The sequence below is a fragment of the Ambystoma mexicanum genome, chromosome 10, assembly GCF_040938575.1.
Source record: "Ambystoma mexicanum isolate Mex_15411 chromosome 10, UKY_AmexF1_1, whole genome shotgun sequence".
NCBI classification, from domain to species: domain Eukaryota; kingdom Metazoa; phylum Chordata; class Amphibia; order Caudata; family Ambystomatidae; genus Ambystoma; species Ambystoma mexicanum.
In genome coordinates this window covers 917,809,692-918,386,407 of record NC_090932.1, presented here as the reverse complement: position 1 = coordinate 918,386,407, position 576,716 = coordinate 917,809,692, and the positions used below count along the sequence as shown (strand labels likewise).

Genomic DNA, 576,716 nt, shown 5'->3' with positions numbered 1-576,716 from the left:
GCCGATGCACAGGAGGGACGTGTTGTGCATCAGTCAGTGATTGCACAATATTTCTGACTCACATGACTGCAGAGGGTGACATAACAGTTTGACAGAGGGCACTGGGTGTGGGAGTACATGTACACTATGTTCTGTATATGAATGCAAGACACATGCGCAATGATGAATGTCCGCTCAAGATGTTTTTTTTCACACAACGGGTGTATTGAAATTTACAATGAAGAAGAATGTGCACCAACCCACCACCACCCTCCCCCCTCACCCTGCCCCCACAACTCCCCAACACACCCTCACCCCCTTCCCCCTCCCCCCACAACTCTGCAACACGCCCTCACCCCCTCCCCCACAACTCCCCAACACACCCTCACCCCCCTCCGCCTCCCCTCACAACTCCCCAACACATGTCCAAACAATAATATTTATACTTGGGGTTTTGTTCTGGGCGCGGCTACTTGGCCCAGCAACCTAAATAACACTCTTGTTGATCTGGTGTCGCGCTAGTGTGTTGTTTTAGGGAAGGACCAATCCCCTCCTTCCCTTGGTTGCAAGGTTAACATGGTTGATACACACTTTGACTGTGCCACCTCCGTTATTACTTGAAAAAAGTGGTCACTCTCATTTTAGTAATGTTGGAGCAAGTTTATTGTTGGTTTGCTCCCATTGCCCATTAACTGTTGTTAACAAGTGTTTCAGCCTCTCAAGGGCCTTTTTCAAAACATATACTTCTTTGAGGGCAAATGACTTGCTAAATAATACTTTTTATCTGTGTATTCCACAAATGACACAATCAAAAAAACACGCATAACATAAATAACATATGTTGTTAGCAAATCAGAAATGCGGTACAATAATGACATATTAACATCCATGTACGCATACAGATGTGCATAATATCATGTATTAATTAGTGAAACGACAAAAGGAAGAAAAGAAAGAGAGAGAAATGAGAAAAAAAATGGGGAAAAGAAAAAACAATAAGCTTAGGAAAAATGTAAACATGATTCAACCTCATGATTTCATTGCACCCAAAATTCAAAAAGCTTGCTTCTCCTTATTTCCGAATTTTTTATCTTTGTTCAGTAATTCTAAATCGCCGTACAAAAGTATAGACTTTTAATAGTTCAGAAACGTATATTCTGAACCATGCCATTGAAAAAATATATATATCATGCACCAGCACATTCTTATCATTTTCCCGCAACATTCTGTATAATATTTCTTGTATATTTTTAGATTGTCTAATGTTGTTAACGACTTACTAAAATGTTCAAGTCACCGTGCTAGTGTGCATTATAAATTGTCATTCCAGGACCTGTTTGCGCAACATCTATTAAATTTCCTTGTTTTTATTAAATAACCATTTATGAAAAGAAATTTGTGGCTTACCGGAATTCCATCTCACAAAAATCATGGGTTAATCTCTGTGGAATAAAGAAAAGTACGTGTGCATTGAGCTACTCTTAACTGAAAAACCTATAATTCATGCTATTTCATGTCCCCCCGAACTTTCTTAGCATGCTTTTAAGCTCGTAAATGTGGCCGTAATTTAGGTCTCTGTCGGCCCGTTTGTCTGTTCAATCCAATCCCCTTTGACAAATAAAACGCTGAGGTGCGGAGTGCGGACATGTAATATCCTCCTGCAGGCATCGCTTACCTTTGTTTTCGGCGTTCTGGCAGTATTCCTCGCGTCGGCGTCTGACTGTTAGAAAACAGTGTCTTGCGCGCACAGAGATGTTTATCTGTTTCCAAACCAACCTCCCTTGTTAGTCCCTTGTTGATGTCACCTATGCCGTGTTTACGGCAGACATCTTGTAACATTGCTTCCAACCGGGATTAACTATTTGATGCACTTGGTTTCTACTCATTACAAAACTCACATATTGTTGTATTGATTAATCAACCTTTCATGTGTTAGATAAGAGTTTAGACCTAATGTTGGTAAAGTAGAAGAACTCGAATAATGTTAGTAATAATATTGTGGTGCTATGTTTTCAAAATGTTGTGCAATTGGTATAATTCTCTGTTAACCTAGTCTGATGTTCCTTATAATATAACTTGAATTATAAATACGGATTTGAGACGTTTGTTAGATCTCTTGTTTTTTCAGGGCCTATGTGGGTGCTAAGCCACAGCAGCAAAACAATTTAACCATAAAATATAAAATTCAAATTTGATTCCTTATAGTGTTTGTTGAAACATTGGTGTCAACACTTACTGTTCACGGTTCTTTGGTAATCTCTGCAGTCATCAAATTTGTGGAACTCCGCCTGTATCATAATTACATTTCTATAATCATCTGTATACATACGTTAGGACATTATGTAATCGTCCCCAATAATTGGAATAGTTAAAAATGCATTATATCTCACACAAAATCACATACATATTATATGAACATTTGCTGTCACAAAAAATGCACCATCTCATTGTCCTTGTTTAGTCCAAAATCAATCACTCTAAATTTACAAATAATTCTCGCTTCTGTCTGTCTCCGTTTTTGCTCCCAATTTCCTCCTCTTCTGCCCATTTTCACTTTCTGTAAGCCAATAAATCTCAGATTCTTTTTGTCCTTCAATTGATGTTCTGTTTGCCAATATTGGGCCAGTGGCAGTGTTGGATCCTGACTTCCAGCTGATGCAAAATGTTCACGAATACGTGTCCTTACTTCCCTGATTGTGCTTCCAATATATATTAGTTTGCATACACATATTATTGCATAGACCAAGAATTTCGAGCGACAATTGATGTTGTCCTTTATCTCCATTTGTGTTCCTCTTTTGTCCTTGAAAAATGTTGTTGGTTCATGGGCATAAATGCACATTGAGCATCCTCCACACTTCCTAAACCCAAAAGGTTTTTCCTATAGCCATGTTCCTGGTGTTTCTTTAGTAATTTCTGGTAGTAGTGAAGGACTCAACATAATTTTAATTGTTTTGGCTTTCCGAAAAGTCATCCCAGGTCTGTCCCCAATATAATTAGAAAGATGGGGATCCAGTTTCAATAAATGTTCAAAATCCTCCTCAACTTTGTATTTTCATGACTGTACGTTGTTATAAAGTTGATTTCATTCTTGTCAGATCCTACAGTGTTTGCTCTTGGTGTCACTGTTTGTTCCCAAGACATTTTCGTAGCTTTTTTCGGGCACTTTTGATACATGCTTTGGAATAGCCCCTCTGTTGGAAACGCTCTTGTAATAGTTCACATTCCATTTTGAAGTCCTTAGACCGTTTACAATTCCGTCTTGCCCTGATAAATTCCCCTGTCGGGATGTTCCACTTTACTGGCCTGTGATGGCAACATTGTGCATGCAGAGTGGAGTTCACCTCCGTTTCTTTCCTGAAGGTCTTTGTAGACAGCTTCTGACCATCCACAAATATTGTCAAGTCCAAAAAATCAATTTCGGTTGTACTCTCGTGACCCACAAATTCAATTCCAAGTCTGTTTTGGTTCATTCTCAATTTGAAATCATTCAGTGCCTCACTTGTTCCGTCCCATATTAGTAAAACATCGTCTATGAACCTAATCCACAATTTTACATTCTTTTTGTAGGCTTCATCCAAATATACTTGATGATCTTCATATTTCCCCATAAATAAGTTTGCTAGGGCTGGGGCATATTTAGTGCCCATCGCAATCCCTCTCCTCTGTTTGTAGAAACAATTGTCAAACATGAAGATATTGTTGTTCAGCGTAAATATAAGCATCTCCTTAAGCATCTGCACATGTTGGTAATGTGATGCCGTATCTTTCTTGAACTCATATTCTATGGTGTTAATCGCTTCTGAGTGTTCAATGATGGTATACAGAGAGCGTACATCCCAGGTTGCCATTATATATATAATATTTGGGTTTGTTCTATCTCCCCTCTTAACAATAGGTATTATGACAGTTCTCTTTTTCTCTCATTATTTACTGGAACAACATAAAGGTAAAATCTACCCAAAGATCTGGTGCTTGCATTAGAATACTATTTGTCAGGCCATCAGGCCCTGGGGCACTCAGCTTTCTAATTAACCTCAGAATATCCTCATTATCAAACTCCCAAGACCAATGTTTGGAGTCAAAGGCTCCCACCTGCCCTGTGTCAGTGGGGCCAAGATGGATCCAAAGTATTTGATTCACCGATCTTCTGACACTGCCGTCATCTGTAACGCTTCCCAGGAGGTACCCACTTATTTATAAGTTCCCAGGTGATGCAGGAATTTGTTTTACTCTGCCTCCTGCTGGATTCTTATAGCTGTAATGGAAAATAACCAATTTTTGTATTGTTGTTTTCGGTTCTTCATACTCCAATCTCTTATAACCCCTGGGACATTTCTTAGGTTTCTCATTTCAGATCAAATTTTTTGTCACTCCCATACCAAGTCTGTATTATATCATTGTCTAGGGGCAAATTGGGGTATTCTCTGACTCAGAACCCCTTGTTAAAATTTTGCGAGTAACGGAACATAGTTCACTGCGGTTTTGTTGAGACTCATCAGCTCTTTAAGTTTAATTGTTAGATCAAGAACATTCTGGGGTTTAATAGATAATCTATTTCTCCCCTGCAAGATTTGAACATTGGGTATTTTACTCTGTTTCTGGACCTTCACCTGCCTATTCCATCTCAAAGTCAGTAGGCATTGATCACTAGAGTCCTTGACGCTGATTTCCAACGCTGTAACCCCTCGCAAAACATTTGGTGAAACAAAAAAGTATTCTAATGAGTTCTTAATAGTGCCATCATGCCAAGTGGGTTTTGTGGGGATATCCCCCCTTGTTCGCCCATTAAACAACTGGAGTTCTCTAGCTTCCATTTCTCATTACCACTTGCCCACTCTAACTGCAATAGGGCCGGACGTGGTATCAATGGGGTTTAAAGGAGACTCTTTGTTGTTAATGCACTTTATATTTAGGTCTCCACACAACATAATGTAAGAATATTCCACATCTATTTGTGCTTGGTCGATCAGATCTGTTACACAATTTATAAAGGAATCCTCCTTTACTTTGAGTGGATTCCAATATAAATTCAACAAATGCACTATTGTTTTGGGAGTTCTTAGTTCGTGTGGCAATTCCAAAGTGAACATTTGAACTCATGGGTTTGGAGTCTGACTTTTTATCATTCTGATTCCCCGACCCATTTTAACTTTTATGGCAGGGTTTAGAATATGTATAAACCCATCACATAGGGTCACTTCCCTTAACCAGGACTCCTAGAAGCAAAGAATATCACAATTTTTCAAATCGTTCTCGTCATTATTAAATAGGTGCATAAAACCCCTTGAGTTTCAGCATCCAATCCGGATATCCTCTAAGAGGCAATCTCCATTGCGCTATTCATTGTGAGACTGAGCAAGCACTCTTTGGAGCCAGGCCCAATCTTCTGTTATAATATCCAATGAAGAATTATGGTGTATTCCATCAACCATCTCGCATGGGAGAAAGTTACATTCAGTGGCACAGTTTTAGTTGTTTGTTTATCTCACCCTTTTCCCATCTGAGATCTAGCAGTTTTATTGGGTCATACTCATGTTTTGATGATTCAGTAATCTGCAAAGTCTTTTGAGGCCCATTTTTTTTCTAATCAATCACCTTTGTAACTTTATTTTTGCATACAGACATCCATTGGTCTCTATCATCCTCTTTCAGTTCGAAACTTAACGGTGGTAGCATTATGGAAGCTTCCCAGAGTCTTTTTTATAAGGTTGGATCCTGAATGTAAAATCACCCAGTCCATTCTTGACTCCCTCACAAACTCTACCAGAACCATGTCATCAGAGTTTATAGACCGTAAATTAGGTATATAATGCAAAAATGACATTACATTCAAAATGAGACCATCATTAGAGCTGAACACATGTTCCAGAGATAATGATATTACTTCCTTTTGATTCTCTTTATGGTTGCCATTTCTCTTGGACCATTTACCTACTTCAGAGGAGGTGGTGGCTGGTTTAAGGGACTCCAAGCTTCTTCTGTTATTTCGCTCTGCCACTGCTCTTTTTTTGTGCCGAGCTTGAAATGACCTCTCACTATTTACCACTACTTTCGAGATCTTATTCGTCAGCTCTGATTTAGCAGATTACTCACCACTCATGTGTGTTTCACTGGATGAGCTCTTTTGCCTTCTTCCTTTGGCTTTGTTGGTAGATTCAATGGAATAGATTGAGCGCTCTAAAATGGACTCCACTGTATGTTCTAACACCTGTGGTCTGTCCCTCCATGTCCTCCACGTTATCCACGTTTAGGGTCTCGGACATGCTTTCCGTGTTCATCTTATCCTTCTTCTTTTCATTGTCTCAAAGCACAGGAATCATGGGAGGTGGTGACGATGTTGCAAAAGAATGTTCTGATTTTGATCTCTTTGCTGACGCCATATTTTTCCGATTTTGTTTGTTTGTAATGGAGCTTTACGCACAGATTGTGTCGCGCTTTTTTCAAAAATAGGAACATTTTCCGTAGGGCAATTTGATTTCTAACTCGTTCGTGCAAATTCAATGTTTTCACTAGCAGACAATCGTGTGGTGGGATCTCTAATTTTTGAGCCTGTGGTTCTTCTATGAGGTTTACAACACTTTCTGATTGGAGGGGTGTACAATTTTCTATGGGAGTTTTTTTATTTGAAACAATAGTTTTGCAAGGTTGACATCCGCTCTCAATATTATTTTCCGTTGTTGAATGACTCTTTCAATAGTTGGCAGTCTTTGCTCTTTCGGCAACATTGTTGCCTCTTTCCTTAGTGGTTCAGGCACCTCAGTGCTTCTTTCTGGGCGCTGTGCGTCAGTGTTGTATATTACACACATTCATTTTTGCATTTCTAATATAGCCTCCTTCATCGTGTTTTTGTCTGCTACCCTCACTAGATCACACAAGCAATTCTGCCATTGCCTTGACTGCTCAGCTTCATGATCCAACCTAGCTTGCACCGTCGATGTAAATGACTCCATGAAGATCAGTTTTGAATGTGCCATTGATAACAAAGTGGCTTGATCCTTAAAGTTGTCGTTTATAGACTCATATAACTTTACAAACGGCGCCAAGGAGATCGCAAGCGCATCCATTATAGTACTTTGAGCAGCCAGATTTGCTTTTCCGTGCTCATCCGGCCGAGTTGTATTTAGGGAAAATTCAGACTGATTTACAGTAGATGTCAAAGAAGATGTCGAAGAGGGGGTATCGATCTCCCTTTGGACTCCCAAGGGCAATTATCGTTGGAGGTGAGCAGGGGACACCATATGAGCTCTCACTTGTCCTCTCCGCCCCCTGGCCACCCAACTCCACTTCTACTGGCCTGAAGGGGCTAAATAGGCAAGTAATAGAGTTTTTTAGATGATAACAATCTAAATCATTTTGTCCCGCGATGTTATGAGTTGACTCACAATTATTTCTGTTTAAAGCTTTCAAATCCAGGGTGGCTTGAATAACTGTGATATCTCTAGATAATCGAGACACCAAAACAGAGGTCGAAGTCATGTTCGAGTCTGGCAACCTCTGACAAGGGACACCAAACAGGGTTTTGGGTGTTTTATCTCCCATATATTTCTCCACTATTTCTTCGATTATAGTACAAGAAGAGCCTCCCACATTTTTATCTGGCGAAGAGGGGTCACCCACTTCTGTTGCAGGAGCACTCTGGGGGACAGTTCCTACGATACCAGCCCTCAATGAGGTATCAGCGCGGCTCTCGCTGGCCAAGCTCAGGGCAGGGAGAGGAGCATTTAAAGTCCCATCAGGCAGGTGGAACACTCCGTCCTCTGCACCCAAAATCTCAGTGTCAGTCAGGTCCAAAGTTGAAACTGAATACACGCTTGTGGATTTCAAAATCATAGATTTACAACAAGCAACTGGGCAAAGGTTAGTCAGTCTCACCTATGCCTCTGGTTCTGACTCTGAAAGCCATCTAGTAGGCACAGGGTCTTGTAATTTCAGCTGTCGCGGGGTCTGTGCCCCCAGTTGCATCATCCCTTTGGAATTTTTCTCAGGATGTTTTTTCTCCTCCAACAACCAGAATGCACAGCAAGGAAGATTCTTCTTTTCTTTTTTTTTGTATTTTTAACACAACATGAAAGGTTGTCGGAAATGGTTTTAGGGGGCCACTGTCACTACACGCTTCCCTGAGCAGACCACAGCAGACCACGTCTGCTCCACTTCCCGCTCTGCGTTCTATGCGTCTTGGTTTTTTTTAGGTTTTGCCCGTACACAGTAGACCTTAGCCACACCTGCACGCACTGCCACTGAAGAAATCCTTTGCCAGCACAATACAGCAGCCACAGCAAACCACTTCTGCTCCACTTCCTGCTCCTTTCTTCAACTTAATTTTCTGTTTTTAATTAATTATACATACAATAGTGTCTACGGGGTGCAGAATGCACTCACTGCAATGTACGGCAACCCCGAAAAGGTATAGGCTGACCCGCTAACCAGCAGAGAGGTAGTAACCTGGCCACAAGCGCTATACACAGAGTCTGGATGAGATTAAGTATGCTGGATATAGAAGTCTTATTGGACTGCTACAGCAATGTCACAGTGCAGCTACAGCCGTCACAGGGCAGGCACGGGACTAACAAGCCCACTTAATAACCTTCTGCATTAACAGATGCCCCCAGACCCAAGTCCCCCACACCTCAGGCTCACAGTCTTAAACCAGGCTGGGACCACATCCTGAGTGCTGCCTGAGGGAGGACCGTATGGGTGGAGACAACACTCTGGGGAGATGAAGGAGACTCACTACCAGGAACATGGTTTCCCACTTTCCACTCAGGGTATGACATCAACCCCTGTAATTCTCAATCCTGTATGGCCTATAACAAAGTAGAACCAGACCATCCTATTTACACTGACAATAAGACTCTTTCCTATGCCTTTAGTAAAAGGACTGAGGCTAGGAAGAACACAAGAGTAATGTTGAGCGCTGAAGTCACAGACCCAGAGATGCGCTCTAGTTGTTGGATGGTTCTGATAGGTGCAGGGACATTTAAAAACCCTGCACAGCAAGAAAGACGGAGATCCACTACTCCTGACTCGGGTCCTGAAGCAAGTAAGTAGCCAGCTAACGGGGGGAGCAGGAGAGCTCCAACTGGCGCTGTCACGAGAAGCTCAGAGATCGGAGGTATGCCGCATGGAGGCCGACAGCAGGAGAAGCTGTGGGGAGAAGGCCGAGCCATAGCGGGTACCAGAGAGCAGATGAACCGCCAGCAGAAAGAGGTGGGAACCTGCGCAAGGAGCCACAGACCATGGAGAATGCCGAAGCAGCCATGAGAGACCGGTGACCCCAGGGAGGGGAATTGGGATGCCAGGGCACTTCACAGCGTATACCACACATCAGTAAGAGACAGTCATACTGATGGGGTGAACTGAAACAAGAGAGCTGGGATGCTGAGTACATTACTAATTGAAGCGGATGAAAAGGGATCAAAGACCCAGTGCGTACATGAATCAAACTGTTAGCTGTTGAGAAGGTCCTGTCAGGAGAGTATACCAGGCAATGCGGATAACCCTCTGCATCATCCACAAGGCTGACTGGGGCCTGAGACTCGTCTACATCCAAATCTATCTCCCTAAATAAGCCCTTCGGTCTTCTAGCTTCAATTCTCTGCAAATCAGATGCTTCTCTGAGCAGAGAGTGGGTAGATCCCTCTCCTCCACAGGAGCCTCCCGCTGGAATGGTCTGGCAATGGTCTCCCTGCTCCTCTCAGGCTTCAGCCGGATCTCCGTAAGTTCTGGAAGCTCCTCAACATCCTCTTTGTTCCCTCCTGCCTCCCCTGCTAATGCCCCTGTCTGCTTCGGTGACTTGCTACCTGGTTCCCTCTGAGTACTACAGGCCACCAGGCCCCTGACCCAGTCCACCCCCTTCCTCACACTTAGCATGTGGACTCTCACCCCTGCACACCATGCAATCCCTTGCACTTGGCCTCATGTCATCTCCTTAGCACCCACCTAGCCCCTGTTGCGTTCTCCCCCTCCTTCTCCCTTACCTTCCACCTGCACTCTCTCCTCTTTGCCCTGCATTTCCCCACCCACCCTAGCACTTCACATTTCGCACAGACCGGCACTTCTCTCACCTCTTCCTTACTCATCTTGTTACTGCACTTGCATGATCCAAATGTCACAAGGCCTAGTAGGACCATTATAGTTATCTTCTCCCTCATTCCCCCACTACCTTTTGTCTTGTGGGAACCACATCCAAAAATAAAAGAACACTAACTGGAAAGTTAAATAAACAAGGAAATTGTGAAAGTAAAGGCAGTTTTTTAAGTGTTTGAAATCCAGACGAAGGGAACCATACCTCGTGGGCTGGAAAGTTGCATATTGTGGAAAGGAGAGAGAGAGAGCATGGAAAGAACCATACCCCATTAAGCACTGTGAACTGTAAGGTGCCTGAGGAATTTAGGGGAAGGGAGGCCCTCCTGAGAACTGAGATTGTGAACTGTAAAGAAACCGAGAAACTCAGGGGAAGGAGAAAATCCCTCCTGAGAATTGTGGAACTTTGGTTATTTGGTGAGGGGGAATAGCCGAGGGGCAAAGTGTTTGTCTTGGAAACAAGACCACATAGCACGACACATTTCTGAATTCCAATACCGCGCCTAGAAACCAATCTCTGGTATTAAGCGTGTTATAAAAGATTAATTATAATTCATTTCATTTAGCACTTTATGGAACTTTTTGTTGGAACTGCTGAAAAGCAACGGATGGGCAGTTGAGAGACTATGTGCCTGATTCATGGAATGTTTTCATATGGGATTGCGCCATTATAAAACACTTCCATGAATCAGGCCCTATATCTCTTTTCACGCTATTTTGAGTTTTAGTATGTAAGTGTCAGGTTAGGATTTTGGACACAGGACAGAGAACTCTTTACTTTTGGACATTCTGTCATTGACATCCTTTAGTTTCGTTGAGGCAGGTAAACCCCTCGTAGCGATAGGGCAAGGTAGGTCTTTTTTCAACACTCTTTTTATTTTAATAAAAGTCTAGAGCAATCATCACTATGCCCCTGTGTCCTAGTCTTACTCCTGATTCATTAAAATACAGATATATCAAACAAAAAGGAGCAACGGGTAAAATGGCCTTCGTTAACAAAATCGAAATTTGATGGGAAAATTCAGATAAAACATAAGGAAGAATAGAAGTAAAAATTCAACAGGAGTGTGGGGGGGGGGGACACTCCATCAAGCAAAAGACAGAGTACAAAATAATGGGGTAAAATATAGGGTGCTCACTCTTTTTTCAACTGTATGACTGCAAGTCTGCAGGAATGCATTAAAACCGATTAAAACCCAAATTAAGTTCCACCAAAGCAGTCTCCCAGGTACTTTGTCAGCAGCAGTATAAATGGGGTACTGGGCAGTGCCTAAAAAAATCCTTTACACCCCTTTCAAAACCCAGGTGGGGTTACATTATAACCTGTGAAAGGCTACATGTATTTGCACCAAGTAGCACAGAGAAGTGCATGTTAGTTTATTCAGTCAATATATTTACAAACACCTCTTTCCTTACAGGGTTTTCCAGAGGATGCAAGCATGATCATGCAGCCTTATCTCTGTTTGGTGAAGGGAGAAAGCATACATATGTTTAGATATTCTCTCCCCCACAGACACACACACATATTCTCAAACCACAAAACACATGATATGCTTCCGAGCCCAGAAGTAGAGACTAACCTTTTCATTTGAAGGTGCTAGGTCCTGTCCTTAATTGTTTCAATTGAGAAGTCAATGTGCATTGCTGAGGTGAGGATGTCCAACTGTTGAGTTGTCCTGAGGTTAGCCTGTTGAACAAGCTGATGGAAAGAGGGAGGTATTCACAGAACCAAGGAAAAGAAGCAGAGGCCATTTTGTTTGTTACTTACTTATCCCATAAAGGCTCTTATGCTGTCTCTAAGCACTGAAGGTGACAGAAGGGGAGAGTAAATAAGATAAAAGATAAAGTACATTCAGAGGTGTTCTGTACAGTATATTATGTTGGAAGGCGGTTTAAAAAAAATTTAGTGTATTCATTTTGTATTGCACCATTCACCACCATAGTGGTCTAAGAGTGCCAAGGCTACTTCAGAGGGTGGCTTATTGCGATGCATACATGGGTATCCAGACAGTTTACATTTTTCCACTGGGCAAACTCTAGAATAGAAATTTGAGGCCACCAAGAGTAGATACCAGATGTGGCCTCGTCTAGAAAAGACTCTGTGAAAGGAGAACAAAAGGGTGGGATGGGCTGCTATGGATCTATGGACGCATGCTAGGTTTGTTGCAAGCTTGGCACTCTGAAAGATGAGGAATGTGATTATACAATAATTATATACTTTCCGCACAACTCAGGGTTCCTGTACTGGGAGGCTGCAATGATAGCACCGCTGCACCACATAAGGCTGTTGCCCGGTTGTTGCTTAGATATCACTTTATGTCACAGTAATCCACCTTACAGCGCTAAGGAGCTGGGAGGGATGCATTCAGCCAACAATTTAAGTATCAGTGATCCACAAAGGACATCACTGAAGAGCCCCTTAGTCTCCAAATGGTCAGTTCTATAGTCGGGTGAAGGGGGGGACACAGAAGACGGTTCCAAGTTAGGGTGGTTTTCAGGATAAAGGCTCCCTGCTGAGAACACAGTTCTGAGGCTGCAGCTCAATACGTCATTGTGACCTGACTGTGGACCCTTGAGGATTCCTGCAGGGTTTCAAGAGACTGGGCCCCTCTTGCACGGTTGTTGGGCTCTACTCACAATAATCTGTATATCAACTAGCCCTTTCCATCCACTTATCTGAGCCGCAGTAGCTCAGTTATTTATATTTATCATATTTATATTTATGTATTTATATACAGGAGGAACAATGCTCTTTTGATCACAAAAGTACATACAAAAGATACAAAATCAGATTTGATGGGAAGCATTGAGCTTCTTACAAAAGAGTGAGTTTGAGTGTTATTCTAACCAGGTTATGGAGGGGAGTAAATGGAATAGTCACCATGGACAATACATGGGTAGATTTACAAATGTCTAATGTTGATTGTCCTTAATCTATGTAAGTGCAGGCCAGCTGTGTTAGGGATGTGACCATGATGGATGAAGTGCTAGAATGGAGCAAGAGAAAGTGAGGGACAGAGGCAGGTTAGAGGTGAGGCGAAAATGCTAGCTAGAAGGCAGATGAGAGGGAGGGTAAGAAGGTAACTCAGAGGTGAGGAGGTAGGCTTTTAGTTTGACTTTGAACAAATTGGTGTGGACTGTTTCTCAGATCTCTGGGGGAAGAGAATTCCAAGTGGAGCAAGAAGAGAGAAAGAGCAGAAGCAAGAGGAAGCACAGGGAGGGAGAGGTGCCACACGGGTAGTTTAAGAGACCAAGTGCACATTACAAGAAGACTTGTAGAGTTCGATAGAGGAGGAGAGAATCTGGTCCTGTTTTGCATCATCAGCTTTCCAGCCTGCTGACGGTACAAAGAAGCCGGTGTGAAGTGAGGGAGTTCAAAGAGTGTTCATGTAACGAAGTTAATGATCTTTTCTTTTTGATTAACATGTTTACTCTTTTAAATAAAATATAAAATTCAATATACATACTGTATAGAAGCAACAAAATAAAATGGATTCATCACATTAGATTGTCTAGTACCCACTAAAAAGGAGAACATACAGAATCATTCCAAGTCAGTTTTACATCCATTTTACAATTCAAGAAATCTGCCCCATATTTGGTCAAATAGGTTCATTTTCTTATCTCTGTAAAGAATCAGTTTCTCAATTCTTGACACATTTTTCAGATCATCCATCCATTCTGAAATCGTCGGCCTGTCTTCACTCTTCCATTTCCTCAATATGATTTTTTTGGCAGAATTTGACACCCTCAAAAACCAATTCCTCTGTGAAAATGAGAGATCGTCCACCATATCATCCTCGCCCAAAATTACAGTCAAATAGTCAAAGTCCACATGCATCTGAAGAACTTCATTCATCTTCATAGTGACCCAATTCCAGAAAGGTCTTATCTCATAACAGTCCCATATCATATGCTCAAAAGTCCCATTAGCATGCTTGCACCTCCAACAGGCCCCTGAATCCATTAATCCTCTAGCATGTAATCTTTGTGGTGTCCAAAAAACTCTGTTCAGAATTTTGATCTGTCTACACCTCTCTCCCAGATTCAAAGAAGTTAGAGCCACATTCTTGCACAGATTCCTCCATCTGCCTTCCGACATCTCTGAATCAAGTATATTTGACCATGTTGATAGTAAATCACAATTTGGATCTTTATACTGATCAAGATTTTTGTACACTTTCAAAGCCATTCCACCTTCAGATTTATATTCTCTCAGCCGAACATGCCAACCCTTGCAATCTGGAGTCTTATTCCCCAGAGCTTTTTTCAACTTCCTATACTCCCCCATTGTGCAATCCCTGATATCTTTAACTAGCTTCAGTCTTTTAAAGCTGATCCACTTCCCTTCCTCAAATAAATCTTCAAGCCACTGCACCCCACCCAGTAGCCAGTTCAACCAGAAAAGAGTTTTTCCATTCAGTGTAATGTCTGGATTTAACCAGAGTGATGAATATTCATATACTGACACATCTTTTTTGATCTTGCTCCAGAGATTCTTCCAGCATGACCTAACAAAAGCAGTTGGTGGAGATGATTTATTACCAGTTCCATCTACCGTTGACAGAATTGCCCTGGGGGAAAGTGGTGAAGATCTACTTGTTTCTGCAATTGTCCAGACATCAAAGGAATCTTCTATGAAAGGCACCAGATGACGTGCCCCAAACGCCAAATGATAATTTTCAAAATCTGGGACCCCCAGGCCACCACATTCTTGTGAAAGCTGTAGTTTCCAAAGTTTTAGACATCCTATGTTTTCCCTCCCATAGGAAGGACTGGATCAAGCTTTCAATTTTCTTCAGATAACATCTTTTAATCTGCAAGGGAATCATGCTTAAGACATAGTTAATTCTTGAAGCTGCCATCATTTTAATTGTGTGTACTCTTCCCCATAGACTTAATCATAATTCATGCCATCTTTTAAAGCCCAATTTCATATTTTGGATAACATGTGATAAGTTCACTTCCATCATTTTAGCTACATCTTTAGTCAGCCAAATTTCAAGGTAGCGCATTTTGTCAGTACACCAATTGAAGGCAAATTTCTCCATTGTCAAGGTCGAGCATGATTTTGATGCTGGCAGTGCTTCTGATTTTGACCAATTGATCTTATAACCCAAAACTTTGTGAAAAATGTCTATTTGGTCAATTAGCGCTGGGATGGAAGACTCCACATTCTGGACAACAAACAACACATCATCAACGTAAAGCCAGACTTTTTGACAGGCTTCTCCATTATGAATTCCTTCAATTGTCCTGTCCTCTCTTATCTTCACAGCTAAGAGTTCCATCACGATGACAAATAAAATGGGCGATAGGGGGCAACCTTGTTTTTTCCCCCTTTTAAGTTCAAATTTCTCCGACATTAGGCCATTAGTATTCACACAGGCTGTTGGTAATGAATACAATAGCTTTATCCAGTCTATCATATTTTGCCCAAATCCAAACCTTCCAAGGCTGCCAGGAGATATTTCCATTCTATCCAATCGAAAGCCTTCTCCTCATCCAAGGACAGTACCACCACATCCTCCATCTGATCTTTGCTTTCAAACAAAGTCAACAAAAATCTCCTCATATTATCCAAGGCATGTCTCCCTTTCACAAATCCTGTCTGGCTCTGATCAATTATATCCGGTAGAGAGGCCTCCATTCTCAAAGCCAATGCTTTTGCGAAGATCTTGTTGTCTATGTTCAGTAAGCTTATTGGCCTATTATTACTTGTTTTAACAGGAGAATTTCCTTCTTTCAGAAAAACAGATATTGATGCATGCCTCATAGACTCTGGAAGTCGACCTTCTCTTAAAGATGAGTGTAACATGGCCAACATAAGATGGAAAACCTCTTGCGGGAAAATCTTATACAGTTCAGCTGGCAAACCATCCGGGTCCGGACATTTCCCTGAATTCAGAGCTCCCGCTGCATTCCTGAATTCCTCCACATTCAAGTCTTTCTCAAGAGAATCCATGTATTTTGACTTTATAGTTTGCAAATGACAACCATTAACAACATTTCTCACTTCCTCCTGCGTCACATGGACCTCTGAAGAGTATAAGTCGGAGAAATAATCCTTGAAAGCATCTTTAATTTCCACAGGCTCAGATGTCACAATCCCATCTCTCTTCTCAATAGCATTAATTGTCCTTTCATTCTCCATAGTCCTCAATCGATGAGTAAAAAGCCTATGACACTTTTCACACTTTTCCTAGTACTTGCATTTTGTTCTGAACAGGAGTTTTCCGGTTTTTGACGTAAGAAGATCTTCTAGTTTTTCTTTTTTCTTTTGCAGGGAACCAAACGACCACATAGAGAAATTCAGCATATTTTCTTTTTCAAGAATCTCAATGTCCTCATTCAATTTCTTAATCTCATTGTCCTTCTCTTTTTTCTTTTTGCTCGACAGACCTATCAACATTCCTCTCATGTAAGCCTTGAAGGCTTCCCACAAATATTTTTCTTTCACTTCACCAGTCCAGTTTTGAGCTACAAAAACCTTGCTTCCTTTACAATTTTGTCCACAATTTCGTTGTCATCAAGAAGTGTTATATTCATCTTCCATTGGTTTGACTTAGGTAAAGGATAGGTACGTTTCATTTCCAAAGAGATCGGTGCATGGTCAGAAATTACAATAGCTTTGATATCACCCCCTTTGAAAGACTGTGTACACAAGCCAGAAGTCAAAAGGAGGTCAATCCGAGAATACACTTTGTGTCTTGCAGAATAGAAGGTATATTGCTTAGTTAAAGGGTTCTGTAATCTCCACACATCCGTCAGGTTCCAGTCGTCCATAAATCGTTTCAAGGCCTCTCTTTTCAAGTTATTTGCTTTGTCCAAAGTATCTCCAATCTTGTCCATATGCGGATTTAAAGTAACATTAAAGTCTCCCCCCACTATAACATTCTTTACATTTACTTTCTGCATGAATTGTGTAAGTGAAGTAATGAAACTCCCGTCCCCACCATTAGGAGCATATATATTGCATATACAATAGGCTGCATCTTGAATAATCATATTAAGATAAACTATTCTTCCATTTAGATCTTTTTCACACTTTACACCTGTAATCGGCAGATTCTTCCTTATCAAAATGCAAACCCCTCTAGAACTAGAAGTGAAGGATGAACAATATACACTACCAACCCACTCTCTTTTCCACTTATCACCATCCACTTCCAGCAAATGTGTCTCCTGTAACATTGCCACATCCGTCCCAAATTCCTCTTATCTATGCAAAATCGTTTTCCTCTTATATGGACAATTAGCCCCATTAACATTCCATGAAACTACTCTCAAATAACTCTTATAAGTTGACGCCATGAAAGAACTGTCACGTATCCCTCCTGTGATGAATCCTAGCAATACAAAGTAATCAAAAACTAAAACAAGAAAATAAAAAAACAAGATGAAACAAAAACCAAACACAAATAACTTCTTGGATTTACACAACCCAAACCTCCGGATCCCCCACCCCCTTCCACACTCACATTGAAAGGGACTATCCCGCTCCCTCCCATTTCCAGTAACCTCTTCACCCCAATGAAGTAACTAATCCCATACAATACTTCTGAAAAATTATTTGAGCAACAACTCCACCATCTTCTTGGAAATGCTTAATGTGTTACCATAAGAACCATTTCAAACTTCCTATGAATGTGTTTAAAATTCTACACCATCAAATACAAATTATCTGATGAGATGCATAAAATAAGATAAAAGTAATGTATAGTCCAACTGGAAGTATTAGCCTTTTGAGCCTTTAACAACCACATCCTAGCGCTTATGCAAGGCAGTCCACTACCTTCAGCACAGGGGAGGGTAATTCCACCAAACACGAAACAGGGATGTACTTTTAATAGTCTTGTAAACTCAAGCCATGTCGATTGCTTCACCACCAAGGACACATGACATAAGAGTAATTTGGTGGAAAATGGTCCTAGACCAAGACAGCCAATAAACAAGGAAATATTTCCATATATATTTCCCTCCGCCAGACCCTTTGTTCCACCTACTGACTTGGGCAAAAACGAGGATGGACACTCCAATTACAGTAGAGGGGAAACCAGCACACCTGAAGTGCTTTGTAGAGTAGAGTATCCCAACAAGCCAGATAACAGTCACAAGGATCTACACCCACTGATCCAACAGTAGAGAGAATACCTGTTCATTTCCACAGCATCCCTTCCCATATACATACAAGGAAACCTTTGAATAAAAGCACATCAGAAACATCAAAAGGGGAAGAGTGGGATATGTCACTGAGACAGAAACCTACAAACGTAACTCCCAACATGTAGGGAAATGAAAAAAATAAGGGTGTGTGAAGTAATTGCATAGCACCTTACTGCCATTGTTAAGGCATCAACGCGTTGTGGGGTAAATGGCTCTTTCGCAGACCATAGTATGAACAGACACGATATACAAATGGCATCACACTGTATCGGAATAGTGTTTATAATTTCAAGCTCCTATTTATTGTAAGCAGTGATGACTAATGTAGTGGAATTGGGATGGCTGTGGTATTAAGGGTGTTCAGGCTCGTTGTGGATTGCTATATCAGTGACAGTGTGATAGATGAACTAAACTTTTTGTGGTACTCCGCCATATTCGATGGGGTGCAGTGCTAAAGGTGGACCCGGGACCCGGGACCCGGGGCCAGAATAAATCAGTCTATTGACCTCAAAGGCAACGGTCTACAGTAGAGGGCTTTGCTACATTTTACATACAGAACCCATGCAAAGAATAACATGCAATCACATGCAAATTACATGCACATTTGCTGTATATGTCATATATACATTCAATGCATGTCCACTTGTCAGGCCATATTTGAGAATGATCCGACCTATATGACATTCAAAGACCATTACAAGCTAACCATTACAGAAGGGGCTTCCCCAAATGAAAATCAGTCTGGGTCCGACCATCAAGGGGAGCAGTCTAATCGGAACTGCTAGGATGCAATCCCATCTGCACTGGAACACTGGCAACACCAGACATGCTTGAAATATTCTACACCCTCAACATTACAAATCAGTTTCAATCGCCAGCAAATTAAATGATAAAAAAAATCATCAACTGCCTGCTCCCTGTCTTAATGTTGTGTTTCATGAAATGTGCCTGAAGAGAAAGGTCCGGCTTAGGTTTATAGTCTACATGAGCCAGTGGACCTGCCATTCGCTTGGCCAAAAAGCTGTAGGCATTTTAAGAAGTGCGTTAAGTGCTCTAAGTCGGTTAAGAAATCGAGGAGAGCTCTAATGACTTTGGGGGCTTCCCAGGTGTGTAGGACAGGTTACTAATCACAGGTAGCTAAGGAAACTTTAAAAGGTGTGTGGCCTATGTAACTGAAGGAGAGGACTAACAGACAAGGCCAAATGTTCTTACCTGCTGTGAAAGGCAGTAACATCTATTTTAAAGGTTATTAAAATAAAATCAGCAAATATAAATAATGAACATATTTAAATATAATAATGAAATTGAAATAGATCGAAGCTGGTTTAAATTCCTCCATCATTCTCCCGAAAATCTATATTTGTGTATTAAATATTTTTGCATACATTATTCTAATATCATAATATGTAGCAAAAATCAAACAATGTGATCTCTATATAATATTTTCTCCCCAGAACACTACCAAACAAATAAATGAACTGCACATTTCTGAAACTCATGCTAAGATTCTTGGAATGGGTGATAGTGACATCTACTGGGCAGGAGCAGCATTGTCACCCATCATCTTTTCACTGACTTTTAGCATGGGTAAATCAGGTTGGATAACCCCTACAGAGCCTCGATTAGAGGACAGATTTTGGACCCTGTTGTCTATCCTTGGCCAACTTAAGGTCTGGTCCCCTTCTATGCTGTTTCCCATTCCCGTTTCCCTACGACACATGTGGAAGATTCAAGTGAGAGTTCCACATCTGGATGTGCTTTTGCAGTGAGTGGTGTGGGTGCAGTGGTGAGCTTCACAGATAGGCAAATATGTCCAGTCCAGCTCATGTGCCACCTCTCTCTGCAAGGTCATATCCTCACATTTGCCTGCACCCCCAAATCAAATATGTTGGTCTGTATATATAAAGCGGAATGTATGTATGTGTGTATGGTTGTCCAGCTATACAAATCCACACCGTTGAACCCACGTCTACCAAATTATGCATAATTTCCTCCTTGGACTGGGGGGAAGATCGTAGTCTATGTTTGAATGCAAAAACCTTACATGCAAACAAAAGTTTGGAAAAATGTTTACATTTTATTTTATCATGCCACTCCGAATATGGAAAATGGCAAGGTTACAGTTTACTTAAGTTCATTCACAAGAAGAGAGCACAATCAATCCATCTTTCTTGGACATTTTCTCAAATGTGCTGAAGCCATTGATTGACTGAAACATGGCGCACAGAAAAACGAACATCACTTGGAAAAGCTCCATCTAATGCAAAGCAAAAATCAATATCAAGAGCTTCTGAAACACAACAACAAACAGCAGCACAACTTGCCGACCAGAGGACAACAGCAACTTTCTCCAGGGAAAATGAGACACCAGAGCAAACTGAAGCAAGACTTGCTGACATGAGGACAAGAGCAACAATCTCCATGGCACATGAGACACCAGAGCAAACTGAAGCAAGACTTGCCGACAAGAGGACAAGAGCAACATCCTCCACCTCCAGGGCACATGAGATACCACTCGATCAGGACACGGGCAACGCCATGTACACCAGCTATCTATCTTTATATATAAAACAAAGTTGTGTTTGTTTGTGGGTTTGTAGATGGTGTTGATTTTAGGAACGTAACTCCTCATGAACGGTGAGGTTTGGCGTCATGAATTTTGCATGGAATATTCTTTATTTAATTGTCGAATTAATGCTACTATTTCTAGCTCGATAGGCTATCCCATTCCCGAGATAATTAAGTTTTTGGTTTTTCAGGATTACGTTTTATGGTGTTCCAAGCACCATTTACAGGTCATTTGTAGAAAGTGCTCATCATCGCGCTGTCTGTGTTAAACTAGTCTTGCATTTGTTTTGTTTTCCATTTTTTTTAGAAGAGAGTTACTGTGTCTTTCTTTTCATTGATTTGTTTAGCAATAAACTCGATACATGTTAATTTCACTAATTAATTGAACACATTTTTATTTACCTTTTATTTAAATTCTCACATGAATATATTTGTAGGCTTACTCTGATTATTTACTGTGTGTCTTTAGCAGCGAAAATGGCCACCACTGCTAACAACACTGCAAAGAATCAGAATAAGCTTACAAATATGATATTCATGTGAGAATTTAAAGAGAGATAAATGAAAATTTGGTGTTCAATTAATTAGTGAAACTAACATGTATCACCTTTTTCCTTTGTGGCAAACAACAATATTTGTTCATCTTTTTTTGGTGAAATATGCAAACAAATCTGAGAATGGAATGCCCGGGCTAAGCCGGGTACTTAAACTAGTAGATTATAAGGTTATTAGTTAGCAAGATAGGCTTTGGGGGGGTAACTTTTATATGATTTGCATTGGTTTATTTGCAATTGTAATGATTGACTTTAATATTTTTGCATAGGAGGCACATAGAAGTCATTTGGCCTGTTTTCAAAATTGTGAATCCAGAATGTAGCTTATTTCCACAGGTTATGTTCCCAAAGTGTAGGCACAGGTGGGATACCAGGTTCCGCTATTCTGGCCTTTCGATGAAAAAAAGGTTAACAACACTGGGTGCCTATGGGGTGGGAGTATACCCTGAACCCTCTATCTGGACCTATATTGTGATGAGAGTTTCCAAGGTGCATCTCATTATTCATCAAAGTATTGGGAAGTGTTGGTCACTGGTGCAGCTTTGTAAACATCTGTGGCCATGTTACAGAACAGGCTGGTACAAATACGACTAGTAATAAATATGAATGACTGCTGTCTTTAATGATATTCCCATTACAGATGCATAAAATACTGTCTGCGAGTAGAAAAACTCTCAGCAATAAATACCTCTGGGGAAATTGCCACCAGCGGTAAAAATATGGCCAACAGAATTGTGTCCCTGCTGCTGAACCCCAATATAGAGAAAATACAGCTAGACCATGGGCCTCATTACAACCATGCAGGTCCGGTAACCGTTGTTACCGGACCGGCATAGTATGACTCTGCAGCGAGTGCCGTCCCACCCCCCCCCCGGGTCAGACCTGGCTGGTGGAATGGCACCCGCCTGCAGCGTTTCATGGAAGCTCTGTCAAAGTTATTAACAGTTCCGGTGCTTCCGTGGTCCCCATTCCCATTGAGTCCTATGGGACTCCAATAGGAATGGAGATTAACATTTACCAGCGCCTGATTTCCCGGAAGGGCGGGGTCATAATCCCCCAGTGATTCCGGCAAGCCAGGCGCCGGTAAATATTGCAAGTCCGGCAGCAACCCGCTGGTAGCACCGGCAGAGTTACCGCCGGACTTGTAATGAGGCCCCGTGTCTGTATTTATTGCCCAATATAAGACCAGCGTTGATCAGCTGTAATTGTACTTGCGGATGCCGTAGTGTCTTACAGAAGCACCTGCTTAAAGGCACTTTCACTAAACCCAATGCACTTCCTGGCCATGTTTCAGTAATGTGCCAGTGCAGCACAACACTGCTTAGACATGAATATTCATAAGAATAAGAATAATTTGCTGATAAATACATGAATATCATCTCAAGCAGACAGACTGTTTCTAAGCAATGTTATAATCAATGTTATTAGGCAACTGGTAAAATAGAACTGTAATTGTAATGGGTTATTTATAATGCACTTAAAACCCAGAGTTTTCTAAGCGTGGTCCCGGGGATCGAACGTTTGTTATCAGATTCTTCTTGCTTCTAAGATGAGCACGTTGCCCCTGAGCTATTCTGCCCGTGTTTGAGTACTGCTGGTCTAGAACAATGAACTGCACTTATATCAACAACAATATCTTAGACTAGTGGAGCTTTAAAAGGTGGCAGAATTAAGAGATGGGGTCTCATTACAAGTGTGGCGGTAAGGGGTTAACGGCGTTGGTAAAGGTGCCGGCACCATTAACCCCGTACCACCTCATTACGAGGTCCCCAAGCGGGACCCGCTCTGGACGTCTGGTCAGACCAGACGTCCTTTGCGTGTCCTGCGAGGAGACCTAACAACGGACCCATTAACGGGCCTGTTGTTAGCATGATCCCCATTCCTATTGAGCCCTATGGGGGCAGAAATGGGAATGGGGATTGGTCCGGGTCCGTGTACCCTGAATGCGGAAATACCGGGCCCTCGAAAGTCAGAATGGCCCGGTATTTCCCCATTCAGGGACCACAGACCCGGACCCGAGTTTGGAGGCAGCCATGCCCTTATTAAGGGCATGGCTGCCTCCAATCTCGTAATGAGGCCCATGGTCTTTTGCTAATTAGGAGCAATTACAAGGTGATTAACGTGAAGCTTGTTAAGAACTAATGATTATTTAATGTACTCCTGATTCCAGTCGCCTGTGCCCACCACAGTAGCAGAGACAGCCTGCCTTTGTGTAATGCCTAGTGATGATAGTTATGATCATTAAATGCTCTGCATAGATTTTTGTTAGAATGGTAAAAACACTTCTATAGAGAAAGGAATCCATTGAAATGTTGCAACATGAATGTAATTTAACAAAATGTTAAGAATGTATTTGTTTCTGTGATATATATTACAGGTAACACAGCACATAGTGTTCAGGAGCTATCAAACTAAAATATCAGCACTCGCCAGAATATTTTAAAAGAAAGGTCACCTAATATACAAAACATGTATTCTCTCTGACTTCAGCATTTACTTCTTCTTCTTAATGCCATAAGTCCCTACTGTGATTTCACAGCAGAGGATAATGAAATTCATAATCAACTGCTGTGCCATCGTGTGACTGAGTGGCAGGACGGTCCCTATACTTTTCATTCATTGGTGCGATAGCCATATTTTTAATGCTGCACATTGATCTCTCGTTCCTCCCATGCAGTTGCAGAGACAGGAGGGTTTGGGGGTGCACTTGCCCCCCCTGGTTCCATTCCAGTGCCCGGGGCTCCCCACTTGGCTCCCGCTGGGCTGTCTGAGTGCCATTAGCCAGTAACTTCAATGCTCGGCGGTGCGCACGCACGCACACTGTCGTCCTTGGTGCTGCCTGCGCTGAGCCTAGCGCGAGCTCAGCACACGCGACCTGGGTTGGCACATTGCTGGCCTGGGGCGGCGGCACTTCCCTTTAGGCCAGACTGTTAGTTCTGGCGTCCCAAGCCCCCTTGCCTTGCCTGCCAGCCAGCCTGAATGATGATGATCCCGCCCGTTTCGCAAAACCAACTGTGTCATCCAGAAAGGCTAGAGTTTGAAACTGTTTGATATAGGGTGCTGGCCTGGGGAGGTGGAGGTGAGGTGCTGATACACCACTGCCTGTACCACCCTGATGCTCACGCTGAATGAAAATCGCACTATGGTACGATAATGAAATGACACTCACCGCCACAGCAGTTTCGATTTCCCTGTTCCGCCCGACCAGGGCAGACTATCTGGATCCGAGAATCTGCAACGAGGCACATTTGCTACAATATGTAGCAGATCTGTGTGCCCAGCCCAGTAACAACTTGGCCTGCCAGTCCATATCCGCACGTTGTCCATGCACGTAGTCAGCAGCCAGCGCCTTGTTAGAAAGGCCCGTGAGGAAGACAAACTTTCATAGCCTCCAGGTTCAAGTCCCTGCGCTTGCACCAGGATGTACATTTCCAGCTCCCAGCACGCACCCAGCAGTTACAGATAGGCAGGATACGTGTTTGAGGGGGGCAGTACTACAAATCGTACAGATCTTGCTCCCAGATTATCTACTATTATTAAGTTCCTTGATGATGTCCCTGGCTGCCCCGGGACAATGGGGAACAGGGCAAAACATTGGCTAGTTAAATCCGCTAACTTGGGCAAAACATTGGCTAGTTAAATCCGCAACAGTACCTAACTGTTGGTTCTCAGTGCTGTGTTGAATGAATGCTTGTTTGATCATGGATGTTGGCTGTAGAACAAGCTGTAGTTTTCTTGGAATGTGGGACTGCCGGATAGACCGTTGATACAGGTAGAGCATACCATTGTGCATGTAGGGACCACCAATGTCTGCCTGTTTTACTCCCTAAAATTAGGCAAATACTTCCAAACCCCATATAAACATATAGGCAGGTGCCATTCCTTTTTGTTATCTTTGCTGCTATATTGCTGTGTTCGGCTCAGATGTATCTGCAGTACTTGCTTCACAGAGCAGTGTTACTCTTGTATTGTATGAACCTACTGTAGAAGTTACAAAAAATAAACTTCATTTTTCTTTACTGAACACAAAGAAAGTATGCGTTATTTAATAAAACACCCATGTTTTTAAAATTAAAATGTTTTTAGTTCCCTAGAAATATCCAGATGACAGTGGAACTGTTTTATTTTTTTACTCTGAGAAACCTTTTATTACAAGCTTTCAAAAATGTGACATAAAATGCGCCAACCTCAAAATCTTATATGGATCAGGGGGGCGCTGTTGCGCACAACAAGATGGCTGACTAGCCCGTGAGCTCCGGCTTCGATCAATCCTGAAGACCGACCATCCTTGCTCAGGGACGCCCTGGCAGCACAATCAGCACACCGTTGTGTGGCGGACGGTCGTGGCCCCCACTCATCCAAATCTGGGGCTTGGGCGCTGGACCGTGCGGTAGATATACCGCCCAGGAAATCCGGCGGCTTGGAGCCGCATCGCTGGCCGCCTGCGGGCTCCATACAGAATCCATTCGGAGCCGCGGGCGGAGGGGCCTCACGCGGCTACCCATCCTGTTTGCACAGAGCGCCGGCGCCGGCACGACAGGAGGACCTGGCGGGGCCTGACGGGGCCTGGCGGACACGGGTGCTCCCGGCTAGCGCCGAGTCTCGACCCTGCGGACGGGGGGTCTGAGGCGGCGGCGGGAGCTGCTGGCGGTTTCACGGGAAGGAGGCGGCCGCGGCGCCGCACGCTGTGCCGACCGCAGCCCTACCGGACGATTGCCTCCCCTGCCTTCCCTGAGACTGCGTGGGGCCCGGAACCCATGGAAGACACCCGCGGCGACATCTGCTGTTTCTGGTTGGGCGAGGTGCCCCCTCCCCAGAGGAATCCCGCCACAAGTAAGGTCGGGTGTGGTGGCTGGTGGGGGGAAGACCGTCCTTAATAAGGAACTGGCATTGGGGGGTGTGATCACCTTCGGGGAGGCCTCCCCCGGACAATAATCCTTTTGGAAATCGCAGAGTGCGGGCTTGAGGCCTTAGGCAGCTGGGGCACTAGACTACGCGCCACAATATCATCCGTGTGCCTGAACTTGGTGGTTGCACACAACGGCATACACTGCACTGTTGACCCTAAAGGTCTGGTCGCCCACCCACAACTCCTCCCTATAAGGGCCACTGCCACCTTGCCTTGCTGGTGCCCATTGCGGTCCCGTTGGACTCATCCTCCTGAATTGTCACACGGCGACTGAGATTAACACACTACATACCCTATAAAGCGCCTCTACAACACGCAGATACAGGAGACACTGGCCCACTCCCTCTTGCACATGGGCCGCCACGATCAGAAGGGAGTACGCTCCAAGAAAACCGGCCCAATGGACTCCTTTGCAAGTGCTCAGCCCAGTGGGTCCGCAGATCCACCGTCACAGCGAGCAGTTGGCTCACCCGAGCTACCAATGGAGGAGAGGGTGGATAGACTGATGGCTATGGTCCAGAGTGGCTTCTTGGCGGTGAACACAAAACTGGATGACATTGGGGCAACAATTAGTTCCCTTAAGGCGAGGGTGGACAAGGAGAGTGCTCGCACTACTGAGGCCGAGGGTAGAATCGCTACCAACGAAGATGCGATAGCGCAACATGACCGCGATATTGCCCAACTGAAGGGGGACCTCCGAAAAACCCTTGATAAGTGTGAAGATTTGGAATCCCGTTCAAGGAGGAATAACATACGGTTGGTCGGGGTGGCTGAAACCTTTGGTAAAGGAGCTATGGAGCGCCAAGTAGAAGCCCTTTTGAAAGATCTGCTGGGCCCGGATACATTCTCGGACCACTTTCTGGTTGAGTGAGCACACCGCACATCGGCACCTCCGCCCAAACCGGGCGCTCCGCCTCGTACAATAATTGCCCGCCTCCTAAACTACAGGGACAGAAACGCTATCCTGCGAATGTCCAGGAAAAAGGGCACTTTACTACATGAGAATAACAGGATACACATACATCCGGACTTTTCCACGAATGTCCAAACACTAAGAAGATTTTACGAACCCGTCAAAAGGCAATTAAGGCTGCGCCAGGTCCTGTATTCACTTGTTTATCCGGCGAAAATGAGAATACAGCATGGTGGCCGGGCTCACTTTTTTGAGAATCCAACTGAAGCCATGTTGTACGTTGAGGCCTCCATCCCGTTGCCGGCTCGGGACCGGGTTGGGGGTCGCGAACTGCCGCCCCGGGGTGTAGCGGAACCCAATGTCCCACTATAATGTTGCAGCTTGTTGGCCATTGGGCGGCCCTGAATGTTAATGTTTGGTTTAACGAAGCTATGCAGATCTCTTGGGCTGGAGGCCGTGTGAGTGTCGCTCATACCCCCCAGGAGTGTTCCTAGGTTATGGTTCTAAGGGTAAATTGGTATGGTTAGACCGGCGTTTATGCCGGTCCTGTTTTAGGAATGTACGTGCAGAGTTGTTATGATTAAACCTGAGAGCAGTTCTACAGCAGGGCCTCCGTTTCTCTTGCGGGGGGGACGAGAGTGTGGGCTTCCACTTGATTTGTGGTATGAACATGACACGGGGCAATAAAGGACTAGACGTCAAGCTCCTTTCTTGGAACCTCCGGGGGTTAAATAACCCAATTAAGGAAAGAAAGATCTCAGCGTATGTGGTACGACACAACCCCCAAATACTGTTTATGCAGGAAACACATGCGCTTGGACAGGTCAATGTTAAATTCTTGCCTAGATGGGGATCCCACAGGTATTACACTGACTATTCGACACAATCCAGGGGAGTGTCGACTCTTATACACCCTAAACTGTGTTTTAAATATCAGTCCAGCAAAATAGACCCACAAGGAAGATACGTGTTGGTATTGGGGGAGTTGGCGGGGCACCAGACGGTCCTGATAAACACATATGGCCCTAATTTAGACGATCCACAGTTCTATTGTGCCCTAGAGGAGATGTTAACCTCATTTGGGGAGGTGCGGGTCATCTGGGGTGGGGATTTCAATATGATACTAGACCAATCCTTAGACCGCTCGTCGACGGTCCCCAGGACCCCAACCAGGGCGGCACTAGTGGTTAAACAATTGATGGAACAGATGGGCATGTTTGACGCATGGCGGGTACTACACCCAAGGGAGAAGAAATATACTTTCTACTCGTCGGTGCACGATTCTCACTCGCGCATTGATTACTGGATCATTAGTCAATCCCTAGCTGGGGCTATCTCTAGGTGTGATATACACCCCCGTACCCTTTCTGATCACTCATCGATAACACTTGACATAAACTTGAGGGACGCTCTCCCCCCGGCGAGAAGATGGAGGATGCCATCCACAATCCTAAGAGACCCTAATGTATGTGAGTCGCTGCATGTTGAGATCGCAGAATTTTTAGAAATAAACGAGGGTTCAGTTCCAACTTATGCGACTCTGTGGGATGCATTTAAGGTCTGGGTCAGGGGTAATATCCTGGGCAAGTCGACGGGTATGTTGAGGTCGGTGTGGGAGGAACTGGGCGCTACTGAGGTGAGGCTTGATCTACTACAGACTGAATACAGTACTACACAGAACAAGGAAGCCCTTTCACAACTGCACACAACACTGGGAGAATTCCATAAACTGGCTAACAGAGAAGTCCTGTACATGGCCACACCGGCCAGAGCGCGACGATACGGGGAGAGTAATAAGGCTGGGAGATTCCTCGCCAACATGCTTAGAACTGACAGGCACCACAACCCGATCCCGAGTATACACACCCCTAATGGTACACTGGTGAACGGAGAACGGGATATCAACTCTGCATTCATGGAGTTTTACTCCTCTCTCTATTCTAATCACGATCAAAAAAATAAAGAGGATACGTTCCGATACCTGGACAAACTTGACCTTCCCACACTGACCACTGCGACCCGGGGGGCGCTGGACAGACCTATCACTGTGGAAGAGATTGTTGAGTCCATAAAAGCTTTATCGAATGGTTGCTCTCCCGGCTCTGATGGCCTGCCTGCGGAACTATATAAAGAGTTCAGTGATGAATTGGCCCCGCTGTTGTTGAAGGTCTGGGGGGAGGCGATGGACCGGCAGGTGCTTCCGGAGTCAATGAGGGAGGCAATTATCACTGTCCTTTTGAAACCTCGCAGACCGGCACAAGACATGGCGTCTTACAGACCCTTATCCCTAATTAATACCGATGCAAACATTTTTGCAAAAGTGCTGGCCACTAGACTTCTCCCGTACATGTCGATCCTCGTCCACCCCGACCAGGCGGGCTTTATTCCAGCTCGATCTACTGCTCTCAATCTGAGGCACCTTTTTAATGTTATGGCACAGTTAGACCCGAATGCCAAGGCGGTTGTGGTCGCATTAGATGCCGAGAAGGCGTTTGATTCAGTGTCCTGGACCTATCTTTTTCTGGTGTTGGAGCGGTTTGGCCTGGGTCACTACTACATCAACTGTGTGCGTTTATTGTACACGCAGCCGACAGCTAGGGTTTTGACTAACACCACTCTCTCCCCCGCTTTCCGCCTATACAGGGGGACTAGGCAGGGATGCCCCTTTTCACCCATACTTTTTGCTCTAACTATTGAACCAATGGCGGAATACATACGCCAACACCACGCACATAGAGGGCTTAGGATGTCTGGGCCTCAGATAATCTCGCTATATGCGGCCGATACCCTGTTATACGTCCGAGACCCCATTGAGAACGTAAAACACATCATGGCAGACATACAGGAATTCTCGGAACATTCTGGATACAGAATTAATGTGCCCAAGTCTGAAATATTCCCCCTTACGGATAGCACAGGGGACCTAGCTGGTGTAGAGGGATTTCGTTTTGTCCCCTCCAAGGTGAGGTACCTGGGGATACTAGTGGCTAGAAATAGGGACCTGCTATACGTACACAACCATGGGGAATTGCTGTCAACTCTGGTGACTAAGCTTCAGATGTGGGCTAACCTGCCACTATCATTATATGGGAGGGTGGCGCTACTAAAGATGGTGGTTCTCCCCAAGCTCCTTTATTATTTCAATAATATCCCTCTCTGGCCTGGTAAACCTTTCTTCGTTAAACTTAAATCTCTTGCTTCCTCGTTCATTTGGAATGGGAAAACATCTAGGATGGGTTGGGATAAAATGGTGGAACCTTTTGTTAAGGGTGGCATTGCTGCACCGGACTTTGAGTTATATTATTTATGTGCACAAGCACAATTCGTAAAACACTGGTTTGATCCTGAGGACACAGCCCCACACATACTGATTGAAAGACACTCGGTCCGCCCAAACGACATACGTTCAGTCCTCCTTAACCCGCGCTATGGTGGCATATGCCCATTTGACCCAGTATATACAACCACTCAAGCATGGGCCAAGATATATGGAAGAATCGGCGTGGAATCCCCCTATGACCCGGAGGTTCCCTTATGGGACTTCTCTGGCATTTCCCCCACATTTGATCGGGCCCTTCAGCAATCCTGGGATCCTAATAAGCTTTCTACACTGGGCGACATGTTCCCTGATGGGGAGTTCTGTGATCTCACGGATTTCATTGCAGTGGTGGGCAGGGGTCAACTTAAACACCTTCAATACTATAGAATGAGGGCGGCCTTTTTGGCGAGATGGCCAACATTCCCACAAGAACCCCAATCCCATGAATGTATTAGGTCAATGGTGTCCACGGATAGTTGCGGCAAGGGGGTCTCCATGCTATACACCCTGGTTCAGGCCCACTCCCCGTCACGCAACACGATGAGAGAGGTCTGGGAACGAGACACGGGCACCCAGATAGATGAGGTCCGTTGGGCCCGGTACTGTCAATTAACACGATCGGTGTCTATGAACTCTGGGTTACGACTAATCCAGTTTAAAGTACTGAACCAACTCCACTATTCCCCCTCCAAGGTAGCTAAATTTGTGAATACTTGCACGGGCGCCTGCCCTAAATGCGATTCCCCTAACGCAGGGCCTTATCATATGTACTGGGCGTGTCCTAGGGTTGCTGAATTCTGGAGGGAAGTGGCAGTACTCCTTGAGGACATCACAGCCATTCCGGCAGATCTCTCGCCCCTGAAATATCTTTTGGGCGACATAGGGAAGGTAAAGGAAACCACGAGGAGGTTATTCAATATATCATGCATCATCGCAAAACGTTGTATTCTTAAATGCTGGAAATCCCCCACCGCCCCAACCAGGGCCTCCTTCTTGAAGGAACTTTGCATGGTAAATGACGATGAGGAATTATTCATACTGTCAGTGCCATCGCCCTCTCGTCCCAAGGACATCTGGCCATTGTTGCGCTTCTATCTGTGTGACCTGGACTCAGACTCAGATGTAGCATCTGAACATACACCTTGATCTGTGATACCTGCTCATTTTACAAGTGATGTTTTTTGCACTTACAATTTAGATGCTGTGGCGTCTTATTTCTGAATGCTCCTTCTTTGGATGTTAATGGAACTGTATAAATTACTGTTGTGCTTATGAACTGCTCTCTTAATAAAAATATGTTTAAAAAAAAAAAAAATCTCTTATATGGATCTCTGTGGACTTCTCTCCTGGTTAAACCAACATGTATTTTATTGGTTGCTTCTCATGGTCTCCAATTTTTGGTGGGGTGTCTTGTGGCCCCTGTGTCTTTCGGGATTCTGCACACGCCTTGGACTTACATAATAGATTAATAAAACAACTGCATTGTAACAATGGACGTCCATCTTGTGGGTCTTTCGCATTTTTATCGCAGATCTCTGCAGGTATATCAGTTCATCAACAGTCAGATTACAGCAGATAACGATGAATGAGACAAACTCAATGCACGCAAGTACGTTCAGTGAGGTTTGGGCTAGTGGGTTGAGGCACTTAACTGCGTACACACGCATGCAGAAAAGGGATAGAACACTGATTGTTGCCTGTTCTACATCTTGATGCCAACAGATGGGTTCTCTTCCAAGTGATACAGTCGCCTGAACACGAGAAAGTAATTGCTGGAATCCCGGGCCTAGTGCTTAACCTTTGAGGAAGGTCCAGGTTCCATATGCATACATGTGATATAAGCACGACGAGATGTATCTAAGTGGAGAAACGACAAGTGGGGGCAGATTTTGAATGGTAAAAGTAGCTTTTTTGATTTGTTGTAGATAGCCACGAATACAGAAGGGTGTAAGGAGTGGGGCAAAGTGTGGCACCAACCATTGTCCTGAAGAAGTCTGGAGCCATCAGAGAACCATAGTTAAAAGGCTTGCTTAGTCCGGCTGAAACACGTTTCAACGACGATTGGGTTGTGTAGGAAGAGGCACACTATTAGAGAAACGTGGTGTATGGAAATATGCTAATGGTTTTGTTATTGTGATGCCTTAATTTAATCAAAGGGCTGGTATATATTGTTTGTATTTATTTTTAGTGTGAATGTGGTTCCAAATGGGTATGCTTGATCAACTTGGTATGTATGTAGTCGTGGAAATAAACTGAAAAATATGCATTGAAATGGAGATGTTTTTTTTAATGTTTTGAAACATGTCAAATGCCATCAATGAATTTTGAGTAAAAATAAACAATAATAAATGTTGCACAACGTATGCTTATAATTTGATATAATCAGTTATGTCCATCACTTAACGTCTTGATCTATTATGTGTTTAAGTATACCAATTACGTGGGTGATCAAGACTGTACTAAGTACCCTTATAGAGTATCTTTTTGCCTTACATAATCAGACAGGCTCTGACCACCACCTCACACCTCATGCATGGGTGACGGGTGTAGAATGACTCCCCCTAATTACTCCTCCCTCACAGACTCGAACTGATGCTGAGAATTCAGCCTCTGTACTTGGTGAAGAAATGCATGACTATTTGATGTCTATGCCTAAATCCCTGAAATGTATTTCCAAACAGGTGCAGGTAAGGCAGGGGGGCTTGAAAGTGACAGAAAATGTGCAAAAATATGTTTAAAAAAAAAAAAAATCTCTTATATGGATCTCTGTGGACTTCTCTCCTGGTTAAACCAACATGTATTTTATTGGTTGCTTCTCATGGTCTCCAATTTTTGGTGGGGTGTCTTGTGGCCCCTGTGTCTTTCGGGATTCTGCACACGCCTTGGACTTACATAATAGATTAATAAAACAACTGCATTGTAACAATGGACGTCCATCTTGTGGGTCTTTCGCATTTTTATCGCAGATCTCTGCAGGTATATCAGTTCATCAACAGTCAGATTACAGCAGATAACGATGAATGAGACAAACTCAATGCACGCAAGTACGTTCAGTGAGGTTTGGGCTAGTGGGTTGAGGCACTTAACTGCGTACACACGCATGCAGAAAAGGGATAGAACACTGATTGTTGCCTGTTCTACATCTTGATGCCAACAGATGGGTTCTCTTCCAAGTGATACAGTCGCCTGAACACGAGAAAGTAATTGCTGGAATCCCGGGCCTAGTGCTTAACCTTTGAGGAAGGTCCAGGTTCCATATGCATACATGTGATATAAGCACGACGAGATGTATCTAAGTGGAGAAACGACAAGTGGGGGCAGATTTTGAATGGTAAAAGTAGCTTTTTTGATTTGTTGTAGATAGCCACGAATACAGAAGGGTGTAAGGAGTGGGGCAAAGTGTGGCACCAACCATTGTCCTGAAGAAGTCTGGAGCCATCAGAGAACCATAGTTAAAAGGCTTGCTTAGTCCGGCTGAAACACGTTTCAACGACGATTGGGTTGTGTAGGAAGAGGCACACTATTAGAGAAACGTGGTGTATGGAAATATGCTAATGGTTTTGTTATTGTGATGCCTTAATTTAATCAAAGGGCTGGTATATATTGTTTGTATTTATTTTTAGTGTGAATGTGGTTCCAAATGGGTATGCTTGATCAACTTGGTATGTATGTAGTCGTGGAAATAAACTGAAAAATATGCATTGAAATGGAGATGTTTTTTTTAATGTTTTGAAACATGTCAAATGCCATCAATGAATTTTGAGTAAAAATAAACAATAATAAATGTTGCACAACGTATGCTTATAATTTGATATAATCAGTTATGTCCATCACTTAACGTCTTGATCTATTATGTGTTTAAGTATACCAATTACGTGGGTGATCAAGACTGTACTAAGTACCCTTATAGAGTATCTTTTTGCCTTACATAATCAGACAGGCTCTGACCACCACCTCACACCTCATGCATGGGTGACGGGTGTAGAATGACTCCCCCTAATTACTCCTCCCTCACAGACTCGAACTGATGCTGAGAATTCAGCCTCTGTACTTGGTGAAGAAATGCATGACTATTTGATGTCTATGCCTAAATCCCTGAAATGTATTTCCAAACAGGTGCAGGTAAGGCAGGGGGGCTTGAAAGTGACAGAAAATGTGCACGGACAAATGATATGATATGATATGATAGGTTATTTATAATGCTCTTAATACCCAGAGGTTACTGAGCGCGGACCTGTGGATCGAACCTGTGTTGCTCTGTGTCATCTTGCTTCCAAGGCGAGCATGTTGCCGCTCAGCTATCCTCCCAAGACCAGATCTATATTGATATAGAAAAGTTTCCACAGCCCCTTCAGCTCTATACAGTGGATGACATTTTGTGTAGACATTGTATAAGACGTTGGCACAAGATGAGGTTCGAAGGACCTTGTGTAGGAGAAGCAGAAACCTCCTCCGCAGTTAAAGAAGAGGGAAGGAAAGTATGTTTCCACCTGAGTGACATCAAGAAGTATTGTTGTGACAACCCCGGTCCAACAATATGGAGATCAAAGGTGAAGAAGGAGTTCGAAGACCACAGACGTGGCAAAAGATTAGAGCCCATCAGCAGAAGGAGCAGCAGCAAGAATAAAAGACAAAGAACTTAGTTTTTTTAGCACAAAGTCATTTTTCCAACATTCTTCAAAGATGCTTTCTCAACACAGAACGTAGCTTTTTCCATTCCAAGAGAAGCATCAAATGTTTCCCATAACCATACTATTCTTTTTGGTCCTTTCATTTTTTCTGAATACTTATCCCTTTTTAGGAGCTTGGAACATTTGGCTAAAAGTTTTATTTTCTTACTTAAAAACGTATATATTTTCCCATACTCTTAACTAGGTTTGTATTGTGAGCACGTATTCCTTTACTTTATTTGTATGTATTTATTGGGTATTTATAAAGCACCTATACAGCAAATGATATTTCAAGGAGCCACAAGACAAAAACAGGGTGGGGGGGAACAGGGAAGAAAACAACAATAACGGTCCTAATAGGCCTTGTGTCATTCGGAATCGTGCAAGTGTAGTATCAAGAAATGCAAGGGGTGGCAAGGGGGGAGTGCCAGTTGGGGCAGAAGGGATAATGCTAGGGTGGGAGAGAAGATCAGGGCAAAGTGGAGGCATACAAGTCGGGTGGAGGGGAAGAAGAGGGCCCTGGGTCTAAGCCAGCGCCAGGAGAAGACAGGAAGGTAAGTGTGAGGGGATGCAGGGGGTACAGGAAGTATGGACCATGTGCAAAGTGTGAGGATGGGGTTCGATGGGGGCAGACATTCCCTCTGGTAAAACAATGTGTTTATTAAATGATATCAGATATTCTCTCTTATCACCTGGAGAATTTATGCACACGGATATCTTCAAAAAGCAGACGCACTAGCAATTCTGATTATAGCAAAATAATTTACATTTTGTTGTCTTTATTTAATTATTTGCATCGCAGTAAAATAACTGTCCCTAATATTATAGCTAGACCAGTACCAAGTGAGAATACCACATGTATAGCTACTGCAACACTGACAAATTAAATTACACTTGAAGAATTTCCTGAAGCAAACACACTAATTAAAAGATTTTAAAAAAGTGTACAAAATGACCCAAAACAATTGAGCAGTATATTTATAATTCCATCCATATCACCAATAATAGGTGGTACAAACACATGAGCGAAGTGGGGAAGGAGAAGTCTGATGAGAGCTGCTTTGTGTTTTCCCTCATCCCGTATACCATGAGTGCCTCTCGAGTTTTCCTAGCAACAGAAGTACCCGCAACCACAGCACATTGCCTGACACATCTTGCACTGTGTACGACACAAGGACAATGCCAGGGTCAAACAGCTTCCATAGAGTGGGTAACAAAGGCATACTCTCCACGTTAGACCAGTTTTATAAAACACATGCCCTGATGATAAATGCTAAAACACAACCAAGATAATAAAATATATACTAGTAGGCCCGAATAGGGGAGGGATTAGAATAGAAGAGCATAAAATGCTACAGTGCAGTGATGCACAGGGGAAAGAAATACCTGGTTGCTGGAATAGAAGCCAGTTACAGATAAATCGCTTTTGGAAGGGCTGGGAGTATTTTTCAGCAATTATGCTGACGATACTCAGCTGTTCATCGAGCTGAGTGGGGACCACACTCAGGAATCCATTGCCCTTAACAACATCTACAACACCATCGAGGGATGGATGTCCCATAATTGGCTGCGTCTTAATGGCAGCAAAACTGAGCTCCTTTTCTTCGGCTCTCCCCAGGCTCGCTCTACACTTGGCTCTTCCTATTACAACTTTCATTTACAAGATAACAAAATTGTGACCCACAAGAAAGTAAAAACTTTAGGGGTTTTATTAGAGATGCCCAAGTACATCACCTTCGTCAGAACTGCAATTACTATCTAAGGCTTCTCCAGTGTATTCGCCCCTATTTCTGCTAAAGGAATTCTGTGACAATTGCTCAGGCCACTATTTTTACCAGATTGGATTATTTTAACGTCCTGTTCTGAGGGGCTTCCAAGTCCAACATCCATGCCTGTCAAGTTATTTAGAACAACGCAGTTCACGTGGTCATGAACGTTCCCAGAAGATCCCATATTTCCAAATTCAGGAGGGATCTTCAATGGCTCCCCGTGAAGGGGTGCATTCATTTAAAAATGGGTACCTTGGTGCACCACTGCCTTTATCGCAAAAACACCAGAATATCTTAAAGCCTTGCTATCACCTTATCAACCTACGAAAAATCTATGATCCTCCACCATTGTATAGCTGCAGGACCTAAATTCACATGATCCAAGGGTCTTGGAAGATCTTTCCCAGCCATTATGACATCCATCTGGAAAGCTTTGCCACCCACTGTTAGACTCATGCCTAACCTGAAGCTGTGCAGGAAAACATTGAAAACACATCTCTTCAGGTAATTTCCTGCACATTGATATGCTACCCCGTGACATTTAACTCTCTCTTCAGATATGCCCATTGTCCCTTCCTTTTGTTGTCCTTTCGTGTTCTTGTTGGGTCCCGATGCCTGTGGGCTGCCGGCGCATTATAAACATATAAATAAATAAATATTAATAGAAAAGAAGCGTATTTACCACTAAAGGATGGGTTGATGGATTTATAGTATGCAAATCATTAGCACTCCTGTAACAACCTAAAGCAGTTGTACAGAATGGCACAGTGAAGGTTCGAATGAACACAGGCTGTGGGTGCATTTTGGCGTGCCAGGCATGAAAGTAGGTACAGCTGTGGTAATGGACCACTACTGGGCTTGTGGTTCAAAGGCCTACATACAGCTTCCCCCGAATTGGGGAGGTCTCTGCTCCTATGCGATACTAAACACGCTTTCTTTGGTGGTGCCTCAAAGTGAGGTACAGATTGGGGATTTCCCCCTGAGGGGTAAGAATTTCCACAATAGAAGGTCGCTTACGGTAAAATGCAGCAAAACAGAACATTATTTTTCAGCAAAATCAATAGAGGCCTATAATAACATACCACACAAACATTAACTGTTTGGCAAAGCAGAAATGATCTTTAATTCCTACATTGTCCCTGGTTTGCAAATAGCAGTCAATGCCAAGTGGTTGCAGATAAACAGATGGAAGTTTTTGCAAACAATAAATGCAACTGTAAAAGGGTTCAATGCCATCAAAGAAGATTTGAGAGCAGTGAGGCTAATAACCCTTCAAAATAGGTATGTCCTGGATCTGATAACGGCCATGGATGGAGGCATTTGCGCTAACATCCGCCCATCTTGCTGCATGTATACCAGCAAACGATGAGGAGGATGGGACCCTTACAGAGGCTATCACAGGAACGGCACACTAAGATGGTGTCACAGGCGGAAGATATTGAGAATGATAACTGCCTTGAATACCTGTTTTCCTGGGTACCCACTTGGTTGGCAAACACATTCAAAATATTATTGGCCATACATCCTGACAGCTATCTTTGTCCTGAAAATAGCACTGAACCAATGCAAAAAGGTGATGAAGATGGCACTCGAATAGACTATAATAATAAATGTGGACCCACAAGTACATGAGAGTACACAAACAGATGAAGTGCCCAAAGTGTATCCTATAGACCATCTCATTGGACCTCCCTGGACATTTTATGAGTGTCCCATTGATCCCCACAATTACATTGAACATTTGGGGGATTGTGAAACTAATGGGGATTGTTGTGTCATGACCTGTGGTCCTGGCGAACACATAGTGCAAGGAGGCAGCTTGAGGGGAGTGAACAAAATATGGATCCCCAGGGATGACTATAATGGAATGGGCAGAAATATAGGCATGATTCATGACTGGACCAGACGGGGAGTGTAATATGGCAGGCAAATATTCAGGTAACACCTGTGACCTCTTTTCCTCCTACCTTCTGGCCACCCTCTTTGGGCCCTCTACCCCCACCATCTTGTAGGCCAAAAACCTTGGGGTCATCTTCAACTCCGCTCTCTCCTTCACCCCTCACATCATGGACCTTACCAAGAAGTCCCACTTCCAGCTCCACCTCCTCAGAGGCATTCTTCCTTTTCTCACCTTCCCCCAGAAGCTCCAGGCTGGACTACTGTAACAGCCTCTTTCTCAATCTCCCTCTTTCCTCCCTACACCCCTCCAGCTGATCCAGAATAGGGTGGCATGACGTATTCTTGACCTCAAGCCCAGGGACCATATCTCTCCAGCCCTAAGGTTTCTCCACTGGCTCCCGGTGGCTGCAAGGATCAAATACAAGACCCTCTGCATCATGCACAAGGACTTCTGGGGCCTGAGACCACTCTATCTCCAACTTTCCCTCCCCAAATACTCCCCGGCTAGAGGTCTATGCCCCTCTAACTCCAACTCCCTGACTGGCAAACGCTTCTCCAAGCAAAGAGTGGGGGGGGCAGATCCCTCTCCTTGACTGGTGCCTCCCTCTGAAAGAGCCTCCCTGCCCTTCTCAGACTTGAGCCAAACCTCCTTAATTTCCAGAAACTGTTCAAAACTCTGCTCTTCTCTACCTCTTTCCCTTCCCTGGTAATCTTCCCACTGCCGCTAAGACCGGTGGCCTGATCCCCATGAATCTCACAGGATCCCAGGTCCTCCTTCGCAGTCAAAACCAGCACCACCCACCCCCCTAACCCCCAATGCACTGCCCTTGCGGCTCCTGCTTGCCGGCTCCACATCCTACCCTTGTGAGTCACCTGTACTAACACTTAGCCTGAAGTTCTCCTCCTTGGCTCCCCTTAGCACTTCTCTCCCGTGCCCTCCTCCAGCACTTTTCCACTCCTCTGCTCCTCCTTCCATGCCCATTCCCTGCACTTCTCCTCAATGCACTTGCACGTCCGAATGCCACAAGGCCTAGAAGGACCACGACTGTATATTTACTGTTTTTGCCATTGTTAATATTTTCTCTGTTCCCTTCCCATTTAGCCTTGTGGCGCTTTGAAACACAATTCTGTTGTATAAAGCACATTACAAATGATCAATAAAAAATGTGTTTAAATGCCAGTAAGCATGGATGTATGTTGCGAGTTCATTTAATTTAAGGTGTCTGTTATTGCTCTTCATTTAAGTGGTGAGGCTGTGTATTTCAAAATATGTTGCATGTTTGTAAATGTTATACTTGTCATTTGTGAACATACAGTAAAGTTAAACAAATATTGGTTTCCTTTTATATTATGTTAAGAGAATAATATTAGCTAAAACTTAACATTGACATTAACAAAGTTTGTTAAGTTTAACCTCTTCTAGGTAGAACCCTTTCCTTTTGTAGAAAAACGGATCGCACTGATTTCCTAGATTTGTTGAAGGGACTAAGGTATACATTGTCTGTGAATTATGGTGACAGATTTGTTTGCAGTTACAAGGTTTCAATAAGGTGCATGCTATTAACAATTTTTTTGTGTGTTGTTTTGCTGGTGTATCCCGATTATTTTGAGAATGACCTGCATACTAATGGTTTAAACAAAATACTGGACCAAAGGTGATCTATTGCTATAGTATTAGTTAACATTGTAAGAAATGAAGATAGCTGGTGTTTCCTGTTTTGATAAAGTTGTGTTTCTGATTGATTGAATGAATGGATGGATTGATCTAGACATATACATAGGCAAAGTAAAGTAATGTTAGATGACCTTTCACCATTTATGGTAATAATAAATATGTAGTTATGAGTCTGTTTTTCATTGGTATGTTATTACATTTAATATTTTTACAAAGGCGGACATAGACGTTTGGACTTACTTTAAAATGATGTGATTATTTGTTATGATTTCTTAATTGTTGTTGTTGATAATGTTTATTTCGGAAAAATGTAGATAAAACAACTCATACTATACAGTTTAAAAAAACAATTGCTACAGCTGTTCATCAAAAAAACACATTACCAATAAAATGGTCATCCTAGATTAAGTACAAACGGCACAATTGATAACAATCAGAAAAAAGTTTCTCTGTGTGCGGCCTTGCAAACGTCCAGAGCATCAATTGTCGTCAGAACGTTGAAAAGTTTAAGCAAAAGAACAAGCCATGTTCAACGGATATCATTTGGTCCGGGACACCAGCATAAGAATTTATACACATCCTCAGGGGAGCTCTGACACATCAGGCATCATTTTGAGTTGGAAATATTCCAGTTACAGGTAAAGCTCATTAAAGCCAAGATTCCCAAGCGAAATTTAGTACATTAGATCCTCTGTCATGTTACAGTAAGCCAAGCAAAATAGTTTTCATAGCCCAAAAAGGTTTAAGATTTTTAGATTTATTTTTTTATTTTATATTTCAAATTTGGAAGACTTTTAGGATATGACCTTGAAAAAGATTTGAAAATGTTGACAAATGAAATGTGGATTTCAGGCAGGTGAATACTAGTCTATGTATATAATGCCATTTTTTTAGAAGTGTATAAAATACATGTGGTTACATTGCATGAGTAATAATTACAACCCTTTATTTAGATCATATTATGTAATAGTAGAATCCATGTGGTAGAATCCATAATTATGATTGATTGTAGGTGTGTTGGGTAGGTATTTGCTTTGGATCACTGTTATCACTGTTTCTGAATGTGTCTGGACTTGTACTGCATATTCAGCATCAATCTATGATAGTTTGCAAGGGAATTATAGGACCTTTGTGGTGTGGGAATTTTCATTACGCCTTATGTTTAGTTCTGCATTACTTGTTTTACTGTATTATGTGTAAACAAAAAATGTATTCCATTGTGTGCTTTGGTGGGTAGGTATGGTTTTAAAATTTGCCAGCTCTTGTTTTATGAGCAGGCACATTTTAAAATGAGAATTTTAATAGGTGTTTAACTTTTACTTCTTGGGGCGCTTGATGGGAAAGATTTTACATTTCATAACATCTGTATTGTGGGTGTGCAACTTTCTTTTCCACTAGCGGAACATGACTCAGCAGTTTCAAATGAAATATATTAGGTGATCTTCATGTCATAGAAATTCCAGTGGTAGCAGAGGTAGCATCACATGCCTGATGTCATGTCGAAACCGTTGATCCCTCTGATGCAGACATGGCATCACAAGTAAGGACGCAGACAAAAAGGTACAAGTTTCAACACCTTTATTACGTTTGACTGGGGTTGGAGACTTCGTAGCAGGCCCTACTTCTATAATGGGAGCAGTCTCGACCATCAAAGTAAAATAAAATGGTCCAAGTCAGTCAGTCAAACAAAGGAAAGGTCTGTGTCAGAAACCTCACTTTTCACGTTTCACGTTTCACAATAACTAAATGTGGGAAAATGTATGAAAATAAGGAGTGTATCAAAAGAATGTCAGAATGGCAATGCAAGTGACTCACCACTCCCTTGCCCAAGTTCAGTTCACTGGGGTTCCTACACAGTTCCTTCAAGGTGGGTAGTATGCACAGTTCAAAGTTTTCCCATAGATCTGATAGGCTTCCCTCGCCTATTTCAATGTCAGTTCAATATGCATCACAGTTCTCTTCAATGGATTCTTTCCGGCTTCCCTCACCCTGCTTCACAATTCTCAAACAAACAGATATTCACAAAGTTCTGTCTTAGTTACTTTCACAGGCTGCCCTTGCCTGTCTTCAAACACTTAAACATGGCTGAACCCCTTTCCAGCTAAACAACTCCGCTTATGGCTGAAACACTTTCCAGTTAAACAGGTTTGCTTCATAGAGCTCGGGGAGAACTCACTTCCCCAACCTTTGCACTTCTCTTTCACAATGTTCATCTGTCAGAGACCTCTGCAAACGCATAGTATTATCAACCTCATTTTATTTATTTATTGTACATTTGTAAGGCGCTTATACAGCAAGACATTGTTTCAAAGCACCCACAGGGCAAAGGGAAGGAATATAGAACAAAGGCAGAGGCAGTAGAATACAATATTGAACAGGATAGAGGTGGTCCTAACAGGCCTTTTGAGCATTCGGATCATGCATGTGCAGAGGGAGAGGGGGGATGGGAGAGTGGGGTAAGTGCGGAGGAGATTCTCCAGGCGGGGGCGAAGTGCCATGGGGTGAGTTGCTGGGTACTGGTAAGTGCTAGCAGGCGTTGCATAAAAACGAATGGTCATCTGCCGATATAAGGTGCAGTCCTGTGAGGGAACACAGACCGGTGGGTGCCCAAGGGCAAGTGCTAGGAGCAAGAGGGGCTGCAGGTGATTAGTAGGATGGCCATGACCCAGGAGGGCACATAAGGGCCAAGGCCACCAACTTCAGCGACTGAGGGTTTTAGCACGGGAGGGGAAGGGGGAAGGTGGAGGTGAAGAGGAAAGTCTTAAGGTGCTTCAGGAATTTGAGGAGAACTGATGCAAGACAGAGAGGCAGGGAGAGGCTGTTCCAAAGGAGGGAAGCAGCTGAGGAAACAGATCGCCCTCCACCTCGCTGCTTAGAAAAGCACTTGACACACAGAGAGTTGGAGCTGGAAAAGATAAAGGACCTGGAGGGAGAGTATTTGGTGAGATCAGATTGCAGATAGCATGGTCCCTAATGCGTGACCACTCCCACAGCAGGGTGCTTCTCATTATTGCCTTGCCAGAGACTTTCGCAACTGCGCAGTATTCGTACCCCTATGCGTGACCACTCGGGCAATAGTGTCAATTTCTCAATGTCTGTGCCTCTTGCACTTGGTTTCGCAGAACGGACCCTCAACCACTCTGTTACTTATTTCTCAAAAGCATATAGTTCATTAGGATGGGTCCATGGCCACTCTGTTCCGCGTTTCACAAATATATCAATTCACTTTCACAGTAGCCTTTTCGGGATCTCTGCACACTCTCTTTCCCTCGTGCCCTTTCCTTCAATCGCTTTCAACACATTTCACTTTCATTAATAACAACGTGCCTTCTACTCACACGCCACCGCTCTGTTACTTTGTTGTTTTCATTGTAATCCTGCTTTTACTCAAACTGCAAGTCCCATAATGCCGTTCATCTTGGTCTTTATTTCAACAATTCAGTGTTTACTCTCGCTTTGCTAGCTCCCCCTCAGTAGCAAGTTTTCCTTTCAGCGATCTTGGGAGATTCAATTTGTCACAATGTTTCCCTCTTACGCCGCTCGCACGATTTCTTTCTTTACTGTTTCAACTTCACTTGTGCACCAGGTTTCTCTCCACCTTAGAAACTCACTGGTCGTCGCGCTCTTCTGCTTGGGATTCCACTTCAGTCAGCATTGGGACGGTGTCTCTTCCACTGTCCCTCTGACACCTCGGCTACAAAACCTTGCCCAGGGAAACAAGCAGTTCACTGGACACGGCCAGCAGGCTGCAGTCTGCCTTTCTCTGGCTCTCAGAAGACACAGCTCATTAGCAGCGCTGCAGCCCCTCACGCATACCGGGCCAGTGCTTCGCCACTCCACTCTCCTCTGGACTCTCCAGACTTCTTCTTCTGCTGCTCCCTGCTTCTTGGCACTCCTGGTTCATACTGCATGCCCAGCTTGTTCGAATTGTTGTTTCTTGCCCCACCTTTTATACTTTGCTGGAAAAGTTAGCAAGCTTCAGGTGTGTGTGATTGTAATCCCATGCCTGACTCTGTCTGGCCTTGTTAATGGGTAATGGCCATAGAGTAGGTAGGGCTGCTTCTGTTTGTACCTTCCTCTCTTCAGTGTTATACCTATGGGTAATCTTCATCACTCCTGGTTGACTCTTCCTCGTCTCAGTACATGGGTAACTCAGTAGGCAAAGGGAATTATGGGAGCTGTAGTTTTCCCTAGGGATTGTGGGTAAATTGGATCAATTATTATCAGGAAAAAGGGAAGAAACATGTTGTAGAAAACTGGGTAATGTGCTTGATTCTCTTTTCCCTGTTCTCGGACGCCTTCTCTTTATCTCAGTACCTGTTAGAAATGGGGTGGGGGGAACAAGACAGTAATGACAAAATGGATAACTGGAAAGTGGGGATACCATGTTTCATCTAGGGTACTCCCAAGAGACCAACCCTGGGCTCCCTTACCCAGGTGATCCTCCCTCACCTATCCACCCCCAGGGTTGGAATCCGAGAGCGACAGCCCTTCCCTGACTACCTGAATAGAGGAATCTCTGGGTCTACATGGGGGAATACCCCAGTGTTTCTCACACCCCCACTAAATCTCAGGAAGGGATGCCACATGTCATTTGATGAAGGAATTGCATGAAGTGGTATTGCAATAAGCATAATATATCACAAAACAACAAATAGTTATCAAAGCAGAAAAAGGGTGCTTAAGTAGCCAACCATACATAACCTAGTGTTCACTTTGATATGAACAACCACATTATATGTAGGGGAAAGCACTGCTTTATATGCTGGAACATCTTTCTATGTGAAGTTACTTTTATTTTATAACACCTACAACTTACATTGAGGTAATGTCAGGTCTGCCATATTATACTGAGCACAGCTTCATGCCCTTGACCCGCCATCACATGACAGGTATAGTCATCATATACAATGTACAACTGACGTATACAATTGGTATCATCCACTTTGTTTGAATTTAATTGAACGCATGATAGATTTGGCCGAATTCGGCCACTACCATTTGTTCGGTTAAATTCAGACAAATTGGGTAATCAATACTGAACATGGGGAGCAGGGGTTGCGGGGGTGTGCCCCGCTCCCCATGTTCGGTAGTGATTGCATTGGGGGTGATGGTGGTGTCCCCCACTTCCTGAGGACTGGAAGCGGGGGACGGAAAGATAAAAGAAAAAAGAAAAGCGGACCCTGCGACGTAGATCTGACCCACGTAAGAGGGACGGATCTGACATTGCAGGGCCAAAAAGAAATGATGAAGCAAAAATGTAAGTTTGTGGTGGAGTGGGGGATACATTGGGGGGATGAGGGGTCAAGGTTTTGCCGGATTTGGGCATGGCAAAATTGTATTCATTGTGAAATTGGCCACAGTCAATTCTGCCGCAAACAGTTCTGCCACTGTGAAATCACTGTGAAATCACGCATATCCATTCAATTACTTGTAACATACAACAAGTGCAGCATCAAAAAACCAACTACTGATATTTTATGCCAAACAAAGCCTCATATATACAAAGTATTTGTGCATCCTCACAAATCCAAGGTCTGCTATCATATGGAAGTGCAGCATCACACTCCCAGGTATATCCATCATAGAGCAAATAAATATTCATATCGGAGGTATGGTGTATCCACACATCTGTAGGTGCTGCCAAGTGTCATAATATGCATCTTCAGATTTTGCTGAAAAATAATTCTCTCTCTTTTTGCTATAGAGGTTGAGCGATCTTTTCTTCCTCAAGCGTGCATCCATTTTCGGGAAATGTGTTGCATGCAAGTCGCTTTGTAGTACTACCAAGGCTGGTATACTTATTAGTACTAATGAGTACACTCCTCCCCACTTTGGCGGTTACTTCATGTATGCTCTAGATCTGCAGGCCCAATAGTGATAAAAAACTCAACCACACTTGAGACTTTCTCCTACTTTCACTGTGCCATTATTTCTGAAACATATTTTTTTCAGAGGTAGTATTTACAGGGGTCCCCCCTCATCATCGACCCATGTTAACAATATTGTAGTCTTAGGCCACTGGTCTTTACATTATTTTTCTGCGTTCATCACAACTGCTTCCCATTGTCCGGTTAATGCTAATGTTTTCCACACAACCAATCCTTCAGCCCATCCTTCAGGAGTAAGCACGGTGCCTTTAATTCGAGGCTGACCACTATCCCAGCGTTCTCATCTTTCCTCACCATTCTTGTCTGAACATTTGAGTACCTTATTTTCTTCTGTCTTAATTCCTGCTCCATTTATTCCAGGCTGTTCATATTTTATTATGCAGTGTTTTGTTTCTTGTTTTTCTGTTGACTTTATATCTTGTACATAATTGTCTTCTCTTGACGATGTTGCTTTATTCACCCACACTATGGATGCTGCCCTGCCTTGGAATTGCCCTCTGGTTAGGGAAAGTGCAAGTTGTGTCAGGCAATGTGTCTTTTTCACTAATAATTCTGTAGCTATGAAATATTTTATATGTTCCCAAAGTGTAAGATATAAAGGAACACACATAACAACTTTCGTCTCACGTTCTCGTTCCCAAACTTTTTCATATGCTGGTAACCATACGTAATTTTTTTCAAATGAGCCGAATTATCAAAATATGTATTTATATCTTCCTGGTTTTCTTCAGCATCCCTTTTAAATCGAAATAAACTCCTAGTTATATTATAAAAACAAGCTGTCTGTGCCTCTAGTAAGGACAATAATATAATTCTATATCAATACTACCCTTTTTCCACGTTCCGAATTGCCATAATAATATGGAGAAAAATACAAATCATAAGACCCATAGAAATCTTCATTAATATCCCATGAAAACCTATTGACTTTCTGGATGGCAAGGAGTCTCTAAAATGTTGAAGTCTCTCCATGTTATATTTACTTTAATGTGCAAATTTGTTAGCTCCTTTTTAATCACTTCTACTTCAAAAACTGGAGTATTATTGCAATTAACACTCTCCAGACAATACAGTTATTTTAGGGTCCTCCAAGAAGGTGATGATACTTTTATCCCTCTTTGAATTAAGGCGGGATAAGTCTGCAGTATGTAGGAAAATAGAACAGATAAGAATGTGTATACTAGTGTGATTATGGGTATCATAAACAATGGTGGACACTCTTCTTTCTTCAACGTCGGGGCTCTTCTTTCATTGTTCCTTAAAACCGGCCTAAAAGGACTGTTCCAAAGTTACTGCAAGTCTATTTTCTCCTTAAGAAATTTGAAAACCAGCGATCTTTAGTAATGTTAAAAACGATGTTAAAACCTAATCTATAGTGCTTGTGTGCACGTCATTGTCTTTGTTCTCGTTCCTAGCCATTTGGCGGGTCTGCATATGAGGAACTACTTCTCTTGCTTCGTTTTGATGTATCAACACACGCAATGAATTTTCTTGCTTCTCTTGGGATGTCTTCGGGAGGGGCTGATATTTCTCCCTTATACGGTTTGACGTCTTGTTCATATAGCCATGCTCTTCGCCCCTTCAATTTCACTGCAGTACAGCCAGCTTCCTCAACCTCATGGGGACCCTTCAAAATGGGGTGTGCTCCAGGTGCGTATGAATTTCCGCACTAACACCTGGTCTCCTGGATTCAGTTTTGGAGGTTTGAGCAGATCTTCTGTTTCATGGGATTGTCTTTATTGCTTCTTTTTGACCCCTCCCTTTGGTTTTTAAACTGTTGAGGCAAGGAAGAAACACTTGCAATCAGTGTTGTTAAATAATCATGCATCTCATCACCTAATGCCCTTCCTACACTGTTGGGATCAGTTCTTACCTTAGTTGGAGTAGTCAATGGGTTTCTCATACAACGTCCAGTCCCCAACTCAAGAGGAGTTAGATGGTTATCTGAACCAGGTTGGTTTCTTAGCGCATAAAATGCAAGGACAGACAATGCTTCCACCCCTTTTTTAAAGTGATCTTAATTTTGGCTATTTTCTCTTTAAGAAGTCAGTTTAGTCTCTCACATACACCATTGGCCTCTGAATGATAAGCAGAAGCAAATGTGTGTTTTATACCTAGTAGATGTGCTATTTGTTCAAAATGTTCATTTACCAAGAGCAATCTGACAATGTCAGACCGCAAGACTTCGCACACCCCCACCCGGGGAACACCTCACATACCAGGAACTTGACAGCGCACGAGGCATCAGGGTTTGTGCATGGATCTGCCTCAATCTATCTAGAAAAAAGACATACTACGACCAGCATATATCTGTAACCATTGCATATCTGTAGCATATCTACATAATCTATATTTAGATGCTGAAATGGGCCATTGGGTCTAAGGATTGCTCCTCTTACTGTTCGCAAAGTGTGCCCTGCAGTAAACCTCTGGCACACTACCCAATTCACAATTTATTTATTTATTTGAGTGAATATACATCCAGGCAATAATGACTTTCTATATACAAAACATTAAAACATTAAAAAGCATTAGGAAACGTACATCAAGTACATTGAAGACATACAATTCATAAAAACAGGTTTCAGCTCTACTACAATAGATTTACCCAAAACAATTATAACACTCCTTTTGATAAATCTGCTAAAATCACCATACATACAGAGTAATATTTAACCATGTGATAAATTGGGCAAACGTCATTGCCCTGTAACACCAATGGCCACAACTGTGTCATATCATCACAGTTTATCTTGTTACAATAAGCTTTCATACATTTAATCCTAATCATTTATAGACTCAGGCAATAGCACATTATATGTTCTGCAGATTCAATTGTGTTTTCTCCACACAGTCGACACAATCGTTCAGGCCGAGGTATTTCCCCTTTGGCTCCATCAATTTCAGTACCTGGGTTCTATTAAATTTTAACAGAAGGTATTGTCTAATTATAGTTCTATTTGGGAAAGCATTAATATATTTTGGAGTGGCTCTAGGTTCCATCCAGTACCGAAAGAAAGGGCCACTATTGACAGTTGATGCTAAACGTACAACATCAGCTTCTTTGCCGGAATGTGAATTTTAGCCTTAACCCATTGTTTCACCCCATTTCTGGCAGGCGGCACCGACTGAGGTTCATAGCCTGACATCCAGATCTTATGTGCAGACAACATGCTTCCCAGTGTACCAAAATTCTCTAATGTTCATCTATATTTCTGTTTGCTAAAAACACATCTACCACAAATGTCCCATTTTCAAGTTTTAAAAGACTCTCATATCCTAAGGTAAATCTACTGTTTATTGCTGCCGAAATTCGCTTAAGACCGAATTCTAAACATATATATTCAATCAAAAGTGACTGTGGCATTCGAAACAGTATTCAAAGGATCTCAGCTTCTAATTTGGATATTTCTGCCAAAAGGGTTCTTCCCCATACTTTAACACCATACAGCAAACCGGGAACAATTTTGGCAGTATATAGAAGTTATATGGTTTTAATGGCTAAAACCACCGTGCCTACCTATAAACATACTCAAGGCATGTGTTATTTTCATGCAGTTCACCTTATTTTTTTCCCACTGAGTCATCCATCTGGATTTTTTTATCAATCACACCACCAAGATATTTATAGCATTGCACTAATTCAATATGTTTCACATCTAATGTCCAGCAAGGATGTAAACTTTGTTGTTGTTATTCCTCCTGAAAACCATTATTTTAGTTTTCTCTATATTGATGCAAAGCTCATTTAGTCTTGCATAATCTCCAAATGCATCAAGCATGCCCTGGAGTCCTCTGGGAGTATAGTCCAGTAATAGCAGGTCGTCCGCATAACCAAGCCAACCAATTTTCTGCGCACCTACTTTCACTGGCCATGCTACATTGGGTTGCAGGATCTCTGCCAGATCTAAAAGGTATAGGTTGAACAAGGTCAAGGGCAGTATGCATCCTTGCTTAACACCTCTTGAGGTCTGAAACATACTTGATACTCCGCCCTTTCCATCCAGTCTCAACCTCATGCTGGTATCAACATGTAGCAACCTAATCATGTTCAACAGGCCACAAGTAATATTCCATAAACCAAGTTTGTTCCACAGTCTATTCCTCATGACCGCATCAAACGCTGCACTAAAATCTATCAAAGCACAATAGACGGGAAGATGGCACCTATTCCAAGCATATTCAACTGCAGTCACCAGTGTATGCAGATTAATTATGATACTGGCTTTACTTCTAAGTCCCGTTTGGTTAGGTGGAAGAATTTTGTTTTCTGTAATCCATTGATTAAGCTCAATAGGAAGGACTCTTGCAAAGGTTTGGCTGGTATGACCAGCATGGTCAACAAACGATAGTTTACAGGGTTTTCCAGCAACCTTTTTTGTGGATTGGCAGAATTGTACTCTTCTTCCAGGACGGCGGAACTTGACCAAGGTTGCCAATGTGCACAAAAAGAGTATGCAATGCCTGGGCCAAGAGACAGTCTATCCAAGGCATTACAGGTGCCATCAGGTCCAGCAGCATGCAAGACGGGTAGTCTCGTTATCATGGTAATGATGTCAAAGATGGAGGAATGGCAAGTCCACTTGACAGCTACCTCTATGTGTGCTTCATCATCTGGTATTACAGATCCCAGAATGTTCCCAATTTGTACAGCCCAAGCCTCCTCTGGCACAGTGTTGATGGGTAGCTGTTTCATAACAGCACCCCTCACCTCCAAACATATGCCCAGATTGTTGTTAGATCTTGCATGATGAGCTAACTGCATCCACAATTTATGTTTTCACAATGCAAAGTGGTTTCTCAACCACCTTCGATAGCCTAATTTGAGACATGGTATGATCTTTGAAATTTCAAATGCTGTCTTTAGCATTGGCCCCATCTCAACAGTCTTGGCAATGTCCTGCCTCAGCTTCTTTTTGGCAGCCTGTATTTGATGGCCATAACAATGTTCATGGTCGCTCTTACGATTTCAATGCTCACCAGTGCTTTTGCATTTGCATTTTGTTTGGGTGGCCTCCCTGATGCTGGAGATCATAGCCAAAAAAATCTGTTATGAGGAGATTCAATAATATAGATTATTGTTTGCCCATTTCTCAACTAACATGGAGAGTTCTCTTTCACACATAACCCTCACATTATTGAACTTGGTAGGATTCCATTGTATTCTGTTATCTCCATTGTTAATAAAAAATACTCCATTTAGCGTAAACTGTTTGCTACTCCTCTGTGTTGTCAGCATTACACAGACAGGCATGTGATCACGTTTTTCATGTATAATTACAGCCATATCCTCCACTAGTCCAAGTGAAACCTCATTAACAAATGCAGAGTCTAACGTGGATGCACTCTTCACACTTATTCGAGTGTAGGCTTTCATGGCATCCTGCTCACAATGCCCATTGAGCATAATCATGTTATATGAGTATTGTACTTAGGCCCAACCTTTTCCCTGCGTGTTGCTCTCCCACAAATGATATGGGGTAGACACACACTGAGCAGAAAACCCTCCCACATTGTCTCCTATGTTGGCATAAAAGTCGCCTACTATTATAATCGGGGTGTCAAGGCTGATCTTACTGAAGATTTCTCTTACTATGGCTGTGTTGTGGGTATGGGCCACTAGATTAGAAGGATCATAAACATTAATTAATACCAATTCCTTGTTTTCTAATATTGCACAGATGATTACCACTGCTTGCACCATCGATGTACACAACTTTGTTGCCACTATTTCCCACAGATGTCACAGCGTAACCAGAAGCCCACCCTTCCGTCTCCCTATGGGGCCCTTTGCAGCCAAGATCTGTGAAGTACTGTGACCATAAATAACACATATAGTGGTCATCCACGTATCCTGGAGAGCAACAATACAGTATAAGTTTATATTGGCCAGCAAACCTTCCTCTGCAGACAGGTGGACGTGGCCTCTTGTATTCCATGAGCAGATCAGACTATTGTTACCGACTCATTTTAGAAAAGTGGACGTTGAAAATATTCGGAAACCTTTTCCAATATCCACAGTTTTCACTTACTTTCTCTACATTTGTTTCTTTTCTAAATATTGAACTGACCGGCCTTTGAGACCTGATGGATTAGTTTGTTATTGAGAGAGACACCACTGGTTACTTTGGATAGACCTACTTTATGCATGTGCTCAGATTTAGCCATGTATTTACTATTATCCTTATATCAAAGTATATAATCCTTATTGGACTCAGTTGCAAACCATTTTTTAGAGGTGATATTATTCCTGACTTCCAACTGATCTAACACTACTATATCTTCAGTATTAATCCCTGGAGGAGGGACAATTCCATGTGATATTTTGAGGACTGCATCCCTGTTTAAGGGGGGTGTCTATCTATACCTGACACTGATCTCATTTGTCGGGCTCTAACTGTATCTGTCTTTCTTGTCTTCTCATTGTCAGTGATTCTTCCCAATTCTTCACTTAAAGGTCCAACTGAACCATTCTTCAATATGGCAACTTCAAGTGGACAGATCTGAGTGGCCATATTGGTTTGTCTAGGGGCTCCCCCTCTATCAGGGTCACTGGGGTGCTCTGTGTTTTTATGATCGGCACCTCCAGCCTCCACACTGATTCTGGCGTTTTTGTTTTTCTCACCAGCATACAAGCATTGCACTGCCTCTAATGTGCAATCCCCAACACCGAATGTCTGTTTTTGTTTGTTCTCTTTGTCAGTTTTCAGCCTGGCAGTACCACCAGCTACCTCTTTGTTACTTGATGGCTCACATATGCCACCTTACTCACATGGTTAATATTGAATATCGCTCACTAGAGCCACTTCCTTGGGTCTATTGATGTCTGATGTTGTAGCATTCTGGTGAAACACTGTTACATTATCAGGCATGTCAACTCTCTGGCCCTGGACTCTTCCACAATCAGTCTGACTGCCAGTGCCCGCCCCTTTGTCTATCTCAGATATAACTAGATCTTATTCAATGTCATTAATGCATCCATTGCTCGCTTTTATTATCTTCTGTTTACCTTACATAATGGCCTAAGCAATTGTCTTGTTTTTCCTCTAACTTTTACCACTTTTTAGGGATTTTTGCCTTAAAGGCTTAGATGTTGACGCAGGGATATTCAACTGCTCAACGGGGTCTCCTACTATTTGGGTTTGTTGTGTATTCAGCTGTGTATTAGGACCAGTGTGTTCACATCCACTCAGTTCACCCACCTCCCCCTGCATATTTTCAAAAATCATATTGGTATCAGCATGCCTCATTCACACCTGGGTGTCAGTGCCACAATCTTTGTACATTATCCTATTTTGATTGATACTTTTGTGTAGTAACAGGGATTGAACATCTAATTTCCTCTCCACACATTCACATTTTTCCACTAAAGTGGTCAAAAGACCTTAAAACGCTGCAAATATAGCGTTCAAAGACATGCTTGTATTGCTAATATCGGAGCCAAAAGATTTTCAATATTTGTTATCATCTCTTGTCTCTCCTCATTTTTCTTAGGTACATCCCTGAGTCCTTCTGATTCCTTGTGTATAATCGGGTGTGAGCAGATCACATTTACAGGTTCTCCTCTCACTGGCTCCAGCATAGATAATTCAGTTGCACCCCGATTGGGTGAATTTAAGTATCACACTCAAATGTCGGGGTCGATATACCCAACCACTATGAGGACTGCACATTAGCTTGTTTATGTGTAGAGCCTTCAATACCATAACATTCTCCCATGTTCTCTTTCTCTGCTAAACGGAAATTTTCATTCACCTCTACCAAATCATTGGTATCTTGTCACCTTCTTGAACATCTACATCTTTGATGCATATGAGACCCCCACGTGCACCATTCTGAGGGATCAGGTTAGCAATATCAGGACTCATTAAACTAAACAACTGCTTATTTGCACACATTGTGTCATTAAACGCAAGCTGATTGGCCATCATCATTTGTTCCAAATCCATCTCTACTATATCAGGTGGGCATATTATCAGTGATATTACCCGTTCGATCAATGTAGAGCCTAGGCATGGCAGAGAAACACACAAAGCCGACACAATTTCTTTCACTGCCATTTCCTCCTCACTGGCATTCAAACTACTAGACCAATTAGTCTGATTAGACCTATCAACTTTGGAATAGAAGCTGGTAATTTTAGCAGCCCTCTTTGAGCAACCTGGCTTGCTAATTGTTTTAGGTACACATGTTCTGCTTGCCCGACGAGGGTATGCTCGGACTGGAGACAGCAGAGTAAGAGACTTAGAGATCGGTGCACTGCTACAGCTATTTTCAATATACAGCTTCACCTGTTCCATTGAGCTTGCCATCACTACTCTTTCGGTACTTGTTTCCACCATACTTTCTGCTGCACTTTCTTTCGTGACATGTACCTCTGTAGCGGCAGCAAGCATTTTCTGCTTATGATTCGGTCAGTTAGATTGGTTGTTTCAATTTTCCGGTCAATGTGAGCTCGAACTAAGGGAAAACTACAACTCTGTGCTACTCGACTTTCTGACACTTTTTATAAAGTCTCAATCATATGATCACTTTTTAATGATCTCACTGCCAGTCATTAATTCCTCACTTACCCACACCCCTCGCCCAGCGAACAGCAAACAGCACTTCGAGAGCACTTGATGATGGGTGCGCTTAATACATGTGACCTGCACTTATATAGTAGCTTCCGGTGAAAGGGGAGGGGCTAATTTTCCAATGTCACACAGTTCTCTAAAATAAGAATAACAAGATGTAAGTATGTGTCCATATCCAAGTCCAAATCCAAAGTATATCCACAGTTAGTATTATCCAAAAAGGAGCAACATGAAACAATGCTTATGATGTTTTCTCAAGTAGACACACACCCTGTGATGCCGACATGAACGGCAGGACAGCAAACAGCACTTCCAGAGCACTTCTTGATGCACGCCCCAGCACTAATATAGTAGCTTCCGGTAAAAAGGCAGAGGAGCGACTAGGTTGCTTTCTTAGCCTCTACTTCTGCAGCTTTGTTTTCACAGGAAATTAAATCTGCTTGTTTAGAATGTGCTGGGCATTTTACGATCCAATGGGGCCACAGGTTGCACTGGAGTGCCGTCTGCATAGATGAAGCCCCTCCTTTTCCAACATGACAGACATGCGTGCGCGGTTGACATCACATAGGTGAAGTCAGAGTACACTATCATTCCCCCATCCTCAAAGCTTTGCAGTGCTTCGATGAGCGCCGCTAATTCTGCAGCCTCTGCTGAATAATTCAAAGGCAACCTTATGCTTGTTACAACCTCAAATTCACCTTCTCTATTCAGTTTTACTACCGCTGATCCTGTATGTTTTTCCCCAGTTGTTTGGTCAATTTTCAAAGAACCATCAATAAAAACATCTCCCCCCACCACTCCCGATGGCATCTTTTCGAACTTGGGGGATTTCATAATAGTTCTCAATATATACGTTGTACAATCAAGTACATAGCCATCCTCTTCTACTGGGTCTGCTATGAACGTTGCTGGATTCACTGTCTTACATATAATAATTTAAATGCAGGGTTAGAAATGATTACCTCATACCCTGATGCTCTTTGTGTGGTCAATGTACTCGTGGGCTTCTCCAAATTTGCAAATAGTGCATGCTCTACAAATAATGCCATTGGGCACCCCATTGTTATACATGAAGCTTTTTCAAGTGCAAATGCAGCAGCAGCTAAAGATTGCTCACAGGGATAGTTTCCCTTCATTACTGGATCTAGAATCCCACTGCAATATGCCAATGGTTTATGCCCATGTCCTAATGGTGTCTTCTGTGTAAGAACTGCTTTCATGATTTCTCCATTTGAATGAGAGTATAAATAAAACTAATCATTGTAGTCTGGGATCCCTAACACACGGGCTGTACTAATTGCTCTTTTCAATTTTTGAAACCCCTCACTCATCTCGTCTGTCCATGTTATTGTGCTTTTATCTACCTGTGCTTCTTTAAGCCCTTTTATAAGTGGTAGAATGTATGTGCTGTAATCAAAAACCCAGACCATGCAATAATTGTATAAGCCTAGAAACGACTGCATTTCCCTCACTGTTTTTGGTGCTATGGTTTTCATGATTGCTTCTGCTCTCTCAGGTGTCACTTTTCTCCCCTCATGAGAGATCAACTATCCTACATATAAGACTTCTTCCTGACAATATTGTAATTTCTCCTTGTCTACCTGGATTTGGGTTGTTTGACAGAAGTTAAATGATTTGCGGCAGAATTGACCGTAGTCAATTTCGTCGCAAATCTCTTTGCACTTCTGCCAAACAAACAAAAATGTGCATTAGACCACCTCCATACCCACTCCCCTACTTACCTGTTTGCTCATCACTGTGTCCCCTGCACCCCTGCGGCGTCAGCTTCGTCCCTCTAACACGAGTCAGATACAACGCTGCAGGGTCTCTTTTTGTTTTTTCTTTCTTTTTTTTTCTTCTGTCCCCCGCCTCCAATGTTGAGGAAGCAGGAGAAAACCTGCAACCCCCCAAGCCCAAACACACAGAACATGGGGAGCGGGGGACACACCCACCCCCGCTCCACATGTTCAGAGTCAGAATAGTCATCTCTAAACAGTTATTCCTCTGTTAAATCTGTCAACCTGTATCCTTCACTGAGGACTATCACTGTTCTTCATCCCCTTCCTTCATTGTCTGTCCCATGCAGTATCACTGTTTCTTCTCTAACCACTGCTGCTTCAAGTTCTAAGGGAATCATCTGCCCTTCCTCATCATCCATACCAATTTCTGGTCTGAACAAAAATACACCAGGTAGTCTCAATTTTTACCTTCCAACCTTGATAACCAAAATAATAGAATGATCATTCCATATTGAAATGCTTATGGATCCAAATGTACTCCTCATAATGCTTTCGGACCTGTAAAGGCTAATATAAACGCTCCTACATTCATTTAGTATATTCCTGGAATAAGACACACTATCCCTTCATCAGTAAAAGGTATTTTCATGTTAAGTTTTGTCAAGTCACATCCCAATATGTTAACTCATGTCTGTCTACAGTGTAATATTGGCATTGACATGTCATGTTCTCCTATGGAAATTGGTATTTTTCTGGAAAAGTAACTAAATTTGTCACCCAAGAGAACCCTTGAACATTCATGGCAGTACCTGACATTTGGTATGTTCCCTCTCAGGAACGAGTGGGTCCAGTGTCTACTAAAAATGAAAATGTCTTGCCTCATATCATCACCTTGACCCTTGGTCCTCTTGGGGGTCTAGTCTCACTGCTAGTATTGAACACATCAAGTCACTCTGTGGGCTGTCCTATTGTGGATATAAATGTATCCCTGGACCTGTGAAAGGATTTCCTCCTATCACAGCCACACTCCCCATTTTAGGTGCCAGTGCCTGTTGTGTTCCTGGGGTCATGCTCCATTGCGGTACCATAGCCTGCTGTACCTGTGTTTGCTGCGGTTGTGCTTGTGTTTGCATGGGTGCCTGCTGTGGTTTCCCTTGCAGTGATTGCACTTTCAGCCATGCTGGCTGCATTTGTCGGGGTTGTGGCGCATATGTCTGAGCATACGTGTGATCTTGGGCATAATATTCCTGTGGTTCTGCATTATATTGTGGAGCATAACCCATTCCCCCTCTTGGAACTTTCCAATTCTGTTGCATGCCTCCTCTGCTTCTGCATGTCCTAGCTATACATTCCATTCTCCCATAATTCCAACATTGTTGTGGATGTCCACCATTAAATCTTCCTCTTCCTTGAAAGTTTTGTAATCCACCTCGTCCTCCTCCTCTAGGCCCACTCCCTCTTCCTCTAGGCCAAAAATGTTACCCACTCGGATCTGCGCAATACCCTGTGTTATTCTGCTGCCCTGGCTGTGTCTCCTGTGTCACCCCTCCTTCATTACTTGTCAATACTTCTCTCTCAATGGCTATTTTAGAAAACCTCTTCTGAACTAACTTTGCCTTTTCCTGTTTTTTATTCTCAGCTTTCTTCTTATTTTTCTACTGCATTAATCGGCAGTGATGCACGATTGTCAATTGTATCTCTGGCCATGGCTTCGCTTCCATTCCCACCTGTTTCTTCAATTGAAGTTGCACTAGCTCGTACAGGCCCTGATACAAAATGTGGTAAAATAATACCACTGTTTCAATCCCACGGTTCATGTGTCTCCTGCCTCCATCTTTCCTGAATAGCTTGAATGTAAACAATAGGATCTTCATCCTCTCCCTTCTTCCTAGTCATGATCGCACCCATGTCTGATGTATCAGGATGCATCACGATATTGCACTCTGAGCGCTCGCCATAAATCTGCTCTGCAATTTTTAAATGGTGCTCCATCGTGTGTCATATTTTCAACAGTCACCCCTGCACCCCTTGTTCCAAATCCACCTCTACTATATCAGGTGGGCATATTATCAGTGATATTACCCGTTCGATCAACGTAGAGCCTAGGCATGGCAGAGAAACACACAAAGCCGACACAATTTCTTTCACTGCCATTTCCTCCTCACTGGCATTCAAACTATTAGACCAATTAGTCTGATTAGACCTATCAACTTTGGAATAGAAGCTGGTAATTTTAGCAGCCCTCTTTGAGCAACCTGGCTTGCTAATTGTTTTAGGTACACATGTTCTGCTTGCCCGACGAGGGTATACTCGGACTGGAGACAGCAGAGTAAGAGACTTAGAGATCGGTGCACTGCTACAGCTATTTTCAATATACAGCTTCACCTGTTCCATTGAGCTTGCCATCACTACTCTTTCGGTACTTGTTTCCACCATACTTTCTGCTGCACTTTCTTTCGTGACATGTACCTCTGTAGCGGCAGCAAGCATTTTCTGCTTATGATTCGGTCAGTTAGATTGGTTGTTTCAATTTTCCGGTCAATGTGAGCTCGAACTAAGGGAAAACTACAACTCTGTGCTACTCGACTTTCTGACACTTTTTATAAAGTCTCAATCATATGATCACTTTTTAATGATCTCACTGCCAGTCATTAATTCCTCACTTACCCACACCCCTCGCCCAGCGAACAGCAAACAGCACTTCGAGAGCACTTGATGATGGGTGCGCTTAATACATGTGACCTGCACTTATATAGTAGCTTCCGGTGAAAGGGGAGGGGCTAATTTTCCAATGTCGCACAGTTCTCTAAAATAAGAATAACAAGATGTAAGTATGTGTCCATATCCAAGTCCAAATCCAAAGTATATCCACAGTTAGTATTATCCAAAAAGGAGCAATATGAAACAATGCTTATGATGTTTTCTCAAGTAGACACACACCCTGTGATGCCGACATGAACGGCAGGACAGCAAACAGCACTTCCAGAGCACTTCTTGATGCACGCCCCAGCACTAATATAGTAGCTTCCGGTAAAAAGGCAGAGGAGCGACTAGGTTGCTTTCTTAGCCTCTACTTCTGCAGCTTTGTTTTCACAGGAAATTAAATCTGCTTGTTTAGAATGTGCTGGGCATTTTACGATCCAATGGGGCCACAGGTTGCACTGGAGTGCCGTCTGCATAGATGAAGCCCCTCCTTTTCCAACATGACAGACATGCGTGCGCGGTTGACATCACATAGGTGAAGTCAGAGTACACTATCATTCCCCCATCCTCAAAGCTTTGCAGTGCTTCGATGAGCGCCGCTAATTCTGCAGCCTCTGCTGAATAATTCAAAGGCAACCTTATGCTTGTTACAACCTCAAATTCACCTTCTCTATTCAGTTTTACTACCGCTGATCCTGTATGTTTTTCCCCAGTTGTTTGGTCAATTTTCAAAGAACCATCAATAAAAACATCTCCCCCCACCACTCCCGATGGCATCTTTTCGAACTTGGGGGATTTCATAATAGTTCTCAATATATACGTTGTACAATCAAGTACATAGCCATCCTCTTCTACTGGGTCTGCTATGAACGTTGCTGGATTCACTGTCTTACATATAATAATTTAAATGCAGGGTTAGAAATGATTACCTCATACCCTGATGCTCTTTGTGTGGTCAATGTACTCGTGGGCTTCTCCAAATTTGCAAATAGTGCATGCTCTACAAATAATGCCATTGGGCACCCCATTGTTATACATGAAGCTTTTTCAAGTGCAAATGCAGCAGCAGCTAAAGATTGCTCACAGGGATAGTGTCCCTTCATTACTGGATCTAGAATCCCACTGCAATATGCCAATGGTTTATGCCCATGTCCTAATGGTGTCTTCTGTGTAAGAACTGCTTTCATGATTTCTCCATTTGAATGAGAGTATAAATAAAACTAATCATTGTAGTCTGGGATCCCTAACACACGGGCTGTACTAATTGCTCTTTTCAATTTTTGAAACCCCTCACTCATCTCGTCTGTCCATGTTATTGTGCTTTTATCTACCTGTGCTTCTTTAAGCCCTTTTATAAGTGGTAGAATGTATGTGCTGTAATCAAAAACCCAGACCATGCAATAATTGTATAAGCCTAGAAACGACTGCATTTCCCTCACTGTTTTTGGTGCTATGGTTTTCATGATTGCTTCTGCTCTCTCAGGTGTCACTTTTCTCCCCTCATGAGAGATCAACTATCCTACATATAAGACTTCTTCCTGACAATATTGTAATTTCTCCTTGTCTACCTGGATTTGGGTTGTTTGACAGAAGTTAAATGATTTGCGGCAGAATTGACCGTAGTCAATTTCGTCGCAAATCACTTTGCACTTCTGCCAAACAAACTAAAATGTGCATTAGACCACCTCCATACCCACTCCCCTACTTACCTGTTTGCTCATCACTGCGTCCCCTGCACCCCTGCGGCGTCAGCTTCGTCCCTCTAACACGAGTCAGATACAACGCTGCAGGGTCTCTTTTTGTTTTTTCTTTCTTTTTTTTTCTTCTGTCCCCCGCCTCCAATGTTAAGGAAGCAGGAGAAAACCTGCAACCCCCCCAAGCCCAAACACACAGAACATGGGGAGCGGGGGACACACCCACCCCCGCTCCACATGTTCAGAGTCAGAATAGTCATCTCTAAACAGTTATTCCTCTGTTAAATCTGTCAACCTGTATCCTTCACTGAGGACTATCACTGTTCTTCATCCCCTTCCTTCATTGTCTGACCCATGCAGTATCACTGTTTCTTCTCTAACCACTGCTGCTTCAAGTTCTAAGGGAATCATCTGCCCTTCCTCATCGTCCATACCAATTTCTGGTCTGAACAAAAATACACCAGGTAGTCTCAATTTTTACCTTCCAACCTTGATAACCAAAATAATAGAATGATCATTCCATATTGAAATGCTTATGGATCCAAATGTACTCCTCATAATGCTTTCGGACCTGTAAAGGCTAATATAAACTCTCCTACATTCATTTAGTATATTCCTGGAATAAGACACACTATCCCTTCATCAGTAAAAGGTATTTTCATGTTAAGTTTTGTCAAGTCACATCCCAATATGTTAACTCATGTCTGTCTACAGTGTAATATTGGCATTGACATGTCATGTTCTCCTATGGAAATTGGTATTTTTCTGGAAAAGTAACTAAATTTGTCACCCAAGAGAACCCTTGAACATTCATGGCAGTACCTGACATTTGGTATGTTCCCTCTCAGGAACGAGTGGGTCCAGTGTCTACTAAAAATGAAAATGTCTTGCCTCATATCATCACCTTGACCCTTGGTCCTCTTGGGGGTCTAGTCTCACTGCTAGTATTGAACACATCAAGTCACTCTGTGGGCTGTCCTATTGTGGATATAAATGTATCCCTGGACCAGTGAAAGGATTTCCTCCTATCACAGCCACACTCCCCATTTTAGGTGCCAGTGCCTGTTGTGTTCCTGGGGTCATGCTCCATTGCGGTACCATAGCCTGCTGTACCTGTGTTTGCTGCGGTTGTGCTTGTGTTTGCATGGGTGCCTGCTGTGGTTTCCCTTGCAGTGATTGCACTTTCAGCCATGCTGGCTGCATTTGTCGGGGTTGTGGCGCATATGTCTGAGCATACGTGTGATCTTGGGCATAATATTCCTGTGGTTCTGCATTATATTGTGGAGCATAACTCATTCCCCCTCTTGGAACTTTCCAATTCTGTTGCATGCCTCCTCTGCTTCTGCATGTCCTAGCTATACATTCCATTCTCCCATAATTCCAACATTGTTGTGGATGTCCACCATTAAATCCTCCTCTTCCTTGAAAGTTTTGTAATCCACCTCGTCCTCCTCCTCTAGGCCCACTCCCTCTTCCTCTAGGCCAAAAATGTTACCCACTCGGATCTGCGCAATACCCTGTGTTATTCTGCTGCCCTGGCCGTGTCTCCTGTGTCACCCCTCCTTCATTACTTGTCAATACTTCTCTCTCAATGGCTATTTTAGAAAACCTCTTCTGAACTAACTTTGCCTTTTCCTGTTTTTTATTCTCAGCTTTCTTCTTATTTTTCTACTGCATTAATCGGCAGTGATGCACGATTGTCAATTGTATCTCTGGCCATGGCTTCGCTTCCATTCCCACCTGTTTCTTCAATTGAAGTTGCACTAGCTCGTACAGGCCCTGATACAAAATGTGGTAAAATAATACCACTGTTTCAATCCCACGGTTCATGTGTCTCCTGCCTCCATCTTTCCTGAATAGCTTGAATGTAAACAATAGGATCTTCATCCTCTCCCTTCTTCCTAGTCATGATCGCACCCATGTCTGATGTATCAGGATGCATCACGATATTGCACTCTGAGCGCTCGCCATAAATCTGCTCTGCAATTTTTAAATGGTGCTCCATCATGTGTCATGTTTTCAACAGTCACCCCTGCATATCCTGCTCGCTTCCAAATGTCATCAGCTCTCTCCCCTAGAATAGAAGTTAGCAACCCTTTAATGTCACCTATAACTAACGTAATTCCTGATGTCATGCTCTCTAATTTATAAATCCTTTCCCCGCACCGGAAATTAAACTCATCAATTTACACATTACATTTTCCTTATCCATCTGCGGCCATGGAATATATAGTGGTCATCCTCCCCCTTCTCCAGTAATGGAAATTGTGAAAAACCTGATTCAAAATCATATGTACCTACACTTCTTGTCTTTAAAGCAGTACTAGCCTCGCCCATTTGTTTCCTTTTTGGTATCGGTCTCAACCTGCTTAAATATGGCGGGGATATATCCCCTGTAGTACACAATCATACTGGTGGTCACTAAGTATATGGTGTTGGTTCTGGTGTCCTATAAATCTGACCATTTTACCCCTTTGTCTACACTTAATTCATTTGAAAACCTGCATGCGCCCTGTCTTTGTGCCCTCTCATTCTCTCCCCTTTCTTCATCTGACATCTTTATGCCCCAGCTTGTGTGACTATTGTCTCCTTCCGCGTCATCAAGATCTAATCTTTTTAAAGACAATGTTCTGCACTCGCCTGTTATAACATTATCTGATTTACCTTTGGGTTCCTTTAATAGGGAACCTTCTATATTCTCTTGGGTTCCATGCCTCCCTCTATTCCTCATTTACCTATAGAGTTTCCCAAACCTCTGCTCTATGTCTGCTTCGTCTTGCCCACCGGCCCATGCTGATCGCGGCATTCCTTGCAGCTCCCTACGGGGCTGTTGTGACCCTCTCTCTACCTCCAGTCATTCTTGTGCCTCAATCTGTACTATGCTCCGATGGAATAAATATTCTATTTCATCATCTAGTACTCGCTACGACGTTCATCCAATGCCCGTTTTTTTCCGCTGCACTTTTTGCCAAAAATGTTCTGCCGAAAAAATCAGCGGAAAATATGGAGGGGGCAGGTAAGAGCATATAAGGGGTAGGGTGGGGTGGAGTATAGGGAATAAATAATAGAGTAGCGGGTTTGTGTGGACCCCCAAAAAAACATTTTTCAGTAAAAAAGCCAGGAAAAAAATACTGGGGATGAATGAACATAGAACCTTTTAATCCCCTACCCTTATTCATTTCTTCTTCTCTTCTCCTCATCAGCCTCAATTCATCTTCCTTTCGTCTTCGTTTCATCCTACATACTTTCATTTTTTGGGTTTCTATCTCTTCTCATTTCTTTGCTGCTAGTCTCTCTTTTTCTTTCCTTATCTCATATCTCCTCTGTTGTTCTCTACGCTTGCACTCTTTATCCTTCTCTTCCTTATATGCTCTTTCTCCTTCTTTCACTTTCTTTCCCCGCTCTTCTCTCTCCCCTCTTTCTCGAATCTCATCAATACCCTTATCGTCTAGTTTGGCAATATTTGTCCTTGCATCCATTAATTCTGTACCAATGTTATTTCCTTAGCTTTGTCTTTTATTTATTTCTGCTTCCCTGCTTCTTCCTCTATCTCTATTCATCTATCTTGTCTGTCCCTCCTCTCATCACACTGTTTACTTTCATTGCGTGCCACTATATCCCTGCATTATCTGCTCTTACTCTTTTCCACATTATCCTCACTACTGTAAGCGGGGGAGCATATGTTGGATTAACATACCCCGCCGCTGCTTTTAATTCCTTTAAGGGATAAAATCCCTTCTCCTCTGTATCTGCAATCTTCTCTTCAGGAGGGGGAAAGGGATCCAAAGGTGCTTTCTCCTCCCCTTTATACTGATTGAGCATCCACTCTGTATAAGCTGGATCTTCTTTCTCGCTCTGGTACATCTTGCAAATATGTCGTCATATGCCATAATACGTCTTTTGACAACAAACCTTCTTGAAGCCACGGCATGAGTCTCTTATTGGTCGTTCCTTGAACCCATTCCGAATGGTATTTCCTTATTTTCGCTGTGTATCTAGGTAGTGCCCTACATAAATGTAAAAGAGGTGTATCCCCCATGATGACAGATTGGTTTCGATCATCGATACTTACCTGTTGTTTTATTTGATTATTTTATCAACTATACCACACCACCCAATTAGCGCAGGCAACATCAATCACTGTTTATTATCTCAATAGAAATATATTTTAAGTTCTCACTTTATTTAAAAAAAGTATGCAATGATATTTTGTTTCCTCCTTTGTTTACGCTTTCTACTAAACTTTTTTATATAATGCTTGTATTATTAGTATGTTGTCTTGTATTGTATTGTAAAGATATTTATAGAGCTCTACACGGGCCGGATGGCATCTAGGCACTGATATGAGCAGAGAGGAAGAGGGTAAACAGCCCACTCTAAAACAGAAGTGTTTTGAGTTGTTTACGGAAGCTAAATAAATCATGGTTGCTCTAATATACTGCGGGAGAGCATTCCATAATGAAGGGGTCCAGCACAGCATGTTAAGAGACTCTTCTTTACTTATATATTATGTTCCTTTGATTTCTCCCTTCCTGATTGACGTCAATCTGTTGGTAAACATTTTCAACAATCTCTTAAAAAATGTAACTATTATTTTATATTGATCAGTCTAGACACAAAGAAAATGTATGTTAACAGTTTTATAACCCCACATATGTGCACTTTAAAAAATGTGTTTACTGTGTATGCCTTCCTTTACTATCTAAGTAAATGTACCCCGTCTCAATTTCACTCTGTTCCAGAGTTTGATATGCACTCTTCTGCGGGACTTGCCTCAGGAATGTTAAATAACTTAGTGCGTACCCATAAGCCCTCTTGAGATCAGCAATCAAGGTATATTGTTCCCTTTATAATCTTACCAAAACATCATGTTACTTTTTACACATATTTATTTACAACACAATATTTTTGCCATGCTCATTGTTCTACTCATATCCGTGACTCCGTTCGAGTCCTCCGTCATTGACTCCCCTCAACCGACCAGTACGCCTTCTATCCACAGGGTACCTGCAGGGACTGTACAGGAATTTCATCAAAGAGGGACCTGTCGACCAAATCTTCTTCACACGTGACTCTGTGCACCGCTCTCCACAGGAAGCTGTGCTCTCTTCTGACTAATAGCGGGAGCAGCCAAGCATCCAGGGGTCTGGATGTGCCTGGGTCGACTGGACCGTAACCATACTCTGCTACCAAATTGTGCTGTAGCACCTTGGAGCTTATTTTGCAGTGGATGGAATTACAATAATGGTCACAAAGCAAATAACTAGACAGACTCAAGGAATATGGAAAAGTACTGCTTTATTCTCAGTTTAATAAAGTAGCAAGACCTCACAAACATCAGACTGATGCATGTACACTCACACCTATGTTTGCTTGCGTGGTGGTCTTATACCCCAATGTACGTCATCTATGACATCATACTACATGGCAAAATACAAAACCTATTTAGAGGGGATTGGTTAAGGGAACATGTCTACTTATAAAATATATAAGGGTTAGTGCTTCATTGGCTCCCCTTGTTTGTAGGGCACGCCTTGAACTACCTCTAAATGCATACAGTACTGATTATAGAGGACAATATAGTTGATTGGCTCCTGCAACATTGTGTGCTAGGTTGTCCCTTAACCCCACTGATTAGTTGGCATACAATCCCATACTTGCACTTTCGGCTGCTTAGCAGCACATACATGAAACTAAACTTAGGTGTTTGAATCCCATCAGGCTACTCCCCATTTTCCTAATTAGTCCATCATCTGTCATCGGTAGGCCACAAGCCACAGTCTCTTGTTTGTAGTATAACCTTGTTGCTGCTCACTCCCTTGGAACATTCAAGTAGTGTGAGTCTTAGCTTAAGGCTCTAATGAATAGTCTTTTTTTTGTTTCTGAGTCATGTGTGAGTGGGCAACAAATGTGTCAAGTTCAGCCTTCCATTTACTGCTATTAGATTTAATTTTGCAGGGTGCTGTTTCTCCTTCTGGTCTCTAGAGACTTGCTCACTATCTCATATGAACTTTGTATGCTTTTAATTGACCAGTAGTTTGGCTCTCACAGATGTTTTCAACTTCCTTCATCTTAGTAGAATATCTCACATTCAGAGATTGCACATATACTCCCTTTGTGCTCTGTTCTTATCCTTTAAAAATAGCATCTTTGCTCTGGGCCAACCTCGACTTATCGTCGGGTCTACTCACGGGGCTGTCTTTCCAAGTCTCCTGAATCTTACAGCCTCGACCTGTTTCTGAGGTAGCTTGGTTACATTCAACGTGAACCGTTGTCCATTTTCCTGATACGGCCGCCCTTGCCACGTTATATATTCCTCTATAGTAAGCTTCTATATGCTGTCTTTCTACCTTGCGTTACTGCGTATTTACAGTTATTGGTCAGTAAGTTACTTCATCTTCTTTTAGATCCATGATCACTCTAGCTTCAGGTTCATGTTACTCTTAGATACTGCTTCAGTTACTTCATTACTTAGTATGTTCATATCGTTTCAGTATAGATTGATATATCTTCTTCATGACATCACTTTGTCTTCATCAGATTTCACTTTAACGTTCATCCACGATATTCATTGACACATTCATCTTGGTAGGAGACATCCTTCCATGTTACTTCCTTCCATGTGCTATCCTTCCACACTTTCAGTGCAAGGGTACATTCTTTATGCCTGTCTGAGTGCATAACGTCTCTCATACACTCGATGCGGTATCGGAACGATACAGGGGGTCCCATCTATAGCTCTTCTCCAACTGTTCCAATATGATGGTAGTGAGGGGGCGGGTACTGGCATGATAGCGCCTACCTGCTCCTCTACAATGGCAGTCAGAGTTTGCTAACAGCTGCAATGTCTTAACTGAGTTTTCATGTTGCCTTGGTCACCCAATAAATTCCAATTTCATTTATGTTAATATATTTGTTGGGTTTTCATATGATTTTATGCATAGATTAAAATCAGCAAATATGTGTACTACTGAACCATAAATGCATCACATCACGTACTGCTTGTTTTGAGAAGAGCTACAGCGTGCATGGATTGCCATACTAAAGCCATACCTTTCTGAATCACAGATACCTAGAGATGGACTGTAATACATTCCTATGTAAACTGGATGAACATATTCACGATAAGCAGTAAAGGGGTTAAGATGGTGATTGTGATAATATATTAACAGGGCACATTTTATTTGACAAGTAAACATGCAAACACGTCACAAACTGGAATTTTCCAGGAGCATTGTGCGTTTGCACAAGTGCACTGCAAAAAAAAGTATTCTGTTTGAGTATGGCAAAATAAAGTATTGTGTTTGCGGATTATATGCCAACAAATGCTCTCAAAGTGGTTCCATTTCCTGTTGGTTGAGTACAACATGAGGCATTCTGTAAAAAAAAAAGGGGGCAGCCCATAGAGCCTAAACCTTTCCTACTACCTTTGGCATTCAAAACAGTATCATACATATATAGGGAAAACAAAACAGACAGAGCGTGGTGAGGATTTCCCCCAAACAAAAGATATCCTCTAAACATTGGTAATATGTTTTCTAAAGAAGACATTCAACTATGAATGTGAATTCCTTTCAGACGTGTTAACATGTGTGCATCCTTTCTATGAGGCTGATAACTGCATATCCCGGACACATATGAGCTAAGCACATTTTCCTCCATCACCCCACATAATCTGCACCTTCTAATCAGCTCGGAGAAATCAGAGACCATTCAGCTTTGGGCAGCAACGTGAACAAAAGAAAAACATGATCCAACAATACAGGGTCGTGCTCTGAAAAGCAGCACCAGATGTTCCAGGGCTTGAAACATCATCAACCCTCGGTGCCTAATGAGGCGTGCTTCTAGTTAAATGAGAGAAAGGTTATAGAGCATAGTAAAACTGTCAATTCCTGTCCCCACTGTAACAGGGGTGTCGCAAATAACATGCTAAGGGTTGCAAGGTGAAATCAAGGGGTACCAGCTGCAACCTCTAGAGCCCCCCAATTGACGTCCATGCTTTCTACCGAATTTAGTATAGTAACTGCATGTTTTTGATTTTGCTGGGATTGATAACAACAGATTGTTTTTAACTGGTTTTGAGCGTGTTTTATACATGTGCAGACTCCTTTCCACAATTATTATTATTATCATCTTTCTTATTTTGGCATATCCCTTAATCCCTTAAGCAGCAGATATGGCTTCTCAGAATGTCTGTGGATGAAAAATGATCCATGTGTGGCAATATGATTGTTTTAATGAAATGTGACTTTTATAAGAAGGTATATTTCACTGTTTGCATTTTTGTATGTGCTTGATTTTTAGATGCAGTGTTTCTGTGTGAATTTACTTTGTTTTTAATATTATAACATTGCCTATAGAGCGTCTTTGATTGATTGAAGTTTTATTTAAAAACTCTTTATTTATGCATTTCAAAATCACAGCATAGTTCATTAGCAGGGATACAATACAATAAAGTAATGTGTGTGTCATCTTGCCAAATTGTATCAATATTGTTTCCCCCAACATGCCATACATACATTTTAATAGCATCACATGGTGATAATTAAACACCAACAAATATTCCTAAGTATTACTATTTAGCACATAATAATAACAAAACACACTAGAAACACACACACACACACACACACGCACGAGCAACACAACCAAGCCCCTACCAAGTTTCTAATCACAACACAATGCAGAGTGTCAATATTAACCATATAAATCGTTAACGGGTGCCCACATTTCTAGATTAAATTCCTCTCAGTTTTGTTTTAGACACGTACGGGGTTCATTGCAAGTCACGTATGGGGTTCATTGCAAGTTTGCCGGTGCGGTAATAATGTGCCTGTATTAATATACACCAGCACGTTATTGCACCGTCCAGCTACAAGTTTGCCAGTGAAATGGCAGATTGACCTCCAGCTTAGAGCTGGCTGTCATTCTGCCACCTCACCGGCAGAAATCGCTGGTATTACAGGTGCCGGTAAAACCGGCACCTGTAATACCGTCAGAATCCCCCATGGAATCCAATGGGACTCCATGAAATGGTGATTTACCCCAGCTACCTAATACTCGTTATCCAGCAGGCATTCCTGAGTAGTGGTATCAATAATACAGTTTGCCTGTATTCTGGAAGATTTACCGCCAGAATCCCAGAAAACTTGTAATGAGCCGCATAATCTTTTCAAAACTGGACAAAACCCATAATTCTGTTAGCCAATTTTCCACACTCAGCTTTTTCCTAGTCTTCCATATCTTTAATACCTGCTTTGCTGCCATTATTAAGGGTTTGTTGTTCCATTGTCCCTGTCTCCTAGCAATTCCACATTTCTCCCAATATGACAATAAAATTACCTGAAGGGGTGCCCTAGGGAAGGTCATATTTATTATCACATCCAATCTGTCAAGTACGTCCCCCCAGACGTCTCTGCCTCTGGAACCATCCCACAACATGTGTAACAATGTGCCCCTTTCCCTACCACAACCCCAACATGAATCATTGTTCAACAATCCCAATCTCTCATCCGTATAGGGGTGCAGTACAGTCGTCCTAAGATCTTCTGTTGGATGAACTGTAGGTTCAAGTCTAATTTTGACTTTAAACCCACCCTTAGCATGTAGTACCATTCTCGGATAGAAATATCACACTCTATCTCACTTGCCCAAGTCTGCCACAGTTTATCTCAGGATTCAACATCCCAAGGTTTCCTAGGCATCATATCAAGCAATATGGAGACCATACAGGGTGTTGAGTTAAATATTCCACAAGGTACAGGTTTAACTTCTAGCGGAGCATTCAACCTACCCAGTCTATGTGATAGAAGTGACTTTAATTCTGTATATCTCCCTATTTCTCTCTTCCCTAGGCTAAACATATGATGAAGCATTGCAAAAGACACAATTTGCTCCTCATCAATGCATCACTTATCCTCAGTATCCATCTCAAGACCCAAATCCGCCAGCACAGGGTTTTGTTCCAAATCTGAAGCACCAGATTGGGCCATAATGAGTCATCATAATGCAGGCACAAATTCTGACTATTGTCAATCAGCCATGAAGCAAGAGCTTCCTGAGTAGCATCTATCAAAGGTAACCTATTGCCTGGGTTTGGCACTTCCCCATGGAATATATTATACAATATGCATGGCAAGATCTTGTCCTCTCTATTGACATCCAAAGTGGTGCCGGGGTGCCTTCAGCTGTAAAATAATAGGACAATTTCATAAGGAAAAAGCATTTTGTGGTAATTATCAAGATCTAGATATCCAAACGAACTTCACAAACTCTACAACCTATCATGAATTGAGGAATCTTCAGCATTTTTGTATCTCCCCATTGAAAGTTTGGGAAGATCCTATCAATTTCCTGCAGTAACTTTTTAGGCCATTAAAATGCGAGTGACTGAATGACATATAGAACCTTCAGTAGAAGAGTCATCTTAATGGCATTCATTTTAGCCCAAATACTTAAGGACAATCTTCCCCATCTCCTCAAATCACTTAACAACATCTCAATTAGATTATTCACATTGAATTCTGCAATATTTGTTTATCAGAACACGTACAATTCCACGAGGCAAACTCTCTTCGTTGACAAGATGCAGATAGTGGAAAAACCTCTGACTTGTCTCAATACATGACCTGATAATCTTCTTCAAATATATTTTTCAACAATACACTACACCTCACCTGGATTAGGCAAGACTATAGTAATTTCATCAGCATATGATAATACCTTAATCTCCTTACCCCCTATCTGAAAACCACAGATCCCTTGCTGCTGCCTAACATGAGCTGCCAACAGTTCCAAAGCAATAATAAATAAAAAGGGTGATAGAGGGCACCCTTGTCTAGTACCCCTTGTTAGAGGAAAGGAATCTGAAAGTTCACCATTTGTCCAGATCTTTGCTGTCACTGCAGAGTGCAAACAACTTACTGCCTTCATAAAACCTGTGCCAAACCCATTTTCAGAAATGTATACTCCCAATTACCAATTCTCCATTGACTCTCTCAAAAGCCTTCTCATCATCCATGAAGACCAACACAGCATCTGAAATAATACCCTCTTGAAATCCCAATACATCCACAGGTGTCCTGATATTATCGTAACCAAATCTCATAAATCCAACTTGGGATTTGTGTATTAGATCCCCCATATACTTGTCCAATCTATTCGCTAATAATATGGTAAATAATTTAACGTCGACATTGAGCAGGGAAATTAGTCAATAATTTCCACACTTTTTGTGATCTCTGCCCTGTTTGGGATTCAGTGTATTTACTGCCTCTCTCATACAAGGGTATGGAACCCGATTTTCCAAAAAGTAATTATATAACTCACACAAAAACCGAGTCAACTGAATCCGGATGGACTTATAGAACTCCACTGGTAAACCGTCTAACCCCAGAGATTTACCATTATTAAATGTATCTATAGCCACTGAGATCTCAGCTACCTCATTCCAAGCATCTAAGGCATTCTTCCCTTCAGGAGTCAAAACAGGAATCTCAATTGTCCCTCAAAACTCATCCAAATCTGATCTCAAAGGAAAAACTTCCTCAGTATATAGCAATTCATAAAAGGATCTAAAGCATTCACATATTTCAGCTTTTTTCACTACCATAACACCACGTGCATTTTCCACACCTTGCATATAAAATCTCTCAGTCATAGCTTTTTGTTTATTAGCTAGGAGTCTAACCGCTTTTATCACCATATTCCCAGTATTTTAGTTTCACAAAAAAACGTTCTCCACCTGCATATCAACTTTACCGTCCAAAGTGTCCTTAACCCTATTCATTTTCAATTTGTCATCAATGTCTCTGGTTGACACAACCTTTTGTTGTAAGTATTCAAGTTCATCTTCTAACAATTTCAATTCTGCTAAACGTGTCTTTCTAGAGTGAGATATCGATTAATCTCTATGAAAAAGACATCAATAGAGCTATTTAGAGTATTTGTCAGCTCCACATCCCTCAAAATACCAGTTTTAAACATAAACATAAACATAAAACATAAAAAAAATACCAGTTTTAAGCTGCCATCTAACATAGCTCAAGCCCATATCAATAAAATCTAGTCATAGATCCATAAATGCACAGTTCGAAATTCCACATTCCCTTATATCTACACTAATAGTCTTGTCAATAAGCCTGTGAGATACAATAACTAATCAATCCTAGAACATGAGTTATGTACAGGAGAGTAGAACAAAAACTCCTTCACACCCAAATGCATTATTCTCCACATATCCACCAAAACAAACCTCTGAAGGAAGTGTCCAAATTCCCTACTTGCTCCTACACTTCTATACCTACATGAAGCTGAGCAATCATGTTTATGGTCAATTACACAGTTGATATCACCACCCAAAATAACAATCACTCCTCTCAAACTGCACAGCAAAGATGTTAGTTCAACAAAAAGAGCCAACCTGGTGAACATGGGTCATAAATAGATCCTATAGTGATCACTTTGCCATTGTGAAGAATATCAGCAAGTATTATCCACCCTTCACCATCCATAGCCAATATTTCCACAACAACATTCACACCCCATGGAATAAAATACCTACCCCTCTAGATTTGACATATATCAATTAGAGGGTTCTTTTGTGTATCTTGAATTAATTAAAAGGCTCTTAGAACATTCAAGTAAATGTGTTACTTGAAAAAATACTATATCCGCATTTGCCCTCTATAACATTGCCATAACCTTTCACCTTTTTTCCTGGCAATTCAAAGCTTTTACATTCCAAGTCGTGAAAGTCAAAGGTCCCATTCACTAATGAAAATCATAATCTTCCTATCAGTGTTTGAATGCCATATTACTTTAATAGTGATACCTATCACATAGCAAAACTGAATGAGAAAGAAACGAGAAAAGTACATTAGCTGTGTCATACTCATCATATCAAAAGCAAGGGGCAACTTCACACATTATACAACACACAAAACAAACATTAAACTAAGACAAAAATAAAAATAACTTAACATTAACCCAACAGAAGTCTGATGGCCCTCAGACTGTCCACAAGTACACATATGCACTATATACGTTACCCTATCTCAGAAATGAGCAAATTGCTTCACAGATCAAGCAACATAGTATAGAAAAACTGCCTCTATGCCACCCACAGCTATATCTACATTAGGCCATATGTGTTACGCTCACCTGGTCTCTGAGGGGACTTTGGGGCACGGTTGGAGCCCTCCCTGGATTCGATTCCGTGGGATCGGTTCTCTCCCCCAGCTGCTGCCAAGGATACTGCTCTGGATGCTGGTACTGCTCCTGTGAGAACACGAGAGGCAATTAGAAGGGTGTAGAGGTATCGTGACTCCCCTCAGACCTTTTGTGCCAAAATGAGCGTTTACCCATATAGGCTCACCTGATATATAGTGAGGGTGAGCTCTCCGTCCTGCTTCTCATCAGCAGGGGCGGTTCAAGATGACCCAGTTGCTTCACTGGTCCATAGATGTGGTGGTCCAGGACGGCTGTGACCGAACCACTTCAAAGGTAGCAGTCTTTGTGATGATTATTGTTCATATAATTATTAATGTCTTGTCACATGATTTAAGTTCGTATTCTTAATAATGTCTCTTACTCCCTTATAGATGATGGCGGCCCAGCGGGGCCGTTGGACCGGTGTAGGACTCGAGGTGTTCCCAAGAAGATGACAAGTTGGAACCCTAAGGTAAGCGCTAGATGCGATGGCACGCGACCTTGATAAATGTCCCTACTAGGTTTCTAACCTTGTTTGTTCTTTCCTCCTGCAGGTATAGCCTGGCGGCGCTTGGAGAAGAGTTGTCGGCGGGTGAAGGATGCCTGCGACTGCGACAAAACTGACCATGCATAACTCCAGAGCTGGTGTCGGAGCTGAAGGTCAGGTAAGGCACGCAGCCGGTGGTGGTATTCCAAGAGCCAGGTAAGAAGCACTCTGGTCGATCACGGATGGAGTCACTGCGAGCAGGTAAGAGACGCTTCAGCGATGATTCTGCTGTTTCTGATGGAGAAAACAGGTAAGTTGCGCCTCCGCGATGGTTTTGCTCACTCCGCAGGTAAGATTCTTTTCTGTGATGATTTTGCTGGAAGACAGGTAAGATGCTTCTCCGAGATGGTTTGGCTGGGAAACAGGTAAGAGGCTTCTCCGAGATGGTTTCACTGGAAAACAGGTAAGATGCTTCTCAGGCGGCGGTGAACGTTACGCTGCTTGAGCAGAATAATGCGAAGCGTTGGCCTGTGGGCAGGGCAGGCCTAAATAGCCTGGTCCCGGCCACGCCGTCTTGCTCTGCTAGATGGTTCCACCCTGCCACTCCCAAATAGTGCTGCACGTGCCGCTTCATGGATTCCTATGGCCACACCCGGCCCAGATGCACGTGGATGATTACTATGAGATGGAATAACACGTGCCCAAGGGAAAAAGTGTGCAGAGCACACTTTCTTATGAGCCTAGCACCAAAGGCACCAGGACTGGGTCCAACTGGACCCTTTAGGGGATGTGAACTGGGGTTCTTTCCCAGTGGCCATGACAATATGTTATTGCGCACGATTTCTAACAGACCTAATAATTCCTTGAGTTTCAATTATGCTAAAGCAAAATAATTGCTTACAGTGCCATTATGCATATAACTCTGATGTCAACACAATACCTATGTCACTAAATAGTCTCTAGATACCAGGCCTTGTAAAATGTGAATAACCCAGGTTAGTGTTTGATCATGAAGTCATTGTCTGAGGTAAACAAAAAAAAGAAAGAAAATTAGCCACTGAGCCTTGTTTCCTACAATTATCTGCAATTTTACATCCAGCGCAGTCAAATTACCTTGATCACTAGGAAGTAGCTGCGGGATACAGGGAATTATATTTCCCATTCTCCGATCCCTTACTTTGCAGGGCACTCATACACCCTACAGTAGCCGCAGAGTTACAGGTAATTATATGTCTCCTACTCTGATCCCCTCCTTCATATTGTCACAACAGAGTTCATGTAGCCAGTAATGGAGGGCGTGACTCCATGGCCTTCCTTTCTTCACGTTTGCTTCCCCATTGCACACCGCAATGTCGCAAGGTGCTCTTTTACAGCGAGCTGCACGCTGGTGATTTTGATCCGAAGCAAGCATCAAGAATAAACAAGTATGTAACCATTCTAACGGTAGCAAATAAACAAGATGAAATAATTAATGAATAATAAAGGGGCCTCAATATAGCTAAACTAACCAAATTAAACATAAAACAATAAGTAAAAATAACAAGTGAAAGTCACCACAGAATTGTTCTCTAAAAATGTGAAAATGCACAATTCATCTTTTCTTATTTGTTGCCATCGAGCCTCTCTGTGTAACAGATGCCGCTTCCATAGGTTCCTGATCCAAGTCCAATAAAAGCGCCTCATCATCACACATGTGAATAAAAGAATGTAGCTGTTCATCCAAAACAACTCTAAATATTGCTGGATATATCGTATGATACTTCAGATTTTTCTTCTTGCTGTCTCCTTGGCCACCTTGAAGGCTCTTTTCCTATCCAGCACATATCTGCTCAAGTCCCCAAAAATCATGATCACCCCATGCAAGATCACCTAACTTACATGTTTTTTTTTAAACCAATTCCTTAATAGGGAATTTCTGAAATGTTACAACAAAATGACTTGGCTTATGTCCATGTGCCTGTTTCGGGCCCAGTGATCTATGCACCCTTTCCATCTCCATAGGCATTTTGGGAGATAAATTGAGAAGTTTAACCAAATGTATTCCTAACAAATCCATTGGATTACCCGTTTCCACATTCTCAGGAAATCCAGCAATGTGAATGTTATTTCTCCTGGAAATGTTCTACTTTTCAGACACCTTGAGGGTCAGCTTCTCATTTTGTAGGTTAATTCCCTAGTTTGATCTGACATCATTTGAGTTTTCTCATACACAGAGTTTAGATACACCTCCACTGAGTCCACCTTGCAAGATAACTGCACATATTTCTCTTCAGAGTCAGTTTAGTTTTGATCTCTGCAATGTCCAAAGTCACTTTGGTTAAAGGTTCCAGCAGCTTATCATCTCTTTTTTTCCCTTTCAATAGTCTCGTCCTCTCCACCCTTCTTGTCTCTTGGTGGGTTGGGATGTTCCAGGGGCATTGCAGTTAGACATTGTAAATTTAAAAGAAGATGAGTTTCAGGGCACAGGAGCATAACCTTAAAGCTGCCATCTATTGAGCTGCCAGTTCTAGAATCCCAAATGGAGTTTGTTAATGGAGATTACAAGGGCTTGTTTCTTTGAAATATGTGTACATTTGAAATGGACACTGGGAAGTGTGTATATTTGAAAGAACAATATGAAGAATAGCATTGTGCATGTTGTTACTCTTTTACCTCTTTCATCTCTAAGGCCATTTGTTGAATAAGTGCACAGGAAGTACTGCCCTTCTGGTTCTTACACATGATTGTATTAACAGTCGAGGGAGTATACACACATATCCCCATTGACCTGCAGACTTGTTGAATGTGCAAAAAGCAGGATAGGCCAGAGTGCTTCAGTGATGTGTCTGCCGGTAAGGGCCTGAACTACCGGCAGGTGAGGCCTGCTGGTAGTTCTCAGCCCTTACTGGCAGACTCAGAGAGACCCGCTCCTGAAAAGGTGCCAGTAACTGTTGTTAATGGCCCCTTTTTCCAGACTGGGTCATTCTATTTTTATCATGATTTTTTCCTTTCCTCACCTTCCAATTCTCCTTCTCTGTTCATCGTCGTTTATTTGACTCTATTATGACCTCTCAGTCTCAATAATCCCTCTTTCATTATGATTTATTCCCCCTCTGCCTTTGATTGTTTCTGTGCGTCTTTTACATGAGAATAAATGTTATTTATTTGCACTGTAATTTGCCATATTCCAATAAAATATTTGAAACAAGTATTTTTAGACAGGATTGGAACATCCTGCAGCCAAAAGGCTTTTTTTCACAGACCACATTTCTACAGTGTATCTCTAACGCAACCCAACTAATGAAGAGCATAAAAATCTGCACATCTGAGACACTTAACTTACCTTGCTGTGAGCTGTGGCATACAGTCGTTGATTTGTTTCCGGTTTAAAGTGGATACAATTAGGATGTGAATATATCAGTGGCTTTCCCAGACCCGGTAAATGAGATTACAGTGGCAAACGTTTTGGAGTGTACCTCTCTCCTCGAATTAGACTTTGTCCAAATGCCCAGTGTATGGCCATCCAGTTCACCATAGGTCAATGCTTATTGTCAGTGACAAATTAGCAATCATCAACTCCTCCGCCAACTTGCTCTCAAATGGATGTTGTTTGATTAATTTATCATTTATGCCTGTTATTGTTTACATCCAATCACTGTCCCACTATAATCTGTCAATGTAGGTCAGAGGTCTGCAACCTTTGACTCTCCATAGGTTATGGACGACAACTCCCTTCAGCTATACCAGGTGTAGGCAATTTGTCAACTTCTCTTGCAGTAAAAGAAATGAGCTGGCTGCCACAGCATTGCTGTGCACAGCTGGTGTGCCTTCCAGGAAGGCTTTTGGTCAGGTAGAGGGATTGATTTGACTGCTGGATGAGTTCAGAAGGCAGACAAACCAGGGAACTAGCAGAGAATACAATTACATTTACCAGCTGTGTTTGGCACTATCGATCATGCCACCTTGTTAGGTCACCTCATGGAATCAGAATCCATACACTGGCACTGTTCAGGCTGATTTGCGTGTTATCCAATAGCTATTCCACCTTTTGAGTCTGAAGAACACACCATTCCTTTCAGAGTACCAACGACCATGTTGAGTTATTTATGTTTCATTCTTTGTACCCACATTCTTCCTAATGCCATTCATTTACTTGCCAAAATGTTTCATGGTCTCCATGTCCTGTCCTCAAGAATCATACCCATCCCATTTTCAGGATAGCCAGACAAAATGCATTTAAATTCTATAGAGCTCATTCTGAGCCTGCCGGTCCGGAAACAACGGTGCCGATAAGCTTACCGGCACTGTTGTTTCCGGACCAGCACACTACAACACTGCGGGCGGGTGCCATCCCACTCAGCAGGTCAGACCTGCGGGGTGGAACGGCACCGGTCCGCAGAGTTTTCACTGAAGCACCGGCACCGTTATTAATGGTGACGGTGCTTCCGTGGTCCCCACTCCCATAGAGTCCTATTAGACTCTATGGGAATTACAATTTCCCGGCGCCTGACTGTCCAGACCGCTGGAGCTGTGATCCCCTGGTGTCACCGGCACATCAGGCGCCGGTAAATATTTACAGGTCTGGCAGCAACCCATAATAAGGCCTGATGACTCTAAATGGGAGTTATTTGCATAGTCAATGGTTATCCTGAACATCTTGAGCATCTAGTGTAGCTGCAGCTGATTGCACTTGGAAACCTGCTATGTGGATGACACCCAGATCATTATGCACTTGGAGGCCCAGCTAAGCAACTCTTTCTGTGCACGGAATCGGTGAATACCTGGATGGATGCTAGAAGAATCAAATTCTAATTTGGCCAGCTGCACTCTGTCCTTCACCGCAAACAACCTCAACATTTTCCTGGATGATAAACTGTCCATGAAAACACACATAAGCAAACACTTCTGAACATACTTTTTCCATATTAAGCTTCTTTGCTTCCAAATTAGTATCTTCATCTTGATCCACAGGTAGACCTTATCAAAGTCTATATCCAATCACAGGTTGGCTATTGCAATGTGGCTTGCATAGCTGTATTCTGATGGCTGGTTAACTAACATCAGCTCGTTCAGAAAAGCTGGGGACAGATTACAGAAACTTTGCACCGATGCAAGTGTAAACTTTCACGTTATTAGCACTAGGGCAATATTTGTCCTAGTGCAAAAAACATCCGGGCCATAAAAGAAAACCTGTGCACCATGCCAAGTGCCATTTTGTATGTTATAGGCACTAGGACCAATCATTCCGTATTGTCACTAGGGCAAACTTTGCCCTGCTGCAAAAATTCTTCTAAGTGCATTCATTTTTCTGCACTATGAGGATTTTTTACCTAGTGCTTATACCATAAAATAAAATGGCACTTGTCACACCGCAAATGTTTTCAAATATGTCCCCAATGTTTTTTGGCAATAGGCAAAACATTCCCTAGTGCTAATATGGTGCAACTTTGCACTCGCAAAGTTTATGTAATCTGGCCCAAGATCTTATATTTTTATGAGACTCGACTGCCGAGATCATGTTAGTCCGGCCACTAATTAGGATCAAATGGAAATTTGAATTTTAGTCGATTGTAGACAGGTCTTATCATCAGATGGACACATTCCTAAAATTGGCTTTTTATGAACCTTTGACAAGAGATGAAAGTGATCATTAAGTGACATTGGCTGGTCACAGCCTGGTGTAACTTGCAGTAATGCTTTGGAAAAATGTCCCTCTGGAAATCAGGCTATGGAATAATCATTCTCCAGAAACGAAGACATATCTTTTGTCTTTGGCTAATGTGTGTTGTTTTTAGCTCTGATAATCTCCCCTATTTCTACTTGCTGCTAGATTTTAAGGTTTCGTCTAATACATGTGGGAAAAGCAGAATAACACAAGCATACACAGGATGAGGCCGTTGCTGAAAAGAAATAGTTATTAAGATTGGATCTCTGGAAAGCTCGAGCTCTAGACCCGTGTGGAAAACAGAAGCCTTAAGGAAAAGAAAACAAAAATATATAAATTGGCAAATTGCCCACAAGGCACAATTAAATCAGACTGATGCAGAGTCAATACTCAGAGCTATTGCATCAAGATGTCAAACGGGAAATTATATCGTACCTCCTATTGCAACGCAAAACTGCTTGTAAGCCACTTGCGAAGAAATCCGTTTTGCAAGGTCCTGACCTTAGATTCAATGTAAGTCGCCATTTTAGGTCAATCCGCCATTTTAGGTCCTCTCTGTAAAGTCACCCTGTGAGTTAAAATGGTGGATGATGTCATTCCGAAATACAACATGGCCGTCTTGACCTGTGTGTAATTAATATGTAACTTGCCTGTAGGCCACTTGTTGGGGTTGTGAACTGAGACCTTGTCCTTCGCTGACCTGTGTGTAAAGGATTACTCGTGCAATGAAACTAATCCACGAGCATATGTTAAGAACAATGTATCCAAATACTGAACTAAGAACACTTGTTTAACTATATTGTATCAATGTTTGAGAAGACCTTTATGAGAAATCCTAAAATACACTGTTACCGTGTAGGCTTGTTGGCGAATGTATTAAAGGCAATCCCTATGCATATAGTGGTGCGAACTCGGCATGAACCCTAGATCAGTAATGTATTAGAGGAATATTAACCCAAAGTAGGGTTGGACATCATGTTCGCAAATGGTATAAAAGAGCAATGAATTCTAATGTACAGCGTCTCTCACTAAGCACACTGAACCACGCTGGAGTTTTTTGTTTTGTACTGAGGGCCGATAGCTATCTGTTACTTTTCTTGGAAAACTGTTCAGTATAAAATAAAGATCTTTGTATGTTCCTTTGTAACCCATGTTCGGTGCATTTCCTTTTGGGGTACTCAGCCTCAATATTTTGATTTTGTTTTCACAGTTGGCGCCCGAATAGGGACCCTCAAGATTGATGCCGGATTGTCGAAGGTTGACGCATGCTATCGGACCGGGATCGGACAGTGTGACAAAATAAGGGGCCCCTTCTGAACGAGACGCGACACCTCAGCAGTGCTGCATGACCGATCCCTGGACGATTAGCTTGTGGTCCGAGACGGCATCTTGACGAGGGTCCACTTATCGAGGCGGGCAGATTTGCCAAAATCACCAAACACGAGGTAAGATTAGTTAGGTAAGATTCTTTGTAATCCAATCAGACCTCCTTAGGACTGATCAGGTGAGTCATGACCCGATTCTGAAATATCCTGATAATTTGATTTTGGCGTATTGTATCTGCAGACACAATTAATGACCAGGTAACACCAATAATTTGATATGCCTGGGAAATTGTCTACCTGCTTCAGGGCGTTATTCCGCAGTGATAGACAATCTTTGGAATTTTGGTGCTGTCCAGCACCACAGGAGGGGTCGCCGGCGTGTACTATGTACTCTAAGCATGGCATTGGAAGTATAGTGTTTAATGATATTTGGCACAGACAAACCAGACATGCTTCTGAACTTCAGTGGCCAACCAATGGTAGTTTTGAAACCCCTCGTATTGAGTATTTAGAGTCAATTCTATTAAAGAAAAAGGCTAGACCTGCAGCATTCAATGTTTTGCAGATTTGGAAAAAAGAAGCGTTGCAGCAACTTAAGAGTAGAGAAAAACATGCACGCCGTCATAAAACGAATGCCGAAAAAGCTATATTATATGACCAAGATAAACATTCTGAGTCGACTAAGAATATGGATAGGGCTTTCTCACTTGGAATTCAGAAAATGTATCCTTCTAAAGACCTTCATGTTTCCGACTAATTCATCGACAAATTGTTAAATGAACGAAGGCCTTGTGCCTCTGCGCCACCTCCGCATGTTCCTCTTCCTGCTGCTTTGACTCTTCCTGTTGTTCCTGCTCCTCTTAATGTTCCTCTTCCTCCAGTTACTGTTCCTCCACCTATTCCTCCACCCCTTCCTATTGCACCAGTAACAGTACCTCCATTGAATTTGCCTGCTCCCCCTCTTCCAAGTGGTCTTGTGCCGCTTGTAGCCGATCAGGGTGCGGGGTCAAGGGTTGTCACCCGCAATACTGTCCCGCCAGAAAAGAAACGGGATTTGATTGCATGGGCTAAGCATTGCATGGAGAGAGATGGTCAAGCTAATGTTTTGCCACACTTTTTAATATGGATAATTTTCCTGAGAAAAATGTTTTTATTCAAGGTTTAGGGATTAATTTATGTGTAATGTGGGGCAAATTAAATAATACAGATCTCCCGGAAGGGTTAAGGGATCTAAACACTTTAGCGTTTTTAAGAGACACTGTGGAGAAAGTTAATGAGCATGTCGAGAGGTTATTTGAATATAGAAAGGAGTGGAAAGGTTACAGAATGAGGATGACGAGGGGGAAAGTATGTATGTACAGAAACGGTTCCTTCCTTGTCGTAAATCGATATCTGAGGAAGCACGAATTTGTATGAAAGACACGCTTAGATGGATTTCAGATATGTCGATAACTCCAGTTGAGGTATATGACACATACTGTCAGTATACGCCAGAAATGCAGAGGAAAGTGATACCGGTAATGGTAGAGTACCTACAGGATGATTGTGTAAAGAGAAAAATTAGTTGTCCCACAGAGTTATTGAGTATTTATAAGAGAGCTTTTTCACTTGACACTTCTTCGACTGCTTTAGCGCTCGACTTAGCTCTGTTGCTTAGTAAGCGTTCGGAGTAGCCTACTTCTCAGTTGCCTATAAGAGAGGTTCCTCCGACATTTGTCCCGAAGGTTGAGATTGTGGCTGATGCTGCGGCGGGTATAGTCGCTGTGGACATTCCTGCACATTATGTATCGCAGTTTGTTCATGTCCCATTCTCAAGACAGGAAGTGAATACTATTAGACAATCTATTCCTGATATTAGGAACAATCCAACAGGATTCTATAAAGAAATAGAGTCTGTCTTGCAGTCCTCAGTATTCACCTTAGGTGATATTGATTTGTTATTTCCTGTACTCCTGCCTGTAGATTTGTGGAAACAAGTTAGGACTATAGACGACGTACCAGGGTTGGGAGATACATGGGCGAATATAACTAGATTCGATGGAGAAAGACCAGCTGGTGAAAGACCGCCCTAGGTGATACTAACTTTGCCTGATAGAATAATTGCAAAATTGAAACCATAATTCCTGAGAAAAGAATTATTTGGGACAAACTTACGGCCTGTGTCCAAGGGAAGTCTGGGGGTGCTACCGAGTTCTTTAATCGGTTTGAACATGAATTTGTGGATTTCAGCGGACAAGACTTAAGCACAGAGTCTGGGAAAAGATTATTTGTGGACACATTTGTGCGTGGATTGCTGCCCGACATCCAGTCACAAATGATGTCTTCTGAAAGCGCTTGGCAGGCGAAGTCCCAATCAGAAGTACTGCACATGGCTCAGTAATACGAGAATCGTGTCAACAATGAAAAATATAGAGTTGAAAAACGAAAAGGTGATTTAAAGACTAAAGTATCATTACAGCAATTTGTTAGAGGCCCCAGAGGGGGTAGTTCGCAGATTAGAGGTCAGTATGTTCCACAAGGGAATGTGCCCTTGGGTCCTGTGAACATTAACCAGTGTGCCTATTGTCGACAAGAGGGCATTGGCGTGCACAATGCCCCATCCTTCGACAAAGGTCGAATAACACATTTGGGAATATGGGTAGACGATCCAGAGGTCGCCCGGGTGTAGGCGGCCCTGGTAGATGTCAGTTTGCACAGGATCCTCAGCAACCTTTCTCACAGGATAATCAGACTCCAAGTATGTTTGATCATCCTTCTGCTGCATATCTATCTGAAGAGCTTCCTTTTGATGATATTCTGTTTCGTTAGGATTGCCCGAAGCAGGGTTTGGAACCTACACCTATTCCCGTCAATCAGAAAGGTCCCTACGCTGAAATGGTGGTTGGAAATAGGAAACACCGGTTTTTGATAGATACTGGAGCACAGAAGTGTTCCATTGATCATTTACGGGTTCCAAACATTCCACTGTCAGGGCAAACCAATGTTTCTGTAGGGTTTTCTGGCACACCAGTTGTTTGTCCAGTTTATTTGCCGGTACCTATTTCTTTGGGTCCCTTTACGGACCACTGACCATTCCTTTTGACTTCAAATTGTGGAGAGAATTTGCTGGGTTTAAATCTATTGAAAGAATTAAATGCAATAATGTATTGTTCTTCCGATGGAGTGCGCATGACGATTTCACCACAGCAACTTTCTGTCTCTCAATTCTTAACTAGACCTTTGCCGCCAGAATTCAGTGATGTACCAGATGCTTATGGGCTGTTGACGACAATGATGTCGATGTTTTGCAGATTGAGCCTGTTAAGATAGTCTTGAAACATAGACTTGAGCTGCCACGCATTCCCCAGTATAAGATTTCAGTTAAGGGCGAGCGAGCTTTGAAATGCATTGTTTCCGATTTTCTGTATCGCGGGGTGATTGAGGAAATTTCAGGAAGTTTGTGCAATAGTCCGATTTTACACGTGTACAAGAAAGGCGATAATGCAATTCCATTCCGTTTCATAATTGATTTACGTGCCATTAATAAAGTCGTCGCTCTGCAATTTCCAATTGTGCCTGATGTGACAGCAATATTGACAATGATTCCAGCTACAGCTACTTACTTTAGTGTTGTGGACCCGAAGAATGCTTTCTTTAGTATTCCCATACACAAGGATGGTAGATATTTGTTCGCGTTCACCTTAGGGGGATGCTCGTTCACATTTACTCGTGCACCTCAAGGTTACACAGAGAGTCCTAGCATCTACTGTAGGGCTTTGAAAGAACAGATTGATACCCTTGAACTGCCCCCTACTTGTACATTGCTTCAGTATATTGATGACCTGCTTTTAGCTGCTGAGTCTGAGAGTGCCTGTAAGGAGGGCACTGTGTTGTTGCTTATTCATCTAGCTAAACATGGTCACAAAGCTTTGCTTAAAAAGTTTCAATATTGTTGCCAGGAGGTCACCTATTTAGGCTATCTCCTGTCAAAGGAGGGAAGAATATTGACACCTGAAAGAATAAAACACATTTCTGGCATGTCTGTCCCAAATACACAGAATGAAGTTAGAGCCTTGATAGGAATGGCTTCTTACTGTAGGTTGTGCATCCCAAATGTTTCACTAGTGATCAAACCGATGTTGGCTTTGACAAAGAAGGGCATTTCTTTGCCATTGCCGTGGGACGTGGAACACCAGCAATCGTTTGACCTGCTCAAGACTGCATTATGCTCGGCACCAGTTTTGGGCACACCAAACTATAAAAAAAAGGCCTTTGTGTTGTTTGTGCATGAATGTGATGGATGTGCTTTGGCTGTATTAACACAGGAACATGGAGGTAAGAATAGGCCGTGCGGTTACTTTTCTTCCGCCCTTGATCCTGTAGCATGCGCTTTGCCAAGATGTTTGGGAGCTGTCGCTGCTGCTGCTGCGTCTGTAAAACAGAGTGAGGGAATGGTCCTAGGCCTTGATCTAACCCTGATGGTGCCTCACTCTGTAGATGTTCTACTGAACCGAACCCAAACGCAACACCTCACTTCCGCACGGTTGACGAGATATGAATTGATCTTGTTTGCTCCTCACATCCAAATTAGGAGGTGTTGTGTTCTTAATCCGGCTGAACTCCTACCTTTCCCGCAAGGTATTGCTTGCGGCGATGAAGAGTCACATGACTGTCTGTATACTACCGAACAAGAGACAAAGGGTAGAATTGATGTGAAAGACACTCCTTTGAATAATCCGCAAGGAGAGCTGTTTTGTGATGGCTCCTTCTTCAAACTTCCGGATGGTACATCCACAGCTGCTCATGCAAAAACCACATTAATCACGGTTGTGGAAACCAAGAGAATCACGCATAACTCTGCGTAGGCCACAGAGATTATAGCATTGACCCGAGCTTGTGAACTTTCCGAAGGGCTTACAGTAAACATATATACTGATAGTCAGTATGCCTTTGGGGTGGTTCACAACTTTGGGAGACTTTGGTCAGAGAGAGGGTTCTTAACTTCACATGGCACCAAAATCCAACATGGCTCCCTAATAGTACAACTGCTCTCAGTGCTTGCGCTCCCTACTCAGTTAGCCATCATAAAATGTGCAGCACATCGAAAGATTACAGATGACATAGGAAAAGGGAATGCTTTCGCTAATCAGATAGCTAGACAAACTGCTACCGATCTCTTTACGGAGATGCATGTTTCAAGGGAGACTGTAAATGCCTATGCAATGGACGAGGGTGTTGGGTCTGTACGGGATATCCAAGCCGATGCCACGTTAGAAGAATCCAAGAGGTGGGCTGAAGGCTTGGGGAAACTCCATGATGACGGGTGTTGGGTGGACATAGTTGAAGGGAAATGGCTACTCCCTGACGCTTATGTAATGATGATGGTCATCATGGCCCATGGTCCTACGCATATATGTGCCCTGAAAGCCACGAAAATGTTAGCGAAAGTTTGGGCAAATGACAACATTTTGAAAATTGCCCAGCGCTATGTTCAGAACAGCAACTCCAAGGGGAAGTTTTGGGCCACCCTATGTCCCCTTCGAAGTCATCCATTTCGACTTTATTGAAATGGAACGGTGCAATCATATGAAGTACGTATTAGTGGTCATCTGTGCTTTTAGTAAATGGGTTGAGGCTTTCCCTGTCAAAGATGCTACAGCCATCACTACTGTGAAAGCCATGTTAAAAGAATACTTCCTGGATTTCAAAATGGCCGCCGGCAGGAGAGGTCGCGTTTGAGCCGCACTCCCGCCCGGCTGCCAACAATAAAGCACATCAGTTGAAGATTTCCGTGTGGCTCAGCATTGGATCTGCTCCCGAGCCTCTGTCCTAACGGCGGGTGCAGAGGCGACCCATTTTCCATCCGCGAGACTCGTATTGGGGAGTGCAGCACCCGTGTGAGGTGACTGCCCCTCCCCCACCAAGAGAAACCCCGCCAGGACTACTGAGTCAGTGCCTCGTTGGACGGGGAGGAGAAGATAAGCGGAGGCCGGCGGGCGGCCACAAGCATATATTGCACATCTCCGGGGGCCCCTACAGTGGTGCTGCTGTTTGGGTGCCCTCGCACACCGGCGGAGGCCGCGTCTCCGGGTCCAGGCAAGGAGGGAGAGCGCGGCGTCTCTCCCTCCGACGAGGAGCGTTGAGGAATGAACGCAGATTGCCGGAGAGGAGTGGGAAGCCGCGAGACCTCGACCTGTCCCCCCACCATGGGGACACACACTACAGAGGGACGCTGCTGCCGGCTGGGGGCCCCCCCAGATGCCGCAGCGGCAACGGGGAGAGCCGGTGACAGAGGTGAGTGCGCTGGCGGTGGCATACCTCCTCCCCACTGCCACACGCGGGCTGGGAGGTGCTTGATAAGTTTGTAAAGCACTGTTCCACAATCAGAAGTGCTGCGTGTTACCCCCCACCTTCCTCCACAACAACAAAGAGGCACTCTGCAAGGGGGAGACAGAGGCACCAAGGGAGGGGGAACTAGCCCCCACTTGAACAACGGTCATCAGACTTCTCCGGGGGAGGCACAGGAGATATAGCACCGTATTCCCCTGCATCGAGGTGACCATAAAGCCAACGCTCACAGGCGCACGGAAAGCAGAGCATGGGGAAATAGAACTTTCCGTTGTCTTGGGGAGCCTTTATTCACGTCCTACATCAAACACAGGGGGATCACTCTGAGTCTTTGCAGGACCTCACCCACGAACTAGAGAAGATGTCAAGGGCGAAAGGGAAATGTGGGGCATCCCAATCCGCGGCGCAACTTTCCCGCCAGGATTCAAATCTGCTACAATTGTGGTCTTCAGATGCACCCATGATCACAAAAGACCGGCCAGGTGAAGAACTCGCACCAGTCACCACCCCCCTCGGCCAGAGCACCCTACCACCGACAAAGGACGAAATGAGGGCATGGTTTGTGGAGCACCAAGACAAGTTCATGTCCACGGTGCAGGAGCAGTTTACCTCGCTGAGGAGCGACATGAAGCAAGCAGTCCAAGAGTTAAAAATAAATGTGCCAAGATAGAGGAAAGGACAGACATCCTAGAAAGAATCATGCAGAATGTGGAAGAGGAAGCGAAACAGAGCAGTGAAACACAGGAACACCTGGTCCGGTTAACCTATAACCTGGAAATCCAATGCGAGGATTCTTGAAAACCACTCCCGCAGATCAAATATTCGCATTAAATGTATGCCTGAATCAGTACCTGATAAAGATCTAAAGAGCACGGTGCAAGAGGTCTTTTGGGACATAATAGAGGAGCAGGAAGCGGAGAGCATTGGGATTGACAGAGTCCATAGGGTGGGTGCGAGAAGAACAGGCGCCCCAGGAGAAAGACCAAGGGACGTCCTAGCTGTCCTTTCATCATATCCGCAAAAGGAGCAGATACTAAGGAAGGCGAGACAGCTTGACCACATTAGGATGAATGGGATGGAAATCCAACTATATCAAGATCTGGCCTCAGCAACACTTTTAAAAAGAAGGGAGATGGCCCCACTGGTGAAAGAGTTGGTGGTGAAAGAAATTAGATACAAGTGAACATTTCCATTTGGTCTTCAATTCGAGTGGGAAGCCAAACTGAGAAGAGTGACAACTAGCGAGGAAGGACTCCACACAATGGGCTTGTAAGTGGAGGAGGTTGCCACAAGATGGGACAGGACCAGGACGGACCCACACAAGAGGCTGAGAGGCTGGGAGGTGGTGCGCCACAAAAAGAGGCAAACGGGCAGGGGGAAAACAGGACACTCAGCGGAAGATCAATAGGACTCATTCAGTGGAAATGGTTAGGTCAGGTTTAAATGTGGAGGAGGCGGGAGATGTTTAGTCAGAAAGAATCACGGTATTCCTAATACTCAGCGGCCCGGCAGGGGTTCCAGAAGGGTCACAATCTGGACTAGAGGGAGATGCAGGGTTTAGGACTCCCTGCAAAGTTAATCCTGAGTCATGAGAGGGCCAGGAGCGATAGGCGTAACGCCCTAGCAACCTTACGTGCCTGTGCCCTCCTCGGGATCAAAGTTGAGTTACGGTTAATTGTTGGGTGTAAGTTGGTTAGTGTGGCAGGGTGTGGGGGGTGAGACTCCGGAAGAGGGGGGGATCACGAAGGGCGGGAAAGAAGACAACAGCAATAGACTAGACGAGATGGTGAATTTTAGAATCTTCTCACTGAACGTTAGGGGGCTGAATTCGCCGGTGAAGAGGAAAAAGGTGGAGGCACTGGCTAGAAGGGAGAAGGTGGATTTTCTGCTCCTCCAGGAGACTCATATTAATGCACAAGATAAAAAGAAGATATTTCTGAAGGGGTACACCATCTGGGCGCAGGCGAATGCAGGGGAAAAAAGAGCTGGAGTGTTGATTGCAGTGAGGGGGGTTTGGTGCAATCCTCCTAGACACACAGGTGGATAAGGAAGGGAGGTTCGCTTTTGCAAACCTCACAATAGAGGGATGCAGGCTTACCCTGGCGGCTATACATGCGCCAAACACGGGACAAGATGGGTTTCTGAGAGACAGAGGAGACCTAAACTTAGCCTGGCAACCTAAGCTGGATAGGAGCGCGAGGGGAAGCCATGGTCAGGGTGCCCCGTCCAAACAACTTAAACAAAAGATGGAAGAATTGGCGCTACATGCTGCCTGGAGGTAAAAAAAGGGTCAGGCCTGCGGTACACATATTACTCACATGTGCATAACACAATGTCGAGGATTGATTACTTCTGGGTGTCGGTGCGATTGCTGGGGAAGGTCCATGGTATAGATTTTGGCGCTATCACTATATCAGATCATGCTCCTCTATGCCTGGACTTCCAGATCCCTGGTAGAGCAAGTGGTCTCTGGAGATGGAGAATACCCTCAGACATTCTTGAGGACAGAGAGCTGGGAGGGACTGTGAGGGACAAAATTGTGGAATATTTTGACCTAAATGACAATGGAGAAGTTCCGCTGGGGTCAGTCTGGGAAGTCTTCAAGGCAGTAATTCTTGGGCACATAATAGCTCTAAAAGCCACAAAGGACAAGCAGAGCTATGAATGGGAGAGAACACTGGAAAAGAAAATAGCGGACATTCATAGGGAGTTGGTAGTTCATCCCACAAGAAGCCTCAAGAAGGCGTTGAGACACGTGCAGGGACAACTAAAAAAGCTTCGAAACAAAAAGGCGAGAAATCCCTACTCTTCTTAAAGCAACGTTATTACATCAAGGCCAACAAGGCGGACAAATACCTCGCAAGACAACTCAGAGGGAAACAAAAAGCATTGGCAATCTTGAAAGTTAAGGACGCTAAAGGAGAGACTCAAACATGCAATAGGGGTGTAGGGGAGGCCTTCAAAGCCTTCTACCAAGATCTCTACGCGACGGAGCACCCCAACGAAGAAGAGCAAGATAGGTTTCTACACTCTCTCCCCATCCAAACAATATCAGAGGAGGACAAAAGGCTGCTGGACTCCAGGATTACAGAAGAAGTCAATAGGGCAATAAAGGACCTCCCGAAAAATAAGGCAACAGGCCCAGATGGCTTTACAGCCCCCTTCTACAAAAGGTACGCAGACATTCTGGTCCCAGTACTAACAAGGCTGCTCAATACATTCAAGGACAGTGGCAACATAACCCCAACCATGAACGAGGCAAAGGTCCTAGTGTTCCACAAAACGGCAAGGACCCCACTCTCCTAGGCTCGTATCGCCCCATTGCCCTGATTAATTTAGATGCAAAAATATACACCAAAGTACTCGCCGCCAGGCTGTCACCACTCCTCCCATCCCTAATCAACACTGATCAATCAGGTTTTATCCCCGGTAGACAAACACATGATAACCTAAGAAGAATAATCCACCTGGTAGAAAATAGGCTTTATTCACACACTAGCAGTATTGCTCTCCCTAGACGCTGGAAAGGCTTTTGACCAGGTAGAATGGTCCATCCTTTTCAGAACGATGAAACACATGGGATTTGGGGAACAATTTATCAATATGGTAAAGGCAAACTACAACTCCCCGTCGATAAGAATAGCAATAAACAGGGAGGTAACAGGGCCGAGATCTCAAGAGGCACGAAACAGGGTTGCCCCCTCTCCCCTCTTCTCTATGCTATCTTTTTAGAACCTCTCCTAATTAAAATCAGGGAAGCGGCAGGGGTAAAGGGGATAGAGATGGCGGGTAAACAACATAAAGTTATTGCATACACTGATGACATGCTGTTGGCTCTGGAGGACCCAGAGAGCTCCCTAGTACAAACCCTAAAAGAGTTGGAAGATTTTGTGGGGATATCTGGTCTAAAGATAAACAGGAAAAAGTCAGAAATGATGCTATTATCAGGAGACAAAGAGGCTCTGAGCAAAGTGGCAGGAATGCTTGATTTAAAAATAGTAGCAGTAGGTATCAAGTACATAGGGGTGACACTCACGGATAGGGTAGACCTGATCTACAAAAGCAATTATCCTCAACTGCTGGTTAGAGTAAAGAAGGATGTAGACAGATGGTCCCCACTTATGGTCTCTTGGTGGGGCAGAATCCAGTCAGTAAAAATGAATATTCTTCCCAGGGTGCTTTATTACTTTCATGCCCTCCCAGTGTCTGTCCCAAACTCTTTCTTTAAAGTTCTGTCCAAGGCCATTTCGTTATATGTGTGGAACAGGAAACCCCCCAGGGTTGCCAGGGCCATCCTCACTGCACCGACCAAGGCAGGGGGCCTTTCACTCCCGCACTTCAAGAAATATTATCAAGCAGCACAACTCTGGATACTGAGAGAATGGCTTGGAGAGGACCAACGTACCCCCTGGGCAATGCAAGACAGGGCGGTGGCTAGGACTCCCCTGCAGGACCTATTGTGGAAACTCAAACAACACAGACATCAGAATCTTTGCATTAGTGAGGTCATGGAAACCACCATTAAAGCCTGAGACGATCAAACCAGGAAGGGAATCATGACCACCCCCTTGGCCCCCTTTACACCTATATGTCAAAACCCACTGTTCCCACCGGGATGAGAAGCTGGAGGTTTTGAAAAATGGGAGGAGGCGGGGTGTAGGAAAATTGGAGAAATGATCCAGGACGGAGAATTAAGGTCATTCGCGGAATGCAAAAAAATGTGGAAACTGTCGGATGCTGACAGATTGAAATATGAGCAAATAAAGCACTGGATTACCACTCCGGAGATATTTCAGGCAGCCACAAGGGACCTAACACCTTTTGAAAAATATATAATAACCAATCCGGGCTACAGAAAACTGGTGTCAACACTATACCATTTCATTAACACACCGGAAGAAGAAATCAAATGGTCATACATGAAAAGATGAGAGGGCATGCTGGGGGGTGTAATATCCGGACAGCAATGGGAGGTACTGTGGGTTGGGATCCCAAAACTCACCCGGGTGGTCCAGACCAGGGAAATGTGGCTTATAATCATCACGCAATGGCACTACACTCCAGAGAGGATCAAATCAATGTATCTGGAAATGTCAGACAGCTGCTGGAGAGGGTGCAAGGAAAAGGGCACTTGGAGGCATATCTGATGGGACTGTCAGGGTGTGAAGGGGTTTTGGAAGGAAGTCCAAACGGAAATGACAAAAATATTCCCTGAAGCAGCTCAAATGGGGGAGAGGGTGTGGTTGTGTGGATTGACGGACCCACAGGCCAAAAGACTTTACAAAGCACAAAGCACAATGGATAAGTTTCATGGGTTTAGTTATCGCAGCCTGGGTCGCAATCACCCAAAACTGGAAAAAAACAGGACCAGACTCTAAAATTTACTTGGCTACAAAAAGTATGGTCACAAATGACAATGGAAAAGATAACACACCATCTTCAGGTTCAGAAGAACTCCTTCACGAAGGAGTGGGGGGCTGTGCTGGAGTATTTGAAGTCGGACTATATGGAACAATGGTGCCCGCACAATATCAAAATCTCAGACATTTTTGGCACATACACTTTTCTAGAAAGTATAATTGCATGTTATCCTACTCTTCCGGGGGGAGGTGAGAGAGGGGGGGTGAGTTTGGGGATTGGATGATTTGATGCTATGATTAAGAAAACAATAAAAATATGTTGCAAAAAAAAATAATACTTCCCGCGGTTCGGGCTACCAAGAGTCATCTGGTCGAACAATGGTCCACATGTTGTCGCTGCTGTAATTCTGCAGATATATGCGGCATTACAGATCGACAAACGGTTCCACTCGGCCAGACACGCTCTGAGCGCCGGACTAACACTAGTAGAAAGACACAATGGTATCATCAAGAACAAGCTCGCTAAAATGTGTGCCGGCACTAAATTAAAATGGCTGGACGCCTTACCGATCGTGTTATTAGCCATTCGGAAACCCCTCAAACTAAGACTGGGCTCTCTCCATTTGAGATGGTAATGGGAGACCGGCCAATATCTGGAACCTTCCTAAATGTAGATCTTTGAGAAATGTTGAAAATGTATTACTTTCAGATTATTGCAGCCAGTTGACTAAAAACCTGTATTTGATTTATCACCAGGTGCGAGAGGCTTTATCTGTGCGATGCGAGGGCCCGGGCCACAGCATATGGCCTGGGAGCTGGGTGCTCATCATGGCCCTTGAGCGCTCTTCCTACCTTGCACCTCGCTGGCGGGGCCCATTCCAGGTCCTGTTGGTCACACAGACGGCGGTGCGGGTTTCTGGCAGAAAGAACTGGATCCACGCGTTGCACGTCAAGAAACTTCCTCACCCAGTGCCACACGATACAGACGAAATTGAACCCCTCGCTAACGCTGCAACCACTGATCCCAAAGCAGTAGATAGCGCTGAGAGTGTATCAGAGAATCTTTCTGAGCCTTTGAGGCTTGGGAAACCTGCCATTTTGTCTCCACACTCTCCAAAAGTTTTGCTTCCGGAAACTGCTGTTTCAAATTCAGCATCTTCACTTGTTTCTGATACGTTGCTTCCAACGGGAAGTGACGACACATTGTTTCCAGATCAATCAGCACCGGGAAAAGCAAGGTACAATCTGCGTCTAAGAAGATAGACTTACGGCACCGTTTTGCTATGCATCTGATAAACTTTTGGCACGGTTTTGCTGTGCATCTGATAGACTTACGGCACGGTTTGGCTGTGCATTCGGAGAAGGAAAGGATCATCGAGGGCTTGTTTTTGCCCAAATTTGAGAAAGGGGATTTTGGTGGCTAGGGTTGTGGAAGGACTAAGAAGTCGCGCAGCCGGGAGGTCGCCAGCAACGAACATTGGGGGTTTCCGTTTGAAGACTGCAATGCCTGCCACCGCTACCGCTCGTATGTCCTGTTGGTCACACAGACGGCAGTGCGGGTTTCTGGCAGAAAGAACTGGATCCACGCGTTGCACGTCAAGAAACTTCCTCACCCAGTGCCACACGATACAGAAGAAACAGAACCCCTCGCTAACGCTGCAACCACTGATCCCAAAGCAGTAGATAGCGCTGAGAGTGTATCAGAGAATCTTTCTGAGCCTGTGAGGCTTTGGAAACCTGCCATTTTGTCTCCACACTCTCCAAAAGTTTTGCTTCCGGAAACTGCTGTTTCAAATTCGGCATCTTCACTTGTTTCTGATACGTTGCTTCCAACGGGAAGTGACGACACATTGTTTCCAGATCAATTAGCACCGGGAAAAGCAAGGTACAATCTGCATCTAAGAAGATAGACTTACGGCACCGTTTTGCTATGCATCTGATAAACTTTTGGCACGGTTTTGCTGTGCATTCGGAGAAGGAAAGGATCATCGAGGGCTTGTTTTTGCCCAAATTTGAGAAAGGGGATTCTGGTGGCTAGGGTTGTGGAAGGACTAAGAAGTAGCTCGGCCGGGAGGTCGCCAGCAACCAACATTGGGGGTTTCCGTTTGAAGACTACAATGCCTGCCACCGCTACCGCTCGTATGGGACTTGTAAATGATTGTGTGACCAACCGGGATAATGGACAAAGTACTTGGGCCCCGAAAACGTATTGCTGTGTTCTTATAATAATATTTGGTTTTATAATAGTCATTGTCTTAGGCTTATGGTACCTCGAGGAAAATGTACCTACTGTTCCTACTCCCTTCGTACATTTGCATACTCTGTCCCCTAGGGACTTCCAGCATAGACAAAGGTACCACAATAATACTCTGCTACTTATCATGAATGCCACACATGCCATTTTTAATAAGTCCAACTGTTGGGTCTGCTCACATTTACCGCAACACAGGGATAAGAGGCTAGGTTGGTATATTCATCCATTATCTTTGACAACTGCTTGTTATGCTTCTCTTAGAGCACTGTTCTTTGGCCGTTGGAACGATAGCATCTCGGGGAACTTTGATGGTACTAATTTGAATAGCTTTGAGAAACGTGTTCTGACTCCCCTGGGATGCTCGCTTTTCGCAAATAGGAGTAAGCTCAACGTTGCTTCTATTAGGCCTTCTGACAGACTGTCTCGTCCTTTCCAATCTTTGATTTCCTTTAAGATGGCTCTGATAGGCAACAAGGATGCCATGCCTCCTTCTTACACTGTTAACCATAGCCCCGATTCAGTTCCTTTTTGCATACAGAGGAATGGTACTCAGTCAATGGGAGATTTTAGAGGTTGTGCCAACGTTTCAAATTTGACTGGGGAAGACAGACCTTTGTATGTAGGTGAACCTGTCTACTTTGTTTGATGTAATGTAGCATTTCCATGGTTGCCCAGGGATTGGCAGGGAACCTGTTATTTAGGGATCCTGTTATCTGGGGTATTTATAGCTAGTACAGTAGAGGTCTCAAAGGCTCGTCCACGGCGGGACGAGAATGGTGACACTCCAGCACAGGTCTTGGGAGATGTAGCAAAATCATTTGTGCCGTTTTGGGGACAGATTGCGAATTCCGAAGATATCAGAAGACTAGTGAGAGTACTGGAGAGAACCATCAACCGGACCACGGACATACTCTATGATATGACATTAGAACAGAAAGCGATAAGACTAGTAGCGTTTCAGAACCGGGTGGCATTAGATGGCATTCTGGCTGAACGTGGTGGAGTGTGTAAATTAGTGGGGTCCGCTTGCTGTGTTTTCGTGCCAGATTCCTCCCCAACTATCTTCAAGGCAATACAGAATCTGCACGTCCTTAGTTCAGAAGTGCATGTTCCCGAGGGAAATTGGGATCTTAGCGCTTGGTTCTGGGACTTCTTGCGATCTTGGGGTTGGAAGGTACTTTTGGTCTTACTGATCATTTTGGGAATTCTGTTGTTCCTTTGTTGTTGTATCCAGTGTCTACCTAGTATATGTTCGATGCTAGGGGGATGTTGCGCACAAGCGATAGGTACGATAGGACATAAAGTGTATTCCCCGGATAAAACCTCCAAGGAATATGTGTTAAAGGAAATTTTAGCGAATGATCTGATGGCAATAGATATTTCTGACAGCGATTCAGGGTGCATGGACCATGATGCATGGAGTTATTTGCAAGGAGATCCGAAGTAGTTTAGCACTTGGCATAGGCCAAAAGGAGGGTTTGTCAAACGGGAAATTATATCGTACCTCCTATTGCAACGAATATATGTATATTGGCCTACGCCAAGCTGCTTGTAAGCCACTTGCGAAGAAATCCGTGTTGCAAGGTCCTGACCTTAGAATCAATGTAAGCCGCCATTTTAGGTCAGTCCGCCATTTTAGGTTCTCTCTGTAAAGTCACCCTGTGAGTTAAAATGGTGGATGATGTCATTCCGAAATACAACATGGCCGTCTTGACCTCTGTTTGTAATTAATATGTAACTTGCCTGCTGGCCACTTGTTGAGGTCGTGAACTGAGACCTTGTCCTTCGCTGACCTGTGTGCAAAGGATTACTCGTGCAATGAAACTAATCCACGAGCATATGTTAAGAACAATGTATCCAAATACTGAACTAAGAACACTTGTTTAACTACATTGTATTAATGTTTGAGAAGACCTTTATGAGAAATCCTAAAATACAATATTACTGTGTAGGCTTGTTGGCGAATGTATTAAAGGCAATCCCTATGCATATAGTGGTGCGAACTCGGCATGAACCCTAGATCAGTAATGTATTCGAGGAATATTAACCCGAATGAAAGGGTTGGACATCTTTTTTGCAAATGGTATAAAAGAGCAATGAATTGTAATGTACAGCGTCTCTCACTAAGCACACTGAACCACGCTGGAGTTTGTTGTGTTGTACTGTGGGCCGATAGCTATCTGTTACTTATCTTGGAAAACTGTTCAGTATCAAATAAAGATCTTTGTATGTTCCTTTGTAACCCGTGTTCGGTGTATTTCCTTTTGGGGTACTCAGCCTCAATATTTTGATTTTGTTTTCACAAAAAAACATCAGAGGCATATGGCAACTAATAAATAAGACATCAACAGCTCAGGACGCGATATTGACAAATGCAGTGACGGAAGAGAACTGGGTACTCTTCTACCAGAATCTATTTGGATGAAGAGAAACAACAAAACACGATCTCATACCTGAACCAGGAGGAAACTGGATTATACTGTTTGACGAGATGGATTTGGAAGCCCTAATAAAAAAAGCAAATGGAACAACCGCCCCTGGTCCGAATGGGGTGTCCTATAGATCTATCAAAGCCAATCCTGCAGCTTGGATACAATTTATTTTCAGACTGTTTGAGTATGTTCTGAGGAACAGAAACATACCAGACTCTTGGAAAAAAGCAATACTGGTCCCAATTCATAAGAAAGGAAACAGATCGGAACCAAACAATTATCATCCAATCACCTTGCTAGACGTCCTAGGCAAGCTTTTTGCAGCCATGCTATTGAAACATCTTCAGGCATGGATAATAGAGGAAACCAGACAAGCTCATTGACAATCAGGCTTTACCAAGGGTGCTGGGACAGATCTCAGCTTATTCCTGGTCAATCTTTTAAAATTAAAGGCAATCCAAAATGAAACCAAAACATATGTGGCTGTTATAGACATCAAAAAGGGATTTGATAGCGTCAAAAGAGAACATCTATGGGAAGAAATGGTGAATTGGAATTGTCCTCCTCATCTACTGGGAGCAATAAAAGCACTTTATACGACCACCAAAGTCCAGATAAGGTTGAACTCGAAGGGCATGTTTTCAAGAGAAATTCCCACAATGAGAGGATTAAAACAAGGCTGACCTCTAGCTCCAACGTTGTTCAATCTTTTCCTCTCAGATTTACATGAATGTTTGAACAGCGTTATGACCTTCCCCCCAAGAGTCAATAGATTCCCCGCTGCATGGGCCCTCTATTCCGAAGACCTGGTGCTGATGGACCAGACACCAATTGGACTACAGAGAAGACGGCCAGCCTTCAGGAATATGTCCTTAAAAATGGACTACAAATCAATGAGGGAAAATCCAATATTTTGATCTTCAAACAAACGATGGGAAGCAAAAGAACTCGTTCAGATGGACCTTGAACCAGGTTGAGCACCGGTTGTTAATGAGACGGTCTATCTGGGAATCTCTATAAGTCAAAGCATGGAAGACAAACCCAGATAATAAGAATTGAGGTTACGGGTAAAAACCCTTGCAGCACAGGCCATGTCAATTGATAAAAAATATGGCAAGTTCATGATTCGACCAGACTTGAATTTTCACAAGATGAAAGTGGTGCCTATATTGACATACGGATTGGAGGCGCAGCTTTCATTCCCATGGAAAAGTTGGACAATATTAGAAGGCCTATTCTGGAGACGGGTCTCAAAAATACCAAGAAGACTGTCACTGGTGGCCATAAGACACAAAATGGCCTTAATCTCCATTCATGCAATGGCTGCCTGGAAAACCCTAGCATTGTACAGAAAATGCATTATGCCTGATACCCCAGATACATATCTCATATTAAAAAAGCATAACCTGACTGGAGATCTCTTGCAAATGGTTTGGAAGGAAAGGTGCAAAGAAATTATGACCTTAATGAGAATTAAAGAGGAGACCCTGATCGCCAAACTGGGTCTAGCCAACCGAAAGCTATGGCAGAAGGACCGGCTCCAGACAGAGCAAGCAAGACCCCTCCATGGACTGCATCAAAATGCCTGGACAGAATCTAGAGCATACAATGACCACCCGAAATACCTAAGGAAATTTCCGAGCCAACTTATTCTAAACGTCTTCTTGAAATTCAGCCTGAACATCTTACCAACGCAGGAATCGTTGAAAATATTTGCGACACTGCCAGTAGAGCTCATGTGCAGATTGTGTCAAGTGAAAGGTCTCTCAGAATCTTTTAAACAAATAACACAGGCCTCACACACCTAAGAACTAATCACTTGGGCCCAATGATAAGGACAAAATATTTGTATACCACCGGAGATTGGTGGAGAACTATCTGCATAGGGGAAGACTTCAAATTAATGTATGTCTTGCAACCTTACTGAAGGAGGCTCTTTTACCTGAGGAAAAGAACTCTAGTCTGGGAGCAGGACCTACACAGTAAGGAGATAATAATGGACATTTGCTCCTAAAACCTTGGAAGACTCTCTGATGTCTATTATAATATCCCTGACTCCAACTGTGTTGCCTCTCTCTAGTCTTTCCCTTTTTGAGCTATATTAAATATTTATAAGGATTGACAATTGCAGACAGATAAAGTTTGTTATTGTATAAACAATATATCTTAATTTTAAAAAGGTGTGTGTTGTTTTTAGCTCTGATAAAGCGCCATGATGCCTACTTGGGGCCATATGTGCACTATACAGTCCTCATATCAAAGGATATCAAGACATCTACAATCTTCCACAAGTCATGCTAGTGATTTCAAAAACATACCTAAATGGCTATGCTTCGTACTTGTCCAGAAGAGAATCTAAATTTCCTCAGGTTTAACAAAAGTGGGCTGTCCCGGTTTTTCGTTGAGAGAAAAGCAACACGACAAAGCATGCACTATTAAACTTTCAGTCATGCTCCTTCCATGTAATGTGATCCCTAATGCCAAATGCATAATACATATCCGATTGGTAATTCAGCTATGTCAAAGGGTGGACCAAGATTAATTTCCAACCAATCAAACTTTTACAATCGTTTTTATAAAGGTGTACATTCTATTGATATAGGATCCATGGTATCAAACTGAAAATAATTAATTATTGTATAAAACAAGGTACAATGTAAGGCTCCCTTTCAGCAAAGCCGAAGCTCTAAATCATTCAGGACACTATTGCTAAAGCCTTGTAAGCATCCAGCTCGTAACATCGCCAAAGGTTAATTTGAAGTTGCACAGACAGGTCCACGCTAATAAACTGGGAGGTGTTTCTGGGTAATTTGAATCCACGCGGATGGGTCAGCATTCTTTCCACGCTGAGACACAGCGTGCATGGTTATGCGCCATAGTCATCATCCTTTGGCAGTGGATCAGAAAACGGCGTTCGGCAAGGCACTGTCCGATAGCAATGTGTGTAGACTGGCAACCCCCGAAACATGGACAAAGGGGTCTTCTGCAACACATTCATCTCTCAGCAGATATCAGGAACCCGGAACCAGTCATGTTTTAGCACCTGGAAACATGCTATTTTAGAGACACAGGACTATAGTCTCATAGAGTTGTGCACATGAAAGGAGTGGAGAGAATGTGCTTGTTTCAGTTGCACTGCTTTCAGAAATGCTTAGGTCCCCTTATTCTCAGGGGTGACCTGAACTTTTCGGGTGGGCCTGGACTGTAGCATAAAGATGTGCTCTCCAGCCGCCTTGCATACATTCGTGTCGGGAACACATGACAGGCTCCCAGAAACCACATGGTTGTTGGGGTGCATGGTTGTTGGGGCGAAAATATTTTTTCCATCCCCATTTTGGAAAATGACTCTGCCATGATTTGCACTCCCCCGCACTCTCCCCCGCCCCCCTGCCTATTCTGAAAAGGCGCAAGGAGAAGGAACTAGTTTCTGCGCATTTTAAAGCATATCCCATTTGTGAAACGCCCCCTTATTTGAGCAAATGCACACAGTGGCCAGAAGAGCATCTGAACAGAGGCCCTTTGTGCATTGGATGCCACTTTTTTGGGTGCAAGGCAGAGATGCACTAGTGCATCATCCCACTTGCAAGAAAAGAAGTTCTGAGAGTCTGCCCCACACAGTGTAGCACCATGTGGCAAGTCCAATTTTAATTTTGCAAATTACCCTCGGATTGATGATTTTAGTACAGACTTTTAGAATTCTATATTAATACTTTTCTAAGCTGTTCAGTGCATTGGGGACTCTGCATGCACACAGGCCATGCACAGAGATATCCATACCCACAGACCCTGACCCTGAGACCCAGTTTCCCCATTCATTCAGACCCTAATGTCGTGCCAAGTTGTTTTTACATCCATACCACATCCATAAACACATCTTTAATTCACCTGCAGACACATGTTCTCTACACTTGCTCATGTCCCTGCATCAGAGAGTTCATCTTTTATGACGGCTGTGTTTTTTAAGCCATGCTCCTCCCATGTGGCCAGCTCACATGGAAGAGCCTAGAGCGGGAGTGTCAGGCCAGCACTAGGGTCCTCTCACTAGTTTGTCTACCTCAGATGTGCATGCTCGTCTCATACACCCCACAACACCCTTTGGGATGTCCTCACACAATCTTTTCCAGGTGCATATACAGCAGGATTTCCTGTGCAGAATACGTCAGGGGTGGCCTTGAGGAACTCCTAAAAGTTTTTCAGGAGAGGACTGTTGGGGGTTACCAGGGTGGTAGGCCATGTAAGAGCTCCCTTGCTCATACTGGACACCATATATCCAATCCGTCCTCTATGTGTGGCAAACGTGAGTGGGCTAAAGACAAAATGCACCATACAGGCATCTCAAAACCCCTGTAGCCTTTTGGGATTCCCAAAAAATCTTTCCACGGGTGTGTGCTGGGAGGGTGGCTTCACTGCTAGTAGCCTTTGTTATATCACCAGTCGTCGTAGGGCCGACTTCCCTACTTGTAAGGACCATAGCTCTGCGGTCAGTGATCGTACTGCATTGCAAATTTCTTGGATCTGATCCGTGTGCGCTTCAGGCCAGGCTGCTTGAGTGGGATGGCGTTGCAAGCTGTCAAGCTTTGAACCTTCATCCTGGACCCCTATCTGCCCCCTGACACTCCTTCTGGATGTGAAGGGCTGGGGTTCATCACACCAGGAAGCCACAGTGAGACCAGCGTTGTGACGCTTCTCCATCAATTGCTGAGGCATAGAAGAATCCTTATCAGGGGCTCGTCAGATCTCCTGTACGTTATCAGACCAACTAGACCACTGAGTGCAGTTCAGCGTGGCAGCCCAGTGAGTCTCCATGTAGAGAACAACGCCACAGGGAAGAATTCTGGTTTCTGACACTCTGTAATACTCCATATACCTCACACATGTTTGTCCCAGGGGAGAAGCTTGTAAAGGTTTCTGTCATATGGTTCCCTTGGTAGTGCAAGTCCCACTGTTCCTGTACAATTATGAAGCCAGTCAGTTCCCTCCTTTACAAAGTGCCCTGGTTTGCACACCTCTCTGACCAGGGGAATTTTGGCAGGGACCGGGTGCAAACCTTACTGTACTCTGGCCATTCCCTGTCAGTCACTCTCCTGTTGGTAGTAAGTGCTTATGTGCCCATGTGTCCGTTCAGCCCTACTTGGTTTCCCAGGTCTGCTACTTCCCCAGGCAGACACTGAGGTTCACCTCTACATAGTACTCACTCCTATGGGCATTAGGGGTGCACCACTACTTTGTGTTTCTCTTGGAACCTTTCCATCATGCCTCAGCCATTTCACACCTCTTAGTCCTAGGTGTTCTTAGCACAGTCGACCCTTAGGGATGGTGTCCATGCAGCCATTCACAGTGGGCTTCACAAGCACCATTGAGTCATGTTCATACAATACTCTCCCAGTAAATTCATGCCAAACTGCATCTTGCCACGGGGCACGAGCCCACGCCTCATTACAGAGTTGCCTCACATGTCTGGCATCCATGCTCAGAACATAGCTGAGTTGGGCAGTTTAGACCCGGGGCATTAAACAGGCAGGGTGAAGCCTTCAACCTAGTCAATTGCCTAAAGGCTGATAGAGCATGCGCTTAAAAACACAGGTAATAGCTACACTTGATCTTAGACAAAAGGCTGAGAAACAACCACAACCATTTTATCCTAACATCCAAATTCAGAGGTTGGACTAATGCTTATGTATGGTTAATGGGTGCACACACTTTAGAGTTGAGGTGAGTGCTGTGAAAAAGGACATGAGATCCAAGCCGATTGTTTATTATGTACTTAAGGATTCAAGCACACAACTCTTTTATCGCAGACATATTTGTCAAATATAAAGATCTGTGGTAATTCTTATGGTCTGAAAATGCACTTTGATGTTATGCAAGGGTCACACTCAGATTAAAACTAATTTCCTTCCATGAGCACCAGGAGAATGTTTAATTTCCTGAGCTGGCCACTGAGTGGATGGTAGTAGAGATATCAAATGTAGTGGCAGGTCACACACGGCCTTAAATGCTCCCCCAGCACCCTTCCCACCCCCATTGCAGAGTCTGTGGACGCCCCCTCACCGTCCACCCTATGAACAACGTGTCCACATTATATTGGCAACATTCCTGCAGGACCTACCGAATCACAACTTATGTCTTCCAATACCAGGTCATTCCCCATATCAAGGGATTACTCTTTTGTCGCGGCTCTCATCCTAATTTTACCCATAAAAAAACACAGCAACCGCTACCCTTCAAGAGATTTGTATTTTTCCTCTGATTGCTCTATTGCCAGCAACAGCTGGGGTAGCTCCAGCAAATGGGAAGCAAGCATTGTGTTTGGGGAAGAGTGCAGTGGGACTTTAGAAACCACTCCTCGCCCATAGGAAGCTGAATAGAACTGCCCTTTTTGGATTATTGTTACAGGTGGTTCTCTACTTGCACCTCTCCCCGAATCATAGAGGAAAGGCATTGTGCAGCAGCACATCTAAAAGTCAGTTCAATTTAATAATGGTTGAATGGCATGGCTTGCTGTTGGGCAAATCACTTTTTGAATTAAGATTGACGTCCTTATCCTTCCAATTAATGCAATATCTGAGAGAGTTAGGACATTACAAACTATACAACACCTTATGTCCAAACCCGCCTCGTGCAACTGAAATGCAGTCCTACCTTTGTGTTGGCAGCCATTGTCAACTTGTAGTTCTATTTTCATGTTGGTGGCCTCTCCCAGTTTTTGATTTTTAAAATCTGATCACACTACATATACACCCCTGGCTCCCCTTCTCAGCACCTATATTCCAAAAGCCAGCAAAGTTCCTTCAGGGAGAGAGGAGAGAGGGGGTAGTGCAGTTTAGAGAGGCTCTCATAAAGCACAGAGCAAGACAGAGGTAAGGGCAGTGTGGGTTTGTGTGCGTGTGTGTGTGTGTGAGAGAAAGAGAGAGAGAGAGAGATAGGGACAGAGAGAGAGAGAGAGAGAGAGAGAGAGAGAGAGAGAGAGAGAGAGAGAGAGAGAGAGATCAGTGCATGATAGGCCAGGTACAGGTCGTTTTTATATTTATGAAAGCCATCTTGCCATGTTAGCGAGTTCACAGACTGAATTTAACACCTAGCGAGTTCACAGACTGAATTTAACATCAAACAGGACTAAATGCCAAAGGTAAACCGCTGAGATTGAGGAAACACGACGTTTCTTATTTTTATTTTCCTATTATCAAGTTGAATGGATTTAAGCATGCAATTGGGAATGAACATTCCATTAAATATGTCTTTGTCTCTTTATCCATATAATTCTTGGATGTGATGGTCGAAGTGGCAAAGGGTCATTCCTTTTTTCCACATCTTGAATGTGAAAGAGTCAATTCCTTTAATTGGCATCAAAATATATGCCTGTTTGTAATACAGCTCAGTGGTTTTATGCAACACCTTAAGAAGTCAGGTGCAGTGAGGTAGTCACAGGTTTGAATCTCGGTAAAGGTGTTTTAGCAATTTATCTTGGTGACCTAGAATATACTTACCTATAAGACCCTGCCTCCCCCGAACAAACCTTTTTTCTTCCCAAAAGTGGGGCTCTAGGAGGCACTGTGATGAACTTAGCTCACAGCTCCTCTAGCTGGGCAGAGGCGTACGGCACTGGCATTGAAAGGCATGTAAGACCCTTTGGGTTCACCCCGGGCGAGGGGATCCGATTGAGGGCAGAGCCTTCAGAGATCCAGGCTTTCGTGCTGTGGGCTCCGAGGTATGGAGTTCTGGGATGGGGCCATCGCTTACACTAGTCCTGTTAAGCTGACATCAAACTTTTGAACTGGCCATTCGTCACAGTTTATTCTGCGCATCATCTCCTCACTTACCTCCTTCTCCATCTGTGGGGTCTCCCAGGGCTTCAACCTCTTCCACTGGCTCTTTAACAATTACCTTGCTCAGCTGGCACTCCTCATTTCCTCCTTCTCCCCCAACTTCAAGTGTTACGCAGATGACATACAACTCTTTTTCAAACTTCCTGCAGACCCTCTTGCATCTTCCATCATCCCTGACTGCCTATCTGCTATCCTGTCCTGGTGCTCTTCCAGTGATGACTGCCTCAATGCCAGCAAGACTGAGATCCTTCCAATTGGGCCCGCTGCTCCTTTCTTCGCCTCACTCTGGCCATTCTCTATGGGCTCTCCCCCTTCTCCTTCATCTGAAGTCAGAAACCTTGGAGTCATCTTGAACTCCTCTCTTTCCTTCCTCACTCACATTCAGGACATTGCCAAGAAGTCCCACTTTTAACTCTTCCTTCTCAAAGGAATTCTCCCTTTTCTCACTTTCCCCCAGAAGCTCGATGTTACCAGACCTCTGGTTCTCTCTAGGCTAGAATTACTGCAATAGCCTTCACTTGAATCTACCTTCTTCCTCTCTACGACCCCTCCAGCTAATCCAGAATAGGGCAGCAAGACTTATCCTTGGCCTTAAGCCCAGGGACCACATCTCTCCTGCCCTAATATTTCTTCACTGGCTCCCGGTTACTGCAAGGATCAAGTTCAAACCCCTCTGCATCCTCCATAAAGCTGTCTTGGGCAGGGGACACGCTATCTGCAACTTGCTCTTACTAAATACTCTCCCTCTAAACCTCTACGTTCCTCTGGTACCAACTCGGTGTATCAAGTGTTTTGCTAAACAGAGGGCCGGAGGCCGATGTCTTTCCTCAGCTGGCTCCCTCTTATGGAACAGCCTCCCTCTTCCACTTGGTCTTGAGTAGGACCTTCTCAAATTCCGGAAGCTCCTCAAGACTTTTCTTTTCACACCTTCCATCCCTTCTTTCCTCCTCTGCTAATCTCACAGTCGCTGTGTTTTGTGACCAGGGCCCTTATGTGTCATTCGGGGTCCTGGTCTCCCACCCGCAATGACCTTCAGCCTCCGCCTACTCACAGCACTTGCCTTGCCACTTACTAGCCTTCACCACTGTAGGCCTGCACTTACCCATTTATTTTATTTTTTTACAGATGGTAGTTCCCTAGCACATCCTACTCTGGGCACTTACACCTGCTGCTCACTCACGAGCATGGGCACTCCACCACTTACCCCCCCCCTCCTTCTTCCCCTTTCCTCTCTCTGCGCTTGCACGCTCTGAATGCTCACAAGGCCTAGCCGGTTTGTCTTTATCTTCCAGTGTATTCATTGATTTCCATCCCATGTTCCCTCCCTGTTGCCTTGTGGGCGCTTTAAAATGCAATTCACTTGTTCTTTAAGCGCCTAACAAATGGCCAATAAATAAATAAATAAAAACAAGGGCACCAACACATTTAATGGGCCCAGCCGGTTGATAGGCACCAGAAAACGTGCCTTCACCACGGCTGGCGATGCTAGGCTGATTTGCAAATGCGGACACACCCCTCCGCACCTCTCCTTAATATGGCAGCCTGCTCTCATGCTGGAGCCATTCAATGTTTTATCTCTGAACTGATGAATGCCCTCAACAGTTTAATGAATTGTGTTTACTGCTGCAGGGCCCGATTACACTAGGAAGCCGTATCATTAGGTCGCTCTAACTAGCCCACCCCTGCCAACAGAGACAGGTGGGGTACTAAGCAGCGCCTTTTCAAATGCCTGTTGCTACGCACCAGTAGAAGTATCAGCTGGTGCTCCCCTGAAAATATTTGTATTGGCTCCTGGTGGTAGCAGCCATTAGTTAAAGAACTTGGGCCTGTTGTCTGGTTTACCGGTTGCCGCATCTCCAGCCCTCTATTTCTTGAACACAGACTTGCTCTTACCAAATTTTCTCACTCCTGATATGCAGAAACATAAAGAAAAGTTGCTGCACATTAGAGACACAAGGAGGACTCCTCTAATGCAGATAAACAGGAGTGAAAAGGAAGACAAGGAGAAAGAGAATGGAGCTACAACTCTCCCTGTCCCAGAAAGAAGTCAAGAGCCTCCTAAAAAGGGGCTATGCAGGAGCAGGAGTGAAAGATAATAAGGGCGAGGACCCCTTCCAGCTCTTCAACGTCATCCTCTTCATCTACATCAAATTCCACACCCTCCTCATCTGGGCCCTGCTTGTCTGATGACGAAGGAAGTAGAAGGCAAATACCTGCACAGAGAAGAAGTGCAAGCTGTGCTGTATCAGGTCTGGGATACTGGCATAATATGGGATTCTCTGAACTTGTCAGGGGAAAGGGCCAGCTGACCCTAGGATTAGACAATATAAACTCACACCGACGATGGGGACTTCCTGTTATTTTGGATATCAAAAGTAAGATACTAAAAGAATGGAAAGGCCCAGAGCATATTTCTATGCCCCGGACAAGTTAAAGGGCACAGAGTTCTTGCTTCCTAAGACTCTGAAAATTGCTGACACCTTGGCCAGCCTGGTTGGGAGATCTTCCATGGCAGCAGAAGAGGAAGCAGTATCAGATCCAGTAGATCGAAAGGCTAGCACAGCTCTAGAGAAAGAGCACCTGGAAGCTCATCTAACCCTTAGAGCCAATATCTGTGATATATCTATGGTTCTTACACAGCTGAGACTGTTCTTGGAGTATTAAAGAAACTTCATAAGGCCATGTAAGAGGGATTTGATTGTGCACCCATACTAACGAAAATGCAAAAATAAGTGGAACTCCTATCAGACTTGTCATATGACGGGGTGTGAGGCCCAGCCATGGGGGTTGAAGCAAGCATCACAGGCAGGAGAAATATAACTTTGAGGGATTGGAAATCAGAAGGATTTGAGAAATCCACAGATTGAAAATCCCTTTTTAAGGAAACAAGGTCTTCGGTGATTCACTAGAAGATAAAGTGCATAAGGTCTTCAGGGCAGAAAAACATGCTGACAAATTCCAGCCACAATTTATCTGGATCGAAGTACCAGCATCATAATGCAGTTGTCAGGACCAGGTTCTTTCAGAAGACACAGGGGTTTCGGTGAAGAACCAGAGCAACAAAACCTTCTATGCAGTCCCAGAAGTCGTGACAACCGCAGCATGACGGTGGGTGGAAGACTCTGCACGTTTTTCTAATCTGGAACACGTGGACTTCAGATTCCTGGGCTCTTCAGGTACTGCAGATGGGATACCAGATAGAATTAGTTACTTTCCCCTCCAGTTCAGTGAGTCATGACCATGACTGCTATGCCAATAAACTGGAACAAAATCCTCTGTGAAGTACAAGTTGATCCTCGATCCTCGACCTGAAAGCCCTCAATACGTATGTGAGTGGGGAGCGCTTCAATAGAGAGACCTTACAGAGAATCATTCCCCTGATACAAAGAGGGGACAGGTTGGTGGCACTGGACCATCAGGATGCCTGCTGCCATGTGGCCATCCTCCAGACTCAATGGAAATATCTCTGATTTGCGGTGGGGGGCAGCCATTTTCAAGGTCCTGCCTTTTGGGTTGGAAATAGCACCAACAGTGTTTCGACAATTTGTTGGTCAAAGCAGATCTCAGTGGCACAGTACAGGCCCATCTTCTCCAGGTCTGTCAAGCTCTTCAGGGCTGAGGGTTTCTCATAAATTAGCAAAAATCCCATCTAGTACCTTCCCAAGATCTGGTTTTCATAGGGGCGCAATGTTGCACCAGGCAGAGGAAAGTGTTCCACCCTCAGGAAAAGGCCATTCATCACCAGACAACTCTGCCCATAATTATGAAACAGGGTTGGGTAACATGGCGTCTCGTGTCCTTGTAGTCCCTTGGGCTCGTCTCGATCTCTGAACCTTGGTGGTTCATTTCCTGAGGCATTGAGCCCTGACTCCTCAATCTTTCAAAGTTCTCATTCCAATCTCTCAGAGTTTAAGAAGGGATATGGCAAGGTGGCTAAACATGGGAAATGTACAAAAGGGGGTGGGCTAGATTACCCCACACAGATCATTCTTACCCTGGATGCCAGTGGCCTGGGATAGGGGTCTGCTCTGGGGTCCCTCACAGTTCAGGAGAGGTGGGGTTAGGCGGGGCTCCACAGATCCTCAAATTGGAGGGAATTGTCAGCCATTTGCAGGGCGCTGTAGAGGTTCTCCCGCTGGATCCAGGGCCGTGCAGTTATGGTCAGAAAAGATAACTCATCTGCCATGGCATATGACACCCACCAGGGTGCTCAAGGTCAGGAGCCATGAATGCCTTGGCAGAACGGATAGTTTCCTAGGCATAGGGACACGTGGCAGACCACCTCGGCAGGATCTTCCTGAGTTCTCGGGAGTTGGTCCTGTCAGACAGGGCATTCTCAGGGATCTGTCGGAGGTTTGAGATTCACCTAATGGACCTGTTTGTCCATGGGCGTAGGACATGGGAGGCTTGGGGGGACAAATCCCCCCCACAATTTAAGTGGGGGGATATAATAGCTTTATCCCCCCAGATTATTTGTGTCACTGCTGTAAAATACGAGTGCAGCCTGCACTACAGGCTGCAGTTGTCATGTAAGCACTGGCGTAACTGGGGCCCCTGAACCCTCTGCTGTGTGCAGGGCCCCGTCCATGTCCTGGTAGGGGCCACTCAGACCAAAAAAGATTTTTTTTACGAATAAAAATTAAAAACAGAACAAAAATAAAGTTTCTTTTTGAAGTCACTCTGCCTTCGTAGAGATTTTTTTTACAGTAATAATTTCTTTATGAAGGCAGTGACTAAAAAAAAGATTCTATTTCTTTATGAAGTACGAGGGCTCCCCCACCTCATTACGTGGAAGCCTAAAGGCTAGTGGCCTCCAAGGCATGGGGCGGGGAGCCCTATGACTTCAAAAAGAAATAGGGCCTCATTACGAGGTTGGCGGTAAACTGCTAATAGTGCCTGTGCTTCTGTGATGAGTCTGCCTACTCGGGCCGCTGCGTCCGCCAGGGTCAGACCTGTCGGGTGCAGCGGTCCCAGCAGGCATACTCTGGTGTGGCGGTCCGGAAACAAGGGTTCCAGAAAGCTTACCAGCACCCTTGTTTCCTGACCACCACACTTATAATGAGGCCCATAGTTTATGTTTGCAGTAACTCTGCCTTCATAACAAAATTATTTCTGTTCCGGTTTGGTCCTTTAACGGAAATAATTTCTTTATGAAGTCAGCGATACTTCAAAAAGAAACCATTTCTTTTTGAAGTAATGGGACTCCCCTCCACCCCATGACACGGGGGCTTCCCGATCCTCTGCAGATGACAGGAACAAGCATGTCTGGCTACTGCAGGGAGCTGAAGGTCTCGTTCCCTGGACCAACGGGTTAAAGGTAAGAAAATGTATTTCTTTAAATCTGTGTGCGTGCATGTAAGTGTGTGTATATGTATGTATATAATGTACTGTGCATTAATGAGTGAGTGCATGATGCAGCCTGGATATGCCTGTGTGAGTGGATGGTGAAATTGTGCACACTCAAACGTATGGGTGGCTGAGTGTGCGTGTGTGAGTGTACGGTGAAAAGGTACTCACTTAAATATATGGGTGGCTGCCTGGGAGTGTCCGTATGGTGAAAAGGTGCACACTTAGATGTACGGGTGTATGCCTGGGTGTGCCTGTATGATGAAAGGGTATGTATGGGTGGTTGGGTGTCCGTGTGTGTGCGCGTATGTGTATGGTGTGTGTGCTTGTGTTCAGGGGCTCAACAAAACCTAAATTTCGAGAGACCGCTAGCCCTCCAAATGTTGGGAGAGACGCTCACTTCACGAGCAGTGGGGGAGTGGCACATTTATATGTGTGGGGGCATCTTACTTCTTTATGCATTCAAATTAGACTGTTCTAGCGCAGCCACAATGTTACAAGCAGTTACCTCTCTCCTTTAAGTCTGAAAGCACCCACTTATGGACTGCTTTGAGCAACCAATCTAGGTATGTCTAAATGTTGCCTGCCATGCTTTACTGTAATATTTTATTACGTGTCTAGACTGGTCTGCATTGTACAGCCAGTTGGACATGTTTTCATTGTGGCATGTCATTTTTAATAGCAAAGCATTCCATTAATGAAAGCTTTAATGTTCCTGTGCACTGTTGGTGACATGCATGTATTGGATTTTTGGACTGGTGTTACCCTACAAAACAATTGCAAACGCTCTGGCTTTTGAGGCAATTTTTCTCAGAAAGTGTGCTATTTAATGCATTAAAACACACACGTATGTATGCTGCTCCAAGAACAGTGTGCAGCGTACCCTTGAGGCAGCACGCTTGTGCGTATTGCGCAAGTGTGGTAAACTAGGCCAGCCCAGAGTGTGGCGTGACCCATGATTGCCGAACTGGAGGGGGCCTCCTCAGCATGGCTTGCAGGGGGGCCCCCAAAGGTAGTGTTACGCCACTGCATGTAAGCTTGCAAAACTTTAAGTAGAGTCTACTTTTACTTTTGCAAGCTTACAGTAAACTGACTGTCTGCAACTTCTGCTGCTGCCCTGCGCCTGCTCATAATGAACGTGCCCATGCAGGGGAACAAACAAACTGCACGTGCCCTGCCTGCGCAGTGCACTGCTGCGCAGCCTCAGCCTTCGTTCGCACCAGTCTTCCTTTGTGTATACCATAAACATACATTTACCTGTATCCACTTCATGGACCGTTTCACTGGGGATTAAGGTCTGCATAGACGCGCAAACTAGACCACTAATAAATCGCATGATCCAAAGTAATCCCTATCACCATGGCAACCGATGTTTGGGCCAAAGAGCCCACACCAAGATGGCCTCTGCCCGGCCACCCCGTGCGCATGCGCAGGGTTACCGAGACAACCAAGAACGCTCCCCGCAACCACGCTGCTTTCAGTTCAGCAGTCGGCACGGAAGGGGAAGCTCCGTGACACGGTGAGTGAGGATAGTGAGCTGGATTAGATATTGTTTTAGACACGCCAAACCTCGGTGCATTTCGCATGCTGGGGAGGCATAAACAAGAATGGAAATGAGACACTACCTTATCTATTTCTCACCAATGATCGGGCATAGAGTGGACTACTGTCCACCGCCTGACTTCACACTGGTAATTTCGAACAGAGAAACTTTTTCCCCACATATGTGACTCTGGACTTTGAATATTAAATATCATTTATCCATTTATAGGGTTCTCGCCGTACTGTGCCTGGCTGTCTCCCAGTCTCCAATGATTGCCCTCTGAAGACTGGGTGAGTGCAGAGGTGCTTCTTAAATTACACTACTTCTGACTAAGTAGAGTATCAATTTACACTGAGATTCTTACCTTGGCACCTTCATCTTTTAATTTCTCCATGATAGGTCAAATTCTGGACCTCTCCAGTCCTCCATGATAGGTCAGTAATATTAGCCACCCTTTACCTTACTTTTAGCCTCACTTTACTGTTATTAATATTAATCTTCTAAATGAATGTCCTTTTGAATTGGCCACAGGATCAGAATTAGGAATCTACTACCTCCTGTAGTTCACCATGTATAGGAACAGAGAAGCCCCCCCCCCCTGAAGATGGATCTTTGATCCGAAACGCGTTGGTTAATTATTTAAATCCAAAAAGGGTTTCCCTGCAGGGAGTTAATTACTCCAAGAGACAATTGCTTTCAACACACTCTTTAACAAAAATCTAAGGAATTGTGTTCCTATTGTTATGTTCATCTTTTGTTTGAAGTGTCAATGTTTTGTGAAATTGTCATGAAAGACAACTATGTTGAAATGTATCATTTCTATTTGTTTAAAACTAAAATTTGTATTTGATGAAAATTAGAGAATTAAAAAAGAAAAGATTCTCTAACAATCAAGTCAGAGACTGGGTCTATTGAGCGAAATGCACCTTTTTATCTAAAGATTTGCGACAAAGCCTAAACACTAACCATTTGTAGTGAATCTGATTACCTATGAATGTATAGCTATAAATGTAAGCCCCTACAGGCTAAAGTTTACTGAAGTATTATTTAATGGATATTGGGACCTTCCGTCCCATTAGGAGTGCATTTGAGCCTACTGGGTAGAAATACACAGTGCTGTTTTTTGACAATTTCCATGTCCCAAGTAGCCTTGTGATGTTTTCCCGTTTGCACCTGAAACGGCAATTAGAATCTCATTACATTTAATAAGAGAAATATATCTGAAAGTTTGATATATATTATTGATAAATCAGAAGTAGCTGTGCACCCCTGCACCCCAAATTCAGATGTGCACATACACATGTGCATGCACACTTCCCATGGTCAGCATGTGACTTGAGGATCCTGCACAATTGTCTGCCATCTGTCATGCAGGAACTAGAGCAAGGCCGACATAAAAAGTTTTCTTTGTGTATGCATTTATTAGTTAGGAGGATTGTGAGCATTTAGCTTGAGACTTACCTTCTAGGTATTTTTTCCCTTGCTTTCTCCTTTCTTTCCCCTTTTCCCTCCCCTCCTCTTTGAACAAGTAGTATACCATTATTTACTTGTTGTTCTTTATCCCTAACTGCAGTATGGGGTATTGTGAGGTTTGCATTTTGATATCCATGTGTATCTAATTTAAATTGTGTATTAAAATGCATTGTGTATCTACATGTATTTTTATGATACATTATGTGCTAACTGTTTTATGGCTTTTTGATATATGATCAATAAAATATGTTGATTTTATAATTTCCTTGACTTGGCCTATCTCCTCCTTGGTGCTCAGGATTTCAATTAGATTTAATCCTTTCTTTGAGTTCGGGTTCTTTTGTTCCGTGTGACCCATCCCTTTCTGGGCTGTACATTTGGGTTCAATTTTCTCCCTGGGTCCACGTTGTAGGGGGTGCTCATCCTTGGTTTCACGGACCTGGCTACTTGGCATGTGTCCAATACAACACTTGTACACAAATGCAAGTCATCACAAAGTTAACATCACTGAATTCCTGTGTAGAATCACTCCTAGCATCTCTAGGTGAGTGAAAACAAAGGTGAAAGGACCCGATCTGCAACAAAAGGCACACAAGCCAATCCCACATGACAAGAGAAGCAATACTCCAATGCCTACAAATGTCGTCATCATTGCATTTGGGAAGCATATTGTTGGTGGATGAATGATAATAAATGGGCCCTCAGTCAATCAATAATACTCGCATGCAGGTCCCAGCCCTTTATGTCAAGCCCTGCACTCTGATCATCAAATAAGTCCATTGTTGGGTTATGCATTCAAAAGGTAGATATGAAACCAGAAAAAGTAGCCTTAGTCACTGTGAAAAGTGAAAAGTGCCAAGACCTCACAAAATCCAGGCCCAACCACTGCTTGACTACAAAGTTTAGCATTCACCAAAAACTCCTTCCAATCCTTACAGGGGACTCTGGATACTGACTACATGCATGGCTCATGACACTGCTGCACCAGCCGTTGGTAGATAGGCAGCATTGCTGCAACGAGGCATGTAACAGTCATGGGAACCGCAGTGAATTGCATTTGGGGGTGCTCAAGAACCGTTTTAGATCTCTCCAGAGAATGTGCTATTAAAGTACAGCCTGGCAAGCTTCTCTTTCTCACAGCAATGTGCCGCTTGCTACATAATATTGTCGTCAGGACCAATGGGATCATCGCTGAGCAGGATGCAGATGTGTAAGGCCCTGTGGATGGGACAGATGGACACAGGGTTCCTGAGCATACATAATAATGACAATGTAGCTGAGGTCATGAAAAGAGACAGACCCATTACTCATTTCTTCAGTTGATTGGACATTTTCGAACATATTTAACAGCCCTCAAATGCACTCAATCCCCCAGGCCCCCAGCTCCCGCCACAGTCACAATCCACTGATCCTCAACCGACAAATTAATCTGGGACCATTGTTGTGTCAACATAAAACACAAAATACCCGAACTGGAGGGGTGGCGGTGAAGAGGTCAGGAGACATTGGTGAATGAATGTGGGGGGATGAAAAAATGAAAACCTTACTTAGCTTAACACAGGGGACAAAGGTTCCATCTCGGCATCCTCCCAGGCCTCATGCTTCTATGCGTCTGCATTGCCTTAGACCTGTTCGTGATCGTCAGAAGCCTAATTACAAGCAGCAGTGATGTGACCTTCCACAGGGGTTTGGCTGTCACGGTTCCTTCTGCATAAACTGCAGTGTCTGGCGCATCTACACCAAGACTTGCCCCAGAGAGATGCATGCAGCCGGCAGATGTCCCCCATTCTCCTCGACATGCAGCTGCTCTGCCTCCACGGCCTGATGTCATTGGTGACAAGGCCAGTCTGGGGAGCAGGTAGGAAGGGTTGGGAAGGTGGAAAGGGGAAAAGGCCTGGGTGTCCTTCATGTGCTGTAGGTCCTTGCTTCACTGGAGCAAATTCAACCTGACTAGTTGGCAGGGGATGGGACATCTTGAGAGCTGAGATCTCCATGTTTTCCTCGAGGTCAACCACATGCATAGTGCCCCCCTGGCCTTGGCTGCTGGATTACCAGAGTGCACACTGTGACAATGGCGAATGCTCTGCTGGTGATGGATCTCAACATGGGCATGTGAGGCCTGAGGCTGACTGATTTGTGCAGGTGGGATGATGATGGCAGCTTGACCTGCTGTTTCCTCTTGGATGGATGTGGCAAGTTTCTTTTCCCCCTGTCAGGGTGGTGTCATCTGACACCTCTTGAGGGGGTGGCCTTCAAGGCCCATGTCAGTGTTTCACGTTGCCACATGTGTTCATAACGTCCATGTCAGACAATGCATTCGTTTGTGGCTGTCAGCTATCCCTCCACTGTCATTGTTTCCCTCTGTGGTACCCTCAGGGAGTGCATGTGAGCCGCAAGAATGGTGACTGTGTTTGGCTGAGCATGGTCTCTGTGAATACAAGGTAGCATTTCAGGCAGCAATGTGAGGTTCCACATGTACTGATGAGCAACTGCTGAAAGGCCCAATCAAAGATTTTTTTAATCTACCAGGAATATCTGGGAAGGCATCAGTCAGTTAAAAACAGGAATGGACCAATGTGCACATGCCCTTACTCTAGACATGTGTAGGAATCACATTAATTCCAGCATTCTTAATAATCCTCTTTGTCAATGACATACATGGAAACCCCTTTTCCATTCTGCATATACATTCTGTGATTTTTTGTTATGGGATTGGCATTGTTGTTTCAGATAGACAAAGCAACAAATTCACAGTCACACGAGAACTGGACCTTTAAGTATATTGGGTGTGAGATACCATACTAATTCTGGATTTACTGAGGATGTTCTAGGGGTTGGACACCCACAGGACCTAGGACAGTGATAGCACATCTTTGTTCCGCACTCCATCCCACATGTGAACTTACCAAGAGAATACTCAAATAGACAGAAACATTGGCTGCTGTTGTGAACGTGTGCTTGCCTTAGAGGCATAGTGGTGATTACACATGCTGGTTAACAATGATCAGGGGGGTTGCATGTTTCTCAAGGCCAATGGTATACACACGTATCATTCACATGTACATTAGGCTTATGTGGGGCACTCAGTGGAGCTCAGTCTACAGTTTGTCAGCCTGGATTCCTACCCCCGGTCTTTCAACCTCAGGCACATATGCAATTGTCAACAGAAGGAAAATGGATCCCTACAGGAGTAGGGGATCCAACAAACTCAGAGGCAGGCTTTTAGTATGGGGGATCGAAGACGTATGGAGGGTAAGAAATCCGAAGACACGCCAATTCACACATCGTTCTGACCCTCCCAACTCTGGAGCGAGATTGGACTTCTTTCTGACATTCCAAACCACTTTGGGCCAAACCACTGGGGTATATATATTAACCTGTACACTCTCGGATCATGCCACTGTCCTATTAACCCCCTAGCAGGGCGAGGGAGGGTAAGGCCCCCTGGGATATACACATATTTTGAGATCAATGAATCAATGAGGGGTCAGTAAACTCAGGAAATCTGTGGGAAGGATTTAAGTGTGTGATACGTGGGGAATGCATAGCTTGGGAGTCTGGGATAATAAAGCAGATTAGGAAAGAACTGGCTGAAAAGGAGGCAGCTATGCTCATCCTGCAGGAGGCCTCTCCCACCCCTACCAGTGCCCAACAAGCAGAGATAATGCAGAAACCTGTGGAGTTTCACACCCTGGCGCAGAGGGAGATAAAATACCTGTGGGATAAAATGACATCCCGACAATACGGTGAGGGTCAGGCGCCAGGACGGGCACTCGCCAGGGCCACCAGGATGAATGGACATGAGGGCAGAATAACGGTGATAACCGATGAGAATGGGGTAGACCAATTCAAAGATATGAAAATAGTTAAAGAGTTTCACAAGTTTGGCTCTCTTTTCCATATCTAAAGAACAAGCAGAGTGTAAAGCAACCCACTGTAGTGATCACTTACATGTTACATTGTGGGGGCCCCTATTAGTGATTTTTTTCTGTACTCACATATCAGTAATAGTGGACACTGTCCTTATAGTGGATGCCTGTCGATTCCTCCTACTCTTAGCAGGCAGAATAAAATAGGCAGAGTTTGTAGGAATGCATGCCTCTACACCCACATCAGATTACTAATGCAAGTGAAGGGGCAGTCATTGATCATACAGAGTCTGGGAAAATGCAAGGAGTGGATATCCTGTTTTTTTTCCACTTTGTGAAAGGAATCCAATTGTAAATTAAACAGAATACATGAATACCCGTGGAAAGTTTGTTTCTGTAGTTTTTCATGCATCTGTGATATTTTTTTCCTAAACCGAAATGATACCATTGGGAAACAAAGCGCCTGGAATAACATGCATGTCTTTCCATGCATCTTTACAGATGTTGTAATTCTTGTTCTGTACTCGCCAGCATCTACTGTTTCCGTGTCTTCAACTCTCTCATTGCTTCTCATTTTGCCAATGCTGAAGGCCTGTTCTTCTCACGGTCGCATCCCCAGGGATGGTGATGGGGAGCCGACACACGTGACAAGGCTGTCCATCTGATGGTCCACACCCAGGATGCAGACATGACTTTTGAGTTTGTACCAGAACTTCTTGATGTCATCCATGATTTGGCAGGTCCTTGTGAAAAACCCGATGGAGTGAGGTGTTGAAGGAGTACAGCTGATAGGCAAAGAGCAAGTCAGGCGATCTTGCCACAGGAACAAGGAGTTGGTTTTGCATGTGGACACAGGGCAGGGCAGGACACAAGAAGTAGGTTGAAGGCAGTAGGGGTAGGCTGGGCAGGTTGGCAGCAGCACAAACTAGATAGTTGTTGAAGGACCTGGAGGAGGAATTCTGTAGGGTTATACAGTTGTCTCAGGAAAACACAGGTCTTCTGGAATGTTTGTTTAGGACTATTGGGACCTTCAGGGCCTCCGTAGCTTAGGTGAAGACGGGCAGGGTGCTCACTCGTGCCTTCTCCTCGCGTTGTGTGGCCTGGGTATTGTGCCAATGCATCAAAATAAACACAAGTGGAAGTGTATGCTGGAAGCATTTCCCTCCACATTATCCACGTTGATAATCTGTATGGTGTCAACACACACACGGACTTTGCATGCAGTAACAAAGTGACGTTGCATGGAAAAACAGGATAATCAGCTGGGAAGGCTACGCTCAGTCAGAGACAGAAAGGGCAAGGCAGGCAGATTCTTCACAGTGATCAAAGTGAGGCTGTATGAGTTTCCAAAAGAGGTGATTATCTCATGGACTACACAACCGAGGATAATACTATGACTGACGTGGTGGGCAAGAATGACCATGGAAGTGTTGTTTCTGCTCTGTGAATATTAATGCTGTGGTTCTATTTTGCAAAGTCATGAGATGTGAAGCCCATGATTCAAAGCATCTCAGGTGGATGGCGAGCGCTTGGGGTAGCTGCTTACTGATGCTCGACTTAATTACACAGCATCAAGATAAACAATACATGGAAAACAGCCAGGCTACTTTTTATCAGTCAATCAGTCAATTATACTTAATTTCGACCCATGAATCATAAAAGCAACAACGTTGATACATTTATGAATCTTAACAACTAGTAGAGAAAAAAAAACCTTAGTGCATCTTGATTGGAAATTACATAATACACAGCATTTAAATAAAGTCAGTATTTTAAAAATTAAACACATAACTTCTCAAAGAGGATAACTTCAAACTTAGGATCTCATGGCTGCAGCCTAAAATCAGCAAATATAAGAATATGAATGATTAAAAACCCAAAGATAAAACAACATCAGAATTGTCATCTTCAAAATACAAAACAATGTTTGAGCATTATTTAACTATAAACAAGTAAGTCGGATCATTAATTTTCTCAGATGTAGCACAAAACGAGTAAATAGGTTGGACGCACAATTTGAGCACCCAATAGTCTTAGGCCATGAAATGGGATCTGACCCTACAAGCACTCTTTAAATAATGTACAACCGAATGCACTGCAGGTTCATCTCTTGCATCAATACACAGTGCTAGGGCGTCTTTCACAGTTATAATTAATCTATATATAAACAATGGCTTAAGATATCTCTTCCTAGTATTCCAGTGCAATGGAAAAACGAATAAAAACGTAATTATATTTTCAATCTTGTTGTCACACATAGTACTTTTTGTAGCAACGTGAACTTTCTGAATATGGAAATAATTACTTTGGCATTCAATAGTGTTTTGAATTTAAGAAATGTGTGATACTGCTCCAGAATGTGCGACAATTGATTAAAAATATAAAAGCCCTCTTTCTCCCATTGGTGAATACTTGCTTGAGAAAAACATAGACAATGGATTTATGTATAGTTCTCTTGCATCTGCTGATTGTCGTGTCAGTGGGGTTGAGGCTATGATGGGTCCTCATACCTATGCAGAGGGTTCAAGGGTAGTAAGGGTTTATGGATCCTGAAGATTTTGAAGGAAAGGTAGTAGGCAAAGTTGTTGGCAAAGAGGGAACAAGATATAGTGCACGGGCGAGGGGGTGCTAGCATGGCCTGGAGAGAAAAGCAGAGTTCATGGGGGTGAGAGCAGAGAGAGGGGATATGATGGGTGAAGTAGTTAGATTTAGCAGTGCCTAAGGAGGAAGTGAGTTTAACTAGGGCCTTTCTGTATGATGCAAGAAGTGTGGGGGTCCAAGATGTGTTCCAATGTTGGTGGTGATGCCAAATGGCAGTTTGTAACTGGCATATCTGGGGTTGAAGGGGAAATCCAGGGTTGGAGTGTGAGATGGTGTGACAATGGATGTGCTTTTTAAACAGGGATCTCAGGGCAAAGTGAAAGTCTTTGAGTGCTTCATCAATAGATAAGGTCTGGGAAGAGAGGGTGGATCTTACCTCAGCCAGATAGGGGGTTAGGGAGTCAGGTTTAAATGTATATCTGGTAATAGGGAGGTGGTAGGGAGACCAAGGCATTGAAGACGATAAGTGAGTGATCAAATGGGAAAGGTGTTAATGGAGAGGTTAGGTATCTAAAACCTCACACTCCTCTCACTGACACATTTACAAGTTCTTGCGGGGTCCCACAGGGATCAGAGCTTTTGCCTCTTTCATTTATTATCTAAGTCTACCCTCCGACAAAGTTGATAAAAGGCAATGGTTTTAATTTTTTAACTGCCCACATGATCCCCAAATCCTCTAAGAAATATTATTTGATACCAGTGTCGATGAAGTCATGAATTATTTTATTTTAATTTAATTTTTTATTAATTTTAATGGTTTGAACACAAACCTTTAAAATATGACGAAACACAAAACAAGTCAATCCTTGACCCAGTCCTTCCTCCCCCTTCTTGCTCATGCAAGCGCAGTCCCGACCACGTAATTGGTCATTCCTTTGGGCTGTGTTGGATCTAGTTTCAACAGACTTTCAACCTCTGCTAGCAGAGACGTTAATGGAATTAGTAATTTCATGTCCGTGCCATTAAATATTTTCTGCCACCATTCGTCAGCACACAAGGAGGGGTGTTTTTCACTGCAAGGTCCCAAGTGAGTTGATCTCACGGCCCGCAGTTTGCAGCAAAACAGCACCAGGTGTTTAATGGTTTCCATTTCTAATGTGCACAATCTACAAGATGTATTTAAGTCTGCATTACTTGACCCTACGCGAAGGTGCTCTTTGGTCTTAAAGGCATTCAGACGAAAAAGCATAAACAATCTCCTTGCGTTGGAGTCCGGAAACAGATGTACATATCTTTGGAGCTCATTAAAGCCCCTAACTTCAACCGGTGTGTTGACCATCAGTTTATTTGCAGCTCTCTGGGAACAGGTCACTTCCCAGTCCGCCCGCCAGATCTTTAACTTAGTGGCATTAGGGTTTTCGTGTAACGTTTCCAACTCAATGTCAAACTCCACTAGCAAGTTTTCACATCGATTAACCCACATCGAAATGATGTGTTTCTGTCTGAAGTGGCGCCATGAAGAATTTGGGACTGCAGAATTTTCTCGCGAGCTCTTGTTTTGCGATATAAGGACAGCAAATTCCAACTGATTCTGGCGTGTAAAGATATTAGTGCTAACTCGTATCTTATACATTCCGTTGCCACACCTTTTGGTAGACCCAGAACTTTTGACCAATAAATGTTTTCTAATGTTGACCAGAGAGCACGTGAACAGCCCAACGCATTTTCGGCTCCATATAATAAGATCGGGGTAACTTTTTGTTGGTAAAAATTCAACACCGGCTTTAAGGCGAACTTTCCCAATCTTTTGTGCAAGACAGACGCTTGGCTAGCCAGTTGTCAACACTTTCTCTTAATTTCGAATGTCCATGGGCCATCGTATATGCTTGCGCTTATCAGCATACCCTTGATATGCGCAGTGATTCTTGCCCCAACTTCCAGGCAGCCTTTTTGTCTAAACTGCTTCTTGCTGTTCTTAAATTTTTCAGCAGCAAGATCTCGCATTTTGTGGTGTTGATCTTCAAGTGGTTCAGCTTCACATATTCTTGAACAGCATCAAGCTTTCTCTGCAGGCCAATTGATGTTACATCCAACAGGATCAGATCGTCTGCATATAGGAGCCAGCTGATGTGTGACGTGTGTAACCTAGGAGGAAACGATCTCACAGCATCTATGGCAGCTCCAATGTCTGATATGAATAGACTGAATATTGCTGCGGCCAAAGCGCATCTTTGTTTCACTCCCTTATAGGTTTTAATCTCTGCAGACAGAGTATCAGACTGGTCAAGACGGATTCTGATCGAGGTCTCCATATGTAATTCTCTGATCGCGTCCAGCAATCCGTTGGGACAGCCCCAGGATCACAACTTTTGCCATAGGATTTCACGATCGATTGTGTCGAAGGCATAAGAAAAGTCAATAAATGCAAGATAGACTTTTGTGTTTGTATGTAAAGCCTCCATTTTGATCAAGTTCAGAATCAAAAGGTTTAGTGAACATCCTACCTACATTTTTAACAAAACCGGCTTGTCTTACATCCACACGATTAGATTTTATAGACCACTCAACCAATTTCTTTTCTAACACGTTGCATATATTTTGCCCAGAACATCCAATAATGCTACTAGGTGGTAGTTTTTGGGACATGCTCTATTACCTTTTTTAAAAATGGGTACGATTACTGCAGATTTCCATGAATTTGGTGTCTGACGCTGTACATTTATCCTTTCGAATAGTTCCAGACACACTTCAGCCCAAAGTTCTGGGTGTTGTTTGATAGTGAAATTTGTGAGTGCGTCAGGGCCGGGAGCCCTGGAACTTTTTGCCTTTGTATTTATCTCCGCAATATTGTCTTTTGAAAAGGTTAATGCTCAAGATGTTTCATTTGAGGCGGGTGGTATTGTGATGTCTTTGTATTTGCTAAATAACTTTGCGAAGTCTGCCGTCCACTCTGCCTCGGTCACCAAGCAGGTTTGCAGTGCAGTTTGAGGCGCTTCAGTGTTATTGAAGATGTGCCACAATTCTCCAATGTTTTAGTTTTTTAAGATTCTCAGCATCGCCTCAGCGTCGTGTTGCAGCATCAGGTGTTTGTACCCTTTTAACCATTTTTTATAGTTTTGTTTCACAGCCTGATTTCTGAGTGTTCTTACTTGTAAATTTAGTTGTTTATTCTTGTGAATCTCACATCGCATTCAGCGCTTTTATCTCAGTACTTCCAGATCGAAACAGTGTGTAGGTTCGAAATTCAAGTGTCTGAGACCTGTGTTTTTAGGTTTAAATTGTGTTAACAGTGGTCCGCATTCAACTGCCGAGCTCCTCAACCGAAATTGTTTTACAAAATGGGAGACTTCAGTTTCGTCCAGCCTCAATCTTACTCTGCTGGCTTCTACGTTAACTTCCATTGACCATTTTGAGCCTAATTGGATATCGGTGATTAGAAGCTCCATCTTAAGCATTTTGTGATCGCTGTTAAACATTTGAGTAACCTTCAAGGATTTCACTCTCGAGTGAAGAGAGTGTGATACGAAGATGTAGTCAATAGTAGACGTCTGGTCACCACGACGCCAAGTTGGGCCCGGTGGTATGTCGCCAAGAGTGCATCCGTTTAATATCCGTATGTTGCGTGCATTCAATTCCTCAAGCCATTCATTTGCTAAGAGCATTTTTTCAGCTTTCAAGGGCTTGAAGTAATCTATGTTTAGATCTCCACAAATTATTATACTTGCGCAGTTTGCAGTTTCCAACAGGCTGTCAAGAATTGTTGATACTTGGTCTACGAACGAGTGAGTTTGAGTCAAGCTCCCTGTCGCATACACTTGGATATAAGGCGAGTGGTTTATGGAGTTTATGATGCGATAGCCAGAGGATCGCTTAATAAGCGTTAATAGTCCAGCCATAGGATGCCCCTTCTCTGTCCTGATGGCTGGATTAAGGGCAAGCTCGAACTCTGACACAACCGGTAGTTGACACATCCAATTCTCTTGTAAACAAACGATCTGTAGATCTTGCAGCCAGTTTGAGTTAAGCAGGTGTATGAAGCCCCTCGTATTCCATGAAGCAAATGTACATACGTGAGTGTTTTCCTCCCTCTGGCATTAACTCTGGTGTTTGCTGCTCAGTGACTTTGCGAGCCATTGCCATTCGCCTTTTTGCTCCATGGTATCAGAGCTTCTGGTAATATTTTCCTCCCTGGCGTCGGCACAGTGGATGTCTTTTATGGTTATTCTGATTTTATCCATAGGACTGTATTTTGGCTCTGGTTGAACTCCAACAAATGATACTTTGTGTGACCCAAACTTTAGTATTCCATTTGGCTTCTGTGCATAATTTTTCAGAGAGGTTGTTTCCCTCACTACATCTACAGAATGGCCAGGCCAGTTCTTAGTGTCTAGGGGAAACTGTAAATCCTTACTCGTTGGCATTGTTGGGGATTTGGCAAGATTTTCGATCTTTGTGTATGCTGTTTCCTCTAGTTTGTATGTGTCAAAGCCCAATGACAGTAGGGCATCTGTTGCTTCTAAGATGGTTGCTCATGAAATATTTGAAAACTGCATAATATCAATGAATAGTTGGATAGGAAGAATTTCTTTACATTAAAGCAAATACATCAAAAACAAAAATGATTGTCACCAGCACTGCAGAAATGTAAGATCCATTTATTATGGCCACCTGTTATGGGTGTCTGTCCCACTCCAGCTAAGAAAGTGAAAAACGTCAGAGTAATTTTGGAACAGGAAATGTCCTTGATCCACAACTTTCTCTGATCCTAGGCAGGTAATGCACTGGTGCTCTCCGACCCGGATAATCCAAATGGGATATATCTAAGAATTCTTATGTCTAATTTGTATAATTCAAAAACTCAAGAAAGCAGCAGCTCAAATACTGATAGGCACCCTGCTGAGAGCCTATATGACCCTGGTAATCGGGGGCCTCCATTTTCTTCCTTTGGAAAGAAATATCCACTTAAACCTTCTATATTGGCTCATAATGCATATTATATGAAGGGACCTATCTATCTGTCCAACCACTTGATTAGGTACCTGCCAACCAGACAGTTGTGAACATTATTTTGAATGATGTTCACAACTGTCTGGTTGGAGGGTACCTAATCAAGTGGTTGGACAGATATTCACTTTTCAACTATTAGTAGATGAATTTAAAGAACCAGATTAAAGGGACACTCATTCTCCATTTCAGCCATCCTATGTAACCAGCTACCATACTTTATCAAGACCACAGAGAAACATTTAACATTCATTAAACATCTTTAAACTATGTTTTTCTGATTGGAAAGCCATGTTCCACATAGACATCTATCAGTGTAAAGGGGCCACTAGTGGCAAACAAATGCCCTAGAAAAACTGTTATAACAGTTTGGCTGTTGAGAGAGGAAGATAGAATGAAAAGCTTAGGAGTGTTGATATGGATGTGGATGGGAAGGTTGTGAAAAGAGGTAATGGAGTTGATTGATTGGCAGTGTGCAATTTTGGTGGGGGAGAAGAATTTGGGTAGCTAGAAGTCACCCATGAAAACAAAGGGGGCTACTATAGCACGTGAATCAAACATAAGGTCAAGCTAAGGGAAGGATTTAAATGGGCAAAGTGGCCACTGGAAAAGGAGTTTGGTAAGGGGGTTGGAGAGAAGAGATCAGTCACAGTGAACTTGAAGCCGAGTGGAAAGAAGTGAGATGGTGGCATGGGGTAGAGCGGTTGGCCCATTGATCATCAGGTCAACTAACCCTGTATAAAGGTGTAGTAAGGTGTAGTAGTCAGAGTGAAACGAAGGAGTGGCAGTGTTATCGGAGGAAATCCAAGCTTCTATTACACAAATTATTGAGAATGGCTGATTATAATGGCGTTATTGACAATAGGGGCAAAGTAAGCAAGATTGTGTTATACTTATGTGGGAATACTAGCACAAATTGGTGCTTCCAGCATGGATGTTTCTTTTACTATTGTATGAAAGGCTTTATGAGAAAAAATTGCATGCAGGTGTTGTTATGTGTGCACACTGACCCATATTAGCCCAGTCAGCATGAAGGTGTTTTCTTTCAATATGATTACTGGCTTTAGGCAAGCAAACATTTACTTGCAAATACATTGTTGGCTATAGGAATAAAGCAAACATGAATACGTAATTAACCTGGGAATACTAGGGCAACGGGAGTGGCCAGCATGGAGATGTTTACCTGCCATGGCATTACTGGCTACATGTGCAAAGCAAACATAAATGTATAATTATTATGTGAGGATACTGGCAAACATTTGCGCAGCCAGCATGGACATGTCTTCTTTCTATTGGATTACCCACATTAAGGTAAAAGTATATATGAGTGTGTTGTATGTGTGCAAACTGTCAAATATTGGAGCAGTCATCAGGGAGATGTTTAATTGCAATGTTACTACTGGCTGTGGAATCAAGGCAACCATAATTGTGTTGTTAATGTGGGATATCTGGCGTATATTGGTACATCCAGCATGAAGATCTTTACTTGCAATGGCATTACCGGCATTATGGTTCACAGGCGGCATGAATGTGAGTTATTGAGATGGAAGAATATTGGACTATATTGTGGGCAAATGCATTATGAAAACTGATTGGGAAAGGTTCCTCTATACTGTTGGTGGCTTGAAAGTGATTGGATTTTTTCTGTTTTGCCCTAGAAAACCAAATGTAAATTGAATAGCTTTATACAAAACCTTTCACAAAAAGTGTTACATATGTAGCAATCTTTTAACTCAACAGGAGAACTGACCCTAGCCTCCTTTAGTTAGGTTATGGTCACTCGCAAAGATGTGTGGGAAATATATACATCCCTTCAAGAAACATAATTCACCTGTCGCCATTGAGAATGAAAATGACAAAGGAGACTGACTAGTATGAATGAATATGATGAAGGAGAAGGACTGCAACAAAGGGCTATGATGAAGGAGACAGATTATGATAAAGGAGAGGGAGTCTGATCAAATACTGTGTTGAAGGACTATCATGGAGGATAAGGACTATGATGAAGGATAATGACTATGATGAAGGATTATGACAAAGGATGCAGACTAGGATTAAGGTCTATCAAAAGTAAAATGATTAGGTTTAAGGACTGTGATGAAGGAAAATGACTATAATGAAGCACTATGATTAATCACAATGATGAAGGAGAAGGGTTAGGAAGAATAACTAGGATAAAGAACTAGGATCATTGAGAAGGTGTCTGAAGAAGGACTGTGAAGAAGGGGGAAGGACCAGGACAATTGAAAAGGACTACAATGAAGGAATATGGTGAAGGAAACAGCTTGATGTAGGAGAAGGACCAGGACAAAGGAGAATTATTTTAAGGGCTATGATGAAAGTAATGCACTAGGACAAAGGATTCTCATGAAGGACTATAATGAAGGGCTATGATGAAAGAGATGTACCAGGATGAAGGGATATGATAAAGGAGAAGGACTACGATGAAGGGTTATGATGATGGACTATGACAAAGTAAAAACATTAGGCTAGAGGACTATGGGCCTCATTATGACTTTGCAAGTATCCTGATGGTAATTCGGCCAGGATACTAGCAAATGGTAACAGAGTTACCAGCACTTGGTCCAGCACTATTACCACTGGATTATTAGTGCCTGTAAGGGCTGTAAATCCCCATTGCCGGGGATTTGCCAATATTACCAGCACCAGTAACATACCAGTGCCAGTAATATCAGATGTTTTGCCAGTAGGGTGGCAGAATTACCTCCAGCTATTAGCTGGAGGTAATTCCTCCACCCCACCAGCAAACTTGTACTTATGCAGAAAAGTGCCAGTATACGGTAATACCAGCATGTTAATTTCACACTGATAAAGTTATAATGAGGCACAAAGTAGAAGGGCTATGACAAAGCACCATGATGACGGACAAGGGCTAGAATGAAGGATTATGGTGAAGGAGAAGGACCATGACAAAGGAGAAGGACTTTGGTAGTGGACTATCATGAGGTACAATGATGAAGGACAATTACAAATGAGAAGAATACAGCAAAGTACTATAACGAAGATGAAGGATTAGGACTGAGTACTATAGCAAAGGAAAATGAGTAGGACAAAGGACTATGATGAACAGAAAGTACAATGTCAAGGAAAAAGGTTAAGGACTATGACAAATGAGAAGGACTAGGATGAAGGACTGTGGTGAAGGAGAGGAACTAATATTAAGGACTATTATGAAGAAGAAGGACTACAGCCTCATTACAGGTTTAGTGGTATCTCCATGGTAAATCTACAGAGATACCCCAAAATGGAATTACTGTTACTGCCACTTGGTCCACCAGAATTACCACAGGATTACAGTGTTAGTCTCCATTTATGGAGTACACATGTCTCCATGGGGGTTTCACCATTTTTGGCCACACCGCCGAACTCATAATGAGGCCCATCATGTCTGGCTATATCTATGTCTGAGAAGGACTATGGGGTAAGACTATGATGAAGGAGTATGACCAAGGAGAAGGTCTAGGACCGGCTATGATGCGGGAGAAAGACTAAGATGAAGGTTTAGGATAGAGAATGACCATGGCATAGAACTATTATTGAGACAGACTATGTCCTAGGACTATGATGAAGGAAAAAGGAAAATGACTATGATGAAGGAGAAGCCCCCCATTACAAAGGAAAGGGAATATGAAGAAGTACTATGGCATAGGACTAGAACAAAGGAGAAGTAATATGATGAAGGATTCTGACAAAGGAGAAATACTATGAAAAAGCAATATTATATAGGTCTAGGATGAAGGAGAACGACTATGATGAAACAGGAGGACCAGGACACAGTAGAATGACTATTACAAAGAGCATGATGAAGAACTATGCCATTGAAGTATGATTATGACAAAAGAAGGACCTTCATTGAGGAGAAATACTAGGGCAAATGACTATGAGGAAGAAGAATGACTATGGCAAGGATTATCTTGTAGGTGTATAAAAAAGGATTAGGATGAAGGAGAAGGACTAGGACGAGGGACAATGACAAAGTTCAGAGTCTGGTTTAAAGGAGAAGGAGAATGATGAAGGACAATGTTGAGGGGAAGGACCATGATAAATTAGGAATGTAATAAAGCACTATGATGGGGGGACTGTGATGAAGGAAAGCAACTCTAACGAAGGTGAAGGAATTTGACAAAGTGATATGAAGAAGGAGAAGAAAAAGACTATGATGAAGGGGAAAGACTAGAATGAAGAGCTGTGATGAGGGAGAATGTCTAGGATAAAGGGCTATGTTAAAGTGGAAAAGCTGTGATGAAGGACCATTACAAAAGAGAAAGAGCAGAGCACAGGAGAAGGACTGTTATTAAGGCTTCTGGTTTTATGGTACATATTGTTGTTCTATTTCCATCTGTATTCAGCCATATTTATTTTTTGTTATTCTTTGATCTATTTATCCACATGTATTGTTTATTATAAAAACACACAGTGCAACTGGTATTTTTTCCACTTTAATCCAAATTTTAAAAAAGTACTATGTTTTGAAAAAATGCAGACTCACAGTTATACTGGGTTATTACATATTAAATCCAACTGCATTCTTACTGTGAAAAAAGTAGATACTCGTGTGACTGCTGCTGACCTGGGACACTTATCAGCAGAAATGCGAACAGTTTCAAATGGGATATCACTTCATTATTGTATCCAACCCAAGATGCCAATTAGAAAAATTATTGAACTGTAAAGTGAATGGCAACATGGGGATCCAAGGGTTCCATGTGATAATGTCACTGCAAAAATGTCACCATGCAAGAATGGCACTGTTCTTTTGCAGACATTATCATAAGGAACATGAAGGTGACAACCCTGCAACCTTCAGCCTTTTTTTTTAATGGGAGCGGGGGACAGCCCTGCAACACCCACCCCCATTTACCCCATGTAATGTCCCCATATATAATGCCGCCTTTGCCGTTTCCCGGTGACTATATGTATGGCGACATTATATACAGGGACAATATTAACGGATACCGATCCAAGCAGGGAGACCTGTGGGTCTGTTTCTTTCCCATTTTTATGAATAAGTAAAGATAAATCAATCCGTGATTTATGTATAAAAATCTGATGGAGGATTATAAGAAAGGAATATGAAAAAAGGAGAATGACTATGAAGAAGGACTAGGAGAAAGAATGGTGATATAAAACATAATCTGTGATGCAATCTAGGCATGTCAGTAGAATTGCCAGTTGCTGTGCTAGCCAAATATTCGGCTTCCCAACACCATTTCTCTTTTCTGTCCTTTCTGATGCAATGTTTTGAACAAACAATGCTGCTAATGGCCCACCATATGTGCCCAGAAAGGCATGTGGATTCATCACATTGAACTGGTCTGGAAGATATCATTACTGCCTCTCTGTATGAAAATGATGATCAATTCTCTGTCAAGATGTATGACTGTAACTATATGCACATAAAATGCTTCAAGTATTTATGTGCAGGATGCTTCCTGCATTTCCTATCATAGGTCAAATTTACTTATTTACAAATATATGATCATTATATGCATGAGGACATTGGTGTGGATCCTAGGGGACAGAGATTGCTGCATGAGCTTCTCAAAGGGCAGGAGATGATTCCTCAAGGTGTTTTGAAACCTTGTCATTGTTAGGTGATGTTGTATTTCTAGGGGCAGGGCGTTCCCGTGATGAACATCCAGTATGGAGACGGAGTGAAAGTGAGAGTCGCACACGATGGACGAAATGTGTTAAGTTTAAGAAAGGCTTGGGGTCGAAGCAAGTAAAGGGCATGTAGTGAGTGATAGGGCCAGTCAGGTAGAGAGGAGTTACAATGGATAGATGTAATGACTTAAATGTTTTAATGACCAAAAAAGGGATTTGTGCATGCCATGTCTTCCAACATGGAGGAAGTGATCAGAGGGGAATGAGGATTGAGGGAGCTTGAGGAGGATGTAGGTTATGAGGTTGTGGCTATTGTTGAGAGGGAGTAAAGGAGTAAAGAAGAAGTCCCAGGAATGGTGTGGAACAGTTGTATAGTTGGGATCAGATTTTTGAAAGAGTCAAAGGAGATGAGGGTACAGAGATTCTGGATGTTCAGGAGGTTGCACCTGGTAGCTGCAGCAGTAGATGTTAACAACTGAGATTGATCTCAAATAGAACCCCAAGATTACAAGCTTAGAGGACAGAGAGAAGAGATCAGGAGAACAAATATTGGTGAGGCGAGATGGGGTATGGTGACGGAGGCAGGAGATAGATCAGCTCAGTTTTGGAGGCGATGAACATCAGGCAACTTAATACTGTCCTGTTTGCGATTGGGAAAGCAGGGAGAGAGGAGATGAGGTTGGTATTGTAGCTGGAAAGGCAGGATAGAGAGAGAGGACCTGCTTGCAGGAAGCTAGGAAGAAAAGACAATGGGTTTGTGCCAACAGTATAGCTGAATATGCTTGGTAGTTTTCAGATGTTGTAAGATCTTTGGCTGTGGTTGACAGCAGAAGGGGATAAAGAATAGTGTTGCTCAAAGAGTGATGCTAGCGTCAATGTCAAGTCCAAGAGGTCCTGCTCAATGGACTCTGGTCTCCACGCTGTTCACAGCGGGTCTCTCTGGCCAAGTACTGGCCTGGTTCTCTTACTTTTTATATGGGTGTTCTCAGTCTGTCTCTCTGCCTCCTTACTGCTCTCGTGCTGTTTCTATTCTTTGCAGCGTTCCTCAGGGCTCTTCTCTGTCCCCCAATCTATTCAATCTCTAAATTTGTCCTCTTCTGGCTATAATTCATGCTTTTGGTCTGCTTTACTACTCATATGCCGATGATACCCAAATCATTGTGCAGTTAGATCTCACTAAATCTCAATAGGCAGGCCAACTGAAAAACTGTTTGCTAGCCATTAGTGAGTGGATGTCGAGAAACTGGCTTAAGCTCAACGGTGGAAGAAATGAGCTGTTGGTGGTAGGCTCTGCCTCTTCCTCCCTGTTGGGGACCCCAGAGTTTTGGCCAGTGAGTCTTGGCCCTTTCCCTCAGCCGGGCCCATTGGTAAAAGAACTTGGTGTTTAAGTTAAAATCTCTGCCTCTTTGTCTATGGTCTACCAGGCCTCGCTAGTATGTCAAAAAGAACATTTCAAACTGCAGATTATCCACAAAGTTCTACCCTACATCCCGGCCAAGTTCCATGCTCCTGTTGTTTCTTCATTAGTCATTACTAACATGGACTATTGTAATGCCCTCTACCTGGCTCTTCCCAAACATCTTCTGCGCCACCTTCAGCTGCTACAAAATGCGGCTGCTAGGACTGTTCTTCACAGTCCGTGGGGTGGCCATATGAGCCAACTGTTACGGAAACTCCACTGGCTCCCTTTTGAGCATCATGTTAGGTTTAAAGCACTGTGTATTGTGCACAGGGCTGTCTATGGTATTGGTGCTGAATTCCTTCAAAAAAAATGTGGTCTGTATACTCCCTCTAGGCCGCTCCACTCTCAGAATCTTAGGATTCTACAACATCCTAGATTCAGACTTGCTTGGACAGGCGGGTGTACTTTCTCGGTAGCTGCCGCACAAGCCTGGAACCAGCTTCCCTTTCTTTTGCGCAGCACCGAGTCTCATCTTCTATTTTGCCGTGCGCTTAAGACCTTTCTGTTCTACTTTTGTTTTACCCCCTGTGAATCGGACTGACCTTCTCTCACCAGCGCCAATATGCCTTTGGGCTTATGTTGCGCTTTATAAATCTTGTTAAGATAAGATAAGATAAGATAAGATAAGATAAGATAAGATAAGATTATAGGTGGAGAGGTGGCGAGAGAGCTGGAAAGAAGGACTGCGTAAGTGAAGTCAAGGAGGCGGTGGTTAGAGCATCATATGAAGAAAGCACAGTAACTGAGGGTAAATGAGGAACATGAAATCAAGTGACATGCTGTAATTGTGTCTTGGCTGCTTGTGTGTGGGACTGGAAAGCAGAGAGAAAGCAGGAGTCTAGTTGAAATCACTTTCCTCTTAGTTATGTTTAGAAGGTGGAAATCACCCATGAGAAATGTTGGAACGTTGGTGATTATAGATCCGCGTATGATGTCAAGATCATGGAACAGTTGGTTGAGAGTGACATGGGGATAGCACATTAGGATGGTTGAAAGGGGTGTTCATGCAATAGGTTGAACAGCAAATTGTTCAAAGGAGAGGGGACAATCGCGTCTGAAGAAATCTTCTGAGAACTGTGTGATGTAAGAAAATATACACAGACACTAACCAGTGTCATTAGCCTTCCTATGGGATCTGTGGCTGAACAGCCAAGGTACACATCTCTGAAGGGGAGTCAGGTGACATAAATGGTGTCCAGTCATAGTTTCGAAAAAAAAGGATCGAATGCCTTTTTTTTTTTTAAACCAAGAGGACCAGAAAAAAAATTTCTGAATGCTGTTTTATTTTTATTTTTAAGGTTGGTATGCTTAAAAAAGCTTTTTTGAAAAAGAAAACAGGGGGTAGGGAGGGATCCCCCCATAAAAAATAAATTTAAAAAAAGCATTCGAAACTTTTTTTTCTGCACTTTTGGTGTCGAAAAAAAGGCATTTGATCCTTTGTATTTTGAACAAGTCACCTACAACCGACATAAATACAGTAGAACAGGCAAAGAGATGCCCACAAAAGGTTAATGTTCTAGATACATGTATCTAATATTGCAATTGTCATACAACTTTTATGTACACCTAGCAGGTCTGCAATACTTCATACATTTCTCTCGTGGGCAAAATAGCAGTCACTGGTATTCACAGATACACCTGCATGTGAACCTAGAAGATTAGCTCAACCACAGAACAAGTGTCCAAAGTGCTACCTTGCTGGCTTTATGGAAGTCCCAGGAGTGGCTTCACTTTTATCACCACTGTGATTTCTAATGGAGAATAAAGCTCGCAGCTTATTGGTGGATTTGGATGCTGGGCATAATGCTGTAGATGTCCTAATGTCAAGTACAGGTCATTGTTAGCTTTGGACTTTCTGTCTCCTGATAGATTTTAGCAATGTCTGGTCCTCCGAAGATCTCTAATTACTGGAGTGCAACTGCTTAATGTTCCCAGGATCCTGAAGATGGCTCCAATGACAACGAGGACCCCAGAAGCTGCAGGACACTAAGGGCAACAGAATAAGGTCATCAAGGAAGAAGTGAAGAAATGTAGTATGCTACTTTCTGCTGAAGTGCATAGAGCTTGGCGCGGTCTATGGCAAGCAAGGGTTCTCTCGGTAGGACAGTGCTATGGAGGTTCTGCAATGACAGCAGTTAGGGCGAAGTATCCTTCTCAGGTAGCAACAACCAATCCACAAGTATAATAACCTCAGACCGTTTGATCTGTCTGATTATTAGTGATCTCTTGTCTCAGTATCCTCACCTCACTGTCTCTGCAAAGGTTCACACATTGCAGCTTCTCGGATATCAGGAAGATGGTAGAGCAGGTGTCTGACTTGATCCCACTGAGTTAAGAGACCAAGGCACCAATGCAAGGTCCTTGTCTGGCTGAGCGTCACTGTTAGGAATGATATTGGAAGGGTGTCAGAGTTACCACACAGTCCTTCTTCTACAGAGACATCCTTTTCGTGTTATTCAGGACTTGTCCCAGCAGTGAACTAAGTAATGGTACATATTCTCTCTATATGTGAGATTGGGGCTAAAGGAGAAACCCAGTCACCAATCAGAGATATTCGTCCATTTAAACATTTTGTGACCACCCAATTACTGAAGGGAATAAGTCAGATGAGGATCAAATGCCCAAACTTAAGACTCTGACAGCGGCCCAGACCAACGTGAGTGGAATAATATGTGATGTGTCATGAGTAAGGATGCAAAAAATGTTGATGGTAACATACCTTCAGATCAGATTTTGGGAGAACATTTGCATTCCCAGTCAACATCCAAAACGCCCTTTTACACTCATATCATCCAGGCAGACACTGAGATGACTCAACAAAAAGCTCAGTCAGGAAATGCTATATAGAGGTACATCTGTGCCACCCATCATGTCCATGTAGGGTGCCACCAATCAGGCCTAACACCAATCAGCTTAGGTGAGGAGGGCTCACCACGTGTTGACATGCGTCTAACAGTAGACCGCGCATAGGCACTCAGGCCTGGCTGCAGTACACTGCACTTGATTTTAACAAGTTGCTCTGTAGAGGTACCTCGTGTACAGCATCTTGCCTAATGACAATAGGGAACATGCAACCAGTGGTGTCAGAGTATTCACAAAAGAGAGCATATATTGTACACTGTCCCTGATAGACTTAGGGTGCCCCAGACGAACATCAACATCATTTGTGCCCCTAGCATGGGCGCAACTACCCAGGGGGTTAAGGGTGTTCTGACCCCCTCAAAATGTGGAACATGACCTTTGGTCCCCCTGAAATGTTTCACCCACCGTTTTCATCAATCTGGGGTGATCTATTGCCAAGTTATGAATGGACATCTTTTTTTTTTTTTTTTGAACGGTCTCCACATCTCCCCTTACAACCGTCCCATTCCTCCAGCAAGGTAGGGTGTACTACATTGCGACTATATGCCAATTAGTTTCCAATTAAAGGTTCTCACGGGTTATCCGTATATTGGTTTAGGAACTGTCGCAAAGGGAGGCTTCGAGCACGGTCTCCCTAGACGCTTGTGCCCGAGCCTGACTTTGTCGACTTTTTCCTCTGGAAAGGAATCAGGTCATGTTAAGTTATGTTGTACATTACTTACGTATCCTCGTCATGCCGCCTCGCGTGCGGCCAACGATTCCTTCGTTCTCTCTACTCAGAGGTGGGTCCTGTTTGAGAAAAAGCACAAGAACATGTTGTGTAAATGTACATTTACTCACTCTCCTTCGTCGTCGTCGTCGTCCTCTGGCCCGTCGATGATTGCGTAGTCTCTCAGGAGGCTGAGGATCATCCGGCGGCAGGATTCCGTCGTCATCTCTTTCTTCCCTACCACTAGGCGGTTTCTGGAAAATAGGAGCACATCTTTTACGCAGCACAGGATTCTCCAGCAGGCCTGGATGTCTTCCTGTGCGTGGGTCCCCGGGAACAAACCATACATCACTGCGTCGGCATTGATGTTTGCTGTCGGGATCTTGCCCCCTAGTTCCGTGGCCAAGTCCCGCATCAAGTTGCGTGCGTAGGGGCAATCCCAGAAGAGGTGGTACTCTGTCTCGTCCGCCGTGCAGCCCCGGGGGCAGTTTTTGAAGCGGTTGAGACCTCTGGCGTGCATGAACGCTCGCACCGGGAGACCTCCCTGGATGGCCATCCAGGCTATGTCTTTGTGCTTGTTCGTGAGCCGTTTCGATGCCACATTGCCCCATACACGCTCTGCGGCCTCTGATGATAGGGTTCTGATCTGCTCGCAAACGTCCCTGTCACGAATGCTTTTGTGGATGGCCCCATTCTTCCACTGGTCTGGCGCCGCCGCCTCCAGCTGGAATTCCCGTACAAAACGCTCCGCCTCAGCGTAGTACCAGGGGGCCGTCCAGTTGTAAGGGATCCTGGTGTCCCACACTACCCATCCCAGCCTCCGCCATACCGGGAGTAGGAAGAAGCGGGCCATCAGGAAGCCTACGTGACTTTCATCACTGCTCCTCAGCGTGAGCCTCACGCAGTTGCAGGTGAAGAAGCCTCTCAGCATGGTGGGGATGTCCGGCACCCCCTTCCCGCCTTTGTCGTGTGTCTTGATCATGGTTGCTCTCTTCACCCTATGAATGGACATCTGCTGCACATGCAGGCTAGCCCAAGCTTCACAACCGAAAGATTACATTGTCCGAATGGATATATGTGTCCCATGATTTTCAGACCTTTTACTGTTAGGTTGAATGTTATGATAAATTAAATGAGCAGCAAGTCCAGTGTTCATTACCTGCTCAGAAGGGTTTCAGCTTTAATCGGTTTCGCAGACATGTGTCAAATTAAAGAATCTGTGGTTGTTCTTATGTTCCCAAAATGCTCTTTGATTTATGCAAAGCAGCCAGGTGCTACTTCTCACCTTCCTCTTTTCATAGGTGATTTATTTACAGATTATGGGTAATGAACTCACTGGGACTCATTTTAAAGCTGCATTGATGTAAAATAGGTGTAAAAAAGAGATGTAAAATGCTCAAGGGAATTTAGGAAATCCTTTGCAGGTGAATGGGAGACAGAAGGTGTTGTAGGCCTGGGGCGGGTGGCTCTGGGCCCTGAAATAAAGACGCAAGACATCTTGGTGCGGTCACTAGGAGTGTCTGCCCCCAGACGGGAAGACCTCCCTCTTTAATAAACGCGGCACGCGTCTGTCACCTGACACAGTGCCCACATGCACCACCGTAACATCCCCTTCCAACTCTCCTCCAAAAACAAGAACAGATAACAGTAACATAACACAAAGGACAGTGTCACTTATTTTACTTGCAATTCATGACAGCCTAACGCATCACATAGTCTCTCAGCCTCTCTGCAAGTCGGTGGCCAGCGCACTGGGGACATCTCGCTGGGCTGGGTGCTGAGCTACTGGTGCTTTCTGCACCGGATGCGTTGTTTCTCCAGTCGCCACCTTCTGTCCATGGCTCACCGGCTCGATCTCGACGGAGCGGATGACCGTCATCCTCCGGTTCGTCCCTTGTCGGTGTCCCTCAGATGCGCCAGAACCAGCTGCAGTCACCGCTTGTGCGTGGGGTTTCCTGCCCTGGACAGTACCTGATCCCCGACCTAAAGTGGTTGCTCCGCCAGGCCGCTGCGAGCCGACTCTCTGGTGTTCGATTGCTCCTGTCTGCTTCTCACCAGTGTGGGCTGTACTATTCCAGGTAACTGAGCCTATTCCAGGTAACTGAGCCTCGCACAGATGTGGTTGAATGCAGCATCGTGTGGTAGGCCAGCACCTGACCCCTCTCCAGTGCAATGCGGAAGGCTTTGTTGAGGTTCCGCATAAACCGCGCAACATCACCATTGGCTCGGGACCAGCAGAGCGTAATCCAGTGGTGCTTTATCCCGAATGATGTCAGGAAGGCAGCTAGCTCCTCGGTCTGGAAAGGAGCTCCGTTGTCCGACCTGATGGACTCTAGGAACCCAAAGGTGGTGAATCTCTCTTTCAGCACCAGGATGACAGTTCTAGCAGCCGTGGAGTTCACAAACTGCACCACAGAGTATCTTAAAAATTCATCTAATAGCCAGAAGGGGCTGTGACTGGAGTACAGTTCCAATGTCCATGCTGAGGGTCTTCCACAGGGAGTCTGTGCACGCCGTGGATGCAATAGGGGGCCCTTTGGCAAGGGGCCTCGCCGCTTGGCACCAGGTGCATGCAGTGACCATGTAATCCACTTTTCTTTCCATCTCCGGGAACCACAGCTTTTTGCGGTGCCTCACCACCATCTTGGTGACTCCCTTGTGGCCCACATGGGCGAGTTCAATCACTGACTTCTGGAGGGACACAGCGATTACCAGATGCGTCCACTGGAACAGCACGAGGTCTGGCCCAATCGTGAGGTCGCTCCTCACGTTCCACAGGCCTCAGAGAAATGCTTGTGCCTCAGGTGTATGGGTCTGTGTGATGCTCAAGAAGTCCTTCCATCATCCTGACCACCGCTGCTCAGTCAGCTCCTGCATGCCTGGGTCTTCTCTGGTTACCTCTGCAACATCAGTGACAGACTTGGACCTGTGGATTGCCGCCTGCATGCCTCGGTATCGTCCACATGTGTCGCCTCACCTCCTGCCGGGCCGCTCGGATGTTGGGACAGGTGGTCCATTGGGTAGTCGTCACCTGCTCTGAAGGTTAGGGTTACATCGTATTCTGGCAGTTGAAGGAGCCAGTGCTCGAGCCTGATCTGGGACCAAGGGCTTGTGGTCCATGTCCACTGTGACGGGGTGCACGTAGAAGTAGATGTGGAAGTTCTTGCACCCCTAAAGAACAACAAACGCCTCCCTCTCAATTTGCGAGTACCAGCGCTGTGTGGCCATGAGCGCCTTGATCGCAAAGGAAATTGTTTGCCGTACACCCGATTCTGAAACTTTTAGGAGCACCTCCCTTATCCCCACCGGGTTTGCATTCACCATCACTTCCGACTCCTTCGTAGGGTCAAAGTACGCCATCATAGTGACGCCGTGAGGGCATCTTTGGTGGCCTCGGATGCCTTTTGTTCTGCCTCGCCCCAGTTCCAATCCTGGTCCTTCTTCGTCAGGATGCATAGGGGTTCAGTGAGGGTGGCAGGTTTTGAGATGAATCTCCCACAAAAGTTGACCATGCCGAGGTAAATGCAGACCTCGGAGGGCGATGGTCGTACTGGAGCCGCCTTGATGTATTCTACTCTCTTGGGGTCTGGTGACAGTCCCCCATCGTGAAAGATGAAGCCAAAGAAGTCCACCCTCGGTTCCATGTACCTGCACATCCTAAGGTTCAGGGTTAGGCCCACCTGGGATAACTTCTCCAGTACCACCATGAGTCTGGCCATGTGCTCCTTCAGTGATGCTGAGTATACCAGCACATCATCGCTCATGCTGAGGACCCCTGGTAGGCCCACCAACACACCCCTGATGGTGTGCTGGAAGACCTTGGTCACCAATGACAACCCGAAGCTCAGCCGCCTGTACCAAAACAGGCCGATATAGGTAGAGAACGCTGTGATGGCCCTGGAGTCCATGTGTAGTGGGACCTGGTGGTACCCGGCTTTGAGGTCCAACATCAAGAAGAGCTACGCTCCCCATAGGTCGGCCAGGATGTCGTCCAGTGTAGGTGTGGGATGCCTCTCCCTCCTGATCGCCAGTTGGACAGCCGCATAGCCACATAGATGCGCACCTCTTCTGGGCAATTTGGCCTGGCCGCCACAATGATCAGTGATATCCAGGGCATGGGCCTCCCACTCTTTCAATCATACCAGCCTTTTCCATTTTGGCAATCTGGGCCTCAACATTCTGCCGCATGTGAAGTGGTATGTGTCTGTGGTGCAAGGCCAGGGTTGGATGGTCGGGTAGAGGTGCAGCCACACTTAATGGGCCTCATTCCGAGTAGGGCGCAAAGGGATACCGGGCACCGTTAAGGACATTGGTGCCGGTAAACCCTTTGAGCCCTACTACGAGGTCCCTTTGCGGCCCCGTCCTTAACACTTGCTTTTACCAGGTGTTATGGACGGGATCCGCAAAGGGACTTCAGAGCTAATAACGGTACCATAATTTACGGTACCATTATTAGCACCCTCACCATTCCCATTGAGCCCTATGGGGGCCCAAATGGGAATGGGGATTGACATTTTCAATGGGGATTTACCGGTCCCGCAAAGGTCGGACTAGACAGGTAAGTCCCCATTGAACGAGGGCGGACACGGTACCGGTATTGGTGCTTGTCATGGAGCTAGTAGCGCCATGACTAGCACCAACCTCAGAATGAGGCCCATTGTCCTTTAAGGCAGTCTTCTCCTTCGAACATTCCTGGGAACTGAGACACCAGGCAGTCTATGTCTTAGCAGCATACCTGGAAGGCGAAGTGCATCAGTGCTAAGTCTTCTGCAGTTGCGCAGCTCAGCAGTGTCTCTTTTGCCACCAACGACAAGTAGAACTTGGCTTGTACCATGACATCTTTGTGCTGCACCACCATGACAAAGGGCCTCATTACGAGTTTGGAGGTAGCCATGCCGCTATTTGCAGCATGGCTGCCTCCAAACTCGGGTCTGGGTTCCCTGAATGGGGACTTACCGGGTCATTTCAACCTTGGAGTACCTTTCAGGGAAGCCATCCCCATTCCCATTCGAGCCCCCATAGGTTTCAATGGGAATGGGGAGGGAGCTAATAACGGGCCCATTAATAACGGGCCCGTTATTAGCTCCCTCCCCATTCCCGTTATTAGCTCCCTGGTCCTTTAGCGGCTCCCGCTAAGGGTGGCTGGTGTTACCAGCCACCCTTAGCGGGACCCGCTAATGGACCTCGGAATGCGGCGGTAAGGGGTTAACGGCACCGACATCCTTACCAGTGCCGCTAACCCCCTAGTGCCGCACTCGGAATGAGGCCCAAAGAATCCTTCCAGTGGTAGGGGTGAGGATCCCCTGTATGTGAAGATCCAAATGGTCGGACGCTGTAGCAGTGGAGGCGCAGGTGAGAGCTTCCTCAATTCAGCTGCTGGCATCACGTTGGCCATAACTCTGGTGTCCACCAGGATCAACATTCTTGTGTTCATTATGGTGATCGAGCAGCAGGGCTTCCTTCACTGTTGCCTCGAGTCCAGGCATATCACTGAGATGAAGAACAAATCCTCTAGGACACCTGCTCCTTCCAACCTCCCCAACGGAGCAAAACCCATCCTCCCATCTTTCTTGGTATCGGGGGTGGTCTGGATGCCTGGGCAGATTGCCATGGTGCTCTGCACAGTCTGGCATAGTGGTTGACCTTGCCGCACTGCCTGCACGTGGTTCCCGCTGCTGGGCATGGTTGGTCATGATGTGCAGGCGCCCAGCAGGCATCGTATGGCCTCTGGCGGTCCTCCGTGGCCTTCTGCACCCCATGTGCCCTTTGCCTTCTGTGCCTTCTGCTGGACTGTGGTGACCCTTTTGTCAACACTGCCTGCACAAGCTCCGGCCGTCCTCCTTTCGACACCTCTTCTATCTGTGCAGCCCTAGATGTGGCAAGCTCCTGAGTTCTTCCTAGCTCCAAGATTCTGTGTAGGGGTATGTCGGGTACCTTTAGAATTGGGCAACGCAGGGCCACCGAAGTGCAGGGTGGGATGATTTGTGCCCTGATTTCGTCAATTTCATCCACCAGCCGACAGGTCATCGCTAGCCTACGTAGGTGCATATGGTATGCGTACAGTGACTCAGCTGGGTCTTGGTGGGCCTGCTGCAGGCCAAACCTCTCGTAGTCCCTGTTGACCAGCGGTCGAAAGTACTCCTGCAGCATCTCTTTTGCTACCCTGTATGAGTCGCCCGAGGTCGTAATGTTTTGAAAATGTAGTGTACCTCGCGGCCCGCGTAGAATAAGATCATTACCCTCTGGTCCGCGTCATCGTCCTCTATGGGCATGGCGAGGTACATCTCCAGCCTTTCTACCACATGTCCCAGCATGGCCCAAGGGTGGCAGGGATACAGGGGATGTCAAATGCTGGTACTGCACACCCAGTGAAACCGTTTGGTGCGTTGCGGCCTGTGCCGAAGCTCCTGCATCCCTCACTCTGGGACAGGGACAGACTGGCCATCGATGAAGCACCCATCACTCCACCGTCGAGATCTTCATCCCCCATGTCAGCAGGGCAACTTCTCCACTCGTGTGATCACCTCTGCCTTACGCAGCCCTCCTCGGCAGCACAAGCACCCCTGTTGACTCCTTGGGGCCACTAGCGGAGCACCAGGATATCCTCTGGTGCGAGTGGTAGGTGGAACATGCCGGGTGGTGGTCCCACAGTGGATGTGGTGGTTGGGGCCTGATGGACCTGCTCCCTCCCCTTCTCCGCAGCACAAGCACCCCTGGTAGGCCGCTTGCAGAACACATGGTGGTGGGGGTTGGATTGGCCTGGTTGTCGTCGATATGTTTTTTTTTCTTGGGGTGGGCAGTGTGTTGTCACCACCTTCCTCCTGCTGGTCGGCAACCAGCGTTGTTACCCGTTTGCCTCAGTTGTTTTTTTTTTTTGGGTCTCTCCTTGTGGCTTGTATGGCAGGGGTGCCTTCCCCCCAATCGCCCTGGAGGCCTCAGCCCTCGGATGCCGTCTCGCTATGAAGGGGGGCGAGCTTGGGGGTTGGACTTACCCCGCTGTGCTGAACGGGGATGACCAACTGGAAGCCGTGCCTCGCGCTGGCCCTCATGCTGCCACCTGCAGTGTGGCTGGGCTCGACGCCGGCTCAGGCTTCCTGTTGTTGCGCGTGGAGCACGAACGAGTGGCGCAGCTCCTGCTCCAAACGGCATGCCTGGGGACTCCCGTCCTCGTCGCCAGTTGTTGAAGGCCCGGGGCGGGTGGCTCCAGGCCCAGAAATAAAGACGCATGACGTCTTGGTGCGGTCACTGAAAGTGTCTATGCCCGGGCAGGAAGACCTCCCCCTTTATGCAACACGGCGCACGTCGGTCACCTGACATGGTACTCACACTCACCGTAACATATGGGGATATATGCTTCATTCACCTCATTCCTGCTTTGCCAGCCAAACCATGTAGTTTTACGCCGCCATGAGATTTTCATGCAGGCATAAAACAAATAAATTCATGCGGAACCCGCCTGCATTTAGCACATGCTAAAAGCTGGCATATTCCATAGGAATCCATTATAAATGCTCTCTTTTGTGCCAGCTTTTACATTTTTTACAAAACGGAGAGCAAAATGAAAGAGCAAAGATGATTTTGCTTGGTTTAACTCTTTCTTATTGCAACACTTGTAAAAGTGTAAAATTGCTTTCATGGGACCCACCAGCAGGTGAATGCTAACGTTGGCCCTCCCTTGATTGAAATGACCAGCTTTAACAAAATTAGCCGGTATAATAAAATTATTTATATACTGATTGAGAGAGAATTTTATTTAAAGTCAGTGGTTTATTTACAAAGTGAGCTATAGAGATGTATTGACAATAAGCAAGACCACCATAGATCATGCTCAGTGACCACATATAACTGTTTGCAGGATCCCGCAATTTATTTTTGTAATATGCATCCCTCTTCCTTTAGGCAACGGTCATCACTGGTTCAGCCATCACCGTTGGTTAGAGGCCCAACTTTAATTTTGCATCTTCTGCATTTTTCCCTGTGTTACCCCAGAGAACCAATTGGAAATTATATGACCTTTATCCCGATTGTCCTAAAAATTAATGCTGTGAAATGCACTGTTTAAATGTATTGCTTTAAAAATCTGTCCGGGCGAGAACCCAGCAAGACCTCCCTATTATTACTTAGGATTACCTGCCTATGCTGGGTCGCTCACGCTAATTCATGGGAGATGTAATGCAGATCCACTAAAAGATGTTCACCTCCCACCAATGACCTTGCATCATTTACAATAGCAGAGCATTAAGAGCCAGCTGCCTCCGCCACTGGCATACACGTAATAATGATACTAACCACACAGAGTGGCATCTCGTATGTTTGGGCTTAAAGGGCCAGGAGCCTCCCACCTTGTTTCTATGACAGCTGAATTATATATTTGTTTATGATAAGCTTACTTGCATCTTTCACCTAGTGCAGCATGCACAGTACCGTATTGTAGTATGAGCATCATGTGCATTTCTCAGGAGTGCTGGACCAGGCTGGCCTGCGGGTCTGTGAAATGCGCTTCTTTGAGGAGCTTGAATACGCCCTCAGCAGGGTTCACATGGGGGTCCTCTCATTTTGTGCAACTGACAGTCTTTAATCTTAATTGAAATCTGGTGCGGGCATGGCAATATTGCAGTCATGGAGCCTCATTACGAGTTTGACTGCCGCCAAACCGGGCTCCTTTACCGGGTTCCCTGAATGGGGAATTACCGGGCAATTCCGAGTTTGGAGGGCCCGGTAATTCCTCCCTCAGGGAACCCGGGCCCAGACCTTCCCCATTCCCATTTGAGCCCCCAAAGGGCTCAATGGGAATGGGAGAGGGAGCTAACAATGGGCCGATCACGACCGGCCCGTTGTTAGCTCCTTGGTCCCCTCGTTTTGCCAGGTGTCCTTACCGGGTACCGCGAGCGGACCTCGTAATCGTGCGGAATGGTGTTAACGGGTCCACATCCATTAGCGGAACCCATTAACCCATTCAGCACGGGTCGTAACGAGGCCCATGATGTTGACATTGTCCAAATCTGGTCATTTTATTTTTAACGTTCTGCTACCTATGTTTGACTTACAATGAATGTTGAATTTCTTTGGCCTCCGCTGCTGCAGCATACTGTTACTTTACCAACTCAACAAACAGCATGCTTTTTTTGGGCCTGGGGACTGCCCTGGCACCAGCCTGTTTTAGATAAAATTAATATGAATGTTACTGAGTCAGGCAGGCTCATGCAGCTGGTGTGCAGATGCAAGCTGCTGGCCCATGTGGTAAGGGTCCCCAGTACAACAGTGCCAAGCCGCAAAGCCAGAGAGAGAGAGGCCAAGACAGACACTAGACTCAGGCAGAAGAGACGGGGCCATCCGTAGCCCTAGCCCAGCCAAAAACAGCTTATTTCAGAGTTGAAACAAACGTGTCCCAAATTCCATAAACTAGCAAGCTCTGCCTGTGCTGAGCCCCCCTTCCGCTTAGCTTATTAAGGGCCTCATTACACAGTATGCAGTAACCATGGCGCTATTAGCGCCATGGTTGCCGCCAGTATTTTACCGTGTCCGCGGAATTACTGCCCTACTCCAAGGTGAGCGGGGCGGTAATTCCCCATTCACCAAGGCACTTCCCCATTCCCATTTTGCCCCCATAGGGCTCAATGGGAACGGGGAAGGAGCTAATTACGGTACCGCAAATTGCGGTACCGTAATTAGCACCAAGGTCCCTTTGCGGGCCCGTTCCTTAACGGCTGGTAAAACCAGCCGTTGAGGTCGGGTCCCGCAAAGGGACCTCGTAGTAAGGTGGTAAGGGTTTACCGGTACCGGTGCCCTTACTGGTACCGGTAAACCCTTACTGCATTCCGTGTAATGAGGCCCTAAGTATTTAGGGAAAAGATGGGACGCATTGTTAGGGGCTCTTCATGAGACCACGTTCTTCTTTGCAGTTCTGCAATATCATTTTCTTTGTTTTCACTTGTCCTGTGCTTCTCCTAGGGTCGCCCTACACCTATGGCTCATTTATTTCTCACAGTGATATGAAAGCTGAGCTCATAAAGCAAGACTGTTACGATAAGTTGCTGCCATTATTATATCCTAACAGCTAAGCTAGATTGGACCTGGCAAGTGCATGGAGAGTGAAGCTGATGGATCATGGGAAGGGGTCATGGAAAGGGGTTGGCAGAAGGCACAGCAGGGAAATCATTGAATAGTGCGAAGGAGTTGGTGGGAGATGTCTGACTAATGGGGATAGAAGGGTATATGAATCGAAATAGAGCGTGCAGCTCGCCTGTGGATGAAATCTCTCCATATAGAGGACACGGATTGAGTGGGAATGAATACCGAAAGCCAGGAGTGTTTGAGGTAATAGGCCAGCAAGTGCATTGGCCTAGCATCCAAAACCACTAAAATATGTCATGCCTTTAGAGAGAGGCTAAGGAATGAATGATCGAGCACATTGAATGACCATAATGCAAGGCCTCCAGAAAGAGACCAAGAAGCACATTACTGGTCAACCCCTTTTTGAACCTTACACATGGTGGGATGCTCAGTGAGGCATCCTGTACAATTCCCATAAGTGCATCCATTCTTAACTAAGGGTGCTGTTGCTATGGATGTTGATCGCTGTACCAATTTCCCAAATCCAATGTTCTAAGAAATAGATCTGAATTCATCAAATCTGAGAGATAGGACGTTCCATTTCTTTGTTTAATGATTTTCTCCTTTCTGGTGTTATTGTGCCTCTCCACTATATAAGGTGAACAACTTTGTATACCTGCTCTGTTGCACTGAGCTCATCCTGCACTGCAGGTGTAAGGCTTTGTGCCACTGGGGTAGCCATCTTGGAGTGGGAGCCTGTGACGGTACTCTAGACATCCAGCCTAAGAAATGTGAAGTTCTGTGACTATGTGCTAGTTCCAGAAGTCTGTACTGTTTGACAGTTTCTGTGCCACTATACTGAAAATACTTTTTTTATGTAGTACTTTCTGCTTATCTCCTCCTGTCTCCAATCCTTGTAATAATATGTGCTGTTATTCACCACTGTGATGTTGCTCAATTCATGGACCTCAGAGGAGAAGGGATGAGTTAGCCTTTCTGGACTTTGAGTAGGTGTCCTCTAGGCTAAAAATGCAAATGTCTGAGGCAAGCACTACATTTGCAAAGCTATCTTACATGCTTAATCATCAGAAAATATCCTTTCTGCATATGACCATTTGCATTTTCCCCAAGTGAATCCTTTGATGCCCATCCTTCCCATATTCAAAGTTCCCAATCTCTGCCAAGAATGTTCAGACCCATTCCTTCTGTAGATGGATTCCCTGCATCAACTCATACTTTCTAGTGTCAGCAGTTTCCACATCCATAGGAACCTACACTTGCTACAATTGACCAGTTTGTATTGCTGGGTAACTCACCATAACCTGTCCGTACTACAGGTGACATGTTGTGTGTCCTTGGTCAAAGTCACAGAACAGGTTGTTTCTCTGAGTGATATCCAGAATGAGGGTTGATGGGCAGAGCATTCGCCTCTGTTTATTCATGAATGTATATTATACATGTGCTTGTTATTTGGTCCTGTCGCCAGATTCCACCCCTTTTGCACGATGGGGTGGTACAAAATAGTGACAAAAGTGAGTTTGGGTTAGGTGTCCCAGACACCTGTAAGGACCTAGGTGGTAATCCACAGTATTTTCTTTTGCATTCAAATTCTATTTTTTATCCGAGCTTCTCAATGAAAAGTTGTATACATTTTTACACAATGGTTGTCTTTATTTGGAAAGTCTGTTTTGTAATAGGCTTTTTGCAACATCTATTCTATGTCCAATGCATTTCGGTCTTGGTTGACCTTCATCAGGGACTGTTATGGAAAAATAAACAATCTATTCAATTCATGTCAGAATATAATCACACAAAATGTTTTTCTTTGCATTAATAATACTGTTAGCTTTAATTTACCTTTGCTTTAGGGCCAATTTCTTATTCTCTCTGTCTTGGATGGTAATTCTAATTGCTAATCCACTCTGAGTCTTATTCCCTTTATATCTGTGTGATAATATGTAGATTCATACTCTTGTTGTATTTCTAATGTTTCAAATATCACATTTTTTACATCGATATTGTTTAAAGAAATCTGTTCTGGAAAAAATATTATAAAGTCAAAAGGTGATTCATACCTTTTTTCTTTGTGTTAGTATGACTCGCCTCTGGTCTTTTTATTCCAGGCGACCTGTGTATTGGAGCATACATTATATTCAAATAGGTGTCTTCAGTAATCAAATTAAAGTATGAACATCTGGGCAACAGAGTTTCTTCTCCCATTTGGGAGATTCTTACCTGTTTTAGGTACAATTTCAGTCAGCAAGACCCCAGGCTCAAGCGGATGCGCGTGTCTGTGTGCCCTGCTTGTTTATATACCTTTGAAATGGCTGCCGGCGCGTAACGTGATGATGTCATCGCGTGATGATGTTATCATGCGCTGGCAGCTATTTTGAATTCGCTATTCACTAGATAGTGTCTTTTTTGGCGTTCTCCCCTTTTGTATGGGTTAATATGCTACCCTTCCAGAGGCCCAAGCACATTCTCGATTTTGTTGCAGAATTATGTTTATATATCTCTCCAAGTGCCATTTGGACGCTGATGGACCTACTTGGGAGACAGGTTCTAAAATGTGTGGTTGTCACCCAAGACTCATTTTCATATAAATTGATTATATCCACATTTGATCTGTACTAGAAGTTTTAAGAGTATGTTTACTTGTCTTTCTGTCAGGCATGCTTGCATTTGCATGTGATATGAATGAGATAGTTTGAATACTTATGCAACCATAATGTCTCTATTTCTGTTCAACATTCTGAGAGATATGTTGTGAAACTGATACGACTAAACATACATGTATTTTCTTATTTTTGCAAATGAGTGGGTTTAAATGCTTTGAGAATGTATTAAATCGTTTTTCAATCTGGAATATTGCTAAGGAAAATGCAAAGCGGTCAGTATTACAGCCTCATCCATGTGAAGGCAAACCATAGACAGCTTCACACAGTCAATGCCCTGGAAGAGGCGCATTCCGTCAGCATCTCCTGGAGCCCAAGTTCATGAATGCCATAGGCGAAACGGATCCGTCCATTAGATTCAATGGCCCTCATTCCGAGTATGGTGGTAGTCATGGTGCTATTTGCGCCATGACTGCCACCCATTACGGTACCGACTTCGGTTTGGTTCCATGGGGACTTACCGGTCCATTCCGACCTTGGAGGGACCAGTAAGTCCCCATTTACCAAACCATTCCCCATTCCCAGTTGAGCCCCCATAGGGCTCAATGGGAATGGGGAGGGCGCAAATAACGGGCCGGCGTATGCCAAGCCCGTTATTTGCGCCCAGGTCCCTTAACGGGTCCCGTCCTTAACACATGGTCAGACCAGGCGTTAAGGAAGGGACCCACTAATGGAACTCGTAGTAGGGCGGTAAGGGATTACCGGCACCGGTCTCCTTACCGGTGCCCGGTATCCCTTACTGCCCTACTCAGAATGAGGGCCAATGACCATACTATTAAGGGGTGTGACTATGCAAATCGTCGCAACATATAAAATGGAGGGCACTTGGTCATCCCCACCACTGATATTGGCTTTCAGAGGTATTGACTTGCAATTCCAACGGTATGGACCGCATTGCAAGGTGATGGGGCGTTACAAAAAGTGGCAGTATGTTCGTTACTGCCACTTTGCTACACCTTTCAATTCCGAGTTATGACCCCTTGAAGTGGAGGATTTACCTCCAGCCAGATACTGGAAGTCAATCTTTCTCTTTAAGGCCAAAAATGTACTGGTTTACTGGGTATTGTACAAAAAGGACCGTATCTAAAAGGTTGAATTAACAAAAAGTTCTACAAATGCTACTACCAAAGGTTCGAACATCAAAAGTTTGAACCTTTGGTGGTAGCATTGCAGGTAAGTAAAAAAAAAAACAGGGGCTGTGGGGGTGTCCCCCGCAACACCCTGCTCACCATACTGAGTGGTATAGTGAGTGAGGTGTTGCAGGGGACACCCCCGCAGCACACCGACAAAACAAAAAGGAAAGAAAATGGGGGCTGCGGGGGTGTCCCCCGCAACACACCGCTCGCTATACTTCACAGTATAGCGAGCAGGGTTTGCGGGGGAAACCCCTGCAGCCCGTGTAAAAGAAAAAAAAGAAAAGGACCCTGCAGCGCCGGTTCGGGATCACAGAAGTGAAAGGGAACTGGCGCCGCAGGGACTCAGTATGAAGAAAAAGGTAAGTGGGTTTTGTTTATGTTGGTTGTGTGGGTGGCAGTGTGTTGAGGGTGTGAGTGGGGCTGTGTCATGCGTGTGTTGTGGGTGGTGGTGTGGGTATGTAAGTGTGTTCGCATGAGAAAGGTGCAAACTTTTGGTGGTTCGCACCTTTCTCATGCAAACTGTCCGGCCGTGGTAAAATCAGCCACGGTTGGATCACGTAGATCCGTTTACTGTACCTGAATTACCATCCGTGGTAATTCTGCCAAAATCCCCATGGAGTACAATGGATGTCAAATATGGGGATTAACACTGCCATTCCAGGATGTGTAATGCTGTGGTCATTCCACAGGACCAAGTGGCGGGAATGGTAAATGGTTTGGCAGTAATCACACTTATTTACCACCGAATTACTGCCAAACGTGTAAAGGGAAGTTATGTACTGTAACCCACCTTTTCAATCAGAATGACAAAATGATGGCTACCAAGAGGGCTTTAAATACGCCACCGTTATGGCACCATTGCAATTTTAGAAGGTTTCATATAGAGATCGTTGATCCTCACTTAGTCACAGTGACTGAAGACCATGCGAAAGGCAGCATTGCGTGCTGTATAAACCCAAATAAACAAGTGTAACATATATTGATTTCACTGTGTAAATTCTTCCTCGCTTGTGTTTAACTGAGATATCTAGGATTATAACCGAAACACCATAATGAAGTGTAGAAGAAACTACCAATATGGAGGGTCAGTGTTCTATGAAATGTAGTGAGTGCCCAGAGAGATATGTGAGATGGTGTATGTGGCGTCTCTCGAATAAAGTGCCATATCCCTGCAGACATTTGCCGGCTATTGATCCATGGTGGGCTGAGCACTGAGTAAACAGGTCCATGAATGGCGAGGATGCGGGTTCTGATAGGCTTAGGGTGGAGAAACTCTAGGGTGATGGGAACTCTTGTCCACTGTGTCCGCTAACCTGCCCGGCTGCAGCTCTAGCTCTCATTCATGGTTGCAAAGCCAGAGGTGTACACGGTTTTCTATGAGTTGAGGACTTTTAGATGCCCAAAACTTTAAAAGACTAGAATTGTCTGTATGTTAATCAAAATGCAGTTTGAAAATTAAGTAATTTAAACATACTTAGGTTCACAAATGAAGAAATCGCTACAAAAAAACATATAAAATTAAAAACATACAATGGCCCTCATTACGACCCTGGCGGAAAGTGACTGACCGGACCGCCACAGCGTAAAAAGCGTTTCCGCCATTGCACGACGGAGCAAAGTGCGGCTAATTCCGACCAATCGGGCACGAGCACTACTCCATGGCGGAAGTGCAATGTCCGCGATGGCGGAAATGTCCCCAAAACGCCCCCCACCGCCGTCGTACGGCGCCCTAGGTGCAATTCCGCCACCCATCTTAGCGGTCACCGTAATGAGCGGCAATCGGAAAGTACGGTGACCGTAAATATACGGAAACGGAAGTAAAAACATGGTCCCGGAACGGGAAACAGCACGCCGTACACCTATAAAATCAGAATTCCCACACAACCATTAAAAATACTACCCTGAGACACATCACAACCCGTCATCCACCCTAGTGAAAACAATAACAATGGGAAAAGTAGCGAAAAAAGCGTGCGACCGCAAGCGGCAGGTCCACTTCTCCGCACCCCGCAACCCACAGCAATGCAGAAAGAGATGGGACGACCTGCGGATACGCGTCCGGAGCATACTTTCTGCCAACCGAAACATTGCCACAGCCACCGGGGGAGGATCGGAATCACCCATCAAGTTGACCCCCTGGGAAGAAATCTGTGCCTCCACCATTGGAATGGAGAGTATAGAGGGAGTCGGAGGGATGGAGAAAGGAGTGCAGACATCCGAAGAATCAGGTAGGTGGGCCAAATAAAACAATGCTAAAACCACAATGTCCAATCATGTGAAGTACCATGTGTCCACATAGTGCAACAGTAACACATGTCCATGAGAACGTCCACATACATTGGCCTGATAGCGCACTTTAAAACGCACAATAAATACATAAATAATTAAAAACCCTAAAAACACCCTCTACACGTGCAGCATGCACACCCTAACTGCAGGCTGCAAAACAACTGCATCCTCAATCCACACAAAAATGAAACCACCTCCAAGGCCCCGACCCAAATCACCCTCAGGTACCACCCCAATGCATGTGATACATTGCCATTCCAATTTCAACAGACCCATTAATAACGCTCGCCCTCCTTTACTCCACCACAGGGTCCGATTCAAACGACGAGCTCCAGGACACCCCTACCAGCACACCTGCAAAGAGGGCCAAGACCAACGGCCAAAGACCCTCCACCTCAGCTGCACGCATCAAGACACGGCAGCAGCACAAATCAAGTGACAGCACACAGGAGGGAACTTCAACAGGCACCCCAGCAGCCAGCATGCCCACAACAGCACCACCACAGGTCCCCCCAATGGATGCCACAGAAGGCACTGCTTCTGGTGGCAGCAGCACCATAGGTGACACTGCATTAATGGCAGCATGCTCCGACACAGAAAACGGGGATGTCGAAGTAGGATCCATCCATGACCTGTCTCAATCCCCCTGTTTGTTCCATCCCGTACACCATGAGGATACCACACAGGGGCACCCACAAGACGACGACTGGCCATCCCCCACAAGCCCTGTGGCAAGGCAACATGAGGTGACCAGCCCCTCTGTGACACCACCGCATATGGCCATGGCCCAGCAGAGGCAACAGTCCCTCGACCAGGTGATCGTGCAACAGCAGCAACTGGCCACGCTCCTCAAGGACCATGCTGATGAATGTGGGGGTACTAAGTCAGCCATAGAAACATCTACTGAGACACTTAGGGCAGAAATGGAGAGAAGTACAGAGACACTAAGGGCACAAATGGAGAGAAGCACCGAGAGCCTGAGAGTACAAATGGAGAGAAGCACCGAGAGCCTGAGGGGGGAACTGCATGCGACGTCCAAAGACGTATGTGCTGAACTTGCCGCTGTGCGACTTGTGCTCACTGAGCTCTCACAAACCCTCAGGGACATGCATGGACGTGAGCAGGCAGAGACATCATCCGTTGCAGGTTCCGTCCAGGGCAGCCCCCAACGTAGATCTGGGAGGAACCTGCGCTCCACAGGCAGGGGTGCCCCTGATACCCGGAGAGGGGGCTTGCAATAGCGTCTGCCCACTGACAATGAGCACCTTTGGACACTGGTGTTCGGGGGGGAGGTAGGAGGGTGGAGGGGGTATGTTGGGCTCACTTGGGTGGCGGGTAGATGGGGTGTGTAACATAATGTCACATATGCGATAAACATTTCACTATCATCCAATGAGATGTGTGGACATTGATCTTTGTGTACGAGGCCATTATAGGCGTACAGTCCATATTGTGCATGTTCCAGACACACACAGTGCCACAAGTCCCGTGTCCATGTATCAGCCACCAGGCGTGAGTGCTAGAAGCATGAATCTATGAGAATCTGACGAATGTCTCGGCCCTCCTGTGCCTCGCGGACTCCTTGAGGTGCTGCCACATCCCCACCCTCATCATGACCATCTACAGGTGCTTGCAGTTCTGCGTCAGGGGGCATGGGCACATTTCTACGTACGCACATGTTGTGTAGCATGACACATGCCATGACCATCTTTGCCACCTTCACATGGCGGTACAGGAGTGCCCCGCCAGACCTGCTGAGGCAGCGGAAACGAGTCTTCAGTAGGCCGAATGCCTGCTCTATGACTACACGGGTACGTGAGTGGGCATGGTTGTAGTCCTCCTCAGGCTGGTTCTGTGGGTTCCGGAGTGGTGTAAGGAGCCATCTCTTCAGTGGATACCCGGCATCACCTGTATGTGGACAATAAAGGATGTTTGTGGAATGACATTGCTACGTACGGCCCCCCCCCTTCCTGCCAGGTCATTGCCGCATCACATACCCCACATTATCATGCATGAAATGAGACTCACCGAGTAGCCAGGATCTGTTCCCTGCGTGTCGCTCCATGTAGCGTGGTATTGTAGAGTTCCTCAAAACCATAGAATCATGGGTTGATCCAGGAAATCGGGCACAACAATGGGTAATGATCCTGTTGGAGTCACACACCATTTGTACATTCAGAGAATGAAATTGTTTTCGGTTGCGGTACTGGGCCTCCATGGCATGCGGGACGACCAATTCCACATGGGTGCAGTCGATGGCACCAATGCAACCCGGTATGCCGCCAAGTGCATGGAATCCCACTTTTATGTTCGTAATTTCCTGCTCCGAGCGTGGTAGAGAGATGTAGTCGTCTGCGTGCTTCAGGAGGGCATCGAGCACTTGCAATAGTGTCCGTGAGAACACTGGCTGTGAAATGCCATGCAACTGTCCGACTGTGTGCTGGTAGGTGCCTGTGGCCAGGAAGTGGAGTACAGACACCACCTTCAGTAGGGGTGGAATGGCGGTTGGGCTATCTATCATGCTGACAAGGTCAGCCTGTGTCATATCCACAATGGCGGTTATGGTGTCCCGGTCCAAACGGTAGAGGGTGTGGATCTGCTCATCCGTGAGGTTGAACGGATGTGCTCGGAGGCGTGGGATTGCGGGCTGCCTGCGTGGTGGTAGTGGCTGTGCTGGCGGGCCTTGCTGGCCCTGCCTTGCCCTCCTCCTCCTCCTGCGTCTCCTCTGTGCGGCCGGTTGTTGTAGTAGTTGCTGTTCGTCTTCTTCTTGAAGTTGGAGTACTTGCAGTGCAATCAGGTCCCCCAGGGCCAACATCGCTAGTCCTGCCGGTAGCATTTTGGTGTGGGTGTGGGAGGGGGTTGGGTGTGCAATTTATGTGTATTCAAGCTCTATTGCCTCCACCTGTGGTGATTCATTCCACCTGTGCAAGCTGCAATCCCCTTTGGGCGAGCACGTGCCGCACACAACGCTGCAATTCGACGCATGGCATCTTGCTATTACAATCATGTATATGATCCCGATGGCAGTGAAATATTGGTTCATATGTTCATTCTGCTATGGTTCCATTGTTTCACATACTATCTTTGCAGTCGCGAACAAACTTGTGAAGGGTCAGTGGAATGTAGTGCTCGATTAACGGTGGACCCTCATGCAGCACTGTACCGCGGTTCACCGACGGGCGGGGCGTCCCATTTGTGAGTGAAGCCAGTTTGCATTTACACACAATGCCGCACTACATGGATGAATTTGTGATTTCGAGCGGTCACAGATGCCTTTCCGACGTGATGTTGCAAATGAGGTATTCAAAGGACGGCGCTTTCGGTCTTCAGCTAGCGGCGAGGAGACGCCCACAGGTCTGACTGCAAATATAACGTTCTATTGTTTAGTGTCCTTGGGACAGGGGCCATGGCGAGAATGCAATGATTGATATGAATAGTATGGGATGCGCAATAGCGTAGTGGACGATGAGGCAGGACGTTCCCAAATACATCTTACTTCACAACACTGGAATCCCGGCCTGGAGCACAGTGGATTTTGCAGACTGCATTACGCACAGACTCAATGGAAATTTCACATGTGATGTGAGTAAATAATCAGGCGTTTTCATACAGGGATGAGGAAATGATGTATGGATGCATGGACAGATGATTTAATGGAGAGTTTGCCATGTACAGGGCTTTTTGGAATCTATCCACCTCCCCTGCGCTATGTGATGCAGAGCTGCCATAGTGGGACCATCGTCTATCTGCCCTTGTTGTACCCTCCCTGTCTCGACGCGCCTTCATACACTTGTGTCTATGCACGTTACTAATCCCATCGAATGGATTCTGTTTAGACAGACGCATGCACACAAGCACTCGTGTGTAATAGTGTTTCCAGCTCGATTTTCATAGTTATGATTCGCAAGTGATTTTTGGGTGGGAATAATCCTTTGGAGTGGGCCAGCATGCATATGGCTGTAGATTTAGTGTGATCATTGAAGTGAGTAATACGAATCAAGTTCTGATGGCCTACTATTCTTTTTCATTTCATTTGGGTGACAGGTATCTCCTCCCCTTTTGCCGCTGCCATCTGTATGCCACTCCTGCAGATGGCTTTTACTCCCGGCACCTGCTGCTTCGAGTTAATCAGTGGAGCACCATTACGATCTTATGGGACGATCGCCAATGGGCCACATTCCCTTACGCAGTGCTAGTGGCTAGGAGCAACATATCGACCTTTCAGCTGGACTAGTGCCTACCTAATGGGACGGCCCTGCGGTTCTAGGCGCTTCCATGTTGCCTTTTTGAACGTGAATGTAGCCCCTGTGTACCATGAAGGAACAGGGCGTCACACAAGAAGAAGCTGGTCATTTATTGCGGATGCAGCCCACAATGATGAAATGTATTTTGGGGTTCATGTCCTAATGGCTGTATGGGCTTGGTGATTTTGTGGTGCATTAAATGTCTATTCTGATTTTAACCGTGTAGCGTTCTTCTTTGCAAGTAATGTAGCATATTCCTATTTGTGGTGCGATGTTTTGTGAGAAGATCTGCATTGGGTTCCGGCTTCTGAGTATAGTTGCGTGGTACTGTACTGTCCGCGTTTGCCTACGAAGCCCAGTGTGGTCAGGGATAGGGGCTACCATTGTGACTGTTTTAATGATGTCCTGCTCATGGGCGGGGGATTTGCTTTTGTGTAACAGATGCCGGTCAGCCAGGTGGATTGGTGGAATGATGTGATTATCAGAATATGGCTGGTCACAGGTGCCTGTGTTTGCGTGCGTTTCTTGGAGGGAGACTGAGGTCATGTCCATTGGAATGGCTTCTGTATTCGTGCCATCTGTGCCCTGCAGCTCCCATTGGCCCCTCTTGAGATGTGCCTGGCTGCTCAGTCACTCTGCCAACTTGTGTGGTCCATGCTTATGCTGATGCTTGGTTGGTTTACTGGCAGGAGTACAGGGCTGGTGCAGTCTCCCTCAGGATACTGCTTTGTATGTTGCCTTACACTGGTGTCAGTCGATGGGGGGGCCTGTTTTTGTTTGTCTCATTTTTCTGCTCATGTTGCTGTACTTGAACCTTCACATGCCTGTGCTGCATCAGTGCGGCAATGGTGCCATGGCATGAATGGATGGCCACTCACAAGGCACTTGGAGCCCCTAGATTCATTTGTTCGTTGGCATGCATGGGTGGCTTGTACATTTCACTGGTTGCATTTGTGTCTTCATTGCACCTACGAGGAGTTGTGCAATGTGGCCAGGGAGTGGTGTACAGGCACTCAGTAGGGCCGTTTACGGTTGATTCGCAAAGCCGTACTTCTCACCATGGCGGAATGGTACATTCCGCCATGCTTGATGGTGTTAGGTACATGTCCGCTTGGATCGGAATTCGCGTACCATTACGCCATGGTGGTAATTACGGTTTGGCATGGCGCGGGTGCGCGTACTTGGTGCAGTTAGCGTTGGCGTTCACTACGGTGTCGCTAATGGCATCGTACTTTACGGTGACGGGTCATAATCGCACCGAGCGCTATTCGATGGCGGTATTGCATTTCCGCCATCGTTTTTCGATTTCCGCCAGGGTCGTAATGAGGGCCGATGAAATTAGCCACTGCCGCATTAAGGCATGCATATGTCAAAATCATCGGACATTGTATTGTCATGTGAGATTTTGAAAATATCAACCAAGAACATTCCATAGGTGATGGCAGAATGGTGAGTGACCAAGGATACTACTGTAAAAACTCTTCTGCAGGTAAATTCAAACCAGTCATTTGAAGGCAAACCTTGTGACAGCATCAGAACCATTTTTTAGATTCTGATGGTCAGCAGCATGAAAGTATGCACTCTGGTCCAGATGAGGTGGTGGCCCCCTGACAGTTTAAAACACTGGGTCTGAACCTACAGAAGAGTCTTGCAGCTAATGAAACAATGGAGCGGAGCACCTATAGTGGAACCAACGCAAGTGCAAGCCCTCAAGTCCCTAGAAACCATTAGTCGGGCCGGACTACATCAAGGCAGGTATTTGCCCCAAACCGAACTTAAGATAATGCAAAAAATGCAAGTCATCCAGAGCAATGCAATCTGCATCGCCCTCAACATTGCAAGGTGAGAACATATCACTGATGTCAGAAGAGCCGCTCACTGACTGATTATCAATACGAGAACGTATCATCTTCAAAACAGTATCAATCCCCAAGTGCCTCTCAAATTCCACCCCTCCTTAACTTGCACAGAAATTCACAAAAGCCCAGTCACTGAGACCAACCAGATCCCAGATCTGCATACACTCAATGGCTCACCGCCCCAAGATACAGACTGGCCAGAGCAGGTGGTTCTAGCGGCCCAGTCATGGCAGCGAAACTGTGGCACACACTACTGCCAGCTCTGAGATCTGAGCAGTCTTCTTGGTCTTTCTGCAAACATTTGATTAACTGTTACCGAAGAAGCTCCTTGAATGTCGGCCACCACTTACTGTCCTTCTCTGTCTTTTCTTCTTTTTGAATTATGTCTAACTCTCTGTAACCCGTACTGCAACTAGCGATTTGATGCCCCCGGGTTTAGAACGCTTTACAAAACGAAAAATAAATAAATAAATATGAGTGCAATCGGCACAATGCGGTTGCAAAGGTAGGTATGGCTCACAGTCATGAATCGAAAAAAATATATATACATTTTTATGGAGCAAAACGAACAGGGAACACAGGTCAGAGTCGGCACAATAGTTTAAAAACATGTATGCATTTAATGAAATAGCTGCAGAACATGAACGATGAAGTCGCTTCCATACTTTGTCATCACTATAGCATTAATAAAAACTGTGATGTGAGAAAGAGCCAACACTAGACAGCAGAGCTTGGAAAAGAAAAAAAAAAACACACAAAGCACGAGCAACCAGGCATGGGTTTTCAAGCATATTGACCTTTCACAGCAGGTATACATAGTTTTCAGATACCTGGAAGTCATCAACATACATCATTCCAGTCATCCACGTCCACCCCAGGAGCGCTGTTAATCTTCCATGGCATTTGCTGTACCGCTGCAGTGCAGCATTTTGAAAAAGCAGTTGTCCTCCCAGGGGCACAGAGCTGGTAGGCTGGTGCAGTCAAATGTATAGTTGTATGAAGAATTTTCCCCAATCCAAGGAACATATGATGCCAAAGGCCTGCACCTACGAGAACATTTCAGACGGAAATGTCTGCATTATAAACTATGAACAAATTGAAATGTGATAGGGTGTGGGTTCTCAGTTAATCTTAACCAATGGAATAGCTCTGTGAAACCTCCTTCACATCGTTTTTCTCCCATCTGCACCATCGCAGAATGGGGGCAGCCATATGCAAATCAGTATAGGAACTGACACCATTGGGAGCAGACCAGCCTGAACCCCTAGGCCACATCCCCTCTGCACAGAAACACAAGCAACCCCATACATGTTTCGGCCTTGTTGGGCCTGATGAGTAAGATGACACTTGGTGTCCTATGGAGCAGAGAGCAAGAGACGCACATCTCTCACTTGGGGAGACACACTTTAAACAAAAGATTTGATGGGAGCCGGTGGGCAAAAAACAGTGTCACTGAAGTTTGCCTAGGGCAATGCCAGTGGTTAAGATTAATTCAAAACCTCCACCCATCAAATTGCTTGGTTATATTCAAAACAAAAGAGCGCCAAAATACGTCCACGACCAAGTGATGTAACAATGTCCATTGGTGTAGGTCGTCTGACCAACATATTGAGGTCACAAAGCCCAAAGGCAATGATGGCAAATGCCATATTAAGCACTTCTCTTTTTTGATTGGCTAAAGCCTGCCTTGAACAAGGACTGAAATGGTGGTAGATTTTGAAAGCACAGTCTTTCTGCTCCTCCTCCAGACGTGCTTTGCATACTCCCAGATTCAACCTCAAGCGTGCTGCGGGCTCTAGCTTTTGTTTCACTCTCCCACCCTACGGAACACCCTTTCCAAACACATCCAGAATGAACCATCTTTCATCTTCAAAAACCTCTTTACAATGTGGGTATTTACCAAACATGTATACTCTTGAATGTACTCTGCTCATTACCTTGTTTTATGTCTGCAGCCACCTACTTTGTACAAGCGCCGCGATACCTCAGGTTCTGAGCGCTATAGCAAATGAATAAATAAATACATTAATTAAATAAATATGCAAGAGCGCAAAGTTCGCGACTTTGCCTTCTTCTGTTTTATTTGTGCATTCACTATAGCATTGTACAATTTCTCCCAATTATTCAATGTTACCAGAGCGGGTTTGTTACCACAGGTTGTTTCATAATAAAACACTATGGGCATATGAAGAGGGAATAAAGGCATTTGAGGCATGCAAACAAATGTAACACAAACCACTCTGTGTGAGAACTGTGGCAAGTAACAGTTATCTGATCACTGGCAGGCCAGTGATAAGATAAGATAAAAATGTATTATAACATTTGGCCCTGGGGGGCAGGCCATGGAGAGCTTGGAAGGAGCTGGTTGCCCTTAGAAACAATGATGTAAGCAGAGATGGTAGACACATCTCTTTTAAATGCTGTCAGTTCTACACAAGGTACAATCCAAAAGAAGGCAAAAACATTGTCTAAAGACAGGCTCGTTCATCTTGCAGCTTTTCCCAAATCAAGTTTCTTTTTCCTAATTATACATGCTTTCTTCAAACATTCTGCAAGGAAAGAGTTTAGCGCGGTGCTAGTCCAGTTATAAAATCAAACAAAATCCAGGTTTTGATACCTTTTTATGGACTTCCGTAAACTATTATGCTGATATGCTAGTTCTGTTAGCTTTCAAGGTCCCAGAGACTTATTTGTCAGATGGTGAACACAGAATAAATGAGCACCATAGAAAAAGCACTGGATACCTACGTATATGCTCCAACAGGAAGACAAGGGGCAACCAACTTGATACACTTTGTACATCCTTCTTGAAAAAGGGCCACTCAGCCAGAAAAATTGACGGGAAATTTGTACAGGCATTGAGAATACCTAGACATGATCTGCTTCAAAACAGAGACAGTGAAACCACCGAAAAATACCCTTTGTCGTCACGTATCATCCTGCACTAAGACAACCGAATAGGATTATTAAGGACCTAGAATCGGTTTATAGTGACCTTTTCGAATGGCATATTTTCGAATGCCATTATGTCGAAAAAATGTTGGCGAAAAAAAATATTTCGAATGTCTTTTTCTTTTTTTTTAAACGGGGGTGTTCCCCCCCCCCAAGCCCCCTGTTTTTTTCTACACTTTTTTTTACTTTCAAAACCAAAAAAATAATATTAAAACATATTAAATAAAAAAATAATACATACAATTTTTTTTTTTCGGCAAATGTTTTTCTACATAATTGCATTTCAAAGAAATGCATTCAAAAAAATTACCGGATGTCCCTAGAATCAATATTTACCAGAGAGGACTAGTTGAGAGGCATTTTCAAGGAAACCCCTTTAATTGCATACACACAACCGAGGAATCTAGCGCAATGCCTCACCAGAAGCACATTTCTACCAGATCAAGACCAAATAAAACAGGGGACATCCCTGTACAATGTTAAGAGATGCAAAACCAACACATCTGCAACGAATAAGCTGTAAAAACTCCACAAAAACAAGTCAGAGAACATACAGATGCAATCGTCTAATGTGGTATAGCTCAGGCAATGCAAGAAATTCCCACAAGGAAAGTATGTTGGTGAGGCTTGCAAGAAACTACATGAAAGAATGAATCTGCATAGATACACCATCTTCAACCGTAAAACAGAAGCAGCAGTTGGTCAACATTTCAGACAGAATGGGCCCACACTGCAAGGTCTGTCAGTGCTTGTACTGAAAGGTGGCTTTTAGAATACCACACAAAGAAGAACATGAGAGCTCCAGTTCTTGCAGATTCTCAACTTCGAAAATGCTGGTTTGAACATACACATACAATATAGGACCTTCAAAGCAACCAAATTGTCAGTACCAGAAGATGATGTATCCTTATTACCTCACACATATGGCTGGTGGACACACTGCTTTGGTCCCCCAAATGAGTAAAGACACAGACACCATGCATGGTGATTTTGGATTTCCGAGCACAAATGATGGTATACATTATCAAACAAGAGGCATGCCGCGTCAACAGTGCGAATTTCACCATTCAAACAGTGGTAAGATCTATTTGTATTTGCCACTTTGTATGCAAGTCAGTAAGGTAAGTGCACTGTCAAGAAGGAGGCACTATTAGGATATATTTGGACATGGCACCTAGGAAGCTCATAGAATATTTCATTATTGGTTCCATCGTAGGCATGCAAGTAGTCCTAAGTAACTCTGGTGGACCTACTGGGTAACACTAGCACCGCATGGAGGTTGCAAAGACATGCCCTAACCTCTGATAATGTTTCAGTCCCAACACACTGGTGCAGGGTGCTTCTCATAGTCTGATTAAGCATTGAATGAAATCACTGCGACAATGATTTGGCAGTGGCTGCCTGGAAGATGCTAAAGCATGTTGTGGTTGGAAAAACGTGAGGCTGATTAAAACATTGGAAATTCAAGATCAATGTACATGAGAAAACCCTTAGCTTTAACTGTGCAGGGAAGGCGGGAAACAACATATCCTTTATTTCTCAAATGGTGTGCTTTTGAATCTAACATTTTGGAATTTCTCTACAATGGCATCAGTGATGTTTTAATACTGGGTTTCACTCATTAGGCTTGCCGTGCTTTAGTGTTTGGACACATTACATGCAAAACATTGATTGACAAACGTGGCTCTTCTTGAAAATTCATTTGAGCAATAAGAGCTGCTTCTCATAGTTTGCATATGCCCTTGTTTCCTTCTAATGTTATATAGCCTTTTAGATAAAGGGGCCATGCAGGACAGAATTCCTTGCACACTTCGGCCTGCAGGCAATGGAGTTTAAAGTGGGAGAATCCCTTGTCTCCAGCTCTGTGTGTGTGTTTCCCTGTTGCTTATGTATCGAGTGACCACCACCTGATGAAGAAGTCTCTGGGACCTCGAAAGCTAGTGGAACTACCCCATCTCAGCATCATATTTAATCCAATAAAAGATATCAAAACTTGGATTGTGTCTCTTTTTGTAACTGGACTAACATGGCGCCAAACTCTTTCTCTGCAGATTTTTTGATGGAGGCATAGAGAATTAAGAAAAACAAACTTGATTTGGTAAAAGTTGCAAGATAAATGAGTCCTATTTTCAGATCATTTTACTTGCCTCTTTATGGATTGTGCATTTTCTTTCTTTAGCTTTATTTTGGCAAATACGGCACAAAAGCACATGTACACATAATGGCAAAACTTCACAGTACATTTCATAAAAGAAGCAGAAAAAGACTTCAGCACTACCAATTTAAAAGATCAGATTTATCAACAGTTCATAAGTCGGTAAAGTGATTGTTAAAATATATCAGCACCATATATTTAAAACAACACATTTGTCAACAACTCATCAAACTATAGAAGAGGAATATAAAAAGAAAATGATCATATACAAAGTTCAAGTGTTCCAATGGCATATTATGCTTGTGCACATCATGCCCCAAATAAGGACGTGGTCATCACTCTGAACCCCCAAGGAGTAGTGTAATGTAGACTGGGGGCCAAGAGAATGGTTTATTTCTGTTTCTTGATTATCTGATTTTGACCATTATTCACCTCCATGCTCTAATTAAATAGCCATGCAGTTTCGTATACAGCAATCTCATGGATTTGGGCCTTACAAGGTCCATATACTCCTCAAATCCAACAACTTTCTTGCATTCGCAGTAATCCTTCAACCGCGGTTTTTGGATAACCAGACTCGCAAAATCAGCCTCTGCTTTCACTTTTAATGCTCTTTTGATCACATACTTGGTTGAAGTGCTCATTGATTTGTGGTGGAGCCAGAACATACTCAGGCCAATGTCGTCTAACTCGTTCTTAGTGTGCACAAGCCCAGAAATACAAAGATTTGGACTTAGAGAATCCAACTTCTGTTGATCTAGCTCTAGGTGAACGTGCAAATTAGGGGCACTGACTGGTAAGCCTAGAATGTTTTTGATAAAATCATGTTATATTACTGGGAGATTTCCACAGTTTAAATGCCCCCAAAGTTCTGCTCCATAAATAACTGCCTGCCATGTAACGTAGTTTCTATGGCATACATTTTATGAAGATCTGACGGCATCTTAAAAAGACGTGTCTATACCTAGCGTAGTGGGTATTATGAATTACTTATTTTAATTGCGACTGATTTATTTCATTATTTTAATGAACTGGTGTGTGTGATTTTAGGCGTTAATTTTAATAGTATTGGTGCATTGGTGATTTATTGTATATGTATTTTGTGTTTTTTACTGCCTTGTCCCGAAATAAAACTGCATACAACTGCAGCAATTAAAAAATATCATATTCCACAAGGAAGTCAAAGGTAGGAAAACATCAACAAGTAATTGCTGTCAAGTGGAAAATCATTTTAATAGACACTTATGTGGCTAATCCCCACATGATGAAAGAAAGGGGGCAGGAGAGGAAATGCTCACCAATTTCGTTACAACGGATGCTGGCCTCCTGCAAATTTCTTTAGTTTAAAAAAAAAAAATTAAGGCTTTATTTGTTTCTGAAATATAACAACCTTTTGCCATTTAACAAGACGTACACTCCTTGATAACAACTTTGTTACTCTTTTAAGTACTATGTCCTTTAGATGTTGATTCTCTACTTCTTTTAAACATTTCTAAAACTAATTTCACCAATACCAGAGTCACTGGGATTTGACTTCCCATTAACAGTTCCTGCCACCAGTCTTCTTTTGATCTCCACCCGTGTTTTTTGGTAAATTCATTCATGAGAGTAATCCTTGTCTCCTCCATTACAGTTCAACACATCATCAAGTGTTTTAGTGTCTCAGTTGAAGTCTCTTTCTCACACAGTCTACACCTGGCGTTTGCCAAGCCATTCCTTCTTCGGCTCAGTATTTCAGCAGAAGGGAGTAGGTTTAGTCTCACTCTCAAAAGTCCCTAAAGAGCCAATTTGGGAATAACTTAAGATCCTGTGACAAGGTGTTCAGCTTTCTTGCTTCCTTAAGTGGTTTCCCATAAAGTTTCAAGGGCTGCCTCTCATCCTGTGTATCAATCCAGTCTTTTGTGTAAAGTTTCCTTTTGATTTTATCGGGGTTAGCTCGTAGTGTTTGAACCGACTCCCCTAGGTCAGCTAGTATCGCTTGACAGATCTCGCCCCACTCTAATAGAGTGGTGGCACTGTTACTAGTTAAGGTTTCCCTTACTGCAAAATAAACACCTCTTTCAGGTGCTTCTAAAGATTTCCTATATAAAGCTAGGGATTTCCAAACCACCACGGTCTTCTTTGAGGTAAGACCTAGGTCCATTCGGAGCACCAGGATAGGAGTGTTTTTCGGGACCAATAGGACTCTCTTCCAAAATGTCCCCTCGATTGCGCACCAGTTCTTCTCGTGAAATGAAAATGCAGTTTCTGCGCCATAAATTCAAATTTGAAGGGCTTTCCTACGATAGAAAGCAATGAGCGGATCTAATGAAAAGCCACAGAATCTTAAGAAGCATTCTGCCTTGGCTTGCCAGATTTCGTGCTTGTGCTTTCAAAAGATCCAGCCTTGGCAGATCACAGCTACTCGTGTTCAGACATACACCTAGGTATATGAATGATGTGACCTAGGGAATTTCCTTGCCCCTAAGTGGCAGATATTACCTCTCTTGCGTCGCCCTCCTGAACCTGCACGAAAAGCCATGAGCTTCAATTTGTTCAGATTTATTGTGATGCTATTTAGCGCAACATAATTTTGGAGGACCTCCAATTGGCGCTGCTAGCCTACCGGTGTCTGGTCCACCAAGACCACATCATCAGCATACAGCAAACGTTGTATCTCACACCACTGATTTTTGGCAGAAAGCACCTGGTGTTACAGAAGGATTTGTCGATATCAGAAATGAACAGGTTAAAAAGTTCAGGTGCCATTGGGCAGCCCTGTTTCAGGCCTTTGTTGGTTTGAATCTTCTTACTTAATATTCCTGATCTATCCAATCTGATTCTCATAGAGGTACCTGAATGGAAACCCTGAATGACTTCAGTATATTCGATGGACAACCCTATTGGCATAGTTTCAACCATAATCTTGGGCGGTCGACTGTGTCGAAGGCTGCCGTCAAGTCGATGAAGGCCACATAGATATTCCTGCCTTTATTTATTTCCACCTGGGCTTTCAAGATATTAATAAGAAAAATATTCAGAGATGTTTGTTCTGACTCCCTTGATAAACCTGGCCTGCCATGGAGCTCTGTGATTGGTGTCAATTCAAGACCAGAGAAGCAAATACCTTTCCCACTACGTCAAGCAAAGCTATGGGTCGGTAGTTGCTTGCATTTGTCCTATTGCCTTTTTTAGAGATTGCTATAGCAATCGCTGTTTTCCAAGATGTTGGTAGTACTTGTTCTTCCATGATGTGTCTGAAGAGAGACATTAGACCATTAGGACCATAGTCCAGGGTTCTGCTTTAGGGTGGCATTGGTTAGCCCATCAGGGCCAGGCTCTCGCAAGTTGTTAAGTTTCTCAATTGCTTCCAATACGGACTTGTTGTTTCTGCCCAGTTGGTCACAGGTACTCTTAACCCCTTGGCATGGAATGTATTCAGGTATATTCGGATCGAAGAAGCTGGAAAAATGGGCGCTCCAGGTTGCAGCAGGAAGCGGGTTGGAAGCAAGAGCCTCTTGTGGCGTGTCAAGGGTGTTAATGATGGCCCAGATCTCTGGCGTATTCTTAGCTCTGATATGATGTAACATAGTTTCAGCATCTTGTTTCAAGATATCCTTCTCCTGATGTTTCTGTCAGTTCCTGTAATGTTGTTTATTTTAGCTATTTTAATAAGCGACGAAGCTGAGCCTTCTTTCTTTAATATGCTTGTCTGATGGGCAAACGCTTTTCTTTTCTCCCACATGGTTGTGTCAAAAGTATGCAGATTTTTGAATCTCCATTTTTTCCCAATACCTTTCTTACTTTCGAATGATTTAAACAAGGTTGTATAGTTTAATGTTTGACGGGTTCTGTTGGTCTTCGTGTTCCATATTGCTTCGTTTAATTTGCTTGTTAGAGTTACTAGTTGGTCAGGGCAGATCCTCAAACGATTCCTACCTGCGATTACCTCAGGGTCCGGGGGTATGTGTATACCTGTCTTCTCATTGGAAAAGACCAGCTTAATTTCCGAAGATTATGGTTGCTTTGAGGCTTTACTTCAACGACCAAACTCTGGACTGCCATCCTAAGATTTTCCGATGAGCAGATGTAGTCAATTATCTGTCCTCCCTTCTTCCCTCTCCATGTATTGGTGTGAGACCTTTTGCCACTGGTGTTGTCAGTTAAGATGTAGATATTTCCCGAAGAAATGGCCTTTTTCCACTGATTTCCCCTTTTCCTTGCAGCTGTTGTTCTTGACACATCTACTTCAGTCTCATAGCCATCCAGGGACCAACAATGGGCGTTTAAGTCACTGCACATAAGGAAATGGGGATTTCCCCATTTTTCCCTCGTGATGTCTACCCTGTCAACCACCTGATCCAGTAGGTCGTTTATCTTCTTATTTTCCGGGTTCCAGTATACATACATGATCGCTAGTAATTTTGTTTCGTTACCTGATCCTGCAGGAATCTTGCCAATCAACACCTGTAAGTGCGAATAGATGTTTCTCGTCTCCAGGACCTGGAGAGGTAGGTTGTTCCTTAATGCAATTAAGAGGCCTGACGTGGTTCTTCCCTGGGTACCTTTCAATGCAGTCTTTCAAAGCTCACTGTGATGCCAATCATTCCATCCTCATAAAATGGCTCCACGATACCCTAGACATCTCGGAGAGGGCACTGGACTCGCTGACCTCCTTCCTCAACAACCGTCTCTCTTCACCCAAATCTATTTCCACCTGCAGTGTCCCCCAGGGCTCCAACCTCTCTCCCTGGCTCTTTAACACCTATCTGGCTCGGCTTGCACACCTCAGTTCCACCTTCTCCCCAAACTTCCAGTGTTATGATGACGACACACACAACTCTTCTTCAAACTTCCCTCTGACCCTCTCCCTGCTTCCTCCATCATTCCTGACTGCATATCTCCCTCAATGCCAGCAGGACTGAGATCCTTTCTGTTGGGAATCCTGCTGCCTCTTTCTTCCCCTCACTCTGGCCATCTTCTATGGGTGATCCCCCTTCTCCTTCATCTGAAGCCAGAAACCTTGGAGTCATCTTCGACTCATCTCTTTCCTCCTCCCTCACATTCAGGTCATTACCAAGAATGCCCCCTTTCAACATCACATTCCCCCAGAAACTCAATGTCTCTAAATCCCTGGTTCTCTCTAGGCTAGACTATTGTAATAGCCTTTTCCGTAACCTACCCTCCTCCTCTCTATGACCCCTCCAGCTAATCCAGAAAAGGGCTGTCAGGCGTATCCTTAGCCTCAAGCCCATGGACTGTATCTCTCCAGCCCTAAACACCCTCCACTGGCTCCTGGTTGCTGCAAGGATCAAATTCAAATCCCTCTGCATCATCCATAAGGCTGTCTGGGGCCGGGGGCCATGCTATCTACAACTTGCACTCACTAAATACTCTCCCTCTAGATCTTTACGCTCCTCCGGCACCAACTCTCTGTGTGTCAAGTGCTTTCCTAACAGCAAGCTGGTGGCCGATCTCTTTGCTCAGCAGGCTCCCTCCTATGGAACAGCCTCCCCCTCCCTCTTCATCTTGAGCCAGACCGCCTCAAATTCCGGAAGCTCCTCAAGACTTTACTTTTCACCTCCTACTCCCCTTCATCCCTTCCCTGCTAATCCCCCACAGTTGCTGAGATTGGTGACCAGGGCACTTATGTGTCTTCTTGGGCCCTGACCTTCAACAACCAATCGCCTTCAGCCTCCGTCCACTCCCAGCACTTGCCTTGGCACCCACTGGCCTTGCCACCACAGGCCTCCACTGACTTATTTATTGACAGCTGACCACTCTCACCTAGTCACTTACACCTGCTCACTCGCTAGCACTGTCCTCTTGGGACACTTAGCACTTACCTCCCTCACTCCCTTCTCTCTCTCTCGGCACTTGCATGTCCTGAATGCTCACAAGGCCTAGCAGGTCCACCTATATCTTTCATTGTTATATTCTGTTTTTCATTCCCGTGTTCCCTCCCTATTGTCCTGCGGGCGCTTTGACACACAATTTACTTCATGTGTGAGCACCTTACAAATGCACAATAAATAAATAAACGTGTATGTACACTGTATACATATACACAGGTAGCAAAGCCAACAAAGCATCCAAACGGAGAGCACAAAAATCCTGTGAAGAAGCTGCAAGGTGACATAGTAGCACTTGCCAAGAATATTAAATAAGTGAATATGTGTCCAGGAACAACAATGCACAGCCTATGAAGCGGAGGTGCACAACCTTTTGTATTGCCACACGAAGAATACATTGTCATGGACAAACCGATGGGCAATGCATGATGGTGTGAGCAAGCCCTCATCCATGGCACATCCCCATGAACACTTAGATGCGCTGATAGCGGTTCTTGCTGCTCTGGATGCTGCTCTGGAAAGTCAAACCATTCCTCCACATGACAGAATTCAGAACCATCCTCCAACTCCAGGCTTTCTCAAACCTCAGCGGCTGGAACATCCTCCTTGCAGGTCTCCTTTCCTCCACTCTGGCGCCACTGAAAGCCAGCCGGCATGCCACAACATGCTTCATTACAGGACAGAGGTAAGTTGACCACATCTCGCCCATGCGCAAAGACAACCAGTGACTTCCGCTACATGCCGGAATTACATTCCATACCAGCTGCATTTCTTATGTGTATAAAATCTATATTAATGCGAATTTCCTTAAGTATGCTGTTGATGTTCCTATAACGCATGAGAATGCCTCCAAAATATTAGGCCAAATTGTTCCTTTGAAAACCCTTACTATTAAACCTTCACATGAGTGGGCCAAGAGGTGCACTCCCTCCCAAGTGACGCTCATGGGATTGATGTTATTTTTATAGGAAGGTAGAGGAAATCCTCATGGCCTGTTGGTAAATACCTGAGTCAGGACCAGATTCTCAACTGGTGTAAAGTATCGAAAGGGTCGTTTAGTTAAATGCGTTAATGACCTTTTTGGTACTTAAGACCTATTCTGAAGGTGGCGCATTCTTGCGAAGTCGGTAGGAATGCGCCACTTTCAGAATACAACCTGTCATTTTAAAAGTCAGAATAAACAAGAATATTGAATTTTAACATAAAAAAAGAGACTGCATGAAGTGGGAAGAACGGTCAAACAGGCGAGAAGAGCATTGTGTGGTAGGGTTTAGGTCAGGGTTTTAGGAGTACAAAGGGGTTACCCCTGTTTAAGAATATGTTGATTTGATAAATTACGTTCAGAATGGTACCTATAAGCAATGCAGAGGTTAGGTTAAATATTCTCGGCCTTATATTATAGAAACGTTGCACTGATTAAGTGCAATTTTGCAAACCATTTGCCAAGGGGAAAACATTGCTTAATTGAAAATTAGTATTTTTTCAAAGCATTTTTGTAAAAGTGCATTTCTTCCCAAATTGAAAAACCGCACGATGAATAATGCTGCATTGGTGCAAGTGTTTTATAGTAGCGGCCCTTTTATTACATTTATAATATAATTTCGATTTTTTAAACTATAAAATTCGAGTTTATTTCTTTGATAATGTAACATCAAATTAATATTATCAATTGAAAGGCAACTTTTTGCAGTCAGTCAACATACTTTTATTCGACATAAAAAATCTTCAAGTCATTACATAAAAACAATAATCCAAACACTATTACAGGCAATTCAATTTCTATGGCAAAAGAGAGCATATAAATTGCACAATTTTAAAGTGCATCCCAAAGAGGATAGCCCTGCTCCCAAATTTGATTCGCTTCCTCTTTAACAGCCAGGATCTGTGGTGTATCTAGCCACTGCAAAAACCACAGCTTGCTGGGTACTTTCTCTCAGGAATCTCATTGCTGTTATGGTATCCCTCATTCCTGCTTCTCCCAGTACAGGCTTCAGATATGCCTTCTTCAAATATGTTGTTTTTTCGCAAAGCCAAAAAAATGTGTCATAGTTCTACTTCCCCCCCACCCACCCCCCGCAGAGTATACACTTATCAGAGTTCGATTCTTTCCAGTTGGCCGCAAAACTTCCCACTGGGAGGATTGCTAGTCTCACTTGCACATAAAGGGATTTCTCATAGGGCGGAGAGACAGGCCGGGCCAGGTTTTAACCTTCTCGCTTTAACCAGCAATCCTTCCCTCGCTTTTTAGGTAGCACGTGACCTTAGCTCGTTGCTAATGCTAAGCAGCTAGTTTTGCGGATTCTCCCATAGGTTGACACCATCCAAATCCCAAAGCGTATTCTTTACATGGCAAACGCAATCTAATGATCCCCCCCCCCCAGGGACATTATGCGGCACAATGCTTCTTTATATTTCACTCAGCCCCTCTTGATTCCAACGTCTCAGCCAAAAAAGACTTGGGCCTAGTGGTGCACGAGAAGCCCCTGGGGATACCTCTAGCTCCAGAAGCAACAATGCAGTGGGGCTACTTTTAGCTACAAGGACAAGTTTTTTCAGGAATGTGGCCTCACTAATCGATAATTTTCCAAATTGCCATGCCCCCATAGTTCGGCCCCGAATAGGACAGAAGCAACTGCCTGTTCCCCTACAGGTCTAGCACTGGAGAGATAGCACCACGACGTGCCCTGCATGAAATGCTACTATTGAACCCCCAAACTTATCGAGGGGGGCTGCACAGCGGTTCACTTGAGCGACCCACCCCTAGGCCACTTGAAACCGAATCCCCAAATAGTCAAAGTCTTTTACCTGCTCTATTTGTTTTCCTTTCACCCCCAAATGTATGTATATTTGCAAACCTGGGTCTAAACACCATTGATTTAGTCTTATCGGTGTTCAGGTGCAGCTCCAGTTCGTCGCACTTTTGCACAAACAATGACAGTGATTTTGCCAACTCTTGCGGTGTTGTTGCAAATATGACGGCATCATCTGCATAGAATAGGACAGGTATGTTATCAGTATCTAGTTTGGGGCAGCGCTGGCATTCTGAGTGGAGGATGCCTGTAATTTCCTGGATGTATAGATTGAATAAGATGGGGGTCATTGGGCAACCCTGACGCATCCCCCTTGATACATTAAAATCCTCGGTCATTTGGCCTCCAAGCCCATAGTGAACTGAAGCTTTATTGTCTGTATAAAGTCTGATCAGGTCGGCCGAAGCCTTACATACGGAAAGCATCTTCCAGAGTTTCCCTCTGGACACAGAATCAAAAGCAGTCCTCAGGTCGAGGAACACAGCATACAATGTCATGAGTTTCAGCGCTGTGTATTTCTGATTGATCTATTGGTCCCCTATTTTTCCGAAATCCTGCCTGGAGGTCACTTATTACCTCATTGTCGCCAGCCCACCTTTTTACATTTTCACCCGGGGAAAGGTCATTTGCCAATCAAGTGGTTGGAACAGCAGATGAGAATATACATTTTCTGCCTGCTGTTCCAGCCTTCTGAGGCCTGTTCCCGGGTGGCGCCATTTATTTTTTATTTTTTTATGTGGGGAGGCAACAGGGAGCCTTTCCCTGTTGCCTCCCCATCCCCCCCCCCAAACCAAACAAAACCTCTCCCCCGTCCCTCCACACTTACCTGCAGGAACGGAGCTTCGAGCTCCAGTCCACTGCACCTCCGCCACCGCCATAGAAATGGAAAAGGAACGTAGTCCCTTTTCCCTATGGCAGTGGGCATCTTTTTTCCCCCTCGGGAGATTGTCTGCACAAGCAACACGAATCTCCCAAGGGGAAAAAAAGAAAGACATTTGCATGCCGGATGAACCCCGGAGTGCGAATGGCTTTCACGACCCGGCAGCGGGGCGGACATGGCCTGTAACGGCCCACAGCCTACCATGGCTTGGGCTGGCATCCGTTACCGGCAAGGTGCACACCCCCCCAACCACAGGACCGTGAACGCCATATTCAAGATGTTTACAATTCTATCTTTTAACAACCAAGGGTTTCAGATGCAACCCCTAAACGACCTACCATTCTGACGCCATTTCGGCTGCTCCTGGAGACACTGAAAAGACACTTAAAGATTTTTTTTGAATGAACTAAAAGTCCATAGTGTCACTAGTCATGCACGTGTCCAAACTAACACACTAGTTTACCATCTAGATTCCACTTGACTGCAGGCCTGTGATGCACACTTGACACCCTGTTGTACTAGGTTGCAACATTATCTACAATGTAAAACCTTTCCTGACACTGGCCCAGCAGAGAACCATCTCCTACGCTATGAGATACCCTGCACTCCTCAGGGAAGGCGTGACCTGGTCCCTCATGGCGCATCCCGCATGGACCACAGACAGGAAGGAGAGAAAAAAAGAAAAAGGAAATAAAATGATAATAACAAGACAGTAGAACGAGAAGAGGGAGGATGGGCTAGAAACTTGGAAAGGCCAGCTCCATGCCATTGCTGTGCCAGGCTCTGGGGAAACCCTTGGGTGTGAGGGATTTGAACTTACTGGGCCTGGAGGAAAGGAAAGTGGTGGGAGATGGGGGATGTAGGTGAGGTCAGTGGAGTGTGAGAAGGGGCTTGTGGGAAGGGGGTGATCTCAGGTTGGAGGGCAATTACCTTTATATCATAGCCGGTCCGATAGCACAGCGAGTAGAGCGCTCACGTTGATATCTGTGCAGAGCCTGCTGACGCCGTTTCAAATCCCGGCAGAACCAAACTCAGCCTTCCATCCTTCCGAGGTCGATAAATGAGCACCACCCACCGTGGGTAATAATAAGCAGCGCTCAGATACCTGAGGTTTCGTAGCGCTATATAAATGCTAAATTATTATTATATTTTATGTACAATGTGTGTATTGATAAATTGCCCCCTGCGGTGCCTTTGATGGTGGACGCATCCTTCCTCCCTTCCCTTCTCTTGTGTTTTGGATGTGCATGGCCGGCCTAGTGGCCCGGCTACTAGATGGAACTGGAGTGCAATGCCACGCCAAAGGACACACCCCTTCCTGATGGCTAGAGGACTTGCAATGGAGGAGTCCTTATGGACACCATAGTGCCTGCTGCATCTGCTGCATGTAGATCTGAAGGCAATATTGAAATGCCGGGGCCTGGATCACTGTGACTGTGCACAGCCTTAACAACCCACTGAAAAGAAAGCGCTGTGGCAGCGTTCCAAGAGGAAAGCAGGCGTTGCACCGTTGCAAGAACTGCACCTTCTGAAACCACCAAATTACTGCCAAACTCAATTACCGTTACCGCCGCTTGGTCCCATGGAGTTACCACAGGATTGCAAGTGTTGGGTGGGCAGTGTAATTCCCCATGTTTTGACTGCATAGGACTCCAATGGGATTTTTTTGAGTGTTTACCACCAGCAGATTTACCGTGCTTAAAATTCGCCCATTTTTGGAGGTACAGTGGTGGATTCACCTCCAGATTGTTGCTGGAGGTAAAACCTCTGCTTTACATCCAAATGTATGAGTTGGCAGTGCAGGAAAAATGGCAGTAAGTCTGTTACTGCCCAAAAAAGGTAGCAGTAACAGAATTACCACCTGTTTCTTCCAGCACGCCGAACTTGTTATGAGAGCCAAAGTGGAGCATTTACCTCCAGCAACAAGCTGGAAATGAACCTGCCGCTTTTCTTCCAAAAACCGGTGGATTGAATCTGCCACTTTGCCTGCAAAAATCTGCAGATTTACAGCACAGTCATTCCGCCATCTGTAAATCTGACAAAAATTAAAATTTGGCGGTGAGGGAAAAGCGGCAGTAATTTCGTTACTGCCCAAAAAATGTGGCAGTAACTAATTTACCGCCACTTTTCCCCCCGCACAGCCAAACATGTGTGCTAAGAAAAATAGTGGCAGAGTCCTGGCTACCTTGCAAAGGAAAGTTTTTGTCTTGATCTCTCAAATCAGCACAGCTTACCTGACGGACAATGGCAGCAGCCATGTTTTATAACAAGACCCGACCTTGACCAATTTTGCCATACAGCACCTACTGAACTACCTGGGGTAACAAACCCTTTGAGCATCTATATCCAAACTGCCTTGATAAGGACCGTCTGGGTCGAAACACGTGTCGGCTGACCACTTTTTAGACTATGGGCCTCATTACGACTTTGGAGGCAGCCATGCCCGTAATAAGGGCATGGCTGCCTCCAAAATCGGGTCCGGGTTCCCTGAATGGGGAAATACCGGGCCATTCCGAGTATGGAGGGCCCGGTATTTCCTCTTTCAGGGAACCCGGGCCCGGTCCTTCCCTATTCCCATTCGAGCCCCCATAGGGCTCAATGGGAATGGGGAGGGAGCTAACAACGGGCCCATTACAAGCGGGCCCGTTGTTAGCTCCCTGGTTCCCTCGCTGGACCCGCTCTGGACGTCTGGGTAAAGCAGACGTCCAGAGCGGGTCCCGCGAGGGGACCTCGCAATAGTGCGGAATGCGTTTAACGGCGCCGGCACCATTACCGGCGCCGTTAAACGCATTCCACACTACTTGTAATGAGGCCCTATGTGTCTACACTTCACACAATAAAGAAACACAATTTGAAACACTGCATCCAGCGTGAGAATCTTTTATTGACAAGATTCTACACAAAGACTTTCCTTTGCAAGGTAACCAGGACTCTTCCACTATTCCAATATAAGAGTTGTTGGGTTCACCTCTTCCCACCTGTGACCTTGCACAGAACTATCAAAACCAACCAACTAAAAACCGTGCTCAGCACAGGAGTGTTCAATTCTAGAGCCCACCCACCCTTCCCTCTCTTCTCCTGCTAAGAAATAGCAGAAGCTTGTGAGGAACCAGTGAATGCTGGGATAGAGCCAATTCAGAGAAGGCCACGGTCTCTGGCGTGTCTCTATGAGCTAAACATGAGGCGAGCCTGCAAAAGAGCCTGGCACCCTGCTGCCCCATCCCCCACTACACAAAATCCATCTCTGCCCTACTCTGTCACAACACAATAGCTTTCCTTGTGTCCCAAGTTTGAGAGGTACTGCTCAGCGGGATAAAAATGATTTGCTCAGGATAACACGGTTCACTCGGCCCTTTTACTGGGTCACCCGCCCTTACCTCATAGTAAAGTGCCCAGCCCAGCCCCCAGGGGCGGGCTTAGTTCGAAGGAGGCCAGGAATCGGGTAAGCTTAGGCTTCCCAAGTTTATCCTTGCCATGTGTGAGAAAGACATCCGGTCCTATTTATTCTTAACATGTCGAGTCTCGTAGTTTTCCTAAATTTAAAATGGGAAAGAAAAAACGACACGGTGCAGAATTCAAATGAAAAAACAGGAATGGTGTGTCTTGACACGCAAGGCAAGGGGGAGCTTGATAGCTCTGCATCAGAGTCCCGCAGCTCCAGCGGCGCTGGCCTAAGACGCATCATTTACATGAAGAATGTCTCTGCGCTTGTTTTTAATTAGGAGATAACAATGGGGTCATTTAGAAATTAAATGTCGAAGGTTTAGCAGCATCCTACAACGATTTTAACTATGGACATATACAGTTAAGTCTACAGGTCGTTGTAGCACTATTTGCTTTTTTTTGGCCCAAAATAGTGAAAGGAAGGCCATGCCTGGTATGCTGAAGGGTCCGTCGGGCCTGTTTGTTGGTTCGTAGTAACCACGTTGCAGACAACTACTAATGTTAGAGTGTCCTCTGGTGGAATTTTAGTAGAGTGCAGCGACATTGGAAAAGGGAATAAATACTTAGGAAAAAAAGATGACAGGATATAGGGAGCTTAATACCCAGAGGTTTCTAAGCGCGTACCGGTGATCGAACCTGTCGGGCTCCGTGCCGTGTTGCTTCCAAGGCGAGCACGTTGCCCCTGAGCTATCCTCCCCAATGGAAATTGAAAATTGCACAGGGCTTTCCTAAAAGATTCATTAAAGGCAAGTCGGTGCAAGTACATTTAAAATCAATGTAACATCATACCGAATTCTTCCGAGTAGTGATTACATGGTGACGTTATAACACAACCTACAGGTCCCTCTTCTTTATCCCAGTTTTTACAGTTCTGTAATAGCAGTGGCCTCCGTGCTCTACACAGAATACATTAAAAATATAAATAAGGTTAAGATGTATCGCGCTCGTGGCGGTGGCAGACATTTTAGATTGGAATGAGATCCGCTCCTTGCCGCATGCACACCCAGGGGTACATTAGCTAAGGCCGGAAACACTTGCATTGCCTTTATTCACGGTCTGAACACACAGAGGCTACAGCAGCTACAGAGAAGGTTGCATAAAAGGATGCATGTCTTCCTACTGTAAAGAAAAATAAGCATTGGCAAAGCCCAAACGTTGTGGCTTTTATGTAGGCATGGGAAAGGCATTTGCCAGGCACTGACATAATGGTACTATCTGGCTATAAAATGGCATCAGCTGGCATATGGTGTTTGCACTTTGCCAGGGTCGGACTGGGACAAGAAATAGGCCCCGTCACCCAAAAAAAAGTGACCCCCCTCGCCCTAAAAAAGTGGCTCACCCCTCGCCTCATGACACTTGACCTCTGATGACATCAGCGGAAATGATGTAATTTGACCCCACCCCAAAGTGACATCCCAGGAAGTATTGTAGAGCACTTACGCTTAAGCTCTTTTTTTTATAGAACAAATATACATACAATATCACCCAACCTGTGTTGGTACTCATTTAACGACCTAAGAAGGATGAAAGGCTTTTTGAAGAAAAAGAAATAAATGTCCCAAAAAAAGATACATTTATTTTCTATTTTATTTTCTTCCAGACATGGCCAGAAACCGGCCCCCACTCCCCAGGGACAATTTTGGCCCGGCTACGGGCCGAAAGGCCGAGGTGCCAATCCGACCCTGCACTTTTCTATATTATGGCAGTGCCTGGAAAATGCCTATCTCATGCTTACACAAGAGCCTAAACTTTTGGCTCGGCTAATGCTTGTTGTTTACAGGAATTCATTGCAAGGAACTGATGCAAGGACACCCACATCGATTATAAATAAGGCTCCGGGTTGCATGCTATTTATTTCTTGATAATTTTTGTCTGAAATTAGCTATATTTAATGTTTAGTTATTTTATCTTTATATATCCACATTTATATCTGCTCTGTAAAAAATATTATATTGCAGGCAATGCTTTTCAGCATGTATTCAAATTAATAATGTAGCCCTTTAATGCTTGGGCTTTTGCACATCAAACTAAGATCCGTTTTCACATTAAAAACAAACAACTGCTCCTTCTTCTAGTGTGATAAAAATGTCTGACGCCACGTAAACAATTTCATAGGAAAATAAAAGATTTTTCTAATCTCTCCTTTGTGTTACTTTGCACAGCCATTGGCATGCAATGCATATTGACACCCCGAAGAGCTAATCAAGCCCGTTCTAGGTGAAAATAACTTTTTAGAAAGATCTTTTCACCAATAGATCGATTTAGAAAGACTGCTCTGTGACCACACGGAGCGGTCTTTCTAAATCGAACTGTCACGCCCCTGCTGCACATGAGTTCACGCAGGGGCTGGCAGGTTTTGCAGGACTCGGGAGAAGACAGTGAGGAGAACGGGTATGTGTGTGTGTGCACAAAGCGGGACTAGGGGGTGAAACCCACAGAATATAAAAAAAGGAAAAAATGGATTGTAAAGCTCTGACGCAAAAAATACCTTTACAATTGCAGTTTGACAATCAGAAGAAAATCGGTCGTTGTAAATCGGTCTTTTTCAATTGAGAGCTTTAAAATGAGATCATTTCAGATAGAACCAATCAAGCCACATGTATTCCCACTTTTTAAAAGTAAAAAAAAAATACAGAAAGAAAAGAGTCATTTCTGCCTGTGAACAAATCAGTAAAAATGGAAAACTGGGAGCCCCAATTATAAATCAAGTGCCTGAAGGGACATTTGGTTAAGACACTTTTATAACACTAGTAGCTAATTTATATTTGCAAATACGCCATTACCAAACAAATGACTGCTTAGAAATAACATAACCCTCTTCTTAAAATTGGACAGAGCCAGCTCAGAGAAATCCAGGGTGAAGGGTGTTTTAGATGGGAACGGGCAGATAGTAGTTGAGAATGGACATTAGGACTAGCATGGCCATGGGTGATCAATGGGTGGATACAAATCCAAACAATACCCTCAACATGTGAGTCCCCCAACATTTCAGCTCTTGCCTAGCTTCACCTTACATGCCAATAGTTGCAGCTAACTGCCAGTGCTAAAATCATCACCTAATTGCCAAAACCTCATACCCAAAGTCCTTTATCTAATCTTGTGCTACTTTTTAAATTTGTTATTCCAGATCTCTCAAGTTCCAAGGCCAACCAGTTCTGTTTCTTTCCCTTTGGATCCTGGGACTTTAAGTCTTTTTTTTCCCATTTGTATATATATTTTTTTATTTTATTGTAAAACTTCAGTTCAATATATAATATCAAACTTTTCTTACATTAAATCAGCATCTTAATTCTGTAATAAGATCCAAGTCAACTTAGTTATCTCAAAAGTTTCTTTCCTCTATATAAGATTCATCTTGCTCCTTTGCATAAGATTACAACACCGAGTTCATCAGTTTTTTCAGGGGCAGCTGAATGAGATCAGGTTTGATCGACCCACAGAATGATGTCGAGAAAATTGATTAAACTAAATGATAGTTTGATATTTCTACCAGCAACGACATGTTCCCACCAGTCATCCGCATCGTAAAGAAGTGGCTTAAATTTTCTCAGATATAGTTCACGTTGAGCAATCAGCATAGGACACACTGTTATGAGATGCTTTAAGGACTCGACCTCCGATGTGTCACAGAACCGACATTTGTTGCTTCTAAGTTCCTTATTTTGTCGAATCCATAGCATTTCTTTGGTGTGTAGAGCGTTTAAGCGAAATCTTAAAAACTGGTTCCTATGATGGCGTGAGGGGCAGTTCGTGAGATAGTTTGGTTGATGATGTAATTTCACTGTGCCTAGAGAGGTGGGTAAAGTTGATTTAAGAGATAACCGGAGGTTGTAATTTGAAATCCAGTCGCATACCTCCAGCTTTTCTTTGGCATATTGTGGACGACTAAGAAGGTCTGACTCGCTGATGTTTGCATCAGCCATTATTGTTCTTAATTTGTTCTTCCACAATGTTAGGTGTGTTGGGTGTGAACAATCATTTACATTAGAGAAGATTTTGTACGCAGGAATTTCAGAGCCAAGAGACATTTTTCGCAAGGTGGATAGCGATTTCCAAACAATAGTCATATACAATGAATTTAGAGCCAATTCATATCGCAAGGCGTTGATTGAGATGTAATTCGGAAGGCCCAGAACACATCTCCAGAACTTTCCTTCGAGTCTATGCCATAAGCTCTGGTCAAGATTCCAGCCTGATTCACCACCGAATGTGAGAGTGGGGATTACTTTTTGAAGATAAAACGTTGTTACAGGAGCCATTGAGAATTTTCCATATTCTTTGTTGATTTTGGCTCCCTGGTAGCCGAGGATGTTAGTTCTGTCAATTAAGTCACTAGACCATGCAGCTTCACAAACGGAATCGTTTATCAGTATTCCCAGATAACGTATTGACATCACGGTGGTTAGACATTTGTTTTCTATTACCCATATGAACTGTTTGTCTTTTCTTGAAAAGCTTTGTCCAATACACATGATCTTTGTTTTTTCGGTGTTTAAGGACAGGTCATTTGCGATCAAGTAGTCGTTTAGCCGGTGCATAAGATGTTGTAGCCCAATTTGTGTTGATCAATCAACACGATATCATCGGCATAAACCAGGCAGATCAGTGGAATTCCGGTGATCTTTGGCGGAAAACAATGGACCACGTCCAACCACTCTGGCAAGTCGGCGAGGAACAGTTTGAAAAGGTCTGCTGCAAGTGGGCAGCCTTGTTTCACTCCTTTATGTGTTCTTATTGGCGGAGAAAGATCGCCTTGGAAATTCAGTCTTATTTGAATGGATGTATTAGTGTGTAAGGCGGAGATTGGTTCGAGAAGCTGCTCTGGGCAATTCCATGAGCGTCGTTTGGCCCATAGTTTCTGACGATTGATTGCGTCGAACGCTTGTCGCAGATCAACAAAAGCAAAGAAGACTTTTTTCTTTGATTCCAGGTCTGTCAATTTTAGAACTGTCAATAGGATGAGATTTACATCCACCCCCACTTGCGTCGTGAAACCAGTTTGACGATAGTCAATTTTGCCAGCCTTGAGAGCCCATCGAACCAATCTTTGTCGCAAGAAGGAACCAAATATTTTGCCAATCGTGTTAGAAGGGCAATAGGCCGGTAGTTGGCAGGATCTGCTCTACTGCCCTTCTTATAGATTTAAACCACAATTGCTTTATACCAAAATGTAGGTATTTTCTTTCTGATCAAGATCTGCTGGAATAAGCCTTGGATGAAATTGGCCCAATGTACTTTGTGTTTTTTTAACATTAGGTTAAAAATTTGGTCTGGGCCAGCAGCTCTTGAGTTCTTTAACTTTCCAATAGAAAATTCAAGGTCTTTAGAGGAAGGTGTAATATCCCATGCAATGACTAAGGATGACAGAGACATGCTTGAGTCAAGCTTCGGCTTTTTGTAAATCGAAGTGAAGTACTCGCACCCTGTTGCACTGGAGATTTCGTTTGAAATTAGGCATATGGACCTACGACTGCAATGGTTCAAAATTGCCCAAATTTCCCGTGTGTTTTTAGTTATTAATAACTTTAACATGATTTCTGCACGATTTTGATCAATTAGTGTTGAGTGAGGTCTTAGCCAGTTGCGATAAAGCTGACGCCGTTCTTTGACTTTCCTTAGTTTAACACCTTGGTTGTTCGTTTCTTTCTTTATCAGGCGCAGATCTTTCCTTAGTGTCTTTTTTTGCCATAGCTATTTCATGACAGTATAGATGCTTTGGAGTGAACCCAACTGCTCTCGAGTTTGAGGATTTCAGAGTAAAATCTGCCAACAAAGGTGAGTATTCAACATTCTGTAACACAGAGAGTCTATGACTTAAATTTGCAATTAGAGGGCAAGTTGTTGAAAGCCTGTTTCCTGCAGCGTTTGTTGATAACTGAGGAGCATATTTTTCAGGCGAAACAGCACCTTCTTCCGTCTATACAAGCCGTAGCATGTCATGATCACTATTTTTCATATGAACCACATTAAGAGAAACCAATCTTGCGAAAAGGTTGTGCGAAGCCCAGATGTAATCAAGAGTGTTACTTCTTTGCATGCCGTGCCACGTCGGTCTAGAAGGTTGATCGCCTTTGATGGATCGTGTTAACCATCTGGCAGTGTCGTTGAGAAAGAGCATGAGACCAGGCTAGGCCTCTTGAAACAACTGTATTATCTGACAACCGAGTATTTATCTTCATGTGTGGATCATATTTAAACCAGCTGCAGTTGAGATCGCTGCATACAAGAACAGATAAATTATTGTAATTGAGAAAAGTTTCATCAATTAAAGTTGTTACAGTATGTATGAACGACATTGCAGAAATCATAACAGGATTCCAATATCCATTAATTATTAATCATTTAGACTTGTTGTTGAACAATGTTATTTGAATCAAGGTACTCTGAACAAATGGATTTGGATTGGTAGAGGCTAAGTGTGTCCACCAGGTTTGAATTTTCACTAGAGTTTTTAGGACTGCAAAAGGACGTCCCTTGGTGTTTTTTCAGGCTGGATTTATGAAAATAGTAAATCCATCACGGGTCGGTGGATCTCAAAGCCATGTTTCCTGTAGACAGATTGTAAATCCATCCTCAAGAGGTTCGCGGTAGATTGTGTCTTTCATGCGGGACAGTAGATGTCAGGGGAGCTTTGAGAGATGAAGGTAGAGTTCTCACAGGCTCCTGGAAGTGTTGCAGGTGGTCTAAAGTCGATTCTCCATGAGTCGGAAGCATAGCCTGCTGCCATTGCAAATCATTATCCGCAGATAAGCAAATTGAGGCATCTGTTTGGATCAGGCGCGACTTTGTCACAGAGGCGTCCGCAGATGCAGGCGGGAGGAAGCTCGAATGAGTCCCATCAGCATTTGAAATCCGCATTAGCACCTCGTCACTGACTAGAAATGGTAGTGACCTTTTTCATTTGAGGCCTCTAAAGTTTGTGAGAATGTTTTTGACTGCAGTTTGAGACAAAAACGGTTTAAGGTCATCTGAGACCTTTTCAAGTGAACAGTTCGTTTGGATAAATGCAGGAGTAGGTGTGGCGGTGTTTGCGGCCACAAATATGCTTTGAGAGGTGCTTGTGTTCGTCTCAGAAGGAGCAGAGGGAACATCAGAGGAAAGACGTAGGGAAATCACAGATTGTACAAGAGGTAAAGCTAGGGAGGCAGAGAAATCATGTATGACGGGGCCTCTCCACAAAGGGGTGGGGTTTCATGCGCAATGTCACACTTTCCGTGACGAGGTTTATGTAATTGTTTTATCAACTGGCTCACCGCTAAATCCGTTTGTACCTCAGATTACGGATCGATCATGAGAGTTGGAGAGTTAGTAACGCAACTCGGGAACTCTGGCAGAGGCATCGTGGGTATTGTCAATGTCGATGGTAATATTGCAGGTAAAGTTAAAGGTACTTGAAGAGCGTGAAGCGCTCAACCGGTGGATTTGCTTACCTTTTCACCCATCACGGCCTTCGTTGCTGTCCACGGGTTCAGCATGCGCTGATGCTGGAGGGTTTTCCTTCGCGTCAGCGGACCCTCGGCGGTTAATGTCATTTATCCGGCTCTGGCAACGCGAGCTTGACGTGGGCTTGACGGCGGGCTGGATGCGGACTGGGGCAGACTGGAACTCTGCGCCTGAACTTATAATTTAGGAAATCTACAAGTCCCCGAATTCCAAGCAAAAACAGGGCTGGGTGGCCTTATCATGCATGGCCACAGGAAACAGGAGAGCTCTGTGATTCCTGCCTCCCAGCTGGGAGAGTTAAACATTTGAGCCTGTACTGCAATGTTAACAGTGAGCTAAAACGTAACTTAAGAATGCATTTTTATTTGCCTCTGTGTGTAGACCACGGGTTATGGTAGCATATTGTAATTTTCCTTCCAGCCCCCTACTGCAGTCTCTAAAACAGGGCAAAGCGAAAATAAAAGGATTTGCTGTAAATATTTCAGGAAAGGTTCTGGGAAATCTAAGGATATAGCACATGGCCACTCAACGAGACGGCCCAGAGAAAGGTGTGCGTAAGCTTTGACAAACTGGGATTGGAGTTTATAACACGTAGAAAATAGATTTGCATTAAACTATGAAATAATCAAGGACATGAAAGGATTTACCATTTGAAAGCTACCAACGTGCAAATGCTGCAGTTAGCACATTACTAACTCTGGATACAAATGAATACGTCTCTTTTGAAAATCAACATTCTGGCTTTTCTTACCTATCAGTCACAAAAAGTTTGGACCAATAATTACCAAAGATATTCATGTAACAAAGGTCATAAGTGAATAAGACATTTGGATATTTCATTCAATCTAGCTTATTTATTGAGAACCAAATTGATGGCTGATAAAATCCATTAAGCATAATGATGGTGTGCATTGGGAACTGCATGCTTAAAGTGGATCATAAGAAATCACAAATCAAAGCATATTCTTGTACCCAGAAACATGTCTGTATCATCACATTTTAAGGTGGGGAATCTGCCTTATGTAATAGTCAAATGAAGTCACATTGCTTTACAGCTTTCATACTTTCACCTGTCAGGAGTAGGCTGAGAAAATCAGATAACGCTGTTGGCTTTATCAGTGCTTGTTTTTAACAGGGCTTTGGCGCAAGGAACAGATATAAAATCATGGGACTTAAGACACACTTGGTTAAGATATTTATATTACAGAAGTAACACATTTTACAGCTGCAAGCTCAGAAACAATATGGTAAAGCCAGAGTTTGATGTTACTGCTTGATAAAAAAAATAGCTCAAAGAGATCCCAGGAGGATGTGTTTTGGGTGTTGAGAAACAGGTACTGGGCGGAAGTGGCCATAGGAATGAGCATGACCAAAGGCAGTCAATGGGCTGCTAAAAGCCAAATAACACCTACAAGCTGTGTGCCCCTCCTCACATGCCATCTCCCTCCTACCATACTCCAATGCACCCATTTTAGCTTATAGGTGGTGCTAAAGTGCCACCTAATATCAAAAACTAAAAGGAGGAGTGTATCATAGATGAAAGCGGAGAAAGTGCTGATACAATTCTTTTAAATATATGAATGGGGATAAGGGTTTAAAACATGTGGGGAGGGGGTTGGGTGGGTTTAAAACATGGGGAAATGGAGGGTTGGAGAGGTGAGCACCCCCCAATAATACAAAAATAAATAATCAGTATTTTTTCAGTCAAGTTCTTTTCGGTAAAAAAATGCTTTAAAAAAAGGTTTTCGGTAAAATAGCATAGAGCCCTTCTACCTCATCCTCTTCTGAATCAGATGAAGAGAAATATGAAAAAGAGAGAAGGAAGCACCTGGCCAAAGAGACCTTGGCAAAGGTGGTTAATCACATACAAGAATATATGTAGTGTTAGCAAGAGACAGCGTCTACCTCTGCACCCGGCTCCAAAAAAGGCTTAGAAAAAATTGGACGTTCTCTAATTCCTGAGATCAAAGAGGAGACCCTGAAAGAATGGTAAGAACCTGACATAATTATTGTTCCTACATGTATGGCAAAGCTGTAGACTTTACAAGGAGATGAGCTTTGTTCTCTTCAAAGTTTACTGAGATGAATTGATGCTTTTCCTTTTTAAATGTAAGAATTGGTAGTAGAATTGTTTTGTTCGATAAATATTCCAAAGAGTACAACTTCTTGTTTTGTTAGCAGGCAACAGTGCAGCAAGACAGCTGCGAGGGTCTTTTGGGCACTAGGCCCAGCAGTGAAGAAGGTCACTCAAGAAGCACAACGGATACTGGTGTGTAGCTTTCGGGAGCCACATTGGACACCAGAGCAGGGGTTCAGGTCAAGCAACACATCAGGTGCCGGACGGAGAAACACAGGCCGAGCAGGCATCACATCGTGTGTCAGAGATGAAGGAACAGTGTCATGCAGAACGTACCTCAACCCTTTGCTTTCTTACCCATGACAGTTGAGCCAGGCATCCAATGGAAACAATGGCGGAAAGTCTTCAGCTACTACATGACTGCTGTCTAGGGGACAAATTTCAAAACTGACTGGAATAATTCACTCCTCACACAATGCTAGCGTAGAGACGCAAGGAGATTTTCAAAATTCTCCTTGACCCCAACTAGGAGCAATAAATGGGGATGAATGAGTATGAGAAATGCAAGAAAGAAAATTGAAAAGCACTAAAAACCAAAAGTTAGTTTTGTATTAACAAGGTGCTACTTCAATATGAGGATGCAAGACGAAGGTGAATCAGTGGGGAAATACAGTACAGCCTCAAGGGGGTTTGGTGGCACTGGATGGAAGACTACAATGAGCTATTTATTTTACATTGTAGGGATCATAAAGTGTTGGGGAACTATGGTTGAAAGATGATCAGGAAGCAGTTAGCAGTAGACAAGAGTGTTGACACAACCGCAACCAAAGGCCAGCAGGGCTAAGGCAAGATTGTGAGTTGGTGAGAAACTCTGTCCTACCCTGGTCCACGAGCTCAGCAGCGGCACCTCCGATAAGATAGAAATAGGAAGCAGTAATAGACCACATGCAATGTGTCTTGACTGAAGGACAGGAAAAAAAAAACAGATATATGAAGGGATTATTGGTATGCTAATAACTCAGGTGGGAGAGGAACAAATGTTGAAGGGTGAGTGTTAGGAATTAACTATGCAAAGTCGGATGCCTTTGCAAATAAATGCTGGGTGTGACAATCCTTCAGGTGGCATCACTTCCCCCCAGGGGAGAACCCTTCTCCATGAGACTAGGGAGGTGAGGCCACTAACCAATAGTCACCCTAGGGGTGGTAACAGGCGGAGGAACTCACGGAGAGAGACTCTTCCCCTAGAGATAAGGACACGATTGGGCGACACAGCCCCCTTAAACACCAACCTGGTAGGCTGTTGATAGTACAATTCATGTCCAAAACCATGCATCATTGTGTAACATTGAACCATACTGATGTTTTTGGTACTAAGATAAAAAAAGCACTCGAGAACGATGCAAGTGACCAGGAAAACTACCAGAATAGCTGTAGTCAATAGAATGGAAGTTACATCAGGGTGAGCCCTACTATATCAGGGCATTAGAAACAAACAAAGGCGGAACACTATGAGGGAGTGTGCCAGGGAGAGTAATGAGGAAAGTTACAGAGAGAGCAGTCAAGGTGGAGAAAGAAATCGAGAACCAGAGAGAGATAGAAGCCGAGAGAAAGTAGGCTCGAGAAGCCCAATCTAGAGAGGTGAAGGGTGTGGTTCAAGGGAACGTACAAGGACATCTAGCAGGCCGACAGAGTGTTCGTCATGGAGAGAGTGAAAATGAAGAAGAAAGTAGTCGTCCCGCCTGCAGGCAGAACGCAAAGCATTTTACAGAGGAAACCTGGTGGCCAGTGGGTAAGAGTCAAATCGAACAAGAACACCCTGGTTAACCAGAAGTATACTGTCCATAAGACGCTTGGAAAGCATCATACAAGTCAGCAGAGAGCCCTGCAGAAGGACAGAGATTGGGTCGTGGTGTCGTGACCTGTAGTGGGTGGGCCGGGCGGTCCAACACCTATGATGAAATCGCTAACCCTACCCATTCGAACAGCCACTTACATAGACCTGAACAGTATCCAGAGTGGTGGTGGCTGGACATTCTATAAAGGGAAGTAAGGTCAGCTCCCTGGTCTGCTTCCCGACAGAAAAGAGCAAGAGGCGAGCCATGACAATAGTGGAAAGAGGTTATTGTCATGTTATGTTATGTTAACAGAACGTATTTAGCACACGTTCACCCTAAGGCATCATGGCGCTCACCAGGCAGAATGGGCAACAAACAAGATACGGCAGTTCAGAACAAGAATGTTTTCAAGGCTCTATGGAAAGGAAGATGATCAGGGATGGAACGCAGGGACAAGGCAAGAGAATTCGGCAGCAACCGAAAAAGCATGGCCACCCATGAGAGAAAGTCTGACCCGAGGAATTTGGATCAGGAAAGCAGATTGTGAGCGAAGTGGTCACATAGGAACATAAGGGGAGAATTTGGTCTGCAAATATTCCGCGCCACAGTTATAGAAATTCTTTGTACAGTGCAGAGTGATTTGAAGAGAACACACTTCTTGACGGGGAGCTAGTGAAACTGTCGAAGAAGAGGAGACATATGAGCACCAAAAGGGGGGTGAGGAACAGACCTGGCTGCAGCATTCTGAAGGAGCTGAAGACGGCGGACGAGATAGGTACGCTGAGTTAAATACAGCGCATTGCAATAATCAATATTGCTGAGTACAAGAGTGGCCATCACGGGTGCCTGAAGTTGCACAGGGATAAACGGAAGACCTTTCCATAGAAAGTTAAGTTTAAAATGGCCAGATTTACAAACCGTAGCGACCTGGTCGCACATAGAGAGAGAGGAGTAGATGTTAACCCCCATATCCCTAACAGTGGAGGCAGGAGAAGGAAATTGTAACGCTCACCTGTCTCCCACGGAGGCGCTGGCCTGGTTCGCGCTGCTGTGACCTCTTCTAAGGTGATGCGCAGGGTTCGGAAGACGGACTGGACCGGGCCCCCAAATCTGGCTTGTCTGGCTCGCAGAAGTATCCTTCTGTAGGTGAAAATAGGGGATTAACTGTCTGCGGGGTAATGCAATCAGCCTCCCACTTTCCCCTCTCACCCTCCTCGAAACCCTTCTGTGATTCCTCGTAGCGTCTCACCTTAGGGTCTGGAAGGACGAGCTCTCCATCCTGCTTCTGATGCAGGGGCGCGTTGGTATCCAGTTACTTCACTGGATTTTCGGATTGGTGAGAACCAAACTTGCTTGGCTTCCAGGTAAGTTTTTTGATAAGAGGTCCCCCATGTGTCCATGCATTAATGTACTAATGCTAGTGTCTTTTTCCCCATAGGGGCCGGGGTACGGAATGCCGGGGCACAGGCACCGACCCGAGATGAGAGGTGAAATCCTTGTAGAAATCAGGTAAGTCTTTAATGAGCGTTTTTTTGGTAATGTCTTTTCATTCGCTCATTAACGCTGATGTCTCTTTTTCCCCTTAGGGGCCGGGGTCCGGAAATGCCAGGATGCGGCGCGGACCCGAAATGAAGAGGGAATGAATCAACTTGTAAGTCTTAACATGGAGATTTAGCTTTCCTTATTCCCTTCTCTCTCTCACCTTTTGTTCTGGTCTTTTTCTCCCTAGGCGCTGGGGCGTGACTGCGAATCCGGATGATCGCTGCTGAACATGGAGGCGCCCAGTAAAGGTGAGTGGAATGCGGCGCTGCAGCGATCGACGCGATGAGCTTTTAAATAAAAGTCTTCCTTTTCAGGATTGTCGGCGAGATGTCTCTGGGATGCGGATTTAGCAGGTAAGGACTTTTCCTTCTTCTGTTCTCTTCTTCTCTTCCTTTGCAGGTGATCCAGGATGCTGGCAGGCGTGGCAGAAGTCAGGATGCAGGAGCAGACACGGTGAGCGTCCAGCTGCTAGATGCAGAACAACGCGAAGCACGTGTGGCTGTTCGGGTGGGGTTTAAATAGCCTTGGAAGAAGTTCCAGGTATGTATCCTTCCTCCAATCAGGTATGTATCCTTCCCCGACCACGCCCGGATGGTAAATTAGTCCCACATGTAAAGTAGTTCCTTTCAGGCCTCAAGGAGGCCGGGATCCTGCAGCATGGTCTGCATCAGGTAAGTCCACCCAAGCACTTCCATAATGAGCCTGGCGCCTATGGCGCCAGGACTGATGTCTTTTATGAGCCTGGCACCATAGGCGCCAGGACACTGTCCAAAGGGCCCCTATATGGGGTTGCTGGGTCCTTGCTTGGGGACTGGATGTCCGCTCTCGGGGACGCAGGGCTTGAACCGGCTCCCCGGGAGCGGGCATCATGACAGAAATGGTCCAAGAGTAACCAGCCAGAAGTCCGAAGTCTAGAAGGACAGAGGGCTGGAGTTGCCAACACCCAGACCCTCCGTCTTTTCACCATTTAGTTTCAGCCAGTTCTCGGCCATCTAAGTACCCATGTCTTCAAGGCAGCCCTAAACTTTGTAGCAGTATCAGGTCTAGCAAGAACGAGGCGAACCATGATCTGCGTGTCATCGGTATAGGAGTAACACCGGAAGCCATGAGAATGGATTAGACGGAGAAGTGGCGAATGTAAATGTTAAATAGTGTGGGGGAAAGAGCAGAGCCCTGCGGGACTCTGCAAGACAGAAGAGCAGGCATAGAGCAAAAAGGGAAGAGAAAGACAGACTGGGGAACGGTGCACCAGGAAAGCAGAAAACCAGGCCAAAACCTGGCTCGACAAACCCACAGACGATAACCAGGAGATCAGGGTGGGACGATCAACAGTATTGAACGGAGCAGATAGATCTAATAAAATCAGTGCCCCAACACCACCCTGATCAACCAGGCAAACAAGATCGTCAATCACGGATGTAAGAACTTACTCAGTGCCTCTCCCAGGGCAGGAACCAGACTGAAAAGAATCAAAGAAACTAGAAGATTCATGGAAAGATGAGAGTAGAGGGGACACCAAAGATTCGAGCAGCTTCAGGAGAAAAGGAAGAAGCGAAATAGGACGAAAATTAGAAAGCACAGAAGAATAGAGAGAGGGTTTCACAGGCAGAGTAGCAACCAGTAGTGGAATGGAAAATGGCACCACGAGGTGATCAGACCATAGCATAGAAGGCCAAATAATCATAAAAGCCTCAGCGGCAAAAGCAAAATCTAGAATATTACCCAGCTGATGAGTCGGGTGAGCAACCTCCTGGGGAAGACAAAAATCGGACATGAGAGCCGAGAAAGTGGAGACCTGCAGAGCACTGGCCGTAATAACAGGAAGGTTGAAATCACCCACAATGAAGAGATTGGGATACCTGAGCTGAAGTTCAGACACAAGGGCAGGAAACTCTCCACAAAAGATGCTATCAGGACCCAGAGGTCGATAGACCACAAGAATACAAGAAAAGTGGTCGAAGAGTAAAGGTGGGAGAAACCGAGATACGGGCTAAAAGACACTCCATCTTCATCCATCTTCAAAGAACGGTCAAGCACAATACAGGAAGTTTAAAAAATGTTTTTTATGTATTAAGGCAACCCTCCCCCCCCCCCCGGGATGGATAGAAGGGCAGTCAAAATGAACAAGCTCATAGTTGGGTGACAGAGCTTGAATTATAGATTAGCCTGAGGTATCACGGAGCCAAGTCTCTGTCAAGAACTGCTGAGAAGTACTTAACACATCATGGCAATCCAGGGCATGAGCCACCAGTGAACGGATGTTTAATAAGCAGCAGTGAAGAGCAGCAGCCTTAGGTGAACACAGGGCTATCACAAGGGGGTTGCAGGTGGGGCAAACTGCGCCAGACCTCGCACTCTGTGGGGGCCTTGCAGCCGCCTTGATGAAATTTCATTTGTGCAAGGTGCCATTTGCTATCGGCTACAGCAGCAGAGAAGATTAAAAGAAAAGTTACACAACACACAGCATGGGGGGTGGAGCGGGCCATGGTCCACGGGGGATATAGTGGGCACTAGGCAGGTGGCACAGGCGGGACTGTACAATATAACAGTTTGCCGGCGCACGGGCCGGCATGATTTCACGTGACAGTTTGCTAACCTTGCATTTGCAGACGACTCAGGCGTTGGAGTCGGAGATGAAGTAGTCAAGTGAAATTACGTCAGTGTATTGCCTCCATCAATCGTGCAGCACTTGTGTCATAGTTTGTTGTTGCCTGGGCCAGGGTCCTTGGATGGGCACGGAAGTGCCTTCAGTAGCCTATAGGTAAGACGTGCTGCAGCAGCAGGTAAGGTACTTTGGTGAATCAATGGCAAACCGTGTGTGTGTGGTCAGCACGGTCAGCTTGTAAACTACAAGTCCCAGAATGCAGCACAAAGATAGATATGCATATTCGTTGTCCCAAACTTCTAGCTTGTAGCTATATAGCTCTCAACCTTACCAAGGCAGGTGCAAACACCAGATTTCTTTTTTTTTGGTTCGGTGAGAGCCCAATGAAGTGAATGGCGTGTAGGGGGCTTGGCAAGTGAGGCCGCTGATTGTAGGGAGGATGACACCCGCCAAAAGCATGTAAGTTACGATAAAGTCAATGCTTCCATCTGTTTTTCGAATACATTGGGTTAGTATGTACTAGATTCTGCCTCTATGTCAGTTTGACGACTGTAAAATCGTTAGATTCACTTTTCTCACAATATGTACAATTGCGTGTCCCCGCCACATGCACAGATGCTCCGATACCAGCTGAAAACCACCACTCGGAGCCCTGAAAGGTCACTTTTAGGCATTCCTATGATGGAAATGAAACAAACAGCATATGTAGTTGTGCTTGGACATTTTTCTCCAAAAATGTTGTGGCACCTGAGGCAATTGTTACTTTTATCTATATGACATGTTCTGCTACCCTCGGTTAACGTCTCCATGAATATTTTCACATAAGTGTTATGAGCATAGCAAACGTCTTTGTTCTTCAATCAGTACATGTTGCTTTACGTTCATGCTACTAACTCAGCGGTCAAAAGAAAATGCAGCGTCAGGGCCTTTCAGACTTTTCAGTTGAAAGGGGCTACGGGGGACCACAGCAAATGCAATGCCCCCATGTTGCCAGTCGTCAGTCTTGTAACACTGCAATATATTCCTTTCATTCTGGGGTTTTAAATGAGAGCTTTGAAATGCTTGCCTTAAAAAACTGCGATTGATGGAGCCCTTCTGGCCTTCACTTCCCTGGGGTATATGTAAGTGTTATTGCCTCGTTGCCTTTTGATACTGGTTCCTCCACATCAGCCACTTTCTGACAAAGGAGGATTTAAAGATGTTCAGTGGGCATTTAGTGTTTCAGCTCCCTGCTAGCTGGCTGTCTCGCCAGGGCCTTTCAGCTCTTTCAGTTAAAAGTGACTTCGGGGGAACCCTGCAAATGCTCCCATGTTGTCAGTCAGCAGTTTTATAACATGCCAATATATTCCTTTCTATATTCTTTTCATTCTGGGGCTTAAAATGAGCACTTTGAAATGATTGTCTTACAGCTAGAGCCGTTTCAGCTGTCACTTCCCAGGGGTATACAGAAGTGCTATCACCTCGTTGCCTTTTTTTTGTTTTTAAATTTGTTTTTATTTGATTTTGTGTCAAACAGGTTACAGCAATTCCACCAGAAATTAACAAGCATCAAAAACAAGAAAAAAAAGGTTGTTGTCACCATGCAAGGATAATCGCAATCCAAATCTACATTTCAACGATGCTTTCGTGAATTTTCCATTCGCATGTACCTTTCATTTAAAATATCAATAAATGTCAACAATAATACCATTTTCCCCTCCCCTCCCTCCCCCCACCCTACAGGACTCTATCAACTGCCGCAGAGGACTGTGCTTTCCAATGTGTGGTGAGTTGCATAATAGATGTGGTAAGTTTTGGGGACCACCTGGTTTGGGGAGTCAGCATAGAGTTTTGTTGTCTCGTATCGTGCCTTCCGTTTACAGGTGTTGTCTCACAGTGTGAGGCCATGGGGCGGGTGGACCTGCGGGTGTTAATGTGTCCCTTCCAGCATGTATTTGTTAATGAACTCCATCCATAGGATATCACATTGTGCGGATTTCCCATGTATGGATGACGTGATCCTTTCCATGGTGCACATATTAGAGGCTACATTGACCCATTCTCCTTCGGTTGGAACTGTCGGACATTTCCATTTCGTGGCCAAGAGAGCCCTCGCGGCTAGTAACAGCGGCGCAGCTATATCTGTGACCCTCCTCCATTCATCTTCAATTTTTTCAAAGCCAAAAAGTAATAGGAGGGGGTCCGCTATCCTCTGGATCCCATCTAGGTCCCTGATCCAACCCAGGACTTCGTTCCAATACACTTGGATTCGGGGGCAGCTCCACCACATGTGCCAATAGTCCGCCGTGGATCCACAACCCCTCCAACATAGTGGGCTAGATGATTGGTACATTTTGGAGAGCCTATGCGGGTCGTATTGCCATCTGTTAAGTAGTTTAATTGCGTGTAATTTAAATTGGCATGAGACCAAAGCTTTGGGTGCAGCCCGACATATTTTATCCCACATCTCTGGATCAATACTGTCCCCAATACCCCTCTCCCATTTCAGTCTAAGAGGTTCTGTTGATCCTTCCCCCGCCAGTATGAGCGTTCTATATAAGATCGAGCTCAGTCCCCTCGTTTCGGTTCTAGAGTCCAATATCATCTCGAATGGGGTGAGATCCCTTTCAAACTTATCCTTCCATTCGGGCTTTGTCAGCACACCCTTAATCTGCAGGAAGTGGAATACAGACAGTGTGCCAATTCCGAGCGCTTCCTCCAGTTCGGGGAGTGTGATAAATGAGTCCTTTTTTAGAAGTTGCCCCACCCTCTCCAGGCCCGCCTCATACCAGGATTGAAATCTCTCTACGTTAGGAATCTGGTCATTGATGCCAGGGGACCACAGGTGACTTAGTGGCGATGGCCACTTAGTGATGTTTTTCATGTCCCTGCCTTCTCGCCATATATCCCATATGGTTTCAAACATCAGGTGTGCTTTAGATTTCTTTAGTACTCTCCTTCTGGGGGACCATAGCCACTCAGAGACTGTCGCCGGGGACAGGTAGTAATTGTCCATGGCGATCCATTGGGGTGTTTTCTGATCACAGAGATGGGGAATGAGAACCCGTAACTGGGTCGCTTCATAATATTTCTGAATATCCGGGAGGTCCACCCCACCCTTGTCTTTGGGCAGCGTCAGGTTAGTATACGCAATACTTGGTTTTTTCCCCTGCCACAGGAACTTTATGATCGCTTTCTTGACTTCAGTAAAGAATTGGCGCGGCATTTTGATGGGGAGCATTTGAAAAGGGTACAGAAATCTCAAGTCATTTTAATTGCATTTAGGCGTCCCAGCCAGGATATGGTTAATTTATCCCACCTGGTGAGGTCCACGTGAAATATTTGGAGAAGTGCCGGGAAATTGGCCTCATATAGATCTCGGAGAGATCTCGTGACATATATCCCTAAGTATTTCAATTTCTCATGCTCTATCGTGAGGCCCAAGAAAGAATATCTTTCATTGTTCAGTTCCATTGATCCCAGTAGGGGGAAGAGTATCGACTTGGACCTGTTAATTTTAAAACCTGATATTTGGCCGAATGCGTCTATTAGGCTTAGTGCCCTGGGGATGGATATGTTAGGGTTTATCACATGAAGAAGTAAGTCATTAGCATACAGCGCCACCTTATATTCCACCTGTCCCAATCTTCCCTCATTTTGGGTGTCTTTCCTAATTTTCTGGGCCAGAGGTTCTACCGAAAGAGCAAAGAGTATGGCCGAGAGAGGACATCCCTGTCGGGTGCCGCATTTTAACTCAAACCATCTCGAGTACTCCCCATTGACGGACACAGCGGCTTTAGGCGCTGTGTACACCGCTTTTATCCCTTTTCTAAATCTTGGTCCTATACCCACGGCACAGAGGAATGCAGCAAGAAATTCCCATTCAACTCTATTGAATGCTTTCTCAGCTTCAATGGAAAGCAAGGCGGGTTCGTCATTCATGGTATGGGAGGCTGCGACCAAATGAAGGGTTTTCTGCATGGTGTCTGCCCCTTGTCGCCCAATTATGAATCCGACCTGATCGGGGTGAATAAGATGGGGCATGTGAATCTCAAGCCTGGCGGCCAGTACCCTCGTGTAGATCTTGGCATCAAGGTTCAGCAGGAATATAGGGCGATATGACCCACAACATTTGGGATCCCTACCATTCTTGGGGATGACCGATATGAGTGCTTGGACGAAGGAGTCGGGAGTGGTTCCCGAATCCAGGACCTCATTGAATGATTCAGTCAGAAATGGGGCTAGGAGGGCGCTGAAGGTCTTATAGAAGCCAGCTGTATATCCATCCTCCCCCGGGGATTTGCCCAATGTTAGCCTTTTGATTGCTTTGTGTACTTTTTCTTCCTTTGTGCGGGAATCGAGGTGGGCCGAGACATCCTCAGATATTTTGGGAAGATCAATGTCAGCGAGATATTTATCTATCTCTTGCAAGTTTGAATCTGTTTCAGAAGAGTATAGGGATTCATAAAAGTTTGCAAACAGTTCAGGGATGGATGGTTTGTCTTGCCCCTGGACAGGAGTGTTATGTGTTATTTCCTTTACCCTTTGTTCTGCTCGTTGCATCCTGAGTCTAGCAGCCAGCAGAGCGACAGCTTTATCCCCCTTTTCGTAGAACTTTTGTTTTAATAAATGTAATTTGCGTCTTATCTGGCCCTGTTCCAGGTGGTGAAGTTCCTCCCGTTTCCTTCTAGCTTCTTGGATCTTATTGAGGTCTGTGATATCCCCTTCCCTGGCTTCCCTATCCAATCGACATATTTCGTTCCGTAGCTTATTTTCAATGAGGGTCCTCTCCCTTTTCTTCCGCGCCCCCTCCCGTGTAAGGATCCCCCTCCAGGTTGCTTTGGCCGCTTCCCACACTCCCCGTTTGGAGATCTCCCCCGTGTTGTTAGCATAGAAATATTCTCTAATCTCCGTCTCAAACTCTTCTCTAAAGACAGGGTCCCTCCAAAGGGTCTCATTGCACCTCCATTTCCCACCTCTGATCGGTAAGTGTTCCCACTGTATAGCAACTGTGACCATGTCATGATCGGACCATGTTATTGGGGTGATCTCAGAGTGTGATGTGATGTCGTACAACTCCCGTGAATAATCTATTCGAGTAAAAGTGTTGTGTGGGGGGGGAATAAAATGTGTATCCTCTTGCGTCAGGGTGCAGTTCCCTCCATGCATCAACTAGTGTGTATACTTGCATCATGCTCACATAGTCATTATGGTCCCCTCTCATTTCGTTGTTGATGGTTGGATTACCCGCCCTACGATCCAAGCCGGGGTCAGCCCATAGATTAAAGTCCCCACCCAACACAATATGTCCCGTAGCCTCCAACATTATTTTGGGGATGGTTCTGGAAAGGAATCTGAGTTGCCCAACATTGGGGGAATAGATTGTGGCGAACGTTACCTCCACGCTTCCAATGGTTCCCACCACCAATAATGCTCGCCCTTCTGTATCTGTCCAGGATTTTGTGACTTGAAATTCAATTCCCTTTCTTATAAGGATTCCCACACCCCCTTTGCGCAATGGTCCAGAGCCCCAAAACTCCAAGCTGAGACGTTTCCCTAGGATAGGCCTCTCCTCTCCCTTCCTATACTTGGTTTCCTGCAGGAATAGGATGTCCATTTTGGCTCTCCGGAATTCCCTTAATACTAGCGACCTCTTGGTAGGTGAGTTAAGCTCCTCAACATTAAGCATCCCCACTCTCAAGGGGTCCCGTGTGCTGACTTCAGGGGTAGCCATCTATTTGTGACATTTGATTATTCATAATAGTAAGAAGCCATTCCCTGTGGTTTATGTCCCTAACCAGCATCAATGTTTTTCTCTCCTCAGCAGTAATTAAAAAAAACATTTCGGTCTTTCCTTCTCCCATTTCCTGTATACCCTCCCTCACATCCTGTGTTCTCCTCCCTCTCCCTCCCTTGCTCCCCCTCCCCACCATATGACGCGTCCGAGCAGGTCCAGTTAGCCTCACTGAACTAGCAACGAACCACCGCTAGGGACCCTCGCTATTAGCGCCATGGTTGCCGCCAGTATTTTACCGTGTCCGCCTTGGTGGATGGCAGAATTACCGCCCTACTCCAAGGTGAGCGGGGGCGGTAATTCCCCATTCACCAAGGCACTTCCCCATTCCCATTTTTGCCCCCATAGGGCATAATGGGAATGGGGAAGGTGCTAATTACGGTACAGCAAATTGTGGTACCGTAATTAGCTCCAAGGTCCCTTTGCGGCACCCTACTTTAACGGCTGGTAAAACCAGCCGTTAAAGTCGGGTCCCGCAAATAGAACTCGTAGTGAGGCGGTAAGGGTTTACCAGTACCGGTGCCCTTACCGTTACCGGTAAACCCTTACCGCCTAACGTGTAATGAGGCCCACAGCCATCAAGTATTACTTTTTGCATTGGACCAAAAGCAGCCTCTGCCTAAAGAACACCCATGGTGTCAGGATAGTTGCTGCTCGTCTAGCTCACTTTTCCCCCTCTGGGGAATTGTTACCTGGCTGAAATTTTCTCAACCCCCTAACCCTCTGTCTCTTGGGCCTTCGAGGTTTCCACTCTCACCCTTCGGCCCTGGGGGCGTCTCATCTTCCCTTCGGTCACGGGGATCATCAAGGTCGGATATGCATGCCTTTATTTCCCTCTCTGATTGTAATCTAATTTTCGTACACTTGTGTTCAAAAGAGAGTGAGAAGGGGTATCCCCATCTATACCGGGAGTCCCGCTCTTTCAACCATTTTGTCAGAGGGCCACACATCCTTTGCAGCGCCAGTGTCATAGCAGTTAGGTCCTGATATATGGTTACCTGGGCTCCGTTAAAGGTGATCACACCCCTACGTCTCGCTTTCTCGCAAATCTTCGCCTTGTCCTGGTATCTGTGGAAGCGGGCGAGGACTGATCTCAGACCCCCTAGTGAACCACCCGCTCTGTGGATCCGTTCAGCTCTCGGTTCATCAATCTAGTCATCGGCTGCCAAGATTTTGATGATATCGTGGAGCGTTACTTTTAGGCCGTCCTCCGTCTCCGCGTCTTGTTCCGGGATCCCGAAAAACCATAGATTGTTTCGTCTCTCTCGATTTTCAAAATCATCCATCTTCAGTCTGTACTCCTCCTCTCTCTGTTCAAGATCTGTGATTCTGTGTTCGAGTTGTGTTTCAAGAGTATCTATGGAAGCTTAGTTGTTTGCCACTCCCTCCAGTCTGTCTTCAATCTTATCTATGCGTTGGGTGATTTTGTCAATCTTGCGACCTATATTGGCTCCCATATTCTTTATCTCCGTGAGAAGGGCTGCTATGTCACCTTTTGTGGCCGCTGTCTCTCCATGTGTCACAGATTCGGTTGCCATCGTGGGGGTGGTGAGTGAGCGGTTGGATGGAGCGTAAGCGTACTTAGCTAGCTTTGTTTTGGCCTGCATATAACTGGGAACTGTGCCTCGTTGTCTCGGGTCTAGTATGGCGTGGGAAGGTTGCAAGGGTCTCACACTCGGGTCACACCGCATGCTTCCTGAACGCTTTGTTGTTTTTATGCACACTGTTCTACTGCTCACCTCCTGAAAGATGGAAGTGTTGCCCACTAGCTCCTGTGGGCAGATCTCATGAGTTGCAGGGACCCCTATGTAGAGCAGAGGTCGCGGGGTATCTCCTTGGTTACAATTCTGTTTAACACCGGGTGCTTGAGGAGGCACACTCCCCTGTTTCGGGGGCCTTACCCTCAGTCCCAATGACCCTTGCCCGTGCACTGGGGGGGTATGTGGCGTGCAGAGGCCGAGGGGTTGTGTGATCAAAACAGGTGGAGGCTGGTGGAATATTTTGTGGCGTCGGTGTTCACTGTGCTCCACGTGTCCCCATCCCCTAGATGGCAGCATGATGTCCTCTCTGTGGCCAATGCATATGGGGCATCAGTGCAGTTTGGGTGTGAGAGAGGGTTATGGCAGTTCTGGGATACACTGCTTTTTAATGGAAGTCTGGGGGGCAGAAGTCTTCACAGACCATTCATTCGAACCATCATCATAGCATTACCTTGATAATCCAATTTCGTGTTTACAGGTCTTGTAATTTATTGCTCCTGATGAGGTATCCAGAGGGGGTGACAGACCTCAGGTTTATGTGTCCTTTATGGTGGCCTGAGCTGTGGAACTTAATACACTGGGGGCCGTGTTTCCCCACCGGGCAGGGGCCCCACAGCGAGCCCATGTTGGCACTCCGCGAATCGCGGCACGCGTTCGTGTGTCGCGGATCGCAGAACGGCCGGTGAAGGAGCTGTTGACTGCGTGGGGGCCCTGCAGTGGGTCTGATCCACGTGTTAAAGCACGTATTCGCAGGTCACGGAGCGCAGGATATCCGCGACGGAGGCTTTTTGGTATGTGTGCCCCAGGAGCTTCCCTGCGCGTCAGGGCCCCAGCATGGTGCTCCGGGGCACCGCAGCCGCAACAAGAAGTGCAGGCTGCATTCAGTTGGAGGTGCAGCTTACCTCCCGGCAGGGTGCTCCACGTATTCCGGCAGACCTCAAGCTGGAGTGTATCGCTGAAGGGTCCATGCTGGGCTGCGGTCCCAGGCACTACAGAAGTGCGGCTTGGGGGTCGGGGAGGACACGCTGTCCGGCACCTCTCAGGAAGAGCGTACCTCTCCGGATGGGCCCGCTCTCCAGCGCGGCTGAGCCGGAGTAATTTACTTTCGTTTTCGCGCCGGCTTCAGAGTAAAACTTCGCACAGCACTTTCTTAGGCTTCCTGAGTCCGATTTTAATAGGGTTTTTTCCTGGGCGGTGGTGGGGGGGTGTTCCGATGCCTGTTCCTCGGGTTCTCCTCCATTGGGGGGGTCGTGGGGTGGGGGCTCAAGTCACCTCGCAGACCTACGGAGACGGAGCTCACACGAGATAGGAGATCATCCGTGCGCCCCCTGGTGGCCGGTTACCTCGTTGCCTTTTAACACCGGTCCCTCCACATGAGCCAACTTCTGACAAAGGGGGATTTAAAGATTTTCAGTGGGCATTTAGTGTCTCAGCTCCCTGCTGGCTGGCTGGCCTTCTTGTGATAATAAGCAGCTATTAACTCCTGGCTGTATTTCTTTGTCTCCATTATAAAGTATGCACCCAAAGGGTGCCTCAGACTGTTTTCCACTCTAAGCAATGGGGGACCCCCAACCATCATGTTAAAATGGGCCCCAACTCATCTTTAGCCAGGACTAGGTAAAGAAAACATAAGTGTTATCAGGTGGCTAGACTGGCCTACATTGAAATATGGTACACAGCTCGTCTGGATGTACATTCCGTGGCATTTCTTTTTACTGGCTGTGAGCCCTTATATGGTAATACTGGCCTAGATGCCTTTGGGTTCAGCACACTTTACAAATGCCAAATAAATCAAATATATTGTTGCAGCCTGTATGGACATGTATGGGAACAGCCAGCATGAAAATGATTTCATACTGGCATATGTTGAGGGCAAAGGCGGCATGAAAAGCAATGAAAAATGTTCCTGTGCACGGTTCGTGACTTACATCTATTGGGTTTGTCCAGGTGCTACCATACAACCAATTACAAACTCTATGACTTTTTAACCTGATTTTTAAAGAAAGGGCTGTAATATGCACCATTTTAATTTATTTAAAAACAATTCTGGGGGCGAGAAACCCTCTCAAGCACCCCTTGTGTGGTTTTGGCTCCCTCACTGTGCTCTGTCAATCGCACATAATTGGTGGAAACATTTAAGCTTCTCCATTTCAAAAATTAATCAGCCGCCACTGAACATCATCTACCTGTCACTGTGTATGATGTGTGTTTTAATGCGCACAAAGGAGCAGGCCGCTCCTTCCTAAAGCTGGCATCATGCACCACCCACCGTCATACCATCCTATATATGTTTATGCATATGGCAAAAATATTAGTCTGGAGTGAACTTGTCTTCAGTAGAGAAACATAATTTAGCTGTAGTTGATTTGCTGTCATAATAATGAACCATATTTGGGTTCCTCCACACAAACTCAAGAGGAGATTTATCGTGTCCCCTGTTTGCTGCGGCACCGCCACCGCTGGCAAAGTACAAAAAATCATAAGGGGCCTCGCCAGAGGTTTTGCCCCGGGCCTCACCACACCTTGAGACAGCCCTGGGTGCACGCTTAGAGATTTTAGAGAATCCAGCAGGCCATGAGGTCTCAATAGGGGCCAGAAGTAGCAGATCATCTCAAGCCAAATAGCCATCGGATTTATAATAAGGAACATTACCTTCAGAATACAGCCCTTGCACAGCCTGCGCACAGACGAGCACAGAGGGGCTAGACTTGGGTGCTACTTCAGCGCACAGAGCCCTCGCCCGCTGCCCTCGTCCGCTGCACTTCCGAGGCAAATCCTTTAAATACAAACACATATCACAACAGCTCAGTTTCTCCGACTCAGGGAAAGAACATAGAAAACAGACCGCCAATCATGTCTGAAGCGGAAGCCAGGCACCTTCCTGCCGTGATAGGACGGCTGGTTCAAGGAAAGAAAATACATAAATGCTGCAATGTGAGTCAGAGCAGCAGCAGTGATAAAATGCACACTGGGTATCCAGTCATCCACCTGCACACCTACGCGTGCTAAAAGGAAATAAAATATACAGTTTGCCAATAAAACATGCAGGCCGTACCTGCCGGTTTAATTTGCTGGGGGCCAAGCACTCTTATGAGAGCAGAAGGTGCTCAGTCCCTCCCACTCAGGGAAAGAACATAGAAAACAGACCGCCAAGTGTGTCTGAGGCGGAAGCCAGGCCCCTTCATGCCATGATGGGATGGCTGGTGCAAGGAAAGAAAATGAATAAATGCTGCAATGCTAGTCACTGCAGCAGTGATACAATTCACACCAGGAACCCAGACACCCACCCGCATGCCTACAGGTGCTAAAAGGAAATTAAATAAACAGTATGCCAATAAAGCATGCAGGCTGTACCTGCCGGTGTAATCTGCTGAAGGGCGAGCGCTCAAATGAGAGCAGAAGGTGCTCACTCTCTCCCACTCAGGGAAAGAACATAGAAAACAGACCACCAGGCGTGTCTGAGGCGGAAGCCAGGCACCTTCCTGCCATGATAGGACAGCTGGTAAAATGAATAAATGCTGCAATGCGTGAATTATAGTATTATTGACCAGCACAAATACCCAGGCCGAAGCAGTGAAATCCCCTGACACCAAGTACCAGGTAACAGGAATTAGTAAAGTCTGGGATAGGGCCAAGGGAAAACTAAGAGAGACTCAGCGGACATTAGTAAGACCAGGAGGGTGTAAGGAACTGTTAGCTGAACATGTACAAGGATTAAGAACAGTAAAAAGCTAACTCTCACTTTGGCAGTTGTGATTAAAGTCTGGCATTACTGCTCCAGAAATCAGACATCCCTTTAACCATATTCAAGTGATTACCCTCTGAAGTGCAGTCCAAAGAAACCAAAAACCATCAACAGGACAATCATCAGCGATGACAGAGTTCCCAGGAGGGCAATCAGGGCTTTAAGTGGGCTTGGGCTAGCCGGGGACGAGTCCCAGCAGTCTCCAAAAAGGGCTCCTGACCCGGGGCTCTTCCGGGGCCCACCCCCTACTAGCCCCAGCCACGCCAACACCTGAGGCAACCTGTTTAGCCAAAACGCTGCGGTTAAACAGACTGCTTGCCGGTGTTAGCACTTTGAATTAGAAAAAAGAAAAGGCGTAGCCTTTTCTTTTTTCTAAACCAAAGTGTTAACACCTGCAAGTAGACTGTGTAACCATGCTGTGCTTCGACTACATGGGCTGCTTGATGTCTCTGTACTCAGAAATAGGAGGAGGGCTGGGCTGCCCAGTTCTTCTTTTGTTTCCAAGTAAACAGTCATCAAGCAGCATTACTGCTTGAAGATATGCGCCCGGTTGCCCTCTGGCCTGGTTTGCACTATACAAATAAAATAAATACAAATACAAAATTGAAAACCTTGGCTTCATGCTATGTGATGACTTACTTGAAAAGAAAGGGAGAGCTGAGCAGTCGAGCCATCCTCCTGTTTTTGAGTGCAGAGCCATCAGCAGTAGGCAGGCCTTTCATTTAAGGAACCAGTGGTTAAAGTTTTGCACCACATGGCTCCTTGAATGAAAGGACTGCCTGCTGCGTGCAAGCTGGGGCTCACTGGTGTTACACCTTTGGTGTGCCCAGCCCCTTCTTTTGTTTAAAAGGAGGGGCTGGGTGCATCAAAGTTAATAATGCCAGCGCGCCCTAGCACTACTCCTTTTACTAGCTCCCTCCCCCCATAGGCAAGGGGGCCTCTCCGTAGGGGGCATGGCCTAAGTTAGTCCACACCCCCTAAGGAGAGACCCCTTCCCTCGATTTCTAATCCCAATTAATTAAAGCACTGAGGGCAAATGTTGATAGAGACAGAGAAGTCCTCCTGGGCACACCCCAAAATAATCCAGGGCTGTTCTACTGAGCCAAATCCCAATCCTCTTCTGTCATCAGACTGTTACATATTGCTGAGTGGTTAACAGCAGGACCTGCCAAGAGTCCTATCTTTTCAGCTTGTGATCTTAACCTTGCCTTCTTCAAGATAAGAAGAATACCACTATCATTGTCATTTTCTTCACGCTTGGAAAAAAACAATAGTGGTGAGAATCCTTTGAGACTATAAATCCGAAAGAAATAAAGAAAACTGTAAATCATTTTGTGGTAACGTTTCCAGATCAATTCCACAAAAGGCTTAAACAGGAAAGTCAATAGGGACTCCAGGTACAGCTTCATCGTCTCAATGGAGGCGGCGCAAGAGAGGTGCAAAACCCAGAGATTGTGAAAACCGCCGTAAGAGAACAACCAACCTTTTTAAGAACTGTGAAAGACATTGGGGAACCAGCTAGGAGAAGGGAGCCATTCTCCTAGCCCCATAAAAACTTGATGTAACTGTTTGATTTTCTGTTGGGTTACAAAGAACCCAGAACATGGAACTTTTACTATAAACAACCTAAGTGCTGTGTGGATGCTTTTCAGCCAGTAGATGGGAGTAATGTTCTTGTATTACAAACAGTAGATGGACTTTATTGTGTTTTGTTGTAGTAAAAGGGATAGAGTAGGAGCATTTGTGACTAGGACGGTGCCTTTTTTGGTTTGGCTCAGACAGACTTCCTGACAAGCACCCAAGTTTCTTTAGTTTAGGTAGGGACATCCCCTTAGCATTAGGGATAGATAGGTTTTGGTATTTCATTTAATAAAAGTCAATAGCAACCACTATGGCACCACTTGGTCAGTCTCTTCATTCCTTGTCCCCACATGGGTTGGTTTGGTAATGAAAGTAAACTAGCTGACTTTTAAGGTTGGGAAAGTGCTGTTGTGTGGATATAATTACTGTACTGGTGGGACAAAAATTCAAATGAAAGCCCCAAGACATGGAATATATGTGTGAGTTGCAGATCGGAATTGGCTGCTAGGATGGAAATCTGCTGAGGGGTCATCCTTTGCTGTAACATAAATAAGCCATGAGCGAAAGCAATCATCAAAAGGTCTAAGAGATCACAACAAAGGCACAACGTCGGGCATTCAGATGGACAGACAAGCGAAAAGAGCACGCATTACAAGAGCAGAAAGATCAATGAAGACGGGATCATGCGTACTAGAACGCCTATTGAAAGAAGGGGACTGTATTATCTTGAATCGGAATACATTAATGACCCTACTGGATCACATTCCGACCCTGAGGTCACTTGGATCCGACGACATAGACATTATTGAGTTCGTACATGAAAACTCCATGGGCAGTGTATATCTGCACATCTCTTCTTCAACAGTCAAACATTTTTTAAGGGAAGCGGATAATAAACTGAGATCACTAGGCTATGATCTAAGAGAAATCAACCACTCTGAATCTGACATAGAGATAGCGAGACCCAAAACAATCCTGAACAGGCCACATCGCCTCCGACACCGTAGTCCCCGCCAACGGAAGTCATCTATTTTTGGGAGAAGGAGAGCATCGTGTACCAACCGCTCGAGGACGGCCGGCGCCCTAAGTCCACAATGCACAGAGAATCGGGCTAACACTGCCAGACAAAGGTCACAAGATCATGACCCAAGGGGACGCCAAGCTTCAACAGAAGCAAAACGCCCCTGGTCCAGCAGTTCAAGATACGTGAGGAACGATCCAAAAACACTCAACAGGTTGAAAATCACCACCCCCTCATAAACAAGACAAAGGAGAGACCTCACCCACACACTTCGTAAAAGAGGATCTTGAGACATCTTTTGACTTTGAAGGAGTGCCACATGGCCCTTTGCTGAATTGGACAATTACCATAGACCAAGACAAACCAAGACCAAGATATTTAGAAGTAAACAATGCACTACGTCAAAGTCTTAAAGAAAAAGAGCAAAGAAAATGGGCTTGGCTACCGGAATCACTGGTAAGCCATAAAGATCTTAGCCATCAAAATCACTGTCAAGTCTGACAAAAGCTCCAAGAAGTCCACCAAACAGCCCAGCACCAAATCAGATGACCATGGGATTGTGGAACACACGAGGATTCATGCATCTAATGATCTTAGCTGACTTCAACCTTGGATCTTTCGACCTGCTGTGTCTTCAAGAGACTTGGCTTACAAAAAAAATCTCAATAGACGGCTTTGACATCGCCTTCTCACCGGCACCACAAGGTTCACTAGGCAGACCCCGTGCAGGACTGCTCCTAGCTATTCGTGCAGGTAGTGGCCTGCATATGGAATAAATCCTATTGAATGACGCTTTCATATTAGCAACTCTGATCTCATGGAAACCCACCTTATCCCATAAGGACAAAACGAAATGCAAGCTCTACTTAGTGATCAACTCATATTGGAACACTAGTGCACTAACGGATGAACTTTTTGTGACCAAGATTAAAACACTAGTAGATGACACTATGCAAGAAAATAATAAAGACTACATCATCATATGTGGTGACCTTAATGCCACTGTAGAGGAGGTACGGAACCCAACGAACAATTAAGAACAAGTCTGGAGGTACAGGGCTGACCACTTCCAATTCAGCCCTCAGAGGGAAATTGTGGTCATCTTGCATGGATTCAAGAGACTTGCATAACCTGCACTGCTAAAAGCCCTCTAACATGCCCGAAATTCCAACCTGGGAACAAGAAGGCCGCAAAGCCACTCTGGATCACATTTATGTGTCCAGAAATCTGCTGGCCAAGGGAACATCTTTTGAGGTGATTAGAACAACAAACAGTGACCATAAACTCCTTAGGGCTGTCTGGGCAACTCAAGCAAACCTAGATCTCGCCAGAAGAAAACGCATGACATCAAAGCTGGTAACAAATAACGGAGGCATGCGTTTGAGACTCAACTCATCTTCCATAAGAGAAATCACAAAACAATACTTAAAAGTAAAAGCGAACAATCTGGAATCTTCAGGAATGGCTAAGACAGACTACTGTGAAACAGAAAAAAGTGTCTAAATCTAAAGACACTCCCGTCCCATGCACACCTTTAAAACTGATACACAATCAGTCAAATTTAGTTAGAATCTTTACTTCAAAGAAGGTAAGTAAATATTTAGGCAAAACAAACAAATTTCACAATATGTTGACCAGAACACTTCTGGTTGGCATTAGACTTCGTAAATATACAAACATTCAAAAAAGGCCATCATGGGAGAGAATAATCTTGAAAACAACAGAAATAGAACATTTGTTATAATAAAGCAAAAAATAACCAAGAATAATATTCTTGTGATGTTCTGAGGAGCTCTACGTGTTTCGGGGAACACCCCCTTCTTCAGCAGCAGAATAATCTGTAATTATATACATTTGAGAGAGAATATTAGTTATAAATACCATGTTTATAATGTACACAGAATTTGCGAAATCCAAGACAAAAGATACATAAAGTATGATTTATGAAAGAAGTAATGCACTAATTATAACAGTCCACTTGTATGTGGTCACAATAGTTCAATTACAATCAAAGAACAATTTCTTGACATAACCATCCACCATCCTACAGGTGTGACTCCAAGAAAGAAGATAATGAGACCTCAAACGGGCATTACAATTTCTAAATATAGCAAAAGAAAAAAAAGAAAAAAAGAGAAAAAGTTACCTGTTAAATAAACTGGCAAGGGACAAGCAAATGATAAGTTCACAGCAACAGTGATTCTGAAAGTCTGATAGCGTTAAGGATCCAATTACAACTAGGGTAAATGTTAGCTAGTTCCAAAAGTATAGTAAAGGCCCTGTAAAGGGAAAGTGAAAATATATTAGTGAGTGATGTTGTATGGTTGACCAAGGAGTCAAGAGATTAAATGACACCTAAAGTGAATTAAATACCATGCTAACCTATAATTGAGGCCTCAGTCACCAAGGCTTGTGGAGAGCGGTTGTGGGGGCCAACAGGGACCAGCCAATAGATGGTAAAACAATTCCCAAGGTGGTCCACTTTCACTTATATAGTACCCAAAGAATGCCAAAAGCCAAATAAGTCAGGACAAGTAAGTCACTGTATGCAACCAGAAACGGGGAAAGAAAGAATCATACAATCAATCTATTCCTGTGATATAGGAAATTAGATGAAAGCCAAAAACAATCTAAGTTTAAACAACACCGAGTCAGAATGAGCCACTGCATGTAACTCAAGTCAATCTACTTGTGTAGCATGGAAACTTAAACAAACATCAAAGCAGTAAATAGAAGCAGTCTAAATTTTAAAAAAAACAATTTAGAATGAGCCACTGCATATAACTAGAGCAGATGGCAAAACGAAAGTAAAGAAGGAAGAAGGAAAAAACGAATGAAAAGAATTCTTTTAAAGCATTTATTCCTGAAATGAAAACCCTTCAATGCAAGTTAAATGGTATTTATAACCGGTCTAGAAAAAAGGGCTAACCCCATGGACAAACAAAATCAACTGAAGTTAACAACCAAAGTGGAAATACACGTAAAAAGACTTCTATCCATTCAACTCACCGGGATGTAAGAGGGAACCTCTAACGAACATGACAGCTCAAACTGGCTAGGCGTAATGCAGCAGCAAACGCGCTGTTTATACTTGGTTGGCGACCATGTGATAAAAGCACATGATCTAAAGCGTTAGAAACGTAACATTGGGAAAAAGAGTGACTACCGTCACCATGTAACCAGCACTGTAAATGTTATAAGAGCAATCATAAAATAAATACACGTGGTGAAACATGCCGAAAGACTAGGGTGTCAAAAGGAGGCTGCTGTCCTCAAGTTTGAATGAATTAAGAGAGGAAAAACACACACGAAGCCGTGGAATATCCGGGCCAAGCTAAAGATGCATACACTGAAAGACCAATACGGACACAATATATAAAGACAAAAATAAATAATAAATAATGAAAAACAAGACCAGAAACTTGAGAAAAATGGTCGCCAAGCTTAATGTAGATATACCTAGGGAATACTGTAAGGCACTTACTCAAGAGGTAAAAAAAGCGGAAAAAAGAGGAAAAACAAATATTTGAACTGAAACGTATCCATGCATACAAAGGCAAACTAGTAGTAAAAAATGAAAAGCAAATATCAGAACATAAATAAACCAGTATAGTGAACAAGTGACAGCAGAAACTTGTGGTTGGTGCAATATAATATCACGAATTAATCAAACTGAAAAACCAATCTAAGGCAAACTGCCGCCCTAAGCGGTATTACTAACACAGAGTATAAATGGAAGAAGAAAAATAATAAACAAAATCTAAAATATAATAAAAACAAAATATAATGGACCTAATGTATTCAACAAAGTGAAGGCATACTTCAGTCCATATCCAGACAAAATGAAAAACAAACAATCTATAACATTAATGAAATGAGGAAAACCAATTAACCTAAACACTATAAGTAAAACGATAATAGCTAGGTCAGGGAGTCAAACGAGTAAGGTGAAAATGATTAGTGCAAAAAACAAGGTTTAATCCAAAAGTTACAAAGTACCCAAATATAATCGGATTCAAATGAAGCAATTGAGAGAGAATTCTTCATTGAGGCCTTTTGGTGAAATGGTCTCAAGGGTATCTATCCAAAACATCTCCCTTTGAGCAAGAGTCCTCATATAGTCACCTCCCCTAGTTGGATGTCTGACAACCTCCAAAATAGTAAACCTGATCTGAGCTATAGTGTGACGTGCCGCTGCAAAATGCCTCGCAACTGGAGATTTAGTATTGTTGCAACGGATGTTTCATTTATGTTCTGTCCACCTGTCTCGGGCTGACCTTGCAGTCTGTCCGATATACATTAGACCACACGGGCACTTAATACTGTAAATAACCCCAATTGATCGGCACGTTGCAAAGTTTATCAATTTGATTTTTTCCCTGTGTGGGGGTGCGTGATGTAATCCCCCTTGGCCACATTATTGCAGTGGCTGCAAGTCAGACAGGGAAACATACCTTTTTTCTTAGTAGCCAATGTTAATTGAGTTTCCTTAGGTACTCGTTCTGCTTTCACTACCTTGTCTCGAATGTTAGTCCCTCTTCTATAAACCATCATTGATGGATCATGGAACAACTCCAGTAAAGTGGGGTCATAGTGTAGGATGGACCAATGTTTTTGAATAATTTGTTTGATGTGAAATGATTGTAAAATTTTGAAATATGAAGGATGGCTGCGTTCTCTTTTTTGGATTTAGGAGTCAGTAGTTGTTCTCTCGTAATGGGAAGGGACCTCACGTGTGCTTCTTCAACTGTTTCTATTGGGTGCCCTCTTGAGGTAAACCTTTTAGACAAAATATTGCACTCATCTTGTAAGACATCACTGTCTGTGATTATCCTCTTCAAACGTAACATTTGGCTATAAGGTAGGCTAGCCAACATTGGCTTAGGATGGAAACTTGCATAATGGAGCAAACTGTTCACATCTGTGGCCTTATAATATAAAGATGTTCTGATTCGATTCTCAACAATCTCTAACTGTACATCTAGGAAGTGAAGTGTAGGTTCTCCCATTTCTCAGGTAAACTTAATCAGTGTATGAACAGAATTAAGATAATTAAGAAATTCTTCCAATTCTTTTTTGGAGCCACACCATACACCAAAAATATCATCAATGTACCGTTTCCACATTATAATCTTCGATGACCATTCCATGTTGTCCAGCGCAAACCGCTTCTCAAACCAATACATATATATATTGGCATAGGCTGGGGCCATAGCCGACCCCATAACCGTACTGGATATTTGTGAATAGTACTCTCGTTGGTATCGAAAGAAACTGTTGTGCAGAATAATTGTAATGAATTGAATAATTAACTGTGGATCACATTTCACGGTGTTAGTTTGTAATAGAAACCATTCTACAGCCTCAATACCCCCCTGGTGGGGGATAGAGGTGTACAGGCTACATACATCCATTGAAAACAGTATACATTCAGAAGACAAACAGGTAAATTCTTTCACATTTAAGAGAAAATCTGTAGTGTCTCTCAAATACGTTGGGATTGATTGAACCAGTGGTTGTAACATCCTGTCTACGTATTTAGATAAAGGATCCAAAATTCTTTCCGTGCCAGCGACAATAGGTCTCAATGGGGGCTGGTCATTATTTTTATGAATTTTTGGAAGTCCATATAGGACTGGCATTATTGGATATTTCTTCAACAGGAAAGGCCTTGTTTTTATAGTGATCCAATCATTGTCAAGAGCCTCATTGACACAACTTTCAATGATCCCCCTGATTTGATGTGTTGGGTCTCCATTCAACCTTAAATATGTAGAGGTATCAGCCAACATAGAAGTACATTGAGCGTGGTAGAAGGTGGAACGCATTACTACCACAGCCCTGCCCTTATCTGCTGGTTTTATTGTGAGATCTAAATCTCTAGCCAGTGATTCCAACTCTTTCAATTGAAAATCTTTCAAATTAACTGGGGCCCTGAGGTGAAAATTGATCTTCTTCAAGTCGTCCTCAACCTTCAATTTAAACATATTTAATACAGGACTGTCAATTGTTTTTTTTTGGTTTCATCTCCAATTGATCATCAAGTTCTTCCCATTCTAACTCTTCAGATTGTGATGCAAAAAATAGTCTCAATTTAATTTTACGGAGTAATAGATGAAGATTCACTTTTTCATCAAATAGAGTTGAATTAGAAGTTGGAACAAATAAAAGTCCCTTATTCAGGACATCCAATTGACTATCTGTTAGAATTTTACTAGAGATATTCACAACAATCGATTCCATCACTTGTTTTTCTTTTTTGATCTTGTGCCCACGTCGGGTCTTTTTTCTAAAAAAGGGAGGGCTGTAGAGATACCTGAAGTGTTTGGTGCTGACCCACCAGTTTCCAAATTTTGAGAAAGTACAGGTAGTTGATGTGTTGATACTTGTTTACCTGGTATCGGGTCGCCTATACTGCCCTCACTAGTGTTTTCTGAGTCAGAAGAAGTTGGTCGAGGTTTTGGGAATCTACTCCTATTTCTTTGAGCATTAAACTCTTGCCACGAGTAAACAATGTTGTTATGGTAATCAAAAGTGTCACATCTAAATTTGCGTAACTTCCGTTGTTCAATGTCTTGTTTATAAGATGAGAGTTTCTGATTAATGTCATCTAAAATTGCCTGAAGATCTTGTGCAGATTTAAATTTACTCAATTGGGCCGTTAGATCAATAATTTCTTTATCTATAACATCTAATGACTTGGCTAATTCTTAGATTGTCAAAAGAATAAGATCCAACGAACACTTATTAAGTATCTGATCCCACTTAGCAATGAAATCTTTGTTTTCCCTACACAAAGTGGGTCTTAGGTAGACTCTAAGGCCTCTCGGAATCCGTTGGGACTTGTAGTACTCAACTAAAGTGGAAGCGTGCAACTTTTGAGAAATTTCGCGTCTAATAATTCTCTCAAGTTTAGAGATAATTTTGGAGGTTGTCAGACGTCCAATTAGGGGAGGTGACTATATGAGGACTCTTGCTCAAAGGGAGATGTTTTGGATAGATACCCTTGAGACCATTTCACCAAAAGGCCTCAATGAAGAATTCTCTCTCAATTGCTTCGTTTGAATCAGATTATATTTGGGTACTTTGTAACTTTTGGATTAAACCTTGTTTTTTGGACTAGTCATTTTCACCTTATTCGTTTGACTCCCTGACTTAGCTATTATTGTTTTACTTATAGTGTTTAGGTTTTTGGTTTTCCTCATTTCATTAATGTTATAGATTGTTTGTTTTCCATTTTGTTTGGATATGGACTGAAGTATGCCTTCACTTCGTTGAATACATTAGGTCCATTATATTTTGTTTATATTATATTTTAGATTTTGTTTATTATTTTGTTAGTTATCCCGCTTAGGGCGGCAGTTTGCCTTAGATTGGTTTTTCAGTTTGATTAATTCGGTTGTGATATTACATTGCACCAACCACAAGTGTCTGCTGTCACTTCTTCACTATACTGGTTTATTTATATTCTGATATTTGCTTTTCATTTTTTACTACTAGTTTGCCTTTGTATGCATGGATACGTTTCTGTTTAAATATTTGTTTTTCCTCTTTTTTCCGCTTTTTTTACCTGTTGAGTAGGTGCCTTAAAGTATTCCCCAGGTATATCTATATTAAGCTTGGCAACCATTTTTCTCAAGTTTCTGGTCTTGTTTTTAGTTATTTATTATTTATTTTTGTCTTTATATATTGTGTCCGTATTGGTCTTTTAGTGTATGCATCTTTATCTTGGCCCGGATATTCCACGGCTTTGTGTGTGTTTTTCCTCTCTTAATTCATTCAAACTTGAGGACAGCAGCCTCCTTTTGACATGTTATCTTTCTGCGTGTTTCACCACGTGTATTTATTTTATGATTGCTCTTATAACATGTACAGTGCTGGTTACATAGTGACGGTAGTCACTCTTTTTTCTCAATGTTACGTTTCTAACGCTTTAGATCATGTGCTTTTATCACATGGTCGCCAACCAAGTATAAACAGCGCGTTTGCTGCTGCATTACGCCTAGCCAGTTTGAGCTGTCACGTTCGTTAGAGGTTCCCTCTTACATCCCAGTGAGTTGAATGGATAGAAGTCTTTTTACGTGTATTTCCACTTTGGTAGTTAACTTCGGTTGATTTTGTTTGTCCATGGGGTTAGCCCTTTTTCTAGACTGGTTATAAATACCATTTAACTTGCATTGAAGGGTTTTCATTTCAGGAATAAATGCTTTAAAAGAAATTTTTTTCATTCGTTTTTTCCTTCTTCCTTCTTTACTTTCGTTTTGCCATCTGCTCTAGTTATATGCAGTGGCTCATTCTAAATTGTTTTTTTTTTTAATTTAGACTGCTTCTATTTATATATTTGATGTTTATTTAAGTTTCCATGCTACACAAGTAGATTGACTTGAGCTACATGCAGTGGTTCATTCTGACTCGGTGTTGTTTAAACTTAGATTGTTTTTGGCTTCCATCTAATTTCCTATATCACAGGAATAGATTGATTGTATGATTCTTTCTTTCCCCTTTTCTGGTTGCATACAGTGACTTTCTTGTCCTGATTTATTTGGCTTTTGGCATTCTTTGGGTACTATATAAGTGAAAGTGGACCACCTTGGTAATTGTTTTACCATCTATTGGCTGGTCCCTGTTGGCCCCCACAACCACTCTCCACAAGCCTTAGTGACTGAGGCCCCAATTATAGGTTAGCATGGTATTTAATTCACTTTAGGTGTCATTTAATCTCTTGACTCCTTGGTCAACCATACAACATCACTCACTAAAATATTTCCACTTTCCCTTTACAGGGCATTTACTATACTTTTGGAACTAGCTAACATTTACCCCAGTTGTGATTGGATCCTTAACGCTATCAGACTTTCAGAATCACTGTTGCTGTGAACTTATCATTTGCTTGTCCCTTGCCATTTTATTTAACAGGTAACTTTTTCTCTTTTTTTCTTTTTTTTCTTGCCCATTTGAGGTCTCATTATTTTCTTTCTTGGAGTCACACCTATGGGATGGTGGATGGTTATGTCAAGAAATGGTTCTTTAATTGTAATTGAACTATTGAGACCACATACAAATGGACTGTTATACTTAGTGCATTACTTGTTTCATAAATCATACTTTATGTATCTTTTGTCTTGGATCTCGCAAATTCTGTGTACATTACAAACATGGTATTTATACTGATATTCTCTCTCAAATGTATATAATTACAGATTATTGTGCTGCTGAAGAAGGGGGTGTTCCCCGAAATGCGTAGAGCTCCTCAGAACATCGCAATATTATTATTCTTGGTTATTTTTTGCTTTATTATAACAAATGTTCTATTTCTGTTGTTTTCAAGATTATTCTCTCCCATGATGGCCTTTTTGAATGTTTGTATATTTACGAAGTCTAATGCCAACCAGAAGTGTTCTGGTCAACATATTGTGAAATTTGTTTGTTTTGCCTAAATATTTACTTACCTTCTTTGAAGTAAAGATTCTAACTAAATTTGACTGATTGTGTATCAGTTTTAAAGGTGTGCAGGAGACGGAAGTGTCTTTAGATTTAGACACTTTTTTCTGTGTCATGTTTGTCACAAGCCCTGTGTCAGGGCGTGTACTCCTCCCCAGCACCCGGAATATTTAAGTCCTTGATCGATACAATCGAAATTGATTCTTTAAATTGGAGTGCACCTATTGATTTCCCTATTTTGCTAAGACACACTACTGCCCTTTGCTGGTTCCTTATCAGAAATTAAGGAATAACAGAAATTCAACAAAACTCACTGCCATGCTAAAAACCAGCTCCTGTTTGTAATAAAGAAAGAAATGCAGAAGGAAAAAAGGAGAGCCAAAAACCTGCCCACAATGGAAGACATAGAGGCGGCCAAAAAAGCCATAAAAAATTCCCAAAACTGGCTAAAATCGCACAAAATTACTCTTTACCAAGAAGATTCGGAAGAAATGTTAACTACTTTGTGCAGTAAACAAGCAAAAGCATTTTGGTCATTAGTAGCCTCGGGTGGGAGTGATACACAAGACGCATTGTTAAATAGTGTAGGGGAGAAACAATGGGGGTCTTACCTTTCCAACTTGTTCGAACCACCAACACCTACAACTCCCAGTCCCCAAACCTCTCCTGAATTTTGGGACGTCGAGCAGGATATAATCTTGATCTGCCAATAAATCGCCAAATTAAAAACCTCCCGATCCCCGGGCCTTGATGGGATTCCGAACTTGGACCTAAAGATCAACTCTGATGCTTGGGCGACCCTGATTGCAGAAATATTCAAGACTTCTACCACCTCCTACTCGATCCCCAACTCATGGAAAACAGACAATGTTGTCCCAATTCATAAAAAGAGGGACAAAGGGCACCCAAACAACTATCGCCCAATAGCCCTTTTGGACACCATTGGAAAAATCTTTGGGTCTTTTTTTCTAGACAAATTCAAAAAGGTGGGTGACCTGTTCAGAGGTATACGACCCTTTCCAAACAGGATTTACCAAGAACATGGGCACATCGGCTAACATAATGCTCCTGGGTATACTAAAAGTAAAAGTTATGAAAGGAATCCCTAGAACATTTCTGGCTTTCATCGATCTTTCCCAAGCTTTTGACAAAGTCAACCGGGAGAAATTATGGGCGAAGCTAAAAAACTGGAAATGTCTGTGCGCAATTCTTGATCCCATCAAAGAGCTATATACCGGTACATATATGAGAGTGCGCCTCAGTGGTAAGTGCCAACTCTGCGAAGAAATAGTCACACTTAGAGGAGTCAAACAAGGCTGCCCATTGGCATCAGCCTTGTACAACGCATACATCGGCGACTACCAGCTCTTGGAAAAAACAATCAGAGGCTTCCCACCAAGTGTGGGAAAAGAAAAAATAAGTAGAATGTTGTATGCGGATGACATCATCTTGATCGACCAAACTGCAGTAGGCCTTCAACGAAAATTGGAAGGTCTCCACGCATACTTGCAATCAAACGACCTAGAAATCAATTCCACCAAAACCAAAGTGATGATTCTAGAGAAAAATCCTAAGAGAAAAGTAACAATGGCATTTAGAGGGTGAACGTCAAGTTGTTTTGGTTCTTGGGAGTAGCAATCAATACCAATCAACAAGAGTCATCGATGCAAGAATCTCTCTTCACCAAAATCAAAAGCCTAACAACACAAACGAGGATCCTTGATAAAAAATGTGGCTGTTTATCTCTGAGAGTGTCACTAAACATTTACAAGGCCAAGGTTGTTCCAGCGATTGTTTATGGTGCTGAAGCTATGCCAGCAATTCCGACAGACATCTGGCAGAAACTCGAAGGATACCTTTGGAGGAAAATACTAATTTTGCCCTCTTCTATGCCAGTGGCTTCAATTCGGAGAGAACTTAGATTGACGTCTTTAGAAGCCACAGTAGACCTGAATGGCCTGATGCTCTTCAGAAAGATTTGAGTGTCAAAACAAAGAATACATGAATTTATCCTGGAGGAAATGAACAGGGGGACCAACAAAATGCTGTCCACATGGGCACAAAAAAACTGCTCTCTTTTAAAAGAAATAGGAAGCTGCTGGAACTTGAAAACAATCCAACGAAAACTGCATGAAGATGCAAAGAATTAGACTGGTCCAAAACTCTGGACACAGCGGGAAAAAACAAATTTACCAGCCATCTACCAATCAACACTCAAAAAATAAATGAACCAATGGAATATTTGAACAAATTTACAAACAAGAAGCTGAGATCGACCTTTTTGAGGGCACGGCTCAACTTATAAAAAACCAATGAAGTTTTGACAATTAGAGGCAGATCCAGCCAAAACACTTGTCGGTTCTGCGACCAAGATAAAACAATGGAAACAGTCAGGCATTTGCTCCTTACCTGGCCAGGACTGCCAACAAAAAGAAGGATCCACACGGGCCATCTGTTCAGGGACTCACAGTGCCTAGATGAAGAATACTGGTGGAACCATCTGATGAGTGGTCCAAACAGAAAATCAGTAATCGCAGTAGGCCAATATCTGCAGAGCCTAGACTTTGACAAGAAGAAGGAATCCTGATTGTGCTAACTGGCCCATGACCACATGAATGTAAAACAAATAAGAACGCAGTAAACACTTGTAAAAACTGGTACAATACAGTTACACCAAGTATATTAAAAAATAAAATAAAATATTAAGCCATGTCAAGCTGATTACCAGTGTACCTCATCATTGCAGTCCAGTAACACATGTGGGATTCTGCAGCACACACACACACACACACTGTCAACAGAGGATTCACTTCGTCCATGGCTTAGAACAAGACTGTAAGTGTGATGCAGTGTAGTGAGTGTCAGGATGGTTGTCAAGTGATCAATGACCAAACATATACATCAACCTCAATGTCCATAGTGCTGGTCTTACTCAGGTTGCACCTAGAACTTACACCAATTCCAATATTGGTTCTTCCCATGGTTTCATTCTCAGTACTCTTCGCAAGGCAATAGAGAAGGGGCTGATTACCCCAAAGTCTTAATTAAGGAAGCTACTGTAATAGGGAGTAAAACGACTCTGACAAATGTACACTCCAACGGCATTGCTAACTCAACTACATTCGTTGGTGGAAACTCTGTATCTAGTAATTTAAGCTCCAAAAATGGGCATTTGAATTACAGTGTTAACAATGTCCCTACTAGCCTCGCCCTTAATGAAATGAATGACCCCTTAAAACAAAACAACGATGCAACTATTAAACCGAAATTGAACATTACTGAAACAAACATCATTGGTCTTGAAGGAAATGCGGGGTCACTAGGTAAAAAGAGACTAAATTGGGGCAATTTCTTTTAATTAATCTTGCATATTCCCCAGATTTGAATACTTACTACGAATGATTTGACAAGATTTTCGCTTGCCAGACAGAATAACTATCAGATGTTGTGTTACCTCCCCTCCACTAATATTCTGAAAGTTATTTGGGCTTGCCGATCCGAGTTGCAAGATCTAGGGTTCTCGCTTTATACCTTTGGCGATGACCTGAAAGCACAGGAATTCCTCAATCATCCTCTGCCGGAACTCGCAAATGTGGCAAGATAAATTCAGGGTGGATTTGCAATTGGTAGCGATAAGCAACAATGTATATCCAATCTCATGGCAATAATGGGGAAAAACAAGGAAATTACCTGGATTGAGCCTATATTGAGAACAATGCTTACCACTAAAATGCTGAAATCATCAAATTAGCAACCCATGCAAAAACCATTTAGAATTTCAACTTGAAATTCATGTGGCTGTCACAATCTTCAAAAGTGGTTATCCAACGCAGAACCTTCCATGCTCCCATATGTTATGCTTATTCAGGAAACCACGAAAACAGGTGCATTACCCTGCTTTCAAACCTACTGTTCCTATGCTTCCAGTGAACATCTAGGCCGCCCCTCTGGTGGTCTGGCTATCGCCATTAACAACAATATTAATTAAATGCCAAACCAAAATGATTTGGAAATCAGTTAATATTCTGGCTGTAGCCCTCTTACTTCCGGAAACTAAATATAAAACATTACTTCTAGTGAACTTGTATTGGAATCAATTAAAAATCTCAATTGACTTAATGTTTGACGAAATTGATAATTGCTTTGGAAATATCTTTGCTCAAATACCTGAGTTTTAAATAATCATATGGGGTGATTTTAACTCACTATGCAAAAATAATCGTGCAATACACGTTTGTTCTTGTACGATTATTTGTCATCACGTCGTGATACCCTTGCTATAAAGTGTGGGAAGCGATGGATTGCACACTTTGAAGAATGGGCAATGGTATTCTTAGATTGTGACTTGGAGGGTCCGCAACATTCTTGGAGATTACTTTTTTCTCTCGCACAAACTCATTTCCCTAGTGAACAGTATAAACATTCATGGAATCAACTTGAGCTATCATGAACCCTTGACCTTATGTATCCATATTGAACACTCATATTTAAATAATGTGGGTGTAGTAAAATTATTGGAAACATATCGTTAAACAAACCTCGCTACGTTGGAATCCTGGCCTCTGCAAAGAGCTTGCCTTTCGTGTATCAGTCGATTTGAAGAGGCTTCGTAATAGTCTCTGTGAGGGTTCCTGCTCCATCTTTACGAGAGAACTTATTATATCTAACTTAGTAGAAAAAGCGATTAGTGACGTAAGTATGAAACGTAATTCGTCTACTAAGAATTGCCTTAATCCTTTTGACCCTAACTGTAAGATCCTAAAAAGAGAAAAAAATAATAATTTAAGACAATTGAAAATGATGGAACATGGCACTCTTCTATATCACTACTTACGTAAACATATTTGCAAATATGTAAGAATAAGTTCAGGCTGCAAGATCGCTGAACTTTAACAAGGTCAACTGTACCCTTATAAAATCCACCTGCAAACGTGATTCAAAAGCCATTTGGAAAGCTATCAAACAAACAAATCTGGTTCTACGATGCACAGCATTATATCTGATGAAATATGGAAAGAATACATTACTGCTAAATACGAAATCCCTGAATGCTTCAAGAATTGTTCCTTTCAATTAGCCCATCTGAAAATAACAAAAACATTGAAGTGGTCTCACTCTGATATTGAATAGGCAATTGGGAAATTAACATTCTCCAAGTCTGCTGGCCTCGACACAATTCCACCATGTGTTTTTAAAACTGCTCCAGCTCTATGGGCTAACATACTAAAAACAAAATTCAATCTAATTCTTTCCTCTGGTAACATTACCTGTTCGTGAGTAACATCTATAATCATACCGATTTTCAAGAAAGGTGATGCCCTGAATCCTGAGAACTATCGCCCCATCGCACTCATGGACACAGAGGCAAAGGGTTTTGCTATACTATTACTGTGTGAACTCGAAAAACACATAACTCACTATGGCTTATACCTGAAAAACCAAACAGACTTCAGGAAGGAAATTAGCATTACCTTGAATGCCACTGTGATGTCTCATGTCTTAGCTGAATCCAGGTCCAAGGATGCCTGTCCGGTATACATGGCATTCATTGACATCTCGGCGGCATTTGATAGTGTCGTCAGGAATCTCCTATGGAGCAAACTAGAAGAAATGGGGATCCCTGCTGTACTAATATATTGTATAATCCTTTTACATACCGGTACATCCTATAAGATCATGATCACTAGTGAAGGAGCCACTATAAACCCAATAAATACTCAACTAGGGCTTAAACAAGGATGCAATCTTGCAGCTTGTCTATTCAATCTCTACATGAGGGATCTTGATAACTCATGGAAGGAGATACATGTGCTCTCAATAAAACTGGGTCCAATGTGTATACAGTGGTTGGCCTTTGCCGATGATGTGATTTTATTTGATCCTACTCCAGTGGGCCTTCAAATAAAACTACATCTTTTTGAAGAGTTTGCAAAAGCTCACAATCTGCGACCTAATGTTTCTAAAACTTGCATAATGACATTAAAAAAGAATACGTTTCACCGGTGGGAGATTGTCAAAACACCTATCCAACTCCTCCATGAAACGATTTATCTCGGTTATCATATCAGTAACAAATGTTCTATTAAACTATGGAATGATAAATTAAACCTAAAAGAAAGACCTCTACTTTTTCAAGTTAAGATAATTTACACTAAATTCTGTAAATGTTCTCTTATACCCGTAATGGACTTCCTGAACCTTAAGGTAGAAAGTACACTTGATATCTGTCTTTTGAACATGAACAAGACCTTGGATATCCTTCAAGGACGCCTACTGAAATCGGCTCTACATCTATCTCTAGCAATTCCAAATTGTATTATCGACACAAGTTTGGCCTTATTTCCCTCTCGTAGTGTAAAATCTGGCGTGACCTCACAAATGATGCCAAAATGATTGATCCTCCTAAACATTCATTATATCTGGATTTTCAGGATATATTAGCCTTTAATTGTCCACGCTCATTGAAACTATATCAGGAGAAAATGCAAGGAGCATTGGCATAATTGGAACTGTGTATCAATGATCTGCGTACAAGACCAGCCTACGTAAAAAAGAAACTATTTGAAAAGTATTGGTCTAACACAATTACCGAATTAAAAAATCATAGTACTTGTAGCTAACATGCTGAGTATTCGAGGAAACGTGCACCTCCGTGCACCTATTTAGAAGTTTTCCCTTGTAGCATCGCTCGTAGCTATTACATGCGATTCAAATTAAACCAATTTCATACAGGGGAAAGGATACATCATTGGGAACCATACAATAAATGTAGAGATGTGGTGAAATGTCAATTCTTGCGCTTTAGTGCCAAGAGCGAAACCCTCAAACATCTGGTGTTAGAATGTTCCCATTTCAAGACCATGAGGATAGACTTACTAGTGAAATTCGTTAGTGTTGATTTTGAGGATTGTATGTTGGTATTCTGGGACAGGATGATGTTAGGTAGCCATTGTTAGGCAGAATCATATGCAGTACCCATTGGGAACACCATACACAATTAAGACTACAAGTGCAAGTACAAATTCACCTTTGGTACAAGCCTGTACTACACAGTAAAGTGGTAGGGTTGGCTGAGCAGCCAGACTTATCTCAAGAGTAAAGTGAGCAGTATCAGAAGTTACACAAAGGACAACAATTGCTATGGTTCAAACAAACACTGACTCAAGGTTTCTGAGTAAAAGAATATACATTTATTTACACAATCAGTTGTAAAACAGTTCACTAATATAAAGCAGCAGAAAATTACAATCTTAATACACTGCACACCACCCAATTAATTCTGAACAAGTTAAGCTCAAAATGAAGTTTGAGCAAAATGGCACTCCAGCAATTTAAAAAGAAGGGAGGGAAAGACAAGGTTATTCAACATCAAGCAGCACCAACAAGTAAGTAGGCAGGGCAATCTAGAAAAGGCTTACTACAACTAGGATTCAAATCAATAGGCCTGGGCCAATGTTAATGGTTTAGAGTCTTTGCAGAGGATCACACAGTTCAGAGTAGTTTGCGGTTAAGTCTTTGCCAAGAGTTTGAAACAAAGTTGGTCGGAAGAAAAGTTATTTAAAAGAGTAGAGAAGGACAAGCCCTCGGATTAGCGAAATATTTCAAACACTTTCACTGCGGTTGGACGGAACGAACAACCGTATTTGAACAGTACCTTAGTAGAAGAAGAATGCTGTAGCTGAGGCAGAAGTTCCTGGCAGGTCCTGCAGGCTCACGGTTCCTGAAGCGACTGTTGGACTAACAAGAAGGAGGAATACTGGAGGGTCCGGCACTGCCCAGGGAAGAAACCAGCAGCAGAGCAAAGCGATGAAAAAAGGTGCGCTCCATAAAACCCAAACAGGGTCCGGTCCTCCTGGCTATCCGGTTGACTGCAGCGATGCACAGAAAATTCAACCAGGGGAGGGAGGCCTTGCTTGGTGTTTGGCAAACTGGTTGGTTCCACCAGCTCAAGGTAAGAAAATTCCTTGCAATTCTACTCTGTCATCAAGGTTTAGGAGATTCGGACCCGCAGCAGGGCTTCACGGGGAGGTTCAGTAGTTACAGTAGTCCTCTTCCTTCAGCTTCTCTTTGGTTCTCTTGATCCAGTGGTGACTCTGCCTTCCAAGTCCCAGAGACCTGCTTTTTGTGCAGTTTTCCTCCATTCACACAGCCTAGCTGTCAATCAAACAGCAGGGTGGCTGTCCTGGCAGGACAGTCACCTAGCCAATCAAACAAGGGTGTGAATTGGGTCTCCAAGGAGACCCTGTCCAGGGGGCCTAAAACCCCTCTCTCACATCCTGTTCACCCAGACACTCAGGCGCCTAAAGAGGGCTTCTGTGCAGAAGCCGGCCAAAGGACGGGGAGCAAAGGAACCAAACCTGGTTTGGCGTGCAGAGTAAAACACAAGAAAGACCTTTACAAAAAGAAATGGCAAATAAACCCAGCCGGAACCAAATAAAATTAAAAGGGGTCCAGTGGATTAAAGTAACTAACATAGCCTAAAACAGTCCCAAAGCTATTTTCATAGTCCGTGGTAGGAAAAAAATTATAGATACCACTGCCACCAGCCAAATCTTAAAGAAAGGGGAATTAAATAATGTTCCATGAGAAACAGACAAAAAGGGATATCTATTAACGCGTTCCAGTACTCTAAGGAAGATAGTTTGTACTGGGTCTGTGAATTTTAAAAGACTAATAAAGTCAATGGCAACTTTACACGTTCTGGGAGACAGTAGTCAGTCCCAGAAAATGGAGTTTAAAGTGGGAAGCCTGAAAAAGACACCCCTGTGTCACTGCACTAAAGGTGCTGTGTGACACACAGTAAAAAGATAATGCCTATCGGGTGGGTGAGACTCCACAGTCTATGAACACAAAAATGTAAAACACACAGCAAAACACATGTAAGAGTGGGAACAAAGGCTCACACTCTTACCAGGTGAAAAAAATAAATCCTAGAAATCCAGCTAAGCTGCTGATGGACTCAGTAGGTAAGGGAAATTAGCCATTCTGGAGAATTCTCCCTAACACTCGCCCCCCACACCACCCACCCCCCAGACTAAGGGACAGGAGGATTTAATCCACTCCTGGATCAATCTCTTCACTCTAGTCGGTTATAAACATCCTAGAGAGACCATCAGCATTTTGGTGGTGACATCCTGACCTGTGCTCAATGGTGAAATCAAACCCTTGCAGGCAGATTGACCATCTTAGTAGTTTTGGGTTCTCCCCTTTCATTTGCATTAACCATCTCAAGTGTTGGTGGCCTGTCTGAATCACAAAAGTAGATCCATACAAGTATGGTCTAAATTTCTTCAGAGACCACACAAAAGCAAAGCATTCACGCTCTATGGTTGCCTACCTTGTTTCTGGTTCCTTCAGCTTCCTGCTGATGAAGCAAATGGGGTGCTCCCTACATTTCTCATCCAGTTGACTAAGGACTGCACCTATACCTGTTTTGGATGCATCTGTCTGCACAATGAAGGGTTGGTGATAATCAGGAGCTCTTAGGACTGGAGCTTGACAAAGGGCTTTCTTCAGGTTTTCAAAGGCTTGAGTGCACTCCTCATTCCATCTAACATTTTTAGGGAATTCTGGAGAGGATTTCACATTCAAGGGAGAAGCTATGGACCCATAGTTCTCCATGAAATTCCTGAAGTACCCAGTGAGACCTAGGAAGGCTCTCACCTGGGTTTGAGTAGTAGGGGTGGCCCAGTTTTGTACAGCTTGTACTTTGCTAGGCAATGGCCTTATTTCACCTCCTCCCAGCTCATGACCAAGGTAGACCACTTTGCTCTGACCAATTTGACATTTGCTTGCCTTTATTGACAGATGGGCCTGTCAAGAGCCTGCAAAACATATCCTAAGCGATCAACATGTTCTTTCCAAGTAGGGCTGAACACTGCAATGTCATCCAAGTGTGCCATGCAGAAGTCCTCCATCCCATTCAGAACTTGATTGACCGTCCTTTGGAATGTAGCAGGTGCATTCTTTAATCCAAAATGCATAACCTTAAACTAGTAGAGGCCTGCTGGGGTTGAAAATGCAGTTTTCTCCTTGGCATGGGCTGTCAAGGCTATTTGCCAATAGCCTGACGTCAGATCAAAATTACTGAGGTACTTGGCTGCACCAAGTTTATCCACCAGTTGATCTGCCCTTGGTAAAGTATGGGCATGAGTCTTAGTGACTGCATTTAGATCTCTATAGTCCACACAGAATCTCAACTCCTTGGATCCTGCCTTTGGTACTAGAACAACTGGATTAGACCGTGGACTTGTAGATGGCTCTATAACCCCAAGATCAAGCATCTTGTTGACCTCTTCCTTTATGTGGGTTCTTACATGGTCTGACATTCTGTAACCTCTGCTTTTCACAGGTAAACAGTCACCAGTTAAAATCACATGATGGCCTCAAGAGGTCAAGCCTGGTGAAAGTGAAAACAGGGGAGCAAACTGATTTAACAGAAACTTGCACTTATCCAGTTGTTCGGATGTCAGATTAGAAGAGAAATTAACTTCTTCTATCTTCTCATCTAAAGGTTGGCCTCTGAGAAGGTCAGGTAGAGGTTCATTCTCCTCCTCCTCCTCTTGAGCCGAAGCTAGAAGCAAAGGTCCCACTTCTGGTCTCGACACATATGCCTTCAAATGGTTGGTGTAAAAGACTCTAGGAGCCTCCTTAGATCTGCCTAAGTCCACCAGATAGTTCACCTCTCCAAGTTTGCCCACAACCTTGAAGGGTCCTATCCATTTGTCCGGCAAGGCCCTCTGCCTTGTTGGCACCATAACTAGTACTAGCTGGTCTTGAGTGAACTCAACCATGTTGGCCTTCTGGTCATGCCAATGTTTGACCAGAGACTGACCTGCTTTCCAGTTATCACTAGCTTCTGCCATTGTGTGTGAAATTCTCCTCCGGTGACCTATCACATAGTCAGTCACTCTGACTGGCTTGGGGGAAGGAGCCCTCTCCAACCCCTCCTTAATCAGGGCCAAAGGACCTCTGACTGGATTGTCATAAAGAGGTTCAAAGGGACTGTATCCAACTCCCTCCGGGGGGACTTCTCTATAAGCAAAGAGAAGGCATGGCAGTAGAAGGTCCTACTTTCTTTTAAGGGTTTCTTCTAAAGCACCCATCATGCTTGTTATGGAATAGGCACACACGTTGCTGTATGGAAAGAGGTTTATTTCCAGAGCCCCCGGAGTGCGACCATCCAGGGTAAATGTACATTACACAATGGTCCATTCCTTTCGCCGTTCAACGATCGCTCCGCGTTTCATATAATGCACTCTCCAATGCGGGCATCCGGGCTGGCGAAATTCACTATATCCTTGTTTCCGTACTCACGGTAATGTCAATTAGCTTTTTCCACGCACGTTTGATGCCGCATACCAGAGCGTCGGACCGCCAGTCATCCGGTCACAGCGCCGCGCAAAGACTCCACTGTGAGGCACACACGTTATTGTATGGAAACAGGTTTAATTCTAGAGCCCCCGGAGTGCGGCCATCCAGGGTAAATGTACATTACACAATGGTTCTGGAATTGCTACATTCCAGAACCATTACAACATTGGGTTCCAGCGCAACTGCGTGTGTGTGGAACTACATAACAATGCTCAAAAAAGCAGGGGCGAGGCGCGCTCTCCAATTCATGGCCAATATATTACCTGAAAAAGTGTCCAAAAACAATCACAGGGTTAAATCCCAAAGGGTTCCTTATCGCCTCCTTTGCCTTGTCCTAATTCGGATTTCTGGTTGCCTGCCTGGAACTTACCTCAGCTATACTTTTGTGATTCTGTTCAGCAGCTCACATCAGGAAAATATTTCCGGACACTTACCAAGGATTTTTGCCCTTGTTTCCTGCCACTTACCTTCTCTTCAGTGGATGCTCATTCCAAGAACTCTCGCACTGGAACTACTTCATTCTAGGCGTCCGCGTGCTGTCGGGTCCGATGACTATTTGGGACTAGAGACTGGTCACCTTAGGTGATAGGCATCCTCGTTTCATCGGGATAGCTCTTCAACTCCTGTTACATTTTATCCATCAACGGACCTCCCTCCAGGACATTCCCACACTACTTAATCATACGGTAAGACTGTCTACCTTGCTGTCTCTTTTCTATCCTTCTATGTTATTGCAAACCTCTTTCACTGACTTCTGGCGTTTTGCAGGGAACACCTCTTCTTTGGCACTCAACTGTCCTGAGGCTTGATCTAAAGTCTTCTACTTTTCATCACAGGTCAGTTATTGAACGATCTAGCAGGCTTAGCTACTTCTTGTATCATTTGAGGCAAACGCTGTTTGATCTGTGCGTTTTTGTCTGCAGGACAGTAATACTTCTCTGCCGAAGTATTGTCTCCTCGCATACACAGCTACCATCTTTCGAAGGTGTCATCTGTTGTCCCTCTTCTAGTTAATTGCTTCTCTTGGGTGTTTGTCTTGCCACCCACGGGGGGACATTACCTTGAAGAATTCTTCGGCTACACTGCGGGATCAAGGGCTGGAGGATTCTGACAGGGTCATCACCATTTCTCTGAGCTTAAGTTCTTGATGCTTTTGTTCAGTTTGAGCATGAATACATTTGAATTCCAATTCAAGCCTCATATTTTCTAGAGCAATGAATTCAGGACTGAGTGTAGGACCTGATGGGGTCCCAGTGGACAAAGGTTGAGGTGGTTGAGCAGTTAGAGGAGCAATTGGGCCTACATTGTGAGACACATCTGCCTCATCCATAATAATTAACACATTATCATCCTCATTATTTTCCACATTTGCTGGAGGGTTAGGTATTTCAGACCCACTCTCCAGACTTTGTTTCTCTAACAACCTTTCAATTAATTCTGACTTTTTGCCTTTAACAGGGAGATTCCTTTCTCTACACAGATTTTTCAGATAATCAACAGTGTAACTAAGGACGGTCTCCTGACTGTAGCTTTCCATATCAGACATGATTAAAATTGCTTTTTAGTGGTGTTTAACCTTGTGGTAAGTTGAACCAAGGTAATAGCAGCACTCTAAGTGTAATCGCTATACTTTATCCTCACGACTGTACACCAGTGTTAGGCAGAATCATATGGAGTACCCTTTGGGAACACCACACACAATTAAGACTTTACTGTGTAGTACAGGCTTGTACCAAAGTTGAATTTGTACTTGCACTTGTGTAGTCTTAATTGTGTGTGGTGGTCCCAAAGGGTACTGCATATGATTCTGCCTAACAGCCATCGACCCTTAATATTTGCACTGGCGCGTTTCTTGAAACATATAGAAAAGGAACTATTGACATATGCACCTTAATCTTTTCACTTCTGTTAGGGAAATACCTTTAATTATTTCTCTATTGTTGTTAATACCTGCACTTTACCTTCGTCATTAAAGAAAGTTAATTGTATGTTTGTTCATAAATTACTCCTCTATTTTAGTATTGTGATTTTAACGATATTATGTTGATGGGACGTACCCAACAATTTTTGTTTTTAAAGGTTTGACATAATGTACAGTGATCTTAGTTCCACTGACTCTAGCTATCAAAGGCGTGTATACTTTATGTGTAACTCAGCCATGATGTTGCAAGTCATTACTGTTCATGCTTTTAGCAAAAACAAATGAAATAGTTTATGAGCGATTCTCACATTTAAAATTGTAAGGTTATATGATTGTTTTGTAAAGGTTTTAATGAACCATAAATAAACAAAATAAAGGTTTTAATGAACCATAAATAAACAAAATAAAATAAAAATATATACATCAACATAAGATAAAGTAATTTCTATTAGGGCAAGTGAACAAAGTGGGGGCATAAATATAAAGAGGCGTGAAATAAAGCATGCACTCTGCCTAGAATGGTTCAATGTGAAAATATCACTGGCATAAACATTGCCAGTCAGTTGATGTTTTTACTCTGGCTCCTAAAAAGCTTTCCTAACTAATTCTAGGACTGGTGTTATTTAATCAACAGGCCCTGAGCAGGGGGGCATTACCACTTCAGGTAATGCCCAGGGGCCCATAGTTACAGGCCTGAGCGAAATGATGATGATGCTAGCTATCCTACCTCCAGAGTACATTGCTACTCAAATGAAGTTGTAAGAACTATAAGAGAACACGCCTATTCTTTACTTAAATTGGACTATGAAATAGATCAGCATGGTCAGCCCTTCCAAGGGCAAGGAAGGAGCTCTAATGAGTAAACTAAGATGCAAATAACGGCCCATGCTGGAGGTCGTTCTGTTGCCCTCTCGCGATCCCAATTAAGAACATAGTCTGATGCAGAAACTGAGAAAGATAACCATTGGGCCTGGCTACCTTCCTTTCTCCCCACTTTGCTGGATAAGAGGCAATTACATGTGTTAATAAAATCAAGGAATAGGAGAGGCCATACCCATTTATTTTGAGGAGGGACTGCCTCGAGCCACCTGTTAGATTCAGCAGATATTATAATGCTGCAGCAAACTTGGCTTACTAACGATACTGTAATAGATAGGTATCGGGTCTACCATAGAAAAGGAAGCTAAGGGCCATTAGGGCATCCCATGGAGGGCTTATTGGCAGTGTGTTCTAATAAGTTTAATTTGGCTGAAATAGTTCTTGGTGATGGAGATTCTAATGTCCTGATAGTGCTTGTTGAGATAGAAATGTTGGTTGGTAATATCTATGATCCTCCACAGGCACCTATACAGAACGTATACAGTTGTACATGCATGATGATTTGACCACCAGATTGCTGAATAATCCAAGGTATGTGATTATAATAGGGGGAGACTTAAAACACTCTCATTGTGGCACATAAGATTTTAGCCCAACAAGCATTTCAATAAGTTAATCAAATGGGAGTGACTGTTTCTACAAGACACGGACGAAGCTGGATAGATTATTTTTATAATAGTGAAACAGGGTCAGAGAAAGTAGAGTTTTTAAAAGTAAAATGTAACGCCTTTAGTGATCATGCCATACTTTCGCTGTCACCAAATATAGACAATGACGCAGGGGCTAAATCTAAGAAAGTTGGGGAAGTTGACATTAATGAGGCAAAGAATCGTTTGGGATGGACGGATCGTAATTTAAATGCTAGATCTAGATATGTCATTGATTATGATGATTATTTCATCCGTTCACTTCAAAGTCTCTTGCCTAATGAAATTATAGCTTGGGTCAAACATTTGATAGCACTGCTCCTCCTGATTAGGAATTGGCAGATGTGCAGGGTAAATAGAAAATAATTAAGGGCTTATGACAAGTAAATAGTGCTTAGAAAAATGTGCCTAAAACAAGAGCTTAGGAAAATTAGGGGGAGGCAGGGGACCTTGACGGTCCTTTTTCACTTAAAAAGAAGGCAAAGAATGCCTATAGGAAATGGGATAAGTCAGAGAGAGCTTCAATAAAAAATAAAGAATGGCAAAATATGTATGACATCTTAAACAGTGGTAATACAAATAAATTATAGCATACCTTTAGAGGTTTAAAAGGCAAAGACTCTGCCTCCCTCATTAATATTGTAGGAGACTGGTGTAAATTCATAGTGCTAATATTCAGTGGAGATAATAACTCAATTGTTTTTACCGGGACTGCAGATTTAGAATTTTATTACGAGGCAATCTAAGACGTAATTAAGAAATTAAAATATTGAAGAGCCCCAGGGCCCGATGAGATGGCAAACATAGTCTTTGAGATGGAACCAGCGATGTGGGCAGCAATTTATTTCACTTTATTTAATTTGGTTGTTGTTCCTGGAGTTATCCCGGATTCCTGGAAGATATCATTGTTGATACCAGTGTAAAAAAAGGCAATCAGAAGGAGGTGGGGAATTAAAGATTAATATCTCTACTTGACGTCGCTTGCAAAGTTTTCTCCACTTTCGTCCTGAGAGACGTTGGGAAATGGATAGCCCAGGGCCAGTTATTAAGTATATTTCAAACAGGCTACAGTCCAGGTTTGGCCACTATCTACAATGTTTTTCTGTTAAACATTATGATAAGCCAGGCGTGAAAGAAAGGTAACCCGCCACTTTACGCATTGTTTATAGATTTCACTGTGGCTTTTGATTTGGTTAACCAGCAGAAATTGTGTATCAAGCTGGAAAACTAAAACATTCCACCAGGAGTATTGTATATAATTTGGTTATTGCATGTTGATACTGAGGCATGGGTAAGATTGAACAACATGGGGGATTATTCTAAGAGCATGTGCATCAAGAAAGGGGTGAAACAAGGATGTGTGTTGGCCCCCATGATGTTTAATCTTTATTTGTCTGATCTGGAAAAGGCTTTGCTAGCTGTTAATAACTGCCCCCCCCTCGAACCCCAAGGTGGGAAATACACATGTTCCTTGGTTGACCTACGCTGTTGATGTGATCATTTTTTATCACATGTATGTAGGGCTCAAAAGAAACGTGAATGCAGTTATATTAAGAGTTAAAAGCACTCTTCAGCCCACTTGTGGGTAAAACAATAGCATGTGGTTCTTTCAGGGGCAACCCTGGAAGTATATTATTTGTATGATTATAGCCTTGTTCCAATGTTGGTCTATAGTGGTGACTATTTTTTAATTGAGTGTTTTTGGCTTTTTTAGAAAGAAGCTATGGCCTGAGGTAGTCCCATTCAAGAAATAGTAATCAACATGGTTATGAACTACTGAAGATTGCCTGCAATATATTGGTGTCCCATCATTAGAGTGCTTTTGTAGGAGACAAATAATTGTATGTTATCACCCCTGAAGAATGTCAGAGAGTTATTAGAAAGGACAGAAACATGTTGGGTAAAAAACTGAATTAAGATCAGGTTGGTAGAAATCGAGACATATAACTCAACCTGTGTACTTTAGCTCTTGATGTCAGGTTTAGACAGTCGTACATATCATCTGTGGAATGTTTTGATGTGTTACAGTGTATGATCCTGTTGTTTTTATGTATGTTTTTAGAAGTTTGGACACTTTTAAATATGTTTTATGACATTCTTATATGGATTTTTGTATAATAATAAAAAGTATTTGTTGAAGCATTGTGTATTGTGTTGTTTGAATAGGTACCAGTGCAAGAATATTGCATTTTTGTTTATATTGTATAACTACCCTGGTACTAGGAATTGCTTTCACACCATAGCGAATTGGGGCAACCCAATCAAATTAAAAGTTTAGTGAGCCCCATTGGGTCGCCGGTGGGGTCTACAAATTGTCTAGGATGAATACAGGGGATACCTCTGAAGTTTGACTGTGGATAGCATAAACATCATGGCTTCAGGAGAAAAATGTTTGGCATACGGTGAGGATTATATTGCTCAGCTACAAAGGAACTGTATCGGGTCTGAATCAAGATGAGTTACCAGCCAATCTACCATTGGGCAGTCAATGGGACAAGCTAGTCAGTTAAGGAAGAGACTAGTACGAATAGAACTACATTGAGCTATTATGTTCGAATATCTGAAAGGGAAAGCATTGCCCCAAGGTCTCATTATACGTCATGAACCTCGTCTATTTTTAAACAATATGAACTTTAAGATGAAATGGAGTTATATCTCAAACAAATGTGGTCGCGATTGGCTGATACTTATCATTGAAACAGCCCAAGAAGTGTCCAAACAAATTGAAATAGATTTGAAGAAAAGTGAGGATAATATAAAGGTATTGGTACCATTGCATGAGTTTAAGATAAAACTAGATAATCATATGAAAGAAATTCATGATTACAAAGTGGAAACTATGAATGAAAAAAAGATCTTAGTCAATTTACACACGAAAAATGTTTCCCATATGTAAAAAAGGATTACGTGATGAATTCTAATAATACCTTGATCAATGACTCGAGAAACAAACGTAGAGTAAGATTTAGGGACTCTTTCTACAGTTCTAGTGGAGACAGTTCAGGTGAAGAGGGAGAACAAAGCACATCTAGCAATAGAACTTGAGAAACAAGTTATACTAACCCTGGATTTAGTAATAACCGGGGTGGAGAAGTAAGGTTGGTAGTAATCCCTGTGCACAATGTTGTCCTTTTTTAGGACGCTGCAACCAGAGACAAGAATGGCCAAAAAACAAGAGACAATTAAGGAGACAGAGTTGATGGTAGTTAATCTATCTAGATACTTACTGACCAAGGAAGAAGAACTAGTACTGAATAAAGGTTTGGGTTTTGTGGTTGCTACATACCATGACAGGTATTTATTTCGTACAGAATTCTTTCAATTCTTGCGGAAAATACATTTGTGAGAATATTTCAAAGAATGTGATGCCTATAACTGTAAAAATAATTCTGGGTTAAGAAACCCTTCTACTTTTTGTCCTCCTGTGTACACTCAGTCCCCTGAATTCGTTTTGTTTGAGAAAAAAGTTCTAAGTGATCTTGAGAAATTGGAAACACAATTCTCCTCCAAACATAAGAACTTGAGCTAACATGAAATTGGACTTTTGAGCAAATTGGGACGTAATAAGGCAATTATCATTTGTCAGGCTGATAAAGGAGGAGCAATAGTGATTCTTGATCGATAATTTTATATCAGTGACTGTGAACTAATACTTTCTGACACTACCAGTTACTGCAAATTGCATAATTATCCATCAACAGAAATGTTAGTTATGATTGAATCTAAAGTACAGAAGGCTGTTGAACATGAATGGATAGGTAAACAAGAAGCAGAATATCTAGGTAGAAAGGCAGTACACACCCCAATATTCTACTTCTTACCTAAGATCCATAAGAGTCTCGTCAACCCTCCTGGTTGCCCAATAGTCTCAGGTGTCTCTTCATTGTTAGAACCATTGTCAACATTTTCAGATGTGTATTTACATCCCTTTGTATAAAAAAATGTACTCATTTGTACTTGATATGAGAAGTGTCATTAAGAAAATAAAGGGTATACCATTCAATCCGGCTAGTCAGATGTTGATTGGTTTGGATATTGAATCATTGTACACCTGTATCCCCCAACAAGCTACCTTAGAAGTCATCAGTGAGGTTTTAGAGGGTAGAGTGGATGAAGATCCAGTATCCAATGAATTTATTATGTGGTGTGTAAAAACGGCTTTGACCAAAAACTTCTTCAAGTTCCAAGACCCATTCTATCAACAGACAGAAGGCACAGTCATGGGTGCAGCCATGGCTCCCAATTTAGCCAATTTGTATGTCAACAATGTTGAGCTGTGGAGTACATATAGTGATACCAACCCCTATACAAATAACATAGATGTGTGGCTATGTTATATAGACAACATACTCATTATTTGGTCTGGTACAGAGGAATTTACTTTGAAATGTGTGATTTGTCTCAATCAGCAGAATAGAAACATACAGGGTAATTCATAGAATTTCGCAGAAAAGTGTCGCAAGCGGCTGGCGCAGAGTGTCCGCGTGCGATTGACTGCGCCAGGCACGTGCGCTAAAACCGATTTCCGCGCACAGCGTATTCATGGATTTCATGCTCCCAAACCAGCCGTGGCGCAGAGTATCGCAGCGACCCTGCAGCAGCGCCAGTAACGCCCCCAAGAACGCCCTCGCGCAAGGAAAAGCCAGCAAAATCGCTAAATCATCGCAAAGGGCTGCGCTAACCCTGGACCAGTTTACAGGGCAGCCAAACAAGGAACGCAAAGCGGGTAACGTGCATATCAGGGGTACACGTGAAGTCATACACGCGATTAGCCAGGGTAAGTGTATTACAGGGGTACACGTGAAGTCATACACGCGATTAGCCAGGGTACGTGTATTACAGGGGTACGCGGGAAGCTTAACACGCGATTGGCCAGGGTACGTGTATTACAGGGGTACGCGGGAAGTTTAACACGCGATTGGCCAGGGTACGTGTATTACAGGGGTACGCGGGAAGTTTAACACGCGATTAGCCAGGGTAAGTGTATTACAGGGGTACACGTGAAGTCATACACGCGATTAGCCAGGGTACGTGTATTACAGGGGTACGCGGGAAGTTTAACATGCGATTGGCCAGGGTACGTGTATTACAGGGGTACGCGGGAAGTTTAACACGCGATTGGCCAGGGTACGTGTATCACAGGGGTACGCGGGAAGTTTAACACGCGATTAGCCAGTGTAAGTGTATTACAGGGGTACACGTGAAGTCATACACGCGATTAGCCAGGGTACGTGTATTACAGGGGTACGCGGGAAGTTTAACACGCGATTGGCCAGGGTACGTGTATTACAGGGGTACGCGGGAAGTTTAACACGCGATTAGCCAGGGTAAGTGTATTACAGGGGTACACGTGAAGTCATACACGCGATTAGCCAGGGTACGTGTATTACAGGGGTACGCGGGAAGTTTAACACGCGATTGGCCAGGGTACGTGTATTACAGGGGTACGCGTGAAGTTATACACGCGATTAGCCAGGGTACGTGTATTACAGGGGTACGCGGGAAGTTTAACACGCGATTGGCCAGGGTACGTGTATTACAGGGGTACGCGGGAAGTTCAACACGCGATTGGCCAGGGTACGTGTATTACAGGGGTACGCGGGAAGTTTCACATGCGATTTGGCCAGGTACGTGTATTACAGGGGTGCGTGGGAATTATCACACGCGATTTGGCTTGGTACGTGTATTACAGGGGTGTGCGGGAATTATCACACGCAATTAGGCTGGGTGGGTCCTCACAGGTGTTCCCTGTACACCCTCCACAGCCCCTGCAGGCAGCCCACAAAACAGGGGACTGCCCTGCACACCTGCTCATGTCCCCCTGCACCCCCACCCCCCAGCAGTGCAGGGGCACCCTCCACCAGGCCCCCACTCATGTCTCCCACCACCCCCACCCCCCAGCCACCAGGGTCACCCTCCACCAGGCCCCCACTCATGTCTCCCACCACCCCCACCCCCCAGCAGTGCAGGGGCAGCCTCCACCAGGCCCCCACTCATGTCTCCCACCACCCCCACCCCCCAGCAGTGCAGGGGCAGCCTCCACCAGGCCCCCACTCATGTCCCCTATCACCCCCACCCCCCCCGCCACCAGGGGCACCCTCCACCAGGCCCCCACTCATGTCTCCCACCACCCCCACCCCCCAGCCACCAGGGGCACCCTCCACCAGGCCCCCACTCATGTCTCCCACCACCCCCACCCCCCAGCAGTGCAGGGGCACCCTCCACCAGGCCCCCACTCATGTCTCCCACCACCCCCACCCCCCAGCCACCAGGGTCACCCTCCACCAGGCCCCCACTCATGTCTCCCACCACCCCCACCCCCCAGCAGTGCAGGGGCAGCCTCCACCAGGCCCCCACTCATGTCTCCCACCACCCCCACCCCCCAGCAGTGCAGGGGCAGCCTCCACCAGGCCCCCACTCATGTCCCCTATCACCCCCACCCCCCCGCCACCAGGGGCACCCTCCACCAGGCCCCCACTCATGTCTCCCACCACCCCCACCCCCCAGCAGTGCAGGGGCACCCTCCACCAGGCCCCCACTCATGTCTCCCACCACCCCCACCCCCCAGCCACCAGGGGCACCCTCCACCAGGCCCCCACTCATGTCTCCCACCACCCCCACCCCCCAGCAGTGCAGGGGCACCCTCCACCAGGCCCCCACTCATGTCCCCTATCACCCCCACCCCCCCGCCACCAGGGGCACCCTCCACCAGGCCCCCACTCATGTCTCCCACCACCCCCACCCCCCAGCAGTGCAGGGGCAGCCTCCACCAGGCCCCCACTCATGTCACCCACCACCCCCACCCCCCAGCCACCAGGGGCACCCTCCACCAGGCCCCCACTCATGTCTCCCACCACCCCCACCCCCCAGCAGTGCAGGGGCACCCTCCACCAGGCCCCCACTCATGTCTCCCACCACCCCCACCCCCCAGCCACCAGGGGCACGCTCCACCAGGCCCCCACTCATGTCTCCCACCACCCCCACCCCCCAACAGTGCAGGGGCACCCTCCACCAGGCCCCCACTCATGTCTCCCACCACCCCCACCCCCCAGCAGTGCAGGGGCACCCTCCACCAGGCCCCCACTCATGTCTCCCACCACCCCCACCCCCCTGCCACCATGTGCAGCCCCCACCAGGTCCTCACAATGTGCGTAATGGTCAGCCTCCACAGCCAAAAAGCCCTACCAAGTAACCCATTCACCCACATGGAAAAGGAAATCACATGTTACACCCCCAATGTTCATGAAGCAAATGAACCCATGTCCGTCACACACATATTTTCCAATTGAATGGGAAAACACACAACATGACATGCATGAAACCAATGAGATGAAACCACACAGTGAACAATGTAAAAAAAAATGTATTAGAAAAAAATACGAATGCTAAAGAAAGAAAACTAACTACAATGTAAATGTGAAAAAAGAAGCTGCATGTCCGCATAAAAACACAAAACTAGAAAATCTAATCCAAAAAATGTTGTCCAAAGTGAAATGTCAAAACTCTCCGTGCAACAAAGAACTATGTACAAAAATAACAAGGGTCCATCATCACAACAGAACTAAGGAAACCTCCTAAAAAACCTACCTAAATATCAACTATATACAAAAAGTGGAGCAGTGTCCGTCGACTCCAAATCATAAGAAAAAACAAAGGAAACCTAAAACTAAAGAACTATATACAAAGGCGGCGGGCAAGTCCAGCGGCTCACTCTGTGGTGTTCCGGGCCAGGGCATCATCGAACTCCTGTTCGATGTCCCGGAGGCGGTCCAGTTCCATGGCCCCGAGGGTCCGCAGGGACGACGCCGTGTCCTCCTCCAACCCCCTGCGGATTGCCTCGAGGCACTCGGCCCGCCTCAGGGCCCTCCGCATGGAGTTCTCCGCCCTGACCATTGTGAGCCGCGCCTCTTCCGCCCGCCGCCGCTCCGCACCTATGGCGTGGCCCAACCGCTGCCACACGGAAGACACTCTCTGTCCTGGGTCCTCCTGCCCTCCGGCCGATGCCTGCCCCTCCGATGTCGAAGGCCCCGAGCCTTCATGGCTCCCACCATCTTGCTGCTGCTCTGCCTCTGCCCGTGCACTGCCTCCTGCTGCCTGCACATCCTCCGCCGGCTGGGGTGCAGTTGTTGATGTGGCCACCCCTGCTGGACGTCCGACTCCCGACTGTGGCAGGGATGCCTCCTCCACCAGCCTGGCCGCACTGTCAGAGGCAGCTCCACAGGGCACCCAGGTGACTGATGGGTGGGAAGATGGCACAGAGGACGACTGGCGCGTAGGGGGTCCAGTTGAGGAGGGGGTCGGAACAAGCCCCATCAGACGGAGGAATCCGGTCTGGGTGACCTGTCCCAGCAGGCTGACGTGGTCAACGAGCCATTCGAGATGACGTGCAGTCTCTCCATGAAAAGACTGCAGGTCACCTCGCATGGCCCGTTGACGCAACGCCACACCAGCCAGGACAGGCTCAACCCGGACCTGGATAGCCACGTCCGCAGGCAGAGGAAGGCCAGTTGACGTCAGCTCATCCCCTGCCTGAAAACGGGTCTGGACGTAGGCATCCCTGCTGGTGCAAGATGATGCAGGGACAGGATCGGGGACAGGATTGCACACAGGCACCTCCGTGGCCGCCTGTGCTGCCTCCTGTCCCTGGTCCTGGACTGCACCACTAGCACCAGTGGGATCCCCACCTCCAGACCCCGTCTCTGGTGCTTGCACGGCCTCCTCCTCCACCAGACCCCCCACCAACCTGGATGACTCTGTGCCATCTTCCCCTGTTGGGCCCTGTGGGGTCCCAGCTGCCCCTTCTGCTGCCGAGGAGTCCAACTGCAACCTCCGCCTCTTGGACCTCCCCCCGGCAGCTGCGGCCTGGGACGCGGCACCGGACTCCTCACTCCCCGACGAGATGACAACACGGGAGGGGAGCCGGGCCTTGCGTCTCCGGCTGGCGGTCGGATCCCCGCCGCTGTGCTCCACAGCACCTTCTCCGCCCTCTTCATCAGTTGACGCTGCAGACAGGGAGAAACAAAACACAGGCATCAGGGCACTGTACAATGGACACATACACGCATGACAGTTGCACATGAGTGGCATTGGCAAACCTCAGACATGTCATCACAATCCCCAACACACATGTCATTGCAACTGGCACACATGAGCCATACCACAGCCATATCGCAACTGCCACCACCATCCCCACACATACAACAGCATCAGCAGCCAAAGGGGAGCCATACATCACATGCAACACAGGAAGTGCACCACACATGTACACACACCACCACACTTGCATGCATGTCTACACCTCTGCCAAGTGTCGCACTGTTCAGACGGGCATCCATGTCACATCTGCCAATCAGGCTTCCACATACCGCTGTCACATGCATCCATGTAGCATCACTGTTGCACCTTTGACAAATACACACACATGCACATGTACACAGTGCTCATACATGCAGCCGAAAACAACATACATGCCTGACATCACGGACATGTCTACTTACATACACATTCATCCAAACATGTGTGCACGCACAACTGCATTTGCCATGCAAGCCCACACACACAAGCACCATCCATGTCTCACACATTACAGCCCTCGCATGTGTCAGCCCCACGGCCCTGTACACCCCCACCCATACTCCACCCCATACAAACAGATGTGCAACCGGCACAATGGGGAATGATCACCACACGCCCTGCTCACAACCAGGATGCATGTACACTCACCGCTCGACTCCAGACGGCTCTGCTTCTCTAGGACCTGGACGTGGAGCGCTGGGGATATGCGTTCCAGGACCCCCATCTGTTCTTCCGACAAGTGGCCCCGGCGCCCCTTGGCATCCGCTGCCTTCAAGAGGCGCCGGGCCTTGTTCAGGGTCCTGGACCTGAAGTCCTCCCAGCGCTTCCTGACATGTTGTAAGTCCCGGACTGCCACCCCCTCCGCGGTGATGGCAGTCACGATGTCTGTCCAGATCCGAGTCCATCCTTCCTTGTCGGCGCGGGAACTTCCAAAGAGGGCATCATACTGCCCCAGGACTTGCTCCACCAGGACACCAACTTCGGTGGCACTGAAGCTGGTGCCCCTCTGCCTCTCTGGCCGGGGGTTGTCAGTGGTCACAGATGGTGTTAGCCCCGACATGACAACCCCAGAGGCAGGAGTGGGTGGGCAACTGGGTCCTGGGGCTGGGCTGTGGAGCGATGGAATTCCAGTCGGGAGTCTTCTGTTCCAGCAGGGGTGGTCACAGCAACAGCACCCCTGGCTGATGTGCAGGCAGCAAATGGCAGTGCACGTGGGCAGCAGGCAGTCAGGCAGCAGCAGATAGCAGGTGGGAGCGTGCTCGGGGCTCTGGGGGGCAGTAATTCGGCCTTCTGGGCAGGAGCGTGGTCTCCCGTGTGCTCACGCGTGGCCAGCTTGGTACGGAGTGAATTGGCACGTGAAAATCCTGCACGTCAGCGTGAAAACCGAGGAAAGGCCCTTAGCGCGTAAGCGCGTCAGCACGCATACGCGATTCCATTGGACCAAAGGCCCTCAGCGCGTAAGCGCGTCTGTGACGTGACCCGCACGGGTGTTTCCCACACAGCACGTGATGACAGAGCACACGTGGAAAGACTGCACGTCAGAGTCTCATCGCGTGTAATTGGACAAAAGTGCGTGTACACGCGATTGGCCTATGTACGTGTATATGAGGTGTGCGCGGACACTTACACACGCAAGTACGTCAGCGCACCTGTATCCCGGTGTACGGCCATTTCCACCAATCACACGCAATGAGACTCTGACGTGCAGTCTTTCCACGTGTGCTCTGTCATCACGTGCTGTGTGGGAAACACCCGTGCGGGTCACGTCACAGACGCGCTTACGCGCTGAGGGCCTTTGATCCAATGGAATCGCGTATGCGTGCTGACGCGCTTACGCGCTAAGGGCCTTTCCTCGGTTTTCACGCTGACGTGCAGGATTTTCACGTGCCAATTCACTCCGTACCAAGCTGGCCACGCGTGAGCACACGGGAGACCACGCTCCTGCCCAGAAGGCCGAATTACTGCCCCCCAGAGCCCCGAGCACGCTCCCACCTGCTATCTGCTGCTGCCTGACTGCCTGCTGCCCACGTGCACTGCCATTTGCTGCCTGCACATCAGCCAGGGGTGCTGTTGCTGTGACCACCCCTGCTGGAACAGAAGACTCCCGACTGGAATTCCATCGCTCCACAGCCCAGCCCCAGGACCCAGTTGCCCACCCACTCCTGCCTCTGGGGTTGTCATGTCGGGGCTAACACCATCTGTGACCACTGACAACCCCCGGCCAGAGAGGCAGAGGGGCACCAGCTTCAGTGCCACCGAAGTTGGTGTCCTGGTGGAGCAAGTCCTGGGGCAGTATGATGCCCTCTTTGGAAGTTCCCGCGCCGACAAGGAAGGACGGACTCGGATCTGGACAGACATCGTGACTGCCATCAACGCGGAGGGGGTGGCAGTCCGGGACTTACAACGTGTCAGGAAGCGCTGGGAGGACTTCAGGTCCAGGACCCTGAACAAGGCCCGGCGCCTCTTGAAGGCAGCGGATGCCAAGGGGCGCCGGGGCCACTTGTCGGAAGAACAGATGGGGGTCCTGGAACGCATATCCCCAGCGCTCCACGTCCAGGTCCTAGAGAAGCAGAGCCGTCTGGAGTCGAGCGGTGAGTGTACATGCATCCTGGTTGTGAGCAGGGCGTGTGGTGATCATTCCCCATTGTGCCGGTTGCACATCTGTTTGTATGGGGTGGAGTATGGGTGGGGGTGTACAGGGCCGTGGGGCTGACACATGCGAGGGCTGTAATGTGTGAGACATGGATGGTGCTTGTGTGTGTGGGCTTGCATGGCAAATGCAGTTGTGCGTGCACACATGTTTGGATGAATGTGTATGTAAGTAGACATGTCCGTGATGTCAGGCATGTATGTTGTTTTCGGCTGCATGTATGAGCACTGTGTACATGTGCATGTGTGTGTATTTGTCAAAGGTGCAACAGTGATGCTACATGGATGCATGTGACAGCGGTATGTGGAAGCCTGATTGGCAGATGTGACATGGATGCCCGTCTGAACAGTGCGACACTTGGCAGAGGTGTAGACATGCATGCAAGTGTGGTGGTGTGTGTACATGTGTGGTGCACTTCCTGTGTTGCATGTGATGTATGGCTCCCCTTTGGCTGCTGATGCTGTTGTATGTGTAGGGATGGTGGTGGCAGTTGCGATATGGCTGTGGTATGGCTCATGTGTGCCAGTTGCAATGACATGTGTGTTGGGGATTGTGATGACATGTCTGAGGTTTGCCAATGCCACTCATGTGCAACTGTCATGCGTGTATGTGTCCATTGTACAGTGCCCTGATGCCTGTGTTTTGTTTCTCCCTGTCTGCAGCGTCAACTGATGAAGAGGGCGGAGAAGGTGCTGTGGAGCACAGCGGCGGGGATCCGACCGCCAGCCGGAGACGCAAGGCCCGGCTTCCCTCCCGTGTTGTCATCTCGTCGGGGAGTGAGGAGTCCGGTGCCGCGTCCCAGGCCGCAGCTGCCGGGGGGAGGTCCAAGAGGCAGAGGTTGCAGTTGGACTCCTCGGCAGCAGAAGGGGCAGCTGGGACCCCACAGGGCCCAACAGGGGAAGATGGCACAGAGTCATCCAGGTTGGTGGGGGGTTTGGTGGAGGAGGGGGCCGCGCAAGCACCAGAGACAGGGTCTGGAGGTGGGGATCCCACTGGTGCTAGTGGTGCAGTGCAGGACCAGGGACAGGAGGCAGCACAGGCGGCCGCGGAGGTGCCTGTGTGCAATCCTGTCCCCGATCCTGTCCCTGCATCATCTTGCACCAGCAGGGATGCCTACGTCCAGACCCGTTTTCAGGCAGGGGATGAGCTGACGTCAACTGGCCTTCCTCTGCCTGCGGACGTGGCCATCCAGGACCGGGTTGAGCCTGTCCTGGCTGGTGTGCCGTTGCGTCAGCGGGCCATGCGAGGTGACCTGCAGTCTTTTCATGGAGAGACTGCACGTCATCTCGAATGGCTCGTTGACCACGTCAGCCTGCTGGGACAGGTCACCCAGGCCAGATTCCGCTGTCTGATGGGGCTTGCTCCGACCCCCTCCTCAACTGGACCCCCTACGCGCCAGTCGTCCTCTGTGCCATCTTCCCACCCATCAGTCACCTGGGTGCCCTGTGGAGCTGCCTCTGACAGTGCGGCCAGGCTGGTGGAGGAGGCATCCCTGCCACAGTCGGGAGTCGGACGTCCAGCTGGGGTGGCCACATCAACAGGTGCACCCCAGCCGGCGGAGGATGTGCAGGCAGCAGGAGGCAGTGCACGGGCAGAGGCAGAGCAGCAGCAGCAGCAAGATGGTGGGAGCCATGAAGGCTCGGGGCCTTCGACATCGGAGGGGCAGGCATCGGCCGGAGGGCAGGAGGACCCAGGACAGAGAGTGTCTTCCGTGTGGCAGCGGTTGGGCCACGCCATAGGTGCGGAGCGGCGGCGGGCAGAAGAGGCGCGGCTCACAATGGTCAGGGCGGAGAACTCCATGCGGAGGGCCCTGAGGCGGGCCGAGTGCCTCGAGGCAATCCGCAGGGGGTTGGAGGAGGACACGGCGTCGTCCCTGCGGACCCTCGGGGCCATGGAACTGGACCGCCTCCGGGACATCGAACAGGAGTTCGATGATGCCCTGGCCCGGAACACCACAGAGTGAGCCGCTGGACTTGCCCGCCGCCTTTGTATATAGTTCTTTAGTTTTAGGTTTCCTTTCGTTCTTATTATTATTTGGAGTCGACGGACACTGCTCCACTTTTTGTATATAGTTGATATTTAGGTAGGTTTTTTAGGAGGTTTCCTTAGTTCAGTTGTGATGATGGACCCTTGTTATTTTTGTACATAGTTCTTTGTTGCATGGAGAGTTTTTACATTTCACTTTGGACATAATTTTTTTGATTTGATTTTCTAGTTTTGTGTTTTTATGCGGACATGCAGCTTATTTTTTCACATTTACATTGTAGTTAGTTTTCTTTCTTTGGCATTTGTATTTTTTTCAATACATTTTTTTTTCCATTGTTCACTGTGTGGTTTCATCTCATTGGTTTCATGCATGTCATGTTGTGTGTTTTCCCATTCAATTTGAAAATATGTGTGTGACGGACATGGGTTCATTTGCTTCATGTACATTGGGGGTGTAACATGTGATTTCCATTTCCATGTGGGTGAATGGGTTACTTGGTAGGTCTTTTTGGCTGTGGAGGCTGACCATTACGCACATGATTGGGGATTGTGAGGACCTGGTGGGGGCTGCACATGGTGGCAGGGGGGTGGGGGTGCAGGGGGACATGAGTGGGGGCCTGGTGGAGGTTGAGCCTGCACTGCTGGGGGGTGGGGGTGGTGGGAGACATGAGTGGGGGCCTGGTGGAGGGTGCCCCTGCACTGCTGGGGGGTGGGGGTGGTGGGAGACATGAGTGGGGGCCTGGTGGAGGGTGACCCTGCACTGCTGGGGTGTGGGGGTGGTGGGAGACATGAGTTGGACATGGGTGGGGGCCTAGTGTCAGGTGCCCCACAGTGCTGGGGGGTGGGGGGGGTGGGGGACATGAGTTGGACATGGGTGGGGGACTGCTGGCAGGTGCCCCACAGTGCTGGGGGGTGGGGGTGGTGGGAGACATGAGTTGGACATGGGTGGGGGCCTGCTGGCAGGTGCCCCACAGTGCTGGGGGGTGGGGGTGGTGGGAGACATGAGTGGGGCCCTGGTGGAGGGTGACCCTGGTGGCTGGGGGGTGGGGGTGGTGGGAGACATGAGTTGGACATGGGTGGGGGCCTGCTGGCAGGTGCCCCACAGTGCTGGGGTGTGGGGGTGGTGGGAGACATGAGTTGGACATGGGTGGGGGCCTGCTGGCAGGTGCCCCACAGTGCTGGGGGGTGGGGGTGGTGGGAGACATGAGTTGGACATGGGTGGGGGCCTACTGGCAGGTGCCCCACAGTGCTGGGGGGTGGGGGTGGTGGGAGACATGAGTTGGACATGGGTGGGGGCCTGCTGGCAGGTGCCCCACAGTGCTGGGGGGTGGGGGTGGTGGGAGACATGAGTGGGGCCCTGGTGGAGGGTGACCCTGGTGGCTGGGGGGTGGGGGTGGTGGGAGACATGAGTGGGGCCCTGGTGGAGGGTGACCCTGGTGGCTGGGGGGTGGGGGTGGTGGGAGACATGAGTTGGACATGGGTGGGGGCCTACTGGCAGGTGCCCCACAGTGCTGGGGGGAGGGGGTGGTGGGGGACATGAGTTGGACATGGGTGGGGGACTGCTGGCATGTGCCCCACAGTGCTGGGGGGTGGGGGTGCAAGGGGACATGTGTTGGTGTTCATTAGTTCAAGGAGACATGTGCCTTTACTGGGGGGCATGCCCATGTTGGGTGGGCTGCCTGCGGGACATGACCAGGGATGCAGGGTAGTCCCCTGTGGTGTGGGCTGCCTGCAGGGGCCGTGGAGGGTGTACAGGGTACACCTGGGAGGACCCACACTGTCAAATCACATGTGGGACTCCCCGGCACCCCTGAAATACACGTACCGTGCAGAAATCGCGTGTAAAACTTCCCGCGCACCCCTGAAATACACGCGCCCAGGCTATTCGCGTGTAAACCTTCCCGCGCACCCCTGAAATACACGCGCCCAGGCTATTCGCGTGTAAAACTTCCCGCGCACCCCTGAAATACACGCGCCCAGGCTATTCGCGTGTAATACTTCCCGCGCACCCCTGAAATACACGCGCCCAGGCTATTCGCGTGTAAAACTTCCCGCGCACCCCTGAAATACACGCGCCCAGGCTATTCGCGTGTAAAACTTCCCGCGCACCCCTGAAATACACGCGCCCAGGCTATTCGCGTGTGGAACTTCCCGCGCCCAGGCTATTCGCGTGTGGAACTTCCCGCGCACCCCTCAAATTCACGCGCCCAGGCTATTCGCGTGTGGAACTTCCCGCGCACCCCTGAAATACACGCGCCCAGGCTATTTGCGTGTGGAACTTCCCGCGAACCCCTGAAATACACGCGCCCAGCCTATTCGCGTGTGGAACTTCCCGCGCACCCCTGAAATACACGCGCCCAGGCTATTCGCGTGTGGAACTTCCCGCGAACCCCTGAAATACACGCGCCCAGGCTATTCGCGTGTGGAACTTCCCGCGAACCCCTGTAATACACGTAGCCCGCTCCCCCAGGCCCGATCGCGTGAGGAACTTCCCGCGCACCCCTCAAATTCACGCGCCCAGGCTATTCGCGTGTGAAACTTCACGCGAACCCCTGAAATACACGTAGCCCGCTCCCCCAGGCCCGATCGCGTGAGGAACTTCACGCGAACCCCTGTAATACACGTAGCCCGCTCCCCCAGGCCCGATCGCGTGTGGAACTTCCCGCGCACCCCTCAAATTCACGCGCCCAGGCTATTCGCGTGTGAAACTTCACGCGAACCCCTGAAATACACGTAGCACGCTCCCCCGGCCCGATCGCGTGAGGAACTTCACGCGAACCCCTGTAATACACGTAGCCCGCTCCCCCAGGCCCGATCGCGTGTGGAACTTCACGCGAACCCCTGTAATACACGTAGCCCGCTCCCCCAGGCCCGATCGCGTGTGGAACTTCACGCGAACCCCTGAAATACACGTAGCCCGCTCCCCCAGGCCCGATCGCGTGAGGAACTTCACGCGAACCCCTGTAATACACGTAGCCCGCTCCCCCAGGCCCGATCGCGTGAGGAACTTCACGCGAACCCCTGTAATACACGTAGCCCGCTCCCCCAGGCCCGATCGCGTGAGGAACTTCACGCGAACCCCTGTAATACACGTAGCCCGCTCCCCCAGGCCCGATCGCGTGAGGAACGTCACGCGAACCCCTGTAATACACGTAGCTGCACGTACCCTGCAAATCGCGTGTGACACTTCCCGCGCACCCCGGTATACATGCACACGTATTTTTTGTCAGCGGGTGTCCGTGTTTGTGGGTACCCCTTTGCACGTCATTTTTCCTGGAGGGCCACAGTATGGGACATTCATCATGGCAGTATATAGGTGCTATTTGTTGGCGCACCTTTTGGCGCACATTTCTTACAGCCGCAGAGACGCTACCGCCTCCTTTCTTGTGGCGGTCGTGTTTGTGCCTGTGCGCTGGTTTGAGCGTGCGCTTTTTTCCCCTATTCTATTCCATGAATACGTGTTGTAGGCGAGCGTGTGGGCGTTCCGCGCACTTGTGCCCTGTACTTCCCCCGTGACGCCCACGTTTTGGCAAGTTGTTCCCCATTCCGAGTGTTACGCCCGTGTTCCGCCTACTTTTATTGCGTGCGCCGTGCTATGTGCGAATTTCGCTGTGGCCTGTGCGATTTTCGCTGTGACCTGGCGCACGCTGTTAGATGGCCTGTGCGCCAACGTGCGCCAACGTGCGCCGCGCACTTTTTTTTCGCACATCCGCTGGTTTTCTCGCGCACGGCCTTCCATGAATCGACGTGCGCTGCTTTTCGTGCGATTTTCGCACGTTCACTGCGATTTTCGCTATTCCACTGCGATTCGCACGTTTTTGCCCACTTGCGCCGCGCTAATTATTCCATGAATCGGCCTCTTAATGTTTCGTCATTCTATGAGTTATGTCATGGTGAATTTCTTGGATGTGATGATCTTTAATGCAGAGGGGTGTTTGGTGGTGAGACCTTACCACAAAACTACAGATAAGAATTATCTCCTCCTTTATCAAAGCCATCATGCCAAACACATTAAGAACAACCTACCATTTGGTCAATTTCTACATTTGAGGTGCAATAGTAGCAGTAAAAGAGGATATCCAAAGACATTGGTACATGAGTCCATGAAACGAGTATCCACTAACAATCAGGAATTACTACTGGATGAGAGCCCTAAAAACAAGGATGGTGTGAATAAATTAGTGTTTGTGAAAACCTATAAGAATGTTTCATACAGGATCAAATCATGCATTAAAAAGAACTGGAAGAAATGTTTTGATAAGACACAGAGCCTACCTCTTATAGCATTTAAGAAAAGCATGAATATTAGGAATCTGGTATACGTAACGACATTACGTCTGGATTGAATAAACCCAGCAGTATTACAGATTTATGGTGCATGAGACCTGTGGTGGGGCACCATAGATGTGGTAGTTGTTCAGTATGTGATTTGACCGCCACCTCAGTTTCCGTTGACCTTGGTTCATCTAAAGTATGGACGTTGAAGGATTTTACTAATTGTAATATGGCCAATGTGGTATATGTGATTAAATGTCCTTGTGAGATGTCATACATAGGGAAGTACAACCGCAAATACAGAACCCGCATTATTGAACATAGAAGTTGTTTGAAAAATTGGATCGAGGCTCCGCCCCTAGTTAAACATTTTATGGATAAAGGCCATTCTTTCGCTGATTTTCAGTAGTCTGTACTATTGAAGGTGCGAGGCCCAAACCAATTGATTATAAATAAGAGACTGTTACAGGCAGAACAAAAAATGATTTACATGGCTAACAGTCATGTCAGAGGCCTGAATGAGAACATTGAGTGGCAGCATGCATAAATCCTTGTAATAATTGTACTGTTAGGATGTTTTTTATATAACAGTACGAGGTAATTTGATAACCAGGTGGAGGCAGAGGGAGACCATCCGAAATGAGAGCAAGTGTGTGCCTACCACCACAATACATCATGTGGCTCCCCACGAAATATGTATATACATACTGTATACAATTCTTGAATATTTCACAGTGATTGCATTGGACATGAGTGGTATACACTCACGAGGGTGACTGTGTGCCAGGTTGTTCAGAGATACTGATTTTCACCCATATGGCATGATTTGGCTTTTGATGTGTTCCGGTGTTTCAGAACTGCAGGACATTCTGTGTTTTTTGGATCGCGGATTGAGATGTGTTCACACCCTGCATTGCGATCCACGTGTGTTGGTGACCTTTGTATTGTGCACTTTGGGAGTGTGTGGCATGTGTTGGGCTCGGCCGCTGTGGAATTGGAGTGCAGTGGAATTGGCCCATGATTGTGTTTTTCCAATAGATATGAGCCTGTAAGGTATGAATTCACACTGTGTCTTTAAGAGGTGGTGCTGGGTGTACGGTTACTCTGATCGGCGAAACGACAGCAACGTGAAATGTACTCGTATCATTATGTTACTTAGTTTCACTTTTAAATAGATGTGTTTTGGAGGCTGTGATCCTTTATATCCATGGTGCAGTGAGTTGTTGGTTAAACTCGGGAGTCCTCCACTCTGGTAAGCTACTGTTTGGGCTTTTCTGTTGCTTAAATGACAGAAAGCATGTTGCATACCATATTGGTCTGTATTTGAAAAGGCAGTGAGTTTAATTAATGTTTCACCCTTTGTAGGTGTGTTGTCACAAAGGTTATACGTGTTTGACATGGCCCAGGGTCCAGCATGAGCGGAACACTACGCGTAGTCCACGAGGTGAGCGCAGTAATGTTTTTTGGCATAAAGGTGGCTGGTTTTTGCACTTTGGTTCTCCTGTGGTGTACCACTTTGGTCTGGTGGATATTGTTATGATGCATCTAGTGACAGCTTAAGCTTCTGGTGTATGGATACACAGGGCTTGGAGCACGACTATGTACTTTCCTAGTGAATGTTTTTTAGCAATTTGAAAGCTGTGTTTACGGTGTAAAATATAGTGTATATGTGCAATGTTTGAATTTTTAAGAGAGAGGTTGGACTGTATGATCCCTGAATCCCGTTGAAGTAGACACATTGAGAGTGTTATCATATTCATGATGCAGTGACTGTCCGTCAATTTTGAAGGATTCACAGGTATGGTTTATTATGTAGGTATGACATAACCATAGAAACTGATGGTGGAAATATGAAACTATGACCATGTTAGTCTATAGTGGTGCCTATTTTTTTATTAAGTGTTATTGTTTTATTTTTAGAAAGAAGCTACGGTCTGAGGTAGTCCCATTCAAGAAATAGTGATCAACATGGTTATATTGGTGTCGCGTCATTAGAATGCTTTGGTAGAAGGAGACAAATAATTGTATGTTGTTACCCCTGAAGTATGTCCGAGAGTTATTAGAAAGGACAGAAACATGTTGGGTAAAAAACTGAATTCATTCCAGGTTGGCAAAAATTGAGACATATAGCTCAGGTGTACTTTAGCTCTGGATATCAGCTTTAGAAAGCAGAAATGATCATCTGTGGAATGTTTTGATGTGTTAGATTGTATGATCTGGACACTTCTTAAAAATGTGTAACTATACGTTCAAATGTGTAATATGTTTTATGACATTTTTATATGGATTTTTGCACAATAAGTAGTATTGTGTATAATATTGTTTGAATAGGTACCAGTGAAAGAATATTGCCTTTTTGTTTATATTGTATAACTACTCTGGTAGAAGGCAGTGTGTTCACACCATAGCGAATTGGGACGACCTAATCAAATTTAAGAGAATTTCTTTCCTGGGGCATCAATACAAACATTCACATATAACATGCCCCCTAATTCAGACTCATTTGTTGCATATGTAAATAAAATGTGAACACAGCATTGGCCAAAGACCACAGTATATGTTTTGATGAAGGGGGACTAAAAGGACACTGAAACATATTTAATTTAGTTTAACACCTTTATTGTAGGTTGAAGATAATAGACTGGGGTCGGGATAATGCCTGTGATTCCGAGAGTTGTTCTCCAACAGAACAGGATGGCCTAACCGTCATGCTACTCTACTAGTGTAGGGGGCAGGACTAAACAAACAAGTGTGGGGGTTTACAAGTCCACACAATTGCTCCAGCCTTTCCAACAAGCACAATTCAGCCATTTGTGCCTTGCCTGCACCCTTGAATACGTATTGGGTACAGGATGGGTCTAACAGCTGATGGGCATAGGTGAAGCAGCCATAACCGAAAACTATATTGTAAGTATTGGGTAGGTGAAGGTAACAAATGCAAAAGCCTACTCCTGCAGACCCAGCGTCCTCATCCAGAATTCTCAACATCACCCACAATGGCCCAGGGATAAACCACCTAACGCAATGTAATCATAGTCTACCTGTTCTAAAGGACAAAGCATCCTTGTGCAGGATCCCTAACCCATAATATAATGTGCCAGAGATATGCGTCCCTCCATGTCTCATTCCTTCTCTGTAGTTTCTACTTGGTCAAGAAATTGTTACTATGTAGGCTACAAGTTGCCTTCTTTGGTTCCCTGATATCACAGTGCTTCTTACTTCCCCTTGTCTTAGGGGATAATTTACCGGCAGAAATTATGCCCCCTTCAGCCACAGCTTATCACAAAGTTCCTTTCTTTCTGACCCTGGCCAAGGTCTGTGATATAGCCACCAGCAAGATGGTGCTCTTTCTTCTTCCTGGCATCTGTGTTTCCTCATCAACTGAGCAGGAGCCATTAACAGGCTATGCTGTCTTCCTCTTGTTGGCTTTCCAACTGCAGCTCCTTCTCACCGGACCGCCATCCCAAGTGGTGCGGCAAACACAATTTTACTCTGGTTTCAGATAGAGCTTTGCACTACCTAGATTATTTTATAATATGGGGTATGGATTGGACAATTTGCCTATCTCCGATGGGATATGAAATTGGTCTAGACTCGCTTTCAACCCTCCCTGTCATCTGTCCATGTCTCCCTTTTATCATTCTCAGAGGTTGTGTCTTTTCATCCTACTAGTAATTGCTTGATACTCTCCCTAATACAGACTAAAGGCTTACGGGTTTGGGCTACCATTTTGAGGTCAGGTGGAAGTGCACACAGCAATGTGCTAATCAGTGTCCTGAATACAACTTAAGGCATGCTCAAAGGGTTATTTGTTACTAATTTGACTATGCACAATAAGCAGAGAAACGCTGGTAGAAAGTCTCAATATTGTTCAGTGCTTTCCCCAGTACTGTTTTCTGACTTGGCATTGTGATATGTCCCTAAATCCCATGCAGGGGCTTGGGCATTCGTCTGGCAGAGGATGTTGTGGAGATGGGAGGGATGCTTTGGAATTTTCCTTATACCACCTTTGTGTAGGTCTTCACAGTGCTCATGAGCATCCTAGCCCCCCAAAGTCTTCTCACCAACTCGGGATGGTATCCCAAATGTGACTTTGTCATAATAAGTCAGCAAACAATGTATTTCCCTCTCACAGTCTAATGTCCTCATGTCCCCCTATAGCCAATTCACCCTATGTATCCCTGTCCTACTGCCTCATCCTATCCTTTTCTAACCCAACTCTCCCCAACTAACTACCCCTGCCTTACTGACTCATTGTAGCCCTCCCTAGTCCACCTCTCCCTAACTATGTCCCCTGGACTACAGCCTTAATTCCTACATACTCCCTTGGCATTCCTCTTAGGAGAAGTAGGGATAGGTCAGCATTCCTTGCAGGTCACTAGCATGAGCTCCAGACAGCATGTGCTTCCAGAAAAAGAAGCCTCTAGGGTGGTGATCGAGGTGGAGTAAGAAGAAGTATCTTGCCACTGGGCTAGGCCAATGTTCCCTCTTGGTCCATCCCCTTCAAGATGGCCAAGGGATGTCCAAATCCCTGTGGCAACCATGGCCTTTCATTTTTGATGTGCCTTCGGTGTCATAAGAGCTGTAACCTCTGCCTGAAGGCAGCAAAAATGAAGGAGGTTCCCATCTATCGTCATACCTTTTCAAATAAGGGATTAGTCTGCTGTGGACAGTAGAGAACCTTTTGTTGGGGCCAGTATCCTGACATCATGCAAGAGCTTTGGTGAACTGTGGGGACTAAGACAGTTGGCATACTAGTGCCTTTGAGCCAGTGTGTGAACTATATGGGGGCAGTTATGGTTGGGATCCACAGAATCCCACTCCCCATTGCTCAAGCACTTCCCCTACCCATAGCTCCGGGGGACAGACCCTCTATAATCCCTATGATCAATATACAAGCACTATCATAGCTCATTGCCCACTCCCTGACTCACTCTACCTCACCTTTATGTAAATGGGGGCATACTGTTGTGGTAAGGGAGAAGCACTACCAGCAAGGCAATGGAAACTGGAAGAGCTGTGGAATGGGCCAAAGTGAGATTTCATCTTGACAGCACCCTGATGATGATTTCTGATTTTTGAATTTATATAGTGCATATCCACATGGAGCCCAGCAATGAATTGCATCTGGGCGCAGATGGTGTTTAGCTAATAAACAGAAGGCCAAATTTATCTTGTCCATTTTATGCAAAAAGGTAAGTCTTCAAAGTTTTCCTGAATTCATAGAGAGATTCAATTCTCCGGAGTTCATAGGGCATGGAATTCCACACTCGAGGACCCGTAACGGAAAATGGGCTATCACCCCAGGACACAGATCCGGATTGTGGGATTATCAATAGATGTTGTCCTGTGGATCGTAGACAGCGATCTGGCCGGTAGACGGAAATTTTAGAGCAAAGCTATTTAGGCGCAGTCCCCTAAAGGCACTTAAAGACCAGACAAACGGCCTCATCACGAGTTTGCCGGTAACCCTTAAACGTGGTGCTAACGCTATTACCGCTGCATTTAAGGGTCTGCCAAATCACAGGTTTGGCAGCATTTACCCCCAGCTCTGAGCGGTTATAAGTCAAAGTACTGAAAACAAAGGATCGAAAGACAAAAGGATCGAAAACAAAAGGATTGAAAGTAAAAGGATCAACATCCCATTCACATAATGTAAACGGGTCATTTGATCGAAACAAAAGGCTCGAACATTGATAACCATAATAAAGGTAATGAAGCTAGAGAAAGGGTTAAAGCACAACATCCAAATGAAGAGTAAAGTACCTTGTTTTGAAACAATAAGCACAGGTGATGGTTGAAAACAAACTGTCAGTGCGTGAGGAAAGGTAACAGAGAGAGCACAGCTGACAGATACCACCGAGTGAATAATGTATTTGTGACTGAAATAAAGCGGTAAGAAAAAGACATGAAACATGCGAAATTAGAAAATCATTCGCAAGTTACAGTAGAACAGTTATATTAATTTATAAAAATGTACTGTTTCAGATACGATTTCATACGGATATGGAATTCATTAAGTCACAGATGGGAGCTTCACAATTGGTATATGAGGGCTAAGTCTAAAACAGGGAATGTACAAGAAAGGAAATATGTTACTGGAAATGCAAAGATTACAGAAAATTTAACTGCACTGGCAGAGCTATAACCGAAAGGGAAAATATACGTTTAACTGGTGAGCATAATCATATGCCAGACAATACAACCATCTTAATAAAGAAAATGATAAATGAGCTAAAACTTAATGTGGAAGAAAATAAAAATGAGGCGTCAAGCTCACTAATAAGTAAAGCCTACGAGAAATGACCGCTACATGTTACCGCACAGATGCCTAATACAAAATTAATGAAAAGAAGTGTAAACAGGCAAAAACAGCACAAAGAAAACTTACAAATTGATCAGAGAATCATTGCCAGAAAAAACACATAAAACAATATTCATGGATTTCGAGCAAGGACAAATGAGAGCTTTTTCTAAAATATATCCGGACACTCACATTCAGGGCTGTTTTTTTCATTATGGACAATCATTGTGGAAAAAAAATCAGAAACTAGGATTAAGGACAAAGTACATAGAGGACACAGAATTCCAACACCAAATCAAGAAATTATATGCATTAGCTTTTGTAAGAGAGGACATGGTAGTAAAATATTATGACACAGAATACTGTACTAATCATGAAGAGGAATTAAACAATTTAATGGACTATATAGAGTGCACTTGGATTGGTCAACTGACACGACATGGCACAAGGAGAAAAGGAAAATACTAAATAAACATATGGAAATGCCATAAATCCGTGAAAGAAAACTGGCCTAGAACCAATAACGTACAGGAGGGGTGGCACAGTAAAATCAATAGAGAATTCAACACCAACAATCCCAACTTGTGGCACTTTATAAACAACCTAAAATCTGAACAAACTGCTCAAGAAATAAAACTGTCACAAGCAATATCAATGGAAAACCAACTAAAAAGTAAAAAAAAATAAAGAAACTACGAAGAACGAATAACAAGCATTGTTAGCAGTTTTGACACTATAGAACCTATGCAATTCCTGGAAGCTATAGCATATAACTTGAAATGCTAATAAAAAATAAAAACAAACTCACTGAAAACGCCACTTCTGGACACCGGCTTGAGACACCAAATGCTGGAAACTGTATCCAAATCGTAGCTCCATAGAAAGAAAAGGATGACTCCAGGTGAACAATAGAATAACATCCATGCAAAAAAAGACTTCAATCCAAGAAAAATCCATCCATTGGAAAAAAAAACAGAAATCCATTAAAAAGTGGAAACGCTTACACCAAGCCATGGAATCCATGAAAAAAAAGCTTCAATCCAGTAGAAAAAGCATCCATGCAGAAAAAAAACCCAAGAAAAATCCATCCATTGGAAAAAAAACAGAAATCCATTAAAAAGTTGAAACGCGTACACCAAGCCATGGAATCCATGAAAAAAAAGCTTCAATCCAGTAGAAAAACCATCCATGCAGAAAAAAAAAACAAGAAAAATCCATCCATTGGAAAAAAAAAAACAGAAATCCATTAAAACTGGGAGCGTGAACACCAGGATTCCGGACTGCTAACGAAAGACTTCAAAAATGGCGACTACATTGGCTTTCGCAACGTAATACGTCAGACGTTAGAAACAAATCAAAACATGACTTTCAAGTTCAAAAAGTAAAACAACAGCACCACTTAATGGTAAAAAAATAATACGTTTCTAATACGTTTATTTGCATGTTGCAATGCATTCGATATATTTAATTATTTAGTAAAAACAAGCAAATTTATATATATATTTAATAATGTTAACTGACTTCATATATATTTAAAAAATGTTAAATGACTTCATATATATAAAAACGTTTTAAATTAAACAAAAATATGTTCAACAACAATAATAAATATATGTCAAATAAAATACATTAAATGCAAAAATAATTGTGTATGTCATATTACATTTCGAACAATTTCGAATATATTTCGACCCTTTGACCAATCGACCCTATTGTTTTTCGAGACAATGTAGTCGATCCTTTTGCATTCGATCCTTTTACAGTCGATACTTTAACTGGACACCGCTCTGAGCTGGGGGAAAATGCGCTGGGAATTTGCTGATTTTCAGCACAATTACTGTGCAGTAATACTGCCGAAAATTCCCCATTGGGTCGAATGGGGAATGGGGAATTACTGTTCAACCAAACCCATGATCCGGCGCTAATAGCGCCGGGGGGTTTGGCAGTAACGTACCGCCGGGATCCCGCCCAACTCGAGATGAAGCGCAAAGGGTCTTAAACAGGACCCTCTGCTGTACCGGCAGCCAATGAAGGTTTCTCCGGAACTGCGTAATAGGCGTATGACTGGGCAGCGAGAAAAGCAGCCTAACGGCTGCATTCTGAGCTACCTGCAGATGCTGGATTTGGCCCTTTGGGATCGCCATCAGTAGGGCTTTACAATAATCTAACATGGAATTCACTAATGCACCAACTAATGATGGCCGATCTTTTCCGAAATAAACTGCACCAGGGGTTTTTAGTAATTTAAGCTGGCAATATACTGATTTGACAATTTCATTTATCTGTAGATTACAGCTCAGATTTTTCTGCCAAGTGCATCCAAGGTTCTTTACTTTAGCTACAAATGATGTTAGAACCTCAAAAAGTGCTGGACATGATAATTGTTGCGACATTTTAGCCAGGTTAGTCCATGATCCAAATAGTATGATCTCTGTTCTATTTGGATTTAATTGGGGCTTGTTAACCACCATCCAACTCTTTATCCTCTCAGCACATGCACGTACTCTCGCCATTGCTTCTGCCGGTTCTTTTAGCCGCAGGTAGATCTGGTTATCATCAGCGTAAGAATGGTATTGTACCCCAAATTCCCCAAAAATTCTCAACAGGGGGCGAATATAAATGTTAAATAGTAAGGAGACAAAGAATACCCCTGGGGCTCACCGCATTTAACAAATAGAAAATCAGAAATGCATGTACTCAATTTAACCTGTCGGGTTCGATTGGACAAGAAATAAATGAACCACTGCAAGGATTCATCAGACTCCTCAGCCTTTGTGGATTGTCTGGAGGCAAGAATCTCGAAATCAACCATATCGTAGGCTGCCAACAAATCCAGCATGACTAGCATGCTAATGTCACCCTCATCGGCAACCCTCAAAATGCTGTCCCTAACTGACACAAGTGCCGACTCGGTCCCATGACCAGGCCTAAGCCCTGATTAATGCAGACCCAGTATCCCTTGGATCTCCAGGAATTCCTGCAACTGCATCGTGACAATTTTTTCCAAAATGTTTGATGGCCATGATAGGCCTGAAATGGGAAGATAATTGGCAAGTATCTTATCCTCCAGTATATTTTCCTTTAAAAAATGTAGCGGAATGACAATGACAAGTTTCGAGCACTGAGAATTCCATAGCAGCTATTTCAATGTTTATAGCTCACCAGTGTTCACAACCAAAGGGCTCCAGGTCCACGAGAAAGTAGAAGGGAAGTCCAGATAGATAACAAGCAGCAGACGCATAGATATCTGTTCAAGGTAGGACTTCCAACTGATTCCAGGGTGGCCGCTGGGCCATTCAAACCCGCATTCTGATCGTCCAGGTGAGCCAGGTTATGCAATTAAACTAAAAACAATCTGATAGAAAAACTGTCAGGACTAGCCAATTTGGGCTGTGAGCAACAGTGGTGGCCCTGCAAAAACAGAGCGTGGGGACTGCCAGGAGACCTTGCGGCTCAAAAGAATAAAAAAGACTGCCATGCCTCATCTGTGGCTTCAGCCTCAATGCAGGAGACCATACTCGAAGGAAAATGCTGTTGGGCTCCAGGGACTAAAGGTTCCAGAATCCAAAGCTGCATCAGCCATCTTCATAAATATTTATGCTGTGCCCCTTCCTGCCATTAGCAACCCTGAGCATGAGCCGCAGCATTGTTTGAAATATTGTTTCTTTTGCTGTTTTTTTTCTGCTGCTTTCCCTCCATGAACACCTACGGAACCCCAAACCTTGTGGTAGTGTTTGAATCCTGGCATCATTGTTTTAAGGTAATTATGGTATAATAAGGTGATGTATGCTTTACTTACCTTGCTTAGCTCATATATTTTGGGGGCACTGATCAGCGCCTATGGTTATCAGTTCCGGGGGACCCTGTCCCCCATTACGAAGTTCCTTGTTGCTTTTAAGCTGCAAACATCACCTTAGAGCATGGGTGCACAACATACGGCCACAGAGTGAGGTGCAGCAGGGGTATTTTGTATCTCTTTTTCTTCATTTTTTTAGTAACCTTTCTCTTTCTTTTATGATGTGTCAAAGACAGTCTGACAGCAACAAATATTTTTCTACCACCGTTTTTATTTTTCTTCGTTCACTTTTACATTTTATTGCATAAAGTCATTTTGAGTACCATATGCTCAAAAGGGCAAAACCACATGTTTTCGCCCTGTCCTTTTGCCATCTTGTCCATTGGCCTTCTTGCCCATTGGCATCTCCAAATGCCATATAAGGAAATCCCTTTCCTGTGGAAACCATTGGCTTTGCATGGCAAAGCTGCAGTGTGTGTTCTTGACCTGATGTGGGGGCTCGGACTGTCTGTCTCAGTCCACATTTTGGATAAAAACTGTGTCTGCTGCTTGGCAGATTTGAAGGCAGGAGGCTTGATTGGACAGGCCTTGCCAGTTTGAATGTGGCAGACCCTCAACACTGAAAGGCTGTGCCACAATCCCTATCTCAAATTTAGGATGACAGAAGGACTTCTGCCGCCATTCTTGAGATTGATCATCATGTGAGTCAAGACCCCTTTGGTGAGGTGCACCTATTGTAAAATGCAAACACGTCCATTTCAGCTAACCAGCATTGCCTCCAGCAAAGTTCCGGCTAAACCCTGCGCCAGTGTGCTCATCTCCTAAAGACCTTAATCAATGCTTCAACCTCTGGACCAGTATGAACAACCATTCCTGATTCCTGCTCAAGGATCCTGCGCTTTTAAGCCTTTGGAAGTGCCCCGGACCACCCTATGGACTGACCATCTCTTTCCTAGGCCCCTTAACTCTACTGGTCATCATTCTGAGTTATGATTAGGAACTCTGCAGATTCTCAGATTGGAGACAAGAACCATGCTCCTGTATTTGCTGCTCCCCAGAATGAAAAGGAGCCTTGAAGGACCAGTTTCTATGTCTCCACCACAAGAGTTGCCCTGCACTGCCTGGGCAAAATGATCTCTACTGCTGCCCCCCTTCACTGTGTCAAGGGGATCTGCTGCTATTGTGGGAACCATGGTGGTCTTCCTCTCATTGTGCCTGGGCCATCCACCGATCCAATCCCATGAAACGTCTTGCCAGAGTGCAGAACCGCCGATTAGTCAGACCCAATTCTGATGCCAGAAGTGACCACTGCATCTCTGGTCCCCCCTCCCCGAACCAGGGCCTATTACAGAGGTATGTGGGCCCAGCAAATTATGAAACCGCATGTGTGGTTCTGACCTAAAACAGAATAGGGTGGGGTCCGTCCAGCCTTTTTTTGCTGTTCTCTCCCATCTCTCTTGCCATAGGGTTAAATGGGTGCAAAGTCCTAATGATACTTCTTCCTACCCAGGACGTGAATGGTGGAAATCTGACCAAGGAACCCCTGAGCTTCCCCTAGAGTGGTGTGTTTGGGAAAATACCGCCTTCCGTACTTTACTTACCTTTGTTCTTGCATTTCTGAAACACTTACACTTACCTTTTGGCTTTGCCAATACTGTTTCACCAGTTGTAAAGACTCCTCACTCCCTAAAAAGGGTTAACATTGTGACTCTTAGTACACTGGCTGTAAAGAGGGGGGGTCTGCACTTCCGCTCTCTATATGGTAGAGGGGTGGCACAGAGACCCCTGCCAAGATTCTCTATTATTGGTACGTGGTCGAGCAATCAGGGCCTAGCATCTCAGGAGGTGATGCGAGCTGGTTCTTAAGTACAGTGTAGTCCCAGAGAACCCACGAAGGAATGTCCACAGACTGTATCGGTTAAAACACAGTCTTTATATAATTAATATTTAAGGTCATATACACAATCACGATAACTCACTTTGTACTCCGAAAATCAACAATGGTAAATATGTACAATTCTAAAGTGGTACCACTAACGTTATTAGATCTCCTTAAAGTGCATACGGTCAGAATGACACACAGATCGAAATAAAGATGATACCAGCAGTAGAGAGAGGAAGGAAAGCAAGATGGTTGAGCAATAGGCAGAATACTGGTCCTGCTACCTAGACACAGTTCTGTGTGGAGATCCCCCCCCACCTGGGCAACCTGTAGAAGAAAGATACAAGCCCAGTCCATATATTGCTCACACTAGACTTTCCAATAGTTCTGCAACCCCAAAGTACCTGGTGTTGTAGCGTTCCTCGTCGGGGAAATCGACAACCCTTCTTGAGTGTCCTCCCTTTCAGGCAGGAGTCACGGGTTGTCGAATGACCGACGGAGAACAGGTCAAGCTACGACGGTGAAGTGGACTCGTCGTTCCTATCAGTGCTCGTTGATGGGGAAGCGTAAACGTCCTGCAAGGAAGAGGCGTGCGGGGCACCCCGGTGTCAATAGTTCAGGACCGCAAAGAGTTGAAGAATTGTGGCCCAGCAAGGGCGGCAAGTCGTCGGTGTCTCTGTGGTCTTTGGGTGGCGGGAAACCCACCGATGGATGCTCCTCGGCGTGTCGACGGTCAGGCCTTCTCCAGCAGGATACGGCGTCGACGATGCGGACGAAAGCGTCCTTGGATCAATGAAGTTCTTAAGCAACGGGAGCACGGCGGCTCCAGTCGGCGACGGCGGTCAGCGACAGTGGTGGACAACAGTCTGGGTGCTTCTCCTTGGAGTTCCGCAGCAGTCCCCGTATCGGGTCGGCAGCCTGTCGAAGGTCTGTCTACCAGGGAGCTTAGGCAAAGATCAGCTGTGCACGATGGTCCCTCATAGCTCGGGAAGAGGGCCCTTACCAGGTACTCTCTGGGTCAGTTCTTGAAGCACAGCAGCTTTCAGATTGTGAAGGAGAGCAACAGCAATACTTCTCGTCCAGCAGGGCTTCAGGATCAAGCTTCGTTAACTCCAGTTACTCGTCGTACTGGACTTCAGCTTCTGAACACGATTCCTAGCAGTGAGAGGTCCCCAGATATACTATTGATCTCCCATTCATTCCGCTGGGTCACACTCAAGCATCCAATCACGACTACGGGCATTCATGCAGGCAGGCAGCCAATCAGGCACACAAGGTATTCAGGCCATTCACTTCTCTCCAGACACTCACAACAAGTTATGTGTATTGGGACAAGTACAGAGCCATTCAACACTCCAAGCTGCATTCATACCAGTTTCGGGCAGGGCTGTCTCAACCATTGTGTCAACGACCAGATACTAGACAGCCACAACATAGAATGTATATTCGTCACACACTCCATTCACCCAGGTCCCACCCATAGGCGTACCCAAAACATATGGTCGTTGAGAAGGCTCCAGCCAGTCTGGACGGCACTTCCCCACACTACCATATACAGAACTTCCACCCAACAGGCAGTCAGGGGGAAGGGACAGAGACAGGGCTTCCCGGGACTTCGGGAAGATCAAGGTAACAGGTGATGGAAGGCAAGAGGCCATGGGGGCCATTTTGCCTCCATCAGGAATCTACCGATTCCAATGACAGGGCCTGGGCATCCCAAAATGGAGGACGCTTAGGGTACCAGTCATTTCAGCACGGAGCTGCCACCTACCCGTACCCTGCTCTGTGGGTCACATCAGGTGCCCAAAAACATACACTAGGGGCACAGGGTACCCCTACCCATGGGTGCCATAAGGGTATCCCACGGGCCAGTTCAACAAACCAAAAGAGAGAGAGCTGCACCGCCAGGAGTCCCACATGAACTCCTGCATGGAAAACACGACAGAATACACAATAAAAAGCAGTAAAGGACAAGTATACGGAGGCCCTGTCCCTCCGATGTATTTCCAGCATCACACTGGCCCCTTTATATTTTATCAGGGAAAGACTTTTGAAGTGCTAGGGGTCTTATTTTTCAAGGCAGTGTACTACTGTTTCTACTGATACTATCAATACTTACCTGTTTCTAACAGGTTTTAAAATGTTCACTTCCTTTACTGCAGACAGCTGTGAGAAACCTATTCTCACTCCTATTCCCCTTGGATCCTCTATGGAGGTGGCCAGGGAAAGGCCATCGCTTTTGAATCCTGACCTTGGTAGTGGAGAAGCGAAGGAGGATCGCCTGGGTTGAGGGTCCTTGAGGAATGAGAGTGGGATGCTCTTAGGTGAGACATGGTATCCCCTTTTCCTATTAACAGTCAATCTACCCCCCCCCCCAACTGTTTTTGGATGTTACAAGCCAATTCCCGTTTTTCACCACTTAGGTACTGAGACGAAGAAGCTGCATCCCAAACACTGGGAAGGTCAAGCATGTATGCCTAACTATGGTCAAGCATGTTTAATTAATCTGGCACACCTGCAGCATGTTAGAGCGCTGCAGATGTATAAAATTAGCAACCAACGAGAAGATGGATTGCCCGCAAGGAGAACCAGCAAAGAGAGCCGTGAAGAAGAAGCAGAGAGACCAGAAGGGGATCTGCTCTTTGAGGGACAGGTGTGGTGGAACTGGATGCCAAACCAGGACGCTGGCAGACCCAGGCCTCAAAGAACACTGTCCGTGTTGGCAAGAAGTAGCAAGGCATGCAGGACTTGCATTGGCAGTGTTCCGCGCCCTAGAAGCGGAGTGGATCACGCAGCAGAATCTGCCAGGAGCAGGCTGCTGGTGAGTGTCAGAGGGACACGTGAACACTGGTGAGCTGAGGAACGACCCACAGACAACAGGAACAGACTGCTGTGGAATGCCCAGGGGACACACAGGCACCAGGGATCTCTGAACAGGACCGCAGGCAAGTGCCCGTCCACATATTGAATTGTTATCTTGCAAGAAAGCAAGGTATACTGAATACCAAACTACATGAAACCTTAACATTGCAAGAAACCAAGATATGCTGAATACAGAACTATATGAAAACGTAACATTACAAGGAAATGCAGATATACTAAATACTGACATATATGAACACTTAACATTACAAGTAAATGCAGATATAATGAATACCAACCTATATGAGACTTTGACTTTTGAATACTGTATTATACGAAAACTTCCAATTGAAATAACCAAACATATTGAATGGCGAACTCTAAAAAATATTTACCTTGAAAACATGCAAGTGCGCCTTCAAACTTGAATTTGATTAAGAAACATAAGAATGCTTTTGAACTCTGAATTGAAACTTGAATCATATTAAAGCCATGGTGCACAGTGAATTACATCTAACCTTACAATTGACTACAGTAAAGACTAAAGAAAGCACGAACAATTAACTTTAATGGATGAATGCAGTGTGGCGAAAGCAACTACTTGGCAAAGGGTGTGTAATACATGGTGGCAGGGCCGAGAGGCAATGCAGGAAAAGCAAAAGGATATAAGATTTCACCCTAAATGCCAGGAGACCAGCACAGCAGAGTCAAGTAAGGGTGACTCGGTGCATACGAGCAAGTGCCAAGGAACTTGTATGTTGGGCTGAGTAGTCTATGGACTCTGGTTGTGCAACCTGTGATGGGTGGTCCATGTGGTCTGACAACTGCGCCTAGACCAGAGGACCCTGAATGGTGAAAGCAGAGGACACCCTGAAACCAGCCCAAAGGGAGTTTAGGAATCCTGGTTCCGTGACCTGTGATTGGTGGACTTTGTGGTCTGACAACTGCACCGAGACCATAGAATTCTAATTGGTGAGAACTAAAGACATTACAAAACAAACTCAACAAAACTACTGCAACACTGTCTTGGGAACAGAATCCTGAGACCCTTTTTGTTCTGGATTGTGCTACTTAAAACTTGAGGAAGAGAACCCCAAAGGATTGGTCTTGAACTATATTGCCTTGTACTGAAGAAGGAAACCTTTGAGACTTTTCTTTCATGGAACTTGCTTATACTTGGGGAAGGGGAGCTGGGAGAAAGCTGTGAGCTGGAAGAAGCTCAGAACTTTGAGTTAAACACTGTTTCTTTTGAGTTTGGCATTCCTACACATTGGTTTAGTATAGGTGAGAGGGAAAGGATAGGTTTGGACACAGACAGACCTGTAAGTTGAACTCTTTGACACAGACTTTCCTTAGTTTTATCCCGGTCGAGGAATCCCATATAAGTATAGGGCAAGTTAGGCCTTTAACCATACTGACATTTCAGTTAAATAAACATCTTCTGTGTGAACTTGAAGTCTGTTGTCTGTGTCGTACTTCATGATGTTTTCACACAGTTTGCTTGTGTTTCTTACTTGAATCCTTTTAAACTGACTGAAGAGCAAAGTGTTGGTGTCCTTTAGCAAGAAAATCCCACAGTGAATGTAAGTGCACAGCGTGGATTTAGTGATATTACTTACATATTGCAAAGAGTGTTCAGGCCTAATAAAATATGGTATTTTTATACTTTAGTGTCTAGCTTGAATTATTGTCATGCTCTGTGTGTGTCTCATTGAACCACCCCGATATTCCCCGGAGTCTAGGCTTTACTCCTCAGTCACATAGCTTGATTGAGTTTGGCAAAACGTAAGTGTCTATTCCCTCTTCACACAAGTAGGGTGGCCTCTCAAAACCTTCCGAAGGGATGATTCTAAAAACCCATTTTAACACACGACTTTGAACCATGGCCACTGCTTTTGTTCCAGTAGTTACAGCTAGTCAGTGCCAGAGTGCTGAACCCCAGACACAGCTGGTTTCTTCTTCAGCTGCATCAGAGAGAGTTTCTGCATTCAAATGCCTCAGGGAACCACTCAGGAGTGTGGAGGCCAGGTCTAAATTGGAAACATTCTGTTTTTTGCCCTGAGCTTACTCTCATAGAGTTCCTAATCTCAGCATGCATTCCTTATATGAGGTACTTCAGTACTAGAGGAGAGGAAGCCACGGCCTCTCAAGAGTAGTTGCAGGCAAACGTCTGGACCTGGTAGTACCTCATACTCTGTTAAATTCACAAATTAAATTAAAGTGATGCTGCAATGCAGTGACACTTAAAAAGAACTTCATGCAATATTCTGCTTTCACAGAGTACTTTGTTTATCTCTTGCCAGGAATTGCATGTTTGGTCCAAACTAAAGATTCAATGAGAGAATGTGCAGTCTGAAACCTGCAAAATTTCAAACCGTGCAACCAGCAAGCCTGCCTTCCACACTTGGCCAATCTATGCAATCCTGGGCAAATTACTTTATTTAAATGGGTCATGCTTCATTTAGCTACCACAATTAGGATCAACTAGAAGTTGTTCTGTTAAATGTGCACTGCACAAAAAGCCCCACTTACATATAGGGCCTGATTAACAAAGTCTGTCTCATCAATTGGATTTTCCCTTTCAAAAGTGTTTTTGTAAATCATACCCATAGGGTATTATATTTTGGATTTCATTTCAGTTTTTGATGCAATGATAGTAACATATTGATCATTTATAATGTGAACACTCCAGGTTGAAGTATCCCTAAACTTTCATCATTGCTCTGACACATATGAGCTGTTTTTCTTTCCTAACGCAGAGGTGTAATAGAATACACTGTGTGGTGGGCAAGAGGTTTTGTGTGGGACATCTTTCCTAACTGTATAAGGAGCCTGCAGAGACAATTTAGTTTACATCCCCCCTGCCCCGGCTATTGGTAGTGGCCACTGGGTTTCCATGCACTACCAAGTTGTCATTGAGGTGGTGGGAGATCACACTGTTCTTGGGCAAGGGAATGCTTTCCTAGAAATTAGGCTTTCCCCTCGCCACACAGCCCTTTCGTTTTTTGTCCTCAAGCTCCCACCATCCAGTACATGTGTGTGCTCCCTTTTTTACCCATGTGTACCTGCTGGAAGACGCAGGATTGCTCCCCTAAGGTTTAAACCTGCTAGAAGCTTTGCACAAAAACCAGTGTAGACCCTAAGTGAATTTCAGGAAACAATAAAGAGATGCATGAATTGCAACAAAACACAGTTTTAAGGCAAATGCAATAATGGTTGGGAGGTCACTGGGTCTTGTGAGACCACAAAATCTGAAAACTCTCAACCGGCCCACATTGGGCTACGGTATTTAAAGGCGAAAACCACAAAATTAGAATATATTATAATGTATTCTAGACATTAGGTGTAAGTACAACCTAGCCCTCCTATTGGCTTCTGCCTACATAGACTACTTACAACAGCAATTGGCTTACCCTAATTGTCTACTGCAACAATGTGTAACATTCTATGTGCATCCCATCAAAGTCAGTTAGGAGAGCGAGACCTGCCCAGCATAGCATCATTTAGATAGTGATATTCCCTCCTGTGTGGCCAGACATCTTGACATCCCAAGCTATTCCCTGAACCTACTGCTCTCCCATGTTAAAACACGCCCTTGTTACTATTGCATATCAGTCGGCCTATGCCAACGAGACAACCTGTTAATTCTTTGAACATTCTTATCTCTGGGAAAGGTTTTCTCTGAGAAAATACAATCAAGGAGTAACTGTTGTACAATGGCTCCTATTTGCTCTGCCAGCCATCATGCCCTGTACTTGGCAACCTGAAAGGTTCTATAGGATGCTGCAGAAAGGAAATCCAATCCAGTAAATGGCAGAAATATTAATTTCAGCAATGTTCACAATGCCAAAGTGGATCTATGTGATTTTAACTAAAACGAAAATAACAAAAACATTTACAGTCAAGCAATTTGGTTGAAAAAATACAATTTCTTTTGGGGGGGTTGCCCCCTAACCTCCCCATTTCCTCATATTAATAACCTCTCCACAATCCCTTCCCCACTCATTTCAACCTCTTACCCCACCCCTATATATGTATATTTAAATAGTTTTCTGTATTTTTTTAACCAAATGTTTTCTCTACAATTGATTTTCATTTTTTTACATTCATTAAAATCACTGGATACTGGCCAAAGCTCAATTCAACAGCCACAAAACCTAGCCCCAATTCACTAAAATGGCAGAAATGCTAATTTTAATAATATTCACGCAGCCTGAATTTCTTTTTACGTTGAGGGTGCTAGACATACATGTTTACATTCCCTCCTTTAGTTGATTCATCTCCTACACCACCATTCTCCTTCATCTTGTCAAATAGCATTTTCAGTACCAATAGTTTGGAAACATTATGCAAATCCCCTCCATTATCTTTTGGGCTACATGGCAAAAAGCAACAATTTCCATCACCTATGCGAACAATGTATGTTTCAAAATAATGTTCTGGGCCATTAGGGCATTCAAACAGTGTTCCCTCTGGGGCAGTGGGTCATCCCATTCAAACCATGCAAGGTTTGTCCTTGCGAGACCATTCTTCAGTTTGGGTGTGGGCATTTTTTGTCCTTAGGCTATTGTCAATGGTCTGTATTGTGAGAGTCATCATGGGCATTGCTTTAACCACATGCAGAAAAGCACAAAGAGGAGAACGATAATAGGCATCAATACTTTGAGAAGAATGCTCATCCATAAGGGCGCCCATGAAAAAATTGATGTGAACCAATCATCATACTATACCCGCCCCCCTCCTTCTCCATGGTGGTGCACAGGGTGGGTAATGCATGTATTGCTTGCATGAGACTGCCACTGACTGTGTCATTGGAGGGTGTGTACGTGCTGCAAGAAGTGCCTAGTTTAGCACAAACTACCCCTTCCATGGCCGTAATGAGATCAAGTATATAACAATTCAGCAAGGTGGTTAGCTTTATAGCCCAAAGTTCTCCCCTAAAAGCATTCAACCCATTCTCTGTGTCATTGGCCATTTGAATGAGCTCCCACCTCATTATACGAAGCCACTTGGCATTGTTTACCATTTCCCCCCCCGTTTGAGGAAAAACAGAGGAAAATATTATTTCTGCTTGATTTAACTGTCTCTTTTCCTCTGTTATTTCATGTAGCATGTTGACTGATTCTCAGGACGAATAGTTGCTGCAGCAGTGACGGCACAAGCTCAACGATCAGTGAACTTGCTGGTTCAATACATACATGGGCTTGGTCATTGGATGCTTGAAGATTGCTGTGATGTTGACATCAGGTACCACCAAGACGGAAGTTTGCAGGAGTTGCCATGGAACAAAGGCCTCTCCAGGGCGGTGGTAATTGGGTGTATGCCAGTCTACCACACACCCAGTAAAGGTCCATGAGAACAGCGGTCCCCCCCTCAATATCAGGAAGATAGACAGTTATATTGCAGATTGAGTTCGCCCCCACAAACATGCTGCCATTGCTTCTGAAACACAAGGAGAAGCATGGAAGTTTCATAACTTTAGTAGGGGGTTCATATTGATCTATCCAAGTTAAACTGTTCACATTCTTGCCCTATTTGGTAGAACAAGTTTCATTTAGTTTTAGAACCACATTCTTGGGTAGCCCAAACATTCCCCCTGCCCTGCATTCAATCAGCCCTTTGACCCATTCACCTTTATAGAAAACAGTGCCTTTCATTTGTAATTTAGACGTTGTTAGGGAGAATTCTCCAGAATGGCTAATTTCCCTTGCCTACTGAGTCCCTCAGCAGCTTTGCTGGATTTCTAGGATTTATTTTTTTCACCTGGTAAGAGTGTGAGCCTTTTTTCCCATTCTTACATGTGTTTTGCTGTGTGTGTTTAACATTTTTGTGTTCATAGACTGTGGAGCCTCACCTACTCCATGGGCATCATCTTTTTACTTTTTACCTTCAGTGCAGTGACACAGGGTTGTCTTTTTAGACTTCCCAACTAAGACTCCACTTTCTGGGACTGACTACCGTCTCCCAGAACATGTAAAGTTCCATTGCCTTTATTAGTCTTTTTAAAACCACAGACCCAGTACAAACTATCTTACATAAAGTACTGGAAAGGGTGAATAGTTATCCCTTTTTGTCTGTCTCTCATGGAACATTGTTTAGTTCCCTTTTCATTAAGACTTGTGGCAGCTGGTGGCAGCGGTATCTACCCTATTTTTCGTACTCCGGTTATCTTATATAGCCTTGGTATTGTTTTAGGCTATCTTGGTAGCCTCGAACTGAAACCCGCTAGACCATATATGTTTTTATACGGTCCTGGCTGGGTTTAGTCGCCATTTCTTTTTCTAAAGGTCTTTCTTGTGTTTTACTATGCGTGCCAAACCAGGTTTGGTCCCTTTGTTCACCGACATTTGGCGGGCTTCTGCGCAGAAGCCCTCCTTAGGCGCCTGAAAGTCTAGGTGGCAGCATAGCTCTCAACTCACCCGCTTTTGGCGGGTGTCACCCGCCTTGCAAAGGGCTGACTCACCCGCCAAGCCTCCTGCACTCCCATTCATTCAAATGGGCGTCTCACCCGCCAAAAACAAAATCGGGTGATTTCACCCGCCTTTGCGAGGCAAATGGTTGAGAGCTATGTGGCAGGATGTGAGGGAGGGGTTTTAGGACCCCTGCCATGGGTTCCCTTGGTAACCCAAGTCGCACTCCTGTTTGATTGGCTAGGTGACTGTCCTGCCAGGACAGCAACCCTGCTGTGTGATTGACAGCCAGGCTGTGTGAATGGGGGAAAACTGCATAAAAAGCAGGTTTCTGGGACTGAGAAGGTAGAGTCGCCACTGGATCGAGAGAACCGAAGAGAAGCAGACAGAAGAGGACCTCTACCACGACTGAACCTCCCGGTGAAGATCTGCAAGGAATCTTCTCCCCTTGAGCTTGTGGGAACAACCAGTTCACCAAACTGCTAGTCAGGCCTCACTCCTCTGGTCGAATTTGCTGTGCACAGCTACAGTGAACCGGATAGCCAGGAGGAACGGACCCTGCTTGTGTTTTAAGGAGCGCACCTTTTATTCGTTGCTTTGCCCTGCTGCCGGCTTCTTCCCTGGGCAGTGCAGGACCATCCAGTCTTCCTCCTTCTTGTCACCCCGACAGTCGCTTCAGGAGCCGTGAGCCTGCAGGACCTGCCAGGAACGTCTGCCTCAGCTACAGCATTCTTCTGCTTTAAAGGTACTGTGCTAACCCGGTTGTTCGTTTGGTCCAGCCGCAGTGAAAGTGTATAAAAACCTTCGCCAATCCGAGGGCTTGTACTTGTCCATTCTTTAAAGTAACTTTTCGTCCGACCAACTTCATTCCTTACTCTTGGCAAAGACTTAAATCGCGAACTACTCTGAACTGTGTGATCCTCTGCAAAGACTTTGGTCTTGATTTGATTTCCTCACTGTAGCTCCTTTTTCTAGATTGCCCTTCTTACTTACTTGTTGGTGCTGCTCAACTTCTGTCTAACTTTGTCTTTCCCTCCCTTTTTATTACTGGAGTGCCATTTTGCTCACACTTCATTTTGAGACTAACTTGTCCAGAATCTATTGGGTGTGGTGTAGTGTATTAGAAATGTGATTTTTCAACGGCTTGATGATAGAGAATGTTTAAGAACTGATGTGTAAATATATGTATATTCCTTTACTCAGAAACCTTGAGTCAGTATTTGTTTGAATCATAGTAATTGCTGTCCATTGTGTAACTATTGATACTGCTCATTTTACTCTTGAGATAAGTCTGGCTGCTCAGCCATCGCTACCACTTTGCTGTGTAGTACAGGCTTGTACCAAAGGTGAATTTGTACTGTCACTTGTAGTCCTGATTGTGTGTAGTGTTCCCAAAGGGTACTGCATATAATTCTGCCTAACAGGCGTACCGCCACAATGAGACCTGCTCTGCCCTATATCATTGGAACAATGGGATGCATGCAATGCCTTAAAACCAAACTCATTCTTCCTAACTTGCTTTCCCCAAAAGTCAGTCATTTGCACCTGTCCTCTTCCTTGTTACCTATGTATGAGAATACTCAAGCCATTGTCCTCTGTTATCAACTTCAACTCCACATAATTGCTGTCATATACTGTTGTGTTGACGTCTACCCACTACATCTGGACCGTATGTCCTTGAACGATGCCCCACACTGTGCATAAGGCTAGGTGAACTAAACAACTTGCTACCTCTGGTGACATCTCTTGAGGTAAGAACAACCTGGGTGTGGCCACTGCATAAGGAATCAATGAACAGACAATACAGGAGTCACTTGATTTCTCATTTCCCACTGCCTGCATGTGGCAATACCACATGTTATCCTCTGCATGGTGAGGCACACTATCAGATCTCCTTAGGATAACTCTTGGATCAGTAATATCTTGACATGGAAACATTAACACTCTCAATTTTCAGAAACATTACTACTCCCTAGCAATTCAATGGTGTCAGTATTAGTAATGTTGTGGCCAGCATTATCCCGGAGGGAGAGAAAACAGAAAAAAACGAACTGTCAGGATCCATCCCTGGAAAATATGGCAGAAGTGGAAGTTTTCGCCGCGGAGAACCTGCACTTAGCAGTCCAGTCCTCATCCAACATGGCTGCCGTTATTATTTAAGCAAGCTCCGCCCACCTCCCGGCGCGTTGTATCTGTATTGCTACTCCTAGTTGATACCAGCGCTCAGCCAAATTACTCTGTTTCGCTCTCTCTGAGTCCCTCCTGTTGTGCTACTCATACCCGCTCGTCTTACCTCTGTTTTGCCTTTCACTACTCCCTTGTTCCGTTCTCGGCACTTCTCCGCCACTCCTTTTCGGACTTTCCCTTTTACTTAGGCATCTTGCCTTTCGTACTAGCGGTTCGCCGCCTACCTCGCGTATCTTCGTGTTCCTCCCTGTGCCTTCGTGGATCCAACCGTTTCTGGTAAGTAGGGACTTCTTTACTTCTCCCTCTTTTCCTACCTTTCCCTCTCGGCTCGGTCCGATTCCCCATTCCGGACTCTTCCTCCTTTCTCTCTTCCTCCATTACTGCTCATTGCTGCTACCTCGCCTCTTCGGATTGGTGCCGGCCTCCTTTTCCTCGAGACACCTTCACTTCGGAGGATTGAACCAACTTGCTCGATCCACTCATATCTTGGCTTCGTTCCGGATCTCTCGATACATACCATCTCGGAAAAGCTACACAGGGTTTTTTCACCGTCCATCGGTTTTTTCCCTGTCGCGGGGCTTTGGCTCCTCGGGGCCCCCCAAGACAGGTTCCACCTCCTGTCGAGGTGGCCTCCGAGGGAGCCAGACCCTACTTGCATGACAGGAGGTCCAGAGACAAGTCTACAAGGGAAGATACCAGAACCCTTCGAAGATCCTCCAAACACGCCAAGGACAAGCAAGAGGAAGCCTCAGGTGAGGAGAAGGGTGGTAACGGTGAACATTCTGACAGAATACAACGCCCAGACAGAATCATGGCTTCCCTTGAACAATATCAGGAACTGGTGGCAGCATTGCAGGGACTAACTCTAGAAGTCCAATCTTTGAAAACCGAAAATGCCGCCCTACGCCAACAAGTGGTCCTACATAGGGATGACCAAGGAGACCTACCACCCATGCCTTTATCCTTCGGAAAGTATGATGGCTATCCAGGCGGTCTAAAGGAGTACCTAGACGCCTGCCACGTATATTTTGCCTTTCGTCCCCACGCCTTTGAAACAGCCAGAGCGAAAGTGGGGTTTCTCATAGCTAATCTCACCGGAAATGCATTGGCCTGGGCCACCCCGTTGGTAACAATAAATGATCCTGCACTGGCTAATTATGACTCTTTTGTGGACCTTTTCAAGGCCAGATTTGATCGTCCAGAGGTTTTGTACACCTCTTTCGAAGCTATACTAGATGTAGAACAAGGTAACACCGATGTACAGACCTACATTTCTCGTTTCCTGAGACTGGTGGCGAAAACAGATTGGCCAGAATCCGCCAAACAGACGATCTTTCGGAGGGGACTTAAGGATGAGTTGAAGGATGAGTTAGCCCGAGTAGCTCGACCTCCGTCCTTTCAAGATCTCATGTCACTCACTCTCCAATTAGAGTATCGTCTTAACGAACGCCGCCTGGAAAGGAGAAGACCTCGTCTTAGTCAGCCTTCATCCAGCCCAGCTCCTCACCCTTCGAGGGAACCATCCACCCGAGAGGAACCTATGCAGATAGGAGCAACCCGAGGCCCTCTCACACCTGCAGAACGCAAGAGACGCAGGGATTCAGGTCTCTGTATGTATTGCGGCTCTTCAAAACACCTGCTCAGAGATTGTCCAGAAGTACCTCCAAGAAGGAAGGAAAACTTCCACCCTCGGTCCTTTGCAAGGGAGGTCTCGGGGGGACAAGATACAGTCCTTGCAACCTTACCAGACCAACAGAATTAAGTGAGGATAATAGCCTGATGGTATTTCGAGTCAAACTTTGGACATCCAAGACTTCATGTGTGGAAGTCTTAGCCATGCTGGACTGCGGTGCCGCAGGGAACTTTATGGACGAAGGATGGGCCCGAGAACAACAGATCCCCTTTAAGCAGAAGGATAAGCCCATTCCAGTAGAAGGAGTGGATGGGACCCCCCTGTCCTCAGGCCCAATCCAATCCGAGACGATACCTTTACGTTTGGATTTGGGTGAGCATCAGGAACTGCTAGTATTCGATCTTATTAGAGCAGCCCACTTTCCCTTAGTGATAGGAATACCCTGGCTAAGAAGACATAATCCCCAAATAAACTGGACTACCAACTGTGTGCGTTTTGATTCTTCCTACTGTGAACAGCACTGTCAATCTGCCATTCGGGTCAAAGGAAAGGACAGGAACAACGGATCCCCTCTACTTAAGGTGGTCTCATCTGTTCCCCGTCAGTACCAAGAATATGCTGAGGTCTTTGAAGACACTACACCCAAACTCCTACCACCTCATCGGCCAGAGGATTGTGCCATAGAACTCACCCCGGAGTCGGCTGTCCCATTTGGCAGGATGTTTCCCCTATCTCTTTCCGAAAGACAGGCCTTAAGAAAATATCTAGATGACAACCTGCAGAATGGTCTAGTACAGGAATCAAGGTCTTCAGGGGGGGCTTCACTGTTTTTCATTCCAAAAAAGGACACCAGCGAACTACGTCCCTGCATAGACTATAGAGGGTTGAATCGGATCACAATCCGTGATCGCTACCCTATGCCACTCATAAGGGACATCCTGGAAGCAGTGAGAGGATCCTCTTACTTCACCAAATTGGACCTCAGGGGAGCCTACCATCTCCTCAGAGTAAGGAGAGGTGACGAGTGGAAGACCGCATTTCGGACCCCATTCGGATTATATGAATACAGAGTTATGCCCTTCGGTCTGGTGAATGCTCCTGCAGTCTTTCAGAGGTTTATCGACAAGATTTTCTCCGACATGTTGTTTGTCTCGGTGGTCGTTTATTTAGACGACATATTGATCTATTCTCAAGAACTACTGGAACATCGTGAACAAGTCAAAAAGGTGTTACATCGACTCCAAGCAAATCACCTCCTGGTAAAACCAGAAAAGTGCCAGTTTGAGGTGACCTCTGTCTCTTATCTAGGTTATGTCCTCTCGAAGGAAGGGATCAGGATGGAACCCGGAAAGATAAAGGCGATCCTAGACTGGAAGGAGCCAAGAAGTGTCAAAGAGATCCAATCTTTCTTAGGTTTGGCAAATTTCTATCGCCAATTTATCCCCAACTTTTCTAACTTGATGCTACCCATTACAGGTCTCCTTAAAAAAGGGGTCCAGTACGCCTTTGGAGCAGAACAGAAAGGAGCCTTCTTACAGCTCAAGGAACTGTTTACCTCCGCTCCCATACTGGTACAACCAGATCAAACAAGACCATTTATAATGGAAACTGATGCCTCGGGGGGAGCAGTGGGAGCCATTCTGTTGCAAAAGGCAGAAGACGGTCTCACGCATCCAGTAGCGTATTATTCTAAGACCTTGACAAAGAGCGAACGAAATTACTCTGTCTTAGAAAGAGAATTACTGGCCATCAAACTGGCCTGCCAAGAGTGGAGACACTTATTACAAGGAGCAGCACACCCATTTCAGGTACGAACTGATCATCGTAACCTTAGAGTTTTATAGCAGATGGAGTGTACCAATGCCCGACATGCTCGGTGGGCATATTTCTTCTCCCAATATGACTTCAACATCACCTATTTACCAGGATCAGAGAATAAGATGGCAGATGCCCTCTCCAGATGTCCAGGAGAAGAAACTGACCACAGTCAAGAGCATGATCTCTTATTTCCCAACCTAAAGATCACGGCAGGTGTCTCTCTCTTTTTGCAAGAACTTACCTCCCAATACGGTGCGCTATCAACCATCCCAACCACTGTCAATCTGGCTGATGACGGTTTGTACTACCATGGTACTGGGTTGTTTCTCCCATCCAAAGGACTTCAGGAGCAGATCCTCTCCTGGTGTCATGATACCCCCCTGGCTGGACACCCCGGTATCAAGAAGACTCAAGATCTCATAGGTCGAAGGTTTTGGTGGCCAGAACTCCACAAGGATGTGGAGAGTTATGTCTCGTCCTGCCCGATTTGTGCTACCAATAAATACCAAACAGGCAAACCGTTGGGCGAACTGCAACAACCTACCTTACCCACCCAACCTTGGGAACATGTGTCTACGGATTTTATTGTCGATCTCCCAAAATCAGAAGGAATGACCGCAATCATGGTAACTATTGACTCATACAGTAAACTGGCCCACTTCTCGGCATTGGAAGGTCTTCCGTCAGCTCCAAAGACTGCTTCAGTCTTCCTCCGGGATATTGTACGTTTGCATGGCCTACCTCGTACCATAGTTTCAGACAGAGGTACCCAATTTACCTCTAGATTCTGGACTTTGTTATGTCAACAGTTGGGGATCCACAGAGCACTATCGTCAGGATTTCATCCACAGAGTAACGGGCAGACAGAGAGACTTAATGCCGGACTTGAGCAGTACTTAAGATGTTTTTGCAGCAACAGACAGGAGAACTGGTCTTCCTACCTCGCGCAAGCCGAGTTCGCCTATAACAACAACTACCATACCTCGACTAAGATGAGCCCTTTCTATTGCACTTATGGTTACCATCCTCAGCAGATGCCTTGGTCTGGAATGCAGTCCACCAAATCTCCTGCCATAGATGACCGGTTATCAGAACTAAAGAAGGTACATAAGTTGGCAAAAGAAGCATTAGAGGATAGCCGACTAGCACAAAAGAAGTGGGCCGACAGAAGCAGAAGACCCAACCCAGATTGGAAGTCCGGACAGAGGGTCTGGTTGTCCACAAGATATTTACCCAAGTGGATACACACCGGCAAATTCGCTCCACGATATCTGGGTCCTTATCCTATTGTGAGACAAATAAACCCAGTCGCCTACGAAATCCGCATGCCAAAGAAACTCCAGAGAGTACACCCTGTTTTCCACACATCACTGCTTAAAGAATATAAGGTGGATCCTTTCTCACGAAAGTTTCAGAAGACCAGGACTCCGTCCACAGTAGAACCACAAGAATATGAAGTGGACTACCTAGTGGATTCCCGGTATTATCAAGGCCGTCTCCAATATCTTGTCCATTGGAAGGGTTTCTCCACTGAAGAAAGAACCTGGGAACCCAGACACCACCTGCATGCTCCAAGATTACTGAGAGAGTTTCACCTGAGATACCCGGGAAAACCTGGGGGCTTTCGGAGGGAGAAGGGTTATACTGTCAGGATCCATCCCTGGAAAATATGGCAGAAGTGGAAGTTTTCGCCGCGGAGAACCTGCACTTAGCAGTCCAGTCCTCATCCAACATGGCTGCCGTTATTATTTAAGCAAGCTCCGCCCACCTCCCGGCGCGTTGTATCTGTATTGCTACTCCTAGTTGATACCAGCGCTCAGCCAAATTACTCTGTTTCGCTCTCTCTGAGTCCCTCCTGTTGTGCTACTCATACCCGCTCGTCTTACCTCTGTTTTGCCTTTCACTACTCCCTTGTTCCGTTCTCGGCACTTCTCCGCCACTCCTTTTCGGACTTTCCCTTTTACTTAGGCATCTTGCCTTTCGTACTAGCGGTTCGCCGCCTACCTCGCGTATCTTCGTGTTCCTCCCTGTGCCTTCGTGGATCCAACCGTTTCTGGTAAGTAGGGACTTCTTTACTTCTCCCTCTTTTCCTACCTTTCCCTCTCGGCTCGGTCCGATTCCCCATTCCGGACTCTTCCTCCTTTCTCTCTTCCTCCATTACTGCTCATTGCTGCTACCTCGCCTCTTCGGATTGGTGCCGGCCTCCTTTTCCTCGAGACACCTTCACTTCGGAGGATTGAACCAACTTGCTCGATCCACTCATATCTTGGCTTCGTTCCGGATCTCTCGATACATACCATCTCGGAAAAGCTACACAGGGTTTTTTCACCGTCCATCGGTTTTTTCCCTGTCGCGGGGCTTTGGCTCCTCGGGGCCCCCCAAGACAGGTTCCACCTCCTGTCGAGGTGGCCTCCGAGGGAGCCAGACCCTACTTGCATGACAGGAGGTCCAGAGACAAGTCTACAAGGGAAGATACCAGAACCCTTCGAAGATCCTCCAAACACGCCAAGGACAAGCAAGAGGAAGCCTCAGGTGAGGAGAAGGGTGGTAACGGTGAACATTCTGACACGAACATAATGGGCCTCATTATCACCCAGGCGCAAAAGGCTGCGGGACCGTTAAACACTTAGCGTCTAATTACGAGGTCCCTTTGCGGGACCCGACCTTAACAGCTGGTTTTACCAGTCGTTAAAGTAGGGACCCGCAAAGGGACCTTGGTGCTAATTACGGTACCGCATTTTGCGGTACCGTAATTAGCGCCTTCCCCATTCCCATTGAGCCTTATGGGGCAAAAATGGGAATGGGGAAGGTCCGTGGTGGCATGGGGAATTACCGCCCCACCAACCTCGGAATGGGGTGGTAATTCCCCATCCCGCCATGGCGGACTCCGGCATGGACCATGGTGCTAGTAGCACCATGGTTTAGCGCGAGAGTCCTAATGAGGCCCAATGTCATGATGCCTACCCCCGGGGACCCAGACCACGTCCAGCAACCCCGGAAGCAGGCATCAAGTTATCCTAAGCAAGCCCAACAACCCGTGCTAGGGGCTATTTGGGTCCAGTCCTGGCGCCTAGGGCGCCAGGCTCATATGGAGAGTCAGTCCTGGCGCCATAGGCTCCAGGCTCATAGATTAAAACTTACCTGATGCAGACCATGCTGCAAACTTACCTGATGCAGACCATGCTGCAAGAGCTCCAAGCCAAAAGAGGCTTGGAAGGGACCACTTTACTTAGGGACTATTTTTTACTCGGGCGAGGCTGGGGAGGAATACTTACCTGGGGCTACTTTGGGGGCTATTTAAACAACGCCCGAAGAGCAGCGCACGCTTTGCGTTATTCTGCATCCCGCAGCGTAACGCTCACCGTGCCTGCAAGTCCGCATCCAGCCTTCTACCACGCCCGCCTCGAGTTTGGAGCTCCTAGAAAAAGGGAGAAAGAAGGAGAAAAGGTTAGAACAAGAGCAATACCTTTAATCCTTACCTGAATTCCCGATCCATCGCGCCTTTGAGCTGGAAGAAAGAAGTTATTTTATGCGCGTCGCCTCGCCTGCTGCAGCGCTGCACTGAACTCACTGGCCTTCGCAGCATCTTCACATTCCACCGCATCCTCCTGCATGTTCCCGCCGCACTCCGGCACCTAAGGAGAAGACAAGAACAGCAAGGTGAGCTAAGGGAATACACAGAGGATTATTAGTTACCCCCCCATAGACTTACCTGATTTTATCACGAGGGGTACTATTCCTCTTCACGGGTCGGCGCAGCTTCCACTGCATCTTCGCCGAACCCCGGCCCCTAAGGGGAAACAAAGGGACTAACAAGGGGAACACTCCTCACCACAATAGACTTACCTGATTTTACCGCCTGAGGTATTATTCCCCAAGACTTCATACTTTCTCTCAGCGCCTGAATAAGGGAGAAAGCAACAGGTTACATATTGACTTATTTTATCGAACTGTGTTGGAAAATACAAATCCTTACCAGAATACTACCGGTTGCCACGAGGAACTCTTCATTAGGGTCAAACAGCAACCTGCAAGGAATCGGACAAGAGTGAAAGTCAGGCATTTGAACACTTACGAACTTTATGCTTACGGCATCTTGCCGGGAATCTCGGAGTCAATATTGTTCTGGAACTCACCAATTCCTTCGAGCCAGTGAAGCAACTGGTTATCAACGCGCCCCTGCGCTCAATGCAGGATGGAGAGCGCATCTTTTCAAACCATCAGGTGAGACTATAAGAGGGGACATCAAAGGCGATCTGTGGGGAGAACAGCAGGGGTGGGGGGATTAACGCTCAACTCCACGGGTGGTTAATTCCCTTTCTCCATTTGCAGAAGAATATTCCTACGGGCCAAGCAAACGAAGCTAGGTGGGCCAGTCCAGTCCGTCATCTCGGCCCTACGCGTCACATTGGTGGAGACCCCAGCTGTCCAGTTCCGATTGACGCCTCTGTGGGAGCCAGGTGAGCGTAACACAAGATGCAAAATAGAAGAACCAAATAAGGCATACACTGTCTGAATCGGTCTCTGTTCCGATGCCGCGATGAAGCGCTTAATGTGCTGTCACAAAAAATTTCATTAATTTTATTGGACGTGAAAAAGTCAAAGCTATACTCCCCTTGGTACTCACCTCTCTTCATCCCCCTGCTGTTGGAGGGAAGTAAGGGAACTGTTGTCTTTACGGATGTTGCTGAGGTGAATCCATATCTTTTTTGTGGTGACTTTGATGGCTATGGGAGTAGCGTAGATAACCTTAATCGGTCCCTCAAGTTTAGGGTCCTTACACTTCTGCACACAATTTCTAGCAAAAACTCAAAGCCTCGGAAGAGCTATGGTTGCAGGCACTGTGATGACTCTTGTTGCGCCGGTGATGACTCATCTACATGTGCATCATGATAGCTGTGATGGGGCCCAACCTGGCGAAATACAAACCTGACACATTTTGCTAGCTCCCTAAGGTACCCCTGAAACTCTTCCCCTAAAATCTGTGTGGAGGTGTGTGCATCTGAGGTTGTGCATGCAGATGTGAGAGGAGTATGCATTCTTCTGCCTGTGATTATTTTATGTGGGGTAAGGTGATGGTCAGATCCTGCCTGATTTTGCGGCACAAACAGAGCGAGAGGCAAACAGTGCAACCACGACTTCTTTAGTGTGTCACATAACTTTGCAGGTTTCTGTTTTAGCAGGCCGTTCATGTGTTCAACTATAACATTGCCCTGTGTGTGATAAATAGAGCACAATGTGGGTGGTATGCCCAACAAAGAACATACTTCTTTAAACAGTTCATTGAAAAAATGGGTGATGTTGTCAGACCTGCCAATGTCACAAATCCATCACTTGGGAAACACTTCACACACCAGAAATGTAGCTGCAGATTTAGCATCAGGGTGAGCACAGGGAACTGCTTTGATCCATCGTGAGAAGCAGCAAACCACAACAATTAGACAATGAAAGTTACTGCACCTGTTAACCATGTACACATAATTGATGTGTAGGTGTCAAAGGGGCCCGAGGGCCAGGGCAATGTCACCTTAAGTGTTATGAAAGTGTGACTTGTGGTGTACCTTTGGCAAGTAATACAATTTGATATGAAATCAGCAATAAGCTCTTGGAGATTTGGGATGAACCATTCCTCTCGCAAATCAGCAGCAGTGTATTATTTGGGAAATGTAACTGCTCGAGGGCGATGGTAAGTAATTCTCAGGGCATAACTACATTCCCTGAAATATCCTGTCTCCATATGAGGTATGTGGGGGAGAGAGAACACCCCCTCTTGGTCCATAATTCTTTTTCATGGTGGGAAGCCTGTACTTGCATTTCAATAAACTGGGCCAGGGGAAGAGCATTGTAGGGAACTGTAATTTCTATCAGCTGTAATGATAATTCAGAGGACACAATGTCATTGTTTTCTTTTAAAATATGCTGCTCAGTCTGCTTTGTGGTTGCCATAAGCAAGTGGGTCTGTGTTGTTTGTATGAGCTGTGCATTTTACTACCGCAACTGCTGTAGGGATAGCTAATGTATCCATCAACCTGGAGAGTATTGTAGCATGCTGCACGGATGTACCATCTGATTTATTCAAAGCCTCGCAATTGCCATCTGGGCAGGCTAGAGTGTACTGTGGATGTGACATAAGCTGAATCTGAATAAATGGTAGTGGAGCAACTTTGCAGTATTTCTAATTCTGTGATTATGGCTATAAACTCTGCAGTGGCACATTAGCTAACACTTGGTAATCGCCTGATTCAATGCTCACTACTGCTGCCCCCGTGCTCTGGGCCCCAGTGCTCTGATCGATCATCGATGAACTGTCAGTGAAGAGCACCTTCCCTTCTTCGAGTGCATCCTCCCTAATGCGGGCGCTTTCGTCAGTGGTGTCCTCATACATAGTGCAATCATGTACGGGATCTGTGATAAATATTGCTGGATTAACAGTGTGACAGCTCACAATGTGGATAGAGGGATTTGACAGAATAACCTCATGCGCTGATGCTCGTTGTGTGGTGAGAGTGGAGTTTCACGGTTTGTGAAAAGTGCACGCTCCACATAAAAGGTGACAAGGCACCCCATGGTAATGATAGACAATTTCTGTATGGCAAATGCAGCGTCTGCCAGAGCCTGCTCACATGGTAAGTGTCCCTGCATGAATGGGTCCAAGAGACCACTGTAATAAGCCAGAGTCTTGTGTCCCAGTGACATTTTCTATCTGAGGACAGCAGCAATCACCTGACTGTAAGCGTGGGAAAGCAAAAATAATAGTTTTTTTATAATCTAGTGTGACCAGGACTCAGGCACTTCTGATCGCTTTTTGAAGCTACTGAAATGATTCAATCATCTGGTGTGTCCAGACAATGAGCCCTTTGGATTTCTGCACTTCCTTTAGGCCTTGCAGTAGGGGTTTGGTTTATGTTGAATAGTCAAATATCCATGCTTCACATAAACCTAAAAACGTTTGCATCTGCTTGACTCTGGTAGGCTGTAGTGTGTTCTGCAATGTGGTGGCCCTTTCGGGGGTCCTTTTTCCTACCTGCTGATGATATTATCTGCCCTACGTAGACCACTCCTTGCTGACAATACTGTAGTTTATCCTTCTACACTTTGTAGACCTTCTCTGCCAATAAGGTCAAAGATTTTACTGAGTCATTCCTGTATAGCTCTTCTGCCATACTACAGGCCAGTAGGTGATCCACATACTTAATCACTGTGCTCTGTGTTTGTGCGTTCCCTAGATCCATTTGCAACACCCTGTTAAAAATACTTAGGGACTCACAGTACACTTGGGCCAAACAAGTGTTTTGGAACCTTTGGCCTCTGTGAGTAAACGTTGTATGGGGTTGGGACTCAGGTTGTAATGGGTAGAAATGAATGCATTTTTTAGGTCTATTACAGTACAATAAGTGGCATCCTTGGGGATGAGACATTCCCCGGGCTCCCACCTTGAGGGAGCCCCCCACCTGGCTGCCTAATGAAAAGAAGGTAGTGCACTTATTTTACAAAATATAAATTACTTGTGTTGATAAGTGTGGTGCAGAAACTTTGTGCCTGCTGCATGCCCATTGTTTACCACTAAGGTCTGATTTGACTTCTATTAACCCTGTAATGCACTCCCTGTTCACTGTAGTGCAGTTTGTGTGTTTACTATACCACGGCCTGTGTAGCCTGTTTACCTTTCTTTGAGGAATGCCTTGATCACATGCAAAAATAAGAGTTGAAATCCACATTTATAACCTTGCGTGCAAAGGTGCTTCAAAAGATAGATCAGTGTGTTGTGGAGATGTTGCAGATATCTATGTTCCTATGCCAGATCCTGGTATCGCAGATGTTGCCTATACTCTTGCTAAGCTTAAAGAACATGAGGGTACAAACTTTGGTGATCTGTAACAACTACTGTGATTCAAGACAATATACTTGCACCAGAAAGCAATAGTAATAAAAACGAATATAGCATCACCATGGTTTAAGTCCAGATTTCAGTCCCTTCAAATGTGCATTGTAAAAACTGATCAGCCACCCCCAATCAAAAACACAATGGGTGCAATTTTCTCCATTACATGGAGGCATAAAAGCAAAGCATATTGCTTTTACACCTCCATTTAATGCCCTGTCCAATTATTTACCTTGCTCAAGGTGCAGGGTGGAATCTCTGCTTTGCTTTCTTCCTCAATCTTGCACCTGTTTGTACGCCCGCATGAGATTTTCATGCAGGTATAAAACCAAAGGATTCCAATGGAATACGCCATGCATTTACACCTGGTAAATAGCAGGCAGATTCCATTGGAACCCATTATAAATCACTGGCTGCAAAGCGTAATTTGCAAAAAGGTTTATATTTCTCTCAAAGTGGAGAAAAAAGTGAAGAGTAAAGGCAATTTTGCCTTGCTTTACTCTTCATGTTTACATTCTGCTTTGAGAGTGATGAAACATGCATGAAATGGTCCCAACAGCACATAAGTGCAAACATAGGTGGTCCCCCTGCATGCAATTACCATGTTATCTAAAATGCCCCTCACTGTGTTAATTGGGAGAGGTGATTAGGAAGCCAAATTCAACACAGTGGAGCCACAGTGGCAATGCCTTGCCAACGCACAGTACTGTGATCCTAGACAGGTCATCTTATCTTACAGTATAGCACTATCTTGTCCCCAGTGAAAATGTGTGCCGTCTCACAATATGGTGGCATTTTTAGCCCATTGAATTATGTTTCTTTACATGTAGGCGTTTCAGAGTAAGGTGTTTTAGACGTGTGCAAGCCAACTCAATATCACAGGCCTTTGCCTCTACCCTCCCCCTTCATTGTGTTTATGTGTAACGCAGAGAAAAAATACTAAAGGGGGGTGAAGTGATAACACACATACTCCTGTATTACCCCCGGATTACAAAAGTTTCACAGGTGGTAGAGAAAGGAAAGGAAATAGTTCGACCCGACATGGGGATGGACTCCCCATTGTCCCACATTTGTAAAAACCTGCCCTTATATCAGGAGAAGATTAAAAAGTATCACAATGAGTCGGTAGTGGAACTGAAGGGGAAGGGAGCGACCTGTGCCTAGCCAGAAGAAGGGTCTTTCGATAAGGGAATATTAGATCATGTCACTACCTATTTAATGACCGTATACAAGGAGAAGAAACTCCAAAATAGGAGAGACGTTTATGACCTGTGGAAAATGTTCGAGGAAGCACCCGCCGTGCAGAGTAAAGACAAGGACGGGGGTGCGACTGGGGAGGGGGATGGTAAGGGAGAAGGGGGAAAAGAAAATAAGCAGCCTAGAAAACTATATCTGCTCCTCACGTGGCCCACAGAGGGGTACGCAGACCCAGTGTATGTGCCAGGGGGAAGAGCGACAACTACTCCAGCAACCGCCAAACCCCCTCCCTATGCCCAACTAACAACAGCGTCCACCCCAACCGGCCCAACAAATAGAGATCTAGAGAGAGTTCTAACATCAACTCAAGCAGAACTGGCTCGATTGTGGACACTGTGCAAAACACCTTTAGTGGTGCTGGTGGGGGGCTGGCCACCGGTACAACCCCCAGTACAAAGTGTGTCTTTACTACCAGAAGACAAGTGGAAATCTGGGGATTTTCTGTTTAGAATAGATAGTGCACCAATAAAAACAGTGCAAGTAGAAAGAGAAGGGGAAACAGAAAGTGTAAATTATGATACTGTGGCTTCAGAGAGGGACGAGGAAAGTTGGAGTGACATTGATGAGGACAAAGGAGGGGCTGCGGGAGGGACATCGCTACCGCAAGTACATTGGGCCACCCCACAAGTGACTGAGGAAACAGGATGGGAGGGGAGTTTGAGGAACAGGTTAGGGAGGATAGCATTATCAAAAAAGAAAGCAGTGAAGGTAAGTGAGGAAAGAGTAAGGACAATATTGCAAATGCCACTCATTCATAAGGTAGCGGGAAAACCCCATTATGTGCCTTGGGCACTGATGGACAAGAACAATCTCCTCAAGGCCCTCCCACCTTGCGTTTGAAAAGAACACAGCTGAGGTCCCATTAGCAATTGGAGATGTCTAGAGCCTCTTAGTTACGGCAGTGGGTGATAAGAAAGACTCAGTGTGAGTGGAGGTGGGGTTTACGGGAGTATCCCTATGGAATTATATGCATGATGGCGCGTCCTTCAATAATATACGAGCACAAGTGTGGGAAGCCCTGCAGAGAACCTTCCATGATAACCGCGATTTACACTCAATAATGCAATGCACTAATGGGGGACGAGGAAGATGTTGTGCAGTTCATTCTTCGGCTGCAGGAGATGTGGCGGGTGGAGGCGGGCACGGCTTGGCACAAGTCCACCTCCCTATTTTACTTCATTATCAAAAGGGGCCTACCGAAGGAGGTACAGAAGGCGCTTGATAAAATAGCTGGGATAGAAGCCAAGGGCTGGCCAGAAATACAAAGCATCATAGTATCCCATTGCAGGAGGATCAAAGAAAGAGAAAAAGAAACGGCAGGAAGGTTGGCAGAGGAGCCAAAGCTGGTACAGAGAAAGTTAGTGAAGGTTGCAGCAGTTAAAGCAACGCCGCCCCGAGAGCAGCCGGGAGAGGAAAGGGAGGTACCTGTAGCGATACAAGCTAGGATGGCTGCAGCATGAGCAGAGAATGGACAGGAACAGTGGGACAAAGAGTAACGTTACACAGGACCCCAGTGGCAAGGAAGGCCCGGCAGAGGAAGAGGTGGGTACAGAGGACAGCGGGGAGGAGAGGGAGGGATATGGCAGACAAGGACCAAGAAGGGTGCTCCGGGACAGTGCTGGTCATGTGATAGGTGGGGACATTTCGCTGGGGAATGTCGGAGTAGGCCCATGGGAAATTACCAAAATAATCAGAGATATGGAAATGAACAACAATACGGACACCCACACCCGGGCAGCCCTTATGGTTTACCCATGGGAAATAATGAAAGTGACGGGCAGCCAGAGAGTAGGCCCCCACCAGGGAATAGCACCTATAGACATCCCCCTAATTCTATGCAAAGCCGCCCATCGCAGCAACACCAGATAGCACGCACCATGCAAATCATGTTTGCGTGAAGGTAATTTTCCGCTATCTGGCAAAAATCGCGAGACGCAAGTTTTTTCTTGGGCAGTGGTCACGGGTCCATATACAGAAGATTTGGATGTCAGAATAGGGGGTAAAACAGTGTGAGCACCCCTATTGTATCATGAGGAGTCTCCCATAAATTTATTAGGGCAAGATCTATTAAGCAAGTTGAATATGACTATTGCATTCACAGTGAGAGGAATAGTGTGCTCCACCCCAGGGATGTGTACACTTCGAGCAATGTTATTGATGCAGACACTAGCAAATGAGACAACAGTGCGAGGAGTACCTACAAATGCTGACATGTTCACTTATGGGATACAAGTTTTGTCCCGAGCAGTACCTGATATAACACGTAAAGAGTGGAAAGTACCTTCTGATTTAGTTTTTCACCCTGTCGCCACACCTGAAATAATGCCAGGAACAGTGATTTCACTTGATTTACAAGGGGTGCAGGTGTCAGCAAAAAGAATTGTTGCAATTGGATTAGACACACATGGGTGTGAGTGGAGGACAGTAGTGTGTATTGATCCAAGCGTTCCATTGAGGGAATTGACAGATGAAGATCTGTTCATTGACAACGACACTGATCGGGAGATTATACTAGAAATGTGTATGCCTTGTGATATTATGATTCAGAAAAGAGACGTGGCAAACCCCCTCATGGCCGTGGTCAGTGCACCGCCATCTTTTTGTGATGCAGACTTGCAGCGCGATATTTGTGGACCACAAACCCACATGATGTTGTGTTACTGAGAGAAGTGACCCCCGTGAAAATCAAACTGAAAGCAGGTGCCGTCCTCCCACGAGTAAAACAATACCTCTTGTCCAAAGAAGCAGAGGAAGGAATACGCACTATCATACATACATTACCACAACAGGGCATCATTGTCCCCTCTAATTACCCATGTAACACTGCGTTTTATCCGATTAAGAAAGGAACAGGAGGGCCGTGGCGTATGATCCAGGATCTCTGCCCCCTTAATGATATTGTCCAAAAAGAGTTTCTTCTCATCCCAAACCCTGCTTCAATTCTGTGCAGCATCCCAAAAGATGCAACCCACTTTACAGTAGTGGACTTGAAAAATGCCTTTCTCTAAGTACCCCTCGATCCAGAGTCACAATACCTCACAATATTCACCATGGAGGGAGAAGGTACGAACACCGCAGATTGCCCAAAGGGTACTGTGAGAGCCCAAACATATTAAATAGAATACTCCACGAAGACCTTGGCAACATTGAGGTACACAGCACCATAATACAGTATGTGGATGATCTCCTAGTTTGTAGTGAAGGAGAAGAAAGATGCAGAAAAGACTCCATTACTTTGCTGACGCTACTGGCCCACAAGGGGTACAAGTTAGATAAAAGCAAATTGCAGTACTGTTTACCTGAAGTACTTTCCTTGGGTCAGCTCATCTCAAAAGACGGTAAAAGGATAGTACCAGACAGAGCAGCAGAAGTGCGCGCGCGGTACGCTACATACTGTAAAAGACATGCAAACATTCCTCGGCATCTGCAACTATTGCCGTGCTTGGATTTTGGATTATCCGGCGTACACAAGGTCGCTGCTCAATGGCCTGAAAGAACCACAAAAATAAAAAGTCCCAGTAAAATGGAAACCTGAAATGCACACAGCCTTCACCGCATTGAACAAGCTAATAAGTACCGCCCCTTGTCCTGGCAACACCTGATTATGAGCTAAAATTTTACTTATTTTCACATTCCAATGTGTAAAATGAGAGTCAAGGCAGCAAGGATTGTTGAACTTAAAAGGCGTTTATTCAGGATACAGGGATTACTGATTCAAATCAAAGGTTCTAAGAAAGATTTCTTCTTCCTTCTATGGTAAGGATGAGGCTTCACGAAGGTGTAGCTAGTCCTCATAAGCCCACAGCGTCTCGGGTGTAGCTCCTTCTCTCTCGGGTTCCTACAAGGGAATGGAGAAGACACACACAGTCCGTCATTTGTGTCCACCTTATATAGGGGCTGGAGTGTAGTGAACCAATCAGGGAGGTCTTGTTCAGGTTGTCTATAAATGTTCCCATAAGCCCCACCCCTTCCACTCGTAACAAAGGCTGCCTCCTTGCCTGGTCCGCCAAGCCCGGGTAACTGAGAGGAACACCAGTTTCCACGCGAGCCAGCAATGCCGCGGCCGTTGGACTGCTGCTATGAGAAATGAAAGGTGAGCGTTGGCGTAAAACTCCATAATACAGTACTCCCACGTGTTTCTCTGTCACGGCTTTCCACTGCAGTGGGAACAGAACTGCTCGATGGTAATCCACTGGCTGTGGGGAGCATATCTGGCCTGATTAATGTCACCCCGCTTGCATGAGAGTATATTTCCCGGGTAGAGGGGAGCGGGTACGGCCGGGAGGCTTCTATTCAGGTCTTCTATAACCCCGCCTTCCGAGGACTCACAGCCATCAGCCGCCTGTGACCGTGTATGCCCCTGACATTGTTGTTCTACCCCCTTTGGTTGGGCTATGTCGAGCCAACCATGCTTTCTTCCTTCCATTGCGTGGTAAGTTATGGTTCTCCTTTGATCTGCTTCTCGGCGTGCCGCTGCTGGTATCCCTCCCTCAGTGTTCCGTTCACACAATGGGACACTCATGACCGCAGCGCTGACACAAAAAACATCACTAGGACACAAACTGCTAGCATACTACAGCAGTACACTTGATTCAGTAATGCAAGGACATTTTGTGTGCATGCAATCTCTCGCAGCAGCCGCGTTTGCACTAGAAAAAAGTGCAACAATTGTAATGGGCTGCTCCGTCACATTGTACGTTGAACACTCTCTGTTTGCCATTCTTGAACGATCAAAATCCACACTCAAAACCCAAAGAGCATCAGCCTGTGAGATTATCATCTCTAGCCCAAATATCCACGTGGTACATTGCAAGACAGTAAACCCAGCAACATTTATCACAGAGCCCTGCACAGTACAAGATATGCAGGAACATGATTGCGCCACATGTGAGGGGGAAGGGGATGACATCCCAAAGGCAAGAGAAAATGCACTAGAGGAGGGTAAAGTATATTTTGTGGATGGGTCAGCATCAATATGCCCAGAGAGAGGTGAAAAACATGTCGGGTTGTAGTAGTACGATTGGAGGAAGAAGAATATGAAATACCTGTACAAAAACGTTTACCAATGCACCACTCCACACAAGCAGCAGAGCTAGTTGCCCTGATAGAAGCACTACAGTAAAAGGATGCATGGTAACAATATATTCAGACTCAGCATATGTAACCACCACGGTACATGCTGGTCTATCATGTTGGAGGAGAATTGGAGATGTCTAGAGCCTCTTAGTTACGGCAGTGGGTGATAAGAAAGACTCAGTGTGAGTGGAGGTGGGGTTTACGGAAGTATCCCTATGGAATTATATGCATGATGGCGCGTCCTTCAATAATATACGAGCACAAGTGTGGGAAGCCCTGCAGAGAACCTTCCATGATAACCGCGATTTACACTCAATAATGCAATGCACTATGGGGGACGAGGAAGATGTTGTGCAGTTCATTCTTCGGCTGCAGGAGATGTGGCGGGTGGAGGTGGGCACGGCTTGGCACCAATCCACCTCCCTATTTTACTTCATTATCAAAAGGGGCCTACCGAAGGAGGTACAGAAGGCGCTTGATAAAATAGCTGGGATAGAAGCCAAGGGCTGGCCAGAAATACAAAGCATCATAGTATCCCATTGCAGGAGGATCAAAGAAAGAGAAAAAGAAACGGCAGGAAGGTTGGCAGAGGAGCCAAAGCTGGTACAGAGCAAGTTAGTGAAGGTTGCAGCAGTTAAAGCAACGCCGCCCCGAGAGCAGCCGGGAGAGGAAAGGGAGGTACCTGTAGCGATACAAGCTAGGATGGCTGCAGCATGAGCAGAGAATGGACAGGAACAGTGTGACAAAGAGTAACGTTACATGGGACCCCAGTGGCAAGGAAGGCCCGGCAGAGGAAGAGGTGGGTACAGAGGACAGCGGGGAGGAGAGGGGGGATATGGCAGACAAGGACCAAGAAGGGTGCTCCGGGACAGTGCTGGTCATGTGATAGGTGGGGACATTTCGCAGGGGAATGTCGGAGTAGGCCCATGGGGAATTACCAAAATAATCAGAGATATGGAAATGAACAACAATACGGACACCCACACCCGGGCAGCCCTTATGGTTTACCCATGGGAAATAATGAAAGTGACGGGCAGCCAGAGAGTAGGCCCCCACCAGGGAATAGCACCTATAGACATCCCCCTAATTCTATGCAAAGCCGCCCATCGCAGCAACACCAGATAGCACGCACCATGCAAATCATGTTTGCATGAAGGTAATTTTCTGCTATCTGGCAAAAATAGCGAGACGCAAGTTTTTTCTGGGGCAGTGGGGCAGTGGTCAGTGGAAACCATGGATCCTAAGTATCAAGGAGGACCACTCGGGGACCAGAAGGAAAAGCCCAAGGGGCCCAGGGTATCGCTCCATACTCTCATCAGGAACCAGCGAGGAGAACCTGTCGATCCAGCAATGATGGGAGAAGCAGATGAATTTTGCCATTTGGACCAGAAAGAAAAAACTGAACATCCCAACCTTGCGACGGGCGGTCAAGATTAAACTCACGAGGGGGGGCTTTGTGGGTTGTTTAAACCCACTAGGCTCTGCCCTGCGGCATCACTGTGTGCTGATGGCACCAGAATCAGCGAAATGGCCGCAAAAGCCCTATGCGCGCCAAACCTATGAAAACTGCGCGTTGAAACCGGAAAAGATGGCTGTCAATCTACTTTTGCCTGTTGTCAGTGGTGAAAGGAGATCACACTGCTGAAACCTGTCACTGGGCTGCCTACCAAGGAAAAATGGAAACTGCATGAAAGGCAGTGCTTTATTGCAAGAAACCCAGAAATTACTCTTACTCTTAAATCCCTTTTTCTTGGTTGCTGAAAATACAGAATACCGGATCAAAACACCACAAAACACCCAATATCTTTGCTGGGTGTTACCCACCACTTCATTTAAGGAATCAATATGAACCCACAATTTGGGCACATTTTAGGAGGACCCAGAACTCTGTGTATTGTTCTGAGAAGGCGTAGTGAAAATTCTGGTTTTGTAGCAATTGTATTCATGTCAGAAGCACGAAACTTCATATGATTATGCCCATATACAATGCGCACATATGTATAAAATTGTGGACAAATCAGATGTTGTGTCCCAGTAAAAAAGTGCAAAACATGGTCAAATCCAGACCCAAGACCTCACAGCTACAGGGTTTGGAAGAATATGTGCTCCAATAGACATGTGATATATGTATGTTATTGGTATCAAGATTGTACACATGTAAATATGTATTATATCAAAAATAGATTTTATGTGCAAAAGGCAAAGGGGAGGGGGTTTTGCCTCATAAACCGCATCATCATGATGACACTCTTTTTCCCCTCCAATCTAGGGGGAGAGCAGACTTTAGCCAATGGACTACCTAGGGGGTGCGCCTAGGATAATTCAGCTTACCCACCCCTTTATGAAACACATAAATAGGGACAGCTTAGGACCTAGAAAAAGACTGATCCACCCACCATCTTGAGATTGGTGAAGCACTTTGAAGGAGATCCATCCATACTCCTTGTTCCAAACTCCAAAAACTTTGCAAGCAGAAAGGCCCATTTCCAGAGCATAGCTGAACCACTTTCAGCTGGGCCTAACTTCTAGAACCCATCCCTCAACTTAAAAGGGAAACCAAAGAGCAGCCAGGCTGTGCTGTAACTGCTTGCCTGCCAAAGAATTTTCTTCATAACTAGAAGGGCAGATTAAACCCCGTCTGGTGCCGTGCTGTGCAGACACGAGAGCCATTGCAGATCCAGTCCAGTTCTGCTGTGCAGTGTAGACCAGAGCGCCTTGCTGTCCAGTCCTGCCGTGCGGTGTCCAGAGGGCCTTGCTGATCGCTGACCCGTCCAGTCCGGTGTGCCCAGCAGTCCGTCCCAGAAATCTTTGACCAGAATCCCTGATGGTTCCATTCAAAACATTGGTAGTGAGTATCCATAGTATAGGATTGTCAATAGCCTATGTACTATCTATAGTCATCCCTATCAAAATCAAATCCTATCTTATATCCAGAATTGTATTGTTAGAAATCCTTTTTTGTCTTACCTGAACTCTCTCTCTTATCCTATAGTCCTTCTGTAATAATATTGTTAAAATCATCCTTGCGCTGATATATTTTATCTGAAGAAAGGCAAGCGTCTCGGCGGGCAAAAACCTGATCAGTGACATCCTGATCTGGTGCTTGTGCTGTCGTGTAGTTTGTATCTTCATAGTCTATCTCTAGTGTAAAGAACCTTGTCTGTATTTTAAAAAGCGCATTCTTGTTTTACAATTTTGCCTCTTTCTAAAAGAACAACCTCCATGAAAACATTCATAACTTCTTCAATTATTATGCTAGAAACTACCTAACATTCTAAGCTTTCCAACGAACCCAGAACCGCATCCCAACTCCTTATAGTTTTTTCGCAATCGCGCTTACCGCGCGCAGAAAAGTTTGCCGCAAATTTTTCATTTGGCTTAAATCTATAACGTGTGAAATAGCTTTTCCTTGCACCCGACCTCAAAATTAAGTTTTCAATTTGCTTCTTACTCTCATATCATTGCTAGTGTTTGTCTGAACCCATACAAAGCGGCTCCCATTAGTATTTCAATCATTTCAGTGAATTAAACCATTTTCAGCGTTTTACCCATTCATGCTAGGCCAACTTTAAAACCATTTTTGACAAGTTTGCAATCATTCCTGTTTCTCTCTCTGTGTTTGCTGGGGGGAAATTGGGATTGTTATATTTTGTTGAATTCTGTATTCCTGAAACCTGTTCTCTCTCCTTCCATCTCTTTATATTGCATATTGGGGGGATTGAGGGTGTACAGGGGAAAGGGTAATCACATTGCCATTTGATTTGAACATACCCAAAGTATTATTTCTGTGCTGCATTATTTTTCCCATCATTGCTCCCTGTGATTAAAGAGATTGTTAGTGTGACATCATCCCATTGTTGATCATTGTATACTCATTAAAATAGTGTGATATATATATTGTGAAATCTATAAAATAAATATTTTTAACGTTGCAAACCAGCCTGATTCCTGGTTCAGTGTGACCGGGGGGGTTAAAAGAGAGGGGTGTGATATAAGTGGTACATCGTTCAGAAATAAAAGAACTTATAGACGCAAATAATTAATTAAGAGTGTCAGCTGTGCATCACACGCTAGGCATTGACTTAGGTGAAGTGCCGGGTTGAAATCACTTACAAAATCCACTTGCCAGCTCCCACTGTGAGGGAGAGCAGGGTGTGCATTAAATGTTCCCGATCCATGTGAGGCCAGGGCAAATAATGGGGTCCTCCGGTCTCTTCTGTAGCAGTGGGAATTGTGTACCCCACTGTTTAGGGCATGTTACTTGAATCCCGCTACTTCATTTTGGCTAGGGCCATCTAACCGGGCCGTAGTCGGAGTCTTTTCCATGGTGCTACTTCCTCCGAGTCTTCTGACACTCCCATCATCATCCTCTTCTTGTTCTCCCTCTGATTGCGCCCCTTCACTTGCAACCCCGGAGCAGCCCCTATCATCTGAGTATGTCTGGGCAGTGGAACTCTGGGGCTCGACGGCAACTTTACAAGGGACGTCATTTCACCAAAATGCCAGGGGTAGCGGAGGTGACATTGCATGACCCTTGACCTCTGATGAAATCGCAGGACGTGATATCATTTGACCCACCCCGAAGTGAATGCTTTTTGGAGGATTTTGTCTGCATTGTGAATTTTAGGTGTTTAACAACAGGCTAAATCAGTGAATCACCCCCTGAAGTGTGCCTGAAATAAACCTATGAGTATAGCAATTATTGTATTGAATTCCAGAAAGAGAAATAGCTCAAATAACCACATGGCATTGGCCACAGCCGAGGATCTTCAAATTATTTAAAAAAAAGAATATAAAAAATATTTTATACATTTATTTAGGGGTAGCAAGGGAGACCACAGGGGTAGAAAGGGAGACCTCAGGGGTCGCAAGTGAGAACCCTGGCGACCCCTAAATGATGTCCCTGAACTTTACTATCTATCTTAAAGAGGATAGGTCCCGTCCTTCATTGGTCAGTGCCTATAAGTGCGCTCTGCCCCTCCCCTCATCCTTGCTGTTGGTTTTGGCCCTTCACTAATTGTGTTAGCTCCTTCTCTGCCGTTTGTACTGCCGCTTCTAGTTGTCAGCGAGCCTTGCCTTCCCCTCTTCTGTTGGGGGAGCACACTGGGGGTCGGCGTACCCCATGGTAGGCTGTCAGGGATAGGACCCATGTGGGGTGGTGGGACGGCAGATTTCATGCTCACCGGGGTGGACTCTTCCCCACCATTATCAAAAACACTCTTTTCTTCCACATACATTTTTCATAAATCTCGAATGCCCTGCTGGTTTTTCAACCGTGTCCGCTGTAAGGAACCAGGAGTAAAACTCGGACACAAGGGCACTGTGGTGGTTGGCAACAACTTTCATTAAAGTAAAAAGAGTGTTGGACAAAGTCCTATCTCGCCCTAGCTCTAAGAGAGGTTTCCCTGCCTTAACAAAACTAAATTATGTCTGTGTCAGAATATCCAAAGTAAAATTCTCTGTCCTGTGTCCAAATCCTAACCTGACCCTTACACACTAATCTAAAGATGAAGTGAAAAGGGAAATAGTCTTTCAACTGGTCGTCTGCAGCCCTTTTCCAAAGTTCCAACATAAAATTCCAAAAGGTAAAAAAAGAAGAAGAAAAAATGTATTAATTTGTTCGTGTTTATAAAAAAATCTTTACAAAAGATACAATATAATACAATTCAATAACAAATTCATTACATAAAATTAGTACATAAAATTATGACAATAAGAGAATAAGCATTTTTTTAAACTACTCAAATCATTAGGAAATTTTACAGACTGATTTTAAAAACCTCAATACCGTTATGATTAATGAAACAGATATTCCATGCATAATGTTTATCCAAAATAGATCCAAAGGAACCAATTGAGTGTCCAATACAAATTTACTAAAATACTAAATTCTTTGATTTCTCAATACGGCGGAGAAGAGCAGCAGGTGCCACTATGTTTCCAAAATACCTTCAGCTATCTCTCCACAAATACCTCCCCGCTTGAGCCCTTCACTGCTCTACCTCTAACTCCCTCAGGGTCAGTCATTTTCAAAGAAACAAGCTGGGGGAAGATCCCTGTCTTTGGCTGGGGCCTCCCTCTGGAACAGCCTCCATGCCACTTTAAAACTTGAGGAGAACCATCTCCGGTTCAGGAAGCACCTCAAGACCTTCCTCTTTGCATCTGCCTTTGCTCCCCCTCTCCCCTGCTGATCTGCTCTCTCTTAGCACTGGGCCCCTGGCCACCCACTGTCCCCCGGGCCAGGTACCTGCTCTCCCTGCCACCTTTCTGCACTGCCTTCCGGCCACCCCTCGCACTGAGGACTGTATCTGTACCCATACAGTCCCCCACCGCCCATTTTCTTCTTTTTATGCACTTATCAGACTTACCCAGTTCTGCTGCCGTAAACACAGCACTTGCCACTTGCTGACTGCACTACCCCTGTTTATTGTTACATTATCTATGTATTTATTATTATTTATCTGTTCTCCTCTGCTCTGCACTTTCCACTCTCTCCCTTCCATGCACTTTTCCACTTTCCCTTTCCCATGCACTTGCACGTTCTCAATGTCACTGGGCCTAGTAAGATCATTGTTTTATACTCCCCTGTTCCCCTCCTTTGCCTTGTCGCGCTCTGACACACTTGTTTATGAGCGCGATACAAATAAAATATCATATCATATTCATTATTATTTTTACAGTGTCTACAACATGCTTTTATTTCACCTGAAACTCCTATAATACTTAAAATGCAATATTTTAAAAAAGCATTGAACCTAAAACGGATAAAATGATTCCTCAATCCTTTGTTGGGGAAACGTTTCAAATATGGTTCCATCGTACCTGGCTCTTTATGACTAGAAACAACCTGTACATATAAATAACTGCTTAACATATGTTGTACAGTGCTAGCCCAATCTCTAAGTTGAAAGATCTTCTTAACCTTTAGGGGATTTGCCATGAGTAATTTCAGAGCCACACCTGCTGTACACAACATCTGCATACTCTCCTCATGCAGATTATGAGCAAATCCACCTTTAAGGTTGCCTACTTTAAAATCATTACTCAATAAATGAGAGAGAGTACGTTCAGAATGACATATAATTTCCTCATTACATTTTCCTCCACACAACAATACTCTGAATTGAATGTAAACATAATTCATAGCATAGAGGCGCACATTTGGGTATATGATCCAAAATAGATCGCCAGATCAATGCCTCATAGTATTCCAGATCAGCTAAAATCCAAAGAGGGTAAGAACTCCAGACCGTAACATAATCTAGTCCGCACCTTCGCAGTATATTATCTAACTGTCGGTATAATAGAAAACTTGCCATACCTGTTATCTACATATCTCAATTGAATTGCAAGTTTTGTGGCCTTTTCCACAATTTGTAATTTCTATAGAAGGTTTTCGTAAGATGTGCAACTATAGGATAACCTAGATACATCATCTGTTATTTTATTTCTAGTTTAGTCTGATCATGTTACCATGTAGTTTTATTTTTTGGTTGCCTGGAGTTTGACAATTTAAGGATGACAGTTTTAGAGGGATTTATTTTTAAATTATTCGAAGACATATAGTGGTTGAATATATCAATTAGTCTTTGTAGCCCAATAGGAGTGACATCAAACAGAACAAAATCGTCTGCATAAGTAGTCCAGGCAATCTTTAAACCACAAATCTTTGGCTCAACAAAGGAAGCATCCAATAGAGTGCTACTAACATCTGCCGCATACAAATTGGCTGGAGGAATAGAGGGGGTAGGGTGGTATAAGGTGGGTGGGGGAATAAAGGGTATAGTGTTGGTGGAGCCAGAGAGAGGGGAGTAGGGTGTGTCGTGGGGGTAAAGCGAGAAGGGGAAGTTTGAGTAAAGAAAGAGGGAGTAGGATGGGTGGTGGTAGATAGAGGGGGTAGGGTGAGTGGGAACAGAGAGAGATAAGGTGGGTGGATGTTGGTAGAGGGATAGGGGTTAGGGTGGGTGGGGTTAGAGAGAGAGGGGGTGGGATTCGGTGGTTGGGGTAGAGAGGGTGAGGGTATGTTGGTTGGGGTAGAGAGAGTGGGGGTAGAAAGATTGAGCGTAGGGTAGGTGGGGTACAGAGACTGGGTTGGGGGTAGAGATCAGGGTAGAGAGAGTGGGCTGGGTGAGGGTAAAGCGAGAGGGGTATAGAGAGTGGGGTTAGGGTGGGGGAAGAGAGAGTGAGGTTAGGGTGGGTGAGGGTGGAGACAGTAGGGTCAGGGTTGGTGGGGGTAGAAATTGGGTTAGGGATAAAGGGGGTAGGGGTAGAGAGGGTGGGGTGAAGAGGGTGGAGGTAAAGAGGGAGTGGGTAGAGATGGTGGATGGGTTTGAGAGGGTGGGGCAGACAGGGTGAGGGTAGGGTGGGTGGGTGGTGGCAGAGAGGGTGAGGGTTGGGTGGGTGGGGCAGTGAGGTTAAGGGTATTTGGGGTAGAGAGAGTGGGGGTTGGGTGGGTGATTGGGGTTAGGGTTGGTGGGTGATGGTAGAGAAAGTGGGGGTAGGCTGGAGGGTGGGGATTGCGAGAATGGGGGTAGGGTGCAGTGGGTGGGGGAAGAGAGGGAGGGTAGAGAGAAGGGGGGTAGGGTGGGAGTAGGGACGGCGGGTTGGTCATTCCCAGAGTGGGGTAAGGAGGGGGGTGGTAGAGACAGTGGGGGTAGGGTGGGTGGTTGTAGGGGCAATGGGAGTATGGTAGGTTGGTGGCGGTAAGATGGGTGGGGCTTAAAGAGGGTGGTGTGGAGGAGGTGGAGAGAGTTGAGGTAGGGTGGGTGGGGTAGAGCTAGTGGGGATAGGGTGGGTAGATGGAGGTAGAGAGAGTGGGGTAGGGTAGGTGGGTGGGGTAGAGTGGGTGTGGGTAGAGATAGTGGGGGTAGGGTAAGTGGTGGGGGTAGAGAGAGTGGGGGTAGGGTGAGGTAGAGAGAATAACTGTAGGGTAGGGGTAGAGAGTGTGGGGGTAGGGTGGGTGTGTGGGGTTACAAAGAGTGGGAATAGGGTGCATGTAGAGAGATCAGAGGTTGGTAGAGATAGTGGTGATAGGGTCAGTGGCGGTAGCGACAGCTTTGGTAGGGTGGGTGGGTGCACATAGAGAGAGCAGCAGTAGGGTGGGTGGTCGCAGAGAGAGCGAGTGTTGGGTGAGTTGGGGGCTAAAGAAAGTGGGTGTATGGCGAGTGGGTGGGGGTACAGAGAGCAGGTGTAGAGTGGGTGTGTGAGTTTGAGAGAGTGGGGGTTGGGTGGGTGAGTGCCTGTAGAGAGATATGGGGTTGGTAGAGAGAGTGGTGGTAGGATGGATGGGGTAGAGAGAGCTGTGATATGGTGAGTGGGCATAGAGCGAACAGCAGTAGGGTGGTGGCTGTAGAGAGAGCAAGTGTAGGGTGAGTGGGGGGCTAAAGAGAGTGGGGGTAGGGTGGGCAGGGGTACAGAGAGCAGGGGTAGGGTGGCTGGGTGTTGATAGAGAGCGCAGGGGTAGGGTGAGTGGGTGGGGGTAGAGAGAGTGGGGGTAGGGTGGGGTAGAGAGAGCAGGGATTGGCTGGGTGCCTGTAGAGAGAGTGGGGGTAGGGTGGGCAGGGGTACAGAGAGTGGGTGTAGAGTGGCTGGGTGTTGATAGAGAGAGCAGAGGTGGGGTGAGTGGGTGGGGGTAGAGAGAGTCGGTTCAGGGTGGGGGTAGAGAGAATCGTTCTAGGGTTGGGATAGAGAGAGTGGGTTAGGGTGGTGGGGGTAGATAGAGCAGGGCTGGGGGATGTGTGAGGGGTTAGAGAGAGTGGGGGTAGGGTGGGTACCTGTATAGAGATCAGGGGTTGGTAGAGAGAGCAGTGGTAGGGTAGGTGAGGGTAGAGAGAGCTTTGATATGGTGGGTGAGTGTTTCTAGAGAGAGCAGTGGTAGTGTGGGTCAACGTAGAGAGAGAAAGTGTTGTGTGAGTGAGAGTCTACAGAAAGTAGGCATAGGGTGGTTGCGTGGGGGTACAGAGATCGAGAGTAGGGTGGGTGTGTGGGGTTAGAGAGAGCGGGGATAGAGTGGGTGGGTGCCTGTAGAGAGAGTGGGGGTAGGGTTGGTGGGTGGGCATAGAAAGCAGCAGTAGGATTGGTGGGTGTTGATAGAGAGCAGGGGTAGGGTGAGTGGGTCTAGGTAGAGAGAGTTATGGTGAAGAGAGTGGGGTTGGCTGGGGGTACAGAGAATGGCAGTACGGTGGGGGTAGAGAGAGTGGGGGTAGAGTGGGTGGGTAGGGCAGAGAGTGTGTGGTAGAGGGGGTGGGGGTAGAGAGAGTGGTGGTAGGATACAAGGTGGTAGAGAGATTGGGGATAGGGTTGGTGGGTGGGGGTTGAGAGAATGGGGGTAGGGTGAGTAGGTGGGGGAAGAGAGGGTGGGGTAGAGAGAATGGGGGTAGGGTGGAAGTAGGGAAGGTGGGTGGGTTGGTCATTCAGAGAGTGGGGGTAAGGAGGGCGGGTGGTAGAGACAGTGGGGGTAGGGTGGGTGGGAGTAGAGAGAGTGGGGGTAGGGTGGATTGGTGGGGGTAAGGTGGGTGGGGTGGTGAATGTGGAGAGAGTCGAGGTAGGGTGGGTGGGGGTAGAGATAGTGGGTGTATGGTAGGTGGGTGAAGGTAGAGAGAGTGGGGTAGGGTAGGTGGGTGGGGTAGAGAGGGTGTGGCTAAAGGGAGTGGTGGTAGGGTAGGTGGGTGGGGGTAGGGAGAGTGGGGGTAGATATAGTGGGGTTAGGGTGGGGTAAAGAGAGTGTGGGTACGGTGGGTGCGTGGGGTTAGAAAGAGTAGGGATTGCCTGTAGGGAGATCAGGGGTTGGTAGAAAGAGCGGTGGTAGGGTCGGTGGGGGTAGAGACAGCTTTGGTACCTTGGGTGGGTGGGTATAGAGAGAGCAGCAGTAGGGCGGGTGGACGCAAAGAGAGTGGGTGTAGGGTGAGTTGAGGGCTAGAGAAAGTGGGTGTATGGTAAGTGGGTCGGTGTACAGAGAGCAAGGGTAGGGCGGGTGTGCGGGGTTTGACAGAGTGGGGGTACAGTGGGTGAGTGCCAGTAGAGAGATATGGGGTTGGTAGAGAGAGTGGTGGTAGGGTGAATGGGGTAGAGAGAGCTGTGTTAGGGTGGGTGGGCATAGAGAGAGCACTGGTAGGGTGGGTGGCTGTAGAGAGAGCGGGTGTAGGGTAAGTGGGGGGCTAAAGAGAGTGGGGGCAAAGTGTGCAGGGTACAGAGAGTAGGGTTAGGGTGGGTGTGTGGGGTTAGAGAGAGCAGGGATAGGGTGGGTAGGTGCCTGTAGAGAGAGAGGGGCTAGGGTGGGCAGGGGTACAGAGAGCAGGGGTAGGGTGGCTGGGGGTTGATAGAGAGAGCAGGTGTAGGGTGAGTGGGTGGGGGTAGAGAGAGGGTGTAGGATGGGCGTAGAGAGAATCATGCTTGGGTTGGGATAGAGGGAGTGGGGTAGGGTGGGTAGGGGTAGATAGAGCAGGGCTAGGGTGGGTGTGAGGGGTTAGAGAGAGTGGGGGTAGGGTGGGTGTGGGAAGAGAGAGCTGTGGTATGGTGGGTGGGTGTTTATAGAGAGAGCAGTGGTAGTGTAAGTCAACGTAGAGAGAGTGGGTGTCGTGTGAGTGGGGGTCTAGAGAAAGTAGCCGTAGGCTGGTTGTGTGGGGGTACAGAGATCCAGGGTAGGGTGGGTGTGTGGAGTTGGAGAGAGTGGGGATAGGGTGGGTGGGTGCCTGTAGAGAGAGTGGTGGTAGGGTGGGTGGGTTCACATAGAGAGAACAGCGGAGTCGGTGCAGAGTCTCGTAAGTCTCTGTTGCTCTGTTCTACCTTGCTGGAGCTTCCTGACATGTGGATTTGCATTAGTTCACTTTCTATTTCCATTGACTCTGTGAGGGGTGTGGAGGCTTAAAAATCCCCTGCAGTCCGCGGAGCGGTGCGGAGTCGGTGCAGAGTCTTGTGAGTCTCTGGAGGCTCTCAAGGCTCAGCACCCTTTACATCTACATCTCTTATGGATCGTGATAAACTCCCTCCGCGAAAAATTCATCATCCGCTTACACGTCTGCAACTGCGGCGTGTTGAACAAGGAGGAGCTCAAAACCCAACCGACAGTATAAGCCGGCCAGAAGCTGCCTTCGGGACATCACAAGTAAGAAAATCATTTAATAACTGTTCCCCGGCTGCTCGCGTAATTTCATTGCCACTTGAGCTCATGCATAAAAGAAGTGCAAGTGAGACTGTTAATGCGAGTGACTGTCTGCATAAAACACAAACCCACATACAACATATATCCCATCTAGGCAAGACAGCGAGATTCAACGACCACATACCCGTGGAGCTCGGATTTGCAGTCCCGCCTGAGCCGCCCCTTGCTACTGCATCGGCCTGTGGCCGTGCCATTGTGGGTCGTGGAGCTCTCTCTCTCTTGGCGAGTTCGGCTGGTCTGGGTGTGGGCCCCCGAGGGGGGCCGGGTGTGCCCCTCCCAACCGTTAGACACGCCAATGCATTGAGCGGTGTTGTACTCAATTTGCGTGTCTTGGCAGCGTACGCTATGCAGGTCTCTGGACCGCCCACGGGGTCGGAGCTTGGCACCTCTGACCATAGAGAGCGACGGTTGACGTCGGAGAGCACTGGCGCATGGCTAGAGTGCGCGATGGCCTCGCCCAGAGGACTCGTGAGTGCTTATGAGAGCCAAGTCATGAAAGCAACAGTAAACATGCATTCCTCTGCACTAATTGGAGCAAACAAGGAGTTAATCGCCAATCAGAATGTTCTGCACCTTGTGCCTGTAAACGCTACTGTAAAAAATGACTTTGAAGGGAAATTGGTCCAATACAACTCGGATATGGATCAAGACGAGGTGGTTGGCACGAGTTCACAGGCGAACGTAGCATCCACAGTTTCGCCAAGAATTAAGGAACGGAGGGAAATACTTCAGTCACCCTCCAAAAGGCGTAATTCCTTGGCCATAGTGAATAAATTGCTGCAAGATCTGACGTAAATGAATGGCTTGTTAAACCCAAAATCATCCACCACCAGTGATCTGAGATCCGACACGGAGGAATGCCATAAAGAGCCTTGGCTATACCCTGAGCCGCTCTCGCCTCCCGCAAAAGAGGCTACTCCCTGGAATTACTGGCCAATGGGTGCCAGGGAAAGAAGACGTGTGGCTTCTAGCTCTTCTCCCCAAATTCATTGTTCACAGAACAGAACTAGTTCACGTAATAAAACATCTATCTCAAAAATAATGAACAATCAGCAGGAAATGAGAACTCCATACAAAGAGTCTCCAAATATGATGAGCGCAGAAAATCGGTCTGATTCATCTTCAACTGACGAGTCTACATCCAACTCTCCATTCATACAACGTAATCACCCAAAAGCGAAACACATGCTTCATAAAGCCACTACAAATCAAATCACGAGGGATGCCCATGTTCAGAAAGTGATCAAGGAAGCCTTAAATGACTTGAGACCATTTGTCATGTCATCATTAACCATAGCCATGGCTCCTATGCTAAAGATGTATGAGCAAATTAATGAAAACATAAAAGACTTTACAACTCTGTCTGCTCTCATGAATTCCAAATTACCAATTGCAGATTCACAAAGCGAATCGTCAAATGTTAAAATATAGGAAAACATTCGAAGAATTGATCATTCCTTGAAGGATCTAGCTGATCAAAAACGTACTAATAGCGAGGACAAGAGAGTTTTGGCTGAAGTTACAATAGAAGCATTGGGCCTGCTCAAACAGAATCAAAAGTTGAGGAGAGATCACCTAGAGTCAATTTTACTCTCTCCACCTCTCTTGTCATCCAACAAAAAGTTGGTGTCTAAGAAAACGCCACACAAGGATGGACAAAGTCAACAGCCTGAGAGGCCAAATTTAAAATCACAAAGTCACACACAAAGCCGTTGGACTCGTGTCCTTCAACAACTCTGACTGAGCTAACTGGTGAAGAGGAGATTCAAGATCCGCTTGAAAAAAACAAAGTCACGGTTCTGACTACTCCAGATGACTCCCGAGTACCACAGGGTCAACAACCTCAAACAAGCAACCTTGACCCATGCGAAAAGGAGAATGTCTTAGGTGCCCCTAACGAGACAGACACGAATGAGGCTCTTCCTTCAGCCTTGAACAATGGAGAAGGTATTATTGGTTCTGGCGAGGACAGTGGAACTGCTCCCAATGCAAAAAAGGACAAAACCTATGAGATATTCCAAAAACCTCAGATTCCAGACCCAAGTCAAATTCTGGAAAAAAAGCCAAAAAATCAGAAATGCAAAAGGAAACGTAACAACATAGGATCAAGGAAATTCCTGAGAAACCTGAAAGCAGTAAATGTCTTTGTAAATACAGAATAGGGAAATGTGAACTGCAAGAAAAATGAAGAAATAGCAGAGCCAAATAAAATACCATCAATTAAGGAACCAATCACTCTGGATGAAAGTGTGGAAATCACACAGAGTGAGCTCATGAACTTGTCAATATATGAAGAGGACTCATGCTTTGAAGAGAATGATGAACAAATCAAAGAAAACACTGCTAAACCTGATGATGTGCACTTCGAAGAAAACCAAGCTCCAAAATCTATTGAAGAACCATCAAGAGTTGGGAGAATCTGTCATCTGGTCCTGCCCATGGATGCTGCTAAATCAACAAAAGCAGTAGAGCATGAAGTCAAATTTGAGACCATGGATGAGAAAAGAAGGCGTCAACTTGCCCTAAGTGGCTCACCAAAAATTCCAAATGACAGAAACTCCACAAGCAATACACTAAATGAAGGGATTGTGGAGGCTGCATTGGTAAAATGCGGAACGAATGTTCTTAAATGTCCCTCCAACAGACAACTCTGCACGAGTGATCTTACACTCAAAACAACCTTTGGCAGAAATGACAGAATTCGAGGGGGTTCCAATCAAAAAAACAGTCCACGTTCAGAGAAACAGATAAAACCGGCAAAATATGTCTTGATTCTTGAACGAATTCTGGACACAAAAGGTGGACTGATGTTAAATAGAAATAATATCTTACGATTGCTACATCATGTTCCGGGACTTCGATCCATTGAGTCAAATGACATACAAACTGTAGAGTTCTTCAATGATCAACAAAATGATAAGGTCTGGCTCCATATAGACTCTAGATTAATCTGTGACCTATTTCTGAATGCGGTCTCTTTCCTGTTGTCCCTGGGGTTTGACATTCACGAGGAATCTGTGGTTTTACCATCAAACATACTGCCTATGGAAAGATCGAGGGAGTGTGAAGGAGCCGGGCCAAACACAGCCAAAGTCATTTTTAAGACCTCAGCCACGAATGATTTGAAAGCAAGAGAGTTTATACCTAATGAGATCAGCAGACATCGAAATGAAATGGACAAAATTACTGAAACCCAAGAAACCTTTACACCAGGCGAAAAAATTTAAATTACGATTCACGGAAATGTAAACACCTTGGGAAGCGAAAATGTTTTAGTGGATGGTGTCCTGGAACAAGCCAGTAGTACAAACTGAAATTGGCTAGCAGGAGTCCTAGGGGGATATTCAAGCTAATGCCAACATGGGCTAGAAAGCCCAAACATCAACATCTTATCTTGGAACACTAGAGGGTTCTCACATCTGTTCTAGGAATCCAGAAAATGGAGTGACGACCTGACCTTTATATGTTTCCAGGAAACATGGATGGCTTCTTGTCCGATATCTGATGACTATGAGGTAGCAATAAATCCAGCAATAACAAGAAAAAAGGGACGACCGTCTGCTGGTCTTCTGACTATGATCAAGAAAAACACTGGATGGAAACTGATACGTTCAACAAATCATACACCGTTTATACAGCACACTGTGGCAGCAGCAAGAAAAGTGACAAACAAAACCATAAGTCGAATTGACATATTCAATCTCTACTGGCATCTTAAATGGCAGGAACAAACAAATTCATAAAGATTGTGTGTGACTTAATTGATGACACAAATAGTGTCCAACAAGCACCTAACACAATTTGCTGCAGTGATTTGAATTTAGCTTGCATAAATGAGAACAGAACCAACCTTAGATCACAAAATGCTTTGCAAAAATTGGCCAAAAAATGGTGTTCCGCCCTTGATGAAAGAAATATAACGATGGTAAATGGAAAAACCACAGGTGACATCCCTGCACAAAAAACTTGGCGAAGCACCAACCAGTCGTCCACTATAGACTACTTCTTTGTCTCAGAAAACCTAGGCCAACAAGTGGTTTCATTTCAAATTAGTGATGATCCTTGTAGCGACCATAGCCAACTTAAACTAACTGTTCAGACACCGAATATCAAAAAGCCTCAGCAGTGGAACAATCATGTCATAGTGGAACCAAACAGATCACGATTAAAAATAAAGCCACTTGAAGTCAAGATACTCACAGAGTCGTATGGGAAGTACTTAATTGATGCAATAAACAAGTAAGTGGAATACACCTGCCTTCTGGACCAGTTCAAGACTGCAGATAACGGAGCAAAAAGAAGCTTGTTTCAACCGAAACATCAATATGACGAAGAAGTCACTAAAAGAAAACAACAATTACGAAAAGAACTGAGACAACATGAGACTCTCAAAAAGGATCAGCAACAGCAGGCAAAAAAAGTCAGTAAACAAAAATACAAAAATTGACAAATTTCCCATAAGGCGATTCTTTACCAACAAGATAGCGAAACATGCTTGCTATCCTTAATAACAAGAACTCTTCTGAGTTCTGGAAGCTAATAAATAACATCGACTGTCGGCAACAAGCAATCCAAGCGAACATGGTGAGTGAAAACGAGTGGTCTAAACACTTTCATACAGTGTATGAGAAGAAAAGTACTACTACAGAACCAACCTTGCCGCTGCTTGCTAAATGGGATCATCAATTTGATGGAGAGGACGTTCTACAGAGCATCCAACGGAGTTCCTCTTCACGGGCCGAACTTCATAATTAAACAAAACCCAGAAGAATGGCCCGACTTCCTAGTGAAGCTGTTTTCAACAATTGCAAACGAAGGGGCAATTCCCTCAAGTTGCAAAACAGCGATTGTAATTCCGATTTTTAAAAAAGGCAACAGAGCAGAACCCAAGAATTACAGGCCGATCGCTTTATTAGATGTCCTTGGAAAAGTTTTCGCCACGCAACTGCAAAAACAACTCCTCAAGTGGAACAAAGACACTAACCACTTGGACTGACGGCAGACAGGCTTTGTAAAAGAGGTAGGGTGTGGTCTCAATCTCCTAGTGCTCAACATGCTTAAAATGGATGGAATAAGAATGGATAAAAAGATCTACCTCACGTTTGTGGACCTTTCACAAGCATTCGACAGTATCGATAGGGAACTACTATGGAAGAAGATGTCTGCTTATAAATGTCCCAACAGCCTTCTAATGGCCATAAAAGCCCTGCATAGCGACACTGAAATAAGGATAAGGTTGGATCAAAAGGGCTCCTTATCCGATCCAATAAAAACTTGTCGAGGTGTTAAACAAGGTTGCCCTTTAGCCTCGATAATCTTAAATTTATTCATTTCGGATTTGGGCAATGCCTACCCAGATGCAAATATATTCCCTCCAAAAATCAATGGAGGAATAGTCAACTGGCTACTGTATGCGGATGATCTGGTCCTTTTGGACCTTACTCCGATAGGTCTACAGCGCAAACTATACTTCCTGGACCAATATATCCAACAAAATGGATTATGTGTTAACACAAAAAAATCAGAAATTTTGATCCTACAAAATCTGCAAAAGAATAAAGAATTTGCCGGGAAAAAAAAGTTTATCTGGAAAATGGGTAATGAAACAATTGAACTAACGAAACAATCAATGTACCTAGGTATGTGTCTCAACCCCAGCATTAATGATGCTCCATGGGTACAAAAAACAAAGGATAAATACAGACAATTGACAGCGCAAGCTTGCATTGTGAACAAGAAATATGGCAAACGTTCTTTAAAACCCGTTTTGACCTTCTATAACATGAAGGTCATTTCAGCACTAATTCATGGAGTTGACTGTGCCATGGGTTGTATCTTCATACATTAAAGTGGTTACAGTACCACTAGGGCTTACCAGTGGAAATAACCAGGGGTGTACAGAAGATAATAACGGAAGTCAGTGGGCCAGAGTATGTAAGACAAGGGCGCAGAGCATGTCTTAGAGCTGGTCAAAGAGCCAGGATTTTGTTTTGGCCTTGAATGTGTTGAATGAGTCTTCAACTCTGATTGTAGCGGGGAGGGAGTTCCATAGCTTGGAAGCTAGGACAGGGAAGCTGGTGCCCCCCGCTTTTCGAAGTTTAAACCTAGGAATCGATAGACAGTGAGTCTGGGCAGTTCTAAGAGGTCGGGAGGTCGAGTGGTGAGACAGCCAACTACAGAGGTAGGTAGGGGCCTTGTTAGCCAAGCATTTGTGCGTGAGGGCAAGTGTTTTAGTGAGATTCTCTGCTTGACAGGTAGCCACTTTAGGTTGGTTCTGGATTCTGAAATGTGGTGGTTGCGGGGAGGTTGAGGACAGCTCGAATGGCATTGTTCTGTGTTGTTTGAAGTTTATTCAGGTTCTCTTGGCTGGTACCTAGGTAAAGAGCACTACAATAATCTATTTTGGCCATAATGAGAGTTCTAGCTAGTGTGACACTGTTAGGGGTGGTGAGAAACGGTCTGCAAGCTGCAATAAGTTTGCATGTGTATGCAGAGGCAGATCTAACTGCATTTATTTGTCGAGATAGGGATAGGGTGGCGTCAAGGTAGAAACCTAACGTTTTGGTATCTTTCGAGACTCGTATGGTATTACCGTCTATGGTGAATGACTGATAGGACGGCTCTAGTTTGCTCAGGCGTTGTCAGGTGCCCAGGATAAGGAGCTCCGTCTTGTCGTCATTTAGACATAACTGGTGTTGGGCCATCCAGGCTTGGATGACCAGGTAGACGTCGTTAAGGGCCTTGGTATCAGCTAGATAATCACCTGTGATGGGAATGAGTATCTGGGTGTCATCCGCATAGTTAGTGTAGGAGACACCCAGATAGTCAAGCACATCAAAGAGTGGTTTCGTGAAAATGTTATAAAGTGTAGGTGACACGCAAGAACCCTGAGATACGCCGCAGTGAATTGGGGATGGGTCCGCAGCTGCGGATGGGGCAAAGACCCTCATGAATCTGTTGCTCAAAAAGGATTTGATCCAGGCCGCAGCAGAGGGCGAGAAGTTGGCAGCAGAGTGGAGGTGCCTGCATAGGATCTGGTGGTTGACCAAATCAAATGCGCCAGAGAGGTCGAGGAGTAGTAGCATTGCTTGTTTGCCCTTGTCCTTCAATACCTCAATTTGGGTTTTTAGGTCTATTAAAGCCGTTTCCGTCCCATGTCTGGGACGAAATCCGGATTGTCGAAGACCAAGCAGATTGTTAGATTCCAGGTAATCTTGGATCTGAAGGTATGCTGCGCGGTCTAAAATCTTAAGCAAAAAGGTTACCGTGGTGATAGGTCGGAAGTTAGTAGGTATGCTTGGGTCTAGGGATGGTTTTTTAAGTAATGGGATCACCCAAGCGTCCTTTAAATTGTCCGTGACAATACCTGTTTTAAAGGAGGAGTTAATGAAGGCCGTAATAAATGGGGCCAAATCATGTGCAGAGTCCTTAATGATGGGAGCTGGGCAGGGGTCACCTTGGCAGTTGGATGGCTTAATTCTCAGGATGATATTTACAACCTTGGTAACGGTGAGAAGGCAAATGGTTTGGTATTAGATGTGTCTAGAAGGAGGACCCTAGCAGGAGGGAATGAATGGTTGTCAAGCTTCAGACTGCCCTGCTTGTCTTTCATTTTAGATTGTAGCGTAGAAATTTTATTCTGTAAGGCAGCTTGAATGTTAGCACACCATTTACTATCTTTCGTGCAGGTGTCTGGGGGGGGAGCTGGAGTTTCTAACTCTTTTAGGATTCTGAAGAGTTCCTTTGTATTCGAGTCGGATTGCAGAATACGATTGTTAAGAGAGTCTTTTTTCACGGTGATGATAGCATGTTTGTATGTGAGTGAGGCCAGAAGGAAGCCATCTTTATGCTCATCAGAAGGGTGGCTTTTCCAACGATTTTCAGCACATCGTTTGACTTTGCAGAGCATTTTTAACTGTGAGGTGAACCATGAATTAAGATGTGCTCGTGGTTTGGCCTTCCTTAGTTTGATGAGTGCTATAGAGTCTATGGCCGTGAGCATAGTTTGGTTAAAGGTGTCTGCTAAGGAGGTAGGATCAGAGCAGGTGTTGATGGCCGCATTAAGGGAGGGGAGTATCAGTGGGAGGAGTTTCGCCTTAGTTATGTACTTTTTACTTCTAGTAGGGAGTGCTGGGGCTATCGAGTTCGGGGCACGCAGGGTTGCTTCAATATTAAAAGTTATGATGTGATGGTCAGACCATAAGCAAGGGGTATTGTCGAGGACCTTAATATTGCAGTTGGAACCAGCTAGCCAGTCAAGGGTCCTGCCTTTGATATGGGTGGGTTCTCGAATGTACAAGGTGAAGCCGAGGTCGGTTAGAACGTTCTCCAGATCTAATGCCACAGGATCTTTTGGATCACCAAGACCTAAATTAAGGTCGCCTAGGATGATTGTTTGTGAGTTATGTTTGGTTTTGTCAAGGAGGAGAGTGGATATTTCAGTGAAAAAGGTCGGTGCTGGACCTGTGGGCCTATAGATAAGGTGGAGGGTGGCCGTTTGGTTAGGCGTTAGTGATAATTTGACTGACAACGACTCAGCTGATTCGAATTTGGGGTCAGATACCACTTTTAGGTCAAGAGAGTTTTTGTGGATGAAGGCCACGCCACCGCCTCTGGAATGGGCGGTGGTGCGGTCACATCGCGTGATGCTGTAGTCCGGCGGTAAGGCTAAGGAAAGTGAGGGACCAGATGCGGCATGTAGCCAGGTTTCGGATATAGCGATGAAGTCAAGGTCAGAGGTGGTGATGAGGTCAGCAATGTCTAATGCGTGTGCTGTGAGAGATCTGACAAGGGTGCCCTTGTACACAGGCTGTTTGATCCCTGTAGTGGTGGATTTACAGGTAGCGGTAGATGAGGGCGAGCCAGGTGGTGTAGGTGAGGTTTGCTTGGTGGCGTTGTTACGGGAGTGTCGTAGGCGGAATCTAGTGCCTAATCTCTTGTTTCTAAGAAGGAGGGGGCAGGGTTGGTTGGGTATAGGTTTCCTGGCAAAGTGTTCCAGCCACAGGGCTGGGTAATTAAGGTATTGGTTAATGTGGTTGCTGGAGTAGTGTAGATCTACGGTGGTTGCTGAAGGGCTCATTATAGGAGTCACAGTCACCGTCTGCAATGCCTGGTGGTGCAGGTTCGGGCAGCCCGGTCTATTAGGTGGTTGATCGGGTTTAGCCCAGAGGGGGAAGGTTGTAGCAGTGGGTAACTGAGTGGCTGGGGCAACCCGAAGGGCTAGAGTGTAGTATAGTAGAAGGAGCGCACTGACGTGCATGTTGGTAGTACTAGCTACCTGAGTAGGATACCTACGTAATTGTTCCCACGGGTCAAGAGTAGGTTTCATTGGGTGAACTGAGGTATCAGTGACCAGAACAGAAAGTACTGTTTAAATCAATTCCACACACGGGAAAAGTTGAGTATGCGGGAAAAAGATGGCACAGTATCTTTACTATGTTGTCTGTGTGGAGAAAATAATGAAACTTTGAAGCATTTAACTTTATTATGCCCAAAATTGAGACAAGAGCGCAACAATCATCTGGGAAGGTTCATTCTGGCGAAACCATCTTTGTCCATTGATGAGTGGTGGAGAGAGTCCTTTCAAGACTCGGACTGCAAATTAGCAATTGAATTAACGTTTTTCTTAGAATCAATGGAGAAAATATTGTTAAAGGCAGAAGCTGAACTGAAAATATAAATGTTAAAGCTTCTCGATTCAGTCAAAAACTCTGTATCTGCTATATGGCTTTTTTCTGATTGGGCTTCCTTCATAGTCTTGCTTCTAGCCTAAACATGTGTATTACCTTCCCTTTTGCAGCCAAATATGTTGTGGTGTATTTGTGTTTTTTTCTGTTGTTTGTTTTCTTTTTTAAAGGTTTGTAACAAACCAATTAAAAAAATTAAAAGCATAGAGAGAACAGCAGTAGGGTGGGTGGGTGTTGATAGAGAGCAGGCGTAGGATGATTGGGTGGGGTAGAGAGAGTGGGGGTGAAGAGAGTGGGATAGGGTGGGGGTAGAAAGAATGGCGGTGGGTGGGGCAGAGAGTGTGGGAAGAGGGGGTAGAGAGAGTGGTGGTAGGGTGGAGGCGGGTAGAGAGAGTGGGTATAGGATCAGTGGGGGGGTAGAGAATGGGGTAAGGAAGGTGGGTGTGGCTACAGTGGGGTGGGGTAGGTCAGTGGGGTTAGAGAGATTGAGGAATGGGTGGGTTGATGGGTTTTAGACAGTTGGTGTAGGGTGAGCAGGATTAGAGAGAGTCGGGATAGGGTTGGTGGGATTGAAAAAGAGGATGTGGGTAGAAAGAGTGGGAGTAGGGTGGGTGATGTTAGAGAGAGCATGGGTAGGGTGGGTGTGTGGGGTTACAGAGAGTTTGTAGAGAGAGCAGTGTTTGGGTGGATGGGCATAGGGCAGCGGTATGGTAGAGAGAGTGGGGGGTAGGGTGAGGGGGTGGATGTAAAGAGAGCGGGTAGGTGTAGTATTATTTTAGAGTGTTTTTGTAAGGTGGGTGAGTGGACATAGAGAAAGCAGGGGTAGGGTTGGTGGGTGGACCCAGAGTGCAGATGTAAGGTGAGTGTGGGGATAGAGAGAATGGGGGTAGGGTGGTGGGGTTAGAGAGAGTAGGAGTAGGGTGGGTGGTGGTGGTACAGAGAGCAGGGGTAGGTGTCTGTAGGGGGTTAGAGAGAGTGGGGAGTAGGCTGTGTGGGTGCCTGTAGAGAGAGCGGGAAGGGTGGGTGGGTTTAAGAGAGTAGGGGTAGAATGGGTGGGGGTAGAAAGCGGTGGTAGCGTGGGTGGGTGGGCATAGAGAGAGTGGGCGTATGAAGAGTGGGTATAGGGTCAGGATAGATAGAGTGGAAGTAGGGTGGGGTAGAGAGAGTGTGGTTAGTGAAAGGTAGGGGTCAAGAGAGTAGGGGTAGGGAGGGTGTGGGTGGTAGAGAGAGTGGGGATAGGATAGGTGTTACTAGAGAGAGTGGGTGCAGGCAAGGTTGGTGGGGTAAGGTGGGTGGGGTAGAGAGGGTAGGGGTAGAGGGGCTAGGGGTAGAGAGGTACGGGTAGAGAGCATGTGGGTAGGGTAAATGGTTTGTGGTAGAGAGAGTGGGGATAGGGTGTGTTGGGAGTAGAGCTAGTGGTGGTAGGGTGAGTTGGGTTAGAGAAAGTGGGGATATGGTGGCTGGGTTCAGGTAGAGGGTGTGGGTAGAGAGAGTGGGGGTAGGGTAGGCGGGTGGGATAGAGAGCATGGGGATAGGGTAGGTGGGTGGCGGCAGGGTGGATAGGGTAGCGAGAGTTGGATTAGGGTGGGAGGTTGGGGGCAGAGTGAGCAGGGATATGGTAGAGTGAGTGGGGGCAAGTTGGGTGTGTGGGGTTATAGAGAGTGGGGGTAGGGTGGGTTGGTGCCTGTAGAGAGAATGGGGTTTGGTAAAAGGAGCCGGGGTAAGATGGGTGGGGTAGAGAGAACTTTGGTAAGCTGGGTAGGAGTCCTTAGAGAGAGCAGGGTTAGGCAGTGTGGGTGGACCTAGAGAGAGTGGGTGTAGGTTTAGTTGGGTCTAATTAGAGTGGGGGTAGGATGTGTGCATGGGGGTAGAGTGAGTGGGGATATGGTGAGTGGGTGGGGGTAGAGTGAGTTGGGTTATGGTGGTTTGGGATAGTGAGGAGGGGGTAGAGAGAATGGGAGTTTGGGGGAGAGAGGTTGGGGTAGATAGTGTGGTGGTAAGGTGGGTGGGTGGTGGTAGAGAGAGCTGCTAGCTGCGAAAGGGTGGGTGGGTGTAGAAAGAGTGGGGATAGGCTAGGTTGGTTGGGGGTAATGAGTATGTATGGTGAGCGGATGGGAGTAGAGAGAGCGGGCATAGGGTGAGCGGGTGGGAGTAGAGAGAGTGGCGGTAGGGTGGGTGGGGGTAGATGGAGCAGGGGCAGGGTGTGTGGATGGGGTTATAGAGAGTGGGTGTAGGGTGGCTGAGTGCCTTTAGAGAGATCATGGGTTGGTAGAGAGAGCGGTGGTAGTGTGGGTTGGGGTAGAGAGAGTTGTGGTCGGGTGGGTGGACATACAGAGAGCAGGTGTCCTAGAGAGAGTGGGGTTAGGGTAGGTGGGTGGGGGTACGAATAGCAATGTTAGGGTAGGTGTGTGGGGACAGAGAGTGGGGGTAGGGTGGGTGGGTGTTGTTAGGTAATAATTGGTGTAGTCACACTGTGTGAGACTATACAAAACGTATCTACTTGGTATTCAGTAACCCACCTTTTGGTAAAGGTCTGTACTACACACGTTGGTAGTGTGCCTGAGCAGCCAGGCCTATCTCAAGAGAGGTAAATGTGAGCTGTAGAGCTGTACAGATGAAATCAGTCAATACAAGTAACCAAGTAACACACTCTCAAGATTTCAGTTATAAATATATATTTATTTAGACATCAAGTTTTAGTAAAGCATTCTTTAAAAAGGCAATTGTTTGTAACAGTCAAGCAAACTTTGGAATAACTTTTCAACAGTCAGTAAAGTTCTTGAATACTCTTTGTATATGCTAATATATTTCTCCTACACCCTGAAATGACTTCAACAGCATGTATAGCCTTTCATTTATATATAACACCAATATACTTTGTAGACTCTGAGTTTCTTAAGTAAAACTAGTTGGAATCCTCCAATGAAGTCTAAGTAACCTCTCCCTGCAGTAGAAGTGTTCAACAAATTACAACCTATGAGGGACAAGCAATGCCAAAGTCAATGGATTGAGAAAGGTGCCTTTAGGGAGCCAGGACAGCCAAAGTCAATTTGGACAAAGTCTATAGTTCTGATGCACTTCCTGGATAAAAGACTTTCACAAAGTCAGATAGTTCAGAAAATCACTGTAGGAACACATGCTGTTAAGCCTGTGCAAAAAGGGAGTTGAAATCAACTCAGAAAGTTAAGCAAGTGCAAATGTTCAGTGAGAAAGCATGACTTAAGGCGCAAAGGTAAGTACCCCAAGCCCAAAGAGTACCTATGGTTAGAAGGAAAGTGGTCCAGCTGGATTCCATCTTGCTGCAGCTAAGCAGACCCTGGTTCCTGAGCCTCACTCATGGGGACAATTGGGAGGACGTCTGGAGGGCTCCTGCTGCAGTACTTGGGAAGGACATTGGCAGCTACAGGCTCAACAGCACTTTGCGGTTTCAGCATTCGCAAACAGCTCTGATGCAGAATGAATATGTCTGGTTGGACTTTCCTTGTTCCCTCAGTCCTGGACTCTGGTGAGGGGACTATGGATTGGGATTTCATGCTTCTAGAGTGTCCGTAGGAGGCTCCTGGAGCTTTTGGCCAGATTCGTTCTGTGACAGACGTTGCACTCGCTTATGGACACTCTACCGCTGGCATTGTGCTTCTGCAGCAACAGAGAGGCACAGCAAGTCGGGATTGCACCAAAGTGGAGTTCGTCTCGGGGTTAGTTCGTCCCACTAACCCAAGGAAAGAAGTCATCTCGTCCAGAGCTTCTCTGTCGATACGAAAAAGGAGGTCAGCACAGCAGCATGGCTTCACCGGTAGTTGGAGGTCCACGAGGTTGCAGCGGGCTTCTCTTCATGATTTTTGCTTCAGATGTTTCTTCCAGTGGACGACTCTAGTCCCAAAACCCTCACCTTTTAAGCAAGTTTCCCATTCATTCACAGACTAGGCTGTCAATCACAGAGACAGACCGCCGGACAATCATGACTGGTTTCGTTCAGGCACTCTGCCCTTCCAGACACACTGTTTAGTTTAGTTTATTTATTTATATAGCACACTTAACCCTGAGGTATCTGGGCGCGTTGCAAATGGTTGCACATAGTAAACATGACATTCAATACAACAAGAGGTGGATACAATACATGGAATAATTTGCAAGCATGTCTGCACATAGTAAACATGACATTCAATACAAGAGATGGCCAACATACATGGATTAATGTATAAGCATGTAACAGGTTTAGGTCAGTTAAGATATATATATACAGGTAGCTATAAAACAGATGCAATTAACATGCCTGCTAAGTTATGAGCCCATTTTTTACATTGTTCCTGAAGCAGTGAAACAATGGTGCTACTCTCAAGGGTACATGCAGTGAGTTCCAAGGTTTCGTCGCTAATACAGGGAAGCTGCTCCCTCCCGCTTTCTGTAGTTTGAATCTCGGAACTTTGAGACAATGGGCCTCATTACGAGGTGGGCGGTAAGCAATTACCGGCACCGATAAGGGCACTGGTGCCGGTAATCCCTTACCGCCCTACTACGAGTTCCCTTTGCGGGTCTTCCCTTAACGCCTGGTTTTTCCAGGCGTTAAGGACGGGACCGCAAAGGGACACTGGAGCTAATAAAGGTACCGCAATTTGCAGTACCATTATTAGCGCCTTCCCCATTCCCATTGAGCCCTATGGGGGCTCAAATGGGAATGGGGAATGGCCCTGGTCAATGGGGAATTACCGGTCCCGCCAACCTTGGAATGGACCGGTAATTGCTCCATTCACCAGGGCGGAGTCGGAACGCCATGGCTACCTCCAACCTCGTAATGAGGCCCAATGTAGCTGGAGGGTTCTGGTGGGCAGGTCCGTGAGGTTTCTTGAGAATTTACAGGAAAGATATTCTGGAGCTGAGTTCGATAGGCATTTATTGGTTAGTGCTAATGTTTTAAAAGCACTTCTGTCTTTAACTGACAGCCACTGTACATTCCGTCTTACTGCCGAAATCTGGTGTGTTTTTGGGATGTTTAAGGCAGTTCTGACAGCATTATTTTGTAGAATTAGCAATTTTTTAAAATTGCATTTATTAGTTCCTAGGTACAATGCATTACAATAATCTAATTTAGATAAAAATAAGTGCTCTGGCCAAGGTAGTGCTACTTGCTGTCGAGAGGAAAGCTCTACAGGAGTTTATTAGTTGGCATGTATAGGCTGTAGCAGAGGCTAGTGAGGAGTCAAGATAGATACTAAGTGTTTTCACGTCCTTGGACACATTGATGTTGATACCATCAATAATAAAGGATTTAAACTGATTATCTAGTTTTTTTAGTCTAGACTGAGAACCCAGGAGGAGTAACTCAGTCTTATCATCGTTTAAGCACAGGCCATGTGTGGCCATCAAAGCTTGGATGATTAGATAGATTTTGTTTAGCACTTTAGTATCAGTGTCATAGTCCCCGGAGATAGGAATGAGGATTTGGGTGTCATCTGCGTAATTTGTATAAGTGACACCCAAATGGTCATGGTTATCGAAAAGGGGCTTAGTGAATATATTGTAGAGTGTCGGGGAAATGCAAGAACCCTGAGCTACGCCGCATGTGACCGGCGCAGGATCGGCTGCTGCCATTGGGGAGAACATTCTCATGGTTCTATTCTCCAGGAAGGATTGGATCCACAAGATTGCTTCTACTGAAAAATGAGCCGCTGAGGATAAATGTTAACACGAGACTTTGAGGTTGACCAAGTCGAAGGCAGCCGAGAGATCAAGTAAGAGAAGGAGTGCTAGCTTTCCTTTATCTTTTAGGTCGTCCATCTGAGTTTTTAGGTCTATCAAGGCCGCTTCAGTACCATGTCTAGGTCTAAATCCTCGATTGTCTAGGGCCGAGAAGCTTATTATCTTCAAGGTGTTTCTGTATCTGTAAGTAAGCTGCCCAGTCTAGGATGTTCAGCAGGAACGGTACTGTGGCTATTGGTCTATAGTTAGTAGGAAAGTCTTGAACGAGATTATGTTTTTTTAATAGGGGGAGGACCCAGGCATCTTTCAGGGTGGATGGGACCATGCTAGTTTCAAAAGAAGAATTTATTAGTGTCGTAATGAATGGCGCGAAGTCTAAGGCTGCCTCTTTGAGGATTGTTGCTGGGCAGATGTCCTCTTGACATCTCAACGGTTTGAGACTAGATATTGTGCTTTCCACCTCGTTGATGGACAAGGGGGAGAATTTGAATGTGTTACAAGATTTTGGGGATGACGACTTGGTCTCTGGTAGATGTGAGTCGTCGGTGAGAGTTTTTTTGTTTTGATTTTTGTTTGTAAGCGTGCCTTTTTGTCAAGAAGAGCTTTTTTAATATTAGCGCACCAAGATTTATCTTTGGTGCCAGTTTCTGGTGGTGGTATGGTGGACTCTAATTCTCTCAGAATTGTGAATAGTTCTCTAGTTCCTGATTTAGTGTTAGTAATTCTGTTGTTGTAAATATCACTTTTAGTCTGGTGAATAGCACCTTTGTAGTCATTGGAAGCATGAGTGAATTTTTCTTTATTCAATGTTGAGGTGTGTTTTTTCCATAAAGTTTCTGCACTTCTTTTGTTGTTATGTAGGGATTTGTGGTTAGGGGTGAACCATCTGTTAAGGGGGGCACGTGACTTGGCTTTATGCATTTTCAGAGGTGCTACAGTATCGATAGCTTTGTTAACCATCCGGTTATAGAGCTCAACTAATGATGATGGGTCTGTGTTACTATTAGTATGGTTGAAGATAGGTTGCAATAGGGGTCGTAGTTTCTCTACTGTAATATTAAGGTTATTTGTGCTGGGTTAGATGGCAAAGGTTAGGTATAGTGCTGTTCTGTAGGGTGAAAGAGATGATATGGTGGTCTGACCAGGTACATGGTACATTAGCAAGTATATTGGTGCCACAATTTAGGTGAGCAATCCAGTTTAGGGTTCTCCCTTTGATGTGTGTAGGCTTGGTGACGCAGTGTGTAAAGCCTAATTCAGTCATTGTATTGTCCAGAGCTGATACATTGTCATCAGTTGTGTCGTGGAGACTTAAGTTGAGGTCTCCAAGTAGCATAATTTGGGACTCTAGTTTAGTGTTAGAGGAAAGGAGATGTGCTATGTCTTCCTCAAATGTGGAGATTGGGCCTGGTGGTCTGTATATGAGGTGGGTAGTAACTGTGTGTGATGCTTTAAGAGGTAATTTAATGAATAGTAGTACTCCTGATGGGAATGATTGATTCGGCAGAGCCCTTATGCCTAGTTGTTATTTGGCAATAAAGGCTACTTCTCCACCTTTGGAGGATTCTCTATCCAGTCTGATGATGGTGTAATTGTCTGGAGATAGTGCAGGTCCTGAGGCTGTATGGAGCCATGCTTCTGTTATAGCTAAGGTTTTTGGGGCGAGGTGAGAGAAAGAGGATCCTCTGAGTTATCTTTTAGTCATGGTCACAGCACAGGGACCACTACCTCCATCATCTAAAGGGTCCAAATGGACACAGTCCTGACGCCTTTGGTGCCAGGCTCATGAGAAAGTGTGCTCTGCACACTTTATTACTAGGGCATGTGTTACTTCCTCCTCAGCCAGCTCCCCATGTGCATCCAGGCCCGGCGTGGACATAAGGAAAAATTGGAGGTGCACGTGCAGCAGTCTCTGGGAGTGGCAAGGTGGGGCCATAAGGCGGAGCCAAGGGGGCGTGGCTGGGACCAGGCTATTTGAGCCTGCCCAACCCGCATACAAGTGCTTTGCGTTAGTCTGCTTCTTGCAGTGTAACGCTCACCGCCGCCTGAAGCGCTTTTACTAGATTCCAGCACATCATCTTCAGCGCGCATCTTACCTGATTCCAGTACATCATCTTCAGCACTCATTTTACCTGATTCCAGCAACACCATTGCTTGAAGCACTGCTTAACTGACTCTGGTACATCATCTTCAGCATGTATCTTACCTGATTCCAGCAATACCATCGCTTGAAGCGCAGCTTACCTGATTCCTGCAATTCCATTGCCTGCAGCGCGTCTTACCTGATTCCATCAGTCATCGCAGTCAAGGCGCATCCTCACCTGTTCCGGGCATCTAACTACGCAGGAGCTCTTCTCATCCAGCATCCTCACGGAGCCATCCATCCAGTAACCGCCGGCTGGTCTTCGGATATCGGTCTCCCGTCCGACTTCACCAGGCCACCCCTGCAGGAAGAAAAGGACATACAAGGTTAGAAACTGCATGAAGATCTTACGCTAGGTCGCGCACCACATATTCCTTGCGTTCGACCTTATAAACCAATTTACCTGCTAATGGGAACCTCGTAAACTCCTCTGGCACCAACTTGGACTCGCTCCCATCACAGCGACTCTGCTGGGCCTTCATCACACCTATCAGAGAGAAGAAAGACGTCACAAGGGTTACAGACAATAATCACGGAAAAGAGACACGGCAAAAGGATACAGACAATAATCATTGTTAAGAACACTTACCTTCAAGGTGGTTCAGCCACAGCCGATCTGGCCTGCCACGCACACAGACCAGTGAAGTAACTAGGTCCATCAAAGCGCCCCTGCACTGAGAAGCAGGATGGGGAGCTCACCTTTATAAATAAACAGGTGAGAACATATGGGTAAACGCATGCTCACCCCTTTCTGGGATGAAGGGATTGAGGGAGATCGCAGTCCAACTACAGCATTCTCACTGCCACTCCTATTCTCTCAGGGGCAGTGTTAGCAGCCAGAGCAGTCCACACTACAGAAGCTGGGGAAGAAGTCTGATCCAGGGGAGCAAGTCCAGGGAGGGCTACAACCGTGCTGCAATGCCACCGCAGAGACCAGGTGAACGTAACACTTTTGTTGTATGGTTTTGGTTCCAAACGGATGTCGCTGGTGGATCGGAGTGGCCTTGTTGTGCGATGTACGTTTATTTATTTCCTAAGGAACTTTGCGCCTTGGTCGTGGACTGTTCTTTGCGTTATGCACATTGATTTGAACTTGATTTGCTGTTTGATGGGTAGCCAATGTAGCATTTTCAGCACTGCTGTGATGTGTTCTCTTCAAGGTAGTTTAAGGAGCGGTCTGGCTGCCGCATTTTATATACATTGGAGTTTTTTAGAAGACGTTCAGGCATGCCTAGATATAAGCTATTGGCGTAGTCTAATCTGGACATGACGAGAGCGATGACGGCAATTGTTTTGTTAGTGAATACAGGAATGGTAGGATCCTTTTTACCGCTCGCAGGAGAAAGAAGCAGTTCTTGATTAGAGCGTTTACTTGTGGCTCTAGAGTAGGTTTGTTGTCCATCTGGACTCCCAGGTTTTTTTAAAAAATCAGCTATTAAGAAGCATATTGGTGTGGCCTCACAATGATCACACAGACATTTTCTAGTGTGACACTGCATTTATTGCCAATGAAATAATACTGTGAGATTGAACTGGAAAAAGGGGACTTGCGCACTGCCTCCCTATAGGTTCTCAATTAGACAGATACATTTCAATGTATTCACAAGGAATCAAGTGAAAATTGTGAACACGTTTCTGAAATACATCATTGAAATATTATATGTCTAATTGAGAACCTATAGGAAGGCAGTGCGCGAATCCCCTTGTTTCAGCTCAATCTCACATTATTATAATTTCAAGGCCCTGGTTTGGGTGGGCTTTGTGGAAGGGTGATTGCTGCATGCCAATAATTTCTATTACTTTGAAAGGTGTTTAATAAGCGCACAGGTATATTCTTTTCGAACCCACTCCTCAATACATATCGTTTGCAATGAAACAATACTGCTTGCACGCAGTTGCTTTACTGTAAATATTCTAGTCAATGGCTCAATATGTGAGTGTTCAAGAGGGTTTATAATAGGGATGGTAGGCTGTCAGGGGATGGGGCTTGACCTGCTGGTCAGAGCACTAGGGCTGCAGTGCTGTTCCTCGCTAGCCCGCGCCGCGATTACGTTTGTCGCGCGCCGCACTTTGCTTTCTTTTTTGTCCTCTCGAAGGAGGTCAGGCATACTCTCGCTAGAGTACGCTCTACACATCAAATTTGGAATTAAAGAAATACATAATTAATATATAGAAAAATAAAAGCACTTGAAAGCATATAACAATCAATTCAATTGCGATGATGTTTTGAACATGTGGAACTCCTTGTTAGAGGGCAATGACATCAACTCGATATATCATATGATAAGATTTTATAAAATCTGTATGGAAGTGCTATGGACTCCCTGAGAAGGAGTTTTTTAAATTAATACACATAGATTCTGTGGTGGTTGTTAGCCTCTCGGTTTTTTATGCACTGATGATGTGTGATTCTACTTTTAATGTTTCTATGTTATTGTTGTTGTATATGTTTTGTAATATGCAAAACCACTAAGTGGTTATCTGTGTATTAATTAAAATGAACATGAAATGAAATTAATGTATGCATTCAAAACTGCTCGTTGGGAAATGAAAGCGTTAGTTAGCTAAAGGTAACAGATGAAATAAAAATGAAAACTAACATCTGCTATGACCACTTCATAGCTCTCAACCTTTTTTTGTCAGCAAGGCGGGTGAAAACACCCGATTTTCTTTTTGGCGGGTGAGAGGCCCATAGAAGTGAATGGGCGTATGAGGGACTTGGTGGGTGATTCATTTTCTTTCAAGGCGGGTGACACCCGCCAAAAGCGGGTGAGTTGAGAGCTATGCCACTTTGTGTGTTTTGTTCAGTTTAGGCCCCTGTCCCTAGCAGTAGGGGTTTCCCTTTAGTATTGAGTAGGCCATATGAGTAGAGTGACCAGACGTTTTGCCGGGACTGTTCCAGTATATGGTGATCTGATCCCCTTTCTCAAGATTCATTGGAAATAGTAGGTCTTCACTGCTGGCAGGCAGGAATGCACAATCTCGCACAGAAGAAATGCTGCATTTTACAACTTAAGATAGTGTTACTATGGGATACATTAATTATAATGTGCATAGCTCTGAACCTTTCATGGCCCATGGGTGGGTGAAAACACCTGATTTTGCATTTGGCGGGTGAAAGCCATAGCTCTCAACTCACCCGCTTTTGGCGGGTGTCACCCGCCTTGCAAAGGGCTGACTCACCCGCCAAGCCTCCTGCACACCCATTCATTCCAATGGGCGTCTCACCCGCCAAAATCAAAATCAGGCGATTTCACCCGCCTTTGCGAGACAAATGGTTGAGAGTTATGTGAAAGCCCATTGATTCCTATGGGCGTTTAGGGAGCTTAGCGGGTGAGGGAGCTGCCTAAGTGGCGGGTCACACCCGCCAAAAGCGTGTGAGTTGAGATGTATGAATGTGTTTCTTAGAACAGTAACACTTAACCCCCTTCTCCAAACACTACTGAAGTGTAGTGCCTTGAGAGCCCCTTTCAAGAGTTAGTCCTACTTTTATGTTAGTTGCCCTGTCCGTTTTTTGCTTTTAAAATCTGGTCACCCTACATGACCATTTGAGAATCTGATCCCTACAAAAAAAAAAAAAAAACAGGGCTTTTTCATCTATAGACAATCCACAACTACATGTGATGCAGATTGTCATTTTTTAAATAAATGTACCTTCCTCAACTGGGATGCATTCATTGTAAGTGCTGGAGTAGGGGAGGCAAAACGATTTATGTGGTGGACTCGTACATCGTTAATACGAATTTCACCCAGAGTTGCTATCCAATACGATATGTAATGTAAAACACAGGCATAATTATTTGCAACAGTGTGTGTCAGAATGCCTAAAACTGTGTCTCCACGTGAATCAGTGTTCCAAATAAACACGCCTGTGTTTCACATTGACGTGATGTAATGTGAACATTCATCTCCTTAGAGGGCTCGGCAACAGCGCATATGCGACCTACAACGGGTACGTGCATGTCACGTGGCAAAACGTCATCACTGTTCGTTTGCGTGATGGGAAGAAGTCGCAGTTTGCTATTTTTGCAGCATGGATAAGGACCTGCTGAAGCAAGCGCTGAGCTTTCATGGCCCCACCCTATATTCTATGCTAAAGTGCGAGCAGTATGAGCACTTGGACTTTAGGAATCTGCTGGGGGAGATCTCAAAGTGTCATGCCTACAGGTAATGAGACTTGAATGTAGTGTACAAGTTATAATGCCCAAAGCAGCGCATCATGCAGGTATGAGATCTGCAGGCAACAATAATCCCCGTAGTGAGGCACGCAGGTATCGAGAATTGCAGGCTGAGTGCAGCCTGGAGCGAAAGGCGCAGGTAGAGAAATACGTGCACGCATGCATGTTAAAATATGCAGGGTGTAGAGCAGTCTACAGTCATGCTCCTGCAGTGCGCCCGAGTTATGCGAGAAACCAGGAGGTAAATATTGCTGTTATTTGCATTGAAGGTAAACGGGAGTCCGAGTTGGAGTTTAACTTGCGGTTAGTTATGGTGTGACCTGCAATTAGTGTTAGTAGGCAGAGTGCAGCTCAGTTTACCATAATATATGGTGGTGTATCAGATCTCAGTAGGAAGTACATTAAATCATTTCTTTTAGAAGTTGTTTTTAAAGCCAGACATGAGGCATTATTGTTCCCTCGAGGGGTACACCATCTGTCATGCTCTCCTGTGTTAGCCAGATATATTTAAAATTCCCCCTGTATGAGTGCTCAAAGGGGGACCCCCCCACCCATCCCTCAATGTTGTTGATTTGCGACCAGCCACTTTAGCACATACCTCCGACGGGTGAATGTGGGCACTTATCCTAGATGGCTTTATTTGTTTGTGTTGTTTTTCTTTTTTTATACGGCTGCCATAATGGACACAGTGGTCTGGTGACAATCATGATACTGCGGCGTGTGGGATACACTAACCAATGTGGTTGAGTGCATGGGTTGTAGGTCAAAGGGTCGAATGACAAAAGGGTCGTGTCAATTCGACCGAAAAAAGGATCAATTTGTTTTTTTATTTTTTATTTTTGGGGGGGCCCAAACCCCCGTTTTTGGGGTAAAAACACCTTTTTAAAGCTACACTAGAGCAAAAATATATATATATATTTGAAAAAATATTTCGATCCTTTGGTTTTCGGTCGAATGCACTCGACCTTTTGCATTTGACCCTTTTGCTTTCGACCCTTTAACTGGACACCGTTTGTGTGCATGTTATATTCCCCTTTTTATATAATACGAAGACTGGGTGATTGCAATCCCAACTCTCCCCGATTTTTACCCTCCAGTCCCCAATCATAAACTGTTTGATCAGGCTGACGTGTTGACCTGACCAGTCTAGCCTTAGCCTATCAACAAGTTCAACAACCGAGTTGTTCCAAATATACATTGGGGGGAGATAATCGTGACCCATTATCGGATAGGTTTGTGGATCTGGTTTTGGCTTGTGTTGCCCCACACTGGAACTTGATCACCTTTTTTCATATTTCAGCAAGAAAGAGAGGAAAGTGGACAACATTGATGTGCAACAGTTCATTGCCAGAAAAGCGGATCTCCTTTTTTCACTTAAGTGGAAACCTAACACTGCATCAGTGACTGAAAAAAATGATGAGAGTGAAGGTACATTTCGGTGATCCATAACTTATGGGTAACAAGTCCATATGACCTATGAATACATATATCAATTAACACTCCAATTTTTACTAATCAATAACTTTTACATCATTTCTTTTTTGTTTTTCACAAATCTTTCTTATTGCCGTTATTAAATCTCTCAAAATGTATGTCTCTGTCTTCCCTCTGTTTCTCCTCCCTTGACTCGTCGCGCCTTGAAACACTTGTGTATGTGTATAGACCCGTTATAAATGCCCTATCATATCATATATCATTATGTTGAGTCTTTTTTAAATTGTAGTTATATTGCACCAATCCCCACCATACTGGTCTTACACTGCCGGGGCTTGTCCAGAGTGTGGTGTATTTTGCCTCTGCCAGCGATAGTTCGACCTTGGTCTGCGAGTGAATAGAAAGGGCAGCAGAAAAGAGGAAAGTTAAACTGGGAGAGTTAAATGCATGTGAACGATTAATCCAAGTAAGGATGGGAATGAGACGTTAATAATTTGTGGTAGTTTGCATGCTCGTAGAGTCAGTGTAACATGAACAAAGAATAGCACTCATTGGAAAAGGGCAAATGCTTAAAAGCTTGTGAGAACAGTGTGGGCAGCGTCTAGTGGATACAGTTAAATACTGAAATTGGCTGTTAAATGGATGCGTAGTGTGCTTCATGTGCTCAAGCGTACCCTTGAAATGTGAACTTGTTTGTTGGTTGGGTGTTGCTGTAGCCTGACAAACACAAGAGAGATCAATGCAGTGTAACATTACACAGCTGTCGGAAGTGACAGAGCCCAAAGAGGTTTGTGTGTAAGGCAAACGAGGGGGTTAAACAGGAGAAGGTAAATTGTTATATGTACTGTTTAGAATCTGCGTACCTATAGACCATACATTCCAAGGAATAATTTGAACTGTGCCATATCCAAAATCTGCACTATTGTAAAACTCTACTGGACCTTGGCACAGGTTTCAAAGGCGTTTTGCACATTTTACTACCATTGCAGGGTTAAAAATTGATGGGTGCGTCGAGCAATTTAACTCCTGGCTACAGCCTAGTAGAGTATGGTTAGCTTGACACCAGGATCTACGCTTGCCTTGTGGTGACTTTTGCCCTAAAACCATACATCTGACATTCGGTCTGTGTTTGGCTAGCTTGACACCAGGATCTACGCTTGCCTTGTGGTGACTTTTGCCCTAAAACCATACATCTGACATTCGGTCTGTGTTTGGCAATTTGTATAAAAGGTGTGTTAGGGAGAATTCTCATAAATGTGCTAATTTGCTTCACCTTAAAGACCCCCAGCAACTTTGCTGGATTTTGAGGAGTTGATTTTTTTACCTGGACAAGTGTGAGCCTTTTTTTCCCCACTCTTTAATGTATTTTGATGTATGTTTTACTCTTGTGTTCTTTGATTATGGAGTTTTAAGATAACTCCATAAGCATCTTTGTATGTGTGTTAAACAGCACCCTCAGTGTAGTGACACAGTGATGTCTTTTAGACTTCCCAAAGGCTTAAATACCTTCTCTGGGATAAACTACTGTTTCTCAGAGAATGTTAAGTGAAATTGACTTTACTAGTCTTTCCAAATTCCTAGACCCAGCACACACCATCTTACAATGGAGTGCGTGAGGGGTTGCATAGTATCCCCTGTGTCTAAATACTCATGTAGCAGTCAAATGCTACCCTTTCCTATTGGAAAAGGCTGGTGGCAGTGGTTTTACAATGAACTACCATGATTTTTCCCAACTGCGAACTGCTAAGAATCATGGGAGCCATGTTTTTCAAGATGGCGCCTTAAGCACCTTTGTTTAAACAGGTCCCAGGCTTCTTTTATTGCCGTTTCTTTTTGGAAAGGTCCTTCTAGTGTTTGTCTCTGCGCGCCAAACCAGGTTTGGTCCCTTTGTTTGTGTGCCTTTGGCGTGCTTCAGGACTGAAGACCGCCTCTGGCGTCTGAGTGTCTGGGGTGGGCAGAAAGTGAGGGAGGTGCCCGAAACTCCCTGTGCTTGTTCTCCTAGGAGACCCAAATGCACTCTGGCGTGATTGGCTGGCTGACTATCCGGTAAGGACAGCCACCCTGCTGGGTGAGTGACAGCTAGGCTGAAATGAAAGGGAGAGAACTGTTTAAAAGGTGTGTCTCTTGGACTGGAAAGCAGAGTCGACCACTGGAACGAAAGAACCGAAGAAGAGCTGGAAGAGGATGGCTGCTCCAACTCCTGGCCCGTTGGTTTGCCCAGTGAAGCCCTGCTGCAGGTCCAAATTGCCAAGGTCATCTCGACAAAGGAGCCCCTTCAAGGACGACTTCTCCCTTTTGAGTTGGTGGGACCAATCGACTTGTAAGCCACCTGGATACCATTCTCAAGGCTGGTTAGGATTAACCAGGGAGAGGGATACCAGCTTGTGCGCTTGAAGCTACAGCTACTGGAGCTGAAGTGACTCCATCTTGTTTGCTTTTTCGACGATCCAGTGCAGTGCAGGAGCCCCCATTGTCCTCCCTCTTGTCCCCACGACTGAGGCTCAGGAACAGTGATATCTGCAAGAACTGCCAGGAACCAAACTTTCCTAACTTGCAGGCCTAATCAGCTTGTGACCCGACATATGATTCTTTTTTGCCAAAACTACTTCTGAGAACTTTTGCAAACACTTTACCATTTGATACCAGAACTGCTCTTTCCTATCCAGAACACTAGCCCATTGACTTTGGCCTGGCCTATTGACTTGGTGAACTGAAATAATTTTCCCGGAGGTGATAGACACATCTACCACGAATCCAGGCACAGAAGGAAGACTGATACAAAAGAAGAAAAAAAAACAGTGAACTGCTTACCAGAGTCTGTTTTTTTGTTTCTACTGCCCGGATCCCCGCCTCCGCCAGCGCACAGCATTTAATCACTGGTGCTAGTGCACCCACGCGCACACCGGGAAGTGGCACCCAAGTGGGCTGTTGGGCTGGGAGACTGAAGCCACATTGCTTTTCGCTGCTTCGTTTGGACTAAAGTTGAAGTGAGTGAGTCTGCAAGAGGAAGCACAAATGGACATTTGGCTGCGTAACACGTGGCTGCTTGGTGAAATATTGCAGGCCATGCGCTGTGGGACTTTCTTTGGGACCTGTTTGGGAACTGGGACTGGCCTGGGACTGGGATTGGGTTTGGGACTGGTATTGGGATAGGGATAATAGGAGATTTTGCTTGAAATACTCACTTCCTCTTTCTCTATTGCTTCACAGTCTGTTTTTTGTTTTTACTGCCCGGATCCCCGCCTCCGCCAGCGCACAGCATTTAATAACTGGTGCTAGCGCACCCGCGCGCGCACCAGGAAGTGGCACGCAAGTGGGCTGTTCAGCTGGGCGGAGGTGCGTAGTCGGTGAGTGAGTCCGTCCCCTCCTCTCTCCTATTTTAGGGGTTAGACCCTAAATAGGCCATCATGGCAACGGTGTTGCGCAATGGGAAAATATGCGCTATAAAAACCCCCGGGCCAATCCCGGACGTAGATACAAAAGCCGCACAGAGTGACGGTATTGAGACAAAATCTAGTACGGAGGTGGTTGTTAATCACGAAGCTATGACCTTGGGTGAAGCACACATTGATCAGAAAATCATGACTCCCTCCCGGGCTATTGCTACCCAAGAGGAGATCTTAGAGGGGGTGAAAGTGGAAGAGGAAACAAAGGTAAATATGGCTGCTATTAAACAGGAAGTGGAATTTGCCTATATGCACTCGCAAATGCAAACAAAAATGGGTGCGCAATTCTTGGGGGAAGAGGATATCTCTTTTGTGCGGGCGGGTCTCTCGTTTGAGACCCAAATCCCTGCTCAATCAAGTTTTCTGAGCGTAAATGACCTACTTGATCAAAAAACAATTGAGGGGACAGAGAATATGCAAGAGGAAATAAATATTGATGTATCCATGATGGGGCAAGCAGTAAGAATGGAATTGGGGAGGCGTGCTAGGCTCTCAAGGGGCACCTTGACACCTGTAAATGCCTCCAAAAATGGGATTGATCAAGTCAATCTATTTAAGACACTTCTGAAATTGAGTTCTGCTACATCATACAGATTTTTCTCCTCAAATGCTAAATTCCCGCTACCATCTGCCAGCAAGGTTGTGGGGTGGAAGAGAATAATGTTGTAGAGGTGCAGGGAACCACCATACCAAAGGGGTATCAGCCGATCCCTGTACTGTCAACCCATACTAACACTCAGCCAATTTTGGGAGCCTCCCTTACCAGTTTGCCCATTAATGACAGTAATGCCAAATTTGAGGAGTCACTACCGGTATTATCTAGAATATTAAACCTCCTCGATAAAGGCCATGAGCTCACCCATTGGGAGATAAAAGATCTGTTAAAAGGGTTGCTTTTGATACTCAATTAAAATTAACTAGAGTAGAAGGTTTTCTCATGGGCAAAGATGAAAGGATGGCGTTCTCAAAAGGGAAAGAACCCATACAAATCCCAAAAACAAATAATTCACAAAGCACTCAAACCCTGGTTAGTGGAAAGGAGATTGTGGGCTATGGTAGTGTGATACATGTGGGTATTGCAATGAACCTACTAAAGGAAAATAAAAAGAATGATTAGAAAAAAGAACAGAAATTGGAGCCAGAAGGGGAAAAAAGGATCATGGAGGCCTTGAAAGAACTATCAATAAAAATGTCTATCTTAGAAAAGGGCCTGTTGGATCTACCGGGAAAACTGGTACCTCTAATCCCTGTGAGACCAGTAACAGCCATTCAGGACGAACACCCTTTTCTCCCCTCTCCACCTGACAGTCCATCGGCACTTGCTAAATTGTTGGAATCTATTGATGGTGCAGGGGCCCCGATGAGACTGAAAAGCAAAAGGAGGAGGGGAGTCCGATGGGGAACGGCTTCTTCCTCTCAAGAAAAAAGAAACGACTGGCTTTAAAGGCAAGCAAAAGGCTGATGAAAAAGGGACGGATGCCTGCTAGACCCGAACCCCGCAAGCCACAATCGAAGGCTTCCCGAATGAAGTTGCACTATCTGATTTAAGACAACTCAATGAGGAAAGTAGGATGGCCTTACAATTAAATGCAGCTGACATCTCAAAAGAAAAAAAACAAAAACTAATGGAAATAATGTAAATGGGGGAAAAACATGAAAAAATGGGGAAAACAAACCCGACTCAGAGGGAAGTTTTCAGACCAAAGATAACTGACAAAACTATCGGAACTGGCAACGAGAAAGTACAACCATTACATATGGATGGGGAAAATAAAGAAATAGACAGATGTGACTGTTTTAACGTCTATAAGGTTGTGGAGAAGTCGACTGATCGGCAGATCTTACCACAAGACCTCTCCAACCGTTTGGCAGAAAACCCTACCACCTCAGCAGAATCCAATAGATTGGGTTTCTCCTCCCTACCTCCTACACCATTGGAGTTGGTTAAGACCACTTGTGAGGATGCGATTGAGGTGAAAACAAATCTCCATCATGGGACTCTCCTATTAGATGGAGCCAAGAAGGAGTGCCCAAAACTACCCCTGAAAGAAGTTCAACAAATCCGGTCTGGGGTTGATGGGGCCATTGCAAATCTTCCTGACACCATAAAAAAGATTATGATGGACCTCCTTCCCGACTTGTCTCGGTTCTACAACAATGATTTGGTGGGGGCGGAGGGGTGGACACGAGACAAAAGAAGACAAACCTCGGACCACGAATGAGATACCCACTATTTCCCTAACTAGGGAAGGCGGAACGGAAAATGCTCCGCCGTCACAGTGGGAGCAACCAGAAAGAAATCCCATCCAATCGTCCCCGAGGCATGGACCTCTTTATCCTATCGAATCCCATGACTCGAGGAACCCCATTCAATATGAATCAGCTAGACCCCTACATGTGAAGGAGAGCGATCTCAGGAATGTACCGTGGCGAGACATTTAATTCCTGGAATATCCGAGTATCCTCCTGTATAATCTATGTGATATTGGTGGCCCTTCCTCGCTGAATAGGCCATGCATTCTCTCACTATTCAATGATATCCCTCGACTTAGGATGATTGGAATTGTCTGGTGGACTTCATCCATCCCTCTCGCCATGACCATGTCCCCATTGTTCCCAATTCACAAAAGATTTTTGATATGATCATTCAGGAGGTGGAACAATTTAATAGAATGGGCTATGACATCCTGATCTTTAGTAATGGTTGGGAGAGGGGAAGTTCTCGGGAAATAGAAAAAGTAAGCCCTAATCCCTGTAGGGATGAGGTAGAGATATGAAAAGAAAATACTCAAAACTGTTAAAGGAGGGGAGGGGCAGGATTTGGCCTGGTTAGCCCAAACACTTAGAGACTCCATATCGGAAATGCAAAAAATGAAACAAAACCTTTAATGCCACTAAAGTAGTGGCCGATTGGAAATTCCTCTCATGGAATTCAAGAGGCCACTCGAATCTGATGAACTCTAGGGAACTGTGTGCAAAACTTACATCATTTAACATATTTTGTATACAGGAAACGTGGTTGCCTGCTCCGATACAACTTGACGGTTTTATATGTACACATCTTCTGTCTAAAGCGGGATCACGTGGAAGACCCACGGGTGGGTTGTTCTTCGCAGTCAAACTCAAATTAGTTACCTGTATTTTGGAATCGATTGAATTAATGAATTTTGCACTTGCCGTTGTAGTGAAACATGGAAGTAACTCAGTTTCTGAATTGATGCTTGTTTTAAACATCTACTGGAATACTCCAGTATCTCTGGGCAATGCCATCTCGTACTTGAACTGCCTTGCTGCCATGCTGCTTAAATACAGAGGAATTGACATTATAATTTCGGGTGATTTTAACTCTGAAATCAAATACGGGCACGGAATTGGGAAAAAGATGGGTGTTTCACTATTAAGGCCCACGCTTAACTTGGAGAAGGGGGTCGCTGCTGCCTGTTCTATCAAACAAAAGATTATTAATGGTGAAATTTGGAGGAATTTTGAATATTGGGGACTGGACCATGTTAATGGTATATTCAATTCCTCTTTGTATGAGCATACTTGGTCGAATGGACATTATAAATCACACATTGACCACATCTTTATGTCAAAATCTATATCAGCACTGTGCTCGGAATTTCATAAATGTGACACTAATATGAGTGACCACAGATTCTTGGAAATTATTATGGCACTAAATAACAGAATCTCTAAACAAAGACCAATGCAGATAAACTCGATAGTGTCATGCGGTGGAAACCGCATAACTTGGCATGAAGGAAACGTTGACAAACTTAATACAGTTTTCGTCGAAGACTTTAACAGAATGTCTTTGTCCGCCAAAACACAGTGTTATTCGGTCTTGCATTTTACTGACCTTATCAAAAATCTGATAGGGAGATCAGTTAAACCTAATAGATACGGCTCTTTGAAACCAACACATTCACATATGTATGATCTGCTGGTAAGCCAACAAAAAAAACTTTGCAAATCGACAAATAAGATCTATCCTGAGAACCAACTTGACTGAGATAGAAAAAAAGAGGAAAATTACACAAATTAAACAAAATAAAAAAAATTGGATGAAAAATCATAAGTGTGTACTGCAAAATAATGATAATATTGCTATGTTAGCAGCCCTAAAGGGAACATCAGGTCGGGAATTTTGGGGATTAATAAATGCGCTTGAAAAAAGACAGGTAGTACTCCGAACTGTTAATGTACAGTCAGATACCTGGGGAAAACATTTCTCAACCCTATACAAAGGGAAAATGGCCATGACGTATGAACTCTTACTTATAAAAGAGGGGTCTTGGGGTTTCGATTTCACGATCAATAATATTGAAGCCCAGATTAAGAGGTCGAACAACTCAAGAGCGGCCGGCCCAAATGGGCTGACAAATAACACCTTGAAGAAAAAACCGGAACATTGAGCAAAATCACTGTTTATACTCTTTAATTCCATTATACAGACCAAGACAATTCCCCAATCATTGAGATTATCCTACGTTGTGCCAATATATAAAAGAGGGGACAGAACCTGTCCGACAAACTACCGCCCGATTTCAATTATGGATGCTGATTCCAAGATCTTTGTAAGTCTAGTACTACAGAGAATTGAGGAATGGGCGAACCAAAACAATATCTTACCCCCCCAGCAGTTCGGTTTACGTAAAGGGATGGGAACTGAAATAGGCGGGCTGATTATTTGTTTACTTTTAGAAAAGGCTTGTAAAATAAATGGCAACACCTATATACCTGGCTTCAGTAGACCTGTCGCTCGTCTTTGACAAGGTGGACAGGGTGAGACTGTGGACTAAATTATCCCAAATGGAGCTGCCGTCACATCTGCTGACAATTCTTATTAATCTCCATGAAGACTCGGCAATTCGAGTAAGATTAAATATGTCGGGTGATCTTTCCCAAATAATTCAAACTAATAATGGCCTCAGACAAGGGTGTCTATTTGCCCCCACTCTTTTCAATCTTTACACCACTGATGCTGATCTCCCTCTCACTAATTTTTCCCTGGTCTCTCCGCAAATTGAGGGCATTAAAATATGTTGGAATGCCTATGCGGATGACCTGCTTTTGGTCGATAGTACTCCAGTGGGTTTACAGCGAAAACTTGGGGCCCTTTCTATATATGCACAAGAAAATGAACTGGTGATAAATGAAAAGAAGTCTGTCGTCATATCCTACCTCCAGGAAAAGAACTATAAAATTTAAATGGCGAATAAATACATGTCTGTTAGCAAAAGTAAGTTCACTCTGTTATCTGGGGTTCCCTATATTTGGAAGCATTTCGATATACTCTTATTGGAATTTCTACCTGGAGAAAACAGATAAGCTCATCCTCCAAATGAGAAAGAACTCAAGTAAATTTTGTAAATTCTCTATCACTCCTCTGATTAGGTTTTACAACTTGAAAATTGTTCCGAAACTGATATACGGCATGGAAATTTTACCGTTTGAAATATATCGTTTGGTCCATAAAACAGAATCAAAGATTTGGCGAAAAATTCTTTTATCTGCCCCATTGTGTTCCAATACCTGCAATTCGCTACGAATTAGGCCTTATTAACCATGAGAGTAAAATGGAAAAAAATGGCTTTATATCGGAACCTAATGATATCTAAAAATAATTCCCTTTATACATTATTGGGCGGTAGACTAAGAGGGGGATCCAGTGATTCAGTATGGATGCTAAATTTACAAAAAGACTGCGTAAACCTTCTCAATACCATGTCTCTCATGAAATGCTATTCACTAATCCAATGGAAGTGAAAAAACGGCTACAGTGGTCAGATTGGGCCACTACTACGGAAAAAGTGGCCTCCTCAAAGATCTATAAACAACTGGTCACTGAGGGGAAAAATCTAGGCACTTTGGAATCCTATTTAACCAAATTCCCTGACCCAGTAAGAAGAGCAATCTACTTACACCTCCGTTTTAATGTGCTCCCTACTGGGGAAATTCTCGAGATCAGATCTGCCATGAGCCTAAAAATTCCCTGTCGCTTTTGTCGTTGTCCTGACACGACAGAATCACTTGAACATCTTCTCCTAAACTGCTCAATGATAGTGCAACAGAGGTTACATGTGTTTGGAAAATTTGTCCATGATCCCTCTAGGGTCCACACTGAATTAATATGGTGGTACATGCTACACGGAAAGTCAAACACACTAAAGCTAGCAGTGGTCACCTTCCTAGTAGAAGTGTGTGGTTTGGCTACCCTAGAAAGAACAAATTAACAATTCTAAAATTTACGCTGGAAATTTAATTACTCACTAAAGGACAAACAAGTCCTTTCTTTTCTTCTTTGATCTTCGACTGTTATTTACGAAGTCTGAAAGATGGAAATGCCGTGTGATCTTCCTTTTTATTTTTTATGTCTGTTTTTATGGTCTATAATATGAACTGTATAATATGATTAATGAGTTTTATATTTGGAATAATGTTGCAAATGTATTTTCTTCCGTTGTAACACTGAACATTTTTATTCTAAAATTTTGTAAAGGTTTAACTGTGTTTAAACCAGATACAAATAAAAAAAAACCTATTAAAAAAAATAAATAATTTGCACTGTCTAACAAGTACAGGGGATCTATTCTACTTACCTTGTCCCTTTTGCTCACTTCTAAGTAACTGAACGGCCATTTTGCTCCTATTTTAGGGGAGCTCAAACTGTCTCAAAATCTTTGTGTCGAAGTGTATTTGTATATAATATTAAGTTGCCTCCTTCTAGTGAAATGTTTTCTAAATTGTTGTGTAATAAATTAATAAGTGTTTTACCAAGAAACATTGAGTATAAGTGTCTACTTGAACCACTGTGATTGAAAGTCCCCTGTGTAATTATTTGTACTGCTCACATTCACTGTTGAGATAACCCTGGCTGCTCAGCTCGCTACCAAAAACTGTGTGGTAAAGACTTATACCAAAGGTTGGTTTGGCTAACACCTGCAGTCCTAATTGTGTGTAGTGGTCCAAGAGGGTACTGCATGCAATTCTGCCTAACAATTAGGAAAACTCGAGAAGACATTTAATGCATGATGGCTTAGAGTTTGTGGCCCTTGGGTCCTAATAGTGCAGGAGCAGCCAAGTGAAAAAGAGGAGAATGACCTAGGCAGCATCACAGAAAAGAGATGGCCACAGAGATAAACATTTTGTGGGGATAAGGAAACAGAAACAGATTGATGCAGTGACAGAAACAAACATAGTGGAAGAGGTATGGATGTACCAGCGAAGATGGCTAATGGCTAAACCAGAGGTTGCAGCACGACAAAAGAACTAATGGGAACGAAATGTAAAAGAGAAAGGAATGCAGTGTAGAATCAACAGAAACGGCAATGGGGCCAATGACGCAGCAACAAAGCAATAGTGGGAGGAGTTATGGTGTGTGCATGTTTGTGTGCTTTTCACAGTATGGGAAAGAAAACCAAATCCCTCCATCTTTCAGGCACTTTAGAGTGGCAAAATGATACTTTTTTTTCGATCTCTGCATTTCATTTAGTCTTATGTGCTCACGTCTTCAGTTATCCATTCATTTAAACGTTCACCGTCATGAGAATTCAATCATGAGACGTGTATAGCTCCTAAGCGACGATGAGTAGTAGCTCCTGGTGGTTATAGTATTGACTCAAAAGGGTCGAATGACAAAAGGGTAGAGTCAATTCAACCGAAAAAAAGGATTGAAAAATATTTTTTGGGGGGTGGCGGGTCCCCCCGCAAACCTGTTTTTGGTTTAAAAACACCTTTTTTAAGCTAAACTAGAGCAAACAAAAAATCTATACATTTAAAAAAAAAAATGGGATCCTTTTGTTTTCAATCGAATGCACTCTCTCAACTTTGGCATTCGATCCTTTTTGTTTTTGAAACTTTAACTGGACACTGCTCCTGGTTAGAGGAAAATCCTGACTTCCAACGGTTTACGGCTCTGCTCCATGAGCTCTTAATTTCAACCCCTGCCATTGTACAGCTCATCAGTACAAGTTATTTAACTGCGAACTGCATAGCAATGTCACTCCAACTGCAGTTTCATAAAATTAGATGATGTATCTATCTTTAACTTTAAATTTATATTTCTGTTTCATAAATGATCTCAGTGGTAGCACTATTAGCATGCAGTCATCTACTGAGTAATACTTATGAAGTTATACAGTTCCATAGTAGGGGTAATGTTACTCTGTACAGCTGTATTTATAGAACAGATGTAAGGTTTCAAAATCCCAAAATACTTTACCGAGCACTTGTGTTGAATTAGCAATTGGGGTGTGGCTCTTAGGTTTATGGGTGGAATGAAACCTGTTACATTTAGATAAGAACTGTTCATGTATAAAGGTTAGATATAGGAATACAAGATAGGTTAAACACAACACTCAATAAACTGGTAAGTAATTTTACAAACCTCCAATGCAAAGTAAATTAAGGCACACAGTCTGAGGTAGAAGAGTCTTTCAGGGCACCAGGCAAGCCAATGTTAGTTGAGCAAAGTCTAGGGAGGCTGAAGATCTTCAAGTAGAAAAAAGTCTTGCACAAAGCTTTCAAAAGAGTTTGTAGAAATATAGACACTTGCAAAAGGGCCACAAGCTGTCAGGCTTGTGAAGGGCAGAGATGTGAGCAACTCTGGAAGGCACCCCAGACCAGCAGAGATGTGAGCAACTCTGCAAGGCACCCCAGACCAGTCTCAACCGAGAACAGGTCAGGCTACACAACAAGAGGTAAGTCCTGTTAAGTTTTATAGTACCTTTTGAATGAAGAAAACTGGACCCAGCTGCACTTCGGTTCTTGTGTAGGTCTGCAGATCCTTTGTTCCTGGGTTTCAGTCGTGGAGACAAGGAGGACGACATCTGGGGACTCCTGCGCTACGATCTGGACGGTCGGTGGCAGCAATGAGCAAATTTCGATTCAGTGGCACTTCGCGGTTTCAGCTCCTCGCGTCTAAGCAAATGGCACCACCGCAGACTCCTGGCTGTCGAGATAGTTTCCTTGCATCTGGGGTCCAGCACTCTGTTTTGGATCAGGCTTGGTCAGTCCTGCTTCCTGGGAGCCTGGAGGATCTTCCTGGAGCTCTTGGCCAATTTAAAAGCAACGCACACAATCTGGTGTTCCTCTCCCTGGCACTTTTCGGTTCCTACAGCAGCAGGGGAAGTACAGACAGCTTTGAGAGGATGTCCAGACGGGATTACTTTAGAGTTGATTGGTCCCACCAACTCAAGGGGAGAAGTCATCCTTGCAGGGCTTCTCTAGTTGAGACGAATTCAGAGTTTCAGCACAGCAGCAGGGCTTCACCGGGCAAACCAACGGTCCAGGAGTTGCAGCAGGCGTCTTCTTCAAGTTCTTCTTTGGATTCCTTCGTTCCAGTGGTCGACTCTGTCTTCCGAGCCAAATGCCTCGCCTTTTATGCAGGTTTCTCCCATTCATTCCAGCCTAGCTGTCAGTCAGCCAGCCGGCCAATCGCCTAAGAGTACATTCCTGTCTCCTAGGAGACTAAGCACATGAAGTTCGTGCACCTCCCTGGCTTCCTGCCCCTGCCAGACACTCTGGAGCCAGAGGCCGGCTTCATTTGTGAATCCCGCCAAAGACAAAACGAACGAAGAGACCAAACCTGGTTTGGCGCGCAGAGTAAATCCCAAGAAGGACCTTTCCACAAAAGTGGTGAAAAAAGACCAGAGCAATTTTGACAAAAAATGGCACCCTTGGGTGCTTATTGCAGCTGCAAACGCAGCCCGCGGTAAAAGCACACTACGGTAGTTAAAAGTAAATCACTGCCACCAGCCACGAGGAAAGGCTAACATAAAAATGTTACATGAGAAACTAGACAAAGGGGATACTAAGTAACCCCTCCAGGACCCTATAGTAAGCTAGCGTGTGCTGGGTCTAGAATGTTACAATTGTAAGTAAAGTCAATTTCACTTCACTGCTCTTGGAAACAGTAGTTTTACCAAGAGAAGGTATTTAAACCTTTGGGAAATCTAAGAGACTTCCCTGTGTCACCACTGCACTGAAGGTTCTGTGTGTTACAATGTAAAAGAGGATGCCTATGGAGTCTGACAAACTCCACAACCAAAAGAAACGGGTAAAATCCACATTGGGGGGGTGGGGGGGAGGTCTCACTCTCTCCAGGAAAGAAATTAAAGTCCTAAAGTCCAGCAAAAAGAGCTGGGGGTCTCGAAGGTAGAAGGGGAATAAGCACATTGCTGATAAATCTCCCTAACACCTTCTGAGGACAGGTTGTAACATGCATCATGTATTACAAGTGTGATAATTTCAAGTTGCAGTCTAATAGCCAGACACACACAATCACTTGCCTGCTCAGTTTTCCACATGCACACAGCACACTTCTTACTCGTCAAGAGTCTGTTATCACTAGCCAGTGTCAAGTGCACATTTTGAGTCCGATGTCCATGGAACATTGCTCCTACTGAAGCTGCCACCTTTTATAGTGCATCACTTTTGTTTTTAACTTCCTGTTTGTTACGGAACACGTCACCCAACACTATTATTCATCCCTTTTAATGAATCACCACATTTGCACAAAAAAAGTACACGTTTTTGTCTGTCCGAGATTGATCACAAAGCCCAAATAAAAAAAACTCTAATCGGGGACCATACTTTCTCCTTCTATGTGACCATGCTTGGAACTCTCCCCTATTCCATATCAGGTCAGTTTAATATCACCTATGCTTTCGCAAGCTCTTGAATATTACTTTTTGTCCTTGCTAACTCGCACTTCTACTCCGTAGCTTGCGTGGTTCTGTGGCATGGTGTATGAGTGGACTATGTTAGCCCCACAAGGCTACTTATATGTTCTAAGTTCACTTTACACATTTGGATAACAAAACCTAAGAGTGCTTCCAGCTTCTGAGAGTTGAAGATCTCCCCATTCGGTCACTAAAAACAGAGTGAGGCAGCCAAGCAAGAGTGTTTCCATGAAAGCAATTGATGAAATGTAATAGAATTTAAGTTTCATGAACTTAAACCTGATCTTTTCAGGTAACCGTCCCTTAGTTCTACATTGAAAATGGTGAAAAAGTAATCCTCGCAACCACAAATGAAGATTTGTCATGAACTCCAATAAAATGAGCAGCTGGCACAAATTGGCTCACCATGAGTCGAGCATTGTGCAGTGAATTAGTTGACTTTCATGGCCACTTTGTGTCACACTCTGAGCTGCGCAGTGAGCTGCAGTCGCAGCTACCTGCTGTTCTATAATTCAGGCACTGGTCACTTCCATCAGTCGTTGACTAGATGGATTCGTGTGTGTCCACCTACCTGACTTCAGCAGACCTTATCAATTCGCTTTGCCCATTACCAACCCTGCTGGTTCTTTTCCGATTGTGTGCCATCATTTGTGTGCTCTTTAGTTACAAGTTGGGTGCCTACACCTGCCAGAACTTGACTCCGTTTACTGCCAGCTATCAGCTATTAATTGAGACTACCAACCAAAGACCAATCGAGACAAATACCTACCCTTTGCACGTTTTGAAAACCTGTGTCAAAACAGAAAGACTGCACATGGCTACAGCGGCCTGAAAGGGACTATATACAGTAGAGTTTGTCATTGCGATATAAACCCGGGAGGATAGCTCAGTGGCAACGTGCTCGCCTTAGAAGCAAGACAACACGAAGCAACACAGGTTTGATACCCGGGTCCGTGCTTAGAAACCTCTGAGTATTTAAGCGCATTATAAATATGCAACTAAGACAGCAACAACAAAACATTCTGTAACACCGCCTTGATGCCCCGGGCTGTGTGAGCACTTTAAAAATGCAAAAAATAAAATAAAAAATATCCCAAACCACACAGCCACCCATTCTTTGCAAATAAACTAGTTTACGTTCTGTATGTATAACGCACACTTAAAGCAGGTCACATACATATTCTTGTTGTTTTTTCTTAAAATAGATTTCTAACTTAAACCAGTGATTGGTGTGAACAAACCCCTGAAAACAAAATGCTAGAAACTTTAAATATACTGTGTAGTAATTGCAATTCAAGGAACACTGTATCTTGTTTTCTGTCAGCCTTGAATACCTAGAGCATGAGGAGGACATAGCGGTATTTTGCTAGACTGCTTTACTATGTCAATGCAGGGGAGGAGTACATAATTGCATAGACATTTAATAGACTTCTAATTTACTCTCTCTGTCCTTGCTTAAAAGCCTCCAATACTGATGGTGATAAAACCTTTCTCGGCTTTGACTCCCAACTGATCAATGGGTCAGTCGAATCGTCATAAACTGGTCGTAATTCCAGAGTGGCCCACTGGTTGAAGTGCTCGACCTATCAACCTGATCAACCAGCTTATCATAAGGGAGTGGAGGAGAGTTAATTGTGAGATGGGGCAGCCAGCTCTAGGGCAGGCAAACTCTGGGCTGAGGTGATGGCACATGGAGTGGTGGGATAGGTGGTGGAATAATGGCACCGTGGGTTCAGGAGAGTACTGGGCTAGGTGGAGGCAAGGGGATCAACAGGGTAGGGGGGATTCGCGGGACGACCCCCTGACAAGAAGGAACAGGGGATAGGTGGGTAGTTCTAGCCCTTATCTGAAAACAAAATCTTAAAACGGATTTCAGGTTGAGCAGTTTGATGGTAGCAATCGAGTTAAACTTTTCAATTTTAATTGGTGCTTGTCATCCACCTTGGGACAACCAGGGAAAGTCGATCAGTTGACGTGGAGGATGATTAAAAATCATCATGGGGGTGGAGGGTGAGGGGGTCATTTCATTTTTTTTGTGGTGTGGGAAAAGTGCTGATAATTCCTGCACTGGAACTTCACCGCACCAGCAAAACAAAAGTTTGCCGTGGGGTTACTGATTTACCTCCAGCCAAGAGCTGTAGGTAAACCTTGCCGCCACTGGCAATAAAAAGCAGGACTTGCCGGCACCAGTAATTCCAGTGCCGCTAATTCCAGCAATCCCCTCCATGGGTCCTGTGGGACTCCATGGAATGGGGATTTACCAGTGTTTCTGCCACTTGGTATATGCAGGTAATTCTGGCATTCCAAGTGGTGAAAACGGTATACTGTTTTGGTGGCACTGCGCTGGATTTTCCAGTGAGATAGCACCAAAACTGTAATGAGGGCCATAGGGCCTCATTACAGTTTTGCCAGTGCTGTAAAAGGGCCAGTACGCCACTGTCACTTTTTCTGCACTGGAAAAACACGTTTGCCGGTGGGGACACTGATTTTTACGAAATCTTGCACCCACCATAAACAAATGCCGGAATTACCGGCACTGGAAATTCCGGCAATCCCCTCTATGGATGGAATGGGGAATTACTTACCTTCCTGGCACTCGGAATCTGCTGGTAATCCAGCAGACATAGTGCCGGTAACGGTAAATCCGTTGGCAGGATACCACCAAACTTGTAATGACCCCATAGAACCTATTTTTCTTCCTATTAGTGGAGGCCTGCAAGGTTAATTTCACACTCATGGCTGGTAAAGAGATATTTGCTGCTCTTGTCTTGGATTATCTGATTAGATGTTTAGCCAAATAAGAAATACATTTGGCCTCATTACAACTCTGGCGGTAGCCGTGCCGTTACGGAATGGCTGCCGCCGGAGTTGCATTTATTCCAACACCCGCAAATGGGCAAGAACCAGGTCATGCCGAGCTCGGCGGACCCGGTAATTGCCCATTTGCGGGTGCAGGAATCAAGGGCGTCCCGATCACATTCTGCCCCATAGGGCTGAATGGGGATGGGGACGTCTGATGAACTGGCAAATTCAGAGTTGTGCCGGTGCATCCGACGTGCTCTGCTCGCAGGTGCCGTTACACCCACCAGGAAAAACCTGGCGGGTGAAACGGCACCCGCGAGCAGAGAATGTAGTATGGCATTCCGGGAACTATTTTACCGTCGTTCCTGGACCACCATGGTTGTAATGAGGCCCATTGCCTTTGACAGCTTTGGACAGCATACCTCAATTAGTAGCTGATTTCATCAGTGCCATGTGCCTGGTCATACTAGGCCTGTCTGCAGGCTCTCGCCAAACCGACCACGCAATCCTCCTTAACTGTTTTGCCGACTGCTGTATCATGAAAGCAGCTCCGTGCTGATTTGCTTACTTTCATCTACTATTTTCAAACTGTCTTTTGGATCCTGTTCTGTTTGATCCCCCTCACTTGTGAGGGTCTGCAAGGTCTCTCTTTTTCTCTCTCTCTCTATATATTTATCTATCCCATGACTGTTTTGGTGGCCACATTTGCTTTTTTCAATGTGCACCTTTGTAGACGACACCCATTTCCACATACGTCTGGAACAAGAAGTTTGTGTCAGCCTCTAACATTCTGGCATAAATTATCACAATTTTTTGTTGGATGGGTGACTATTCTCTCAGGCTGAACACACGCACACGCACACGCACACACACACCTCCCCCCCACCCCCCTCTGTCAATCTTTTGGCCCACACTTTTTTTTTTTTTTTTACCCTAGGCTCCTGCCTAGCCCTCGTCTCCAAAGCTAGGGACCTGAGGCCAGATTACAGGAACTTTGCACCGATGCAAGTGTGGTAGGAAAGATTTCTCTTTATTGCACCTTTCCTTCCATCTTAATGGAACCCCCAAACATTTTGCTTTTATTTTTGATTCTGTCCTGCTCTTTTTGCAGTGCACTGAAGCCTTAAGACTCACTAAACTGGCTTGTGCTCATATGTTCTGCGGAAACTGACCTGTCCTTCAGGCTGTCAGTACTGGGAAACATTGTTTCCCTTAGTTGTGTTGTTACTTTTGTATCACTTGTGGTAACTCCTTATCATTGTACAATGCAGCTTACACTGCAGTACAATGGGGTACATTTGTGTTTTGCCCTAGACCATGGGTGCACAACATACGGCCCGCGGGCCAGTTGCGGCCCGCCATGCTCTTTTGTCCGGCCCGCGAGGCACAAAGACTTTCCTAATGGAGGGCGGCCCGCGGCCGCCCTCCATTAGGAAAGTCTTTGTTGTCTTCCGGGCCGGACAAAACACTGGCCCTCATTGGCTCAGCAAACACACGCATTACGTCGCTCCTACGAGCCACGTAATGCGTGTGTGCTGCACCAATGGAGGGCCAGCACTACGGCTGGCGTGGTCCATAAGGCTTGATGCCGGAAGGCATTTCAGCCTTGGACCACGCCAGCCGTAGTACGAGTCCAGCGTTCCTGCTTACCTGCCGCTTACCTGCCTGCCTTCCAGCACGTCTCCGGTAAGTGGTCTGTTTGTGTATGTGTGTCGGGTCTGTTTTGCTTTGGGGGGTGTCGGATGTGTGCCGGATGTTTGGATTTAAATGTATTTTGTGTGTATGTTGCGAGGGGGTGTCGGATGTGTGTTGGATGTTTGGATTTAAATGTATTTTGTGTGTATGTTGCGAGGGGGTGTCGGATGTGTGTCGGATGTTTGGATTTTAATGTTTTTTGTGTGTATGTTGCGAGGGGGTGTCGGATGTGTGTCGGATGTTTGGATTTTAATGTTTTTTGTGTGTATGTTGCGAGGTGGTGTCGGATGTGTGTCGGATGTTTGGATTTTAATGTTTTTTGTGTGTGTGTTAAGATGCGGGGGTGTGGGGGTGTCGGATGTGTGTCGGATGTTTGGATCTGAATGTATTTTGTGTGTATGTTGAGATGTGGGGTTGGGGGGGTGTTGGATGTGTGTCGGATGTTTGGATTTAAATGTATTTTGTGTGTATGTTGAGATGCAGGGGTGGGGGGTGTTGGATGTGTGTCGGATGTTTGGATTTTAATGTTTTTGTGTGTATGTTGGGGTGGGGGGGTGTTGGATGTGTGTCGGATGTTTGGATTTAAATGTATTTTGTGTGTATGTTGAGATGCAGGGGTGGGGGGTGTTGGATGTGTGTCGGATGTTTGGATTTAAATGTATTTTGTGTGTATGTTGAGATGCAGGGGTGGGGGGTGTTGGATGTGTGTCGGATGTTTGGATTTTAATGTTTTTTGTGTGTATGTTGGGGTGGGGGGGTGTTGGATGTGTGTCGGATGTTTGGATTTGAATGTATTTTGTGTGTATGTTGAGATGCGGGGGTGGGGGGTGTTGGGTGTGTGTGGGGGGTGGGGGTTTGGGTCTGTATGTTTGCATGTTTGAGAGTGTGCTGAGTTGGGGGGTGGGGGTTCGGGTCTGGTTGGGTGCTTGTGTGTGTGTGCTGATTTGGGGGGTGGGGGTTTGGAGTTGAGGAGGTGGGGGGTTCGGGTCTGTATGGGTGCATGTTTGAGAGTGTGCTGAGTTGGGGGGTGGGGGTTTGGGTCTATGTTTGCATGTTTGTGTGTGTGCTGAGTTGGGGGGTGGGGGTTCGGGTCTGGTTGGGTGCGTGTGTGTGTGTGTGCTGATTTGGGGGTGGGGGTTTGGAGTTGGGGGGGGGTCGGGGGTTCGGGTCTGTATGGGTGCATGTGAGAGTGTGCTGAGTTGGGGGGTGGGGGTTCGGGTCAGGTTGGGTGCATGTTTGTGTGTGTGCTGATTTGGGGGGTGGGGGTTCGGGTCTGGTTGGGTGCGTGTGTGCTGATTTGGGGGGTGGGGGTTTGGAGTTGGAGGGGTGGGGGGTTCGGGTCTGTATGGGTGCATGTTTGAGAGTGTGCTGAGTTGGGGGGTGGGGGTTCGGGTCTGTATGGGTGCATGTTTGAGAGTGTGCTGAGTTGGGGGTGGGGGTTCGGGTCTTTATGGGTGCATGTTTGTGTGTGTGCTGAGTTGGGGGGTGGGGGTTCGGGTCTGGTTGGGTGCGTGTGTGTGTGCTGATTTGGGGGGTGGGGGTTTGGAGTTGGAGGGGTGGGGGGTTCGGGTCTGTATGGGTGCATGTTTGAGAGTGTGCTGAGTTGGGGGGTGGGGGTTCGGGTCTGTATGGGTGCATGTTTGTGTGCTGATTTGGGGGGTGGGGGTTTGGAGTTGGAGGGGTGGGGGGTTCGGGTCTGTATGGGTGCATGTTTGAGAGTGTGCTGAGTTGGGGGGTGGGGGTTCGGGTCTGTATGGGTGCATGTTTGAGAGTGTGCTGAGTTGGGGGTGGGGGGTTCGGGTCTGTATGGGTGCATGTTTGAGAGTGTGCTGAGTTGGGGGGTGGGGGTTCGGGTCTGTATGGGTGCATGTTTGTGTGTGTGCTGATTTGGGGGGTGGGGGTTTGGAGTTGGGGAGGTGGGGGGTTCGGGTCTGTATGGGTGCATGTTTGTGTGTGTGTGCTGAGTTGGGGGGTGGGATGGGCCAGGGTGAATAACATCAGAGACAACTGGCAGCCTTGCCTGGTGCCCTGTAGGATCACACAGGCAAGTGAAATGTGTTTGCCAGTGCGAACCCTGGCCACTGGCCTGATGTATAGCAACTGCACCCAGTGTGTAAATCCCGGGCCAAACCCAAATCTGCATCACCATGTAGCTCTGTTCCCATTTAGTGATGCTCTTTGGCATTCGCTGCAGTCCCCTAAAGATCATACTCCTAGGTCCAGATTTGTCCCTGGACATGGTATGATAGTAACAAATGTTTGCCCCCAACCCCCACTTACTATCCCCTCTCCCTCTCCAGCACTATCTGAAATGTCGTCAGGCCTAGTACGATAAAAGCTTGTTTTGTTCCTCTCCCTCCTTTCTCCTCCCCTCTCCGTCACCTTGTGTAATTCTCCTGCTCTACCAGAAATAAACTATCATAGCATATCATTAGAGATGTTGGGCCGGAGTGTCAAGGGTCAGCAGTGGGTGTGGTTATTTGTACATTCCTAAAGCTTTCAAAATCGGCTGCAGACTTTTCTAGTAAGGTCCTGGATGATGTCTGCTCCTGTAATTTTGCAACTAAACCTCGATCAAGCGTTTGAGACCCATTGAGTGTGGGTAATTGTTAACTTTCTACAACCCCATCAAGCATTGTTCAGGGGGATAGAAGCACAAGCAGAAACTATTTCTCTGGCGCTCCTGCCAGTTTTGCCCTGCCCAGGAAGAAACTGAGATCAGTTTCTTTGTATGTTCACTAAAGTAATTGGTCATACTGTGATAATTCCTTTCAAAAGCTCATAATTTGGCAACAGCTTGTGCTTTGAAATGTTATTTTTTTTTTAAAAGTATGTCCTCAATTTCCACCTTAATCTCAAACATAGCAGGTTGATATGCTATGCAGCCCGCCATTCCTCAAAGTATCCATGAATAGGTGCATGAAAAGGTATGCTGGTAGGGCTATGTTCTTTATCTGATCTTGTTCTTTTGTCGCTTCTAGGATTCTCCAAAAAGTATATAATTTGTATATACTCTAGACTTGGACCGTCGTAGTGGGAGCATAACAGTGGATTTCGTATCTTTATCCAAAGATGTCCCTGCCAATGTTTAGTGCAGTAAAAAAAAGAAAGATTGACCAGGAGCACCGTCAATTTAAGGATGAGTGGACTGAGAAGTTTTTTTTCATCGAGTCCAAACCTGATGTGTACTCGTGTCTCATTTGTCTCGAACGCATAGCAGTCCCCAAGGAATATAATATCCGCTGCCATTGTGAATCAAAACATTCACAATATAAGGATTTGCAGGGGGAAGCGAGAATTAAGAAAGCTGGGGAGCTAAAAACACAGCTGGCTAAGCAACAGGGTGTTTTTGCCCAGAAAAAAAAAGAATCAGAATGTGCCACCTTTGCAAGTTATAAGGTTGCTCGGCTTATTGCAAGGTCAGCACGTCCTTTCACAGATGGGGATTTCGTTAAAGACTGCGTGATGGAGATTTGCGAGGCAGTGTGTAAAGAAAAAAAAGATGTTTTTACAAATGTTCCCCTTTCACGTATGAGTATCCAGCGGCGTATTGTAGATATGGCTGACAATTGTTACAGCCAACTGAAAATGCAGTGTAAGGATGTCAAGTTCTTTTCAGCTGCCCTTGATGAGAGCACAGATGCAAGTGACACAGCCCAACTCTTAATTTTCATTCGGGGGTCGATAATCAATGCAAAGTATTTCAGGAACTGGCTTCCCTGGTATCTTTGCATGGCAGGACTACTGGTGCTGACATTTTTAATGCCTTTCAAAAAGTCATTGATGATTTAAATTTGCCATGGGATGCGTTGGTAGGCGTGACGACTGATGGGGCGCCAGCCATGGTTGGGGAGCAAAATGGGTTTATTGGCTGCTTGAAAAGGCACTTAGGTGAGAAGGCTGTCCATTTAAAAAATTATCACTGCATAATCCACCAGGAGGCATTATGTGCAAAACATTTGAAATTCACTCAAGTGATGGACTTTGTTGTGAAAACGGTTAATTTTGTCCGTGCACGCTCTTTAAATCACCGATTATTTCAGGCGTTTCTAGAAGAGGTAAAGGCGGATTACGGTGATGTCCTATATCACACCGATGTTCGATGGCTTAGTCGTGGCAATGTGCTGAAGCGATTCTTTGCTTTACGGCACGAAATAAAAGCATTCCTTGATGAAAAGGGAATGGACACTTCTGTCATGCTAGATATTGACTGGGTAGCCGACTTTGCTTTTCTGACTGACCTGACAGGCCATTTCAATGATTTAAATTTACAGTTGCAAGGAAGCCAAAATCTCATATCGGATCTGTTTGAGGCAGTTTGTGCCTTTGAAATAAAGTTAAGGCTTCTGACAGCCCAACTGGAGAAAGGGATGCTGGCACACTACCCCGCATGTGCAGAGGTTTTCCCCCATGACAAGTATGGAGGGTGGTATCGGCATGTGAAGGTCCTGAAGGAACTGCAAAATGTTTTTGAGAATCGTTTCTTACAATTCAAATCCCAGCGAGCCTCTTTTAAACTTTTTGCAGACCCTTTCTCAGCTGATGTTGACAGTGTGCAACCTGAACTGCAACTGGAACTGATTGAACTTCAGTGCTGTAGTGCCCTCAAAAATAAGCACAGAGAGATGCCTTTATTAGTCTTCTATCAGTCTCTGGACACTGCGCAATTCCCCAATCTTTCACGGGAAGCATTAAAGATGGTTTCTATGTTTGGCAGTACTTACATTTGTGAGCAAGTTTTTCACAAATGAAACTACATAAATCCAGCCTAAGGACAAGACTAACTGACCAACATCTCCATGCTATCCTGACAGTAGGAACAACCTCACTGGAGCCCGAGATCCAGAAACTGACAGCTGAGAAACGCTGCAATGTTTCTCACTGATCAACTATGTCTGGTTCACTGTTTCATCCTGTATGATTTGGGGAAATGTATAGTACAATATGTACGTTTTAAATACAAATAAAATTGTACACCTCCAAAAAGATGTTTTTTCCAACTGCCATAGTGTTTGGTTGGGGGAAAGGGGGCCATGGGGCATAATGTTTGGTTGGATGTGAGGGGGCCATGGGGCATAATGTTTGGTTGGATGTGAGGGGGCCATGGGGCATAGTGTTTGGTTGGGGGTGAGGGACATGGGGCATAGTGTTTGGTTGGGGGTGAGGGGGCCATGGAGCATAGTGTTTGGTTGGGGGTGAGGGACATGGGGCATAGTGTTTGGTTGGGGGTGAGGGTGCCATGGGGAATAGTGTTTGGTTGGGGGTGAGGGGCATGGGGCATAATATTTGGTTGGGGGTGAGGGAGCCAAGGGGCATAGTGTTTGGTTGGATGTGAGGGGGCCATGGAGCATAGTGTTTGGTTGGGGGTGAGGGACATGGGGCATAATGTTTGGTTGGGGGTGAGGGAGCCATGGGGCATAGTGTTTGGTTGGGGGTTAGAGGGCCATGGGGCATAGTGTTTGGTTGGGGGTGAGGGACATGGGGCATAGTGTTTGGTTGGGGGTGAGGGTGCCATGGGGCATAATGTTTGGTTGGGGGTGAGGGAGCCAAGGGGCATAGTGTTTGGTTGGGAGTGAGGGGGGCCATGGAGCATAGTGTTTGGTTGGGGGTGAGGGACATGGGGCATAATGTTTGGTTGGGGGTGAGGGAGCCATGGGGCATAGTGTTTGGTTGGGGGTGAGGGACATGGGGCATAATGTTTGGTTGGGGGTGAGGGAGCCATGGGGCATAGTGTTTGGTTGGGGGTGAGGGTGCCATGGGGCATAGTGTTTGGTTGGGGGTGAGGGGGCCATGGAGCATAGTGTTTGGGGGTGAGGGGGCCATGGAGCATAGTGTTTGGTTGGGGGTGAGGGGGCCATGGAGCATAATGTTTGGTTGGGGGTGAGGGGGCCATGGGGCATAGTGTTTGGTTGGGGGTGAGGGGGCCATGGGGCATAGTGTTTGGTTGGGGGTGAGGGACATGGGGCATAGTGTTTGGTTGGGGTTGAGGGTGCCATGGGGCATAATGTTTGGTTGTGGGTGAGGGAGCCATGGGGCATAATGTTTGGTTGGGGGTGAGGGTGCCATGGGGCATAGTGTTTGGTTGGGGGTGACGGGGCCATGGAGCATAGTGTTTGGTTGGGGGTGAGGGACATGGGGCATAATGTTTGGTTGGGGGTGAGGGAGCCATGGGGCATAGTGTTTGGTTGGGGGTGAGGGAGCCATGGGGCATAATGTTTGGTTGGGGGTGAGGGAGCCATGGGGCATAGTGTTTGGTTGGGGGTGAGGGGGCCAAGGGGCATAGTGTTTGGTTGGGGGTGAGGGACATGGGGCATAGTGTTGCACTCCAAGAGTGAACCCAATAATAAAGCTAAAACAGGCACAGTCGGGAGATGTTCATCTTTGGCTTTTTGAGGAAACCTGACTCAACGAAGGCCAAACTCCTCTTGGGCAACCCAAATAGCAAACTGTAGCAGTCCAAAATGACGGCATGTCCAATCTAGGGTCAATAAAATATATATAAGTTAACTAAACATGCGAGATACAATAACTAAATAGAAATAAATTATAACAATGGAAAATGTGTAGTACAAAATGTAAGTTTGAAATGCAAATAAAAATCGTTACCCCTCAAAAACATTATTTTTCCATGTGTTTAGTAGAAATTGGGGGTTTAAAAAGCCTCCTGCCATGCCCCGCCTACAGCCCCCCCACATTTACTTTTCGGCCCACTATAGCCCTCATGTAAGGTACTTTCGGCCCTCTGTCAAAATCAGTTGTGCACCCCTGCCCTAGACTAACACTCTTTTGGTTACTCTAGGTGTGCTAAAAGGATATGCTGGTTTCAACAGTGACTTTTTCCCACTTTTTGGGACTTTTCGTTTTACCTTTAATGCATTTACCGCATTTGGCTACTAACTGTGGCTACTGGTCAAACATGGCCGTGCCACAAGTTTTTTTTTTTTCGCTTGTCCTTTTGCCATCTCGTTCTTTAGCGTTCTTCCTGGCCTGACGGGCCAGAAAAATCCCTATAAGGACTTCAAGTACCCAAAAAGCAGAAGCTTTTGGCGGGCTACTGGAGGGCTGTGTGTGTGTTTGCTGGCAGCATGTGGGTTGGGACTGTCTGGTCCCAATCCACAAACTGGTTTCAGTGTTTCTGAGTCGTATGCATGAATGTTCCCGCCAGTGGTCCTGATTGGACGACTGCTGGGGGGGGGGGGGGGGGGGGGGTGTGTGTGTGTGTGTGTGTGTGTGTGTCCGTGTGTCCGTGTGTCCGTGTGTCCGTGTGTCCGTGTGTCCTGTCATTGGCTAGTGAGGGCAACAGCTCTTACCTGGCTTTTAGGATAAGAGGACGAACCCTGCACCCATTCCTCAGAGATGTTGGAGAAACGTGAAGGAGCCAAGACTTATCCAGCTGTGATACCTGCGAAGAAATCGGAGACCCGTTGGGAGGAGGCCTGCTACCAACTTCTGCTGCTGTCCTGGAGGAGCCCTGTCTTGCTGAAGATCTTTAGCAGTCCAGCGAAAGAGCTGCAACCCTGGGCGTGGAGAGAACATCCATTCCGGATGTCTGCTCGGTACCATGCAAAGGAGAGCCTTCGGAAGTGCCCCGGGACCATCTTGTGGCTGACCAGCTCTGAATTTGGGCTACCGTGCTGCTGACATCACTGCTCAGAGTTTCAACCTAGAACTTTGGGAATCCTCAGCTGGCCCTGCAAGACTCTCCTCTGCGAACTTCGGGGTCCTTGCTTCAAGGGGACCCGAGATAGGAGGGAAAGTCTGACCACAGCAGTGAGTCCCTTTGCGTCACCGTGCTGCGGTGATCACTGTCCAAAATCGCTTACCTGACCCGAGTCCAGTCCTGAGAGTGGCCCTGCATAGAGTTTTGCTGCATTCTTCATTCGAGGGTCGTTGCAACAGTGAAAGACACCAACCAGAGATCAGCTAGAACCTGCAACCCCTCTGAATCGAGGATTGCGACTTTCGGCAGGAAAAGCAACCTCGGACCCTCTTCCTTTGTCCTGCCAATTCTGGGGAAGAATCGGAGTACGGGGGTAAGTTAAAGTGATTGTTACCACTATACTCTCATTATAAGTCAATGGGCTTATAATAAACTTTATTCTAACACTATTGGCTTTTCCATTGCTTACTTGCGCAAGACTTCTGAAGGCTGGGGCTACTTCTGTTAGCTAACTTGTACTCTGACAATGGAGCCCTTCACTGGACCCCAGAGACCCTACCTGCATTTGTTCCTGCCTCAAATATTCTGTGGAACTTTACCTGAACTATTGGGCAAAAGGCCCCAGACAATTTAGGGCTGGACATATTTAGTTGGGGGTCATTCTCTGTGGACCTTGAGTGCATAATGCTAACCTTAACTTTCCTTTACAGGAGTTTGTGATGTATATTATGCCCTCTGATAAGTGAATGTATATATGTATCTATTTTGCTAGTGTTGTGTGATAACTCTACTTGCTAGTAGTCATTTTCCTATAGTGTGTTTGGCCAATAAATGATAATTGTATTTTTATATAAATCCTGTCTAAGTGTCATTTATGATTCCCATTTTTGTGAACTCATTGTGGTCCCTTTACAAGCTCACCACCTCAGAAGAACTTGGCATAGACCACCTGCCACTGCTACCTGAACTGGTTTGGCTACAGCTTCCCTGAGTTGTCCCTGTCACAATATAGGTTGGCCTTGTGTACATCCGTCCACCAGGCCAGAGTATAGAAAATCAGTCCGAACAAAGTGCAAAGTTGCATCATAATGGCACTAGGTCAAAGTTTCCAGGGTGCAAAAAACTGGGGCTAAATTCGAAAACATTTGCACTGGGACAAGTGCAAATGTTCATGGTATAAACACCAGTGAATAAATTGCCCTAGTTAAAAAAACATGCAGTGAAAATGCAACGTTTTTTGCATTAGGGAAATGTTTGCCCTACTGCTTATACCCTGAAAGTTGCACTTGTCCCGTTGCAAATGTTTTTTTTAATATGAACAGAAATAAACAGTTAGACATTACAAAAATACCTTACAAAATTCTAAAACCCAATCCAAACACCTTGACTATACAAACAGTATTGCTCAATGCAGAGTCTCCAAGTTCAGTGAGTTTATAAAATTGATAGTGGTTAAAACCGTAGAGGTAGCATGACCTGATAGACCACTGACAAAATCATCTCACCATCACCCGTTGCCATAATTTCTGTAAATTTTTTCATATTACACCTACGCGACAGCAAATCGATAAATGTTTAAGTGTCTCGCATTCCAAAGGTATCCTACAAAAACGACATACTAGCTCATCAGATTTGAGAACACCATATCTGACTAAAACGTGTATAGTCTTGCACAGGTTCAGGCGCAATCTCAAAAATCCATGTCTGACAGATTTGACTGGCTATTCAGAAGGAGCCAGGATTCCTAACATCTTATGTTCACCTCGAAGATGATCGAGTGAGGGGTACGAGTGGAATTTTTCAATGGTTTGTATCCAATCGGACTCAAAACAATAGTTTCTTAATATGAGCTGGATTGTCCCTCAGATCCAAAACTGAACTACCCAATTCTGTCAAAAGCCAGATACCAAAGGAATATACATCTCGTAGCCAAGTACTAGACTGAGCCTCCAAAATCATTATTGGGTACTCAAATAGTGAGAACAAAATGCAGGTGAGAAACGGGCTACCCCACCCTTTGACACTGTTGGGTACTAGTAGTGAACCACAGTTTAACAGACGTATTGATTAATCTGTCTTTGTATAGCGGGAAATAGTCGCAATCTGGTAAAACAAAAGTGTATTCATAATATAACAAGCCAAAATTAAAGCAGGTAGAACAAAATTTAACAATAATTCTGATGTATTCAACTTGTTCAACACTTTGAGGTTAAACAACATCAATTTTGTGAGGTTAGTACTATTATAACTTATGAGTGTATTGAAATAATACAACACACTAATAGTTTTTTTTTTCCCAGCCCCTAGAACATTACAAAATGTTTGATTTGACCGGATTTGCACTCGAGGCATGTTCACTCATATAGAAAGTAAAAGCATTCATCATTCTTTGCAGACCAACCGCAGTACATTCAAAAAGTAAAAAATCATCATCATAAGACAGCCAGAACGATCTTAGATGATTTTTTGGCGAGATGGAAGTGGCATATTCTAAATACTCACCAATATCGAAGATATAAAAGTTAAACAGGAAGGGGGCTAATATTCACCCCTGCCTTACACCACAGGAGAACATTGTTAGGGAGAATTCTCATAAATGTGCTAATTCCCTTCACCTTAGAGACCCCCAGCAACTTTGCTGGATTTTGAGGACTTGATTTGTTTTACCTGGAAAGAGTTTGAGCCTTTTTTCCCCACTCTCTCATGTATTTTGATGTGTGTTTTACTCTTGTGTTATTTAGTATCCCCTATCTCTAGAAACTCATGTAGCAGTCAAATGTTACCCTTTCCTCTCGAAATGGCTGGTGGCAGTCGTTTTACAACAAACTATCATGATTTTTCCCGACCGCGAACTGCGGTAGCGTTAAATCACAGGAGCCATGTTTTTCAAGATGGCGTCTGAGCCTTCTTTGTTTAAACGGGACCCGTGTTCTTTTTTTCGCCATATCTTTTTGGAAAGGTCCTTCTAGAATTCGTCTCTGCGCGCCAAACCAGGTTTGGTCCCTTTGTTTCTACGCCTTTGGCCGGCTTCAGGACGGAAGCCTCTGGCGCATGCCTGTCTGGGGTGGGCAGGAAGTGAGGGAGGTGCCCGAAGCTCCCTGTGCTTAGTCTCATAGGAGACCCAAATGCACTCTGGCGTGATTGGCTGGCTGACTGTCCAGCAAGGACAGCCACCCTGCTGTGCTGGGTGAGTGGCAGCTAGACTGGAATGAATGGGAGGAAACTGGATAAAAGGCGAGTCTCTTGGCTTGGAAGGTAGAGTCGACCACTGGAAAGAAACAACCGAAGACGAGCTGGAAGAGGACAGCTGCTGCAACTCTTTGACCGTTGTTTTGCCCGGTGAAGCCCTGCTGCAGATCCGAATCGCCAAGTTCATCTCGACCGAATGGCCCCTTCAAGGACGACTTCTCCCTTTGTGTTGGTGGGTACCTGGATACCATTCTCGGAGCTGGTTGTATTTTCCTCCGAGTGCTGCAGGAAACCGAATAGCCTGGGAGAAGGACACCAGTATGTGTGCTTGACTACAGCTACCGGAACTGAAGATTTGCCTTTGCCAGCTTTTTGACCAGTGCAGTGTAGGAGTCCCCCGTCGTCCTCCCTCTTGTCCCCACGACTGAGGCTCAGGAACAGCGAGATCTGCAGGAACTGCCAGGAACAGATGTCTTCAGCTGCATCTTTTTCTTCATTGTAAGGTACTGTGAAAACCTGACCGAGAGAACTTAGCTCTCACTGCGAAAGTGCTTGAAACTTTGGCAACTTGCAGGCCTAGTCAGCTTGTGACCCAACATAAGAATCTTTCTTTTGTGAACTACTTCTGAGAACTTTGGCAAAGACAACGTCCAGAACTGCTTTATCCTGTACAAGACTTAAGTCCATTGACTTTGGCCTAACCTATTGCATTGAATCAACTCCTCTGGGGAACTAAAACTATTTGCACTGTTTAAGAGTAACTGTTATATTCGTTTTATTAACTTATGCCTTTTTGCTACCACTTCAAATGCTCTGAATGACATTTTTGCTCCTCCTTCACAGTAGTCTTTATGTCTCAGAACCTGATATTGTGAAGTACTGAAGTATATTTTTGTGTGATATAAGATTGCCTCCTTCTAGTGAATGTTTTATAACTGACTGTGAAATAAATTAATAAGTGTTTTACCAAGAAACCTTGAGTATAAGAGTCTTTTGAATACTTGTAATTATAGACCTCTGTGTAACATCCTTACAGCTCACATTCCCTCTTGAGATAAGCCTGGCTGCTCAGCAACGCTACCACAAAACTGTGTAGTGCAGACTTATACCAAAGGTTGGTTTTGCTTACGCCTGTATTCCGAGTTGTGTGTAGTGGTCCCAAAGGGTACTGCATACAAACTGTGCCTAACAATCATAATTTGACGTGCAAAGCCCCTGAATGGTTCAAACAAACTTGGATTTTAGAGGAGGAATAAAGACCAGTTATTAGTCGTAGTAATCCATCTGGAACTCCCCACACCTTGAGTTTAGACCACAATAGTGTTCAATCCACTGCATGCTGCCTTTACCCTCATGCAGTCCTGGCTTGACTATGCTAGCTCATTTTACATACTTGATGCAATATTTGTACATTTTTAAGATTTCTTTTTGTATTATTATGTTTTTAAAATCTGGTGAAACGGCCACGTTGACCACACAGTTCTGGCTCCATTTCATCATTGATGCTGGTTTCACACAACATTTTAAGAGGCTGTTCATCATTTCATTACTAGGGGGCTTCTTGCCATTTAGCTGGAGTGGAAGCCCCCTGCACCTTTGTGTACTCCGGGCCAACAGATCTCTCTGAGTGGGATGAGAGTATGGAAGTAGGAATTGTTTTCTGCGCATAATATTCAAACAACCATAGGTCTGTGATGCAGCGGTGATTGCGGAGTTAAGCCTACCTGGTGCACCCCTGATAGATTGCATACCAGGGTTCAAACCTAGTGCGAGTATTGCCCACTAGGCAGATGCCCCATCAACTGGGTGACTTGTAATTCAACAGGGTTCCAGCACGATCTGCTCCACAGTTATTTTTAAAGCAATCAGTAAAGGGTACATTTTCTGAATGCCAGTGATTTGGGGGTGGAAATGCACAATCCGATGGATGGTGGGGAGATCGCAGAGGGGGTTAAGGGGTGGCACATCTCCTAGTAATGTGCGCACAGAGGAATGTGATGGGTAGTGGAGTAAACGCACATGGGGGCGGGTGAGCGGAGGAATGTGCATGTGAGGGTGACCGAAGCATGAATGCATGGGGGCCTATAGAGTAATAAATGCCTAGTGTAAAGAGTGGAACATTGCATATGCCAAAGTAGGTGTGAGAATGTAGATAAGGTTAGGGGCGAGAATGTAGGTCAGGGTGGGTGTGAGGAATGTAGGTTCATGCAGGGAGGAGAGCACATAGAAATATGCACATACAGAGGACTAGGTATGCGTGGGGAAGAGGGCAGGAATGCCTGTGGTGGCAGGGGGCAAAGAGGAATGAGTGCTGAAAAGAGGTGGGAGGGTAGGATTGTGCAGGGTGGGGGAAGTAGAATGAGGCACCCAGTAGGATGAACGAGATTGGTAGGATGACTGTGTTGGGGGCCTATGATGTGGGAGGCTTTCTGGGAAATATGAGAGTAGAGGTTGGAAAAGAGGAGGGATGAGAGGGAGAGGATGGCTGAGGTGAGATGGAGAAGGGAGAAATAGAAAGTAAGCAATAATGTTTAGCTTAAGTAGAATTACTGTAGTAGGTGCTTTTTTTTTTTTTGTTTTTTTTTGGGGAGAGGTTAGGAAAATCAAAACGCAGGAAGGAACTGTCATTTTTGTATCGTTCTACTTTAAAGGCACACAAATTGTAATGCCATGCAAATCACAAAAGCAAATAATGTGACGGATCTGATAATGGGGCCTCTGTTCCTTCACTGAAGTGCAATTCCCAGACTCACCAAACAGTACATGTCTTACTGCGTGCATCTTTTTAGGCACAGCGTCTGACTAGTGCATGCAGCAGTATATAATGGGAATACCTAGGGGTCTGTTTTATCAGACGGCATGGAGACCAGGTTTGACTTTTATGCTCGTCTGTATCTAAATTGCATTTAAAAGCTTAACTGTCTCGCATGTACTTGAGAACCGGTCCTATCCGCCAATTGTATTCTTTCTCCATGATAAAGTTTAAATGTAAATAATGTAATTTGCAAGAAATTGATTTGTATTAATTCATGCAGGAAACTATTAAATGTATGTATTTTAATTGTAGGTTACTATGCGGTTATGCCTCCATTGGAGCAGTTTATGGATGTCCCTAACCGAAAGAAAAGAGAGATGTTTTTCCGAGATGTTGAACGTGGAGATGTTGTCATTGGACGGATCAGTTCAATTCGTGAATTTGGTTTTTTTATTGTGCTGAGTTGCCTTGGCAGTGGAATTCTAAGAGATGTTTTGCCTCTAGAAATAAATGTAAGGATTAATTTTTTGACTATTGAGCCTACTAGACAATGTTTTGGTGTTTGATAGACATTCAAATACGTGGTTTACCTTTTTAAAGTGATCTGCGCACTGTTGGCACAGTTCTTCTGAAGTTCAACTAAGGGCTTAGTAAAACCACACAACTGAGACAGTACAAAACTCCACTCTTAGTACTAGGCTGTACCACCTGAGTATTTGGTGGCGTAGACAGAGCAGCCAGGCTTATCTTAGGAGGGAGAGGGGGCTGTAGCTTGGTACAAAGAAATTGTAGCATACATATGGTCCAAAGAAAGACTTAAACACTATGTATTGTAAAAAATAAATGGTTTAATTAAATATAAGTAGGCCAAGATGAAGCTTGGGTAATTAAGTACTATCACATTATATATAACCACAATTATAAAAATCAACTAAATACTTAAGAGATAAAATCCCAAAGTATAACCTTATTAAGAAAAGCTACCAGCAATTCAAGGTGTCAAACCTGTAACACATTATAATAAATTATAATCGTTTTTTTTATAACGCGCTTAATACTGAAGAGGTTTCTAAGCACAGACCTGGGATTTGATCCTGTGTTGCTCTGCGTCGTATTGCTTCCAAGACGAGCGCGTTGCCACTGAGCTATACTACCCGTGTAGTTCAGCTGATTCCATCCACAATGCAATCAGCTGTTCTTGGGGAGTAAAACCAGGGTACATATACTTTTTAATACAGACAGTAATTCAAGGTTAGTAGACCCTGTCAGTCATGCAGTGACACTCATTTAAGAAATCACTTGGTTAACCAACCCTGTTACCAGGATACTTTTCTGAATAGTGGGACACAAATTCATGGAACAGTATGAGCCTATAACTGCATTTAGAATAACCCTCAGTTATACCAGTTAAGTAAGACCTAATGTTGTAATACCTATTACTGTTGCTTTTCAGATCATTGGAACACAGACTAAGGTAAGCAATAATTCTTGAACTTATTTTAGGATGGCACAAGGCAGACCCAGGTTAGTAAGACCCACAATTAATTTATTAAGAATTGCACACAGCTATTCAAGTTCGGTAAAACCCAAGGCAGACTTATTTTAGAAAGGCTATAGAGCAGGTCAGGGGAAGCAAGACCCCGTTGGTAAACGTATACACTTATAATATAAAGAAATAGTTGGGTGAAGCCAACAGCATTACTTTAGGGAAGTGGCAGAACCAATTCACAGGTGAGTAAAATAACCTTAAATATACTTTTTAGAATGGCGAAACACATTCAAAGGATAGTAAGAACTTTTGTAACTGCTCATATTTCAGAGGGACACTTACCAAACCAACTCTTTCACAAGTAAAAATTTTTCAACGCTTGTTATACCTTTCAAGACAGTATCCTTTTCTTATCCAGTCCTTCCCTAGTCTATTGCATGAGTTCTTTCAAAGTCAGAAGAGGGGCCCGAGTGGTCTATGTGCCAGCTGTAGGCACGTTAAGATGGGGTTCAGTTGCAGGAAAAGTTTAGAGTTCCTGAGGAAATCTCTTCACAACAAGTAAGTAGTTCACTTTAGAGTTAGTTAGGGTCCAGGGACTGAAGACACCGTAGAGCGATTCCAACAAGGGACCTGGGTGAACTGGATGAGCGGACTCCCAATCGCATTAATCACCCCCAAAGCTTCACAGGAATTACAAAAGGCTTAAGGTAAGTAATAACCCAGCCAACACCGTACCTCAGCACAGAAGAAGAGTTTGCAACAAGACGTCTTCAGGATCTGCAGCCAAAAGCCTGGTCAATGAATTCCTTGTCGTGAAAGAGAGGACACTGGAGGGAATTTGCAGCAGGGGAAGACTCCAGGCAAGCATTTCTTTGCAGCTCGATGCGGTTCTGTGGTTTTGGTGCCCTTTTCAGGAGCCAGGAGAAGACTGAATAACGCTGGTCTGGTTCTCATCGCTAATCTGGTGAGGAAACTTCATGGATTCAAATCAAGTTTCTGGAGGTCCAAAAAGATGCCACCAAAGTTTCAGCGAGATTTGATAGACGGTGCACCGTGTAATGGGTCAAGGTCCCAGGGTATTGCAGCCCAGCAAGGTCACAGAACTTCATGGGATGGCTCAAAATACAGGTCTTCATGAGACTAGTATCTCACCAGCCTCAGGGTAGGGGTCGTTGCATTTGGGTCCCCCATGTCGATGGAACGGAAGGTTTACAGCAGGCTCCGTTAACACAGCAGGTTCTCCGGTTGCTGGAAATCGCTATGGTCATCGTTTCTTCCTCTTCGGTTTCAGCTCCAGTGATCGACTTGTTAGCAACTTCCAGGTCCGAAGAATTTATCAGGAACTACAGCACAACTTCTGCAATCTCTCCCTGCCTTTTACAGCAAGGGGCAGTCTGGCTATCCAATCAGGACAGCCCACCCCCCACTGGTAGTTGGTTCCTTTCAGGCAAGGTCAAAGACAAAGGGCTGCAGAGTTTTGGACTCCTCGCTCGCATCCTTCCTTCTCAGACACTCTGGGGCCTGGGCGGAATCCCAAGGATTCCTGCCAAAGACAAAACTTCCACACAGTGTTAGGGCCCAAAGCCTTAATCCAGTAGTGGTGGCTTGACACGTCGTGATGCAATTTGAGTCTTTCTGGCAATATACCCCTCAAGAGTGCAAAAGGACAGATTGAGGTGAGTATTGCCTGAAAATATTTGTACACCCTGGTACTCCGACAGCTGACTGCAAGAAAAAGTAACCGAGTATTAACACTTTACTTAAAGCACTGTTATCCCAAAACAAGGTGAAGAACCTATACTCACAAGCAAGAAAATCAGAATGGGACTGAATAGTTCCAAGCTAGATTGGTGAGTATCCTGAAACAAGAAATGCAACAATTACCAGGAGGACAGTAGAGTAAGAAAAAAGAACCAAACTGTATGTGCTTACCAATTGAGTGGTCGGGATAGTAACAGCAGATGTGTTTTGGGGGATGAAGTGGTAGTCCTGGAAACACAATGTCCTGTTTCCTATTCCCGCCGGCACGAGGACGCCTAAGGAGTCTTATCGATCCTTCCGCCGTTGCACTAATGTCCTTTGATCCTGGCGCGATGCGCAGCAGTTCTTGCTGTTCCTTAAAGTCTTTGGGCGGAAAAAGAGTGAAGACGTAGCACTTATTGTAGATGAAACAATCCAAATGACGTGGGTCCTGGCAAACGGGTAAGACGTCGAAGAAGACCAGGCAGTCCATGAATGCTCCGAGGTATGCAATAATCGGGTAAGACGTGAGGGATGAGGCGAATGCAGTCCGTGGCCGTTCCGGGTCTTGCAATCAGCAGGTAAGACTTGTGGGATGAGGCGAATGCAGTCCATGGCCGTTCCGGGTCTAGCAATGAGCAGGTAAGACCAAGACAATGACGAGCACAAGGCAGGAAAACCACACAGAAGACTAGGGATTCAAGGAGTCAGAAGACAAGGTAACGAGGCGCAGCTTATGAAGTTTTTACAAATTCAGAAGCGCCGCCGTGCGCGGAGACCGGGCTTAAATACCGGTCAGCTGACCGCATGCATAACGCGACATTGTAGGCCTGAAAGCCTACGTGAATGCAAGGGGCGCCAGGCAACCCATAGCATTTCCTGAAATGGAGCGAGTAAAAATACGAACCATGATTCCGAGGAGGTAAAGAGCATCCTGCTTTGGAGTGAAAACTGTTCACTCTACTGTGGATTCTGGAATGTTTGTTCTTATGCAGGACCACTTTATGATTGGACGAAGAGACATCTAATGGGACCCTGACACAGGTCGTTCCCTCCTAGAATGGCAGGGGAAGACCTCAAACAGCAAGCATGCAAGAAATGGCAAAAAAGGAGCCCACTATTTTAGAAAAATGGTGGTCCTCCTGTGGATTACCGAGGCTGAATTAACAGCCTGCAAGTAAAAATGTCTAAAAGTCATAAAGGTAAAACCACTGCCACCAGCCATTAATGTAAAACTCACAATTGTAACAAAATTATATCGGGTAAGTAAGACGGGATACATTGTATCTTCCACCAGCGCTGCACATAAGGTGGGGTGTGCTGGCTCACTTATAAAAAATGTGAAGGGGATGAAAATACCTCTTTACTACTTGGGAACTGTAGTTCACCCAAGTACAGGAAAAAGAAATTAACAAGGGAGCCCAAAGGGGCAACTAAGCCTAAAAGTTGTAGGAAACTATAACTTTAACCATACACTATGGAGAGACATACAAAAGCCGCCCATAAAAAGAGTAAAAGACTAGGTGAGAGGGGGAAAAAGAAGAGCAATAGAATAAGCAGGAAAAGATCAAAGAAGAAGTTTAGTAACATTAGAGGTGAGGAATGGGCTGGCATTTCGAATATTGTACAGCGGATGCTGACATGATTGTGAGATGGAGGAAATTTGGAAAGTAAAGGAGAGAGAAGAGTCTAAAATAACACCCAGATTTCAGGCTGTAGTTGTGGGACTAATAGAAGAAGAGGGGGGGGAGATAATAGAAGGAGGGGGTGGGCACAGTGGAAGCAGGAAAAAACGATCCTCTGTTTTTGAGAGATTGGGGTGAAGAAAGTGAGAAGACGTCCAGTAGACAAGCAGAAAAGTTAAAGTGAATTTCAGGGGAAAAGGAAAGAAAGATCTGGGAGTCATCAGTATAAAGGTGGTGGAAGGCTCCAAAGGAAGAGAGAATAGCGGCAAGGGGTCTAGTGTATAATGAAAACTGAAGTGGACTAAGAGTGGAGCCCTGAGGAACACCATAGGTGAGTAGGGGAGGATTGGTTGAGCCAGGAGACAAAGAAGGTATGGGACGATGGATATGAGGAGAACCAGTCCATGACCGTGCCACGAAAGCCAAGATCGTGACGAGGGGAGACCAGGATAGAGTTATCCACAGTGTCAAAAGCTGCTGAAAGATTAAGAAGAATAAAAAGAGAGGAGTCCCTAGAATAGCGGGCAGTGCCAAGGGATTTAGAAACCGAAAGAAGAGCTGTTTCGGTGGAATGAGAGGGACAGAAGCCAGATTGGTGAGTGGGGAAGAAGAGAGGTGAGGGGGAAGAAGAGAGTTAGAAAGGACACGAGAGATCTGCGAGTAAACTATACATTCCTGAAGTTTAGATAGAAAAGGCAGAAGAGAAATGGGGTGAAAATTAGCAGGGGCGGAAGGGTCCAAGGAAAGCTTTTTCAGAATGGGAAGGATCACAGCGTGTTTGAGTAGAGAAGAAACCATAGCATGAGGAAGAGAGGAGTTGAATAAAGCAGTGAGGAAGGGGATAAACGAATGGCATAAGTGATAAAGGGACTGGACTGCCTTGGAGAGCATGGTAGATGTCAGCGTCACAAAGAGGGTGAAAAAAAGACATTGTCCTAGGAGGTGAGGGACGATGAGAGTTGGGAGAGCAAGAGGAGGAAGATCCAAGAAGGCAGAAGAGAGATTTTAGTAGAGCAAAAATTGGCAAAGTCCAAGGCCGTAAGATTGCACAGAACAGCTGAGTCGGGAGCAGGGGGACAGAGGATAAGAAAGAGTGTGGCATAGGTGATGTGTTTGCATCGAAAGAGAGGTTAGAAGATTGCTGAAATGCTCATTTTTAGCCGTCAGTAAGAGCCAGCTAAAGAGAGTGGAGCGAGGAAAGAGAAGCAAGGTCTTAACGCCAGCAGTGTTTGGGTTTGCGAAGAAGCTGCTTTAGAAGACGGAGAGAGGGGTGCATCCAAGGTTGAGAAGGTTTGTGGGTAGGGGTAGAAAGGAGAAGGGTATAAAGTATCCAGACAGTTCAGAAGGGCTGAAGATAAATCCGAGGTAGCAGTCGCATGAGAGCGAGGAAAAAACCTTGAAGGAGCAGAGACTAGAGTGCAGAGGTGAAAGACAAAGGGTCAAAGGACCAAACGTCCCAACGAAGAACAGTCGATGATAGAGAGGGAACAGCAAGGGGATGGGATATGTCCAAGGAGAAGATGATCAGAGCAAGGAAGAAGAAAGTGGTATAGAGGGGGGAAACAAATTGTTAAGAGAAAAGCCAGAAATATGTGAAGGAGTGATAGGGGTAGGAATAGAAAAAAGGGGATGGGTATCAAGAATGGGTGGTATAGGAGGTGAAGAGTGGCCAGATGTAATTTAGTCACCCTGAAGAATCAAGAGTGACTTAAGATGAAGAAGAAGAAATGTTAGAGTCAAGATCATCACAGAAGTAAGAAATGGGTCCTGGGGAACGGCAAATAGTTAAGAAAGCTAGAGGGGAAGAGGAGGTAAAAGAAGTAAGATGGTATTCAAAGGAGGGAGATTAGGTAAGACCGAAGAGAGAGTACGAACAAAGAATACCTGTGCCCGGAAGAACTTTTAATCGAGATTATCCGGGTTACAGGATTGGGAGCGAACGGTGTTGGGATGATTGGACCAATAGACAGGTATAGGTTGAGCTATGTTAAGCTGAAAGGAAGATGGAAAAGAGTGAGAAGACTGAGACCATAAACAAGGAAATGACACTGCAATGGTTGTAAAGAAGCACCATAAGCTTAAGAGAAAGCCAATGCAACGCGCCCAAATGATTTTGAGGCATGGTTCAAAGACCAGTGAAGGGAAAGAAAAAGTTTGAATATCAAGCTAGGGGCAGAAGGAGGTGAACGAAGATGATTTAGTCAGGGCAGTCATTGCAAGGAGAGTCTGACGGATGCCACTGAAGTGCCGCTTACAGCGGTGCAGACTTAGCACGACACGCTGGGCTTCACCCGGAACAAGATTTTTTCTTTTCCCGGGGACACGGGGAGGGGAAGGTGATGAAGAGGTGGGCTTAGGCACGGCTCTCACACTGAGCTGAGGCGCAGCCGACAACCGGCGCAGGGGGGGAGCCCTCCGATGTCAGTTCCAGCAGCAGAGGCAGGGCAGTCTCCGACGGCGTGAAGGTGAGCCGTAGTAGCTATATGACTGCCAGGCCACAGGTGTTTTCTAAGCACTATATTTTCATCTCCAGGTAATTCTACCACTCTACGATTGTGTTGTGGTGTAGGTTGTGGCAGCTGTAGTAATTCTGGCGTCCCCAGAAGTGCAGTTAGGTCTCCCACATTAGTGTCTGTTAGGAAAGATGTTCTTTTTGCTTCTTACCCTCAACAAACATCTATGGGACCCCCAATGTTTTGCTGTTTTGAGCCTGTCCTCACTTTTGAAGGTAAGTAAAGCCTTTTTGCTTTACTTAACCTGCTTCGCTTATCTGTATTAGGCGCACTGATCAGTTCCTATGCCTTTCAGTGCAAGGGGACTTTGTCCACCATTATGAAATTCTGTGTTTGTTTTACACTGCACACATCACCTTACAGTGATAGTGTAGGAGTACTTTGTATTGCTTTCTCTTTTGTTTTTAGTAATATTATGGTTACTTACCTGATGTGTGAGGAATATAGCGAACATTGGAATTCTATGGGTTCCATTAAAGAAAATAAACAGACTTTTTTGAGTATGTTCAAAAAGAATTATAGTATTATGCAATGGGGAGAGCACATTCTGCCTCTTATTTGTGCCAACGATTAAACACCATAGTGCTAGGGGTAAGATAAAGTGCATCTTGCATAGAATAGCCAGTATCAATATGCAAGTAAAAATCTGTTCTCGCCATTGCATACTATAATTCTTTTTGAATACACTTTAAATAGACAGTTTATTTAATTGATCCTTTGGCCAAATAAGAACCTTTTGCATGAATATTTAAAAGAAAATCAGTAATGGGTTATGCCGGCAACCTTCATAATGAAGGATGGAAACGAACAAAGTCCACATTTTTATTCACCTATGTGAAAAGCCTGCTGAATTTCATCAGTATATACAAATGGGTTTGGGTCTTCACATCTCACAAAATGTAATTTACCCTGCAAAATTACATGAATGTTTAAGCTATGAATAGCATAATTATCAAATGATTCTATCTATATACCGCTAAAAGCTCTTACTATCTTCCCTCTACAAAGGTTACATTTGCTATTGATCAATCTGTCGAATGCCTTTCTCTATAATATCAAATTCCACCAACCACTGTACCGATCACATATTCAGATCATATTTTCACAGATCAGAATTAATATTGCATCTCATGGTCATACCTTTTGATAGTGTAAATGCTGCCAATGTATTCTCTCTGATGTACTCTCTTATTGATGTTGCCACCTCCTTTTTAGGTATCTTTACAACTTCCAAGACAAACTCAAGTTGAGCTTCTGCATTCCTGTGCCTTTAAACTGTACTGCTACAGGCGACTTATTATTCTTTCTAACATAACATTTCTGTTCAGTCCACCCGGTTTTTACTTTTCTGATTGTAAATCCTATATAAAATACTTGTGGTACCACCCAGCGTTGCCCAGGTCTGTAGCTGACATGCATGTGGGGCTCTGAGTTAGGGAGAATTCTAATTTCTGTACTAATTTCCTTCAACCTTCGAGACCCCCAGCTCTTTTTCTGGACTTTAGGACTTTTCCATTTTTACCCCGGTGTGACTGAGACCTTTTTCTGACTCTCTCATGTGACCTTTTTTGGATTGTGTTTTTGGAGTCTGACAAACTCCATAGGCATCTATTTTTTTGTATGGTGACATAGCACCTTTAGTGCCATGTCACAGAGAAATCCTTTAGATTTCTCATAAGGTTTAAATACCTTTTCTCGTGTGAACTACTGTTCCCAAGAACATACTTACCATTTTTCTTTGTAGATCCAGCACACACCATCGTATGTGGAGTGCTTGGGGTTCCCTAGTAGCCCCTTATACTACATTTTGTGTTACCCTCACTACTTTAAATGGCTGGTGGCAGTGGTTTAATTTTCCTACCATTGTGCTTTTCTATCGCAGGCTGAACCCTCAGCTGCAGTACAGCATCCATGGGTGACCATTTTGTCAAAATGATCCGGTCTTGTTTGTTCACCATTTTCTGTTTGTGAGGTCTTTCTTGGGTTTTACTCTTCGTGTTGAGCCAGGTTTGAGCCCTTTGTTCCCTTTGCCATTGGCAGGCTTCAGCCCTGAAGCCTGCCTCTGGCTCCAGTGTGTCTGGAAAGGCAGGATGTGAGGGAGGTTCCCGAAACTCCCCTGTCCTTTGTCTCTAGGAGTGCCTGAATGCAACCAGTCCTTTCAGGACAGCCACCCTGCTGTGTGATTGATTGACAGCCTAGGCTGTGCAAGAATGGGAGAAAAAGGCGAGGGTTTTGGGACTATAGTGAGAGTCTACCACTGGGAGAAACACCCGATGAAGAAACCGTGAACGAAGCTTGCTGCATTCTCCTGAATTGCACGGTGAAGCCCTGCTACTGTGCTGAAGCTCCTTTTTCTACTCGACAAGAGAAGCTCCGAAAGGGACGACTTCTTCCCTTGGGTTAGTGGGACCAACTAACCCTGAGACGAACTCCACTGGACCATCTTCCCTGATAGGCTGTATTTCTTCGCTGCTGCAAGAACCGAGTGCCAGGGGTCGAGAAATCCATAGTCTAGTGCAACGTCTGCAATCCGGCCAGAAGCTCCAGCAGTCTCCTAAGGACCCTTCAGAAGCAGGACATCCAGAGCTCGAGTCCCCTCACCAGAGTACAGGACCCAAGGAGTGAAGGAATCCCAACTGGTATTCGAGATCTGCGGTGGCGCTGTTCACCGAGCGCTGAAACTGCGAAGTACCAGTGATCCGAAAACAGCCCGTAGCGGCAGACGGCCTCCAAATACCTGCAAAAGGACAGAATCCAGCTGGACCACTCTTCTTCAAACCAAAGGTACTGGTTAGACCTGGGGTACCTACCTCTGTGTCTTTTTTGAGCTGTGCTTTTCTCAGCTGAGCATTGCCTTGGCTTACCCTTAGAGTTGATTACAACTCTGTTCTTTACAGGCTTAACAGCGTGTGACCCTACAAGTGATTTCTACAAAACTCTCTAACTTTGCAATACTTTTTTTAATCTAAGAAGTGACTCAGCTCCATATACTGTGCTCCAATTGACTGTGGCTGTCCTGGCTCCCTACAGACTCTTCTAGTCCATTGACTTTGATGTTTCTGTCCCTCATAGGTGGTAACTTGTTCTAAACTGTTATTTCTGGGAAAGGCTTGTCTAGACTTCATTGGAAGATTTAAGTATACTCCCATGCCCTGAGAACCTGTTTAACCTTTTCCTTCCTGTAATCTTTGCTTTATGCAACCTCAGAATCTGCATAGTATAACTAGTGATATATAAATGCCATTCCTGTCCTTGTGAATGAAGTCACCTCTGGGTGTAGGAAGTGTGTAAAAAAAAAAAAAAAAAAAAAAGCATCTCTAAAAAGTATCTACTAAATTGTGCTGATTCTGGAAAATTGTTTTAAGGTATATTTGATTGTTACCTACCCTGCCCTTTTTAAAGAAAGGTTATTTAAAAAATGGATGTTAAATAAATAACTACATTGCTACAGCTCACATTAACACATCTTGAGATGGGCGTGGCTGCTCAGCCACACTACCAACGTGTGTAGTACAGACCTATACCAAAAGGTCGGTTACCTCCAAGCAGATAAGTGTTGTATAGTCTCACAGTGTTACTACATCAATTCCTACCTAACGAGGACTACCAGAGCTCGAGTCTTCTCACCAGAGTGCAGGACCCAAGAAGTGAAGGAAGTCCAACCAGTATCCAAGATCCGTGACAGTGCTGTTTACTAAGTTCTGAAAACGAGAAGTGCCGCTGGACTGAAAAGAGACCATAGCTGCAGATGACCTCCAAACTACCGACTCAGGAGCCCTCCACATGTCCTCCCTCTTGTCCCCACGACTGAGCCTCAGGGACGCAGGGTCTGCACCGCTGTAACAGGGCAGAATCCAGCTGGACCACTCTTCTTCAAACCAGAAGTACTGTTTAGACTTGCAGTACTGACCTCACTGTCTTTTTGGCCGTGCTTTTCTCAGTTGGGAATTGCATTGGCTTACCTTTTTAGAGTTGATTCCAACCCTGCTTTCCACAGGCTTAACAGTGTGTGGCCCTACAAGTGATTTTTACAAACTCTCTAACATTGTGCAAGACTTCTATCTAAAAAGTGCCTCTGCTCCATAGACTGGCTCAAATTGACTTTGGCTGTCCTGGCTCCCTGCAGACTCTTCTAGCCCATTGACTTTTTGATATTTCTGGCTCTCATAGGTGGTAACTTGCTTTAGATTTTTATTGCTGGGAAAGGCTTGTCTAGATTTCATTGGAATATTTAAGTGTCCTCACATATACTGAGAACCTGTTTAACCTTTTTCCTTCCTTAAACCTTTCCTTTCTGCAACCTCAGAATCTGCCAAGTATAACTAGTGTGATCTATAAATGCCATTACAGTCCTTGTGATTGAAGTCACCTCAGGGTGTAGGAATTGTGTTAGAATCCTATCCAAAGATTATCCATTAACTTGTGCTGATCCTGAAAAGTATTTTTAGTATATTTACATTGTTACATTAATTGCCTTTTTAAAGAATGCTTATTTAAAAATTGATGTTGAATATAACACTATTTATAACAGAAACCTTGAGTGTAATTGTTACTTGGTTACTTGTATTTACAAATGTCATTACTACAGCTCGACAGCTCACATTTACCGCTCTTGAGATAGGCCTGCCTGCTCAGTCACGCTACCAAGTTGTGTAGTACAGACCTATACCAAAGGGTAGGTTACCTAATACCAAGCAGATGAGTCTTGTGTAGTCTCGTTCAGTGTGACTGCACCAATTCTTACCTAACAGGCTTCTATAGCCTTGTGTATGTTATATTGTGACCTAACGTCATATTTTTAAAAAATTGCAAAATCGCCTATACTGATGGCACAGGGCCGGACCCCGCTCCACCCCTGTGCAGGGTGCATGAGTGGGGTAGGTCAAATCGCCTATAGTGATAGCACAGGACGAATGGGTGTGGTTGGTCAGATTTCACTATCGCCAGTACACCCCAGACTGGTTTGCCGTCCTCCGACCAAAACTTCGGCCCACCAACTGTTGTGAGGCTGGAGCCAACAATCGCAGAATCCGCAATCTCACTAAATCGCCCATACTGATGGCACAGGGCCGGACCACGCACTGTGCTGGGGGAATGGATGGGATTGGTCAAATTTCACTATCGCCAGTACACCCCAGAGTGGTATGCCGACTGTGGACCACAATTTCAGCCCACCAACTGTTATGGGGCTTGAGCCAACCCGAACATATAAAGGAACGTTCACAAATGTATATAGATTCCTCCCTCCACAGTACTTCCCTCGCCGCCCGGCACTGCCCTCCATTCCCTCCCATGCTGTCATTTCATCTTTCCTGCCCTGTCATTCCTCAATACTTCCCTCCATGCTAAATGTAAAATGCAATAAACTACAAACGCCAGAACTATTGGCATTGCCAATGCTTGTTTCTAAGTGTCTTTGGCGTGTGTAGACAACAGTACCTTCACATTGGTACATATAAGGAAATCAAACATAGTACAGCTAAACGTCGGAAGCTGCTGTGCCAATTTGCAGCAGTTTTAACTTTGCAAAGGCATATTTAGATTTGTTTTCATTTTCCAGAACCCGTAATCTTCATTTTATGGCCCAATTCCTCTTGTCTTCAATTGCCTTCAGTCTTGCGCATTCGTGTCGAACATCATTGGAGGATATCTGGTGTATTAAGCCTTTGAATAAGCTGACTTCTGGGCATGGGCAAGTCCCAGCTCCATGCCTGTATTTTGGTGAAATTAGGCCATTGTTTGAATGTTTTTTAACTTGTCTAAAACTGAGATCACAATATTGAGGGAGTTGGGTGGATCCAATTGAAGACCGCCCTGTGAATGTATGTATGCAAATAGTATTTACTTATTTATTCGTATGGTCAACTTGATGCAACCTATTGATGGGAGTACTTTGTACTCAATGGTGTGGATCTCCATTACTTACAAGTCTTTGTAAATTGCACAAAGCCTTCCTTCTCCAAAATCTATGACTAACAGCTCTGCCACTTGACCTTGTTGGACCACTAAGATGATTTCTGGAAAGCCTTCAGAAGAGTAAGTTCTGAAAAACCTTGTCAACACTTTGAGCATATTTTCACACCTGCATATTTTAACTTTCATGTTTCATGAACTTCTGTAATCTGTGTTGTACAGCTTTCATCTTTCTATGACTGCAGCCCCTTTTATTGATGAGCTTTATTGCATGTTTTCTGTTTCAAATGTAAGAATTCCAAAACGATACCTTTCCTTCTAGTTATCTTTTAGGATAACTTTGCTTCCTTTCAATCTCTGTAATCAAGATGATTACTAGTGTTCAGGAAATATTGATCACACTGTTGCAAAAAAGAAAACTACATTCAAACTCGGTTGGTGATAGCATTTCTTACTGTAGTTTACTTTTCTTTTTTATTTCGGTCTTTTACTGTTGATTGGCAATTTTTGTTATCTGTTTGTTTTCTATTTTAGGCTCTTTGCCCATTGAGAGATGTGCCTTCTCACAGTAGCCATGGGGATCCCTTATCATATTATCAGACTGGAGATCTTATACAAGGTAAACTTCTCTTTTCTTTTGGGATCTCCTGCCCAGGCTCCATTGAATTTCAGAAGTTGCCCGTAATACCGGGTTTGGACAGTCCAATACTATTGCACAACAAAGTGTTGTAGGCTAGAGCCCCCAAGCAGTATATCAGATAGTTTATTTAAATACAGGACATTTGTTTTTCTATATCTATTCCCGAGTACCTCAGTCTAAAAAAATAACGCATCTCAACAGTAGAATCTCTGATTTCCTGAACTGTTCCGCAGGCTTTATATTATGTATATTGTAATGCTTCCTTTGCCACTGTTTTGTTTTACAGCTGTAATAAAGGATATAGATCGGTACCATGAGAAACTTTCTGTCTCTCTACAAAGCGCTGCTCTTCCTTCCCATCTGTCTTCTGTGAAATTGGGCGTGATTCCTACCGAAGACTTGCCTATATATTACAAGTAAGAGTAATTTGCTTCTCAAAGTTGAATGTATTAATTATTGCATTGAATAAAGTCCCCATTTGCTCACATTTTAGAGTCCCCTCCTCTCTCCTTTTTACTTGTTCATTATGATGCCTTGACCATTTTTCCCCAGTGTGGTGTGTTCCATCCATACCTTACTGGAGCAGTGACTTTGGTTGGTGGCCTTATGGCCCATTAGTCTCTTTGGTACAGTTTCCTGATCTAGCTATTTTATTTTACATTTGTATAGCACGCAAACAACCCTTGGGCATCGAGGCGCTATTACTGAGGAGGAGCATAGTTACATGGGTCAAAAGTTATAGTACTGTTGGATGTTGTGCTGCCACTGTATTAATGTATAATGCCAAGTAGTAGGTGAAGGGATATTTTGCCATTTCTTTGCTGCATTTTTAAGGATCGGTAAAGGGATAATTTTAATGGGATTGTTGGGTTGTGGAATGTTGAGGTGAAAAAAAGGGGGGGGGAGCATGGATGGTGCCTGCCCGTTGAGATGGGTTTTTAAAAGCGGTTCTACTCACCGGCCGCCCTGCCCTGCTCCACAGGGAATCACCATCTTCGATCCAGCAAACGAACATCTGTAACCATGGCAGCGGGCTATACCCACAGCTCATGCCCATTCCAAGGTACGTCCCATCTCTGAGTCCTTGGAAACCCACAGTAATTCGATTACTTGTTGGCCCGGTTGGCCAAGGGTGCGACCGCACTTACAATGTCAGCCCACCCGCCAGTTAAAGTTACGGCCTCCAGTTGGGGGCTCGTGTTAAAGCTCCAAGTGCGGGATGACACACTCTTAGAGATGGCGGTTGACCCGCTCACCACCACCCCCTCCCCCTCCAGACAGGATGGCGGGGATGGACCTAGCCCTGGAACATCAAAACATAAAGCTCCTCTCTTTTAACGTCAATGGGCTGAACTCCCCCCACCAAACGGAGAGCAATCCTGCAAAAACTTCAGGACGAGGAGGCTGCGGTGGCAATGCTCTAGGAGACTCACCTACTACTGGCAGATGTCGGGCGGCTCCACTCCCGGCTGTACCCGCTCCAGTTTTTTGCCTCAGGTGGGACTAAAAAAGGAGGCACCGCAATCCTTTTCAGGAAGGACCTAAATCCTCAGGTCCTGGACACGAAAACTTGCCCAGAAGGCCGTTTTGTAGCAATCAAATGCCTTCTGCTGGGAGACTTGTACACCTTCATCTCAGTATATGCCCCCAATTCTGGGAAATCGAGCTTCTACGACTCACTGAGTTCCTCCCTCTCACACTTTGTAGAAGGCCAGACGATAATTGGAGGGGACTTCAAAGGAGTACCAGACCCTATAAGGGATAAATTTCACCCCCCGACTCTGGGCAACTTCACCCAGGCGCTTAGCCGTCTGCATTTATTTAGATCCCTGGAGGTGGTAGACTTGTGGCGGGTGCTTCATCCCACCGAAAAAGATTACTCCTTTTACTCTTACGTCCAGCGAACCTTCTCAAGGATCGACCTCCTTGTGACGTCCCTGCAGACTCTCGCCTTCGTCAACGAAGTGTCTATTGGCTCAAGGATCCTATCCGACCACGCCCCAGTAATCATGGAGATCCAGGCACAGAACCTCAAGCCCAACTCCCACGTAAATGGTACCTTTATGACCCAATCCTCAATGACATTTCGATAAGGGACAGGATAGCAACCGCGATCAAGAACTTCCTCGAAGAAAATCCAGTTTCAGACACTTCTCCGGCAAATAACTGGGATGCCATGAAGGCAGTGATTAGAGGTGTCTTGATTGCACAAGGGGTGGCCCACCACCAGAACAGGCGGCAGATCCGGATGGCCCTGGAGAAAGAACTTGGAGCTGCGGAGGAAGCTCACAAGAAAAAAGGCTGGTCTCCTAGGACGCAGCGAGCTATACGCACAGCCAGGAAGAAACTAGAAGCCCACTATGCTGAACAAACTGAGCAACTAATGGCCAAGGCCAAACAATCTTATTATGCAAAGAACAATAAAGCAAACAAAATCCTGGTAGCTAAACTGGCCAAAACAAGTCAAACCAACACCATCTCCGGCCTGCGCGACTCCCAGGGAGTCATCCAATACTCAGAACTAAAAAAACAACTGGCTGTGGACCACCTGACCCAGGTAATAACTGCTCTGCCACGAGACCAGCCCAAACGGGTGGAATACCTGCAAAGGGCAGCTCTTCACCGACTCAGCAAGAGAGAGTCTGGAGGCGCCCATCAGTGGGAGGAGGAGGTTGAGGAAGCCATCAAAGCTCTTAAAACTCGGGCCCCTGGCCCAGACGTTTTCTCTGCCAGGTACTACAAACCTTTCAGACCCCAGCTGGTTTCCCCCTTAGTGACACTCTTCAACTCCTTCAGGGAAACCGGGTCTGTGACCCCCCTCGATGCCGGAATCTACCACCATCCTCATGCCCAAGCCAGGGAAAGACCGAGAGACCCGGCCTCATACAGGCCAATAGCACTGCTGAGCATGGACGTGAACCTGTATTCCAAAATTCTCGCAAATCGCCTAGGTCGCACACTGCCGGAGATAATCCAGCCTGACCAGGCGGGCTTCATCTTAAACCGAACAGCAGGAGATATTATCCGCAGAACCTTGAACCTGGTTGACCTTGCTGCCCGAAGTTCCCAGAGACTAGTACTAATGGCCTTCGATGCTACCAAGGCATTTGATAAGGTGGACTGGTCGTTCATGAAACGCACTCTAGAGGCCTTTGGCATTGGAACATCATTCCGGACAATGATACTGGCCAACTACAAAGCGCCAAAGACATTCCTGAGGACCAACGGATCTATCTCGGCCCCAATCCCCCTGTCGCGTGGAACCAGACAGGGCTGCCCGCTATCGCCTCTACTTTTCGCACTCACCATGGAACCCTTCGCTCAGAGAATCAGACCGAACAACCATATTAAAGGCCCTCAGGTCGGCTCATCGCAACATAAAATCGCCCTATACGCCGATGACATTCTACTCATGATCTTGGAGGAAGCTCTTTTTAGAGCACGGCTTGGCGGAAATAACAGCTACGGAGAGGTTTCCGGCTTCTCTCAACTTCACCAAATCGGTGGCTTTAGGCATCGTCCTCCCCCCGGAGGAACAGGAGACATTGGCCAAGATGTGCTCAATTATGTGGAAAAGAAGGGCCATCCCCTACCTGGCAGTCTACATTCCGGCGAACCCAAAAGATACATACCAAGCCAAATTTCCCCAGTTGTTCAAGGAACTAGAAGGAGACCTGAAACGCTGGACGACCCAGGAAATCTTGCTGATGGGACGCATAACAGCTTGCAAAATGAACATTCTCCCGAGGTTTCTCTATGCCTGCTCCTCCCTCCCAGTGGCAATCCCCGCACCAACCCTTGGAGACCTACACAGGAAAATGCTTAAGTTCGTCTGGAGGGGTAAGAGGGCTAGAATCCCCCACAAGACACTGGTGGGCGGCTCTAAACTGGGAGGGCTGCGGCGCAACTGGCACATATCCACGCATGGCAGACGATCACAAACCGCCCCAGATGGGTAGAACTGGAGCAGTCGCAGCTTCCCCTCCCCTTGCGATTCCTGCCACATATCCCACCCCCCCTCAGAATGCGCTGGGGGGGGGTCTTCTATTGGCGACCAAACACACCCTGAGTTCCTGGGACTGGGCACTAAAACGAAAGGGAGTCCCGAGGGGTCTGGGCCCACAATCGCCAATTTTCAATAATCCAGCTTTCTCACCCGGGTCGAATCCCTGCAGCTTCCAGAACTGGATAAACGGCAGCCTCGAGACCCTAGATCAGGTATACACGGGAAATATATCCCACACATTTGAACAGTGCAAGGAAAAGTTCCAACTCCAGGAAAAGGATGGATTTACATACATTCAACTGCGTCACTGGTGCTCCCACCCCCAGACCATTCAGGCGGCAATGCATACCCTCACCACCCTTGGACTAACACTCAAGGACCTCCCGACTCGAGGCAGGATCTCCACCTTTTATAGGGGCTTTTTGGGTGATTTCCTGGCATCAAAAACCTGCTGCATGGCCCAGTGGGAGGCCGATCTGGGACACCCAATAGAGGACCAGACATGGTTGGACATCTGGACCCGAGCACACTCTTCGTCCACCTGCGTCACCAACAGGGAATGTGCATATAAAATCATGCTGCGGTGGTACTACTCCACCCCCCCACCACATGAACCCTCAGGTGGACAATCCTTGCTGGAGAGGATGCGGTCAACCAAGCTCAACCAAGCTCCTTCTTTGACATGTGGTGGACATGCCTGAAGAGCCAACAATTCTGGAAACAATGCTTGGCAACTATTGCACAGATCACCGGGACAGTAATCCCGCTGGAACCGGAACCTGTCCTGCTGGGGGGGTCCCAGTCCCCGCGATCTATCCACGCGCCGGGAACAGATCGAAATTGCTGACCCAATGTCTCCTAGCTGGGAAAACGGTGTTGGCCCGCTTCTGGAAATCCCCGGACGCCCCCTCATGGCCCAGTGGTGGACGAAACTATGGGACATGCTGATCGCGGAGAAGGTGACAGCGGCAAAAGCCGGAGTCCTCCACCGATTCCAGAACATTTGGGCCCCAGTACTGGAATACGACCAGCGATTTCCCGCCCTGACCTACAAACCCATCAATGCCCGGTGGACCCTGATGGACCAGGAAGACCCCGGAGGGGTCACATAGCCGATTGGGCCTCAGAGTGGACGGCCCAGGGGTGGAGGCCCTGAAACGGGAATGGGGGGGGAAGGGGAATAGGACTTGAAGGTAATGTTTAGGGGTCATCGTGTCTCATCTATTGCTCATGTGATATAATTGTGAACCTGCCTTGATTTAAAATAAACATATATTTTTTTAAAAAGCAGCTCTATAGTCAGAATCTGAGCGGCCAACCTGTTGTGAACAGATAGACTCTTAATGCCTAGCCAAACACTCTATGGGTTGTATGACTGTACAGCAAGTCTTAGACTTAGGAATTAGTGAAGGGTTCAGTTAAGCAAACACAGAGCGCTCTTAATAATACAAGTTAGGCGGAATGAATAAAAAGTACAGTTATTTAATTCAGAGTTAGATAAACTGTTAGCAGTAAAACAACCAAAGTAAGTAATGCACTAAAACACTCACTACTACTATACACATTCAGTTTGGTGTGATCTGCTAAGAGCAATAACACTTCACTTTTAATATACAGGTAAAGCAGATTCAGAATACTGTTGAGTTTTAAAGCGTGTGACTAAAAAGAACCAGGTAAATAACCACCAGGTAGATAACTAATATGTTGATAATAAAATTAGTTAGAAACCCCATATAAAGCTTATGAAATGAAGCACTACGCCTTTTGCTAGAAAATATTGTGTCCTAGAGTCCGAGGTCCCAATGTAGTTCTCTTCAAAAGGCTAAGAGTCTCTAAATGTCTGAACAAGAGTTGGCAAAACCAACAGGCAGTTTGTGTTTTGGTTAACAATTGAAGAAAAGTTCCTAGCGGGCCATCCTCCATTCCAACCACCTTGGGTGATGCCCTGAGAAGGATACTTTACCAGAACACCACTGTTCACAATCGGGCAAGGTGAAGTTAGGGTAAGGACGTTATGCCTGTTAAACCCTATGGAGGTGTGGGGGCAAGAGCAGATATGTTTACTGTTCTTGGATTCATTCTGGGACCATTGTAGGAGTACCTAAAATCCCTGCCCCCCCTTTTTTCGTACCTTGGTTCCATTGGAGGAAGTGCAGGGGTGTCTGGTGCAAAGGCCACTTTCGGCATCAGGTTTTTGGGTCCAGTTAGTTCACTGTTCCATGCTCTGATTGATTCTGGACACTGAATTGCTGGACACTTCTATTGAACTAAAGAAAGGACCATGCCTCCGGCGTCAACCTCAGAGGACTCCCAGGACACGATGCAGGCGGCTATCGACGACAGCCATTCCAAATAAGTGGCTGATTTCGACCCTTCTGGCCAAGACACTCTTCATGGCGGAGGGCTACAACCTCTGGGAAATGCTTCTCCTTTCATAAGCGAAGGATCTGCAGTCCCATGGCTCAACTCTGGATGATCACTGATGCAGCGAGGTAGCCCAATTTAAAGCTGGTCAGCCTACAGGATTGTTCCGGAATTCTCGGAAGGCTTCTGAGTGCAGGACTGGCTGTTCCCACCGGTCATGGAGGTCGATGCACAGATGAATGACATTTGGCTATCAGCTAAGGAAGATGTCTTTGCCAGGATGGCTCAAGATAGTGCTGTTGGTTGGCTTTCGACCACAATTTCCGGTCCTTCAGCAGGATGCTCCTCTTCGTAGTGGTCATGGCTCTGATATGTTGAGTGGCTGCAGGAGTCCCTCCTTTTTATCCAGGATTCGAGATGGAGTAGCCTTCAAGCCCACCACTGCAAAGTATCTGCACCATTCAAACTGGCATGGGTGGTCTAGTCCTGTACAGCTTTTGGCCAACACATTTGGCCAGCAATAAGCGCACAATGACATGGATGTGGGCTGGGCTCAGACAGTCACAGCCCCACATCCAGCCACAGACGCAGGCCAGCAATTCGCCTCGGATAGCAGGAGCTTTAACTGGGAAAGTGCTTTCCTTACATGGCAATCCTGGCCCTTGGAGAGCAGGAGGGCCAAACAACAAGATGGTGAAAGAACAGGCAAAGACCTTTTGGTACTCTATAAGGCATTAAGCAGTAAAATACAAAAGTGCACATCATGTTCGTAATGAACACATTACAAATAAGAAGGCTATAGGGATGCATAGTGTCTCTACCACACTTCACAGATGGTGATGCGTGCAGGGAAATATAAATAGAGAATGATACTTTTAGGGGAGTTTTCCTAAAGTCCCACTTGGAGGTAAGACTTTAGTAAGCTTTCCCAGTGGTTTGTAGATCCCCCAACTCTTAGTATCAGTGCGTACTATTCTGAGACCTTGGTAGGGTGGCAGAGCAGTCAGGCTTTTCTTAAGAGGAAGATGTGAGCTGTAGGTAAGTGCACTGAACCTAGCTAGTAAAGCACATCAAAGAAACACTTACACATACATTTATATTAAAATATAGGTTTATTATATTTATACACGAGTCACTGTTAAATACTTGGCACAATAAACCAACAACGCACACATGTGCACTTTACAATACTTTCAAAAGGCCACTTCTTAGTTGGTGTTAGGACTGATTTTCTATACTCTGACCTGGTGGACAGATGTATAAAAGGCCAACCTATATTGTGACTGAGACAACTCTGGGGAGCTGTAGCCAAACCAGTTCAGGTAGCACTGACAGTCGGTCTAGGCTAAGTTATTCAGAGGTGGTGAGCTTGTAAAGGGTCCACAATGAGTTCACACAATGGGAATCACAGATTACACTTAGACAGGAAGTATAAAAATACAATTATCATTTACTGGCCAAACACACTATAGAAAAATTACTACTGGCAAGTAGGGTTATCACACAAAACTAGCAAAAATAGATACATATATTACGTTAACTTATCGGAGGGCATAAAATACATCACAAACTCCTCCAAAGGAAAGGTAACATTATTATTATGCATTCAAGGTCAACAGAGCATGATCCCCAACTTAAATTGCCCACCCCTAAATTGTCTGGGGCCTTCTGCCCAATAGTTCAGGTAAAGTTCCACAGAATCTTTGAAGCAGGAAAAAATGCAGTTGGGGCCTCTGAGGTTCAGTGAAAGGTTCCAATTGTCAGAGTACAAGTTAAACTAGCTAACAGAAGTTGCCCCAGCTAACAGAAGTAGCCCCAACTTTCAGAAGTCTTGCGCAAGCAAGCAATGGCAAAGCCAATATTGTTCTAATGTTTATTATATGCCCATAAACTTATGAGTGTACCCCCGTTCTCCGATTCTTCCCCAGACTTGGCATGACTAACGAAGATGGTCAGAAGTTGCTTTTCCCGTCAATCGTTGCCGTCCTTGATACGCAGGGGTTGCAGGTTCTAGGTGATATCCGGTTGGTGTCTTTCACTATTGCAAGGACTGTTGAATGAAGAATGCAGCAAAACCCGATGGAGGAACCCTCTCAGGACTGGACTGTGGTCAGGAAAGCGATTTTTTGGACGGTGCTCGCCACAGCACGGCGAAGCAAAGGCACTCAACTGCCGCTTTCAGACTTTCCCTTCTATCTCGAGTCCCCTTGAAGCTAGGATGCCGATATTTTGCAGAGGTGAGTCTTGTGGGGCCAGCTGAGGTTCCCCAAAGGTCCAGGTCGAAACTCGGAACAGTGGCGTCGGCAGCACCTTAGCCCAAATTCGGAACTGGTCAGCCACAGGACGGTCCCAGGACAATTCCGAAGGCTCTTCTTTGCAGGGTACCGAGCATACGTCAGGATTGGATGTTCCCTCCACAACCAGAGTCGCAGCTCCTTCACAGTGCCGCTAAAGCTCTTCAGCAAGCCAGGGCTCCTCAAGGACAGCAGCAGAAGTTAGTAGCCAGGCCTCCTTCCGGCAGGCCTCCAGTTTCTTCGCAGGTCTCACAGCTGGATAGAAGTCTTGGCTCCTTCATGTTTCTCCAGTATCTCTGAGGAATGGGTGTAGGACTCCTCTTCTTATCCTAAAAGCCAGGTAAGAGCAGCTGCCTTCACTAGCCAATAACTGGACTAGCCCACACACACACACCAGCAGTGGTCCAATCAGGACCACTGGTGGGAGCATTCATGCTTATGACTCAGACACACTGAAACCAGTTTGGATTGGAACCAAACAGTCCCAACCCACATCCTGCCAGCAAACGCACAAAGCCCTCCAGTAGCCAGCCAAAAGCACGGGGGCACTGAAAGTCCTCGTACCGATTTTCCTGGCCTCCCCTGCAAGGAAGGAGACTAAAAAACAAGATGGCAAAAGGACAAGCGAAACATCTCGTAACACGACCCGTAGCCACAGTTAGTAGTGAAACGCGGTAAACTCTAAAGCTAAAACAAAAATTTCCAAAAAGTGGGAATATATCACTGCTGCCACCAGCTTATAATTTTAGCACATCTAGAAAACCAAAAATCCTCTGAGTGTTAGTCAAGGGCAAAACAAAAAGTGTACCCCATTGTACTGCAGTGTAATCTGCATTGTACAATGATCATGCTTACCACAATTGATACAAAAGTAGAAACACAGTAACACAACTGAGGAAAACAATGTTTCCCAGTACTGACAGCCTGAAGGACATGTCCGGTTCCCCATAACATAGGAGCAAAAGCCAGTGCAGTGAAGTTTAAGGGAGGATCTCTGGCATGGCTTTCATCAACTTCTCTGGTCGCTCTGCGGTTTTGGTGCCTTTTCTGCAGCACCAACAAAGGACGTGATTCACCTGATCAATCTTCTTCGGTTCCTGCAGTCCCACACTCTGATGAGGGGGTCTGGACGAGTTGGATTGGGTCTCTGGAGTGTTCTTAAGGTCTCAGTGTTAGGCAAGATTGTATGCAGTAGTGTTAGGCAGAATTGCATGCAGTACGCTCTGCGACCACCACATACAATTGGGACTAAAGGTGTAGACAAAACCAACCCTTGGTGTACATCTGTACTACACAGTTTTTGGTAGTGAGCTGAGCAGCCAGGCTTATCTCAAGAGGGAATGTGAGCAGTACAAGATGTTACACAGGGGTCTTACAATCACAGTGGTTCAAGTAGACACTTACACTCAAGGTTTCTTGGTAAAAACATTTCTTAATTTATTACACAATCATTTAGAAAACATTCACTAGAAGTAGGCAACTTAATATTATACACAAATACACTTCAGTACCAAACCAATACGTTTCTGAACAGATTAGGCTCCCCGGAAATAGGAGCAAAATGGCATTTCAGTCCTTTTTTTAAATAGGAGTAAAAAGGCACAAGTTAATAAAATGGATCACAAATACTTTCTTAGGCAATGCAAATAGTTTCAGTTCACTAGAAGAGCCAATTCAATTCAATAGGCCTAGGCCAAAGTCAATGGAGTGTCTTGGATAGGAAAGAATGGTTCTGGTAGTAAACGGTAAAGTCTTTGCCAAAGTTCTCAGAAGTAGTTTGTACCAAAAAGAATCATATGTTGGGTCACAAGCTGATTAGGCCTGCAAGTTGGAAAAGTTTCACAAACTTTCACCGCGAGAGGTTAAGTTCTCTCAATCGGGTTGGCACAGTACCTTAATATGAAGAAAAAGATGCAGCTAAAGACGTTGGTTCCTGGCAGTTCCTGCAGATATCACTGTTCCTGAGCCTCAGTCGTGGGGACAAGGGGGAGGACGTCAGGGGACTCCTGCACTGCACAGGATCGTCTGAAAATGCTGACACAATGGAGTCACTTCAGTAGCTGTAGTCAAGCACGCAAGCTGGTGTCCTTCCCCCTGGTTAAACCTAACCAACTCTGAGAATGGTATTCAGGTGGCTTACAAGTTGATTGGTCCCACCAACTCAAAGGAAGAAGCCGTCCTTGAAGGAGCTTCTCTGTCGAAATGAACTTGGCAATTCGGACCTGCAGCAGGGCTTCACCGGGCAAACCAACAGTCCAGGAGTTGCTGCAGCCGTCCTTTTCAGCTCTTCTTCGGTTCTTTCGGTCCTGTGGTTGACTCTGCCTTCCAGTCCAAGAGACACACCTTTTAAACAGTTCTCTCTCTTTCATTCCAGCCTAGCTGTCACTCACCCAGCACGGTGGCTGTCCTTGCCGGACAGTCAGCCAGCCAATCATGCCACAGTGCAGTCAGGTCTCCTAGGAGACTTAGCACAGGGAGTTTCAGGCACCTCCCTCACTTCCCTGCCCACCCCAGACGCTCGGGCGCAAGAGGCGGTCTTCAGTCCTTAAGCTCGCCAAAGGCATACGAATAAAGGGACCAAACCTGGTTTTTAGCGCGCAGAGACAAACCCTTGAAGGACCTTTCCAAAAAGAAATGGCGAAAAAAGAAGACTGGGACCCGTTTAAACAAAGGTGCTTAAAGCGCCATCTTTAAAAACATGGCTCCCGCGATTTTTAGCTACCAGTGTTCGCGGTCGGGAAAAATCATGGTAGTTCGTTGCCAGCAGCCATTTCAATAGGAAAGAGTAGCATTTGACTGCTACATGAATTTCTAGACACGGGATACTAGGTAACCCCTCCAGCACTCTTTAGGAATATAATGTGTACTGGGTCTAGGAATTTGAAAAGACTTCAATTTCACTTTACATTCTCTGGGAAACAGTAGTTTATCCCAGAGAAGGTATTTTAAACCTTTGGGAAGTCTAAAAGACATCCTCTGTCACTGCACTGAAGGTGCCGTGTAACACAAATAAAATAAATGATGCCTATGGGGTTGGTTAGACTCCATAGCCAAAAGTATAAACACAGAAAACACATTGAAAATGAAAAGTTCAAAGTCCCAAAGTTTAGCAAAAGAGCTGGAGGGCTCTTAAGGTAGAGGGAATTAGCACATTTATGAGAATTCTCCCTAACCAGTACCCTTTAGGTGCACTACAATAACCTTGGCCTCCTGGCAATAGGGACCCAACCTTTGGTATAAATCTGAACTACACAGGTTGGTAGTGTGGCTGAGCAGCCAGGCTTATCTCAAGAGCTTTCACTGAACAGTTATATATAAACTCACACTCAAGGTTCCTTGATAAAACAATTAATAATTTATTTCAGTCAGTTGTATAATCCTTCTTCAGAAGGGAGCAATGTATGTAACACTTATAATACACTTCAAACACACTCTTAGTTTCTCTAAATCAGATGATACCCATTGGGGATGGCACACATACACTTCCTACACCCTTAGGTGACTTAAATAGTTAGGACACCGTGGGCATTGATTTATCACTGGTACATTTAGAGCAATAATGAATTTGGTGCAAAAGATAGACGGGGAATAAAAGGTTAACAAATCATTCACAAACAGGTAAGTACACTTTGCCATGTCAGATAAGTTTTAACCCTTTTCTGGGGCAAAGATAAGCACAGTCAAAAGGGGAGAAGAGTCTCTCAGGGAGCCAGGACAGCCAATGTTAATTTCACAATGTCTTGGGAAGCTGAATATCTTATTTGCAGGTAGGTAAACGTCTTGCACAATGTTTTTGGACATGTTTGTAGAAAATGGAACACTTGAAGGGCCACAAGTTGAGAAGCTTGTGGGGGGGCAAAGCTATAGCAACTCTGCAAGGTAACCAAGACAGGTCTAAAATAAGGCTACACAACAGAGTTAAGTTCTCTTAGACTTTACAGTACCTCTGGTTAGAAGAAATGGTCCCAGCTGGCTTCTGTTCCTGTACAGCTCTGCAGATCCTGTTGTTCCTGAGCCTCAGTCATGGGGACAAGGAGGACGTCTGGGGACTCCTGCTCTGCAATGGGAAGGTCAGCGGCAGAAATGGGCAAACTTCAATTCAGCGGTTCTTCGGTGTTTCAGCTCCTCGCGTCTGACAGCAAATAGCAACACTGCGGTTCTCGGATACCACTCTGGACTTTCTTCGCATCTGGGGTCCAGCACTTTGTTGAGGTGACTCAGGCTTGGTCAGTCCTGCTTCAGGGAAGTCCGGAGTTTCTTCCTGGCTCTCGGATCTGACTTAAAAGCAACACACACACAATCTGGTGTTCCTCTCCCTGGCACTTCGGTTCCAGCAGCAGTGGAAGTGCAGCCATCTCCGAGAGGATGTCCAGTCTGGCTTACCTTTGGAGTCGATTGGTCCCACCAACTCAAAGGGAGAAGTTGTACTTGCAGGATTTCCCTAGTCGAGGTGGATTCAGAGTTTCAGCACAGCAGCAGAGCTTCACCGGGCAAACCAACGGTCCAGGAGTTGCAGCAGGCGTCTCTTCCAAGTTCTTCTTCGGATTCCTTCGTACAGTGGTAGACTCTGCTTTCCAAGCCAAAAAGCCTTGTCTTTTATGCAGGCTTATCCCATTGATTTCAGCCAATGCGAGGTAAGGTCAGAGAGAAGGCCATCCCCTGACTGAGCTGACCGAGCGTCACCAGCTTGTCGGCCTGTTGTGCTGGAACTAGAGAATCCTTTCCGAGATGTGGATCATCTAACTGACTTAAGGTACTACTGTACTTGTACAGCTCACCTGAAGTATGCACACAACTATATTGTAATACCTGCATAGACTCGCCCTATACATGTGCTGCCAACTCCCATTGCCTTCATACGTGTATCCTATAATCTGCTGCACGCCAGATCATATGCTCTATACGACCGCGACTCCCGCTGAATCTGCTGCCGTTGCGATCAGTGACTGATTAACTACAACTGCTCAGCCGCACTGTATTTAACCTAGACCTACTATTCACTCCGTATTACGAACGCCTGCTGATGTTTACATCATTAGTACTCTGGCCTGCCTACTCACCCCACACTTGTATCTGCGCACTGCGCACTTCGATAACTTCTATGCATTTGTACGCAACATGGCAGATCTGCATACACCCACTTAGCCCTGCCTGCATTTAGCCATCAGTACTCTCGCCTACTCTATCGGGGGTAATCTAAATATAAGGTGCATCGATAGTCATTAGTCCCCTTACTTTACTTGGCACTACTATTACCGACTGACTCCATCGCAACCTGTGCAAATCCCGAGCCAGCTGTCACTGCTGCATTATACCTTATTATTTATTCTGAGTGATCTACTAGGCAGTAGCCCCATGCTGTATGTTACTTGATATTATTTCAGCTTGTGTGATTATTAGTCATTAGCTTTACGTTGCACTGTACATGCCATATTTGTGATTTGCCAGACATCAGTTGACACAGCATTTTATTTTGCTATTCTTCTAGCCTATGCAAATTTGAGTCATTAGCCTTTCGTAGCTTCTGACCTGCCATCACTCTAACCCATGCGACCTGCCATACAGCAGCCCACGATCCTCCTCACTGGGCATCACTCTACTCTGTGCACCCTTGCTTAAATCCCGAAATTGCAGATTTGCACACCCACAGGTCTATATGTATGACCCAAACTCAAGGTCCCACCTTGGATCTTAGCATACTAGCACACAGACCTCACTGTCTACCCAACACACATAGCCCCATGCATACGCCATGTACTTACCACCGTTCTATACAATTCTACTAAGGGTTCTCCTTTATATAATTACCTTACAAGATCTCAATATGATACAATTCCCCCCACTACTGTCACCTGCACACAACCCCTCCAAGCAGTCTAACATGATTACTAGACCTTGCACTTTAATTCAGAGGAAACTTAAACTACGCGCGAGCCTCCCTAGACTGTATGACCCCTTACCTTAAAAAAAAAAAGCCCAATAATGCCACCACTGATCCTTGCAAAACTAGGCAACGCCACCTTCAACTCAATAGTAGACTCTTCCGAGAAACTACAATAGCCCCGAAATGCACTCATAAGGAACTGCCCCAATCAGTTCAGCCGACTATAAAAGGCGCACTAATAAATGCATGCTCTATGGTCGCCCACGCAATAGAGAATGCAGACCTACTATAAAATGAAAACCTAGATTTCTTAGCCATTACAGAATCTTGGCTCCATCCCGCAGCTGGTTCAGCTATTTTGCTAGCCATCCCAGATGACTATACCCTCCTAAAACTAGATCGTACCACCTCTCGAGGCAGAGGACTTGCCATAATATATAAAACCAACCTCACATTGAAACTTGCTCCACCTCACAGTACAGATGCCTGTGAAGCCCTTACCGCCAAACTAACTATAACTAACACACAGTCTGTAACTATCCACCTTATTTACTGACCTCCAGGCCCCCTAGGACTTTTTGAAGAGGAATTTACAAACATCTTATCCAACAACTTGAAAAGTTTGTCCCAGAGACTTGTACTAGGAGATTTTAACTTGGGACTCAATGACCCCCTAGACCTTAATGCCACTCAAATCAACAATTCCTTAGAGGAATTAGGATTCACTCAAAAGTTTACATGTCCTACCCATACGAAAGGTAGAACTCTTGCCTGGATTGCCTATCCATAACGCCCCAGCCTTGGTCTGACCATCATCTGATTATGTTCTCACTAGAGGCCTCACATCCTCTGCATACTGAGAGCGTAGCCCAAGCAGTCCCCACCAAAAATAAGACACATTACCTCTGAAAACCTCATCCCCCTGATCTTACCTACTCTTAATTCTATCCCAGATCACACAGACCCATTCATTATGGTTGATTTGTATAACAAAGTGATGTTATCATCCCTTGATACCATAGCACCCCTAAAGATGAGAGAGAGCAAACCCCGCAAACACCTGAATACCTGGTTCTCTCCACAATTAAAAGCAATTAGACTTGAGAAACGTTGTGAGAAAATATGAAGACATGATCCATCAGAGACTAATAAGAATACCCTAAGCAAGCAATCGTCCCTTTACAAAAAAAAAGAAATTATCTCTGCCAAACAAACCTCATACAACCTCCGAATTACGCAAGCCAAGTCGAATACTAAAGAGCTTTTTGCAATTTTGAAAGAGGTAGAATCTCCCATCCAAACCCCAGACTCCTGCCTTAAGGATAAAAATTGGTGCACAAGCATCCAAAATGCTCTGGCTAACAAAATCACTACTTTGCAAACAAAGATTAACCACAAAAAGGACACCCTTCTCACTACTTCTAAACCTAGCAACAGCAATGTGACAGTGACGCATTCCACCGCGACCCTCCCACATGGGTCCACCCCACACTTCAACTTCTGCAAAGTTTCTATCAAAGAGGTTGAGAAAGTTATCCTCACCCTCAAACCATCGAACTGCCATGGCGACTTATGCCCAGCACAACTTATAAAAGATGCAGCTCGCGCTCTCACCTTTTTATCACGAAATTAATAAATGCATCCTTCACCTCAAGCATGATACCCAGCAATCTGAAACAGTCTTGGGTCCTCCCACTCCTTTAAAAAACAAAACTTAGACCCGTCCATTCCCACAAACTACCGTCCTATTACCACGGTGCCATTCCTGCTTAAAATCCTCGACAAAATGGCATACCTACAAATTCAACATTATTTAGAATATAATCACCTCCTAGGAATCCGGCAGTTAGGTTTCAGACCTCAACACGGAACCGAAACCGCTCTGGTCGACCCCAAGACACAGATGAGTTGAGAGACGAGGGCAAGACAGCACTTCTGCTGCTCCTTGATCTCTCAGCAGCATTTGACTTAGTCGACCATGAGATCCTGTGCAATCACCTTGAATCAGCCGCGCACTTCTCCCAAGAGGCAATAGACTGGATTCAGTCCTTCCTCAGTAATAGAACTATGCAAGTCGTCTCCCCTCTGGCAGCCGCTGACCCTACGCCCATCACCTGCGGCGTGCCACAGGGCTCATGCGTCTCTCCCACCTTGTACAACATTTTTACGAAGCCCCTTTTCGATGATCTAGATGGTCTGGGTATCACCTATGCGAACTACGCAGATGATACCCAGATCCTCATCCTGTTGACGGGGGATTATGACAAGGATTTGGCATTTGTAAATAGAGTGTACCTCATCATCCAGGCATGGATGGCCTCACATGGACTATGCCTGAATGATGACAAAACAGAACTCCTCATTCTCTGCACTACAGCTAATATTAACAAACTTGACCAAAACTACTCATCATTTGAAATTGACAACAACATTATCAATGTGGCCAAGGAGGTAAAAACTCTGGGTTTCTACCTAGATTCCACATTATCATTCAAAAAACAGGTAAATGCAATGGCCTTCGCCCTATACCTGCAAACGTATCAGAGCAGCCAAACCATTCCTATCTTCCAACAACTGCATCACTCTGGCTAGAGCTCTGATCCTATCCAAATTAGATTATTGCAACACCCTATATGTAGGTAGCAACAAATATACCACAAACAAGATTCAAATCTTGCAAAATAATGCTCTAAGAGCAGTACTAAGTCTCCCGAAGAAAGCCCACATCTCAGACACTAGAAGATCTGTCAACTGGCTCTCCACGAAAGATCTTCCTCAAATCTGTCTCTTTGATTCACAAATGCCTTCACGACTCGGCCCCTCAATATCTTATAACGAGATTGACTAGACCGTCATCCTACCGCCCCTCCAGAAAGGCCAATGCCAACCTACTACTAGTACCAAGATTCAAACGCACTATGACCGGAGGGAGCAGCTTCCCTGTCAAAACAGCTTTACCTTGGAACTCACTACCGCCCTCCCTCAGAGAAGGCCTTCCTCACCTACAATTCAGGACAAGTCTTATTCAATGGATTAAGGATCACGATAATTAATACACTGGCACTCCTTTCGCCCTGCGACTTTTCTAAAATTTAAACTTGTAAATTGTAAAATTGTGTATGTTTCTACTTGTACTTTTGTAATTACTATATCTATATGCCAACTGTCTTGGATAACCTCAGGTCGATACCTGCTCCCCATGTTGTCTATGTGTCCCTTATTGTAACCCTATGGGACGCTATCAAATATATTCTATGTAACCTAAGCTATACAATCCTCTTGTTACTCCTGCGCCTTGTTACCCTTGGGTTATGTGCGCATTACAAATAATAAAAACAAACAAACAAGCAAGCTGTCAATCACACAGCAGGGTGGCTGTCCTTGACGACAGCCAGTCGGCCAACACCTTTGGGTGCGTTCCTGTAACCAAGGGGATTCGGCACAGGGAGTTTCTGGCACCTCCCTCACTTCCTACCCCTGCCAGACATACTGGAGCCAGAGGCGGGCTTCACTCATAAATCCTGCTAAAGACAAAACAAACAAAGGGACCAAACCTGGTTTGGTGAGCAGAGTAAATCTCAAGAAGGACCTTTCCAACAAGAAATAGCGAAAAAACATCTGGCCATTTTGACAGAATGGGCACCCATGGGTGTTGCAGCCTGCGGTAAAAACACACAATGTTAGTAAAAAGTAAACCACTGCCACCAGCCATTAATTGTAGAAATGGTAACATAAAAATGTTACATGAGAAACTAGACAAAGGGGATACTAAGTAACCCCTCCACCACCCTACGGTAAGATAGTGTTTGCTGGGTCTAGAAAGTTACAAAATGTAACCAAGTCAATTTCACTTCACTGCTCTTGGAAACAGTAGTTTATCCAAGCGAAGGTTAGGGAAATCTAAGAGACTTCCCTGTGTCGCTGCACTGAAGTTGCTGTGTTACACAATGTAAAGATGATGCCTATGGAGTTTGTCGGACTGCAAAGTCAAAAGTAACACAGAGAATAAATCACATTAGGACTTTTTATCTCTCATTTATTTTGTAAAGTCCAGCAAAAGAGATATTCTCTAAGGTAGAAGGGGAATTGGCACATTTCTGAGAATTCTCCATAATACGCACACACTGATAGGAAATGAGAATAAGACCAATGGGCGTATGGAAACCCCCACCACAAAGTAAACATTGTGCAGATGGCATAGTGGCAAACTGCCCTCACAGGAGAACAGCTGGTCTGGGGGCAATTTGTGGCCTGCCCCTGCAAGTGAGTCTGAGGCCACCAGAATAACTCCTCTAAGCACCCACTCCCGCTCAAACCACCAACAGTACAGCCCCAGTTCCCACCCACCCCCCCCACTAACAATCCACCCCCTCCTAGCGAAATATAAAATGAGGGGGGTGGTAGTAGTCACAACATTAATTCCTTCAAAACATCTAATGCCCACTTTATGGTGCTCACTTCCCCTGTCCGAATACTGTGCACAGTAAGGAAGCACCACACCAATGTGCTGTGCCATTGCTAGGCACAGATCCAGCAATCCACACCCAGCAATGCACTTGCTTTCCTTGCAAAGCAGCCAGCCCCCTACCACTCATCATAATCCCTGGTGTCTAGGGCACCCCCTAAACCCCCAAAACACCAACAGAAAAAACAAGTTTTCTTCTTTTTGTTTTGTTTGCCCCTTCGCCATGGGGCAGAAGGGCCCATTAGTGTGCCCATATGCCCCCAGGTTGCCCAAAATCTACTGCCCCATCCATTGGGGGGCCTGTCCCGAGTTTTCTGGTGGCCCTCTACCCCCCACCCCAAATGGATGGACGGCATCTCAAGTAGCCCTCCGTAGCGTCACATAGGGGAAGAAATCTGCCCCCAAGGAGGGCTGCATGAGATGCCCCCCTCCATTTTGGGTGGGGGTGAGGGACACTCCCCTTTTCATGACAAACACTACTGGTGGTTTAGGGTGCCCCCCCCAAACGTCCCTTAATGCACAGCTATTTGTTGATATTAAATATTTTTGTTCTGCCACTTACCTAGGGGCAGACGGGCACATTACTGTGCCCCCAGGGTGCCCAAAACCTACTGCCCCATTCATTGGGGGGGGCCTGTCCCAAGTTTTCTGGTGGCCCTCTACCCCAAATGGATGGGGGGGGGGCATATGCCCCTTCCTAGGGCTACATGAGATGCCCCCCATGCACTTGGGGTGGGGGGAGAGGGCCACCCCCCTTTTTCAATACATAACTCACTGGTGGTTTGGGGTGCCCCCCACCCCCATCAAAACCCCATATCTTTTTTTTTGTATATGGTTACAAAATAACCTTTCACAATCAACAGAATCCTGTTTCCACAAGACGCATATAAAAACACAAACAATTTACATCAAATTAAATTAGGTAACAGTGAAATAATTTCCAAATTATTAAAAAGTCATTAAAAGGATGAAATAACTTTTATAAGTAACTGATTGGAAATAATTAGGGGACCTACCAAGGGCCAAACAATAGTCGCTCTGTGGGCCAACTAGGCCTTCTATATTCTGAGTCGTGGATTTTACCATAAACCAAGAGGAAGGCTCACCAAGGGCTTACAGTCCTATCTCTCAAGCATTTCGTATCACGGCCATTGACTTCTGCTAATATTGGCCATCAATCGGTGTTTCCCTAAGTGTTATTGTGCCCAGTGTGATGACAAGTTTGCTAAAGAACTGTTGTCTGGCCCATCTAGTACCTTCACATTCCATCATCAGATGTTGAATGGATTGGTTTTCTGGGTTTTTACAGATCTGGCAAAGATTTAGGGCCATATCCCCCATTCCTCTTCTTGCTAAGATTTCTCCAATATGTAAGATATTCAATCTCGGTCTTAGAAATGTGTTCCTAATTCTCCAGTCTGGAAACTTGGTTAAATATTTGTTAAGAAAGCCCAACTTTCTATCTCGTGTTTGCAGGTGGTTAGGATTGGGCCCTTATCTTACTTTTTCAATACTATTGATCCAATCCATTTCCTCCCATTTTATTTTTTTGTGCCTTTATTGGGTTTTCTTGCAACAGTTTGCTCTCTGTCCGCACCTGAGAGCAACTCTTTCACCAGTAGGTTTAACTTTAACAGAGATTTTGATCTACCCCCCTCTAGGTGCTTCCTCATATCTGTATACAATGAGTAGTCTTGAGCTGTGGTAATTCGTTGTTGCAATAGTATCAGTTCCACCCAGCTTGGCATGTTAGTTAGCATGTTTTTGTTTTGCCCCTTCCTTTGAGGCAGATGGGCACATTACTGTGCCCATCTGCCCCAAGGGTAGGGGGCTAAACATACTGCCCCATGCTTTGGGGGGATGGGGGGCTGTGACAAGAATTCTAGTGGCCCTCTCCCCCACCCCAAATGGATGGGGGGGCATCTCATGTACCCATTCCTAGGGGCAGAAATCGGCCCCCAGGGAGGGCTACATGAGGTGCCCCCCATCCACTCGGGGTGGGGGGGAGATGGCCACCCCCTCCTTTCATTATAAAAAAAAGCCCGGTGGTCTAGTGGCCTCCTACCCCCACAAATCTAAACTTATTTTCTTTTCCATTTATTTATTTATTTTTTTGCCCTTCCCTAGTGGCAGATGGGCACCCATCTGCCCCCAGGCGGCCCAAACCTGTAGCCCCATGCTTTGGGGGCGGGGGAGGGGGCTGCTTACATAGTAAGCAGCCCTCCCCACATCACAAACAGATCCATGGTGGTCTAGTGGCATTGCTGGGCGAGGATCAAGTACTCTGCTCCCGATCCGCACCCAGCAATGCTTCAAAAAAGGTGTTGTTGGAAAGGGGAGAGTCGCCCATTCCAGCGACACCTCCCTCGATCTCAACGGCTTAATAATGGCGGAGATCGAGGGAGAGGGGGGGGGGAGGACACTCACCTTCTCTCTTTCACTGCGGCAGCCGAAAATGGCTGCGGCAGTGAAATTATTTTCAGTTTCATGTTCTAATTGCCTTGTCACCCCACGGTTCAACCTCAAAAAATCGGGAGGTCGCAGTTTCCCTGTCCTAGCAGCCAAGTTGTGGAACACATTACCCAACTCACTCAGAACTGAACCCTCCTTCACTGCCTTCAAGCGTAATGCCAAAGCTTGGCTCTCCACCCGCGACTAAGTATGACCTTTGACTGTACCACTATTCATGGAACCATAGGCTTTTTGCTGTATATTATGTCACTGCCTTTGCATTCTGCCCCAGCCTGTGTAAAATGTATACCTTCGATTATGTCGCATGCATATTTTGTATATTCTAAATGCAAATACTTTATGTAAGCTAACTGTAACTAAATAATGCATCCGGTTGCCCTTGGGCCTTGTGCGCTATACAAATAAATAAAATACAAATACAAATGTCAGCGTGCGCCACGCACGCTGACTTGAAGCTGAAAGAAATCCAACCCTGGGCTGTGAGAAGGAACCTCTCCCTCACATAGCCCGGTGGTTGGATTTCACTTTGTGCGATCCCTGCTTTGCCGGGATCGCACAAAATGAAGTGCCAAAAAGGAAGAGCTATCTCGTCCTTTGCAACAGGAACGTAATGCCAAGGACGAGATAGCTAGTCCTTGGTGCTTAAGGGGTTAAATAAGCCTTCCTTTTGAAGGGAGCAATTGGCAACAATAATAATATACTCCAGAATACACGCCTTCAGTTCAATACAGTAATGGATACCCTTTTCGGATGACACACAGATTCCTACACCCTGAGGTGACTTAAATAGCTAGGATACTGTGGACATTAATATATCAATTTTCACACTGAATTGGTAACACTGAAGTTGTGGCAAAAAGGAAAAGGTTAGGGAGGGAAACAATGGTTAACAAGTTTCTCAAACAGGTAAGCACTTTTGAATCCCCCTCCTTCACCCCCAATGCACTGTGGATTTAACCCTTTCCCAGCTATACAAGTAAAGTATGTATGACCTTTTGGAGGGACAGTTAAAACAGAGGTTAGAAGAGTCTTCAGGGGAGTCAGGTCAGCAAATGTCATTTGAGAAAAGTCTAGGAGAGCTTAGGCACTTCTTGAAGGTAAGTAAAAAGTCTTGCACAATATTATAGAGAGTTGTTCTTGGAAAATAAATCACGGTTGGGCCACAAGCTGGGATGCTTGTGAAGGGCAAAGCTGCAAGCAACTCTGCACAAGGCAGCCAATGCAAGTCTCAACTGAGAGCAAGTAAGCTACACAACAAAAGGTAAGTACCCCTTAGTTCACAGTACCTTAGGTCTGAAGAAATGGTTCTAGCTGGCTTCTGTTCCTGTTGTAGTCAGGCAGATCCTGTTATTTCTGGGCCTCCGTCGTGGGGACAAGTGGGAGGACGTCTGGGGACTCCTGCACTACGATTCAAAGGTCGGTGGCAGCAATGGGCAAAGTTCAGATCAGCGGCACTTTGCGGTTTCAGCTACTCGCAAATAGCACCACTGCGGTTCTCGGATACCTTGTGGGCTTTCCTCGCTTCTGGGGTCCAGCACTCTTGTCGAGGAGGCTCAGGCTTGGTTAATCCTGCTTTTAGGGAGTCCGGAGGATCTTCCTGGACCTCGGGTTTGCCTTAAAAACGATGCACTCGATTATGGTGTTCCTGTGCCCTGGCACTCTGTTCCTGCAGCAGCAATGGAAGTACAGCCAGCAGAGAGAGGGGGTCCAGTCGAGTTCGTCTTGGGGCTGATTGGTCCCACCAGCCCAAGGGGAGAAGTCGTCTTTGCAGGGCTTCTCTTGTCGATCAGAATCTAGAGCTTCAGCAATGCAGCAGGGCTTCACCGGGCAAACCAACGTTCCAGGAGTTACAGCCAGCTTCTCTTCCAAGTTCTTCTTAAGATTCCTTCGTCCAGTGCTCAACTCTTCCTTCCAAGCAAAAGACCTTGCCTTTTATGCAGGTTTCTCCCATTCATTTGCAGCTTAGCTGTCACTCACACAGCAGGGATGTCTGTAATCCAAGGACTGTCAGCTGGCCAATCACTTTTGGGTGCATTGCTGTAACCAAGGTGACTAAGCACAGGTAGTTTCGGGAACCTCTCTCGCATCCTGCCCTGCCAGACACTCTGGAGCCAGAGGCGGCCTTCAGCAGCGACCCCTGCTAAAGACAAAACGAACAAAGGGACCAAACCTGGTTTGGCACGCAGAGTAAATCTCAAGAAGGACCTTTACAATAACTAGAACAAAAATGAATGGGTTGGAAAACAATCTTATTATGTATCCTCCTCCCTTCTATTTTCATTCCCAAGAAAGCAAATATAAGTGGATAGAATCACACTCGGAGAATTTCAAAAAGTTTTATATTTGAAAAGATTTTTGAATTTCTATTTTTACGTAATGAACATCACATCAAAGACAAAACCCATAAGCAAACACAATTTGCATGGTCAGAGCAAAACAGAAACCTGTATTCACAGGGTAATATAGTTAGACAAACATTGATGCAATTACTACTGTCGCTACTGCACGTATATGACAGGCGTCAAACACAAAGTGAACAAATAAACTAAAACAAATCAATCGTACAACTTTCTAAAGAACACTATTTATTTATGTCACGCCTAAACCCAATAAGTTTTGAGCCTCCCCTTATCAAATTTCTCCTTTCCTGTTACAGCTTTCCCCCTTTCCTGTTACAGCTTTCCCTGAACATCCTGACCACACAGTTTTCCCTTCGTCCTGATGAAGGCCCTAGGAAGAAATGGCCCACCTTGCCCGTTATAGGGCTGAAACACCTGGTGTAGACGCTTTTGTAGCAAAAACACAAACCCTATCAATGTCAATTGTTTGTGTTCTTTAGAAAGTTGTACGATTTGTTTTAGTTTATTTGTTCACTTTGTGTTTGACGCCAGTCGTATACTTGCAGTAGTGTGATTCTATACACTTATATTTGCTGTTTGGGAATGAAAATTGAAGGGAGGTGGATACATAGTAAGATTGTTTTCCAACCCATTCATTTTTGTTCTAGTAACTTTAGCCTTCCTGGGCAGTATAGGGTTGCTTCCACCAGGAGCCCTTTGATATTATTTAGGACCTTTACAATAAGAAATGGCGAAAAAAGACGACCGGGGCCATTTTGACAAAATGGACACCCATGGGTGCAATACTGCAGCTGCTGTAAAAAAGCAGTGGTATGAAAAATAAACCACTGCCACCAGCCATTAATTGAAGAAAGGGTAACATAAAAATGTTACATGGGAAAGTTAACAAAGGGGATACTAAGTAACCCCTCCAGCACTCTATGTAAGATAGTGTGTGCTGGGTCTACAAAGTTAGAAAAAGTAAGTAAAATCAATTTCACTTTACTGCTCTTGGAAATAGTAGTTCATCCAAGAGAAGGTATTTAAACCTTTGAGAAATCCAAAGGACCTCTCTGTGACACTGCACTGAGGGTGCTGTCACAATGTAAAACGATGTCTATGGAGTTTGTCAGACTCCAAAACCAAAAGTAACACAGTGTTCAAATCAAAGAAAAATACATGGAGAGTGGGGGAAAAAGGTCTCACTCACTCCAGGATAAAAATTAAGTCCTAAAGTCCAGAAAAAGAGCTGGGGGTCTCTAAGGTAGAAGGGAATTGGCACATTTCTGAGAATTCTCCCTAACACTACCCAAGGCTGAATCCTCAGCTACAGTATAGCACCCATGGGTGACCATTGTGTATAGCACCCATGGGTGACCATTGTGTCAAAATGGCCCGGTCTTTTTTCGCCATTTCTTGCTTATGAGGTCTTGCTTGGGTTTTACTCTGTGCGCCAAACCAGGTCTGCGCCCTTTGTTGGTTTTGCCTTTGGGGGGGCTTCAGTACTGAAACCTGCCTCTGGCTCCAGTGTGTCTAGAAGTAAGGGGAAACTCCCCTGTCCTTTTACTCCTTGGTTACCTGAATGCACCCAGTCCTGATTGGCTGGCTGGCCGTCCTTGCAGGACAGCCACCCTGCTTTGTGACTGACAGCTAGGCTGTGCATGAATGGGAGGAACCTGCTTAAAAAGGCGAGGCTTCTTGGACTGAAGATAGTCGACCACTGGAAGAAACATCTGATGAAGGAATCCTGAAGAGAAGCTTGCCGCATCCGCTTGGACTGTTGAACTGCCCGGTGAAACTCCTTTTCCTAATCAACAAGAGAAGTTCCGGAAGGGACGGCTTCTTCCCTTGGGTTAGTCGGACCAACTAACCCTGAGATGAACTTTGCTGGAAGACCTTTCTGAACTGGCTGTACTTCTTTGCTGCTGCTGGAAACAAGTGCCAGAGGTTGAGAAATCCATAGTCGAGTGCAACGTTTGTAAGCCGGCCAAAAGCTCCAGGAAGATTCTGAGGACCCTCCCGAAGCAGGATGACCCAAGCTCGAGCCACCTCACCAGAATGCTGGACTCTGGGAGTGAAGGAAGCCCAACCGGTGTTAAGATCCGCAGTGATGCTACTAAGCGAGCGCTGAAACTGCAAAGTGCCGCTGGTCCGAAGAACGCCAGTAGCTGCCACCAACCTTTGAATTGCTGTGCAGGAGTCTTCCAGACGGCCTCCCTCTTGTCCCCACGAATGAGGCCCAGGAAAACAGGATCTGCATCCCTGCAACCAGACAGAAGCCAGCTGGATTCTCCTCTTCTAAACATTGGTACTGTTCTGACTTCAGGGTACTTACCTCTTTGTCTATAGCTTGCTCTTCTCAGTTGAGTTTGGTAGTAGCTGCTTTTCTAGAGTTGATTGTAGCTCGAACTTGCACAAGTGTAACCGCTTGTGGCCCAACAGTGCTTTTCTTCAACAAACTCTCTAACTTTGTGCAAGACTTCTTGCCATCTAAGAAGTGCCTCCACTCCATACACTTTGCTCCAATTGACTTTGGCTGTCCTGGACCCCTGCAGACTCTTCTATTCCATTGACTTTGATTCTTACTGTCACTCATAGGTGATATATTGGTTTCTAACTAATATTGCTGTGAAAGGTTTTTATCTAGACTTCATTGGAAGATTTAAGAAAGTGCTCACATGCTCCGAGAACCTGTTTAACCTTTTTCCTTCCTTTAACCTTTCCTTTCTAATAACCTCAGAATTTACCAAGTACAAAAGTGATATATAAATGCCAATACTGTCCCAGTTAGTGAAGTCACCTCAGGGTGTAGGAAGTGTGTATGAAGCATCTCTAACAAGTATCTACTTGCTTGACTTGATTCTGAAAAAATATTTTGAAGTGTATTTTTATTGTTTCACATTGCCCTTTTTAAAGGATGCTTATTTAAAACTTCCAGTTAAATAAATAATTATTTTGCTAGAAAACCTTGAGTGGAAGTGTTATTTGGATGCTTGTATTTTTGGATTTCGATGCTACAGCGCATATTTACCCCTCGTGAGATGAGTTTGGCTGCTCAGTCACGCCACCAGCTTGTGTTGTACAGACCTATAACAATAGGTGGGTTACCTAATACCAAGGGGGCAAGGGTTACTACATCAACTCTTGCCTAACACACACACTGACCGTTAGCAGGTAGGGCTAGATGTGAAGGTTACATTTAATTACGCCAAGCACTCCATTTCCTTTCCCGGCAGGAAATGCTATTTGACATTGAGATGTCACCTTTGTACATTCAACGTTAATCAAATGCTGAAAGCTCCTAGACGCATAGTTGTATGTGGTGCAAATGAGCACAGTGCTGGTGCATTTGTCTCAGCTACAATCAAAATAAGTTGTTAATGTTTCACTGTTTCTAAACAATATTTTTATGCTAAACAAAGAGAATAATGTATCATATTGTATTATTTCTTTTTAAAAAGGCAAAGCATTGTTATGTCTAGTAGCGCGTCACAGACGTATGAAAAGGTTTTGCATCAATCACCAGGGTTTGTCAATCCATCGACAGTTGAGGTCCTGTTGGACAAGCTGGGAATCAATGAATCAAATCCACCATCTTTAATGAGATGCCTGCAGAGGTAATTCTATATTGGTGATGTGTTTTTTCTTTTTTTGCTCTTGAATAGTGTACATTGTATTGTTGCTTGCACTGTAATTGTAATGCATATGTTGTATTTTGTATCAGACGTAATGGGTTCTTAGCCCATTACAATTTAAAATGAAACTATAATCCATTATAGGTAGTAGTTGCAATGTGGAACCCTACAAATTTAATAACAAATCAGAAATCCTAAGATGCCAATTCCCCATGGACATTTTTATCAATAGTTTTTAGGTAAACTGGTACCCACTGCCAGAGCAGAGGGGTTGGCAAGTGTTAGATTGGTTTATCAAGTGAGAAAGGATTTTCAAGAGTGATAGAATGCTAGCTATCCATGTGACTTTGTGTTTCTTGAAGCAGTGAGGGAACTCTGGGTGTAGCAGTGTGATAGACTTAGAATTATATGTTAGATCTGCAGTACCTGCATGATTCGGCACCTAGGTCGAGGATAGCCTGAACATTTAGCACAATAAAATAGAGTTGCACTGTTTCCTAAATATAGCAAGCGGTCATTGTTCTTTGTTAGAAGTTAGTTACTTCAGTCTTGGGAATGCATTCTCTTCCCTAATCAACACATTTATTTGGTGGAACTCATTTAGTCTCGATAAGCTATGGCCCGTTTGTTTTAAAAGAGATTAGAGAACTAGGTTATGCCCGTGTGTTCGTAATGTGGGTCTTGAGGAAAGCAAGTACACTTTTTATAGGTCTCTTTCCCCCCAAAATATTAAGCTTCGGTGGACAGTACTGCCTCACCACTGTTAACCGAGAAACGTGGTATCCCTGCATTTTATGAAAAAAAGTCGTAACCTGTGAGTCACAGTAAAGCCCCTGTCCTAGTTTGCTCCTTCTCTCATAGTTCACTAACCTCTTTTCACAATGAGTCCACATCCAGGGTCTTGGAGGTGATGTAACTCCATGGGTGTCCCCCCTGGCGGTCCCTAAAAGACATAAGTTCCTGTTTGCCAAGTATGTTACCCTGATCCTTCTGTGAAGTCAGTTGCTGGTGGCATGCATTTTTTATTACACTTCCTTGTGCTGAGGGTTGGCAGCAGCAGGTTGGTGAGGTCACAACAGAGCTCTGAGCATGCCAGCAAAGCTTTGTGGGTCGAGGCAGGAAGGGCACTGTACAAAGGCGTTCCTGTTCCAGGCAAGTGCAGGCCACATTTCAGACCTGGCAATGATCACAACCATGGACCCGTGTTTGACGCAGAGCAGAATTTCAGGCAAGTTGGTCTCACTAGTACAGAGGAGGAAGGCACCCAGTTTGTCTTCCAGTCGATTCCGAAGGCAGAGGGATGAAACTTGGTGGATGGTTCTGCCAGTGCTGATCGCAACAGCAGGCCTTAGACAGGTCTTTTGGCAGTCCATTGGCTTCTGATGCTTGAATCGTGTGGTCGAAGAGTGGCTCCAGGCCCTTTTTTATCCAAGTTTTGGTCCGAGTATTGCCCCAACCCACCTATGCAAGAAACCTGCAACATCTAAACATGTGGGGGCTGCCCAATCGGGGATATGTTTCCTTCTTACATTGTGATCAGCAACAAGGGTATACTGTGGCTGAAGTGTGGATTGGGAATAGACTGTCTCAAAACCCTGTCCATCAATTCACACAGTCAAAGCAGTGACCGGAAGCCCTGAGCTGGACTGCTGCAAAAGGGCATGGCTTTATTTGACAATTTCTGACCTGAGAAGTAAGCAAGATGGTCAACAAAGATGGCACAAAGAACTTTACTCATGTCATAAGGAACAACTATTTTGAGTATTTGGTACTCAAAAAGGCATTATTGGAGTAAATAATAAAGGTTCACCGTCGTGCACGGGGGGGGGGAGATGAAATATGGTTCACTGTCACCAGCCTTTTTGTTACTGTTATGCAAGATTGGATGCAGTAGCCCTGTGGGAGACTACACCAGCCTTGTCCTCTTGGTAATAGGTAACCCACCTATTGGTAGAGTGCCTGAGCAGCCATACTTATCTCAAGATGTCTAAATGTGAGCAGTAGAGCGGTAACGCAGAGATTCACAACTACAAGTATACAAAAAACACTCATTGTTTTCTAGTAAAATAATTATTTATTTTACGGTCAGTTTTAAATAAGCCTTCTTTAGAAAGGGCAATATGCAACAATAAAAATACACTTCACAACACTTGCTCAGATTTAAGATAAGCAAGTAGATACCCCTTTGGGATGCATTATACACTTCCTCCACCCTGAGGTGACTTCAATTGCTAGGACAATGTTTGGTATCAATATATCACTTTTTACACTTAATGCAATTCTGAGGTTGTGGGAAGGAAAAGGTTAGGGAAGGAAAAGGTTAACAGATTCTCATAACATGTGAATTCTTTTCAATCTCCCAATGAAGTCTAGATTAGACCTTTCCCAGCAATACAAGTTAAACTTATGTACCACCTATGAGGGACAGTTGGAACCAAAGTCAATGGGTCAGAAGAGTCTGCAGGGAGCCAGGACAGCCAAAGTCAATTTGAACTATGTCTCTGGATCTGAGACACTTCTTTAGATAGCACAAAAGCCTTGCACAACGTTTTAGAGAGTTTGTAGTAAAAAGAATCGCTGTTTGGCCACAAGCTGTAATGCTTGTGAAGGGCAGAGCTGAAATCGCCTCTGCAAAAAGCAGCTACTGCAAGTCTCCAGTGAGAACAAGCAAGCTACAGACACAAGGTAGTACCCCTTAGTCAAGACAGTACCTTAGGTTGGAAGAAGGCGGTCCAGCTGGCATCTGTTCCTGTTGCAGTCCTGCAGATCAGGGTTCCTGGGCCTCAGTCGTGATGAAAAGAGGGAGGCTGTCTGGGGACTCCTGCACTGCGGTTTGAAGGTTGGCGGCAGCTACGGCTCTTTCAATTCAGCAGCACTTCGCAGTTTCAGCTACCGGTCAATAGCACCACTGCGGTTCTTGGACACTTGATGGGCTCTCCTCACGTCTGGAGTACAGCACTCTGGTGAGGTGGCTCAGGATTGGGTAGTCCTGCTTCAGGAGTGTCCAGGGGATCTTCCTGGAGCTCTGGTCAGGCTTAAAGACGATGCACTCGATTCTGGTTTTCCTGACCCCTGGCACTCAGTTCCAGCAGCAGAAAAGGAGTACAGCCAGCAGGGAGAGGTTTTCCAGCAAAGGTTGTCTTTGGGTTGGTCCCGCCAACCCCAGAGAAGTCGTCCGTTCTGGGCTACTCTAGTCGATCCGGAATTGGAGCTTCAGCACTGCAGCAGGGCTTCACCAGGCACTTCAAGGGTTCCAGGAAGTTACAGCAAGCTTCTCTTCCAGTTTCTTTGGTTGGATATTTCTTCCAGTGGCCGACTCTGCTTTCTGTTCAAGAGACCTCACCTTTTATGCAGGTTTATCCCATTCATACACAGCCTAGCTGTCACTCACACTGCAGGGTGGCTTTCCTGCAAGGACAACCAGCCAGCCAATCAGCACTGGGTGCATTCAGGTAACCAAGGAGACTAAGGACCGGGTGTTTCGGGCACCTCCCTCGCTTCCTGCCCTGCTAGACACACTCGAGCCAGAGGCGGGTTTCAGCACTGAAGCCTGCCAAAGGCAAAGCGAACAAAAAGGTTAAACCTGGTTTGGCACGCATAGTAAAACCCAAAAGAGACCCTGCAAGCAAGAAATGGTGAAAAAAGAACCGGGCCATTTTGACAAAATGGGCACCCATGGGTGTAATACTACAGGTGAGGGTTCAGCCTGTGGTAAAAACACACAATGGTAGGAAAATTAAACCACTGCCACCAGCCATTTATAAGTTGTGAGTGTTACATAAAAAATGTTACATGAGTAAGTAGACAAAGGGGCTAACACCCCAGTACTCCACATAGGATGGTGTGTGCTGGCTCTACAGAGAGAAAAGGTAAGTAAAGTCAATTTCACTTTACTACTCTTGGAAACAGTAGTTTATCCAGGAGAAGGTATTTAAACCTTATGAGAAATCCAAGGGACTTCTCTGTGGCACTGCACTGTAGGTGCTGTGTGTCACAATACAAAAGTAGATGCCTACAGAGTTTGTCAGACTCCAAAAACAAAGGATACAGAATCCAAATCGGATCAAAAATCCCATTGAAGGATGCTTGTACTACACCAGAAAAATAAAGGAAGACCCATATTCTACACTAGCTGCAGTGGGGTCTGACAATGCTCCCCAAACGAAATAAGAGAAGCCGGTGAGAGGAAAAAGGGACCCACTTTAACACCAAAATCACTAAGGATCCAGACAGAAAGATATCCAATGGAGGAAAGTTGGAAAAAAAAGAAAATGTTCTTGATACTAATGAATATACAGACTAAACTCTACTAAGGATCCCTAACCTTGCATCTCTGAACACCAAAACATCCACAACACTTAGAAGCCAGACAAATGATTGCTTTACAAATGCCACATAAAATCAGTTTAATTAATTTCACTTATTATATAAGGGTATATATTGAGTGCACACCTAGCTTTGGGAAACAGAGCGCTTTACAAATCATAGTAGGAAGTACATACAGGGGGAAGCAGGGATGCAAAGGAGTGGGGAGCGAACTATGGTGTGAGGGGGTAGAGTGCGCAATTTGGCAGCAAGAGCTCTTCAAGCAACTAGTAGAGAAAACCGGGTGGAGCAAATAGCTCAATTCTGGGCTAGTTGGGGGGTTTTTGTGGATCTAGGGTTTAGGGACAGGCCATTCATTGAAGAGTAGGGTCTTGAGCTCTGTCCTGAAATGTAGACCCTAAAGGGAGAGTCTTGTGTCGACGGGAGGAGGCTCCTGCAAAGAAGGCTTGCCTTCTGGTTCTTTCCTTCCTGCATCAGTGGCGCTCAATCTGCACATGCCTTTGCCTCTGGTAGATCGTAGGCCTCTGCGGATGCTGAGCTTCTCAGTGATGTATGTTAGGTATGTTTTTCTAAAGTCCAACTAGTGTGGGACTTCATAAGACTTATCTCTTGGTATTGGGGACCCACCTCTTAATATAGGCCTGTACTACACAAGTCGGTAGAGTGACTGAGCATCCAGGCTTATCTTGGGTGGGAGTAACGTGAGCTGCAGAGCAGTACACTGAAATCGGTAAACCTAGGGATCCAAGTAAACACTTACTCACATAAAGTTATATTAAGATCTATTTATATATACACAAGTCACACAAGCAAATCTAAAATGCAGCAACTAACAATAAAATTCACTGTGAAATGGTATTAAGTTATATAAGAAACAATAATGCAGGTGAGAATATGTGTCTATGCTTTACATGTCCAGCACACAGAATGATGTCAATAAAGATCCGTATAAGCACTTATATGTATCACCTTTACAAAATTGGGATGGGAGAGAAAGTTTTTCAGAGCTAAGCAGAGCACACTTTAGCAACTGTTAATAACAAGTATACTCTCCCAGAGGGATATAGGCAGTCTGTTTCCTAGCAATAAAAGTGTGTTGGGTAAGATTTGCACAGAACTGGTAAATCTTCCATTCCTGGTTCAACCCCAGAACCTTTTGCTTTACTAGTGTGATTTTTCCATAATACCTCAGTGAGTGGGAATCTTTTTCCACACTCACATAATCTTTAACTCTTTTTATGGGTGTCATTTTTAATACTCTCCATAGTGTCTTTTTAAAGTTATCCTCTTTAACAACTTGTTGGCAATAAGTGCCTGTTGTTGCTCGGTTGCCTTAGGGGCTCCCCTATTAACTTACTTTTGCTAACCTTGAGAAAACTACAGTTCCCAAGGGTAGAAAGGATCTTTGCATCCCTTTTACATTTTATTTAATGAACCAGCACACCCCACCTTATGGGGAGTGCTGGGGAGATGCAATGTATCCCCTTTCACATAAAAACTGTAACAATTCTGTTACAGTGACAAGCTTACCTTCAATGGCTTGTGGCAGTGATTTGTATTAATGTGGTGCACCTTAAACGCAGGCTGTTTTCACAGCTGCAGTAAAAGGACCAAAGGGTGTCCATTTTTACCAAAATGGCCCCTGTCTTCTTTTTTTGCCATTTTAGTGTTTCCTGTCATTTCATGTTCCTTCCCCTGACATCCAGGGTGGGAAATTCCTTTGTGTGATTTTTGTCTTCGGCAGGAGTCCCCTGGACTGGGGCTGGCTGTCCTGATTGGACAACCAGAACGCTCCTTCTTGTAAAATGCAGGGAGAGAAGGCAGAGGTTGTGCTGTCCTGATAAATACTGCGAACCTGGAAGCTGAAGATACGTCAACCACTGGAACTTAAAACTTAAGAGGAAGATGAAGGAAAAGCGGCTGAGACGATTTCCAGCGACCAGAGAGCCTGCTGTGTAACCGGAGCCTGCTGTAGCCCTTCCTTCCAATTGACCTGGGGACTCTGAAAACGATGACCCCGACCCAGATCCTGGTGATACCCACTAGACTCAAGACGACCTGCATTTTGAGCCCTCCCACGCATTGCCGCGACCTTGCGTTGTTGCAATACCCCAATACCCTGGGACCACAAGCCATCATGCGGTGCACAGTCTTCTGTATCTCGCTGAAACTTCGTGGGCATCCTGGTGGGTCTCCAGAGACACGAATAGAGTCCAAAAAGTCCCCTCACGAGTGCTGGACCTTTAAAACGACGAGAATGGAACCATGATTTTCTGTCTTCTGTGCTCCTTGAAAAGGTGCCAGAACCGCATTCAGCCACTAGGGAAACCTTGCCTAGAGCCTTCTTTATCGATCCCTGTCCCTTCTGAGATCTTGTTTTCAGTCTCCACGACAAGGAATCCATTGACAAGGTATTTGGCTGCAGACCCTGAAGTTCTCCTGCTGCAAAATCTTCTTCAATGCTGAGGTACTGTGTTGGCTTGGGTATGTACTTACCTTAAGCCTGTTAGGATTTCTGTGTAGCTGTCGGTTGATTTCTATGATGGGAAGGCCTCTCATCCAGTGCACCCAGTCCCACTGCTAGAATCCTGCTAGGGGGTCTTATGTGAAGCCCCTGGACCCTCTTCTAACTCTAAAGTGAAGTACTCACCTGTTTGCCCAGTTTCCCTAAGGAATTCTGACTTTTGCTACTAAAGAACCTATTCTGACACTGCCTGTTGGTCATTAGTCTAGTGATCCCCCCCCAACCCCACTTCTGCCACTGAGAACACTCATGCTGCAAGAATAAGGGAAATACTTTCAAGGGATTGAGACTTCTGCCTAGAAAAGAAAATAAGTGTTTAAAAGTGACTTACTTGTAAATAGTTGGTTGGTAACTGTAATTCTAAGAGTGAACAGTTATAAAAGTTCTTACTGATCTTGAATGTGTGATGCGCTACTCTTAAAAGTATGGTTAACATCTTTTCTTCCTTAGCCACTGTTTTGCCAGTCTAATAAAAAGTAGATGTGAAGGCATTTTACTCTCCTGGGATTAGGTTGTGCCTCTTCCCAAAAGTGAAGTGTTGGTTTCACCAGATTATTCCTGGAGGGTAATTGTATGAGTGTCCTCCAACTGTCGGTATCACCAGATTAGTCATTTGAGGATGATTGTCTGAGTGTCCCCCAACTGGTTCTTGCTTCCCCTGACTTACTGCTAGCCTGTCCAGAATAAGTCTGCATTAGGTTGTTGGCTACCTAGAATAACTAGGAAAAGAGAGTATCCACGGGCTGTGGATCACTCGCGTCCCCTGCACACTCAGGTTAATGCCAGAGGCAATCAATTGGTCAAAATAGTAGTTGTGTAATATTCATGGAGTACAAACTCCATATTTGATTGAATGAATAGAGTTGAAAATAATATTTTGGAGAAAGTACATCAGTTTTTTAAAGTTTTAATGTTAATTTAACTCAGTAATTGTTATTGACAACATATATACATAATAGTATCTTAGTCCTGCTAGACCAAACCTTTAGGTAATAAAGTCACTTGATTCCAAATTTCAACATACAAATGTCTATTTTATTAGTGCATGCCAGTCTGTATTCAGCAATAGTACCAATTGTTGATCTTCATATAGATACATGTCATACTCCAAACAATGTGATCATAATGGATACAGTAGAGGCCTAGCTACTGTGTAGATGGCTCAACGCGTTTCGGGAAGTACTTTCCCTTCTTCAGGAGCAAAAAATTCAATATTCTAAACTGTCAAGTTCATGTGTTCACAATCTAATTCTTCACGGTAATCTGCTACCCACTCTCATTGGTGCCCCATGGGTTTTTGCTTGTTTGAGATGTAAATCATCAGTAAGTTATCCCCTTGTTATAGATGGAGTCTTCCCGGATATCTTCAGAGTTTTTCTCCAGCTGATAATTCTCAGTCGTGGTACATCTAGGGCATGGGTGCACAACATACGGCCCGCGGGCCAGTTGCGGCCCGCCATGCCCTTTTGACCGGTCCGCGAGGCACAAAGACTTTCCTAATGGAGGGCGGCCCGCGCGGCCGCCCTCCATTAGGAAAGTCTTTGTTGACTTCCGGGCCGGTGAAAACACTGGCCCTCATTGGCTCAGCACACACACACACCCATCACGTCGCTCCTACGAGCCACGTAATGCGTGTGTGCTGCACCAATGGAGGGCCAGCACTACGGCTGGCGTGGTCCATAAGGCTTGATGCCGGAAGGCATTTCAGCCTTGGACCATGCCAGCCGTAGTGAGATTCCAGCGACTTCCAGCTTACCTGCCTTCCAGCACGTCTCCGGTAAGTGGTCTGTTTGTGTTTGTGTGTCGGGTTTGTTTTGCTTTATGTTTGTGTGTATGAATGTTTGTGTTTGAGTGTATTTTGTGTGTATGTTGAGATGCGGGGGTGGGAGGGGTGTCGGATGTGTATGAATGTTTGTGTTTGAATGTATTTTGTGTGTATGTTGAGATGCGGGGGTGGGGGGGTGTGTCGGATGTGTATGAATGTTTGTATTTGAATGTATTTTGTGTGTATGTTGAGATGTGGGGGGGTGTGAATGTTTGTATTTGAATGTATTTTGTGTGTATGTTGAGATGTGGGGGTGGGGGGCTGTGTCGGATGTGTATGAATGTTTGTGTTTGAATGTATTTTGAGTGTATGTTGAGGGGTGGGGGTGGGGGGCTGTGTCGGATGTGTATGAATGTTTGTGTTTGAATGTATTTTGTGTGTATGTTGAGATGCGGGGGTGGGGGGGTGTGTCGGATGTGTATGAATGTTTGTGTTTGTATTTTGTGTGTATGTTGAGATGCGGGGGTGGGGGGGGTGTCGGATGTGTATGAATGTTTGTGTTTGAATGTATTTTGAGTGTATGTTGAGGTGGGGGGGTGTGTCGGATGTGTATGAATGTTTGTGTTTGAATGTATTTTGAGTGTATGTTGAGATGCGGGGGTGGGGGTGTGTGTCGGATGTGTATGAATGTGTTTGAATGTATTTTGTGTGTATGTTGAGATGCAGGGGTGGGGGGTGTCGGATGTGTATGAATGTTTGTATTTGAATGTATTTTGTGTGTATGTTGAGATGTGGGGGGGTGTGAATGTTTGTATTTGAATGTATTTTGTGTGTATGTTGAGATGTGGGGGTGGCGGGGTGTGTCGGATGTGTATGAATGTTTGTGTTTGAATGTATTTTGAGTGTATGTTGAGATGCGGGGGGTGTGAATGTTTGTATTTGAATGTATTTTGTGTGTATATGTTGAGATGTGGGGGTCGGGGGGTGTCGGATGTGTGTCGGATGTGTATGAATGTTTTGATTTGAATGTTTTTTGTGTGCTGATTTGGGGGGGTGGGGGGTTCGGGTCTGTATGGGTGCATGTGTGTGTGTGGGCATAGTGTTTGGTTGGCGGTGAGAGACAGGGGGCATAGTGTTTGCTTGGGGGGTGAGAGACAGGGGGCATAGTGTTTGGTTGGAGGTGGGAGCCATGGGGCATAGTGTTGGTTGGGGGTTAGGGGGGTGAGGGGGCCATGGGGCATAGTGTTTGGTTGGGGGTGAAGGGGCCATGGGGCATAGTGTTTGGTTGGTGGTGAGAGACAGGGGGCATAGTGTTTGCTTGGGGGGTGAGGGACAGGGGGCATAGTGTTTGGTTGGAGGTGGGAGCCATGGGGCATAGTGTTTGGTTGGGGGTGAGGGGGCCATGGGGCATAGTGTTTGGTTGGGGGTGAGGGGGCCATGGGGCATAGTGTTTGGTTGGGGGTGAGGGACAGGGGGCATAGTGTTTGCTTGGGGGTGAGGGACAGGGGGCATAGTGTTTGCTTGGGGGTGAGGGACAGGGGGCATAGTGTTTGGTTGGGGGTGGGGGCCATGGGGCATAGTGTTTGGTTGGGGGTGGGGGCCATGGGGCATAGTGTTTGGTTCGGGGTGAGGGGCCCATGGGGCATAGTGTTTGGTTGGGGGTGAGGGGGACATGGGGCATAGTGTTTGGTTGGGGGTGAGGGGGCCATGGGGCATAGTGTTTGGTTGGGGGTGAGGGGGCCATGGGGCATAGTGTTTGGTTGGGGATGGGAGCCATGGGGCATAGTGTTGCACTCCAAGAGTGAACTCCATAATAAAGCTAAAACAGGCACAGTTAGGAGATGTACATCCTTTGCTTTTTTGAGGAAACCTGACTCAACGAAGGCCATACTCCTCTTGGGTAACCCAAACAGCAAACTATAGCAGTCCAAAATAACGGAATGTCCAATCAAGGGTCAATAAAATATATATAATTTAATTAAACAGACGATATACAATAACTAAATCGAAATAAATGATGGCAATGGAAAATGTGTAGTGCAAAATGTAAGTTTGAAATGCAATAAAAATCGTTACCCCTCAAAAACATATCTTTTTCCATGTGTTTAATACAAATTGGGGGTTGAAAAAGCCTCCTGACATGTCCCGCCTACCGCCCCGCCCACTTTTACTTTTCGGCCCACTATAGCCCTCATGTAAGGTATTTTCGGCCATCTGTCAAAATCAGTTGTGCACCCCTGATCTAGGGTCATGTTCAGAATGATGTCCTCATAGAAATTGTGCTGGTTATACCATCTTACCCTTCACACAGGAGGGACGCTTTAATATTGATGACCATCAAGGGATCTGGTTCGGTATTACATGTAGCAGTGCATGTGGGAATGCAGCACTCGCGGTCGTTTCCTTGCAGATCGAGTTACCTGGTAAGGTTTCCAGCACGTAATTTACTGGAACTGATTCCCACATGCACTGCTGCATGTAATACCGAACCAGATCCCTTGATGGTCATCAATATTAAAGCGCCCCTCCTGTATGAAGGGGAAGATGATATAACCAGCACAATTTCAATGAGGACATCATTCTGAACATGACCCTAGATGTACCACGACTGGGAGAATTGTCAGCTGGAGAAAAACTCTGAAGATACCCGGGAAGACTCGCAAACGCGCAAAAACCCATGGGGCACCAATGAGACTGGGTAGCAGATTACCGTTAAGAATCAGATTGTGAACACATGAACTTGACAGTTTAGAATATTGAATTTTTTGCTCCTGAAGAAGGGAAAGTACTTCCCGAAACGCGTTGAGCCATCTACACAGTAGCTAGGCCTCTACTGTATCCATTATGATCACATTGTTTGGAGTATGACATGTATCTATATGAAGATCAACAATTGGTACTATTGCTGAATATAGACTGGCATGCACTAATAAAATAGACATTTGTATGTTGAAATTTGGAATCAAGTGATTATATTACCCAAAGGTTTGGTCTAGCAGGACTAAGAGATAATATTGTGTATATATGTTGTCAATAACAATTACTGAGTTAAATTAACCTTAAAACTTTAGAAAACTTTGATGTACTTTCTCCAAAATATTTTCAACTCTATTCATTCAATCAAATATGGAGTTTGTACTCCATGAATATTACACAACTACTATTTTGACCAATTGATTGCCTCTGGCATTTACCTTAGTGTGCAGGGGACGCTAGTGATCCACAGCCCGTGGACACTTTTCCTTGTTTTGCATCACCACCCAGTGTCAGGGTGGTGTCTTTCTCCTCTGCAACTTGATACATTTCTCTTCACAATTAGGTGTGCAGACTGTTTCCTTTTCCTTGTACCTAGAATAACTATTCAGTAAAGTGTAACATTGGGTTTTACTTTCCCCTTCATTGTGAGGTTAAAGTACGTGGGTTTTACTTATGATATGGCATTTATAACGCACCTATACACAAGTGTTTCAAGGCGCAACGAGGCAAGGGAGGGGGAACCGAGGGAAGACCGACCACAATCTTACTAGGCCAGGTGTCATTGAGATCGCGGAAGGGGGGGGGGGGGAGAAGTGCAGGGGGAGGGCACAGGGGAAAGTGCAGTACATGGGATAATAAATAACACGATAAATAACAGAACGGCCAGCTGGCGGCAAGTGCAGGCATAAGTGCTGTTGGGGGACTGTAGGGATACAGAAAACAGTCCCCAGGTGCAGGGGTTGCCAGGAACTTACCTTGTGTTAGCTGTGTGCCATCCAAAACAAGTTACAAGAGTTACTGCTTACCTTAATCTAGGGTTCCCTGATTTCAAAAGCATCTGTAATTGTAGGTTACATCCATAGGTTTTACTTACCTAGTATAACTGTGTTAGGACAAAAGTAGTTATAGGTTTTTACTGCACCTAGAATAAGTGTTGCACTATTCACCAAAAGTATATTGTCCAGTTGACTGATTAAATGATTAGTACTGAGAATCAATATACAACTGGAAGGGTCTACTGCCCTTGCATTACTGAATGTAATTGTAAAAAGTAACCATTGGTGTTTACTCCCCAAGAATAGGCTTGACCTATACTGAAGGTGTATGGAAAGGTTTTGACTTCCCTAGAACTACTGTTAGGTACTTCAAATAAGGTATATACGTGGGTCTGTGTACTTTCAAGTATAGTGTTGTGTTTTTATACTGTGATTTCCTATAATGTGTTAGTACTTACTCAACCCATAGATTTATCTGGGCCTACTTGTATTTAAATAAATCCTTTATTTTTACATGCATAGTTTTCAGTGTTTCTTTGGATCATTTGTATGATAATTTCACTTGTACTGATTCGACAACCCGAAGTTAGCCATATTAGGCCTCCATTCCTGCCCCTGGAGGTCCACACGGATCCCTGCAAAGTTTCAGCTGGATTTGATCTTCGGAAGACCATGCACTTAATAATACGGGTATGGGGATTCTGCAGCCCAGGAAAGTCACAGCAAGTCGGGGAATGGCCCAAAATAGAAAAGGTCTTGAGGCTAGTTGGGTCCCACCCGCCTAAGGGAAGAAGTCGTCCTTGACGGATCTTCCCTGTCGATATGAAAACTGGGTCAGCACAGCTGCAACGCTTCCCCGGTGCTTCTGCGGTCCTGGAAGGTGCTGCTGGCGTCTATGCTAGTCTTCTGCTTCAGATTCCTTGTTCAGTGGTCGACTCTACAGCTCGCACTACTCCCTCCTAAAATAAGCCTGGTTGCTCTGCCGCTCTACTGACTTGTGTAGTATAGTCCTATATTAAGAGTTGTGTCCCTAATACCAAGAGGTAAGTATTCTGATGACCCACACCAGTTGGACTTTAGAAAAACTTGCCTAACAATGTAGCTTGGGGACTTGAGGGTGACGGCCTTGTAGATGATGCCGCAGAATTTTAAGGTGATAAGTGCTTGGAGCAGTAAACCGTGCAGTTTGATGAGGGTCTGGGTGACTAATTTGCAGAGTTCTAATTTGCAGAGTTCTTTGAGTTGTGCTGAAGCATGGAGCAGTACACATCTCAGGACTTGCAGAGTGGTTGCTGGAAGGGCTTCCATTGGGACAAAGCCACCATCCAGGTGGCGAGTGCCATTGCTTGACAGCAGATCGGAAGTTGGTATGAAGGGCTTTCTTGCTGAGTTGGGTATTCTAAATCATCCCACAATGGCCTCCAATTAAACATATTGACAGTGATAAAAAAACAATTGTGTGAAACCTAATACTTGATTTAAAATGTACATTGCGTTTTTGCTGATGCATTAGTTGGCCGAACCTTGTGGCTCAGTGCAAACTAAAATCCTATGATTGTTTCACAGGCACCATTTCTCTGAGGAAGACTATGCAACCACAATAAGGAAGAAACAGTCGGCATTATGGGCATTAAAGTGGTACGTACTCTTTGAATCTTTTTCTGCAGAATGTGCACTAAAGCATGGTTTGTGTACGTTTCTCAATACAAAGTATATTGTAAATAGGCCAGTTATCCATTCATCCTATTGAATTCTTATAGTTCCAAATTCTTTTTCAGTTTGTGTATTGGTGCTGCCGTTTCCAAATTTAAATATTTTGGGTTGTGTAAATACCCAAGCCCTTAATAGGGTTTTCTTTTGCCATATCATTGAATCTATGAACTACTGCCAGTCACTGCAATAGCCTAGCTATTTATTGTGTAATCTTGTGCTCCATTGAAGAGTGAACATTTTAGTTATAGAAAAGGAGATCATGACCTTCAACGTCTTTGTGAAGTAAACTTCAATATAGTTTCTATCTCCTGCTGCTGCTTAATAAAATGTGGACAGCAGCATTTCAGGGGCTTGAGACTGTGAATAGATTTCTTTTGTCGCTAATCCAACAAAATGGCTTTTCTGTTGTCAACAATCAAACTATGCTGATGACCTTTGCATCGAGATGAGTGTTGGGTATGTTTTTCTAAAGTCGATTTGGCATTGGACTCTGACTGATCTCTTGGTTTTAGGCCCCAACTTGTAATATAGGCTTGAACGACCCTGATCTCTTGGTTTTAGGCCCCAACTTGTAATATAGGCTTGAACGACCCTGATCTCTTGGTTTTAGGCCCCAACTTGTAATATAGGCCTGAACGACCCAAGGTTGGTAGAGTGGCAGAGCAGACGGGCTTATGTTAGCAGGAGGAATGTGAGCTGTAAATCGGTACACAGAAATCGGAACATACACAGTTCCAAAGAATCACTTACCCACTTAGTTATATCAAAACAATCTATTTTATATATACACAAGACAAGTAATAACCAACGAAATACTGAATCAACTAGTGTTAGGGAGAATTCTCAAAAATGTGCCAATTCCCTTCACCTTAGAGACCCCCAGCAACTTTGCTGGATTTTGAGGACTTGATTTTTTTACATGCAGAGAGAGTGACCCTTTTTCCCACTCTCTCATGTGTTTTGATATGTGGTTTACCCTTGTGTTTTCTTGGTTATGGAGTCTAACCAACTCCATAGGCATAATCATTTTTAATTGTGTCACACAGCACCCTCCGTGCAGTGACACAGGGAAGCCCTTCAGGCTTTCCCAAGGATTAACTACCTTCTCTGGGATAAACTACTGTTTCCCAGAGTAAGTAAAGTGAAATTGACTTTACTAGTCTTTTAAATTCCTAGACCCTGCACACACTATCTTACAATGGAGTGCTGGAGGGGTTACTTAGTATCCCCAGTGTCTAGATACTCATGTAGCAGTCAAATGCTACCCTTTCCTCTCGGAATGACTGGTGGCAGTGGTTTTACAACGAACTACCATGATTTTTCCTGACTGCAAACTATTCGTAGCTCCGGTAACGTTAAATTGTGGGAGCCATGTTTTTCCAGATGGCGTCTGAGCCCCCTTTGTTAAAACAGGTCCTGGTCTTCTTTTTTCGCCATTTTGTTTTTGGAAAGGTACTTCTAGAGTTTTTTTCTGGGCGCCATTTGGTCCCTTTGTTCCATCGCCTTTGGCGGGCTTCAGGAGTGAAGACCGCCTCTGGCACCCGAGTATCTGGGGTGGGCAGGAAGTGAGGGAGGTGACCGAAACTTCCTGTGCTTAGTCTCCTAGGAGACCCAAATGCACTCTGTGGTGATTGGCTGGCTCACTGTCCGGCAAGGACCGCCACCCTGCTGGGTGAGTGACAGCTAGGCTGGAATGAATGGGAGAGAACTGAATAAAAGGCGGGTCTCTTGGCTTGGAAGGCAGAGTCGACCACTGGATGAAGGAACCCAAGAAGAGCTTGAAGAGGACGGCTGCTGCAACTCCTGGACCGTTGGTTTGCCTGGTGAAGCCCTGCTTCAGGTCCGAATCGCCAAAGCTCTAATCGTCAGAGAAGCCCTGCAAGGACGACTTCTCCCTTTGAGTTGGTGGGACCAATCAACTCCAAAGTAAGCCACCTAGATACCTATCTCGGAGCTGGTTGAATTTCCTCAAAGCTGCTGCAGGAAACTGTGGAACCAGGTAGAGGGGCACCAGTTTGTGTGCGTTGCTTACAGCCACCGGAATTGAAGTTTTGCCAGATTGCCAGCTTTTTGACCAGTCCCAGTGCAGTGCAGGAGTCCCCCGACGTCCTCCCTCTTGTCCCCATGACTGAAGCTCAGGAACAGCGAGATCTGCAGGAACTGCCAGGAACAGAAGCCTTCAGCTGCCTCTTTTTCTTCATTGTAAGGTACTGTGAAACAAGACTGAGAGAACTTACCTCTCGCAGTGAAAGTGCTTGAAACGTTTCCAACTCGCAGGCCTAATCAGCTTATGACCCAACTTATTCTTCTTTTTACAAACTACTTCTGAGAACTTTTGCAGAGACTTTACCGTTTACTTACCAGGACCGCTTTATCCTATCCAACACTTTAGCCCATTGACTTTGGCCTGATCTATTGATTTGAATTGACTCTTCTGGTGAACTCAGTCTTTGCACTGTCTAAGAATAATTGTAGTCTTTTATGTTCTGATAACTTTACCTTTTACCTGCCTTCTTTTAAGAGTGTATAGTACTGAAGTATATCTGTGTATGATTATTTAATTGCCTCCTTCTAATGTTTTATAACTGACTGGTAATTAAATAATAAATTATCCAAGAAACCTTGAGTGTAATATTTGAACACCTGTGATTGTAGACATCTGTGTAACATCGTTACTGCTCACATTCCCCTCTTGAGATAAGCCTGGCTGCTCAGCCCTGCTACCAAAACTGTGTAGTACAGACATATACCAAAGGTTGGTTTGCTGACACCTGTAGTCTTAGTTGTGTGTAGTGTTCCCAAAGGGTACTGCATGCAAAAATTCTGCCTAACACTGGTGGCAAGCGATGAGGATACGTTGTGGAGTTGTTACATTGAGAGTCTGCTTTACTTTTGTTCAAATAGTAACCTTCACAAGGCTAAGCACCACTAGAAAATCAATTGTAACATGCCAGATATGGATAACTTCAGACAGGAAGCCCTGATCATTTTAACAGTAGAGCAACTGAAAGAAATGTGTAAGGCCAGGAATCTCCCTGTTAAAGGAAAGGAAAAATGAATTGATTGAAAGATTGTTGAATCATCAAAACCTGAGTAGCATGCCTGTCACACCTGCTATCTCAGAAAATGTGGAAAATGTTGATGAGGATGATAATGATTCAGAGTCTAACTCTAATGTTATTGAAGAGTTAGAAGAGTCTCAGGATGTGAGCCCCTCTGTACCTCAACAAGCTCTTAGGCCTCAACCTTTAGCCACAGGGACCCTACCAGGTCCAGTACGGAGTCCAGAATGTGTCTCTCTTGAAAAAATGACTCTAGTTCGAGTTCAAAAGATTGCAACTCCAAGCTGAAAACAAACAGCATGATCTCAAACTAAAGGAAATGGAATTACAACATGCTCCTGAAATGAAGAAATTGTCTCTTGAAAATGTTTCTATCCCAGAGTCTTCTAGGTCTTCCAGTCCTAAGAGACCCTGCATGCCTAAGGACGCTGTGAGTATGTGTGAGGTTAAGATTGATATTTTGGATTGGTTGGGTGCTTTAGAGTATAACTGAGATTCGGGGTTTCACAGGGAATCGGTTGATTCCTTGGCTTTTGTCTAGGCTCACCCAGGTTGCAACTGATGCTGTAATGGAGGTGGGGGGAACTTGAAAGATTGGAGTATGACAATGTGAAGCTAGTTTTAATAGCTAGATTTGGGAAAACTCCTCCTCAGTACATTAAGAGGTTTAGGACCCTCAAAAAGACTGATGGTACCCCTTCGGCTACCTGGGTGTGTGAATGTTTGAAAAACGTAGGTGGCTGGGTTAAGGGTTACAGAGTGAGCTTGTTTGAAAGAATGAGAAATCTGTTTTTGTTGGAATCTATTTTTGATAGCTGGCTCAGCTTTCCTGAGCTGAGACAGCATTTGGCTGACTCTAAAGAGATTGATCCCAAGAAGCTAGCAAAAGCTGCTGACTTGTGGGTTGCCAACAGGGCTACTCACAATGATTCTGGGGCCACTCGTAAAAAGGATGAAGGGAAGCAGCAAAATAAAGATGACAAAGAGAATTATAAAACCTCCAATCCAAAAGAGGGCCACAAACAGAAAAAGGGTAAGCCACATGGGAAACCAGGTCCGTCTAGTGATACCACTGGTGCCACACCAGAATGAGGTCAGCAGAAGCCCCCATTTGTCAAAACATGTGGAAAATGTTATGCTTGTGGGTCAACTGACCATGTGAAAGGGGATCCCAGATGCAAGGGTAAACCTTCAGCGGTCCACACTGCCTCCTTAGCGTTCATCCCTGAGGGAGAAGTACATATGGCAAGTGGACATTTTCAATTATTGGCTGAAGACCCCATTGGGAGGTCTGCCAGTGTTTCTTTAGTGTCCCTGGGTCTGTGGGAACAACAGAATTTAGATTTCTATAATTCTATACCAGATTTCACAAAAGAATATTACAAGGACAGTGCACTTGTAAATGGTCAAGAGACCCCTGCCATTAGAGACACTGGGGCCAGCATTACAGTGGTGGATGAAACCTTTTTCAAACCTGAGGATGTTAAGGCACCCAAAGGCCTCACTAAGCTCGCTGGTAGCCCTGGCCAAATGCTTCCAAGACTACAGCTCTCATCCATTGCAACAATGACTGTAAGGATACCCGTCAGTGTACAAAGTGAGGTGCCTGGGAGAGTCATGTTGGGGAATGACTTAAAAGCTCTTGAGTAGTATCAAGCACCCCCAGGCCTCCCAGTAAAAGAAAACGGGAGCAGACAAGGAAGGCCCGAGAGCTCACCCTTGGCGACTCTCAAGAGTTTGTTAGAGGAGAACCTATAACACCCAGTCCACAGCAAATGACATCTTCTATTTCCAGGAAAAAGGAGACAAAGGGGAAACCCAAGGTCTCGGGCAACAAGAAAGATAGCACTCCTGTGCATCAAACCATGACATCCCCGAGAGGACAGTCCAAAGTCACACCTGTGACTACCCCACCAGCTGAGGCAGAGTGTGAGAAACAACCAGGAGAGGTTGAATCAGCTGCTGAAGATTCAGAGCTGGAAGAAGACCTTCCCCCTGTTGGAGATCTGGATCATAAAGACCATCCTGAGCTGCAGTCTTTACTGGCAGAAGGTGGCCCCTGTAGGGCAGACTTCAGCAGAGGTCAAAGAGAGTGTCCTACTCTTGAAGGACTTTGCCAACAGGCAGCGTCCCAGCTGGACGGGCAAGAGCCAGGGAAGCACAGGTTGTACTGGGAGGATGGCCTCTTCTAAGGTGAACCTACTGAGTCTATCCCAGGGGACTACAGAAGACTTCTAGTGCCTCAGGAGATAAGACACCAGTTTCTACAGTTAGCCCATGAGATTCCTTTGGCTGGTCACTTAAGCTTTAAGAAGACCAAGGGAAGTGTTTCTCTTTATACTGGCCTAATTTGGGGTCTGATGTACATACATTCTGTAGAAGCCGTCACACTTGTCAGACATCTGGCAAGGTCGGAGCCAAGAATGTGGCACCCTTGGTGCCCCTCCCAGTGGTAGGAGTTCCTTTTTAGAGGGTAGCCATCTACATTGTTGGTCCCTTAGACCCTCCAACATCTTCAGGCAACCGATTTATATTGGTTGTAGTAGACCATGCTACTAGGTATCCTGAAGCTATACCTAATGAAGACTGTTACTGCTCAGGCAGTAGCTAAGACCCTACTTGGTATTTTTACCAGGGTAGTTTGTCCTAAGGAAGTCCCCTCTGACAGGGGATCAAACCTTGTCCCACTAGATGCAGGCCATGTGGAAAAACTGTGAATTGACTTACAAGTTCTCAACTGCCTACCATCTTCAAACAAATGGGTTGGTAGAGAGGTTTAACCGAACTATGAAGAGCATGATGGGTGCTTTAGAGGAACCCCTTAGAAGAAAGTGGGACCTTCTACTGCTATGCCTTCTCTTTGCTTATAGAGAAGTCTCTCAGGAGGGAGTTTGCTTTAGTCCCTTTGAGCTCCTCTATGGTCCTCCAGTTAGAGGCCCCTTGGCCCTAATTAAGGAGGGTTGGAGAGTGTTCCTTCCCCCAAGCCATTGAGAGTCACTGACTATGTGTTAGGTCTCCGAAGGAGAATGACACACATGATGGCAGAAGCTTCTGATAACTTGAAAGCAGGTCAGGCTCTGGTGAAAAATTGGCATGACCAGAAGGCCAACATGGTTGAGTTTACTCAAGACCAGCTAGTTCTAGTTCTGGTACCTACAAGGCAGAGGGCCTTACAGGACAAATGGATGAGGCCCTTCAAGGTTGTGGGGAAACTGGAGGGGTCAATTATTTGGTGGATTTAGGCAATCCTAAGGAGGCCCCCAGGGTCTCTAGACCAGAACTGGGAGCTTTGCTTCTAGCCTCTGCTCAGGAGGAGAGTGAACCTCTACCTGGCCTACTCATGGGACAACCTTTAGATGGGAAGATAGGAGTTAATCACTCTTCTAATCTGACACTGGAACAACACGTGGAGTGCAAAGCTCTGTTAAATCAGTTTGCCCCTCTTTTTTCACTATCACCAGGCTTGACCCCTTGGTGCCATCATGAGATTCTCACTGGTGACTGTTTACCTGTTAAAAGCAAAGGTTACAGGATGTCAGACCATGTAAGAGCCCACATAAAAGGAAAAGGTCAACAAGATGCTTGCTCTTGGGGTAATAGAGCCATCTACAAGTCCATGGTCTAGTCCAGTTGTACTAGTGCCAAAGGCAGGATCCTAGGAGTTGAGATTCTGTGTGGACTATGGAGCCCTCAATGCAGTCACCAAGACTGATGCCCATCCTTTACCTAGGACAGATGAACTGGTGGATAAGCTTGCTTCAACCAACTACCTCAGTACATTTGACCGAACATCAGGCTATTGGCAAATAGCTCTGACAGACCATGCCAGGGAGAAAACTGCATTTTTCGACCCTAGCAGGCCTCTACCAGTTTAAGGATATGCCTTTTGGATTAAAAAATGCAGCTGCTACATTCCAAAGGATGGTGAATCGTGTTCTGAATGGGATGGAGGACTTCTGCATGACATACTTGGATGACATTGCAGTGTTCAGCCCTACTTGGAAAGATCATATTGACCACCTAGGTTATGTATTGCAGGCTCTTGAGCAGGCCCATCCGACCATAAAGGCAAGTAAATGTCAAATTGGTCAGAGCAAAGTGGTCTATTTTGGACATGAGGTAGGAGGAGGAGAAATAAGGCCATTGCCTAGAAAAGTACAAGAATGGGCCACCCCTACTACTAAAACCCAAGTGAGAACCTTCCTAAGTCTCACTGGTTACTATAGGAAGTTCATTGAGAACTATGGGTCCATAGATTCTCCCTTGAATGTGATCTCCTCACCCAAATTCCCCAAGAAAGTCCGGTGGAATGAGGAGTGCACTACGGCATTTGAAGGACTTAAGAAAGCCCTTTAAGCACCATTCTTACGACCTGACTACAGCCAAACCTTCATTGTACAGACAGATGCTTCCAATACAGGTATAGGTGCAGTTCTGAGTCAGCTGGATGAGAAAAGCAGGGAACACCCAATCTGCTTCATCAGCAGGAAGCTGAAGGAACCTGAGACAAGGTGGACAACCATAGAACGTGAGTGTTTTGTCATTGTGTGGTCTCTGCAGAAGTTTAGACCATACTTGTATGGATCTACTTTTGTGATGCAGACATTCCACCAACCCTTGAGATGGTCAATGCAGATGAAGGGGGAAGATCCTAAAGTTCTAAAATGGTCAATCGGCCTACAGGGGTTTGATTTTTACCATTGAACACAGGTCAGGGTGTAATCACCAAAATGCTGATGGTCTCTCCAGAATGTATGACCGACTGGAGTAAGGAAATTCATGCAGGGGTTGATTAAATCCTCCTGTCCTTTAGTCTGGGGTGGACGAGTGTTGGGGCGAATTCTCAAATATTTGCTAATTCCCTTCACCTTAGAGACCCCCAGCAACCTTGCTGGATTTTGAGGACTTGATTTTTTTACCTGGAGAGTGACCTTTTTTCCCACTCTAACCAACTCCATAGGCATCATCTTTTGCAATTGTGTCACACAGCACCCTCAGTGCAGTGACGCAGGGAAGCCTTTCGGCTTTCCCAAGGTTTAACTACATTCTCTGGGATAAACTGTTTCCCAGAGTAAGTAAAGTGAAATTGACTTTACTAGTCTTTTAAATTCCTAGACCCAGCACACACTATCTTACAATAGAGTGCTGGAGGGGTTACTTAGTATCCCCCATGTCTAGATACTCATGTAGCAGTCAAATGCTACCCTTTCCTCTCAGAATGGCTGATGGCAGTGGTTTTACAACAAACTACCATGATTTTTCCCGACTGTGAACCATTCGTAGCTCTGGTAATGTTAAATCGCAGAAGCCATGTTTTTCAAGATGGCGTCGGAGCCCCCTTGGTTAAAACGGGTCCCGGTCTTCTTTTTTCGCCATTTCTTTTTGGAAAAGTCCACCTAGAGTTTTTCTCTGCGTGCCAAACCAGGTTTGGTCTCTTTGTTCATCGCCCTTGGCGGGCTTCAGGAGTGAAGACCGCCTCTGGCGTCCGAGTGCCTCGGGTGGGCAGGAAGTGAGGGAGGTGCCTGAAACTCCCTGTGCTTGGTCTCCTAGGAGACCCAAATGCACTCTGTGGTGATTGGCTGGCTGACTGTCCGGCAAGGACAGCCACCTTGCTCGGTGAGTGACAGCAAGGCTGGAATGATAGGGAGAGAACTGAATAAAAGGCTTTTTGGCTTGGAAGGCAGAGCTGATCACTGGACGAAGGAAACTAAGAAGAGCTTGAAGAGGACGGCTGCTGCAACTCCTGGACGTTTGGTTTGCCCGGTGAAGCCCTGCTGCTGTGCTGAAACTCAATTTTGTTTCGACTAGAGAAGCCCTGCAAGGACGACTTCTCCCCTTTAGTTGGTGGGACCAATCAACTCCAGAGTAAGCCACCTGGACATCCTCTTGGAGCTGGTTTAAATCCCACAGCCATTGCTGCTGGAACCGAATAGTCAGGGAGAAGAACACCAGATCTTGTGCATTGCTTTTAAGTTGGCCAAGAGCTCCAGGAAGATCCTCTGGACTCCCAGGAGGAAGCAGAACTGACTGAGCCTGAGCCTCCTCAACAGAGTGCTGGACCCCAGATGCAAGGAAAGCCCATCTTGACAGCCAAGAGTCCACAGTGTTGCTATTTGCTTAGATGCGAGGAGCTGAAACCACAAAGTGCCACTGAATAGAAGTTGGTCCTTTTCTGTCGATGACCGTTCCGTTGCAGTGCAGGAGTCCTCCAGACGTCCTCCCTCTTGTCCCCACGACTATGACCCAGGAACACGGGATCTTGAGATCTGCACAGGAGCCGAAGCCAGTCAAAGCCCCTTTCTTCTAACCAAAGGTACTGTATAGTCTAAGAGAACTTAACACTTGTTATAACCTTACTTGTTCCCTGCTGAGACTTGTCCGGGTTGCCCTGTAGAGTTAATAACCGCTTCTTTACTTCACAAGCCTAATCAGCTTGTCGTCCTGCTTAGATTTCGTCTTTTCTACAAAGACTTCTAAAACATTGAGCAAGAATTTTACTTACGTGCAGGGAGTGCTTCAGTTCACCTAGACTTTTGCCAATTGACTTTGGCCTACCCTGGCTCCCTGAATGACTCTTCTTACATCTGTCATTGTTTGGTCATCCTTCCAGGAAGGTGTTAACTAACTTTGCACTGGGAGTTACCAAAAGTACTTACCTGCTTTCAGAATATTTGTGTGATCTCTTGTTTTGTTCTAATAACCTTTTTATTTGACATACTCCTAAGTCTGTTTCTAAATGCTAGCAGTGATATATTAATGTCCACACTGTCGTAGTTATTAAAAGTCACCTGAGGGTGTAGGAAGTGTCTGTGTGTCATCCCAAAAGGGTACTTACTGATTTTGAAATATTAAGAGTGTGTATTTTGGAGTGTATTTGTGTGTTGCTATTATATTGACCCTTCTGAAGAAGGCTTACTCTAACTGACTGTTAAATTAATAATTGTTTAATCAAGAAACCTTGTGTGTAAGAGTTTATTTGAATACTTGTCACTGTGAATCTCTGTGTAACTCCCCTTCAGCACACATTGACCCTTCTTGAGGTAAGCATGGCTGCTCAATCACGCTACCAACCTGTGTAGTACAGACTTGTACCAAAGGTCGGGTTCCTATTGCCAGGAGGTCAAGATTGTTGTAGTGCACCCAAAGGGTACTGCATATAATCTTGTCTCCAACTTAAGTTGGAAGAAGAGGGTCTAGCTGCCTTCTGTTCTGGTTGCCGTCTTGCAGATCCTGGGTTCCTGGGCCTCAGTCGTGGATACAAGAGGGAGGGCATCTGGAATACTCCTGCACTGCAGTTTGAAGGTTGCCGGCGGCTATGGGCTCTTTCCAATTCAGTGGCACTTTGCGGTTTCAGCTACCGGTCAATAGCACCACCGTAGCTCTTGGACACTTGATGGGCTTCCCTTGCTTCTGGAGTCCAGCACTCTGGTGAGGTGACTCGGGCTTGGGTCATCCTGCTTCAAGAGGGTCCTCAGGATCTTCCTGGAGTTCTGGTCTGGCTTAAAGACAATGCACTCGATTCTGGGTTTCCTGACCCCTGGCACTCGGTTCCAGCTGCAGCAAAGAAGTACAGCCAGCAGGGAGAGGTTTTCTAGCAAAGTTCATCTTGAGAATAGTTGGTCCCACCAACCCAAGAGAAGAAATCGTCCGTTCCGGGCTTCTCTATTTGTATTTTCTTTATTTGTATATCGCGCCGGGCCCAAAGGCATCTGGGCGCTTTGGTTTTAGGCTACAAGCACTAGCTTCCAAACTCTGGAACACCATGCCCAACCTGCTGAGATCTGAGCCCTCATTCCACTCCTTTAAATTCAAAACCAAATTGTGGTTAGCAGCCTCTGTCAATCAGCAGACTGCTTAGTCTGCGCCTGCGTTTGCCACTACACCTATGACAACCTGTTTCTGTATATATTTTGAACCTTCTTGTACAAACATCTATGCATATCCCTCATGTTCATTTACCTCACTGTATATCTTGTAATTATTATTATCATGATGTATTATATCCATGTACTGTAAACTCTCTAGTCGATATGAAATTGGAGCTTCAGCACTGCAGCAGGGCTTCACCAGGCAGTTCAATGGTCCAGGAGTGTGCAGCAAGCTTCTCTTCCAGTTTCCTTTGTCAGATGTTTCGTCCAGTGGTCGACTCTGCCTTCTTTTCAAGAGACCTCGCCTTCTATGCTGGTTTCTCCCATTCATGCACAGCATAGCTGTCACTAACAGTTGGGTGGCTGTCCTGCAAAAACAGCCTGCCAGCCAATCAGCATTGGGTGCATTCAGGTAACCAAGGAGACGAAGTACAGGGAGTTTCGGCCACCTCCCTCGCTTCCTGCCCAGCTAGACACACTGGAGCCATACTTACTGCTTCTTTAGGCAGGCAAGGCCTCTTGGGACTAGCAGACTTGGAAGACCCTGAAAGGGAAGCAGAATCGAGGAGCATCTTTTACATACCCATTTCATGTTGAATCTCTCTTTCTCTTAGATTCACCTCTTGATGTTTTGTTTCAGCCTGGACATTTCAGTTTCTTGAATTCCAACTCTAATCTTAGTCTCTCAAGATAAATATATTGTGTACTTTGTGGGGTCCCAATGGGAAGTGGCTGAGGTACAAGGGCAGGCTGTGGCACAGGGTATCTCTCTTCCTGGGACTTCTCTACCTCCTCTGACTCCTCTTGCAGATTGGAGCTTGACTCTAAGCTAGCATCCTTATCATCTTCCACATTACCTGGGTGAGTAAGGGTTACAGGCCTACTATCCAAACTTTGGTGATTTTACAACCTTGTAATCAATTCACATTTCTTTCCTTTCAGAGTCAGACACCTGGATTTACACGTCTTTCAGTTGATCTATTGTCAGGGCAATCAGGGCTGCCGCATTAAAGTTATCCATATTTGGCATGTTACAATTGCTTAACATTTTTGGTGGCGCTTAGCCTTGTGGCTGGTTTAGTTGGGCACAAGTACAGCAGATAGTCAATGTAACCACTCTATGCCAATCCCACCGCCTGCCACCCGTGTTAGGCAAGAATTGATGTAGCAACACTGTGTGAGACTACACAACACTTGTCTACTTGGTATTAGGTAACCCACCTTTTTGGTATAGGGCTGTACTACACAAGTTGGTAGTGTGACTGAGCAGCCAGACCTATCTCAAGAGGGGTAAATGTGAGCTGTAGAGCTGTCGGAATGACATTTTGCAAATGCAGGTAGCCAAGTAACACTTCTACTCAAGGTTTCAGTTATAAAAGGTTTCATTTTTTTTAATCAGATTTTAAATAAGCGTGCTTTAAAAGTATATGTAACAATAAAATATACTCTAAAATACTTTTCCAGAATCAGCACAAGTTTAGTGGATACTCTTTAGAGATGCTTTTTACACACTTACTACACCCTGAGGGGACTTCATTCCCAAGGACAGTAATGGCATTTATATATCACTAGTACACGTTGCAGATTCCGAGGTTGCAGAAAGGAAAGATTAGAGGAAGGAAAAAGGTTAAACAGGTTCTCGTGGCATGTGAGTATACTTAACATTTTACAGTGAAGTCTAGACAAAACCTTTCCCAGCAATAACAGTCTACAAACAAGTTATCACCTCTGAGGGGCAGAAAAGTCGGCAGGGAGCCAGGTCAGCCAAAGTCAATTGGAGCACAGTCTCTGGAGCTGAGGCACTTCGTAGTTAATAAAAAAAAATAAAAAAAAGTCTTGTACAAAGTTAGAGAGTTTTGTAGGAATCACTTGTAGGGCACAACAGAAGCTGTTACACTTGTGGAAAGCACAGTTGAAATTGACTCTAACAAAAGTAGCTACTGCAAGTCTCAACTGAGAAGAGCAAACCTTAAAGACACTGAGATAAGTACCCCAAGTCTGAACAGTACCTATGGTTTGAAGAAGAGTGGTCCAGCTGGATTCTTGCCCTGTTGCAGCGATGCAGATCCTGGGTTCCTGAGCCTCAGTCGTTGGGACAAGTGGGAGGATGTCTGGAGGACTCCTGCAGCAGCAATTTGGAGGTCGTCGGCATCTACGGGCTCTTTTAGGATCAGCAGCACTTTGCGGTTTCAGCGTGCGGTAAACCGCACCACCGCTGATCTTGGATACCGGTTGGGCTTCCTTCACTCCTCGAGTCCTGCACTCTGTTGAGGGAAATCAACTCTGCTCGTCCTGCTTCTGGAGGGTCCTTATGAGACTCCTGGAGCATCTGGCTGGATTGCAGACATTGCCATCGACTACGTCTCTTCTCGATCAGAAAAAGGAGTTTCAGCTCAGCAGCAGGGCTTCACTGGGCAATTCAAAGGTGCAAGAGGATGCAGCAAGCTTCGTTCACAATTTCTTTGGGTGTTCTAAGGCAAGATTGTATGTAGTACCCTTTGGGTACACTACAACAACCCTGACCTCCTGGCAATAGGAACCCAACCTTTCGTATAAGTCTGTACTACACAGGTTGGTAGTGTGGCTGAGCAGCCAGGCTTATTTCAAGAGGGGTCAATGTGAGCTGTAGGGGAGTTTCACAGAGATTCACAGTGACAAGTATTCAAATAAGCACTTACACACAATGTTTCTTAAATAAACAATTAATTTATCAGTCAGTTAGAATAAGCCTTCTTCAGAAGGGAGCAATATAAAAGCAACACACAAATACACTTCTAAAACTGTACACTCTTAGTTTCTAAATAAGTGAAGACCCTGTTGGGATGGCCGACAGTCGCAACCTACACCTTCAGATGACTTCAATAGCTAGGGTGCTGGGGACCTGAATATCTTACTGTTGCATTTAGAATACTGTTAGAAATGGGTTAAGGGAAAAAGGGTATCGGAACAAACAAGAGCACACAAATATTCTCAAGCAGGCAAATACTTTGGATTCCCTAAGCGGAGTCATTCAGTATAACCGGTTAAGCCAAAGTCAATGGGCAAAAGTCTTATATGGGCTGAAGCACTTCTGGTAGGTAAGTAGAAACGTCTTTGCACAATGTTTTAGAAGTCTTTGAAGAAAAGAAGAATCAAATGTAGGGCCACAAGCTGATTAGACTTGTATTATCTAGTATTGAAGAAAAATTGCAGCAGATGACCTATGTTCCTGTGCAGCTCTGCAGATCTCACTGTTCCTTGGCCTCTGTCGTGGGGACAAGAGGGAGGACTTCTGGGGACGCCTGCTCTGCAATGGGATGGTCACTGCTCGCAACTGGCAATCTTTCCAACAATTGACACTTCGGTATTTCAGCTCCTCGGGACTACCGCATATAGCAACACCGTGGTTTCTGGCTGTCGAGATGGACTTTCCTTGCTACTAGGGTCCTGCACTCTGTTGAGGGGGCTTGGTCAGTCCTGCTACCTGGGCGTCCGGAGGATCTTCCTGGAGCTCTTGGCCAACTTAAAAGCAACACACATAACATTGAGTTGGTACGACCAACTCAAGGGGAGAAGTCGTTGTTAGGCAAAGTTTGAATGCAGTACCCTCTGGGACCACTACACAGAACTCTGACTACAGGTATAGGAAACCCAACCTTTGGTATAAGCTTGTACTACACAGTTTTGGTAGCGTGTTGAGCAGCCACGCTTATCTCAAGATGTCAATGTGAGCTGTAGTGGAGTTAGACGGATGTTCACAATTACAAGTATTCAAATAAACTTACACTCGGTTTCTTGCATAAACAATTATTAATTTATTCATCAGTCAGTTAGAATAAGCCTTCTTCAGAAGGGAGCAATATATAGTTAGACACAAATACACTTCAATACTGTACGCTCTTAGTTTCTAAATCGGTAAAGACCCTTTTGGGATGGCCCACAGACACAACCTACACCCACAGGTGACTTCAATAGCTAGTATGCTGGGGACATTAATATCTTACTGTTGGTATTTAGAATACTCTTAGTAAAAGGCAAAGGTTATAAGAACAACAAGAGACCACAAATATTCTTAAGCAGGCAAATACTTTTGGATCCCTCAAGAAGAGTCATACAATTCAATTGGCTAAGCCAACGTCAATGGGAAAAGTCTTGTATAGGATGAAGCACTGCTGGTAAGTAAATGAAAAAGTCCTTGCTCAAGGTCTTAGGAATCTTTGATGAAAAGAAGAATCAAATGTAGGGCCACAAGCCGATTAGACTTGTGAGTTGTAGAGGTTGCAAGCACTCTACAGTAAGAGGTAAGTTCTCTGACTTTTTACAGTGCCTTAGAAATGAAGAAAAAGATGCAGCTGATGACCTCTGTTCCTGTGCAGCTCTGCAGACCTCCGTGTTCCTGGGCCACAGTCGTGGGGACAAGAGTAGGGCGTCGGGACTCCTGCAATGCACTGGGACTGTAAAAACTTCCAACCGGCAAAGTTCACTTTCAGTGGCTGTTCAGTGTTTCAGCTCCTCACGTCTACCGAAAATAGCAACACTGCGGTTCCTGGCTGTCGAGATGGACTTTCCTTGCTTCTGGTGTCCCTTGCTCTGTTGAGGGGGGCTCAGACTTGGTCAGTCCTGCTTCTTGGGAGTCCGGAGGATCTTCCAAAAGCTCTAGGCTAGCTTAAAAGCAACGCACACAATCTGGTGTTGCTCTCCATGGCTATACGGTTTTCAGCAGCAACTCTGTGGAAATTCAACCAGCTCCGAGATGGATGTCCAGGTGGCTTACTTTGGAGTCGATTGGTCCCAAAAGCCTGGTTTGGCGTGCAGAGAATCTCTAGAAGGACCTTTCCACAAAGAAATGGCGAAAAAAGAAAACCGGGGGCCATTTTGTCAACAATGGCTCCTGCACCATTTTGAAAAAGATGGCTCCCGCGGTTGCTTTACCGGAGCTGCGAACGCAGCCTGCTGTAAATGCAAATTATGGTAGTTCAAACAAAACCACTGCCACCAGCCATTCAGTGAGGAAAGGGTAACATAAAAAGTGTTACATGAGAATCTAGACACAGCGATAATAAGTAACACCTTCAGCACTCTATGGTAAGATAGTGTGTGCTGGGTCTAGAAATGTACAATGGTAAGTAAAGTCAATTTCACTTTACTGCTCTGGGAAACAGTAGTTTATCCCAAAGAAAGGTATTTAAACCTTGGGGAATTCTGAAAGACTTCCCTGTGCCACTGCACTGAAGGTGCTGTGTGACACAATGTAAAACATGATGCCTATGGAGTTTGTCAGACTCCATAACCAAAAGAAACGCAGAGGTAAAATTCACATTAAAATACCTGAGAGAGTGGGAGAAAAGGGTCACACTCTCTCCAGGTTAAAAAAAATCAAGTCCTCAAATCCAGCAAAGTTGCTGGGGGTCTCTAAGGTGGAGGGAATTGGCACATTTCTGAGAATTCTCCCCAACAATGCCAATGCTTCACCAGAGCCTGACCTGCTTTCAAGTTATCTGAAGCTTCTGTCATCATGTGCTTCATTCTCCTTCAGAGACCTAACACATAGTCGGTGACTCTCACTGGCCGTGTGGGAAGGAACACTCTCCAACCCCTCCTTGATTAGGGCCAATGGACCTCTAACCGGATGATCATAGAGAAGCTCAAAGGGACTGAATCCAACCCCTTCCTGAGGGACTTCTCTATAAGCAAAGCGAAGGCATGTCAGTAGAAGGTCCCACTTTCTTCTAAGGGGTTCCTCTAAAGCACCTATCATGCTCTTCATAGTTCGGTTAAACCTCGCTACCAACCCATTGGTCTGGGGATGGTAGGCTGTTGAGAACTTGTAGGTCATTCCACAGTTTTTCCACATGGTCTGCATGTAGTGGGACAAAGTTAAATCCCCTGTCAGAGTTAACCTCCTTACGAAAACCTACTCTGGTAAAAATACCAAATAGGGCCTTATCCACGGCCTGACAGTTGACAGTCCTCACAGGTATTGCTTCAGGATACCTGGTAGCATGGTCTACCACAACCAATATAAATCGGTTTCCTGAAGATGTTGGAGGCACCAAAGGTGCCAAATTCTTGGCTCCACTCTTGCCAGATGTCTGACAAGTGTGACAGCTTCTACAGAATTGATCTACATCAGACCCCATCTTAGGCCAGTAGAAATTAAGAGAAATCCTTTCCTTGGTCTTCTTAAAACTTAAGTGAACAGCCAAAGGAATCTCATGTGCTAACTGTAGAAACTGAGGTCTCACCTCCTGGGGCACTACAAAGTCTTAAGTAGTCTCCTAGGGTAGACTCAGTAGGTTCACTATAGAGGAGGCGGTCCTCCCAGTACAACCTGTGCTTCCCTGGCTCTTGTCCTTCCAGCTGGAAAGCTGCCTGTTGGGGAAGACCTTCAAGAGTAGGACACACTCTTTGACCTTCAAAAGTCTGCCCTACAGGGGCCACCTTCTGCCAGTAAAGACTGCAGCTCAGGATGATTTTTAGGATCGAGATCTCCAACGGGGGAAGGTCTTCTTCCAGCTCAGTAGCTGACTCAACCTCTTCTGGTTGGATCTCACACTCCGCCTCAGCTGGTGGAGTAGTCACTGATATGACTTTGGACTGTTCTATTGGAGGATGTCCTGGTTTGATGCACAGGAGTGCTATCTTTCTTGTTTCCTGAGACCTTGGGTTTCCCCTTTGTCTCTTTCTTCCTGGAAATGGAAGTTGGCTTTTCCTGTGGACCGGGTGTTATAGATTCTTCTGTAACAACCCACTGAGAGTCATTTAAAGTGAGCTCTCTGGCCTTCCTAGTCTGCTCCTGCTTTCTTTTGCTGGGAGGCCTGGGGGTGCTTGATACAACTCCAAGAGTTTAAGTCATTACCCAACAGGACTCTCCCAGGCCCCTCACTTTGTACACTGACCGGTATTCTTACAGTGATATTCTTGCACTGGATGGGAGCTGGTAGCATTGCAACCATCTGGAGAGGGCCTCCAGCAAGTGTAGTGGGACCCTTGGGTCCTTTAGCAACATCCTCAGGTTTGAAAAAGGTTTCATCCGCCACTGTGATGCTGGCCCCAGTGTCTCTAATGACACGGGTCTCCTGACCATTTACAAGTACAGTCCTTGTAGTATTCGTTTGTGTTATATGGTATAGAGTTATACAAATCTACATTCTGCTGTTCCCACAAACCCAGGGACACTAAAGAAACACTGGCAGAGACTCTAATGGGGTCTTCAGCCAATAGTTGAAAGTTTCCACTTGCCATATGTACTTCTCCTTCAGGGATGAAGGCTAAGGAGGCAGTGTATCTGGGATTCCCTTTCACATGGTCAGTTTACCCAGAAGCATAACATTTTTCCAAATGTTTTGAAAAATGAGGTCTTCTGCTGACCTGGCTCGGGTTTGGCACCAGAGCGTTCACTAGACTGACCTGGTTTCCCATGTGGCTTACCCTTCTTATTTTTGTGGCCCTCCTTTGGATGGGAGGTTTTTAGAATTCTTTGTCATCTTTCTTGTGCTGCTTCCCCTCATCCTTTTTGAGTGGCCCCAGAATCCTTGTGAGTAACCCTGTTGGCAACCCACAAGTCAGCAGCTTTTGCTAGCTTTTTGGGATCAATCTCTTTCGAGTCAGCCAAGTGCTGTCTCAGCTTAGGAGAGCAAGCATCAAAAATAGATTCCAACAAAAAGCATATTTCTCATTCCTTCAAAAGTGTTAACTCTGTAACCCTTAACCCAACCATCTAAGTTTTTCAAACATTCACACACCCAGGTAGCACAATGGGTACCATCATTCTTTTTGAGGGTCCTAACCCTCTTAAGATACTGGGAAGGAGTTTTCCCAAATCTAGCTATTAAAGCTAGCTTCACATTTTCATACCCCAATCTTTCAAATTCCCCCACCTCCATTACAGCATCAGTTGCAACCTGGGGGTGCCTAGACAAAAGCCAAGGAGTCAACGGATTCCCTGTGAAACCCTGAATCTCAGTTATATTCAAAAGCACCCAACCATTCCAAAATATCAAGTTTCACATCATACATACTCACTGCTTCTTTAGGCATGCAAGGTCTCTTTGGACTGGAAAACCTAGGAGACTCTGGGATAGAAAAATACAGCTCGGCATTGTAATCTTTTGAACTCAAGTCTCATTTTTTCAAGATAGACAAATTCTGGACTCAGTACTGGACCTGGTAGGGTCCCTTTGGCTAAAGGTTGAGGCAAAAGGGCCTGTTGAGGTAAAGAGGGGGCTCTGTTCCTGAGACTCCTCTGACTCAACAATATTAGAGTTAGACTCGGAATTTTCATCCTCATTATCATTTTCCACATTTCCTGGGATAGTCGGTGTGACAGGCTGTTGGGGAGCATTCTCAGACATGTGCTAATTCCCTCCACCTTAAAGAACCCCAGCAATTTTGCTGGAATTTGAGGACTGGATTGTTTTAACCTGGCGAGAGTGTGACCCTTCTTCCCACTCTCTCATGTATTTTAATGTGAATTTGACCTCTGTTTCTTTTGGTTATGGAGTTTGACAAACTCCATAGGCATCATCTTTTACATTGTGTCACAGCACCTTCAGTGCAGTGGCACAGGGAAGTCTTTCAGATTTCCCCAAGGTTTAAATACCTTCTGTGGGATAAACTACTGTTTCCCAGAGCAGTAAAGTGAAATTGACTTTACTAGCCATTGTAACTTTCTAGACCAAGCACACACTATCCTACCATAGAGTGCTGGAGGGGTTTCCTCACTGAATGGCAGGTGGCACTGGTTTCGTTTGAACTAAGATGGTATGGCTTTACCGCGGGCTGCGTTCGCGGCTCCGGTAAAGCAACCGCGGGACCCATCTTTTTCAAAATGGCGCAAAGCCATCTTTGACAAAATTACCCCGGTCTTCTTTTTTCACCAGTTCTTTGAGGAAAGGTCCTTCTAGAGATTTTCTCTGCGCGCCAAACCAGGTTTGGTCTCTTTGTTCATTTCGCCTTTAGCAGGCTTCAGGAGTGAAGTCACCTGTGGGTGTAGGTTGTGTCTGTGGGCCATCCCAAAAGGGTGTTTTCTGATTCAGAAACCCAGAGTGTACAGTATTGAAGTGTATTGGTGTGTTGCTATTATATTGCTCCCTTCTAAAGAAGGCTTTGTAACTGACTGATAAATACATTTTATAATTGTTTATGCAAGAAACCTTGCGTGTAAGCGTTTATCTGAATACTTGCAACTGTGAATCTTTGTGTAACTCCACTACTGCTCACATTTCCCCTCTTCAGATAAGCCTGGCTGCTCAACACGCTACCAAAACTGTGTAGTACAAGCTTATACCAAAGGTTGGGTTGCCTATACCTGTAGTCATAGTTGTTTGTAGTGTTCCCAGAGGGTACTGCATTCCAACTTTGCCTAACGCAGGCCTACTACCCAGACTTTGATTATTCAACAATCTTGCAATTAGTTCATTTTTCTTTCCTTTAACAGGGAGATTCCTGACTTTACACATTTCTTTCCGTTGCTCTACTGTTAAAATTGATCAGGGCTTCCTGCCTGAAGTTATCCATGGTGTCCAGTCATTAATTCGAAAACAAAAGGATTGAATGCAATACATTTGAGTCAAAAGGACCGGAAAAAAAGACTGAATAACTTTTTTTTAATGTATTTCTTTTTTGGGTTTTGGTATAGCTAAAATTAAGGGTTTTTGGCCAAAAAACAGGGGTTTGCTGGGGGACCCAACACCCAAACCCCCCCGACCCTTTTGACTCTAATGTAATGCATTTCGACCCTTTGTATTCGATCCTTTCACCCATAACAGTTTTCCATATCCGGCATGTTACAATTGCTTTTCTGGTGGAGCTTAGCCTTGTGAAGGATTTTAGTTGAATAAAAGTAAAGCAAATTCTTAGTGTAACAACTCTACAGTATATCCTCGCCGCCTGCCACCAGTGTTAGGCAAGATTGTATGCATTACCCTTTGGGTGCACTAAAACAACCCTGACCTCCTGGCAATAAGAACCCAACCTTTGGTATATGTATGTACTACACAGGTTGGTAGTGTGGCTGAGCAGCCAGACTTGTCTCAAGAGAAGTCAATGTAAGCTGTAGGAGAGTTGGCGAGATTCACAGTGACGAGTATTCAAATAAACACTTTCACACAAGGTTTCTTGAATAAACAATTATTAATGTATTTATCAGTCAGTTAGAATAAGCCTTCTTCAGAAGGGAGCAATATAAAAGCAACACACAAATACACTTCTAAAACTGTACACTTTTAGTTTCTAAATCAGTAAAGACCCTTTTGGGATGCCCCACAGTCACAACCTACACCCTCAGGTGACTTCAATAGCTAGGAAGGAAAATGGCTATCGGAACAAACAAGAGACCACAAATATTCTCAAGCAGGCAAATACTTTTGGATCCCCTAACAGAGTCATTAAGTATAACAGGTTAAGCCAAAGTCAATGGGCAAAAGTATCCTATAGTCTGAAGCACTTCTGGTAGGTAAGGAGAAAAGTATTTGCACAAGGTTTTAGAAGTCTTTGAAGAAAAGAAGAATCAAATGTAGGGCCACACGCTGATTAGGCTTGTGTATAGTAGAAGATGCAAGCAACTCTACAATGAGAGGTAAGTTCTCTGACTTTACAGTACCTTTGTATTGAAGAAAGAAAAAATGCAACAGATGACCTCTGTTCCTGTGCAGCTTTGCATATCTCACTGTTCCTGGGCCTCAGTCGTGAGGACAAGAGAGAACTTCTGGGGACTCCTGCTCTGCAATGGGACGGTCACTGCTCGCAACCGGCAATCTTTCCAACAAGTGGCACTTCGGAGTTTCAGCTCCTCGGGACTACCACAAATAGCAACACTGTGGTTTCTGGCTGTCGAGATGGACTTTCCTTGCTTCTAGGGTCCCGCACTCTGAGCGGGGCTCAGGCTTGTTCAGTCCTGCTTCCTGGGAGTATGGAGTATCTTCCTGGAGCACTTGGCCAACTTAAAAGCAACGCACATAATCTGGTGTTCCTCTCCCTGGCGTTTCTGTTTGCAGCAGAAACTCTCTGAAGATGGCTGCCAGAGCAGGGCTTGGGGAGAGGTCTGTGATTGGATGGGGGCAGTATGACCCAGAGGACAGTGATTGGTTTAGAGGAGAAATACAGTGTGAAAGTGAAACTGTTATTTCTTTTACCAAGGATTCCCAGCCTGACGACGGGGAATATTCATGAGCATGTGTATCCATGCTGGAGAACAATAGTTACATGTAGGTAACTTAAACCATGTGTGTGTTTCTTTGAATTGCATTACTAACTGGGTTTAGTGTACTTACCTACAACGCGCATCTTCCTCTTATGACAAGCTTGACTGCTCTGCCACTCTACCACGGTTCCATGAGTACTACAGACTGATACTAAGAGTTGGGTATCTATATACCATTGGCATAGTTTTATGAAGTCTTCCTTCAGGTGGACTTTAGGAAAACTACCCTAACACCACCCAAATCAATAGAAATTAAACAAGGTCTCTTTCTTTTCAAGCCCCCATTCACAGCCCTGGGTATTACTAATAAAGTGTTTATAAGTTAGCTCAGATTAGTAAAATATTCGTTTGACCATTGTGTGCATTTTTATCCAGGGAATTGCCAACTGTTTCTTTAACCCTATTGACTTTCTTTTTTAGTGTAAAGATTGGAGTGGATTACTTCAAAGTTGGCCGGCATGTTGATGCTATGAATGAATACAACAAAGCCTTAGAAATAGATGCCAAAAATGTTGAAGCGCTGGTAGCCCGTGGGGCACTGTGAGTAACTTGTAGCCAACTTCATGAGAATTAATACATCTCTGCTATGCCTGTTTTCTCCTATATCCTTTATGCATACATCCAACATCATTTCCAGCTTCAGCCCCATCCACTTTTGTTTCTCTTCACCATTGCTTCCATGTGTCTGCCTTCTATAGTTGTATTTGCACTTTATGATGAAGGTTCTCGGTGAATCTTTCAGTGTGAGTTACTTTATCAGATCCTGTCAGTGGGCATACTTATGAAAGCATTTTGGAATGTCTGGATCCTCCTTTGCTGGAATCATGACCAAAAGAAAATGAAACAAAACGTATACATTGCTGACATTTTCTTCATCACTGTGCTTCGTGTGCCAGCTGGCATATACTATGTTAAATAGCTAGTGTTGGGGAGAATTTTCATTTCTGTGCCAATTCCCTTTACCCTTAGAGACCCCCAGCTCTTTTGCTGGACTCGGGGCTTTTTAATTTTAACCCTGGAGAGAATGGAACCTTTTTCTCACTCTCTCGTGTGTTTTCATAGCGATGATTGTCTGTGTGTCTTACTGTTTTATGGATTCTGGCAAACTCCATAGGCATCTGCTTGGCTTGTGCATTGTGACGCACAGCACCTTTTGTGCAGTGCCTCTGAGAAGTCCCCTGGACTTCTCTTAATGTTTAACTACATTTTCTTGGGTGAACTACTGTTGCCAAGGTTAGTAAGACCACTGTCTTGCTTACCTTTACTTTTATGGGTCCAACACACACCACCCTATGTGGAGTGATGGGGAGGTTACATAGTAACTCCTTTAACCCATTCCCCGTGTAACATTTTGTTACACTAACTCACTTAAATGGCTCGTGGCAGTGGTTTCTTTTTTTTACTACCTAGTGACGTGTATCTGCAGGCTGATACCTCAACTGCAGTGCTGCATGAGAATTTTCATTTGTGCCAATTCCCTTCAACCTTAGAGAACCCCAGCTCTTTTGCTGGATTTAGGACTTTGTAATTTGAACCCTGGACAGAGTGGGACATTTTTCTTTCTTACAGAGGCTGGGCTTGGGGTACTTACCTTCTTGCAAGTCGTGCTTTCTTACTTCAGAATTGCACTTGCTTAACTTTCTGTGTTGATCTCAACTCCCTTTGCGCAGGCTTAAAGGAATTGTTCCTTAAAAAATGTGTATTGGCCCTACGGGTCGGCCCTGTGTTTTTAAGCCTAAGTCGCTCGATTTTAGAAAACGTTCCTATGGACCTTACCCGAGTTTTCGTCCATTAAACGCACGCGAAAACAGGCATCAGGGAGCTGCCATTTTGTGATAATCCTATCATTTCCCCCATCGCCCTGGCTGACCTGCTTTTGCGGCACTAAATCATATCCCCCGCCCCTGAGCCTGTCATCAGCAGACTCGTACCGCCCATTTCACAACGCCAAAGCACGTCTCGTCACTTGCGCGTTCTCAATGTCACTGGACCTAGTAAGATCGTTGCTTTTGTTCTCCCCTGTTCCCCTCTCTTGCCGCGCTCTGAAACACTTGTGTACGAGCGTGATAGAAATAAAATAACAATATTGAGAATAAAATAAGACAATATGGATCACCAAATCCTGTTGATGGGTGATCTAAACCTCCAGGTGGAACCGCTAGTGGATTTTGAGGGTGTGTGGGATGATATTGAAGAGGCTTGGGATATCCCACCCTTGATACCACCCAAGTCTAGGGCACACACGATGGCCCTTAGCCACTCTACTTCTCCACTTCATTATTGGGAATGGGACTTGTAATGGCCTCTTTAGGGAAGACCAACGGCCAAGACCGACGTTTGAGGGGCAAAACTGCTCCTCTTCTATTGATTATATTTTTCTCTCATTGAACCTATGGAGTAAAGCACTTGGGTTTAAGGTTGTGAGCATGCAGGGGAGTGGCCACAATGGTGCTGAAATGAGGCTGTGTCTGGAGATCTTGTACAAGGTTTTTCCAGGCAACGCATTAAATGGACCGATCTTGACCAGGGAGTAAAACCACTCCTTTATGAGGCTATCATGACGGCTTTAGAGCACCTCACAGGTATGGTACTGGAGGATCCTGGAATCCTCAGTGTATGATGATCTTGTCCAGCTTGCCCAACCGTTTGTAACAAAAGTTAGCAAAAGTATAAAAAAAAGTGCCATAAAAACAAACTTGTGGTACGATGGGGAATGCAGGCGGGCAAAGTGTGGTATACTGACGTGTTTGGAAAAAGGAAAGGATGTGGATAAGCCACTGCTGAGATCAGGGGCTAGCTTACAAGTCCCTGATTAAGACCAAAAAAGGAGGCCCATGTTCGGGCCGAATGGGATAAAATGCTTGTGGCCTCCAGTGACTGCCACACATTTTGGAGGTTAGTGAGTTGGAATACCAATGGACAAGCGAGGGAATTGGTAACAGAGATACCTGCCAATGGCTAGATACATCATTTACAGGAACTCTATAGCTTGGGCCTAATAACACTGGTCCTGGATGTCCCGCACAACTACCACGAGTGTGTGAATGGGTTTGAACCAAAACAACTGGAATTGGGGGAGGTTTGTAATGCTAGACACTCGGAGAAGGGAGGAAATGCCGCCGGGCCCTGATCTGCTGCCTGTTTTGTTTAGAGACGAGGTCAGGGGTTGGGCTCCAATCTTGTGCCTCCTCTTTAGTGCTTGTTTGAAACAGAATAGGGTTCCTCCGCCTTGGCACAAAGCTACCATTGTACCAATTTATAAAAAGGGAGGACTCGATGACCCAGCTAACTATAGGTCAATCTCACTCCTGGATGGAGTGGGAAACATTTTTGCAAAAGCCCCATTAGTACACTTAAAAGAGCGGGTGGACATGAATGGTATTATTGACCACCTGCGGGCAGGGTTCTCTACTGGGGTAAGTACACTGGATCAGGTCTTCTGGCTCTATCTGATTGCGCAGAAATACACGGTCCTGAGGGGGATGAGGGTATATGCAGTCTTCATCGACCTCGGGACCAGCAGGTTTGATAGCGTTTCGAGAATTACCTTGTGGGCAATACCTGTTAGAAGGGGGATTACAGCTGGCCTCCTTCAGATATTGATCCAGCTTCACTCAAATAATTCTGCCAAAGTACGTTGGGGACTGGGGGGGGGCTTACAGACCCTACCCCAATAGCCAGAGGGGTCTGGCAGGGCTGTGTCCTTGCCCCTATATTTTTCTTGATGAGGTAGTCCGCTATGTAAAATTGAATTGTCTATATCCCACGAAGTTGGGGGTGGGAGACATGCCTGTTAGGCAAGATTGTATGCAGTACCCTTTGGGTGCACTACAACAACCCTGACCTACTGGCAATAGGAACCAACCTTTGGTATAAGCTTGTACTACACAGGTTGGTAGCGTGTTGAGCAGCTTGGCTTATCTCAAGAGGGGTCAATGTGAGCTGTAGGGGAGTTACACAGAGATTCACAGTGACTAGTATTCAAATAAACACTAATACACAAAGTTTCTTGAATAAACAATTATTAATGTATTTATCAGTCAGTTAGAATACGCCTTCTTCAGGAGGGAGCAATATAAAAGCAACACACAAATACACTTCAAAACTACACTTAGTTTCTAAATCAGTAAAGAGCCTTTTGGGATGGCCCACAGTCACAACCTACACCCTCGGGTGACTTCAATAGCTAGGGTGCTGGGGACATCAATATCTTACTGTTTGCATTTAGAATACTCTTAGAACTTGGTCAAAGGAAAAGGTTATTAGAACACACAAGAGACCACAAATATTCTTAAGCAGGCAAATAGTTTTGGATCCCCTAAGCAGAGTCATTCAGTATACCCGGCTAAGCCAAAGTCAATGGGCAAAAGTCTTATATGGGATGAAGCACTTCTGGTAGGTAAATAGAAAACGTCTTTGCACAATGTTTTAGAAGTCTTTGAAGAAAATAAGAATCAATGTAGTGCCACAAGCTGTTAAGGCTTGTGATTAGTAGAAGATGCAAGCAACTCTACAATAAGAGGTAAGTTCTTTCAGACTTTACAGTACCTTTTGTACTGAAGAAAAAGTGCAGCAGAGGACTCCTGTTTAGCTATGCAGATCTCACTGTTCCTGGGCCTCAGTCGAGGGGACAAGAGGGAGGACATCTGGGGACTCCTGCATTGCAATGGAACTGTCAGCGCTCGCAACCGGCAATCTTTCCAAAAGGGCCCCTTTGGTGTTTCAGCTTTTCGCGACTACTGCAAATAGCAACACTGGACTTTCTTTGCTTCTGGGGTCCCGTACTCTGTTGAGGGGGGGGCTCAGGCTCTGTCAGTCCTGCTTCCTGGGAGTCCAGAGGATCTTCCTGGAGCTCTTGGCCAACTTAAAAGCAACGCACACAATCTGGTGTTCCTGTCTCTGAAGTTTCGGTTTCCAGAAGCAACTGTGTGGAAATGCAACCAGCTCAGAGAGAATGTCCAGGTGACTTACTTTGGAGTTGGTTGGTCCCACCAACTCAAGTGGAGAAGTCGTCCTTGCAGGGGCTTCTCTGTCGATACGAATTTGGAGTTTCAGCACAGCAGCAGGGCTTCACTGGGCAATCCAACGGTCCAGGAGTTGCAGCAGGCGTCCTCTTCAAGTTCTTCTTCGGTTCCTTCGTCCAGTGATCGACTCTGCCTTCCAAGCCAAAAGCCTTGCATTTTATTCTCTTCTCTCCCATTCATTCCAGCCTAGCTGTCACTCACCCATAAGGGTGGCTGTCCTTGCCCGACAGTCAGCTGGCCAATCACTACAGAGTGCATTTGGGTCTCCTAGGAGACTAAGCACAGAGTTTCGGGCACCTCCCTCACTTCCTTCCCCCAACCAGACACCCTGGAGCCAGAGGCGGGCTTCACTCGTGAATCCCGCCAAAGGCAAAGCGAACAAAGGGACCAAACCTGGTTTGGCCCGCAGAGTAAACCTCAAGGAGGACCTTTCCACAAAGAAATGGCAGAAAAAGTAGACCAGGGCCATTTTGACAAAAATTGCACCCTTGGGTAATTTACTGCAGCAGTGAACGCAGCCTGCAGTAAATGCACACCATGGTAGTTAAAAGAAAACCACCGCCACCACCATTCATCGGGGAAAGGGTAACATAAAAATGTTTACATGAGAAGCTAGACAAAGGGGATACTAAGTAACCCCTCCAGTACGCTATTGTAGGATAGTGTGTGCTGGGTCTAGAAAGTTACAAATGTAAGTAAAGTCAATTTCACTTCACTGCTCTTGGAAACAGTAGTTTATCTAAGAGAAGGTATTTAAACCTTTGGGAAATTAGAAAGACTTCCCTGTGCCACTGCACTGAAAGTGTTGTGTGACGCAATATAAAAGATGCCTATGGAATTTGTCAGACTCCACAACCAAAAGAAACAGAGTTCAAAATCACATTAAAATACATGAGAGAGTGGAAAAAAGGGTCTCGCTCTGTCCAGGTTAAAAAATCAAGTCCTCAAAATCCAGCAAAAGTTGCTGGGTGTCTCTAAGGTGGAGGGAATTAGCACATTTCTGAGCATTCTCCCTAACACTGCCCAATCCTTCTCCTTGCGGATGATGCTGTATTGTTACCAACATCCGTGAAGGGCCTTAAAACCACGTGTTAGGCAAGATTGTATGCAGTACCCTGTGGGAGACTGCACCAGCCTTGTCCTCTTGGCAATAGGGAACGCAACCTTTGATATGGCCTGTACTACACAAGTTGGTAGAGTGACTGAGCAGCCAGGCTTATCTCAAGAGGGGTCAGTGTGAGCTGTAGAGATGCAGCATAGGTATTCAGTGACAAGTAATCAAATATCACTTATACTCAAGGTTTCTTATTAAAATTATTTATTAATTTAACATTTTTTAAGTAAGCTTTCTTTAGAAAGGGCAAGATGCAAGAATAAAATACACTTCAAAAATACACTCCTCCAGTTAAGTAAGTAGATACCCTTTTGGGATGACAGACACTTCCTACACCCTCAGGTGACTTCAATAGCTAGGCCACTGTGGAAATTGATATATCACTTTGATACTTAATGCAATACTGGAGTTATGGAAAAAAGGAAAGAGGTTGGGGAAACAAACAAAGGTTAACAAGTTCTCCTGAACAGGTAAGCACTTTCACAAGCCCCCAATGAAATATAGGTTAACCCTTTCCCAGCAATAGAATTAACTGATGTATGAATTTTTGACGGACAGATGAACCCGAAGTCAAAGGGTCCGAAGAGTGCAGGGAGCCTGTCAATTGAGCAAAGTCTAGGGGGGTTCAGGCACTTCAGGAAGATCGCACAAAAGTCTTGCACAATGTTTAAAAGGGAGTTTGTATAAAAGATTCACTGTTGGGCCACAAGCTTTGAAACTAGTGAGACAGACAAGCTACGCACCAAAAAGGTAAGTACCCTTTCAGTTAACACAGTACCTTAGGTTAGAAGAAGAGATTTCTGCTGGCTTCTGTTCCTGTTTGAGTCCTGCAGATCCTGTGTTGGGCCTCAGTCTTGGGGACACAAGGGAGGACGTCTGGGGACTCCTGCACTGCGGTTCGAAGGTCGGCAGCAGCAAAGGGTTCTTGTCAAATCGGAGGCACTTCTCGGTTTCAGTTACTCACAAATAGCACCACCGCGGTTCTTGGACACCTTGTGGGCTCCCCTTGCTTCTGGGGTTGAGCTTCTGAGGTGGCTCAGGCTTAAGGGAGTGTTGAGATGTATTTCTGAACTCTGACCAGGTGGGCAGAGGTTCAGAAGGCCAGCCTAGTTTCTTAGAACAGGGTAACCTTCTGGACAAGCCAGACCAATCAAGGCGGCGGTCAAGACTAGTTCTCAGGAGGGGTGAGGGTGACAAAGCCCACAATGAGCGCACACAGCAAAGGACACTACAGATCACTCCCAGTCAGGTGTGTATATATTAAAAATACATAACATTTATTCAAGGCATTTGAAATCAAACACAAAGCAATTATCAACAGTAATACTTCAAACCAATACAACACAACTATAACATATATATATATATACAGTACCAAGTGGCCTAAAGGGTTATTGCACAAGAATGAGTTCACAACCTAGAAGGAAAGGGAGCGAGCAGTGCTAATAGACTTTAGGCAGTTCTTCATTAATCAATCCCTAAATAAGAGGCAGTCCAGTCCCTACGAAGAGTGGAGCCTAATGCTCAAAAAGTACTTTGAGGTGCAGATGCACGCGATGGTGCAGAGGAGCGAAAACATGGTCTCTTGCAGGGGGCTGTAGCAACTCAGAAAGGTGGGTGAGGCAATGAAGAATAGGTTCCCACTATTCCAGGAGGGTCTTCCCAAAAGGGCAGGAGAGGTTCCAGGACTTTGGAATCAGGCAGTAGCACACGCTACCAGTGGAAAAGTGAGTGGCCCTCACGGGACACTCATTCGTAAAAAGGGATGGATGTGCTAGGGTAGGGGGCACCGGTACGGGTTGCAAGTACTCACCGACCCCCGGGGCACTTCAGACCAAACTTCGGCAGTCGAGTCTACTTCGGCCGCAGGTTCAAATGCAAGCTTTCAGTGGCTGAGCTACAGCGATGATTCCGTGGCAGGACAGTGGCGATTTCTCCGCTCCTGGTCAAGTGACCTGGCCAGTTTCACTGCAGCAGGACTCTGGGCACAGAGGGGCACAGCAGCAGGGCACCTGCGAAGTTCGTCACCACGGCAGGGCGACACAGAGGCCAGGCCGCGTGTACTCCGGTTCGGACGCTCTCTCTTTATTCCAGACCTGGGAATGCCAAGTGTACGAAATTTGGTATGAGACTGCCATGAACACAGAGCTTACGATCTACAAAGTTTCAAGAGTCAACTCGAAACGGTGGTGGTTTCAGAGCAAAGGTCTTGCGCAAGCTGGTCAGTTCACTGATTGACCCAGGAACGCTTCCGAAGAGGCTTATTTGCAGGTTCAGATGAAGGTGCCGTGAATAGTTAGTCCCACTATTCAAATGGGTCGAAGTGCCATTGAATACCTTCTGGTTCGAACAGATGCAGAGGGGTCCAGCGGGACAATGGCGGGTTCAGGGTGCCAAACCTTAGAGCGGTTCCTCTGCTCGGCCTCTTAGTTTCAGGGTGCTTGGATCCTCTCCTAGGCTCAGTGAGAACTCAAGAAACGACCTCATATGGGTGTTTGGAGCCTTCTCTTATCCAGAATCTCCTACGTGCCAAAATGAAGAGGACCCAATGGGAGATCTGCTCACATACAGGCACACCAAATGTGGACCAATCACGGACCATGGTGGTCCCAGTCATTACTAGCACACCAGACTCTCTGGCACCCAGGATGTGTATTGGAACTAGATGGTCCAGCCCACATCCTGGAGGCACACACACAAAGCATGCAGAAGCCCGCAAAAGCATGGTGTTTCACAGGGAAATGCATGACCAAATAAGGACTGACCCAGATCTTCTCGACCTGGGGAAGGTAAAGGGACAAGATGGCCAAAGGACAGGACAAAGAACCTTGTGGCATGGCCATTTTGGAGCCAAGACACCTTCCTGTGTCAACCACAGTAAAAGCGGTTTACATGGCAAAGGGTTAAAAATATGCGAAAAGATGAGCTGCCACCAGCCCTGTCCGAGGCACATCTGTAGTTCTCCTAAAATAAAATCCTTTGAGGTAGTCTAGGGCCTTTGGAACGAAAGGATGCCACAAGCTCACTGTACTTACTGTAAGGTACATTGTGCACTTGTAACATGTTGCAGAAAAGTTGCAACATAGAAAAGGACTAAAGGAAACAAAGTCTCCCAGTACTGACGGTCTTTAAGGGCATGTCAGTTTCTCCATATAAAGTGAGTGAAAAACCCAGCGGAGTGCAGCAGAAGGCTGTGCTCCAATGGCAAAAGTCAGACTAGGATTGTCAGCAGCAAAAAGTTGGGGTGTACACAATTGGGGGGGGAAATTACACATAAATGGGAATCTTTCCTAACGGGGAGTCCGGAGGATCTTGCTGGAGCTCGGGTCTGGCTTAAAGACTATGGCACTCTTTTCCCCAGCAGCAGTGAGGAAGTACAGCCAGCAGGGAGAGGGGTTCCAGGCAAGTTTGTCTTGAGGTTGATTTGTCCCACCAACCCAAGGGGAGAAGTCGTCCTTTCCGGGCTTCTCATAGTCTATTCGAAATCTGGAGTTTCAGCACTGTAACAGAGCTTCACCGGGCAAATCAACGGTCCAGGAGGGTGCAGCAAGCTTCTCTTCCATTTTCTTCTTCGGTTCCTTCGTCCAGTGGTCTACTCTGCCTTCTTGCAAAAGACCTTGCCTTTTATGCAGGTGTCTTCCATTCATTCGCAGCCTAGCTGTCACTCACACATCAGGGTGGCTGTCCGAGGACAGCCAGCCAGCCAATCACCTTTGGGTGCTTTCCTGTAACCAAGGAGGCTAAGCACAGGGAGTTTCAGGAACCTCCCTCGCTTCTTGCCCTGCCCGACACGCTGGCGCCAGAGGCGGGCTTCACCAGTGAACCCCGCCAAAGACCAAACGAACAAAGGTACGCGTTTGGCGCGCAGAGTAAAACCTAAGATGGACCTCACAAGCAAGAAATGGTGAAAAAAGAAGACCGGGCCATTTTGACAAAATGGGCACCTATGTGTGCAATACTGCAGCGGAGGATTGTCTGCGGTAAAAGCGCATAATTGTAGGAAAAATAAACCACTGCTACCAGCCATTAATTGTAGTGAGGGTAACATAAAAATGTTAAATGAGAAAGTAGACAAAAGGGGATACTAAGTTACCCCTCCAGCACTCCACATAAGATGGTGTGTGCTGGGTCTACAAAGAGAAAAAAGTAAAGTCAATTTAACTTTACTTCTCTTGGAAACAGTAGTTTATCCAAGAGAAGGTATTTAAACCTTAAAAGAAATCCAAAGGACTTCTCTGTGACACTGCACTGAAGGTGCTTTGTGTCACAATACAAAAAGGTGATGCCTATGGAGTCTGTCAGACTCCAAAGTCATAGAAACACAGAGTTCAAATAAACACATGAGTGAGAAAAAAGGGCTCACTGCGGAAGTGCCAGGAAGTGCAGTCTTCCAGCGGGGAACTCTGCCTCCTGCTCTGAAAACCCTGTGACATTGTTCTATTGATTGGACAATACTCTTCTGTGCTTTTTTCTGGGGGCTCCGCCCCTTTCCACTGCCAGCCTTCATAACGTCGGGTGTGCGCGCGCGCACACAGCGGAAGTGCAGTCTTCCAGCGACAAACTCTGCCTCCAGCTCTGAAGACCCTGTGACATTGTTCTTTTCATTGGACAATACTCCTCTGGCTACTTTAGCGCTGGACAGTTTACTAAGAGTCTGGTCTGTTTGGAAATGTTAACAATGTTAACGTTTCTTATATACTTTCAGTTTATTTTTTGGTGCTTTTTTCTGGTTGCCCTGCCCCTTTCAACTGCCAGCCTTCATAAGATTGTGCGCGCGGAGCGGAAGTGCCAGGAAGTGCCAGGAAGTGCCAGGAAGTGCCAGGAAGTGCCAGGAAGTGCCAGGAAGTGCAGTCCTGCGGTTCGGGGATGAGGGGCTGTTAGGCAAAGTTTTTATACAGTTCCCTTGGGGACCACTACACATAACAAGGACTACAGATGTAAGCAAAACCAACCTTTGGTATAAGTCTGTATGTACTATGCAGTTTTGATAGCGTTAATGAGCAGCCAGGCTTATCTCAAGAGGGAATGTGAGCTGTAATGATGTTACACAGAGGTCTACAATCACAAGTATTCAGATAGACTCTTATACTCAAGGTTTCTTAATTTATTTCACAGTCAGTTATAAAACATTCACTAAAAGGAGGCAATCTATATCAGACAAAAATATACTTCAGTACTTCATATTATCATTTTCTGAGGCATTGAAACTACTTTGAAGGAGGAGCAAAAAGGCATAAATTAATAAAAAGAAGAGTTCAAGTGGCCTTAACAGTGCAAATATGAGTTCACCAGATGAATCCATTTGATGCAATAATTTAGGCCAAAGTCAATGGGCTAAAGTCTTGAATAGGATAAAACGGTTCTGGTTGTTAAACGGAAAAGTCTTTGCCAAAGTTCTCAGAAGTAGTTTGTAAAAGAAAGATTCTTATGTTGGGTCACAAACGGTCTAGGCCTGCAAGTTGCCAAAGTTTCAAGCACTTTCGCAGTGAGAGGTAAGTTCCCTCGGTCGGGTTTTCACAGTACCTTAATATGAAGAAACGCTGCAGCTGAAGACTTCTGTTCCTGGCAGTTCCGGCAGATCTCGCTGTTCCTGAGCCTCAGTCGTGGGGTCAAGAGGGAGGAAGTAGGGGGACTCTTGCACTGCACTGGGACTGGTCAAAAAGCTGGCAAATGGCAAATCTTCAATTCCGGTAGCTGTAGTCAAGCACACAAGCTGGTGCCCTTCTCTGGTTACTCAGTTTCCTGCAGCACTCTGAGGAAAATGCAACCAGCTCCGAGAATGGCGTCCAGGTGGTTTACGAGTTGATTGGTCCCACCAACTCAAAGGGAGAAGTCGTCATCATGGGGGCTTGGTGATTTTGACCTGCAGCAGGGCTTCACCGGGCAAACCAACAGTCTTGGAGTTGCAACAGTCGTCCTCTTCAAGCTAGTCTTCTGTTCTTTCGTTCCTGTGGTCGACTCTGCCAAGAGACTCTCCTTTTATCCAGTTTCCTTGCATTCATTCCAGCCTAGCTGGCACTCACCCAGAAGGGTGGCTGTCCTTGCCGGACAGTCAGCCAGCCAATCACGCCAGAGTGCATTTGGGTCTCCTTGGAGACTAAGCACTGGGTGTTTCGGGCACCTCCCTCACTTCCTGACCACCCCAGACACTCGGATGCCAGAGGCAGTCTTCAGTCCTGAAGCCCACCAAAGGCGTATAAACAAAGGGACCAAACCTGGTGTGGCACGCAGAGACAAACTCTAGAAGGATCTTTCCAAAAAGAAACAGCAAAAAAAGAAGACCGGGACCTGTTTTTACAGAGGGGGCTCAGACGCCATCTTGAAAAACATGGCTCCTGTGATTTTTCATTACTGGTTTTCGCGGTCGGGAAAAATCATGGTAGTTCGTTGTAAAACCACTGCCAGCAGCCATTTCGAGAGGAATGGGTAGCATTTGTGTGCTACATGATTTTCTAGACACAGGGGATAACAGGTAACCCCTCCAGCACTCTGTTGTAAGATAGGGTGTGCTGGGTCTAGGAAACTTTCTCTGGGAAACAGTTTATCCCAGAAAAGGTATTTAAACCTTGGGTCAGCCTAAAAGGCTTCCCTGTGTCACTGCACGGAGGGTGCTGTGTGACACAAATGTAAAGATGATGCCTATGGAGTTGTCTAAAACTCCAAAATCAAAGAATACATGAGTAAAACACACATCAAAATACATGAGAGAGTGGGGAAAATGCTCACACTCTCTCCAGGTAAAAAAATCAAGTCCTCAAAATCCAGCAAAGTTGCTGGGGGTCTCTAAGGTGAAGGGAATTGGCACATTTTATGAGAATTCTCCCTAACAGGGGCCAACTTGTTTTTTCTTTTCCCTTACGGTTCGTTGTTTGATTGTAACTTGCACTAACTAAAACAAATCTGTATCTGTTTATAACATTGCTTTTTCTCTGATTTACTTTTTGTCTGCCACTCGAACCGTGACATACTCACCATCTAGTAACCTCGGCCCTGTGTACTGGCGTGATTTATAGCCTTGTGTGTGTTACCTGAAGTTTCTCATCCGCCAGGTTATGTTGCTGGGGACTTGGGCCAATCAGGGTGCGTGGGAGGTCTGGGAGGCGGGATTCGGGCTTGGAAGGGGAATGAAGCAGGGGAATGGGGGACTGAAGCGCTGAGCGCGCTCTGTGCATTTTTCAATTTAAAGCACAACAAAAGTTATTTGGCCATGCTCTGGGGCTTGGGCCTCAGGTTGGATTCACCTTGGGCGCACACTTTTCCAAAAAAATTAGTTACTTAGTATCCCCTTTGTTTACCTTCTCATGTAACATTTTTGTTACCCTTTCTACAATTAATGCTCAGCTGCAGTATTACACCCATGGGTGCCCATTTTGTCATAATGGCTTCAGTCTTCTTTTTTTTGCCTTTTCTTGTTGGAAAGGTCCTTCATGAGATTTACTCAGCGCCAAACCAGGTTTGGTCCCTTTGTTAGTTTTGTCTTTGGAAGGGTTCACTGCTGAAGCCTGCCTCTGGCTCCAGCGTGTCTGGAAGGGCAGGAAGCAAGGGAGATTCCCAAAACTACTTGTGCTTAGTCCCCTTGGTTACAGGAATGCACCCAAAGGTGATTGGCTGGCTGTCCTTGAAGGACAGCCACCCTGCTGTGTGAGTGACACCTAGGCTGCAAATGAATGGGAGAAACTTGCATAAAAGGCGATGTCTTTTGCAAGGAAGGCAGAGTCGACCACTGGATGAAGGAACAAAAGAAGAAACTGGAAGAGAAGCTTGCTGCACCCTCCTGGACCGTTGGTTTGCCCGGTGAAGCCCTGCTGCAGTGCTGAAGCTCCACATTTCTAATCGACTAGAGAAGCCCGGAAAGGACAACTTCTCCCCTTGGGTTTGTGGGACCAATCAACCCCAAGACAAACCTGCCTGGAAACCCTCTCCCTGCTGGCTGTACTTCTTTGCAGATGCTGGAACCGAGTGCTAGGGGACTGAACCTCCAGAAACGAGTTTATCATTTTTAAGCCAGACCCAAGCTCCAGGAAGATCCTATGGACTTCCCCGAAGCAGGACTGCCCAAGCCTGAGCCACCTCAACAGAGTGCTGGACCCCAGAACAAGGGGAGCCCATAAGGTGTCCGAGAACCGTGGTGATGTTATTTGCGATTAACTGAAAGCGCGAAGTGCCACTGATCTGAAGTGTGCCCATTGCTGCTGCCGACCTTCGAACCATAGTGCAGGAGTCCCCAGACGTCATCCCTCTTGTTCCGACAGAGACCCAGGAACAACAGCATCTGCAGGACTACAACAGAAACAGAAGCCAGCTGGACCTTTTTCTTCTGACTCAAGGTACTTTGTAACTAGGGGTACTTGCCTCTTGTTGTGTGTAGCTTGCTTGCTCTGAGTTGAGACCTGCATTGGCTGCCTTTTGTAGAGTTACTTGCAGCTTTACTTCTTGACAAAAGTCTTACAGCTTGTGGCCCAACAGTTATTTCTTTTCTACAAACTCTTAACATTGTGCAAGACTATTGTGCTATCTTCAAGAAGTGCCTCAGCTCCCCTAGACTTTGCTCAATTGACAGTGGCTGTCCTGGGTCCCTGCAGACTCTTCTGACCCTCTGACTATGTGTTTATCTGTCCCTATAAAGGTTATAAATAAGTGACTTGTATTGCTGGGAAAAGGGTAACCTATAGTGCATTGGGGGATTGTAAAAGTGCATCCCTGTTCAGGAGAACTTGTTAACTGTTATTTCCTTCCCTAACCTCTTTTCCCTTTTTTCCATAACTCCAGTATTACATTTAAGTGTTCAAGTGATATATCAATGTCCACAGTGTTCTAACTATTGAAGTGACCTGAGGGTGTAGGAAGTGGCTGTCATCCCAAAAGGGTATCTACTTAATTGAAACTGAAGGAGTGTATTTTTGAAGTGTATTTAATTTTTGCAACTTGCCCTTTCTAAGGAAAGCTTACTTAAAAACGGACTGATAATTAATCAATAATTTTAATAAGAAACCTTGAGTATAAGTGTTATTTGATGGCTGAATACCTATCTTGCATCCCTACAGTTCACATTGACCCCTCTTGAGATAAGCCTGGCTGCTCAAGTCACTCTACCAGCTTGTGTAGTACAGGCCTATACCAACGGTTGGGTTCCCTAATGCCAAGAGGACAAGGCTGGTGTAGTCTCCCACCGGGTTACTACATACAATCTTGCCTAACATTGGTGGCAGGCAGTGAGGATTTGTGTAGAGTTGTTACATTTAGTGTTTCTGTGCTTGTGTTAAACTAAACATCCACAAGGCTAAGCTCCATCAGAAAGTAAAAAGCAATTGTAACATGCCAAATATGGATAACTTCAATCAGGGAGCCCTGATCATTTTAACAGTAGATCAACTGAAAGAAATGTGTAAAGTCAGGGGTCTTGCTGTAAAAGGAAAGAAACATGAGTTGATTACAAGGTTGTTGAATCACCCAAGTTTTGGTAGTAGGCCTGTAACACCTACTGACCCAAGAAATGTTGAAAATTAGGAGGATCACAGTTTAGAGTCTAACTCCAATCTGGAAGAGGAGTCAAGAGAGGTAGAAGAGTCTCCGGTCAGAACCCTCTCCTTGCCACAGCCTGGTCTTTTGCCTCAACCCATGTCCACTGGGACCCCACAAGGTCCAACATTGAGACCAGAATGTGTTTCTCTTGAAATTAAGAGAATTGAGTTGGAAGCCAAAATGTTAGATGCTCAAAGAGAAGCCAAACATCAAGACATCAGAATCGGGGAAATGGAACTGCAGCATGCACTGGATATGTAAAGATTGTCTATTGAATTTGCCTCCTTCCCAGGGTCCTGTAGGTCTTCCAGGCCCAAGAGGCCTCACATGCCAAATGAAGCAGTAAGTATGTATGATGTGAAACTTGATATTTTGGATTGGTTGGATGCTTTTGAGTATAATCATAGGATTCAGGTTCTCACAGGGAATCGGTTGATGCACTGGCTTTTGCCTAGGTTCCCCCAGGATGCAAGTGATGCTATAAGGGAATTGAGTGAGCTTGAAAGGGAAGAGTTTGAAAATATGAAGCTGGCCTTAATAGCCAGATTTTGGAAGATTCTTTACCAGTGCCTTAAGAGTTTTAGTGCCCTCAAAAAGACTGATGGTACCCCTTGGGCTACCTGGGTGTGTGTGAATGTTTGAAAAACTTAAATGGTTGGGTTAAGGGTTACAAAGTGAACTCCTTTGAAGGAATGAGAAATCTGTTTTTATTTATTTATTTTGAGACTTATATAGCGGGCCAAGCCTGAAGGCATCTGGGCGCTTTCTTACAGAAGAGGTATGCTACAGGTGCAATTGTTAGACACAGTATACAAGACAGACAATGCATGGTATTGGCAGTAAATATAAGCAGTGGAATATTTACAGTATTTAAATGGGAGCAGGAGGAGGGCTGTGTCATGGTTGGGCGAATGATGCGTAAACTGTGAATGTGGGAGTTGTGCATTAGTTACCAAGGCTTTGAGTAAAGAGGTGTGTTTTGAGTTGTCTACGGAATATCTAGAAGGATTCTTGTGCTCTGAGTGGGAGCGGCAGTGAGTTCCATAGTTTGTTGGCAATCGTGGGGAAGCTTCTGCCACTTGCTTTTTGGAGCTTGAACCTGGGAATAGCGGGGAGGTGTTGGTAGGCTGCTCTGGTCGGTCTTGCACGCTGTGTCATGGTGAATTCGTCAGACAGGGGCCGCCGGTGAAGACATTTGTGAGTTAGGGTGAGTGATTTGAACATGATACGTTCATGCACCGGCGGCCAGTGTTGCTTATGTCTTATTGCTGAAATGTGTGCTGATCTGGGGATGTTGAGGGCGGCTCTGAGAGCTTTATTTTGAAGGACCTGTAGCTTCCTGATATTCTGAATCTTAGTACCGGCATATCAGGCGTTAAAGTAGTCGAGTTGGGTTAGGACTAATGCTCTGCCTAGAGTAATACAACTGTCGGGTGTGAGGAATTGTCTGCATGGGTTAATTAGTGTGCATGTGTAGGTAGTGGCTGATGTTGTGGCATTTACTGATTTATTAAGGGTGAGTGAGGAGTCTAAGTTGTTAGTAGTTTTGATGGTGTTTCCATCGAGGTTGAAGGATTTTAAGGCATCATTACGTTTGACAAGCCTGTGTTGAGAGCCTATGAGGAGCAACTCAGTCTTGTCATCATTTAAGCATAGTCTGTGTTGTGCCATCCAAGCTTGAATGGTGAGGTATGTGGCGTTGAGCGGCTGTGTCAGCGTCGTGGTCCCAGGATATTGGGATGAGGATCTGGGTGTCATCTGCATAGTTAGTGTAGGTGACACAAAGGTTGTCCAAACAGTAAAATAGTGGCTTTGTAAATATATTGTTCAAAGTGGGTAAATATATTGTACAAAGTGGGGGACACACATGAGCCTTGGGGCACTGCGCATGCGACTATGGTCGGTGGTGCTTCCGCTTTAGGGGATAAGAATGTAATTGTTCTGTCACTAAGGAAATATTTTATCCATTGTTTGGCATTTGTGGAGAACTACGCTGCTGTGGCCAGGTGTTTACATAGGATATTGTGGTTCACCAAATTGAAAGCAGCGGAGAGATCCAAGAGAAGAAGCAAGGCTAGTTTCCCTTTGTCGCTCGGTCGTCCATTTGGACTTTTAAATCCAGGAGTGCGGTTTCCGTCACATGTCTAGGGCGGAATCCAGACTGACGTAGCCCCAAGATGTTATTGGCTTCAAGATATTTCTGGATTTGCAAGTATGCTACTTATCTAGAATGTTCAAGAGAAACGGACTGTTATTGGGTGGGAGTGTTGGGGTCGAGCGTTTTTTTTTCTGTAGGGGTAGAACCCAGGTGTTTTTTATGGTCCGTGGGCACGCAATTGTTTTTGAATGGGACATAGATAAGGTGGATGATGAAGGGAGTGAGTTGGGATGCGCAGTCTTTAATGACAGTAGGTGGGCAGGGGTCACCCTGGCACCTTGATGGCTTTAGACTTGAGATGATTTAGAGTACTTCTGAGTTGAAACACTTGTGTATAGGCGCGTTACAAATTCCATATCATATCATATATCGGTTAGTGACCTCAGTGAATTCGAATCGAGGCAATTCATTGAGGTTAGTGGCGTTCACAGTGAGAGGAGGAGGAGGAGGAGGAATGGAAGGATTGGCTAAGATTTTCTTTTTAGCTTTGATTATGGATTGGAGACAAGCGATTTTTGTTTTGGAGTGCGTTTTGTATTTTCTCACACCAGTTTGCATGTTTGTGGCAATTTTCCACTGGTGGGATCGGGTTTCTAGAATCTGTTTGATGCCTGCTCTCCTCTCCTGAGCAGAGACAGTACTTGGCTGACTCGAAAGAGATTGATACCAAGAAGCTAGCAAAGTCTGCTGACTTGTGGGTTGGCAACAGGGCCACTCACAAGGATTCTGGGGCCACTTACAAGAAGGATGAGGGAAGCAGCACAAGAAAGAGGGAAATGAGAATTCTAATTCCAACCGTCCAAAAGAGGGCCACAAACAGAATAATGGTAAATTCCAAGGTAAACCGAAGTCTAGTGAACCCTCTGGTGCCAAACTAGAGGGAGGTCAACAGAAACCCCCATTCCCGAAAACATTTGTTAAATGTTATGCTTGTGGGTCAACTGACCTGTGAAAGGGGATCCAAGATGTAAGGGTAAACCTTCAGGGGTCCACACTGCCTCCATATCCTTCATCCCTGAGGGAGAAGTTCATATGGCAAGTGGTAACTTTCAACTATTGGCTGAAAACTCCATTGTAGTCTCAGCCAGTGTTTCTTTAGTGTCCCTGGGTCTGTCGGAACAGCGGAATGTAGATGTGTACAACTCCATTCCAGATGACACCAAACAATATTACAAGGAGAGTGTGCTTGTGAATGCCATTCGAGACACTGCGGTAAGCATTACAGTGATTGATGAAAGATTTTTCAAGCCTAAGGATGTTGCGAAGGCACCCAAAAGTCCCACCAAACTTGCAGGAGGCCCAATCCAAATGGTTCCAATACTACCAGCTCTCATCCAGTGCAACAATATGACTGTAAGAATAACTGTCAGAGTACAAAATGAGGTGCCTTGGAGAGTCATGTTGGGGAATGACTTAAAGAACTCTCCGAGTTGTAACAGGCACCCCCAGGACTTCCAGTAAAAGGAAGCAGGAGCAAACTAGATTGACCATAGAGGCAACTTCAGATGACACTCAATGGGAAGTTACAGAAACTCCTGTAACTCCCCCCTCCACAGGATGGAGTTACAGAAACTCCTGTAACTCCCCCCTCCACAGGATGGACACCCTTCTAATTCCAGGCCAATGAAGGAGACAAAGGGGAAACCCAAGGTCTCGGGAAGAAAGAAAGGTGTCACACCTGTTGAAAGGACAAGGACATCCCTGAGAGGACAGTCCAAGGTCACCCCAGTGACCCCTCCACCAGCTGAGGCTGAGTGGGAGCACTAACCAAGAAAGTGGTGAAACTGCCACTGGTGAAACAGAGCTGGAAGAAGCCCTTCCCTATGTTGGAGATCTGGATCCTAAATACCATATTGAGTTGCAGACTTTGCTTGCAGAACGTGGACCCTCTAAGGCAGACTTTAGCAGAGGTCAAAGAGTGACCTACTCTTGAAGGTCTTCGCCAACAGGCAACTTGCCAGCTGGATGGGCAAGAGCCATGGAAGCACAGGATTTACTGGGAGGATGGCCTCCTCTACAGTGAACCTACTGAGTCTTCCCCAGGGGACTACAGAAGACTTGTAGTTCCCCAGGTGGTGAGACCCCAGTTTCTCTATAGTTAGTTATTGCTTACCTCAGTCTGTGTTCCACTCATCTGAAACATTAGGTTTTACCTGCCTAGAATAGCTGTGTGCCATTCTTGAATACTGTTCTTTAGGTATAGCTGGCCTTGGTCTGCCTGGTGCATCCTAAATTAGTGTAAAGCGTTCTTGCTTATCTTAGACTGTTCCACTGAGCTGAAAAGCAACTGTAATTGTATATTACACCAAACGGTCTTTCGAATGGATTGTGTCCTCCCACGTATTCCTCATTTTATGATAATTATCCTTCCACCTTCAGCTGCTTCGGAAATCTTTTTCGACAGGGGGCGCTGTGTGCCGTCTCGAGTCGATTTCCCTCGAGGGCCTCCGTTCGACTGTCGACGCCCACATCAGTATAAGTAGCGCACGCAGCGCCCGTTGGCTTCAGTTCCGTTTTTTCAAGCTAACCCTTCGAAGAATTAGAAAGCTCTTCGGTTCTTTTGTGAACTTCGATAGTTATTTTTTTTCCGAAAATGTCTTCCGTCGGCTCCATCTATGCTTAAGACTGGCTTCAAGAAGTTATAGATTTGAACCCTTAGATAGAGGATGACAATACATCCATTTGTTCTTTTTATAAATGCTTGCAAATGATTCAATATCTTCTTTTGGAAAAAAGATTTTTTAATATTTTTGTATCAAAAGAACACCCAATGGTGTGCAAATTGTTAAAACATCAAACAGTTTACATTTATTTAAGATCCACATAACCATTCAAGCCTACATACCATTCATTTCACTTTATCATACCATCATTCACACTAGTATTCTGTAACCTTACACATTAGGTGACCCTACAATATTCTACAATATGTTTGTTCTGTTTAGAGCCTCTTAGTACAATCTTCAAATATACATTTCTAATGTTTGTTAATCTGCTTAGAATCACATGCTGTGCATAGTCCGACATCCAGTGGTCACTGCAGAGTATTGTATTTTGTTTTTCGTAGTCGAAAAGGGGACGTCGACAAGGCGTGTCTGTAACACTATCCCTATAGTGACGTGCGGTGTACCCACAATCCCTCACCCGTCAAGGTCCCTTAGATTGTTTTTTTCTGCCCAAATATTGGTCGCCTTTACGTGGAGCTCCTCGAGAGAGATTGAAAATTCATTTACTCGACCTTTGGTCGTTCCTTATTAATATCCATTATGTAGATCCCTCCCTCGACGTAGCTGAGAAGCTGTTTCCCTGACAAGCAAGAACTTTGGCGGGGACGAGACGGAGGAGATCCTTCGGCGCTGCCGAACACGTGGCCTGGCCTCGCTGGCCAAAAGACAGTAGGGAGAGTGGGGTTGTGGGACATTTCTTGTTTCTCTCTGAGAATGCCTTCCCCTTTCCCCTCCCTTTCCCTCGGGGTTATCACAGCTAAATATTTCCTCGGCTATGGAGAGGACACCCTTTAGGTTTTGCCCGTGTTGCAAGGGCAAGTTCACCTGGAAAGACTAGCATAAACGGTGCAACCGTTGCTTGCCCCTCGATCACAAGGAAGACGGCTGCGCGGCTTGTCAGCTTCTTAAGCCTAAGACTTTAAAGGACCGCAGGGTCAAGAGGTGGGCGGCCTATGCCATGTCGAGGTCTGATTCCTCACCCGCCTCTGCAGAAAGTGACGAGGAATGTGATAACCCGACATCCGTTTCGGAAGTCGTAGACCTCTCTAAGGAGTGCTTGCGCTCCTCGTCGTCTGTCCCCGGCCCCGACAAGCTCGGCTCACGCCCTGCTTATGGGGATGAACACCCCGGCGACACTGACGCACACAAAAAACACTCCCATGAACACATAACCCACGGCTCTTCGTTCAAGACGAAGAAACCATCAGTGCCAACGGAGACGCAGCTTCCACCGGCGTCCTCCTCAGACCGTAAGAGTCTTGAGCCCCCCTTGCAACCGCAAATGCGACCAGCGACTGGGCTTCCCTCAGATAAGGGCGCTACCCCCAAACCACCAGACGAAGCGCTCCGTCGGAGAGCGCCCGTCTACGTAGAACACGCGACGCCCGTAACGTCGAGACCAGAGCCCTCCACAGACAAATTAATTGTCGAGAGCCTGGAGAGGATGGTTTCCACCGATAGCCAGATGCGGACGGCGAAAGATATGTCGAATAACGCTCAGAAGACTAGAGAAACGCCGAAAAGGCCGGAAGGAAGGCAGGAACTGCCCTTTCATCTAGAGGGACTCCTAGCCTGCCAGAAGGCTTTTCAGACGGCGACGGAAACCTTTCTTCGACGTTATTGGAGAGGTCGAAGCGTTTTCAGGCCGAATACCCTATTTCCCCCTCACCCCCCAGACCGCCCAGGGGTACCTCATGAGACCCTGGAGAGACTCCAGTTCTGTATGGAGAAGATGGAGAGGTTTATGGAAACTCAAAACCTACCAACACCCAAGAGGGCAAGAGATGGGCCTCAGGAGGACCCCAGGGCTAAATTCCCTAGGCTGTTTAATCCCTCCCAAGAAGATGTAGATTTATGACCTCACTGGAGAGGACCCCCACTTCCAGGAGGAGGACGAATTTTTAGGCAACGAAGAGGAACAAAACCCAGAGGAGGAGGGTTTTGAAGGTAATCCAGATATAGGTGAGGGGGGCTTCGGAGAAGACCCAGAGGAAGGTGCTTCACAGCCCTGGCAATCCCCATCAGCATTTTCGGACCCTGATGCCCTAAACCTGTCCCCTCCCAAGGACTCACCTAATAGGAACACGTCACCTATAGACGATCAACCTACATTTAGTGCACTACTACGCAAGGCAGCAGCGCATTTCGAAATAGACACTGGGGAGATTTCTCCTAACATTGACTTTGTGGAGAAGGCAATCAAAGAGAAACCCCCTGTCAGCCAAACCATTCCCCTCCTCGCCTCAATAAGGAGACAAATTATCCCTTCACTATCTACCCCCGTGTTGTCAGAGGGGTCAACCCGAGGATAGAAAAACTATTCAATCCCTCGCCTTCAGACCCGTTATACGTCAAGGGCCACTCTGTACCAGACCGCCCCGAGTGGTGACAAATACAAGGAAAAGAGCAGGGGTCCCGCTGTCAACCAGCGAAGCACCACCAGATAAAGAGGGTAAAAAATTGTATGCCCTAGGGAAGAGGATCACAGCCTCTGCTGCTTTTTCCGCAAGGATTGCAAACAACTCCTCCTTGCTAGCAGGTTACGCAGATGCACAATGGAGCAAGCTACATAAGGACATCGAGGAGGTGCCAGAACCCCTACGTACACGGCTTCTGGCCACGATTACTGAAGGGACCCTAGTCAACCAAAGCATCGTGAAAAACACTCTGGATGCTGCAGAAACGGCTGGCCGTTCCCTAGTCCAAGGAATGCTCCTCAAACGCCATGTCTGGCTGCGTAATTCGCGGTTTAAACCTGAAACGCAAGCATCTCTAATCAACAAGCCTATAGAAGATGCCAATCTCTTTGGGAAGGCGGTTGATGAGGTACTAGAAACGGCAAAGAAAGAGTTTGACACCATCAAAACCATAGACCAGATTTCTAGGCCTCCTAACAGACGTGGCTATGGCAATAGGCGCTTTTTTCAAGGCCAACGCCAGCAGCAAAATCAGCAGCAGCAATACTCTGCAAACAACTGGTCCCCTAACCAAGGTACCAGTGGACAATACAACCAGAAAGGACAACGCTGTGGAAAAGGGAGAGGTTGGGGTTCCACCCCCAGAGGTTCCCAAGCCACCAACACCAAATGACTCAAAGATTCGGGTCCCCTCCCATGCATCGCCGGTCGGGGGCCGATTAACATCCTTTCTTCCAGCATGGGACGGAATAACATCAGACCGCTGGGTACCATCAACCATAGCCCGCGGCTACTGTATAGAATTCAACAGTTCCCCAACGTACAGACCCCCAAGGGGACGACGCATGACACCAGAACACCTCCCCATCCTTCTGCAAGAAGTGGACCAGCTACTGGAAAAAGCGGCCATAGAGGTCGTGCCTCTATCTCAGGTAACGGAAGGTATTTATTCAGTGTACTTCCTTGTACCCAAAAAGGACTTAACCATGCGCCCTGTACTAGATCAGCGAACAAATTTGTCAAACCTCAAAGGTTTCATATGGTGACCTTACAGGAAGTGATCCCCCTGCTATCTCAAGGAGATTACATGACAACACTGGACATGAAAGATGCATACTTTCATATTTTAATGTTGCCAGCGCACAGGAAATACCTCAGGTTCATGATAGAGGGCAAACACTACCAGTTCAGAGTGCTACCCTTCGGCATAGCATCAGCACAGAGGGTATTCACGAAAGTACTGGCAGTGGCAGCGGCCCACCTGCGCAGGTTGTCCATCCCAGTATACCCTTACCTCGACGATTGGCTCATAACAGGGGATTCTTACGAAACATGTTTCTCAAATACCCAAAAGACTGTAGACCTTTTGTTCCAACTGGGCTTCTCCATCAACGAGAAGAAGTTCAGCTTAGACCCCAGCCAGATCAAACAATTCCTAGGGGCTCTAATTTGAACAAAGGACAGCCTCGTCTTCCCCTCCAAGGAGAGGGTCCAAAACATGCTGTTTTGGATCCCTCAATATGTGGCAGGTTGAGAGGTGACGGTACGCAGAGCAATGCGCTTGCTAGGAATGATGCCGTAATGTATTTATTTGGTACCTCACGCGCGCCTGCGCATGCGCCCAATGCAGGAGTGGCTCAACAGCCAGTGGTGTCAGGCCAGCGGATAATGGGACGATCTAGTGGTGGTCTCGCAGGCCTTGGTTCTCTCGCTGCGGTGGTGGTCGAAGGAAAACCTGGTAATAGGGAAACCATTCACCACCCCCGCAGTGGAAGCCACTCTAACCACAGACGCATCCCTCACAGGATGGGGGGCTCACCTATCCCATCAGACTGCTCACGGAGTGTGGACTCCGAGTGTAGCATCCAGGCACATAAGCTTACTGGACCTACTGGCTGTGTTCAAGGCACTAAAAGCCTTCCAGGCACGCCTACAAGGGAAGACAGTGATGGTCCTCACGGACAGCACCACAGCCATGTACTACCTCAACAAGCAAGGGGGCACTCCCTCTCCAGGACTGTCCAAGCTGTCCCGGAACATCTGGAAGTGGGCTCTCAAACACATGTTCCTACTGTCACAACATGTACCAGGGAACTCAATCTGCTAGCAGACGAACTCAGCAGAGACTTCCCTCTGCCCTCAGAGTACGAATGGCGGTTGCACGAAGACATAGTCTTCGACGTTTTCACACAATGGGGATTCCCAGAAATAGACCTGTTTGCAACTCTGGAGAACTCACAATGCCAAGATAACGCCTCCAGGTATGTCTCTATCTCCTCCAGTGAAACGTCCCTGCCCGTACAACATGCTTTCACAGGACAAGGGGAGGACTCTGCATCCATGCCCTCAGACTATGAACTTAGCAGCCTGGCTCCTGAGATCATAGAATTTGGACATTTACAGCTCCCGCAGAGATGCATGGACATCCTCAGGGAGGCTAGAAAGCCTAACACTCGTCACTGTTATTCTAGCAAATGGAAGAGATTTGACATCTGGTGTAGAGGGAGAAGCATCAACAGGGTTGATTGTTCTCCCACGCACATTGTTCTGTACCTGACCCATTTACAGGACTCCGGTCTAGTGTTCAATTCTCTTAAAGTCCACCTAGTGGCACTTTCTGCATACACCAATTCCCAACTTAAAGTGTCATGGTGGAAAGTCCCAGTTACCAAAGCCTTCATGGAGGTGGTAAAGAGAATACACCCTCTGATAGCAAAAACAGCTCCCGGCTGGGACCTAAATGTGGTACTAACCAGGCTCATGGGCTCACCCTTTGAACCCATGCACAAGGCAACTCTTAAGGACCTCACTCTTAAGACTGCTTTCCTAATAGCTATCACCTCCATTAGGAGAGTAAGTGAACTACAGGCTCTTTCTGTTCTAGACCCCTTTGTAACAGTTCACAAAGATAAAGTGGTTCTACGCACACACCAGAGGTTTGCACCGAAATTCATCTCGAAATTCCATGTCAACCAGTCAATAGAACTACCAACGTTCTTGCAAAACCCTACAAATTTGGGAGAAAAAAGCCTGCATACACTTGATGTGCGCAGATGTGTCATGTTTTATATGGAAAGAACTAGACCACTAAGTCTAAGTCTCGGTGGCAGCAGGAAGAGAAGGGGATGCAGTCTCAAAGTCCACTATATCTAGATGGATTGTTCAATGCATCACTCCGTTACACTCTTGCTAAGAGAGAACTACCCTTCAAGCCAAGAGCACACTCTACTCGAGGCACTGGGGCATCCATCGCATTCATTGCAAATGTTCCCCTCGAGTCCATTTGCAAAGCGGCAACCTGGAGTTCTGTACACACCTTTACAAAACACTACTTTCTAGATGCTCACTCTAGATCTGATTCATTCCCAGGTGGGACAAGCAGTATTAAGACATCTTTTCTCTACTGTTCCTTCTCACAACCCACCTCCAACTCCGGGTACTGCTCGCTAGTCTATGCACAGCATGTGATTCTAAGCAGATTAACAAACATCAGAAGACAATGCATTACTTACCATAAAAGCATTTCTGATGGTTGTATCTGCTTAGATTCACATGCGCCCACCCTTCCTCCCCGTTCGGATGGAAGGAACATAGACATCTTTTTCTATCTCTCTTTTCTGTACTCACTCACGTCTAGAAGGCTCCATCAGGGCAGAAAAAATACAAACAGAGGGACCTTGACGCGTGATGGATTGTGGGTACACCGCATGTCACTATAGGGATAGTGTTACAGACACGCCTTGTCGACGTCCCCTTTTCGACTACGAGAAACTAAATGCAATACTCTGCAGTGACCACTGGATGTCGGACTATGCACAACATGTGAATCTAGGCAGATATAACCATCAGAAATGCTTTTACGGCAAGTAATGCATTGTCATCTGTCTGTCTCTCATATAAAGTGAAATGAATGGTATGTAGGGTTGAATGGTTATGTGGATCTTAAATAAATGTAAACTGTGTTTGATGTTTTAACTGTTTGCACACCATTGGGTGTTTTTTTTATACAAAAAAATATTAAAAAAATATTTTTTCCAAAAGAAGATATTGAATCATTTGCTAGTATTTATAAAAAGAACAAATGAATCTATTGTCATCCTCTATCCTCTATCTAAGGGTTCAAATCTGTATTTTGTTGAATATTTAGCCCATAGGGCACTAGATTTTTGGGCCATCCCCTTTGTTTTTGAAAAGAAAATGGCTTCAAGAAGTGCCAAGACTGTGGATCGAAGATGTTGATCACCGATTTTCCCCACTGCATATATCTGTGGTGTCTTGGTACCGATCACCGTACCTCCGACTGTGGCTCCTGTCGGGTGATGACCGAAAAGGCCCTCAGGGAGCATAAAAGTAAATTGGGGGTGGGAGGTTGCCTTCGAAGTCCCCTTCGAAGAGTTAAAAAAGAAAGGTCGATGAGTCGAGGGATTCTCCTCGATGTAAAAAAAATGAAACGATCTTGATCGAGAAGTTGATTGCGCTTTCTTCGTCTTCAAAGAAGACCAAGAAACAGCGTCATAGGTCACATTTGACCTTCAGTGATTCCTTGGTTGAGGTAATCAAGTGTCCAACGAAATCTGACTCCCCTGCAAAATGGGAAGCATTTCATAATGAAATGCTCAAAATCTTCGAGACTGCGACCTCGACCCCCATGAAGGACAAGGAGAAAGCCCAGGCCCCTGTCGATCTGCAAAAAGATGACAAAGGGAAGTCGACAAAATCTTCGAAACCGAGCCATAAACCGGTTCTGCATCGAGAAAGATCTCAATCTGACGAGAAATTGTCGAGGGCTTTGACAAGTCAGGAATCCATTCCATCAAGGGTTCCTTCGAAGAAGCATAAGTCAACAACATCACCGCCTTCGCTGACAGTCGCGCCAGAGCCGTCGACTCCAGTATCAAGGTCGACACCGACAAAAGCGACTTCCAAGTCATTGTCGACGATTACTTCGAGATTGTCGAAGCCAGTGGTAATCCAAGAAAATGTTTTCAAACCTTTGCCCAAAGAAGATATTTCTTTATCAGCCATCTTTGAAGATAATGAACCTTCAGATGATAACACACCACCATTTGGGTTACAATATGGCACCACTAATGTGCCTGAGGAATTAATCTGAGTCTAGTTTAAAAGCCTTGTATGACAACCTTCAGTCGGCCAGTGGGTTAGATAGCTCTCCCCATTTAGAATTTGGCAAACCAGATCCTACTGATCATGCAGACTTCCCTTATAGCAAACTAATGAGTAAAGTTAGAGTTTTTAGGGAGCAGGCCTACTGTTAGCTCACCTGGCTCCCACAGGGGCATCGATCTGAACTGGACAGCTGCGGTCTCCACCAATGTGACGCGTAGTGCCGAGATGACGGACTGGACTGGCCCACTTAGCCTCGTTTGCTTGGCCCGTAGAAATATTCTTCTGCAAATGGAGAAAGGGAATTAACCACCCGTGGAGTTGAGCGTTCACCCCCCACTCCCGCTGATCTCCCCATTGATCACCTTTGATGTCCCCTCTTATAGTCTCACCTGATGGTTTGAAAAGATGAGCTCTCCATCCTGCATTGAGCGCAGGGGCGCGTAGATAAACAGTTGCTTCACTGGCTCGAAGGAATTGGTGAGTTCCAGAACAATATTGACTCCAAGATTCCCGGCAAGACGCCGTTACTATGTAGTTTGTAAGAGTTCAAATGTCTGACTTTCACTCTGTCCGATTCCTTGCAGATTGACCCTAGCGAAGAGATCCTCGTGGCAACCGGTAATATTCAGGTAAGGATTTGTATTATCCAACACAGTTCGATAAAATAATGTCAATATGTAACCTGTTGCTTTCTCCCTTATTCAGGCGCTGAAAGAAAGTATGAAGTCTCGGGGAATAATGCCTCTGGCGGTAAAATCAGGTAAGTCTATTGTGGTGATGAGGTTTCCCCTGGTTTGTCACTTTGTTTTACCTTGCTGTCCTTTTGTTTCCCCTTAGGGGCCGGGGTTTGGCGAGAATGCAGTGGAAGCTGTGCCGACCCTTGAAGAGGAATAGTACCCCTGGTGGTAAAATCAGGTAAGTCTATGGGGGGGTAACTAATATTGCCTCTGTGTATTCCCTTGGCTCACCTTGCTGTTCTTATCTTCTCCTTAGGTGCCGGAGTGCGGTGGGAACATGCAGAAGGATGTGGTGGAATGTGAAGATGCTGCGATGGGCAGTGAGTTCAGCGCGGCGCTGCAGCAGGCGAGGCGACGCGCATAAAATAACTTCTTTCTTCCAGCTCGAAGGCGCGGTGGATCGGGAATTCAGTTAAGGATCAAAGGTATGGCTCTTGTTCTAACCTTTTCTCCTTCTTTCTCCTTTCTCCCTTTTTCTAGGAGCTCCGGACTCGAGGCGGGCGTGGCAGAAGACTGGATGCAGACTTGCAGGCACGGTGAGCGTTACGCTGCTGGATGCAGAATAACGCGAAGCGTGTGCTGCTCTTCGGGCGTGGTTTAAATAGCCTCCAAAGTAGTCCCAGGTAAGTATTCCTCCCCAGCCCCACCCGAGTAAAAAAATAGTCCCTAGGTAAAGTAGTCCCTTCTAAGCCTCTTTTGGCTTGGAGCTCTTGCAGCATGGTCTGCATCAGGTAAGTTTGCAGCATGGTTTGCATCAGGTAAGTTTTAATCTGAGCCTCAGGACTGACTCTCCACATGAGCCTGGCGCCATAGACACCAGGACTGCACCCAAATAGCCCCTAGCAGGGGTTGTTGGGCTTGCTTGGAATGACTTGATGCCTATTTCTGAGGTTGCTGGACTTGGTCTGGGTCCCCGGGGGTAGGCATCATGACACCTACTCCTTCTTTTGAGCAGGATGATCTTAGATATCTTGGATCACGGTCCCCAAAAAGATCACATTTCGCGATTTCACACTGCACTACAAAAAAGGGCCTCTGCAAATTGGGAGACACCAGAGACTGCGGCTGCAGTGAATAAACGTTTTGCTAAAAAATAAAAACCATCCAGCAGTGACCCAGAGTATCTGACTAAACATCCTACACCAGAAAGTTTGGTGGTTCAAGCAGTCGGCATACCCATCCATCCCTCCTGATGGGGATGATAAGAGAGTGGATTCCTGGGCAAGAAAGATATTTACTGCTGGCAGTATGGCATTAAAGTCAACTAATGCAACTTGTACCTTGCCAATGTTTACGTTTACCCTGTGGAACTGCGCAGCTATGGCGGCTGACCATATCCCAGAAGGAGAGGAAAGAGACTGCTCCCTGGCAATCATCAAGGATGGTATGGAGGAAATGGGTGAATGTCTCCAGTCAGGTCTGGATACTGCCGACAGCATCAGCAGATCCATGGCAACTAGCACAGTGTTACGCAGGTTTGCGTGGTTGAGGAAGTCCGGTTTTGCATGAGATATGCAAGCTAGACTACCCAGCATGCCCTTTCACGGCTCAAGGCTGTTTGGCAGCAAGGCGGTTGAGAGTTTGGAAAAGCTGCAGACCTCAAAGACGGCGGCTAAATCCCTTACCGCTGCCATTAGACAGCCTCAACACCCCTACTCTGGCTCATCTTCCTCGAGGGGTAAGTCCTTTCGATTCTACTCCTCAATTGGAAGAGGAAGAGGACAAACCGGTCAAAGAGGTCGGAGAAGATTCCCTCGTGGTGGATGAGGGAGAGGTGCAAAGCCAACCCAAGCAGCGGCAGTTTTACCATCAGCCGCCGCCTCAAAATCACTGAGGCCTTGACTCGCAAGACCCCGGTGGGAGGAAGACTTACTCAGCATCTGAAAGAATGGTGGGCATTACATCAGATGCTTGGGCACTGGAAACTGTATCTCAAGGTTACTGCCTCCTTTTTCCAAAAAAGGCCTCAGGATCATCCTCCGGTGAACAACTCATTCAAAATTCCGGATCCGCTCCTTGTGGAGGACATTTTGACCCTGCTAGAGATAGGTGCAATAGAACATGTACCTGTAGCGGAAAGGAACAAGGGTTGGTATTCCCAATACTTTCCGATTCCCAAAAAGGACAGAAGATTGAGACCCATCTTGTACTTAAGATACTTGATCAAGTTCCTTAGGAAGGACAAGTTCAAGAGGTTTCCCCTTCCCAAATCCTTCAGGCTCTACAACTCCAAGACTGGTTGGTATCATTGGACTTTCAGGATGCTTCCTTTCATGTGCCTATCCATCTCAAGCACAGAAAGTACCTGAGGTTCGCGCTTCTCATTATCAGTTTAGAGTTCTGACATTCGGGCTGATCTCCACCCAATCACTAAATTGATGGCGGTGGTGGCAGCGAGTCTCAGGAGGGGGGTGATTCAGGACTACCCCTCAGACAATTGGCTGATCAGTTGGCTGATCAGGGTTTGTTCACCTGAAAAAGCCAGGGAACCTGCCACTCTCTTCACAAACTGGGCTTCTCCCTCAATTACAAGAAGTCCCACTTGATGCAATCTCAAACACTCCAATTTATTGGAGCAGTTCTGGATGCTTCCTCGAGGAAAGCCTCGCCACCCGAGGTGAGAGCACAACATATTCTGCAGGTGGTCTCAAATTTCAGAGTGCCCAGCATCCTCAGCCCTTCGAATTTTTTTTTTTTTTAATTTATTTTTTTAGGTTGCTCGGTCTCATGGCATCCTGCATTTTTCTGGTGCCATAGGCTCGCCTGAGAATGAGGTCCCTTCAATGGGCTCTCAGGACTCACTGGTGCCAGTTCTCGAGCAGAAGGTCAGACCACCTGAACGTTCCGTGCAGAGTCTCTCAGGAACTTCTGTGGTGGGCTTGCAAGGACAACATTCTCAAGAGAGAATCTTTTTGGTAGCCATGGCCGGAAATAACCATAGTGACGGACGCCTTACTCACGGGGTGGGGAGCCCACGCCAACAATCTGACAATCGGCAGTCGCTGGTCTCCATCGGAGTCCAAACCATATATCAACCATTTGGAGCTGAGGGCAATCAGACTAGCTCTAAAGACCTTTCTGCCCTCTGTACGGGGAAGGAATGTCCTGATAAGGACAAGACCACAAAGTGGCCATGTACTACCTCATCAAGAGAGGAGGTTTAGGGTCACTACCACTGTGCAGAGAAGCAATGCATCTATGGTTCTGGGCAATTCAAGAAGGAATCTCTCTAGCTGCAGTTCACCTAGCCAGAGAAGAGAACACGGTGGCGGACGCTCTGAGTAGGCAGAGCAGTCTCCCACGAGTGGGAAGTAGCTCAGGAAGTCCTTCAAGAGATCTTCTCCCTTTGGGGGACCCCTCATGTGGATCTGTTCGCGACCAGTGTCAACCAGAAGTGCGAGCTGTTCTGCGCCAGGGAATTTCCCCCAAGAGGAGCTCTAGGCGACGCATTCATAGAGGACTGGAAGCTTCCACTCCTATACGCGTTTCCTCCAGTCCTTGTCATTCCTCACGTGATCTGGAGCTTGAGAATGTTCGGGAAACCCATGATCCTGGTGGCCCAGATTGGGCCAGGAGGTCGTGGTACCCGGACCTTCCGGACATGTCCATCTGCCCTCCAATACGTCGTCCACTAAGAGAGGATCTGATCTCCCGAGAGGAGGGTCGGGTTCTCCATCCAGAGGTTAAGACACTCGGCCTTCATGCATGGTTTCTGAGAGGCTGAGGTACAAGGATTGGGACCTTCAGCCAGAAGGCCAGCAACAAAATCTTTGTACCGCTGCCGTTGGAACAAGTTCAGCAGCTGGTGCCGGCATAACAATGTGGAGGTATCTGGTCAATCCATCGACAGCCATACCATCGAATTATATGCAACGAAATTCCATTCCGTCGAATAGCCATTCATTGTATATAATTCGATGGGTCCATCAAAATTAGTGGCCTTAGGGTGGGTTAGATTAAGGGTTACGTTGGGGTTATATTAAGGGTTACGTTGGGGTTAGATTAAGGGTTACGTTGGGGTTAGATTAAGGGTTACGTTGGGGTTAGATTAAGGGTTACTTTAGGGTTAGATTAAGGGTTACTTTAGGGTTGGGGCTAGGGTTAGATTAAGGGTTACATTGGGGTTGGGGGAGTTGCGGGGGGGGAATTCCTTCCCCCCCCCCCTCCAAATTTACACAAAAAAAACATTACAAGAAGCTGGCCAGTGCCGAAATTTCTGCACTGGACAGCTCTATGTAACGTTTTAAATTTACAAAAAAAAGGATTGAAATGCTATCTTTTACATGTAAAAGTGCCTTTCCATTGAAACCAGTCCATTTATATTTTCGATGGACCTCACCATGCACCCTGTGTTAGACTTGCGCCCAGCAAACAAATTTGTCAAACCTCAAAAGTTTTGTATGTTAACCATACAGGAAGTAATCCCACTGTTGAAACAGGGGGATTACATGGCAACGTTGGACATGATAGATGCATACTTTCATATTTCAATGTTGCCAGCGCACAGAAAATACCTAAGGTTTGTGATGGAGGACAAGCATTATCAATTCAAAGTACTCCCCTTTGGCATTGCCTCTGTGCCAAGGGTGTTTACGAAGGTCCTGGCAGTGGCAGCAGCACACTTGCGCAGACTATCCGTTCCTGTTTACCCTTACCTCGACGACTGGCTCATAACAGGGGACTCTTACGAAACATGCCTAATGAATACTCCGAAGACAATAGACCGCCTGTTCATTCTGGGATTCTCCATCAACGAGAAGAAATCCAGCTTAGACCCCAGCCAAGTCGAGCAATTTCTAGGGGCTCTGATTTGGACAAAGGACAGTCTCGTCTTCCCCTCCAACGAGAGGGTTCAGAACATGCTTTTTCAGATTCCTCAATATGTAGCCAGTCGGGAAGTGACGGTACGCAAGGCCATGCGCTTGCTAGGTAGGATGGCGTCATGCATTTACTTAATACCCCACGCAAGGCTGCGCATGCGTCCCATGCAAGAGTGGCTCAACAGCCAGTGGTGTCAGGCCAGCGGACAATGGGAAGATCTTGTAGTTGTCTCACCAGCCCTCTGCAGTGGTGGTCGAGGGAAAACCTCTTGAAGGGAAAGACCTTCACCACTCCCGCAGTAGAACCCACTATCACGACAGATGCATCTCTCACGAGGTGTGGGGCTCACCTGATTCAGCAGACAGCGCATGGTGTGTGGTCCCCTCAGGTAGCATCCAACCATATAAATCTGTTAGAGCTATTAGCAGTATTCAAAGCACTGAAGGCCATTCAGACTCAGCTACAGGGGAAAACAGTTCTGGTCCTGACAGACACCACCACAGCCATGTATTACCTAAACAAACAGGGGGGCACACACTCTCCAGGGCTATCCAAGCTGTCCCAGAATATTTGGATGTGGGCTCTCAAACACATGTTTCTGCTGTCCCAACACGTTCCAGGAGAACTCAATCTTCTAATGGACGTGCTCAGCAGAGATTTCCCACTGCCCTTAGAATACGAATGGCGTCTACACAAAGACATAAGGCCTCATTACGAGTCGGCCGTGGCGGAATCCGTTGATTCCGTGACAACGGTCACTCCACTTCCGCAACCGCAAGGTTGCGGAAAGAAGGGCCGAATACGGCACTTGGGTGGCGCGCAACACACCGAGGCGGAAACGGAGTCACCGCCGTCATGTAAACACCCACGCACATGGACTTTACGCCACAGAAAACAGTGCTAAACCCGTGTCCGCCCCTGCCGACACGGAAAAACCGGAAACACCAACACTGGAAGCAGAAACGGCATGACCGCGGGAAAAGAACGGAAACTGAGAGGCAGCCATTATATAAAGCACAATCCACTGCCATCCTCAGACACCACAGGTCAGATTACCTCCCTGAGAGTGACAACTCATCCAATGGCATCCAGGATACCAGCACGCAGACAGCGAAAGCCGCGCTTTAGTGAGGCTGAGCTCACAGTCCTGGTGGACCACATTGTTGAGCATGCGGAAATGTTCTTCAGTGCAGATCAGCGGCGCAATACTCGGCAACGGCGCAAGGAGGTGTGGGCGGAGGCAGCACGCAAGTGCACAGCAGTCGGTGTTACCACACGCTCTGTGAAGGACTGCCATAAGAGGTGGGATAACCTCATGCTCTGGGAGCGCCACCTCATGACTGCACACCGCCAACACAGCACTGGCACTGGTGGAGGCCCTGCATCCCCTCTCAAGTTGCAACCGTGGGAGGAGCGCTGCAGCAGTGTCATGCACCTCGTAGGCATCCACGGCATAGGAGAGGCAGAGGCATGAGTGAGGCCACCTGCACATGCTGGTAAGTGCACATAGTACAAAGCCATAAGTGTGAATGGGAGTGACCCAATGGACCCACTCACAATGCCCCCCCAACAGGGCAGGAGTGACCCAATGGACCCACTCACAATGCCCCCCCAACAGGGCAGGAGTGACCCAATGGACCCACTCACAATGCCCCCCCTCCCCCACCAACAGGGCACGAGTGACCCAATGGACCCACTGACTGGCCAGATGACAAGTAACGCATCCCCAAAGCATGAACCCTGGAAATGCACACAGAGCGTGCCTGACTGGAAGCAGACACACACACACCTGAGTGCATCAATAGTCACAAGTATGTACATGCAAGTGGTCATGGATTATCATGTTGGATGCATGTGATGGACACATGTAGTAACATCACACAACTAACAGCATGCCCTCTGTATCCCCACAGTCGAGACAAGTGACAGCGACGGCCAAGAGGCAACGCAGCGGCCACCTGCACGCGCCCAACTCAGCACTTCTGCCCAGGAGGATGATGCTAGCTGCTCCAGCACACAAGCACCGGCTACATCAGGCACACCGGCTACATCAGGCACACCAGCATACGCCACCATCCCCATGCAGGCACCCACCCTAGCCCCGGATGATGATTCGCAGCCCATCTGCACAGCTGAGGAGGCTGCATCAAGTGATGGAAGTGCCCCGGCCATGCAGGCCGAAGAAGTACAACAGGGTGAGGGGGACAACATGGATGAGGTATCACCCATCCATGGCCTACAGTTCAGCCCCCAAGAACTGCACAGCCCCATGTGCTCCCCAACTCCCTCCATGGCTGAGCTCAGTACACGCTTGCAGCACTTTGAGCAACAACAGGCCACCCTGACGCAGCTGGTGGAAAGTCAGCTGGAGGAGGCCAGGCTGTAGCGTGAGGAGGCTGCATCAGCGGGAGGAGGCCAGACTGTAGCGTGAGGAGGCTGAATCAGCGGGAGGAGGCCAGGCTGCAGCGTGAGAGCAATTCTACGTCAGTGCGGCGGCTCTCCAGGTCGATTGGACGATTTGCGGCCACCATTGTCACCCTGGCACGCCATGTCAGGGAAGGGAACAGTGTGCAATCCAGCATTGCTAAGTCAATGTTGGTAGCCCAGCAGGCATTTCAAGGGCACTTGCCCACAGTCACACCGACAGTCACCTCAGCCAGCACCACCCCATCCAGCTCTGCCACTGCCAGGACACAGAGGTGTTCTAGTCGGGTGACTACAGCCGCCAGCAAGGACACAGCACCGCATAAGCTCCCCTGCAAATAGTGGCATGTGGGGATGCCAGTCAACATGACATTTGGGGACACCATGGGTGTAGGGGGGTGGGTACGTTTGGGTGGTGGGTGGGCATGGGTGTACAGCTTACCTATCCAATGCACTTTCTTACCTGGTTTATCGAAAATACAACACCTTTGAAAAGTACCATAATGAGTGGACATCTGTCATTTCATATGCAGTACAATTAAATGGTATTTCCGGTCCTAAATTTTTATTGTCCCTACGGGTCGGCAATGTGTTTTTAAACATTAATCGGTCAATCGTAGTAAAATTTGCTATGGACCTTACCCGACCTTTCGTCCACTAAACAAACGATAAATCTCACTTTTACATGAATAGACCATTATCTCCATATTATGGTTCTCTAGGGCTACAAAGCACGCGGATAATATACAAAGATGGATTGTAAAATTCAAGTTCTCAGGGATGGCTTTACACAGAATGTTGCAAAGTAAGAATATATGCACGTTCACAGTGAAGGTCAGCTGCTTCGATTTATTGCTCGCGGACCAGAGTGGCCCACGACTCGCAGTATAAGGTTCTATTGTGTTTTTACCTTGACAGACAGGCACCGTGCCTAAAGACTTCTTTTGAAGGAGGGGTGCAATAACGTAAGAGATGAGGATGAAATTTCAGAAACGAGACCGATTTTCATGTTTGTTCACTATAAGAAAGCTCGTTGGCACAGTTGGAGTGGTATTTAGGGACTGCATTACGCCTAGACAATGGAAAATGCAAATCTAATGTGAGTAACCCTTTAGATGATTTTATACCGGAATATATGAACTATGGCGTAGCGTTAAAGGCCGGTTAAGTTGTACTTGTTCGTTCAATGTGGCATTTTGTACCGCGCACTATCAACGCCGAAGTGGTCCCCTGGCGCTCAGGCGGCTCTGAAAAAGGCAGAGGAGAGGGGGTGGGTTAGTGGGAATAACGTAACATACTCCGTTGCACTATCCTTGCTAGCAAATAGTTTCAGGCACAATAAATAAAATGAATAATTTTAATGAAGATCGGCTGGAGAGACTAATTTATGTTTTTAATACAGGTACATCCTTCCATACTGTCAATGCCATCATTTCCAGATCCCGGCCGACAGGTTCTTCAGCTGCCAGGTGCAGCTCCATATCAACAACTTCACCACCCTGACCATTTTATGGGACGATCGGCAAGGACCAATATGCCCTTACGCGGTACTAGCGGCTAGAAGCAACATACCAACCGTTACGGTGGTGTAGTGGCTCGTTGTTGGAACAGCCTTGCGATTATCAGTGCAACCATAGTGCTTCTTTTATCGTAAACCAACACCCTGTGTACCGCAAAGGAACAGCGCATGAGTCAAGATGAACTTTTGCGGATCGAGAGCAAAGACAAATGCGAATCGCTGAATATTCTCTAAACATTTGACGTCAAATAAATATACTTTACCAATTGTACAATCTTGCTGTTTGCTTTTAAACCACAGTTTCATATTCCAAATTGTGGCGCGCTGTGTTGAGATGATCTGTGTTGTTTTACGGGTTCTGTGTGAAGTCGCGTAGAAGTCGACTGGGTGCGTTTGGCTACGCAGCCCAGTAACGTCACAGAGAGAGGCGGGGAATATGAAAGCTTTGTTGATGTCAGGCTCAGGGGCGGGGGATATGATTTAGTGCCGCAAAACCAGGTCAGCCAGGGCGATGGGGCAAGTGATAGGATTATCACCTAATGTCGGCGCACAGCAGCCTGATTTATCGTTTGTTTAGTGGACGCAAAGTCGGGTAAGGTCCATGGTAAGTTTTTCTACGATCGACAGATCCATGCCTGAAAACATATGGCCGACCCGTAGGGACAATTACAATTTGGTCACGGAAATGCCCTTTATTCATTTAGTGGCATCACCATATCCCTGAAATGCTGTGGATGTGCTGTCTCTCAAAAGTAAATGCGAATCGGTGCATCCCGTGCTCGTTGTCCATCTAGTGGACCCCCAGGAGGTGGTTGTGCCATCCCCATCTCCGTCTCCATCCCCATCTTCATCATCTCCATCTGGGGGCATTGGAATGTTCCTGTGCTGGCACAGATTGTGCAACATGTTACAAACGAGCGTAATTTTACCCTTCTTCACTGGGCTGTACAGCAGTGATCCGCCAGATCTGCTTAAACAGCGGAACCGTGCCTTCAGTAGTCCAAATGTCCTCTCAATCATGCCACGTGTGCGGACATGTGCCCTGTTGTACGCATCCTCATGCCTGTTCCTTGGCCTCCGTACAGGCATCAACCATGTCGTGAGTGCATATCCGGAATCTCCTACATGGGATGTAGAAGGGGGAGACATGTCAGTGTTGGTAGCATCATGTCTTCATCAGATGCAGTGCAATCTTGTCATTGTTCATTCATGCGTATGTGTCATGCAGTGTTTTCACTGATGGGTGTTAATCTTCTATGGCCATCATAGTGGGGGTTGGCAGCTGGACATTGACCAATGCATTGGTGTGCATGTGGCTTGTGAGTATGGCATTGTGCAGTGAAGTACACACATGGCAGGGTCACTCCACAGTGATGATATAGTAGATGCAGGACGTCTCATGTACACCCATCATGTGCATTGTGAGTTCTGTGTTGCATATTATGGGAGGGGGGGGGTTGTTGTGGCTCCAGGTGTGTATGCCAGCGGGAGTTCAGGCTGTGTGTGTCAGGTGGCAGGGTGTGTACGGCCACACTGTGGCTACCTGTCATGTGATTCTTTGTGAAGTTTGGGTTCTGCTGTCTATTCAGTGGATGGGCGAGGGGTGATGCATGTGCAGTCGCAGCAGCCCACTCACGTAGCTCATTGCCCTGGTCACACACACACACACCACACTTACACAGGTCCGGAGCATTGGCAGCTGCACTCACCCAATACCCATGTGCTTTGTCCAGCATAGCGTTCCATGTACCGTGGCAATGTTGAATTCCGCAGTACCATTGAGTCATGGGTTGAGCCCGGGAAACGTGCGCAGCAATGTGTAATCACTAGCGTCGCATCACATACCATCTGTACATTCAGTGAGTGGTACTGTTTCCTATTGCGGAACACCATTTCAATTGCACGTGGTACTGTCAGCTCAATGTGGGTGCAGTCGAGTGCACCTATGCAATTTGGCATGCCTGCTATGGCATGGAAGGCCATCTTGGTGGCAATCACCTGGGGGAGGGTACGGGGCAGGGCAATCTGTTCAGACACATGTGCAACAGGGCATCCAGTACCTGAACCAGGATTATTGAGAAACAGGGTTGTGATAGGCCGTGCAGCTCACCGACTGTGTGTTGATAGGTACCGGTGCCAAGAAACAGCAGTACAGACACGACCTTCAGGAGGGGGGGGGGGGGTGGCGATGGGGGCGTCTATGCGGCCGTTGATGCGGCCGTTGATGTCGTCCTCTATCAGGCCAGTGATGTACAGGATTGTTGGACGGTCCAGCCGGTATAATGTGTGGATCTGTCCTGGGGTGAGGTTCCAGGGTGAGGCCCTGATGCGTGGTATTGCAGGCTGCCTGCGGGGTGCTGCCGGCTGGACAATGGGGTTTGCCATGGGTACAGGATTAGCTGGTTGCCGCCTACGCCTCCTCCTCCTCTGCAACATTACTGCCATCATGTGCAGTGCTGCCTGTTGGTTGAGTAGGCCCAGTCCCAATGCTACTAGAGCTGCTGCCTGCATGGTTCTGTTTTGAGTTGGGCTGGGTGTGGCCCTTTTGTACGCACCCAGTGGCCTGCTGGGTCCAGCTGGGCTGATTTGGTGCACCTGTAGCCTGATTCAGGACACCAGGCACAGTTTAACTTCATGTTCGCTGTGGCGGCGGTACCGCCACCGTGATCACGGTTTTACCGCCATTTTGTTGTCTGTGTTTCCATGTCCGCGCTACTTGTGATGCTCGCAGTGTTTCATATTGCCGGCAACGGAGGAGTTTCCGTGCAGGCGGAGTTTACGGGAGCTTTAACTCCGCGGTGGCGATTTGAGGTGGTGCTATTTCTGGGTTCGCAGGTCATGATTAGGCAGACGCGGAAACGGTGCCGGTATGGTTATACCAGCTGCGTTAATTACGGACCGGAGAACTTGTAATGAGGCCCATAGTCTTCAATGTCTTTGCAGAATGGAGAACGCCCAATGCGAAGACTACGCCTCCAGGTATCCCCAGAACCGCTCCAAGGGGGAACGGTCTCTGGATAGCATGGTCAGGGAAATTTGTCTACACATCCCCCCACCCCCCCCGACCCCCAACTCCCCTACTCAACAAGATAGTGCACATGATGCACCAGGAACCAGTCACCATGATATTGGTGGCACCCATGTGGGCCCGCCAACCTAGGTTCGGCCATCTAATGGAAATGTCCCTCTCTCCCCCGTGAGACTACCCTGCCCGTACAACATGTTGTCTCAGGACGGGGGGAGATGCTACACTCATGCCTGCAAACTCGGAACTTAGCGGCTTGGCTCCTGAGGTCATAGAGTTTGGACACCTTCAGCTCCCTCAGAGATGCATGGACATACTCGGGGAAGCTAGAAAACCTAACACTCGTTATTGCTATTCCAGTAAGTGGAAACGCTTTGTCATCTGGTGTAATACAAAGGACGTCGATCCCATTGACTGCTCGCCTACACAAATTGTGTTGTACCTAACTCATTCGTTAGATTCAGGACTGGTTTTTAATTCTCTAAAGGTTCATCTAGCTGCTCTCTCAGCCTACACTACGTCACAACAGAATTCCAATCCACTGGAACTCTTCATCATTTGCTGCTTGTCAAGACTTCAAGCCCTCTCTGAACTGCCTTTAACTAGGGTTGCGTTTTGGGACTTAAAAGACTTAGTATGCAACTAAACCGTCTCTAGAACCTTGAACTAAGATCATGTTACACTAACCATTTTCCTTCCTTTAAGTGACTTGACTATATGTTTGCAAAGTAAATGCATTACCGTATAAACCGTTGAAGACTGCATGAGTGCGCAATAACCGATAATTCGATTACATTGTCTTTTCCCTTTCTAACGTTGCTACAAATGTAACCGCGAACAAACACAAAATGAAAGTGCCCTTTGAAGTGTATTATCAAGTATTCCTAAGTGTTGTAGTATAAACGTCTGAAGTATTTAAAGTGATTCTGGTGTAAATATAATAAATATATACTTTTTATATAAATATGTGTAAGGGCTTCTTTACTGTGCCTGTTTAACTAGATTCAGTGTACTTGCCTACAGCTCGATCTTCCTCTTAAGCTAAGCCTGACTGCTCTGCCACTCTACCAAGGTCCTGAGTTAGTAATGATAATGATACTAAGAGTTGGGGATCTTCCAACAACTAGGATAGTTTACTAAAGTCTTACTACCAGTAGGACTTTAGGAAAACTCCCCTAACATTTCCACCTTCTAAAAAGTAATAGATGTTGGTACCGTTTTAGTATTCTTAAAGGAATGAGTGTAGAAGCTCACCAATAGTGTTTACCTACATTGAATACCATTGTGATCTTAAAGTGTAATTGGGTTTTGCTCCCCAGATCTGCTTCATACAGACCTAAAACAGTCTTTGGGTTGCTTAAAGCCCATCTTTAAAAGTATATGGTTACCTTGGATAGCTACTGCGCTTCTCAACTTGTAACACTGGGTTGTGCCTCCCCTGACACTGCTTGGAGCATTTCCAAAATGGTCATAGTGTCAATTATTTACCTTGAAATACTTTGTGTCTTAAAGTGTAATGTGGTTTTGCTGTCGCTCGTTTGCTTAGTGCATTCTAAAAGAGTTGAGTGTTATCATTGAGTAGCTTGAGGCTCCTCCAGAAAGTATGTTTTGATTTACTAGTTCTGAACTGAGTTCTAAAAAGTAATGTTGCACAGTGTATATTTGTAACAGGATTGGTTTATGTGATTTCATAACTGAGTGTCACTGCATGACTGACGAGAGTCAACTAGCCTTGAAATACTGATTGTTTTCTAAAAGTATATCTAACCTGGTCTACTTCTCCAAGAATAGATTAGTATCCTGAATGTATAACCTTGGGTTTGACTCGCCTTGACTTGCATCTTGCTACTCTAAATAAGGATATACCTTGGTTTGCATACCATAAGGTATTGAGTTGGTTTTATGATTGTGTTTATATGATGTTATAGTACTTACTTACCCAAGATTTATCTTAGTATACATGTATTTAAATAAACCCTTTTATATTTACAATACATAATGTTTCAGTGTTTTCTTGGACCAAATGTATGCTACAGTTTCTTTGTACCAAGCTACAGCCCTCTCTTCCTCCTAAGATAAACCTGCCTGCTCTGTCAATGCTACCATATTCTCAGGTGGTACAGCCTTATACTAAGAGTGGAGCTTATGTACTGCCTCATATGTATGGTTTTATGAAGCCCTTAGTTGGACTTTAGAAAAGCTGGCTTAACAGGGTGAATGGACTAGAGCTGTTCCTGTGCGCTCTCAGATGCAATAGATCCTCCGGTAAATAAAAGTTAGTCTGTGAAGATGTGGAACTCAATATGCAGAATTCTGCATTGATAACATTTTAGTACATGTGTTTCACAATACTGTAAACCATATTTGATCATTGTTACTCCTATTGATGGTAAATTCTAATCGTTTTATGCACATGCCATTTGTTTCTAGATATGCAACAAAAGGAAGCTTAAATAAAGCAATAGATGACTTTGAAATTGCATTAGAAAACTGCCCGACTCATCGAAATGCAAGGAAGTACCTTTGCCAGACACTTGTGGAAAGAGGAGGACAGTAAGTATTTTTTTAATATATGCACAAGATCATGACTTTGCTATCAAGAGACTTCTGTATAGCAATCTTAGTCATCCATCCACTTTGTCCATAAAACATATCTCTCCCTTACACATTAGGCAGGGGAAAGACGGACTCATCCTGTCTCATCTTGTCTTTTGGAGGGAAATAACAGGCAGACTAGATTTCATTGCATTTCGGGAACAAAAGGGTGGAGGGTGAGGAATAGGACTCAGAATATCAGTGAGTGAATCCAGTCTTCAAGTGAAGAAGCATAAAACTGCCAGAATTTGTTGCACAAAGATGAACAAATCTGCATTCTCTCCAATTGTGTTAATGAAAATACAGTGAGTCACGTGTTTTTGGAGCAGAAGCTTCTGACATTTTACTACTAGATCATTAAGGAGGGGGATCTGTGAAGCATTTGCCATGAGGTAAAGAGCCGTGTGTCATCTTTGTCGGTAAAAGGCTGATGCTGTAGTGCCTGTTTAGGCACATGGAGTTAGGAAAGATTTTCTTTTTGCTGCTTTCCCTCCATAGACATTAATGGTATATCCAACGTTTTGCTATTGTTTTGAACTTCCTCTGATTTGGGAGGCAAGTGAAGCCTTTTTAACTTAACTGACTGCTAAGCTAATCTTTTTGCAGGCAATGAGTAGTCCCTATGGCTATCTGTTAGGGTAGAGGTCTCGCTTTGCGTACAATCCCCACTCGCTGTGAATGCCCCAGCACTTGCTGGACACCTGGATTTTTAGTCTGATTCTCCTGGGTGAGTGGGAATCTTTTTCCCCACTCACTTCCCCTTTCACTCTGATCTAGGGAACCTTTTTGGTCCCTTTTTGGGATTATGCTTTCCTCCAATTCGTAGACATCTACCTTTTAATGGAACAACACACAGCACCTTCTGTGCAGTGTTTTCAGAAGGTCCCAGAGCTTCTCCTTCATTTTTTCATTGTTTCCCTGACTAAACTCTTGCAGTTTTGTAGCAAAAAGATGGGTATCCCCTTCGTCTTGGATCTAGGGAACGTATGAGATCAAAGAACCAGGAGAAGTGGTTGTTAGGCAGAATTGCTTGCAGTACCCTCTGGGACCACCACATAAAATTAGGACTACAGGTGTAAGCAAAACCAACCTTTGGTATAAGTATGTACTAACTACACAGTTTTATGTAGCAGGGCTGAGCAGTCGGGCTTATCTCAAGAGGGAATGTGAGCTGTACAAGATGTTACACAGAGGTCTTGCAATCACAGTGGTTCAAGTAAACACTTACACTCACAGTTTCTTGGTAAAACACTTATTAATTTATTACACAATCATTTAGAAAACATTCACAAGTAGGCAAATTAATATTCTACACAAATACACTGCAGTACTAAACCAATAAGCTTCTGGACAAATTAGGCTCCCCTGAAATGGTAGCAAAATGGCATTTCAGTCACTTTAAATAGGAGTAAAAAGGCACAAGTTAATAATATGGATCACAAATACTTTCAGCTCACTAGAAGTCAATTCAATAGGCCTAGGCCAAAGTCAATGGGCTAGTGTCTTGGATAGGAAAGAGCAGTTCTGGTAGTAAACGGTAAAGTCTTTGCCAAAGTGCTCAGAAGTAGTTTGTATGAAAAAGAATCATATGTTGGTCACAAGCTGATTAGGCCTGCAAGATGGGAAAGTTTCACAAACTTTCACTATGAGAGGCAAGTTCTCTCAATTGGGTTGGCACAGTACCTTTTAATATGAAGAAAAAGAGGCAGCTGAAGACGTTGGTTCCTGGCAGTTCCTGCAGATCACGCTGTTCCTGAGCCTCGGTCGTGGGGACAAGAGAGAGGACGTCGGGGGACTCCTGCAATGCCACGGGATCATCGGAAAACACTGACAAAATTGAGTCACTTCAGTTCGAGTAGCTGTAGTCAAGCACACAAGCTGGTGTCCTTCCCCCTGGTTAAACCTAACCAGCTCGAGAATGGTATCAAGGTGGCTTACGAGTTTATTGGTCCCACCAACTCAAACGGAGAAGCCATCCTTGAAGGAGCTTCTCTGTCGAAAGGAACTTGGCAATTCGGACCTGCAGCAGGGCTTCACCGGGCAAACCAACGGTCCAGGAATTGCAGCAGCCACTCTCTTCCAGCTCTTCTTCGGTTCTTTCGCTCCAGTGGTTGACTCTTCTTCCAAGCCAAGAGACTCACCTTTTAAACAGTTCTCTCCCTTTCATTCCAGCCTAGCTGTCACTCAGCCTGCAGGATGGCTGTCCTTGCCGGACAGCCAGCCAACCAATAAGGCCAGAGTGCATTCAGGTCTCCTAGGAGACTAAGCACAGGGAGTTTCGGGCACCTCCCTCACTTTCTGGCCACCCCAGACACTTGGGCGCTAGAGGCGGTCTTCAGTCCTGAAGCCTGCCAAAGGCATTCGAACAAAGGGACCAAACCTGGTTTGGCACGCAGAGACAAACCCTAAAAGGATCTTTACATTTTTTTTTTTTTTTTAAACGGCGAAAAAAGACCAGGACCCGTTCTGGTTTAAGGTGCCACCTTGAAAACCATGGCTCCTGTGTTTTTTAGCTACCGGTGTTCGTGGTCGGGAAAAATCATGTTAGTTCATTGTAAAACCACTGCCACCAGCCATTTCAGTAGGAAAGGGTAGTATTTGACTGCTACATGAATATTTAGACACAGGGGATACCAGGTAACCCCTCCAGCACTCTATAGGCAGATAGTGTGTGCTGGGTCTAGGAATTTGAAAAGACGAGTTCCATTTCACTTTACATTCTCTGGGAAACAGTAGTTTATCCCAGAGAAGGTATTTAAACCTTTTGGAAGTCTAACACATCCCTGTGCCACTACATTGAGGGTGCTGTGTAACACAAATAAAATACAATATGCCTATGGAGTTGGTTAGACTCCATAACCAAAAGAATAAACACAGAAAACACATTGAAAATGAAAAGTTCAAAGTACCAAAGTTTAGCAAAAGAGCTGGAGGGCTCGAAGGTAGAGGGAATCAGCACATTTATGAGAATTCTCCCTAACGGTGGACACACGGAACAATCAACAGTTAGAATGTAAATACAATCGACTCTGATGGCTGAAAGAGAGGTTAAGCTCGGTCAAGTGATAGTAATTATATATTCATATTTTATTGATATAATAAACAGTTGCATATAATTAGACAAAGTATTAATCATAAAATGTATACAAGCATAAGAAAGTTCTAAAAACATTCCAATTTGATACTTTAAATTCCTAGACCCAGCACACACTATCTTCCCATAGAGTGTTGGAGGGTTTACCTAGTATCCGCTATGTCTAGAAACTCGTGTAGCAGTCAAATGCTACCCTTTCCTATAGAAATAGCTGGTGGCAGTGGTTTTACAACAAACTACCATGATTTTTCCCGACCGCGAACACCGGTAGCTAAAAATCGCTGGAGCCATGTTTTTCAAGATGGTGCCTGAGCCCCCTTTGTTTAAACAGGTCCCGGTCTTCTTTTTTTCGCCGTTTCTTTTTGGAAAGGTCCTTCTAGAGTTTGTCTCTGCGCGCCAAACCGGGTTTGGTCCCTTTGTTCCTACGCCTTTGGCAGGCTTCAGGCCTGAAGACCGCCTCTGGCACCTGAGTGTCTGGGGTGGGCAGGAAGTGAGGGAGGTGCCCAAAACTCCCTGTGCTTAGTCTCCTAGGAGACCCAAATGCACTCTGGCATGAAGGCTGACTGTCCGGCAAGGACTGCCACCCTACTGGGTGAGTGACACCTAGGCTGGAATGAATGGGAGAAAACTGTTTAAAAGGCTAGTCTCTTGGCTTGGAAGGCAGAGTCAACCACTGGAACGAAAGAACCGAAGACGAGCTGGAAGAGGACGGCTGCTGCAACTCCTGGACCATTGGTTTGCCCGGTGAAGCCCTGCTGCAGGTCCGAATCGGCAAGTTCATCTCGAGGACGACTTCTTCCTTTGAGTTGGTAGGACCAATCAACTCTTAAGCCACCTGGATACCATTCTCTGAGCTGGTTAGGATTAACCAGGGAGAAGGACACCAGCTTGTGTGCTTGAACAGGTACCGGAATCGAAGATTTGCCAGTTTGCCGGCTTTGTGACCAGTCCCTGTGCAGTGCAGGAGTCCCCCGACGTCCTCCCTCTTGTCCCCACGACTGAGGGTCAGGAACAGCGAGATCTGCAGAAACTGCCAGGAACGGAAGTCTTCAGCTTCATCTTTTTCTTCAGTATAAGGTACTGCGAAAACCTGATCGACAGAACTTACCTCACACTGCGAAAGTCTGTAAAACTTTGGCAACTTTCAGGCCTCCTCAGCTTGTAACCCCGCATATGAACCTTTCTTCTACAAACTACTTCTGAGAACTTTGGCAAGACTTTACCGTTTAATAACCAGAGCCGTTTTTACCTATACAAGACTCTAGTCCATTGATTTTGGCCTACCTGTTGCATTGAATAAACTCTTCTGGTGAACTCAAATTATTTGCAGTTTCAGACTTACTGTAATATTCGTTTTATTAACTTATACCTTTTTGCTCCTACTTTAATGCCATTGTGCTCCTACTTCAAGGGAGCTCAACTGCTTAGTAATCAGTACTGTAGTATATTTTTGTGTGATAATTGGTTGCCTTATTTAGTGAATCCTTTATAAATTATTGTGTAAATAAAGTGTTTTACCAAGAAATCTTGACTCTAAGTGTCTATCTGAGTACTTTTAAATATAGAACTCTTGTCTAACACCCTTACAGCTCACATTCCCTCTTGAGATAAGCCTGGCTGCTCAGCTCGTTAGCAAAAACTGTGTGGTACATACTTGTACCAAAGGTTGGTTTTGCTTACACCTGTAGTCAGTTGTGTGTAGTGGTCCCAGAGGGTTCTACATGCAAACTGTGCCTAACAAAGCTTGCTGCATCCTCCTGGGCCGTCGAACTGCTCGGTGAAGCCCTGCTGCTGTGCTGAAACTCCTTGTTCTAATCAACAAGAGAAGCTCCGGAAAGGACGACTTCTTCCCTTGCGTTAGTTGGACCAACTTACCCAGAGATTAACTTTGCTGAAAGACCTTCCCCAACTGGCTGTACTTTGCTGCTGCAGGTGCCAAGGGTCGATAAATCTGTAGTCGAGTGCAACGTCTGTAAGTCGGCCAAAAGCTCCAGGAGTCTCCTGAGGACCCTTCCGAAGCAGGACCACCCAAGCTTGCGTCACCTCACCAGAATGCTGGACTCAAGTAGTGAAGGAAGCCCAACCGGTGTCCAAGATCTGCTGTGGTGCTATTTACTGAGCGCTGAAACCGCGAAGTGCTGCTGATCTGAAAAGAGCCTGCAGCTGCCACCGATCATCAAATTGCTGCCGCAGGAGTCCCCAGACGTCCTCCCTCTTGTCCCCACGACTGAGGCCCAGGAACACAGGATCTGCATTGCTGCAACCAGACAGAAGCCAGCTGGACCCTCTTCTTGTGACTTTGGGGTACTTACCTCATTGTCTGTAGCTTGCTCTTCTCTGTTGAGACATGCAGCAGCTGTGTTTTCTAGAGTTGATCTCAGCTCTAACTTTCACAGGTGTAACAGCGTGTGACCCTACAATGATTTTTCTTCAACAAACTCTCTAACTTGGTGCAAGACATTTGCTATCCAAGTGCCACAGCTCCATAGACTTTGCTCCAATTGACTTTGGTTGTCCTGGCTCCCTGCAGAATTCTATTCATTGACTTTGATTCTTAATATCCCTCATAGGTGATGTATTGGTTTTAAACTAATATTGCTGGGAAAGGTTTTTGTCTAGACTTCATTGGAAGATATAAAGTTGTCACATGCTCTGAGAACCTGTTTAACCTTTTTCCTTCCTCTAAACCTTTCCTTTGTACTAACCTCAGAATTTACAAAGCATACAAGTGTTATATAAATGCCATTACTGTCCTATTTAGTGAAGTCACCTCACAGTGTAGGAAATGTGTATGAAGCATCACTAAAGAGTATCTACTTGCTTTGGGTTGATTCTGAGAATGTATTTTGAAGTGTATTTCGATTGTTGTACATTGCCCTTTTTAAAGAATGCTTATTTAAAACTGACCGGTAAATAAATAATTATTTTACTAGAAAACCTTTTAAATACCTTCTCTGGGATAAACTACTGTTTCCCAGAGCAGTGGAGTGAAATTGACTTCACTTAGCCCTGTAAAATTATAGACCCAGCACACCCTATCTTACAATAGAGTCTTGGAGGGGTTACTTAGTATCCCCTATGTCTAATTACTCATGTAACAGTCAAATGTGAACCTTTCCCTTCAGAATGGCTGGTGGCAGTGGTTTTACATGATTTACCCTGACCGCGAACTGTTCGCAGCTCCTGTAATGTTAAATCGCCATGTTTTTCAAGATAGTGCCTGAGCCTCCTTTGTTAAAACGGTTCCCGGTCTTCTTTTTTTGCCATTTCTTTGTTGAAAGGTCCTTCTTGAGTCTTTCTCTGCGCGCCAAACCGGGTTTGGTCTCTTTGTTCATTCGCCTTTGATGGGCTTCAGGAGTGAAACCCGCCTCTGGCGCCTGAGTGTCTGGGTGGGCAGGAAGTGAGGGAGGTGCCCGAAACTCCCTGTGCTTGGTCTTTTAGGAGACCCAAATACACTCTGTGGTGATTGGCTGGCTGACTGTCCGGCAAGGACAGCCACCCTGCTGGGTGAGTGACAGTTAGGCTGGAATGAATGGGAGAGAACTGAATAAGAGGCGAGTCCTTTGGCTTGGAAGGCAGAGTCGACCACTGGACGAAGGAACTGAAGAAGAGCTTGAAGAGGACGGCTGCTGCAACTCCTGGGCCGTTGGTTTGCCCGGTGAAGCCCTGCTGCAAGTCTGAATCGCTAAGTTCGCATCGACAGGGAAGCCCTGCAAAGGACGACTGTGATGCTGGAAATGCATCGGAGGGACAGGGCCTCCGTATCCTTGTCCTTTACTACCTTTTATCGTGTGTTCTGTCGTGTTTTCCGCGCAGGAGATCACGTGGGACTCCTGGCGGTGCAGCTCTCTTTTGGTTTGGTGAACGGACCCGTGGGATACCCTTATGGCACCAATGGGTGGGGGGGTACAACCCTGTGCCCCTAGTGTATGTTTTTGGCACCTATGGGTGGCCCGCAGAGCAGGGTATGGGCTGGTGGCAGCTCCATGCTGAATTTGACAGGTGCGTGGAGTATCCTCCATTTTGGGATACCCTGGCCCTGCCATTGGGATCATTTGATTCCTGATGGAAAACAAAATGGCCCCTGTGGCCTCTTGCTTTCTATTACCTATTACCTTGTTTTCCCAAAGTCCTGGGAAGCCCTGACTCTGTCCCTTCCCCCTGACTGGCTGTTGGGTGGAAGTGCCATATAGGGTGTTGTTGTGAAGGCCCGGCCAGACTAGCTGGAACCGTCCCAGTGACTGTATGTTGTGGGTACCTCCTGTAGGTGGGACCCGGGTGAATAGAGTGTGTGACGAATATGCATTCTGTGTTGTGGATGTCTAGTATCTGGTGGTTGACACAATGACTGAGACAGCCCTGCCCGAAACCGGTATGAATGCAGTATGGAGTGTTGAATGGCTCGGTACTTGTCCCAATACACATAACTTGTTGTGAGTGTCTGGAGAGAAGAGAATGGCCTGAATACCTCGTGTGCCTGATTGGCTGCCTGCCTGCCTGCCTGCCTGCATGAATGCCCTTAGTCGTGATTGGATGCTTGAGTGTGACCCAGCGGAATGAATGGGAGATCAACAGTATAATCTGGGGACCTCTCACCGCTAGGAATCGTGTTCAGAAGCTGAAGTCCACTACGAGTAACTGGAGTAACTGAAGCTTGACCTTGAAGCCCTGCTGGACGAGAATAATTGCTGTTGCTCTCCTTCACAATCTGAAAGCTGCTGTGTCTCCAAGGACTGACCCAGAGAGGACCTGGTAAGGCGCCCTCTTCCCGAGCTACGAGGGATCATCGTGCACCAGCTGATCTTTGCCAAAGCTCCCTGGTATACAGACCTTCGACAGGCTGCCGACCCGAGACAGGGACTGCCGCGGAATCTCAAAGAGAAGCACCCGGACTGTTGTCCGCCACGGTCGACGACCGCCGTCGCCGACCGGAGCCGCCATGCTCCCGATTGCCTAAGAACTTCAATTGATCATCGGACGCTCTCGTCTGCATCGTCGCCCGCTTTATCCCGCTGGAGAAGGCCCGACCTTTGACGCGCCGAGGAGCATCCGCCGGTGGGTTTCCCGCCACCTAAAGACCACAGAGACGCTGACGACTCGACGCCCTTGCTGGGCCACAGTTCTTCATCTTCTCTTTGCGGTCCAGAACTATCGTCACCGAGGTGCCCCGCACGCCTCTTCCTTGCAGGACGCCAACGCTCCGCCGTCAACGAGCACCGCTAGGAACGAAGCTACCACTTCACCGCCGTAGTTCAACCTGTTCTCCGTCGGACGTTCGACCCGTGACTCCTGCCTTAAAGGGAGGGCACTCAAGAAGGTCCGTCGATTCCCCCGATGCCGAACGCCGAGTTCCTCGACGCCTCTCGACGATCCGTGGCTCCGGCTTTAAAGGGAGTCACTCAAGAAGGATCCTTCAACGCGCCTTCGAACTCTACTCCACCAGGTACATTGGGGGGATAAAACCTTAATAGGAGGAAATAAGACTACTGAACAATATATGGACTGGGCTTGTGCTATATATCTTTATCTACAGGTTGCCCAGGTGGGGGGGGGCGGTGGGGATCTCCACACAGAACTATGCCTAGGGGTAGGGGTCAGAAATCTGCCTATTGTTTCAACCATCTTGCGTTCTTTCCTATCTCTATTGGTGGTTTCCTCTTTATTGATCTGTGTGGCATTTTAACCGTACAGTTGATGCACTTTAATGAGATTTGATAACATTGGTGGTACCACTTTAGAATTGTATATATTTATCATTGTTGATTTCCGAGTACAAAGTGCGTTATTGTGATCGTGTACATACCTTTTGAATATTAATTATATAAAGACTGTGTTTTCAGTAATACAGTGTGTGGACATTCCTTTGTGGGGGTTCGGGGACTACACTGTACTTAAGAACCAGCCTGCATCACCTCCTGAGAAGCTAGGCCTTGATTGCTCGTCCATTGCTACCGCTTGAGAATCTTGGCTGGGGTCCTCTGTGCTTCTCCTCTACCATATAGAGAGCGGAAGTACAGGCACCCCCCACCAGTATCTTCACAACGACTTCTCCCTTTGAGTTGGTAGGACCAATCAACTCCCAAGTAAGCCACCTGGGCACCCATCTCAGAGCTGGTTGAATTTCCTCAAATTGCTGCAGGAAACCGTAGAGCCAGGCAGAGAGACACCAGATTGTGTGCGTTGCTTGTAAGTGTGCCTAAAGCTTTTGGTAATTTCCGGACTCCCACGAAGCAGGACTGATCAAGCCTAACCCCACTCAGTTGAGTGCGGGACCTCAGATGTGAGGAAAGTCCACCTTGACAGCCAGGAAACACGTTTATTGCTATTTGCTGAACCGCAAGGAGCTGAAACACGAAACAGCCACTGAAAGTAAAGTTTGCCAGTTGCCAGCTTTGGCGGTGCAACTACAGTGCAGGAGTCCCCTGACGTCCTCCCTCTTGTCCCCAGGACTGAGGCCCAGGCACAGTGATCTGCAGAGCTGTACAGGAACAGAAGTCTTCAGCTGCATCTTTTTCTTCTTTACTAAGGTACTGTAAACTAACCTAAGAGAACTTACTTCTTACTGTGGAAGTGCTGGTAACTTCTGCAACTCGCAAGTCTAATCAGCTTGTGGCCCTACGTTTGATTCTTATTTTTCTCAAAGACTCCTAAGAACTTGTGCAAAAACTTTCCATTTACCTACCTAATGTGTAGCATCCTATACAAAGACTACGGCATATTGACTTTGGCTTAGCCTATTGAATTGAATGACTCTTCTCTTGCTATCTGAAAGTATTTGCCCTTCTTATGAATATTTGTAAATTCTTGTGTTTTATTAACCTTTGCCTTCTACTTACCTTTAAAGAGTATTCTGTATGCCAACAGTAAGGTATTAATGTCCCCAGCACCCTTGTCATTGAAGTCAGCCTGGTCTGATCCAGAAACTCAGAGTATATAGTATTGAAGTGTATCTGTGTGCTACTGGTATATTGCTCCCTTCTTAAGAAGGCTTTATGACGGACTGATACACTCCAGATTTCTTGCATAAACAATAGTTTAAGAGTTTATTTGAATACCTGTAACTGTAAATATTTGTGTAACTCCACTACTGCTCACATTTCCCCTCTTGAGATGAGCCTGGCTGCTCAACACGCTACCGAAACTGTGTCGTGCAAGTTTATACCAAAGGTTGCGTTGCCTTTACCTGTAGTCGTAGTTGCTTGTAGTGTTCCCAGAGGCTGCTGCATTCAAACTTTGCCTAACACTGGTGGCAGGCGGTGAGGATATATTGTAGAGTTGTTACATTTAGAGTTTACTTTACCTTTTTTCAAATAGTAACCTTCACAAGGCTAAGCTACACTAGAAAAGCAATTGTAACATGCCAGATATGGATAACTTCAGACAGGAAGCCCTGATCATTTTGACAGTAGAGCAACTGAAAGAAATGTGTAAAGTCAGGTCTCTCCCTGTTAAAGGAAAGAAAATTGAACTAATTGTAAGATTGTTAGAAAATCAAAGTCTGGGTAGTAGCCTGTCGCACCTACTACTCCAGGAGATGTGGAAAATGATGAGGATGATAATGATTCAGAGTATAACTCTAATATTGTTGAAGAGTTAGAGGAGTCTCATGAAGAGAGCCCCTCTTTATCTCAACACACTCTTAAGCCTCAACCTTTCGCCACAGGGACCCTACCAGGTCCAGTACTGAGTCCAGAATGTGTCTCTCTTGAAAAAATTAGACTCTAGTTAGAGTTCAAAAGACTACAGATCCAAAACAAGCATCGTGATCTCAAACTAAGGGAATTGGAATTACAACATGTTCTTGAAATGAAGCCATTGTCTCTTGAAGATGTTCCTTTCCCAGAGTCTTCTAGGTTTTCCAGTCCTAAGAGACCTTGTATGACTAAGGAAGCTGTGAGTATGTATGAGGTGAAACTTGATATGTTGGATTGGTTGGGTGCTTTTGACTATAACTATGGGATTCAGGGGTTTACAGGGGATCATTTGATTCCTTGCCTTGTGTCTAGGCTCCCCCAGCTTGCAACTGATGCTGTAATGGAGGTGGGGGGACTTGAAAGATTGGAGTATGAAAATGTGAAGTTAGATTTGGGAAAACACCTTCCCAGTACCTTAAGAGGTTTAGGGCCCTCAAAAAGACTGATGGTACCCCTTGGGCTACCTGGGTGTGTAAATATTTGAAAAACTTAGATGGTTGGGTTAAGGGTTACAGAGAGTGAACTCTTTTTGAAGCAATGCAAAATCTGTTTTTGTTGGAATCTATTTTTGATGCCTGCTCTCCTGAGCTGAGACAGCATTTGGCTGACTCTAAAGAGATTGATCTCAAGAAGCTAGCAAAGGCTGCTGACTTATGGGTTGCCAACAGGTTTACTCACAAGGATTCTGGAGCCACTCATAAAAAGGATGAGGGGAAACAGCACAAGAAAGATGACAGAGAATTCTAAAACGTCCAATCCAAAAGAGGGCCACAAACATAAGAATGGTAAGCCATATGGGAAACCAGGACAGTCTAGTGAAACCTCTGGTGCCAAACCAGAGGGAGGTCAGCAGAAGCCACCATTTGTCAAACCATTTGGAAAATATTATGCTTGTGGGTCAACTGACCATGTGAAAGGGGATCCAGGATGCAATGGTAAACCTTCAGGGGTCCACACTGCCTCCTTAACCCTCATCCCTGAGGGAGAAGTACATATGGCTGAAGACCCCATTGGAGTTTCTGCAGTGTTTCTTTAGTGTCCCTGTGTCTGTGGGAAGAGCATAATATAGATGTGTACAGTTCTATTCAAGATAACACAAAAGAATACTACAAGGACAGTGTACTTGTAAATCGCCAGGAGACCCATGCCATTAGAGACACTGGGGCAGGCATCACAGTGGTAGATGAACACTTCTTCAAACCTGAGGATGTTGCTAAGGCACCAAAGGGTACCACTAAGCTTGCTGGAGGCCCTACCCAGATGGTTCCAATACTACCAGCTCTCATCCAGTGCAACAACATGACTGTAAGAGTACCTGTTAGTGTACAAAGTGAGGTGCCTGGGAGAGTCCTGCTGGGGAATGACTTAACAACTCTTGGAGTTGTATCAAGCACCCCCAGGCCTCCCAGTAAAAGGAAGGGGGAAACAGACGAGGAAGGCCAGAGGGCTCACTTTAAATGACTCTCAATGGGTTGTACCCAGTCCACAGGGGAAGCCAACTTCCATTTCCAAGAAGGAGACAAAGGGAAAACCCAAGGTCTCCGGAAACAAGAAAGATGGCACTCCTGTGCATCTAACAAGGACATCCCTGAGAGGACAGTCCAAGGTCACACCTGTGACTACTCCACCTGCTGAGGCTGAGTGTGAGAACCAACCAGGAGAGGTTGAGTCAGCTGTTGAAGATTCAGAACTGGAAGAATACCTTCCCCCTGTTTGAGATCTGGATCCTAAAGACCATCCTGAGCTGCAGTCTTTACTGGCAGAAGGTGGCCCGGTAGGGCAGACTTCAGCAGAGGTCAAAGAGTGTCCTACTCTTGAAGGACTTCGCCAACAGGCCGCTTCGCAGCTGGACTGGCAAGAGCCAAGGAAGGACAGGTTATACTGGCAGGATGATCTTCTCTACAGTGAACCTACTGAGTCTACCCCAGGAGACTACAGGAGACTTGTAGTGCCCTAGGAGGTGAGAGCTCAGTTCCTACAGTTAGCCCATGAGATTCCTTTAGCTGGTCACTTACGTTTTAAGAAGGCCAAGGAAAGGATTTCTCTATACTTCTACTGGCCTAAGTTGGGGTCTGATGTAGATAAATTCTGTAGGAGCTGTCACACTTGTCAGACATCTGGCAAGAGTCGAGCCAAGAATGTGGCACTCTTGGTGCCCCTCCCAGTAGTGGGAGTTCCTTTTGAGAGGGTAGGAATCGACATTGTTGGTCCCTTAGACCCTCCCATATCTTCAGGCAAATGATTTTATATTGGCTGTGGTAGACCATGCTAAAAGGTATCCTGAAGCTATACCTATGAGGACTGTTACTGCTCAGGCAGTTGCTAAGGCCCTACTCAGTATTTTTATCAGAGTAGGTTTTCCTAAGGACGTTATCTCTGACAGGGGATCTAATTTTATGTCCCACTACATGTAGGCCATGTGGAAAAACTGTGGAGTGTCCTACAAGTTCTCAACTGCCTACCATCCCCAGACGAATGGGTTGGTAGAGAGGTTTAATAGAACTATGAAGAGCATGATAGGTGCTTTAGAAGAACCCCTTAGAAGAAAGTGGGACCTTCTACTGACATGCCTTCTCTTTGCTTATAGAGAAGTCCCTCAGGAGGGGGTTGGATTCAGTCCCTTTGAGCTTCTCTGTGGTCATCCAGTTAGAGGTCTATTGGCCCTTGTTAGGCAAAGTTTGTATGCTGTTCCCTTGGGGACTACTACACACAACTAGGACTACAGGTGTAAGCAAAACCAACCTTTGGTATAAGTCTGTACTACACCGTTTTGGTAGCGTTGCTGAGCAGGCAGGCTTATCTCAAGAGGGAATGTGAGCTGTAATGATGTTACACAGAGATCTACAATCACAAGTATTCAAATAGACTCTTATACTCAAAGTTTCTTGGTAAAACACTTATTAATTTATTTCACAGTCAGTTATAAAACATTCACTAAAAGGAGGCAATCTATATCACACAAAAATAAACTTCAGTACTCCATACTATCAGTTTCTGAGGCATTTAAACTATTTTGAAGGAGGAGCAAAAAGGCATAAGTTAATAAAAAAAAGAGTACAAGTATCCTTAAGCAGTGCAAATAGTTTGAGTTCACCAGAGGAGTCCATTCGATGCAATAGGTTAGGCCAAAGTCAATGGGCTAAAGTCTTGTATTGGATAAAACGGTTCTGGTTGTTAAACGGAAAAAAGTCTTTGCCATAGTTTTCAGAAGTAGTTTGTAAAAGAAAGATTCATATGTTAAGTCACAAGCTGTCTAGGCCTGCAAGTTGCCTCTGGCGCCCGAGTGTCTGGGGTGGGCAGGAAGTGAGGGAGCTGCCTGAAACTGTACAATGAATGTCTTAGTTTACAATGAAGAAAAAGATGCAGCTGAAGACTTCTGTTCCTGGCAGTTCCTGCAGATCTCGCTGTTCTGTGCCTAAGTCGTGGGACTCCTGCACTAGGACTGGTCCAAAAGCTGTCAATCTCGCAAAGCTTCAATTTCGGTGGATGTGAGTAAAGCGCACAAACTGGTGTCCCTCTCCCTGATCCTACGTTTTCCTGCAGCAACTCTGAGGAAATTCAACCAGCTACGAGATGGGAGCCCAGGTGGCTTACTTGTGAGTTGATTGGTCCCACCAACTCAAAGGGAGAAGTCGTCCTTGCAGGGGCTTCTCTGTCGATTTGAACTTGGCGATTCGGACCTGCAGCAGGGCTTCACTGGGCAAACCAACGGTCCAGGTGTTGCAACAGCCGTCCTCTTCAAGCTCTTCTTCGGTTCCTTCGTTCCAGTGGTCGGCTCTGCCTTCCAAGCCAAGAGACTTGCCTTTTATTCAGTGTTCTCCCATTCATTCCAGCCTAGCTGTCACTCACCCAGCACGGTGGCTGTCCTTGCCGGACAGTCAGCCAGCCAATACCCACAGTGCATTTGGATCTGCTAGGAGACTAAGCACAGGGAGTTTCGGACACCTCCCTCACTTCCTGCCCACCCCAGACACTCTGGCGACAGAGGCGTTCTTCAGTCCTGAAGGCGAATGAACAAAGAGACCAAATCTGGTTTGGCACGCAGAGCAAAACTCTAGAAGGACCTTTCCACAAAGAAATGGCGAGAAAAGAAGACCGGGACTGGTTTTCACAGAGGGGGCTTGGACGAAGTACTCAAAATCTGGCAAAGTTGCTGGGGGTCTCTAAGGTGAAGCGAATTAACACATTTATGAGAATTCTCCCTAACACTTGTCTCCCCCAGACTAAGGGACAGGAGGATTTAATCCACCCCTGGATGAATCTCCTTACTCCAGTCGGTTATACATTCTGGAGAGACCATCAGCATTTTGGTGATTACACCCTGACTTGTGTTCAATGGTAAAATCAAACCCATGTATGCTGATTGACCATCTTAAAAATTTGGGATTTTCCCCCTTCATCTTCATTAACCATCTGAAGGGTTTGTGGTCTGTCTGAGTCACAAAAGTAGATCCAGGCAAGTATGGTCTAAACTTCAGGGACCACACAATGGCAAACACTCGAGTTCTATGGTTGCCCAACTTGGCTCTGCTTCCTGCTGATGAAACAGATTGGGTGTTCTCTACCTTTCTCATCTAGCTGACTCAGAACTGCACCTATACCTGTATTGGAAGCATCTGTCTGCACAGTGAAGGTTTGGCTAAAGTCAGGAGCTCTTTAGACTGGAGCTTGACAAAGGGCTTTTCTTAAGTCCTTCAAATGCTTTTATGCCCCCCTCCCACCTGACCTTTTTGGGAAATTTGGGTGAGGAGATCATGTTTAAGGGAAAAGCTATGGTCCCATAGTTCTCTATGAAGTTCCTATAATAACCAGTGAGACCTAAACAGGCTCTCACTTGGGGTTGAGTAGCAGGGGTGGCCCATTCCTTTACAGTTTGTACTTTGCTAGGCAATGGCCTTATTTCACCTCCTCCTACCTCATGTCCAAAGTAGACCACTTCGCTCTGACTAGTTTGACATGTACTTGCCTTTATGGTCAGGTGGGCCTGCTCAAGAGCCTGCAATACATATCCTAGGTGGTCAACATGTTCTTTTCAAGTAGGGCTGAACACTGCAATCCAAGTATGCCATGCAGAGGTCTTCCATCCCATTCAGAACTTGATTCACCATCCTTTGGAACGTAGCAGCATTTTTTTTATCCAAAAGACATAAGGGTAAACTGGTAGAGGCCTGCTGGCGTCGAAAATGCAGTTTTCTCCTTGGCATGGTCTGTCAGAGCTATTTGCCAATAACCTGATGTTAGGTCAAATGTACTGAGGTAGTTGCTGAAGCAAGCTTATCCACCAGTTCATCTGTCCTAGGTAAAGGATGGGCATCAGTCTTGGTGACTGCATTGGGGGCTCCATAGTCCACACAGAATCTCAACTCCTAGGATCCTGCCTTTGGCACTAGTACAACTGGACTAGACCATGGACTTGTAGATGGCTCCATTACCCCAAGAGCAAGCATCTTGTTGACCTCTTCCTTTTATGTGGGCTCTTACATGGTCTGACATCCTGTAACCTTTGCTTTTAACAGGTAAACAGTCACCAGTGAGAATCTCATGGTGGCACCAAGGGGTCAAGCCTGGTGATAGTGAAAAAAGAGGGGCAAACTGATTTAACAGAGCTTTGCACTCCACGTGTTGTTCCAGTGTCAGAGTAGAAGAGAGATTAACTCCTATCTTCCCATCTAAATGTTGTCCCATGAGTAGGGCAGGTAGAGGTTCACTCTCCTCCTGAGCAGAGGCTAGAAGCAAAGCTCCCAGTTCTGGTCTAGAGACCCTGGGGGCCTCCTTAGGATTGCCTAAATCCACCAAATAATTGACCTCTCCAGTTTCCCCACAACCTTGAAGGGCCTAATCCATTTGTCCTGTAAGGCCCTCTGCCTTGTAGGTACTATAACTAGAACTAGCTGGTCTTGAGTAAACTCAACCATGTTGGCCTTCTGGTCATGCCAATGCTTCACCAGAGCCTGACCTGCTTTCAAGTTATCAGAAGCTTCTGTCATCATGTGTGTCATTCTCCTTCAGAGACCTAACACATAGTCAGTGACTCTTCAGTGACTCTCACGTTTGGGGGCAGGAACACTCTCCAACCCCTCCTTAATTAGGGCCAATGAACCTCTAACTGGATTACCATAGAGGACCTCAAAGGGACTAAATCCAACTCCCTCCTGAGGGACTTCACATTCTTGGCTCCACTCTTGCCAGATGTCTGACAAGTGTGACAGCTTCTACAGAATGTATCTGCATCAGCCCCCAACTTAGGCCAGTAGAAATAAAGAGAAATCCTTTCCTTGGTCTTCTTAAAGCTTAAGTGACCAGCCAAAGGAATCTCATGGGCTAACTGTAGAAACTGGTGTCTTATCTCCTGAGGCACTACAAGTCTTCTGTAGTCCCCTGGGATAGACTCAGTAGGTTCACTGTATAAGAGGCCATCCTCCCAGTTTATTTATTTGGTAATGCGCACCAAACCCTTGGGTAGCTGGGCGCAAACAGGACAAGTATACTTAAAGCTTAGTTACAACCAATGCAGTTGGTACAGGCATACAATGATAACTTGCTATCACTTGCAGGTTACATTGAGGGCGTGGTGATAGTTACATATACATAATAGTCATGTGGGCAGAGATAGGGAGGTAGATATCTGGAGCAGTGGTAGGGAGGCGAGGCGATTGTTAGCAGTCGTTAGTATGTAACCAGTTCAGTATGTTTCGTCTGAATTTAGGATAAGGTTGTTCAGTTCTAATGTCTATAGGTAGCGCATTCCATGATATAGCTACTTTGACCGGGAAGCTAGAGCCACCAGCTCTGGCTAGCTTGAATCTTGGAATCTCTAGGAGATGGGCATTGGTAGATCTAGTTGGTTGTGTAGAGGTTCTCCTGATTATTCTTTCTGAAGGATATGGTGGTGCTATATTGTTCAGGCACTTAGATGTGAGTGAAGCTGTTTTGAGCAGCATTCTGTCCTTTGTATTTAACCAATGGGCATTTCTTCTGAATTTGGTAATGTGCTCTCTATTGGGGATATTTAGGGCGGCTCTTAGGGCATTGTTTTGCAGCCTTTGGATTTGATCAGTGATGTATTTGTTAGCACCTGAGTACAATGCATTACAATAATCCAGTTGAGACATTATAAGTCCGTTAGCCATGGTGATGCAGTTGGTTTCAGATAGAAGGGTTCTGCAGGCCCGGATAAGCTTACAGGTGTAGGCGGTGGAGGATGCTAGTGCGTTGACTTGTTTCTTAAAGGTTAGCGTGGAATCAAGGTAGAAGCCTAACGTTTTCACTACAGGTATCACCTTGATAGAATTGCAGTCAATATTGAATGAGGCATAACTAGGGCTAAGATTTTTTTTAGGTTCATCTCAGAGCCTAGGATCAGTATCTGTTTTATCATCATTCAGGCAGAGGCCATGGGATGCCATCCATGCCTGAATGAGGAGGTATATCCTGTTTACCAGAGTTGAATCCTCGAGAAAGTTGCCCGAAAGGGGAATGAGGATATGGGTGTCCTCTGCATAATTTGTGTAGGTGACACCCAGTCTGACCAACTTGTCGATTAGAGGCTTAGTAAAAATGTTATACATAGTAGGTGAGATGCAGGATCCCTGTGGTATGCCGCATGACGTTTGTATAGGGTCAGCGGATGCTGAGGGGCATAAGACTTTCATTGTGCGATTTGCTAGGAAGGACTGGACCTATACTATGGCATCCCTTGAGAAATGGGCAGCCGACCTGAGGTGATTGCATAAGACTGCGTGATCCACCAGATCGAAGGCTGCCAATAGGTCAAGGGGGAGTAGCATAGCTGTCTTGCCATTATCCTTCAACTCGTCGATTTGGGTCTTAAGGTCTATTAGGGCTGTTTCCGTTCCATGTAGAGGGCAGAAGCCAGATTGACGTGAGCCTAATAGGTGGTTGACTTCAAGGTAATCCTGGATTTGAAAGTATGCTACTCTATCGATTATTTTTAGTATGAAGAGGACAGTAGTGATGGGTCTGTAATTGGTCGGGATAGAGGGATCCAATGTTTGTTTTTTTAGTAGTAGGAGAACCCAAGATTCTTTGAGGTTATTGGGCACTAAGTTAGTCTTGAAGGGGGCATTGATAAGCTTCAAGATGAAGGGGGCTAGGTCTCTAGCTGCATCCTTTATAATTTGCGGCGGGCAACTGTCTCCCTTGCAATTTTATGGTTTTAGGGAGAGAATGATTTTCTCAGTTTCACAATAGAGATTTTAGTAAATCTAAAGGGTTTAGTGGTTCTGTCCGGAATGGATTGGTCGGTGGGTTGCTGCTCGGATAGGAGCAGTGAGGCCTTTTTGATGGCTATTTTTGATTGGAGGGAGGCGATTTTATTGGACAAAGCATTTTGTATGTCGGTTGCTTGTCTTTGGGGGCATTGTCAACGGGAGGGATAGGTGCTCCCATTTCCCGAAGGATGGTAAATAATTCCCTAGTGTTAAATTTAGCCTTTGAGGTTCTATTTATTATCTTTATTGTTTTGGTTTTTATAAACCTTTACAAAATTATTCATGAAATTCTTTTTACAAAACTTTTTTCAAAATACACAAATTAAACCAATACAAACAAACTAATCGTACTCATTACAATCCTATAAAAACTAAAGTATATACCTTAAGATAATAATTCACTTTGTTAAAACAATCAACCTTTCTTAAAATTACCAAACATTAAAAGACCATATTACATCACATTAAAACACGTAAAACTTCATCATTATAACAGTACTTATAAAAGGTAATTCATAACATATCTCATATAATCCTTCAGTTCGTTTCACGTATTTCAGTAATTCACGTTACATCACATATTATCCTCAAGAATTCATTAACTCGTATTTTCATTATCGTTGAGTTGGCATGAAGCATCTTGTACCAAATATTTTCTCTATTTACATTTGATGCATCATTAACAAACTTTGAGAAATATTCAATCCTTTGCTTCATCAGTCTTGGACAAATCAATAACAGATGTATAGTGATTCCTTTGTATCAGGTATATTGCAATGTCTGCAAGTTTTATAAACCATCTCATTTTTAGCACGAATGCTTTGTATCTCATAGGTATTCAAAACGTTAAACCGGAATCTCATTGTTGAATTACGAAAGGATCTCGATGGATATTTCACTAAGTATTTCTCTGGTACTGCGTACCATTTCCAAAAGGAGATTAACTGTGTATATAAAGATGAATTTAGAACCAACACATTGTTCTCGAGCCAGTCATATGCTTTTATCAATTCATTTACTTTCTGTGGGTTTACTATTAGGGTCTCATTTGTAAGTCCGAGATCCAATAATTTCTTATCGCATAACTTTTTTAGATCTTTCATAAAAACTCCATCTAGGTCGTTTCCCAGAGTTTGATACAATGAATTTGAGGTTCTATCATTAAAGGTGTTCTTTTTTTGTGATGATTATTTATTTCTTGTGGAGCTTAGAGTGGTCAGTTAACTTGGCTTTATTCTCATCGGTAGTAGATTGGCACCATGTGGATTGAAGCTTTCTTTTTTGGAGCCTTAGTTCTTTGAGGTGGGGTGTAAACCAGGCATTGAGGTGTGCTTTTTGTCTACCTTTGCAAAGTTTATTAGGAGCAATAATGTCCAATGCCTTGGTCATGGAATTGTTGAAGGCCTACACTAATATGTTAGTGTCTGCATCACAGTCGAGGTTGTTGATAGAGGGCAAGAGATGTGAGATTAATTTTTCGGCTGTAATATCCTTTTTGCTTCTAGTGGGGAGTGATGGGTCCATGACGATTGTTTTAGGGCTAAGGAGATCTAGTGTGGCGGAGAAGGAGATTAGATAATGGTCTGTCCATGATTGCGGGGCCATGTTCGTGATGGCAGTGTTGCAATTCAGATCGGCCACCCAATCGAGAGTCCTTCCTTTGTTATGGGTAGAGGTAAGTACTTTTTGTGTGAGCCCATGATCCATCAGTATGGCTGCTACTGATTGGGTGGGTTTATCATCAGGGTCATTGAAGCCCCGGTTAAAGTCCCCCATCAGAAAGGTCTGAGAGGAGTCCTTTGTGTGGTTAGCTAGAAGGCTGGTTAAATCCTCCTTGAATGTTCCCAGTGGACCTAGAGGTCTATATATCATGTGGATAGTTGGGGTGCGGTTACTTGATAAGGGAAGTTTGGCTGTAAGTATCTCGCATGATTGCCTTGACAATGGAATGGACAGTCTAGTGGCTAGGTAAGTTTTGGAGAGGATAGCTAGACCACCGCCTCTGGCATTATGTCTGTCAACCCTAAGTATGTGGTAGCCATCGGGTATGGCTAGCATAAGGGTGGGGCCTGCTGCCTCGTGAAGGCAGGACTCGGTTATTGCAAGCAGGTCAAGGTGCCAAATTAGTTAGGTTGTCTGCGATTTCTGTGGCATGTGCCACAAGTGATCTAGCATTGATAAGTGGGCCAGATAAGGTGATAGTGCTATTAGGTTTGATGGTAGGTGGACATTTAATGCTAAGGGTGTGATGATTCCTAGGAGTTTTTGGTGTGGGGGCATGAGCAAAGTTAAGGTTTTGCATGTCCTCCTGCCCTGGCCTAGTCGAAGGTACACTGGCATGGGTAGAGTTTTGGGCGGGCTTAGAGTATATTTTAGGTTTGTATATGCGTGGCAGTCTTGCTCTAAGTCTCATGTTTCTGTCCTTGGGTGTGCATGATGAGATGATGATAGTGGCCATGGTCACATAGAGGCCAAATAGGAGTAGGTGTGGCTGGTTCCTTTGAATTTCGCTCATATTCATGGGGTAGTCTAGGTCACCGTTATTGCAAAGGAAACTGCTCAATTTATCGCGGACAGTCTAGTTCCAAATATCACTGGTTAGGCTAAAATCATGTGTCAAAGGGTGGGCTAACTGCAAATGTCACAGGTTAGGCTAAATTCAAATGTCACAGATTATATAACCTGTGCTTCCCTGGCTCTTGCCCGTCCAGCTGGGAAGCTGCCTGTTGGCAAACTCCTTCAAGAGTAGGACATTCTCTTTGACCTCTGCTGTAGTCTGCCCTACATGGGCCACCTTCTGCCAGTAAAGACTGCAGCTCAGGATGGTCTTTAGGATCCAGATCTCGTACAGGGGTAAGGTCTTCTTCCAGCTCTGAATCTTCAGCATCTGATTCAACCTCTCCTGGTTGTTTCTCACACTCAGCCTCAGCTGGTGGAGTAGTCACAGGTGTGACTTTGGACAGTGCTCTCGGGGATGTCCTTGTTTGACGAACAATAGTGCTATCTTGTTTCCGGAGACCTTGGGTTTCCCCTTTGTCTCCTTTTTCCTGGAAATAGAAGGTGGCATTTCCTGTGGACTGGGTGTTATAGGTTCTCCTGTAACAACCTCTTGGGTCATTTAGGGTGATCGCTCTGGCCTTCCTTGTCTGCTCCTGTTTCCTTTTACTGGGAGGCCTGGGGGTGCTTGATACAACTGCAAGAGTTTTTATGTCATTCCCCAGCAGGACTCCCAGGCAACTCACTTTGTACACTAACAGGTATTCTTACAGTCATATTGTTGCACTGGATGAGAGCTGGTAGTCTTGGAAGCATTTGGACAGGGCCTCCAGCAAGCTTAGTGGGGCCTTTGGGTGCCTTACCAACATCCCCGGGTTTAAAAAAAGGTTTCATCCACCACTGTAATGCTGGCCTCAGTGGGTCTAATAGCAGGCGTCTCCTGATCATTTACAAGTACACTGTCCTTGTAATATTCTTTTGTGAAATATGGTATCGAATTATAGACATCTAAATTCTGCTGTTCCTACAGACCCAGGGACACTAAAAAAACACTGACAGAGACTCCAATGGGGTCTTCAGCCAATGGTTGAAGGTTTCCACTTGCCATTTGTACTTCCTCCTCTGGGGAGAATGCTAAGAAGGCAGTGTGGCCCCCTGAAGGTTTACCCTTGCATCTGTTATCGCCTTTCACATGGTCAGTTGACCCACAAGCATAACATTTTCCAAATGTTTTGACAAATGGGGCTTCTGCTGACCTCCCTCTGGTTTGGCACCAGAGGTATCACTAGACTGATTTGGTTTCCCTTGTGGCTTACCCTTTTTCTATTTGGGGCCCTCTTTTGGATTATCTTTCTTTTGCTGCTTCCCTTCATCCTTTTTCTGAGTTTCCCCAGAATCCTTGTGACTAGCCCTGTTGGCAACCCACAAGTCAGCAGCTTTTGCTAGCTTCTTGGGATCAAGCTCTTTAGAGTCAGCCAAGTGCTGTTTCAGTTCAGGAGAACAGGCATCAAAAATAGATTTCAACATAATATCAAGCTTCACCTCCTACATACTCACAGCTTCCTTAGGCACGCAAGGTCTCTTAGGACTGGAAGACCTAGAAGACTCTGGGATAGAAACATTTCAAGAGGCGATTACTTCATTTCAAGAGCATGTTGCATTTCCATTTCTCTTAGTCTGAGTTCTTGATGTTTGCATTTGTAGCCTTTTGAACTCTAACTCAAGTCTCATCTTTTCAAGAGAGACAAACTCTGGACTCCGTATTGGACCTGGTAGGGTCCCTTTGGCTAAAGGTTGAGGCCTAAGAGCTTGTTGAGTAAAGAGGGGCTCTCTTCCTGAGACTCCCAACTCTTCTCACTCTTCAACAATATTAGAGTTAGAGACTGAATCATTATCATCCTCGTCAACATTTTGCACATTTTCTGAAATAGCAGGTGTGACAGGCCTACTACTCGGGTTTTAATGATTCCACAATCTTTCAAATAATTTTTCTTTCCTTTAACAGGGAGATTCCTGACCTTACACATTTCCTTCAGTTGCTCTACTGTTAAAATGACCAGGGCTTCCTGTCTGAAGTTATCCATATCTGGCATGTTAAAATTGCTTTTCTAGTGATGCTTAGCCTTGTGAAGGTTACTTATTGTAACAACTCTACAATTTATCCTCACTGCATGCCACCAGTGTTAGGCAAAGTTTGTATGCAGTACCCTTTGGGACAACTACACAAAACTAGGACTACAGGTATAAGCAAACCAACCTTTGGTATAAGCCTGTACTACAGTTTTGGTAGCGGGGCTGAGCAGCCAGGCTTATCTCAAGAGGGGAATGTGAGCAGTAATGAAGTAACACAGAAGTCTACAATCACAAGTGTTCAAATAAACTCTTACACTCAATGTTTCTTTTATAAATGCATATTAATTTATCTGTCAGTTATAAAACATTCATAAGGAGGCAATATAATCGCACACAAATATGCTTCAATACTATTTCAGAATACTTTTCAAGAGGAGTAAAAGGCAAAAATTATTAGAACATGAAAGGTTACAATTATTCTTAGACAGTGCAAATTGAGTTCACCATAAGAGTCAATTCTATAGGCCAGGCAAAGGTCAATGGGCTAAAGTCTTGGATAGGATAAAGCAGTTCTGGTAAGTAAACGGTAAAGTCTCTGCAAAAATTCTCTGTAGTTTGTAAAAAGAAGAAATATATATTGGGTCACAAGCTGATTAGGCCTGCGAGTTGCAAAAGTTTAGAGCACTTTCACCGCGAGAGGCAAGTACTCTCTTATTTCACAGTACCTTACAATGAAGAAAAAGATGCAGCTGAAGACTTCTGTTCCTGGCAGTTCCTGCAGATCTCGCTGTTCCTGTGCCTCAGTCGTGGGGACATGAGGGAGGACGTCGGGGGACTCCTGCACTGGGACTGGTCTAAAAAGCTTGCAATCTGGCAAAACTTCAATTTCGGTGGATGTGAGTAAAGCACACAAACTGGTGTCCCTCTCCCTGGTCCTACGGTTTCCTGCAGCAACTCTGAGGAAATTGAACCAGCTCTGAGATGGGTGTCAGGTGGCTTACTTGTGAGTTGATTGGTCCCACCAACTCAAAGGGAGAAGTCGTCCTTACAGGGGCTTCTCTGTCGATGTGAACTTGGCGATTCAGCCCTGCAGCAGGGCTTCACCGGACAAACCAACGGTCCAGGAGTTGCAGCAACCGTCCTCTTCAAGCTCTTCTTCGGATCCTTCATTCTAGTGGTCGACTCTGCCTTCCAAGCCAAGAGACTCGCCTTTTATTCAGTTCTCTCCCATTCATTCCAGCCTAACTGTCACTCGCCCAGCAGGGTTGCTGTCCTTGCCGGACAGTCAGCCAGCCAATCAACACAGAGTGTATTTGGGTCTCCTAAAAGACCAAGCACAGGGAGTTTCGGGCACCTCCCTCGCTTCCTGCCCACCCCAGACACTCTGGCGCCAGAGGCAGTCTTCAGTCCTGAAGCCCAGTCCTGTGCTTTTGTATACTGTGTGTCACCATACAAAAGTAGATGCCTATGGAGTTTGTCAGACTCCAAAAACAAAAGAAACAAGAGTCCAAATCAGATCAAAAACACTTGAGAGAGTGAGGAAAAAGGTCTCACTCACTCAGGATAAAAATCAAAAGTCCTAAAGTCAGCAAAAGAGCTGGGGGTCTCTAAGGTTGAAGGGAATTAGCACAGAAATAAGATTTCTCCCTAACGGAAATCACGGGAGGCATTCTTTTCAAGATGGCGTCTGAGCCCCCTCTGTAAAAACAGGCCCTGGTCTCCTTGTTTCACCATTTCTTTGTGGAAAAGTCCATCTAGAGTTTTTCTCTGCACGCCAAACCAGGTTTGATCTCTTTGTTCATTCGCCTTTGGCGGGCTTCAGGTCCAGTAGTTTATCCCAGGGAAGGTATTTAAACCTTGGGAAAGCCTGAAAAGGTTTCCCTGTGCCACTGCACTGAGGGTGCTGTGTGACACAAATGGAAAAGATAATGGCTACGGAGTTGGTTAGACTCCATAACCAAAGAAAACACGAGTAAAACACATTTCAAAATACATGAGAGAGTGGGAAAAAGGGCCACTCTCTCTCCAGGTAAAAAAAAATAAAGTCCTCCAATATCCAGCAAAGTTGCTGGGGGTCTTTAAGGTGAAGGGAATTAGCACATTTATGAGAATTCTCCCTAACATCACACTTAGATGGAATCGTGATCACTAGCCTGCCTCACATCCAGATAGGAAATTGAAGATTAGCAAGTGCCAAACTCAGATGAAATAGTGAATGATGGCGAGCATCACAACCAGACATAATTGCAAGGACAGCAATGCCAATTAACCAATCCACTAACAATTTCACCCCTCTGCATACACCTCTCAAACTTTAACCAAAAACAACCACAAGCCTAAAACCCCACAATCCGCACAACCTTCACTAAACTGCAACAACAAAACAATCACACATAGACTCGTACAACAGCACACAATGAAAACCTACCGTAAAACACCCACAAGCCCAGCCAACGGACCCACCAGGCAGAGACTGCCAACAGCACATCACTGCTCTCTTGCACTTTTCTAGCTTATTCCCACTAACTCATCCCCCACCCCGCCGCGACCCCCCTTCAATTTATTTCAGAGCGCCAGGGGACCACTCCGGTGGTGATAGTGTGCGGTACAAATATCATTTAACGTTAACACATCCACTGCCACCAACCATAATTGTATGCTCGTCACTGTAACAGAAATATTACTTGAGCACTGAGAAAGGGGATACAGGGTAACCCCTCAGCACTTCACATAGCATGGTATGTGCCGATTTCACAAAATGGAAAGATAAGAAGGATAAAAGGTATCGGTTGCCCTTAAGGAAAATCAAAGAATCTAAAAATGAGAGCCCCTTGGGCTCCAGCAGCACTGCCCAAAGGATGCTGTGTGCTGCAAAAATGAAACACAGATGCCTTTAAAATGTATGGAGGAAAGCAAGACTGAATGAGGAGAAAGTCTCCCCTCATTCAGGTGAATAAAGAGTCCAGCAAAAAGTGCTGAGGGGGTGGAGGTGGAGGTGGGGGCTTGGGCGGCAGTCTCACAGGTAAAAGAAATTTGGCCTAAAAATGAAAAATCTCCCTAACAGTGCACTTCGACGTTGAGGTATTCTAGCTCATGTTACTGCACCCCCCTTCATTCACAAATGACAAGTTAACTTTTTGGGTAGCTAGTAGCTTCCGAATTTGTGTGCCCTGGATAAAAATATATAGCCAGATATGTGTTTATTTCTCACCTGTGTAGTTTATTCACCTTGATGCGAGTGTTTAATGAAGTATATTTTTATAGTAATTACCTGTGTGGACAGTCCATTTATTCTGTATTGTTAACTGTACTGCACACGCATCCTCACTGTCTGGATTCTAAGGCTAACTGCTCAGTCAATCTACCAGGTTTTGAGTGTGACTTGAACTTGTATCATAAATGTGTCTCATTAACTTTTGTGCTTGATGGTGATGTGGGGAGCAACAGCAGAAACCCCCATCTGCTGCCACTTCCAGTATCTTGTTATTCATGCCCCACATTTGGTAAAGTAATATATGTTCCGGAGATGTTTGCAACAATTACTCTTAATGTCTGGGCACCATTTTTCATGTTTATTGAATGTGAACAAATTTAAGGTAACTAAAGACACACTGTACATGGTAAATTTAATTGCATAAACAGTCACTCTCCTTGTGAAATGTAGGTTAGAAGAAGAAGATAAGTTATTAAATGCCGAGAGCTACTACAAGAAAGCTTTGACTATAGACGAGAATTTCCATGAAGCAGAAGATGCATTGCTCAAGTTGCGCCAGAACATGCAGGTGATTCTTTACTTTCTCTTAATCATTGTAATGCGTCAAAATCAAATAACAGTAGCACAAATCTGTCCAGCGAAGAGATTTCAGTGTATGAAAAGATGTATATGCATCCAATGATGTGCTTTAATAAAAAAGTGTGTTCTTAGTCTAATTCCTGTAACTATAGTACATGGACATGGCAATGCTGTGTCTTTCACAGTTTACAGACACTTTCATGTTCCCCCTTAAGGTAAATGCAATGTGGCTTGATCTGTCCAATAAAACATTTTCTCTATGATCTTCCACCTCATTCACACATAGTGTTTCATGGTGTTTATTTAGGCTGCTTAAGCATATGTTGATTTAAAGAGCAACTGAGACTTGCACAGTGAAATAGTATTTACACTAATCTGTTGCACACTGCTTTCAAGTACTTTTCCTGATTAGCAAGGTCATCCATAATAACTTCCCGGTATACAGAATGTGGACCCATGTTTAGGGGTTTGTATAATGTTCTAATATCACTTGGCCAATCTGTACCTGATAGTTTGTTAATGATGATCTGAGACTACAGGTGCTGGAAAACGTAGGTTTCGTCAAGCCGCATTTCAGCTAATAACTTAACAAAAGAACAGACTCTAGTTACTTTGTTGCAGAATTATGCAGAACTTGAAATGGCCCTCAAGTGCTCGACTCGACTAGTCAAATGGGCTTCAATTTGGGAATTTTAGCCTTGCAAACTTCATTATTTTAGCAAAAGGGCAAACTATTTTAGCAAAGGGCAAACTCCACAGCCAATTCCACTCAATGTGCTCTGATGCAGCAGGCTCCCCTCTGACTTCAAAAATGTCAACACGTCAACTTTGAAGTTACTCTTTTGAAAGAAAGTTTACAATATCTCTGACTTAGTCTGGTGAATCAGCAACTGTGTTACCCTTTAGGTAATCGCTACATGTCTTTTTTGTGTGTCTTTCATCGTTCCCATATTGCAGGTGTAGCCATTGTAACAAATAACACAAATCCAGTATATAAAAAAGAAACCGCATGATCTAAAATCTTTAGGACAAATATAAAACAATGAACTTAAGTCATAAGTAGTTAATAAATATCCATTATAGTGATTTTTTTGAAGCGTCTGACAATCGGAAGAAGGTTTAGAATTTAAACACTAGACCCCCACTTCCATCCATTTGGCTATATGTTTCCTTTTGCATTCGCTGGCCCTTAGTAAATAAATATGGTACCGCTGATCACTGTACCACTTGGATGACTGTAACCTGATGTATGCTCTTCTGACCATTCTCACGTCGAGCTAGCCAGATTTACTATCAAGGACTAGTGGGCCAAAATAAAATAAAACTGAAGGATTTCTAGTGATAGAGGGGCGTTAATAGTGGTGGGTTGTCTGAATTTGCCTTCTGTGAAATTAATGCCTTAAATTGTGAACAGCCTAGCCTTAAACACAGATCTAGACGGGTCTCTCTGTTTTGGGGATGAGATCTTACCTGAATGATGTTGTTCGTATCTTTTCATGTGTCAATGTGGCAGACTAGATAAAAAGCCTCTGATGATGATGTTAAGGATTTTACTACGTTTTTTTTTTTTTTTAGTACTTATGTATGAATGAGGTTTAAATTAGGAAGCTGAATGTTAGTATGTCTGCATTCCTTCTTCATCAGTCTGGTCACAGATATGACAATAAAGCAAAGGTTGAACCAGTGGAACGGGATGACTCGTAAATAATTCAATACATTATACATTTTAATCAATAAACATTTAACATAATCAATGTATGTATGGTAAAACAATTAAAAACAATTAATGAATTCCATCAATATATCTTTCATATCAACAATCATTCACAGTCCCATACTAACTCATTTTTACATTCCTATATAAAACCAATCAAAATCAATTTGACTTCTAGAACAATGTGTATTGATGATGTTTACACACAGTTTCCTTCAATTTTAACATTTGTTAATGACCCAGTCCATAGTATAAGTTGTCATATTTTTATCTGGTTTTTAAGTTTTTCCAGATAGCTCGACAGGTACTTAAATGGATCCATAAGAGATTTGTTCTTTAAGTCTGACTGTAATTACATAAAACAGCCAACGGATATTCCGCGGAGCATGGTTTGCTAGGCACTGATGACGGTTGGTGCGTCATACATTGATTATGTTAAATGTTTATTGATTAAAATGTATAATGTACTGAATTATTTACGTGTCATCCTGTTCCACTGGTTCAACCTTTGTTTTTATTGTCATGTACTTTACCTGAAGGACCAGGGACTAAATCGCAGGTATACCCCTTTATTTATAACTTGCGGTCACAGATATGACATTAAGAAAATTAAAGGAAATGGAACCCTTTCTCTGGGTATCATATTCAATGATTAGCATGGTAAGCCTAATGCACTGCTGTAGTGCCAGCCCTATCCAAGAACTTATATTGCATATGGACAGTCTCGCTGCTCGTATCCAATCCTAAAACTGGTTAAGAATTGACTTTTCCCAGGATTTTCATGAGAGCATTTCACAAGGATATGGACATGCAGTTATTGGAACAACTGTTTGTTTAAAAAATAATTCCTTGTCCTTTTGAAGGGTGAGAAATCGGTTAGCAAAGCAGAATCCAGCAGTGCAACAGCCCAGGTCGCCTGAACTCTTCACTGGATCTATACAAATATTGCAGAGACCCTTACTTGATTTCTGCTTGACCATTGCTTCCCATTTGCATCTGGTCAAGGGCTCTCGGCCAATCAGGTGGCTGGAACAACGGGCGAGAATACACAATCCCGCCCGCTGTCCCAGCCACCGGAGGCCCTTCCCAAGGTGGCACTTTTCTTTCTTCCTTTTTTCATTGCGGGGAGGCAACAGAGGTTCTCCCTGTTGCCTCCCAACTCCCCCCACTTACCTGCGGGATTGGAGCATTGCGCTCTGGTCCCAGAGCTCCTCCCGTATGGCTTCTGCCATAGTCATAGAAAATGGACTTGGTTGCTTTTCCATATGGCGGCGGGCATCTTTTTACATTAAAAAAAAACAAATCATCTGGAGATTGTTAGGCAAGATTGTATGCAGTAACCCTGTGGGAGACTACACCAGCCTTGTCCTCTTGGTATTAGGTAACCCACCTATTGGTATAGGTCTGTACTACCAAAGTTGGTAGGACTGAGCAGCCAGACTTATCTCAAGAGGGATAAATGTGAGATGTAGAGCTGTAGAATCGAAATCCCCACATACAAGTATCCAAATAACACTTGCACTCAAGATTTTCTAGTAAAACAATTATTTATTTAACGGCCAGTTTTAAATAAACCTTTAAAAAGGGCAATGTGCAACAATAAAAATACACTTCATAACACATTCTCAGAATCAAGATAAGCAAGTAGATACTCTTTAAAAATGCTTCAGACACACTTCCTACACCCTGGGGTGACTTCAATTACTAGGACAGTATTGACATTTATATATCACTTTTTGCACTTCGTAAAATTCTGAGGTTGTGAAAAGGTTAAGGGAAGGGAAAAAGGTTAACAGGTTCTCAGAGCATGTGAGCTTTTTTCAATCTCCCAATGAAGTCTAGATTAGATCTTTCCCAGCAATACAAGGTAAACTTATGCACCACTTATGAGAGACAGTTAAACTCAAGGTCAATGGGGTCAGAAGAGTCTGCAGGGAGCCAGGACAGCCAAAATCAATTTGAACAATGTCTGTGGAGCTGAGGCACTTCTTTAGATAGCACAACATTCTTGCACAATGTTAGAGAGTTTGTAGACATTACTGTTGGGCCACAAGCTGTTAGGCTTGTGAGGGTCAGAGCTGAGATCAACTCTGCAAAAAGCAGCTACTGCAAATCTCAAGTGAGAGGATGCAAGCTACAGACAAACGAGGTAAGCACACCTTGGTTGGCACTGCATTTTAGGTTTGAAGAAGAGGATCCAGCTGGCTTCTGTTCTGGTTGCAGTCTTGCAGATCCTGGGTTCCTGGGCCTCAATCTTGGGGACAAGAGGGAAGACGTCAGGAGGACTCCTGCACTGCCGTTCGAAGGTCGGTGGCGGCTACAGGCTCTTTTCAGATCAGTGGCACTTTGCGGTTTCAGCTACCGGCAAATGTCCCAGGCTTCTGTAGTCCAGCACTCTGGTGAGGTTGACTCGGGCTTGGGTCGTCCTGCTTCAGGAGGGTCCTCAGGATCTTCCTGGAGCTCTGGTCCAGCTTAAAGACAATGCACTAGAATACTGATTTCTCCAGCATGGGGTCTGGCATTGATTCACATGCTCATGAATATTCCCCGTCGTCAGGCTGGGAATCCTCGGTAAAGAAAAAATCAGTATCAGTTTCTGATCTGTCTTTCTTAGTAGTAACCAATCACTGATCTCTGGGTCATACTGCCCCCAGCCAATGACTGCCCTCTCCCTAAGCCCCTCCCCTGGCAGCCATCCTCAGATTTTTACCGCACGTTCAAGTGTTGGGAGTCCTCAATGCTATGGGTCTCGAGCTTTTACTGGGTTTCATGCTTTTTCAAAGAGATTTTCTCATTTTTCGGTTAAATCGAGCCTCCAGCTCCACCGTTTCTACTTCTGATCAACAGGGACCCGTTTTGGAATTTTCTACGCCCCTCAAGGGTGAAGTTTTCATCGAGTTACGCTTCTTAGAGGATTCCAGAAGATCTGAGGCCTACCATGGACACGGCCCAGGACAAGGGAAGTTCGACGCCCGGATCCAAGCTGTTCAGGAACTGCCCTGGATGCGGGTTGCAGAATGTTTTCAAGGAGGACGAGCATTCTAGATGTCTCTACTGCCTTCATGAGGACAAGACGCACGTGGAGAAGGACTGTGTGTTCTGCAAGAACCTATCGGAACGGACCATGAGGGATTGTCATTCCCGCCTCGCCAGCTGGCTGGAGAAGGGCCCAGCAGGTGAGAAGAAGAAAAGGTCAAAGCGGTCTTCTAAGTCCTGTGAGGGCGTCCCGGCGATGGGGGCCCAACAGAAGGCTAAGCACTGCGAGTCCGGGAGCGCCGAACGGTCGGGCTCGCCGGCTGCCAGGTAGGGCGCGCCTTCCCCAGAACCATCAACCACAAGCCAACGCACTGGTTCGGGGAAGAAGGAATCCGAGACCCCGGGTAAGCATCTGGAGAGGCCTCAGTCGGTCTCGAAGGATACAGCCGAGGGGGAGCGAAGCGGTGACCCTCCCCCCAAGGTGAAGGCCTCAAGCGTGCCCAAGGTGGTGAAGGCCTTGATTCACCCAGCTAAGGCCTCTATCGAGGGAGTCGCGGCTGCCCTGTCGAAGCCTGGGGAGGCTACACCAGTGGAGGCGACCTCGGGGCCCAGAGTTTCCCTGCAACCGCGAAGGGAATCCTCTTTCCAGCCCATCGACAAGACCCCGGTGGAAAAAGAGGGGGAGGGGTGCGGTGGCCGTTACAGACACAGATTCAGCCTTGGAGGAGGAGCTGGTGGAAGCCGTGAAGAGCCTCGAGAGGTTCGAGAAGGTACGATCCCACGGGAGAGATCTCGAAGAGGTGGTCGAAGAAGGCGACGGTGGCGCCGACGAGTCCCCAGTGGAGGGGTGGCCATCCCTCCCGTCGCAGCCATTGCCCGAGCCTCAGGACAACTCGGCGGCCATTTTGGTGGCAATCCAAACCTTATGCACGGAGATAAGGACGAGATTACCACCAACCCCGACGGACGATCCAGAACCGGGCCCGTCGGGAAGCCCACCGAGCAAACAGAGGAGAGTTCCCCCCCCCTCCGCCCCTGCCCTTCATGCCCTCACGTCCCGTGGAGCCTTCATCCCCCTCTCCGGATCCCAGGGATGACACGGCGACGGATACGACGGGGACGGATGACGACGACGGTGGCGACGACGGGACGGACCTTCCATCATCACCCCCTCGGGCTTCGCCCGCCCGACGAAATTGGCTCCTTTCGTGCATTGATCGCCAGGGCATCCGAGCTCTGCCCCGAGGAACAGAAGGTTTCCTCTATCAACGGCGAGAGACCAAGAGGAAGACGATCCTCACGGTACCGTTACTCGACGATATTTGGGACGAGGGACTTGCGGTCCTGAAGAACCCGTCCACAACGCCTGCCAAGAGGGACCGGTACGAGAAGAAGTACCGGGTCCCCGACGCCGCCCCCTTGTGCCTCAGGGCTCAGCCGATGCCGGATTCGGTCGTCTCAGCGGCGGCCGAGAAGAAGGCGGCGGGGGCGACAGCTTCAACCTCTACTTCCCCACCTGACGGCGAGGGAAAGAAATTGGATGCCATGGAGCGACAGGGTCATCTCGTCGGCGGCAACGACAATTAAGGCGGCCAACGCCTTAGCGATTGTGGCCCGTTACGACAGGGAGCTATGGTACAAGATAGCTCCCCCACTGGACTTCATACCAGACGACAAGAGGGCAGAGGCCCTGGAGATTCTGCAGGAAGGCGAGGTGACATCGGACCACGCCATAACGGTGGCAACGGACATTGCCGACACCGGGTTTCGCCAGTTAGGCAACAGTGTTTGCCTTTGACGAAGAGGCTGGCTCAAGGCGACAGACTTCCTTCAGGACATGCAGACCAGGGTGTTGGACATGCCGTTTGACGGCAACAACCTGCTTGGGAAAACGGTGGATGAGTCACTGCAGGCCATCAAGGCCGACAGACGGCCCGAGCCTTGGGAGTCCTTCAGCAACGACGGCCCTTTCGGAGCGCCAGAGGCAGACAGGGGGCCTCCAAGGGATCAGGCGGTGGCTCCTCTACGTACCACCAGGCGGCCCGCTCCTCGTCCCAGGAGGCCTACAGAGGTCGCGGCAAGCAAGGAGGATCTCGTTGTCGTCACCAAGGAGGCCAAGGCCGCCTCCAAGCAAGATTGAACCGGCCGTAGCGTCGGGCCCCCACCGAAGCACCCTGGTGGGAGGCCGGCTGGCGAAGTTCCTCAGCGTGTGGGAGTCCATCTCCACCGATCGTTGGGTGCTGGATGCCCTGGCCCACGGGCACACCCTCAAATTCCAGAAGAAGTGTCCCCGCATTCCTCCCGTGGCCTAGAAGGAAAATCACGTCCCTCAACTGCTGTTGGAGGTAAAGACGATGCTCAAGAAAGGTGCCATCAAGCTCGTCCCCAAGAGGCTCCGGAGTATACTCAAGGTACTTCCTCGTCAGAAAGAAGACAGGCGGTTGGCGCCCCATCCTGGACCTACGTCGGTTGAACAAATACATCAAGGCACAGAAGTTCAGGATGGTCACCCTCCAGCACGTGCTGGGACAGCTGGAGGAGGGTGGCCGCCTGTCATTGTTGGATTTGGAGGATGCTTACTTCCACAGCCCCATCCTAAAAGGACACCGAAAGTTCCTCAGATTTGTAGTTCAAGGACGCCACTACCAATTCAGAGCTCTGCCATTCGGATTGAAGTCGGCACCCAGGGTGTACACCAAGTGTCTAGCACCAGTGGCGGCGCGGCTGCACCTGCAGGGGATTCACGTCTACCCCTACCTGGACGACTGGCTCATCCGTGCCGCTTACTCACGGAGCTGGGTTTCTCCATCAACTACCCGAAATCCCATTTGGTTCCGTCGCAGGTGGCACTGTTTCTGGGAGCGAAGCTCGATACAGTGGAGCAATTGACGTCTCCGTCGGAGGAAAGGACGAAGGCCATCTTAGGCAAGGTGCAGCGCCTGCTAGCCACAGATGTGGCCAGGGTGAGATCCATCAAGTCCCTGCTCAGAATGATATCCTCATGCATCTACCTAGTGCGCCTGTGCAGACTATTGATTGCGTCCTCTACAGGAGTTCCTCGACGCCCGCTGGATGCAAGCGGCGGGCAGCTTTGAAGACACAATCCCGCTCAACGAGGTTTTCCGTCCGGCGATTCAGTGGTGGGGCACCCATGCGCACCTCACGGCGGGCACAGACTTTCAGACCCTGGCACATCAGGAAACGGTGGCGATGGACGCCTCCCTGGAGGGATGGGGCACGCACACTGGAGATCTCCACGCAAGAGGCCTTTGGCTCCCAGAGGAGAGGTCTCTCCACATCATCAACATCTTGGAGCTCCGAGCTGTGTTCTGGGCGCTCAAGTCATTCCTCCCGTCCTTCAAGGGCAAGGTCATGAGGATCTTCACCGACAACACCACCACGATGTTTTACATCCCGAAGCAGGGAGGCACCAGATCCCCAGCCCTATCCAAGGAAGCCCAGGATCTGTGGCACTGGGCCGTCGCCCAGGGGATGTTTCTGGTTCCCTTCCATCCGGCAGGAGTAAAGAACACCATTGCCGACTCACTCAGCAGTGAGCTACACTCGTGCCATGAGTGGGAACTAAGCCAGAATCAAGTGGATCGCTCTTCCGATGATGGGGCACACCCCAGATCGACCTGTTCGCGACAGTGATGAACTCTAAGTGCCAGAGGTTCGCCAGCAGGTTTCCCCAGCCGAGGAGCATGGGCGATGCTTTCTCGTTCCCCTGGGATGGCCTGTTCCTATATGCGTTTCCTCCGTTGCTGCTGCTGCTGCTTCGACTCATCAGCCAGCTCAAGAGGTCCCGGTGCAGGATGATCCTCATCGCACCGGCGTGGCCGAGACAGATCTGGTTCCCGGACCTTCTGGACCTCTCAGCGTCCCCACCAGTCAAGCTGTCGACGGACGCAGATTCTCTCCAGAGAAGTAGGCGCCATTCTTCATCACGACCCGGAGTCGCTGAACATGCAGGACTGCCTCCTGCAGCACTAGAGTTTGGGGGGTACGATATTCCGGCTGACTGCAGAGAGGTTCTTGCAAAGGCCAGGGCGTCCTCAACTCTTAAGTGCTACGTACATAAGTGGAAGAGGTTCTCTGTCTGGTGCCACGCACAGAAGATCGACCCTCTACGGATTACGGCGCCTTAAGTGCTACCATACCTTCTGTCACTGGCCAAGGCTGGACTCGCTCACGCTTCCATCAATATACATCTGGCAGCGATTTCCCGATGCACCAGGACTACAGGACGGCAGTCCTTGTGGTCTCATCGACTGTTGAAGGAATTTATGAAGGGACTGTTCCGATCGTCCCACCGGTGAAGGCTCCAGCCCCAGCGTGGGAGCTCAACGTGGTGCTGCCAGGCTCATGGGGCCGCCATTCAAGCCTTTGCGTTCGGCTCTGTTGATGTTCCTGTCGTGGAAGACGGCGTTCCTTGTGGCCATCACCTCTGCACGATCCGTGGGAGAGATTCAGGCCCTATCCTGCAAACCCCCATACTACTTTTCACAATACGAGGGTGGTGCTGAGGACGCACCCCTCCTTCATGCCCAAGGTGCCGTCGGACTTCCATCTTAACGAGCCCTTGGTGTTACCAGTTTTCTTCCCGTCGCCTTCGTCGCCGGCCGAGAGGACTTTGCACTCGCTGGATGTAGCTAGAGCACTGAAGTTCTACGTGGACCGAACGAAGAATTTTCGGAAGACATCACAGCTGTTTGTGAACTTTGGACCTGTGAACCAAGGGAAGGCTCTCTCGAAGGTTTCCATTTCCAGATGGCTCTCCGGCTGCATCATGCACTGTCATCGGTTGGCTAACCGACCGTTGCCCGGTCGTGCGAGAGCCTATTCGACCAGAGCGATCGCTGCTACTACGGCGTTCTTGTCTGGTGTGCCCCTGCTGGACATCTGCTGGGCTGCTACGTGGAGGTCTACGCACACCTTCATGAGATTCTACTGCGTCGACCGGGATTCCTGGGAGGAGTCCAGAGTCGGCCAAGCAGTGCTGCGCAACCTGTTCGCCTGAAGGTGGGCCTGGTGAGGAGGTAAGAGTTGCTTGATGTTGAGCCTTTTGCCACCTCCCGTGGTTGTGCATGTGTACTTCTATGTATTCTTATATTCATGAGCATGTGAATCCATGCCAGACCCCATGCTGGAGAAGGAACAAGTTACTTACCTGTAACTGTTGTTCTCCAGCATTGGTCTGACATGGATTCACATGCAAACCCTCCCTCCTTCCCCTCTGCGGCTCTTCACTTGGTCATAATGCCACTTTACGTGCTACCAAATCTGAGGATGGCTGCCAGAGGAGGGGCTTAGGGAGAGGGCAGTCATTGGCTGGGGGCAGTATGACCCAGAGATCAGTGATTGATTGGTTACTACTAAGAAAGACAGATCAGAAACGAAACTGATACTGATTTTTTCTTTACCAAGGATTCCCAGCCTGACGACGGGGAATATTCATGAGCATGTGAATCCATGCCAGACCCATGCTGGAGAACAACAGTTACAGGTAAGTAACTTGTTCCTTCTCGACCCCTGGCACTCGGTACCAGCAGCAGCAAAGACGTACAGCCAGTTGGGGAAAGTCCTCCAGCAAAGTTAGTTTGGGGTTAATTGGTCCCATCAACCCAAGGGAAGAAGTTGTCTGTTCCGGGGCTTCCCTAGTCTATTCGGAGATGGAGCTTCAGCACTGCAGCAGGGCTTCACTGGGTTGTTCAAAGGTCCAGGAGGGTGCAGCAAGCTTCTCTTTCAGTTTCCTTCGTCTGATGTTTTATCCAGTGGTCCACTCTGCCTTCAGTGCAAAAAACCTCGCTTTTTATGCAGGTTTCTCCCATTCATACACAGCCTAGCTGTCACTCGCACAGCAGGGTGGCTGTCATGAAAGGACAGCCAGCCAGCCAATCAGCACTGGGTGCATTCAGGTAACAAAGGAGACTAAGGACAGGGAGTTTCGGGCACCTCCCTCGCTTCCTGCCCTTCCAAACACAATGGAGCCAGAGCCGGCTTTCAGTTTTGAAGCCCGCCGAATGCAAAACAAACAAAAGGGTTAAACCTGGTTTGGCGCACAGAGTAAAACCCAAGAAAGACCCCCACAAGCAAGAAACAGCAAAAAAGACGACCGGGCCATTTTGACAAAATGGGCACCCATGGGTGCACTACTGCAGCTGAGGGTCCAGCCTGCAGTAGAAATGCACAGTGGTAGGAAGATTAAACCACTGCCACCAGCCAATACAAGTCGTGAGGGTAACATAAAAATGTTACATGAGTAAGTAGGAAAAGGGGGCTACTAAGTAACCCCCCAGCACTTGCACATAAAATGGGATGTACTGGACCTACATAGGAAAAATAGGTAAGTAAAGTCAATTTCACTTTACTACTCTTGGGAACAGTAGTTCACCCAAGAGAAGGTATTTAAACCTTATGAGAAATCCAAGGTACTTCTCTTTGACACTGCACTGAAGGTGCTGTGTGTCACCATACAAATGTAGATGCCTATGGAGTTTGTCAGACTCCAAAAACAGATCAAAAACACTTGAGAGAGTGAGAAAAAGGTCTCTCACTCAGGAAAAAAATCAAAAGTCCTAAAGTCCAGCAAAAGAGCTGGGGGTCTCTAAGGTTGAAGGGAATTAGCACAGAAATAAGATTTCTCCCTAACAGAGATCAGCCACGCTTGCAGTGCGGATCTCCGGATGAAAAATTGTGAAAGCCATTTGCACCCTGCAGTGCGAATGGCTTTCATGCCCTTGCTGTTGGGCAGACATGGCCTTTAACGGCCCACATCTTGAGGTGCCTGTTGGGTAAGATTTTCATATCAATGATAAATCTTCCTAACGTGTCAACCCCAGAACATTTTGCTTTGACTAGGTAACTATTTGACCTTGTCCCTAGGTGAAAGGGAATCTTTTTTTTCCCCGATCACTTAGTCTTTTACTCTTTTTATGGGTGACCTTTTTATATCTCTCCATAGTGTATGGTTGAAGTTGGTTATCTACAGCCTTTGGGCTTAGGCTGCGTTGCCCCTCTGTGCTCCCTTGTTAATTCCTCTTTCATGATGTTGGGGAGAATTCTCAGAAATGTGCTAATTCCTCTCTACCTTAGAGACCTCAGCAGCTTTGCTGGATTTTAGGACTTTTAATTTTTAACCTGGAGAGGAAGACCCTTTTTCCCATTCTCATGTATTTTTCTGTGATTTGGAATCTGTGTTTCGTTTGGTAGTGGAGTCTGACCAACTCCACAGGCATCATCTTTTTACATTGTGGCACACAGCACCTTCAGTGCAGTGGCAAAGGAAAGTCTTGCAGATTTCCCAACGGTTTAAATACCTTCTCTTCGATAAAGTACTGTTTCCAAGAGAAGTAAAGTGAAATTGACTTTACTTACATTTGTAACTTTCTAGACCCAGCACACACTATTGACACACTATTGTACAATAGGGTGCTGGAGGGGTTACTCAGTATCCCTTGTCTAGTTGCCCATGTAACATGTTTTATGTTAGCCTTTGTACAATTAATGGCTGGTGGCAGTGGTTTACTTTTTACTACTATGGAGTGTTTTTGCCGCGGGCTGCATTCACAGATGCAGTAAAGCACCCCTGGATGCCATTTTTGTCAAAATGGCACTGGTCTTCTTTTTTCTCCGTTTCTTGTTGGAAAGGTCCTTCTTGAGATTTACTCTGTGCGCCAAACCAGGTTTGTTCCCTTTGTTCGTTTTGTCTTTGGTGGTATTCACGAGGGAAACCCTACTCTGGCTCCAGTATGTCTGTCAGGAAGTGAGGAAGGTGCCCAAAACTTCCTTTGCTTAATCCCCCGGTTACAGGAATGCACCCAAAGGTGATTGGCCGGCTGGCTGTCCGGCAAGGACAGCCACCCAGCTGTGTGTTTGACAGCTAGGCTGGAATGAATGGGAGAAACCTGCATAAAAGGCGAGGCTTTTTGGCTTGGAAGGCAGTCGACCACTGGCTGAAGGAATCCGAAGAAATTGGAAGAGACGCCTGCTGCAAATCCTGGACCGTTGGTTTTTCCAGTGAAGGGCTGCTGCTGTGGTGAAGCTCCAAATTTGCCTCGACTAGAGAAGCCCTGCAAGGACGACTCCTCCCCTTGAGTTGGTGGGACCAATCAACTCCAAAGTAAACTCGTATCCTCTCAGAGCTGGTTGTACTTCCTTGCTGCTGCAGGAACCGAAGTGCCAGGGAGAGGAACACCAGATTGTAGTGCATCACTTTTAAGTCGGACCCGAGCTGCTGGAAGATCCGCCGGACTCCCATTAAGCAGGACTGACCAAGCCTGAGCCACCTCAAGAGTGCTGGACCCCAGATGAAAGGAATGTCCAGTGGTATCAGAGAGTCCACAGTGGTGCCATTTGCTGAGACGCGAGGAGCTGAAACCAGGTGCCACTGAATAGAAGTTTGTCTTTTTCTGTCGCTGACCGTGCCGTTGTGTTGTAGGAGTCCCCAGAAGTCCTCCCTCTTGTCCCCACGACTGAGGTTCAGGAACAACATGATCTACAGAGCTGTACAGGAACAAAAGCCAGCTGCAACCATTTCTTCTAACCAAAGGTACCGTAAAATCTAAGAACTTACCTCTTGGTGTGGTAGCCTTACTTGATCTCAGTGGAGACTTGTTTTGGTTGCCTCTGTAGAGCTCACAGCTGCTTTACCTCACAAGCCTAACCAGCTTGTGGCCCTACATTGATTCAACTTTTTCTACAAAGACTTATAAAACATTGTGCAATACTTTTCACCTACAAGGAGTGCTTCAGCTCACCTAGACCTTTGCCCAATTGACATTGGCTGGCCTGGCTCCCTGCATAACTCTTCTGTCCTCCGACAGTGTGTTTTACCTTTCTTCCAGGAAGGGATTAACTTACTTTGCATTGGGGGTTCAAAAGTACTTACCTGCTTCAGAATATTTGTGTGATTTCTTGTTTTATTCCATAACCCTTTTCTTTGACATGAGTAACAGTATTGCTCTAAATGCAACAGTGATATTTTAATGTCCACAGTGTCCTAGCTATTTAAGTCACCTGAGGGTGTAGGAAGCGTCTGTATTCCATCCCAAATGGGTATTTGCTGATTTAGAGAAACTAAGAATGTGTATTTTGGAGTGTATTTGTGTGTTACTATTATATTGCCACTTCTGAAGAAGGCTTATTCAAACTGACTGTTAAATGAATTAATAATTGTGTAATCAAGAAACCAGCCTCGATAATGCACATAAGGGCCACCATTTTTCTAAAATGGTAGTCTTTCTTTTTTCACCATTTCTTGTGTGTTTGCTGTTTCGTCGGCGGTGGGAATCCTGTGGATTCCCCGCCCAACAGCAAAAGTGTCTGGAAAGGCAGGAAGCGAGGGAGGAGTCCAAAACTATGCAGCCCTTTGTTTTCCACCTTGCCTGAAAGGGAACAACTTCCAGTGGGGGGGGGGGGGGGGGGGGCTGGCTGTCCTGATTGGACAGCCAGACCTCTCTTTTCTGTAAAATGCGGGAAAGAGAATGCACAGATTGTGCTGTAGTTCCTGATAAAAACTCAGAACCTAGAAGCTGCTGCCAAGTCGACCACTGGAGCTGAAAATGAAGAGGAAGTTGAAGAAATGAAGGGTGTTGCGATTCCCAGCGACCAGCGAGCCTGCTGTGTAACCAAAGCCTGCTGTTACCCTTCCTTCCACTTGACCTGGGAATACCGATACGGATGACCCCGACCTAGAGCCTGGTGAGAACCACTAGACTCAAGACCTGCATTTTGAGCCATCCCACGTGTGCTGCGACCTTGCAGGGCTGCAATACTGCAGTATCCTGGGACCTCGAGCCGTTGTGCGGTGCACTGACTTCTGAATCTTGCTGAAACTTTGTGGGCATCCTGCTGGACCTCCAGCGACGTGAATAGAGTCCAAAAAGTCCCGTCATCAGAGTGCTGGACCTTGCAAACTGTTGGGTAAGAATTGGTGCAGTCAAACTGTGTGAGACTACCCAAGACTTTGGTATTGGGTAACCCAAGAGGGCTAAATGTGAGATGTAGAGCTGTACAAATGAAATATGTCAATATAAGTAAGCAAGTAACATTTACAATCAAGATTTCAGTTGCAAATAATTATTTATTTAGCATCCGTTTTAAATAAGTATTCTTTAAAAATGCAATTGTTTGTAACGGTTCAAGTAAACTTTGGAAAACACTTTTCAGAATCAATAAAGCTGGTGAATATTCTTTGGATATGCTCAATACAGTTCTCCTACACCCTGAAGTGACTTCAATTACAAGAATATATTTGCATTTATATATTACACCAATATACTTTGTAGAGTGAGTTGCAGAACAGAAGGGTTAAGGAAAATAAAAATGTTAGAACAATTTCTTAAAGTGAGGACGACTGATTCCTCCAATTCAATCTAGATAAGCCTTTCCCAGCAGGAACTATAGTCAACAAGCTACAACCTATATAGGGACAATGCAATGCCAAAGTCAATGGATTTAGAAGAGTGCCTTTAGGAAGCCAGGACAGCCAAAGTCATTTGGACAAAGTCTCTAGTTCTGATGCACTTTTTGCATAAGTCTTTCACGAAGTCAGATTGTTCAAAAGGAAATCACTGAAGACGCACAAGCTGTTAAGCCTGTGTTAGGGAGAATTCTCAGAAATGTGCGAATTCTCTTCTACCTTAGAGACCCCGAGCTCTTTTCCTGGACTTTAGAACTTTTAATTTTTAGCCTGGAGGGAGTGAGACCTTTTTTCCACTCATGTATTTTTCTATAATTAAAACAGTGTTTCTTTTGGTTTTTGGAGTCTGACAAACTCCATAGGCATCATCTGTTTACATTGTGACAAACAGCACCTTCAGTACATTGGCACAGGGAAGTCTTTCAGATTTCCTAAAGGTTTAGATACCTTCTCTTGGTTAAACTACTGTTTCCAAGAGCAGTGAAGTGAAATTGACTTTACTTACATTTGTAATTTTCTAGACCCAGCGCGCACTATCTTACAATAGGGTGCTGGAGGGGTTACTTAGTATCCCCTTTGTCTAGATTCTCATGTACTCTTAACATGCACCACACTCAGAATTCTGAACTCTAGCTTGCGCCGCATCTCGATAGAAATGTTACTCTTAACATGCACACACTTAGAATTCTGAACTCTAGCTTGCATCGCATCCAGATAGAAATGTTATTCTTAACATGCACCACACTTCTGAACTCTAGCTTGCGTTGCATCTAGATAGAAATGTGATGGTTAGCATGTAACACACTTGTATGGAATCCTTAACTTAAGCTTGCATCGCATCTAGATAAAAATTGTGAATGTCAGCATGTACCGCACCTAGATGGAATCCCATAACTGCAAGGACAGCAATGCCAACTAACCAACCAACTAACAATTTCATCCCTCTGCATACACCTCTCAAACTCTAACCAAACACAACCACAAGCCTAAAACGCAGCAATCCGCACAAACTTCACAACAATGCAACAACAAAACAAACCACACATAGACTTGCACAACAGCACATGGCGACTACTGACTGTAAAACACCCCAAGCCCAGTCAACGGACCCTCCGGGCTGAGGCTGCCAACAGCACATCACTGCTCTCTTGCACTTTTCCAGCTTATTTCCACTAACCCACCCCCTCTTCTCCCCTTTTCAGAGCCGCCACAGCGCCAGGGGACCACTTCGGTGGTGATAGTGCGCCGTACAAATGTCCATTAACATGTAACATTTTTATGTTAGCCTTTCTACAATTAATGGCTGGTGGCAGTGGTTTACTTTTTACTACTATTGAGTTCTGCCACGGGCTACAATTGCAGCTGCAGTAAAGCACCCATGGGTGCTGATTTTGACAAAATGGCCCTGGTCGTCTTTTTTCGCCTCCTCCTTGAAATTTACTTTGCGCACCAAACCAGGTTTAGTCCCTTTGTTCGTTTTATCTTTGGCGGGATTCACCAGTGAAGCCCGCCTCTGGCTCCAGCGTGTCCGGCAGGGCAAGAAGCGAGGGAGATGCCGGAAACTCCCAGTGCTTAGTCTCCTTGGTTACAGGAATGCGCCCAAAGGTGATTGGCTGGCTGGCTGGCTGTCCTTGGAGAACAGCAACCCTGCTGGGTGAGTGACCGCTAGGCTGCAAATGAATGGGAGAAACCTGCATAAAAGGTGAGGTCTTTTAGACAGAAAGCAGTCGCCACTGGACGAAGGAATCCAAGGAAGAACTTGGAAGAGACGCTTGCTACAACTCCTGGACCGTTGGTTTGCCTGGTGAAGCCCTGTTGCATTGCTGAAGCTCCGAATTCGCCTTGACTAGAGAAGCCCCCAAAGGATGACCTTCTTTCCTTGGGTTGGTGGGACCAATCGACCCCAAGACAAACTCATCTGGAAATCCTCGGAGCTGGCTGTACTTCATTTCTGCTGCAGGAACCAGTTGCCAGGGAGAGGAACACCAGAATCGAGTGCATCATTTTTAAGTTGGACCCGAGCTCCAAGAAGATCCTACCGACTCTTTTGAAACAGGACTAACCAAGCCTGAGAGTGCTAGACCCCAGATGTGAGGAAAGCCCATAAGGTATCTGAGAACCGCAGTGGTATTCGTGAGAAGCTGAAACCGCAAAGTGCCACTGACCTGAAGTTTGCCCTTTGCTGCCACCGACCTTCGAAGCGTAGTGCATGGGTCCACAGAAGTCCTCCCTTTTGTCCCCACGACTGAGGCACAGGAACAACTGGGTCTGCAGGACCGACAACAGGAACATAAGCCAGCTGGAACCAATTTCTTCAGACCTAAGGTACTGTGAACTAAGGGGTACTTAACTCTTGTTGTATAGCCTTGCTAGCACTCAATTGATAGTTGCCTTGGTTGCCTTTTGCAGAGTTGCTTGCAGCTTTTCCCTTCACAAGCCTTCCCGCTTATGGTCCAACAGTGATTTCATTTTCTACAAAGATCTCTATAACGTTGTGCAATACTTTTTACTTATCTTCAAGAAGAACTCCAGCCCCCCTAGACTTTGCTCAGTTGACATTGGCTGTCCTGGCTCCCTGAAAACTCTTCCAACCTCTGACTTTGTGTTTTGAGTATCCCTCCAAAAAGGCATAGATTCTTTACTTGTATTGCTGGGAAAAGGTTAATCGACATTGCATTTGGGGGGTTCAAAAGTGCTTACCTGCTTAAGAGTATTTGTTAACCATTGTTTTATTCCCTAACCCTTTCCTTTTGACACCAAACTCAGTATTGCTCTAAATGTACCAATGATATATCAATGACCACAGTGTCCTAGTTATTTAAGTCACCTCAGGGTTAAGGAAGTGTCTGTGTGCCATCCCAAATAGGTATCTACTGATTTATTGAAACGGAGTGTGTATTTTTTAAGTATATTTTAAGTGTTATATAATAATAATAATTTAGCATTTATATAGCGCTACGAACCCTCAGGCATCTGAGCGCTGCTTATTATTACCCTCGGTGTGTGGTCCTCATTTATCGAGCTCGGATTGGCCCTCACGGGATTCAAACCTGCGTCGGCCGGCTCTGCACAGATGTCAAAGCGAGCGCTCTACTTGCTGTGCTATCTGACCAGCTCATAATTGCTCCCTTCAAAGGAAGGCTTATTCAAACTGACTGTTAAATTAATAAATAATTGCTTAATGAAGAAACCTTGAGTGTAAGTCTTTATTTGGATACTTGTCACTGTGAAACTCTGTTACAACACTACAGCTCATATTGACCCCTCTGCTGATAAGCCTGGCTGCTCCGTCACTGTACCAACTTTTGTAGTACATGCTTATACCAAAGGTTGGGTTAACTATTTCCAAGAGGACAAGACTGGTGCAGTCTCCCACAGGGTACTGCATACAATCTTGCCTAACAGCCTGTGCAAGGGAAGTTGAAATCCACTCAAAGTTAAGCAATTGCAAATCTCAAGTGAGACAGCCCGACGTACGGCAAGAAGGTAACTATCCCCAAGCCCAAACAGTATCTCTGGTTAGAAGAAAAGTGGTCCAGCTGGATTCCGTCTTGCTACAGCCAAGCAGACCATGGTTCCTAAGCCTCAGTCGTGAGGACAAGAGGGAGGATGTTTGGAGAGCTTCTGCAGCAGTACTCTGGAAGGTAGTTGGCAGCTATGGGCTCTCTTCAATTCAGCGGCACTTCGCGCTTCACAAACAGCACTGATGCAGAACAAATCTCTGGTTGAACTTTCCTTGCTCCCTCTGTGTACTGGACTCTGGTGAGGAGACTCTGAATCAGGATTTCCTACTTCTCGAGTGTCCTTAAGATGCTCTTGGAGCTCTTGGCCAGATTGGTTCCACGGCAGACGTTTCACTCACTTATGGACACTCGACCCCTGGCATTGGGCTTTTGCAGCAGTTTAGAGGCACGGCAAGTCAAGGATTGCGCCAAAGTAGAGTTCCTCTCTGGGTTAGTTGGTCCCACTAACCCAAGGGGAGAAGTCGTTCCGTAAGAGCTTCTCTGTCGAGGTGAAAAAGGAGGTCAGCTATGTGGTGCATTTAAAGGCCCCAAACAGAAGTCCCTTTGACATGAATAGCAAGATTTTAAACACTGAAACAAAAACGGCTTGGTATTTGTTTGTTCTTCAATTAAAGTTAAAGAGCATTGTGGAAAAGCAGCCCACCTGTCATTACCAATGGACAAACAGCATTTTAATTTACAAAAGGAGGAATCCAAGATCCCTGTCACACGGCAAACAGGATTTTTAAACATTGAAAACAAAAACGGCCTGCACATGTGTGTGCGAATCAACGGTTTGAAAAAATGAAACTGACAGAAATAGCACTACTCACAGAAAATTGTCAAGAAAACAAAACATGATGTGTGGGTTGACAAAGAGCAATGTATATCATGTTTCACCCACAAAGCTCCAGTGACATTTGAAGAGCCACTTTGTCTTCATGGAAAAAATGTCGGCACAAAGCGCAGACCCTGTTGCTGGCTGAGGGCAAAACATCACAAGGAAACCTCCCACTCTGAGTCTGGATGTTACATCTCCCATCTAATGACCAACCGCAATACAATTCCTGCTGAAGGTGTCGGAAGCCCAGTGTTCTTCAGACTTGCTGGCTCTGGAGGCAGTTATTGCAGGACAAGTTCCCCTTGGCTGGATCACGACTAAAATATGTGAAGACTGGGGTCTGCAACTTCAAAGAGCAAACTACCAACTTCAGAAAGACTCATAACAAACCTCTGGTAACAGACTGGTCCTGGGAGACAAATGGCTGTGCTGGATGAAGTAGATTTCCCATTTGCTGAACATACAGATGTACAATTAATTTAAACTGACTCTTATAACTTAGGCCTTTTTCTCAGCCATCATAAGGCGGGTGAATTTCAACTATTTACCTTTTTTTAAAAAAAAATGTAATTTCCAGGCGATTTTGGGGATATAAAAGGCATCTACCTGTGACTCTGGGAACTGTAATGGCCAGTTAGACTAGGTTTCTGGCAGATCTGAACATGTTCCAAATGTGAGAGTTGGTGAGCGGGTGGAGAATTAAATTGGGGATGTGCTTAATAACTTACATATTCATAACTGTTGTGCTTTTTATGAAAACAGAAATGTGCCACATGGACCTGTTACATCGTACGGATTTGGTGGTCAGCTTATCTAATTCTCCATGATTAGCTACATCAGAATGTTTAGTATGGTAGTTGCTAGCAAAATTATGAAGATACAGAACTAGTTTTTGCCAAAAAATTTGAAAGGAGATCAAAGGGGTGATTGCCATATGGTGCTCCAGACCCCTAAACCAATCCTGACTTGGAGGCTGGGGTAGAGAGGAGAGAGAATAGTAACTGTCCAATCCTAGTGGCAGGGATTATTGCAGGGTACTTCCCCAAGATTGTACAATTGGTGGCGTCATCGCTGCTATATAAGGGGGACTGCACTAGGACGGGGACAGACAGGAAAAGGAGAAAGGCAGGAGGACAGAGAGAAGAGGGAGACCATCAGAAAGGCTGCTGAAACTTACCATCTGACAGCTGTAAGGAGACACCAGAGGAGATTGCTGAGCGTGCATCTGGATGGAGCGTCAATCTCTAGGAAGCCCTCAAAGCTGACTGTGTCCTATGGTGGAGAGTGGGAGGCCATCTTTGAGAGTGGAGTGACCAGACCCCGGCCCTATCTTTCCAGAGTGTCCTGGGATGCAGCTGGCTTTCCTGAACCTTAAACAGATGCTTGCTATGTAAGTAGAACTGAGCCCTGGGAAACCAAAAGATGGGGGAGTCTGCTTGCCTTAAAGTCTTTCCCTTTATGTTGGGTGGGGAGGGGGGCAAAACTATGTAGATCCTTAGCCTATGTAACCAAAAATATAAGTAATTCCCCCATTTGGCAGAACACTACGGGGTGAATTTTGTTAAAATTGGAAACTAACAAAGCTCGCTTCCCAGTGTCTGCTGAAAACTATAGTCTATAAATTAATTGGGTAATCCTTGTTGTCCCACTGACCCCGACACCAGCCTTTCAGTAAGGTGGGTCGGAAATCCAAAATTCCCGAAAGCATTCCAATTTTTCTGTCTGACTTCCCAACCTAGACCAAAGCAAGGGGGGGTCTGAAAGATAAAGCGATAAATCACCCTGTGTTTATTTTAAATCAAAAGTGTGGGCAGAATTATAATTGCCATATGTATTTTTACCAATCTTGAAATCTTACTGCTAGACTTTTAAGCCTACAGGAGAATTAAAATAGCACAACAGTACATAAATGCTTTCGTTATTGATCAGTGTAATTATTTTGTGAAGGGAATTTTACAGTAAGTGAATAATTGTGATTGTGTTTTTTTAACTCACTTTTGTGATTTATTTATGCTGAGAGAAGTTGATTGTGTTGTGCCACGGATAAAGTGTTTTTTGTGTGCTAATTTCAATTAATTTTAATTGAAATAAATACCAATATATTTCATGTACACCAGCCTGGTTCTTGGCTCATTGTTAGCTCAGGGGATAGGGATGCAAGGGGTATGATATGTGTCTGAGATAGGGCTAAAAAAAGAATCTGTTAAACAGTTGCATAACCACGTGAGTGGGGAGGGAAGGGATCACCCTGTGTTGAGGGTGGCTTATCAATAAACCATTACACACCGCAGCAGGGCTTCACTGGGCAACTGAAGGTCCGGGAGGTTGCAGCAGCCTTCTCTTCACGGTTTCTTAATCAGATGTTTCTTCCAGTGGTCGACTCTCCTGTAGTCCCACAAACCTCGCCTTTTAAGCAAGATTTCCTATTCATGCACAGCCTAGGCTGTCAATCACACTGCAGGGTGGCTTTCCTTTTAGGACAGCCAGCTGGCCAATCAAGACTGGTTTCATTCAGGCACACCTAGAGACAGACAGATGAGTTTCGGCACCCCCCCTCCCCCTCACATCCGGTCCTTCCAGACATGCTGGAGCCAAGGCGGGCTTCAGGGCTGAAGCCCACCAAAGGGACAACACACAAAGGATTCAAATCTGTCTCAATGCACAGAGTAAAAGCCAAGAAAGACCCTCACAAACAGAAAAGGCCAAAAAAAGAACGCTCGGCCATTTTGACAAAAAAGATACCCATGGGTGCTGTACTGCAGCTGAGGGTTCAGCCTGCGGTAGAAGAGCACAATGATAGGAAAAAGTAAATCACTGCCACCAGCCATTTAAAGTAGTGAAGGTAACAAAAAATGTTACAGGAAAAAGTAGGATAACACTTCCCATAAAATGGTGTGGGTTCCATGTAATAATGTCGCCACAAAAATCTCGCCAGGCAAAAATATCGCCGAAAAATGGACGTTTTTTTTGGCGACATTATTGCATGGAACATGCGAGGGACACCCCCGCAACCCCCAAACTTTTTTTAATTCTTTTTTTTTTTTTTTTGCCCGTCCCCATATATATGGTCACCCAAATAATATCGCCATGACATTTTCCCGGCGATATTATTTACGGAGACCATATTTATGGCGATATTATTACCTGATACCATGGTGTGCGCTGGACCTACAAAGGGAAAAGGTAAGTAAGATACATTTCATCTTACTATTCTTGGGAACTGTAGTTCACCCAGGAAAAGGTATTTAAACCTTAAGAGAAATCCAAAGGACTTCTCAGTGACACTGCACTGACGGTGCTGTGTGTCACTATACAAAAAGCAGATCCCTGTGGAGTTTATCAGACTCCAAAAATAGTGAAAGACCAAAATCGGATCTGGGAAAAACACATGAGAGAGTGAGAAAAAGGTCCCACTCAAGCAGGCGTTAAAATTAAAAAGTCCTAACTCCAGTAAAAGAGCTGGTGGCCTCTAAGGTGGGAGGATTTTAGCACAGAAATGAAAGTTCTCACCAACACAAACAACGAGAAAGCAACCAGCAATATTCTGTCTTCTGTGCTTCTGAAAAAGGCGCCAAATCCACAGAGCTGCATCCAGCCACAAGGAAAATATTGCCTGGAGCCTTCTTCCATGATCCCTGCTGCAAAAGTCCTTCCAAAAGTCTTCCGTCTTTTACACAAAAGAATCCTTCGACCAGGTTTTTGGCTGCATAATCTGAAATCTTACTGCTACAACACTTCTTTTGTGCTAATGTTCTGTGTTCACTGGGGTATTTGATTTTATTTTATTTATAAAGCGCAAAAAACCAGGCCCAGGGGCAACCTGGCGCATACTCTTAAACATGTTACAAAAGCAGTAGTTACAGTAAGTTACAAAAATATATAGCATATATACAGGTACATGCTCTTAAACATGTTACAAAAAGCAGTAGTTACAGTAAGTTACAAAAATATACAGCATATATGCATGTACCGTAGGGTACCATTAACAGTGTATAATACAGGGACACTTTATTTACTTATCTTCATTCTCTTGTTATTCCTGTGTGTCCTTGGGTGCTACTGTGATTGGGAGGTCTGTCGTCCAATTCACCCAGGCCCAGTGCTGGAATCCTCCTAGGGTGTCTTCACTGAAGTCTCTGGACCCTAACTAACTTTCAAAGTGAACTACTTGTTTGCCCAGTCTCCCTTAGGTACTCTGACTTTGCCTGCAACTGAGCCCTCTCCCAACCTGCCTACTGCTGGCCCCTAGACCACTAGAGAACTTATGTACTAGAATTGGGAAGGCTAGATAATTTAAAGGGTCTGCCTTGAAAAGGAGAACAAGTGTTGAAAGTGTACTTACGTGTAAAAGAGTTAGTTGGTAACTTTAAACTCTGAGTGAATAGTTACAAAAAATTATTACTTACCTTAGATATGGTCTGCCATTCTGAAAAGTATATATAGGGTTTGCTTACCTCGAATAAGTTGTGTGCCTTCTTAAATAAATATTCACAAAGTCTTACTTTCCTTAGAAACTGTCTTGCCATTCTAACAGAAAGTAGATAGGTTAACTTACATGTGAATTGGCCTCCCCTCTTCCCAAAAGTAATGCTGTTGGTTTCACTTTATTATTCCCGTTAGGGACACTCCTACAATTATCCTAATTGGGACTTGCTTCCCCTGACTTGCTGTTAGCCTGTCCAGAATAAGTCTGCCTATGTCTTACTTACCTTGTAGGTTGTTGGTAGCTCCTTACAAAAGTATATAGGTTTTACTTAGCTTGAGTATAACTGTGTTATCCCTAAATAAGTTAGTTATTGCTTCTCTTCATCTGTGAACTGAAAAACAACTGTAATTAAACATTTCACCCAAAGATCAAACTCTCCTAGAATAACTGTTATCCTGAATCAGAATTATAGGTTTATACTGTTCCTGGTATAAGTGTTCCACTGTTCCACTGTTCTGAAAAGTATATTGTCCAGTTGAATTACTGTGATTGCTTGCCGAGCGTCAAGGTACAACTGTTATGTTCTACTACCCGTGTATTGCTGTAAGTAATCCAAAAGTAACTCTTGTTTTTGACTTCCCTAGAACTACTGTTAGGTGTTCCAAATAAGGTTATATGCTTTGGCCTGTGCACCTTCAAGCATAGTTTTGTTTTTATAATTGTGGTTATATATAATGTGATAGTACTTCTGATGATTCAGTCCTATTCCATGTATTTGTATGTTCCAGACAATGCCATTTCCTCTTTCATATGTGAATGGTGGTATATTGGCATAATCAACCTTTTATGAGGCGTTGCATGTTCTGTAGTCAGTTTTTCTTTTTACTTATAAACTTCTGTACTGCTTTCCTTTGGTTTTAGCCAACTCTTTTTAGTGCATGCTCGGCCACAGCGCACTTATTTTGTTTTGCATTTACGAACAGACTCATTTGTGATAGGCTCGAGTAGCAGTATAGTAAATATGCAGGTTTAGCTAAATGACATTGGGATAGGGGAATCCTAATTTTTATGCATAACCTATGAGTGGTATTAAATATAATTCCTGACTACACTTCCAAAGAAGCACTTTTCAATCTTGATTAGGTTTGTTACATTTTATTGACATGATTAACTTTGTCTATGCGTTTCCTGTAATACTGATGATATATTTTTCTTGTGTGTATTTTCTTTGAACTGGACTGGTGCTCCTGTGACCGTGTTGCTGCTCATCACGAACTGGACCATATTTAACATTTTCACCATGAACTGCAATTCAAATGGCAATGTGGTCTGGTAAACGACTGGTTTGTATCTTAATCCCATATTCACTAACAAATTCCTTGCAACTGGGATTACCACCTACGGCGTGTTTTCATGAACTAACGTCCTATTTATTTTTTCTGATGGTGTTTTTTGTTTTCCTGTAACGCTACTGTTATATAATTTCCTGCATTTGCTTTTGTCCGGTAAATGCTAATCTGCTTTGTGAACCATTAAACTGTGCATGTGTTCTGTGGTGCTGGACACGGTTCACAATGTAATCGGTTGTCTTTTTTGTTGGAACACAAATTGTACAATGGTGCTCATCCTGTTCTGCCGCATTGCCTCACAATCCTATTCGTTGGTTATTCATTTTTGAATGGAATCTGTCTTGGGCATTTTGGGGTTTGGGATTGGGATTGGGTGCTTCGGGCTCGCGTATGATGTATTTAAACTATCACCTAATAATGATGTTGTTGTGATCACTGGGTTTGAAAAAGAAATCTTTGGAGATAAAAGAGAAAGAATCTGAAAAAGAAGAGAAGTCAAAAGAGAGGAAAATAGAGACAAGCGCTGAAAAATTGCGTAAGCTCTTAAAAGAAGAAAAAAGGTAAACTGTGCTATCTTTATGGTTTAATTGAATCCTTCAATGTTGAGCAATCCGACAACAAGGTATAATGAAAGTGAAATCTTGTAATACCTTGAAGTCACTAAAAGAGTAGTATAGTTGTATGTTGTCATTCCTAATTTACGGAGGTCTCCACGCAATTTCTGAATGCTCCATGAGTCCACCAACATCATGAGAGACCATAAAGTGCAGCTGTAAAATTTTAAACCGGACATGCAGAGGCAGGCTGTCATCACACTTGCTCACAGCACAGGTTTATACCATCATATACAGCGCACATTCTGTGTAGTTTAGGGAGACATTTCATTTCTGTGCCAATTCCCTTTAACCTTAAAGACCCCAGCTCTTTTGCTGGACTTGAGGCTTTTTAATTTCAACTCCTCAGTGAGTGGGACTTTTTCTCACTCATGTGTTTTTTCTGACTAGGATTTTTGTGTTTCTTACTGTTTAATGGAGTCTGATAACCTCAATAGGCATCTGGTTTTTGCATTGCGACACACAGCACCTTCTGTGCAGTGCCTCTGAGAAGTCCTTTGGACTTCTCTTAATGTTTAACTACATTCTTTTGGGAGAACTACTGTTCTCAAGAATAGTTAGATGGCCCCTGTCTTAATTACCTTTTCTTTTGTGAGTCCAGTACACACCACCTTATGTGGAGTGCTGGGGGGTGACATAGTAACTCCTTTATCCCACTCCTCATGTAACATTTTGTTACATTAACTTGCGTGAATGGCTGGTGGCAGTGGTTTCTTTTTTACTACCTTATGCCATATATCTGCAGGCTGAATTCTTTTTTGTCAGTTTCTTCTGGGCTTTGAATCAGGTTTGAATCCTTTGTGTATTTTGCCTTTGGTGGGCTTCAGCCCTGAATCCCGCCTAGGCCGCAATGTGTCTGGAAAGGCAGGAAGTGAGGAAGGGTCCCAAAACCTCCCTTTGCTTTGTCTTTAGGTGTGCCTGAGTGAAACCAGTTCTGATTGGCCGGCTGGCTGTCTTGGAGTACAGCCACCCTGCTGGGTGATTTTGAATTAATGGGAACTTGCTTAAAAGAAGAGTTCCTGGACCGTCAAGTGCCCGGTGAAGCCCTACAGCTGTGATGACTCGGTTTTTGTTTCGACTGTGAAGGCCGGCGCGGGACTACTTCCTACCTTGGGCTGCTGGGAACAACTAGCATTAAGACGAGATTCATTTTGGCGCAACACCCGACTTGCTGCGACTTACCAAGGCTGCAGAATCCCAATACCTGGGGACCCCTGACCATCATTGAGTGCATTGTCTTCTGAATTGTGAATCCGGCCAAAACTTCAAGGACATCCAGAGGACCCTACAGAAGCAGGAAATCGTCATCCAGAGTCCCCCTTGCCATAGTCCAGTATCGAGGGATCCAGTAGCTTCTAACCAGACCTATTCATTCTTCTTTGGCGCTGAGATAAAGGCGCCAAAACCACAAAGAGCTGCTGAATCAAGGAGAATCAATTGCTGCTGAATCTCTCTCTCTCTTTCTCTCTCTCTCTCTGCCTCTCTCTCTGCCTCTCTCTCTGCCTCTCCCTCTCCCTAAGGACCAGGAACAAGGGTCTGCTACAGGAAGGCATACAGCTGGAACTCATTGTTCATTTCACAGGTACTGTGGGGTTTGGGGTACATGTTTGTCATTTGTGGTGCTTCTTACCTTGGAGTGCTATTTTACCCTCTTTAGAGTTGACCTCATCTCCACTTGCACTGGCCTTTCAGCTTGTGCTTCTTCAAGGTGACTCCTCTTTTGTTGCTGTGATTTTCTATTTGAACTATTGACTTTGCTAAAACATTTTCTAAGAAGAGCGCAGCAGAACGTTTAACTAGTCTATTGACTTTGGCTGGCCTGGCTCCCTAAATGACCCCTTCTGAACCTATTGGCTTTGGCAGTGCTTGTTCCCTTTTAATTGTTGAACACTATTATTGCTGGGAAAAAAGACTGCCTACATCCCTCTGGGAGAATCAAACTGTTTTTCGAAGTACAAAGTATGTTCTGATAGAACTATAAACTTTCTCTCCTTATAACTCAATATTGCAACAGTGGTAAAAAATAAGTTTTATTACTGACCTTAAATGATGTCACTCTATGTGCTGGAAGATGTTTAACATATGAAAAGTACTTGCCTGCCTTTTTGCTTCTGTTACAAATTGAATCCTAACTTTTGGGATTAATGTTGCTATCAGTTGCTGCTTTTTAAAAATACTTTAAATATCTTTGTTTATATATTAAAAAAACATTTATAATCTGACTAAGTGTTTACTTGGATACCTGTTTTTACTGATTTCATTCTACTGCTCACATTACCCCTCTTAGGTAAGCCTGGCTGCTCAGTCGCACAACAAACTTGTGTAGTACAGGCCTATATTAAAAGGTGGGTTACCTAATATCAAGAGATGAGCATTGTGTAGTCCCAAACCAGTTGATCTGCATCAATTATTACCTGACATTGTCTGATTTGCAGACTCCCCTGCCACAGCGTTCTGATTGCCCTTACAATGTTTGGGTGTCACCATACAGTATTCCAACAAGTCAGCCTTATTCTGTAAACCTAGCCGCACATTTATGCCTATAGGATATTTATTGTAGGGACCTCAAAAAAAGACACAGATGGATTCTATTTTATATAACAGTGTTTGTTATGGTGACTTGGCAATTAATACATGGTGTGGAGGGGTAACGTTGATGCCAAGGGAAAGTTAATTTTATCCCTGTCTATTGGGGCAATTTGAAATTTTATTGTGGATATAAGCAATGCCTCACTCTCCCAATTCTCACCATCGGGACTATGGTTGGATCTACGCCCAGTGCTTCGGGGCACAGATTGCAATGCATATATTAAGATATTGGATTCACTGGCATTCAGAAATCTCAAATTGCGATTTCCCCCCCCCCCCACCTCCACCTCCACTCTCAGTACTTTCAAAGCGTTTCAGAGTTTTTGTGCCTAATATTGGTAACAGACTGGCCTCATAAATTTAGAGTGTTGTATTCATATAGTTGGAACAGTATCTTGATAGGTGTTAGGTTAGATTTTTATTTATATGACAAATCACCTACCATTTAGAATGGCAACATGCTATTCTTTGGGGGTAAAACCAAATTAGTTACACCTTTTAGAATACAGTAAGTAATTCAAGGGCAGCAGACCCTATTGGTCATAACCTATGGTGTTATTCAGTTTCACGAATCACTTCATCCTTCTTTTTAAGAATGGATAGAGTTACAACACTATTACTTTTCAGAACACGGTTCAAAGATAGTAAAATAACTCATACGTTTCTGAGGGGGCATTCAGTTACTCATGGATAAGTAAGAACTCTGTGACTGTTTTAGAAGTGCGCTAAACCATTCAAGGTAAGCACAACCCAAGGTTAAACTTTTGAAATGGCAGCAGCAATTCAAGGTAAGTAAAACCTTGTTGTTATATAAACTCTAACACTATTTCTAATACAGGAATAGGCAGTTTACCAATGATTCGTTTCAGAAGAGTAGAATACAATTGTAGGTTAAGTATGAAATCTAGTAGACCTTTAAGAAAGGCAATCAGCAGTTCAAAGTAAGTAAGGGCCTATATACTTTTAAGTAAGGCATAATGGATTCCAAGATGGCTGCGCACTATAAGGTTGTACGTGCGGGCTCTCCGTCTCCAGCTCGAGAAAGCAGAGCTGGGAAGACCTGCGTGCACCACTTGAAATATGGCGGGTAAGGGAGAGGACCCCCCCTGGCGGTGCTGAGGAGGCAACCTAACTGAGATATTGTCGCCCCAGGTTCCGAGCGTGGCACATGGTGATCGGCAGAGAGTGGGACACAGATACGCTACTGGGAGCTATCCAGGTGGCGGAACAGATTTCCTTCCCTCGGCAGAAACCACTGCTCGAGTGGACTCTCCTGGGCTGACGCCCATAACATCTAAAAGTAGTTGGAGTGGCACGAGTTGAGACGACCGGCGAGGGACAATGAGAGAGGCTTCCGTGTGGCAGAAGAGGATCAGCGCCCCCAATGTAGCAGAGAAGCAGTAAGTACCGGGAGAGAAAAGAGGCATAAACAGAGCAAAAAACACCCTGCGTTAGAATCATGCAATAGCTGGAAGGCCCGGCTGGCAGGGTGATTAGTCAGTGGAAAGAAAGCTTTGCATTTAGGATTAGATAATTAAGTGTCCACTGTACAGATTGCAGGACCTGTGTAGGAGTAAGGGCTGTACGCATATGCCAGAGGGTAGGAACAAGCAGACCCCCGTGGGGCAAGAACGTTCAAAGCCCAAACTGCTCAATCTGAAAGAGAAGTTCCTTGTAAAGAGGAGAGTGTTCTGCCCACAATACAATCAACACATAGCCCCTCTACCCTCGCCTATTGTGGGCCGAGATATGGCAGCATGAAGAGAAGACTTTACTAAGAGCTTCCAGGACTTCCAAGACACATTCGCTGCTTCTTTTCAAACTCAATTCACGTAGTTTACCGCAGAAATAAAACTGTCATTGACTGATCTTGGCAAAGAAATCTCTGCTCTGGGGGACCGAGTAGATGCAAATGAAAGGACAATCCAGGGCCTTGTTGAGGACAGCAAACAATTTGACATTGCAATAGAAGAGCTAGCCAGAGTTCTACATAATCTCGAGATTCAATGTGAAGAGTTGGAGAACTGCTCCAGACATTCTAATATTCGTCTTAAGAATCTCCCGGAATCAGTTATTGACACAGAACTTAAAGGGGCAGTAATTCAGATATTTGCAGACCTCGTAGGAGAGGAAACAACCACTGTTCCACTCAACAGGGTCCACGGACAGGTCCGAAGAGTCTGTAACCTGGCACTCGCTCCAGAGATATGCTGGCAGCATGCTCTTCATACCCACAGAAGGAGCAGATATTAAGAGTAGCGCGACTGTCTGCACCAATAGCATACAATGGAGTAGAAATCCAACTTTATCAGGAATCATCAATGACCACCCTCCAAAAATGCAGCAACATTTAGACAGTGGTAAAAACCCTTCAGGCACGTGAAATAAGGTATAAATGGATGTTTCCATTTGGCCTCTTCTTCACGCTGGAAGGCAGGGAGCATCGAATAACATCTAGAGAAGCAGGTATGGCATTGCTCCAAATAGAGGAAGAAGCTGGAATGTGCTCATTGGCGATGGCTGTGGTTGAGACGGAAGGACGCACCAAACATCTTGCATCTGGGGAGCGGTCTACAATTGAGCAAAAAATGAGAAAACATAAAGGCGCACAGAGAGACGACGGAGGGCCAGACTTAGAGGGCCAACTTCGAAATCAGTGAAATGAGGGTGCATTTAAGGGACTCTACTAGACACGGGCTAAATCAGAGAAACACAAAGGAATGGAGACTTCATCTGTTCAGGTAACAGATGGGGGTGGTACTCTACCCCTCACTCATCACTGGGGTAACAGGTGACTCACAGCTGGGGATATACCTCCCTGGGTAACGCTAGGTTCTGTGTCTCACACCAGGGAACGTTCTGGAGAAGTGTTTCGGGGAAAGGGGAGGGGGAAAACAGGGGAGTTTGTGGGGGGGGAATCCATTCGGGGTGTAGCAGTATGTAAATGTGATATTAGGCAGATTAGCTCATATAGCGACCCCACAGAGGTTAGACTTACCTACACATAATTCATGTGTTTAACATTGAATGTTAGGGTGCTCAATAACGCACAGGAACGAACGAAGGAAGGTAGAAGGACTACTGGGGCGCCACCAACTGGACTTGTTGATGCTCCAAGAGACCCATATATGGAGGGCGGACAGAGGTAAAGGAACAAGTTACTTACATGTAACTATTGTTCTCCAGCATAGATTCACATGCCTTACAAACTTTATTTATCCTCTAAACCAATCGCTGAGCTCTGCGTTATACTGCCCCCAGCCAATGACTGCCCTCTCCCTAAGCCCCTCCTCAGGCAGCCATCTTCAGATTTTTACCTCACGTTCAAGTGTTGGGAGTCCTCGATTTTTACTCCGTGAGCTATTCTAAGTCTTTTCGAGCTAAAGTCCTATTTTTGTCAAACGGGGCCTGTGTGCTCTTTCTCTCCATCGACCGACGAGCAGGTATCCGTTTGTCGAAGTTTCATCGAAGATTCCAGAAGACCATTGGGCCTACTCCGCATGCCCGAACATGTCGGAAGAGAAGAAAGAGGCAAGCTCCCTTTTCAAGCTCTGCTCCAGATGCTGACTGTGGAACGTGTTTATGGAGGACAAACCTTCAGTGCCTCTACTGTCTTCAACTGGCCCACAAAGGAGATTGTAAAATCTGCCTCTGGTACTCTAAGAACGATGAAGGATTGTCACAGGAGACTGGTGGCGTGGCTCAGCGCCAAGGCCTCCACCCCGTGCGGCAAGCAGGGGCATGCCACACCCAGGACCGGCCGGTCTGAGGAACGGGCTTCTACGTCCTTTGAGGGCGCTCTATCCGTGGGGGCCCAAGCACCACAAGTCTGTTTACGTCAGGGTTGTCGCACAATCGGTTCCCAAGATGGGCAGGGCACGCTCACCTTCTCCATCTTCCTCCATATCCAGCAATCGCTCCAGCTCCTCCTCTAAGAGGAAATCGGCTAACCCTGCAAAGCTGAGGGAGTGGCCTGAGAAGCCTAGGGTGGAAGAAAAGGCAGCCGGCCTGCCCAAGCAAGCCCAGGCGGCACAAGAACAATGTCAACGATCGAGATGGTGGCGGCCGAACTCAAGAAAGCCAAAGGGGCTGACCCAGTGAAGGTAGCCCAGACTGCGCCCAGGGTGTCCCTACCCACGAGGGGGGAGGCCTCGGCTGGGGCAGTGCAAAAGACACCGGAAAAGAAGATGCCGTTGCTGAGCCCTGTTCTGACTCCTCGGGATGCAAAAAGGAGGGGCGAGGAGGCCTCAGGCCAGCAGGCCGTACCCCAGGACAAAGATGTTTCTTCCTCAGATGAGAATGACCGGGAGTCCACGCATACGTTCCAGCAGGGGGACAACGACAGCTGAAACAGCGCGGGCCTAGTAGTCCTACTGCTCCAACTCCGCTCGTGGCCCCGTATCAGCCTCTGGCAAAAAAGAGGCAATGCCATCCAATGCCTCTGCATCAACCTACACACCTGCGCCACGTGCCCTCCCCCCAAGGGACCCAAACACAACGACGGATGACGACATTGTCACAACGGTCGGATCGCCGCAGCAGAGGGCATCCCCACCGGATTAGGTGGGGTCATTTCATGCCATGGTCGCCAGAGCGTCCGAGCTCTTACAGCTGACACCGCAGGAGACCAAGAAGGAAGGCTTTCTCTACCAGAGGCGCAAGGCCAAAAGGAAGAAAATCATGGCAGTGCCCCTCCTGGGCGACGTTTGGGAGGAGGGCCTGGCCCTGTTGAAGAATTTGGCCATGGCCCCGGCCAAGCGGGATAGGCTGGAGAAAAAGTACTGGGGGCCGAAGTCCGCACCCACGTGCCTACAGTTGCAACAGTCGCCCGACTCATTGGTGTCGGAGGCTGCGAGGAAGAGATCATCTAACCCCTCGTCATCGTCCTCAGTCCCTCCAGACAGTGAGGGGAAGAAGTTAGACGCCATGGGGAGAAAGGTCGTCTACTCTGTGGCATCGACCGTCAAGGCAGCAAACGCACTGGCGATCCTGGCCAGGTATGACCGGGAACTGTGGTACAAGCTGGCCCCAATTCTGGAGTTCCTGCCGACAAGCAGATGGAGGCGGTCGCACTCCTCCAGGAGGTGGAAGTGGCTTCGGACCATGCCATCACGGTGGACCTCGCCAACACCAGTTTCCGACAGATGGGAAGCTGTGTCTGCCTTTGTCGTCTAGGCTGGCTGAAGACCACCAATTTCCTCCAGCAGGTCCAAAATGGGGTACTGGACATGCCCTTTGACTGGGATAACCTCTTCGGGAAGGCCGTCCAATCCTTGCATGCCATCAAGACTGACCCAGCCCTGGGCACTCTCCAACAGAACTTCTCTTCCTTTCGCGCCTCCAGAGGGAAGTCTGGCAGATTCAGAGGCTGTTTCAAGACTTTCGGTGGAAGTGGTCAGCGCCGTTGTCACAGGTGCCGACGCAGGACTGAACCAGCCAGGACGTCGAGCCCCCACCCATGCCACGCGGTGGAAGGCCAGCTGACTGGATTCATCCAGGATTGGGAAAAGATCTCCACCGACAAATGGGTGTTGGACGCTCTCGCCCACGGGCATACCCTGGAGTTTCTGCAGAAGTGTCTGTGGATGCCTGCGGTGACCCGGCAGGAGCAGCACATCCCCCAGCTCCTGCAAAGGGTACGGCCCATGCTAAAGAAATGGGCGATAGAGCTAGTTCCAAGACGACTCTGGGGCCCCAAAGTCTACTCCAGATACTACTTTGTCAGAAAGAAGACAGGGGGGGTGGAGGCCCATCCTAGATCTGCAGTGTCTCAAGTCCAGAAATTCAGGATGGGCACGCTAGAGCACATGCTCGGCCAACTGGAGGACGGAGACTTCTTGTCGCTGGATCTGGAGGACGCCTACTTCCACGTACCCATTCAAAGGAAACATCGAAAGTTCCTATGCTTCGTAGTGCAGGGAAGACACTACCAGTTCAAGGCCTTCCTTTCGGACGAAAGTCTGTGCCCAGGGTGTTCACAAAGTGCCTGGCACCAGTGGCGGCCTATCTACGCTTGCGAGGGATACACGTGTACCCGTACCTAGATGATTGGCTCATCCAGGCCAAGTCGAGAGAGGTAGCTGTCGATCACACGGAGAGGACTGTCCAGATGCTGACGGAGCTGGGGTTCTCCATCAATTATCCAAAGTCCTGCTTGACAACATCGCAATACGATCTATTCCAGGGAGCCAGGCTCAAAACGCTCACCTGCCTAGAGTCGCCCTCGGAGAAGTGGGTAGCCACTGTGCTGGGGAAGGTGCGACGGCTGTTCTCACTGAAGACCACCACAGTGCAGACCATCAAGTAGCTGCTCAGCATGATGTCGTCTTCCATCTACCTGATCCGACTCTGCAGATTGTGGATGCGTCCTCTTCAGGAATTCATGGGTGCCTGCTGGATACAAGTGTCAGGAAGCTTCACGGGCAAGATCCCTCTTGATGAGTTCCGTCGAGCGATAAGATGGTGGGGCGTACACTCCAACTTCGCCCAGGGGCACAGTGTTTCAAAGCCCCCCTTACCAGGAGACGGTCATCAAAGACACTTCCCTGGAGTGCTGGGGCGCCCACACCGGACGTCTGCACACCAGAGGCCTGTGGCTGGCAGTGGCTAAGGATCTCCACATCAATATCCTGGAGCTGCGGGCAGTGTTCTGGGCCCTCAAGTCTTTCCTTCCGTCCCTCAAGGGCACAGTGGTGAGGTTTTTCACGGACAACACCACCATGATGTTCTAGAGGAAGAAGCGGGGGGGGTGCTCGATCCCCTGCACTCTCCAGAGAGGCACAGAACTTGTGGCACTGGGCTGTCAACCAAGAGCGGTTCCTCATCCACTTTCAACTGACTGGAATCGAGAACACCATCGCCGACTCCATCAGCAGGGAGTTGCGCTCCTGCCACAAGTGGGAACTTCGGCAGGACCAGGTGGACAGCATCTTCATCAAGTGGGGCAGATCGCAGATCAATCTGTTTGCGATGGCGGGCAAACTCCAATGCCAGAAATTTGCCAGCAGGTTCTACCAGCCGAGGAGCACGGGGGGGGACACAGTCTCCTTCCCGTGGGATGGCCTGGTCCTGTACGCGTTTCCTCCACTGCCTCTCCTGCTGCAAGTCATGAATCAACTCAGTGACTGGTCACCCTGCCGAGGCAGATTTGGTACCCGGACCGTCTCAGCCTGTCTGCATTGCCTCCGGTCAAGCTGCCGGTAGTTGCCACACCAGGCAGCATGGGTCTGGCATGGATTCACATGCAAACCCTCCCTCCTGCCCCTCTGCGGCTCTTCTTGGTCATACTGCCGCTTTATGTGCTGCCAAATCTGAAGGATGCTGCCAGAGGAGGGGCTTAGGGAGAGGGTAGTCATTGGTTCGGGGCAGTATGACCCAGAGTGCTGTGATTGGTTTAGAGGATAAATACAGTTTGTAAGTTAAAGAGAAACTGTTTTTTTTTCTTTTACCGAGGATTCCCAGCCTGATGACTGGGAATATTCATGAGCATATGAATCCATGCTGGAGAACAATAGTTACAGGTAAGTAACTTGTTCCTTACACAAGAAGAGGTTAATTCGGTGATATGTGAATTACCAGTGAATAAATCCCCAGGACTCGATGGTTACCCGGGCATCATTTTTTAAAACCTATAGCGAAATTCTGACCCCAAAATTGACAAAGTTTTATAACTCCTTTGTGCAATCAGGAGGTATTACATCCTCCATTGAAGAAGCGAAAATAGTACTGTTCTCCAGCATGGGGTCTGGCATGGATTCACATGCTCATGAATATTCCCCGTCGTCAGGCTGGGAATCCTCGGTAAAGAAAAAACCAGTATCAGTTTCGTTTCTGATCTGTCTTTCGTAGTAATAACCAATCACTGGTCTCTGCGTCATACTGACCACAGCCAATGACTGCCCTCTACCTAAGCACCGCCTCTGGCAGCCATCTTCAGATTTTTACCGCACGTTCATGTGTTGGGATCCTCGTGCTATTGCTCTCGAGCGTTAGTGCTATTTTTTCGCGCTTTTTACAAAAAACTTCGATTCTTTCGGTCAAAAGAGCCTCAAGCTCCACCGATCCTACATCCGATCAACGGGGACCCGTGTCGGATTCATCTGTGCCCCTCAAGGGTGAAGATTTCGTCGAGCTACACTTCGGAGGACTCCAGAAGCTTCTCAGGCCCTGTCTCGGAGATGGCCCAGGAGAAGGGAAGCTCGACGCCCGGAAAGCTGTTCAGGGTCTGCCCTGGATGCCAGCTGCAGAACGTCTTCAAGGAGGACGAACACTCTTTCTGCCTTTACTGCCTTCATGAGGACAAGACGCACGTGGAGAAGGACTGTGCGTTTTGCGGCAACATGTCGGAACGGACCATGAAGGACCGCCATCAACGTCTCGCCAACTGGCTGGAGGGTAAGAGCCCGTCTGGCGAGAAGAAGAAGAAATCCGAGCGGTCTTCTAAGACCTTTGAGGGCGCCCCGGCGACGGGGGCCCAACATAAGGCCAAGCACCGCGAGTCCGCTGGCACCGGGAGCGCCGAACGGTCGGGCTCTACGGGCGCCAGGCAGGGCGCACCCTCCCCGGCACCATCAACCACGAGCCAACGCTCTGGGTCGGGTAAGAGGAAGGCCGAGCACCCGGCGAAGCTCCTGGAGAGGCCCCGGTCGAGCTCTAAGGCAGAGGAGGAGCGTGGCAGTGCCCCCTCCCTCAAGGATAAGGCGGTGAGCGCACCTAAGGTGGTGAAGGCCTTGATCCATCCGACCAAGCCCTCTATCGAAACGGTTGCGGCGGCCCTGGCTCAGCCTGTGGTGGCTGCACCAGTGGTGGCGACCTCAGGGCCCAGAATCTCCCTGCCTCCTCGGAGGGAGTCTTCCTTTGTGCCCATTGATAGGACCCCCGTGAAACCCTCCGTGGGGAAGAAGGGGGGGCAGGGCGTCGTCGTAGAGTCGGCCTCAACCTCAGAAGAGGAGCTGATCGAGGTCTTAAGCCACGGCCTAGGCGTGGAAGAAGGCCAGCCCGTCGGAATGGACCCCGACGCAGGTGACGACGACGACATCGTCGAGGATACCGACGGGGCCCCTGCTCGCCCGTCGGATTCCCCTCTGCCAGCGCCGCAAGACAACTCGGCGGCCATTTTGTTGGCCATACAGTCCTTATGCTCCGAGATAAGGACGAGGCTACCGTTACCGACGGAGGAACCTCTCCCGTCGGGGGATCCAGAACCGGGACCTTCTGGTGTTCCCCCTACCAAGAAAAGAAGGATCCATCCACCACCTCCTTTTCAACCGTCGCGCCCCTTCCAGCCCTCCTCCCCGTCCACCCGAGGGGATGATACGGGGACTGACACGGCAGCGACGGGTACGGACGACGAGGCATACGACGAGGATTTTCCGTCGTCGCCTCCCACCAGGGCCTCTCCGCCCGACGAGATCGGATCTTTCCACTCCATGATCTCCAGGGCTTCCGAGCTTTTCCAACTCTGCCCTGAGGAGAAGAAAAAGGAAGGCTTCCTTTATCAGCGGCGCGAGGCCAAGAGGAAGACGGTCCTCGCAGTGCCTCTGTTGGACGACATTTGGGATGAGGGCCTTTCCCTCCTCAAGAACCCTTCCACGACGCCAGCTAGAAGAGACCGGTACGAGAAAAAGTACCGGGTCCCGGACACGGCCCCCCTATGCCTCCGGGCGCAGCCTACCCCGGACTCCGTCGTCTCCGCGGCAGCCAGGAAGAAAGCGGGGGGGGGGGTGCGGCCTCCATATCGACTTCCCCGCCGGACGGCGAGGGAAAGAAATTGGATACTATGGGGCGTAGAGTCATCTCGTCGGCAGCGACGACGATTAAAGCGGCCAACGCCTTGGCTATCGTGGCCCGCTACGACAGGGAGCTCTGGTACAAGATGGCTCCCCTGCTGGATTTTCTGCCGGACGACAAGAGGGCGGAGGCCCTTGAGATCCTGCAGGAAGGTGAGGTGGCCTCGGACCACGCCATCACCGTGGCGACGGACATCGCCGACACTGGATTCCGCCAGCTGGGCAACGGTGTTTGCCTTCGACGTCGTGGATGGCTCAAAGCTACGGACTTCCGGCAGGACGTCCAGACCAGAGTCCTGGACATGCCCTTCGACGGGAACAACCTGTTTGGGAAGACAGTGGACGATTCCCTTCAGGCCATCAAGGCGGATACTGAGACGGCCCGGGCCCTTGGAGTCCTGCAACGACGGACGCCCTTTCGGAGCGGCGGAGGCAAGGGCGCCTCCAAAGGTTCCGGCGGCGGTTTCGCTTCCTACCGTCAAGCGGCCCGCTCGTCGTCGCAAGAGGCCTACAGAGGACGAGGCAAGTCTAGCGGACCCCGCCGTCGTCGCCAAGGAGGTCAAGGCGGCAAGGCCGCGTCCAAGCAGGATTGAACCGGCCTTGGGGTCGGGCCCCCACCGAAGCACCCCGGTGGGAGGCCGGCTGGCGGGCTTCGTCAGCGTGTGGGAGTCCATCTCCACCGACCGTTGGGTGCTGGACGCCCTGGCCCGGGGCCACGCGCTCGAGTTTCAAAGAAGGTGCCCGCGCGTCCCCCCCGTGGCCAGGAAAGAACTTCACATCAAGGCGCAGAAGTTCCGGATGGTCACCCTCCAGCACGTCCTGGGTCAGCTGGAGGAAGGAGACTTCCTATCGTCGTTAAATTTGGAGGATGCCTACTTCCACATTCCCATCCTAAAGGGGCACCGCAAATTCCTCAGATTCGTGGTCCAAGGGCGTCATTACCAGTTCAAAGCCCTTCCCTTCGGACTACGGTCGGCACCCACGGTATTCACCAAGTGCCTTGCACCGGTGGCGGCGCAGCTGCGCCGCGAGGGGATCCACGTCTACCCCTACCTGGACGACTGGCTCATCCGCGCCAAGACGAGGGAGCTCGCCGTGGTCCACACGGCAAGGACCGTCCAACTCCTCACGGACCTGGGATTCTCCGTGAACTACGCCAAATCCCACCTGGTGCCCGCGCAAGTCGCACTGTTTCTGGGAGCGAGGCTCGACACAGTGTCCCTTCTGGCCTCCCCGTCGGAGGAGAGGACCAGGACCATCTTGGGCAAGGTGCAACGGATGTTGGTGGCCGACGCGGCCAAAGTGAGGTCCATCAAGTCCCTCCTCGGGATGATGTCTTCCTGCATCTACCTCATTCCCATGTGCAGGCTCCGGATGCGCCCGTTGCAAGAATTCCTGGATGCGCGCTGGATCCAGACGACGGGCAGCTTCGAGGAAAGGATCAAGCTCGACGAGAGTTTCCGACGAGCGATACGGTGGTGGGGCACCCGCGCGCATCTGACGGCGGGCATGGACTTCCAGACCCCAGCCCACCAGGAGACTGTGACCACGGATGCCTCCCTGGAAGGGTGGGGAGCGCACACCGAAAATCTGCACGCAAGGGGACTCTGGCTCCCGACGGAGAAGTCCCTACATATCAACGTCCTGGAGCTCCGTGCAGTGTTTTGGGCCCTCAGGTCCTTCCTTCCGTCCCTCAAGGGCAAGGTGGTGAGGATCTTCACCGACAACACCACCACCATGTTTTACATCAGGAAACAGGGCGGAACCAGGTCCCCAGCGCTGTCCAAGGAGGCGCAGGACCTGTGGCATTGGGCCGTCGCCCAAGGGATTTTTCTGGTGCCGTTTCATCTGGCAGGGATAAAAAACACCATCGCCGACTCACTCAGCAGGGAGCTGCGCTCGTGCCACGAGTGGGAACTACGGCAGGATCTGGTGGATCGCCTCTTCCGACGGTGGGGCACACCCCAGATCGACCTGTTCGCGACGGCGACGAACACCAAGTGCCGGAGGTTCGCCAGCAGGTTTCCCCAGACGAGGAGCATGGGCGATGCTTTCTCGTTCCCCTGGGAGGGCCTGTTCCTCTACGCGTTCCCTCCCTTGCCTCTGCTAATCCGGCTCGTCAACCAGCTCAAGAGGTCACGGTGCAGGATTATCCTCGTCGCACCTGCGTGGCCGAGGCAGATATGGTTCCCGGACCTTCTGGACTTGTCAGCGTCCCCGCCGATCAAGCTGCCGGCGGACGCGGATCTACTCTCCAGGGAAGGAGGCGCCATCCTCCACCACGACCCGAAGTCGCTGAACTTGCAGGCCTGGCTCCTGCAGCACTAGAGTTTGGAGGATACGACATACCGGCCGATTGCAGAGAGGTTCTTGCAAAGGCCAGGGCGTCCTCGACTCTTAAATGCTACGGACACAAATGGAAGAGGTTCTCTGTCTGGTGCCACGCACAGAAGATTAACCCTCTACGGATTACGGCTCCCCAAGTACTGCCGTACCTGCTGACGCTGGCCAAAGCTGGTCTGGCACATGCGTCCATCAAGATTCATCTTGCTGCGATCTCCCGATACACCAGAACCACGGGCCGGACGTCCTTGTGGTCTCATCGTCTGGTGAAAGAGTTCATGAAGGGACTGTTCAGATCGTTCCCGCCGGTGAAGGCTCCGGCCCCGGCGTGGGAGCTCAACGTGGTGCTGACCAAGCTCATGGGACCTCCGTTCGAGCCTCTGCACTCGGCCCCGTTGAAGTTTCTATCGTGGAAGACAGCTTCTCTTGTGGCCATCACCTCCGCACGACGAGTGGGAGAGATCCAGGCCCTTTCCTGCAAGGCCCCGTACTTGACTTTCCACGACACGAGGGTAGTGCTCAGGACGCACCCCTCCTTCATGCCCAAGGTACCGTCGGACTTCCACCTCAACGAACCCTTGGTGTTACCTGTGTTCTTCCCGTCGCCTTCGTCGCCGGCTGAGAGGACTTTGCACTCGCTGGATGTAGCTAGAGCGCTGAAGTTCTACGTGGACCGCACGAAGGGTTTTCGGAAGACGTCACAACTCTTTGTGAACTTTGGACCTGTCAATCAGGGGAAGGCTCTCTCGAAGGCTTCCATCTCCAGATGGCTCTCCGGCTGTATCATGTGCTGTCACCGGTTGGCAAACCGACCGCTGCCTGGCCGTCCGAGAGCCCATTCCACCAGAGCGATCGCAGCTACCACGGCGTTCCTATCTGGTGTGCCCCTGCTGGACATATGCAGGGCTGCTACGTGGAGGTCGACGCACACCTTCACGAAATTCTACTGCGTCGACCGGGATTCCAGGGAGGAGTCCAGGGTCGGCCAAGCAGTGCTGCGCAACCTGTTCGCCTGAGGTGAGCCTGGTGAGGAGGTAAGATGCTTAATGTTGAGTTGATGTGATGCTTAATGTTGAGCCTTTGCCACCTCCCGTGGTTGTGCATGTGTGTACTGCTATGTATTCTTTATTCATGAGCATGTGAATCCATGCCAGACCCCATGCTGGAGAAGGAACAAGTTACTTACCTGTAACTGTTGTTCTCCAGCATGGGTCTGGCATGGATTCACATGCGAACCCTCCCGCCTACCCCTCTGCGGCTCTTCACTTGGTCATACTGCCACTTCACGTGCTTCCAAATCTGAAGATGGCTGCCAGAGGCGGTGCTTAGGTAGAGGGCAGTCATTGGCTGTGGTCAGTATGACGCAGAGACCAGTGATTGGTTATTACTACGAAAGACAGATCAGAAACGAAACTGATACTGGTTTTTTCTTTACCGAGGATTCCCAGCCTGACGACGGGGAATATTCATGAGCATGTGAATCCATGCCAGACCCATGCTGGAGAACAACAGTTACAGGTAAGTAACTTGTTCCTTCCCCAAACTGGACAAAGACCCAAGCAAATGTGGGTCATATCGTCCGATTGCTTTAATAAATGTCGATGCCAAAATGTACACTAAAGTTTCAGCTAACAGGATGGAAGACCTGTTCCCCCTCTTAATAAATTCAGATCAAACTGGATTTATAAAGCATCAGCAGATGCAGGATAACATCCGAAGTGTATGTTGCATACTTGTGAAAACAGAGACGAAAGGGATTCCGGTGGCCCTTTTCTCATTCGATGCGGAAAAGGCCTTCGACCGGGTCGAGTGGTCTTTTCTTATTCTTGCAATGGAAAAGATGCGGTTCGGCCCAAAATGTATGGGTAAAATTAAAGCTAATTATAAACGCACTACGGCGAGATTATTGGTAAATGAGCAACTATCTCTCCCCATTTCATTGCAACATGGGAACAAACTGGGGTGTCCCTTGTTACCACTATTGTACGCACTCGATTTAGAACCACTACTTGCGAAGATCAGACACAGGTTATTAGGGGAATCGAGTTTGGGGGGATTTCGCATAAAGTCATGGCATATAGCGATGATATGCTCCTTATCGCGGCAGACCCTCTCAGTACCTTGCAAGCGGCCATGCAGGAATTTACGCAGTTTGGTAAAGTGGCAGGCCTAATAATAAATAACACCAAATCGGAGGTCTTGACCTGTCTCTATCTGCGGCAGAGGTAAAATCTCTGAAACAAAGCACACAGTTGGGGTGGGCGAAGGAAGGGATAAAATTACTAGGGGTCACTATAACTTTTGATAAACAGGTTATATGCGGCTAACTATCCTCCCCTGTTAAAGGGAATCGAAACACAATTATTAAAGTGGGCTCCCTCTCACCATCTCTTGGTTAGGTATCATCAATTCGGTGAAAATGGTTACTCTCCCCAGGGTTTTGTATTTTTTCAAGCATTACCTATACAGGTCCCAGTGGCATTTATTCGGAAGCTGCATAGGACGATATGTAGGTTTGTATGGGACAACAAAACCCCAAGGGTATCCCAGCGCATATTAACGACTCCAACTGAACAGGGAGGGTAAGGCCTCCCGAATTTTACATATCAGGCTGCACAATTAAGGGTCCTAAAAGACTGGTCTGAGGGACACAGGGAAACAATGGTTACAGGTGGAGAAGGCGTTGGGAGGCCAATCTCTCAGGGATGTTCTGTGTTTGCTAAAACAAGATTGACCTCTTAACATACATCTCAGTGAGATTACGGGGACAGTACAGACTACGTGGGACGTAGTGGTTAAAAAATATCACTTAACGTGCCCGTCCCCCCCTCACGCCCTTATTTTAATAATCCGCAATTGACAGGTCTCGATCCCAATGCATTTAAAGAGTGGAGGCATGTGGGTTACGAGCGATTTGAGAGGGATGTTGCAGGGGAATATCATCAACTTATTTATACAATGCAAACGACCTTGCCCTTCTGGAAACATCTTGGTTCCAGTATTTCCAAGTTAGACATTGGATTTTAGCCCCACTTGTTAAGAAGGCTGCAGTAAGAGATCTAACTCCATTTGAGAAGTACGTAACCTCTAACCCTGGCTACAAGGTGTTGATTTTGAATATGCAATCATTGCTGGTTGACCCAATAGTACAGAGTCAATGAAGTATATTCACCGATGGCATAATACCCTGGGGAAGGAACTATCATAAGAGGATTGGCAGGTGTTATGGAAAATGATACCCAAACTTACTAGATCGCTCCAACTGAGAGAATTCTGGTAGAAATGACCAGTGCAATGGCACTATACTCCTGCTCGGTTACGGAGAAAGTTACCGTCTACTCTCCAGCATGGGGTCTGGCATGGATTCACATGCTCATGAATATTCCCCGTCGTCAGGCTGGGAATCCTCGGTAAAGAAAAAATCAGTATCAGTTTCGTTTCTGATCTGTCTTTCTTAGTAGTAGCCAATCGCTGGTCTCTGGGTCATACTGCCCCCAGCCAATGACTGCCCTCTCCCTAAACCCCGACCCTGGCAGCCATCCTCAGATTTGTACGGCACGTTCAAGCGTTGGGAGTCCTCATGCTATAGCTATCGAGCTTTTACTGCCAATTGCGTTTTTTCTAAGAGTTTTATCTCATTTTTTTCGGTCAATCGAGCCTCAAGCTCCACCGTTTTCTACTTCCGATCAACGGGGACCCGTTCCAGAATTTTCTACGTCCCACAGGGCGAAGTTTTAATCGAGTTACGCTTCTTGGAGGGTTCCAGAAGATTTGAGGCCTACCTCGTGGACATGGCCCAGGACAAGGGAAGCTTGACACCCGGATTCAAGCTGTTTAGGAACTGCCCTGGATGCGGATTACAGAATGTTTTCATGGAGGATGAGCATTCGAGATGTCTCTACTGCCTTCACGAAGACAAGACGCACGTGGAAAAGGACTCTGCGTTTTGCAAGAACCTGTCGGAACAGATCGTCGGACCCGCCTCGCCAGCTGGCTGGAGAAGGGCCCAGCAGGTGAGAAGAAATCGTCCGAGCGGTCTTCTATGTCCTGTGAGGGTGCCCCGGCGACGGGGGCCCAACAGAAGGCTAAGCACTGCAAGTCTGAGGGCACCGGGAGCGCCGAAGGGTCGGGCTCCTCGACTGCCAGACAGGGCGCACTTTCACTGACACCATCAACCACGAGCCAACGCTCTGGCTCGGGGAAGAGAATATCCGAGAACCCGGCTAAGCTTCTGGAGAGGCCTGATCTCGAAGGGATCAGCCGAGGGGGAGCGAGGCGTTGAACCCTCCCCCAAGGTGAAGTCCTCAAGCGCACCCAAAGTGGTGAAGGCCTTGATTCACCCGGCTAAGGCCTCTATCGAGGGAGTCGCGCCGGCCCGGGCGAAGCCTGTGGAGGCTACCCCAGTGGAGGCGACCTCGGGGCCCAGAATTTCCCTGCCACCACGGAGGGAATCCTCTTTTGAGCCCATCAGTAAGACCCCCCATGAAGACCCCGGTGGAAAAAGAGGGGGGGTGGTGGCTGTCACAGACACGAATACAGCCTCTGAGGAGGAGCTGGTTGAAGTCGTGAAGGGCCTCAACAAGAGGTTCGAGGAGGTCCGGTCCCACGGGGGGAACCCCGAGGAGGCGGCCGAAGAGAGCGACGGTGGTGCCCAAGAGACTCCCATGGAGGAGGAGCAACCTTCGCGCCTGTCGCAGCCAGCGCCCGAGCCTCAGGACAACTCGGTGGCCATCCAAACCTTATCCACGGAGATAAGGACGAGATTGCCCCTCACCCCAACTGATGACTCAACAGAACCGGGCCCGTCGGGGAGTCCTCCAAACAAGCGGAGGAGAATTTATCCCCTCCCAACCCCCGCCGTTCCAGCCCTCGCGGCCTGCTCAGCCTTCTCCTCCTTCCCTCTAAGCCTAGGGATGACACGGGAACGGATACGGCCACGATGGGGACGGATGACGACAGTGGTGACGACGGGATGGGCCTTCCATCACCACTCCCTTGGGCCTCCCCGCTCGACGAAATTGGCTCCTTCCATACCATAATTGCCAGGGCACCTGAGCTTTTTCAGCTCTGCCCTGAGGAACAGAAGAAGGAAGGTTTCTTCTATCAGCGGCGCGAGGCCAAGAGGAAGACGGTCCTCGCGGTACCATTGATTGACGACATCTGGGAGGAGGGACTTGCTCTCCTGAAGAACCCGTCCACGATGCCTGCCGAGAGGGACTGGTACAAGAAGAAGTACCGGGTCCCCGATTCTGCCCCTTTGTGCCTTAGGGCACAGCCGACCCCGGACTCGGTCGTCTCGGCGGCGGCCAAGAAGAAGGGGGCGGGGGCGTCGTCCTCAACTTAGACCTCCCCACCTGACGGCGAGGGAAAGAAGCTAGACGCCATGGGACGACGAGTCCTCTCGTCTGCGGCGACGACAATTATGGCGGCCAATGACCTAGCTATTGTGGCCCGCTACGACAGGGAGCTGTGGTACAAGATCGCTTCCCTGCTGGACTTCCTACCGGACGACAAGAGGTTGGAGGCCCCGGAGATCCTACAGGAAGGTGAGGAGGCATCGGACCACGCCATAACGGTGGCCATGGATATCGCTGACACCTGTTTCTGCCAGTTGGGCAACAGTGTTTGCCTTCGACGGCGGGGATGGCTCAAAGCAACTGATTTCCGCCAGGATGTGCAAACCAGAGTTTTGGACATGCCCTTTGACGGAAACAACCTGTTTGGGAAAACGGTGGATGAGTCACTTCAGGCCATCAAGACCGAAACGGAGACGGCTCAGGCCTTGGGAGTGTTGCAGCGACGACGGCCGCCCTTTCAGAACGCCGGAGGCAGACAGGGTGCCTCCAAGGGATCCGGCGGCGGCTCCTCGACGTACCGCCAGGCGGGCCCGCTCCTCGTCGCAGGAGGCCTACAGAGGACGCGGTAAGTCAGGAGGATCTCATCGTCGCCAAGGTGGCAAGGCCGCCTCCAAGCAGGATTGAACCGGCCGTAGCGTCGGGCCCCCACCTGAGCACACCGGTGGGAGGCCGGCTGGTGAAGTTAGTCAGCGTGTGGGAGTCCATCTCCACTGACCGTTGGGTGCTGGATGCCCTGGCCGGTGGGCACGCTCTCAAATTTCTAAAGAAGTGCCCCCGCATTCCTCCCGTGGCCAGGAAGGAAAATCACATCCCTCAACTGCTGTTAGAAGTAAGTGCGATGCTCAAGAAGGGCGCCATCGAGCTCGTCCTGAAGAGGCTCTGGAGTATACTCAAGGTACTTCCTGGTCAGAAAGAAGACAGGCGGTTGGCACCCCATCCTGGACCTGCGGCGGTTAAAGAAGTACATCAAGGCTCAAAAGTTCAGGATGCTCACCCTCCAGCACGGGCTGGGACAGCTGGAGGAGGATGACTTCCTATCGTCGCTGGACTTGGAGGATGCTTACTTCCACATCCCCATTCTAAAAGGACACCGAAAGTTCCTCATATTCGTAGTCCAGGGGCAGCACTACCAATTCAAGGCCCTCCCTTTCAGGCTGAAGTTGGCACCCAGGGTGTTTGCCAAGTGCCTCGCACCAGTGGCGGCGCGGCTGTGCCTGCGAGGGATCCACGTCTACCCCTACCTGGACGATTGGCTCATCCGGGCAAGGACAAGAGAACTCTCAGTCGAACACACAGCAGAGACCGTCCAACTTCTCACAGACCTGGGATTCTCCATCAACTACTCGAAATCCCACCTGGTCCCGTCGCAGGTCGCACTGTTTTTGGGAGCCAAGCTCGATACAGTGGCGCGATTGGCCTTGCCGTCGGAGGAAAGGGCGAAGGCCATTTTGGGCAAGGTGCAGCGCCTGCTGGCCACAGACGTGGCCAGGGTGAGATCCATCAAGTCCCTGCTCGGAATTATGTCCTCATGCATCTACCTGGTGCGCCTGTGTAGGCTACGGATGCGTCCTCTACAAGAGTTCCTCGATGCCCGTTGGATACGAGCGACGGGCAGCTTCGAAGACAGGATCCCGCTCAACGAGGCTTTCCGCCAAGCGATCCGATGGTGGGGCACCCGCGCACATCTCGTGGCGGGCAAGGACTTTCAGACCCCGGTACACCAGGAGATGGTGACGACGGACGCCTCCGTGGAGGGATGGGGAGCGCACATCAGAGATCTGCACACAAGAGGCCTTTGGCTCTCGGAGGAGAGGTCCCTCCATATCAACATCCTGGAGCTCCGAGCAGTGTTCTGGGCCCTCAGATCGTTTCTCCCATCCCTCAAGGGTAGGGGGGTGAGTATCTTCACCGACAACACCACCATGATGTTCTACATCCGGAAGCAGGTAGGCACCAGATCCCCTGCCCTGCCCAAGGAGGCCCAGGATCTGTGGCACTGGGCCGTCGCCCAAGGGATGTTTCTGGTGCCCTTCCATCTAGCAGGAATAAAGAACGTCATCGCCGACTCACTCAGCAGGGAGCTGTGCTCGTGCCACGAGTGGGAGTTGCGTCAGGATCAAGTGGATCAACTGTTCCAACGATGGAGCAAACCCCAGATGAACCGGTTTGCGACAGCGACGAACTCCAGTGCCAGAGGTTCGCCAGCAGGTTTCCCCAGCCGAGGCGCATGGGTGATGCTTTCTCGTTCCCATGGGACGGCCTGTTCCTGTATGCGTTCCCTCCGTTGCCGTTGCTGCTCCGACTCGTCAACCAACTCGAGAGGTCCCGGTGCAGGATGATCCTCGTCGCACCGGCGTGGCTGAGACAGATCTGGTTCCCGGACCTTCTGGACTTGTCAGCGTTCCGCCCCCCCCCCCCACCCTCCCTGCCGGTCAAGATGCCGACAGACGCAGATCTTCTCTCCAGAGAAGGAGGTGCCATCCTCCACCACAACCCAGAGTTGCTGAATTTACAGGCCTGGCTCCTGCGGCACTAGAGTTTGGAGGGTACGATATCCCGGCAGATTGCAAGGAGGTGCTTGCAAAGGCCAGTCCGTCCTCAACTCTAAAGTGCTACGGACACAAGTGGAAGAGGTTCTCTGTCTGGTGCCGTGCACAGAAGATTAACCCTCTGCGAATTACGGCCCTCAAGTGCTGCCGTACCTGCTGTCGCTGGCCAAGGCGGGGCTAGCTCACGCTTCCATCAAGATCCATCTTGCAGCGATTTCCCGTTACACCAGAACTACGGGTCGGACATCCCTGTGGTCTCATCGCCTGGTGAAGGAATTTATGAAGGGACTGTTCCGATCGTTCCCGCCGGTGAAGGCTCCGGCCCCGGCGTGGGAGCTCAACGTGGTGCTGACCAGGCTCATGGGGCCGCCATTCGAGCCTCTACATTCGGCACCGTTGAAATTTCTGTTGTGGAAAACAGCGTTCCCTGTGGCCATCACCTCCGCACGACGAGTGGGAGAGATCCAGGCCCTGCAAGCCTCCATAATTGACGAGGGTGGTGTTGAGGACGCACCCCTACTTCATGCCCAACATGCCGTCGGACTTCCACCTCAACAAGCCCTTGGTGTTGCCAGTTTTCTTCCCGTCGCCTTTGTCGCCGGCCGAGAGGACTTTGCACTCGCTGGATGTAGCTAGATCGCTGAAGTTCTACGTGGACCGCACAAAGAGTTTTCAGATGACATCACAGCTTTTTGTGAACTTTGGACCTGTGAATCCAGGGAAGGCCCTCTCGAAGGCTTCCATTTCCAGATGGCTCTCCGGCTGCATCATGCACTGTCATCGGCTGGCGAATCGACCGTTGCCCGGCCATCCGAGGGCCCATTCGACCAGAGCGATCGCTGCTACTACGGCGTTCTTGTCTGGTGTGCCCCTGCTGGACATCTGCAGGGCTGCTACGTGGAGGTCGACGCACACCTTCACGAAATTCTACTGCTTCGACTGGCATTCCAGGGAGGATTCCAGAGTCGGCCAAGCAGTCCTGCGCAACCTGTTCGCTTGAAGGTGGGCCTGGTGAGGGGGTAAGAGTTGCTTAATGTTGAGTTTATGTAATGCTTAATGTTGAGCCTTTCCACCTCCCGTGGTTGTGCATGTGTATACTGCTATGTATTATATTCATGAGCATGTGAATCCATGCCAGACCCCATGCTGGAGAAAGTACAAGTTACTTAGCTGTAACTGTTGTTCTCCAGCCTGGGTCTGGCATGGATTCACATGCAAACCCTCCCTCCTACCCCTCTGCGGTTCTTCACTTGCTCATACTGCCACTTTACGTGCTACCAAATCTGAGGATGGCTGCCAGGAGCGGTGCTTAGGGATAGGGCAGTCAATGGCTGGGGGCAGTATGACCCAGAGATCAGTGATTGGTTACTACTTAGGAGGACAGATCAGCAACGAAACTGATACTGATTTTTTCTTTACCGAGCATTCCCAGCCTGACTGGTAATATTCATGAGCATGTGAATCCATGCCAGACCCATGCTGGAGAACAGTTACAGGTAAGTAACTTGTTCCTTTCTGATAAATGTTGAAGGAATTCGGAATGGTGGGGGATTGGGAACACATGTATGGTGACGACATCCAGGTTTGCAGCAGTATTGGAATGAGGTTAACAAAAATATGGTCAAAATGTTTTCTCTGCGAACACCTGAGATCATATCTTTTGGTGGTCATTGATGAGAGCCTTCAACAGAGCTTAAAGGAGAGTTCCGGGACTTTTTTTTTATTGTCCCTACGGTTCGGCCATGTGTTTTTAAGCATAACTCGGTAGATCGTAGAAAACTTTCCTATGGACCTTACCCGACTTTTCGTCCATTAACGCACTCGAAATCAGCCGCCATTTTCTGATAATCCTATCACTTGCCGCATCGCCCTGGCTCACCTGCTTTTGCGGCACTAAATCAAATCCCCCGCCCCTGAAACAGACTTTATCAAAACATTCATATTCCCCGCCTCTATCCGTGACGTGACTGTGCTGCGTAGGCAAACGCGCCCAGGCGTCTTCTACGCGACTCCACACAGAACCCGGAAATCAACACAGATCAGCTCACACAACACAGCGTGCCACAATTCGCAATATGAAACTGTACTTTTAAATCAAACGGCAAGATTATACATTTGGTAAAGTACATTTATTTGACATCAAATGTTTAGAGAATATTCTGCGATTTTCATTTTTATTTGCTCTCGATCCAAAATAGTTCGTCTTGAGGCAAGCGATGTTCGTGTGCAGTAAACAGGGTGTTGGTTTACGATAAAATAAGCTCTTCGGTCGCACTGATAATCGCATGGCTGTTCCAACAACGAGGCACTAGGCCACCACAACGGTCTGTATGTTGCATCTAGCCGTTAGTACCGCGTAAGGGCATACTTGTACTTGGCGATCGTCCCATAAAATGGTCCGGGTGGTAACGTTGTTCACGCGGAGAAGCAACTGGCGGCTGTAGAAGCCGTCCGCCGGTGTCTGGTACTCGTGACACAGACGGTAGTGAATGATGTACCTAAAAACATAAAAAATGAAATTAGTCTCACCATCAGATCTTTATTAAAATTATTCATTTTATATATTCGGTCGGGAAATTATTTCATAACTAGGACAGTGCAACTGGGTTTTAAACGTCAAGGGGGGGCTGTAGGATACTGAGACAGTCCCTCAGTGCAGGGGTTGACAGGGAGTGCAGGTGGAGAGTGGAAGGGCCCAGGACCGAGATCGCAGACAGTGGACCAGTTGTAGCAGGGGAGAGGGAGAGAGAAAGCAGAAGCAAAGGTTTTGAGGTGCTTCCGTAAAAGTAGACGGTTCTCCCCAAGATAGTGCGCGGTACAAAACAATATGCCACATAGAACGAACAAGTACAACTTAACCCGTCTTTAAAGCTACTGTATAGTAATTAAATTGCGGTATAAACTCATCTAAAGAGTTACTTACATTATATTTGCATTTTCCATTGTGTCTGTGCGTAGGGCAGCCCCGAAATACCACTCCTTCTATGCCGACGTTATTTCTTCTAATGAACGAACATTAAATGGCTTTCGTTTCTGAAATTCTATTCATTATCGTTTCTTACGTGGTCCCGGCCTGTCAAGGTCAAAATACAATAGAACCTTATACTGAGTCGTGGGCCATTCTGGCACCCGAGAAAAAATCAAAGCAGCTGACCTTCACTTTGAACGAGCACACATTCCTAGTTAGATACATTCAGTGTAAGGCATTCTCACAGGACTTGAAATTTACACTCCATCTTTGCATTTTGTCTGCGTGCTTTGCAGCCCCACAGAACCATAAATACGGAGACATTCTATATTTTTTGAAAAATGATTTATATTACTGTTTGGTTTAATTTAATGCGCAAATGAACAAGGTTGGATAGATACACATATTCAATGGGCCTGCGACATGAGGAGACTCGAGAGAACAGACAATCAAATTACAATCATTTAAACCGTGATGTGTATTTCTCAATGAGTTCTTCTTTAGGTGGACATGGAACAGAGGCAATGTTGGGTGGCAATGCAGTTGTCCCCTGCACAGGTTCGTTCACAACTCCATTTATGTGCCTATCTAGGACGTCAACAATAAGTTTCTCAATAAACTCATATTGCATATCCTCAAACACTGGTTTGATCACCCATTGTTTACTTCTTTTAGTGAAGGCCTTATTGTAGCGAAGCGTCCCTAAAGTTCCGGTCGTCCTACTTTGTTGACGGCCAACATTATGGTTATGTGCCAAGACCGCTAAAAGAGTCCGATTTATCATGCCCTCCATGCCAAAATGCAATCGTTTTGGCCTGTACTTGAGGCACATATTGTGGAACACCTCCAAATCTCCTGTGTGGCAGAATTCCGTGAGTCCCCTCAAAGCTTTTGTTATAGTTTTATCAAATACAATCTTTTCAATGGCTTTGTGAGTGGGTGATGAAGGAATCAACCACTTCTTCTTCCGTGCCTCCTCTGTGGACAAATGGCCATGTTCACAATTGTGAAAATGTTGGTTCGTGTTCCATCGGTGAACGTTCGTACAGTGTGGCATTACTGACCGCCATTTTTCCAGTAGAATTTCCAACGACCCTCCACATGTTTTTGAGCTCCACCAAAGATGGTTGCTGATTGACTTGGACCACTGTGAAATACCTTGCAATTCTTTTTTTTTACCTGCAGCCGACAATTTTTTATTGATTGATTTTGCAAGATGCCAAACGTCAAATTGGTGATTTATATTTTTGTACTGTTCTCTCATTGTCTTGGCAATTGAAACGTGTCTGTCCGTGGCTATCAGGTCGATCACCATTCCCCGCGATTGTAGTTCTTGCAATGATGCTACAAAGCCAACTTTCTCCATGGCCACTGAGGATGTACTTTGTGACACCTGCACGACCACCGAACTCACAATTTTCTTACTTTCCATGTCCTGAAAGTGGTAGGTGCAGTACTTGGCTGAAAATCCTGGGCTGTCGCACTGTCCATCACCGGCTAGCCTGAACCGTTTGCCCGCGAATGTACTATCAATAGACATTTTTTCCATTCTCCAAGCTTCGCTAATGGCTGGAAATAGATAATCGGTTTGGTATTTGTAGAACTGAGTTTTCGCAATGAAATGGATTCCCACAAACTGAAAGAAAGACTCTAATTTTTTAAAACTTGAACCACTAAAAAGTGTAGCCGCTGCACAAAGTAGATTGCCTGCTGGCAGTTGTCCCAGCATAGGTTGTGCAGACCATGTGAAAGGATGATATTTTGTACAGGTGGCATGTATTTTAAGGTTAGTGCCTCGAATTGCACGAGTCACATTAATCAATGGCTCCCCACATACTTCCCCACCAACCGAATGCCCACATTTCATCCGAATAATAAGATCAATCAAACAACTATCGAATACAATGAATTTGGCCTCTTTCCTTATACTGTCACTCTGCATCCCAGCTGGTTCGGCCTGTAACGTTGAGGACATGTCACTCACATGAAAGGTAGAATCTCTGATATCGTCTTCCGCTATGTTCAGTGATATTGATGGTGTTTCATTGTCGTCCACTTCATTCTCTTCCATTGCAACATCTGTTCCTTCTCCGGCGATGGGTGAATAAAACAATTTCTTCAACTTTCTCGCGGTCTTAGTTTTTGCGGGTGTGGATTCTGTGAATTGATCTCCGACTGCATCCGAACTACCAGGAGGACATTCACTATCAATGGCTGGTGGTGGTATAGCTCCGTTGTCAATCACTTCATATTCTTCCCATTGGCACGATGCATCTCCAGTCTCAAGTCCCTGCCAAAAGGTTTGACAAGCAACATCTCTCGTTCGCTTCACTGTCTGTGTAGATCTAGTTCGTACACCCACTCGCAACTAGAGGACAGATTGGAAAAGGGATGTTCAGTTTAAACACACGTTACAGTATTGAACTATTAACAGTGAAAAACAACATAATATAGTGACCAGGACACTAACCTTCTTTTGCTTTCTTTTCTTTGAAACTTTCTTGCCTCGAACTTCAACATCAGGACGCTGTTGCTCCGACTCGTGTGTGCATGTCTCCACTTCCTCTTGCGCTGCAACGACTATGTTTTCCTGATAAGCACATCCATCACGCACTGACGCTCCATGGACTCCCTGAAACATAGAACTTTCATTAGTATGTATAATAATATCGAAAACACAAAATGTACTTGGGGACCAATACCCACGTACATCTCAATAGCAAAACACGAATGAGCGCTTTGTGTAGAACATTCAAACGACAATTATTCACGCATTGTTGATCTAGTTAGATGGAACTGTCAAGATCCATACCTCGGGCTCCTCATAGACTTCCATTGATGATATTATTGAAGATGATGCTTCAGTGACTCCCTGAAACACAGTAATTGCATTAGTATGGTTTTCTATTTTGATAAAAAGAACAGAAAGTTTGTGCAGGCGTGAACGGCTCATCTAAATAGACCTGCACAAATGATCAGTTGTCTAAAATAAATAATGGATATCTAAATATGATTCGATTTGCTCGATCGTTGGAAGTGTCACCACCCAGAAATCTGCATCAACTACTAGGGGTGATGTTCTTGTAGAAGAAGCTCCGTCATCTCCCTGAAACATAGTACTTGCGTTAATAAAGAAGGAAGTATAGCGGATGTAATCACGTCATATGATTTCGCTTCATCGAACTGTCAGTATCCATACCTCGAAATGCATAAGAACATCAAGGGACGATGTAACTGCGGTGCACACTTCTGCAAGCTGTTGCGCCGACCCGTAACTGCACGCTCCCCCTTCTTCTTGGACTAATGCTCCATCGACTCCCTGAAACATAGGACTTTCATTAGTAATGAACACAACATTGAAAAAAGAAGACACATAGGAGGGCGACGACAGAAGGACATATCAATGGCTAAAAACGAAAGAAACATTGTGTGTAACAATCACGCTACAAGAATGCAAGATCTGATGATCTCCATCGATGGAACTGTCCTGAAACGTACCTCGAGCATCTGAGTGACATCAACGGTAGTCGTCAATACGTTGGACTCCTCAGCATCTCCCTGAAAGACAGTACTTGCATTATTTTGGATAACAATAATTATAACTGAAAACAAAGACTAGAGGACGAGTACAAGGGTGTACCATTAGGTAAAATAATTACACGATAAATTAAAACTATTGATTTACATGCCTAAAACAAGTCAGTGGCAGAATAGCCAAGTAAGATTACCCGATAGGCGCTTGAAGTGGCTGATGACTGCAATAACGACACGGATGGAGAATCTTCCGCCTTCATATTGAGTGGATACATAAATGGGGAAATTATTGTTAGCTAATGCTACACACTACCGCAAGGCCGAGAGATAAATACGTAAACTTGACTCACCAGTGGAGGGATGTGGACGAATAGAGTGGGAATAGCGGTTGAGAGCAATTTTCGCCTCGCTCGCGGTGTGTTCTTCTTTATTAGCAATGATGTGGAGTACATGTCAGAGGTAAAGTGCCTGCTGCAGATGCGGTATCGATCACCCCTCTTGTCCGCAAAGACTTCTAGGACTCTACTTTCAAGCTCAGACGGTGGATATCCGCAATATCGGACCCATTCTCTTATCTGATCTATTGTCTTAGGGAAAACATGCATTATAGTACCTTCAGATTTATTATGGGTCTTCGAAGGGCAACCGCCAATGGAACAGGCAGGCATTGTGGAAAGTTCTGAAAAGTAAAGATCATGTTAAAAAATTAAATGACACATAAAAGGTCCAATGCAAGGTTCGTTTTGGTTCTTGTAACTATACACGTTATTCACATGCAGATAAGTATTTGAATAACTTTAAAAAAATAGAAAAATAATTTGACTAAACTCAGAACATGTGACTAGTTCCTTGCATGTACTGTCTTGAACGAAAAGAAAACATGGATGCAATTTGATGACTACTAGCAAATCGATATAAATTAAAAAATTGGACGCAAAATGATTAGGGTACATGGCCTTACCTTGACGAACAAACAGTTAGATGCAGGGATCAGAGTAGTTTCTTGTCGTAGAATAGGGAGCAGTTCACAGGTTGCAAACTGACGAGTTTGCTCGAAGTGGTCACGGAAGTTCACAGAGACGAAGAGCAGATAACCAGCACCTTCACGGGTTGACTAGCAAAGCGCAAAGAAGTTCTCATTCGAAATATGAAGTGGGTTATAAAGAATTCGAAACAGGGGTGTGTTTGTGAATGAATGACGTGTATATGTCGTGGCATTATGCGGTTTGCAGGGGGCCGTCCAGCGTGAGGGGGGATGCTTGGCAGGAGACACGGGGTCTGGAGGTAGACATGGGAACAACAACCCATGCTCTATAGACCACTTTGAAGTGTACATGGTCTTTGGCACCTCTTGGCCTTTATCGCTCCCTGACAGCTCCACTTGCCAGCGCAAGTACCCCGGTGCGAACTGCCTTTGATAGGGCGGGGGGGGTGGATTGGGGCGGTGGTCGTGCAGACAAGACACAGGAAGACTCGTGAATGGAGACACACTTATGTGGATTGCAGGGGGCCGTCCAGCGTGAGGGGGGATGCTTGGCAGGAGACACGGGGTCTGGAGGTAGACATGGGAACAACAACCCATGCTCTATAGACCACTTTGAAGTGTACATGGTCTTTGGCACCTCTTGGCCTTTATCGCTCCCTGACAGCTCCACTTGCCAGCGCAAGTACCCCGGTGCGAACTGCCTTTGATAGGGCGGGGGGTGGATTGGGGCGGTGGTCGTGCAGACAAGACTCGTTTGCCGCAGGGCCTCACCAAGGAGAGGCCATCTAACTGCATGTAAGAGGCAGGCTGAAGGATCTAGTACATGGAAGGCAGGGGGGTGAGTTTATAAATACCTCAGCCTCCCAGGAGAATATATGGGTGCAGTTCACTTTGGAGACCCTGGATGCCTAGGCAGTTAGTCAGCAGCAGGCTGGCCTGTGGTGGCAAGGCGGCACGGGCCAGAGGGGGTCATCTCTGTACCCGGTGCCCAAAAGGATGATTTATTATGATCAACCATATTGATTATTTACCTATAACCATGTTTTGTGTCAATAAAATCCAACGGCCTTCCTTTTATTGCCAACGCTTGAACAAAGTGGTGTGGTAAGTATTTTTGGGGGAGGAGGCAAGGCCGGGAGGCTTGATGCCAACCCGCAAAATAACATATGTATGTGTGCTGCATATGGGTTCAACGGTTATGTGGATTGAAGGTGGGCGGCCAGCGTGAGGGAGGATGCTGGCCGGAGACATGTGGTGTGACAAGACAAGGCACAGGAAGACTATTCAATGGAGACACACTAGATTCATTTAAAAAATCAAAACAACCATTGTTAAAATATATGTTGGGTTTTATTTTAGATCTTAATTTCAATTGAACATAAATAATAAACATTACACATTGTAAAGTTGCGGTTGCAGCACATCCATGGAAAATCCGCGGTATTGTCCACTGTCGCTGGGGAAATGTTGTCTAATGGCAAGTACCGCACAGGCAGGTATTACTCTCCGAACGCGGTGTCCGAGCCTCCCGTGAAGCCACCAAGTGAAGCAACGATAGGCCACCAGCCTGTACCACCTGTAAAAATGAAAGATGCAAACTGTATTAAAATGACAAAACTTTCTTATCACTGTCGATTCAGGTAAAAAATGTCATTCTGCTTTGAATAAAATTCTATCTAGAAAATGCACAACATGGAACCAATTTACATGCATTCGAATGATGAGACGACCATGAAATAGTAGTGGCATCACTGACATCACAACCAGAGTATACTTACTCGTTACTCGGATTACGCGGACGAACAGTGCCGCAAAGTTCGTGCATAAGCACCATCATCATCCTCAACACTGTCCGTGAGAGGCAGGCTTCCCTGAACTCTGGCAGCTCGGTGATGCATTGCGGACTTGGCTCGCCTTCCGAAATGTAGGCCAAGCACCCGGAATTTTCACGGCAGCAGCAGTTCTCCTCCTCAGTTGGCATTAGCTCGCACCGATTGCACGTGCACCAGGTGGAGACGCCGTCCATGCGACATGGTCCAGGCTCTTCATCCGTTGACTGGTCCTCCCAACTGCCGTCCGAATCCCCATCGTTTTCGCGTGCTTGCCTTTCCAGTAGTTCTTCCTCGGTGTACTCGGGCTCGTACATATACGGCATTATTGTAGCCATTGTGTGGTAAAGAAAGTAAAATAATTTATAGCGGTGGTACTGGTATCTGTTCACACGGGCTACAATCAACGAAGGTAGCTGACCAGAGCACAGAAACGAGTCACAGAATACTCAAAGTAACACACAGAGAGTAATGGAATCGAAAATCTGCTGCTGTGTGTTGTGAAACGGTGTGTTTATACTTATAGAGGAAAGAGGCGTCCTGCCATTTCCATGGCGACACTTCATTAGCTGAGGCGCAGCGATTGTTGACACGAAACGTGCTTTGGCGTTGGGAAATGGGCGGTACGCGTCTGCTGATGTCAGGCTCAGGGGCGGGGGATTTGATTTAGTGCCGCAAAAGCAGGTGAGCCAGGGCGATGGGGGGAAATGATAGGATTATCAGAAAATGGCGGCTGATTTCGAGTGCGTTAATGGACGAAAAGTCGGGTAAGGTCCATAGGAAAGTTTTCTACGATCTACCGAGTAATGCTTAAAAACACATGGCCGAACCGTAGGGACAATAAAAAAAAAGTCCCGGAACTCTCCTTTAAGAGCTGTACTGAAAGCTTTTGTCATATTACAATGATCTGCTCTGCTGGGGATAGCCCAAAGATGAAAATCTAAAGAACCACCTCAAATCACCGACTGCCTGTCCAAAGGTTGGAACTTCTTGGCACTGGTATGGTTAACTTACTCTATACAGGGAGCTTGCGCTAAATTCACCAAAGACTGAAACATGATCCTGATCTTTTTATAAAATGACTACGATGTTGGATATTGTCCTAAAAAAATGACACATTTTAGGTATCGCATGAAAAATGTGGATTTTTGAAAAATTGTTTGGCAGTCTGGTATTTATACTTGATGTTTTATGTATGCACTCCGGATTTGGAAGGAGGGGTGGGGGAAGGGGAACGGTGGGGAGGGCTGGGGTGGACGGATGGAGAAGTTGATTGGCTGTAATATGCTGAAAATCCTAATAAACAACATTTTTAAAAAAAAAGGTAGAATGCAACTCTAGGATAAATAAGAACTCTAAGACTATTTTAGATATGCACTAAGCAGATCAGGCTAAGCAAACCCCAACGCTACACTTTTAGAAGAGCTGCAGCTATTCAAGGTGAGTAAACCCTATTGGTAAGGGTTTACACTCATTCAGTTTCAATAATAAATCAGTACCAACTCAATTTCTAGCAGAGTGAAAAAGAGTTCAAAGTAAATAAAATAACTTCTATTTGGAGGGGCAACAAGCAACTCAAAGTTAAGTAACTGCAGGGCACTTCGTAACTTATTCTGTTCAGGAATCAAAGTTACCCACTAACACATTTACAAGTAAGTACTTGTGATCTTTTCAATACGGAGGTTTATACTTTTAAAGTCCTTCCCTATTCTAGGGCATGAGTTCTCTGAGGCAGAATAGGGACCCTAGTGGTCTAGGAGCAAGTAGTAGGCAGGTCAGGGTGAGGCTCAGATGCAGTAAAGTCTGAGTTAAAGAGGATATCTCCTTCAGCAAGTAAGTAAAGACTTCAGAGTGAGTGTAAAGTATTCATGGACTTCACAGAAGGCTCCCTGGATTTGTTCCAGCGTTCAGCCTGGGGGGAAGGTATGGACAAACTCCCAAACACACCAATCACCTACTCGGCCACACAGGATCAACACAAGCCTCGAGGTAAGTATTTCCCAAGCCAACACAGTACCTCAGCAGAGAAGAGGAGCTTTGGGATGGATGTCTTAACGATGCAGCTGCACAGGACCCGGTACCTGGATTCTTGGTCGTGGTGACGAAAGAGCAAACACTGGAAGGGAAATTGCAGCAGCAGTCAACAGGAATGGCTCCCGAGAAAGGATTCTTCAAGGCTTTTTGCAAGACTGTATTTGGCACCCCTTTACAGGTACCTGATGAACATTCAACGCCAGTCGGATTCTCTTTGCTTATCTAGTTCTGTACTCTGATGAAGGGACTCAAGTATTCACATTTTCTCTCCTGGAGGTCCATCGGGAGTCGAGCAAAGTTTCAGGAGAATCGGACTTCAGAAGACCATGCACCGCACACTGGCTCGAGGTCTCCTGGTGTTGGGTAAGAATTGGTGTGGGACTACACAAGACCTATCTCTTGGTATTGGGTAACTCACCTTTTAATATAGGCCTGTACTATACACGTTGCTAGTGTGACTGAGCAGGCAGGCATATCTTAAGAGGGGTAATGGGAGCTGTAGAATGAAATCAGTAGACACAAGTATCCAATTAAACACTTACACATTACCCCTCTTAAGCTGCAAAATGCAGGCGGCGGCAGCAGCTTCCCTGTTCTAGCGGCCAAACTCTGGAACTCTCTGCCGGTAGCCCTCAGAGCTGAACCATCATTCTTCTGCTTCAGAAAAAATGCAAAATATTGGCTCCTCAGTCAGGAGGCACCATAAGCTCCTGCTCTGCATGTTAACTTGTATATAACAATTTGTCTATGATGCATTTGTAACAAATGTTATGCACTGTCGTTTACCTGTCTGTAATGTAAATCAATGTGTAACTTAATATAATGCGCCCAGATACCTAAGGGTTAGGTGTGCTCTATAAATAAAAGTTGTATAATACATTATTTATACACAAATATATGTAAAACATTCTTCAAAAAGCAGTACATTAATTCCAAGTTAGGATTCAATTAAAAAAGTGAACAATAAAGCAGGTGTGTAATTCAGTCATATGTTACACATGGTCCAGCACTCGGAAGTGACGTCATTTGAAGTCAGTATAGCATGTATATAGTATCACCTTTGCAATATTGAGTTTTCAAGGAAGAAAAGGTTAGGGTTATATCAGAACAGACTGATGGGTTATAAGAACAGTTAGATTCTCCCAAAGGGATGTAGGCTGTCTATTATACCAGCATGAATGTGTTCAACATTTAAAACCTGTAAAGGAACAAGCACTGCCAAAGCCAATATATTCAGAAGGAGGCCTTTAGGGAGCCAGGACAGCCAAAGCCAAAGGGTGTTAGGCAAGAATTGATGTGCTAACACAGCGTGAGACTACACAGCACTTGTCTACTTTTTATTAGGTAACCCACCTTTTGGTATAGGGCTGTACTAAACAAGTTGATAGTGTGAATGAGCAGCCATGAGGGATACATTTGAGCTGTAGAGCTGTAGCAATGACATTCGCAAATACAGGTAGCCAAGTAATACGTATACTCGAGGTTTCAGTTATAAATAGTTATTTATTTAACATCAATTTTTAAATAAGCGTTCTTTAAAAAGGGCAATATATGTAACGGTGAAATATACTTTAAAATACTTTTCTAGAATCATCACAAGTTTAATGGATACTCTTTAGAGATGTTTTTACACACTTCCTACACCCAGGGGTGACTTCATTCACAAGGACAGTAATGACATTTATATATCACTATTACACTTTTCAGATTCTGAGGTTGCAGAAAGGAAAAGTTAAAGGAAGGAAAAAAGGTTAAACAGGTCCTCATGGCATGTGAGTGTACTTTAAATCTTCCAATGAAGTCTAGACAAAACCTTTCCCAGGAATAACAGTCTACAAACAAGTTAACAGCTCTGAGGGACAGAAAATATCAGTCAATGGACTAGAAGAATCTGCAGGGAGCCGGGACAGTCAGTCAATTGGAGCACAGTCTATGGAGCTGAGGCACTTTGTAGTTAATAAGTCTTGCTCAAAGTTAGTTTTTTGTAGGAATCACTTGTAGGGTCACAAGCTGTTACACCTGTGGAAAGCAGAGTTGAAATCAACTCTAACAAAATTAGCCACTGCAAGTCTCAACTGAGAAGAGCAAAGCTAAAGACACTGAGGAAAGTACCCCAAGTATGAACGGTACCTCTGGTTTGAGGAAGAGTGGCGTTTGGGAGAATTCTCAGAAATGTGATAATTCCCTTCTACCTTAGAGACCCTGTGCTCTTTTTGCTGGACTTCAGGACTTTTAATTTCTAACCTGGAGACCACTCTCTCGTGTGTTTTTCTATGATTTAGACTGTTTCTTTTGACTTTGTAGTCTGACAACTCCATAGGCATCATCTTTACATTGACATACAGCACCTTCAGTGCAGTGGCACACGGAAGTCCATTAGATTTCCCAAGGGTTTAAATACCTTCTCTTGGTAAAACTACTGTTTCCAAGAGCAGTGAAGTGAAATTGACTTTACTTACATTTTGTAACTTTCTAGACCCAGCACACACTATCTTACAATAGGGTGCTGGAGGGGTTACTTAGTATCCCCTTTGTCTAGTTTCTCATATAACATTTTTATGTTGTCCTTTCTACAATTAATGGCTGGTGGCAGTGGTTGACTTTTTACTACCATTGTATGTTTTTTCTGCGGGCTGCAATTGCAGCTGCAGTAAGACACCTATGGGTGCCCATTTTGTCAAAATGGCCCGGTCTTCTTTTTTTGCAATTTGTTGTTGGAAAAAGGTCCTTCTTGAGATTTACTCTGTGCGCCAAACCAGGTTTGGTCCCTTTCTTTATTTTGTCTTTTGCAGGATTCACGAGTGAAGCCGCCTCTGGCTCCAGCATGTCTGGCAAGGGCAGGAAGTGAGGGAGGTGCCTCAAACTCCCTGTGCTTAGTCTCCTTGGTTACAGGAATGCACCCAAGGGTGATTGGCTAGAAGGCTGTCCTTGGAGGACAGCCACACTGCTGTGTGATTGACAGCTAGGCTGCAACGGAATGGGAGAAACCAGCATAAAAGGTGAGGCTTTTTGCTTGGAAGGCGGAGTCGAGCACTGGACTAAGGAATCCGAAGAAGAACTTGGAAGAGACGCCTCCTGCAGCTCCTGGACCTTTGGTTTAGCCGCTGAAGCCCTGCTGCAGTGCTGAAGCTCCGAATTCGCCTCGGCTAGAGAACACCTGCAAAGGACGACTTTTCCCCTTGGGTTTGTGGGACCAATTGACCGCAAGACGAGCTCATCTGGAAATCCTCTCGGAGCTGGCTGTACTTCCATTGCTGCTGCAGGAACTGAAGTGACAGGGAGAGAAACACCAAAATCGAGTGAGTGTCTTTAAGTCGGACCCGAAGCAGGACTGAACAAGCCTGAGCCACCTCAACAGAGTGCTGAACCCTAGATGCGAGGAAAGTCTGAAGTGGTATTCGAGAACCGCAGTGTTGCTATTTGCTAGAGACGTGAGGAGCTGAAACAGCAAAGTGCTGCTGAATTGAAGTTTGCCCATTGCTGCCGCTGACCTTCAAGTTGTGGTGCGGGAGTTCCCACACATCCTCCCTATTGTCCCCACGACTGAGGCCCAGGAACAACAGGATCTGCAGACCTACACAGGAACAGAAGCCAACTGGAACCATTTCTTCTAACCAAAGGTACTGTAAAACTAAGGGGACCTCTTGTTGTGTAGCCTTGCTTGTTCTAAGTTGAGACCTGCCTTGGTTGCTTTGGCAGAGTTGCTTGCAGCTTTGCCCCTCGCAAGCCTTGCAGCTTGTGGCACTACAATGATTCTATTTTCTACATAGAATTCTAAGACCTTGTGCAAGACTTTTACTTACCTGCAAGAGGTGCTTCAGTTCACCTAGACTTTTGCTCAATTGACATTGGCTGGCCTGGCTCCTTGAAAGACTTTTCTTACATCTGACTTTGTGTTTTACGTTTCCTGCAGGAAAGGGTTCATTGATTTTGCAGTGGAGGGTTAAAAAGTACTTACCTGCTTCAGAATATTTGTTTAACCTTCGTTTAATTCCCAAACCCTTTTCTTTGACACCAACTCAGTATTGCTCTAAATGTACAACTGATATATTAATGTTCACAGCGTCCTAGTTACTTAAGTCACCTCAGGGTGTAGGAACCATCTGTGTGCCATCCCAAATGGGTACTTGTGATTTAGAGAAACTGAGAGTGTGTACTTTGAAGTATATTTGTACGTTGCTTTTATATTGCTCCCTTCTGAAGAAGGCTTATTGAACTGACTGAGTTTATTTGAATACTTGCCACTGTGAATCTCTGTAAAAACCCTGTCTGCTCACATTGACCCCTCTTGAGATAAGCCTGGCTGCTCAGCCACACTACCAACCTGTGTAACACAGACTTATACCAAAGGTTGAGTTCCTATTGCCTGGAGGTCAAGGTTGATGTAGCCTGCCAAAGGGTACTACACACAATCTTGCCTAACAAGTGGTACAGCTGGGTTCTTGTCCTGTTACAGCGATGCAGATCCGTGGTGACAAGGGGGAGGACGTCTGGAGGACTCCTGTGGCAGCAATTTGGAGGTCGTCCCCAGCTACGGCCTCTTTTCGGATTAGCGGCACTCACTGGGCAATTGAAAGGTCCAGGAAGATGCAGAAAGCTTTGTTCACGGTTTCTTCGTCGGGTTGTTCTTCCAGTGGTCGACTCTGACTTCAGTCCCAAAACCCTTGCCCTTTAAGCAGGTTTCTCCCATTCATGCACAGCCTAGCTGTCACTCAAACAGCAGGGTGGCTGTCCTGAAAGGACAGCCAGCCAATCAGGACTGGGCGCATTCAGGCATTCCTAAAGACAAAGGGCAGGGGCGTTTCGGGAACCTCACTCACTTCCTGCCCTTCCAGACACACTGGAGCCAGAGGCGGGTTTCAGTACTGAAGTCTGCCAAAGGCAAAATGAACAAATGGCTCAAACATGGTTTGGTGCGCAGAGTAAAATCCAAGAAAGATCTCACAAACATAAAATGCAAAAAAAATAAGACTGGGCCGTTTTGATAAAATGTTCACCCATGGGTGCTATACTGCAGCTGAGGATTCAGCCTGCGGTAGAAAAGCACAATGTTAGGAAAATTAAGCCACTGCCACCAGCCATTTAAACTAGTAAGGGTAACATGAAAAATGTTACATGAATAGTTAGGAAAAGGGGCTACTAAGTAACCCCCCAGCACTCCACATAAGTTGGTGTGTGCTGGATCCAAAAAGAGACTATTCTTGGGAACAGTAGTTCACACAAGAAAAGGTTTTTAAACCTTAAGAGAAATCTAAAGGATTTCTCTGTGGCACTGAAGGTACTGTGTGTCGCCATACAAAAAGTAGATGCCTATGGAGTTTGTCAGACTCCAAAAACAAAGGACACGCATAATCCAAATCAGGTCAAAACACATGAGTGTGAGAAAAAGGGCTCACTCACTCCAGTGTTAAAATTAAAAAATCCTAAAGTCCAGCAAAAGAGCTGGGGGTCTCTAAGGTGGGAGGAATTAAGCAGTAAAATCAAAATTCTCCCTAACAAGGATTTACAGGAACCATTTGCTGAAGGGGTGTGGGAGCTAGTGATTTCGTACCATTAAAAAGGTGTCTAGGAATGCCAAACTGCAGCATTCGCAATTATGTGACCCACAGAGCATATTTAACTCCCCGGAAAATGTTGCATTCAACACAACTATTGAACAATGTTGCCCGAAATGTAAACACAAAAATGCTGATATGTTACACATGTTTTGGGCTTGTCCAGTAATATTACAGTATTGGAGAGGTTTAGGGGGTCGGGGGGTTGCACGACTAATAGCTAAAGCGGACATAATGTTGAACGTACAATCCCCCACAGCTTGGCTGTTGGGTGTCTTCCCGCGGTCCAAACAAGCAAAATTCTGCAAACTGAAAGACCTGGGGTATGTACTAGCGAAACATAGGATAGAAATGGGGTGGAAAACACAGAGGGGCATGGATGCACGGCATTGGTGACGGAACCTACAGAAATGGACTCTAGCAGAGACTTCAGTGAGGCAAGAAACAGCCCACCCAGGTCATGGAGAGGGAAATGCAGACATAGAATCATGGGGAACAATGCTTTACGAGCTGTTTGGGACTAAGCATGTAAAACCCCTGACAGGGGTGTTTACGGGGACACCCGCAGCAGATGCAAATAAGGTGTCATAATTGTTATGTGTTGTCTAACAAAGTTTCAGAGCGAAGATGGCACACGTGGGAGTGATAGGCTTGAGGTGGGGTGGTGGTTGGGGGGTGGGTTTGGAGCAGACTTAATGGATGCTCAGAGGTATGTGGTTTATGTCAGTCTGTATGTTGTAAAAGTTAATAAAATACATTTCTTTTTTTAAGAGTTGCTATGTAACCCCCCAGCACTCCACATAAGGTGGTGGGTGCTGGACCCACAAAGGAAAAATGTAAGTAAGAAAAAAGTTGTCCTACTGTTCTTGGGAACTGTAGTTCACACAAGAAAATGTATTTAAACATTTAAAGAGGTCCAAGGGACTCCTCATTGGCCCTGCACAAGGGTGCTATGTGTCACTATATAAAAAGCAGATGCCTATGTAGTTTACCAGACTCCATTAAAACATAAGGGACACAAAATCTTAGTTTGAGGAAAAGGCATGAGTGGTGGCAAAAAGCACTTACTCAGGAAGTTAAAAATCAAAAAGTTCCAGATTGTGGGGGTCTCTAAGGTTAATGGGAATTAGCACAGAAACTGGAAATTCTCCCTAACACCAAGGAACAAAACAAAAATAATCACAAATTCCAGCAAAAAGGTTCTGGGGTTGACACAGGTGAGGAAGATTTATCGCATAAATGAAAATCTTACCTAACCCCCTTACACATCTTGCGCATATGTTGCATTTGCAGCACTCTGAACTATAATGCATTTATTCATGCTAGGCTGTTAATACGAGAGGTAATTTTATGGGGTGGAAAATATTGATGCATCCCATTACTTAAAGCTTTCAGTATCCTACTGGTGTTTTTATAGGACATCATTAGACTTACTTCAGTGTCTCCATAATGGAAACTAGATTGTATGCATTTGTAAATCTTTATTAACTACCAATTCCTTTTTTTTTCTCATGTAAATGTTATTTTAGGTTGAAGAAAAAACGGAAAAGGTCCACCTCCTCATCTTCTACATCAAGTGGTACTTCATCTAATGAATCCTACTCCTCCCGCTCTTCCTCTGCCTCTTCTGGTCATAGGAAACACAAGAAGCAAAGGAGTAGAAACCGATCAGAGTCCTCAAGTCACTTAAAGAAAAAGTCTTTTAAAGTGTCTTCACATGGAAAAGAATATGAGGACGATGAATGGTACCCTCCTCCTGCCAATACCTCTGCATCATTTCTTGATGGAAAACAAGAAATAGAAAACATATTCGAAAAACAGGATAGGTCAGTTTGCCAAAAAGTAGACAGAAATGAGAAAGGAAGGTACCGTTCGTTGTCTTCTTCTTCTGTTGAAATCTTGGAAACCATTGGAGGTAGGTCTGAAGAGTCAAGAGATTCCTTTTGCAGCTCGAAACCTCAGACGAATGCTAGCAAAGCTGAAAGCCAGGTAAAAGCTGACAGAACTTTATCCAGTAGAAGAGATTCCACTGGTTCATCTCACAGCAGGTCAGGTGGCAGGAATAAAGCGCACTATTCGGGAAAGCTTGATAAAGAGGTGGACACAATGAAAGATCGGCGCCGAGAGTGCCGGCAGGAGATTCGTTCCACCTCAGGGGACATGAACCACACATACAAATGTGCTGAAAAGTACACAAATAACCTGCATGCTTCATCATTTGACTCCAGAAGAGCTGATAGGCATGGTTTGTATCGGGACGATGAAACAAAGAAAGAAAATCGAAACAGTCATGGAAGTTTTATGGAAAGCAATAAATCTAGAGATGTTAAAGAGGAAAAAACACCATGCAGCAAAGATACTTCTAGTGGATCTGCTACAAAGAAGTTGCCCCCAAATTTACTCAATATATTTAGTCAGATTGCTGAATTTCAAAAGGAAAAGGGGATAAATAAATAATCTACATGTAAAGCTAAAAACTAACTTGATACAGATGTAAAAGAAAAGTTCAATATTTTTGTTACCTTAATGGACCTCTGTTATATGCACAATTATCAACTGTGGTGTTAATCTAATGCTACTTAATCTTGTAGGACACACCTAGAGTTGTCAGCGCAAAACTCAACAAAACTAAATGGGGAAATCGGTTGATTAGCTTCTTGATTTCTTTTGAGAAGCATGCACCTATTTGTTTATTGGCATAGGCTTGAAACTAGTTTGTGTGTGCGTGCGTGTGACATATATATAATATACTGGGTAAGTAATGTCTGTCATATGTACACACATGCACACTCATTGTTGAATCACTGCCAGCAGTTTCAGGGCATGGTCTTTACTTTTTGTAATTGCAAGAATACATATTGAGTTATTGCTCCTTGATGCACTATGATCTGCCTGTTATGTAACTTGGTATTCTGATTTGCTGTTTCTTAGTCTGTTCTATTACATTCCGTCAAAACGGTGTATTCATTGCTGTGGCAATTGGTAAGGACAAGATTACAGATAGCAAATTGTTACCAAATGTTTTTTTTACTTCCTGGCCTTTGATAGGATAATTCTACCATGCTCGAATGGTGTCATGACTAGTTTTGGTAATCTAATTTCTTTGTTATAGTAACTAGCCACATGGCAATATAAGGTTCTAGGTGACCATGCAACACCTGAGCCTTATAGTCAGATGTATGTTATAATCATGAAATGCTGTCAACAGGCACAGAACCTGTAAAACAATGGGGTTGTAGGTAGAACATATTGTATGGGACTGGAAAAAAGATTGAAAGGGGAAAGGGCATTTTATTGAAATATCCTGTATGATTTTATTTCTGTGGTGCTATATGTTCACACTCCATATTTGCGATGGTTATTTAAAATCCTAGCAATTGCTTAGAGGGGCCTAATGTTCCAGACCACTGATTTATTGTCTTCCAGGATTTGCCCCAATTGTTGCCAAAGGAATCAATTTTCGTGTCTGTTCCTTTTGGTCAGATATCTTTTTTCAATAGCTAAGGCTTAATGCTACTGCTCGGTGTGTCTGTTTTGGGGAGCAGTGGTGCATATTCTGTATTCCAGTACCACCATCTTCTCTCACCGGCAAAGCCAGTTTCCTGCATTACATTTTTAAATCTCTCTGCCTGATGATTTAAGGAAATGAAATGCAATTAATTAAAGTTAATTTATTGTGCTATCTATTTGCCTTCAACAACAAAAACTAGCAATTTGGCAATATTCTCTTATAATTGTTATGAAGATGTGCTCCGTTCAGGTAAACGTTCTTTCTGCATTTGTCACCCTTTTGTCTTGTGATTGGAACTCTGTTTTATCTGTTCTGGGACTTGCAGTATTTCTATCCCTACTTGCTATGTGGCACTTGAAGCCTTTCTGCAAGATCCTAATTGGATTGACATGAGGGTACACACTTAGTAATTTGCCAAATCATAGCGAAACATATGTAGCAAGGAATGTGGCACATATGAATTCTTTGCAGCATCAGCCATGAGGACTGAAGTATGTTTTTTAGTTCCTCAGGGTAATTTTAAAGATATTTTAGATTCCCCATTAAAAGGAAAGCAAGATTGCACATGGAATGATTTTTTTTGCATTTGCGATTTCTTTCTATGAATTCTTTGCAGCATCAGCCATGAGGACTGAAGTATGTTTTTTAGTTCCTCAGGGTAATTTTAGAGATATTTTAGATTCCCCATTAAAAGGAAAGCAAGATTGCACATGGAATGATTTTTTTTGCATTTGCGATGGATCGAGAAATGTCAAACTGTGCCTAAAAATTGATTGACTTCCATTTTATTCTTTATTGAAAGTATTTTGCAACACAATTTTATTTTGAAATTGTAATTGATATTCTTCGTATTAGTATTACTCTTGACCTTCCACACACTCATTGATTCCATTCATTAATTAACAAAATGTGCACTTTAAAGGAAGGTCGTTTTGCCTCAGTAGGAACATTTGTCAAACTTTTCTGATGTTATTTGTTCTTTTTTCAGTTTTGAACACATTGCAAATGGTTTTTGCAACACTGAGACACAGTGGGCGAAAACCTTAGTGAATAAATCTTTACCTAAACGTTAAATGTTTTATTCACCCAACTGCTGTATATGTGGCCTAAGTATTAAAACATTTGGAAAAAGGTGTTACAAAGCTGTAATTTGTTTATGGCACTATGACGAGCTTGAAATTAATGTAATCTTAAATTGGTATTATAGTTTTGTTTGATTTGTATAAACTTTCTAACCTCTTGATCACAACAGCCATCGATTGCTCTGTAGGAGAACACCATCTTAAAAGACACACCCATATACAAATTATCTAAAAGTAGAAACACTGGTTTATTTAGTTCTTCTCCTGAGCATGTTTCACTTCGTTTATTTATCATAGGCATTGTATTCCCCAACAGTTTGCATTCTGACAAACATCAAGCAGTGCTCCAGATAAGATTTTTAGTTGGGAGTATTTTACTCCATATACTTTTAAACTTTCAGAGTAAATGCAATTTCATGTGAGTAAACATAATTTTTCTCCTTCGCAAGAGTAAAAATTATGTGACATCCAGCCGACGCATGCAAAAAGTTTAACAGTATGAACATGATTCTCATGTGTTAGTGTTAGGCAAGAATTGATGTAGTAACACTGTGTGAGACTACAAAACACTTGTCTACTTAGTATTAGGTAACCCACCTTTTGGTATAGGGCTGTACTGCACAAGTTGGTAGTGTGACTGAGAAGCCAGGCCTATCTCAAGAGGGGTAAATGTGGGCTATAGAGTTGTAGCAATGAAATTTGCAAATACATGTAGCCAGGTAAGACTTATACTCAAGGTTTCAGTTATAAAAGTATTTAACATCAGTTTTTAAATAAGCGTTCTTTAAAAAGAGCAAGATATGTAACAATCAAATATACTTTTAAATACTTTTCCAGAATCAGCATAAGTTTAGTGGATACTCTTTAGAGATGCATTTTACACACTTCCTACACCCAAGGTGACTTCATTCACAAGGACAGTAATGGCATTTCTGATGCTTGCTAATCTTCTTAGAATTACATGATGTGCACATGGTCCGACATCCAGTGGTAACCGCAGAGTATTGCATCTTGTCTTTCGGGGACCGAAAGGGGATGTCAGCATAGGCGTGTCTGTAACACTCTCCCTATCGTGACGTGTAGTGTACCCAAAATCCCTCTCATTCTGAGGTCCCTCAGATTGTTTTTTTCTGCCCAGATAACTGGTTGCCCTATAGCGGAGCTCTTCATAAGAGACAATGTTTATCTTTATACCGACTTTATCGGTTATTTCCCCATAAGTCACTTAGCTATTCAAGCAACTTTGACGAAGACTGCGGGAAGTTTCTACGGCGGTGGATTTCGTCGCCTAAGATCCGGCGGCTGAGCCATCCACGTGGCCGGACCCTCTGGCCGGCCTACACGGTAGGGAGAGTGGGGTCGGGGGTGACCATATCTTTCATTATGTCTCTCCTCTTTCCCCTCTTTGCCCTCCAGGTCTGGTCATCTTTGTCTATACCTTTTGCTATGGAAAGGACACCATTTAGGTTTTGCCCTAAGTGTAGGGTCAGGTACCTGTGGAAAGACGGGCATAGGACGTG

The 576,716-nt window shown here is 45.4% G+C and overlaps 1 protein-coding gene across 4 annotated transcripts; it reads left to right on the top strand.

Annotated features, from left to right (window-relative positions):
- Positions 1-323,155: 323,155 nt before the first annotated feature.
- Positions 323,156-575,256, top strand: TTC14 (tetratricopeptide repeat domain 14). Of its 4 annotated transcripts, XM_069618670.1 has the most exons (12): positions 323,156-323,325; positions 324,637-324,764; positions 357,318-357,517; positions 370,880-370,964; positions 371,272-371,401; positions 398,271-398,426; positions 412,378-412,449; positions 435,057-435,176; positions 477,681-477,803; positions 505,098-505,215; positions 530,909-531,018; positions 572,133-575,256. In XM_069618670.1, the coding sequence occupies exons 1-12, from the start codon at positions 323,192-323,194 to the stop codon at positions 573,058-573,060; spliced, it is 2,304 nt and encodes a 767-aa protein (XP_069474771.1). In that variant the 5' UTR covers positions 323,156-323,191; the 3' UTR covers positions 573,061-575,256. The 4 variants fall into 4 exon arrangements, with proteins under 4 accessions (XP_069474771.1, XP_069474773.1, XP_069474772.1 ...); XM_069618672.1 differs by lacking the exon at positions 398,271-398,426; XM_069618671.1 differs by lacking the exon at positions 530,909-531,018 and having other exon boundaries at positions 572,140-575,256.
- The last annotated feature ends 1,460 nt before the right edge of the window (positions 575,257-576,716 follow it).

Excerpts from the sequence above, each read along its gene's own strand:
- TTC14 (XM_069618670.1), top strand. The coding sequence starts at position 323,192 with ATGGATAAGGACCTGCTGAAGCAAGCGCTGAGCTTTCATGGCCCCACC. Across the intron at positions 435,177-477,680 it reads CTGGTAGCCCGTGGGGCACT|ATATGCAACAAAAGGAAGCT; the intron begins GTGAGTAACTTG and ends ATTTGTTTCTAG. Across the intron at positions 505,216-530,908 it reads AGTTGCGCCAGAACATGCAG|AAATCTTTGGAGATAAAAGA; the intron begins GTGATTCTTTAC and ends GGTTTGAAAAAG.